Below are 576,716 nucleotides of genomic sequence, written 5' to 3'. Positions count from 1 at the left end.
AGACCTGATGGAACTAAATTGTCAACTTGTATCAAGAATTTAGTGGCTTCTCAGTTATCAATTTCAGGAAGAACCTTTACAACTGAAGCTAATATTTATCATGATGGTCCTTCGACAACTTCAGGACATTATACATGCTACTTAAAATGTGAAAAAGGTTGGAGTTACTGCAATGATTCTCATTTGACTTATAAACAACGTTTGCCTTATGACTCTAAAAATTCTTACCTAGTGTTTTTAAAACCAAAGTATTAGTAAAGGGAATTGGCCTTTGAAGACGGGAATAGATAATAAAAGTTAGTTAGTTAGTTAGTTAATCTAATGTTTTAAATTATTTATCTCATATAGGTACTGTAAGTGGATCTCAAAGTAAAAAATACTCTTATATCAGACACGATTTGGCCGTAAGGAAAGTGTACGGTATGATGTCCTCGAGGCTAACCAGGCCGGCTTCAGGCCCGGCCACTCTACGGCCCGGCCACTCTACGGAGACAGTGATCTTGGCCGTGCTGGATGCCCTGAGAGACGGTGTCGACAAGGGTACCCCCCAGGCCTTGGTACTACTAGATCTGTCAGCCGCCTTCGACACGGTGGATCATAACATCCTTCTCCACCGTGTCGAGCAGGCTGGCATCCAAGGCCTGGCGTTGGCCTGGGTCAAATCCTTTCTGACCGGCAGGTCTCAGACCCTCAGCCTGGGCACCTTTAGGGCGCCTAGGGAGAACGCGCCCTGTGGGGTCCCCCAGGGTTCTTCTTTATCCCCTCTTCTTTTCAATCTCTATCTTCGCCCCCTTCTTTTATCTCTGTGGCAGTGGGACGTCACCATGTTTAATTACGCGGACGACCTGCAACTCATCTTTTCTCTCAACTCCCCCTCCGCTATTTCTAACTTTCTGGCAGTCATGTCCCACATTCTTCAGTGGATGGGCCAGAACCAGCTAAAGCTGAACCCCGGTAAGACGGAGCTTCTCCTGCCTGGTAGGAGCGCCACCTTCTGGGGGCCACAATTCTGGCCGGTGGAACTCGGTCCCTCCACCATCCCTGTAGCCTCGGTGAAGAGCCTGGGGTTCACAATTGATTCCGGCTTGCCCCTCGGCCGCAGGTGGGGACGGTGGTCTCGTCCTGTATCTTCCAGCTGCGCAGGATCAGGAAAGTGGCATACCTTCTTACACCCGATGCCCTCCTGCAGGTCATCATGGCCCTCGTCCTTTCCCGCTTAGATTTCTCTAACACGATCTACCACGGTCTGCCCAAAACATCGGTGGCTAGACTGCAAGCGGTCCAAAATCAAGCGGCGAGACTGGCCCTAGGGATCCCGAAGTGGCAATCCACCAGGCCCCTCCTTGCCAAACTCCACTGGCTTCCTGTCACCTCCAGGGTGGCCTTCAAGATCGGCTGCCTCATCTTCAAGTCATTAGCTGGGCCCTGTCCCGCCTTTGTGAAATCTCTTATTAGACCCTATTGCCCATCCCGGAACCTGAGATCCTCTCACCTTCACCTTTTGGCTGTCCCCTCTTACAAGCTTTGTAGATCTGGAGGCTGGAGATTTGCTTACCTGGCCCCCAAGCTTTGGAATTCTTTCCCCCTTCTTCTTAAAACCTCTAATTCTCTGACTCTCTTTCGTAAATTCTTAAAAACCTGGCTCTTCCCTCACTCTGGTTAGTCCCTCTGTTCCCCTCTCTACATCCAACCAGCGCCAGGAAACCCATGGTGTCAGTGCGCTTTACAAGCACCCCTTACAATACAATACAATACAATACGATGTTCTTAGTGTTTTTTTTTCATAGGAAGTCGATGAAATGGAAGTTATAGAGAACAGCAGACTTTTTTTCCACCAAAAAGACCTTCACTATCTTCTATTTGGCCTCACGGAAAAGTAAGTGAATTAATGATTAGTGTACTTATATGAGTTGTAAGTGTTTATTGTTTTTTTTAAACACAATCTTTTAGATTGTGTTTTTTTCCCCGCTGTTATATGATGAAGAGTTTGAACTCACTAATTTAAGTGAAATTCAATATATTCTGAGAACAGCAAAAAAAACTATGTAACATGTTGTATAAGTTATTCTATAGTTTGCATTGTGTAATTTATATTGTATTCCCATTGTCTCACACTCATTTTCCTTTTTCCACCCTTATTTAGCTCCCTTTACTCACTTACACTGCCTTTCTTTCACTTTGTTTCATCACTGTTCCTTTACTCCTCTTCATTTACAACTCCTCAATCCAATTTCAACTGTCTGCATGTCCTCTCTCCCTTCCACCACTTTTCATCTTTCTCACATTCTCTCAGTACCACTGCTTTAGTTCTCTTCCCCTCTATTTCCTTCTTTTGCTCCTTTACTCTTTTTGCAATCTTCACTCATTGTACTGCAGTTCACTCAGTCCTTCTCTTTGTCTTTCTGTCTACTTACTTCCTCACTCCTTTTTCCTCTATCGTTCTATATTAACCTCATTCCTTTCATCCCTTCACTCTGTGACTCCCCTTCACTCACTCTCAGTCACCTTCCATTCCTGTTTCTTATTAATGGATCATCTTTTAGACTTCTTTCCCTTTCCCTAATTTTCCTTTTACTTACTTCTCTTTCCTGATTTCGTTTTGGTATCTCACATTCTTTTAGTATTTTACTTATCTTCAGTAATTTGTTCTCCTTCTATTTCCTTTTCCCTCTTTTTTGTCTTTCTACATTACTTTATTTCTGTTTGTGTATCCTTCACTCTTGCTTTATTTCTTAGTATACTTTTTTTGTTTTTTTCCTCTTGACCTGTTTCTTCTATTTTAAAATATATAATTTACTTATTAACACTTTTTTTTCTTTGTCTTTCACAGATACAAAGTGTACTTTTAACATGTAGTAAAGTTTTCAATAATTATATGGTAAGTGTGATTAAAAAAAGTAGTTTATCATCACCCTTTGCTTTAACCCCACTACTTTTCTCTCACCCTATCTCACCCCTAATTCTTTAGTGTGCTTCCCTCACTTATTCCTATCCTCCATATTTACTTCTCTTTTCCTTACTTTCCTACCACATTCAACTTCTTTCAGTGCCCCTGCTCACCCACACTCCCTCTTTCCTTTTTTTTCTGCTTCACTTAATCCATTTCTGACACTCCTTTCTTTCCTCTCTCTGTTCTTTCTTTCTGTCACTCCCCATGTCTTACCCTTATTCACTTTTATCCACTGTCTTTCACTCCTCTTTACTTACACTCACTGCTATTTTGTTTCCCTCTGTCACCGCTGTTCCTTTTCTCTGGTTCTGTCACTACCTGTCATTCCCCATCCTTTACTCTCCTTCCTTTTACTTTCATCAACCATTCACATTCTCCCAGAACTTCTACTTTAGTCTTCTTCCTCTTTCTTCTCTTCTTTTGCTCCCTTATTCATTTTCCTTTTCTCAGTTGAAAAAGGTTCTTAATAAAGCGCACTGAAGTTACTTCCTTTTATACCTTTTCTCTGTTTTATTATATATTACAGTCCCTCGGTGTTTCTCCCTCTAGCTCTCTTTCTCTTTACACCACGGTTTCTGACTCCTTTTCTCCTGCTCTCACATTCTTTTTTTTTTTCTTTTTTTTTTTTGGTGCGCTAACGGTACGCGCCCCGTTACGCGCACCGGGAGCGCTCCAGGTTGAAAGATAAGAAAAAGGAATATAATTAAAAATATATATATTATATTAATATACAATATATGATTCATTTTTAGAAAAAAAATACATTTCTTAGATATAGACATTTGGTAATAACCTTAGAAATACAATAAAAAAAACAAAGGTTTCACACCAGTTATAGTTAGGAATTAGCAGTTAAAAAACCTATGAAATTCACTGAAAAAATCAAAGGTTTCATTCCAGTTATAGTGAATGTCTGACATAATATCGACAGACAGAATATCGAAATGCAAAAATATCGGAGCAAAAATATCGACAGCAAAAATATCGGAATCCTATCTTCATTAAGGTAAGTACAAAAATATCGAAAAAATAATATCGTAGTACAAAAATATCGGAATCAAAAATATCGTTTTTTGAAATGTATTAATAATAATGTAAAAATAATTTTAAAATACATATAATTTTACAACTATTAAATAAAAATATTAAAACAAAATTAAAACTAATGCATATACATTTAAAATAAATAAAACACTTAATAATTTAATGTAATTTTAATTTTTTTCATGTAATTTATTTGATTTAATGTAATATTTTTTTGTTTTTACCCTGTACGCCTGTACCCCAAAAACCCAAAACTGACCCTGAACCCTAAAAATATCCCTGTACCCCAAAAACCCAAAACTGACCCTGAAACCTAAAAATACCCCTTTACCCAAAAACTGAAAACTGACCCTTATCCCTAAAAATACCCCTTTACCCAAAAACTGAAAACTGACCCTGAACCCTAAAAATACCCCTTTACCCAAAAACTGAAAACTGACCCTAAACCCTAAAAATACCCCTTTACCCAAAAACTGAAAACTGACCCTGAACCCTAAAAATACCCCTTTACCCATGAACTGAAAACTGACCCAGAACCCTAAAAATACCCCTTTACCCAAAAACTGAAAACTGACCCAGAACCCTAAAAATACCCCTTTACCCAAAAACTGAAAACTGACCCTGAACCCTAAAAATGCCCCTTTACCCAAAAACTGAAAACTGACCCTGAACCCTAAAAATACCCCTTTACCCATGAACTGAAAACTGACCCTGAACCCTAAAAATACCCCTTTACCGAAAAACTGAAAACTGACCCAGAACCCTAAAAATACCCCTTTACCCAAAAACTGAAAACTGACCCTGAACCCTAAAAATACTCCTTTACCCAAAATTAATTAATATTATTTAATTACCAATTAATTATTAATTAACAATAACAATAAAGTAAATATATTAGCACATTTGCTGTAATTAATTTAATTTAATAATTAATATTATTTTTCCCAATTAATTAATTAAGAATAACAATAAATTATATATAAAAAATTACTATAATTAATGTAATTAAATAATTAATATTAATTAATTACCAACTAATTAATAATTATAAATATGTAAAATATTATATTAATTAATTAACGAATTAATAGAAATAATTACCAATTAATTATTAATTAAAATATGTGCAAACATATATCAATTAATTAATTATTATCAAATTACTTCCCACCCTATTCCCCTATAAACCCATAACCAGCTACAGAACATATTTATCAATTAATCAATTAATTAAAAATAATTACAAATTATTTCTCAATTAATTAATTAATAATTCCTACTAATTATTAATTAATTTAACATAATTAAATTACTTCCCACCCTATTCCCCTATAAACCCACAACCCGCTACAGTAGTAAAAGACAATATTTAATTAAATTACATTAAAAATAAATAATAAAACATAATAAATACAATATAATATACACTAAATTTATTTAAAAATTGATATTAGTAACATCGAAGTTATTAATTTCGATATTATTGACATCGATATTTACAACTTCGATATTACTGATATCATACCAATATCGATATTAAGACTGTCGATATTACTTACCTTCGATATTTTGTCCCATCGATATTTAAACTTCGATATTTTTGTATATCGATATTTAAAAATCGATATTTTGTCTGTGTACCAGTTATAGTTAGGAATTAGCATTTAAAAAACCTTTGATATTCACTGAAAAAAACGTAGGTTTCACACCAGTTATAGTTAGGAATTTGCATTTAAAAAACCTATTAAATTCACTGAAAAAACCATAGGTTTCACAGCAGTTATAGTTAGCTGGAAATTTTACTGACATAAAACCATTGAAATTCCAACGTTATAGTTAGTTGGACTCACTATAACTTGCGCGCCTGCAATGCACTGCTGATGACGTCACATATTACATCACTCATGACAAGATTCTTAGTAACTTTATTTTTAAACATACCTGTTCTTAGTGAAGTACGTTTATTGCCGTTGTTTGAGGAGCCTTGGACAAACCTTCACTTCCCTTTTATAAAAGGCTTCCAAACAGTATGCCATTTTTTGTGAGCCTCCCCAAAGTGAAAACGAAATGCCTCGTAGAAACAACGCAGTCATTTTCTCCCTTAATTGCAAGTTCCCCAGTCTAGCACTGTTGTGCAGGGTACGGGCCCTCTATAAATAACTTTAAAATAAGTATGTGGCGTAACGAGAGCTGCCAACTTTGAAACTCGGGAACCGGGTTCAAGTCTCAGCAACGGCTCAACAGCCTTTGGCTCTGTGCAAATTACTAAGTCTCCCGTGCCTACCAAAAATGAATAGGTCCTTATGTATCGTAACTGGTGCTCATGTAAAGGCACTCCCGATGCCTTAGGGTCGAGTTTTCACTATATAGAACTGCAACAAAACACTGCCGGATTTGGGACAGGCTAACCAGGTTAGACCTATTTTCGGTCCCAATCCTATCATTCCCAGTTCGCCCCTCTAAAGGGACTACTCCCCCTTTACCTCCATCTTAAGATACCTGGATATCTTCTGCTTTCACCAGGCTCTGTCAGGGTCGGCTCACAGTGCAAGTGCTGCGCTGTGTAAATGGCTGCAACATGCTCCCTCCCAACCCCCCCCCCCCATGCCCCTCCCAACCCCCCCCCCCCCCCCATGCCCCTCCCAACCCCCCCCCCCCCCCCATGCCCCTCCCATCCCCCCTTGCATCTTCAGATTGCTCAGGTCACTGAAGGAAATGTGGAAAGATCCAAATATGTCCTATAGTAATATCTTATTTTGAGAACATCAACTTACGAATGTAAACACGTACCAGTGAGTTACTGCTATTCTTGCTCTGGGTCACAAGAAGCAGCACAGAAGGCTCAGATGTGCTACTCCCAGAATGCATCAGGACATTTCCAGGATTTCTGTATTACACCATTGCTCAGACGGGTCACCTTCCTTAAGTGGCAAAGCCTTTTTTGTTTTTTAATTTCAGTACTTCTCAGAAGAGTGTCCCAGATCATGGTTGTATCCAACATACATAAACACCGTGCTTGCCGGTAGCTTCTACGGGAAAGAGAAGCTGCCCCCAGAACATAACCATTTTAACGAGGCAGAACTGACGGAACCAGTCCCGTTTTTATTTGTTTAACTTTTATATAGCGCGAACTGTCCCCGAAGGTATTATAGCGCTTTCCATGAGCATCAGTGTGCCCGGAATCAAATGATGTTGAACCGAGACTCGAACCTCGTTCTCTGAAGGAGAGCCTGGCACGTGCACGCGCTGTAGGTAGCTGCTAGAGCACTGTGGCACAGTCCAGCGATGCATGTACACAGTCTGGGAGCAGTGGCCACTGGTGCTCCCTCTGTGGGATCCTGTGCGCCACTCTCCTTCCTATGATACACGTACACAGACTGCCACCATAAACCCATAAAACCCAGGGCTTTAAGTGGGCCTGGTCCGGCATAGAAACAGATCCCAATCGGGCTCGGATTCTATACCCTGGCCTCAAAATAACAAAAAACAGTGGGCGGACCTAGCAAACTGGACTCACGCTACGAGAGTCACACGTAACACCTCCTGCCCTATTCACCTCCCTAACAAAATCAGCAAATAAAATTAAACCCAAAGAGGAGCCCAGGGTGTTATTTTAATAGCATTCATCCCGGCCTTCCTTGCCTCCTTTCTCTGCTCGATAGGAGCAACGTGGCTGGGGTCGCTTAGGAACCATCTGCAGCTCCCCAGCTTTATATCCTATGGAGTGGATCCAGCCTTTCCTCCTGGATGTGGGGTTGTTGGGAAAACGCAATCATCCCTGGACTAACAATACGTGTGAATATGGTGAGTAATAAGTGGCACTATGTCGGACACTGGCCTAGTTTTAAATAATGATTTAAAGACTGTGCCTTTTCTGCCTTTGTCACACCTTTTCCTCCTTCTATCGCTTGATATTGCTTATTCACTTTTTGAGCTGCAGGGGCAGGATTCTTAGATGGATGCATATATCTATGTTGGTGCTGGGGGCAATCACCTCTGGGGTCAAACAAGTAAGTAAGCAAACACGGTAGCTGTTTAGCCTCCATGCTGAAGCGAGAGCCGTGCTAAGGTGAATTTTAAACTACACCAAATTTACATTAAAGAAAACAAGTTATGAAATGCATGAGCCAGGATTCTTTAACTTTCAATTATGTTGTGTATTAATGTATGTGGTATGGTGGAGGACAGACGCATCTCTGGGCATTCATTGTTAACATGTCGTATTCATTGCCACTGCCGTTGCTCAAAGGAGTGCAGTTATTCTTGTAATGTGGCATGCGCCCCAACGCACGCTCAACAATAAAATGTAGGCTTACCTTCAAAACACACAGCACACTAACGCATGCATGCAATTTAAGTACTTGTACAAGATGTTAAAGAAATACCAGGGTTGAAAGTAATACATAGCTTGGCAAGCTTCCCCAGGGACCCCCTTTTGCCATCTGGGTCCTTGCATTTGTGTCCTCCAGGGACGATGTTTACTCAGTGCAGTGTGCCACAAACATCATGTTTGAATTTAGTAAACTCTCTTAGAGACTATTAAAACAAACACAAGAGATATTTATATACACCGCACAGGCTTGTCACACCCTATTTAGAAACCTCCAGTTTTTTCATCCCACTTAAATTCCTGACCCTCACAATTGCATGTACAAGTTTGTGGGGTATAAGTTTGGTACCACTCTCCTTTGGTTTATGTACGCAGACTGGCATCGAAACCATCTGGCACCCTCCCCCTTGCTGCAAAGTCAGGAATTCTTGGCACCTTTGACGTGTACATATACATAGTCTCCCAACACTAGCGTCCCTCTGCGTGCCCACCCCTGTTTGCATGCACACAATATGTGGGGATCTGACACGAGGGTAAATGCACAGAGACAGGCAGCAGAACCCCCCTCCCAACTCTTCCCCATGCTTACACACACACTGTAAAATCGTTTTAGTGGTACATTTTATGTGCAGATATACAGTGGGCCACCCTTCTGGAGTATGTGTACACCGACTTGCAGCAGAGCCCTGAGGCGTTCCTCCTCCCCCACATGCACACAGGGTTGCAAGCATACAGGGTCTGGGCTTAGGGACTGGGGCACCCTACCAGGGCATATGTACACAAACTTGCAGCACAGCCCCATGGCACCCCATTCCCATCTGCATGCACATAGGGTGTGGGATCAGGGGGGGGGGGGGCGTATCACTTGCATATCCGGATAACTAAACCTCATAGTAATAGTTGAAGCATTTTGTACACCCTAGAGAAAAGGCCCTACTCACACGCTGGTACCAACATAGCATATAGCGATGGATGGCCCATGTGGCTAGTAATTTCTTCCTGGTGGCAGATTCTCAAGTGGGGTTTGCAGGTCATGGTCATTACAATCGTGTGGCTTTTTAAAAATGTTTACGTAACCTGGTGGTGATATTTTAAAATCATGAATGTTACTTTATTTTAGTAATCAGCTCTTCGTGCGCATGCTCTGTTTGCTGTTTGTTGCGTCAGTCTATTGTTTAACCTGCATCTCTGGATTATTGTCAGTGGTTATAGTGGAAACCCAGACCTCCTCCACATCTTGTTTAGTTCTGGAATTTCCTGTCTTTTACAAATTAACATCCCCCATCCCTGTAGCTCCCACCGTACGCACACATATGCTGCAAAAAGCACTCACATGTAGTTTTGTGATAACTGTTTATTTCATATAAATGACGTTTATTTAATTACACAGCATTATTAGCAATTGGCGGTGTCAGAGATCTGTCTAGGTTAGGAGAACACAAATAAGAGCAATAGAGCGTAGACACAGTACTCTATGAACGAAAACATTTGCTTCTTTGCGCTTGGGCCCTAGTAGCAACAAAATATGATAGTGTTTGCAGTCCGGAGGCTAAAAGCTGTAATGCCATTGCGAGCTCCTAACACTTTACATCGTCTGTCTGAGTGATCATATCCCCTCTCACATGCACAGCATTTCCATGTGCTCCATTCTCCTCACAGTCTCTCTCCAGGCCTCCTCACACTGCACACACCCCATGCGCTCTTTTGCTCTCTCCACATGCCCCCGCCTTCACCCACTATCTTACTACACGCCCGCTGCACAGTTTTCCAAAGCTCCTCACATGGTCATGGTCTGTACATGAGCTCAAGTAATCTTACATCTTTTGTGCACAAGCCTCAAGTGCATATTTGGAAATTAGTAATATTGTATCAACAGACCATGATAAACACCAAACTTTTTTAATCTCCAGGATCCACCTTTCTCATCCTCAGCATCACCAAAGTAGCACCACTTCAGCATTAGTGCCATACCATCTCAGCACTACCTCACCATCAGTGCATCATTACTGCCTCCGCATCAGCGCAGCACAAGTACAGCATTACTCAGCACCACTGCAGCTTCCCTCAGCACCAGCACAACACCACCTCAGCATCAGTGCACAACCAACAGTGGTTTCCCACCTCAGCAGCAACACCAAGTCAGTACAACCTGAGCAGCAGCGCAGCACACCCCCTCAACATTACTCCGCAACACCACAGCGTCACTTAGCATCACTAAGAACCCCTTCAGTATTACTTAGAATCACCTGAGCATCAGCACAGCACCACCTCAGCATCACTCAGCCCCACCTGAGCATCAGTACAGCACCACCTCCTCATCAGTGCGCCAAAACCAGTGCAGCACCAACTCCGCATCAGCACAGCATAAACTCAACATCACTCACCACCACCTAAGCACTAGCACAGCACCACCTGTGCACCACCAAAGCACCACTCAGCACCACCTCAGTATCACTCATCTCCACCTAAGCACCAGGACAGCACCACCTGAGCACCACCAAAGCATCACTCAGCACCACCTCAGCATCACTCACCACCACATCAGTATCACTCCACACCACCTGAGCACCACCTATATCTAGAGTTCATTCACCACTTCATGTACAAACTACCTATCATTCTCTATCTTCCTTTATATCTATTCTGTGCAGCTCTCACCCTATCTATTCACCTTGCCATATAATTTCACTACACAAACATGCTACACCCAACACAATTCCACAACTTACAATTCCAATTCAACCACTCCACTCCAAACCATATACATTCACTCCACTCCAAACCAAAACACATAGATAAAAAACATTGTCATTTAAAATGCCAATAACTCTAACTCTCACAAATGCGAGACCTATTGCATTGCAAATGCTTGTTACTTTTGTCATTCTGTGACTCGTTTTGGCATCGTGTTGGTAAAACGTTATTGGCATGTAAGCTGCTGTGCCCACCACTTCTCAGGTACGCCAAGAAAGAACTGTTGGAATATACCTTGTGCCCCGGTGCCGGAGGCACTACAAGCTACTTTACAAGCGACCTCCTGTTCTTGTAGTGCAAACTTACTTGTGGATAGGCCGGCTATTGGGGACGATTCCAAATTAATCACTATAGTCCCAAGGAAACTGACAGCTGTCTATTTCAAAGCTAAGTCAATTCCCAGGCATGGACTTGAGATATGGAGTCTCCTTGATGCTGAAACTCCAGACTTATGTTTCATATCAGAGACGTGGCTGCATGAGCATGCCGCACCAGACCTTCATGTAGCCTTCCCTCAACAATATAAAATAGTCAGGTCAGATAGGAAGGGCGCTAAAGCGGGGGATATTGATCGCTGCAAAAGATACTGTGAATATTTGTGTGATAGAAAGCGAAGTCATTGACCAGACAGAAATTATTGTTTTTAAAATGAGTGGGCCCCTCAAGGAAGTCTGGAAAGGGGCTCTGCTCTATCGACCTCCTGGGACTAAAGGAGAGTTTCCGAACACTCTGTTAGAAGCCATTGCCCCCCACGTCCTGACGGTGGATAAGTTTCTGTTATTGGGTGATTTTAATTACCATGCAGATGATCCGTCAGATGCTGAAACAGGAAAGCTAATCTCCACCATGAGCACCCTTTATCTTAGCCAAAGGATCAAGGGTCCAAAACACTGCACCGGACATACATTGGACCTCCTATTCACCAACTCCCCCAATGTATGGGCAGACCCCCCTATTCCACTATTGTGGATGGACCATTACTTAGTGAAATTCACCATAAATGGATGTGTGTTGGGTTCGTCCAGTAATGCCAATCAAAAAATTTGCAGGACCTTGAAAAAGATCACTCTTGCCTCTTTTTCGAAGAAATTTCAGGAAAACCCCATAGACCTGACGGGAAATGTTAATTTAGTGGCAATACATCTTGAGACAGCGATTGGTAGGGCACTGGATGATGTTGCCCCCTTTCGTATGGTCAAGTGTAGGGAGAAGCCATCGCCCTGGTTCACGGAACAGCTAAAAGAAACCAAGGCCATTGTAAGAACCGCTGAAAAAAAATGGCGAAATAGTAAGGATGCCATCGATCGAAGGTCCTATCAAACTTTGCATACTAACTATATGTGGGAAATAAGATCAGCCAAGAGGGTGTACTTAGCAGATCGTATAATCAAAGCTGAAAATTCATCGAAAGAACTTCATCATATTTTAAAGGAATTTACTTCCTTTAAAAACCCATTATCTACTCCTGACACCGTAGAATGGATTGAAGCTCTCTCCAAATCGTTGGAGGATAAAATTACAACTATATGTGAACCCTTCAGCTCAGATTCTCAGATTACACAGAATCATGATCACGACTCTACCACTAATAAGTCTCTCTATAGATGGACAACCTTCAAAATGTTCAATGACCTTTATAGTAGGTCAAAAGATTAAATAAGACTCCCCGAATGACCAACTACCTCCTAAACTATTTACCTTACTCGCTCCAGCGTTGGTGGATCGCCTTACCTGCCTCCTAAATAAATCACTATTGGAGGCAGATGTCCCAGAAATCTGGAAGGCAGCAAGAGTAAGGCCGATATTGAAAAAACTGGAGCGGATGTCAACGTTCATGTAAACTACCGACCTATCTCCCTGCTCCCGTGTTTTGGGAAAATACTGGAAGCATCGGTCAATGGACAGTTGGTGAAATATCTAGAATCTAATGACCTACTTGACATCTCACAGTCGGGTTTCCGTGCTGCCCACAGTACGGAGACAGCACTGGTTGAGGTCACAGACAATATAAGAACTGCTATGGGCAATCGTCAATCTTCCATCTTGGTCCTCTTGGATTTATCTGCAGCCTTTGACACCATCTCCCATCGTATTATGATTCAGAGACTATGGGAGATTGGTGTCAGAGGGCAGGTATTGGAGTGGTTCAATAGCTATTTGACCAACTGAACGACCATGGTACAGATAGGTCAAATCCAGGCTAGTACTCGGCCCGTCAAAAGGGGGGTGCCGCAGGGCTCTAGTTTGAGCCCCACGCTCTTTAATATTTACATGGCACCCCTGGCCAAAGTAATCAGAGCGTTTGGCTTTGATGTTCTATCCTACGCCGACGATACTCAAATTTTGGCCACCCTTAGCCCTGACGTTAACGAGACTAAAGGCCGTTTTAAGAACTGTTTGAGGGAGGTAAAAAACTGGATGGATCAAAATCATTTGCAATTAAACGGCAGCAAGTCAGAGGCCATGTTGTTTGGCAAAGCCAGCGAACTTTGGACTCAGGACTGGTGGCCTACTCAATTGGGTGACTGCCCGTCCCCCAAGGAATCTGTCCGTAATTTAGGCGTACACATGGACAATAAACTTTCCATGAAAGCGCAAGTGGACCATCTTGTTGGTACCTGTTTTGGCATCATGCGCGGTTTGCGCAGGGTTTTTAAATGGATACCGATGGAAGCCCGTAAACCTTTGGTACAGGGCCTCATCATAAACAGGCTTGATTATGGCAATTCGTTATTACTTGCCACAAATGAATGCCATCTCAGGAAGCTGCAGGTCTTGCAAAATACTGCAGCTCGCCTTGTTCTCGACCTACCCCGAAGATCCCCCTCTATGTTAATGTTAATGTTATGGAAATTTATATAGCGCACGGCTGCCCCAGCCAAGGGGCGTCCCGGCGCTGCGAGCAGACAAAATGCAGAGAGAAGGTAGCACAGATAAATGACAGATTATTGAAAAAGATGAGTTTTGACGGCCTTTCTAAAGGCTAAGAGGTCTTGAATCCCCCGTATGGCGTGTTTAAAAACTTTACACTGGCTCCCTGTAAAAAAACGCATTATGTTTAAAACACTATGTATGGTTCATCAACAGATGTATGGAAGGGGCCCAAAATACTGGACCCAGAAACACACATGGTACATGCCAGGGAGACAGCTGAGATCTAGTACTGAGGCACTGCTCACCCAGTAAGAATTCAAACTGCTCGGAATGGAGGTCGTGCTTTCTCTTTTCTGGCACCATCTTTCTGGAATAAAATGCTCCTTAGTCTGCGCACAACCTTTGAACACACCAGTTTCCGAAAGAAGCTTAAGACCTGGCTCTTTTGTTAACTCCAGCTATTTTCCTCCTTGTCAGAACTGTCTGCATGCGCCATGAGACTCTTTGGACGTGATATGTGTGCAATACAAATATCCTGACTTGACTTGACTATTATAACAAACTTTGGCAAAAGCAAAAAATATTTTTGGCTTTAAAAAGCACAAACTTCCACAGTAGTTACTGGTACTAAACAAAACTACTTTGTGTGCTGATATGCTCCTTGTGAAACAGCATAATGCTGTGAATCACAGTGAAGCCATCCGATACAAAGAGAGAGAGAGAGAGAGAGAGAGACAGGAGAGAGAGCAGAGTGGATGAGAGTGGAGGGAACAGATAGAGAGATGTAATAAACGCAAAAGGACACGATTAATGCCAGACCAAATTAGGGCCCAATTATTCAAGAAAGTCTCAAAAGTCCACCCATGGAATATGTCCTAGCATTAAGTGCAGCTATACAGCTTTTGTGAATTCCCAAAAATTTACACAAGTAGGACAAGAAATAGTACTCATAGAAAATATTTGTGAACTACATTTTAACATGAGCAAATTTGCATGAGTAGATTTGCTCATGCGAAAATCTGAATGTTTACAAATTCACTTTTCCTCCAACACCTTTTTTCCCAACTCAGGAAGAAGGTTGATGTCTGCCATTGTCGGGAAGAAATTTCCAGCATTCTTTTCTATGACAAAAGATTAGAGAAGATTTGTTAAAAACGCATAAAACATGGGAGTTAGTGGGTTTGCACAGACTCAAAAGGCCATTCTGACACTGGAACTATGTTTACCATGTAAATGCATATAAAGTTTTTATTTCAAAAAGCTATTCACCTTTAAACAATGCAATATTAATTACAACGTACTTTTCACTTTCTTCTCAACAAGCCCAATGTTTCGAATGCAGCAGATGACTCCACCTTCAATTCATAAAAGCCAATGTAAATCATACTTGCCTTTTACTGCCGGTATATGTGAAAAATGTGATTCTTTTGTTGTCTAAACACACCTTTTGGATTAGGACTATGGAATAGTGGTATAAAAATATAATTCATTCTATTGGTGATAGTGGAATTACGTCCCACAGGTTTACCACAAAATGGGTAGGAAATGGAGTAGTAATCTATAATGCGTTTTTGCAATACTTAGCAATACCAGTCATATACTTCTACTGGTTACCAAGACATAGAATACAAATCATACACACAATGTTATACTCGGAACACCACCAACAACTATAAATGTAATAGCAATAAAGCACACAATGCGTCAAATGTAAAAAACAAATCAAAGAATAATGTTTTAGAAAAATATATATATATTTTTGTCAATTTATTCAAAGAGGCACATTATCAACACAATTATAACAGATCATTAAAAACCATACACGTAACATGTTATAACATTTTCTAAAAAGATTTTTAAAAAAAAACAACACATAAGCATCAGGTTAAAAAGTTCAAAGGAACAGGGGTCGACGCGGCGTTTCGGTTACAGGTAAATAGACAACCTTCTTCAGGACCAAGTTCTAGAAGGAAACATATAATTACTAATCTTTGCAAACCCAATTTTTTATACAGAATCATTTTCTAAAACAACATATTTTCTTAAGCTATAGCATTTGACAAAAGGTGCTGTTATTATACTTAAAAAATGGTGAAAGAGATGGTTGGTACGGTATTGCTAAAGTGCATCGCGCATTTATACTGCTACCATTTCGTGGGTCACTATGTTAATTATCATAGTGATAAAGGAAATCACTTATGTGGGTAGGTGATACTCGTATTCCCCACTATAAGGTTACCTTGCACAAGTAATATTAATGGGAGTGCCTGAATTCTTGTCTAGGTCACTTGCTGGTGGGTCGCGGTTTATATTTTTGCGAAGGGATAGTTTTTATGATTCTTATACCCACTTCTGAAATTACCTTAATAGTTTAAGTAGCCTCCAAATAAATCCAGGAGGGCACTTTGCCGGTTGTATGATTCGGTAGGGAACTGGAAATAGTTCTTACTATGATTCTATAATTCCTCAGGATATCTGTAAATGGCAGTGAGATTATGTTTTAAATTTGTGCTCTATGCATAAAGAACGTAAAGTAGTAAAGGAATAGCATTATAAATTGAAAATAGCTACCTTAAGATTACATGGGGATAAACCTTGTACTGGTAGTAGGAGCCACCGATATATATTTCCTGTGTTGCTGTAAATAAATGCCCCTATTAGTTTATTGCAAATAAGGAGTAATAACCAATAGTCTACTAGTCTTTCTTGATACATAGATTAGGCATTTGTACTTACCCAGTTTTAAATTACTGGCAGTTGTGTATGATACACGTGTTTTTCGCTATGCTGGTATAGCAGTTATTTAGCATTCAATTCGTGGTGGGCATTGTCCTGCCACTGGTTCTTTGGGGATAAAATAAGATAAAGTATCTTTTTAGGGTTCCAGTCTAGATTAATATATGTAAAACAGCCTTGTCCAGTAGAATTCAATAATCAGACTTGGAGTATCTAGTTATATTTATGATGCGTTATTAATAGTCTGGTTTCCCTGTTTATTCATGACTTAGGCTTTTATTACCTATTTTACCCATGAACCATTTATTACAGGCACCTCCCTGGTGAATGTTATCTTGCAATACTTATTAATCTTGACATTATGCGCATAAGGCAAACGAAACAGGCCCCCTACATCGGTAGTTGCCTTACACCATTATCCAATATTTGTTACTAATTATTGGCATATTATCTAATAGGTGAAAAACTCTGCCGAATCCAAAAAATAGAGGAGCGTTGTAATAGGCATGCAATCGACCCATTAGCTTTACTAACAGTTACTCCTTGTTGGCCTATTGCTATTTATATATATATATTACAAAGTTGGGTTAGACTAGGGCAGCGTCATAACTAAGACCTAAGTGTGCCCAGCGTATAGTAAAAAAAGTCTAACAGAGAGGAAACCGGTTCCGGAGGCTCAAGCTTAATCGTCTTACCTTAGGCTTGTAATTCGGCCTCCCTGCTCCCACTACCGTCACCGTTAGTCTTCTGTTTTCCGTATAGGCGAAGGTATCAGTGGAGGCATGGGGAATCTCTATTTATGCTACGTGCAAGCTTATTGGGCGGTAAGAACTACACGTCCCAATTGGTCGACGTGCTGTCACGTGATATAGCGGCGTCATTTGTTTACTTTGAGACGCTGTCGGGAAAGGTGCTTAAATATCGTATTCTGCCTTCGATTTCATTAGAATTGGGCTATTATTTAAGAACGTCCTCAACAGGAAAAAAGGTCTTAATGTCATATGGGCATCGATAAAATCAAGTATTATCGCGCCGTAGTTTAAGTAGAAGGGATTTGACTGAGTCCAAATCACGTCCCCATTGGTTAGCGTAATGTCACATGATGTAACTACGTCATATGTTTACTATTTAGACAATGTCGAGCGAAATGCTCAGATATTGTTACCTCCAGTTAGTATCATAGAAACCGGGTTCCGGATTACGAACGTCCCAGCCCGGGAAAATATAGTATATTATGTTTTTGGGCATTGGTAAATGGCAAATTTAGTCGTTCCGTAAACGTTCTAGAGGGGATTGAACTAAATTAAATTGTAACTGAGACACAGATACGTGTCAAAAAGGTAAACAGATGAAGAGAACAATGAAGATATGACCAATAATAATGTGGTGAAAAAGAAAACAAAAAAAACTGTTATTTACTCAGTAAGTTGTTTACCACGTCCTGAAAGGGCATGTTAAGAATAAGTATGCGAAATTAAGCCTCATTGGGAGAGGAGTGATTGTCTATTAACCGCATACCAATAGGGCGGATCTGAATAGGTACAGCGTTCACTATGTTTCTGAGGTCAATTAACAAATAAGCAGATCTAATGATATTACTGGTTGTTATATTATTATATTATTTTCTCCCAATCTTCTCTGCTATTAAGCCCGGCGCGAACACTGTTGCATCTAGACATAAAGAATTGCTCTCGTCTTTTCCTCTTTTGTGTAAGGTTACCTCCTCTGGTGCCAAGAGTGACATGTTCCAGGCAGCACCAGCGCAGATCTTTTGTATCATGCTTTGCTGATTTCCAGTGCTCTGTTAGGGGGGCACCTATCTTATTCGTTCGCAAGGCGGATCTATGCTCGTTTAGCCTAATTCGAACTTCTCTTGAGGTTTCTCCAATATAGATTAAATTGCAGGGACAACTTATTAGGTAGATAACGCTGGTCGTTCTGCAGTTCATAAAACTCGTTGGTTTAAGTACAGTACCTTTTATTGTGATTGTATTACCACGGATTATGTTTTTACAGTTGGTACAGCCCGAACAGGGGAAAGTGCCCGTCGGCATCGGGGCACTATCAATACATGGTTGCTTGGTTGTGTTAGGTTCCCTATAGGTGTGAACCAAGCTGTTTTTAATGGTTCTGTTCCTTCTATAGGAAAACATAGGTTTGGGTAATTTATTATTTTGTTTATCTGTCACAAGATGCCAATTCCTATTAATTATATTCTTAAGTTTATTGCTAATGGGGTTGTAATTTGTTACAAAGATGATAGGTTGGTTGGTTTGCTCATTCTTTTCTTTTGGTTGGAAAAAATTCTCCCTATTATAATATTTGGCGCGTTTGTATGAGTGTCTGATTAGGCGTTTAGGGTAACCTCGATCTAGAAATTTTGTTTTGAGGATACTAGCATGTTTCTCGAAATCTTGAGGAGTTGTACAGTTTCTCTTGAGTCTCAAGAATTGCCCAAACGGTATGTTGTTAACCTGGCTGGGTGGGTGGTTACTTTTATGGTGGAGCATTGTATTTTTGTCGGTTGGTTTGGTGAATAGTTCTACGCTCAGTAATCCATTGGTGTTCTTAATGATCAGGTCGAGAAATTCGCACCTGTCATTGTCAATATGGGAAGTAAACCTCAAGTTGTTATCTCCTAGGTTGAGCCATGTGATGAATTCTCTAAGTGTCTCAATGGGCCCCGTCCAGATAAAGAAGACATCATCTATATAACGGGACCACATTGAGACATTTTCATAAAATGGTGATACCATATTGAAAATGTGATGATCTTCAAAATTAGAGACATACAGACATGCCAGACTAGGGGCACATGTGGCCCCCATGCTCGTCCCCTTGGTCTGTCTGTATAGTTGTCTATTAAATAAAAAAAGGTTATTCTTTAACACTATGGAGATGCAGTCAATGATGAACTGTTCGTGGGTGTTGAGGTCCCTGTCTTCTTGATTGAGCATAGTGGTAATAACTTCTATTGTGGCGTTTTGAGGAATGTTCGTGTATAACGATTCAATATCTAGTGTGACTAGAAATTGAGAATGGGGGTCAAAGGCAATGCCTTCTATTTTTTGAATAATGTCTGTGGTGTCCTTTGTGTACGCTTTTTGAGATGTGACTAAGGGTTGAAGGAAAACATCTGCGTACTTACTGAGAGGCTCAGTCAAGGACCCAATACTGGAGACGATCGGTCTCATGGGTGGATTCTGGATGTCCTTATGGACTTTCGGGAGTCCATAGAGAGCTGGGATGATAGGATCCTGGTTCAAGAGGAATGAATATTCCTCATCACAGATAACATTGTCATCCCTTGCGTGTTTTAATAAGTCTGAAATAGATAGCTTTAGGGATGTCCATTCATCCATGTGAGCTAATTTATAGTGCTCTCTGTTGGCTAAGAGGGTCAGCATTTTGGTGTTATAATCGGAAGTGTCCATTACAACAATGCCACCCCCTTTGTCTGCCGATTTGATGGTCAGATCAATATTATTCTGTAGTTCATGTAGTGCCAGATTCTCATCCTTGCTGAGGTTGTGACTGATCCAATGTTTCTTTTTGAGTAAGTCATCTACACTCTTGTCTATGCTCCGCTCGAACGCTTCAATGTCTTTTGGAATCATGGTAATGTTAGGGGTCCATACTGATTTGTTTCTAAGACCTGATTTGTTATTGCTGGGATGTTTCTCTTTGTCTTTGAAGTATATTGCTAGCCTAACTTTCCTGAAGAAGCTTTGCAGGTCTCTCTCTAGTGAATACCTATCTATATTTGCAGAGGATGCAAATCCTAATCCCTTTTCTAATAGGGTGATTTGGTGAATGGTTAACGTGTATTTAGAAAGATTTATTATTGGTGCCTTATTGGAGGTTGTTAGTCCCAATGCTTCTGACTCAGCGTATTGGGACGTCGTTGGAACTGGGGTTTCGCACTGTAGTTCCCTCGACCCCGGCCTCTCCCTTTCGGTTGACCGAAGTTCTGTTGGCGCTGATCCAAAAAAGGAAGGCTACTAGAGCTAGCTGTATTAGGCGCTTCCCTATCTTTGGTGTTACTATTGTCGTTTTGTTGTTCGTTTTCAGAGTCCGAGCTTGTATATGAGGTATCGAAAAACCTTACTCTCTTTTGGGAATTGCGCGATTGATTCTGCCACGGTCTCCATTGTGGTTGGTTTTCCCTACTTCTCTCGTAAAAATCTTTCTGTAAATACGGATAGACATGCTCTGGGTTGTAGTTAGAGATGTCTTTCCGGAGTTTATTGCTCTTTTTGTTAGATAGATAGTCATTATAGCTGGACACGTCTTTCTCAATTTCTTCTAGTTTTTGTTTGGCTTCTTGTAGTGCTGTGGTGTTTAGTTTAGTTTCCATTTCTTCTATCTCTTTACGTTCTACTATTAACACTTCCTGGGCTGTCTCTATAATAAGGATGATCCAATCGCGACTACAGCGATTCGCTATCAGTGTCCAGTTCTCTATGAACTTTCTGTTGTTAATAAAAATCCCAGGTTCGTTGACTTCCTGTAGGCCTTTGGGAATCACTCCTTTCTTGCAATACTCAACTAAAAATTCTGCGTGCAATTCGGCCCTAACCACCTTCTTTTTTAAATTCCAAAGAGCACGCCACTGCTCTTCATCTGATTTGTCTAGCCGGACGGTAGAGACATTTTTTATAGAAGGACCATTAAGAATTTTGTTAAAATGATCCTCTGTGTAACTAAGTACTTTGATGCCTTCCATAGGTGTTTGTGTTAAAGGTGCGGGTAATACTAGAATGTATGTGCAGATGTATGTATAGTGAGTAAGTACCTCCTCAGCTGACTAGCTGGGTAGAAATCAATAAAGTTAAAGGAGGCCCCCTTAACTGTCAACTTTGGGACAGGGGAGATAGCGTAGGAAACTGAAGAACGTCCCACAGGTTTACCACAAAATGGGTAGGAAATGGAGTAGTAATCTATAATGCGTTTTTGCAATACTTAGCAATACCAGTCATATACTTCTACTGGTTACCAAGACATAGAATACAAATCATACACACAATGTTATACTCGGAACACCACCAACAACTATAAATGTAATAGCAATAAAGCACACAATGCGTCAAATGTAAAAAACAAATCAAAGAATAATGTTTTAGAAAAATATATATATATTTTTGTCAATTTATTCAAAGAGGCACATTATCAACACAATTATAACAGATCATTAAAAACCATACACGTAACATGTTATAACATTTTCTAAAAAGATTTTTTAAAAAAAAACAACACATAAGCATCAGGTTAAAAAGTTCAAAGGAACAGGGGTCGACGCGGCGTTTCGGTTACAGGTAAATAGACAACCTTCTTCAGGACCAAGTTCTAGAAGGAAACATATAATTACTAATCTTTGCAAACCCAATTTTTTATACAGAATCATTTTCTAAAACAACATATTTTCTTAAGCTATAGCATTTGACAAAAGGTGCTGTTATTATACTTAAAAAATGGTGAAAGAGATGGTTGGTACGGTATTGCTAAAGTGCATCGCGCATTTATACTGCTACCATTTCGTGGGTCACTATGTTAATTATCATAGTGATAAAGGAAATCACTTATGTGGGTAGGTGATACTCGTATTCCCCACTATAAGGTTACCTTGCACAAGTAATATTAATGGGAGTGCCTGAATTCTTGTCTAGGTCACTTGCTGATGGGTCGCGGTTTATATTTTTGCGAAGGGATAGTTTTTATGATTCTTATACCCACTTCTGAAATTACCTTAATAGTTTAAGTAGCCTCCAAATAAATCCAGGAGGGCACTTTGCCGGTTGTATGATTCGGTAGGGAACTGGAAATAGTTCTTACTATGATTCTATAATTCCTCAGGATATCTGTAAATGGCAGTGAGATTATGTTTTAAATTTGTGCTCTATGCATAAAGAACGTAAAGTAGTAAAGGAATAGCATTATAAATTGAAAATAGCTACCTTAAGATTACATGGGGATAAACCTTGTACTGGTAGTAGGAGCCACCGATATATATTTCCTGTGTTGCTGTAAATAAATGCCCCTATTAGTTTATTGCAAATAAGGAGTAATAACCAATAGTCTACTAGTCTTTCTTGATACATAGATTAGGCATTTGTACTTACCCAGTTTTAAATTACTGGCAGTTGTGTATGATACACGTGTTTTTCGCTATGCTGGTATAGCAGTTATTTAGCATTCAATTCGTGGTGGGCATTGTCCTGCCACTGGTTCTTTGGGGATAAAATAAGATAAAGTATCTTTTTAGGGTTCCAGTCTAGATTAATATATGTAAAACAGCCTTGTCCAGTAGAATTCAATAATCAGACTTGGAGTATCTAGTTATATTTATGATGCGTTATTAATAGTCTGGTTTCCCTGTTTATTCATGACTTAGGCTTTTATTACCTATTTTACCCATGAACCATTTATTACAGGCACCTCCCTGGTGAATGTTATCTTGCAATACTTATTAATCTTGACATTATGCGCATAAGGCAAACGAAACAGGCCCCCTACATCGGTAGTTGCCTTACACCATTATCCAATATTTGTTACTAATTATTGGCATATTATCTAATAGGTGAAAAACTCTGCCGAATCCAAAAAATAGAGGAGCGTTGTAATAGGCATGCAATCGACCCATTAGCTTTACTAACAGTTACTCCTTGTTGGCCTATTGCTATTTATATATATATATATATTACAAAGTTGGGTTAGACTAGGGCAGCGTCATAACTAAGACCTAAGTGTGCCCAGCGTATAGTAAAAAAAGTCTAACAGAGAGGAAACCGGTTCCGGAGGCTCAAGCTTAATCGTCTTACCTTAGGCTTGTAATTCGGCCTCCCTGCTCCCACTACCGTCACCGTTAGTCTTCTGTTTTCCGTATAGGCGAAGGTATCAGTGGAGGCATGGGGAATCTCTATTTATGCTACGTGCAAGCTTATTGGGCGGTAAGAACTACACGTCCCAATTGGTCGACGTGCTGTCACGTGATATAGCGGCGTCATTTGTTTACTTTGAGACGCTGTCGGGAAAGGTGCTTAAATATCGTATTCTGCCTTCGATTTCATTAGAATTGGGCTATTATTTAAGAACGTCCTCAACAGGAAAAAAGGTCTTAATGTCATATGGGCATCGATAAAATCAAGTATTATCGCGCCGTAGTTTAAGTAGAAGGGATTTGACTGAGTCCAAATCACGTCCCCATTGGTTAGCGTAATGTCACATGATGTAACTACGTCATATGTTTACTATTTAGACAATGTCGAGCGAAATGCTCAGATATTGTTACCTCCAGTTAGTATCATAGAAACCGGGTTCCGGATTACGAACGTCCCAGCCCGGGAAAATATAGTATATTATGTTTTTGGGCATTGGTAAATGGCAAATTTAGTCGTTCCGTAAACGTTCTAGAGGGGATTGAACTAAATTAAATTGTAACTGAGACACAGATACGTGTCAAAAAGGTAAACAGATGAAGAGAACAATGAAGATATGACCAATAATAATGTGGTGAAAAAGAAAATAAAAAAAAACTGTTATTTACTCAGTAAGTTGTTTACCACGTCCTGAAAGGGCATGTTAAGAATAAGTATGCGAAATTAAGCCTCATTGGGAGAGGAGTGATTGTCTATTAACCGCATACCAATAGGGCGGATCTGAATAGGTACAGCGTTCACTATGTTTCTGAGGTCAATTAACAAATAAGCAGATCTAATGATATTACTGGTTGTTATATTATTATATTATTTTCTCCCAATCTTCTCTGCTATTAAGCCCGGCGCGAACACTGTTGCATCTAGACATAAAGAATTGCTCTCGTCTTTTCCTCTTTTGTGTAAGGTTACCTCCTCTGGTGCCAAGAGTGACATGTTCCAGGCAGCACCAGCGCAGATCTTTTGTATCATGCTTTGCTGATTTCCAGTGCTCTGTTAGGGGGGCACCTATCTTATTCGTTCGCAAGGCGGATCTATGCTCGTTTAGCCTAATTCGAACTTCTCTTGAGGTTTCTCCAATATAGATTAAATTGCAGGGACAACTTATTAGGTAGATAACGCTGGTCGTTCTGCAGTTCATAAAACTCGTTGGTTTAAGTACAGTACCTTTTATTGTGATTGTATTACCACGGATTATGTTTTTACAGTTGGTACAGCCCGAACAGGGGAAAGTGCCCGTCGGCATCGGGGCACTATCAATACATGGTTGCTTGGTTGTGTTAGGTTCCCTATAGGTGTGAACCAAGCTGTTTTTAATGGTTCTGTTCCTTCTATAGGAAAACATAGGTTTGGGTAATTTATTATTTTGTTTATCTGTCACAAGGTGCCAATTCCTATTAATTATATTCTTAAGTTTATTGCTAATGGGGTTGTAATTTGTTACAAAGATGATAGGTTGGTTGGTTTGCTCATTCTTTTCTTTTGGTTGGAAAAAATTCTCCCTATTATAATATTTGGCGCGTTTGTATGAGTGTCTGATTAGGCGTTTAGGGTAACCTCGATCTAGAAATTTTGTTTTGAGGATACTAGCATGTTTCTCGAAATCTTGAGGAGTTGTACAGTTTCTCTTGAGTCTCAAGAATTGCCCAAACGGTATGTTGTTAACCTGGCTGGGTGGGTGGTTACTTTTATGGTGGAGCATTGTATTTTTGTCGGTTGGTTTGGTGAATAGTTCTACGCTCAGTAATCCATTGGTGTTCTTAATGATCAGGTCGAGAAATTCGCACCTGTCATTGTCAATATGGGAAGTAAACCTCAAGTTGTTATCTCCTAGGTTGAGCCATGTGATGAATTCTCTAAGTGTCTCAATGGGCCCCGTCCAGATAAAGAAGACATCATCTATATAACGGGACCACATTGAGACATTTTCATAAAATGGTGATACCATATTGAAAATGTGATGATCTTCAAAATTAGAGACATACAGACATGCCAGACTAGGGGCACATGTGGCCCCCATGCTCGTCCCCTTGGTCTGTCTGTATAGTTGTCTATTAAATAAAAAAAGGTTATTCTTTAACACTATGGAGATGCAGTCAATGATGAACTGTTCGTGGGTGTTGAGGTCCCTGTCTTCTTGATTGAGCATAGTGGTAATAACTTCTATTGTGGCGTTTTGAGGAATGTTCGTGTATAACGATTCAATATCTAGTGTGACTAGAAATTGAGAATGGGGGTCAAAGGCAATGCCTTCTATTTTTTGAATAATGTCTGTGGTGTCCTTTGTGTACGCTTTTTGAGATGTGACTAAGGGTTGAAGGAAAACATCTGCGTACTTACTGAGAGGCTCAGTCAAGGACCCAATACTGGAGACGATCGGTCTCATGGGTGGATTCTGGATGTCCTTATGGACTTTCGGGAGTCCATAGAGAGCTGGGATGATAGGATCCTGGTTCAAGAGGAATGAATATTCCTCATCACAGATAACATTGTCATCCCTTGCGTGTTTTAATAAGTCTGAAATAGATAGCTTTAGGGATGTCCATTCATCCATGTGAGCTAATTTATAGTGCTCTCTGTTGGCTAAGAGGGTCAGCATTTTGGTGTTATAATCGGAAGTGTCCATTACAACAATGCCACCCCCTTTGTCTGCCGATTTGATGGTCAGATCAATATTATTCTGTAGTTCATGTAGTGCCAGATTCTCATCCTTGCTGAGGTTGTGACTGATCCAATGTTTCTTTTTGAGTAAGTCATCTACACTCTTGTCTATGCTCCGCTCGAACGCTTCAATGTCTTTTGGAATCATGGTAATGTTAGGGGTCCATACTGATTTGTTTCTAAGACCTGATTTGTTATTGCTGGGATGTTTCTCTTTGTCTTTGAAGTATATTGCTAGCCTAACTTTCCTGAAGAAGCTTTGCAGGTCTCTCTCTAGTGAATACCTATCTATATTTGCAGAGGATGCAAATCCTAATCCCTTTTCTAATAGGGTGATTTGGTGAATGGTTAACGTGTATTTAGAAAGATTTATTATTGGTGCCTTATTGGAGGTTGTTAGTCCCAATGCTTCTGACTCCGCGTATTGGGACGTCGTTGGAACTGGGGTTTCGCACTGTAGTTCCCTCGACCCCGGCCTCTCCCTTTCGGTTGACCGAAGTTCTGTTGGCGCTGATCCAAAAAAGGAAGGCTACTAGAGCTAGCTGTATTAGGCGCTTCCCTATCTTTGGTGTTACTATTGTCGTTTTGTTGTTCGTTTTCAGAGTCCGAGCTTGTATATGAGGTATCGAAAAACCTTACTCTCTTTTGGGAATTGCGCAACTGATTCTGCCACGGTCTCCATTGTGGTTGGTTTTCCCTACTTCTCTCGTAAAAATCTTTCACATGGCTCAACCTAGGAGATAACAACTTGAGGTTTACTTCCCATATTGACAATGACAGGTGCGAATTTCTCGACCTGATCATTAAGAACACCAATGGATTACTGAGCGTAGAACTATTCACCAAACCAACCGACAAAAATACAATGCTCCACCATAAAAGTAACCACCCACCCAGCCAGGTTAACAACATACTGTTTGGGCAATTCTTGAGACTCAAGAGAAACTGTACAACTCCTCAAGATTTCGAGAAACATGCTAGTATCCTCAAAACAAAATTTCTAGATCGAGGTTACCCTAAACGCCTAATCAGACACTCATACAAACGCGCCAAATATTATAATAGGGAGAATTTTTTCCAACCAAAAGAAAAGAATGAGCAAACCAACCAACCTATCATCTTTGTAACAAATTACAACCCCATTAGCAATAAACTTAAGAATATAATTAATAGGAATTGGCACCTTGTGACAGATAAACAAAATAATAAATTACCCAAACCTATGTTTTCCTATAGAAGGAACAGAACCATTAAAAACAGCTTGGTTCACACCTATAGGGAACCTAACACAACCAAGCAACCATGTATTGATAGTGCCCCGATGCCGACGGGCACTTTCCCCTGTTCGGGCTGTACCAACTGTAAAAACATAATCCGTGGTAATACAATCACAATAAAAGGTACTGTACTTAAACCAACGAGTTTTATGAACTGCAGAACGACCAGCGTTATCTACCTAATAAGTTGTCCCTGCAATTTAATCTATATTGGAGAAACCTCAAGAGAAGTTCGAATTAGGCTAAACGAGCATAGATCCGCCTTGCGAACTAATAAGATAGGTGCCCCCCTAACAGAGCACTGGAAATCAGCAAAGCATGATACAAAAGATCTGCGCTGGTGCTGCCTGGAACATGTCACTCTTGGCACCAGAGGAGGTAACCTTACACAAAAGAGGAAAAGACGAGAGCAATTCTTTATGTCTAGATGCAACAGTGTTCGCGCCGGGCTTAATAGCAGAGAAGATTGGGAGAAAATAATATAATAATATAACAACCAGTAATATCATTAGATCTGCTTATTTGTTAATTGACCTCAGAAACATAGTGAACGCTGTACCTATTCAGATCCGCCCTATTGGTATGCGGTTAATAGACAATCACTCCTCTCCCAATGAGGCTTAATTTCGCATACTTATTCTTAACATGCCCTTTCAGGACGTGGTTAACAACTTACTGAGTAAATAACAGTTTTTTTTTATTTTCTTTTTCACCACATTATTATTGGTCATATCTTCATTGTTCTCTTCATCTGTTTACCTTTTGGACACGTATCTGTGTCTCAGTTACAATTTAATTTAGTTCAATCCCCTCTAGAACGTTTACGGAACGACTAAATTTGCCCTTTACCAATGCCCAAAAACATAATATACTATATTTTCCCGGGCTGGGACGTTCGTAATCCGGAACCCGGTTTCTATGATACTAACTGGAGGTAACAATATCTGAGCATTTCGCTCGACATTGTCTAAATAGTAAACATATGACGTAGTTACATCATGTGACATTACGCTAACCAATGGGGACGTGATTTGGACTCAGTCAAATCCCTTCTACTTAAACTACGGCGCGATAATACTTGATTTTATCGATGCCCATATGACATTAAGACCTTTTTTCCTGTTGAGGACGTTCTTAAATAATAGCCCAATTCTAATGAAATCGAAGGCAGAATACAATATTTAAGCACCTTTCCCGACAGCGTCTCAAAGTAAACAAATGACGCCGCTATATCACGTGACAGCACGTCGACCAATTGGGACGTGTAGCTCTTACCGCCCAATAAGCTTGCACGTAGCATAAATAGAGATTCCCCATGCCTCCACTGATACCTTCGCCTATACGGAAAACAGAAGACTAACGGTGACGGTAGTGGGAGCAGGGAGGCCGAATTACAAGCCTAAGGTAAGACGATTAAGCTTGAGCCTCCGGAACTGGTTTCCTCTCTGTTAGACTTTTTTTACTATACGCTGGGCACACTTAGGTCTTAGTTATGACGCTGCCCGAGTCTAACCCAACTTTGTAATACATATATATAAATAGTAATAGGCCAACAAGGAGTAACTGTTAGTAAAGCTAATGGGTCGATTGCATGCCTATTACAACGCTCCTCTATTTTTTGGATTCGGCAGAGTTTTTCACCTATTAGATAATATGCCAATAATTAGTAACAAATATTGGATAATGGTGTAAGGCAACTACCGATGTAGGGGGCCTGTTTCGTTTGCCTTATGCGCATAATGTCAAGATTAATAAGTATTGCAAGATAACATTCACCAGGGAGGTGCCTGTAATAAATGGTTCATGGGTAAAATAGGTAATAAAAGCCTAAGTCATGAATAAACAGGGAAACCAGACTATTAATAACGCATCATAAATATAACTAGATACTCCAAGTCTGATTATTGAATTCTACTGGACAAGGCTGTTTTACATATATTAATCTAGACTGGAACCCTAAAAAGATACTTTATCTTATTTTATCCCCAAAGAACCAGTGGCAGGACAATGCCCACCACGAATTGAATGCTAAATAACTGCTATACCAGCATAGCGAAAAACACGTGTATCATACACAACTGCCAGTAATTTAAAACTGGGTAAGTACAAATGCCTAATCTATGTATCAAGAAAGACTAGTAGACTATTGGTTATTACTCCTTATTTGCAATAAACTAATAGGGGCATTTATTTACAGCAACACAGGAAATATATATTGGTGGCTCCTACTACCAGTACAAGGTTTATCCCCATGTAATCTTAAGGTAGCTATTTTCAATTTATAATGCTATTCCTTTACTACTTTACGTTCTTTATGCATAGAGCACAAATTTAAAACATAATCTCACTGCCATTTACAGATATCCTGAGGAATTATAGAATCATAGTAAGAACTATTTCCAGTTCCCTACCGAATCATACAACCGGCAAAGTGCCCTCCTGGATTTATTTGGAGGCTACTTAAACTATTAAGGTAATTTCAGAAGTGGGTATAAGAATCATAAAAGCTATCCCTTCGCAAAAATATAAACCGCGACCCACCAGCAAGTGACCTAGACAAGAATTCAGGCACTCCCATTAATATTACTTGTGCAAGGTAACCTTATAGTGGGGAATACGAGTATCACCTACCCACATAAGTGATTTCCTTTATCACTATGATAATTAACATAGTGACCCACGAAATGGTAGCAGTATAAATGCGCGATGCACTTTAGCAATACCGTACCAACCATCTCTTTCACCATTTTTTAAGTATAATAACAGCACCTTTTGTCAAATGCTATAGCTTAAGAAAATATGTTGTTTTAGAAAATGATTCTGTATAAAAAATTGGGTTTGCAAAGATTAGTAATTATATGTTTCCTTCTAGAACTTGGTCCTGAAGAAGGTTGTCTATTTACCTGTAACCGAAACGCCGCGTCGACCCCTGTTCCTTTGAACTTTTTAACCTGATGCTTATGTGTTGTTTTTTTTTTAAAAATCTTTTTAGAAAATGTTATAACATGTTACGTGTATGGTTTTTAATGATCTGTTATAATTGTGTTGATAATGTGCCTCTTTGAATAAATTGACAAAAATATATATATATTTTTCTAAAACATTATTCTTTGATTTGTTTTTTACATTTGACGCATTGTGTGCTTTATTGCTATTACATTTATAGTTGTTGGTGGTGTTCCGAGTATAACATTGTGTGTATGATTTGTATTCTATGTCTTGGTAACCAGTAGAAGTATATGACTGGTATTGCTAAGTATTGCAAAAACGCATTATAGATTACTACTCCATTTCCTACCCATTTTGTGGTAAACCTGTGGGACGTTCTTCAGTTTCCTACGCTATCTCCCCTGTCCCAAAGTTGACAGTTAAGGGGGCCTCCTTTAACTTTATTGATAGTGGAATTACCACTACTTTTTAGACAACCATTCAACAATAATGTGTAGAGGAGCGGTGTTGCTTCTTCACCTTCAAAGAGGAAGAATTACATTTATATTCCAACAGATAAAAGGGGCGTGGCTTGGACGCCGATCGGGATGGCGGCGTGAGCTCGTAGCTCCGCGCGGAATCCCGCTAATTCTCCTGATTCCTGCACCCCGAGCGACCCGTGGTCGACAATTCTGCCCTACGAAGTGTAGGGGGGCCACGGGGCATCGGTGGCTGGCTGCTGGGGGTTCGCTGGCCCCGGGGTAACCTCGATGAACGACAACCGAGGTGTCGCCGAGAGTGTGTGGAAAATGGCGGCGGGGCGGACCGACGGCTCCGGACGACGACATTGAGCAGTCTTGGCACCGACTGGAGGGGGGACCCACTGCTGTGAGATCGGCGCTGTGGGGACTGTGGAGACGGTCCCGAAGATTGGGGGACCGATAACCCGATGCGGCTCGGGCATCGAGGACGATTACTTGCTGCTATCCTTCCTCCTTCCCCTCCTCCCCCCGGATTTGAAGAGTGCAAACCGGATGGTGCCAACCCGTTTGGTCCTTGGAGTGGCGGGCTTCAGAGGGGGCACTTGATCCTGTACATTATTGGGACGCCTGCCCTCCACACGGCAACTGCCGGGACTAGTTGAATCTCTTTGCCTGTGACGCAGTTACCTAAGATGGCGGCTTCGGGAGGAACAGCGGCCTTGGAGCTGGGACAGGAGGACTTGGCTGCACTGGCCCAGATGGGCGAGACCCCCCGCAGACGGACCAGGAGCAGCCGCTGAATCGGCGCCTGGATGCCATATTGGACGCTATCGCCTCGACCAAGGAGGCGTTGCGGCAGGACATTGCACAAGTCTGACTGGGGCTTTTGCGAGCGGACCATGCGAAGTTGGCAGATAAGGTCAAGGACCATGATCAGCTCCTATCGGACCTGAAACCGTCGGTGGTGACCGCGGAACACAAGATCGTGGATATCCTGGCCCGGTTGGATTCGCTGGAGCGAAGAGCGGAGGATGCAGAAGGTCGCAACAGGCGGAACAACGTGCGGGTAGTAGGCCTGCCGGAACGAATTGAGGGGGAGGATGCGGTGGCCTACATGGAGAACTGGTTTCGAACTGTGGTGGCACCGGAGGGGCTTACTCCTTTCTTTACCCTGGAACGAGCCCACAGGGTGCCGGCCCGCTCGCCAACACTGGGCCGCCCTCCCCGACCGATGGTGGTGCGGCTCCTCCATTATAAAGACCGGGACCTCCTCATCCAGAGGGCTAGGGCGTCGGGCCCGTTTGAGGTGGAGAACAGCAGGGTTACGATTTTCCCGGACTACACCCAGGCGGTCCAGAAGACTAGAGCATTGTTTCTGGCGGTGAAGAAGGAACTGCGGGAAGAGGGCATCCAGTACTCCTTGCTCTTCCCGGCCAAGCTGCGGGTCATCCTGGATGAGACCACGCACTTCTTTCAGTCCCCGGACGAGGCTTGGCAGTGGCTGGAATCGTACAGGGCCGGGACGGACGGGTCACACAGGAGTAGACGGGATCGGCCTAAAACACCTCAGGTCAGACAATCTCAACGGATCCGGTCCCGCAACAGGCGCCAGCGGGAGAAACGGGAGGCCCAAATGGCTGCGGACAAGAGAGAGGCTCTGGCGGCGACGGCGGCCATTACGGGGTCCCAGCAGGGTAGTGAACTGGCGGAGACGGACTCTGGCGACGAAGGTGGCAGGACTGGGGAGGACCTTTCGGAAGCGGAGAGTTCGAAGGGGCCGGTGGTCACCCCCCAGACATCTGATGGAATTTTTTGTGGCTGATGTATCATTGGAACTTGGACACGGTTTTGGTAGGGTGGTATCCTGTTGGAGATGGGTGGGTTGCCGGGCAGGGTGCCGCTTGGGCATGACGGGATGGGGGGCGTGGGCTCCGCTTGCTTGGGTCGGCAATAAATCACCCCCCAGGGCCCTTAAGGCCTTCTGTGGTGGAGACCACAGGTTAGACGGATGTGTGTTTGGTTTGAGGTTTGGACCGGGGCTGACGTTGGGTTTGTAGGCTCTGTCCTGGGGAGTGGGGTTCGGGGTGTTTTCTTTTCCAATGTTTGTTTCGGGGGGGGCAACTGCTATGGTGTGTGCACGGACTGGCACTGTTTGACTTGGAATGTTCACTATCAGCATTGGGACGTTACCTAACTTAAAATGCCTGACGTGGAATGTCCCAGGGCTGCGAACTATGGTCAAGCGCCAAAAGGTACATGCGTATTTAGCACGAAGGGGGGTCCAGGTTGCCATGCTGCAGGAGACCCACTTGACGAAGCAGGAATGTGCAGCACTGCAAAAAAGGTGGCGGGGCCAGGTGTTTGGTACCACTTACTCAGCTTATGCCCGGGGGGTACTGATATGGGTGAGAGCGGGGATACCGTTTCAGGTGCTGGACCCTGAGGGCAGGTTTGTGGCGGTGGAGGGGCGGTTGTATGGCCGGGATGTGACTCTCTGTTGTGTGTATGTGCCAAATGTTGATCAGGCCCGATTCTTTGATGGCCTTTCCGGGTCCTTGGCCTCCTTTCTGGCGGTCCCGGTGATATTGGGAGGGGACTTTAATTCAATTACAGATGTGGTCCTGGACAGGTCCCACCCTCCCCTTGTTGACTCCCCGTACGCAAGTTGGCCATGCACAGGAAGGATTGGCAGGATAGATGGGGGTTGCTGGATGTGTGGCGGGAACAACACAGAGATGTCAGGGATTATTCCTTTTTCTCAGCCCTCCATGCCCTACATGTGAGAATTGATTCGGTGCTCTGTAGCGGCCCCCTGGCCCCATTGATCTCTCATACGGAATACCTAGCCAGAACTATATAAGATCATAATCCCCTATTGATACATGTCCAGTGGCAACGGGAGCGCTCGGCGATTCCAACATGGCGGCTCCAGCCAGACACGTTGGAGGACTCAGTGTTTAGTGATGCGGTCCAGCAGGGCATTGACCATTACTTCGATGAGAATGAGGGTTCCGCCACGTGTAGGTCCACTGAATGGGATGCAATGAAAGTGGTGGTGAGAGGGGTGTGCCTGGGCAGGTTTTCGAACGCGCGTACGACTGTGTTGAATGCACTTGCCAAAGCGGAAGTGAAACTGAGAGACCTGGAACGGCGCAGGCCGACCCGCCCGGACTTGTAGGCCCGGTTGCTGGAAGCGAAGGAGGCGGTCGCTACCGAAACAGAAAGGTTGAGGAGCTACGATTATCGGCTATATGCCGTTAAAGCCCACGCTGAATGGGATAAGGTGGGCACGCTCCTGGCCAGACTTGCTAATCCTGATATTAGGGGCTGCCCGGTCCTTAGCGTCGGTAACGCATTGGGGGAAACGGTATATTCTCAAGTAGCGATACTGGAGTGCTTCCGCGTGTATTATGAGGAATTGTATCGGAGTCAGTTGGGGGTAGAGGCCCACGATATTGCAGAGTATCTGGGAGCGAGGCAGCTTCCGGTCCTTGACGAAGAGGACGCGGCGGACCTGGGCGGGCCGATCACACTGGCTGAGATAAGGGCGGCCATCAAGCATATGGCGCGGAATAAAACGCCCGGTGTGGATGGGTTGCCGATAGAGTTCTACCAGAAGTTTGTGGATAGTTTGGCGCCCAGACTGCTGGTGGTGTACACGGAGGCTTTTGAGTCGGGGAGTTTGCCTGGATCCATGAGGGAAGCATTGATAGTGCCTCTGCTTAAGCCCGGCAGGGATGCGACGGATGTCAGGTCCTATCGTCCATTGTCCATGCTGACGGTGGACTACAAAATACTGAGCCGGATCTTGGCCACCAGGCTGGCTCCGCATATGACTGGCCTGGTGCACAGGGATCAGGCAGGCTTTATCCCCACGAGGAATACGGCGTTGAATATCAGTCGCTTGGTGGGGATAATGGACGCTGTGACAGAGGTGAACGGGGCTCCGGTGGTACTGTCGGTGGACATTGAAAAGGCTTTTGACAGCTTGGAGTGGGTTTTTCTAGATGGAGTGTTAGAGAGGTTTGGTGTTGGTGAGGGGTTCCGCAGATGGACGAAGGTGCTGTATTCCTCAGCGACGGCACGAGTGCGCCTGGGTGGATTGGTGCACGCGGCAGGGGTGCTCCCTTTCCCTCCTTCTGTTCGCCCTGGCGATGGAACCCTTGGCGGCCCATGCTAGGTCGGGGGACAGGTACGAGGGGATAGATAGCGGTGGGCAGCAACCCCACATCTCGCTGTATGCGGATGATTTGTTGCTGTATTTGGGCGACACGGAGCGGGCGTTGGAAGGAGCAATGGACCTGTTATCGGAATTTGGCCGGTTGTCGGGCCTCAAGGTCAATTGGGCGAAGACCTGTGTGTTCCCGCTACGAGCGGAGTCGCCCTGCCCTGCACGTGATCTGGGGATGGTTTGGGAGCCATCTTGCTTCACTTATTTGGGAGTCCGTATCTACCACGTGACCGCGGACCTATTAGAGGGCAATATCGGACGGTGTGTACGGGCGCTGAGAGGTAGTATGGCTTTTTGGGCAACCCTTCCACTGACAGTGCTAGGTAGGGTTGCTCTTTTGAAAATGGTGGCGCTCCCCCGGCTTCTGTACTTCTTTCGAACGCTGCCCATTTGGATTCCTCAGAGGATCTTTCGAGACCTGAGGACTATGGTTATTGGTTTCCTGTGGGGACATGGCCGCCGTAGAGTGGCACTGAGCACGTTGCTACGCCCTAAGATTGAGGGGGGTTAGGCCGTCCCTGATTTTAAACTGTATTAATTGGCAGCGCAGCTCCAGGTTCTTACGCAACACGTGGCTCGGGTGTTTCGGGGACCGGAGTGTGATCGTGAGCGGGGGATACAGCGCCATGTACTGGCTTATATCGGTATGCAGCAGAGACTGGAGTTGCGCGGCCTCACTATGGAAGAGCGGACGCTTAGGTTATGCTGGCAGAGGAGTCTCAGGAGGGCGAAGGCGACCCGCCCGTATGCGCCTGAGACACCGATTGGCATGCTGACGGCCCTACCGCATGGGGGCGATTGGTCCCCATTGCTGGAATGGGAGGAGGCGGGACTTCAAGTGGTGGGGGACCTGTATGTTGATGGGGCCTTGGCACCCTTCGGAGTACTACAAGAACAGTTTGGGCTACCTGACGGGGGGTTCCTCTTACATGCGGCGGTGGTGGCGGCTATTCAGAAGAACTGGAAGGGAGGGCTCATCGAGCCGGGCACGACCATGGCGTGCCAGTACGTAGTAATGTCAGCGGGCACCTTTAAGGCGGTGACCTGCCTCCATAATAGGATGTTGCACGAGGGACTGGAACCGCTCCTGGGGCTCAAGGCGAAGTGGGAGGAAAGTGTGGGTAGGCCCATACCGGACGTGACGTGGAGCCATATTCTACGGCGTACGTGGAAGGGCACGAGGAATGCGCGTTTCCAGCAAGTGCACTTCTTTGTGTTACATAGGGCCTATCTGACTCCGGACAAGATAAAACGGTTCTTCCAGGTGCAGGACGCGCGGTGCCCGAGTTGCTTGTCACCGGAGGCGGACATGGATCACCTGTTCTGGAGTTGCCCGAATCTGGAGGCCTACTGGGCTGAGGTGGGGGACCTTCTGAACGAAGTGACTGACAGGGAGGTGGACTTTGATATGGCGGCGTGTCTGCTGCTCTGGTTCCCGCACACTAAACACACTAAGGTGACGAGCAAATTCATTGACCTGGGGTTGATACTAGCACAAAGAGAGATTTCGTGGCATTGGAAGTCTAAGGCAGGGCCGTCAGTGCGGAGGTGGAGGAATGAGTTGCTGCGGTGGTCAGAGTGTGAGAGTGTGCTCCGAATGAAGCAGGCTGTCAAGCTTGAGAATGAGAAAGCCTTGGATACAGCGCATGCGTGGGAATTGGTGGTACAGGCCTTGCGCGACTCGTTGGTGGAGGATGAGGACTGAGTGGATAGGTCCTGAGGACGCTGCGAGGCATACTAGTCCGGGGTTGCAATTGATGCTGTAGTGGGATATATACTACAATCGGGAACAAGACACACACCATTTGCGGTTGCCGGGGAGTGGGCACTAGGGGGTTGTTCGAGGGTGCTCGGGGTGGGTTAGGAGCCAGAAGATAGCTAGCTGCGGTGGTGTTTCTGGGACTAGGAATGGGCCTGTGGGGCATAGGTTGCTATCGGGAGGTGGCAGTGGGGCATGGAGTAGTGAAGGACTGGGTTTTCTTAAGACCCAGCGGTGCCAGGGGACAACACCTGAAACCTTCGTGGGTAACCTGTTCCGGCGTACAAATGACAGAGACACGAGACACTTCCTTCGGCGTCAAAGATTCGAGGTTTATTACTGCAGGGAACACAGAAGTCACAAGAAGTACATAGCATGTAGGTTCGCGGAGCCTGCTTCAAATTGCTACTGTGGGTCACTCCTTTTATACACATTTCTCTCATAGGTTAACATGATACACAAAGGTTTACAACTTGGTTCCCATCATAAACCACAAGGAGGTTGCTTTCATGCATTCAGGGCCCGGAACATAAGTACGGAAACATTTGGCGGTTCCCAACTGTAAAAACCCATCTTCCCACCATTAGTACATTCCAATTGGCAGTAAACAGATCGAAGAAGGAACAGGGACAGTTGCAGAGGAAGGCAGAAACAGTGGGGAGATCGGAAAGGGTGTAAAAGGGGTGGTATCGGGAAACACGAGTTGCAAGCATCAAAGAGACGTGCCTAATGAGATGCACGGCTGAGACAATAGACCGGCACGGCAAGATGAGCCTCGAGCGGGACCATCTGCCTTACAGTATCATCCCCCTCATCATAAAGACACTTTCAAAGGAAACGTGTCTTCCGCAAGAGTCTTGGGAATCCCAGGGTCGCGAAGCGGACAGCGTCCGTTCGCTGGCTACTTGAGGGCAAGAGACAAAATGGATGCCGTATCTAAGATGGAACCCGTGGGTACAGATATAGAAACCCACGAAACAGACGAACGGTTTAGGTTAGCACAGCGAAACTGCGTACACCCACTAAACACGTCATTTGCGGTTCATAGATACCAGACTCGACCATATTCGTGCGAGTCAAAACACCACTTACAATCGTCACGGAACCTCAGACGCTCCTTTTGCCCTCATGTAGGCAAGCACTAGTCAGAATCATATTTGATATTCATCAGACCATCTAGATGTTGCTGTAGCATAATTCTATCCATCCGAGCTCCTTTGGTAACAGGCGGCTGTCTCATACACGTCGTAGCACAGAGGCCACATAAGGCAGGACCACACTGCACGCAAAGGCAACACGTGAACAGAAACGCTACAACAGCCCCAATGATCATCAGAATCTTCCAACCCCAGGTCGACATTAGGCCCCAAAACCACCCAAGTAGCGTCCAATCCCCTACGTCCACGTGTATGGACTCAGAGATTTTATGCAACTTTGAGATGGCTTGATAGACAGTCGGAGCGTTATCTGGAATGAAAATACAGCAGCTCGAATGGATCACCTTACATACTCCACCTCGATCTGCTAAAACAACGTCTAAAACCATACGGTTTTGTAACGTCATAAGCCTATCCGCCTGAAGTTCTGCAGTGATATTACCAAGGGCACTGGCAGTGATATTAGCTGTCGATTCCACTACTCGAGTCAACTGTCTCAGGTTCCTACTATTGACCATAGGCCCCCAAAACGGAAAGAAACCCTTGAAAAAGTCTCCTGCCTCTTGACCGGCAGTGTCCTCTTCGCTAATCACGCCCATCACAATTCTAGTCTTGTGGTAATCTGCATCTACAGTAAACGTCGGAGGCAACAAATTTGCAATATAACATGTGCCCGCAAAGTCGGAGGGCAACCACGTATACGCACGATCATGGCAGACAAAGTACGTACCCTTGGCAGTCAGAAACACAGGGGACGAGAGCATCGGCAAGACATACGTCTCGGAGCAAGCACTCTCTCCAAGATGAGCTCTCGGTTTTCGTCCACGACCTTTCAGACAGAAATTACCAAGGTGGGGTACGATCCATATCGGAGACGAGCTTCTAAGCTGTCTTTCACCCACGAGCGCACTATACTCAGCCTCACTCAGGTCCCTATAGGCTAGCACCTCTTCCTCTGGGATGAGCGACGGCTCATAGATATCCCTATCTAAATCAGCGATCGCTATAGCCAGTGGCTTGTGGTACGGACCAGGACCAAAGTGGGAAGGACGTGGCTCTCGATTGGGGTAGGAATCTAGTGCGCTTCGAAACATTGTTTGGAATGCTCGAGCTGAACCCTGGGAACTATAAGGAAGGACCAGATATGGAATTCCCTTATCCGTGGTATGTGGCATCAACCCACACACCCAACAATTAGTAGTATTAACCACTAACTGATGCTGATGAAGGAGCTGAATGAAGGAATTATTTCTGAATTCTGCACGTCTAGCCTGCTCGTGTTGAGGTAGAATATGGAAGGAATGAGGGGACACAGTGGTGGTAGATTTAGGTTCAGAAGTAGGAGTAGGTATGGCAGAAGGTAGGAAGTACTGTATCATATAATACACCCCTCCCGCCAATAACGAGGAAACAATTAAAAACAGAAGGAACTCCTGAAACATAAAGCATTTTGTACGAGTAATTTGTTGCAGTTTGAATCTTTGCGCCTGAGCTTTTTCCAAGTCCATCAGCTTAGAGAACAGCATCCTCTAAGACCGTCCGCAACGTTTCTTGACGCACTTCGTTCTGTGTAGCAGTAGTCAATCCCTAGGAGTTCCCAGGAACCAACGGCCTTTGACCTAGTGTCAAGACCTACTAACCAGAAGGAAGTACACGCGCGGCCCTACGGTACACTCGGATGCAAGGTATCTTAATTCACAAATATGCACAAAGTCTCTCAGCTGTGGAAGCAAAACAGAGATGTGAAAAAAACTCAATATTTACAAAATCATAGTTATACGAGTGTTTAGACTGATCGTGGCAATGGGGTAACGTAAATGTCGAGGAGCAAAAGCCAATTTTATTTGTCCTTGGTATTAGATCGCAAAAAGTATCGGCTCTTTCCAGGACGTGTCTGTTCGTCAAACAATGGATCCGATGAAGGAACAGAGTTCTGCTGATCAGTCAAGTTTTCAGATCTTGAGCTTTGGGGTGACAAATGTTCGACAATGTCGTTCTGCTGCACTGAGGATTCTCCGACAGGTTCGGCGTCGCTAAAAGGTACGAAGGTCTGCAATCTTTCCGTTTCAGATGAAGCAATGCCTTTCCTCACCCACGAGTCCGCCGGTAAAGGTATAGGTACCTTTTTGGTGTGGGTAGCATGTGCCCAGTTCTTCCGGCCTTCCAAACGGACAGCAGTTCTCGTGGCAAGGAGGACCTGGAAGGGTCCAGTAAAACGAGGCTTGAGGTTTCTTTTTCTTCCGAAATTCCTCGTCACCACCCAGTCTCCGGGCTGGAGCTGGTGGCCTGGACCCTCCGTCTGCGTCGGCAGTGCTTCAAAGACCTGTTGGTGAATTAACCTCAGTTTAGCAGTCAGATCATGAAGATAATCATTCAACATTGGATACTCAAGATCGGAAAACACACTCGGTCTAGGGACCCCCCCAAACATTCGCAGGACGACCAAACACTATTTCATAGGGACTGAGCCCTACTCGGGAGTGTACTGTCGCCCTTGTTGACAACAAAGCTAGAGGCAAAGCGTCAGGCCACGACAGACCAGTCGTAGCCTGAATCTTCGCTAGTTTGAGTTTAAGGGTGCCATTGTACCCTTCAACCAAACCTGCTGACTGGGGATGGTTGGCGCTATGGAATTTTTGAGTAATTCCAAGGCCCTTACACACACTCTTCATCACACTCCCTACAAACTCACTTCCGTTATCAGACCATACAATCCAAGGCATTCCATACCGAGGAAAGTATTCCTTCAGTAGGATTTTCACAGTGAACAGAGCAGTGTTGTCTTTGAGAGGGTAGGCTTCAATCCATCGGGAGAATGCGCAAACCACAACTAAAACGTATTTCAGGTTATTGCATCGCTCCATATGGATGAAGTCTAGCTGAATCACTTCAAAGGGACATGAAGGGGGAGCAAAATGGCCAGGAGGTGTAGGGGTTCCTTTTCCAGGGTTGTACATCATGCATATCATACAATTCTTCACCAATCTCTCAGCACACTTCGTGATACCATCATTCTTCCACACAGGGGACAACAACTTGCAGATACCTTTCGCACTGATATGTGCTAACCCATGTGCCATCGTCACAACAGCTAACACATACGCGTCTGGCAACATCCATCTCTTATGTTCCGACAAATCAATCCAACACCCATTCGCATCCAACTTTCCCGTACTCTCTTTCCACTTTGTCTTTTCAGTCTCGGTGGCCTCATTCTGTATCGTTCTCACACTCTAGATGGTATCCTCGCACATACTAGTCTCCGTAGGCCACCTAACCGAACTCATCACATACATTCTAGTGCTAAGGTTCCGGGCAGTCTCCTTAGCAGTCTCATCCGCAAACGCATTACCACGTCCAACATCATCCGTCACCTTACGATGCGCACTACATTTAACAATCGCCACCTGTTTAGGTAACGCAAGTGCATCCAAAAGATCATTCACAAGTTGTCCATGCTGAATCTTTCTCCACAATCGTCCAAAGCTATGAGCGACGCCAAAAGCATATTGGCTGTCGGTAAATACATTCACCCGTTTCCCTTTCGACAACACACACGCTCTAGTCAAAGCGATCAGCTCTGCAGCTTGGGCAGGGTTCTGATTCAGTCTCGCAGCTTCCACAACAGTGTTCAAAGTTACCACAGCATACGCAGTTGTCACATCACCATTCGGCAATTTAAACCATGAACCATCCACATACAAGGTCCCATCGGGATCTTCCAAAGGAGTGGTTTTAAGGTCCACACGACCTTTTGTTTCCTCCTCAGTCCGCAAGTAGCAGTCATGAGGGGTTACTTCATCTGACTCCATGCTAATGGGCAGCAAAGTCGCCGGGTTCAGGACATTACAACGCTTTATCTGAATATGACTTGCCAAGAGCGTCAACTCGTACCCAGACAACCTTGCGCTCGTCAAGTGCTGAGTTTTCGTACGATTTAAGAGAGTGTCAACTGCATGCGGAACCATCACCGTAAGCATATTATCCATGACCAATCCTGCTGATTGTCGGATGGACACTGCAGCTGCCGCTGTTGCTCTCAAACAACTCGGCAATGCTCTAGCTACCGGGTCCAAGGTCGAGGAAAAACATGCACATGGACGCTGCTTACCACCAAAAGGTTGCGTCAAAACACTCAACGCACAACCTTCTCTCTCGTGATCGTATAGTGTAAACGGCTTACTGTAGTCAGGGGTACCTAACACAGGAGCCGAACACAACGCGTCACGTAGTTCAGAAAAACTTTTCTGACATTCTTCCGTCCATGGTAAAGGAGTTGGAACATCCTTGCACGTAAGGGCTACCAATGGTTTCGCTAACAATGAAAAATTCGGAATCCACTGCCTGCAGTATGACGTGATACCTAAAAAGGCACGCACATCTCTCTGAGTTGTTGGCACAGTCATTCGGGCAATCGCCGCAATTCTCTCTGGGGTCAACCTTCTTCCCTCCTTTGACAATAAGTGACCTAGATAGGTTACTTCTTGACAACAATATTGAAGTTTAGAAGGAGACACCTTGTGATGTAAGTCACAGAGATGTTGCAACAACGATACCGTGGCAATTCTGCAAATGTCCTGAGTATCTGCAGCCACCAATAAGTCGTCAACATATTGGATCAAGGCTGCACCAGCCGGCAACACAAACGCATCCAATTGGCCCTTCAAGGCTTGACTGTATATCGATGGACTCTCACAGTAGCCCTGAGGAGCACGTTTAAACCGGAAGCTGCGACCATCAAGAGAGAAACCGAAAAGGTCTCTGCTTTCCTCAGCAATCGGGATGCTGAAGAACGCATTCTTCAGATCGATCACTTGAAACCAAGATGCCGAGGCTGGAATCAGAGTCAGTAGCGCCGTGATGTCGGGCACAACAGGGAACTGAGGAATCACAATTTTATTTACCTCCCGTAAATCGATAACAAAACGATAAACAGGCGGTTTTGAAGGATCAGTACGTTTTAGAATGGGCAACACAGGACTGTTGCACACGTTTCCCCGAGTCTCCTCGATAACGTCTTTCTCGATCAGGTCATAGATAATAGCTAACAATGCTCGTTCACCATCAAGGGAGATACGATACTGGGGAATACGTGGCAATCGCACATTAGATTTCAAGTGAACAACATAAGGGGAGATGTCAAGCAGGCCCACGTCATTGGGACCTGTTGCCCACAAAGATGCAGGAAGAGAACTCAATTCCGGTGGAAGCTTATCGAGAGACAGGTACATTGGAGAGATAACTCTCTCACCCAAAGTAAGCTTCACTCCCGCAGGAGAGCAATACAAAGTCGCATACAGACGTTTTAGCAAATCCAGGCCCAAGAGATTTTCACCACAACCAGTGGTCAAAATCAGCGGAGCTTTTAGCTCACGAGGCCCAATTGTAAGAGGCAAAGGGCACGAAACCGGATTACTAACAGGGGCGCCAGAGAATCCAACGGAAACATTTGTTAAGCCAGACAAAGGTGCGCCAGGGAGTTTCGAATGCATTATGGAACTTTTTGCTGCACCAGTGTCCAACAGAAAAGGCTCAACGACGCCCGAGGTGGCAACTGCGACGTAAGGCCCTCTCTGATCAACCGGAACTGATACTACTCCCTCTCCTTGTCTATGGCTGTCCTAGTAATTACCGTCGTCAGCATCTTGATGGACGTAATAATCATCCACATTGTACTGAGCAGATCGCCCTTGCGACGATCCACGCTGATCAAAACAATTATTGGAGTCAGAAGTGGTAGTGGAACGATCGTTCTGAGCACCGCGACCTCTACCACGTGATGTCTGTTGAGAACCACCACGACCTCCTCTAGACGAATTACCACTATTACGCTCATTGAGGACCGGACAATCGAATTTCAAATGGCCCTCTTGTCTACAATAGGCACACTGATTGTACCCTAACGATGATCTCTGCGAAAAGGAATCATTTCGTGATTGTGACCTATTTGACTGAGACTGCGATCGATTACGTTGTTGCGAGTCATTCTGATTCGAACGTGGAGGATATGCCTGTTGCAACAACACTTTAGTTTTAAGCTCTTTTGTTTTCTTGTCAGCACGATCGTTCTCCTCTTTCTCCCTATTCTCATAATAATGGGCCGTAGCCAATATTTGAGCAGAAGTAGAAATAGCCCACGCACTTTCAGAATTTCGTAATTTGTTGCTTAAGTCAGGCAGTAAATTCGAAACAAACTTGTCCACAAACAACCTCTGACCACCTTCGGTACCCATGTCTTGACCACTGTGGTCGATGAAAGCCTCCTCAAATCTCGTAAAGAAATCAGAGACGCTTTCATCTTTCTTCTGTTTGCATGCGGACAACTTGTCCCAATTTACCTTCATAGCTGGCATAAGCGTTTTCATCAGGGTAATTATTCTCTGAGGGAGATCAACAATTAACTGTTCAGGTTTAGCCCCACCAACTTGCAAGGCGTCTGCCACTACAAGAGCAGCCCAATCACCACCTAATTCTGCCGCATGGTTTTCTTGACGAATCTTTGCCCATACCGGTTGCGGTACGACATTGCCAAACAGCATATCGATATCGGCAAGACTCATTATCGTAGCGTCGACGAGCTGCGATAATTCTTTATAGTACCCTGCAGGATTTTTACGAGGGTCAGGCAAAGATTGCTTCACCTGCAAAACTTCCGATCGTTTCCATGGAAGATGTATCCACACTCTTTGGAAGTATGGTGGAATAATGGGGTTAGCATTAGGATCGCCAGGCATCCACACTGGTGGAACTTCACGCATAGGATACTGACCAGGCGCTGCTGGCGGTCCTTCGATGTTTTCTACAAACAATGCTCGAGGCATTATAGAAGGACGAAAAGATAACAACTGCTCAACAGCGCGTCGAACATTTGAATCGACTATCATTCAGCTCGAAAATTGGAGCTGCAGATTAGTCAAAGCAGTCAACACATCGTCCGATGCATCTGCCGATATTTGGTCACGTAAAACTTTACACATTTCTTCGAAAACGTATCTTTGTGTCGGTATATTGAATTGACAGAACGTGTCAAGCACCGCACGTGGTGGATTTCTAAGAGGGTATCTCATCCAAGCCATCGCCATATTATATAGTGCAGCACGTTCTCTATTACCGGGAAGCTGACTACGTCTTTGGGGACCGTCCGAACCAGCGGACTCAAGAATAGGTCCACGAGAATTAAAGAAGTTAGCAGCTACAGAGGGGGTACGACGTCGAGTAGATGGAGAAGTATAACATAGAGGATTAACAAGAGAAGAGTTGGAAACAGACGAAACAGCAGGAGTAAGTAGAACAGGAGCAGCAGCGGGAGCAGGAGTATGAGGAAGTACAAGCGGTGGATCAGTAGGAATAGAAGTAGGCAAAGGAGCAGGAACAGTCGGAGGAACGGGTACAGGTTGAGGAACAGGTTGAGGAGCAGGCTGAGGAGCAGGTACAGGGGGAACCACAGGAGCCGCGGTACCCTGTGCGTACGGAGGTGGTGACTTCAAAAGATAGGACAGTAAAGGGTCCTCAACTGATTCCTCTTTCTTATCCGACTCCGTTGGCAAAGCAGGGTAACATTTGTCTATAGACATACGCTGAAGCCTATCGAAAACTTCCTTTTCCTTTTCCTCCTTATCTCGCTGAAACTGTTCTGCTTTCTTCACTATGGCAGCAACTCCATCTCTCTGATTATGTTTTGTTTGTCTGATTTGTTTTTGTTTGGCTTCTTTGCGCCACAACCGAAAGGCATCAAACATGGCCGGCCTTGATTTTTTCTTAAACAATTTAGCCTCGAGGTTATCTAAAATCGGGGTCTCAAAACTACCATGAGGCGGCCAACTAAGGACACCGTCTTTTTTGGTATAACGAATCCAACATTCATTAAAGGTAATCGGACCTAACCCATGCTTGCTATATAATTCATAAGTTGGAGTTCCAACCGGAGGTATCGGACACGAGTCCTCCAGTCAGGAATCCGCACCACAACGACCAAAACAACTGAACAAAGTACTACGGCCAGGCATCTTGCACACTAGCTGAGTTTCACAAACTTCAAGGGTTACAGGATTTACCAAGTCCCAGCAAAGAGCAAAAACCCTCGGTTTTTGGCGACTGCAGACGTCAAATATTACAACAAAGAACCAAGTACTAAGAACCACAAATGCAATGGAACCATGCAACAACTAAGCACCCACAACTAAGGACTCTGGGAGCGACCCACAAATACTTAACTCAAAGATCGATGGCGTCACCAGGAAGGCCCGTCAATCGTCTCGCTGTACCAAGGTCTACGCCAGGCGTCAAAACAGGTCTACAGTCAGGGCAGCAGTCCGTCACAGCCGTCAGGAGGCGGGAATCTTCGCGGGAAAAGTCGTCGGGCCACTTGTTTCGACAACAGGATCGATGAAGCGGGGTGCACCTTCCCTCGGAGATTTCACACGAAGTTCCTCACGATCGTCGGGCTTGGACCGGTACCACTGATGCAGCCCCACGTTGGGCGCCAACTGAAGGACTGGGTTTTCTTAAGACCCAGCGGTGCCAGGGGACAACACCTGAAACCTTCGTGGGTAACCTGTTCCGGCGTACAAATGACAGAGACACGAGACACTTCCTTCGGCGTCAAAGATTCGAGGTTTATTACTGCAGGGAACACAGAAGTCACGAGAAGTACATAGCATGTAGGTTTGCGGAGCCTGCTTCAAATTGCTACTGTGGGTCGCTCCTTTTATACACATTTCTCTCATAGGTTAACATGATACACAAAGGTTTACAACTTGGTTCCCATCATAAACCACAAGGAGGTTGCTTTCATGCATTCAGGGCCCGGAACATAAGTACGGAAACATTTGGCGGTTCCCAACTGTAAAAACCCATCTTCCCACCATTAGTACATTCCAATTGGCAGTAAACAGATCGAAGAAGGAACAGGGACAGGTGCAGAGGAAGGCAGAAACAGTGGGGAGATCGGAAAGGGTGTAAAAGGGGTGGTATCGGGAAACACGAGTTGCAAGCATCAAAGAGACATGCCTAATGAGATGCACGGCTGAGACAATAGACCGGCACGGCAAGATGAGCCTCGAGCGGGACCATCTGCCTTACAGTATCATCCCCCTCATCATAAAGACACTTTCAAAGGAAACGTGTCTTCCGCAAGAGTCTTGGGAATCCTAGGGTCGCGAAGCGGACAGCGTCCGTTCACTGGCTACTTGAGGGCAAGAGACAAAATGGATGCCGTATCTAAGATGGAACCCGTGGGTACAGATATAGAAACCCACGAAACAGACGAACGGTTTAGGTTAGCACAGCGAAACTGCGTACACCCACTAAACACGTCATTTGCGGTTCATAGATACCAGACTCGACCATATTCGTGCGAGTCAAAATACCACTTACGATCGTCACGGAACCTCAGTAGGCGTGGTGGGCCTCATGGAGCACGGGGGTGGAACGATAGCGGCTTGGTAGCATTGACCTGCTCTTGTAGGATGGCTGATGTTGTTGTTGGTTGGGGTTGGGGGGGTAAAAGCAGATACGTAAAACGTTCTTTTCGACCATTGTCCCATAGGGACGCTCACCATGATGTCTTTCTGTTCTTTGGGACACTGCGCCGCCCGGCCTCCGGGATGCGGGCTGAATGGCTGTGTGTGATATACATTCTTACGATTGATGCGGGGGACGCCATGAGTGGACTGGTTGAGCAATTGTAAACTGTGGTTTCTAATTCTGCAATAAAAACATTTAAAAAAAAAGAAAATATTCCAACAGATAAACAAAATAATTACTCAATTTCAAAAAGAAAATTAAGTTGGAATGTTAGACGAAGTCTGCTCCAACTCTAAAAGCATTGTGCAAATCGTAACAGGTGAAAAAAGTGTGTCTCAACATTACTTTTTAACATAATTTGGACACAAGACTAGACTGCAGGAGTTTCCAAATATCTACTTAGATATCTTGCATGTGATCATATGTTACTTAAAAACATAATTATGCACTTTTTATGCTGGACAGTATTGCTTCTAAACACCCTTTCACTGCTTTCTTCCAAACCTTCAAAAAAAGATTTCATGAATTTACATGCATAGTCTTTCAGGTCTGTATATCTCCAATGTAAAACAATCGTACTTGTTTTCTCTTTTGTAAACTATCACCAATGCGCCCTTTCCAATTAAAGGGCGACCCTCTGGGCGCTGCTTTCAATTGAAATCGCTACTGCGATATTAATCAGGTGCTGTACTTTACAATCCAACGTTTGTTTTTCAATAAAGCATCATTATTCAATTTCCATTGAACATGTTTCTTGTATTTATTTCATGGCATTCAATTTCCAATTTAGATGTTGTATATCACATTCAATTCATCAATAATTCATGAATCACAAGGTCCCAATGTAATTGTAAACTGACATATGTAAACTCATCAGTCACTCCTATGGTAAGCCTTTACAATCCTGAATGCTGAGTGCTGAGTTTTGTGTGAGAGGATGCCCATACATAACTAAGCTAAGCTAACTTTTCTTTAGCTACATAGAAACATGTAGTGTAACCTGTCAAACACTTTGAAATACTACCCTCCCACTAGTGCTAGAGGTGGATGTAGAATTCAACCGTTCTTTATAAAATAGAATTGGATATCACTAAGTACAAAGTATTTCTGTATTATGGAATCCCTAATGCGTCCCTTAAAGATTCAAGCGAAGTCCAACCACATACTACCTGAAACACACCAACCATTAGTAACCTGTAAAATTTGTGCCAATCAACTCTTTCAAGTTGTGATCAATCCAAAAAATACTCCTTTGGCACATCAAATATAGTACAAAACACATAAACTACTTGCACCCCAACAGCTTTGCTTGAGCTGCATCACAGAGATTGCAGGACAACCACTTGCTGCTGCACCAAGCACATCAACAGCTGCAACACCATCTTTAGCAAACAGTCCATACTGGCATATTGATCTTGAGTTTCGTAAACTTAAATTTCTATGCATTTATTGTGATGAACTTTTGTGTTATGCAAACACTATATCAACCTCATCAAAAACAAGAAACAGGAGCAGCGCTGTCCTCAACATTAGTTAGCCGTCAGCCGCCTTCCCCGAGAGCTGGAAGCATGCAGAAATAAACGCCCTGCTGAAAAAACCCACAGCGGACCCCAAAGCCCTCAAGAACTTCCGCCCCATCTCTCTTCTTCCCTTCCCTGCCAAAGTCATCGAGAAGACCGTCAATAAACAGCTGACTGCTTTCCTCGAGGCAAACAACTCACTCGACCCATCCCAGTCCGGATTTTGAGCCAACCACAGCACGGAAACTGCCCTCCTAGCAGCCACAATGACATCAGGACCCTGATGGACAACGGAGAAACAACCGCCCTCAACCTCCTGGACCACTCGGCAGCCTTCGATACCGTATGCGATCGCACCCTAATAAGCCGCCTCTACAACACTGGGATCCAAGGAAAGGCCCTGGACTGGATGACCTCGTTCCTCTCCGACAGAACCCAGAGAGTCAGCCTCCCTCCCTTCCGCTCAGAAGCCACCAAGATCATCTGCGGCGTACCCCAAGGCTCCAAGCTCAGCCCAACCCTCTTCAATATCTATATGAGCCCACTCGCCGCCATCGCACGCAAACACATCAACATCATCTCCTACGCCAACGACACCCAGCTGATACTCTCCCTCACCAAAGACCCAGCCACTGCCAAAACCAGCTTACAGGAAGGAATGAAAGACGTCGCAGAATGGATGAAGCTCAAGTGCCTGAAGCTGAACTCAGACAAGACGGAGGTCCTCATTCTCAGACAATCCCCATCCGCCTGGGACGACTCCTGGTGGCCCCCAGCTCTGGGCTCCGCGCCGACACCCTCTGACTGACACCCTCTGACCTGTGTGACATTGTTCTGCATTCTGTCCATCAACTGTGGTTTTTGCATTTGTCACCCCGAGTGGGATGGGTATGCTCAGATGTGAGTCCCATGCTCTCCACACCAGTGGCTTGAAGCGAGTCGGGCTGAAGAAGGCTGGAATGCCAGAAACCGGTCCTCGGAAGCTTGTTTCCGGTCCAGGGAAGGAATGGCTTGGCAGTTCGGGCTGGACTGTTCCCATGAGGCACAGTGTCAGCCTGATTTGCATATGGCCATGTCTGAACTGGGGTGGTGTGGAGTGCAGTGCAAAAAAACAATGGATTTGGGCCCAGATCTCTGTACTGGGATGAATGTATGACATTGTTCTGCATTCTGTCCATCAACTGTGGTGTTTGCATTTGTCACCCCGAGTGGGATGGGTATGCTCAGACGTGAGTCCCATGCTCTCCACACCACTGGATTCAAGCAAGCCGGGCAAAAGACGGCTAGAATGACAGAAACCGATCCTCGGAAGCTTGTTTCCGGTCCAGGGAAGGCATGGCTTGGCAGTTCGGGCTGGACTGTTCCCATGAGGCACAGGGTCAGACTCATTTGCATATGGCAATGTCTGAACTGGGGTGGTTTGGAGTGCAAAAAAACGATGGATTTGGGCCCAGATCTCTGTACTGGGGTGAATGTATGACATTGTTCTGCATTCTGTCCATCAACTGTGGTGAATTTGAATTGAATTGAATTTAAAATATTTTTATAGCGCGACGTTCACCAGACGGTTTCTTGGCGCTTTAGGAACATGGAGTGCAGAGGCAGAGAGATAAACAGAAATAGATTCAAAAGTGAGTTCACAATGGAAAGGCTTGGCTGAACAAAAAAGTCTTCAGGCCCTTACGAAAGAAAGAATAATCTTTGGCCAGTCGTAAATGGGCAGGGAGGGAATTCCAAAAGGTGGGTGCCAGAAATGAAAATTTGGACCCACCCCATTTTTTTCTCTTAAAACGGGGAACCTGTAGGAGAGCTTGGGACGAGGACCGGAGCTCCCTGGAGGGAACATATTCCTTTAACAGGGCGGAGATAAAAGCAGGGGCAGTTCCCTGGCGTGACTGAAAGACCATACAGCCCATCTTAAAAAGAGAGCGTTGCCGGATAGGCAGCCAGTGTAGAGCCTTTAGAAGTGGCGTGGAGTGATGAGAGCGGGAGAGGCCATAGACTAGCCGAGCCGCCTGATTTTGCACTAGCTGGAGTTTCCTTAGACTGTAGGCCGGGATACCGTTATATAGGGCATTGGCATAGTCCAACCGGGAGATCACAAGGGCAGACATGATTAGTTTTAGTGCCAGAGGGGAAAAGAAACGAGAGACGGTGCGGATAGTGCGGAGGGTGAAAAAACAAGAAGAGACGACAGAGCTAACTTGTGAGTGAAGGGTGAGGAGGTTATTCATTCTTATGCCAAGGGTTTTAACTGTAGGGGAGGGAGTGGGAGAGGGACCAAAGGAAGAGGGCCAAAAGGAAGAAGTCCAGGGACTGGAGGAGCCACCCGTGAGAACTAGCTCGGTTTTATCTGGGTTCAACTTCAAATGGTTGTGGCTCATCTAATCCCTGATGAAAATCATAACTGTTTGAAAATTAGAAATAGAGTGAGGAGAGGAAGAAAGATTAAAGACGAGCTGGAGGTCATCTGCATAATTATATACAGTGACCTCCAGCTGCTGGAGTGCAAGAATGAGAGGATAGATATACAGGTTGAACAAAAGAGGGGATAGAGAGGAACCCTGGGGAACACCACAGGTGATCTTAAGGGGAGTTGATGTGAAATCCCCCAGCCGGACTGCCTGGGTGCGGTCCCGCAGGAAGGACGAGAGCCAGACCAGGGCTGAGCCCCCGATTCCCGCCGCTCTGATACGTGAAAGCAAGATGGAATGGTCCACCGTATCAAACGCGGCGGAAAGGTCGAGGAGTACGAGAGCCTGATGTTTGCCCTGGTCCAAGCCCTCCCTGAGTTCGTCCTGGACCGACACCACAACGGCTTCAGTCGAATGCCTGGGCCGAAATCCCGCTTGACAAGATGCCAAGCCGCCAGTTGCTTCCACGTGAGCACTGAGTACCGACGTGATATATCGCTCAAGCACCTTGCCTAAATAGGGTAGCAAGGAGATGGGCCGATAGTTGGTTGGGGAGGATGGGTCAACACCAGGTTTTTTTAAAATAGGTACGATAGAGGCCGATTTTAGGGCAGGAATTACAACCCCTTGTGCAAGAGAGCTGTTGAGGAAGGTGATCGGGGGCTGAGTGCAGACTGAGTAAATCCGTTGAAGGATATGGGCCGGACAAATGTCGGCCGGGGAGCCCGATTTTACTTTGGGGAGTAATCCCAAGAGAACTTCTTCCGTCAGGGGGGGAATCGAAAGTAAGCAGGGTTGAACAGTGGGGGGAAGGGGATCAACATAGCTCGAGGAGGGGGGGGGATGTTAGTCTTAATCTTGGAGATTTTGTCCAAAAAGTAATGATTCAGAGAATCACACAAGGCTTGGGTAGGAGGGAGGTTGGGGCTGGTCCTATCTGAAAAGGCCAACTCATTAACGATGGTGAAAATTTCTTTCGATTTATTCTCTGACGCTAAGATTTTGGAAGAGAAGTGAGCGGATTTGGCTTCTAAGATGGATTTTTTATATTCCTGCAACAGTGCAAGGTAGCGCGTTTTCTGTACTGGACAATACTTCCTTCTCCACAGTCTCTCAGCTCGCCGGAGGGACAACTTTTTTTCCTTTAAAAGTTCATTAAACCACCGGTTTGCCTCCTTAGGTCTTTTGGTCGATATCCGGCGTAAAGGGGCTATTGTATTACATCCTTCCGTGAGCCAGGAGTCAATCACGACAGCTTGTGAAGAGGAGGGTAAGCCAGCCAGATCTGGGGAGGAATTTAACAAGGAGGATGATAGGTCGACAAGGTCGACACGATTCCAACTTCGTGCCCAAATGTTTTTTTGTGGCAGAGTCTTGGTGACAAGATTTATGTGGAGGGAAAAAGAGATGATGGCATGGTCCGACCATGGACATGGGGACACTAATAAAGAAGAGATGGCATGATTGAGGGACCAGACTTGATCAAGCACATGGCCACGTACATGAGTCGGGACGTTGATGTGGGAGGTAAAATTCATTAATTGCAGTAATTCAGTAAACTGCTTGGAAGCTGGACATTCATGTGGGTCATTGGGCCAATAATTAAAGTCCCCTAGTACTAAGACTGAGGCATAGTTGACCGCCAGTGTGGCCAGTAGATCCTGAAAAGCTGGTATAAACAAAGGAGTGGGCTGGGGCGGCCGGTATGTTAGTAAGCATATGAGCGGGGGAGAGAAGGTAGAGGAACAAACCACTAGGTGCTCAGTGGAATCGAAGAGAGTCAAGGGGAGGAGCTGAAAATTATACTCCGACCTGGCGATAAACGCCACGCCACCCCCTTTCTTACCTGCCAAGCGATCGGCACGAAAGGCCGCATACGGTGGAGGAAGGGCAGCTAAGAGGGATGGGAGGGAGGACTCGCAGAACCAGGTCTCGGTTAGACACAGTAAGTCAGGCTTGTGGGAATCAAGAAGGACAAACAGGTCTTGGTGGTGTTTCACCGCCGACCTGGTGTTGAGTAAGATGAATGACAGAGGGGAAGGGGAAGGAGAGGGGGAGAATGGGAGCGGTGCCAATGGGGGAGTGAGGCCAAGGGAGGAGATGGTGCTAATAGTGGAAAACGCTAGTGGCCAGTTTCCTTGTAAGGTTTTAAGGCCCTCGGATGAATAAGAGATGAGAGGGGCAAAAGGCCCGGCCCCTAGCCCCGTCTGGCCGCGGACGGGCGCAGACGGGCTTGACTTAAGCGCGACTTCGGCGCGCATTCGTCGCGCCCGCTGCGCTCGTCCGCTGCGCTCACGAGGACACATCGCGATTTATGCTAATTACCCCCGAGTAGCTGGACCGCTAAGTGCGGTCTGGCAGCCTTCAGGCTACACCCAAGATGGCGCCCGCCCGCCCTCCACACAATCGGCACAAGCAGCCGTGATGGACCGGGGCTGGGGAGGCCAAACAAGAAGGGGTGAGTGCGCAGTGCAATTATAACTTAAAATAAAGTTAAAAGGACAAATAAACAATGCTAAAAGAGTGACACGGCGTCTGCATCCAAATCATGCAGAGACGATGCCAATGTAACGTTAAAAACTACAGTAATAATCACTGCAGCCTCACGCTAATCCAGTGTCCCCAGTGAGGAACAGGAGCTGCCACCACCTGCTCTGTTTGCATTTGTCACTTCGAGTGGGATGGGTATGCTCAGACGTGAGTCCCATGACCTCCACACCACTGGATTCAAGCAATCCGGGCTGAAGACGGCTAGAATGCCAGAAACCGATCCTCGGAAGCTTGTTTCCGGTCCAGGGAAGGCATGGCTTGGCAGTTCGGGCTGGACTGTTCCCATGAGGCACAGGGTCAGACTGATTTGCATATGGCAATGTCTGAACTGGGGTGGTTTTGAGTGCAAAAAAACAATGGATTTGGGCCCAGATCTCTGTACTGGGGTGAATGTATGACATTGTTCTGCATTCTGTCCATAAACTGTGTTTTTTTAAGATTAAAAAAGAGCCAGTATAGTCTTTGGTTATCAAATCTTCTGTTTGTTATTGTAATTCAAAGTACAGGCCCTTTATTAAGCCTTCTTGTTAACTACTACCCGTGAATGGCAGTAGGTAATTTGCACACTTGCCGCCTTTCATATTTTTCACATTATTCATCTAACACTCAATCAACACATCATCTACACGTACACACACCTACTTGCTGCCTTTCTTGGCTTCGGTTATCAATTATCCTTCTTCTAATACAAATTCAAAGTGTAGGCCCTTTATTCAGCCTTCTTGGTAACTTTTACTGGAGAATGGCAGTGGGTAATTTGCACACTTGTGTCCTTTCTTGCATCCTTTCTACCGCACAGTGTGTGTACTTTGTGCACTTGCTTAACTCCTTAGATGAGATACCCGTTTCTCAGGCTCCCACTGCGGAATCCGACTCAGTCTGTAATGGACTGGAAAACCAAACACCCATTTCCTTTACAAGGCAGTGGGTTGTTTCCACATCTGCTACCTTTCTTCCTTTTCACCTTATTCTGCATCCACTACCTAAACCACACCTACCTCCTAACTTTCTTGCAGCCTTTGCCAAGTATTATTCTAATTCAAAGTAAAGTCCCTGAAATGGGCCCGATGTTGTAATTTTTCAGCCCTACCCCCCACAATGGTAACTTAATGCACTTAGATTGCTTCTTTCGATGTCGGAGCCATTTCTTATGCTCCCACTGCAAAATTCGATGCCCTATCCGTATAATGACTTGGAAATCCAAAGATTCACTTCCCTGACAATGCAGTGGATAGTTTGTGCGTCTGCAGCCTTTCTAACTTTTCACTTTTTTTTATCTTCCACTCAATCAACACATTATCTACACATAACACACACGAACTTGCTACCTTTTTTGGTGGCAGTTATCAATTCTTTTTCAATTTCATAATTTGATTCAAACTCGTGGCCCTTTATTGAGCCTTTTTGTTGTAGCTACTACCCCAGTCGATGGCAGTGGCAAATTTGGACACTTACTGCCTTTCTTGACTGGGATTATCAATTATTGTTCAATTTCATATTCTGATTCATAGTCAAGTCCCTTTATCAAGCCTTTTTCATATAGATACTGCACTGGCAAAAGGCAGTGGGAAATTTGTACACTTGCAGCATTTCTTCGCAGTGGTTATGAACTATTGTTCAATTTCATATTCCTATTCAAACTGCAGTCCCTTTATCAAGCCCTTTTTATTCTATCAACTACCCCAGCCGAAGGCAGTAGGGAATTTGAACTCTTGCTGCCTTTCTTGGCTGGGGTATCAATTATCCGACTTGTAATACAAATTCAAAGTGCAGGTCTGTTATTGAGCCTTCTTGGTAACTATTACTCGTGAATAGCAGTGAGTAATTTGCGCACTTCCTGCCGTTCATGTATAAACAAAAGCTTAAAAGTCTAACAATATTAAAAAAGAGCCAGTATAGTCTATGGTTATCAAATCTTCTGTTTGTTATTGTAATTCAAAGTACAGGCCCTTTATTGAGCCTTCTTGCTAACTACTACTCGTGAATGGCAGTGGGTGATTTGGAAACTTTAAGCCTTTCATATCTTTTACATTATTCATCTACCACTCAATGAACACATCATCTACACGTACACACACCTACTGTCTGCCTTTCTTGGCTATGGTTATCAACTATTCTTCTATTTCATATCTATATTCAAAGTGCGGGCCCTTTATCGAGCCTTTTTCATGTAGATACTGCACTGCTAGAAGGAAGTGGGAAATTTGCGCACTTACTGCATTTCTTCACACGGGTTATGGACTATTGTTCAACTTCATATTCCTATTCAAAGTGCAGGCCCCTTATAGAGCCCTTTTTGTTCAATAAACTACCACGGCCGAAGGCAGTGGGAAATTTGAACACTTGCTGCCTTCCTTGGTTGGGGTTATCAATTATCCTTCTTCTACTACAAATTCAAAGTGCAGGCCCTTTATTGAGCCTTCTTGGTAACTATTACTCGTGAATGGCAGTGGGTAATTTGCGCACTTCCTGCCGTTCATGTCTAAAAAAAAGCTTAACAAAAGTCTACCAATATTAAAAAAGAGCCAGTATAGTCTTTGGTTATCAAATCATCTGTTTGTTATTGTAATTCAAATTACAGGCCCTTTATTGAGCCTTCTTGGTAACTACTACACGTGAATGGCAGTAGGTAATTTTCACACTTGCAGCCTTTCTTATTTTTCACATTATTCATCTAACACTCAATCAACACATCATCTACACGTACACACACCTACTTTCTGCCTTTCTTGGCCGCGGTTATCAATTATCCTTCTTCTAATACAATGTCAAAGTGCAGGCCCTTTATTGAGCCTTCTTGGTAACTATTGCTCATGAATGTCAGTGGGTAATTTGAGCACTTCCTGCCGTTCATGTATGAGAAAAAGCTTAACAAAAGTCTACCAATATTAAAAAAAGAGCCAGTATAGTCTATGGTTATCAAATCTTCTCTTTGTTACTCTAGTTCAAAGTGCAGGCCCTTTACTGAGCCTTCTTGCAAACTACTAACCGTGAATAGCAGTGTCTAGTTTGCACACTTACAGCCTTTCTTAGTTTTTACATTATTCATGTTCCACTCAATCAACAAATTATCTACACGTACACACACCTACTTGCTGCCTTTCTTGCCTATGGTTATCAACTATTCTATTTCATATTCATATTCAAACTACAGGCCCTTTATCAAGCCTTTTTGTTGTAACAAGTACCCCAGCCGAAGGCAGTTAAAAAATTGCACACTTGCTGCCTTTCTTGACTGGGGTTATCAATAGTTCGTGAATTTCATATTCTGATACAAACTCATGGCCCTTTATTGAGGCTTTTTGTTGTACCTACGACTCCTGCCGAAGGCAGTGAAAATTTACACACTAATTGCCTTTCTTGGCTAGGGGTTATCAGTTATCATTCAATTTCATTTTCTGATTCAATGTCAAGGACCTTAGTCGAACCTTTTTATTGTAGCTAATACCCCGGCCAAACAAAGTAGGATATTTTCACAGTTGCTGCTTTTCTTCACTGGGGTTGCCAATTATTTTAAAAGTACCTACAAGCTTAGCAACAATATTTTCTTTTGGAAACAAATTTCAAACTAATCGTCTCTGTAAAACTTCTTTGACATGTTCAGTCATTTCTCCAAATCTTATTTCTTGTAGAATAGTTCCATATTCAGCATCATTTCCTTATTGCATATTTGTAATGACTTTCTTATATTAAAAATATAACCAAATGTTAACATTACCAATGCTACATTACATCATTTACTTATACTACCTATGGAGCATAACAACAAATTACAATACCACAATATATCTGGAGAAGCTTGTTGTGAAGACTCTTGAAGAAAATGAAACTTCTCATTATTGAGGACATAAGCATGGTATCAAACGTAATGCTTGCCTTTGTGCATTTAAGAATGCTGCAAACTCTTAAAACAGAGTATGACATATTAGTCTCAATTTATTTAGGGCACAGACAATTGTACTATGTCCTCAGATTCTGTTAACTGTACAAAATAACATTCATCCATGTTTGTGTCGAGTAGCACCTTCAATATACATTGCAGACATCATGGTTCACAACTGCACTTCAGCTTTCCTTCCTTAAGGACAGCATTGCATTTAGCCTTGCTTTCCTTTAGGCACACACAATTATACTGTATTCTATTATCTGTGATTAAATGGCATTCATCGACCTTTGTGTCAACAACTGCCGTCAATCTACACTGTGGACAGAAGGGTTCACAACTTCAACTCCGCTTTAGAACTAAAATTACCTTCAATATCTGTCCTTACAACAACCTTGAATATATTCTGCGGTCAGTAAAAATTAAAACTTCATAGCAAGAGCTCCACTACTACAGAAAACATTGAATTCAGCCTCCCTTTATTTAAGATACAGACTAATGGATTTTATGTGTTCCGATTTTGTAAAAGAATGTCACAAATATTATTCATATAGAACTGCTCACTAGAGCTTTCCATCTACACTCCAGACAGCTCAGTTCACAACTTCAATTCAGCTTTCCTTCTACATTAAGGACACCATTGTTTTGAGCTTTACTTTCCTTAAGACAGACACAATTATACTGCGTCCTCAGATACTGTTAACTTTCACAAAATAGCATTCATCGATCTTTGTGTCAACAACTGCCTTCAATCTACACTGGGGACAGCTGTATTCACAACTTCAATTCAGCTTTCCTTCTACATTTAGGACCGCATTGCATTCAGCCTTTTTTTCCTTAAGGTAGAGACAATTATACTGTGTCCTCAGATTCTGTTATCTGTAACTAAATAGCATTCTTCAATCTTTTTGTGAACAACTGCCTTCAATCTACACTGCGGACAGCTGGGTTCACAACTTGAATTCAGCTTTCCTTCTACATTAAGGACAGTATTGCATTCAGCCTTGCTTTCCTTAAGGCAGAGACAATTATACTGTATCCTCACATTCTGTTAACTGTACAAAATAGCATTCATTGATATTTGTGTCAACTGCCTTTAATCTACACTGTGGACAGCTGTGTTCACACCTTCAATGTAGCTTTCCTTCTACATTAAGGACAGCATTACATTCAACATTGTTTTCCTTAACGCAGAAACAATTCTACTCTGTCCTAAGATTCTGTTAACTGTTCAAAATACCATTTATCAATGTTTCTATTGATTAGTACCTTGGAGCTACATTACAGACAGAAGGGTTCACAACTTCAAATCAGTTTTCCATGTAAATGTCTCTTCACTATGTATGCTGAGAACTGCCTTCAATCAATTCTGCGCTCAGTAGAGTTCACAACTAGATACCAAGAGCGCCAGCACTACAGAAAACATTCAATACAATCTTGATTTACTTAAAACAGTCAATTGCACAATATCCTCGCATTTTCTTAAACTTTGAACACTAGGAAATTCATCCTTTATTGATTTAATGCAGACAAAATTCTACTATATGTGTTTCACACTTTGTTTAAATAAGTGACAAAAAACATTTATCTATGTCTGTTAACAACTGCCTTCAATCCACACTGCACAGGGAACATACAAGATCACCGCCAAAGATACTACTTACTCAGCGCACCATAAATAATCACAAACAAGAGTGAACACTTTTATGTCACAGTGAGACATACTGTCCCTTTTAAATGGAATTGATGCAGAATCCAATTAACAAAAGACATTACTTCAATTACTGCACCTCACCCCGACCACACATCATCACAGGGTACATTCAAGCTCTGCGCCAAAGGTATTACTAAGTGCATCACAATGTCACCGTTTTGAATGCGATGACTTATTTAGAAAAAAATACATCATACTTTTTGAAAATATACTTCAACTTACTTCTGTGAATGGACAACCAATATTTATGAGAAAACTTGATTTTAAAGATTTTGCTACCAATCCGTGCTGCTTGCACCACACATCATCACACACTCCACAGAACGTTGTTGCTTTAGATGCAAACTTGCTTCCTTTCTTGGCTTGTATTATCAATTATTCCTCAATTTCATATTCTGATTTAACGTCAAGGTCCTTTATCGAACCTTTTTCTCATTACTACTACCCCAGAAAAAGGTTAATACTCCAAAACGAATCTGTCAAATTTAGCAAACAACTCTTTCAAGGGATGATACATCCAAAAAATACTCCTTTGGCACACCAACTATGGTGCGACATGTAAAAACTTGCACCCCAGCAACTTCATTTGAGCTGCAACACAGATTGCAGAACAACCCACTCGCTGCTGCACCAACCACATCAACTGCTGCAACAGCATCTTCGGCAAGCAGTCCATCCTCACATATTGATCTTGATTTTGGTAAACTTAAATTTCCATGCATTTATTACGATGAACTTTTCTGTTATGTCAAATAGTCTATCAACCTCATCAAAAATTTAAAAAAAGGAGCATCACTCTCCTCAACATTCTCACTACACATTTATCAAGCTTTTTTGTTGGGAGAACTACCCCATCCAAAGGCAGTAGGAAATGTGCAAACTTGCTGCCTTTCTTGGCTAGGGTTATCAATTATTCTTTAATTTAATATTCTGACTCAAAGTCAAGGCCCTTTATTAAGCCTTTTTGTTGTAGAAGTTTCCACATTTGCAGCCTTTCTTCGCTAGGTTATCAATTATTCTTCTTGAAATTGAAAATCAAACTGCAAGCCCTTCATTGACCCTTCTTGATAACTACTAGCCATGAATAGCAGTGGGTTATTTGCACACTTGCGTCCTTTCTATCCCACCGTGTGTGTACTTTGTGCACTAGCTTGCCTCCTTATATGTGGTACCCATTTCTCAGGCTCTCACTGCAGAATCCGACACTCTGTCGGTGTAATGGACTGGAAAACCAAACACCCACTTCCCTTACAAGCAAATGTGTAGCTTGCACATCTTCAGCATTTATTATTTTTCACCTTATTCATCTTCCACTCAATCAACATATCATCCACACATACACAAACCTACTTGCTGCCTTTCTTCGCTGTGGTTATCAACTATTCTTCAATTTCATATTCTGATTCAAACTCGAGGCCCTTTATCGAGCCTTTTTGATGTAGCTACTACCCCGCCCAAACGCAGTTAAAAATGTGCACACTTGCTATCTTACTAGGCTAGGGTTATCAATTATCCTTGAATTTCATGAACTTGTTTTATATCAGTTATAGGTTTAGTACAATAACAAAATTCGTCTTACAAGTCCAAAAGAACACTGAATGACAGTCTACACTACAGATAACACAGGTCACAATTTGCGCAATTATGTCCCTGAAACATACATATTTTGACAATGCATTCCATACATGTTCTATCTTTCATTTCAATCGTGATTACAGATGATACAGTCCACCATTAAATGTACACTGCGGACAGCCGGATTCACAACTTCAATTCACCTTTCCTTCTACATTAAAGACAACATTGGATCTACCCTTGCTTTCCTTAACGTAGAGACAATTTTACTCTGTCCTCAGATTAGGTTAACTGTACAAAATAGCATTCATCAATATTTGTATCAATTAGTACCTTCAATCTACATTACAGACAGCGGGGTTCACAACTTCAATTCAGCTTTCAATGTCAAATTCTCTTCATATGTGTCCTGAGAAGTGCTTTCAATCAATTCTGCACTCACTCTAGGCCCTTTATAGAGCCTTTTTAATGTAGCTACTACCCCACCCAAATGCAGTTAAAAATGTGCACACTTGCTACCTTAGTTGGCTAGGGTTATCAATTATTCTTGAATTTCATGAACTTCTTTTATATCAGTTATAGGTTTAGTACAATAACAAAATTCATCTTGTAAGTCCAAAAGAACACTGAATGACAGTCTACACTACAGACAACACAGGTCACAATTTGAACTATTATGTCCCTGAAACATATATATTTTGACAATGTATTCCATACATGTTCTATCTTTCATTTCAATTGTGATTACAGATGATACACTCCACCATTAAATGTACACTGCAGACAGCCGGATTCACAACTTCAATTTACCTTTCCTTCTACATTAAAGACACCATTGGATCTACCCTTGCTTTCATTAACGTAGAGACAATTGTACTCTGTCCTCAGATTCTGTTAACTGTACAAAATAGCATTCATCAATATTTGTATCAATTAGTACCTTCGATCTACATTACAGACAGCGGGGTTCACAACTTTAATTCAGCTTTCAATGTAAATTTCTCTTCACTATGGGTCCTGAGACGTGATTTCAATCAATTCTCCACTCAGTGCAGTTCACAACTAGATACCAAGAGCGCTAGCACTACAGAAAACATTCAATACAATCTTGATTTACTTGAAACACAGACAATTGGTGTAGAAAATGTACAAGATGCACATTTAGTTATTCTTGTCAATGGCGTTCCTACTAAGAGTAAGAAAATCTGGCAAGAATTAGTGGATATTAGGAAAGTCAAAAAGGCAACGTTCTATCTAAGCATGGGCGGAAAATCCGTTACGCTCGCGGATTTTGCGGATTTTCAGTAAATTCGCAATCCGCGAACGCTCACGAATTTACCGAAAATCCGCAAATTCGCACGCAGCGGACTTTTTTTTCTTGGTGATACAATTTTGCGGCGTGCGGTGTAAGTTCGCAATTGCGAACATGTAGGTGCGGCGGGCAGCAACAATCTGGTACTCGCAAAATTACAAAAATTGCAATTCTGCACAAGAAATCCACTAGCAAGCAGCATAGACCTTCTGAAAATGATGATTTTTATCAGAATAACTCCTCAGGTTGACATTTGCCTGCACTTTTTTGGATTTGAGGCCTTTTGACTTTCTTTGGATCACTTTTGGATTAGAAATCAACTTTCACAAGTAAGCTTGTTTGGGGCATTACAGTTGCTGTAATGCTGTTCTGCAGAAAAACGAGTTTTGCAAAAGTGAAAGCATTCAGCAGGTGCAAAAGTTCAAACTCATCATTAGTAACCATTCCCTGTAGTGCTTCCTGACTGGGGCCCCTCCAGACTTCAGTTGCTAGTTGCAACAATTGTATGACCCTGCTCTGACCCTCACAGCAGGCTCATAGAATAGCTACAAGTAGGCCACAAAGGTCCTGGAAAAAAAATTGCACTGCAACAGAAAGCAAATTACAGATAAGGAAGCAGGTGCCAGACTGGAATTTTAAAACAGTGACACATTAATAAATCAACCCCAAATTAATTCATGTCAGTTGAAGCAGGGCAGGTGTGCTTGCCTTTTCCCCCCATAATCTACAGTGATGATGAACCAGAGGGTGGCATTGATGTACCAGAGGGTGGCATGGGTGAAACAGAGGGTGGCAGGGGTGAAACAGAGGGTGCTGGGAACCTGTGATGATGAACCAGACGTAGAAACAACATAATCGCGACCGTTGCGAGCCGACATGTAAGTTCGCAATTGCGAACTGGTACAAAACCCTCGCGAACTGGCAGAAATCCTTGCGAACACAAAAAAAAAATCCACAAATTCCCAGTTCAGTTGCTAGTTGCAACAATTGTATGACCCTGCTCTGACCCTCACAGCAGGCTCATAGAATAGCTACAAGTAGGCCACAAAGGTCCTGGAAAAAGAAAATTGCACTGCAAAAGAAAGCAAATTACAGATAAGGAAGCAGGTGCCAGACTGGAATTTTAAAACAGTGACACATTAATAAATCAACCCTAAATTAATTCATGTCAGTTGAAGCAGGGCAGGTGTGCTTGCTTTTTCCCCCCATAATCTACAGTGATGATGAACCAGAGGGTGGCATTGATGTACCAGAGGGTGGCATGGGTGAAACAGAGGGTGGCAGGGGTGAAACAGAGGGTGCTGGGAACCTGTGATGATGAACCAGATGTAGAAACAACATAATTGCAACCGTTGCGAGCCGACATGTAAGTTCGCAATTGCGAACTGGTACAAAACCCTCGCGAACTGGTAAAAATCCTTGCGAACACAAATAAAAAAAAAATCCGCAAATTCGCGAGAATTCGCTGATTTTGCGGATTGCGAGTTCGCAAATTTGCGAACGCCAGATTCGCAAAATTCGCCCATGCTTAGTTCTATCTGCTATAAAAACATTATTATTACAAAAATGTGTATGTGGGAAAAGAATAAATAACTGTAGAAAATACTGACTTCCCATCTGGACAAATTGAAAAACTGGATGTTATCATAACTGAAGAAATCTACGAACATTACAGTATTCATCCACTTCATTCTAAAGAAGTGATGGGGAATACTATAGAGTTATTCCAAATGAAAGAAGCAAAGGGAAGTTCCATTGCTGCATGGGAAAAAAGCTTGGAAGATCGTTGTTTCCTCAGTTCCTTCCCACACGAAAAAGAGGACGATATGATGACTGACCTGTGCAAATTCCTGCATCTGAATACCGGACATCAATATTATATGCAGAAAATCCAAGATTTCAACAATGTATTCCATATCTTTTTTCCATCTTTTGTTTGAAAATTATTTGTCTGGACTTCTTATGCAGAAAACCATATACTGAAAACAGGTGCACATCTGCAAAATGTTTCAGCAAACAAATTTATCCATAAAGTACAGCAGAAAGATAATATTTTGGAATCTCACCTCATTAATATCATGGCATGTCAGCGTTGTAGTAATGAGTAACTAACTAAAATGTATGCTAAGGAACTTATAAACTCCTCCATAGTTCCTTACTCTAAGCTTTGCTGACTATGCTTGGGATGATTTACTCCAATTTCTTGATTACACAAATTCATAGTCACCTGGCTTTTCTTACAATAAACTTCAGGCTTAGGTGAGGGGAGCTTTCATTCCAGCGCCAGGACACCGTTTGGTAACCGTGCGCTCTATAAATTTTATAAATAAATAAATAAATAAATATGATCATACTCAATGTCATATAATGCTTCCACAAAATCAGCATCTAAAGTTTAGCTTAGAAAATCACAGCTGATATCTACAGCATTTATATCTTACTCTTCATTTTCCCTACTTATAAAAAAATTATGTTTAGCTCTTCTATGACACGGTTACTAATGTCGAAACCGTCTTTCAAATTTTGTTGATTTTCCATACTGAATTTCTTACGTTGTAGGTCCTTGTACAAAAACATAAACACTTAATTTTATCTTCACTGTAATATCAGCTTATGTGGTGATTCATATGAAATATCTTACAATTAAAGCAACAATATTTTCTACATGAGTGTATATTATTTTCAAAATATTCTAAAATTAAATACAATAAATACAGTGTCACTCTGCATTGTGTCAAGTGCTTTATTTATTTATTTATACTACCTACTCTTTTGCAAACTTAAAACAATGATGACAGCACTGCCTTAGTTTGACTCACCCCATTACGTTCTCAATTAGGGTTGAGGGAGGCATAGGAAAGGACTAAACTACATGTCTATTGATGTACTCCTATGTTTAGAACACTGGATGACGCACTGAATAAACAAAGTTAGATACAAAAGAACATACACACAAAAAGGCTGCATAAAACATACACAAAGATAAGCAACACAAATAGGTCACCGAATCTTGAACACAAACTGGTAAGTCACCAAAAGAACAAAAAGGCTAAGAACACTGCAACGGACGCTACGCTGTGGAACTCATTGTGAAGAAAGGTAGAAACATACTGTAAATAAAGCGGAATTCAAATAAAGAGTAACACTCTGTTCCCCAACACAAAAAAAGATTTTGCAGAAGTTATATGTACAAATTTTTAAGGAGCTGCAAAGGGACCCCATCCCCCTGGACTCCAAAAATAACATTGGGGACCGTGGAGAGAACGCCAATGCCCCCACCGTCCCAGCCGGCTCCCCGCATCCTTCGAGAGACGGATTTGCTGCTCTCTCTAACGAAAAGCAATCTGCTTTCCTACTTGAAAGAGACAACAGATTAACTTGCTCTCTCTTTCACATGGTAAACCAGTTTGCTCTGCTAAAGTGGGAGCCGCGGCGCTCCCGCCCTACCATAGCAAACAGCAGTGTCCCGGGGATAGGCACCCCGAGACACTGCACGAGCCGGCCCTGGGAAATGATGGTCCCAGTAAGGAGGCTGCGCAACCCCCTCCCAACATTAAAGTCCCGAGAAGTGGAAGTCCCCGGAGATGGGAAATCCGTGCCATCACAGACCCCCTATTTTAAATATTACTGCCTCAGGTAGGTGGCGGTCCCCGAAGAATGTAGGAGAGCTGTGAGCCCCCCGCATAATTCAAAATAAATGATGGCTGCCAACACTTCCTGGTTGGGAGTGCTGACAGACAGTTGACAACCAATCAGCATGCAGCTCGTGCTCGTAATTGTACGGATTTCCGTACGCGTATGCCGCGATTTTTCTTTAAAAAAAATAAAAATGTGTGAGTGTATGTATATATATATATATATTCACAGAAAAAAACCATAGGTTATAGTGGATATATAGTTAGGAATTTGCATTTACAAAACCTTGAAAATTCAATGAAAAAACCATTGGTTTTAGGCCATATATAGTTAGGGATTTGCATTTACAAAACCTTATTTTACTCGCATAAAACCATTGAAATTCCATATATAGTTATAAGCGCTAACTATATATCGTGCACCCGCAATCCACTGCTGATGATGTCACATATTACATCATTCATGACATGGTTAGTGACATCACTGATGACATCACTGATGACATCTCAAATGACATCATCCAGTGACTGTATGTTTCTGTAAAGTTAAAATATCTCTTACATATTGAAGAATGAGTGGATATATAAGTGTCTGGATGAAGGATTTAGTAGGTGCATGACTGACTATATGAGTGAGTGATTAAATGTGTCTCACTGAGTGCATGGGTTAATGACTAAACTGTCTCAATTTGTGCATCATTATGTCTGTTGTTCTGTAAACTGTTCCATGTGTTGATAAGTAGCTATATGAGTAACTATATGGGTTATTGATTGGTTGCCCAAGTATTTGTATGGGATACTGAGTGTGTGTGTGGGTAGCTGGGAGGTGTGTGACTCTGTGCATAGATGTGTGAGCAGTTGATTCACTAGATGTATGGTTTCAAAAGTGCATGTGGAAACAGCTGTATGGGCGGTTGACTGTGTGCATGAGTGTATTGGTGAGTGAATGGATATCTCAGTGCTACATGTCAAAGTAAGTACATATGTAAAACACAGTACATGTGAGAGTTGACATATATAAATAACTGTGCATAAGAGCCAGTGAATGTGTGAGTGGCTGTATGGATCATTGTGAACTTGTATCAGGGATTGTATAAGAGAGTAAATATGTGTTAGTATATGTTTGAATAAGTAAAGTTTGTATAACTGTATATTTGAGGAAATGGAGGTGTGATTGATTCTTTGCATGACTGACTAGGTGTGTGAGTAACTCCATGGATGAGTGACAGTCTGTGAGTGTCTGTTTACACTGATTGTATCTAAGGTTATATTAGAGTCTGAAGAGGTTCATCGTATTATCACATGAATGATATCATCAGTGATGTTATCAGTCATGTCAAATGAGATGTTTTCAGTGATGTCATCAGTGATGTCATTTGAGATGTCATCAGTGATGTCATCAGTGATGTCACTAACCATGTCATGAATGATGTAATATGTGACATCATCAGCAGTGGATTGCGGGTGCGCGATATATAGTTAGCGCTTATAACTATATATGGAATTTCAATGGTTTTATGCGAGTAAAATAAGGTTTTGTAAATGCAAATCCCTAACTATATATGGCCTAAAACCAATGGTTTTTTCATTGAATTTTCAAGGTTTTGTAAATGCAAATTCCTAACTATATATCCACTATAACCTATGGTTTTTTCTGTGAATTTCATTGGTTTTTTAATAGCAAATATGAAAAGCTTTAAAATGTCAAGTACGTGATAAATAAAAACATTTTCGTATTTATGCACGCTGATGTGCTTTGAACGCTGCACCCCCCCCCTCCCCTCTTTTGTCTTAGTAGTACTCTCTCTTTGCAGATACTGAAGGGTAGTTAACGCAGGCCTTTACCCCCGTTGTAATCCGTCGTGGCTGCTTGTCTCTCCATTTGATTGATTGTTGTCCAAGCATTTACTGTTTTAGAATTGGTTCTCTTTGGATCATTCTCTATTTACAAACAAGCACAAAGTCGCAATACTCTGTTTAGTCTTTGCAGATAGTGAAAAATCGTGTAAAAAAAATAAAAGTAATCGAGCAAAATCAGTAGGCCACTAATTGGATCTCTTTTTGACCTCGCTAAAATAGAAATATTAGGAACAACCCTTCATGAGAAATACGAAAATAGTGAGATGAACTGAGCTCCACACCATGAGGACTGCAAGACAGCTCGGCTCCATCACCCATCCCGCACAAAATAACGACAAACCGTATGCAAATATTAAAAATATAGACAACACACCAGCAAAGAAACAGGGTAAAACATTTTATTAAAAAACTATTTACATAACGTTGGTTTATAAGATGATGTCAGTAGTGGACCGATGTGTGAATAGATCGAAAGCAGCACAAGGCTCCAAGATCCGGATGGCAAGCTCCTGGATGTTGGGTGCCATAGTTTAGAGTTCTGAATTTGAGCCTTTTTGAATGTCCGTGCTTTGTTGAATCAAATTTGCGGCTTGACACAAAGCTGACTCAAGCGTTGCTACTGATGCTATGCAGACCAAAACTGGTTTTCAGTTTGTACATTTTTCTAGATTTTTAATCCAAGTTTGGTTGACTTTGTAGAACGATGGCTTCAAATTTTCAACATACGGTGTGGTGGCGCTGACTGGGAGGGGGCGCTTCGCTCCTGCCCCCTCCCCAAGTAAGATTTTCATACGTGAAAGTACGTTAATCGTTTTGGTCCCTGAGATGCTTCGATGTCACTGCCATTCTCAAATAGCATAAGTTCTGGATGTTGGGTGCCATAGTTAAGAGTTCTGAGCAGCGCTTGTAACACTGTCTGAAGCTTATTTCCACCTACTGCAGCTTCACTATTCTCAAAGTAAGTGAGTGTCGTTTGTGGACCTGACTGCATTAGAAAACAATGTAATATGTTACCTTCCTAAACAGCTTGACGGAGGCCCCTGAGGGGCGGTGTGATGGCCATGGACTCGGAGAAGACGCTTGGCTCCGACACCCTCCCCAAGTCTTATAGCACTGGTGTAGCCTGAGATTGCCCCCGACATAGGCCGCCGGCTCCCGGGATCCGGCGGAACTTTTTGCCTTTTGATGACTCTTCAATTCTGAACCTTGTCCCATCCAGCTGAGTTGCGCCCACTCTTGCGGCTACAGCGTCTTGCCCACCATCCAGCTGAATTGCGCCCACTCTTGCGGTGCAGCGATAGGCGGCTGCCACAGGACTCTCAAAATGGCGGCCGGCTCTTCGGTTTTGGGCCTGGTCCACTAAAATGGCCCTGGGACACCTTTGAACTCGGACGCTTCCGTGAAAGGGCTTGGGTCCCATTCTCGAAAAGCGTCCCCTCAGCCGTGAAGATTCTACAAAAGTCTTGGGGGCCTCCGACTCCCGCAGGCTTCTGGTGGGGAGCGGCTGCCATGATTGCTCGTGGAATGGCCACGACGGAGCTACGAGATGGTAGTGGTCTCATGCTGACGCCAGCTTTAGTCTGAAACATCCAGAAACACTGTAGACTACCAATTCGATCAGTTCCGGTAGCGCCCCAACATGACCCGGAAGAGAAGAACTTGCCCTCCCCTCTTTGACTGATGGTTCTTGTTGCCTGTCCCCTCTGTTGTCATTTAACAGAACTTTTTGGACTGCTGAAAGGAGTTGTGTTCCGAACGCTGGTTGGTGGAGACATTTTGACTATATTCTTGACCTACGTTGTCGCGTAATGCGTTATATGACACGCCGCGTTACCGCACCCGGAAGTGATCCGCGGCGCGGCGCACAGCGCGTAACGTAAGCATAACAGGACATGTGACTTGTTAATAAAACTTTTCATTGGTTCATTTTACTTTTGTTAATTTAATGATGAAAAGCTTGGTCATATGACCTAAAAATTACGCTTTTTATTGTTTTCGAACAATATTTTTTTTTCAAACATATGTTATAATATTCCAGGCTAATGTACTTTCCCGGAAAATTTACAACTGTCTTGTAAGTAAAATATATTCCTTTTTCGAGAAAAAGGGCGTTTCTTCCTTCCATAACGGAGCCGTTGAGTAAAAGAGATTCGGCCTGCTATCTTAGTCGCCGATACGCCTGATTATCAGATTCTTATCGATCACTTTATATTGCAGACATGAAAAACACAACTGCCCTTAAGCATTTATCTTTACTGCGTTCCTACATATTATACCTTTTATCCATCATGTAATTGGACTGCTTTATTTCACTTGCCTTTACTGATTCGAAAACAGTGACTAAAAGTAAAAACTTTACCAATGTAAATACTACTACCGTGTTTTGTTTTAAAAACCTTTATTGTGAAAATGTCAGTATACAAATACGGGCCTATAACCACGTGGGCCGGCCACGGAGCAAACTGAAATCGTATATGATGAGGAGACATTTACACTGTAGAAGAACGTAACGAGCGGGCCATTAGGTTGCAAGAACAAAGGTGTCTAACAGTTGCGGAATCGGTGGACGTACATTTTGTAATTAAAATACGATACAGCCACTTACAATAACATTTTCTAGATATACATTTGCGGGCAAGGAGTTACGAGTCCCATTTATACCGGCGCCATTTTGGGCGAGGCCGGGCAGGTCCAAGATATAGTCAAAATGTCTCCACCAACCATCGGCCAGACCAGAACCCCTTTCGGCCCTTTATGCTACAAGATGGTGTCTTCCATTCAGAAAATAGTGTTGGCAGCATTTTGAAAGGAAACAGAAACAGCCATTCTCCTAGTGAGTTTCACATTGTTACATTTAGGAAGAATGTTGAAGAGTAGTATGTGGAAAATCTGAAGCCATTTTTCTACAAACTCTCAATCAGACTTGGATGGAAAAAAAAAACCTGAAGAATGTACAAACTGAAAACCAATTTTTGTCTGTATAGCATCAACAGTAACGCTTGAGTCAGCTTTGTGTCAAGCCGCCATTTTCATTCAATCAATAGCGTCCCGCTGCACACATTCAGGGACCTGGTCGTGTCTTCAGATGAAACGGATTGTAGGAAAAGAAGCAGAAAGGAAAAGGAAAAAAGTTCCGCCGCACCTCGGGAGCCGGCCGCCTATGTCATGTGCCACCTTTGGCCACACCAGGGCAATAGTGAAGCTGCAGCAGGTGCAAATAAGCTTCAGACAGTCTTACAAGCACTGCTCAGAACTCTCAACTGAGGCACTCAACATCCAGGACTTGCCATTCGGATCTTGGCGCCTTGTGCTGGTTCCGACCTATTCACACATCAGTCCAGTACTGACATCACGTCATAAGCCAACGGGGCACCCCACGCCGACTTTCGGCGCAGCATTGTAGGATGGCCACACCAGTGCGGCAACTTGCTGGACACAACATCGGGGCCATCCAGATCTCGGCGCGTTCGACTCACTGTACCGCAAGAGTGACCGCAACTCAGCTGGACACGCCATCTTTCGGCGCAGCATTGTAGGATGGCCACACCAGTGCGGCAATTTGCTGGACACCACCTCGGTGCCATCCGGATCTCGGCGCGTTCGAGTCACTGTACCGCAACAGTGACCGCAACTCAGCTGGACACGCCGTCTTTCGGCGCAGCATTGTAGGATGGCCACACCAGTGCTGCAATTTGCTGGACACCACCTCGGTGCCATCCGGATCTCGGCGCGTTCGAGTCACTGTACCGCAACAGTGACCGCAACTCAGCTGGACACACCGTCTTTCGGCGCAGCATTGTAGGATGGCCACACCAGTGCGGCAATTTGCTGGACACCACCTCGGTGCCATCCGAATCTCGGCGCGTTGTGCTGCCTTCGGCCTATTCGCACATGGGTCCGCTACTGACGCCGCCTCACGTGCCAACGGATTTTCTACGCTTTTTGTAGCCCTATGCCGCATAACAGGTCATGTGACTTGTTTATAAAACTTTTCATTGGTTCATTTTACTTTTGGTTTCCTAAAGATGGAAGGCTTGGTCATATGACCTAAAAATAACACTTTTCATTGGTTTAGAACATTTTTTTTTCCCAAACGATGAAAGCCCCACCTTGTTTCTGAATCATTCAGACTGAAGCTGGCGTCAGCATGAGAGCACCACCATCTCGTGGCTCCGTCGTGGTCATTCCGCGAGCAATCATGGCAGCCGCTCCCCACCGGAAGCCTGCGGGAGTCGGGGGCCCCCAAGACTTTTGTAGAATCTTCACGGCTGAGGGGACACTTTTCGAGAATGGAGCCCAAGCCCTAGCAGGCAAGCGTCCGAGTTCCAAGGTGTCCCAGGGCCATTTCAGTGGACCAGGCCCAAAACCGAGGAGCCGTCCGCCATTTTAAGAGCCATGTGGCAGCCGCCTATCGCTGCACTGCAAGAGTGGGAGCAACTCAACAACATGGTGAGCGAGACGCTGTAGCCGCAAGAGCGGGCGCAACTCAGCTAGATGGCCGCCACCTGGGGAGGCCCGTTCACGCCGCCTCCCCCACCCCTGGGCCGCCGCACGCCAATTTTCGGAGCAGCATTGTAGGATACCAAAACCAGTGCGGCAGTTTACTGGACATCACCTGGGTGCCTGTCGTACATGTTGTGTCAGCCATGTGACACTGGACACAGTCCCATCAACATCTCAACGCGTTCTGCTGCCTTGGGACTATTCGCACAACAGACCGCTACTGACGAGGCCTCCCCCCGCACCACCCGGGACGCCCCACGCTGTTTTTCTGTGCTGCATTGTAGGATCCCAAAACCAGTGCGGCACCCAGGCGACATCACCTGGGTGCCGTCCAGAACTCTGCACGTTGTGCTGCCTTGGGACTATTCGCACAAAAGACAGCTTCTAACCATTGTTGCTTTTTGTGTTGAAAAATGTTTAAATGTTTTTAGTTTTTGTTCCGTTCGTTATAGTTAATAGTTAATAAAGTTTTATAATCTTACTTTGTTGGAGTGTTATCTATTTTTTTAAAAACGGGTGAATGGGGCCTTGAATCGGGTTATTGTCATGTGTGGGCTTTGGAAGTGTGCTGCTGCAGGATCGGACATTTCAAACTCAAATGCACGTTCTTTTTCTTACCTTTCCGAAGCATGGAGCGCAATAGCAGGCAGAGAAAGGGTGATGCACGTGTTGAACACTACCTGACCTGGCAAGTTGCTGGCAGTGCCCCCCCGCCCGCTCCTAAAAGAGGGCACACACACACCGCCGCCCCGAGTACTTCACAAATCTTTAAAAGACCATGCGCTTGTTCATGAGGCTTAAATGGTTTATCACCTCTTCTAGAACCCCTGCATCGACCCTCTGACGTTTCCTGGAAAAATTACCATGTAACACAATACCAAGCCCTGTCAGCTGAAACCCCCAAGGAATCGTGGGGCATATTATCAAGGGGGTTTATCTCCGCTTTTTTGGCTTTAAAAGCCATGAAAGCGGAGATAAAATTATCTCCCTATTACCAAGCTGTCGCTAACATCAGTTAGTGACAGCTAAAAGGAGATAGCGACCATCTTGGGCCCCGCTTTGCATGTCAGTGATACTTATCACTAATGACATGCAAAGTGGCGTACCAAGATGTTAGCGACTGGAAACAGTCCCTAACATCGCTATCTTCTATTACCAACTTTTGGAGATATTCGCGCTAAGCGCGAATATCTCCAAAATCTAACACCTGCCCTGAGCAGTTCTTAGCCATGTTATCCAATGGGAGGTGGATAACATGGCTAAGAGCATTTGCTCGATAATACATGAATATCGCTGACTTTTCTGCGATAATAGCAAGGTTTATCTGCGATAAAAATCACCGATGTGCGGCGATAATTTTTGTCTCTAAACAAGTTAGAGACAAAAATTATCGCTAGTTGTTCGTAATATGCCCCCGGGTTTTTGCTTGCAGAAATCGGGAGGCGGGAGACTAGCACTGAAATCAGTAGTCACACGCCTGAATCAGGAGGGTTGGCATGTCTGAATTCTCTACAGCTGGGGCCATAAACTACATCCGCAGGGGTAGGTGATAGCCTGGGACCAGCCTGGCATCTAAAATGGCTGCCATGCACGACAAAATTGTGGCATTGGAAAAAAGGCAAGATGGCGCAGCCGCTGGAAGAGATGTATCACCTCTTCTTCTCTCTCGATCCTACCGAGAAACAAGATGGCGGCCGCTCCGGACTGTCACGCAGCAAAATAAAAAAAAGCTCACGCACAGCCGCTGGAAGAGATGTATCAACATATATCAGCCTCCTCAGCCACCCTCAGGAAACATAGGGGATTAGGATACGTCTCCCGCACCCCCTTATACCTAGTAATTTAATTAACGAAGCACAAAATGGCGAATTCCCGTTTCGCTACCAGTTTGCGGCCCAGTTCGCGGCCCGTGAAGCGCTTCTACCGTGAAAAATCATTTTTTTTTCTTTTTCCCACGGGACCCTTTAATAACCCCAACAACATTCCTAGGGGGTCAAGAGGGGGATACCTTGCCCCCTTTCATTAAATTCCCCCTTAGTTTTTCACCTCTTCTTCTCTCTCGATCCTACCGAGAGACAAGATGGCGGCCGCTCCGGACTGTTTAGAATGTTGACAGACACCGGAGAGCCAATCAGCTTTCTGCGCGCAAAGTTCCGAAACGCGAAAAGTAAGCGGACCGGATCGCTGCCCGGAGCGCTGTTACAGATATATATCTTGATTTAAACGTTAATTTCTCAAAATCCACTGAAGCACATATATTGAGACCTAGCAAAGGCACATCGGGCTACCAGTCCCTACAATTTTGCCAAGTTTCGTGCAAATCCATTCAGCCGTTCGAGCTAAAAGTGAGGCCAACCGCCCTATGGAAAACTCAATGTAAAAAACGCGTTTTGGGACCCCCCTTTTTTCTCAGCCCCCCCTTGACGAAACCCCACCAAATTTCCAGGGGCTGCTCAGAAACAAAATGTGCCATTTTCCTGAAAATTTCAGCCGATTCCGTCCACAAACGCCAAAGTTATTAGACATAGAATTTTCAGAAATCCCATAGGGAATTAATCCTAACTATATATACCTACTGGCGATAGCCAGTAGGTAATATATATATATATATATATATATATATATATATATATATATATATATATATATATATATATATATATATATATATATATTACGCTCGACTTTCAAAAAATCCAACAGAAAGATATATATATATATAGTCTAAACATCCATGTACGACCCCCTGAGCAAGCCTATAGGGTCAGAATGTTTCCACCCTGCCCCCTTTCTTTATTTCTCAACTTTGTTTTACTGTGTTCTTGTGACTCGGTTCTAGCGACGAACAAGATGGCTGCCAACACTTCCTGGTTTGGAGTGCTGACAGACAGTTGACAGCCAATCTGCATGCAGCTCGTGCTCGTCGTAATTGTACAGATTTCCCTACGCCGCAATTTTTCTTTAAAAAAATAAAATAAAAAAATAGAGCCTAAACATCCATGTACGACCCCCTGAGCAAGCCTAGAGAGTCAGAATGTTTCTAGCCTGCCCCCTTCCCTTACTTCTCAACTTTGTTTTACTGTTTTCTTGTGATTCGGTTCTACCGAGGCACAAGATGGCCGCCAAAACTTCTTGGTTTTGAGTGTTGACAGACAGTTGACAGCCAATCATCATGCAGCTCATGCTCGTAATTGAACGGATTTCTGTACGCGTGCTGAACTCCGTCTCTAGATATCACTATGATTTTACTTGCAATTTTCTCAGAAACTACTGAACGGATTTACACCATTTAACAAAAAGCACAACCTGCGAACCGAACTCTACCTCTCTGCCAAATTTCGTGTAATTCCGTTCAGCCGTTCGGGCTGTAGCCCTGGCTAAAGGTCCCTATGGAAAATTGCATGGGGAAAACATGTTTTGGGACCCCCTTTTTTCTTGGCCCCCACTTAATGAATCACCGCCAAACTTTCAGGGAAGGAGTGGACCCAAGCAGGCCATTTTCTTGGAGAAATTCACGAACATTTGTCCACCTGCGCCAACGTTATTCCAAATAGAATGTTGTGGGTTTCCTATGGAAACTAGGTCCTAACTATAACTACCTACCGGCGACCACCAGTAGGTAATGTTTTCATATAGAATTTTTTTTTAATCGTTTTTCTGGGGTTCCCACCAATGAGTTGAGTGTGTGTGTGTGTGTATATATATATATAGATAGATAGATAGATAGATAGATAGATAGATAGATAGATAGATAGATATGTGTATGGATGGATGGATGGTAGGGAGAAAGGTGGATGGATAGATCACATAATGGGACATTGTCAATTCAAATGCGCCGCTACAATGAAAGCCTCTTGGGATCTGCGGTGGATGATTCATTACAAAGCAAGAAGAAAGGCCACAACATGTTAAAAGGGTACAGTGCAATGTACCAGACGATTCCAAGGAAGGATTTGAATACCTTTTCCACTGATAACCCTAGCACTGGACTGATGCAAACCAGCTCGGTTGACACCAATTCTGATCCTCCCCCCACACTCCCCTTCAACTGGATCAGCCAGGCGTTGTTGATTGCTATTTTGTGCATCCCTTGTGTGACATCAGACTTTGCACTGGAAGTTCCTGTGCATCGCCTTGATCTTTAAATTCTTTTTTCTGATTCTGGAAGCACACTGGAGAAGCTCTGAAGAATTTTCAAGGATCTGCAGAGAAGAGAAGGAAAAAGATCACCTAAAAACAGAAAATCACTGGAGGCCACAAGGAACATCAAAGCACAGGAGGAGAACTTCCCTCTTGAGAAATGTTCAGAGAAGTCATATGGAGAAGAACCCCTTTAAATGCTGTCCAAACTGCCGCCACAGGTTCAAGCAGAGGTCTACATGAAATCTGTAACCTGGGTCTTCCAACGTATCACAGCGCTGAAGATTGCAAGGCCAGTGCCAAATTCCTACCGAAGACTCAAGAACAAACTGAATTAACAACTTGCAGATCACACCATGGCCGGCACCCAGAAACAACAAGAATCCCTGAAAGACCTGGGCCTCTCAAGCAACAATGAAGAATGCAAAGCCGGCCCAGTGAGGTGAGTCGGACACAGAAATGAGTGTTGTCTGCGCCGAAAGAGTAGAAGCGGCGAGGGACGCAGAAAAGAGGAAGCTTACAAAACCCCAAAAAATCCTGAAGGCCAACTGTATGCCTGCTTCAAAACACTTGACAACTGGCGCTCAGCACAGTCCCAATTACCTGCTCATGTCCTGTCCAAAGGACACCGATGGGGCAAACCAGCAGGCGCAAAGAAGGTGTCAAAGGGAAGTGTCAGGGCGGCTGAGGACATGGAGCAGATTGCCACGAAGAAGAAGCCCTCATGGACACTGAATACTCACTTGAGGTTGAAAGGAAAAGACGGTGAAGGGCAACACTGTTGCAGCAGAAGAAGGCGTTCAACAACTCCCTCAAGACCTTTTGAAACTCTGAGCTGAGGGACTTTGGAGAAGACTTGCCCAACATTGAGGTGCAATTGACATCTGAACTGCATGAGGAAAAGCAGGAGAACCTTTTCAATTGTGAGGAGGAAGACTCCAGCGTGTTAGAGAAGCATTGGAAGAGTGTCAAAATCCCAATGCTGAATCCCCAGAAGAAGGAGTCTACAGCTATCCCTCAGGGCCATCATCCTGTGGCGACCTGTCCATGTACAGTGGACTAATCAAGAGGCCAACCGACACATGGGGTTTAGCTAAAGGAAAAGAGAGAGAAATCATTCTTCCACCTCAACCCTAATGCTATTGAGGAGGGCAAAGGTATACTTGCCCACGCTCTCCAGCTTTCTAGATCAGGGCAAGGAGGCCTTCAAGGAATCTGTTCTCTCTAGGGAGATTACTCCTCAAGAGGAGAAAGAATATAAGCATTCCATGCAAAACCCCAGTACATAAAGGGTAATGCTCAGGCAGACTCTTTCAAAGTGGCTAAAGCCCTAAAAAGGAACAACACTCCCATACCAACCGCACCACCTCCAGATAAGGAAAGCGATAGGATGGACTTGGTGGATAAGAGAATAGAAAGTGAGACTGCGACACAGTGGAGAAATGCAATTTCCAACGCTCTCCTCAACGGAATGCAACCACCAGCAATGGGGGGAAAAATGGATGGACTGATGCAGCTCCTCCCTGAGGAGTTTCATAAAGAGCAAAAACTGTTATCCAGGAGGGCAAGAGCATAGCCAGTTCCTGTCTCAAATCTGCGCTGGATACAGCAGACAGATGTGTATTGGCACTGCACCGAAGAGGCACACATGTGTCAAGATTTCCAGCTTCAAGGCAGAGATAGCCTTCCATCATAAACTTGCCATTTACAGGCGAGGCTCTCTTCAGGACTGCCATGAACAAAGCACTCTAACAAATCATGGACAACAAAATAGCTAAGGCCATGGGCGGGGCGCACAGTTCAGAGGGTCCTTCAGGATGGGAGATACATCCCACAAAAGACCAGCCGGCAGAGCAGGTTTCTCACCATCCCAGCATCACCACCAGCAGAAGGGTTTCATCCAACAGGACGCACCAACTTTCTCAGCAGCAGAGGCAACACCCTACAGGCAGGGCGCAATCCGCAAGGGGGGGAATTAGCCAACTGACTCTTAGGACCAACAGCCCTGCTACATAACATCAGTCGGGGAGTTAAGAAATAGGATTCCTCCAGGAATGTGGGCAGTCACCTCAGACAATCTGATCTTAAACAGCATTGGGCAAGGCTACTCTAGAGCACTCACCAAATCACTAGCTCGTGTGCACCCCCGCTACCAAGACCAGAACATTAAGGAAACAGGAACTCCCACAGTTGCGAGAAGAGGACGCGGAACTCATCAAAAAATGATCCATTGAGAAAGTCCCTCAGTGGGAAACAGGCAGTGCCATTTATTCACCATGCATCCTAGTACCAAAACCACACTTTACTCTGATTACAATCTTCAACCTGAGATACCTAAATAAGTTCATGCAAACACATTTCAAACTGACCTCTAGAAATGATGCTGTTCCTAAGAAGGGTGGATTATATGGCCAAATTAGATTGAAAAGATGCCTAATTTCACATACCAATGAACCCAAGGCAAAAGAAATACCTCTGATTACTTGTGGACTGAGTACACTACCAATTTAGAGTGCTACCTTTCAGGATAAAATCCACACGAAGGGTGTTCACAAAATGCCTGTAAGTGATGGCAGCATACCCGGGAAGTCAGGGTTTCACATCTATCCATAACTGGATGACCAGTTGGTAAAGGCAAACTCAAAGCAAAAATACCACAGGAACATGTTAACAGTCATCAGTATGCTTCAAAATCAGTTTTATTTTTATTTTACAGTTTTATATAGCGTGAACTTGACATGAATCGGGTATCAGAGCGCTTTACATAGCACTGGTTGCATTACATGAGGACACATTAATTTTTGTTAGGGATGGGGAGATTAAGTGATTTGCCCAGAATCACTGGATGTTCAGCATCATTGCCGAGACTCGAACCCAGTTCCCCAGATTCGTGTTGGACAGCCCTAGCCGTTAGGCCAACTCCTCTCCCATAAACCACGAAAAATCGTCATTTTTGAAGAGGGTGAATGTGTTCATGGGGGCAATATTAGACTGAAGGGCAATACGAGCATATTCAGGCCCCAAGAGTGTCTGCAGTAGCCAAGCAAAATCTCCTCTACCAGGAGGGACAGTCTCTGACAGTGAGGACTGTCATGCAGCTGATGGGCATATATGCTTCAATCTTACTCCATGTAAGACTGCATATGCGGAGCCATACAGTAATGGACCTGCAACGGATGGTCACAGGGATCTGGGAGAATTTAGTGGTTGTCACCTAAAAGAATCAGAAGGAGATAGAATGGTGGCTTGTGGAACATGAGTGTAGGGAGCCCTTTCTGGCTCCATGACCATGACCATAACAGAAGTGTCCCACAAGTACAGTGAAGCATATGGAAACTTGAAGTTCAGAGTCCTCTGGAATACTATGGAAGTTGTGAACCACCTACAGTATCTGAAACTAAAGAAGGATCTTCCTAGCGCTGAAAGCTTTTCAAGTGCATGTGAAGGGGTGGATAATGCTTATTCAGACAGACACTACTACTACTACTACTACTACTATGTTGTACCTAAACAAGCAGGGGAGCAGTTTCATTCCTACAGTCAAAACTAGCACAACAGATATGGAGGTGGGTGATCCAACGGAACATGACCTTGGTAACCATACCCCCTTCTGGATAGCAGAACACAGAAGCAGACAGCCCGAGGAGGCAAGAAAAACACCTCCCACAAATGGGAGATAAAACTGGAAGCACTGGACAGTGTGTTCAAACAGTGGGGCATGCCAAGCATAGACCTGTTTGCAACCCCAGACAGTGCCAAATGCTGACATTTTGCATCTAGGTTTTCACACCACCAGTCTGAAGAGAATGCCCGGTTGATAGACTGTTTAAGGAAATTCGCCCATGCCTTACCTTTCATTCCCCTGGTCCCAAGAGCACAGGACAAAGCATGGCCACCAGGAACGTCACTCATACTAATGCCCCACAATGGACCAAGCAGACATGGTATTCGGATCTACTAAGGATGTCCAAAGAACACATCCTACTCACAAAGACAACTCCGTTCCTGTTTACCATATAGAACAGGGCATTGTGTCCCCCATAGCCAGCGACGCTTAACCTAGTGGCGTGACTCCTGATAGAGTTTGTGCACTTTCAAATATCAAACAGGGCAATTGAAATTGTGAAGGGGAAAGGAAAGAGCACCAGTAAGTTACATGGCCAGATGGACCAGATATATCGACTGGTGCAGAGAACAAGAAAGACTAGAGACCAGGGCCAAACATGGGGCGGTGGTATCATACCTTACCACCTACTAGACAGCGGCCTGACCTACAAATCACTGAAGGACCACCTGTTGATCATAGTCATTTACACCAGAGGAACAATCTGGAACAGCCTCTTCACACTATGGGTAATTAAAAGATTTGTTGAAGGATTAAAGAAAGTGGAGCCACAAAGAGCAGCAACAGCGACCATGTGGAACCTGAATTCAGTACTCTCACAACTCACTAATGCCCAAGATGGAATTAAAGTTCCTGACTCTAAAGACAGACAGTGTTGCTTATAGTCATGACGTTACTCCACAGTGAGGGAGCGACAAGCACTATCAATCCTAGAACCATACCTTCAAATCTAGAAGGGCAAGGTTGTCCTGAGAAGTAACACGCAGTTCTTCCCAAAGTTGATATTGCCTTTCCAGGTCAACCAGAGCATCTAACTGCCAGCCTTCATTCAGGATGACCCAAAGATTCTAGCAGAGAGGGCACTTCATGCGTTGGACATGTGAAGAGCACTCGTCTACTACCGACGGGAGGCCAAAGCAATCCAGAAAGAGAACCAGCTCTTCATTCCACATGCTCCACGGTGCACTCGACCATGAAGAAGGGCGCAACCTTAGTGTTCCTGGCAAACATTCCACTTGCCGACATCAACATGACTGCAACCTTGGTATTGCCACAAAAACATTACTGTCTAGGCAGAGAATTGAACAAAGAAGCACAGGTGGGACAAAGTACTACTCAAAGCAAAAATAGGGGGAGGAGGTGATAGGAGCCAATAAACGTCTAGTACCTCGGCTCCAAAAGCAGTAATCAGACCAACTGGGTAGGTAACATTTCTATAAAAATAAATAGAGGGAGGAGACAAAACGGTGGACAAACCTTCGACAAAGAATCCTGCAGATCGTTATTTCAGTATGCAATACTAGAATTTCTCCAACGGGTGACACACATGAAGTGGTTATTAGTAATAATAGGGTGTCTCTGTAATATGTAATACAGTGTTTCATCGGATGGCTCAGACTGGAGTACTGAAGACCCCTACACACCAAGAAGAAACAGGGGGTTCAACAGACATCCAAATCATCGGAGACCAAATATGTGGAATAAACCATATTATGGAAACCAACAACAAGGACCACCCTTTCAACCATTCAACCCGAGTATGCATGGGTGGATGAACCCATACTTCCAGGGCCCACACCCCATGGGACCACAAATGAGCCAGAATTATACACAAAGGATGCCTTTTTTAGGGAGAGGCCAGATGAGCCAGAGAACCAGAAGAAAAGAGTGACCTGGTCAGACCAGGAATGACAAGTACGCACCCGGAGCATGACAGGGACGAAACCAGGAACAAGCGCGACACACTCATCCTCAACCTAACAGACAAAATACTAACCAAAGAACAAGAAAAAATTCTCAACAAAGGACTAGGCTATGTCCCAACTCCAACACTAGACACCTTTAAGCTACAATGCGAATTGACAGAATTCTGCCGCAAGTTGAAATTAAAGGCCTTTTTCAACAATCAAGAAGATCACACAAAAGACGGAGACACGACATTACGCCGTAAATCCAAATTCTGCCCCCTGAACCATCAAACACCAATAGAAATACAAGCCTTCGGACAGGCGGTAATGAAAGAGTTAGATGACCTATAAAAAAACACCAAGAAGCCTTTCATGAACATATCTAAGAAGGAACAACGAGCACTGAATGAATTACGCCAGGATGGAGAAATAGTGGTTAAGCCTGCAGACAAAGGCGGAGGAATAGTTTTGATAAGCAGAGAAGGATATGACCAACAATGCTCAGAATTGCTCACTGATGAAAAATTCTACAAAAGGATCATTACTGACCCCATGAAAAGACGACAAAGGACGATCTAACTAATGGTCGATGAGGCTGTTCTGAATGACTGGATCTCCAGCAACGAGGCAGATTTCCTCTAGACCCAGAAACCCAGAGTACCATATTTGTATTCACTCCCTAAGATTCACAAAGAGCGGAGGCCATCCTCTGGATGACCAATTGTCTCAGGAACAGGTTCAGTGCTTGAGCCCCTCTCACAGTTCGCAGATCAGTACGTAAGACCAATGGTCCAGTCGACACCAACATACCTCAAGGACACAAGAGACCTGTTAAACCTCCTAAGAGACCAGAGATATTCGGAAGAAAATATGGTACTGGTGGGGCTAGATGTAGAAAGCCTGTACACTAGCCTCCCCCAACAAAAAAAACTGAATACTCTTGAGGATCTCCTCTTCAATAGAGAATGGAGCTTCAAAACTCCTAGACACTTTGGGGCATATTACCAACAAGTAGCGATATTTATCGATAAATAGGCTTAGCGGCGATTTTTTTTATTGCTGAGCATCGCCGGAATTTATCGCTGAGATAACGTGCTATTAGCAACGTTTATCTCCAAAGCGATACATTTTCCGGCGATAGCGGCAAAATGCGTGAATATCGCTGAGAATACAGCGATATTTACGCATTAGCGACGAAATGCTTTTAGCCAAGTTATCCACCTCCCATTGGATAACATGGTCTGGGCAGGTGTTAGTATTTGGAGATATCCGTGCTTAGCGCGAATATTTATATTGCTACGCCGGCCTTGCTAATAGGCGATAGCGATGTTAGCAACTGTTTTCAGTCGCTAACAGTTTGGGTACGCCCACTTTGCATGTCATTAGCGATAAATATTGCTAACATGTAAAGCGGGCCCCAAACCGCTTGCTATCACTTAAAAGCTGTCACTAACTGCTGTTAGCGACAGCTTGCTAATAGCGCGATAGAATTATCACCCCTTAGCAGCCGAAAAAACGGCCGCTAAATTCCCTATCGCCACCTTTGATAATATGCACCTTTATTTTGGAATGCTGCTGACTAGCTCTCACTGAAAATTACTTTGAGTATAATAACGCCCTATACCAACAGTGCCACAGAACTTCCATGGGCAGCAAATTTGCCCCCAGTGTGGCCATACTTTATGTGAGGGAATTTGAAAAGACCCATATGCAGACCAACTCAAATCCCTACCACCAGAAGATCCTATTTTGGAAATGATACATCAACGACACCATCCTGATAGGGTAAGGGGACATTGAAACCCTCAGAGAATTCCACCCACAGATGTATAAATACCAGGGCTGAATGGCTCAAATTCATATACATAGCAGATAAGAAAACACTTGTCTTCTTGGACATCACCATCTACGTGGAAAATGACACCTTACAAATGAAAACCTTTTTCAAAGCACCTGCTAAGAACAGTCTCCTCTCTTATAAGAGCCTCCACCCTTGACCACTAAGGGAAAACCTTCCCTACAGTAAATTTTTATGCCTGCGACGCAATAGCAGCAAAACCCAAGATTACAAAAAACAAGCAGAAGAGCTATGCGACAAGTTGAGGAAAAGGAACTATCCTGAAAAAAACAAAAACAAATGCCAGAAGCGAGCGAGAAATCAGCCACAGGACAGTCTTTTAGAAACCCCTCTGAAATCACTGGAAAGTGACTTGTGACCTGCGTAACAACATTCAACACAGCCTCTAACAGCGTGAAAAAGATCATCAATAAAAACAGGAGAATCCTAACCTCAGGTTCACTCTCATGGCCGAAACCCAGATTCGCAAACAAACAAACAAAAAATCTCAAGGACATCTTAGTCCATACGAGACCGGCACCTAGAACAAGGGAAGGAACAACCCCAAGACTTTGGAACAACCTCCCAGTACAGGGACACTATCCATGTGGTTCATGCTCTGTTTGCAATCTGACAACAGCGACAACAAGTATACAATTACAACCTGACTTCCAGTTGACAATAAGAAACCACACTAATTCCAACACGACACATGTGATTTACATGATCACCTGTCCCTGCAGTCTCCTCTACATAGGGATAACATGCCGTAAAGTCAAACAAAGGATTGGCGAACACAAAAGCAACATTAAAGTGTAAAAAAAACACTACAAAGATGAGCAATCACTACATCAAGGCCAAACACACAGTCGACGACCTACAATGGGTCATCCTGGAAACTTTGACGAACAAAAATCACAATGCAGAAAGAGTACTAATCGAAAAGGAACAGAGGTGGGTCCATCGCCTCAAAACTCATGAAAAAGAAATCAACGATAACATACCCTGGCTCAGCCTAAATAGATAACAGTCCGAAAAAAATGATCCAAAAGACATATCCTCCACATGACAACGAGCTTGTAACTTTATGTCCAAGAACTGTCACTGGCTATCTGTCCACAAACTTTAGGAATCCAAAAGAGAGGCAATCACTCTGCACCGGAGATTTACCCTTCTAAACATCACTCTTAATTTGACAGGCAGAAAACAAGACCTTCTTTAATTAAGTATCCTTTTTTCCAAAAAAGCATATATATTTTTATAAATTTAAGAAAGCAGGGCAGAATTCATAATGCCGATTAGCCCTGCATAGTGTTCTGAATACCCTCCTTGTATAAATAAAGCTATGAACTCTACTTGTGAAAAAAAGGAAAACATGAAAGAAAATTAGTCCCTTTTTCTATCTTCACCACCCGACTTCCATATAACACACTACCAGGAAGAGGAAGGGTAATCCGGGACGCCAGTGGCAGAGTCAGCACAAGTTGTGCTAGATCATCTATCAGGTAGCAAGGAGCTTCGACGAGACGAGACGAGACGAGACCCCCATCAAAACCGTAAAATATTATACAAATGAATGTATACTTATATTGTTCTGTACACCCCACCCCCAGTGTATTGAAGAGTCCCAGGCTGCCCAGATGAAGTCTGGAATAAAGTACACGAGGTACGCGAGAGAGTAAGCCTATGAGTGAATGGGTGTGGTGACGTTCTAGCTTTTCCCGAGCGAGGGCCGGAACCGGAAGGGGTGGACCGGAACCGGAAGGCGGCCATTTTGTGTGGCGCCGAGCCGGCAGAGAGGGAAAGCGCGCTGCCCCGGCACTCCGAGTAATAAACCTGTTAAACCACAGTTACAGGCTCCGTGCATATTTTGTGTGGCAAATGGCATTCCTACAATGGCGACGAGGGTGGGATACGGCGAGGAAGTAAAAGAAGCACATAAAGGAAAAAATAGAGGTGAAAATGCCGAAGAGAGCCCACATAGAAGGAAAAAAGAGGAAAAAGGAAGCGAGCCACCACAAAGACACTTGGGGCACCCTCGAAGCGCGGCAGAGGACAGGAGAGGCGCATTAGGCCAGCGCGAAGCAGAGCCCACGAAGCGTCCCACCAGCCGGGTAGGCACTACACAGACCCTCCAGAAGACAGAAGGGTGGCCAACACCGCAGTAAGGGCAGACTTGAGGAAAAGAGCACACGACGTGCGCAAAGCAACCCGTAGGGCCAGAGACGAGGCCCAACCCAGAACACAAGGCGGGAAAAAGGTGCAGGCTCACTGAACACCTGCCACCGACCCACTGCCGCAAAAAGCTGGCGGATCGGCTGGGGCAGGGTGAGGAGCCTAGCAGAAGGTACGGGGCTGGCGGGTAGGAAATCCTGGAGTCCGGAGGTGCAGCGGGAGGCGTAAATAGCGGACAAGACCAAGGAGAAGACACGGACGCCAGGCAAGCACTTGGCAGCCCGCCCAGCCGCAATGTTCCCGCCCAGGTGGCGCCAAGGGGAAATGAGAAAATGGCGACACCGTCCACTTCCCTCGCAAACATGATGCCCTTCCTCCCAAAGAGAGGAGAACCCACAATGCCGTGGGAGGACTAGAAGAGATACTTCCTGAATTACTTGGAGGCTCTGGAGGAAGAGAGCGAAGCAGAATATTCCAGCCCGAAGAGGAAGAAAATTCTCCTACACAATCTAGGACCGGAGGGCTTAAGGGTATTTGACAACCTGGTGAAAATCAAGAGAGATGCGACAGACACGGATGTGTTCTGACACGCAATGGAGGACTTGGACATGCACTACAGGCCTGTGGTATGTGTGGCCATAGATCGGTGCAATTTTTTCCAAAGGAAGCAGGAGAGTGGAGAAACCATAGACGAATACGTCGCCGCATTAAAAAAACTGGCACTAACGTGTAAATTTGGCGACCTGCACGACGAACTGGTAAGGGATCAAATTATCATGCATACGTCGAACACGACGATACAAGAGAAGCTATGGGTGAATGGAGATGCCCCCCTCAAGGAAGTTTGGGCCTTAGTCAAGAAAGCTGAGTTATCAAAAAGATGTGCGCAAGCAGCCAGAAAAGACACAGGGAGCACTCAAGCGGTGTGCAGAGTGATGGTACACAACAAAGGAGACAAAGCCAAACAACAGGGAACACCTAAATACCAGCACAACCGGAGAGGCCAACAGAATACAGGTGCGTCGCCCAAGACTAGTGGAGAGAGAAGGACAAGTTGCTACAGGTGCGGGAGCACTTCACACTTAGGAAATGACAAAGTGTGTCCAGCGTTTAGAGCGAAGTGTGCATTCTGCAGCGTATTTGGACACTATGAGAAAGTGTGCAGGTGGAAGCCCAAAGGAGCGGCTGTCAAATATATCGGAAAGTATCTAGGAGTCAAAAGTAAACTCTAATCACAAACGACCATTGACATGACAAGAAAAGAATTGTGAACTAAATTATTTGGTGACAACACGTGATATTATATAACAAAATTCACGTGATTACTGTACTGGGAGACACATACCCAAGGTGAGAATATTCCCATCAGTTGTCGATCTGTTCCACCACTTTTACATCATGTGGGTTCTCCTTACCCAGGAGTTAGTGCAAACACAGTCACTGGAGTTTGAAAGAACTATGAGAGTAAGAAGACCCTGCGTTTTTGTCTAGTGGGTGGTGTCAGTGAAGTGTGACAACTGAAAAAAAGCAGTGCAAATAAGTGATTAGTGATAGGATAAAATTAGGTAAGACTGAGTAGAAGTGGAAGTTTTAATGTTTTCTCTCAGCTCCCCAAGCCTAAAAACAATAGTGAAATAACAGATTTAACAGAATATCTGTTCAGTGAGTGGTCAACATGTTTCTGCATAAAAGGTGAAGTGCCTATGCATTCGTCAGGACCTAGATGTTGCTACTGCTGTCGAATTTAGTGAGAAGAATAAAAAAGAATCATATCACCTGTTTGTCAGGTTCAGATGCTCCGCCACAATCCAATTCGTGTGGGGATCGCGCCTCACCTCACCTGGCTACAGCTCAGGTAATTGAGGAGCATCGCTCTATCCGTCGGTGTCTCCAGGCGTTCCTCTGCGCTTGACTTGGCCTCCCCAGTCAAGCGCAGAGGATTGGATTGTGGCGGAGCATCTGAACCTGACAAACAGGTGATATGATTCTTTTTTATTCTTCTCACTAAATTCGACAGCAGTAGCAACATCTAGGTCCTGACGAATGCATAGGCACTTCACCTTTTATGCAGAAACATGTTGACCACTCGCTGAACAGATATTCTGTTAAATCTGTTATTTCACTATTGTTTCTAGGCTTGGGGAGCTGGGAGAAAACATTAAAACTTCCACTTCTACTCAGTCTTACCTAATTTTATCCTATCACTAATCACTTATTTGCACTGCTTTTTTTCAGTTGTCACACTACACTGACACCACCCACTAGACAAAAACGCAGGGTCTTCTTACTCTCATAGTTCTTTCAAACTCTAGTGACTGTTTACACTAACTCCTGGGTAAGGAGAACCCACATGATGTAAAAGTGGTGGAACAGATCGACAACTGATGGGAAAATTCTCACCTTGGGTATGTGTCTCCCAGTACAGTAATCACGTGAATTTTGTTATATAATATCACGTGGTGTCACCAAATAATTTAGTTCACAATTCTTTTCTTGTCATGTCAATGGTCGTTTGTGATTAGAGTTTACTTTTGACTCCTAGATACTTTCTGTGTAAATTAGGTTATTGTTAGGGGCGGGTATTTAGTACTGAGTCGTTAAACTAGCCCTTGGACCCTCTTCTATGTAGTGTGTTTTATAGTGTCAAATATATCGACCAGGGCAGTCCAGAAGAGCACGAGGCACAAGCTGAGGAGGAGTACCTTGAAGAGGTCCTATATATAGACAACCAAGTCCTGGATGTGGATTGCAAGGGGTCCAACAAACCAGTACTCAACATGAGCAATAGAGGTGTGAAGATCGATATTGTAGCCGACTCAGGAGCTCCAATTACGATTGTCCAGAGAAAAGTGTGGGAAGAGAAGTTCTTGAAAGAAATAAAGGAAGAACTATGCCCAATGGATTTGAGACCAGTCACCTACACAGGACAAAGAATACCCATGTTGAGGTATTGCCCGTTGCTATTCGAATTTAGAGGGTGCTACGCAAACTGTAAGTTGTATGTGGCCGAAAGGGGCCCTCAGTCCTGGGATGGAAAGACCAGGGCGCGCTAGGGATTCAACTGAATCCCGGAGGTATAGAGAAGGAACTACTGATGGACACGGAAAGAGGACAAGAGGGAGAAGCATGGAAGAGAGAATACCCACAGGTGTTCAGCGGGAAAATTGGAGAACTGGCTAAATTCAAGCACATGATACGCCTGAAGGAAGGAGCCACACCGGTGAGCCACAAGGTCGGGACATTCCGTTCCGCTGCAGGGAAGCTGTGCAAGAAGAGTTGGAGAGATTCGAGAAAGGAGGCGTGATTGAAGCAATCGAAAGTGCAGAGTGGTTGTCTCCCTTAGTGGTGGCACAAAAACCCAATGGGAAGGTGAGGCTATGCGTGGACCTCAGGGAACTCAATAAGAACATCCTCGTAGACAAATTCCCACTTCCACGAATAAAAGAGATGCTTGCAATGACTAAAGGTATAAAGTGGTTCTCAACGGTGGACCTGTCATCGGCATACCATCAAGTAGCACCCCATCCAACATGCAATAACCTCACATCCTTTATAACACCTTTTGGGTGTTATAAATTCGTGAGAATGCCGTTCGGATTGGCGTCAGCGGCAGCTGTGTTTCAAAAACTAATGCACAAACTATTCAAAAATGTGGAAGGAGTACAATACTTCCAAGATGACATTCTCATAATGGGGAAATCGAACCCAGAGCACAACGAGAAATTGAACACCGTGCAAAGGGTGTTACAAAACAATGGTCTCACCGCAGAGTGGGCTTAATGCAAATTTGGGGTATCATCAGTGACGTTCCTGGGGCATGAGATAAGCGACAAAGGAATTGAACCCAAGAGAGAAAACATGGAGGCGATAAGGAAGGCGCCAGCCCCCGGGAAGAAAGAAGATGTCAGGTCGTTCCTCGGCATTGCGGAATTCTATAGTAAGTTCATCCCAAATTTCGCCACCAAGACACACCACATGCGTCAGCTGTTGAAAGAGAGAAACGGATTCAAATGGGGTAGAGAGGAACAAGAAGAATTTGAGGCCTTGAAGAAAGAAATGAGCGAAGCTATACCACTCACCGGCTTGTACAAGAAGCGAAATCCATACTCACCACGGATGCCAGCGACCGAGGCCTAGGAGCTGTGTTGATGCAAAGATCAAGCAGAGGGGAAGTATCCACAATCTGTTTTGCATCCAGAACCTTGGCACCGAATGAAGAAAAATTCAGTGTTATCGAGAAAGAAATGCTTACGGTGGTATGGGCGATGGAACGCTTCCGACAATTCCTGTGGGGAGCCAAATTCTTGGTTCGCACAGACCACAAGCCGTTGATAAAAGTACTGACATCAAGTGGTCATGCGCATGCCACCCCGAGGATAGCAAAGATGACCTTGAGATTCCTGGATTATGTGTATGAGGTGGAGTACCTACCAGGACCCAGGAACAAAGTCGCGGATTTCTTGAGCAGAGCGGCTGCCAAGGAGAAAGCAGAGGACCAAGAAACCCCGGGATGGGAGGGGTACATGGTAGAGACTATGCAAGACATGGAGCAGGTCATCAGCGAGCAGGAGTGGGCTGAAGCGTACAGAAATGATGAAGATATAGAAGCTATAAAGGGGTACGTAACACATGGGTGGCCGGAGAAAAGGCTCCTGGAAGAGAAAATGAAGAAATACTGGGAGGTGAGAGACGAATTGTCCCTAGGAGAGAACCCCATGTTTCTAATGAGAGGAGACAAGGTCATTCCTCCCCAAGGACTGGTAGAACACCTGTTGGCTATTTTGCATGAGGGACACCAAGGGATCACTAAAACAAAGGCCTTGGCGAGACAAGCATACTGGTGGCCGGCTATTGATGCCCAGGTGGAGAGGTATTTGAGGAATTGTGACTCGTGCTCCAAAGCGGACAAAACACAAACCATGATGAGGCCACAATTGGGAACATTTCTTGTACCCAGCAACCCATGGGAAATGGTACTATAGACATTATAGGACCCATCTTGAACATTGAAGGGGTATAGAAATATGCCATAGTGTTAGTGGACAGGTACTCCAAATGGCCCGAAGTGGAGGTGAGAAAAACAGTGGACACTGAAGCGGTGCTGGCGTTCCTAAATGCGATCTTTGTGAAGGAAGGAATCCCCAAGATAATTACATGTCACAACGGGCCACAGTTTATCTCAGCCAAGTGGGAAGCGTTCATGTCTAGGAACGGAATAAAAGTCAAGCACACTCCCATATACCATCCAGCAAGGAATGGACTGGCTGAACGCTTCAACAGAGTCATAATGGGAACTGTCCAAGCGGCCATAAGCGATGGACAGGATTGGGAAAAAGAGCTACCCAAGATGCTGTAGGTATACCCCATTACGCCTGGGAGTACAGGTTACAGTCCCTTCAAAATACTAAGGGGAAGAGAGCCGTTCACAAAGGACAACATCGCATGGAGACAGGTGGTAGTACAAAGCAAGTGGTCACCTGCGATAGTGAAGAGGAATTTGGAGAGAGCACAAGAGACATATACCGAGCACTACAACAAGCGACGGAATGTGCATGAGGTGAGCCTCGAAAAAGGAGACTGGGTGAGAGTTAAAGTAGCCACATTGAAAAGGAAGGGAGAAAGCAAGTTCACGCCACCACTTCAAGTCCTGGAACCATATGCCAGATCAGCGTTGTTGAGTGATGGCAAGGTGTGGTCGCAAGACAAGATGGCGAAGTGCAACAAAATACTGAGATGGGAAACAGAAGGCGAGACAGGAGCAGATGTGGAAGAGGCGAGACGTGAAGTCGGAGGAAGTATGCAAGAGCATGTTGGGAGAAGGGAAGAGCAAGTAGAAGGAACGGAGAATGAGGATTGTGGAGTGAGAGAGGAGAGTGCAATGGGAAGTGACACAACAATGAAAAGAAATGAGGAAGAAAAGAACAAAGAGAGACAGGTGGCAACAGGAAGTGACAAGAGCGAGGGACAAGAGCAACATACATCCCCGAGGACCCCGGGTGGTAGAAAGGAAGCAGAGGGGGTGAGAACGAGAGCAGGACGTATTGTGAGAGTACCTAAGACGTTAGAGAACTTTACCATGAGCATCCAGTAAGACTATTTTGTGCGAGTAATTGTGAATTGTTTAATGTTTAAAGGGGGGAGATATGTGGTGACGATCTAGCTTTTCCCGAGCGAGGGCCGGAACCGGAAGGGGTGGACCGGAACCGGAAGGCGGCCCTTTTGTGTTGCGCGCGAGCCGGCAGAGAGGGAAAGCGCGCTGCCCCGGCGCTCCGAGTAATAAACCTGTTAAACCACAGTTACAGGCTCCGTGCATATTTTGTGTGGCAAAGGGCATTCCTACAATGGGATCGAGACAGAACGCCAGCGATTCCTTCAAGCCCACATTTTTGACAGAGTACAATGAGGTGCACGAGTAAGCATGCGGTCACCTCACTGTTTAAGAATGAATGAAATCTCAGATAAGAGAGTATGGACACGATACCCAAAAGACGATCAAGAACCGTAAATAACGGAGCCTTAAAGTGCAGTCTCCGGATACTTGGAGTTTACGAGTGAAAGTGAAATTGTAAGCATACTAGAAAACGATAAGCCCCGGAAGATGCCACACTCTGTAACTACGAATATTGTTAAGTAAATGTGATTGCATTGAAAAACGTATGCGCAAGAAACAGTTAGCCCAGGAATGCCCCGCACTGTGTGTTTACTGTGATTACAATTCAGACAGACACATAAGAGTTAACAATACCAACAACGGATAACGCACACTGAATGAGCCCTGGAATGCATCGCATTGTGTGTTTACTGTTATTATATTCACTTATGCACATACGAGTTAGCAGTACTGACAACGGACAAGGCACACTGAATTAGCTCAACAATGGGCTGTCACTCCTGCAGACAAATAAATATAAAGTTCATAATCCTATCAGTCACAAACAATAGAGGCTGTTTACATTGACAGAAGCGATAAAGAGGCGGCAAATCTAGCCATCATTTTGCACCATTTCCGTAAAAACATCCGCCAATTATAATCTACAACTGATAGATTAAAAAGCATAGGGGGAATATTAATAACATTGGCAAAACCTGTGGCTTGACTAGCTCTTCGATCCCCCAGAGACAAACATGGAGAGCACATAACAGCACACCACCCCAAGAAAGAACAAAGGGAGAAATTTGCCAGTAACTGTGTAGAAGGACATTGTCTTGAACTAAAAGAATTGCCATTTTCTAGTGTCTTATATGTCGATTATGTTGGATCTAAATGAGCTCATACAATTGTGTTTCCCCCACCCAACCTCCCTTCCCCTTTTTCTTTTTTTCTTTCATCTTACAGGTACAACTAAGGAATCAGGTTAGAATACCATGATCCTAGTAAGATCCTAGTAAGATCCTAAGACCCTACTGGTCTTGAACCACAGAGACATACCGATATCTAGCACATTCCCCTTTATTCCTTTGCACATTAGGTCCTGAAGAAAGCCCACCTGACCCATATGGGCAACCATTGGGGCTGAAATATTTCGACCTTTTTACGGACATTTACAAGTGCGGTGATTCCTAACTTATCTCCCTATGCAGGGAACAGATTTTAATACTAACTGTGAGGCCAGATGTATTCAAGTAATTTGTGAATCTGGATATATGAGTTTTTTTTTACAAAAATCCCTCTCTGTGAGATCTACCAGAAAACCCCCCTGAAATCACTGATCACTACTGCTTTAACCAGGGGTTACCTCCGGGTGGAGGAAGCATGACCACTAACCCGATGATGATGCTGTCACGTCCCTAAGGGGTAAGGTGGGGAACCAAAATATACCACCACCACCGACCTCAGTATGCGAATGAGGGTTTTTTATTGACACAGAGCACGAAAATTAAACACTAGGGACGCAGTACAAGTGATCCACCCTCCAACTGATTTTTGGGTCTTTCAATCGAGCCACATCCTCCACCACTCCAACTCTAGGAAAGCTTGCATGTTCCACTTAAACAAGACTGCTTATCACAGACTCCTGAAACTGGACAAAGGTAATCTTTTACGCAGGAGAAAACTCCATGAACACAATAAAAGCATTAAAAGTTATTAAATTGAAGAGATGGATGGCCAACTTCTTATACCAAATGTAAGCCTTACGAACAGCAGTGTAAAGTTCCAACCTCTGATCTACTCTAGCGACACCACCCATGTGCTTATTGTAGTCTACAATGCACACAGGTTTGCACACTTCAGCAACCTGACCCCAAACAGTCACAGGCGAAATACTGTCATGGATGGTAGTCAGCATGTACACAACCCTCCTGTCCACAAATTTCATAGCTCGCAGTTCCTAAGCGAGGCACTGCACTGCTCCCTCTGAAGCTTTTCCCAAACAAGCTCTTTTGGGTAACCTTTACAGTTGGAGCGGATTGTGCCACAAGCAAGATTGTCCACTTTGAACAATTCTTTAAACAATTGCACAGCAGTGTAGAAGTGATCAAGTTACAAATGGTGACCTTTGTTAAAGAGTCCTCTAGCAAGTTCCCACACATTTTGTTTCTGAAACTCCTAAAGTGGACAGACAACCAGGGGGGTCAATAGTGGAATCCCTACCAGTGTAGATCCCGAAAATGTTGACCTATCACTGTGAGAAAGTGTCCTCTTTCTGCATGATTGCCCCCACTTTTTGCTGAATTGCTGATGTATTTTGACTGAGTTTGCCCTGGGCTCCTGCTAATCAGGTACCCATGGCCTATGTTTTTCCCTAAAACTGGATAAATGGGAGCCTAAACCCAATTGGTATCTTTTGGCCTCAGGTCAGGCCCTGGTAAATGGTACCACAGGTACCCAGGGCGTTGTGACCAGAGAAGGTCTCTAAGGGCTGCAGCACTTATTGTGAAACCCTTGGAGGTCCTGTACCCTGACACTCACACCTGTACCCTGATACTCACACACTGCCTTTGCATGCTGCTTGTCATCGTGCAGAACAAAATGAAGAAAGGAGATGTGTGGTCTCTGTAAAATGTTATTTCAGTTATTATTATTAGTTTTTATGCCCCACAAAATGTACCCTCTAAATATTGTTTATTTTCTTTCCAGCTTTGTTATATTGGACTCTCCCTTGTTCCCCACCCGATTTAGAATGTTCTGTTTTGACAGTTATGCTTGGAGGTTTCAGGCAGGTGTTAACTGACTAGAGGTTGTGTCAGGAATAAAATATTCTCTATTCCTCATCATCTGTGTGCAATGCGTAATTCGCAAGTACAGATCTTAACAATTTAGTTGTACTGGCAGCATGTTTCAAAGCAGAGCATTGTGCACCAAACTTTAATTTACACATATTCAGCACTGTAACATGTCATAAATGACACCTGGATGCATGTGAGAAGCCAGACCCCAGCTCTGCCACAGTTGGCATCTCTGCCACAGGTAGTACCTGTAGGAAGGTGGAATCTGACTGAATGGTTGCCCCCACTTTTTTCCTGGTGTTTTGCTGGCTTTCAACTTAGTTTGTCTGGGATCCTGCTATTTAGGGACCCAGCCTACCTGCTTTCCCCTTTAAATTGATTACATGTACTTTAGGTACACTCCAGATTGGATTCTGGGGAACCCTTATGAGTCCCTACTATATGGTATACTATGTACCCAGGGCATAGGTACCCCAGAGGCCTACCAGGGGCTGCAGCATGTATTATGCCACCACTGGGAAGCTTTCCAAAATGACAGCACAGGCCTGCTACTTTAGCCTTTGTAAGGTGGTGCATGCACCCCTTACTGAGATATAGGTTCACTATATCTCTCAATATCAGTGCACATGTAAACCTATCAGTCACCCCTATGGCAGGCCATAACAATCCTGAAGGCAGGGTGCTGGGTTTCATGTGAGAGGGTGCCCATGCATGATCAGAGCCCCTCTGCAGCTTTCGGACCCTTTATTCCGGGGTGGTTTGTGATGCAGCCAGACCATATACTCTTAAGTGCCTTACAACCTCATGGTAAATGCTAACTTTGGAATGGCTGCATGGAAACATGTTGTGTTTGGTGTCAAACACTTCTGAATCATACCTCCACACCAGTAACTGGTGTGGGAGTATAATCCCACTCTTCTAGAGGGAAAGACATGACATTACCAGTATACCCAGTACCAGCTAACAGAGCCCTGGCATCACAAAATGGATGCTGCTAGCCACAGACACAAGTCTGGCCTCCTGCTGCTGGATGAACCTCCGGCATGGGAGGCCTGCACAATAGGTTTCCTGTCATAGGGAGGGGTAACCACCTCCCAGAAAGGCTTTAGTGTATTGAGGCTGTGTGGGTGCACTCCAAGAGTGCTTTGAAGTCTGCACAGGGGGCCCATTTGGTATCCCTGTGCATAGCCTAGTTCAAACCGGTTGCAGGGGCTACCAGCCCCTGCTCTGGCATGAAACTGGACAAAGGAAATGGGTTTAGCCACCCCTCTTACCTGTCCCTCCCATAGGTGGGTCCCTAGAGTTTGTCCCACCCCTTCCTTGGGTATAAGATAGGAACCCCTAGCTACAGAACTTTAGATTTACCTGGATGAAACTCTGATACTGAATCCTGGAACTTCGATGATCTACAAGGCACTAGATAACTGAAGAATCGCCCTTGGAGTAAAGGAGTTACTCCCCTGCTTGGCAGGCACCAAAGACGCATCTGACCGGTCTGCATCTCCGAAGCTCCTGCCAGACTCCGAAGAATTTTGCAACACAGGAGGTGGGTTCCCGTGGTCTCTGTGCTCAGCAAGTCTGATGCCTGTATCCCTCGTGGAGACCGTGCAACCCGAACCACTGGACACCGCAGCCATTTGCAGAAGCATCAGCTTTGAGGTGACCCCTGAGGCTGAGCTTTGGGTTACTTGTAGCCCTGACCAAGCAACATTTCCACCAAAGATTGCCAGCCTACACTCAACGAGTGTTGCGTGAGCTTGCCCTTTGTGTTTTCTCTCGTGGTCCCTTTGCGATCCTTGATCCGTTGACTGGTGGCAAGGCAACTTGAACACTGATTGGGCTTCCCTGGTTGCTCCAGACATGCCCTGACTCTCCATTGCTTGGGGAATCCCACAGACCTTGCTGGTCCGCACCCAAAGCATCTTTTCCCTTCCTGCGTGGGTTGCTGTTGACAAGGTTTGTTGTGTTCAATCAAAGCACCAACGCCGCAGCACTCGACATCCTTCGTGGGACAGCTCGAATCAAGCTCCTGGTCATCATTCGATGCCTCCTGGTTCACGTGGCTGTAGAATCAAGCTTCACCTCTTCACCCCTGAAGCACCGACATTGGTGGGCATTCTTCTATTGTGCCCCTGGTCCCTTGGAAGATGACTCAGACTCTGTCCCCTTTGCTTTCAGATTCTTCACATCTTTGATCCAGGCTTGGATCCTCCTGGAAACTTCTCTTCATGGCTGTAGCACTTTGCAGCAGATCGCCATTGAAATCATCAACGATTCCCAACTCCATTTGACACCTATGCACCCGGTTTCCTTGGGTGAGGTAATTCGAGTATTCCGGTACTCCTGTGGGTGTTGGCCCTAGAGCCCCTTAAGTCTAAAGGGGTTTGCTCAAAGTCCTTTCCTATGTGTCCTTTATCTTTAAAATTCCAACCGTGACTTTCCTCATAGAATCATACGGAGCTCGCTCTGTGTTCTCACACTGCACACGTCCCCCGTGGGTCTCCTGTGTCACTACCTTGGGTGGTTCCTTGGGGTACCAGTAATTCTACGTGCTCAAGGCACTGTGTCTAGTCAAGTTGTGGTTCTTATACCACTTTCTTAAAATATGGTGTGACCCACCCCTGGGGCCCATTGTATATTGAGCTATTTACTGTCATGTTTGAACGGTATTATGGTGTTTTTTGGACTCTAATCTCATAAAGAGTTTAGTAGTGAGTGTTTAGACATAAATGCATATATTTTATATATCTCCTTTCATATAGTGATTCAAGAGGTTATTATCTGGTAAACCAAGCTGCTTTACACTCCTTTAAGACAGCCTAAAGGCTGCTCTCCATAGCTACCACTAGGATAGCTTTCAATGAAGTTCTGAAACATATCATCAATAAGGGTGTTTGGACTGGTGCAAGGTGCCCACTAGAACTAATGGACAACATATGCCAGGCCAACTTCTCACATTACCCGCATCCCCTCCCAGCCACCCACTGGGTGTACACAATGCATCCTGTAGAAGCTAAAATTCAGCAAACAACCTGATGTGGGGCTGTGGAGCCACGGAAGGGACTTGCATCAGGGGTGGATATTATGGAGTCTGGAGATTACTGCAGAGGTTAGAGCGAGGCCATGGTGGGACCTGGGGCAGAGTTTCTAGGACCTTTTGTGCTAGGAGCCCCGCCACCCTCTCCCCGACCAAGCTCAGCTCACCACTCACAAACCTTACCAGCTGCCACTGCATGTCATGGGGATTGCAGTGAGTGTTCCCATGCAACATCCATGGATTTCACACATTCCCAGATTTACAACATAGCATGAACTGGGAATGTGTCAAAACCGTGCACCTTCCCAGGGGTGGTGAGGTTCCGTGACGATTTGAACCCGTGTTTTCAATATTGTCGGAAATGCATAATGTTGGTATCAGCGAACCGCAAATGATCCATTTAGCATATCCTGGTGTTTTCGCTATGCTACGAGCAAGAGTACTCCTGTTACAAACACATTTCTGATCTACCCATGGCATCCATCTTAGATCATGGCAGCCATTTTGTGTTTCTTGCCCTCACATAAGCAATAACCTCTGATCACTTCATTTCAATTAAGGACACGTAGCCTTAGCCGGAGATTCACCTCTTCAAGTGACACGTGCACCTTGGAACAGAACACGCTGTAGCTGTATGACTCGACAAAGGCTGCCTCCTCTGCCCGAGGCCAGCCCTACCGAACTGGTTCTCGTGACCATTGTCCCGATCATGATTAGGCGGCCGAAGCCGGTAGCCTTGCCCATTTACAACCCACAAGCATCCCTTATCCCACTTTTCTATCTTCCACACCTGGCTCCGTTCCTTTCTTTCTGAATCTTTATTAGGGGGAGGTAACGAAATTTACGATGAGGCGGTCCAGCTCTTGAATGCAATATTGACAAGGGATTGTGATGAACTAGTGGGAACCCCTCTTCGTAATGTTTGGCATCAGATATTATCGACGGTTCCTGTGTAACGCCAAATATTTACTGTTTCATACACAAAGGTTTTTGGGAATGTATTACATGTAAAGAATTTGCCCCCAGCTTAAAATTCAGTATATAAGAAGCAACCCTCTTTTTACAAATCGAACAGGCTCCTAGATTCTGCCCGTGTGTAGTTTCTGTGACTTCTGTGTCCCTGCAGTAATAAACCTTTGGTCTTTGACGCCACCATCGAGAAGCCCGTGTTTCTGTTTATTTGTGCACCAAGGCAGGTGGAACTCCGGGGTCTTTGGGTGTTGTTCCCTGACACCGCTGGACGGAACCAAAAAGTCCAGAACTCCAATTGGCGCCCAATGTGGGGCGACGTCATTCGGTACCGGTCCAAAAGCCTGAAGAGTTCGAGAAGCTTCGTGTGAAGATTCCTGAGGGAGGCGCCCCACTTCATCGATCCCGGCATATCGCAAAAGTGGCCCGAAGTTCTCTTCCACGAGGGTTCCCGTTCAGGACGGCTGCAGTTGGCCGTTGCCTTGACCGTCGCCCTGTCTTGGACCCGAGGTGCAGTCCTTAGTACGGCGAAACGTGACAGGTTTCTCCTTGGTGACGTCTTCAGTGCCTCAGTTAAGTATTTAGTGGTTGCTAGTTGGTTACTTCGTAAGGGTTGTTAAAAATCCTTTTTGGTTCTTGGTTTGGTTTGGTTTCGTAAGATTATCACTGGTTGTTCTGGTTACGATAATCTATTTGGTTTAGTTTGGGTATCGATACATCAGTTCGTTTTTGGTAGGCCTAAATTCTTGGTTCAGGTGCACATATCTGTTTCGTGTTTTGTTTGTTTTGTGTTCCGGATTGCAAAATGGTAAGTCAGAGAAATTGTATGTTGTCTTGTTTTGGTTGCAACAGTGATTCACGATTGGAGGACTCATGTCTGGTTCCTCCGATTGGGACTCCCCTATATGACTTGTACTGTAAACATGGTGTGGGTCCTATATCTTATAATGAGGTGTGGGTCCGCTATACGAAGAAAGATGGTGTCCTTAGTTGGCCACTGCATGGTAGTTTTGAACCCAAAATTCTTGACAATTTAGAAGCGAAATTGTTTAGGAAGAAAGCCCGGCCGGCAATGTTTGATTCTTTCCGTTACTGGCGAAAAGAATCTAAACAAAGAGAAATGAAAAGATTAAAGAAGGAACAGAAAGAGCAAGAAGAGTTGACTCTAGAGCAAGCAGCTAAGCAGCTGCAAGTTAACGAGTCTGAGAAGGCCATAGAGGTGGCCATTAGAGAGCATAATTTAGCGATCGACAAGTGCTATCCTGCCTTGCCATCGAAAACAGCTAAGATACTGGAGGACCCCGAAAATGATCCTCTGTTGTCTTATTTGTTAAGGTCACCTCCACCGTATGCACAAGGTGCTACGGCTCCACCTGTACCGAATGTTCAATTGCCGGTTGCTGGACAACTTGGTATTCCTGCTCCTGCCCCTCAGAATCAAGCTCCTGTACCTCCTGTGGTCAATGTGAATGTTCCTACGGCTCCTCCTCCTCCTGGGTTGCCGACTTCTATACCTGTATCTGTCTCGCTTACACCTACTGTTCCACAAACTGTTTTCCTCGATACTCCTACTGTCCCGCTATCTGTTCCTACCTCTACTGTGTTCTCTGCGTCTGCGAGTATGTTGACTCCACTTTCTGTTCGTCGAAGAATCACTGATTCTGTTTCGAGCATTCTAACCCCTTTCTATAAAACTTTAATCAAGACTCCTACTTCTGACTCTGTTCAAAGACGTAGTCAGCTTCCGAGTACTGAGGAACGGGGAATTTTAGATTCCACGGCTCTCAGATGGATTTCGAAGAGTAGGAGATATAGTACGAGAGACGTGCTAGATACATTTATGCAATGGAAGAAACCAACGCAACGGTATGTCTTTGATGAGATGTGCTCGCTGTTACGTGAGGAAATAGAAGAAGATGATGTTGATTCGAATCTAGAAGACTTAATTAAGGTTCAGAAAGAGTTTGCTGCAGGAATGATAGTAGGTGAAAATATAGAAGAAGCGATGGAACTGATATTAAGTTATAGAAATGACCCATCACTTCGTTCACCAAGAGATTTAGAGAAAAGTAAGACGAAGCTAAGTCGCCAATATCCAATGAGGGAGGTTCCTCCAATTTGGCGCGATGCTGTACAAGCTGATAATGCCAATGGTATTGTAGCCGCCCCGGCGCAATTCCAAAGAGTGTGGATACACATTCCATGGAAACGAGCTGAAGTGCTAGCAGTGAAACAGGCCTTGCCAGACCCGCGTAAGAATCCTGCCGGATACTATAAGGAATTAACACAGACAGTTGAAGCTTGTATAATGAACTTAGCGGACATTGATATGTTATTTGGTAATGTAGTTCCGCAACCAATTTGGGCTAAAATTCGTAAAGAGAATCATCCAGTTGCCCTCGGTGGTGATTGGGCAGCTATCATTGTAGCGGATGGTCAGCAAGTAGGTGGTGCAAAACCCGAACCTCTAATTGCTAATCTTCCAGGTAGGATAATTGACTTAATGAAGACTCTGATGCCCGCATTGCGTGTTAATTGGGACAAGTTGTCCGCATGCAGGCAAAAGAAAGACGAAAGTGTCTCCGACTTTTTCACGAGGTTCGAAGAGACTTTTGTAGATCATAGTGGTCAGGATATGAGCACAGAAGGAGGACAGAGACTGTGGATAAGTTCGTGCATAATTTGTTACCTGAGCTATGCAACAAATTAAAAGATTCCGAGAGTGCGTGGGCTGTCTCTACAACTGCGCAAATACTTGCAACTGCACAGTATTATGAAAATAGGGATAAAGAGGAGAAAGAAAAATCAGATAAGAAAACGAAAGACTTAAAAACTAAAGTTCTCTTGCAACAGGCGTATCCGCCTCGCACGAATCAGACTAATACGCAACAGGGTTCGTATCAAAGAACAGACTATAGTTCACCTAGGCCTCAATATCAGTGGAATCAGTGTGCGTACTGTAAGAAAGAGGGTCACTACAAGAATGAGTGTCCGATCTTAGCGCAAAATAATGCAGCAGCAGCTCAGAGAGGTCGTGGTGGTTTTGTGCAAAATTCTAGAGGTCGGGGCGAGGTGCTATGCCTCCACAGACGAATGATCGTCCTTCCAATCACTTTGATCAACGAAATGGACAGTCTGCTCAGCAAAATAGATCTCAACAGTATCTTGTTGAAGACTATTGTGAAGTGGATGAGGGATTTCAGCAAAATGGGTACTAGGACAGCCATGGACAGAGAGAGGGAGTAGTATCAGTTCCAGTGGATCAGAGTGGGCCTTATGTCGCAGTAGCAACATCAGGTGTAGTCGAACCGTTTCTGTTGGATACTGGTGCAGCAAAAAGTTCTATCATTCATGCGAAACTCCCTGGCGCACCTTTGTCCGGCTCAACTAATGTTTCTGTAGGTTTTTCAGGCGCCCCTGTTTACAACCCCATATCTGGTCCTTTGTCTATTTCTGTTGGACCGTGTCAATTGAAAGCACCCCTGATTTTGACGACGGGTTGTAATGAAAATCTGCTTGGTTTAGACTTGTTAAAACGACTATATGCGACATTGTACTGTTCTCCGGAAGGAGTACAGCTTACATTGGGTAAAAGAATCACCTCTCCGATGTACTTGTCAATGGATGCACTCCCGCCAGAGCTGCGTTCACTCCCTGATACTCTTTGGGCGACTGGTCCTAATGATGTAGGCCTTTTGGAAATACCACCATATGTAGTCACTTTGAAAGCAAATGTAAAGTTTCCACGAATTCCTCAATATAAAATATCTAGTGAAGGTGAACGAGCACTTTTACTGATTGTACAAGATTTGATTAAAAAGGGTGTGGTTGAAGAAACTAGAGGAAATGTCTGTAACAGTCCTGTATTACCGATTTTGAAACGAACTGATCCTACAAAGCCTCCAGTGTATAGGTTTGTCATCGACCTCAGAGAAGTTAATAAGATTGTAGTTCCGCAGTTTCCTGTAGTTCCAGACATTACTGCCTTGTTAACATTGATTCCTGCTACAGCTACTTGGTTTTCAGTCATCGACTTGAAGAATGCCTTTTTCAGCATTCCGATAGCCGAAGAAAGCAGGGATATTTTCGGCTTCTGTCTAGGAGGTCGAAGTTTCAGATTTAAACGCGCTCCACAAGGCTATTGTGAGAGTCCATCTATTTACAGTCAGGCATTAAAAAGTCAGTTAGATTCCTTTGTCCTTCCTCTGGGCTCTGCTCTAGTACAGTATGTAGACGATCTTCTAGTGGCTGCTGATGATAAGGAAACTTGCAAAGCAGCTACGATTTCGTTATTGCATCATTTGTCTAATTTGAATCATAAGGTGTCACCTTCGAAAATGCAATACTGTTGCCAAGAAGTGACCTACCTAGGTCATCTCTTGTCAAAGGAGGGAAGGAAGTTGACCCCAGAGAGAATAAAAGCAATTATGCAGATGAGTGTTCCTCGCACGTAGAGAGAAGTGCGTGCCTTTTTAGGTATTACCTCTTACTGTAGGCAGTGGATCCCAAATTTTTCTCTTTTAGCAAAACCATTGGTAGCTTTGACTGGGAAAAATGTTCCGAGTCCGGTGCCATGGTCTGATGAATGTCAGGAGAGCTTTTCTGAGTTACGAAATGCACTGTGTTCAGCTCCTGTATTAGGTACACCTGATTACAGCAAGCCATTCACGCTCTACGTTCACGAGAGAGAAGGTTGCGCGTTGAGTGTTCTGACACAGACATTTGGTGATAAACAACGCCCTTGTGCGTATTTTTCATCAACATTAGATCCGGTAGCTAGAGCGTTACCTAGTTGTTTGAGAGCTACAGCGGCAGCTGCGGCTTCCATTCGACAATCTGCTGGTTTGGTGATGAATAACATGCTAGTGGTCATGGTTCCTCATGCTGTGGATACACTCATGAATCGAACTAAGACGCAACACCTTACCAGTGCGAGATTATCTGGTTACGAGCTGACATTACTAGCGAGTCATATTCAGATCAAAAGATGCAATGTATTGAATCCAGCAACGCTGTTGCCGGCTAATCAAGAGTCGAGTGATTCCGAGCCCCATGATTGTTGTTTTAGAACGGAGGAAGAGACAAAAGGACGTATTGATTTAAAGGACACTCCATTGTTAGATCCAGATGGCACGCTGTATGTGGATGGATCATGTTTTAAATTGGAGAATGGTGATGTGACTGCTGCCTACGCAGTGACAACTTTGAAGACGATTGTGGAGACTGCGAGAGTGAGTCAGAATTCTGCCCAAGCTGCAGAATTAATAGCTCTAACAAGAGCGTGTGTTTTAGGTAAGGGAAAGAGAGTGAATGTGTTTACAGATAGTCAGTACGCATTTGGCGTGGCCCATAGTTTTGGCCGTTTGTGGAAAGAAAGAGGTTTCATTACGTCCCATGGGACTAAGATTCAACATGGTCAGCTAGTTAACGATCTGTTGGAATCTCTAACCTTGCCGACTGAAGTTGCGATTGTAAAGTGCAGTGCTCATAAAGCAATCACGGATGATGTTGGTCGTGGGAATGCTTTTGCTGATGAAACTGCTAAACAGACAGCTAAAGATATGATGAGTAGAATGTATGTTGCTACGTCTGCAAGGTGGATTGCTGAGTCTGGAATGTGTGAGGATACAATGGAAAGTGTGAAAGAGATTCAGAAAGAGGCAACTGAGGAGGAAAAACGTGCATGGAGAGAAAGTACGGGCAAGTTGGATTCGAGTGGGTGTTGGATTGATTTGTCAGAACAACAGCGTTGGATGTTGCCTGATGCGTATGTGCTTGCAGTGGTAACGATGGCGCATGGAGTAGCGCATATAAGTTCTAAAGGAATCTGTAAGATGTTGGCTCCAGTTTGGAAGAATGATGGGATCAGTAAATGTGCAGAGAGAGTGGTGAAAAATTGTATGGTATGCCTGATGCATAATCCTGGCAAGGGAACTCCAACTCCTGCTGGTCACTTCGCTCCTCCTTCCTGCCCCTTTGAAGTGATTCAGTTAGACTTCATTCACATGGATCGGTGTAATAATTTGAAATACGTCCTGGTGGTAGTCTGTGCTTTTTCCAGATGGATCGAAGCATATCCACTAAAGGACAATACTGCCCTATCAACTGCCAAAATTCTTCTCAAAGAATATTTCCCTAGGTTCGGAATGCCACGGATTGTATGGTCAGATAACGGAAGTGAGTTCATAGGGAAAGTTATGCAGAGTGTGTGTGTCGGTCTGGGCATAAAACAGAAATTTCATAGTGCGAACCATCCCCAGTCTGCTGGTTTAGTTGAGGGTTACAATGGCACCCTCAAACTAAAACTAGCCAAAATTCAAGCATCCACAGGTTTGTCCTGGCCAGATGCACTTCCCTTGGCTTTGTTATCAACGAGAGCAACTGTACATTCTAGAGTAGGGCTTAGCCCCTATGAGATAGTCTTTGGCCGCCCGGCAAATGTGTGGGGTGTGCCTAGGCCAAAAGAGTTTTGTTCTCTAGAATATCCTATGTTGATCGACTACCTTTACGACTTGACTGCTAAATTGAGTCTTATTCACCAACAGGTTTTCGATGCATTGCCAAAGCCTCCGGAGAGTCCAGGGCATCAGCTGAAACCCGGCGATCACGTCGTGATCAGAAACTTCGCGAGGACGAAGAACCTTCAGCCCAGATACGTCGGCCCCTTCCAGGTCCTGCTTGCAACGAGAACAGCAGTTCGTGTAGCTGGTCGCAAGCATTGGGTGCATGCGTCTCATGTCAAACGTGTGCCTTTGCCACTTCCTTACGACGACTGGGTGAAGAAGGGAATTGGTGCCTCCGAATTTGAAAAAACGCCAAAGTTCATCCCTTTCAGCGATGCCGAATTGATTACCGACACTCCGAAATCTGACTCTCCGCCTGAAAAGACTCCTTTGAACTCTGAACATTTGTCCTCTGCATCAGAAAAAACTCTGTCATCTGCGAACTTGAACACTGCAACAACTACTAGTGATATGCTATTTGCCGATCAAACAGTACCTGCAAAGCAAAGATACAATTTACGACCTCGTAATATGGACAAATAAAGCAGGCAACTGCCCATTGTGATATTTTGAAATTTTGAACTTTTGCCTCCAGCCAGGAAGTTTGCTATTGTTTTATTGTTTTTAAAATTGCCTTGCCGTCTGGGTAGCCGTAGGGTCGTGGCTGTGTGCCTAGTTGAATCTGCGGGGGTCTGACACAAGGTCGATCTTTCTGTTGGTTCTGGGAACTCCCAGGGCTGATAGAGGCATTTTCATCTACGTACACATCATCAGTGGTCGCGAGCGGATTGTAGAAGATGGAGCTTCCTGCGCTGCAACGAGAAAATTTGATTTATGTTCGCAGAAACAGACTTTACAGAATTCTTCACAGCAAATGCTTTTTGATACAATGTGCCATTACATTTTTGATTGTTTTGATAACGTTGGTGGGTGGAATCGTCTTTGGTATGGGTTTGATTTTTATCGAAGTAACCACAGTACCTCCCCTTGATCCTGCTACTTCTACTGTTTCTTCTATACACTCTTTTCACTCGTTTCCTGAGCACGAGCAAGCTCGACGCTCAGAATTCATTAATAACACTTTTGTACAACTCTTGCACCAATACCAACTGGTAGTTAACACTACAGACTGCTGGGTGTGTGGCTTGATACCCCACACTATGGATAAAGGTATTCCCTATCTGGTTTTGCCTTTTAGCTATAATGGATCATTCCAGGCCCTTCAAACCATTTTTGCTTATGCCCTTGAAACCTATCCTCCACGTCCACCACGTTCCACTAAATATAACTCGGCCAACAAAGCTTTAGTCCAGGGAATTATTGACATGATCAGGGACGTCAATAATACTCCATCTTACCCTAGAGACGAATTGAGAGTATATTTAAGTTGGAATTCTTCAGAGTATCGCCTTAGTTTGGGAGAAAGCAAGCGTAAAAGCTCAACTCCAATCTGGGTCGTACCTCACCGAGGTCAGGTCTGTTTGCAAGGTAATGGGAGAAATCCGAGAGCTCAGCTAGGGAGGAGTGAGTGCGTAGAGACTTACGTGTTTCCGGCTAACTCTTCCCCTGCTTTTCTTACTGCTAGGGGTACCTACTTCATCTGTCGAGACAGAGCTTATACATGGTTGCCTGCCGACTTTTCAGGGTCATGTTATATTGCTCGATTGTTGCCTCCAACATACACTGCTTCATCTGACTACCACAGGACCAGAGTAGCGAGAGGTGTCTTCAGCAAGGAAGATACTGCTGGTCAGGAAGCTGGAGACTTCTTCAAAGGCTTCCTTCCGTTCTGGGGGCCTATGGCCAATAGTAGAAACATACGTCAGCTAACACGGGTAGTTGAATCTACTATTACCGAAACTGCTGGTGCCCTTAGCAATTTGACAGCTGAGCTTCAGGCGGATAGACTCATGACGTTGCAGAACCGTATGGTTCTAGACGTTATACTTGCAGATCGAGGTGGGGTATGCAGAATGATCCAATCGAGCTGCTGTGTCTTTATTCCTAATAATGCTCCAACAGTCTATGAGGCGATCTCGAAGCTACACAAGATTTCCGACTCTATTCATGTAGACAAGGGAAACTGGTCCTTCATGGAGTGGCTTTGGACTCTGATATCAGCGTGGGGATGGAAGGTTCTGATGGTCATTGGTGTCATCTTAGTATTCCTCTTCTCATGCTGCCTGATTATCCAGTGTGGTCCAGCTCTGTGTAGTCTTTGTGCTGCAATCTGTTTCAGGAAACCACCTGCGTTTGGAGAAAAGGCGCGAGAAAGGATGATGATACAACAGCATGTCACTGACCTGATGAGCATAGAATTAGACTCTGACATAGACTGAGTAATTGCCTATGTAAGGGCAAAAGGAGGGTCTGAGGTTCCGTGACGATTTGAACCCGTGTTTTCAATATTGTCGGAAATGCATAATGTTGGTATCAGCGAACCGCAAATGATCCATTTAGCATATCCTGGTGTTTTCGCTATGCTACGAGCAAGAGTACTCCTGTTACAAACACATTTCTGATCTACCCATGGCATCCATCTTAGATCATGGCAGCCATTTTGTGTTTCTTGCCCTCACATAAGCAATAACCTCTGATCACTTCATTTCAATTAAGGACACGTAGCCTTAGCCGGAGATTCACCTCTTCAAGTGACACGTGCACCTTGGAACAGAACACGCTGTAGCTGCATGACTCGACAAAGGCTGCCTCCTCTGCCCGAGGCCAGCCCTACCGAACTGGTTCTCGTGACCATTGTCCCGATCATGATTAGGCGGCCGAAGCCGGTAGCCTTGCCCATTTACAACCCACAAGCATCCCTTATCCCACTTTTCTATCTTCCACACCTGGCTCCGTTCCTTTCTTTCTGAATCTTTATTAGGGGGAGGTAACGAAATTTACGATGAGGCGGTCCGGCTCTTGAATGCAATATTGACAAGGGATTGTGATGAACTAGTGGGAACCCCTCTTCGTAATGTTTGGCATCAGATATTATCGACGGTTCCTGTGTAACGCCAAATATTTATTGTTTCATACACAAAGGTTTTTGGGAATGTATTACATGTAAAGAATTTGCCCCCAGCTTAAAATTCAGTATATAAGGAGCAACCCTCTTTGTACAAATCGAACAGGCTCCTAGATTCTGCCCGTGTTTAGTTTCTGTGACTTCTGTGTCCCTGCAGTAATAAACCTTTGGTCTTTGACGCCACCATCGAGAAGCCCGTGTTTCTGTTTATTTGTGCACCAAGGCAGGTGGAACTCCGGGGTCTTTGGGTGTTGTTCCCTGACACCTCTGGACGGAACCAAAAAGTCCAGAACTCCAGTGGCATAATGAGGAGAAATAACTTTATTTCTGTAGTAGGGGATCTCTGTATAGTCATAATCTAGTGAATAGTCCCGCCCATGTGCGGGGACCCATGAGCAATCAAACATAATCTCTTAAGCTGTCTTCTTTGTAGTCCTGCATAGACACTTAAGAAAAAATCAAAGACAAATAATGCAGCCTATAACCACAAGGCTACACTGGCCAGCACTTCAACTTAAAGTGAAAAGGATAGCCAAATAAAATCAAATTTTACACATATCGCCAAGTTTCACTAATAGAGAAACTTCCCTTCACCAAAATCCTTGAAATGATAGAGCGGAATGGTTGGACAGACAAGCCCTCATAGGCTGTCATTATGTGTCGGGAAAAGGTATACCGTGCCTTTAAATAACTCTCCAGAGACCCTCGGTATCTCAGGATGCACAGCCAAAGTCCATTTACTTTCAGTTCTTTTTTCCAGCTCCTGCTAGCAGGACCCTGGAGCATAGAGGTCTCCCTTTTTGGGCATTTCTTCAATTGTTGGCACTTTTCCAGTGTTTTGAGTGTTTCACTCGACGTCTAGCATCTTCCTTTTCCATTTGCTGTGTTTTTTATCCAGTTTTTCCATCTCTTTCTGTCAAAAATTCCAGCTTTATTCGACAAGTGCCCTGAGTGTGGTAGGAAGAAGGCTAAATCTGACCCCCACATAGTATGCAATACTCTGTCTCCCTTCCACCCAAGTCCCTGACTCCTGTGATATCTGTCACTCTTTCTCCAGTAGGATCCTGCGTGACAGGGAGAAGATTAGTCTCCAAGGCCTGAACCAAAGGGGACATGAAGAACCAGGTGGGACTTCTGGGCATGGAGGGACTCTATCATCATCCTCTGCCCGTGCTTCGGCCTCTGGGGGCCTCCCCAGTCAAGAAAAGGCCCGGAAAAGGCACAGATCCCGGTCGACGTCAATAGCTTTGACGTCGGCGTCGAGTGGTATGACCACCATCTGCTCTCCGTCGAACCATGGCTCTCGCCGCTCGACGTCGAGAGGCAGGGCGTCGAGACCTCGGACAAGGTCGACGTCGAGGACTTCACCGGCGTCGACACACGTCGTGAAGAGTCAAGGAGGCGACAACGTTCGCCGTCGAGGCTGTACCACCGTTCGCCGTCAACGTCGACACGACGGTCGAAGTCGACTTGCCTCTTCTTGATGTCGAACGTCGTGTCGACGTTGATGGCGTTCAATGTCGATATGTGCAGCGATGTCTAGAAGATTGACGTCGAGGGGTAGAAAGTCAAGGAGGTCGACGTTGAGGAAGGAAAAATCGACGTTGAGGAGACGTTCAAGGACCAGGACAGTGTCCCAGGCCTCAGTGGTCAGTCTATCATCTTCATCGGCGAGCTCCCGGTCGCGGCGGCACCGGCGCTCGTCCAAAAAGAGGTCTGCCTCCAGGACATCTTCTTTGAGACCTTCTCAGAAGAAGAGGAGAGTGGTGAGGTCACCGGATTTGGAGTATTCTCAAACCTACTCACCTTCTAAGCTCAGGACGCCTACACCTCCACCGCTGCCTCCGAGGATGCCTCCTCCACAGCTTCCTCTTCCTCCAGCGATGATTCCTCCTCCTCCTCCTCCACTACTGCCCATGCCTCCTCTTCCACCGCCTCCTCGATCTCTGAGGATCCTGAGGTTCCGGCTTCTACGCTTCCGCCGCCTCCTCTGAGACCGGCGGCTCCGGCGAAGCCCAGGAGATCTAGATCAAGCTGTAGAAGAAGGGATCGCACTCGCAGTAGACACCGCTCCTCCAAAAGGCACGACACCACCATCGGAGAGACAGGTCGCGGTCCCGGTAAACAGGCTCCTCGAATGACCGAGGCATTCTCTGATGTTATCGGATTCCCCTCCTACGAGGGTGTCGCCTGTGGACGAAATCGTGACGTTTCAGGACATGCTGCTGAGGGGGGCAGCGAAGTTAGGGATCACATTGACGGTACCCACACCATCTACCTCTGTGATCTTTGAGACTTTTTTCGTCAAGCGGCATCTGTCTCGCCCGTTGTTGCCCTTGGCGCCAGGACTGGAGGAGCCGGCCATGGAGCTGTTTCTGACCCGGCTTCGGTGAAGTCGGCTCCATCTAGGCTGCAAAAGAAGTACAGGCTCCCGGATTCTGATCTGGCATTCTTGAGGTCAGATCCTATACCGGATTCTGTTATCGTGACAGCAGCCAAGAAACAGCATGCTACTGCTCCGTCTTCTAGGGTGCCTCCGGACAAGAAGAGCCGTCAGATGCTTTCAGCCGGACGGAAGGTTTGCGGTATAGCTGCCACATCAATGAAAGCAGTGAGTGCCTCGGCGCTCTTGGGTCGCTATGACCGTGCTTTGTGGGAATCTCTGCAACAATTTCTCAAGCTCCTCCTGAGGGAGAGGAGGGAAGACTTCCAGGAGATATTGAACGAGGGCATGATGGTCTCCAATCAAGTCATCAGCTCTGCGGCGGACGCCTCACTCCTGGCGGCTCATGGCTATTGCCATGGCATTAATTTAAGACACCATTCCTGGTTGTGCCTTACCTTTCTCAAACCGGAGTCGCAGCAGAGAGTCGCAAATTTGCCGTTCTCTGGGTCGATGCTCTTCGGGAAGCATGCGGATGAGGAAATGGCCCGCATGAAGACAGAAGCGGAGACATTGAAGGCCATTGGTTTGGAGAAACCAAAGGAACAACAAAAGTCCTTCCGTCCGTTCCAGAGGAGACATGGTTCCCAGAAGCGAGGACAAGGTCGTCAAGCTGGCCAGCAGCAACAACAGCAGCAGAATTCCCAAAAGCGTCAGAGGGGCAGAGGAGGCCTGCAGTCCTCCTCGGGGAACAAGGGCCCGGCTGGGTCTAAGCCCTGAAGTGCTACTTCCCCCTAGTCCATTACCCGCTCCGGTGGGGGGAAGCATACAAAATTACCTGGCAGAGTGGAGAAAAATTACTCAGGACAAGTGGGTGCTGAATATTGTTTGCAATGGATACAGTCTTTGTTTTGTCAGCCCTCCTCCAGAAATCCCACCGGTTCGCTGCAGGACGGGCAGTCCGGTCTTTCTTGCTCTCCTACCCCACAGGAGTCAGGTATACTTACCACCTTGCTTTCACTAAGACCCCTCCCTTTGCCGTGTCACCATACCATACCACCAGAGGGTATATCCCTCAAAAACTGTGGCTGCAATCCCTCCCCATCTGTCCGCCCCAGACCACCTAGAAAACGCCAGACCAAGGCTAAGTCCTCTGAACCTCCGGATAATATAGCTGGCTTTCTTATCAACGCCAGATCTCTGATTAAAAACAAGACAGCATTTAATGAATTTGTAGCACAGAGGAAGCCTTCCTGGGTCTTCATAACAAAGACCTGGGGCTCTGTTTCATCGGGCCCTGATCTAGTCGAGGCTATTCCTGATAGCTATGCCCTGACTAGAATGGACCGCACTAGGTGCAGGGGCGGAGGACTGGGTATTATGTGTAGAGAGTGTTTTACCTGTCGTATTAACCCCCTCTTATCCTCCACAGAGAATTATGAGGCACTGCATTTTACTATACAGGTAAATCCCTCTGTTTCCTTTGTTGGTATTCTTTTCTATAGGCCCCCCCGGCCCAAGGACTAATTTCTGTCATAATTTACTCACATTATTAGAACCTTTTATCAGTAGGTCCAATTTCACTCTCCTTGGTGACTTCAATTTTCATTTGGAACTACTTGAAGACAATAACACCAAAGCTCTAATTGAGGGCTTAACTTCCTGTGGGCTTAACCAACTTGTCGACGGCCCTACTGACATTGCCGGACATACCTTAGATGGCATCTTTTCAAATGATTCCGGACTGACAATCGGAACTCCGATCCCTTTGTCATGGTCCGATCATAGGGCAATTCCTTTTTATTTCAATAAGACTTCCTCTGGTTCTGATCAAACTAACAGGAAAGGATGGGAGAACAGGAGAAACTACAATAACATTTCTAACACTACACTCACCCCCTTTCTGTCTGACTTCCACCCCCTTTCTCTGCCTGATGTAAATGAAGCTGCTCTAGGCCTGTCAGCTGCTCTCTCTAATGCTGTGGACACGCTAGCACCCCCTAAAAAACATTATTCAGCCCGGAAAAGTCCCTCTGCACCCTGGTTTTCGGAACATCTTAGATCACTACGGCAGAAATGTAGACAGAAGGAGAGAGCTTGGCATGTCTGTCCTGACCCCCAGGGGAAAAACTACATAAGTCAGCCCTGAGAGAATACAAAAAGGCCATAGATGAAGAAAAAAAGAACTACTTCAGCAAGATCACCACCTCACTGAAATCATCCAGAAACCTTTTTAAAATCATCGACACTCTGTCAACACCCAAAGTTATCGAATCAGTGAATAAGTCGCAGGAGCTCTGCAATGATATCGCAGGCTTCTTCCTATCCAAAATTTCTGATATTTATGTTTCTCTCAAATCCCGCAATACTGAACTGGATGCCAATAGGGCACTCTTGCCCCCTCTCCTCCCTTGTACACACTGTGACCCCCGAATTGGGCCCCTCGTCTAATTTTTCCAACTTTCCACATCTGACGCAGGACGAGTTAAATTGCCTCCTTGATGCCACAAAATCATGTTCGCCTCTCGATCCTTGTCCTCTAAAAATCTTGAAGTCCTGCAAAGAGACTGTCCTTCCTCCTCTTTTGGAGGTCATGAACATGGCCATCGATGAGGGGTCTTTTCCAACTCCTTGGAAATCGGCAGTTGTTAAGCCCCTCCTAAAGAAACCTTCCCTAAATCCTGAAGTTTTAAAAAACTTCCGGCCAATATCTCTGCTTTCAGCCCCGGCAAAAACTCGAAGCCCATCTTAATTCTCATCTGACTACATACTTAGAGAAGATGGGTCTTCTTGACATCTCCCAGCATGGGTTTCGTCCTGCCCACAGTACCGCGTCTGCCCTCACTGTCGTAGTTAACAACATCCGCTCCGAGGTGGACAGAGGACAGTCCGCATTATTGGTGCTACTTGATCTTACGGCAGAATTCGATACCATGTCCCCTTCAATCCTGGTAGACCGGCGGAAGGGGATAGGGGCGGGGGGAAGTGCCTTGAGTCTTCTATCCTCCTTCCTCTCTCAGAGACAACAAAGGGTCCAGCTTGGTAGTTTCCTGTCCCCCTCCCAGGCCGTGCAATGTGGGGTTCCTCAGGGCTCCTCCCTGAGCCCATTGCTATTTAACATCTATGTAACCCCACTTGCCGAGGTAATAAGGTCTTTTGGGTACCAAATACTGTCCCATGCAGACGATACCCAAATTATTATTTCCACCACCTCACCGACCAAAGATGCTGCCTCCAAATTTCGAACTTGTATGGAAGCAGTCTCGCAATGGATGGTGCGCAACTACTTAAAGCTCAACGGGGAGAAGACGGAGGTCCTAGATTTTGGAGGAAACTAGGACATCTGGTCCAAAGACTGGTGGCCCCCTTCTTTGGGAGATTGCCCCCAACCTACCAACTCGGCCAGGAGCCTTGGTGTTCTTATAGATTCGGCCCTCTCCTTTGGCCTTTAGGTTAACAGAACAGTATCCACCTGCTGTAATACCATCCGCATGTTGAAAAAGATTGCCCCCTATCTGTCTCCGACGCCCGCAAGCAGTCAACAGTCGCCCTGGTATCTTCCAGGCTCGACTATTGTAATGTGCTGTATGGGGGCATAAACAAGAAATCTCTCCATCGCCTTCAGATGGTTCAAAATTCTGCTGCTAGGATGGTCCTAAATCTACCTAGGTTATCATCCGCAACTCAGGCCAGGAAGGATCTCCATTGGCTACCTATACATGCCAGGATTTCCTTCAAGCTCATCTGTTTGGCCCACAGGGCTGTATTCGGCTCTGGCCCTGAAGGTATAAAGACTCTTGTCAGTCCCTACTCTCCCAAAACACCCCTCCGTTCATCCTCAAGAAATCTGCTTGTTGTCCCCAGATCTAAAAAGGCGAAATGGGAGGAAGAGCTTTCTCTACTCTGGCCCCTAAACTGTGGAACAACCTCCCCCCTGAACTTTCCAACCGTCCCTCTTTGTTGACTTTCCTGAAGCTCCTGAAGACTTGGCTCTTCTCTCAGGCTTATTAAATCTTCTTTTTTGTATCAGTAAATATGTTTCTGTGTGGACTGCGCCTAGATGCCCATTGGGCTAAGTTTGCGCAATACAAATATCCTTTCATTCATTCATTCATTCATTCATTCATTCATTCATTCATTCAGCTGCACGAGCTTCAAGTGGAGGCCCATACCCTGTTAAGAAAAAGGGCGATAGAAGACGTCCCTTTGTCTCAAAGGGGAAAGGGCCTTTACTCACGGTTCTTCTTGGTGCGCAAGAAGGACAAGAACGAGTTCAGGCCCATTCTGGATTTGTTTGTTAGAAACAAGGGGACCCCATACAGTAGAACCTGGGGTAACAAGATGCTTTGGAAGAACAATGGTTCAGGGTAGGCCTCAAGGGGTCCTTGGTAGAAAAAAGAACAGGGAGCGAATACTTAATAAATCGCTAGGGAGCAGAGGTAGTAGGTACAAGTAGGAGTATTTTATTTTACTCTTTTCTCAAGGATATACATAAATAGTCATACTCTTTTTCAGGTGCTCAAGTGAATAGTGTGGTGCAGGAAGTGACATAAGTGATCAAAGTGAACGGACTGTCACACAACAACAACAAGGATAAAAACACAACAATTATATACAAATAGAACTAGTGAAATTCCTTGGGTAGGTCGACGGCGTTTCGATCTATATAGTTTTTAGATCTTCATCAGGACAGATGAGCCTCCTGAAACTATAAGAATTTCAATTATAATCTGTTTCTGACATGTATGTTTGCATACCTACATATGTGCCTTGTTTTTAGTTAAAAAAGATTTTTTGTGCTCCCTTCCTTAATAAAAGTATATATACACACACATGCACGTGTTCAATTATCACATGTGCATTTCAGTGTAAAGGTCTGATTCAAGATGCCAGGAGGCAGTATACAGTTGACCTCACCCTGGTGTGTAGCGCTTATTGTCAAGGATCATTGTTTAAGCGCATGCATTATTTTGCCCAGTTAATTTAAACAAAAATTAATTAAAATGGTCTTTACCTTGCCTTTGCTTGTGTAGGCAAGGAAGATTGTTTGGTGGTGCAGCTGATTAACTGCTGTGGTTCCCAATGGGAGCTGCAAATAATGAAATCATAGAGAATGGGATAATCTAGTTAGCATTCTTTACATGCTTGAGGAATCCCTGTTTTAGGTTGATCGGGTAAGTAAAGATAGGGCCAGTAAGTGAAGTAAGGGGCCAGAGAGACTTGGACTTACATTATGTTGTATTAGAAGGTCTTCTAATAGTAGAAAAACATGTAGCGCTCAGTCACTGCTACTGGGACGAGGGTCCTACATGAGCTTGTACAGTGAATAAAAGACACTTAGTTAGGATCTATAGATTGTTAATGCTAGGGCTCTATGGGGCTAAGTTTAATGAAGGTACTTACTTAAGGAATTTTTCAAAAGGAATCCGTTTTAATTAGAAAGGGTCCTTTTAGCGCGTTCCTTGCTATTGATTTCAAAACATCGAGATGCCTGAAACTATAAAAAACCATCTGGTAAAGTACGTGGCTCGAGGTAATTGGTTTAGACCGCCAACGTTATACCCGTGTTTGGAGGTCGCTTACCTAATTCAAGCAGGATTTCAGCAGGAGAAGGGGGGTCCGAGTGCCGCTTCCGAGGTTGCTCACAGCTTTGTGAGAGCCCGGCCGCCATTAATAGCGTGCAGGGATTAGTGCGTGCGCAGCCGCGGTAGTGTTCCAAGCGGAGCGTGCGCATTAGAGATTAAACGCGAGCATGCGCCGGGAATTAGTGTGAGTCATCTGTGAATAGCCTGCGCACTGGGAAGGGTATTGGTTACCAGGGAGCATGCGTGAATTGAATACTGAGACCAATGTAACGGGATACTGAATTAAGTATAAGTTGCCCTAATTACTTATTCCATTGGAATACGAAGGGGATTTTAATTAAAGGATGCTGGATTAAATATGAGGGGATGTTTAATTAATTATGAAGCGTCCAATAACAATAATCTAGAAAAGGAGTTTGAGGAGGTACTCTCTAATGTGATACACTTTCCACAGTATTAATTAGATAATACTCAGTACATGATTAGGAACAAACATTTCACTCATCATATGCACGAAGGTGCCAACACAATTAGGTCAATTGATAAATATAATACATCTCTTAAAGGTTTTCAGAAAAAAATTTCACTAAGTGTGTTTTCATGTGCACATGTTCCATTCCTCAAGCGAATTGAGTCCTCTCTCAATTGTTTTGCATTGGAACATCCATTTGCATTCCAGGCGATTTAGTATTGTTTGTTGGTTGCCTCCTCTGGCATTGGGCCTCAGTTTGTCAATGACTTGCCATTTCATGTCGTTTTCATTATGACCCGCCTCGAGGTAGTGTTCCACCAGAGGGGCCGTTGTCACCTTGCATCGGATCCGACTTCTGTGTTGGGATATTCTGGACTTTACTTGTTGCGTCGTCTGTCCGATGTATAGTAGCTTGCATGGGCATTCAATACTGTAAATTACGTTTTTAGAATTGCAGTTGGTGAAAAAATTAAGGGTGTGCTTAACACTTCCATACTCGAATACTTTCGTGTTGGTGGTGAAATCGCATGCCATGCACCTATTACATTTGTAGTGTCCTAACACTGGTGGTAAATTCAGGCGGACTTCAATTGTATTATCAATGGTTGGGTTGTTAGCTGCTCTCACTAAATGGTCTTTCAAATTGCGACCCCTTTTAAATGAGAATAGTGGGAGCCCAGTGTTTAGTTCTAAGGGGTCTAGTACATTCCAATGTTTTTTTATCATTTTTGTGAGTTTGTTGCTAGCTGTATTAAAGGCAGTGACACAGGTAATTTTGGGAGTACTTTCCTTAGGGTGAGGTTCAAGTAGATGCTCTCTGTGTGTGTACCAGGCCCTTTTCATGGCCCTTCTCACCAATTTTCTAGGATAACCTCTAGCCATTAATTTTTTGCAGAGGACTTCGGCTTCGGTGAAAAAATCTGTCTTATGTTTACAATTTCTCCTGATTCTCAGGAATTGGCCATAGGGTAAACCATCCCTCAGAGCCCTGGGGTGTGCACTATGGTATTGAAGGAGGGTATTTCGTTCCGTGGGTTTACGAAATAGGGTGGTGTATAGTTGTTCTTCCTCGCATTTGATGGTCACATCTAGGTAGTCGATTTGGTGTTTGTCATATGAATGGGTGAATTTCAGGTCTGTTTGGTAGGTGTTTAGCCATCTGCAGAAATTTTCTAATGATTCTTCATCACCCCTCCAAATCATGAGGACATCATCGATGTAACGATGCCATGACTTTATTTGATTGCGAAATGGATTTTTATCACTTAGGATGGTATTAGTTTCTATGTCATCCACGAAGAGAATCGCAAAGTTGGGGGCAAAAACAGCCCCCATGGAGGTCCCCTTGCATTGCCTATAGAAGGTGTCTTTGAACAAGAAATAGTTTTTGGTTAAGGCTATTTCTAAAAGTTTTACTATAAATTCTGTAGGAACTTGGTGGGGTGCTGGGCGGTTGTTAAGATGTTTTTGGATTACATTGATTCCTTTCTCTTGGGGGATGTTGGTGTACAGTGACTCTATGTCTAGAGTCACTAGGATTTCATTATCCGGGTGGAATGGTTGTGATTCAATTAGATTGATCAGGTGTGTAGTGTCTTTAACGTATGTGGCAGTATTCTGGACCATGTCTCGGATGAAGAAATCAATATATTTACCCAAGGGTTCTACAACTGACCCGCATCCTGACAGTATGGGTCTACCAGGGGGTCGTTCAGTGTCCTTGTGGACTTTTGGCAATGTGTAAAGCACAGGGGTGCGTGGGTTTTTATTGTTTAGAAATAGAAATTCATTTTTACTTAGAAAGCCTGATTCAAGCGCTTCTTGGGTGATACTAAGTATGGATTCACTTATACTCTTAATGGGGTTGCCTCTTAGTTGTTCATAGTGGTCTTTATTGTTAATCTGGCGCAGGATTTCATTTTCGTATACGGTGCGGTCTTGGATAGCTATACCGCCGCCCTTGTCACATGGTTTTATGACAATGTTGTTGTTCTGTTTGAGTCTAATCAGGCTCAATGCCAGAGGAGGCAACCAACAAACAATACTAAATCGCCTGGAATGCAAATGGATGTTCCAATGCAAAACAATTGAGAGAGGACTCAATTCGCTTGAGGAATGGAACATGTGCACATGAAAACACACTTAGTGAAATTTTTTTCTGAAAACCTTTAAGAGATGTATTATATTTATCAATTGACCTAATTGTGTTGGCACCTTCGTGCATATGATGAGTGAAATGTTTGTTCCTAATCATGTACTGAGTATTATCTAATTAATACTGTGGAAAGTGTATCACATTAGAGAGTACCTCCTCAAACTCCTTTTCTAGATTATTGTTATTGGACGCTTCATAATTAATTAAACATCCCCTCATATTTAATCCAGCATCCTTTAATTAAAATCCCCTTCGTATTCTAATGGAATAAGTAATTAGGGCAACTTATACTTAATTCAGTATCCCGTTACATTGGTCTCAGTATTCAATTCACGCATGCTCCCTGGTAACCAATACCCTTCCCAGTGCGCAGGCTATTCACAGATGACTCACACTAATTCCCGGCGCATGCTCGCGTTTAATCTCTAATGCGCACGCTCCGCTTGGAACACTACCGCGGCTGCGCACGCACTAATCCCTGCACGCTATTAATGGCGGCCGGGCTCTCACAAAGCTGTGAGCAACCTCGGAAGCGGCACTCGGACCCCCCTTCTCCTGCTGAAATCCTGCTTGAATTAGGTAAGCGACCTCCAAACACGGGTATAACGTTGGCGGTCTAAACCAATTACCTCGAGCCACGTACTTTACCAGATGGTTTTTTATAGTTTCAGGCATCTCGATGTTTTGAAATCAATAGCAAGGAACGCGCTAAAAGGACCCTTTCTAATTAAAACGGATTCCTTTTGAAAAATTCCTTAAGTAAGTACCTTCATTAAACTTAGCCCCATAGAGCCCTAGCATTAACAATCTATAGATCCTAACTAAGTGTCTTTTATTCACTGTACAAGCTCATGTAGGACCCTCGTCCCAGTAGCAGTGACTGAGCGCTACATGTTTTTCTACTATTAGAAGACCTTCTAATACAACATAATGTAAGTCCAAGTCTCTCTGGCCCCTTACTTCACTTACTGGCCCTATCTTTACTTACCCGATCAACCTAAAACAGGGATTCCTCAAACATGTAAAGAATGCTAACTAGATTATCCCATTCTCTATGAAGTCATTATTTGCAGCTCCCATTGGGAACCACAGCAGTTAATCAGCTGCACCACCAAACAATCTTCCTTGCCTACACAAGCAAAGGCAAGGTAAAGACCATTTTAATTAATTTTTGTTTAAATTAACTGGGCAAAATAATGCATGCGCTTAAACAATGATCCTTGACAATAAGCGCTACACACCAGGGTGAGGTCAACTGTATACTTCCTCCTGGCATCTTGAATCAGACCTTTACACTGAAATGCACATGTGATAATTGAACACGTGCATGTGTGTGTATATATACTTTTATTAAGGAAGGGAGCACAAAAAATCTTTTTTAACTAAAAACAAGGCACACATGTAGGTATGCAAACATACATGTCAGAAACAGATTATAATTGAAATTCTTATAGTTTCAGGAGGCTCATCTGTCCTGATGAAGATCTAAAAACTATATAGATCGAAACGCCGTCGACCTACCCAAGGAATTTCACTAGTTCTATTTGTATATAATTGTTGTGTTTTTATCCTTGTTGTTGTTGTGTGACAGTCCGTTCACTTTGATCACTTATGTCACTTCCTGCACCACACTATTCACTTGAGCACCTGAAAAAGAGTATGACTATTTATGTATATCCTTGAGAAAAGAGTAAAATAAAATACTCCTACTTGTACCTACTACCTCTGCTCCCTAGCGATTTATTAAGTATTCGCTCCCTGTTCTTTTTTCTACCAAGGACCCCTTGAGGCCTACCCTGAACCATTGTTCTTCCAAAGCATTCTGGATTTGTGACAAGCAAACAAATGGATTCGCAGGGAGAAATTTTGCATGCTGTCTTTGCACTAGATTTATCCTCAGCTTCAAATGGGAGACTGGCTGTGCACAATAGATCTACAGGATGCGTACTTCCATGTGCCCATTGCACGGAAACACTGGAAGTTCCTGCGCTTTCTAGTCGGCACCAATCACTATCAGTACACCGTACTACAGTTTGGACTGAAGTCTGCACCCAGGACTTTTTCAAAGTGCATGGCTGTGGTGGCAGCGCACCTGAGAAAGAACAAGGTGTTTGTCTACCCGTACCTGGACGACTGGCTGATCAAAGCCTCCACCTTCCAGGAAGCGCAATTGTACTTCAACAGGACGGCCGTTCTGTTGAACCAACTGGGGTTGCACATAAACATATCCAAGTCTGTTCCAACTCCTGTCCTGTGCCTACAGTACTTGGGAGCCTCCATCGATACTCTTTCAGCAAGCGTGTCTCCTTCGGAGGAGAGACGCGTATCGATCCTTCGGAAGGCTCAGGCTCTCATAGCTGTACCATCTACGACAGTGAGGACGTTGTCTTCTCTATTGGGGTCCATGGCCTCTTGCATCTTCCTCACGCCACACGCACGCCTCCACATGAGGCCGCTGCAGGAATGTCTGGAGGATCAGTGGGACCAGAGATGGGGAGCTGGGACGACAGGATCCAGCTGTCCCTTCACGCTCAACAGTCCCTGAGATGGTGGTGCTCAGCGGAGAATCTCCTCACAGGGGTTCCATTCCACAAGTACATTCCCATTTGGACTATCCTCACGGATGCTTCTCTCCAAGGCTGGGGAGTGCATTGAGACCATCTACAGATCCAGGGAACGTGGTCCCCGGCGGAATCCACGTATCACATCAATTTCCTGGAACTCAGAGCTGTTCACTTGGCGCTGAAGACCTTTCATCCAACTTTCCAGGCCAGCTCCTTGCTTGTACAGACGGACAATACGACCACAATGTATTACCTCAACAAGCAGGGGTGCTTAAGATTGCGCACACTGTCACAGGAAGCGCAGGCGATCTGGCACTGGCTGCTAGCCAGAGGACTGATGATAACGGCTACTCATCTGCCAGGTGTGCAGAATGCTCAGGCGGACGCACTCAGCAGGCTGGTGCAAGAAAACCACGAGTGGGTTCTAAATGACGAAGTGCTAAGAAACATCTTCGACATGTGGGGCACTCCAGACGTAGATCTGTTCGCCGCCGCAGAAAAAAGAAGATGCTGAGAATTCGCCTCCAGGTATTACCAACCGGGGACCCTGGATCAGCTGGTCGAACAGCTTTCTGTAAGCTTTTCCACCCATTCCCCTGATTCCAGTGGTGCTCATCAAACTGTCTCAGTCCAGAGCACGGGTGATCCTCATTGCTCCGGAGTGGCCCCAACAGTGATGGTTCACGGACCTGCTTCACAGGTCTCTCCTACCCTACCTGCTGCTACCGTGTCGGCTGGACCTCCTCGCGAAGTTCAGTGGGCAGATGGTGCACCCCAACCTCTCATCGTTGAGTTTGACGGCATGGCTTCTGAGATATGGACACCTGAATCTGCCTGATGATTGCATGATTATACTCAAGGAGGCTAAGGGACCTTCCACTAGGACTTCCTATGCCTACAAGTGGAAGAGGTTCTGCATCTGGTGCACTTCCAAGAACTATGATCCGACGACCTGCAAGGAAGATGTCATTCTTCCATACCTTTTGCATTTGGCTTAGTCTGGCCTTAATTTTCATTCTATTAAGGTTCACCTCACAGCATTAACTGCATACAGGAAATGCCCTTCACAGAATCCTTCTTCCAGATTCCTGTGATTAAAGATTTTTGGGAAGGATTGAAGAAAGTGTTTCCTCCTGTTCGAAGTCCTTCGCCTTCATGGGAGCTGAATGTGGTGCTGTCCAGGTTGATGAAGGAACCTTTTGAACCTATTCGTAAGGCTTCACTACAGTGCTTGTCATGGAAGGCGGCTTTCCTCGTGGCCATTACATCGGCTTGCAGGGTGAGTGAAATTCAGGCATTGTGTTGCCAAGAACCTTATACTGTATTTCATGCTGCTAAGGTTGTGATGCGTACTCACCCTAAGTTCCTTTCTAAAGTGATTTCTGATTTCCATGTCAATCAGACTATAACTTTACCTACGTTTTTCCAGAATCCTTCCACTCCAGCGGAAAGATCTCTTCATTTGCTGGATGTCAGAAGGGTGTTGAAATTCTACTTGGAGAAGCCCAAGGACATTCGTAGGTCAGACCAATTGCTTGCCAATTATGGGTCGGTCAGGACTGGTCTTGCCACCTCTAAACAGTCTATCTCGAGGTGGATTGTGTCCTGTATTCAGTTATGTTATCAGAAAGCTAACAAGCCTAAGGCTCATTCTACCAGGGGCAAAGCATCTACAACAGCTTCCTGCAGGGCTGCCACTTGGAAGTCGGTCCATACCTTTGCTAAACACTACTGTCTGGACTCGGATGCCAGAGCAGATGCTCAGGTTGGGCAGGCATCGTTAAGAAATCTGTTTGCACAGTAGTGGTGTTGTCTTTTTCCTCTACCGCCGGATTGGTTGCTGGGATGGGCTTGCCATTCTATTCACTAGATTATGACTATACACAGAGATCCCTTCCTACAGAAGGAGTAGTTTCTTACCTGTAACTCCAGTTCTGTAGTAGGGGTATCTCTGTTATAGTCATAAGCGCCCACCCTCCTCCCCGGTGGAGAAAATGATAATGTACTGTATGCTACAGGCCTTGCTTTATACACCGTCAAAAAGAACTGAAAGTAAAAGGACTTTGGCTGTGCATCCTGGGATACCGAGGGTCTCTGGAGAGTTCCTTAAAGGCACGGTATCCCTTTTCCAGACACATCATTGCAGCCTATGGGGGCTTGTCTGTCCAACCCTTCCTCTCTATCATTTCAAGGATTTTGGTGAAGGGAAGTTTCTCTATTAGTGAAACTTGGTGATATGTGTAAAATTTGATTTTATTTGGCTATCCTTTTCACTTTAAGTTGAAGTGCTGGCCAGTGTAGCCTTGTGGTTATAGGCTGCATTATTTGTCTTTGATTTTCTCTTAAGTGTCTATGCAGGACTGCAAAGAAGACACCTTAAGAGATTATTTTTGATTGGTCCAGGGTCCCCGCACATGAGCGGGACTATTCACTAGATTATGACTATAACAGAGATACCCCTACTACAGAACTGGAGTTACAGGTAAGAAACTACTCCTTATCCTCGTTGTTTCCTCTTCCTCTTTCTATGTATGATGCATTCTGCAGCAGCAGCAGCACACATAGACAGAGTGTTGGACTTGGCCCTTTTTGCAGGGTCATCCCTGAACTTTTTGCCTTCCTCCTGTATTTTGTCTGACCTGTTTTTGTTCGTTTCTATGACACTGGGCACTTTGCCACTGCTGATCAGTGCTAAAAAAGCATATCCTCTCCCTATTTTAAATTGATGTATGAATTAGTGACTCCATGATTGGCTGATTTGGTTTACTTGTCAGACCCTATTACAGTGCACTGAGTGTGCCGAGGGCTTGTAAACCAAATGCTGCTGGTGGGCTTGCAGCACTGGTTGTGCCACCCACAGAAGCAGCCTATAAAAGTGAATCTCAGGTCTGCCATTGCAAAGCCTGTGTGCAGCCTGGTACTGCCATGTTGACTAGGCAAGTGCACCCACTTGCCCGTCCCTAAACCTTCCCTTTTCTGCATATTAGTCACCCCGATGATAGGCCCAAGGGCAGAGTGCATTGTAGGTAAAAGGTAGGACATGCCCTGGTGTGTATGGCATGTCCTAATAGTGAATTACAGCCTTTTGTGATGTTCACTTTTGCAAGGCTACCTATCCCCATATGCCAGAATGGGCAGTTTGATTATTACATGTTATGATCCTAACTGACTCAGGGAACAAGGTAGAAATTAGAGTTTAGTATGCCTGAACTCAGAATGATAAAATACATATTTTAGTGAAGTTGGTTTTAACATTCGGAAGAAAGTAGGTATTTTCTTGTCTAACTATCCAAGCCTGCCTCTGCTAGGTTGTGTATTCCTTGTCTGGAGTTTGAGTGACAGGGGCTGGGGAATTCCAGGAGACAGGGCTGAATAGAGATATCTGCATACAGATGGGAGAGAGGAGTTGCACCTGGGACCTGAATAGGGCTGTGCCTTCCCTCCACAATGCTGGGTCGACCTCCTGTGGCACGTCTGATGTCCCTGGCCTACACTGTGAAAGGAAGGAAGGAAGGAGCCTTTGTCAACAAAGTGCTCCAGGACTGACCAGAACTGGTTTGGACTAGGCAAAGGCCTCTCTGCCTTCAGAGAACAAAGAGAAAATGTGTATAAACCAGGGGACCCGGACCCCAGAATTGTGGATCACTTTTGAACAACAAGAAGAAACCTTTGCAGGGAGAGCAACCAGACAGACTGCGGAGACACTATCCCTAAGCTGAAGTGCTGCTTGGGGGATTGACCTGAAGTGGTTGCCTGACTGCCAAAGAAAGGAAAGGAGAAAGGAACTTTGTGTGGACTTTCATCAACTTGTAAGGATCTCCAAGGGCTTGAGAAGGCACAACAGACTTCACCCACCAGCTCCCCAAGAGTTCTTTGGAAGTGCCTGCAGTTGTGCTGGACTTTTTTAGGAACTGCGCATCGCAATGAGCCAGAAGCGCACTCACGAGCAAGAAGCGTGACGCCGAACTGCCGCTTCACAACATGAAAGCGCCTCGCATCGCCGGAAAAGAGGATCACCATCGCAGCAGGTGCCACAGCATCACCGGGAAGTGTGTTGCGGCCCCCAAGAATCGCTGAGTCCTGCCAGGGCCCCCGAAGTGCCTCGCATTGCTGGAGAAGAGGATCGACGTTGCAGCAGATGCTGCTGCATCACCGGGAAGCGTGTTGCAGGGCCTGTCGCGGCCCGCATTGTTGTCAAAGTGCAGTGCCCGAGAAGAGGATCGACGTCGCAGCAGACACCGCCGCAACACCGGGAAGCGTTTAGCAGGGCCTGTCGCGGTCCGCATCGAATTGCACCATGAAGAAGACAACATCTTTATTTCTTTGCACCAAATCTTCATCGCATCACGGCGTTGCTTGCCGCATCACCCCAGAAGTGCAGTAAAAAAACAACGCATCACCTCCCCTCGCAGAGAAGAACCGACGCATCACCGTCCCCTATGCAGCAGTTGAGAACCGACGCATCACCGTCCCCTATGCAGCAGTAGGGAACAGACACATCACCGTTCTTGCGTGTAAGGAACCGACGCATCGCCTTTCCTGCAACCCTTCTGCTGTATTGCGTTACGCATTTTAAGGTACATTGACTCAAAGTCTCGCATTTTACATCCAAGAGGGAATTAAGCTAATTCTACCATTTTAAGTACAGTATTGTGGATTTTTGTCGTTTGTGGTCTTGTGTTAAATGTATGTAAAAGATACTTATTTTTAATATACAACTTGTGTGGTGTCCATCTGTAGTGTTGTCACTTGATTACTGTATGTGTTCACAAATGCTTTACACACTGCCTCTGAGATAAGCCTCTCTGCTCATGCCAAGCTACCAATGGGGTGAGCAGGGATTATTTTAAGAGTGTACCCCCTTAACCTGATTAGATGTAAGAGTCCCTATTTGTCACAAGTACATACCTGTGCCAACTAGAGACCCCCAAATCTAACATTGGTGGTCAGCAGTGAAGATTTGGACTTGCATTTGTGACTCATAGACAGTTATTGGTGAACACTACTAGTGAGTGCAGACCAAATACAACCACATACATTTAGTAGATTGTTTTTTGCTGGGGTTTTCTATTTTTGCAAAGAACTGCCAAGTTTAACCACCATGGAGAAAGCACCATCTGTTGATTTTGAGTGGGAAGAGGAGAAACTGGAATGCTACAATGTAAAACAGCTAAAACACTTCTGCAGAAGTTGCAATGACCGGGCTCTTTAAAAAGGATAAGTTCCAAAAGGCCCTGAGGGCCTGGATCGAAGTAAGGAATACCCCTGAGAATGAGGACGGGGCTGAGAATGCAGATGAGCAGCTTGATAGGTCATTGGGTCCAGGGGAAAGGAGAGCAACCTCCCCAATAGGTAGCAGTGTTACTGCCAAAGGCCTGTTCTCAGAAGAGTTAGAGGATAGGAAGATGTGTTGGATGCATGAAAGGGAGCTGACGAAGCTCAAGTTGGGTGAGCAACTGGAGTTAGAGAATATGAAATTGGCCAAAGAGAAAAGGAGGATGCTGTTTGAGCATGAGTTTAGAATGAGGGAGCTTGATTCAGAGTTGAAAGGCTAGAGGCCATGAGTGCCTCAGCCCAGAAAAAATAAATATTTTTAGCTCAGGAAGTGAGCTTTTCTGAGTGGGAGGTGGAATCCAGCTCAGGTGGTGGCAGCAGAATTGGGTTATCTAGTGCTGAGGGAGCAGTACTTGCACCCAGAGATGTGGCGCCTGACTTGAAGTAGGGGGTTAACATACACCAGGAGGTTCAAGGACATGAGGTAGCTCCAGTAGTGTGCAGTGTCCCTTAGGAGAATGGGGAAACTGATACAAGGGTTCATGCTCCTAGTGGTGGGAGGGACACTCTACTGACTCTAGATGAGACGTGCAGGGAGAGGGGTTTCCCCAAGGTTGAAGTCCTGGTATGTGAGTGTGAAGACCGCCCAGAAGAGTGTGGGTTGAGTGATAGAGACAGTCAGATACTGTCTTGACAATCTCAAGGGAGTGGTGTGGAGTACGCATGCGAGGCACTGGATGGAGAGATGAAGGATAGTTTGGTTAACCCTTGTAGGGGGCTGTGTGATCCAATTGTGGGAGAGCATATTGTACGTCCCTGTTTTCCAGAGCTATGCCAACACCTGTTGGAAAGTGAGTGCTCAAACCCCAGGGAGCTCACATTGGAGGCAGCCCTTTTGGTGGAGTGGTATCTTCTAACCCAGAGTAGTGGAAGTGGTTCAGAGTAGCCCAGCTAGCTCCCGGTCTAGTGGGAGGGGTGCAGGGGCTCACATCCTGTCTTAGTGGAGACAGCGTGAGTGTGGGGCTGTGCGTCCCAAGGTGCCCCAAACCCAGTCTCGGGGCTTAAATGGTTCTTTAAGGGAACACCAGGTGGGGAGCCTAGGCTGTCCTGATGGGCCACCTGTTGAGGGGGATTCCCTAGTTTCTGGTGAATGGGGAGTGTCTGTAAGCAGGCCTCCATCAGTTCTGGTGTCTGGCAGTGCCACTCCTAAATGAAGGGCACAGAAGTCCAGATTGAGGGTTGAGGGGGGAAAGAGTCCCCAGTGGAAGAACCAGTGGGTCAGGGGCAAGCCAGAAGGGCTGAGTCACCGGTGAGTGACCATGGTGACACCAATTCCTGGGGATCCTGGGGGATCTTCACGTGCTGTCAAATGGACAGGGGTCAAGAGATATGCGCCAGGCAGACTGTCACACGACACATGAGTGGTGTCTCTCCCTCGGGGGCAGATGTGCTCCCAAGTAAGTCCTGGTGCACCGGGCACGTGTTCAACCGCAGGGTTTGGTCCCTGGGTTGGGAAGCCAGATTCAGGAGTTGTCTGACCTGGAGGAAGGGGCAACTGTAATCAGTGTCCTGACCGATGTAGCTTCTAGGGGTACAACTCCAGTTGGGAGGGTGCAGTGCTTTGGAAGGGGGTGCACAGGGAGGGAGTCCTCGCCTCAGACCCCGGTGCAGCCTGAGGGTTTAGACCCTAGGTTGGAGGGCCAGGTTCAGGGTGTCTCCCCTGACCTGGAAGCCCAGTTGCAGGATAGAACCCCTGAACTGGTGGGAAAATTGTGCAGGTCACCTGCTAGAGGCACCCTGACAATTCTGGAAGGTGGTACCGCTCCAGGTGGGAGGGTACAGAGCCAAAAGGAGGAGGACTGGGTATGTAGGAGTGCTCACCCCACTTTCTTGTTTAGCTGCCGGGTACAGGCCTGGGGCTGGTGGGTCAGTGTCAGGATGTCATATCTGACCTGACAGGACAGAGAGTGGACAAAGGGTGCCAAGCACCTGGGGCTACTGCCCCCGCTCTCTGATGCCACAGAGGTTTGAGAACCCTGAGATGCATAAGGCCTGGCTTTCGTCCCTGACTACTGTCAGTGGCCACTGTGGCTTGCTGTCTGTCTATTGGGTCACACCTGTGAGCAAGCTAAGGTTAGATACTGCACAGGTGGTGTCCACGGGTGAAGATAAGGGTTCCACATGTATTAGCTAGGTGGGCCCTGAGAGTATGGACAGAGGGATTTGAATAGGTTCAGATTGGCGTAGAAATGGAGTATGCCCCTGCAGTTGTGGGCCAGGTCCAGGTTCTATTGCCCAAAGCAGGAAAACCCATCAAGGTAGTGATTGGGCTACCCTGCGTTTTGGCTGAAAGGGGGTTGTGTTGGACTTGGCCCTGTTTGCAGGGTCATCCCTGAACTTTTTGTCTTCCTCCTGTATTTTGTCTGACCTGTTTTTGTTGGTTTTATGACCCTGGGCACTTTACCACTGCTGATCATATGCTGTCCCTCTTGTAAATTGGTGTGTGGATTAGTAACTCAATGATTGTCTGATTTGGTTTACTTGTCAGACCCTAGTACAGTACACTGAGTGTGCATAGGGCTTGTAAACCAAATGCTGCTGGTGGGCTTGCAGCACTGGTTGTGCCACCCACAGATGCACCCTGTAAAGTCTGGTACTGCCATGTAGACTGGGCAAGTGCTCCCACTTGCCAGTCCCTAAACCTTCCCTTTTCTGCATATTAGTCACCCCAATGGTAGTCCAAGGGCAGAGTGCATTGTAGGTAAAATGTAGGACATGCCCTGGTATGTGTGGCATGTCCTAATAGTGAATTACAGCCATTTTCGTTTTTCACTATTGCCAGGCTACCTATTCCCAATAGGCCAGAATGGGCAGTTTGTTTATTGCATCTGATAATCCTAGCTGACTCAGGAAACTAGGTAGTAATTTGAGTTTAGTATGCCTGAACTCAGAATGATAAAATACATCTTTTAGTGAAGTTGGTAACATACTGTTTTTGAAAATACCTCTTTTAGAAAGTAGGTATTTTCTTGTCTAACTATCCAAGCCTGCTTCTGCTAGGTTGTGTATTCCTTGTCTGGAGTTTGAGTGACAGGGGCTGGGGGATTCCAGGAGACAGGTCTGAATAGAGAGATCTGCATGCAGATGGGAGGGAGGAGATGCACATGGGACCTGAATAGGGCTGTGCCTTCCCTCCACAATGCTGGGTCCACCTCCTGTGGTGGTTCTGATGTCCCTGGCCTACACTGTGAAAGGAAGGAAGGAAGGAGCCTTGTCAACAAAGTGCTCCGGGACTGACCAGCACTGGTTTGGACTAGGCAAAGGCCTCTCTGCCTTCAGAGAACAAAGAGAAAATGAATATAAAAGAGGGGACCTAGATCACAGAATTTTAGATCACTTTTGGACAAGAACAAGAAACCTTTGCTGAGGAGAGGAACCAGAGAGACTATCCCTAAGCTGAAGTGTTGCTTGGGGGATTGGCCAGCAGTGGTTGCCTGACTGCCAAAGAAAGGAGAAAGGAACTTTGTGTGGACTTTCATCAACTTGTAAGGATCTCTAAGGGCTTGAGAAACGAGCTTCCTCCTGCTGAAGTCTCAGGGACAACAGACTTCACCCACCAGCTCCCCAGGAGTTCTTTGGAAGTGCCTGCAGTTGTGCTGGACTTTTTGAGGAACTGCGCATCGCAAGGAGCTGGAAGCATGACTCACGAGCAAGAAGTGTGACGCCGAACTGATGTTGCCGCTTCACAACACAAGAGCGCCTCGCCGGAGAAGAGGATCGAGGTCGGAACAGATGCCGCCACATCACCTGGAAGCGTGTTGCAGGGCCTGTCACGGGCCCCAAGATCCGCTGAGTCCTCGCAGGGCTCCTGAAGCGCCTCGCATCGCCGGAGAAGAGGATCGATGTCGCAGCAGACGCCGCCACATCACCGGGAAGCGTGTCGCAGGGCCTGTCGCGGCTCGCATCATTGTTAAAGCACCGCACATCCCCGGAGAAGAGGATCTACATCACAGCATATGCCGCCGCATCACCTGGAAGCATATCACAGGGCCTGTCGCGGCTTGCATCATTGTCAAAGCACTGGCATTGCCGGAGAAGAGGATCGATGACGGAGCAGATGCTGCCGCATCACCAGAAAGCGTGTCGCAGGACCTGTCACGGTCTGCACCTTATCTCTTCAAGAAGAAGACAACATCTTTATTTCTCTGCACCAAATCTTCATCACATCACGGCGTTGCTTGCCACATCGCCCTAGAAATGCAGTAATAAACCGACGCATCACCTCCCCTCGCATAGAAGAACGGACGCATCACCGTCCCCTAGGCAGCAGTAGGGAACCAACGCATCACTGTTATTGCTTGTAAGGAACCAAAGCATCACCTTCCCTGCAACACTTTCGCTGTATGGCGTTACGCATTTTAAGGTACATTGACTCAAAGTGCCGCATTTTACATCCAAGAGAGAACTAAGCTAATTCTACCATTTTAAGTACAGTATTGTGGATTTTTGTCATTTGTGGTCTGTTAAATCTATATAAAAGATACTTATTTTTAATATACAACTTTTGTGGTGTCCATCTGTAGTGTTGTCACTTGATTACTGTATGTGTTCACAAACGCTTTACACACTGCCTCTGAGATAAGCCTGTCTGCTCGTGCCAAGCTACCAAGGGGGTGAGCAGGGGTTATTTTAGGAGTGTACCCCCTTAACCTGACTAGACGCAAGGGTCCCTATTTGTCACAAGTACCTACCTGTGCCAACTAGAAACCCCAAATCTAACACAGAGGAAAATGCCTTGGTTGATTGTTTTTGTTAAGCAAGTTGTCCCTCATTGAACAAAAACAATAATTTCTACAACAAAACAGACAACCTTGCACCATGGTGCATTGGCACACGGCAGCCAATTGTGCACCAGCACCAGCACAGTGAAAGAGGACAGGAATGTATGTATCTCATGGGTACTGTGCATTCCTGCCTTTTCTTTTGAAAAACTCTGCTTTCTCTAAACCACTCAAGATAAGCAAAGTCGGTACCAATGTGGTTACATTGGAGGATGGACGGGTGTGGAGTACTGACAGATTTGCAAAGTGTAAGGAAGTTACGTGTGAATGAAACGTTTCCAGGATGGGAAACTTGTTTACTGATCTAGAGCCTGTTGCAGAGTCCCGTGGTTCCCACCATCGTTACTCTCTGGGTTGGCACAGGGATTTTGTTCCTCATTAATTTTTTCATGAAAAGGTGATGTGTTGTATCTGTATAACTTTATTTCTGTTATTATTAGGTTTTATTCCTCATGAAATGTACCCTCTATGTATTGTTTATTTTTTTTCCAGCTTCGATATATTGGACTCTCCCTTGTTCCCCACCCTCGGTGTTATGGTATGTGCCAATTTAGAATGTTCTGTTTTGACAGTTATGCGGATCTGAAAGATTCCTTACCTTAGAATAACCCCAGGCATCAGACTGGATCTGGAAACTTTGCGTAGCAGTACCCCTGCGCGGCGTCGTTGGTGCCGGGATGACGTCGCCAGAGTACTTAGACGCCGCCTTCGCGCGCTGAAGTCAGTTCTTCTTTTTTCCGCACCAGCAAGCACAGTTCCGGAGAAAGTGGTACCCTTTAGTCACTATTTGACTAAGCTTTTTCGATCCTTTTTGGATCCGTTTCGATTCTTTAACTACATCGGTGCCGGTAGGGATGCCCGGGTTCAAGCCCTGTGCCGACTGCAACCGACTGATGTCGGTTATCGACCCCCATCGCCGTTACCTACATTGGCTGGGCCCCGACCACGATGACAAGTCGTGCCCTGACTGCCGGGCCTCGACGTGGAAGGCTAGGCGGGAGCGGTCCCGTAAGCACCTCGAGCTCCGGCAGTCGGCCCGCGCAGTTCGAGGTCCCGGTCCAGAAGGAGGTCGAGGGACCGGTCGCAGGGCTGGAGTCATCACAGCTCGGCGAGTCGACACCACTCGTCGGGCTCCAAGTCCTCAGGTAAGAGGCACAAGTAGTCGAAGAGGCGACATCGCTCTTCTCACTCCCCCTGAGGCTCGCGTAATGCGGCCGTGGGTTCGGGTGACACCGCCCACGCGGCTCAGACGGAGCCGCAGGCATTGCAGCCTGCTTCATACCCGACGGTCCCTTGGCAGAATGCGACGCCGGAGGAGATCAAGGCCTTTCAAATGGTCATGAGGTCGCTCACTTCTCTGTTGGGTTCCGCGGCGCCTTCGGGCCACGCAGCCCCGACTGGGAGCCCTAGCGGGCTGGGTGCTTCGGCCCCGTCGGGCTGTTCGGCCCCGGAGCCGGCGGTGACTTCTGTCTCGACGCCGCAAGGCCCCACTGGATCCGGTTCCGGGTCGCCGCTGGTCGACCATACGACCACTAGGGTGTCACCCCCAGCACCGTCCTCGTAAGATGCCGTCCCTGGTCCAACCCTCGGCCCGGATCCGATGCCGGAGCGGCGTCGTTCGACGCTGCATTCAGCGCCGGCCGAAGAGGAGTTCTTCGTAGATCTGGGTCCATCCTTTACCCCTGAATATCAGGAGATGGATGACGGGAGAGGCTGGGAGGGGTCTGAGGACCCTCTGGCACGTGAGTGCCAGTCATTTCAGGACTGGACACAGAAACTAGGGGAGGCCAGTGGCCTGGATACCTCCCCAGACATTGGTGTTGTCTCCCCTCCTACCGTGGCTACGGAGGAGGGGGCTACTTATGCTGTGGTGCTGATGAGGGCAGCCAAGTCCTTGGCTACTGAGCTCCCTGTTGCAGCAGTGAGGTCTAACATCCTAACAGAGGTCCTTAAACTACAGGTAGGCTCCCCAGAGCCTTTACTGCCGTTTAATAAGGCTCTCACAGACGTCCTGTTGAGCACTTGGTCCAGGCCCACTACAGGTCCGCCTGTAGATAGGAACGTCGCAAGGCGCCACCGCCCTGCTCCGGGCGACTCTAGTTTCTTGTCCACCCACCCCACACACGAGAGCCTGGTTATCCAGGCCTCTACTTCCCAATCCGCATTCCCGACCGCGCCTCTGGATCGGGAATCCAAGAGGTATGAGCAATTCGGCAAGAAGATGTTCTCCTCGCTTCATGTTCAGCCTCCTTAGTTTGGGATTGCGGTTGGTCAACACTGCGTGCCTCTTGGGCTGTTACACCCCCTATCTGTGGGATACGGTTGCAGCAGTGCTGCCTGAGTGCCCGGAGGGAGCCTGGGTGAAACTCGCTCAAGCCCTTGTGGAGGGACGAGACACTGCGCGGTACTCCATGCAATGTGGACTGGATACCATACCGTAACTTGTAGTGTCCATTGACTTTGTCCCGCATCTCACGTGTGAGTTCACACTCTGCACACGCGTCCCGTGGGCCTCCTGCTCCTTACCTAAGGTTAGAGTAGTGTAGTCCCAGCGATCCTACAGCCTCTGGACATCTTCATTTCCTCTATCGATTTCCTTATACCATTTACTTAGTATATGGTTTGTCGTGCCCTAGGGCACCATTGTAATTTGTGCAACTTAACATATTTTTCTTGTCATGTGCTTAGCCCTCTGATCTCATAAAGAGTTCAGAGGTGTTTTGTTAGTAATAAATATCTTGTTTATTTTCATAACAACCTGTGTGGTGTCCTTTCATTTGGTATTCAAGGGGTTATATATGCTAAAACAGCTGGCTTCACATGCCAAAAGAGTTTAGCCTAAGACTGCTTTGTCCATGCTACCATTAGGATAGCTGGTCTATAAGGTTGACTTACAACCAATCACCATAAGGGTTGTTTGGACTGATACAAGGTGATCACTAAAACTAGTGAGCTTCATATATCAGACCAACTTCTCACATTGGTGTGCAGCGGTTGGGATTTGAGCTTGCTGTTGTTTTTACCAAATATAATCTTGAGATATCATTTGAAAGATCACATAAGGTACCATAGGTACATATAACAAAGCTTAGAAATACTCTGAGTTCTACTGAACCAGCTGTTGTAGTAGAAAGGGAGTAGCACACCATGACTACAACTCTTAGCAATGGATCAGTAGGAAAACTCATAGTGTAGGTAAGTGCACCACTTACACCTCACTAGAAAGCATGTCTATCACAGGAGAGAACGCAGTGGCTCCCCTTGTGATTAGTGACCCTCCACAGGTCCTTTCCAGATATGCCTCACTCGGCTTCCAGGAGACGAGACAATTGTGTACCTCCAGAAAACTGAAACAGGGTTCTAACCCTACCCTTCCTTTTTCAGTTAGGTCTCTTAGAGACATATGATGCTAGAAGGGCTTCTAATCCAGGGCCCTCTGATCCAGCAGATGGAAGCATGTCCCCCTTAGAAGATGACTCTAACCTCCCTGAAACAGAAGATGTAGATGGTAGAGAAGATGGGAACTCCTCTGATGGAGAGGCAGACAATGGCCAAATTTTAGTCAGCACACTTACAAGGGCCAACTTAAGCCTACATGGGGATGGAACTGGGTGAGCTCCAGACCTATCCACAAGCAGGCCTAACCTTGGGAATAGAAGAGGTAGATCTCATTCCAGAGACTCTAACAAATCTATTCACTCCCATGTCTCTCAGGCAACTTCTCAGAGGGGGATTACTTCCCCTCAGAGAAGAGAACATGAAGCAAAGATGAAGGAAGTTAATCTGAGGATCCAGAGGGAAGAACTTGCCCTTGCCAAGGAGAAACTTGCCTTTGCCAGAGAGCAGAAATTGAGTGGGTTAGAACCCACTGGTGGCAGCATTATCCCTAGAGATAAAGACAGGAGTTTTGATAATAGACACCTGAGTAAAATAGTGCCCCCCTTTAAGATAGGGGATGACATCCACAAACGGATGACTGCTCTGGAGAGGGCCTGCAAAGTACAGCAGGTACCCTAGAGTCAGTGGGCAGCTATCTTGTGGTTCTCCCTTGAAGGTAAAGGTAGAGATACGCTCCTCACTGTTCTGTTAGAGATGAGGATGCTAATGATTACCAAGTCCTGAAAACTGCACTGATTGATGGGTTTGGTTTAACAACTGAACAGTACAGGTTGATGTTCAGAGACACCCAGAAAACTCAGTCTCAGGATTGGACTGACTTTGTTGATTGTGCCACTAAGGCTGTGGAAGGCTGGTTACTGGGAAGTAAAGTTACTGATTACACAGGATTGTATAATCTTATTATGAGAGAGCAAATCTTAAATAATTGTCAGAACCAATTGTTGCATCAGCACCTGATTGACTCAGATCTGACATCTGCCCAAGAATTGGGAAAGAAGGTAGACAGATGGGTAAGGACAAGGGTCAAGCAGCAGAACCAGAACCAGGGTGGTGACCAGAAGAAAGCAGACCAAAAAGGTAGTAATCAGAATTAGCAAAATGACCAGAAGTCTTCAACAGGGCCCCAACAATCTAAGGAGGGTGGGTCCCAGAATTCCCAAAAAGAAGAAGACTGATGTTCCAAGAAAACCATGGTGCCAATACTGTAAAAGTAAGACTCACTGGTTTAGTGAGTGCACCAAGAAAGGCTCAGCTCCTACCACTACTGCCCCTAAGGCACCTGCACCCCCTAGTACAGTTAGTAGTGGTAGTGCACCCCCCAAGGCTATAGTTGGGTTAACCCTGGGAACTGAATTGGGTTCTGACTTAGTCCGAATACCTACTCAGGCTGTTCTTGTTTGTAGTGGGGACATGGATATGACCCCTACTGTAAGTCCCAGTACTCTGGGAAAATACAGGCAAACGCCTTTAATCAATGGAAAAATGGCTCAGGCCTACAGGGACACATGTGCCAGTGTCACTATGGTAACACCAGCCTTTGTGGACCCTGATCAGATAATACTAGGTTCAGACAACCTAGTGACCAATGCTAGCAACGTCACTACCAATCACAGTATGGCAGTTGTTAACTTCTCCTGGGGAGGGGTAACTGGTCTCAAAAGGGTTGTAGTTAGTTCAGACCTCCCAGTAGAATGTCTTTTGGGCAATGATTTGGAATCCTCCTTATGGTCAGAAGTGGAGTATAGGACTCATGTGGAAATGTTAGGTTTGTCAGCACATGTCCTTGCTGTGACCAGGTCACAGGCCAAGAAATGCCCAGCTGAACAAGTGCTGGATCCTGGAACAATGGACCAGACACTACCCAAGAGGAAGAGCAGTAGGGTTAAGGCAGTGCCTTCCCCCCTACCTCAAGGTGAGGATCAGCCCTTTCAGGAGACTGACCCAAAGACCCCAGAAGGAACTGTCCTAGAAGAGCTTGAACCTGAACAGGTTGAGTTTCTTGGGACAGGGGGACCTTCCAGGGCAGACTTGAGGCAGGCACAGTTAGACTGTTCCTCCCTTGAACCCCTCAGATAGCAGGCTGCTGCTGAGGCTGCAGGGAATGCTACAGGTACCCACAAGGTCTACTCAGATGATGGACTCCTATACTCTGAGGCAATAGACCCCAAGCCTGGTGCTACCAGGAGGCTGGTCATCCCCTTGTCTCTTAGAGGTTTCCTTCTTACCTTAGCCCATGAAATTCCCCTTGCAGGTCACTTAGGCCAGAACAAGACTTGGGAAAGGCTTGTCCCTCACTTTCACTGGCCTCATATGTCTGAAGACACCAAAGAGTTTTGTCGCTCATGTGTCACCTGTCAAGCCAGTGGCAAATCAGGTGGCACAACAAAGGCCCCCCTTAAATCACTACCTGTGGTGGGGGTACCCTTTGAAAGAGTGGGGATTGACATTGTTGGACCAATGGACCCCCCCAACAGCATCTGGGCACAGATTTATACTGGTGGTAGTGGATCATGCCACCAGGTATCCAGAAGCTATTCCCCTTGGGACCACTACAGCTCCTGTTGTGGCCAGGGCCCTACTTGCAGTTTTCTCCAGAGTGGGGTTTCCTAAGGAGGTTGTCTCTGACAGAGGTGCAAACTTCATGTCAGGATACTTGACTGCAATGTGGAAGGAGTGTGGTGTAAATTACAAATTCACCACCCCCTATCACCCACAGTGCAATGGGCTTGTGGAGAGATTCAACAAGAACCTAAAACGGATGATAACAGGGTTACCTGAAAAGCTTAGGCGAAGATGGGACGTCCTTTTACCCTGCCTTCTGTTTGCTTACAGAGAGGTCCCACAGAAGGGGGTTGGCTACAGCCCTTTTGAGCTTCTATTTGGGCATCCTGTAAGAGGACCCCTATGTCTTGTGAGGGAAGGATGGAAGTTACCTCTCAAAAAGCCTAAACTTGACATAGTGGACTGTGTACTTTATCTCCGCTCCAGGATGGCAGAGTACATGGAGAAGGCATCCAAAACCTTGAGGCCAGCCAAGAACTTCAAAAAGCTTGGCATGACCAAAAGACTGTCCTAACTGTTTACCAGCCAGGACAGAAGGTGTGGGTGTTGGAGCCAGTGGCCCCAGCAGCTCTCCAAGACAAATGGTCTGGACCCTACACCATCATTGAGCAGAAGGGAGAGGTCACCTACCTGGTGGACCTTGGAACTCCCAGGAGCCCCCACAGGGTGCTTCATGTGAACAGGCTCAAGGCATTTGTTGACAGGGCGGACATGGGCTTGCTCATGGCCACAGATGAGGGACAGGAGGAAGAGAGTGACCCTCTCCCAGACCTGCTCACTCAGAACCCTGATGATGGGTCAGTAGATGGCGTGGTCTTTTCTGACAGCCTCTCTGAGCATCAGCAAAAGGATTGCAAACAGGTTCTTCAATCCTTTAGACAAATGTTCTCTCTGACCCCCAGTCAGACAAACTGGTGCACCCATGAGGTGGACACTGGTGACAGTCTGCCTATAAAGAGTAAAATCTACAGGCAACCTGACCACGTCAGGGACTGCATAAAGAAAGAAGTACAAAAGATGTTGGAATTGGGAGTCATTGAACCCTCAGAGAGCCCTTGGGCTAGTCCTGTAGTTCCAGTGCCAAAACCTCACACCCAGGATGGTAAGAGAGAGATGAGGTTTTTTGTAGACTACAGGGGTCTCAATGCTGTCCCAAAGACAGATGCCCATCCAATACCTAGGGCAGATGAACTCATAGATAAATTGGCTTCTGCCAAATTCTTGAGTACATTTGACAGCTGGTTATTGGCAAATCAGGTTAGCTGAGGATGCCAAAGCCAAAACAGCATTTTCTACCCCAGGAGTTCATTACCAATTTGTGGTGATGCCCTTTGGTTTGAAAAATGCACCTGCCACTTTTCAAAGATTGGTGAACCAAGTTCTCACTGGGTTGGATGACTTTTGTGCAGCATATCTAGATGATATTGCTGTCTTCAGCTCCACCTGGGAGGATCACCTGATCCACCTGAGGAAAGTTTTGGAGGCCCTGCAAAAGGCAGGCCTCACTATCAAGGCCACCAAGTGCCAGATAGGGCACAGTCAGGTTGTGTACCTGGGCCACCTTGTAGGTGGAGGGCAGGTTCAACCATTGGAGAGCAAGATACAGGCCATAAAGGACTGGGCTCCTCCAACCACCCAGACACAGGTCGGAGCTTTCTTGGGCCTGTCTGGTTACTATGAGAAATTTGTCATTAATTATGGGACCATTGTGACCCCACTTAATGACCTGACAAGTAAGAAAATGCCAAAGAAAGTTCAGTGGACAGTTAGCTGTCAAAAGGCATTCGATGACCTGAAGCAGGCCATGTGTACTGCACCTATTCCAGACTACTCCAAAACTTTCATTGTCCAAACAGATGCTTCTGAGTTGGGTGTGGGAGCTGTTCTATCTCAACTGAATAATGAAGGTCATGACCAGCCCATTGCTTTTATAAGTAGAAGGCTGACCCCTAGAGAGAAAAGTTGGTCAGCTATTGAGAGGGAGGCCTTTGCTGTGGTTTGGGCCCTGAAGAAGTTGAGGCCATACTTATTTGGAACTCACTTCAAGATTCAGAAAGACCATAAGCCCCTCTTGTGGCTAAATCAAATGAAGGGTGAAAACCCCAAACTTCTTAGGTGGTCCATTTCCCTACAGGGGATGGACTTTACAGTGGTGCACAGACCAGGGACTGACCATGGCAATGCAGATGTTCTCTCCAGGTATCTCCACTTAGAACAAGAAGACTCACCTGGTCAAGGTTAGCCGCTATGACTTCTTCCCTGTGTCCCTGTCTGGATGGGCCGCCTGGCCCAGAGTCAGTGTAGGAAGACGCTCCTGTGTCAGATAAGCGTCTATGTCCTCTTCTGCCAACTGCTGCCCAGTATAAAGATGGGTGTAAAAATTGCAAAATGTCTCAGCAATGTCTGTGTCTTCCGTAACCACCCTCCCAGTTCGATCATGGATGTTTTGGAGTCCCTGTAGCGTTCTAGCCTCTAGTAGTTTATGTGCTAGTAGGCGCCCGCATTTGTCCCCTCCAACGTAAAACGAGTGGCGCAGACGCAGCCTGACATATTCCGCCCTGTCGGTGTTGATGACCGCTAACCGTGCCTGGGTTGCCGTTAGTTGGCGCCAGATACGGGGTGCCCCTGTACGTTGGTATATTTGTTCTAGTTCCCGCACCTCCTGAGTAAGGTCATCTCAATTTCGCCTGCGTTCAGCGTTGTCCACTGATGAGATGCTGATTCATTCACCAATAATCATGGCTTGAAGTGCTTCCCATCTAGTAGAGAGGAGAGTATCAGGGTTGTCGCTGTGTGATAAATAATCGCCCATCACACGTTGCATCTGGTCAACTACGTCCGCGAGCTGCAAAAGGGTGTCCCGGAGGCGCCACATTCGTGTTGGCTGTTGGATAGGTGGTAGGGTTAGAGTGGCCACCACTGACGCCTGGTCAGCCAACGATGCCACTAGGATTTCTACAGCCGATCAGATGTCGCGGAGCACCACAGAGCCTATCAGCCAGTCAAGCCTCTCATAGGTTTTTGGGCACTAGAGTAGTATGAGTATTCTCCGAGATGCGGGTGGTAACATCTCTAGAGGTCCACCAGCCCCAGGTCATCCAATCAGGTCAACCCTGCAGGGGAGGGTGCTCCAACCTGGCCTGTGCGTTGGGACGATCTCTCTAGTGTGCTATCAAATACCAAGTTAAGGTCGTCTCCAAGAGGATCTTTCACTCTGGTGTAGCGGTAGCCTCAGTCATAGCCTTGTGTAAAAACCTTTTTTTCCCCTCGTTGGGTGCGTATAAGGACCCGATGACTAGTGTGTGTCCCTGCCAGGTTCGCACCCATGACCCCGCCCACCCCCCTACCTGGTTCTAGGGCTGGACGCACGGCGCTTGCCACAGCCACCTTCCTGAACCTGCGTCTTCTGACTGGAGGTGCGTGGAACAGGCAGCGTCACCGCCGCCAGGAACTACACTAACCAGAAGGCCGTGCGCGGCACATGCGCGACTCATGCGCAGGCCTGTCACAGCATAAGTGGCGGTCGCCAGTAAGAAACGGCATCGGATATTGCAGGACGCTAGCGGAGCCTAGCATACCTCGGGAGAAGCGCGAGGCCAGCGCTTGTCTGCCTTTCTTGTCATTTGGACCCTTGAGAGCTTCCAGGACCATTTTTGCCCACAAAGCTCGCGGAGCCATCCGCCCTGCATTGTTTTACCCCAGTGCCTGCCTGCCTGCTACCAAGGGGGTAGGAAGAGCGGCGCTGACTGTGAGCAACCCTCCCGAGCAGACAAACCCTCATTGAACACTAAGGGGGTTCCAAGCGGTGACGATAACCGCGGGTTCCCCAACCCCGCAGCCTGACTATAACTCTACCGCAGCAAGCAGGACTCGAGCTGCATTTTCGGCCGCTACTTCGCACAGTGCCCTCCGTTGGTGAGCTACCTGGACGGGTGCTCTTGCGGAGGACGGTTGGTCCCTACGGTTCGCTCGGCATTGTCGGCCGAGGAGGGGTTCCGCAAGGAGTTGCTGAACGGGGAAGGGTATCGTTGACTTTACTTCCGTTATGTTTCAGTATCTGATGTGTGCTCTTTCTCGGATGTGACATTAAACATCCAAACAGTTCTTTACCTCATTATTGTCTGTGTGTTTGTACTTGTTGACCGCATTGCTTAGGAAGCTGGCGAACTACTCCTGTGCTTCTCTCGCACGCTCACGGGGAACCCAGTAGGCAGCCTGTGCGCTTGGTGCGCTGGTGGGTTCTCTCTGTGGCGGTCCTCACCAGCATCAGGTCGACCCTGAAGACCCAGAGGATCACAGTCCCCAACTGTAAACTGGTAGGAGAGCAGCCTGCCCCTAATTTCTGCCACTTTTAGTACCACCTTCCCATTAAATGTCTGAGAAACTAAGTTTGCCACCCCTGCTGTCTTCGAGGACCTAGACGAGAAAAATTGTGTGGGGAAAATGCGGGACCTACGTCGGTGACAATCTTTTGAGAGCAGGTGCATCTCTTTAGGAGGCACAGATCTGCTTCAGTGCTCTTTAAATACGAGAGGATCGCCCTATGTTTGACAGGGTTACTAAGCCCTCTCACGGTAAGCTTGAGCATTTTGAGATTAGAGGCATCTAGAGGTCTAGGCGTGATGTTCGCTGGTGTGTCCGAGATGGAATCCGGGTGTGCCGGCCATTGTGTGCATGTAGAGTGCGCAGCTAGGCTGTGGGGTGCAAAAACCAGTGGATGGGGGACCCAACAAACAAGGAGAGAAAAAAACAAGAAAAAGCCCCATGAAAACCAGGTGTAACAGGCACCCAAAAAGGGATGAAGCTCAGTCCGTCATCCAGAGACGATCAGCAGAGGATCGTCGTGGGGATCATAGTGTGGTCAAAGTCATCTCCCTACACTTCCGCCGACCGCCCCCCTTTAGAAGGAAGGAAGGACGCACAACCCATGCTGTGCTCACAAGGTCTGTGTTTTTGCCAGTGCCTCTAGTAAGACGTCCAGCACTGCCTGCTGCTCCTTCGTGATCTCCGCTGGATCAGGTCATTTGGTGCAGCGTCAGCGGCCCTGCTGTCGCCAACGTGGTCATGTATCTCCAGCCCCTGAGGCGGGGTCACAGTCTCCATCATCTTCCTCCGGGATGTCCACTCCCAGCAGCTAACTTGCTTCAGAGAGAGAGTGCGGAGCTGGTAGAGTTTGTTGTCTAATCGGAAGATAAGTCGGAACGGGTGTTCCCAGGAATAAGAAAAGTGGTGCTGGCGCAAATGTGCAGTAATAGGTTGAAATGTCCTGCGCTTCTGCATGGTGGGTGCGGCAAGGTCCTGATACAGAGCTGGGGTCTGATCTCAGAAGGTGATCGGGTGTATAGATCTGTCTTTGCAAAGGATTTCCTCCTCTGTACGGAAGTCTTGGATACAAGCCAATATGTCCGATGGTGGGGCTTTATCTGGGTGTGGGGACCCACTCTGTGTGTTCTATCTATATTAAGGTTCGTATCGAGTAGATTACCCAAGATGTGGTTAAAAAGTTCTCTCACATATGTGAAGATGTCGCCAGCCTCCTCCTTTGATCGCACCCCTCTGATTCTGATGTTGTATCGACAGGAGTGGTTCTCCAAGTCTTCGAGGTGTGTTTGCAGATCTACCTTGTGATCATGGATGTGAATGATCTCCTGTTGTAGGACAGCCAGTTCGTTATCCTTGTTTTCATCCTTGTCCTCCAGAGCAGCAACCCACTCACCAATGTCGTCCATTTCTCTACAAATGTCCTTGATTTCAGATTTGAGGTCTCGTTTGACAGTTTGCAGGTCCTCCGGCAGCGGCGTGAATAAGGAGTCAAGGAAGGCCGCATCAACGGTTCCTCTGTGGGGCCGTCCATCTGCACTGTGGTAGGCTCACCCGGTGGTGGGGGCCCGTCAGAACTCCACCCTGAGGGTGTGCAAACAGTTCCTTGAGTGTTGGAGTGATGTGGCTCACTGGTTAGAGGCGGCAGACCCGGAAGCAGAGAACGGCCCGGGACCAGGGTTCAATTCCCGACGCGGCAGGGTCGTGGACCAGGGTCAGCGGACTCGATAATTCTCGCCTCCGTGCCTACTCTAACCAGGGTTCACACTCGGCAACTCTGGGCATTAGCTTGCCTCATCTCTACAACGGCCCCCAACATTCGCCGGGGATGCCTGCTTTCACCTTGGAGATACCCAGTAGGGACCATCTCACAGGGATAGCCAGGACGGGTTCCCCAGCAGTCTACAGCGCCACGACGCCTCAGGGCAGCAGTGCGCTTTACAAGACACATACATTACATTATCCTTCTTCCCTAGGGTAGAGGACATGGTCCGTTCCAGTAAAGCGGGACATACATGAACCTGTCAGGGTCAAGCGAGACCCATAAGCTGGACCGCCAGGGCAGGCTGCTGGAGTGGGGAAACTCCATGTGCAGCTTTTGAAGAGTTTGACCTGCCGCAACCAGTGCACGTCCGCCTCATGGTTGGCTACCGCCTTAGGAAGCCCGAAGTCCCGGCCGGAGTCGTGGTGGTCTCTTTGCACTCCAGAACGGGTATGCGGGGTGCCTCCCTTGACTGGCCAGAGTGACCACCAGTATTCCCTTCCTTGTGCTGGCGGGCACCTGATATTGCCGGCGTTCCACACCCAGGGGACATCGATTAGAGCCTCTGCTCGGGTCCTCCTTATCAAAGCCCCCGGTGTTGCAGCTACTCCCCCAGTCCGGAAGCTATGGAACCTCTCTCTGGGTGTGGCACAGGAGGTGGACTGCGATGTGGCAATCTAGGTTGCCGCTGCTCAATTCCCGTCAAGTCGGTGTATCCAGGCCTGCAGGCCAAACGCTCAATGGCTGGGCCCTGGAAAGAGGCTGCCAGCAAGCATCTGTAGGAGAATCAGGTTGGGACCAGAGTCGAGCTGGGGACCGTTCAGCGCACCCACAAGCTGCGCCCGGGCCTAGCCGGGCAGCTTCCATAGGGCGCCGGACCCCACCCTCGGTGACCACCTCTAATGGCAGCCACGCTCGTGCTCAGCCGGTTGCAGTTGCTATCCCCTTTGAGGCCAGGCCGCTTCACCAGTGGCGCCAGTGCCAGGGGTGCTCTCCAGGGGATCCTGCCCGGGTGATGCAGCACCGACTGTGTGCTGGTTCTTTGCGATGTGGGCCCATATATTAAAGAGCACCCAGGCCCTCTTTCAGGCTCTATGCCAGTGCGTGCTGGTCTGTGACCCTCTTCCTCCCAAGCGCAGGCTTCTCCTCGCTCGACACTCCAGGGCCGCTGGACCAGGAGACACTCTAGCTGCAAGGAACTCAGTCTTCGGGCCTAACGGGGGGGGGGGGCGCAGCTAGGCTGTGACCGGCCACCCGCCCTCCCTCCTTGCTGTTTCCAACAGGCCCTGGATGTTGCCCCCTCACCTGCTGATGGTGTCACTGAGCGGGAGGCTCCGTGGTCATCAGGACCACATCACTTATTGTTCCTAACAGCGCCAAGCTCATCTCCGTGCTGCTAGTCAAGATAGTGGATGGGCCTCCTGGCCCGCCATCCGCAGTCGGGCCCGCTGCTACGGGACCATGTCTCCAAGCCTGGGTCCTCACCTCCCAGAGTAGCCTTCACTGGTAGATTGCCGAAGTGGCAGTTTGACTTGCTATGTCCTGTTCCTCATCCATGCGGGTGCTCCGGACTCACTCTGCGAGCCGCTCAGGAAGCCTCCACCGTATGCCGCGTGGGGCCATTGCCTAGAGATCAGCGGCACAGCCTAACGACCCAAGGTTCTGCTCCAAAATCTCGGCACCGGCATGTGCCAGCTCCACACCTCCCAGTCTTGGAGATTGCGCTGCCACGGGGCACCTCCTCCTGATGGTCCTACGGCTGATGTCGGCTGTGGGCCAGTTGTTTGCTTAGCGGTCGGCAATGGAGGCAGCGAGACACGTCTTATCTCGCTGCCATCTTGGCCACGCCCCTCATAAGATTATTTTAAAAGAAAATGCTCTACCAGTGGTTTATAAGGTTTGTTCCATACCCAATCCTTTGTATGAGCCATTGGAATAAGAATTAAGTAGATTAATTGACAAAGGCATTATAGAAGTTATTGAGAGTTCGCCATGGTTGGTCCCTATTGTGGTTGCCCAGAAGTCTGGAGGTAGAGGGATAAGGTTGTATGTGGATTTAAGGGATCTTAACTGCAATATTTGGATTGATTGGTTCCCTATGCCTAAGATAAATCATATGATTAGTATTATTGGAGATGCATGTTTTTTTAGCGTAATTGATTTATCTTCGGCGTATCATCAAATTGATCTTCATCCAGACTCGAAATCTCTTACTTCTTTTATTACGCCATTTGGTGCTTTTCAGATTTCGTAGAATGCCTTTTGGATTGGCATCTGCGGCTGCCGTATTTCAAAGGATGATACATAATTTGCTCAAAAACACAAAAAATATTATGTGCTTCTAAGATGATTTGTTAATTTGTGGTGATTCTGTGCAGGATCATAATTCCACACTCAAGATGATGCTTACCATACTCGGGGATGCTGGTCTTACTGTCAAATTAGACAAAGTAAATTTGATGTTGATTCTGTGGATTATTTGGGTCTTCATGTCTAAGGATGAAATAACTCCCAAATTGGACCTGATTGTTGCTGTTAAAGATGCTCCTTCTCCAATTTTCAGAGCTTAACTAAATTCCATTGTGGGTCTAGTGGAGCATATGGCCAAATCTGTTAGGAATATTTTGGAATATACAACTCCATTAAGACATTTTATTGAGGAAAGGGACCCGTTTTGTATGGGAGGATGTGTGTGAGAATGTGTTTTAGGAAATTAAGCAAGCTATTGTCAGAGCACCATCTTTGGGAAATTCTGACAACACACAAGACAATTCTATATTAAGCATGGGCGGATTTCTCAGCGAAACCGGAAAAAAAATCTGCGAATTCGCGAATTTTCCCGCTAAATCGCAGATTTTTTTGCGATTTGCCTTGGAGTACTTTCTACTGGCTAATCTAAAAAGTGCTCCCTCATTGGGTAAATGTATAGTGCTTTTACTACACTGCAGCTGCGTAAAGGGCCCGAAGATGTGTCTCCAGTGACCATGTGTGCCTGTAACACAGGCACAGGCACACATGGTCACTGGAGACACATCTTCTGGCCCTTTACGCAGCTACAGTGTAGTAAAAGCACTATGGGGCAGATTTACAAGCCGCTTGCGCCTCTTTTGCTCCACAGTTGCGTCACTTTTGTGACTCAGCGGCAGCACAAAAGATGCACCATGGTGCTGGGTATTAACAACGTGACGCATCTGAGAGATGCGTCACGTTGTAAAGCCCTGCGCCATCAGGAGGCGTTCCGGCGCAGGGGAGGGCGTTCCTGCACAGGAATGCCTCCTAAAAGTGGCTGAGTCTCTTTTAGGTCAATGCTGCGTCAAAACCCTGCGCCTGCTTGAAGCAGCTGCAAGGCTTGACGCAGCATTGGGGAGATAGGGCCCCCCAGAGCATTGCTGGAGCTGCGTCGCGCTTGCGACACAGCTCCAGCAATGCGCTGCTTTTACGGCACAGATGCGTGACGCATCTGTGCCGTTTTTGCCACATGGTGCGCGGCATTGTAAATGCGGTGGACCATGGACCATGGGTGGCGGAGCTGCGGCGCACAATAACTGGCGCATCCCTGGGGATGTGCCAGTTATTGTAAATCTGCCCCTATACATTTAGCCAACGAGGGAGCACTTACTGATTAGACAGTACTCTAGTTGAGTAGATGTATTGCACAAAACGGTGGCATCTTCGTGGACAAACACGCAGGGCGGGATTCATTCTGCCCCCTGTTAGACTTGTTTTTTGTGCCCTTCTGCCCTCTGTTAAACTCATTTTCCCTTGTTTTTCTGCCCTTCTGCCCTCTGTTAGACTCGTTTTTTGTGCCCTTCTGCCCTCTGTTATGCCCTTGTTTTTCTGCCCTTCTGCCCTGTTAGACTCGTTTTTTGTGCCCTTCTGCCCTCTGTTAGACTGGTTTTTGTGCCTTTCTGCCCCCTGTTAGACTCGTTTTTTGTGCCCTTCTGCACTCTGATAGACTCGTTTTTCCCTTGTTTTTCTGCCCTTCTGTCCTCTGTTAGATTGGTTTTTTGTGCCCTTCTGCCCTCTGATAGACTCGTTTTTCCCTTGTTTTTCTGCCCTTCTGCCCTTTGTTAGACTGCTTTTTGTGCCTTTCTGCCCTCTGCATCACCACATCATCACTCAGCGCTACCCCAGCATCACTCAGCACCACCACATTATCCCTCAGCACCACCACAGCACCACTCAGCACCACCACAGCATCACTCAGCACCACCACAGCATCACTCAGCACCACTCAGCACCACAACAGCACCACTCAGCGCCACAACAGCACCACTCAGCGCCACCACAGCATCACTCAGCGCCACCACATTATCACTCAGCACCACCACAGCACCACTCAGCACCACCACAGCACCACTCAGCACCACCACAGCATCACTCATCACCACTCAGCAGCACCACAGCATCACTCAGCACCACCACAGCACCACTCAGCACCACCCCAGCACCACTCAGCGCAACCACAGCATCACTCAGCGCCACCACAGCATCATTCAACACCACCACAGCACCACTCAGCACCACCACAGCACCACCACAGCACCACTCAGCACCACCACAGCATCACTCAGCACCACCACAGCATCACTCAGCACCACCACATTATCACTCAACACCACCACAGCACCACTCAGCACCACCACAGCATCACTCAGCACCACCACAGCATCACTCAGCACCACCAGAGCATCACTCATCACCACTCAGCACCACCACAGCATCAATCAGCACCACCACAGCACCACTCAGCACCACCCCAGCATCCCTCACCACCATCCCAGTATCACTCAGCACCACCCCAGCATCACTTAGCACCACCCCAGTATCACTCAGCATCACCACAGAACCACTCAGCATCACCACAGCACCACTCAGCACCACCACAGCACCACTCAGCGCCACCCCAGCATCAATCTGCGCAACCATTCAACAACAACTGGTTCAAATATGTTCTCTCAATGTTTCAAGCTTTATTACGAATGTCACAAAAAGATGTTAATATTTCACTTCTGTTCCTGGATTTTCGTCACAATAAAATACACTGAACATAATCTTCACAAAAGTTATTTAAAAAAGTTTAAGCTATTGCCATTATAAATTAAAATCACTTTTATTTAAGTATTAATTATTTAAAAAAATTAAAAGCCATTGTAATTTGTAATATCAATACATCTAAGTCACGTAAATACAAAACATGTTGCATTACAAATGCTATAGGTGTCACATTTGCGAAAGTTATAACTATTGGCATTGTAAATGACAAAGCTATTAATTTACCTATTTTCAAAACCAACACATAAATAAAAAAAAATTCAATTACATGACCAATAGCTCAAACGAGACCTTTTGCATTGCAAATGGTTGTTTTTATATCTGTCAGTGCTTCCTGTTGAGGTTTAATTTTCGTGACAGGCGCCTCATTGCCTACTTGTAACTATTCTCTGACCCTGCTTCAAGGGTCAGAGCAGGGTCAGAGAATAGTTGCAAGTAGGCAACGAGGTGCCAGGAAGCACTTACAGGCTTACAGCAGTAGGTGCCCAAGTTGAAGTTAATTTCTTTGTAACCCTTTTGTAAAAGGTTACAAAAAATTAGCTTCAACTTTTGCACCTGCTGCTGTAACCCTGCAAGTGCTTGGCTGAAAATTTGTCCCGCTGATTTTACCGCGATTTCGCGAGATTCGCGGATCGCGAAATTGCTGAAAATCCGCAAATTCCGCAAGCGGAACGAATTTTCAGCCCATGCTTATTCTATATACTGATGCTAGCCGTAAAGGGCTAGGTGAATCCTTGGTACAAATTGTGGAGGGGAGTGAATGAGTAGTAGCTTTTGCTTCTAGGGTATTGAATGACACTGAGGTTAATTACTCGGTGGTCGAAAGGTAAGCTCTTGGATGTTTTTGGACCATCACACATTTAAAACATTTCTTATGGGGGTTATCATTCCCGGTAAAAACTGACCATAAACGATTAACATACATTTTTTCTACTAAAGGAAGAGAACACGCCACTCCTTATACTGCTAAGTGGATTTTAGGTCTAGAAGGATATACCTTTAAGGTTTCCAAGAAAATAAAAATTGGGTAGCAGCTAGCCTTTCTCGCTTGCCGTGTACAGGTTCTGTGGGAAAAAATGAGGTGGCTGAAGGGGATCCTGTGTTGCTGTGTCACAGCCAGGAATAATAAAGAAATAATGTGTGGAGTGTTCCAGTAAGGTTCATGTGATCATTGCATTGAATGAAAAGATTGTTCAGGGCTGGCTTCCCAAATCTAGTGGTCTTTCTCAGGATTTACAAGGATACTGGGAAGTAAGACATGAATTGTATCTGCAAGATGACAGGGTTATGAGAGGAGAAAAAGATGTTCCTCTTAGTAAACTGTGGGAAAGTATTGTTGATTTAGCACATGAAGGCCACCTAGGACGCAGCATTACTAAGTCCAAAGTTCGTGCAATGCATTGGTTTCCTGGTATGGATAGTCTGGCTGAGAGTAAAGTGAAGGAGTGTATCACTTGTTCTTTGAGTGATAAAGGCAAGAGTGTAAGGAATGCGCCACTGTCTCCAGTAAGTGTGCCAACGACACCTTGGGAAAAACTTGGTTTGGACATAATAGGTCATTTCAAATGTTCCTAATTGTACGGAAAATTCATGATTGTACTTGTGGGTTACTGTTCTCGTTTGATTGTGGTGAAAGTGGTCAACCATATCAGGATATGATAAATTTTCTGTCTGACACTTTTTTTATTGAGGGTATTACTAGCAGGTTGCTTTTGAGAAAATGAATACATTTTTGGAAAGGTTGTCTATCGTTCATCTTAAGACAGCTTTGTATTGCCCGAAGGCCAACAGCTTATTAGAGAGAGTGAATAGGATGCATTCAAGCTGCACAGATATCTGGTATGCCTGTTGACATTGCTGTCAAAACCTCATGTGGTCGTATCATAGGGCACAAACCTCGGTCACAGGTATTGCTCCGTCGTTTACTATGCTCAAAGGTAGTGTGCCTGGTACTAAATTATTCCCCAATTGGATGGGTGGTGGTGAACCAATTTGGGTTCATCAGAATGCAGTAACCAATCATATCAGAATTCATCAGTTGGCCAATAAAAGAAGATATGATAGGAAGCATGCAGTGCATTCAGGAAGAAGGAAACTGGGGGACTGGTAGTGGTTAAACTACTTGTTGGTTCAGAAAATAAAAAAAGCACAGGTTTTTCTAAACCACTCAAGATAAGCAAAGTCAGTACCAATGTTGTTACTTAGGAGGCTGGAAAGGTGTGGAGTATGGACAGAATTGCAAAGTGTAAGGAAGTTACGTGTGAAGAAAACTGTTCCAAGATGGGAAACTTGTGTACATGTTGCAGAGTCCCGTGGTGTCTGCCATCGTTACTCTCTGGGTTGGTACAAGGATTTTGTTCCTCATTAAATTTTCCACCGAAATGAGATGTGTTGTATCTGTATAATGTTATTTCTGTTTTTATTCCCGACGAAATGTACCCTCTATATATTTATTTTCTGTCTAGCTTTGTCTTATTGGACTCTTCCTTGTTCCCACCCTGTATGTTATGGAATATGTCGATTGAGAATGTTCTGTTTTGACAGTTATGCCCGGTGGTTTAAGGCAGGTGTCGAGTGACTTGAGATGGTGTCAGGAGCACGTCATAAAAGACACCCGGATGCATGTGAGAAGCCAGACCCCAGCTCTGCCACAGAGGTGGCACCCCTGCCACAGGCAGCGCCCCCCCCCGGTATACAATGGATCCTGGAAAAGTTAAAATTTCAGCAAACAACCTGATGTGGGGTTGTGGAGCCACGGAAGAGACTCGCATCATGGTTGTCTATGAAGGAGTCTGGAGATTACTGCAGAGATGAGTGCAGGGCCGTGGTGGACACAGGGGCAGAGTTTCTCGGACCTTTTGTGACAGGAGCCCGCCACCCTCTCCCCGACCAAGCCCAGTCCCACCACTCACAAATCTTACCAGCTGCCACTGCATGCCATGGCCATTGCAGTGAGTGTTCCCATGTAACGCCCATGGATTTCACACATTCCCAGATTTACAACATAGCATGAACTGGGAATGTGTCAAAACCGTGCGCCTCCCCAGGGCTGGCATAATGAGGTGAAATAACTTTATGTATCTTCTCTTGTTCCTCTGCAGCACACATAGACAGAGGAAATCACCTCGAGTGATTGTTTTTGTGTAACAAGGTGTCCCTTCCTGCACAAAAACAATCATTCCTACAACACGAACACCCTTGCACCATGGTGCAAGGGTGCCTGCATTGGCACATAGCAGCCATTTGTGCACTAGCAAAGTACAAGAGCACAGGAATGTGCTGTATCTCATGGTTACTGTACATTCTTGCCCTTTTCTTTTAATGCAGGGCAGCACATGTGGTAAATACACATAAGACTATACTCTCTTCCCAATGTGCCCAAAAATGACAAATGAACATGCTGTGTATATACTGTCTGCGTGGAAAGTAGAAATAGCTGTGCCGAGAGCTGATAGTTCAGAAACAGGCTATGCCTGGGAAGACTATAATGCTTGGTCTTAAATAGCACATAGCAGGGTACAGACAAAGGGCATGCCCAGTGGGATTTGGGATCGGTTGGAGAAGGTAAATGTGACCAAACGTCATATGCTGTACCTACAACCCCATGCACGGTATAATGCTCTATGGGTATTAAGCATAATCATTCTAGACAAAGGGTGTGGCTATGAACTAAAACCAGTGTTCTCTAAACAAATAGACAAAGCAGACATGCCCTACAGGGATGGGGACAAATGAACCATGCACTGGGTACGGCCTAATCTTGTGCCCAGTGCCCTGTTTGATGGTTGATTGCTGTTCCTGGTGTGTGCAGGGCCTTGGGTACTGGAAACAAGACGTGGCAAAGAGCACACACTGTGTCCTGTGACTGCTTGACAAAGCAACACACTATGTCCAAAGAGTGCATGCATATTGTGAACCGATGTTCAAGAAGTTTACTGTATAATCCAGAAAAATCCCTGAAATAACTTTTTTAGGGGTTTGCATAATTTGCATTTTTTCCCCCCATGAATTACTTAAAATACCATTCAAAATGACACCACAATTTGGGTAATGTTTCTCACGCTCGATCATTGACAAAAATGTTCCAAACCTTCCCTTATTTAACCACTCGTGTGCGTCAGACAGCTGGGAGCCGTCCAAAGCTGCAGTGATTGTGTGCGTCGAACAGCTCCTGGCCATCTGCACACATGGGACTGGAAATCCCTATGTGTGGGCACCAGAGGGATTTCCTTTCACCCCAAACAACCTCAGGAACTGGGGAAGAGCTTCCCCAGCTTCTGAGGCTGTTCAGTTTTTTCACTGAAATGATGATCAGCACGCTCGTCACGCTGACTTAATTTCAGTGAAACCGAAACTGAAATGAGCTGATCGGCTCATTTCAGTTTCACTGCCTCTGTGCTCGGGGGGCTATCTATACCCCCTGAGCACCGAGTCAGACAGGCTGTAGAGGTATCATTAGAAAGGGGAGAATTACCCCTTCCAATTGGTACCCCTCACTAGTGGATCCCTGCTTGTGGATCACCACAGGAGGGCTATCCCCTAGCATTGATCCACCCATTAGGCACCAGGGAGAGGGGAGCGTCCCGTTGTGCAAGGGCTTTAGCTCCCCCAAATATTTTGGCCATATTCATTCTTTCTGCCACCTAGACACCAGGGATTTTTTTTAAATATGTAAATGTAGGGGTGGGGCTGCCGGATGGCAGATCTGGGTTATTACCCCTGATCTGCCTCCCATGGGGAGGGGGGGGGGGGGGGTGGAGAAAGCCCATTAGACACCAGAGATTTGATTTTATATAAAGGTTGGATGGGGGCTGCCCGAGAAGCCAACTGAGCACGGTACCTAAAAAGCAGTTGACTCCCTTTAAACTAGGTATTTTTGTGATTGTTCATTTTTATGTCTCCCCAATGTTTTGGGCCCTCCCCTGTTGCAGGCACTTGACCCACCCAGACAAGTGAGGTACCCTTTTTATCGGGAGACCTAGGGGAATGTTGGGTGGAGGGAAATTTGTGTCAGTCTTGTTATCCCACAAATTTCCCACACAGATATGTGAGGAAAATGTGATTTTAATTGCTAAATTTGAGGTTTGCAGGGGATTCCGAGTAGTAAAACTTTGGGTAGATTGATGTAAGATACACCTCCCTGAACTCTCCCAGGTGTCTAGTTTTCAGAAATGCCTGGGTTAGATGGGTTTCCCTAGATGGCCACCAAGTACGAGACCAAAAAAGCATGTAACTCCTTTGCAAAAGAATTCAGCTTTGCGATCAATAAGTTTGAAGTCTCCACAGTAGATTTTGGGCCATTTCCTGTTTCGGGCACTAGGTCTACCCACACAAGTGAGGTACTATTTCTATCAAGGGAGTTGAGGGAATGCTAGGTGGTAGCAAATTTGTGGCGACCCGGTGATCCCACAACTTTCCCACATAGAAAAGTGATGAAAATGTGATTGCTTTTAGCCACTCACAGAATCCGTGCTACTGCTGGTTGAAGGACGCCTGGAAGCGGACCTGCGCCAAATTGCTCGACAAAATCCCTTGAGGTCGCGCTGCTGGTGGGAGCTCCTCCTTGATCGACGGAGTGTCCAACAGCTCCCAGCGTGCGCTTGACCCCACTCTCATTGGCTGCCTGCACCGGGGGACTGCGAGGACCAGAAGCCTTTGCTTCTACCACCTGGTGCCTCTTCCCCCGGCGGTAACGCCCATCACCTGCTGCTGCCTATTTACCTTTCGTGACACCCGCTTCGCGGGTGCCACTCACAGAATCCGTGCTACTGCTGGTTGAAGGACGCCTGGAAGCGGACCTGCGCCAAATTGCTCGACAAAATCCCTTGAGGTCGCGCTGCTGGTGGGAGCTCCTCCTTGATCGACGGAGTGTCCAACAGCTCCCAGCGTGCGCTTGACCCCACTCTCATTGGCTGCCTGCACCGGGGGACTGCGAGGACCAGAAGCCTTTGCTTCTACCACCTGGTGCCTCTTCCCCCGGCGGTAACGCCCCTTTAAACCTTCCTTTAAATTAAACTATACTTCACGCAACGCGGGACGCGCGCGAGGAGAAGCGCGAGCTGAAGCCCGGGCCAAGGGCGGGCCCGTTCCAGCCCGTTACAGACTGTGCAGGACTGGACTGGGCCACGGTATTTGTGTTTTATATTTTCCTCCTCCCACTTGTTGATCTGTGTGGTCAAAATTTAGTGGGATTTTATATTCCAGTCAAAAAAAAAATTTAATACCGACATCAGTTGCTCGTGACCTACAAGTTACTGCGTCTGACACGCATAGCGCCCGATCATGTCCAGAGTTACTAGAAGCAAAAAGACAGATAAAACCACTGACATAACGGGTCCACTTGACCTATTCCTACACAAGGCCAATGCAACCATTGATAACACTATTCAACTGATAGATCGACGGGTGTCTCACGAACTGGAGATGGCCAGAAAAAGATCGTCAATGGGCCCGCTGGCCTCAGCACAAACCCCAATACAGAAGGGGCCGATCATACCCCTGTTGAATCCAACAAGTGCATTAGTTCACACAGTTCCAAACACTGTGGATTTGTCAGCAACACAGTTGTCACTAGGTCCCGATTCTGATTCTGGGGAGGATCTGGAAAAAACACCAGATTTACAACTCCTACATAATCATGAAATGTCCTTAGAACCCAACACCACGGGGGTCAGGGAGGGTGCCATACCTAAGAGGTTAAATAAGGGGTCGAACCCACATGAGCTTATATCAGCTCCACCAAATGATGTGAATTTTTGCAACCCAAACATAAATAGTAACAACATCGTAGTGTTGCAAACACCATCACCAACCAATAGTGTGATCCCAAACGCCTCCCCACGGAACATCACGCCACTGGGGAACCTAGATACACTAGGCGCAGTAGGGGGCATACAAAAACCTTGTACCTCATGTGTGACACTACATGACTTCCTCACAAACAGCATGGGGGAACTGTTAAAATACCATCTGAAACCCCTGGAGAAAAGTATAAGGGTAATCGAAAAACAACTCGCCAAACTAAATACTCCTGTATTTACGCAGAAGTCACTGAGTACCCTAGACATGGGGGAGGGGAAGACCAAACAGCCAAGTAAACCGGCCAAATCGGCTAAACCAACTCAACCATCTACAACACCAGCTGTTTGCTCAAAGCCCCGGGGACCAGATAAAGAAGGGAACATCCAGACTATTAAAAACGTCAAACACAACCCACAAAATACTCCTAAACCCCAAATTGTAGAGGGAAAGGGCCAACTCGTTACCACTAGTGATAACGCACAACCCACCCCACCCACCCCCACCCCAGCCCTAGTGGCTCTAAATACTCAGCTAGCCAACCTAAAGGAGAACTCACAAAAACCCCAAAAAACTCAGCCCTCTCAAGCTCAGGGGAAACAGAGGACGGGATCTAGATTTAGACGGCCGTTCCATCTCCCACCTGAGGCCACCCCGTTCACTGTTGTTCTAACAGGGGTCTCAGAATTACCAGAGGGCTCGGACGAGCCCCCGTGGTCACTGAGAAACAAAGTTCTGCAATGGCTTAGCCAAAATAGACCTATACAGCCATCGCATCTTAGCAGAATTAACTCAGTTAGAAGAGTGTTTTGGATTGGGGATACAAAAAAAAGCCTACAGGGTGACTGCGTTATAGTCAACTGTGACGATCCTGCCATGGCTGACTATATCTCTTCCTGGCCAGCACTTAAAAAAAGGGGGGGGGGTGGACGTACAGCGCCTTTCCTTTTTTTATCCTCCGTTAAATACTCCGAATTACGAAAATAGAACTGGTTGGGATGATGTCCAGGATTGGCCCTGGACACAGGTGGGGTACACTAATAGAAGCAGAAATAGGATTAATAACAATAATGGTTGGAACAGAGGCTGGAATTCCCGCCCCTGGTACCACAGCAGAGGCAACCCAAATTTTGATTACTGGGAGGGGGTTCCCATGAGGAACAGATTCGACTGCTTAGACATGGTCGATTGACCAATAAAGGTTACCACAGGGGTCTTAGAAGTCACTGCCCCCCAACAAAAAATCCATGATGTCCCTCCCCTAGTAGAAAATACTAACCCAGTGATGTCAGAGAGTACACTAGTGCAAGACATGGGTGGTGGAAACTGGTCAACCCATCAGTTAATAGAAAAATCCAGTATGTCATGGACCGAGAATGGAACCAGGCCCATAACTGAAATTACCAGCATAAATCCACATCTGAGTACAGTAGATAGGACTAAGACCCAACTCGATAACGAGACTGAAGCCTTGCAGGTGGGCATGGTCTCACAAATTAGGCAGGAAAAACCCTGCCCAACCACTGAGGGGAATTGTTTCCTAAAGATATCTTCCTGGAATATTGCTGGGCTTGCAAAAAAAGCGCGTGACCAGCTATTCCTAAGTTTTATGGAAAAGCAGGACATAGTCTGCCTACAGGAGTGCTGGGACCCATATGAGACTCCTATAGAGGGTTTTAGCACTTTCTACGTTCCCTCGATCCAGGGTAACCGAGGCAGGGGCTCGGGGGGACTTTGTATTTTTACTTCTAATCTCTGTAACATAGAACAGAACATGTATGAGGCAAGTGGGCCAAAAGCAGGTGTAGGGAGTTCACTACAAGGCTTGTTTATTAAATTAAACGGGCGTTCCTTTTTTCTGATAAACCTTTATAATAATATGCCAAAAGTAGAGGTAAAAATTTTAATAGCGGAATTGGATTCACTGCTAAAGAGAGGCGGCCAGGCGGCAGACTGCTTACTCATAGCAGGGGATTTTAATTGTCACATATGTCCCTATAGTCAAACAAAAAACTGTGGCATTTTTGACTTACAAGGGGATCCCACTACGCACTTTGAACATTCTGTAGGGGGAAATTTGTTAAATCAATTTATGCATGAATGGGATCTGGCCTTTGCAAATGAACTCTGCCAGCCACCCGTAGCGTTTCAAACAACCTTTTTTGGTCATGGGGCAGGCACTGTAATAGACTTTATCTTGGTTTCTAATAGGAACTAAGGCTGGGTGGGGGGGTTTGATACGGAGGGCCTAGCAATAAGTGACCATTTCCCTATTAGTACCTCCCTTAAACTAGGGAAATCTGGTACCCAAAAAATAAGCACCACGGATATATTGCATGGTCGTTCAGTGGCGCTGGCCAGGAAAAATGGCTACGCCATTAAATGGGCAAAAATTGAACCCACGAATTTTCTGAAAGATCTATTACAGATAGAAACTAGACAATTTACCACCTGTCTGGAACTAAGTACCAACCCAGAGCAAATAATACAGGCATATGAAGAGATTAAAGCCGCAATAAACGCTAAGCTAACTAAAAAATTAAAGGCAGGGGAGGAAACGAGAACATATGGCTGGTTTAATCGAGCCTGCACAAATGCTCATAAAGCACTGTTACAGGCTTTAAAGACCATACCTAGGGATAGTAGCCAAGTTAAGGAGGCTAGACAAGCCTACAAGCTGACTCTCCTAACCAGGAAGAAAGAACTTAAAAATGCAGCTTGGGAAGCCTTGATAAAGGCAAGCGCCCTAAGGGATAACACGTCCTTCTGGAAAGAAGTTAATGCCCCCTTCTTTATGGACAGGAAGGTAGACTCCATGGAAATAGGCATAGCTGAAGATGTCTGGGTCAATCATTTTACCGCCCTCTACAAGAAAGACTCACTTGTGCTGATCTCACAAGAGGAGTTGGTTGAGGGGAGAGAGATTCCTTTACAGCCACAGGGAAATTTTCCACTAAAAGTAATGTTTACCCCTGCAGACCTGGAACAAGCGATTTCCCAGAGTGCAAGCCTAAAGGCTCCAGGGCCTGACGGTGTCCCCATTGATCTATTTAAAGGGAACGTAGATCTTTGGGCACCCTTACTGGCAAATGTCCTCAATGCCTACACCAAACTAGGTTTCCCCAACACATGGAAGGAAGCGATAGTCATCCCAATATTTAAAAAAGGGGACAGACAAGACCCAAAATGTTATCGCCCCATTTCTCTGTTAGATAATTTAATGAAGGTAGCAGGCAGGGTGTTACTAACCAAATTACAAACCTGGTCCAAGAGTAACGGGATACTTTCAAAATTCCAATATGGTTTTAAGTCGGGTGTGGGAACTATAGAGCAGGGTTTAAACCTGTCCCTTATAATAAATAAATATATTGGATCAAAAAAAGGGAACTTGTTCCTAACATTCGTCGATTTAACCTCGGCATTCGATTGTCTGGATCACGGAATCCTGTGGAAAACCCTGACCAAAATGGGGATAGATAAAAACATTTTAACTTTTATTCAGGAACTGTACAGAGATGCAGGAGCCACGGTGAGATATGGCAAAAATGGCGAGCAAACCAGAAAATTTCCAATTGCAAAGGGCGTTCGCCAGGGTTGCATTCTTGCACCGTTTTTATTTAATTTGTATATAAACGAGGTAGCAGTCTCAATGAATGACCTGGAGGTGGATTACCCCAAGATAAATGGACTCGCAGTCCCATTATTGTTATATGCTGATGATGCGGTGATTATGGCCCGCACTCAGCGGGGACTCCAAAAGGCATTAACGGGCTTTGCAACCTTTATGAGCTATAGAGGCCTTATAATAAATGTGGGGAAAACTTTCACGATGTCATGCACAACGAGAAAAAAAGTACCAGACTGCAAAACCTTTGTTAACGACTCAAAGATAGCAATGACGAAAGCCTTTTCTTACCTGGGTATCATTTTTAATAATAGGGGGACATGGTCTGCAGCGATTACCTCCCGGAATCTGGCCTTTGCCCGTACAATAGGGGCGGTTAAGCAATTTGCCAAAAAACTTGGCGGGAAACCGGTAGACACACTACTTAAGATCTACGTAGCAAAATGTGTGTCCACAGCTGTCTATGGGGCGGGGATCTGGGGACTTGCAGATAGCTCTGAAATCCAAAGGGTGGAAAATGCATTCCTGAGGTACCTCCTAGGAGTCCCGCGTTCCACATCCACTACTATTTGCCACAACGAACTGGATAGATCCCATATTAGTGATATGATAAAGATAGCGCCAGTTATGTTGTGGCATAAGATCTGGACATGCGAGGACACGACCTTCAATAGGGAAGTAATTCAGGATTGCCTGCAGCAAGGGAATGGCGCTAAACAGCCATGGCTAGCCTATGTTAAAAAATTTCTGAACTCCATCGGCCAGCCAGAATTCTTTTTGGACCCAATCTCATGCGCCCAAATCTCCAAAAAAGTACTAAAAGAGACATGTCTTGGTCTATTGGAGGAGAGGAGATATTATCTAGATGGGAATAAGTCCACCATTATAGCCCACCGCCAGATTTTGCATGAACATGGCCTACATCCTTATTTGGCGCCAAATATCTCTTGTTACCATAGAATGCTGTTAGCTCGTCTGAGGACAGATTCTTTTTTCAGGCTAATAACGTTCCCTGCCCCAAATGATTGGTCAGTGAAACTGATAAATTGCCCGTGTGACGGAGTAGCCACTCAGACTAATATACATTGTATTCTTTTCTGTAAGTATTATCAATGGGGTAGGAAAAAACATCTATTGCCACTACTAAAGCTGTGGGGCTTGAGAAGTTGTAAAGCAGCCCTCCAAAGATTGTATTTGCTTCAAGATGAGTGTACTATTGGAGTGGTGATAAAATTCCTGTCGTTCATTATAAAATGTAGAGGGTCTATGAGTAGCGATTAGAAGGCTGAGGGTTTGTAGGAGTATTATTTTGTGCCTAATAACACCATATAATACATAAATATGTCATATTTACCTCAACCTTTCTATTAAGCAATTGAAATGACTAATATATAAAACGCTTTCTAGGAAAAATTTTGTATGGTTTTTAATACTAGACTAATTGAATGACTAGTGTAATGAATATGAATTCTTTGTAACAATCTCCTTTTTAGTATTTAAATGCTTAAAAAATGTTGTTTTAATTGTATTTTGTAATGTTTGCTTATATGGTGTTGTCAAATACCGAATAAAGCTATCTTTGACTTGACTTGACTTTGATTGCTTTTAGCTGTATTTGAGGTTTGTAGGGGATTCTGGGTAGAAAAATGTTGGGAGATCCACGCAAGCCACACCTCCCTGGATTACCATGGGTCTCCAGTTTTCAGAAATATCTGGGTTTGATGCACTTCCCAAGATGCCCCCCAAGTCCGGGACCAAAAACCCAGGTGTCTCCCTCGCAAAACCAAGTATTTTTGTGATCGATAATTTTGTCCACAGTATGTTTTGGGATTTTTCTTGTCACTATGCCTACCCACACAAGTGAGGTACCATTTTTATCAGGAGACTTGGGAGAATGCTGGGTATGTGGAAGTTTGTGGTTCCCCACATATTTCAAAACTTTCAATCACAAAAATCTGAGAAATTCTTTTTTTTGCCAATGTTTGAAGTTTGCAAGGGATTCTGGGTAACAGAACCTGGCAAGAGCCACACAAGTCACCACATCATGGATTTCCCTGTGTGTTTAGTTTTAGAAAATGTACAGCTTTGTTAGGTTTCCCTAGAAGCCAGCTGAGGTGGAATCCGAAATCCACAGCTAGTCACACTGTAAAACAAAGGTCAGTTTTCAGTAGAAAAATGTGGAATCCACATTGCGTTTTGCCTCGTTTCCTGTTGCGGGCACTAGCATAACCACAACAAGTGAGGTACCGTTTTTATCTGGAGACTTAGGGGAACACAGAATAATGTTATTACCAATTGCCTTTCCCTGCATTAGTGCCTTCCAAATGTAAGACAGTGTATAAGAAAGAAGTCATTTTGAGAAATCCAATTTAATTCACAAGCCAGTATGGGTATCCACCAATTCAGTGATGTGAAAATAAACACTGCTTCTTAATTCTATAGCTTGTTCCCATTTCAGTAACAGATAGTGTACCTAGATACCTATTTTTCATTCTTTATATTTTACCAAATTAATTGCTGTATACCTGGTGCACAATGAAGAACCATTGGATTGTGCAGCTAAGGTATTAGCTCTGTGTACCTCTGGTTCTTGGAGAACCTGCCAGCCCAATATTTCCCCGTATCCAGAAAGGTCCAGCAGAGGTAACAGTATATTGCTCTTGAAAATCTGCCCTACTTAGAAGAAGTTACAGATAAAAACATAAACACAAATGGCTGGTTTTTTCAACTCAATTTCAGTATATTTTTTATTTCAACTGTTACTTTCTGTGGGCAAAAAGTTATGGTGGCTTAAGTGCAAACAACTTAAAATAGTCCAAGAAAAGTCTTAGCACAGGGGTGAAAAGGCCTAGCTAAGAAGGGGTTAAAAGTGCTTTCTATTAATATTTGCTATTTGAAATATGTACAGATAGGAGTTAAAAACACTAGGTTTAGGTCATTTTGCTTATTTTTGTACTGGCTGGGACATTAACCCCTGGGGCGCAGCCGCGATTCTGCACCTGTGCGGCCGTTTTAAAGAGTGGGTGGGTTCATGACGGCTCCCAGCCGTCATCAGCACACGAGCACCGTGATGCATGACGGCTGGGGGCCGTCATCAGCATGGAAGGGGTTAAAATACGAGTGGGGCTGGTAGAAAACCAGCCATGTGGCAACAGTTCATATGGTGCTAAGGTCAGTCCTGGGTTGCTGGAGAAACAATTCCCTGTAGTCATGAACTTTGCCCCTTCCTTTATGAAAGGCTATGTTTCAGCACTTAACACCCTTCCAAGCTTGAGAAACATAAAAGTCCAGATGTATGACCCTCAGTGTTTGCGACTCCTAAATGGGCCGCAAAGGACCTGCCTCATTAGCAGGCCATATTTTGCAGCCCATTGGGAATGACCGTCACTCACAGGGATAGTAGCCTCCTGGGGTCAGCAAACCACCATGTATGCGACTGCTTCTTCAATAAAGTAGTTTTTTTTAAAATACAGCTCGTTTTCCTCAAAGGAAAATGGGATGCATTAAAAAAACGAAAAATCAACGTTTCAGTTTCATTTTCTAAGAGCAGGTAGTGATCTGTGGTACCAGTGCCTTTTTTTTCAATACATTTTTGCTGCCAATCACAAAGAGGAAGGGCACCCAGGGTATTCCTTCCCAATGACGACTGGTTTACCACCAATTTGAAATTGGTGGTAAATGTAAATTACATTTGCAAAACGATATTACAACACGCCGCGACTCGCCATTAGGAAGGGATGCTCTTGGCACGCCCCTTACTAATAGCGACTAGCAAAACCTACTTTGCGAGTCTGTAATAGGTAACAGACCTGCAAAACAGGTTTTGTTTATGCTACAACCCTTTTTAGCATTTGGAAACAGATCAATTTTCCATTTGCAACTGCTTAAAATGGTCGTACATATGGCCCAAATATACTAAAGCCATCAGATCTGTGTCCAGTGCACTCAAGCTTGTTTTCTCAAAGGAGTTAGTATATACTTAAGAATGGGTTTACTGTATTTTGCTTGGTGTAGCAGCTTAGTTCAGTGAAAAATTACCTAGGTATTTGACCTGTGGTCACTGGGTGTTATCCCTGCTGGTCCTCTCTGCCTTAAATCCTTACATTTTGTGTAACCAGAGTGCCCCAAGGTGATCTTACAATGACCGTTGGGTAAAAGGAGGGAGGGGTGAATGCTGCTCAGCTCCTGGATCTCCCTGGTTTAGCTGAACTACAAAAAGCAGTTCAACCAAGCCAGGGAGGGAGGGCGTGGCTTGCCGAGTTGCGGAATGGCTGCTTGCTAAGCGAGCTCCGCTGGCGGGGATTAATCCTGCAGATATCCGTGCAAGAGGAGAGCATCTACGGGGCAGTTCTTTGACCAAAGCATTGCCGGGTGCCCGTGGCTCCGACTGATCAACTCGAGGCTCATGTTGCCAATCCAGCAGCGAAGGGAGAGGCTGATCTGTGTAGAGCGGACCAGGGGTCTCCTGTCCCCTGGAGGGTAGTGCGGCGGAGAGCGGAAATTGAGGCCGAGGCCCCCCTCGTGCAACAGGCCGCGATACTTGCCTATAGAGAAGGAGCAGGAATTTGCGATACATGCGCTGCAGTGCAAGTCGAGCAGCGCGGGTTGCTGAGGCCAATAACCAGCCCTGGAACTGGGAACAAGGCTTTGAATTTGCAGTTTTCCCTGGGGTAAGAACAGGCGTACTGAACAGGGATACTTACCAGGCGTAGAGGCCGCAGGAAGACAGCGACCACTACAGTGCTTCATCTTCATTCAGCTCCAATGACATGGCCGCCCCTTCTGATCCATCTGCCGGCACAGGGCTGCTGAGGCTTCGGCCTAATGACAGTAGCAGCAGTGAGGGAAGACAGCACCGGAGACCCCGTTGATGCCGTTGACGACTAGACAGTCGGCGCGAGACTCATCCTTGGACCAGGGTGCCATTTGGTCATGAACAAGTGGGCCCAAGCCAACGGAGTGAGGAGAGGAGCCGTGACTGGTGATCTAAAGGCCTGGCATCCACCATGACACCATGAAATTGACCATCAGCGTGGTGCACAACTGCGGAGTTACACCTTGGCGCTTTGGAGTGGGGACAGTGAAACTCTTCATCTGGTCGTGTCTGGCAACAGCTCTTGGGTATGTGGCGGCACTACCATCATACACACCGCCCCTCCAGAGCTCAGGATCACCAGAGGCACTGCCACACCAGTGACACATCTGGAAACTCCTGATATCCTCCCGGCTTGCCCGACTGTTACCTGGAGGCAGTGCCTGCTTAGACAGAATGCCAGGCTTATTGCTCTAACCGAATAGCTGCAGTTGGCGTGGGGGGCGCAGAGTGGTTGGCAAACCAGGACAGGCGGTGTACAGTTGTGGTGCGGGTGGAACGTAGGCCTCTGCACTGGGTTGCTGCCACTGTTGAGCCTGCATATGGCAGGAGACCATCATTGCTTCCAGGAAGCTGTTAGTAGTGAATCGTCGGCATGCCTGAATGTGTGGACCCGTTGGTGGAAAAGACGCCTGAGAAGTGCGAATAAAGCCTAGAGTTCAGTCATATCTTCACACCTGAGCAGATTTTGTGACTGGAGGTCTGTCTACAGAGGGGACCTCTCTTGGAGTGTGCACGACAACTGTCCACAAGGCGCAGTGCCTCCTGAGAAAGACAGTTGAGGACCATCTCTACACCTGGTACACTAGGGCCTATAAGCCTCGCAATGGGCAAACAAGATGCCAAGCAGCCCAAGCTGACATTCGAGAACAAGAGATCTACAAGAATCACAGAATCAGACCCTGAGACCAGCATGGGGAGATCACCTGATGCCCAGACTGAGGACCAGGGGGAGAATCTACGTACCTTCATGTTGGTAATGAGGTCCACTCTGCAAAATAATGATACCAAATTGGACACACTCACCTCTCAACTAGATGCGGTCAAGCAGCAGGTGGGAACGCATGAGACCCGCCTGAACGTGTTGGAGAATCGCAATTCGGATTTCCATGAGTTTCAGGTGGAAAGAAAAGAACAATTGCTGCATGTGGACAAAGTCCTGGGTTTCATCCGTGCCAAAAACGAGGACGTGGAAGCGAGGTCCTACATAAACAACCTACGCATCACCGAGATTCCGGAAACAATGCCCATCTCCAAGATGGAGACCTATGTCGCAGACCTGCTCCATGAACTCTTTGATTCCCACCTATCGGCTGTCTTCACAGTGGGAAGAGCTCACTGCTCCTTGGGTTTAAAACTACTGGTTGGGGCTACACCCCAGCCAATTCTTGCCAAAATCCTGAATTATCAGGACCGTGATCTTATCCTTCATCTAGCCAATGAGAAAGGGTCAATTGCACACAAAGGAAACAACATCTCCTTTTATCCCGACTTTACGCCGGCTATGCAGGTGGCAAGGCGCCAGTTTCTGCCAGCTAAATGCTTCCTTCTCCAAGCACAGATTCCTTACTGCTCTACTCCGCCAAGCTAAAAGTGACCCATGACGGTACAGCTCACTTCTTCACAGATGCGAAGTCGGCCTTGAAGTTTGCCAAACACGTTGGGAGAAAGAGGAATAAGCAGACCCATGGCCCTACAGACCCACAGACTGATTGTCTCAGCGATAACGACTAACATGGGTATTGTACCGTCATCGGGACTATAACCTTAGCTACTAAACGTGAGGGCTCTGGGCACTATGGGTAAATGCCTTTTTGCATATTGTTACTGCCGCGGGGTGGTTGTGGACTGGGTAACGTGATGCCTTGATATGTTGGGTCTGGTAATAGTTATAATTGTGGTGCTCTCCGAAGTACTCTTGTCCACCTTGTTCATTACAGGGTAGTTCACCTGCAGTACCACACCCTTATGGGAGAGCTCCCTACAGAGACACTGACTGTTGTTGATTGGTTTATTTTCGTGGTGGGTTTTCTACAACCTAATTGGGGGGTTAGAGAGGGTGGTGGGCTGTGGGTGGGGAATGTTGTTCTGTGTTTCGCTAGTAAGTCCCTAAGTTGTAAGATTGTCTGCATTCAGCTATTCGAAGTTGTCATGTATTGCACTCACACCTCTGCCCTGATAACATGTACTCAATCAGCCATCACGCAGCCAGTCTACGTTTTCTAACATGGAACATTCGGGGATTAAATGATGACAGAAAGTCCAGGCTGCTCCACGCATACTTGCTGAGGCATAATATCAATATCTGTATGTTGCAGGAGACACATCTTAATGTCACACCCTACCCCAGACCCAGGCATAACCGTTGGGGTCATATGTACTACTCCATATACTCCAATTATTCTTGTGGGTTCCTGTACTGATTAGATGGGACTTGGACTGGAAAGAGGTGGACCAACATACTGATCCAGAGGGACGAATCATTATTCTACTGGGCACACTGAGGGGCACACCGGTCGCCATTGTTGCATTATATGGACTCAATGTGGATTCTCCAAGTTTTTTTCAGGACGTCTGGGCTAGGGTTAAAGTGACCGGCTGTGAAACTATCATATGGGGGCGATTTTAACTCAATATTAGATGATGAACTAGACAGAAAAGGAGCATCCTGAACCTTACACCCGGCTGCCAGTGCAGCTTTGAACGTCATAATCTCAGAAGGTAACCTGGTTGATATTTGGAGATGCAGACACCCAAAGATCCGTGAGGGCACTTGTACATCCGAGTATCTTGGAGCCTGGTCACGATTGGATTTCTGGCTAGTGTCGCCCGATGTTGCCACTTGGGCCAAGGAAGTATCGCAGCTACCCAGTTCCATGTCTGATCATGCCCCATGTCTTCTGCAACTGGCTTTTTCTGATGCTCCTCCCCGTTTGGTCACATGGCGGTTACCACTGCATGCGCTTTTAGATGACGCATTTAAAGAAGAGATCAGAACCGATATCACTGAATACTTCACCCTCAACACAGGCTCGGTGGACACTGAAACGTCCCTTTGGAAGGTCTTCAAGGTGTACATTAGGGGTCAATGCATAGCTCGTCAGGTGGGGGTGTTGAAATCTTTTTGGGGTAAACTTGCTTCCCTAGAAACACAGATCAGGGGTCTAGAAAGACAATATTATGCTTCTGACCCCTCTGATGTTTTGGCCCTTCTAAAAACCAAGCTTTTGGACTTTGAGGTGGAGGCACAACGTGAGGTCAAGTAAATACGCTGAGGCCAGATGATACGGGGAGGAATGTAGGCCAGAGAGGATGCTCGCGGCGATGGTTTGTGCCTCTCGTTCCACTGCCTAAATCCCTGACTTGACTAGTGGACACAACGCAATCACTAGGGGTGAGACAGCTATTCTCGATGAATTCTCCTCATTTTACTCCAATTTTCATACAGCCACCCAAACATTCTGCCCTGAAGGTATGCAATCCTTTCTTGACTCCCTTGAGCTTATATGGTTTAGTCAGAGACTATTTAGATTTTCCATTCACAATGAAGGATGTTGCTCAGGTGATTAGTAGCCTGCCATTGATTAGGCTCATGGGCCGGATGGTCTGACCACTGCCTTCTATAAAACCTTCTCGGAGGAGCTGGCTCGGGCCTGTTGGCAGTGTATGGGGAGGCCCAGACTGAGTGCATTTTACCGCCCTCCATGCGGGAAGCAATAATTATCACTTTACTGAAACCAGGGAAGCCTGAAATCGATATAGACTCATATAGGCCGCTTTCCTTAATAAACGTGGACATCAAGTTCCTTGCTTAGTTGATTACAAACAGGTTGCAACCCCTACTTCCATTAATCGCTCGGCCCGATCAATCAGGATTTATTCCTGGGCGGGCCACCTCCCAAAACGTTCTGACAGTTTTTTCAGTATTGCACTACTTACACCCGGATGTGCAGGCGGCAGCGGTTTTTCTTGACGTTACTAAAGCGTTCCACATGCTTGAATGGCCATACCTATTTGCTATCTATGGCCGCATGGGCTTAAGTCCGCTATTTATCAATCTAATCTTCCTACTCTACACCCAACCGACAGCGCGGATCCGTGTAAATGGCCTTATATCTGCGCTTTTCCCTATATCGCGTGGCACTCTGCAGGGTGGCCCTCTGTCCCCCCTGCTTTTTGCAATTGTGATGGAGCTGCTGGCGGCGAGCATAAGACAACACCATACAGTCAGGGGGATTAGGTTCAGCACTTTAAGTCTCCTGATATCTCTATTTGCAGATGAGGTCACATTTTACGTGATTGACCCTGCGATCAATCACAACGCCCTCCTTTGGGAATTCATCAGGTTTGGTGGTCTTTCTGGTATCTCTATCAATTGACCTAAATCAGTTATTTTCCCCTTGAGGATTAACACCGTCCCTGTCATTTCCAAATTCCCTCTTAAATGGGCAGACGACACAGTCAAATACCTAGGCATCTGGCTTAGTAGAAATCTACAGGAGGTGTGGAATATAAACTATGGGCGTGCCATCACTTCAGAAGGTCGCATTGTGGGCCAGACTCCCTCTCTCACTGGTGGGAAGAATAGCCCTCGCTAAAATGATAGTCTTGCCTACATTTCTTTATTTATTTGCTAATATCCTGATTCCCCTTACGGAAACTTTCTTCTATACGCTCAAGACACTACTGATCTTGCTGGTATGAGCAGGCGGGCAGGCTCGAGTGTCCTGGAACCTTCTGATGCTCCTGCTGTGGCCCAGATATTCAACTATATGCCTGGTGTGCACAGGCCCAATTCCTTCACTATTATTCACTATTGGGTACATCCGACCCCCTTTCAGCCCCATATGGCCGTTGAGACGGACGTCGCTGAGCCTGTCCCATTGCGGGTAGCCCTTTATCAACCCTACCACCGCTCTAGAGATGGCATAGACACTGTGGAGGCTCTACGTTGGGCGTTGAATGAATTGCGGAAGATAGCGGGTAATCTCGTATTATATGCCCCATCTATACCACTAGCACACAACCCTTTATTGCCCCATATCGGGGATAGCATCGGTGGGTCTGTGGCACAAAAATTTAATATCTTTACCTTTGCTGATCTCTACCCCAATGGCTCTTTCGGCCCTCCACCAGCTGCAGATGAGAGACAATCAGTGCCCTTTGCTGAACTATTTTTATATTATAAGCTACCGGCTGCCTGCCGTTCTCTACATGAAAGCTTCCCGGGCTCCCCACGCCCATGGCAGCTTTGGAAATCTTGTTGAAGTTGCCCTCCACCCGTAAACTTGTCACACGCTTATATACACATATGCAAAACACAGCTCTCCTAACACAGCCAAGGGTGCTTCAGGCGTTGAATAACGAACTCCAGGATCCGCTCAACGAAGACCAGTGGTCGTACTGCTGCCACTAGCTCACAGAGTTGTCCCCAAACTACAAACTACGCCTCATACACTTTAAGTTCCTCCATCGATATTACAGAACCCCCATAGGTCTACACTGCATGGGACTACGGTATGATGAAGGCTGCTGGCGTTGAGATTTTAGTCCGGCTGACTTTCTCCATATAGCATGGGACTTTCCGAATCTGTCGGCATTCTGGTCCACCAGATAACTGATGCACCTGCGACTTCTACTCCCCTACTAGGCCCGTTGAGCTATGTAAAGGATACCCCTGTTAAAGTTCCTAAACTTCATCCTTTACTCCTCCTTTTGCTAAACGTCTAGTTGCTGTACATTGGGGACGAAAGAGGGTACCTTCCATTAAGGAATGGATCAGGGACATTACATATGGACACTCCCGGTTAACCTCATTTTGGGAACTAATGCCTCCCACATCAAGGTCACAAGACATATGGGAACCATTTCATACCTGTGCCCGGGAGAGACAGGCAACTGAAGAGAACACACAGGGTGCTTAGGGGGTGGCAAATGGATTGAGGGACGGGATGGGGTTCACCTTTCTCTAAAAATGTGCTTGTTGGGCCTACTGCATTCTTATTGTCCTGGACTTCATAAGTTGGACGTCATATGTCCCACTCCAGGTTGGATTCGTCAATGTAAGCTCAAACATTTAACTACGATTACATGAGAGAGCTGCATACAAACTTTGTGATTCCTTTAACATGTTGGGTGGCAGGATGGGGCAGAATGTAATCTGTACGGTATTGGTGATGCAGACTTAGTTTTGATTTTATAATGCATAAATACTGGCTGTTTGTTACTGATGTTGTTTTCTTTTGAAAATGCAAATAAAAAGAAATAGGATTAAAAAAAACAAGCCGGGAGGACCAGGGGCTTGCTTTACCCCCTTTCACAGCTCTTATTGTGAATGTTCAAAAGTTAACAGTCGTGGCCCTGGGAGTGTAATTAGCTGTATAACATTCACAGTCAGAAGTGTGAAACAAAGACTTCGGAGTCTGAGGGGGATTTTGCTCTGAATAGGCTTGGTGTTTTTTTTAAATAGAACATTCTGCCCTCATGGGGCGGAATGTTCTAATAGCTTTAGAGCCCACTGTAGCTGGGTTATAACGAACATTAAAGGTCTGCTCCCTTGTTAAAGGACCTCTCCTTTGACTAGGGCCTTTAACGCTGAAGCAGGCCTTTAGCGGTCTGTGTAGCCCACTTGGGCAGGCTATAAAGATATATTGTACTCACACTTGGGTTCATTATAGAAGAAACAATAGGTCAAAGAAAGTAAAACTCGATCTCAATAGATCGTTGGCTAATACATTTTTGTCAGTTGTTGTGAGTCCAGTCGGGCATTTCTGAATTGTTCATCGATATGTCACTCATTACCTAACTGCTGTCTTTCTCTCTATGACCCAAAGTCCTGAACCTTATTTTGTTGTATTAAGCTGTGTGCTGGGATTATCTTCCTGTTATTTTAAGTTGTCCGGATGATTAGAAAAATGCATGTACTATCGCCAGACTGACTAGTCCTGTGCTAACCTTCTTGCACACCATCATCCCTTACACCATGTGAATAAAAATTCTTCTACTACTCTAACTGTAACCCAACAGTGAAGTAGTGTGGCTCCCCGGTTAGAGGCGGCAGACCCGAGAGCAGAGGACGGCCCGGGACCAGGGTTCGATTCCCGGTGCGGCAGGTTTCTGGACCAGGGACAGCGGACTCAATAATTCTCTCACCTCGGTGCCCACTCTGATCAGCGATCACACTCGGCAACTCTGGGCATTAGCTTGCCTCATCTTCACTAACGGCCCCACCAGACCGCCGGGGATGCCTGGTCTCACCCTGGAGATACCCATTAAGGGACCATCTCTCAGGGAAGCCAGGAAGGGTTTCGCAGCGGTCGAAGCGCCTTGGGACCCTCCGGGTAAGTAGTGCGCTATATAAATGCCTATACATACATACATACATACCTGTGCTACAGCTAATCCTAATCTAATCTTCATTATCATCATTTTTGATTTAGGTCTGCTCTTAACCCTTACTCCCCACCTACCCATGACTTATAACAACTTATATTCCAACATCTTATACTCTGAATGTAACCCACCATATAAAACAAATTAAAATGTACTCACCCTAACCCAGAAATAATATGAAATTACACACAATGTGTTTGCATAATTCAGGATATATGGATAGGACAATAAATAGGTGGAATGACATAGGACAGGTACTACCTAATTACACATAGTTTATTATTTAATTTCGTGGTAAGTGTATTAGATTTAAAGTATAAGATGATGAAATGTAAGTTGTTATGTACCCAGCCATTCCATATCGTCCATGCAGCCTATGGAGCACCATCTGTAATCACTTTAAGAAACGCTATAAAAGATTCGCCTTCCCCATATACCAAGGGAGGACATTGCATTCTCTAACCTCATTCAAGTGAATACACTGAGTACATAGTTGCCAGGGGAAGAGTCCCTACTGGTTAACACCAAGGATCCGATACATCTTGGTCCCAACGAAAGACATCGACCTCTATTGGTGCAAGTAGGCTGAAACATGTTGACATACGATCATTTAGATGTGAGAAATATTTAACTCTCACTCCTTTTTAGGGCTCGCCTGCTGTGCACATGCGCATAGCTGGCGAAGCTCTATAGGGGCTTAAACAGACTTTACCCAACTTGGCGATTTGGTGCTGTGCCCGTGGCTTTTAGGTCAATGCGCTTGCGCATTGACCTAAAATGCGCGTGCACATCACCAAATCGCCATCTGTTCCCTCAGCCGCACTCCTCCCACACCTTTGAAATGAAGCTTAGCTTCACTTCAAAGGCCCCTGCTGCTTAACACCCTCTCCCCGCTCCGCCCCCTCCCCTGCCCGCCATGTCGCATTTCTCCTCCCCCTCCCCACAGCAATGCCCTCCTAAGTATACTCAAGACTGTGTGAATGTGCATCACACAAAGAGTCTTTGTAGTAGTGACTTATAATGAACTATCCCTGGCTGAAAAGTAATTTTGGAAACGGATAGCACACTTTGTGCCTGATTATTTGATACAACCTCACTGCCTGCTTGAAGCAGAAGGTACACCTAGTTCTTTGCCAGTAGGATGCCTTTGACATCAACATCTGTTTGAGCTCCTTTGCGTCAACACGCCCATACATGTACTTGACCCGATTCACTAACAAGATATTTGCGGTGGAGCCGCACACGAAGTTCATGAGCCAAGCACACGTGGCTTCCGGATATTCGCTGAGGTTGGGGATGGCGTCACCTACGACTCCACCCGTGATCTACGCAGCAGTGTGAAATTAGGCCATCTTCATAATATTATCTGTTTCACGACAAAGCACACAATTGTCACCATCAAATATTTTTGTTAAATTTGGTCGTACACATGTGACCACTTCAGCCATCTGTTGCCCAGCTTGGTGCCGCTCCACCCCCTGCGTCATCAAAGGCTTTCACGGCCGGCCGGCCGTGCTTTCAGTTTCACGGCCGGCCGGCCTTGTAAAGTGCACTTTTTATTTACGATGCCCACCATACAGCCTTCTTGAGCTGTTCTTTTGATGGATGAATGTGGTTGCTTTGATTTCAATTTTTAGTCACTGAACGTGCGCTGCAATGGATTTATTTAGCTTAAAAGAATTGTTAAGTAAGTTATTGGTCTTTGTCAGTAATGCTCCGTTTCTTTTTGCACAATATATGCAGTTTGCAGAAGCACTATTTTTTGGGCAATGTGTTTTCTTTTTCACCAGCTTTCTTATTTGTCTTTTCATGCTCTTTATTTAGTTGTGTTGGTGACTTTTTATTAATCGGCTGTAGAATGTGCTGTATTCACACAGCTACGTAGATAGTCTTATTTATTTCTAAATGATCATGGCTGGTTAAGGTTGCGAGTCAGCGCAAAATAAATCATTATTTTATATTGTATAATCCGCACTTGATGCATGCGGGTTCAATGTAATCCAACACCACATCCAACACCACATCCACCACCACATCCACCACCACATCCACCACCACATCCACCATCACATCCACCATCACATCCACCACCACATCCACCACCACATCCACATCCACATCCACCACCACATCCACATCCACCACCACATCCACCAACACACCCACCACCACCACATCCACCACCCCATCCACCACCACCCCATCCACCACCACCACAGCATCCACCATCACCACATCCACCATCAACTCCAAATCCACCTCCACATCCACCACCACATCCACCATCACATCCACCATCACATCCACCATCACATCCACCGCCACATCCACCGGTACATCCACCGCCACAGCCACAGCCCCATCCACCACCACACCACCACCACCACATCCACCACACCCACCACCACCACATCCACCACTTCCACCACCACTACATCCACCACCCCATCCACCACCACCACCCCATCCACCACCACCACTGCATCCACCACCACCACCGCATCCACCACCACATCCACCGCATCCATCACCACATCCTCCATCACCACCACATCCACCACCACATCCACTATCACCTCCACATCCACCATGACATCCACCGCCACATCCACCACCACATTCACCACATCCACATCCACCGCATCCACCACATCCACAGCATCCACCACATCCACATCCACCGCATCCACCACCACCACATCCACCACATCCACATCCACCACATCCACCACCACATCTACCACCACATCCACCACCACACCCACCACCACCACATCCACCACCACATCCAACACATCCACCACCACCACCGCATCCACCACCTCATCCACCACCACCACATCCACCACCACCACCGCATCCACCAACACCACATCCACCACCACATCCACCCCCGCATCCACCACCACCACATACACCACCACTTCCACCACCACATCCACCACCACTTCCACCACCACATCCACCACCACTTTCACCACACCCACCACCACCACATCCACTACACCCACCACCACTACATCCACCACCCCATCCACCACCACCACCCCATCCACCACCACCACCAACACCCCATCCACCACCACCACTGCATCCACCACCACCACCGCATCCACCACCACCGCATCCACCACCACCGCATCCACCACCACCACATCCACTGCATCCACCACCACTACCACATCCACCACCACATCCACCATCACCTCCACATCCACCATGACATCCACTGCCACATCCACCACCACATCCACATCCACCGCATCCACCACCACCACATCCACCACCACCACATCCACCACCACTTTCACCACATCCACCACCACATCTAACACGTCCACCACCACTTCCACCACCACATCCACCGCATCCACCAACACCACATCCACCACCACCACCGCATCCACCACCACCACAAACACCACCACATCTACCACCACATCCATCAACACTTTAACCACACCCACCACCACCACATCCACCACACCCACCACCACTACATCCACCACCCCATCCACCACCAACACCACCCCATACACCACCACTGCATCCACCACCACATCCACCGCATCCACCACCAGCACATCCACCGCACCCACCACCACATCCACCATCACCACCACATTTACCACCACATCCACCACCACATCCACCACCACATCCACATCCACCATCACCTCCACATCCTCCATGACATCCACCGCCAAATCCACTGCATCCACCACCACCACATCCACCACTGCATCCACCAACACCACATCCACCACCACCACATCCACCACCGCATCCACCACCACCACATCCACCACCACATCCACCAACACTTTAACCACACCCACCACCACCACATCCACCACACCCACCACCACTACATCCTCCATCCCATCCACCACCACCACCCCATCCACCACCACCACTGCATCCACCACCACCACCGCATCCACCACATCCACATCCACCGCATCCACCACCACCACATCCACCACATCCACCACATCCACATCCACCACATCCACCACCACCACCACATCCACCACCACATCCACCACCACCACATCCACCACTACATCCACCACCACATCCAACACATCCACCACCACCGCATCCACCACCGCATCCACCACCACCACATCCACCACCACCACCGCATCCACCAACACCACATCCACCACCACCACCACATCCACCACCGCATCCACCACCACCACATACACCACCACTTCCACCACCACATCCACCACCACTTCCACCACCACATCCACCACCACTTTCACCAGACCCACCACCACCACATCCACCACACCTACCACCACTACATCCACCACCCCATCTACCACCACCACACCATCCACCACCACCACTGCATCCACCACCACCAACACCCCATCCACCACCACCACTGCATCCACCACCACCACTGCATCCACCACCACCACCACATCCACTGCATCCACCACCACTACCACATCCACCACCACATCCACCTTCACCTCCACATCCACCATGACATCCACCGCCACATCCACCACCGCATCCACCACATCCACATCCACCGCATCCACCACCTCCACATCCACCACAACTTTCACCACATCCACCACCACATCTAACACGTCCACCACAACTTCCACCACCACATCCACCGCATCCACCAACACCACATCCACCACCACCACCGCATCCTCCACCACCACCACAAACACCACCACATCCACCACCACATTCACCAACACTTTAACCACACCCACCACCACCATCACATCCACCACACCCACCACCACTACATCCACCACCCCATCCACCACCAACACCACCCCATCCACCACCACTGCATCCACCACCACATCCACCGCATCCACCACCACCAAATCCACCGCATCCACCACCACATCCACCATCACCACCACATTCACCACCACATCCACCACCACATCCACCACCACATCCACCATCATCTCCACATCCACCATGACACCCACCGCCAAATCCACTGCATCCACCACCACCACATCCACCACTGCATCCACCAACACCACATCCACCACCACCACATCCACCACCACATCCACCACCACCACATCCACCAACACTTTAACCACACCCACCAACACCACATCCACCACACCCACCACCACTACATCCACCACCCCATCCACCACCACCACCACCCCATCCACCACCACTGCATCCACCATCACCACCGCATCCACCACCACCACATCCACCGCATCCAGCACCACATCTACCATCACCACCACATCCACCACCACATCCACCATCACATCCACTATCACCTCCACATCCACCATGACATCCACCGCCACATCCACCACCACATCCACCACATCCACCGCATCCACCACCACCACATCCACCACATCCACATCCACCACCACCACATCCACCACCACATCCACCACCACATCCAATACATCCACCACCAATACCACCACAACCACCACCACATCCACCATCACCTCCACATCCACCGCCACTGCATCCACCGCCATGGCATCCACCACCACCGCATCCACCACCACCGCATCCACCACCACCGCATCCACCACCACACCCACTACAACCACCACCCCATCCACCACTACCACCACCACCACATCCACCACCACCACCACCACCACCACGGCATCCACCATCACCACATCCACAGCATCCACCATATCCACCGCATCTACCACCACATCCACCATCACCACCACATCCACCATCACCACCACATCCACCACCACATCCACCATGACCTCCACATCCACCACCACATCCACCACCACCCCATCCACCACCGCCACATCCACCACCACATCCACCACTTCCACCACTTCCACCACCACCGCACCCACCACCACATCCACCACCACATCCACCGCATCCACCACTTCCACCACCACCTCCACCACCTCATCCACCACCACCACATCCACCACCACCACCACATCCACCACCGCATCCACCACCACCACATCCACCACCTCATCCACCACCGCATCCACCACCACCACATCCACCACACCCACCACCATCACTTTCACCACCACATCCACCACCACTTTCACCACATCCACAACCACCACATCCACAACCACCATATCCACCACATCACCACCACATCCACCACCTCCACCACCACCACCACATCCACCACCACATCCACCCCCTCATCCACCACCATCACCACCACATCCACCATCTCCACCACCACCACATCCACTACCACCATATCCCCCAGATCCACCACTACCACATCTATATGTATGTGTGTGTGGCTCTGTGTGTGTGTAGGTGCAAATGCAATGTTCTCGGATTTTCGTCACAATAAAATACACTGAACATAATCTTCACAAGTTATTTACAAACGTTTAAGCTATTGCCATTATAAATTACAATATCTTGTATTTAAGTATTAATTATTTACAAAATTAAAAGCCATTGTTATTTGTAATATCAAGACATCTAAGTTACGTAAATACAACAAGCATTGCATGACAAATGCTATAGGTGTAACATTTGCAAAAGTTAACACTATTGACATTGTAACTGACAAAGCTATTCATTTTGCTACTTTCAAAACCAACACATAAATAAAAAAAGTGTCATTTACAATACCAGTAGCTCAAACTTTCCTAATGCGAGACCTATTGCATTTCCAATGCTTGTTAACCTTACCTCCGCTCCATTTTTATTAAGATCATCTACCTCTGGGGTAGAAGGTAATTTTACACCACTGCACTTTCTTTGACGAATCCCACACTGGCTCTGCACTCTGAGAATCATATTAGCCAAAGCTTCCCCATGATCTCTATATTTGTGGAAATGCCTGAGATTGGTTTTACTGGCTGTCAGTTAACCCTGGAGCCAAATACTGTAGACCATTCCTATGGAAGCACCCGATAAAGAATTTCCCTGGTATCCAGTATGTGGATCCCTGCTGAAAACCTTTGAAAACATATGCATATCTAGTACACCCATAATCAGAAAACGATAGGAAACACAAGACTTGGCAAACGAATCTTCCTTTGTGAAGAAGACAGAAGGGAATTACCATGTGTTTGGGAAAAATGCAGAGGATGTGTTGAACGTTTCGGACATACATGCCCTGGCAAGCCAATCGAGGAAATGAGAGGGAAGACACCCAACATTATGTAGCTTAGGATGTGTAACTGTTAAAAATATATGGCTGTTGTATGTTTCCATGCAGCATAGGGGTCATGCCTGCGACCAGAAGACAGATACCCTAAACTGTTTTCAGTCACATTCCAAATTTCTTTAATTCGGTTTATCACTTGTGGGCACCCCAGGCCCTCGGTAAACACAGATATATCTGGTACCCACACACTTAGAAAATCCAGAACACATATGGGTCAACCATTGGCAACAAATGTTGTTGCGTCAGGTGGACGGAAGGGAATTACCATGTTTGAAATTAAAAAAATAATAATCTTGCAATTATTATGTTCAGTGTGTTGTACTGCTCAGCCAGTCAGGGCAAGGGAAATATGGCTTGCACCAGATTCCTTTTGTTGTACAGAATTAGACAATATATGTATATATATATATATACGCTTTCTATTCCTGAGTTTTATATCAATCATCAAATGAACAGTGCCCATAGTGAATTTGCTATAATGTAGTGTTCTGAATACATTATTGCGTGACCAGACTACGTTCCATAGGAAAACACACAAATATCTAGAGTTGCCAGATTCCAGCTTTAGGGCAACATTTCCTTGGTTAGTGTTTCAGATTTAGTTTTGTCCATTTTAAATATGCAGCAAAATATTGTGCAAAATGAAAATATCTCCACACTTTTTATTATGATATTTAAACTAAATATTGGGTTCAAAGTGTTGAGAGAATTGCGGACACAGTAAGAGTACGAGTGCTTGTAGAGATGAAATACGGATACAGGTTGATATCATGGGCGTCCCCAGGGGGGGGGGGCAAGGAGGGGTGCTTGCCCCCCCCTGGAGTGCCCTCCTTGCCCCCCCCAGCGGACGCCCATAAAAACGGTGACTTCAAGACGGGGTTCTCACTCTCTTTCCTCTCCTTTCTTTTATTTGCTTCCCTGTGAAATAGATCCAAAAAAGAAAGACGCTTTTGCTGAAAATTTCGTATTTTTCTGACATTTTAATTCCAAAGTGCAGCATTGGGAATAAAACGCTAAAAACATGAAAAATAGATAAATAACTAAATAAAGTAAGACAGAGTGGTAGCAAACTGGCCAAACTGATTTTATTCACACTGAAACACATTTGCGCCACTTTTACAGAGTTTGCCAGTGAAGCACTATTTTTGTTTTATTGTCTTTGTTTTCCCTGGACTTGGAACTAGTGCACAAATCCTGGAGGTACTGCAATGTGTGGATTGGAAAACAAAATGTTTACTGCAGCTCTGCGTCCAGGGATTTGGTCTTTTTACCCTACTGCTTATGTTTTTTTAAGGATATAATCAATGGCCATTGAAATGGGTCCATTCAGGGCCCTGTAGTCGTGTCCTTAACTTTTCAGGCAAAAGCACTAACTGATTTCTGAATAGTGAGTGCAAAAGCATTAAGGTAACCATGTTGTTCCTGCTTACATTTCCCATGGTTTGCTAAATTTTGCATTCCGTATAAGTGTTTGCTTTTTCCAGGATGTTGTTTATTTTTTTTTTGTAGGCCGCATATTGCTCTTGTCTAGTGCGTAATTTAAATTGAGCCACATCCAGGTGTTTATAGCGGGCAACAATTGGGTTGTAGTTGAAGACAGTGGGAGTTTTTCTCAGTGGGGCAGTACGGTGTTCAGTGGGGGAGAGGATGTGGTAATATGGTCAGAGCTGCTGAATTTGGAACTGGGAACCAGGTTCAGCCTTAATAACCAGTCCACCATTCCACTCTCCAGGGGGAGCACAATCACATGCTAGACCTTAGAAGGCTTCACAACACCTTAGAAGTCCTGGTGTCTTCGCACCAGCAGGTGGACCCTAGCATGACAAGTGTAGGTTAACCTTCAAGGTTGTCCACTATCCATACTGAAGTTGACCTCCAGTCTTGTGGGCAGGCCTATGAAACAGCACACCCTAGAACAACAGTCACTGATGTCACAGGACCCTTGAGAAGGGTCAGCTCTAGGGCAGTGCAACCAATGTAACCACATCGGGTGCTGACTTTATGTGGAGGCATCATGTTTGCAAGTATATTATGGTTTTAAAAACGCTTGCTGCCTCCTTCCTGGCCTCCAGCAATTTTCGGCAACAATACGCATGTCATGATGTCTCTGGTGATTAATGTTCTTCGTAGAGAGAGATCAGAATTTTGTCTAGTGGAAGTTTTGACTCATGGAAAGGTAGCTCAGAGGGTTAATGTACCAGCTGTAAAGAACATGCGCCATGCAGATCACAAAGTGCACATAATGTAAATAGGTCAGTGGGCTACTGCTTTTGTCGGAGAGATCCTTTTGTTACTTGCAGTTTATAAGTTAAAATCCTAACTTAGAACAGTGAGCTATTAACTGTCATCTAAGAGCTGCATACAAACTGCAAGGTATAAATTAGAGGGTTATGTCCCCCCAGTCTTTGATTATCCTAATGTCCCAAAAAGTGTTCTTTTGGACAGAAATCAATTATGATTATTAAGGAGAACCCCCCAACCATGGTATTACGTTTTAAGTTCCGGGTATTGTGTTTCTCCAGACCAATCACTATAAAACTATATGGGCTACTAGTATGGTTTTCATGTGACTCCTACACCTTGTGGTCCTTAGTCTTATGTAACATTTTCTATACAGTGATTTACACACATATTGATTGTCTTTGTGTAATGTAAACTCTGACACCCTACAATGGTATGAATAATAAATTCCTTTATTCGGTTTTTAACAATGCAAAACCATAAAAGTAATCACAAAATACATACATAATCATATGTGGAATAAAAACAAATTATCAATTTTAGGGCATAAATATATCCAAAGTCCTGTATTTTCTTAAAAAAAGGAATAAATCGATACATTTCAATCAGGTTTTTAAAGATTATTCCTATGCCTCATAATACACTTTAAAAAATTAAGTACGTGATAGCAAGTGCGTTCAGAATCTAACATCTGCAAGGCTAACATGGCGGGCCGACACTGTCTAAAACCCCAGCGTTTTAGTAGCGGAAATAGCCAGATCTTTCTTTGAGTGTGAAAATATTTACAAAACAGTATTGTGTGAATACATGACTTAGGGGACATATCGTCACATGGGCAGAGGGCCAAATTTGCGTCCCAAGTGTTCTTTTCTGGAAAAGCCACAAGTCTGTGAAAAAGATTCAGTCTAAACCTTGTCAGGAGCATCTTGTCGTATGTGGTGAATTCTAATGTGAGGTAGAGCTGGATTTGCGAGGTACGCTGTATCATGTTTGCATGAAGCACGGATTGTTTGGTCGATAGCAGGGTCAGCCTAAGAGACTCTAGATGGGTCAGCGCTATTTGTTTTAGGTCTTTCTTTGTTATTTCAGTTAGTTTTTCCGGAGAGGTATAGTACTTTTCTAGACCCAAGTCGGAAAAAAAGTGTCTGACATAGGTGAGCCATGCTATTTTGTGTGCACGATCCAGTGCCATGGTATCCTGTAAAATGTCTTTGGCCAGTGAATTTTTGTCCGACAGCCAGATACATCTCCAGAGTAGCAGTGGCTGAACCTTTATCAAGTCTTCTATGTATGGGATTCCCAGTTCCATATGACAAGCGTAGATAGAGGAGCATTTTGGGGTGGATAGAAGGAATCTCATGAATGAGTTCTCTGCTATTTGGAGTGAGCCAGTGTCTGTATGTCCCCATACCCCAGCCCCATAAAGAGCGATAGCTTGGCATTTTGCTGTATAGATTTTTAGAAGTTCAGCCGGTGGTCTCTTTCCGAGTCGCTGTGAAAAGTTCATCAACGCTACAATTGCTCTTTTGAACAGATGTCTCCTGGCCTCGACGGCGGCCCTCCAGTTTAATCTTTCATCGAACATAATGCCCAGATAGGGGTACTAGGGGGTCCTCTCAAGTTTTTGGTCATTTAGATAAATATTCTTTGTGGCTTTTCGGCCTCCGCCCGCTACCATGACGAATGTTTTTTTTACATTTATGTGTAGATCTAAGGCACTCATGAAGTCAGCATACTTGGATAGGGATTTCTGGAGCTCAATTGGGGTGTGTGCTAAAATAACTGCGTCATCCGCATAGAGCAGTGCAGGGATCAGGTGATGTTTCAGTCTGGGGAGGTCCTGCCCCCCCCTCAGCATCCTCTCCTCCAATCGGTTGGTATACAGGGAGAAGAGGAAGGGGGCTAGGACACATCCCTGCCTTACTCCTCGTTCTACTCTGAATGGCGCGGTGAGCTCTCCTTTTGTTCCATAACGCACTCTTGCAGAGGCTTCAGTGTATAGCTCTCTCAGGAAATCCAAAAGGGGGGATCCACCCCTATGGTTCCTAAAAGGGTCCTAAGCTTCGCGTGAGAAACGCAGTCAAACGCGGAGGATAAATCCACGTATACCATATACATTGTCCCTGGCTTTGCGTGGATATATTTGGACACAATCATGCTTAGGTTGAGGGCCTGTTCAACAGTTCCAAAGCCTTCCCTGAATCCAAATTGCAGGTCCGATAGAATGTTTTTATCGTCTGCCCATTGCTGAAGTTGTTCTAAGACTACTCTGCCGACTACTTTGCCCAGAGAGTCTAAAAGTGAAATGGGACGGTAACATTTTACATCCTGGCGATCCCCTTTTTTGAAGGTTGGTACCATGATGGAATTTGACCATGACTCCATCAGTCCCAGTTTTGCAGCTGCAGTACATACTCGTGTGAGTATGGGGGCCCAAAGATCCGGGAGGTGTTTAAACAGATCTACTGGGACCCCATTGGGTCCGGGTGCTTTACCGCCCTTACTCCTTTGCAGTGCCTGTTCGATGTCTTGTAGATCGAATTCTATTGATATTGGAAACACTACAGGGGGAAGAAGATGATGGAATTCTTCTATTGAAGATGTTAGTTTGAAGATTTTGGAGAAATGATTTACCCAGATTTCCTCATCAATAGCGACATCGATCTGGGGTGTGTTGGAATCAGATAGCAGGGGGGACTTCACTATTCGCCAAAAAGACTGACTATTTTTCATGAGTGCGCTTTTATGAAGATCGTTCCATAAAGCTGACTTCAACTCTTTTTTCCTCATCTTTCTGGCCTTGTTGTACTCTAGCCTAAGGTGTTGTATCTGTTGCTGATCTCTAGTTGGTTGCCCAAGCGCCTTTCTTAGGTTGGTTTGCGCCTTGGTACAATCGTGGTTGAACCACCCTGTTGAACTTAAATTATTTTGTTTAGGGGTTCTGGTCAGCAATACTTTTACTTGGTCTAGTATTATCTTGAAATTTTCCAGGACTGTCCCATCGTCTATCGATGGATCTAGATATTTTATTATGTTAATATATACAGTCTTTACTAGTGTGCTAGTCAATTTGTTGGGATCCACTTTTTCCCATTTTATAGTGTATCCATTTCTTTTGCCCAATTCAAGCCTATTTTGAGATAAAGTATTTGCTATTGTTGTTATATGGGAAACTGAGTGATTCAGCTGAAAATCCAGCCTGAGAGCGGAATGATCGCTTAAGGTGTTTTCCATGAGTTTGAAATCCCTACTTAAGTGTCTCAGTCCGTCTGTTAGGAAGATATAATCAACAGTGGTCTCATGCCCCCTCCCTCGGTATGTGGGTTCTAGTGAATTCTTAGTTGGATCTATTGGATTTACTATTGTTAGTTCCAAGTCTGAAAGGAGGTTATTCATGGCTAACCCCGTTCGTAAATGGGGGAAATGTATGAGAGGATTCTCATCTTCATCCACTATTCCACAGCTCTGATAGCCCGATGACGGGCAGGGGTGTAAGTTAAAATCCCCTCCCCATAATATGTGGACATTACCCTTTTTTTCATGTAGTTGTCTAAAATGAACTGTTTTTTCTTGAATTGTTAGAAGAGTATTGAGAAAATGATCATCCTCTAAATTATTATAAAAATTTATTAAGATGATGGTATCTTTTTTCCCTACCGTAAGACAAAGCAGTTGAAAGTTTGTGAGAGATTCTGCATCTAGTACTTTTAGATCTGTTATTGTATTAGCTATGTAAGTTACCAGGCCCCCTCTGGGTCTACCTGCGTTGCTTGGGAGGGCTGGGGAAAAGTATGTTTTATAGCCGACAAGATGTAGGGCCTTCGTGGGCCATGTCTCTTGTAGACATATTATCTTACCTTCCTCAAGAAAGTGGGCGGCAGAGCCGTCCTCTATTTTCAGTCGGAAGCCTGCAATGTTCCAGAAGAAGACAGAGAGCCATAGTGTATTCTTTTGTGGGCCTTCCGTCTTATTCTCTGGAGGATCTGGGACTGAGGCTGGCACAGTCTGTACGGGGGTTGGGATTTCGACTAATGGTCAGTCGACCATTTCTAGGCTGCTGAACCGATTCATGGTCGGTATACCCGGACAGTTTTCCCAGTGTGGAGTATCCCTGTAGGTAGATCTGTATGGTCGATATCGAGACCCGCCCCAGTGTTCCCATTCTCTGCCTCTATTCCGTGGTCCCACGGTCTGCCACGGGCCCCCATAGTACTGGTGATTTGGGTCTGCTGACCCCCAAGAATTGTCGTAATCACTATATCGTTGGGGCATTTTAGGCCCAGCGAAGTCTAATTCCAAAGGTTGTGGGACCGCTTTACGCCAGGTGTTGTCAAATTCTTGGAAATAGTTATTTTGGTGTCTTTTTGGGTAGAAAAAGGAAAGAGACTTTGTGTCAATCCCACCACTTATATTATGGTGTTCCCAAGAACAAATATGCTCGACTACACTTGGGTCCTCGAAGGTGATCACAATACAATCTCCCTGTATAGTTTTTTTCCTATGTCCCACCCAAGGGGTCCTGCATACTGATGTTATCCTACTTGTCCAGTTTGGGGGAATGGGTCGGTTTGTGTTCAACCAATGTTGAACCTTATTTTTTAAAGACCAATTCGGTTCTGCCCCCTCCCCTGTTAGTTCTGGTACCCCAGTCATCACTACCACGTATGGGCATGCCTCAGGTGGCATGTTTAGAGGGAACCTGCTATCGATAGTCCCTCTCATGCCTCCTTTATTTGCTGGAGGGTTTGTTTTTTGGGGGCAGGAGTTTTTGGGGCTGGTGTTTTTACAACTGGCGTGTTTAATGTAGGTGTTTTTTGGGCCATGTTAATCTGAGGTGTGGCAGTTGGAACTTTAGGGGGGGTTTCGGTACTGTGGGAGCCTTTACTGCTGTGGGGGCCTTTGCTGCGATTTGTTGTTTGGGGGACGGGCAGACTAAAGTTGTACCTTTCTTTTGTGTAAGTGATGCGCCTGGGTTGTTTATCCCCGTTTTATGCGGACCCTGGATAGTTTTTGACTTTGGGTAAACAGCAAGTTTAGTCAGTTGTGTCTCGATGTTAAGCAATCTGGTTTCTATCGGACGGAAGAAGGAATTTAGTAGGGAAGCTATTTTGTTTACCAACCCCGATGTGTCCTGTTCTTTGTCGGCTATCAAAATGACAGGAGATTCTGGGGTGATGGTGTCTGGGATATTCTGCGGTGGATGATGTATCGTCACAAGGTGGTTACCGGCATCAACTATTTGGTGGGGTGAACCTGCCGGATTTGAAGTTATGATTAAATCTGTTTGTTCAACCACCTCCTTGGTTACATTTTTGTCTACCTTTTCCTTCTCTTTCCTTTTCTTGATGGCTCCCTCCCTCCTCCCTCTTGCTTGCCTTACTTCCTCAGGGGTGTGGTCAGGGAAGATTTCGGGCGTTTTTTCTAGCTCAGAGTCTGATATTGTTAAGGAGAGTTGGGAGGCTGAAAGGTCTACAACATTTGGAAGACTGAGCCTATTGTTGCCTAGTGAAGATTGAGGTTGAGTACTCTGTGTTTCTGGGGTTCTTGCTACCGCTAGTAGACCCATTGATGATCGCCTAGCAATAGCAAGATCGGTAGAGACTCTACCCTCAATCAGGCTAATGCTTTGATCGATGAAAGTATTTGCTTTAGTAATAAAGTCATCCATTGGTCCTAAAAGCTGTTCTCCAACCCCAGCTTTTTTTTAGCTTTTTTAGTTTGCTACCCCTCTTGTTCATTTTCAGAGAGTAAGATATACTAAATGTTAGTGGATGGCAGAAAGAGTAATCTGTTTCGTGGCGGTGATTTTGATAAGTACCTGCGGTAATGGTCCGTTAGTGCAGAGCTTAGAGCAAGGGCCCGGTCCGGTCTCTCACGCTCTCGAACGGCCTCCAACGGCCCGCCCTTTGCCCGGGCTTCGCTCCGCTCTTAGTACCGCGCGTGTCCCGCGAGCGCGGGCCTGTGTCAGTTTAAGAGCGTGTACGTTGGGGGTGTGGCTACCGAGGAGAGCGGGCTAGGTGTGTCCTATTGGCCTTGCAGGGACTCCTGGTCAATGGAGTCCCTGCCCTTCTTGCTCGCAGCCCCGTTGAGCCAACAGCCCACATTCGATTCCTCCCTGAAGCGGGACCCGCGGAGCGGGTCCGGCAAACTGTAGCAGGTGCTGGAAAGATGCAGGAAACAGAAATGCCGGGTAGATGTAGGTCCAAAGTGCCTCTAAATTGCCTTTGAAGCAACACGCAGTGCACAGAGCAAGCAGGTCCCACCAGTTTCACTCAGGAACACTGCTGAAATCAGGTCCGGTTCGTTGGGGGCGTGGCTACCGGGGAGAGCGGGCCAGGTGTGTCCTATTGGCCTTGCAGGGACTCCTGGTCAATGGAGTCCCTGCCCTTCTTGCTCGCAGCCCCGTTGAGCCAACAGCCCACGTTCGATTCCTCCCTGAATCGGGACCCGCGGAGCGGGTCCGGCAAACAGTAGCAGGTGCTGGAAAGATGCAGGAAAGAGAAATGCCGGGTAGATGTAGGTCCAAAGTGCCTCTAGATTGCCTTTGAAGCAACACGCAGTGCACAGAGCAAGCAGGTCGCAGGTCCTCATACAATGGTATGAGTGGTGCTGTAAATTAAATTAGATGCATCTGTGAGAGAGTGGTTATGGAAAATTGGGGGCACAGTTAAAGGGTGGTAGTGAGGGAATCCATGGCATAGGTGGCCATTGAAGGGCACTAACAAACATTAATGCACAGGACACCACCAGTGCTATGGCTGGCCCTGCCCTTGAGGCCAGTCTGCCTCACCCATAGGTACCTCCATTGGCCTTGTTTCATCAGTAGTAGCTGCAACTCACCAGGGATTGGCAATGCAGGATTTGCACGCACACCAAACTAAGTTTGCAAACTTAGAGTCACCCGGCTTCATTCACAAGCACTTTTAACATGGCTGCCTGCTGTGGGGCCACTGAAATTAATTATGCAGCAAAGGATGACAACATTATGCTGTAGTGTTGACTAAATTATGCATTAAAAAAAGGCTGCAGCGTAATGCATTATATTTTCAGATACTTTATTATTTTGACGTGTGTACACATGACCACAGTCTCTGGGAAGATTTTGCCTTATTAGTACCAGTGTAACATACAAACACAGCAGTGAGAAAGGTGACCAGTCAACCTTTACAATAGGCCATCCACTCGGCAGCAACACAAGTCACATTTTATATTAACTTTTGATATGTTTGAGCTACAAACAATTTATTAGTTTAAATTGTCAGATCATGCAGCAGATCTTGCATTATGAGGCAAATATTGCAGAGCCATAATTTTAGAGAAAACATTTGTAAACTAGGATATTTTGCCATTCATGTTTGAACTGCTGTTGTGGAAAAAGGGAGTAGTGTTGATGACAGAAACTCCATGGCTTGGAGACAAATGGCCTGTGTTTCCACATTTTATCGTATTTGGTACATTCTGTGATTAGAAGCATATCCCAATTTGTGAATATATTTTAATGTCAATAACTCATTATAACCTTAAATAATCATGTGTATCCATTGGTTGATTAAACTGGGCAGTGAAATGCCAAACAAATACTAAAAATTGGAATGTCTGCGCATTCTGGCCACACCTCTGGCTCCACCAAACAGATCCAATCCTTGGGTTATTCCCGCCCTCTGATTCTCCGCCCACTGATCCCCTACTTTTTCCCCCCCACTTCGACCATTGTGTAAGACTCTGCATCCCTGGACCTGTGATGTGGCTAAGCTGCGGGCGCCGCATGTGCCACACATTTATGGTGCCGGGCTTCCGCATAAGGGAGCTGGCCATTATTGTATCCCTAAACATTGGCACGTTGTTAGTTTGACATTGACTACACGTAGAGGGACTCTAAGTTTCTTTAAAAAAATATAGCTAACATTTGGACCTATACATTTTATTTTGTATAAATTAATTGAATGTGTGTAAAATTTAGCAATGTCCGGGGAATTCTAGTAAAGGGAGCACCCATTGGCGAATCACTAGCGTGTGTGATTGCTGCATTATTTATTACTAAATTTGACGTTGTGCTTTAACTTTGGATAAAAGGTATCATGAATTCTAGCACCAAGAAGCCAATATTGGTAAATATGTGTGCTACAAATAATCCCTAACATACACTATGCATACAGTATATTTAATCAGGGGCTTTAATCATAGGCTGTTTTAAAGTATTCTGATGAAAATCGAATCGTGCTGAAGACAGCCTTGATTGGTGTTGGATCGAGGACCCGGAAGTCTGCAAACCTAGCAGACAGAGATAAAGCACCTTGTCAGAAAGTTTAGCCTTTTCCCTACAGGTGATGTTTGTTGGCCTGTGGCAGGGTCAGTCACATGTCCTGGATTCCTGGCATTTAATTGAGTCTATCATTAACATTTAGCCCCCCCATGGGAAAATGTCTGCGGATGCCCATGGTTGATATGGCACATCACATACTGTGAGGTATGTCTTAATGGAATTTGATATCTTTAAAAAGAGCTAAAAGTGGCAGAGGAGAGACATGTTTGATAATCTGCAATTTTAAGACTGAGAAATAAGTTGTGCTAAAACGAAGGAATTTGCACGCAAGCAGAGGGGTTGAGTAGAGAGACGAATGGTGTCCGGATTCTGAGATTACATAACGAATAGCTTTGTAAGTGTGGGGAGCATGTTACACAGACTTATGAACAATGGCGGAACGATTATGTTTTCCCCTTCCTTTTTTCAAATAAAAAAGTGGCACATATATCTTCACAGGTACATTCAAAGCAACTGAGGTGCTGTAAAAGGAAGGTTTGTTTGTATAAAGTACTCACTCTTTGCCATGGTGGGAGCTCGTACGTGGGCCCATGGCTGCCACCTGGTAAATATACTTGTTTTATATTAACAGTATCTGTGTTATTGACTCAGTCTGTGATTTGGTATAGCAGCAACTGCATTGAAGGATTTCGCAACTGGTTGGTGGTTTTAAATTAAAACAAATTTGATTTGTTTGTTTATCAGTCACTCCATGAATAAAGTCAGATGTCTAGTGAGGTGATTGCCTACCTCGAGCCTTGATGAAATTGCCGCAATGCATGCTGTGTTTTTACTATTGAGTAAGCTGAATTTTCTGATTAAAGAGGGACAAGCCATATATGTGAATCTTAACTCAATTTTAACTTTGAGGCACTGTTTGTTATATATCACGGGGTCTTCTCCCAGATACGTTTACCAATGCTTTCACCTCTTTATTTCTATTTTCTATTTTTTACTGGTCGCAATTTCTTTTCTATAGGTGAGAAATCTACCAATAATGAAAAACTTGGGCAAGCAGGTGTGAACCTGCCAGTAGCTCCTCTGGCGTAGTGCACGTGAGATACTTTCTCACCTTCACATACATTTTTTGTGAGCTACTTATACTGTCTTTGTTTAGGATATGTATGTGTTGAGTGATCTGACTTACATTTTTTAAGCAAAATTGAGACATTGGGTAATTTGGACTGGATTAGACTGTGAAAGTGTCGAGACCAGCTGCTGGGTTGAGGTGGATACCCCCCAACACCAGTCCTATGTGAAAAAATTGATGTTGCCCAAAAAAGCCAGATTGTTGTTGTATAGTTCAAAGTGGTAGGAGACAGAAATATCAGAAAAAATTATATTGTAATACAAAATTATCATGATACAAAAGTATTGTCAAGAATATCGTTTTACAGTCCAGGCTAGACTATTTGTTAGTGTTACGTGACCAGCTGGGTAAATTTTGGGACACTGCTCTTTTGCCACGCTATTACTGACCACTCACTAGTAGTAACAAACATGCTAACAACGGTACTTGGGACAAGAGGTTATTGGAACCTGGACCCTGGGAGATGACTGACTGGAACTTCAGGAAATTGGTAACAGTGGCCACAAAGCTTTATTTAAAGGAAAATGGAGGCACAGTGGACTAAGTGACAGATCTCTGGGAGGCCATAAATGGTCATATGAAGCCAACTGATTGCGCATGTGATTGGGAAGAGGTGGGGGGGTCAGTGCAGGGATTTGGAAGCAAAACCAGCCCACCTAGAGGAAGGATACGTGGCTTCCCCATCACTGGGCCTGGCCCAGAAATTTGAGGGGACCAAGGAGGAGTTGAGGACCATTCTCTACTTAGAGGCAAGGGCACATTTTCAGAGTCAAACAGAGACTCCGCTTGGCATTGCGACTGTGTTTGCTAAGCACTTGCAGAAGCTTTATAGGTGTCAGTTGGTGTTAGGGAGATGGAGCTGGAGCGATTTTCCACCGATGTTCCCATCCCTCAACTTGGTGAGTCGGAGTCTGGAGGTGGAGATTACAGAGATGAAAATAACAGGCCCAAGCGGCCTGTCTCACAAATATTTTACATGCATTAAATCACAGGTGGTGGGCCCATTCCATGAACTCTCCCACAGGGCAAGAAGGGACGGTGACTCCCTTGGGATCTATGGTGGGCAACTATAATGAAGAGCCACAAGCATGGTAAGCCGGCAGAGGCCTGTGCCTTGTACTCAACAATCTGATTGCTCAACATAGAGATGAAGTTCTTAGCAAAAACGCTTGCCAACTGTGCACTGCAAATTGTGGACTCTCTTGTAGCACCCGATTAATCGGGCTTTATGCCAAATTTGGCAAAGAGGCGCAACATACAGAGGCTGGCTGGATGCCTAGCATGGAGCAAACGGATAAGGAAATCAGCAATCCGGTTGTCACCAGGTGCCGTAAAGGCATTTAGTTCCTTAGAATAGCTTAACCTGTTTTCCATACTGCTGGGGTTTGGCCTGACTTTATCATGGGTGAGATTGCTTTACACCAACGCTGTAGCAAGAGTCAAGGTGAACAGGGTGTTCTTGGTTGAGTTCAGGTGGGCTAGATGCAGCAACAAGTATGCCCATTATCCCCTTTACTTTTTGCACTGCCAATTGACCCCATTGCAGCATAGGTGTAAAGATCCATTGTTGGGTACTTAACGAGAGGACTTAACATGGGGTTCAGGGTGGGAAGATGTTGTGTCACTTTATACGGTTGACATCCTGCCTTATTTGGTGGACCCAGGCAGTTCTATCTCCAGAGCATTGGAGATCTTTGATATATGTGGGTCCTATTCAGGACTGCAAATCAATTGCCACAAATTGGTGGTGTTCATGCTGCCCATTCAGGCTCACAGGAGACCACAATAATAGCCATTCAGATGGGAGCCAAGGTATGTCAAGTTTTTGGGAATATTTGTAACAAAAGACCCTGTTGTTTTCTTGAGGGACAACTTAACTAGATTCATTGAGGCATACTGATGGACACAGTGCATTGGAGAAGATTTCAGCTCTCCCGGATGGATAGAGCAGTCCTCTACAAAATGATAGACCTTACGAAATTTCTACACGTGGAGCAAAACACTCCCTTCCAGATTACAGAGAGTTTATTTCGCTCTGGAGATGAGGTGATGAGCGAGCTGCTGTGGGAGGGAGGAGTGCCAAGGATAGCTATGACCATTCTGAAATGGAAACCTTTAGGAGATGTAGTCGCCCCCGGACCAGATGCTCAACTATTGAGCAGCACAACTACAAGTGCTAAATGAGTGGTCCATGTCACTACAGCAGGAGCCCTTCCTGCTGGTGGGCAGGCGAGCGATGGACCCAGAGTGCTGTATCAGACGTCTGTATGGGCAACGGGGGATAAAGCCACTGCCCACACTGACAGCAATAGTGATTGCTGCATTGCACTGGATGAACTTCAGTATGGGCTGGACAAGGAACTTGACTTTGGAACCCTCTTATGGGAGTTGGACATCCTGTAAGGGCTGCGCCATATAGAGGGCCACAAAAAATGGGACATACTCGGCATCTCCGGGGTGGGGAATGACGGGATGATACGGATCACAGAGATGCAAGACCAGTACAGGAAGCCAGTATCTCAGTCACCAAAGGAATACAGGTTACTGGAATCCCCAGTGACTCAACATGCTGTGTCCCAGATTTATTCTACAATAGTCTACCCCACTGGATAGCTTTAGAGACAAATGGGAATGAGATATAGGCAGTCTAGAGGATGATGACTGTAGTGTGGCATGCCGTTACCCAAGGGAGGTGGCCTTGCGGGCCAGGCTCCAGCTAATCCAGCTGAAGCTGCTCCATAGGGCAAACATTATGATGACCCAGTTCTACTATATGCAAAGATCAGACAATGATCTGTCAGCAACAGGGTACCCTGATCCATACGCAATGGGGATGCCTCAAAACCCAGAGATTTTGGGAGAAGTGGGCCACTGGATATCAGAGGCCTTGGACTTTACCATAGAATGTATGCCACAGCTAGTGGCTCTGGGCATTTGGGGGGAACAAATACTGGATCGTAACGTCGCTTTAATGGTTTCCTGGAGCAGTGTGATTAGATTCTGGGAGGGGGATAGGATCCTATCCCTGAGGACCTAGGAAGCAAATTTGGACTGGTGTATGAGGGCTGACAAATAAGTATACCGGGCGCGGGGTTGCCCATGGATGTTTGAAAAGATATGGGGCCCCACAAGGACCACAGAGGGCATTAATACCTGAGCCTGGAAGCGAGGCCTGGGGAGCGCCTGGCCAGAGGTGAGAAAGGTTACCCCGGGGGAGGCAGGAAGTTGCTGAATGTCCAACAAGGGGTGGAAAACCAGTGCGAGCCAATGTGTGAAAAACAAATGTGGGCACTGTGATAATACTGTATTTGACCCAGAATGCCTCGGTCATCTGCTAATAGGTGTTAGTTGTTAAAGTGGCGCTATGTTTTATACCGAAAATTCCCTAAATAAAGTTTCTAGAAAATAAATTTTAAAAAAAATCATAATTTTGTATAAGCAATACCATTTTTAGGAATATTGTTTTTAGTATCATTTTCAGTAATACAGTTGTAAAAATATTGTTTTTTAATTTTTAAAGGTAATACATTTATTTTATGTGATACTATTGTTTAAATAGATGTTATTAATGTTTAAAATATAGTTAGGAATTTTATTTCATTTAGAGTTTTTTATTAAATTAATAATATTAGTTTATTGTGTTGTAGCAGGTAATTAGGTCTGTAGGGAGTAGGATGTGAAGTTCTTATCTTAATAATGACTTGAGCGCTCTTACACCGGTTGGTTTCATGGCGGTTAGAAACTAAGGGGGTGCCAGTCTGGAACAGATTATTCATAAGCCTGTGTGAATAACCAGGTTTTGAGAGCTTTTCAGAAGTTGAGCAGGTTGGTGCAGAGTCTGATTTCCAGGGGGATAGAATTCCACAAGCGTGGGGCTAGAGTATTGAACCTGCAACCCCCTTGTTGTTTCAGTTTGAAGGTGGGTACCGCCAGAAGGTTGGATTGAATGGAGGTTCTGCGTGGGGGTATAGCGAGAGTTGAGATTGTCAATGAATTTAGGGCTGTGACCGTTTAGGGATTTAAACACCAGGCAGCCGACTTTGAAGGTGCAATGCTGGGGGATAGGAAGCCAGTTCAGCTTTCTGAGGAGGGGGGCAGCGTGTTGCCATCTAGTCTGCTTGTGTATTAATCAGGCCACTTGGTTTTATACCAGCTGAAGACGCTTGGTGAGGCCGAGTGAAAGTCCCAAGTAGGTGGCATTTGCATAGTCTAGACGAGACAGAACCAAGGCTATCACCACCTGGACCAGTGCAGTGTGGGACAGTAGCCTGCTTATTTTCCTGATTTAGTGTAACTGGAGAAAGCATGAGGAGACCACTGAGCCCACATGTGTTTTTAGGGACAGGTCGTTATCTATGGTGACCCCTAGGCTTTTTACTGAGGTGGAGGGGGTGGGGGCGGGGGGGGCGTCCCAAGTTACTAGTCCAATATTGTGGCCCCACTGATTGTGACCTCCACCTGTTAAGATTAGTTCTGTTTTGCTGGGGATGAAATTTAAATGGTTGTGGTTCATCCAATGTTGGATAAATGTCATGGTAGATTGAAAGTCAATTATGGATTTGGGGGAGTTGTCGATTAAAAATATGATTTGGAGGTCATATGCATAATTGAAGGTGGTCACTTTACTGTCTTTTAAAGATCTTATCAATGGACGTAAATAGAGGTTGAAGAGATGTGGCAAGAGCGAGGAGCCCTGTGGGACCTCACAGGTTGTTTTTAGTTTGGGGGCAGTGAATTGGCCAATGCGGATGTACTGACTGATGTTTCGTAAAAAGGAATTAATCCAGCTAAGAGCTGGACCTTGGAGACCTGCCTCGCTGACACGGTCCACTAGTATATTGTGGTCGACCGTGTCAATGGCAGTCGAAAGGTCAAGCAGTACCACGGCCTGGTGGATGCCTCTGTCTGCGTTTTCTCGTAGGGAGTCCAGTATTGCTAAGGTCAATGTTTCAGTGGAACCATGTTCCAAGAACCATGTTCCAAGAACCATGTAGGGGAGCACAGAGATGGGGCGGTAATTTGCCAACGTCTGGGGATCAGCGCTGGGTTTCTTTAGGAGGGGAACTACTGTAGCCTCTGAAAGCATTGGGGACACAGCCCTGGGTCAGGGAGTGGTTTAAAAGGGCAAGGGCTGGGTCTGGGAAGTCCATAAAGAATGGTTTCAGGACGTGAGGGGGCAGTGGTCCAAGGGAGAGCCGATTTTACTTTAGCTAGCAGTTTATTCAAGGTCTCTGTTTCAATTGGGGGAAAGAGTTCAGAGAGTGAGGGTTCCTGGGTGTGAGCTTGGTGATATCTTGCGAGGGCCTTCGGGGAATACAGGCTTTGATGGCAGTGATTTTATCAATTAAAAAATTATTCAAAGAGTCACATAGGGCCTATGATGGCTTGGGTTCACTTAGGACTCTCTCAGGGTTTGACAGTTCATCAACTGTTGTGAATAATTATTTGGCTTGGTTGTTGGAGTCGAAGATTGGTGCTGAAAACAAAGCTGCCTTGGCTGCGGAGATGGCCTTTTTATAATCATTCAAGGCTCGGGCATAGGTCGTTTTTTCTTCTTGAGAGTAGTTGTGCCTCCACTTCCTTTCTATTTGACGGAGGGAGCGTTTTTGGGAGTTTAATTCAGGTGAGAACCATCTCTGAGCCTGATGCCGGCGGGTGAGACTTATTCGTTTAAGTGGGGTGTGTAACTTACTGGCCACTAATAGCCAGGACGAGACAGATTTTTTGTGTAGGTTGACATCGGGTGTAGGATGGGGAGCTGTGTTGATTAGAGTGGTGGTGAAATAGCTGTTGTCAATTGTGACCCATTTTCTCACCATCTTTCCCGCTGAGGTGGGCAGTTTCCCCGTGAGCGTGTGCTTTAATGAGATTTTTACCAGGTGGTGATCAGACCATACACAGGGCATGATCGATGGAGCTGATGTCACTAAGTTGGTGGTCCAAAGTTGATCTAGAGTATGGCCTTTTAAATGGGCGGCTGAAGAAATCTGTTGGGTAAAATTAATTTTTTAAGTATTTCAGTCAGCTCGGTAGAGTGTGGGCCTCCTTGAGGGTCGATTGCCCAATATTTGAAATCCCCTATTAGGAGTATTCTAGTATGGTTAGTGACAAGGGGTGCGATTTCTACGGCCAACAGGTGGGGGAACAGGGGCATGTACTGAGGTGACCTGTACAGTAGTATGCATATGAGCGGGCCAATTTGGATTAAAGTTTTATCACTGCGTTGTCCGTGGCAGAGAGGTTGAGTGAGGTGAGGGTGGAGAAACTCAGATTTTTGTGGATAATGGCCACTACTCTGCCACCTGTCTTGCCTGGTGGATGGTTAGTTTGTATAATATAGTATTCACAAGGTAAGGCGGCTAGAATGTCGGGAGGAGATTCGGAGGTGAGCCATGTTTCTGTGATTAATAGAATGTCTGGTTGTTCAGAGTCAAGGAGGCTGAACATGTCCAGCTGATGTTTACCTAGTGACTGGGTGGTGAGATAAAGGACAGATATGTCTTTTTGACCCAGGTTGGCCAGGGTGCGATTCTGTGGCGTGGGTGATAGGAGACCTGACCTCGGGGAGCGAGTCTTGTGCCTGGACGATGCTGAGGTGATGCAGGCGTGCCAAGGTTTTCATTCCTGGCTTCAGTGATGCATAGTGAAGCATTCTGAGCTCCAAGGAGCAGTATTTAAGTATTTGGGCATAGTAACTGGGCCCTGGGCCCAGTCGTGCATGGAAGGGTGCAGACGGGCTTGCCTTTGGCGCGGCTCCCGCGCTGCAGCCGGCATTTATGCCAGTTGTGTGGCTAAGCCCCTCCAGGAGGTCACGTGATCGGGACCCAGGAGAGAGGCCAGAGGTTGCTGGGACGCTCTAGAAGTCATAGAGCTCTACCGGTAAATGATCGTTCTACCAATATTTTAAAAAAAGGCATTCAGAATCAGTTCCGCATTAACATGCAACACATAGCAGGTAAAATAACTGATATTTTTAAAATGTAGTACTTAAAACACAGGTTAAAAATCGCAATTAAGCAAGAGTGCGCTGTGTCCGGGTGGCGACCTCTCACCTGTTAAGTAATAATTAACAATCAATTATTAACTAATTATGTAACTGATTATTAATAATGTAAATTGTTTAATATTGCTTTCATTTTTGTTAAACTTAAGGTGCAGGCTGCAGAGCTAGTAGAGTCATAGGGTGGAAAGTTAATTAAAAAATGATTAATTACACTTAGTTATTAATTTTTAATTAATTATCTAATTAATTAATAATTAGAGTACTACTAGAATACCTGCTTTTAGAAAGTAGGTATTTGCTTACCTAACCTTTCAAGCCTGCCTCTGCAAGGTTGTGTATTCCTTGGTCTGGTTTTGTGAGTGACAGGGCCAGGGGATTTTAAGGGGCAGCCCGGTGGTGAATAGAGATATCCGAATCTAGATGGGAGGGAGGAGTTTCACCTGGGACCTGAATAGGGCTCGGCCTTCCCTCTACAATGCCGGCTCCACCCCCTGTGGTGCGTCTGATGTCTCTGCCTTGCACACTGAAAGAAGCGAAGGAAGACTGTAAACAAAGTGCTCAAGGACTTGCTTTCCACAATGCTGGCTCCACCCCCTGTGGGGCGTCTGATGTGTCTGCCTTGCGCAGTAAACGGAACAGAGAAGTCTGGTAAACAGAGTGCTTCAGAACTGGTTTTGACTGGGCACAGGCCCCTCTCCCCTCAGAGAACAAATGATTTTGGGGTATAAGTATTGGGAACTTGATCCCAAGAAATTAGATCACTTCTGGACTTACAAGACAAAACCTCTGCTGCGGAGAGGAACCTGAAGAAACTGAGGAGAAACTATTCACAAGCTGAAGTGCTTCTTGGGGGATTGGCCTGCAGTGGTTGCCTGACTGCCAAAGAGACGATAAAGGACTTTGTGTACTTTACTTTCAACTTGTGCAAAGATCTCCAAGGGCTTGGAAGAGAGTTTGCCCCCTTACTGAAGTCTCAGGACCAGTGGACGTCACCAGCCTTTGTGGATTGCTGCTGGGAATGCTATTTCAGTGTCTACAGAGGCAGGGAGCTGTGACAGACTCTCATGACCTGTTGTGTTTTATCTAGGACCCCGATCAATATTGTGACCTCATGCCCCTATACGGCTATAATCAATACATATCCCTATAATGGCATAACGATCAGAACCATATTTCAGTAACTCGTCTCTGCAGCTCATGACGGTCCATGACACAGCAGAAGCCACTTCCTTAGATTCCTAGATAGCACACCGAGTTCTTTCAACATCTCAAACCCCCCAGCAACCTGGGAAAGCCCCGCTTGCTTTGTTTTGATTAGTAATAGAACTCCTGCGAGCACTGTAAGAACGACCAGTTCTTAGTGACATCTTTATTGACGTCATATGTCCAAAAACTTACGTCAAACTCGCCACCTTTTAGGTATAAATATACCAACGTTGCCTTAAGCAAACGCGGTGGTGGTGAATACTGGAGCAGAAAAGCTGTCCCTTGCAGAGCCCAGCAGATGCGAGAAGCCCACGGACGCTGCCCCTCCTCCTTGACGCGCTGAGAAAGACGCTGTCTTTCCTCCTGCTGAGAAAATCCAGCTCCGGCGTTTCCAGCCTACCCTTGCGGGTAACTGGGATATCGGGTCCTGAGAGGAGATACCAGACCTCCTGCATTCTATTCCAGAGGTACGGTGCTGACTAAACCCTTAGAGAGAATTTTTGAAACAAAGTCTTGGCAAAACCAACTTAATTTAAAACTATTACTTACTCCCACCCTTGTATTAGGCCTAGGTCGGGTACACTGAGGTAGGCAGAGTTAGAAACACCAGTTGAGGTCGTTAGCCAATGTATATATGAATGTATATATTTTATTCATTTTAACCATCTTATGGCTAAGAAACCATATCAATGCTTTTACAGTATTATTTCATAATACTCCTTTTATTGTACGCACTTTTTATAATAACAAGTCTTGCAATTGTGGCAATTCATTTCTCTTGCATGAGAAGGAAGACTGCTCAATAAATAATATCTTTTATTGAAAACACCCGTCTCTCTATTCTCTGCATCCTGGTGAAAGTAAAATCTGCACAACTGACTGAGTGAAATAGCTGTCTATTGTTTCATACGACTCTAGAGATTGACTCTTATTCTGAGGAGCAAAGTTGTCATGTTAATGCGGTTTTCGGAAGCTGAATCCCTTCTTGTCTGAAGCCTGGGAAGCTGATCACTTCCTATTCAGTCAATAAAGTTTCCAGTGACCTGTGAGCTTGCTGGCGCGAACCTAAATTAAGTCTAGCATAGTCAGTAGAGACCTAGACCAGTCCTACGTCTACACTGCTGTTTATGTTATTCCAATGCGCAGGGCCTATAGGGAAAATAGGAACTACACTACAGACCCTCCTGGTCTCCTGTAACAACCACATCAAGCAACGTCCGCCTCAAACAGCGCAAGCTCTGAGCTCACCGACAACATCCTGACGCCATCACCGAGCCGTTGCCTGCACCTCAACTGGTGGACACCGCGACGTGCAACGCCTCACTACACCGACTCGTACTGGTCTGACCGATGCGGTCACTGTTGCTGATTTTGAGTCCAGTGAATGCACCGGAGCAGGGCACCGCTTCACACGCTTTGAGACGCACTGCCCGACTCGCACTGCTGTCCGGACTGATCGACGCCAGCTCCCGAACTCTGTTGCCGCACCACAAGCTGCAAGCACCACATCGAAGCACTGTCTCACCCTGTAACGCATGCTATGGATCCACAGTCTCTGTCAACAAGCCGCTGCCTGCACCGCATGGAGGGACAACGCTTTCTGTAACGCTTCCTTTCTGCACCGCGACGAACACCGGAACCGGCTCACACATCTGTGCCGGCCGCATCAAGTAAAAGGTACTGTGACTGAGTCTGTCGACATTTGAGTTGTCCTGTACCAACGCGGTCCGCTGGATTTGCTGGACTTTGTGTTATTTCAACAACGCTGTAGCCAGACCGGGCTACCGACTCGCACAGAACCTTGAGCTAAGCCTTTTAACCCGAACCCTTGAAATCTAATAGTACTGTGGATTCTTTTTGTTGTTTATTAGTCTTGTGGTAACTCTATATAAAATATACTTATTTTTTATATAAAACCTTGTGATGTGTTCATTTGTAGTGTTGTCACTGGATTACTATATGTGGTCACAAATTTATTTATTTTATTTTTGAAGCTTATAAAGCGCACGGCTACCTCCGGCGGAAGTGTCCCGGCGCTAAATGCTTAACTTACAACGCCTCTGAGATAAAGCCTTGCTGCTCGTGTCAAGCTATGAAAGGGGTGAGCAGGGGTTATTTTAGGAGTGTAATCCCCTTATCCTGACTACAGGAGAGGGTCCCTATTTGTCACAAGTACCTACCTGTGCCAACTAGAGACCCCCAGTTCTAACACCCCGTTATAGTTAGTTCAGCTAACTATAACTTGCGCGCCCGCAATGCACTTCTGATAACGTCACATATTACATCACTCATGACATGGTGAGTGACATCACTCATGACATAACTGATGACATCTTAAATGACATCACTGATGACATCATCCTTGTGATAGAGTGGCAGACCTCCTCTCACCCTAATATAACCTTTGAAACACAGACTAAAAAATAGAAACTAACTTTTTCAAAACAATGGACATACAAATACCAGTTACAACACACCTATTCAGTAATTCCAAGATCTACACACACATCCACTCATTCAGCAACGGTCCAATACAGTCACTCATACATGTACTTACTCATCATATGTACTCATACACCAATACATCCTGTTACACACCACCACTCATCCATAGAGTTACTCACACACAAAATCACACATGCAAATAAAGTATCAAACATCCATCTACTTGCATATACAGTTATACACACACCACCACACTTACTTCCACAGAAACTTCCACATTCTTACTCTCTTAAACAATCACTTATAGAAACACATACTTATTTATACAGAAACTCTTCCAATCTCTCACTCTCACATATACTCTCACATATACTCACTTATATACACCAATACTCTCATATACTAGTTTAAAACATATGCAGTTACTCATAAAGACACTATTGAGACAGTCATTCACTCACTAACACCCAAACACACCCTCATCCACCCATACAGTCCTGCACACATGCTGTCTTCAACACATACAAACAGTGAGGCACTCATTCATGCATCTATGCGCTAAGTAATACCCCCACCGAACCATACAGACACTCAGACACTCATACTGATACTCAAAAAAACAACTAATAACCCATATAAACACTCATGTAGCTACTCACCAATCCATGCAGCCACTTATACACAAAGTGAGAGACTGATACAGATATGTACATATTTAAACATTACTCACTAACCCATGTATTCACTAAGATACACTAAATCAGTCAGTTATACAATCAATTTTACAAAAAAAATATCCATTTAGACACTTATATAGCCATTTATTTTTCCATCGACCTTGAGATATACATATATAAAACATTTAATTTTCAAAAAAAACACACACTCACTGGATGATGTTATCAGTGATGTCATATGAGATGTCATCAGTGATGTCATGAGTGATGTCACTGACCATGTCATGAGTGATGTAATATGTGAAGTTATCAGCAGTGCATTGCGGGCACGCAAGTTATAGTTAGCTGAACTAACTATAATGGGTAAATGTCTATGGTTTTGTATGAGTGAAATGTCCAACTAACTATAACGCCCCTGAAACCTATGTTTTTTTCAGTGAATTTCTAAGGTTTTTAAATGCTAATTTCTAACTATAACATGCCTGAAACCTATGTTTTTTTCAGTGAATATATATATATATATATGAGGTACGTGGCGCTCCTTAGGCAACACACAGCAAATCAGCCGATTAGTAGACACAGGAACCAGCAAGACCCGTAGTTTGGTGCAAATGTTTTTATTTTAGTTTGTAGCCCAGCACCAGTCCGCCATGACGCGTTTCGGCTAGAGATAGCCTTGATCACATGACAACGTCACGAGGGCTGATCACCCATTTAAAGTGCAGTGTGCCATCACATGGTATTAGAAACAGAAAAAATACTGTCAGTGTTTCTAATCCTCGAAACAAATAATTACGGCATGAATGCCCGTATACTATTCAAGAAGTCACACATTAAGCATCATGAATACATGTTACAATAATAAACATTATGAAATTATGCACAATATAAAACTGTTTTTTTCTTTTGCAATACATGTTAATACATGCATATTTACAAGGCATTGGCAATAATAAACTTTTAAAATTCATATAAAAGTTAAAAGGCCTATAAATAGTTATATAAATATTAAAATATAACTAAAATTGTAATTGATTTATAAACACATTTGATCAAGGTATAATATATTAAAGCCCATAGATCAATAAAGTGCAATGATGCCCCAGTGGGCAAATACCAAAGCCAGAGATGTAAACATTATAATTGTGCAAAATATGCTAGTTGTGCAACATGAGCTGATGGCAAAAAAAGTGCTACCAAGTGCGTGATAAAATTAAAATCTAAATAAAGAAATATCTGTTAGTCATGGAGGGAAAAAGGGATATGGTGTGTACAAACAGAATGTATGATCCACAGTTCATAATCAATCAATACTGTTTTAGGTACAACAACTCAAAATTTCTAATGTTACATGGATGACTGGCTCAACAAATCTTACTTAGATATATTCAGAAATAAGTGTGGCAGTCCTCCCCTATGTTGAGGCCAAGCGGTGCCTTGGTATCTAAAAGGATTATATAGCGAGTCTCAAGTTTTCTTAAAAGGGACTCCCTATCACCGCCTCTCCTTTGGGGAGGAACACAGTCTATTGCGAAATATCTAAGTAAGGACGCATCCTTTCCATGTTTGCTCTCGAAGTGCCTAGCCACTGGATAAGCTGCATCTGCATGGATGATCGCTCGCAGATGTTGCAGTATGTGCTTATGCACCTGTGGCCTGGTGCTGCCAACATATCTTAGGCCGCACGGGCACTCCAAGACGTACACAACAAATTCTGATTTACAGTTTAATTTTTGTTGGATTTTAATTGGAAAGGGTGAGAGAGGGGTAAAGACCTCAGTCTTACTGATGCCGTGTTCACACGCTTTACAGCTTGAGCATCTTAGAAAGCCTTTGCTGTCATTTAACCATGTTCCTGAAACCACTTCAGGGCTGCTAGATACTAGACTACCCTTCATTGAGTGTGCTTTACGATAGGTGATGCTGGGATTTTTGCTGATGGCTGATCCAATCACCGGATCACAGGAGACTAAAAACCAGTTGTCTTTGATTATTTTATGGATACTTTTGTGTTGTTTATTGTATGCCATAATTAGTCTTGCCTCATCATCAGTGCCAACAGTGACAGGGCTAGTTAGTACACTACCTGAGCCCAGGAGTGCAGTTCTATCAATTCTATTAGCCCTGTTAGTAGCATTATCTATCGTATCTGTTTTGTAGCCTCGCTCAACAAATCGGGCCCTACATGCTGATTGTGCCAGCCGGCATTCTTCCTCACTGCTGCAAATCCTTCTGATACGCAGCATCTCCCCGTAAGGGATGCTACGTATCAGGTGTGCTGGGTGATGGCTTCCAGCATGCAGCAGTGTATTCCCAGCTGTGGGTTTACGGTATAGTCTAGTATGCAAGCTGTCTATCTCTCTCTCTATTGGGGTCTAGGGGATACATGTCAGAAAACTCGTTCAACCGATTCACCTAGGGGAGGACTTAAACTATAACGCCCCTGAAACCTATGTTTTTTTCAGTGAATTTCTAAGGTTTTTAAATGCTAATTTCTAACTTTTTTTCAGTGAATATATATATATATATATATATTCACTGAAAAAACCATAGGTTATAGACCATATATAGTTAGGGATTAGCATTTAAAAAACCTTATTTTATTTGCACAAAACCATTGAAATTCCATATATAGTTAGTTGCACTAACTATATATCGCGGACCCGCAATCCACTGCTAATGATGTCACATATTACATCATTCATGACATGGTCAGTGACATCACTGATGACATCACTGATGACATCTCAAATGACATCACTGATGACAACACCCAGTGACTGTATGTTTCTGTAAAGTTAAAATATGTCTTACATATTGAAGAATGAGTGGATGTATAAGTGTCTGGATGAAGGATTTAGTAGGCGCATGACTGACTGTATGAGAGAATGATTAAATGTGTCTCACTGAGTGTATGGGTTAGTGATTAAAGTGTCTTAATTTGGCAATCATTATTTATGTTGTTCTGTAAACTGCTGCATGTTTAAATCAGTAGCTATATCAGTAACTATATGGGTTATTGAATGGTTGCCCAAGTATTTGTATGGGAGACTGAGTATGTGTGTGGGTGGCTGGGAGGTGTATAACTCTGTGCATAGATGTGTGAGCAGTTGATTCCCTAGGTGTATGGGTTCAAAAGTGCATGTAGAAACAGCTGTATGGACAGTTGACTGTGTGCATGAGTATATTGGTGAGTGAATGGATATCTCAGTGCTACATGTCAAAGTAAGTACATATGTAAAACACACTCCATGTGAGAGTTGACATATATAAATAACTGAACATAAGAGCCAGTGAATGTGTGAGTGGCTGTATGAATCATTGTGAACTTGTATCAGGGATTGTATAAGAGAGTAAATATGTGTTACTATATGTTTGAATAAGTAAGGTGTTTATAACTGTATAGTTGAGGAAATGGAGATGTGATTGATTCTTTGCATGACTGACTAGGTGTGTGAGTAACTCCATGGATGTGTGACAGTCTGTGAGTGCCTGTTTACACTGAGTGTATCTAAGGTTATATTTGAGCCTGAAGATGTATTATCACATAAATGATATCATCAGTGATGTAATCAGTAATGTCAAATGAGATGTCAGTGATGTCATCAGTGATGTCATTTGAGATGTCATCAGTGATGTCATCAGTGATGTCATTTGAGATGTCATCAGTGATGTCATCAGTGATGTCACTGACCATGTCATGAATGATGTAATATGTGACATCATTAGCAGTGGATTGCGGGTCCGCGATATATAGTTAGTGCAACTAACTATATATGGAATTTCAATGGTTTTGTGCAAATAAAATAAGGTTTTTTAAATGCTAATTCCTAACTATATATGGTCTATAACCTATGGTTTTTTCAGTGAATTTTCAAGGTTTTGTAAATGCAAATTCCTAACTATATATGGTCTATAACCTATGGTTTTTTCTGTGAATTTCATTGGTTTTTTAAAAGCTAATATCTATAGCTGTAAAATATATTCTTTATTAAATGACGTATCACGTAGCCCGTGAGACGCCTCATGATGCATCGCATAACCGTGACGTATCGTCTCTGCAGCGCAAACCAAACCCAAAACGTAAGCGCGCCAGAGCACGCTTAAAGATATATATATATTTTTTTAACCTTAATTAGACAAAATCCACACGTGCACATATCACAAACGTTCAAAAAACACAATATGTCGGACTCCCGTTACGCTGCCGGTTAGCTGCCCGGTTAACGTACCAGGAAGCACCTTTACCGCGAAAAATCGCAATATTTTTTTCTTATGCCCCGCAGGGAACTTTAATAGCCCCCTCATCAATCCTAGGGGTTCAGGAGGGGTCTGCCTTACCCCTTTCATTCATTTACACCTTTTTTTTTCCACCTCTTGTCTCTCGATCCTACCGAGAGACAAGATGGCGGCCGCTCCGGACTGTTTACAATGTTGACAGCCTATCAGCTACCCCCCCGCGTGGCTTTATAATATCCCCCTCATCAATCCTATGGGGTCAGAAGGGGTCCACCTTGCCCTCTTTCCTTCATTTCCCCCTTTGTATGGTCTCCTCTTGTCTCTCGATCCTACCGAGAGACAAGATGGCGGCCGCTCCGGACTGTTTACAATGTTTACAGCCTATCAGTTACTCCTCAGACTCCCGTTACACTGCCGGTTAGCTTCCCGGTAAGCTGCCCGGTTCGCGTACCAAGACGCGTCTCTACGGCGAAAAAATTGGATTTTTTTTTTTTGGGGGCCCGCGTGGCTCTATAATATCCCCCTCATCAATCCTAGGGGGTCAGAAGGGGTCTACCTTGCCCCCTTTCCTTCATTTCCCCCTTTGTTTTGGCCTCCTCTTGTCTCTCGATCCTACCAAGAGACAAGATGGCGGCCGCTCCGGACTGTTTAGAATGTTGACAGACACCGGAGAGCCAATCAGCTTCGCTTCGCAAAGTTCCGATAAGCGAAAAGTACGCGAACCGGAGCGCAGCCCGGAGCGCTGTTACAGATATATATCTTGTTTTAAACGGTAATTTCTCAAAATCCACTGAAGCACATATATTGAGACCTAGCAAAGGCACATCGGGCTAACAGTCCCTACAATTTTGCCAAGTTTCGTGGAAATCCATTCAGCCGTTCGGGCTAAAAGTGAGGCCAACCGCCCTATGGAAATTAACATGGGAAAAACGCGTTTTGGGACCCCCCTTTTTTCTCGGCCCCCCCTTGACAAACCCCCCCCCAAATTTCCAGGAGCTGCTCAGAAACAAAATGTGCCATTTTCCTGAAAATTTCAGCCAATTCCGTCCACAAACGCCAAAGTTATTAGGCATAGAATTTTCAAAAGTTCCATAGAGAAAAAATCCTAACTATATATACCTACTGGCTATCGCCAGTAGGTAATATATATATATATATATATATATATATATATATATGTATATATATATATGTATATATATATATATATATATATATATATATATATATATATATATATATATATATATATATATATATATATACATATATATATATATATATATATATATGCACGAAAACTCCTCCACGCCACTTCCAATCCCACACGGACCAGCGAGGCGATCACTCAGGAGACGGACCACAGGATCAATTACAGGTTTCTTTATTCGACAGGTACAGCTGGAAAAAGTGCATTACGCGTTTCGGCATAAGCAAGCCCTTGCTCACATGCAATGATTGTTTGTAACTCATTTGATTTTATAATGCTCGGTGGCTTACCAATCCCAGCCCTCTGATCCGGTCATGTGACCATAGACATAGACAACATCTTCAATGTTGTAGTTCTTACTGTGCAAATACGCAAACAGATATAAATATCAATTTCTAAACAGGATAAAACTTTGTCATCTTCACTTATTACTGGATAAATCCAAGAAGATAAAATAGAAAACTATTTACAAAGAATTCCTATTTGTTATAACTTGTGGGCACCACATATTAATAAAGAGGACTAGCATGGGAAGGTGCATTCCAAAGTGATCTTTACAGTGCAAAACAATCCATGTCTAAAGTGCAGAAAATATATATATATATATATATATTCCGCTCCTCACTCCAGGAATTATATATATATGAGATCAATTCAATACAGCGATCATTCTAAGTTTGTATTCTTATCAGATGATGCATGGAAGAATAGAGAAGCACTACTACACTACTACAAGAACTCAAATCATTGGAAGACAAATTAAAAAACCACAAAGAGCAGGAAATCATTGAAAAATATGTAGATGAATTAAAAACAAGACTTAAGACCTATGAAGAAGACCTTAAGTCTCGCAAACAAAAGCTACATCGAGATTGCTTAGACTATGAGAGGCCGAATACTCACATATAGCCACAAATATGACCACCTATACGAGTAAAATGTTGCTAGGAGAACCTATCGAAAGCCCTACTGAGAATGCTAGTGGCACGGACTCAATAGCCAGCAGTGACACAGAGGGAGACCTGTCTCTTGTGGAGAACTGAATTTCTGAAAAAGCATTGGGTGCTAGACTACAGCCCACTATTTTAGCCGAATATCGCCTCCTACAGACAGGGAGGCAAACTCCACGAACCACATAACCACAAAAGACTTGAGGAAGGGCCGGGGAAGAGGAAGAAGCCAGGTAGGAACTGGAGGAGAAGAAAGCGACTGTGACAGTGTAAGCAAAAGAGGAAGAGGACACAGAAAGAGGCTCATGGGAACTAGACAATCAAGCCTGAATACACAGAATTAATGGATGATAACATGGAAAACAAAACAATCATCACACAGAAAATTATCCATGACTGAAAAATGCACCATCTCCTTAAGTCTCTCTTTTTGCCCCACTAACACCTTTACCTACCCCAAGACTAGAATTGATATTTTTAAATTGTGAGTAAATTCAAATTAAACAAATGGCATACCATCAAAGGGGGACTCGATCGAGATAAAGGGATTTTAAGCTCTTACATCGGAAGAAACAGACAAGGATGAACACAACACATATCTGAGCATAGAAGACAGAGAGGGTCTAGTAGCCATGCAGGACTTATACCTGGAAACTGGCTTAGATCACACAGAAGATAATATTATGCTCAGGACCGACCAACCAGCTAACACAAATTTTAAACCCAAATCTGTCTTTCTTCCTCAAATGCCACATGATAACATCGACGCATTTCACGAGACAGTTACTAAAGATTTGTTGAGGTTTTGCAAACAGAAACAAATAAAGAATACTTCCATCAACTTCATCAAAGAATAATGGAGAATAATCAAATCCCTGTCTGACGACAAAAACATTATCATTCGCCCTGCTGACAAAGGGGGTAACATTGTGCTCTGGGATAGAACTGCATACATTGCAGAAGCATAAAGACAACTGGAAGACACCATGTTTTACGTCAAAAACCAACAGACATGAGTACAATGCCAGTATTGTTGAACTATGGAGCATGCTAACTGAATGGAGAGACAGTGGCATCCTCCAATGGGAGGAATACTGTTACCAGAAATGCAACTACCCTAAAACACACATCTTCTACTTTTTACCCGAGGTCCACAAGAACCCCAGTATACCACCTCCGAGATTTATCGTCTCCTCAATAGGCTGTGTCTCCGAACATATCTCCAAATATGTAGACAATTTCCTCCGTGAGTATGTGATGAGGTTACCCTCCTACATAAGAGACATTAAATGCTTCCTAGGGAAAATCAGTAACATTATTTGGGAGGAAGACTACCTTATGATAGCAATGAACATAAACTCACTTTAATTCATCATTGATCACTCTCTTGGCATACAATGCTGCCTGCACTTCCTGAACAATTGAAAAGTCTGCTACCTTGAACATACTGAAATGTTGTTAAAATTGATGAAATGTTTTCTCCTTAATAATATTTTTCTGTTCAACTGTATCATGTACAAGCAAGTCCTTGGCACGGCTATGGGCACTTGCTTTGCCCCTAGCTTTGCCAACCTGTTCTTGGGTGTGTGGGAAGAAGAGGTCCAAAGAAACGTTATCTCCAAAGAAAATGAGAATAGGTTGATCAGATGTTATAGATACATTGATGACCTATTTGTAGTTAGAAAGGGAGTAAAGTAAGTGCAAAATATGTCATCACTAAACTGAATGACAATACTTTCAATCTCAACCTCACATACTACATGAGCAGAAAGCATATTGAATTTCTTGATGTAATGGTTGAAATTAACAATAACCAACTGAGTATCAAACTTCATAGAAAAACAACAACAGGCAACAGTCTTCTTCATGCTTTCAGCAGCCACCCAGAAACATTGAAATGGAGCATTCCATTTGGTGAGCTGTTGAGAGCAAGGAGAAACTGTAGCACGCAAGAGGATTTCCTTGCGGAACAAGAGAATAGGATGACTAGGTTCAGGGAAAGAGGATACCCTAGATGGGTACTAGAAAGGTAAAAGGAAAAGGTTAGTAAAATGAAGAAAAACCTGTCCCTGAAGAAGATACCACCACCAGGGCGATTCTTACTTATAACCAAGAATCTAAACAAATCTCAAAAATCCTCAATCAGAACTGGAATATTCTTCCCAGTCATGAATCTAAACAAATCTCGAAAATCTCGAATCAGAACTGGAATATTCTTCCCAGTGATTCTATCATTGGTCACAGATTACCAGACAACCGCAAATCACATACAGGAAAGGAAAACATCTTAGGGATCTATTAGTTAAAGGAGATATCACCAATATACAACCAAATACAATTCTTAGTCTCCAGGGATTTTATCCCTGCGGCCACTGCAAAGCCTGCCATATTAGCACCATGAGAAAATCATACCACACCCTGACAGGGGAGAGAAACATCAACCAATGTCTTCCATGTGGTACCATATTCACTGTCTACATCCTTGAATGTCCATGTAAAAAGAGATACATAGGTAGCACTATACTCGCCACCAAGAAGAGGGTCCTGGAACATATGAGAGCCATCAGTAACAAAGACCCTCACTATCCAGTAGCAAGGCATTTTGCAGATTACCACCTCTCGAACAACTCCCTTCTGACCTATTTTGCAATAGACCAATCCAACAGCACCACAGAGGAGGTAATAGAGTACTACATTTACGCAAGAGGGAGTCTTGGCACATCATTAACCTACAAACAAAAAGCCAGGATGGGATTAACCAGGACGAAGAAATGAGTATCCCCCTACATGACTAGGATATGGGGTACAGTTGCATCCTGACTTGTCCCCAAAACCTCTTATCTGTCTTTCCATTTTATTTCTGCTTTATTTTTCTGGTTTTGAGACTGCTTTCAGACCTGTATGTATGCAATTGGTGTAATTTTAAGGATATCAACCCTCACTGTGAGAGTAACTCATGGCTTTATTTCTTTTTATCACAGGGCAATTTGTGACTATATATTTTGTGTGCTCTTTCGACGTTTACTTTGATCTGAGGGATTCACAATGTATGATGAATGTATGATGAAATAATACTTATTTACACCGAGTTTGACATTACAAAATGGATGCCATTTCAGTGAGAGTGGTTTAAAATTCATATTGTCCTTCTTTACTTTCTATACTGTGTATTTATTGAAGTCATTACCCACAATGCAGTGGGTGAACAAGCTTGCTGTGCAAGTGAAACACGTTACTGAATTAAACTATCAACTGATGAGAATACAAACTTTGAGTTATCGCTTTATTGAACTGATCTTATACGGCTGTAGCGATCCCATGCTAATGGCGATGGGGGTCCGAAGGTGCAAAGCTGTCTAAACATATATATATATATGTATATATATTACTTTGAATCTTCTGGTTCCCACCTTTCTTCACAGATGTCATGGCACCACAGCAGCAGTAAGTTTAAATTATTTATTCTTTACAACACCATGTGCATTAGCCTACGCGTTTCGACTATACTTAATCTTCAACTGGACCATAGAGTCCTATGTGTCTAGACAATTTATACTGTGCTCTGTGTGAGTACCCTCGTCAGTTTCCATACATTTAAAAATACAACTAGACTACCAGTCCTGAGCATATGTACAAGGCACATTGTCAACGCCATTTTGCATTTGATTTTCAATTCCAACATCCTTGTTATTTAGTAAAGTACTTTTATATGATGTGTACGGAAGAGAAAAGAAGTGCAAAGTGAAAAAATGTGAAAAGATGTGAAAAAGTGTGAAAAAAGTCATCCCTTGATTTTCCATTGCTCATATTTAAGTACTCAGTGTTCATTTTCAGAGTTCATGCATATATTTCAACCATCTATACATTTATACATTTCAAATTCATGTGAAGTACATGATTTTCATATCTGTATGTATTACAAGTAAACAATAAAATTGTGATTAAATCATCTAATCATCTGGTCTACGGCAACTAAAATCTATTTCCTCGTTGTTTATGCAATTCCACTACTCCCTAATTATTTATCAAGATAGACATTATTATTGTTTCTCTTTTTAGTATAGTACGGCTTTAGGACATACTAGGAAGGTGTAAAATTCCTTAAAACAAAGTGTGTGTTCAGAGATATATATATGTCATATGTCACATTTGTAGTGCAATCAATGCCAAGACCAAGAAAAAAGTTCATTCAATTGTTTGTGAACTTGTAACTACTAAAATTCCTATAGGATGCAAGTTATTCAATGAGACGGAAAATCATAATCGCAAAGAATGACAAAAAGTGATGAAAACAAAAAAAAAACAAGAAGAGAATGGTAAGAGTTGAGAATAACTAGTTCAATCAAACTCTGATCAAAGTCAGCCGGAATCCATTTAACTAAGCAAATTCAATAGTTCCTGGATCTTATCTCAAGTAGGAATTATTGTTCTTTTCTAGAGGTCAAGATATTATGTCATTTCATTGTAGTTCATTTAATAGTGTGGAAAGATAATCATTCTGCTCTTTCCCACTTTTGCAAAGTTTACACTCAAGATCACTTCCTTCTTGTTTCTTTTCAAGAACGTTTCCAGCCATTTGTTCAGTTATAATGGAAGCTCTTCACTCATGTCAATCCCACTTATCATTTCTTATAATCCCGTTTTTTGGTCCTTTTCTGTTTGTTATATATTCACATTATTTATGCACTTCTCAAGGGCTTTGTTGTTGTTGAGATTCTTTCTGTTTCGCTTCCATTTCAAGGACAGGGGAGAAAGAGGTGAATCCATTAATTGTACACTGTTTTCGATGGAATTGGTTTGCCAGTGTTATTGAATGAGCTATGCGAGTTATTTGTTCTTTTATTTCTCCAAATGTACATATAACTCTGCATCCAAGTTGTGACCCTGTGGGTATTCAGTTCACATCCCAAGAATCATCCTGCTTTCCATCTTTCTTAATTTCAAAGTGCGGTCCCCTCCTCTTTCAGATATCTTGGCAAGTTTCAACCCGGAATATGTTATTTGGTGCAATCCCCTTTGTGTTGTTCATTAAAATGTTTTGCCATGGGGTAATTCGAATCGTTGTTCTTTATCGCACGCAGGTGTTGGAGGATCCTCAATTTTAGTTTGTTGATGGTGCTCCCAATATACTCTTTTCCACATGGGCATCCAAGTCTGTAAATTACAAACTTTGATTCGTAGGTGATGTGGTTTGAGATCTTTTCAATTTTCCCATTTTGCAAAGTATATTCTTTGATGTTTTTGCTGTGCTCGCAAGCTTTACACTTGGTACATCTCCAAAAACCTGGTGTACTCAACCACAAAATTTTTTCTTTTTCTGGTTGCTTATTCTCCAAGTGGCTTTGTGTCAGAATGTCTCTAAGGGACGATGTCTTCCTATAGGTGATACTTGGGTAGGGTGTTAGGTGTTCCTTAAGAGTTTCATCTAATAGAAGAATATCCCAATTATTTTTTATAATCTTCTTCAGATTTTGGCTCTGATTGTCAAAGTCCATAATGAGACGTGTTATATTTTCTGAGTTTTCCATCTGTGGATCTTTCACAATCTCTTGAGCTTCCATGGTTCGTTTTTGTTCTTTGTTTGAGATCAAGAGATCTGATCTGTTCTTCAGATGCATCCAGGATTTCGCTGTTATCAGGACTTCTAACGGATATCCTCTGGATAGGAATCGGCTAAACATTCTCTCTATTTCTGCATCCAAATCTTCTTTTTCCAAGCAGTTTCTTTTCGCTCTTAACATCTCTCCGTACGGTATGCTCCATTTTAAATTTGAGGGATGACCGCTGTTGGCATGGAGGATGCTATTACAGGATGTCGGTTTACGGTACATCTCAGTGCATAGTTTTGTTTTTCCGGTGTATATATATATATATATATGTATATATGTGTATATATATATATATATATATATATATAAAATCCAAAGAACACCTCTGTGGGGTATCCCTCGTCTCGTGGGGGTGGCGCGCTGCCGGTGAGGTAACCGGAAACCATATAACTCCAAAACGGCGTGCCAGGCGCGCACTCAGGTACTAAGAATCCACACCAGTCAGCAGGTCTGTCAAATAAGTAGGGTTTATTCACGCCATAAGCCCTACGTGACGCGTTTCGCACTCCATGAGTGCTTGTTCACACAAAATGCTCAAAAAGTTTGTCGTATTTACCGTGTGCATTCAATAAACATAAACATAGGACTCGCATATCATAGTAATATTGTGCGGGCGCGATCTTGTAGTGGGTATAAAACGTAACCATACCAAGTTTGGTGCTATATTAAACAATGAACATACTGACACAAAACAGTCCCTGATAGCGAGGCAGCCCAAAAGACAATCCTGGACATTTACAACAAATTATGTTGAAAATTTAAAAGGAATCGTATTGATGTCACAACTGAAAATCGAACGTTAGACATTTTAAACTCATAATTATTGAGTGTTATAACTCAAGTAAACGTTTGCAACGACGTGCTACAGTTCTATAATACATTGGTGCCGTCTACCAATCAGGATCGGGACACACAGCACGTGATCGACATCGCGTCCCCAAAGGTTACTATGGAGACGTTGTAAGCCTTGCCGTACCTACATAATTACAGGTAACGGTACATGTAGAATCAATCCCCCCTGATTAGTGGTGAGTGCGTGGCCTACGAACATAATTACATATCCCCTGGTTAGTGGAGGAGTTCTAAGTGACATAAAGAAAGTCCAGCAAATATAATCTGTCGATGTTCACACGGTCTAAGAGTGAGCAATATCACCTCGGATCCCTTGGGCTCACGTTGTCACCACAGAAGTCACCACAGACGTCACGGCACCACAGCAGCTAAGTTCAAGTTTCTTTATTAATACACAAACACCATGTGCATTATATAGTATGCTCACGCTTGTACCAATGGTGAAAGCTTGCTTTATAATTGCGTGCCGTAAATCAGCTGCTCCTTATGAGACTGCGCAAAGCCCTATGGTCCATGTAGTCCAGAGGGATTGTATATCCCCTTCTTTTATTTATTCAGCGTGTCAAATCTTCTGCTGACGTTCAAGGCCCCCCATTGTCCCCATCTCACAGGTAAGTTTCCGTATTCAGTGTCCATGATCCACATCAGGAGGGGCGCTGGATGCACACCCCAGTGGCCCCCAGGTTCTCGGGGTGGTTCCTTCCCAGCGGCATGGCGGCCGCTCTTAAATAGCATGCTTACTCTTGTACCAACAATCGGGCGGAACTCAACCAGGGAAACGGGCCTCAAGCAGCAGCCCAATCTTCGATCTGGAAACTACGGGTTTGCTGAGTCAAATGAGCAGTCCCCTGTCCCACTGCCTGACGCGTTTTGAATCATCTTCATCAGAGGCTGTTTAGGCAAGGAAAGATCACGCTTGTGCCGGACCAATGGTGAAAGCTTGCTTTATAATTGCGTGCCATAAATCAGCTGCTCCTTTTGAGACTGCGCATAGCCTTATGGTCCAAGTAGCTCGGAGGGATTGTATATCCCCTTCCCTTATTTATTCAGCGTGTCAAATCTTCTGCTGATGTTAAAGGCCCCCCATGGGCCCCAGCTCACAGGTAAGTTACCGTATTCAGTGTCCATGATCCACATCAGGAGGCGCGCTGGATACACACCCCGTGGCCCCCAGGTTCTTGGGGTGGTTCCTTCCCAGCGGCATGGCGCCCGCTCTTAAATAGTATGTTCACTCTTGTACCAACAATCGGGCGGAACTCAACCAGGGACACGGGCCTCAAGCAGGAGCCCAATCTTCGATCTGGAAACTACGGGTTTGCTGAGTTAAATGAGAAGTCCCCTGTCCCACTGCCTGACGCGTTTCGAATCATCTTCATCAGAGGCTGTTTAGGCGAGGAAAGATCACGCTTGTGCCAGACCAATGGTGAAAGCTTGCTTTATAATTGCGCACAGTAAATCAGCTGCTCCTTATGAGACTGCGCATAGCCTTATGGTCCATGTAGTCCAGAGGGATTGTATATCCCCTTCCCTGATTTATTCAGTGTGTCAAATCTTCTCCCCCATGGGCCCCAGCTCACAGGTAAGTTTCCGTATTCAGTGTCCATGATCCACATCAGGAGGCGTGCTGGATGCACACCCCGTGGCCCCCAGGTTCTTGGGGTGGTTCCTTCCCAGCAGCATGGCGGCCGCTCTTAAATAGTATGCTCACGCTTGTACCAACAATCGGGCGGAACTCAACCAGGGACACGGGCCTCAAGCAGCAGCCCAATCTTCGATCTGGAAACTATGGGTTTGTTGAGTCAAATGAGCAGTCCCTGTCCCACTGCCTGACGCGTTTCGAATCATCTTCATCAGAGGCTGTTTAGGCGAGGAAAGATCACGCTTGTGCCGGACCAATGGTGAAAGCTTGCTTTATAATTGTGCGCCGTAAATCAGCTGCTCCTTATGAGACAGCGCATAGCCTTATGGTCCATGTAGTCCGGAGGGATTGTATATCCCCTTCCCTTATTTATTCAGCGTGTCAAATCTTCGGCTGACGTTCAAGGCCCCCCATGGGCCCCAGCTCACAGGTAAGTTTCTGTATTCAGTGTCCATGATCCACATCAGGAGGCGCGCTGGAAGCACACCCCGTGGCCCCAAATTCTCGGGGTGGTTCCTTCCCAGCGGCATGGCGGCCGCTCTTAAATAGTATGCTCACGCTTGTACCACACATCAGGAGGCTGTTTTCATACAGGGAGACGGTAGATGTGTGCACTTTACTGCTGGTCCCTGATGAGGAAAATAGATTTCTGAAACGCGTCAGGCCTATTTCAAACACGCAACTGCCCATACCAACAAACGCTTTGGGGAAGGCGCATGCAGGCTCGAGTGCAACCCGTTACTTGGACAACCCCACGGATCTGTAATATATATATATATATATATATATATATATATATATATATATATATATATATATATATATATATATATATATATATATATATATATATATATATATATATATAGCCTACTGGCGGTCGCCAGTAGGTAGTTATAGTTAGGACCTACTTTCCATAGGAAATCTGCATCATTCTATTTGGAATAACTTTGGCGCTGGTCGAAGAATGTTTGCGAAATTCTCAAGGAAGATGACCTGCTCCGCTCATTCCCTGAAAGTTTCGGGTTGATTTGTCAAGTGGGGGGGCAAATTTGGCAAAAAGGTAGAGTTTGGTTTGTAGATTACGCATTTTGTTAATTGGGAAAATCCATTCAGTAGTTCCTTAGAAAATCAAAAGTAAAATCATAGATATATTTGTGAAGTTGTACCGTACGCGTACCATCCGAGGATTATACGCGTACTCTCCCGAGCACGAGATGCATGCTAATTGGTTGTCAACACTCTGAACCAGTAAGTATTGGTAGCCATCTTGTGCCTCTGTAGAACCAAGGCACTAGAAAGCAGCAAAAGAAATGCAAAAAACATGTAAAGGGGGCAGGGTAGAAACACCCTTACCCCCTAGGCCTGCTCAGGGGGTCCCATGAGGACCACCAAGGCCCCCCCCAACGCGTAACCCGTGAAAGAAAAAAAAGGCAGTTTTTGGTAATTAGCCCGGGGGGGGGGGGGGGGAATCTCTGGGGCATTTTTGTTTATTTTAATGGGGGCCCGGAGGTGCCCTCTAGCCCTGGGGACCGCCACCCCCCGGGGCTTCTTTTTTTATGTTAATGGGGGGACCAGAGGGGCCCCCAGCCCCGTGGACCACCACCCCCGGGGCTTTAATATTATGTATGCGTGGGGCTCAAGGCCCCCACGCAGGCCTGGGGACTGCCACCCCCTCGGCTCCTGCAGTGTCCCGGGGTGCTGTGTTGCAGAGAGGTGTAAAAAGGGGCGTGGCCTCATTACACCTCACTGCAACGCAGGCCCCTAGTGCATACTGGAGATTCCTGGTGGGCTAGTTGGCCCCCAGGGACCCCCAGTATGCAAGGGGAATTAGTTCCTCCTCTGCAAATGCACCAGGGGGCTGCGTTGCAGATAGGAGTAAAAAGGGGCATGGCCTCATTACACCTCTCTGCAACGAATGTTTGCGAAATTCTCAAGGAAGATGACCTGCTCCGCTCATTCCCTGAACGCGTAACCCGTGAAAGAAAAAAAGGCAATTTTTTGTTAATTAGCCTGGGGGGGGAAATCTCTGGGGCATTTTTGTTTATTTTAATGGGGGCCCAGAGGTGCCCCCCAGCCCTGGGGACCGCCACCCCCGGGGCTTCTTTTTTTTATATTAATGGGGGGCCCAGAGGGGCCCCCAGCCCTGTGGACCACCACCCCCGGGGCTTTAAAAATATGTATGCGGGGGCTCAAGGCCCCCACGCAGGCCTGGGAACCGCCACCCCCTCGGCTCCTGCAGTGTCCCGGGGTGCCTACCCTGGGACACTGCTGTTTGCTATGGTAGGGCGGCAGGAAACCCGCTCTCTTTCAAAAACCAAAGCTGATTGCTTGTCTGCATGGAGAGCAGCATGTTAATGCAATGCCGGCTCCCGCAGGATGCGGTGAGCCGTTAGGGACCGTGGGGGGCTTGGAGACCCCCCATGGTCCCCAACGGAGAGGTTAGGCCCCGGGGGATGGGGTCCCCGGGGTCATAAGTTGCCCCAGAGGGGGGCCATGCGGCCTCCCTCCACCAGTAAAGATTTAAAAAAATAAAGGTTGGCAGGCCCACGGGGATGGGGTCCCCGGGCCTTAAGTGGGCATAGAAGGGGGGCTATGCAGCCCCCCTCCACAAAAAGAATATAAAAGTTGGCCATGCCTCGGGCGATGTGGTCCTCGGGCCGGAATTGGCCACGGGAGGGATGCCACGCAGCCCGTTCCCGTAAAAAATAAAAATAAATAAGGATTGGGGTAAGGCCCTGGGGGATGGGGTACCCAAGGACACAAAAGAAAGAAAAAGATGAGGGGCTACACAGCCCCCCTTCTTAAAAGTAATTGTTTTTAAAAAAAGGATCAGGAGGAGGCCACGCCCCTTCCCTGCACCTCTCTGCAAGCGTGCCAGGGCTCTGCAAACGCACCCCTGGCGCGTTTGCAGAGGGGGAACTAATTCCCCTTGCATAATGGGGGTCCCTGGGGGGCAACTAGTCCACCAGGAGACTCCAGTATGGGCCAGGGGGCAGCGTTGCAGAGAGGTGTAAAAAGGGGTGTGGCCTCAGAACACCTCCCTGTAATGCAGCCCCCTGGCGCATACTGGAGGTTCCTGGTGGGCTAGTTGGCCCCCAGGGACCCCCAGTATGCAAGGGGAATTAGTTCCCCCTCTGTAAACGTGCCAGGGGGCTGTGTTGCAGAGAGGTGTAAAAAGGGGCATGGCCTCATTACACCTCACTGCAACGCAGCCCCCTAGTGCATACTGGAGGTTCCTGGTGGGCTAGTTGGCCCCCAGGGACCCCCAGTATGCAAGGGGAATTAGTTCCCCCTCTGCAAATGCGCCAAGGGACTGCATTGCAGAGAGGTGTAAAAAGTCGCTTGGCCTCATTACACCTCTCTGCAACGCAGCCCCTTGGCGCATACGGGAGGTTCCTGGTGGCCTAGGTGGCCCCCAGGCACCCCCAGTATGTAATGGGAATTAGTTCCCCCTCTGCAAACGCGTCCAGGGGCTGCGTTGCGGAGAGGTGTAATGAGGCCATGTCCCTTTTTACACCTCTCTGCAACGCAGCCCCCTGCCGCATCCTGGAGGTTCCTGGTGGGCTAGTTGGCCCCCAGGGACCTGCAGTATGCAAGGGGACTTAATCCCCTAACTTAGAACATGCTATGGGGTGTGTTTGCACAGTGGTGAAGGTAGGGGGCAGGGCTTGAGGTGATCTAAGTGCAAACATGCCCTGTGGTACCTTCTAAGTTGGGGAATTAATTCCTCTTCAATCCAGAGGTCCCCTAGGGGCCAACTAGTCCAACAGGTACCTCCAGTAAGCGCCACTGAGCAGCGTTGTAGAGTGTTGCAAAAAGGGGGCGTGCCCTCTGAACACCTCTCTGCAACACAGCTCCCTGGCACATACTGGTGGTACCTGGTGGGCTAGTTGCAGAGAGGATCACAGGGGACCTCAGGATTGAAGAGGAATTAATTCCCCAACCTAAAACGTGCCACAAGGCCTGTTTGCACACATGTCACCTCAGGCCCCGCCCCCTTCCTTCACTATTGAACAAATATTCCTCTAAAATCAGCCGAACTACGAATTCCGATTTACTGACCTGTTATCACGAGAGACGTTAGTGCTGCATCTTTGAGCTCAGTACGGACCCTGAAAAGTAAATCTAAGCGTACTTACCAGTAACATGTATTTCCTTCCAAGGGAAGCTATTGTGTGGTTTTCACCAGAAAAGTTTCTAAGTGCCTATTTTTGAAAAGTACAAATATTCCTCTAAAATCAGCCGAACTAGAAATTCCGATTTACTCACCAGTTATCAGGAGAGACCTCAGTGCTGCATCTTTCAGCCCACTACTGATCCTGAAAAGTTATTCTAATCGTAGTTACAGTAACTTGAATTTCCTTCTATAGGCTAACATTGACCTGTTTTACTTGGAAATTCTTCTAAGTGCAGAGTTTTGGAACTTTAAAAAATTCCTCTAAAATCAGATGAACTACGGATTCTGATTTACTCACCTGTTATCAGGAGAGACATCAGTGCTGCTTCTTTCAGCCCATTACTGATCCTGAAAAGTAATTCTAACCATACTTACAGTAACTTGAGTTACCTTCCATAGGCTAACATTGACTGGTATCACTTGGAAATTTTCTAAGTGTGGAGTTTTGGAACTTTAAAAAATTCCTCTAAAATCAGCCGAACTACGAATTCCGATTACTCACTGGTTATCAGGAGAGACCTCAGTGCTGCATCTTTCAGCCCACTACTGATCCTGAAAAGTAATTCTAATCGTAGTTACAGTAACTTGAACTTCCTTCCATAGACTAACATTGACGGGTTTCACTTGGAAATTCTTCTAAGTGTGGATTTTTGGAACTTAAAAAAATTCCTCTAAAATCAGTCATACTACGAATTCCGATTTACTCACCTGTTATCAGGAGAGACCTCAGTGCTGCATCTTTCAGCTCACTACTGTTCCTGTAAAGTAATTTTAACCATACTTACCAGTAACTTGAATTTCCTTCCATAGGATATCATTGCCTGCTATATAAAATATAAATAAATTAAAAAAATTACAATTTCAATATTTTAAAAAACATTTATTTTCAATTTATATTAAAAATATGTAATGTAATTTAAAATATAAAATATCTAAAAATAAATACTTTAAAACAATGTAGTAAATCAGTATAAAAAAATATAACAATACATTTGAAAATGATCATTTACAAAACCTTTGAAACTCACAGAAAAAAACATAGGTTTCACACATGTTGTAGTTAGCTGGACATTTCACTCAAACAAAACCATTGAAATTCCCCCGTTATAGTTAGTTCAGCTAACTATAACTCGAGCGACCTCAATGCACTGCTGATGATGTCACATATTACATCACTCATGACATGGTCAGTGACATCACTCATGACATCTCAAATTACATCACTGATGACATCATCCTTGTGAAAGAGTGGCAGACCTCCTCTCACTATAACCTTTGATACACACATTCAAAAATAGAAACTACAATTTTCAAAGAAAAGGAGATACCAATACCAGTTACAACAACCTATTCAATAATTCCAGCATCTACATATAAATCCACTCATTCACCAACAGTTCTATGTAGTCACTCATACATGTACTCACTCATCATATGTACCCATACAGCTATACATCCTGTTACACACCGACACTCATTATTTGAGTTACTCACACACATACTCACACATGCAAATAAACTATCAAACATCCATTTACTTGCATATACAGCTATACACACACCACTACACTTACTTCTACAGAAACGTACACATACTTACTCTCTTAAACAATCAGTTATAGAAACACATACTTATTTATACAGGAATTCTTCCAAACTCTCACTCTCACATATACTCACTTATATACATCAATACTCACATATACTAGTTTAAAACATATGTAGTTACTTATAAAAACACTATTGAGACAGGCATTCACTCAAAAACACACCCATACACACACTCATCCACCCATACAGTTTTGCACACATGCTGTCTTCAAAACACGTACAAACAGTGAGTCACTCATTCATGCATCTATGCGCTAGGTAATATACCCCACCACACTATACAGACACTCATACTGATACTCAAAAAACAAACTAATAACCCATATACACACTCATGTAGCTACTCAGCAACCCATGCAGCCACTTATTCACAAAGTGGGACACTGATCCAGATACCTAAATATTTAAACATTACTCGTTAATACATGTATTCATTAAGATACACTTAATAAGTCAGTTATACAATCAATTTTTTTTTAAAACATCCATTTAGACACTTATTTACCCATTTATTCTTCCATCGACCTTTAGATATACATATATAAAAAATATTTATTTTTCAGAAAGACACACATTCACTGGATGATGTCATCAGTGATGCCATTTGAGATGTCATCAGTGATGTCGTGAGTGATGTCTCTGACCATGTCATGAGTGATGTAATATGTGACGTCATCAGCAGTGCATTGCGGGCGCACGAGTTATAGTTAGCTGAACTAACTATAACGGGGGAATTTCAATGGTTTTGTTTGAGTGAAATGTCCAGCTAACTATAACATGTGTGAAACCTATGGTTTTTACAGTGAATATATATATATATCATGTGATCAAGGCTCGAATGAGCAGAAACATTATCGCGACAGCACCTGAATAAATCAGCATCCGATAATTTGGTGGTCCGTGTCTGTTCTCGGCCCGGGTCTGGGGGAAGTGTCAGCGTGTGGGGAACGGAGTTCTTCATATATATATATATATATATATATATATATATATATATATATATATATATATATGTCAGCTCCGACAATCCCTCCCCACAATCCTTGGGAATCAGGAGGCAGCACTCCAAAGATAGATGCATCAAAATTTAATCACACAAGCGCTTTCGGCACTCGGCCTTCGTCAGGTATGAGACGCTGAAAATCAACATTGCATTGTATTTAAGCTCCCGCGTTGCATAAAGATAAGAGAGAGACCTCTTACTTGGTGTATGCCCATACAGGGCATTATGATTTAGTCAATTGGTTGCATTTTTGTGTAAATACACTGCGAATTTGCTCACTGAATATATATGTGGAGTACACATTGTAACCATTACCATTATAAGATGGCGACCGCCGTTCTATGTTTGAATTATCTTTTAAGGTTAGTCCTACCTTTATGTTAATTACCCGTGCAACGCGGGAGCTTAAATACAATGCAATGTTGATTTACAGCGTCTCATACCTGACGAAGGCCGAGTGCCGAAAGCGCTTGTGTGATTAAATTTTGATGCATCTATCTTTGGAGTGCTGCCTCCTGATTCCCAAGGATTGTGGGGAGGGATTGTCGGAGCTGACATTGTTGTCGGGTGCACCCCCGACTGGCAGGCACCCGCCTCGGAGTGCGGCAGGCTGGTGCAAGTGAAGCCGTTATTTGAATTCCTGCTGCACCGTGGACCCAACGCAGAATATACGAGCGGTTTTTTTCATCTACAAAGGACGCAGGTTCCCGAAGGCAACAATTGTAGCGCGTCCCCGGATGCTACCGGGTAAGAGATGAGCCGCCTGTAATTCTTGGATACATTGTTGGGATACCGCTGGCGAGATAGATACATTTTACGTGGTCACGGCTGTAACCACGTGGGGCGAAAATGTTTGATGAAAGCGAGAGACGCAAAGCTGAAGAGGGCATGTTCAAAAATAAGAAGAAGGCCACGGGGGCGCAGGGGGAAGCGTCTGAAACCACAGACAAAAACGCAAGTGATTTAAACACAAAATTAATCGCGCTAGAGCGTCTTTATGAAAGGGAATGCAGAAAATGGTGGGAAGCCACGTCATTGCAGAACTACATAGACGTCAATCGTGTGCCTAGAGGATTAAGGATCTACACTATCCCTGCATACGAGAACCCTGACCCTGAACTATTGGACGCATGGGCGGAGCACACTGCCCAATCTTGTAAGGGAAGTCTTATGATATTGGTACGCTTTGCCTGGTCTGATAGGGAGAAAGCGTTGGCCGAAATTAAAGATATAGAACATGACCTGTCGAAAGAGCAAGATCAACCCAAACTGGAAGAAAAACGGGAAGCAATGAAAAAAAGATTAAAAAAATATGAGGAGAAAATCAAACTGAGAAAGGAGGAGAAATTCGAGAGGGATGAAAAGGACTATCGGATGGGAAGGGTACTTACCTTCTCAAAGAAGTATGACCAACCACGCAAAGAACTCAGAATGAAAAAGAAAAAGCAATCTGGGGCTAGTATTCCTGTGCCCGAAACCTCTGAATCGTCCCTAACTGGAGAGGAGGTGTCCAGCGAGGATGGTCAGGATGATGTAACCGAGCCCTCGGGTTTTCAGGAGGAGTATCAAGTCATGCGCACGAAGCAGTATCCTGGAGGAAGGGGCAAACCCCCAGAAAGAAGAACACAAAGAGGAAGACGAGGAGGGGGGGCTGGAGCCACAAAAACTGCAGGCTCGCCACCAGTAACCAGGAGTATGAGGAGTGCTTCCAAGAAGAAAACATAGGTACCGAAGATCACCTTACGATTGTGAACTTGACTCCTAAAATCCTGACCACCGAGGAGAAAAATATCCTGAAATTGGGATTGACCTTTTGCCCTGAAAAGAATTTCGAGTTCACACAGACACGAATAGATCTGTTCAAATACACCCGCAAACTCAAGCTGTTTAAATACTTCAAATTGAAACCCCCCTTACCCAAACCAGCGGCTGCTGGAGAGATAGAAGAGAGCACGATGCTATGCAAAGATCTGGAGGGTATCCGATCCCTGGAAGAATTAAGAAGGGAGATTGATGAAGATGATTCTGTCAACTTAAGAGACACACAAATGTTGACACATATGGAGGTACAGCAAAGAGGGGGTGCAACGAACTTCAAACCGAGTTCCACCTTTATGCCCATTATGGGAGCAGATGCGATTGATACCTTTTCAGAAGCTGTAATTCAGGATTTGAAGAATCTCAGAAGTAGACATAAAACCGATTATGGCAATTCTAATTTCACCTATAAGCAAAGGATGGCTTTGAAAAAATTGTGTGAGGATTCTTCATTGGTGTGCAAGCCCTCGGACAAGGGGGGCAACATTGTACTGCTTACTAAATCGCAATATGAACAAGAAGCATTGCGGCAATTGAATGATCCCAATACATACATTAAGGTGAATGAATCTACATACAATAAGAGCATCCAGGATTACCACGACATGATATTTAAGTGGTACAACAACAACATGCTTAGCGGTGATGAACACTTATTTTTGAGATGTTTAAATCCTGTAACCCCGACCTTTTACTATCTACCCAAGATACACAAGGATCCGGTAAATCCACCTGGGAGGCCCATTGTTGCCTCTCAAGGCAGCCTAACTGAAAACCTATCCATCTATGTGGACTCCTTTCTCTCACCTCATGTGGTCAATTTGAAATCCTACCTCAAGGATACTAAACATTTTCTTAACTGTATTGAGAACATAGTTTGGTCAGAAGGGTATACTATGATGGTCATTGACATTGCTAGCCTGTACACGTGCATTGAGCATGAAGAAGGATTACAGGCTATTTCCTGGTTCCTTGGGAGTCGACCAGTGAAATACTACGAGCATAATAAAATGTTAATGGAATTCCTAAGATTTAGCCTCATGAACAACATCTTCCTGTTTGGAACCAACCTCTACAGACAGCTTACAGGCGTGGCAATGGGCACTTGCTCTGCCCCAAGCTTTGCGAATTTATTCGTGGGGCACTGGGAAGAGCAGGTAGCTTGGTCCAATACCAACAAAAAATGGAACGAACTGGTGAGATGTTGGTATCGTTATATCGACGACCTGTTCATTATCATTGAAGGATCAGTGGAGCTAGCTGAAGAATATCTGGAGGTACTCAATGACAATGAGAATAATTTGAAATTTACAGGAGAAATCAGCCAAAAGGAAGTGAACTATCTAGATTTGACTGTTTTCATCGAAGGAGGCAATCTGCACACCAAGCTCTATCGTAAAGCCACCGCTGGCAATTCAACGCTATATGCCACCAGCGGGCATCCCAAGAGCTTGATACATAGCATACCTTATGGTGAGCTTTTAAGGATAAGGAGGAACAATACCAAGGACAATGAGTTCAATAAGGCCGCTAGCGATTGTATAAAAAGATTTCAAGCAAGGGGTTATAATGCTAGAACTTTGCAGCAAGCACTGAATAAAGTTGAAACCCTTGAAAGAAGTACATTGTTGAAAGACAAAGATAAGAACAAACAATCGCAGACTGGGCAATTCAGATTGATAACCACATACTCGAGGAACTCTTGTGACATCAAACGCATCTTGAGGAAGCATTGGAATATTTTGATGACGGACAATGTCATAAAAAATGATTTGCCCTCCTATCCTATGATAACATTCAGAAAAGCAAGAGCATTGAGGGACTATTTGGTTCATAGTCACCATGATGAATTAAGACCAAAACCGAAAATTGAACCTATGAAGGGTTTCTTCCCCTGCGGACGATGCAAGGCATGCAAGGGAAGTAAAAGAGTAACTCAATACAGCATCCCAGGTGTCAAAGAGCCTAAAAGAATTTTGAAATTCCTCACATGTTCCACGCCTTACGTGGTGTACTGCCTAACATGTCCTTGTGGCAGAAGGTATGTGGGCAGTACTACCAATCCAGTAAAACTGAGGATACTGGAGCACCAAAGAGCGATACAGAATGCAGACGCAACTTATCCGGTTGCGAGACATTTTGATAAGGAGCACGCTCGCAACAGAGAATTGCTGACATTTTTCTGCCTAGACTCTGTTCCGGTGAATGGAAGGGGTGGCGACAGACTCTTGAAATTAAGGCGTCTGGAATCCCGATATATCATTGATTTGCTAAGTAAAACGCCGGCCGGATTAAACATGCATGAGGACTTAGCCGTGCACCTGGGATGATTTGATTTCTAATTGACTGTACTTTGCTTCATGTTGATTCACTGTGTATTTAAGAAGGGATATATGAACAACTCTATTCCATTTGGGTTATGTACGTTGTAGATACTGGAATGGATTTAAGCCCATCCAGGGCAAAATAGCATAAAGATAAGAGAGAGACCTCTTACTTGGTGTATGCCCATACAGGGCATTATGATTTAGTCAATTGGTTGCATTTTTGTGTAAATACACTGCGAATTTGCTCACTGAATATATATGTGGAGTACACATTGTAACCATTACCATTATAAGATGGCGACCGCCGTTCTATGTTTGAATTATCTTTTAAGGTTAGTCCTACCTTTATGTTAATTACCCGTGCAACGCGGGAGCTTAAATACAATGCAATGTTGATTTTCAGCGTCTCATACCTGACGAAGGCCGAGTGCCGAAAGCGCTTGTGTGATTAAATTTTGATGCATCTATCTTTGGAGTGCTGCCTCCTGATTCCCAAGGATTGTGGGGAGGGATTGTCGGAGCTGACATTGTTGTCGGGTGCACCCCCGACTGGCAGGCACCCGCCTCGGAGTGCGGCAGGCTGGTGCAAGTGAAGCCGTTATATATATATATATATATATATATATATATATATATATATATATATATATATATATATGAGCAGAACTCCTCCAAACAAATGAAGAATAGAGGCCACAGCAGGGGAGAACAGTGGAGGCACCTTTATTCAACAGCAATACACCCACTGCAAATGCATTTCGGCGTCTGTGTCGCCTTCCTCAGCGCCGGGGGTAAGTAACAGGATGTCCATCTGGGGATAAATGCCCTGCCCCATCCTGTTAAATAGTGCACAGGTCTGCCCCCAAGGTAGGTAGTTCAGGCATGCACTTCCTGTTAGTAACCTGTTGTCTGGTTACTACAAGTCCCAGAATGCTGTTGGATGTGGGCCAGTGCTGCGGGGGGTAGGACGTTGTGCTAGATGACTTTAGCCCCCAAGTCGAGTGTACTCTGGAACATCACCGCCTCCTCAGCTCCCCTTCCGCAGCCACCCCCCTGCCACGGGTCGAATTGTGGTGGGGGCAGGGCCAGAAGTCCGACTAGCCCAGCGTGTCCTCACTGAGAACAGCAGTGCCTCTTCTCTTCCCAGGCACGGAGGCGGGCTTCAGACATTCCGTTACCACGGATTTAACCAAAGTTCCACCGAGGCAGAGACCAGTAGTTTGCTGAAGCCGACTTTGAGCTGCAGGGGCCTCCAAAGCGCGACTCTGGAACTCGCGCTGGAAAATGAGCAGAACTCCTCCAAACAAATGAAGAATAGAGGCCACAGCAGGGGAGAACAGTGGAGGCACCTTTATTCAACAGCAATACACCCACTGCGAATGCATTTCGGCGTCTGTTTTGCCTTCCTCAGCGCCGGGGGTAAGTAACAGGATGTCCATCTGGGGATAAATGCCCTGCCCCATCCTGTTAAATAGTGCACAGGTCCGCCCCCAAGGTAGGTAGTTCAGGCATGCACTTCCTGTTAGTAACCTGTTGTCTGGTTACTACAAGTCCCAGAATGCTGTTGGATGTGGGCCAGTGCTGCGGGGGGTAGGACGTTGTGCTAGATGACTTTAGCCCCCAAGTCGAGTGTACTCTGGAACATCGCCGCCTCCTCAGCTCCCCTTCCGCAGCCACCCCCCTGCCACGGGTCAAATTGCGGTGGGGGCAGGGTCAGAAGTCCGACTAGCCCAGCGTGTCCTGACTGAGAACAACAGCGCCTCTTCTCTTCCCAGGCACGGAGGCGGGCTTCAGACATTCCGTTACCACGGATTTAACCAAAGTTCCACTGAGGCAGAGACCAGTAGTTTGCTGAAGCCGACTTTGAGCTGCGGGGGCCTCCAAAGCGCGACTCTGGAACTCGCGCTGGAAAATGAGCAGAACTCCTCCAAACAAATGAAGAATAGAGGCCACAGCAGGGGAGAACAGTGGAGGCACCTTTATTCAACAGCAATACACCCACTGTGAATGCATTTCGGCGTCTGTGTCGCCTTCCTCAGCGCCGGGGGTAAGTAACAGGATGTCCATCTGGGGATAAATGCCCTTCCTGTTAGTAACCTGTTGTCTGGTTACTACAAGTCCCAGAATGCTGTTGGATGTGGGCTAACTATAACATGTGTGAAACCTATGGTTTTTACAGTGAATATATATATATATCATGTGATCAAGGCTCGAATGAGCAGAAACATTATCGCGACAGCACCTGAATAAATCAGCATCCGATAATTTGGTGGTCCGTGTCTGTTCTCGCCCCGGGTCTTGGGGAAGTGTCAGCGTGTGGGGAACGGAGTTCTTCATATATATATATATATATATATATATATATATATATATATATATATATATATATATATATACGTCATATATACTGCGCCTGCCTACGACGCAGAACAGATGGCCCCGCTATGTCCAAGTGTCCCAGAACTAAGTTGGGCATCACGCTGCTTGCAGCACTACGTTCTTGGAGGAATCGAACCACCCAATGGTGCTGTGTGTGCCTGAGCACACACAGCACCATTGGGGAGTTGAAGGTATTTCACCTGATTGGGAGCCCAGTCCGTATTGACTGCCCCTGCCCAGTGGATCGCTTGTGTGTTGTATCAGGCTGTAGCGGTACGAGGGACCAAGGAAAACGGCAGTGGACTTTCTCTGGTGCCATGACTGCGTGCTTGCCTCCACCTACCTGCTCGGCTTCACAAATCCATTGTTCACCCACTCCTCCACGCCACCCGCCTGGATTGACCGTGATTGTGCATTCTGGGATTTGCGGTCCCTTAATTAACTCGGACTGCATGGTGTAACGACTTCATAAGGGGGAGGAGATCCAGGTGTTGCCAAGCATTTCAGCAGGGAGGAGTTACCTGGGGGAGCCCATGTCACAGTGATTAGGCGCTGAGTAAGGCTAACTGAGCGAAATGCATTCGCCGCCACTGGGATCCTGAGATTTAAACAAGCTGTTTTTCCCGAACTCCCTCTGGCCTCTGAGTTCTTCTTTCATGAGGCAACTTGTACGCCATATATACTGCGCCTGCCTACGACGCAGAACAGATGGCCCCGCTACGTCCAAGTGTCCCGGAACTAAATTGAACATCACGCTGCTTGCAGCACTACGTTCTTTGAGGAACCGAAAAGCTCCGGTGACTGCCTGAGCACACACAGCACCATTGGGGAGTTCAAGGTATTTCACCTGATTGGCAGCCCAGTCCGTATTGACTGCCCCTGCCCAGTGGAACGCTTGTGTGTTGTATCAGGCTGTAGCGGTACGAGGGACCAAGGAAAACGGCAGTGGACTTTCACTGGTGCCATGACTGCGTGCTTGCATGGGTGTGACGACGATCCTGAGAATTAAACAAACTGTTTTTCCCGAACTCCCTCTGGCCTCTGAGTTCTTCTTTCATGATGCAACTTGTACGTCATATATATATATATACTTGGGTTAGGACTACCTATTGTGCCACTGCAGCAAAAAAAGAACTCGAGCCAATGACTTTGTAATTCGTCCCTTGATAAGTGGGAGGAGTGTCTCCAGACTCAAATGAGACGCGATGTGACTTGAGGTGAACAGTGATTTTGAAACGAGGGAAGGCATCTGACGAAATGCATTATGCTGCTTTGTTTTTTTCGGGAAATAAAGGAGGCTCTGTCTACTCACCTGTGTGGGCTCTCGTCTTCCCTGTTGGAGGAGGTCGTTGGTTTGATATATATATATATATATATATATATATATATATATGTCTGAAAATCTTCCGAGAACAGAAGGTGAGTCGCACACTGAGGGTGAAGCGGAAATCTTTTGTTCCGGTTTGCAGTATTCAGCCAAACGTTACCCAATGCATTTCGGTCTGTTCACAGACCTTTCTCAAGGGGGGCTGTTCGCATCTGACGAGTGAGGAGGTCTCAGCATGCCGGCTCATTGATATTCAGTTTGTTCCCATAATGTTCATCAGGTGGTGACTGGTGGGAAGCTTGCCCCCTGGTGGGCTCCGCAGTCGGCAGGGACAATGAGGCATGCTGGTTGGTGTAGTCCGCCTTCAATCTTGTGCGTACTCCATGAGGGAGCGATGCTTAGAAACTTCAGTTCCGTTTCTTGCAAAGGACAATCTCACCTCCTTTTACCTATTTTTGAGGAAAAGAGGGCCAGTTCCAGGGTCCGGTCCCTGGCGGCTTTCCCTGCCCATCATTTGCTCCACGCAGCGAAAAGTTTTGGTCCAAGGTGTGGGCAGGAACGGAAAGCTTCTTTGGTGGCGGTGCGTTCTCTACGGCAGGACCAGCCGTTCAATATGTCTGAAAATCTTCCGAGAACAGAAGGTGAGTCGCACACTGAGGGTGAAGCGGAAATCTTTTATTCCTGTTTGCAGTATTCAGCCAAACGTTACCCAATGCATTTCGGTCTGTTCACAGACCTTTCTCAAGGGGGGCTGTTCGCATCTGACGAGTGAGGAGGTCTCAGCATGCCGGCTCATTGATATTCAGTTTGTTCCCATAATGTTCATCAGGTGGTGACTGGTGGGAAGCTTGCCCCCTGGTGGGCTCCGCAGTCGGCAGGGACAATGAGGCATGCTGGTTGGTGTAGTCCGCCTTCAATCTTGTGCGTACTCCATGAGGGAGCGATGCTTAGAAACTTCAGTTCCGTTTCTTGCAAAGGACACTCTCACCTGCTTTTACCTATTTTTGAGGAAAAGAGGGCCAGTTCCAGGGTCCGGTCCCTGGCGGCTTTCCCTGCCCATCATTTGCTCCACGCAGCGAAAAGTTTTGGTCCAAGGTGTGGGCAGGAACGGAAAGCTTCTTTGGTGGCGGTGAGTTCTCTACGGCAGGACCAGCCGTTCAATATGTCTGAAAATCTTCCGAGAACAGAAGGTGAGTCGCACACTGAGGGTGAAGCGGAAATCTTTTATTCCGGTTTGCAGTATTCAGCCAAACGTTACCCAATGCATTTCGGTCTGTTCACAGACCTTTCTCAAGGGGGGCTGTTTGCATCTGACGAGTGAGGAGGTCTCAGCATGCCGGCTCATTGATATTCAGTTTGTTCCCATAATGTTCATCAGGTGGTGACTGGTGGGAAGCTTGCCCCCTGGTGGGCTCCGCAGTCGGCAGGGACAATGAGGCATGCTGGTTGGTGTAGTCCGCCTTCAATCTTGTGCGTACTCCATGAGGGAGCGATATATATATATATTCAATGAAAAAACCATAGGTTATAGGCCATATATAGTTAGGAATTAGCATTTACAAAACCTTATTTTACTCGCATAAAACCATTGAAATTCCATATATAGTTAGCTAACTATAAGCGCTAACTATATATCGCGCACCCGCAATCCACTGCTGATGATGTCACATATTACATCATTCATGACATGGTCAGTGACATCACTGATCACAACATCCAGTGATTGTATGTGTCTGTAAAGTTTAAATATGTTTCACATATTGAAGAATGAGTGGATGTATAAGTGTCTGGATGAAGAATTTAGTAGGTGCATGACTGACTGTATGAGTGAGTGATTAAATGTGTCTCACTGAGTACATGGGTTAGTGACTAAACTGTCTTAATTCGTGCATCAGTATGTTTGTTGTTGTGTAAGCTGCTGCATGTGTTGATCAGTAGCTATAAGAGTGGCCATATGGGTTATTGATTGGTTGCCCAAGTATTTGAATGGGAGGCTGAGTGTGTGTGTGGGTGGCTGGGAGGTGCGTGACTCTGTGCATAGATGTGTAAGCAGTTGATTCACTAGGAGTATGAGTTCAAGAGTGCATGTGGAAACAGCTATATGGGCGGTTGACTGTGCATGGGTGTGTTGGTGAGTGAATGGATTTCTCATTGCTACATGTGCAAGTAAGTACGTATGTAAAACACAATACATGTGAGAGTTGAGATATATAAATAACTGAACATAAGAGCCAGTGAATGTGTGAGTGGCTGTATCGATCACTGTGAGCTTGTATCAGGGATTATATAAGAGAGTAAATATGTGTTATTATATGTTTGAATAAGTAAGATGTGTATAACTGTATAGTTGAGGAAATGGAGGTGTGATTGATTCTTTGCATGACTGACTAGGTGTGTGAGTAACTCCATGGATGAGTGACAGTCTGTGAGTGTCTGTTTATACTGAGTGTATGTAAGGTTATATTAGAGTCTGAAGAGGTTCATTGTATTATCACATGAGTGATGTGATCAGTGATGACAAATGAGATGTCATCAGTGATGTCATTTGAGTTGTCATCAGTGATGTCAATTGTGATGTCATTTGAGATGTCATCATTGATATCATTTGAGTTGTCATCAGTGATGTCATTTGAGATGTCATCAGTGGTGTCATCAGTGATGTCACTGACCATGATATCAAAAGAAGGGGAAAGGAGGTAGGACAATTTTTAAGGGGGTCCAATGCACTCGTCCTAGCAACAATGAACAACAAAATGGTGTACAGAGTTCCCCCGGGAGAGCTTAAGAAATCTGGCTCAACCTGTAATTCTCTCTCATGATATCTAGACAAGGGGTGAAGAAAGGGTCTCAAGTGTGCAGTGTAGACCCATATTCCAGAATGAAAAGGTACCTCACACAGGCTATCAACAGGACCACAACTGTAGCCCCAGTCGATAGTTGTCCAGCATCATCATCGGTGCCTTGCTCCTTCGGCGGGCTGGCGGTGCAATGCCCGTCGGGCAGCGATGAAAGCTGCACTTTTAGTGGAGATCTTTAATTCTGGGCCAGCGGGTGTGTGCGTGTGAGGGGCCAAAGGGAGTGTAATAGTGAGCGTGGTGGTGAAGTTAAAAGAAGTCAGGGAAGTCCTGTTGGTGAACAATTTATTGGTCAGGCTTCCTGCTTCAGTAAAAAGGAAAGGGGTACTAAGGGGTGGCAAGTAATGGAACCAACCCGTGTTCAACCCTTTGTGTGCAAGAAGTGGTCAACATGTTTCACGCCCTAAGGGCGATTCATCAGGACCTGGGTGCTCATAAATTACTCGGTTCCTTAAAAATTTATCAGGACACCAGTATACGACCTGAATTAGTGTCGTATCGTAATGGTTCCACAGAGGGGACCTTCTGGAACTGAAAAAGAAAAGAGAAACAACAGTATAAACACAGGTAATGGCTCCTTGGCAGTCAATTGCTAGTGACTTATTTTCTGTGTTTATTTGTGTGCATGCTATCCAAAGCATGCGTGCCCAGTGAATGGCTTTGTCTAGATAATGGAAGCAGCAGGTTTTTTCGTGCGATGGAGAGAGAGAAGATCAGAATTCACTTAATTCTGATCAGTGCGTGGAAGGTGCTCGCACTCAATAGTGGTTGCGTGCTACTTTTGCAGTGAACCATGTCATAAAATGAATGCTAACGCCTGCATCAGTTGACCAAGCGCATGTACAATCAAACCCCCCGAGGAGATGCGGTGGTGAGTAACAATGGTCAGCCACCCGTAGGAGGTTCGAATCTTTATGCTCTAAATGAGCGAGCCACACAGTGAAGACCGAGGAAGAACGTGGTTTGACACTCTGTAAAGAAAAGTTGATTTGTACGCCAATCAGCGCACTCACCCCTAATGTTTCCTCCTAGAAACCTCACGGGCCATCCAAGTGGGGCCAGCAGCGAGATGAGGGAGCCCTATAGGGGAAGAAGACAACAAGGCAAGTGCCCAGCGGGGAAGGATATGAAAGCCGATCGAGGTTATTGCGGAAATGCTAAGCGGTCGGCAAACCGTCAAGGAAACCAGCCGATAACCAGCCCGCCCAGCTCCTTACCTCTAGCGTCGCTGCAGGCAAGCTGCTCTGCACCTACCCCTCCCACAGGAAACCAAGGTCTGGACAGCCGGCGTGGTTGAACAGACCGCTTCCGGGTTTAAGAGAGGGAGGTAGCGCGCGCACATTAAGGGTGTGTCCGTCACGTTGCTAGGCAACGGAAAGCCTAGTTGACAAGGCAGACGGTAAAGAAGAAGGACTACACAGCTCGGGCGCGTTAGTATGAGCGCCATCTTGGACTGGAGTTACGTGTGTAACAGTCAAGGGTGCACAGCTATGGAAATAACAGTGGACAATGTGTCCAGAATCATGACTATCTGGCGAGAGTCGTCCAGGGCACCCCGTCATTTAAACCCAGCGTGTCACACTGCAAGCGATGTATCCATCTTTGTTCATGCATGAAGAGTGCTTGTTGATTAAGGTGTGGTAGGGATTCAATCACAGCCCATCGAATGTTCTCAGGGAGGTGTTCCTTCTCCTTACAGTGGTCATACAGTTTGGTGTGAGATTTATGACAACGAATGTTACTGTTATGTTCCATTATCCTTTGCTTGACAGGGCGCATGGTCATCCCTATATAGAGGCAGTTACAAGGGCAAATCAGGACATATATGCACTTGGAGCTGTTGCAGTTCGTATGCTTGCTGTAAGTCCATGTAAAAGTGTGATTCAGGGTAATGGATTTGCCCTGGATGGTCTGTGGACATACAACGCATGTGCCACACCGATAGTGTCCAGTCACAGGCGGGAGATCCCACAAAGTCTTGGTAGTGTGAGCAGTGGTCTTCTTGGGGCGAGTGTGTACAAGAGTATCCTTGAGGTTTGCCGTCCTCTTGAAGGCGAAACGTGGACGTGGTATCTCCAGTCCTGCAGAGTTCAGGATACCCCAGTGGGCATTGACAGTTTTCTTGATGAATACTGAGTTCCTGGTGAATGAGGTCACACAAGTGATCTTATCGTCTGGTATCTTTGGGTGCACCTCGAGAAGGGCCTCTCTATTGTTATTAAGAGCTCTTTTTGTGGAATCTTTCAGGAGGCGGGTGGGGTAACCCCGGTCCAAGAGTTTAGTTTGGAGGGAGCGAGCCTGTCGTTTGTAGTCATCAGTTGAACTACAGTTTCTCCGAAGGCGGAGAAACTGCCCAAATGGTAAGTTGTCCCTAAGGGACTTAGTATGGTGGCTGTTGTATGGTAGTAGGCTGTTCCTGTCCGTCTCTTTCTTGTAGAGGGTGGTGCTTATTGTCGTGGGCTCCAGCACAATGGTGAGGTCGAGATAAGGGATATTTTCACTTGACATGGTGCCAGTAAATTTGAGGAACGGGTCCTGTTGGTTAATCCACAGACAAAACTTCTCACAGGTAATCTGGTCCCCCTTCCAGAATACCAGGATGTCGTCGATGTAGCGACGCCAGCAGGTGATGTTTTCACGGAAAGGATTGCAATCAGGGGGGTAGATGCACCTTTCCTCGAACGATGCCATGTAGATGCAGGCTAGGCTCGGCGCAAAGGTCGAGCCCATAGATGTACCGCGTATCTGATGGTATAGGGACGATTCATATTTGAAAAAGTTTTCAGTTAGTGCCAAATGGGCCAACTCCATGATGAGGGAGATGGGTGTAGGTGACATCCACTCCTCTTGTCGGAGGACTGCTTCAACGGACTCCAGTGTCGCTTGTTGGGGGATGTTCGTGTAAAGTGCTTCCACGTCAAGTGTCAAGAGAAGATCGATGTCTTCTCTCGCATCCATGTCGTTAATGAGGCGAAGCACATCTCTCGTGTCCTGAAGGTAGGATGGAATGCGTTTGACCAGGGGTTGCAGGAAAGCATCGCAGAACTGGGAGAGGGGTTCTAAGATAGAACCGATACCCGACACAATAGGTCGTCCTGGAACAGGGGTGATGCCCTTATGTATCTTTGGTAAGATGTAAAAGTACGGTGTTACAGGGTCTGTGGTCACCAGGAATTCTGCCTCTTTTTTGCTAACCCATCCATTGGTCTCTGCTTCAATGACCAGGGACATCACGGTGGTCATGAGACGGTTAGTGGGATCTTCAGTCAATGGTCTATAATGATTGGTATTAGACAATTGACGTCTGCACTCTTGGTCGTAGTCGTCATAATCAAGAATGACAGTGGCTCCCCCTTTGTCGGCCTGCTTTATCACAATGGAGGTGTCATTGCCAAGTGAGGAAGCTGCCCACATTGTCCACTGTTATTTCCATAGCTGTGCACCCTTGACTGTTACACACGTAACTCCAGTCCAAGATGGCGCTCATACTAACGCGCCCGAGCTGTGTAGTCCTTCTTCTTTACCGTCTGCCTTGTCAACTAGGCTTTCCGTTGCCTAGCAACGTGACGGACACACCCTTAATGTGCGCGCGCTACCTCCCTCTCTTAAACCCGGAAGCGGTCTGTTCAACCACGCCGGCTGTCCAGACCTTGGTTTCCTGTGGGAGGGGTAGGTGCAGAGCAGCTTGCCTGCAGCGACGCTAGAGGTAAGGAGCTGGGCGGGCTGGTTATCGGCTGGTTTCCTTGACGGTTTGCCGACCGCTTAGCATTTCCGCAATAACCTCGATCGGCTTTCATATCCTTCCCCGCTGGGCACTTGCCTTGTTGTCTTCTTCCCCTATAGGGCTCCCTCATCTCGCTGCTGGCCCCACTTGGATGGCCCGTGAGGTTTCTAGGAGGAAACATTAGGGGTGAGTGCGCTGATTGGCGTACAAATCAACTTTTCTTTACAGAGTGTCAAACCACGTTCTTCCTCGGTCTTCACTGTGTGGCTCGCTCATTTAGAGCATAAAGATTCGAACCTCCTACGGGTGGCTGACCATTGTTACTCACCACCGCATCTCCTCGGGGGGTTTGATTGTACATGCGCTTGGTCAACTGATGCAGGCGTTAGCATTCATTTTATGACATGGTTCACTGCAAAAGTAGCACGCAACCACTATTGAGTGCGAGCACCTTCCACGCACTGATCAGAATTAAGTGAATTCTGATCTTCTCTCTCTCCATCGCACGAAAAAACCTGCTGCTTCCATTATCTAGACAAAGCCATTCACTGGGCACGCATGCTTTGGATAGCATGCACACAAATAAACACAGAAAATAAGTCACTAGCAATTGACTGCCAAGGAGCCATTACCTGTTGGAGTTCTGGACTTTTTGGTTCCGTCCAGAGGTGTCAGGGTACAACACCCAAAGACCCCGGAGTCCCACCTGCCTTGGTGCACAAATGAACAGAAACACGGGCTTCTCGATGGTGGCGTCAAAGACCAAAGGTTTATTACTGCAGGGACACAGAAGTCACAGAATCTACACACGGGCAGAATCTAGGAGACTGTTCGATTTGTACAAAGTGGGTTGCTCCTTATATACTAAAAATTGTGCTCTAGGCAAATAATTCACATGTCGGTACATTCCCAAACCTTTGTGTCTCTAAACAATAAATATTTGGCGTTACACAGGAACTGTCGATAATATCTGATACCAAACATCACGAAGAGGGGTTCCCACCAGTCCATCACAATCCCTTGTCAATATTGCATTCAAGACCCGGACCGCCTCATCGTAAAGTTCGTTACCTCCCCCTAATAAAGGCCCAGAAGGAAAGGAGCAGAGCCAGGTGCAGAAGATAGAAAAGCGGGATAAGAGATGTTTGTGGGTTGTAAATGGGCAAGGCTACCGGCTTCGGCCGCCTAATCATGATCAGGTACAATGGACAGGAAAACCAGTTCAGGTGGGCTGGCCTCGGGCAGAGGAGGCAGCCTTTGTCGAGTCATGCAGCTTCAGCGTGATCTGGTTTAAGGTGCACGTGTCATGTAAGAGGTGAATCTCCGGCTAAGGCTACGTGTCCTTAATCAAAGTGAAGTGAATGAAATGATCAGAGGCTATTGCATATGTGAGGGCAAGGAACCACAAAATGGCGGCCACGATCTAAGATGGATGCCGTGGGTATATCAGAAATATGTCAATGGAAGGAGTGCTCTTGCTCGTAGCGTAGCGAAAACACTAGGATATACTAAATGGATCATTTGCGGTTCGCTGATACTAATTTTATGTATTTCCGACAAACTTGAAAACACGGGTTCAAGTCGTCACGGAACCGTCACGGAACCTCAGACCCTCCTTTTGCCCTTACATAGGCAATTACTCAATCTATGTCTGAATCTAGTTCTATGCTCATCAGGTCAGTGACATGCTGTTGTATCATCATCCTTTCTCGTGTCTTTTCTCCAAATGCAGGTGGTTTTCTGAGACAAGTCGCAGCACAAAGACTACACAGAGCAGGACCACACTGGATAATCAGACAACATGAGAATAGGAATACTAAGATGACACCAATGACCATTAGAACTTTCCATCCCCACGCTGAGATCAGAGTCCAAAACCACTCCATGAAGGACCAGTTTCCCTTGTCTACATGTATGGAGTCCGAAATCTTGTGCAACTTAGAGATCGCCTCGTAAACTGTTGGAGCATTATTAGGAATAAAGACACAGCAGCTCGATTGGATCATTCTGCATACCCCACCTCGATCTGCAAGTATAACATCTAGAACCATACGGTTCTGCAATGTCATGAGCCTATCCGCCTGAAGCTCAGCTGTCAGATTGCTAAGGGCACCAGCAGTTTCGGTAATAGTAGATTCAACTACCCGTGTTAACTGACGTATGTTTCTACTATTGGCCATAGGCCCCCAGAACGGAAGGAAGCCTTTGAAGAAGTCTCCAGCTTCCTGACCAGCTGTATCTTCCTTGCTGAAGACACCTCTCGCTACTCTTGTTCTGTGGTAATCAGGTGAAGCAGTGTATGTCGGAGGCAATAATCGAGCAATATAACATGAACCTGAGAAGTCGGCAGGCAACCATGTATAAGCTCTGTCTCGACAAATGAAATAGGTACCCCTAGCAGTAAGAAAGGCAGGGGAAGAGTTAGCCGGAAACACATAAGTCTCTACGCACTCACTCCTCCCTAGCTGAGCTCTCGGATTTCTCCCATTACCTTGCAAACAGACCTGACCTCGGTGAGGTACGACCCAGATTGGAGTTGAGCTTTTACGCTTGCTTTCTCCTAAACTAAGGCGATACTCTGAAGTATTCCAACTTAAATATACTCGCAATTCGTCTCTAGGGTATGATGGAGTATTATTGACGTCTTTGACCATGTCAATAATTCCCTGGACTAAAGCTTTGTTGGCAGAGTTATATTTAGTGGAACGTGGTGGACGTGGAGGATAGGTCTCAAGAGCATAAGCAAAGATAGTTTGAAGGGCCTGAAATGATCCATTGTAGCTGAAAGGCAAAACCAGATAGGGAATACCTTTATCCATAGTGTGAGGTATCAAGCCACACACCCAACAGTCTGTCGTGTTAACTACCAGTTGGTGTTGGTGCAAGAGCTGTACAAAGGTGTTGTTGGTGAATTCTGAGCGTCGAGCTTGCTCATGTTCTGGAAATGAGTGAAAAGAGTGTATAGAGGAAACAGTAGAAATAGCAGGATCAAGGGGAGGTACTGTAGATACTGGCACAAAAATCAAATTTATGCTAAAGACAATTCCACCCACCAATGTTGCTAAAACAATCAAAAATGTAACGGCACATTGCATCAAGAAACATTTGCTGTGAAGAATTCTATTTAGTCTGTTTCTGCGAACGTAAATCACATTTTCTTGTTGCAGCGCAGGAAGTTCCATCTTCTACAATCCGCTCGCGACCACTGATGATGTGTACGTAGATGAAAATGCCTCTGTCAGCCCTGGGAGTTCCCAGTACTAACAGAAAGATCGACCTTGTGTCAGACCCCTGCAAATTCAAACTAGGCACACAGCCACGACCCTACGGCTACCCAGACGGCAAGGCAATTTTAAAAACAATAAACAATAACAAACTTCCTGGCTGAAGGCAAAAGTTCAAAATATATATATATATATCAAAATCACAGTATGCAGTTGCCTGCTTTATTAGTCCTTTTTATGGCTTCTAAGGTGGTATCTTTTCTTCGCTGGTACTGTCTGATCGGAAAATAGTGTATCACTAGCAGCTGTTGCAGAGTTTACGTTCGCAGATGGCAAAGTTTCTTCTGATGCTGGAGACAAATTTTCAATGTTCAAAGTAGTCTTTTCAAGAGGAGAGTCACGTTTCAAAGTGTCAGAAATCAAATCGGCATCGCTGAAAGGGACAAATTTTGGAGTTATTTCAGATTCGGAGGCACCAATTCCCTTCTTCACCCAGTCGTCGTAGGGCAGCGGCAGTGGAACACGCTTTACGTGAGAAGCGTGGATCCAGTGCTTGCGACCAGCAACACGTACAGCTGTCCTCGTCGCCAGCAGGATTTGGAAGGGGCCGATGTAGCGAGGCTGAAGATTCTTTGTCCTCGCAAAATTTCTGACCACCACGTGGTCGCCGGGTTTCAGCTGATGCCCTGGACTCTCCGGAGGTTTTGGCAAAGCATCAAAGACCTGTTGATGAATAAGACTTAATTTAGCAGTCAAGTCGTAAAGGTAGTCTATCAACATAGGATATTCAATGGAGCAAAAGTGTTTAGGCCTCGGCACACCCCAGATATTTGCCGGGCGGCCAAATACAATCTCATATGGAGAAAGCCCTATTCTAGAATGCACTGTTGCTCTTGTTGATAACAAGGCCAAAGGAAGTGCGTCTGGCCAAGCCAAACCTGTGGATGCTTGAATTTTGGCTATTTTAAGCTTGAGGGTGCCATTGTAACCCTCGACTAAACCAGCAGACTGGGGATGGTTCGCACTATGAAATTTTTGTTTCAATCCTAGACCAGCACACACACTCTGCATAACTTTCCCTATAAACTCACTTCCGTTATCTGACCATACAATCCGTGGCATTCCAAACCTAGGAAAAAATTTTTTGAGAAGAATTTTGGCAGTTGATAAAGCAGTGTTGTCCTTTAGTGGGTATGCTTCTATCCACCTGGAAAAAGCACAAACCACCACCAGGACGTATTTTAAATTGTTGCAGCGTTCCATGTGAATGAAGTCTAACTGTATTACTTCAAAGGGACAGGAAGGAGGAGCAAAATGACCAGCTGGAGTTGGAGTTCCCTTGCCAGGATTATGCATCAAGCACACCATACAATTTTTCACCACTCTCTCTGCACACTTACTGATTCCCTCATTCTTCCAAACCGGAGCTAACATCTTACATATCCCTTTAGAACTTATGTGCGCCACTCCATGCGCCATCGTCACTACTGCAAGCACATACGCATCAGGCAACATCCAACGCTGCTGTTCTGTCAAATCGATCCAACATCCATTCGAGTCCAATTTGCCCGTACTTTCTCTCCATACGCGTTTCTCTTCCTCAGTCGCTTCTTTCTGAATCTCTTTCACACTTTCCATTGTGTCCTCACACATTCCAGACTCAGCAATCCATCTTGCAGACGTAGCAACATACATTCTACTCATCATGTCTCTAGCTGTCTGTTTAGCGGTTTCATCAGCAAAGGCATTTCCCCGACCAACATCATCCGTGATTGCTTTATGAGCACTGCACTTCACAATCGCAACTTCAGTCGGTAAGGTTAGAGATTCTAACAAGTCATTAACTAGCTGACCATGTTGAATCTTAGTCCCATGGGACGTAATGAAACCCCTTTCTCTCCACAACCGGCCAAAACTATGGGCCACGCCAAATGCGTACTGACTATCTGTAAACACATTCACTCTCTTTCCCTCAGCTAAAACACACGCTCTCGTAAGAGCTATTAACTCTGCAGCTTGGGCAGAATTCTGACTCACTCTTGCAGTCTCCACAATCGTCTTCAAAGTCGTTACCGCGTAGGCAGCAGTCACATCACCATTCTCCAATTTAAAACATGACCCGTCCACATACAGCGTACCATCTGGGTCGGATAGAGGAGTATCTCTCAAGTCGATACGACCTTTTGTCTCTTCCTCCGTTTTGAAATAACAGTCATGTGGCTCAGAATCACTCGACTCTTGATCAGTCGGCAACAATGTTGCTGGGTTCAATACATTGCATCTTTTGATCTGAATATGACTCGCTAATAACGTCAGCTCGTAACCAGATAATCTCGCACTAGTAAGGTGTTGAGTCTTCGTTCGGTTCATGAGTGTGTCCACTGCATGAGGAACCATGACCACTAGCATATTGTTCATCACCAAACCAGCAGATTGTCGAATGGAAGCTGCAGCTGCCGCTGTAGCCCTCAAACAACTAGGCAATGCTCTAGCTACCGGATCTAATGTTGATGAGAAATACGCACAAGGGCGTTGTTTATCACCAAACTTCTGTGTCAAGACACTCAACGCGCAACCTTCTCTTTCGTGAACGTAGAGCGTGAATGGCTTACTGTAATCAGGTGTGCCCAATACAGGAGCTGAACACAAAGCTTTTCGTAATTCAGCAAAACTCTCTTGACATTCATCAGACCATGGCACCGGACTCGGAACATTTTTCCCAGTCAAAGCTACCAACGGCTTTGCTAAAAGTGAAAAATTTGGGATCCATTGCCTACAGTAAGAGGTAATACCTAGAAAGGCACGTACTTCCCTCTGTGTGCGTGGAACACTCATTTGCATAATTGCTTTTATTCTTTCTGGGGTCAACTTCCTTCCCTCCTTTGACAAGAGATGACCTAAGTAGGTTACTTCTTGGCAGCAATATTGCATTTTGGAAGGTGACACCTTATGATTCAAATTAGACAAATGATGCAATAGTGAAATTGTAGCTGCTTTGCAAGTTTCCTTGTCATCGGCAGCCACCAAAAGATCATCTACGTATTGTACTAGGGCAGAACCTGGAGGAAGGACAAAAGAATCTAACTGGCTTTTTAAAGCTTGACTGTAAATAGATGGACTTTCACAGTAGCCTTGTGGAGCGCGTTTAAATCTGAAACTGCGACCTCCTAAACAGAAGCCAAAAATATCTCTGCTTTCCTCGGCTATCGGAATGCTGAAAAAGGCATTCTTCAAGTCGATGACTGAGAACCATGTAGCTGTAGCAGGAATCAATGTTAACAAAGCAGTAATGTCTGGCACTACAGGAAACTGCGGAATTACAATCTTATTAACTTCTCTAAGGTCTATGACAAACCTATAGACTGGAGGCTTTGTAGGATCTGTTCGTTTCAAAATCGGCAATACAGGACTGTTACAGACATTTCCTCGCGTTTCTTCAACCACACCTTTTTTAATCAAATCTTGCACAATCAATAAGAGTGCACGCTCACCTTCATTCGATATTTTATATTGAGGAATTCTTGGAAATTTCACATTCGCTTTCAAAGTTACTACATACGGTGGAATCTCTAGTAGACCTACATCATTGGGACCAGTCGCCCAAAGAGAATCAGGGAGTGAACGTAGCTCCGGCGGGAGTGCGTCCATTGACAAGTACATCGGAGAGGTGAGTCTTTTACCCAAAGTAAGCTGTACTCCTTCCGGAGAACAGTACAATGTCGCATATAGTCGTTTTAACAAATCTAAACCAAGCAGATTTTCATTACAACCTGTCGTCAAAATTAAGGGTGCTTTCAATTGACACGGTCCAACAGAAATAGACAAAGGACCAGATATCGGGTTGTACACAGGGGCGCCTGAAAAACCTACGGAAACATTTGTTGAGCCAGACAAAGGTGCGCCAGGGAGTTTCGCATGCATGATAGAACTTTTTGCGGCACCAGTATCCAACAGAAACGGTTCGACTACACCTGATGTTGCTACTGCGACATAAGGCCCACTCTGATCCACTGGAACTGATACTACTCCCTCTCTCTGTCTATGGCTGTCCTAGTACCCATTTTGTTGAAATCCCTCTTCAACTTCACAATAATCCTCAACAAGATATTGCTGAGATCTATTCTGTTGAACTGACTGTACATTTCGTTGATCAAAGTGATTAGAAGGACGATCATTAGTTTGTGGAGGCATAGCACCTCGTCCCCGACCTCTAGAATTCTGTGCAAAACCACCACGACCTCTCTGAGCTGCTGCCGCATTATTTTGCGCTAAAATCTGACAATCATTTTTATAGTGACCCTCTTTCTTACAGTACGCACACTGATTCCACTGGTATTGAGGCCTGGTCGAATTATAATCTGTCTTTTGATACGAATTCTGTTGCATATTAGTCTGATTCGTGCGAGGCGGATACGCCTGCTGTAAAAGAACTTTAGTCTTTAAATCTTTCGTTTTCTTCTCTGATTTCTCCTTTTCCTCTTTATCCCTATTTTCATAGTACTGTGCAGTCGCAAGTATTTGCGCTGTCGTAGATACAGCCCACGCACTTTCTGAGTCTTTCAATTTATTGCATAGTTCGGGTAACAAATTATGCACAAATTTATCGACAAACAATCTCTGTCCTCCTTCAGTGCTCATATCCTGACCACTATGGTCTACAAAAGTCTCTTCGAACCTCGTGAAGAAGTCGGAGACACTTTCGTCTTTCTTCTGCTTGCATGCGGATAATTTATCCCAATTAACACGCAATGCTGGCATCAGAGTCTTCATTAAATCTATTATTCTGCCAGGAAGATTAGCAATTAGGGGTTCGGGTTTCGCACCACCTATTTGTTGAGCATCTGCTGCAGTGATAGCTGCCCAATCACCACCTAAAGCAGCCTGATGATCCTCTCTACGAATTTTAGCCCACACTGGTTGTGGAACTACATTACCAAACAACATATCAATGTCGGCTAAGTTCATTATACAAGCCTCAACTGTCTGTGTCAATTCCTTGTAATATCCGGCTGGATTCTTACGTGGATCTGGCAAGGCCTGTTTCACTGCTAACACTTCTGCTCGCTTCCACGGAATATGTATCCATACTCTTTGGAACTGTGCTGGAGCAGCTGCAATACCCGCATTATCATCACGTTGTACTGCTTCGCGCCAAATTGGAGGAACTTCCCTCATAGGATATTGGCGACTTAGCTTCATTCTACCTTTCTCTAAATCTCTCGGCGAACGAAGAGATGGATCATTCCTAAAACTCAAAATGAGTTCCATCGCTTCCTTTATATTATCGCCCACTATCATTCCAGCAGCAAACTCTTTTTGAATCTTAATTAAATCTTCCAAATCTGATTCGACATCGTCTTCTTCTATTTCCTCACGCAACAACGAGCACATCTCGTCGAAGACGTATCGCTGTGTTGGCTCTCCCCATTGCATAAATGTCTCTAACACATCTTTCGTACTATATCTTCTAACTTTTGTAATCCATCTGAGAGCCGTGGAGTCTAAAACTCCCCGTTCCTCAGTACTTGGAAGCTGACTCCGTCTCTGAACAGAGTCAGGAGTAGGAGTCTTAATCAAGGTTTTATATATAGGAGACAGCATATTAGTAACAGAATCAGTAATTCTTCGACGAACAGAAAGTGGAGTTAGTACACTCGCAGACATAGAGAACGCAGTAGAGGTAGGAATAGATGACGAAACAGTAGGAGTATCGAGGAAAATAGTTTCTGGACCAATAGGTACAGTAGTAGGTATAGGAGCGGGCAGTGCAGGAAGAGGAGGAGCTGTAGGAACATTTACATTCACCACAGGAAGTATAGGAACTTGATTCTGAGGAACAAGAACACCAGGTTGTCCAGCAACCGGCAATTGAACATTCGGTATAAGTGGAGCCGCAGCACCTTGTGCATACGGTGGAGGCGACCGTAACAGATAAGATAGCAGAGGATCGTTTTCGGAATCCTCCAGTATCTTAGCCATTTTCGATGGCAAGGCAGGATAGCACTTGTCAATCGCTAAGTTACGCTCTCTAATGGCTACATCTATGGCTTTCTCACACTCGTTAGCCTGCAACTGCTTAGTCGCTTGCTCTAGAGTTAACTCTTCTAGTTCTTTCTGCTCTTTTTTCAACCTTTTCATTTCTCTCTGTTTGGATTCTTTCCGCCAATAACGAAAAGAGTCAAACATTGCCGGCCGGGCTTTCTTCCTAAACAATTTCGCTTCTAAATTGTCGAGAATCTCTTGTTCAAAACTACCATGCAGTGGCCAACTAAGGACACCATCCTTCTTACAATAACGGACCCATATCTCATTATAAGTTATAGGACCCACACCATACTTACAATATAGGTCATATAGGGGAGTCCCAATCGGAGGAACCAGACAGGAATCCTCTAATTGTGAGTCACTGTTGCAACTAAAACAAGACAACATTTTCCGACTTACCATTCTCAGTCCGGAACACAAAACAAACAAACACGGAACAAATTGTGCACTTGAACCAAGAACTTAGGCCTACCAAAACGAACTGATGTATCGATACCCAAAACTGAACCAAATAGATTATCGTAACCAGAACAACTAGTGATAATCTTACAAAACCAAACCAAACCAAGAACCGATCAAGGATTTTTAACAATCCTCACAAAAGTAACCAGCTAGCTATCACTAAATACTTAACTGAGGCACTGAAGACGTCACCAAGGAGAAACCCGTCACGTTTCGCCGTACTAAGGACTGCACCACTTCGGGTCCAAGACAGGGCGACGGTCAAGGCAACGGCCCACTGCAGCCGTCCTGAACGGGAACCCTCGTGGAAGAGAACTTCAGGGCCACTTTTGCGATATGCCGGGATCGATGAAGTGGGGCGCCTCCCTCAGGAATCTTCACACGAAGCTTCTCGAACTCTTCAGGCTTTTGGACCGGTACCGAATGACGTCGCCCCACGTTGGGCGCCAATTGGAGTTCTGGACTTTTTGGTTCCGTCCAGAGGTGTCAGGGTACAACACCCAAAGACCCCGGAGTCCCACCTGCCTTGGTGCACAAATGAACAGAAACACGGGCTTCTCGATGGTGGCGTCAAAGACCAAAGGTTTATTACTGCAGGGACACAGAAGTCACAGAATCTACACACGGGCAGAATCTAGGAGACTGTTCGATTTGTACAAAGTGGGTTGCTCCTTATATACTAAAAATTGTGCTCTAGGCAAATAATTCACATGTCGGTACATTCCCAAACCTTTGTGTCTCTAAACAATAAATATTTGGCGTTACACAGGAACTGTCGATAATATCTGATACCAAACATCACGAAGAGGGGTTCCCACCAGTCCATCACAATCCCTTGTCAATATTGCATTCAAGACCCGGACCGCCTCATCGTAAAGTTCGTTACCTCCCCCTAATAAAGGCCCAGAAGGAAAGGAGCAGAGCCAGGTGCAGAAGATAGAAAAGCGGGATAAGAGATGTTTGTGGGTTGTAAATGGGCAAGGCTACCGGCTTCGGCCGCCTAATCATGATCAGGTACAATGGACAGGAAAACCAGTTCAGGTGGGCTGGCCTCGGGCAGAGGAGGCAGCCTTTGTCGAGTCATGCAGCTTCAGCGTGATCTGGTTTAAGGTGCACGTGTCATGTAAGAGGTGAATCTCCGGCTAAGGCTACGTGTCCTTAATCAAAGTGAAGTGAATGAAATGATCAGAGGCTATTGCATATGTGAGGGCAAGGAACCACAAAATGGCGGCCACGATCTAAGATGGATGCCGTGGGTATATCAGAAATATGTCAATGGAAGGAGTGCTCTTGCTCGTAGCGTAGCGAAAACACTAGGATATACTAAATGGATCATTTGCGGTTCGCTGATACTAATTTTATGTATTTCCGACAAACTTGAAAACACGGGTTCAAGTCGTCACGGAACCGTCACGGAACCTCACTGTGTTTATACTGTTGTTTCTCTTTTCTTTTTCAGTTCCAGAAGGTCCCCTCTGTGGAACCATTACGATACGACACTAATTCAGGTCGTATACTGGTGTCCTGATAAATTTTTAAGGAACCGAGTAATTTATGAGCACCCAGGTCCTGATGAATCGCCCTTAGGGCGTGAAACATGTTGACCACTTCTTGCACACAAAGGGTTGAACACGGGTTGGTTCCATTACTTGCCACCCCTTAGTACCCCTTTCCTTTTTACTGAAGCAGGAAGCCTGACCAATAAATTGTTCACCAACAGGACTTCCCTGACTTCTTTTAACTTCACCACCACGCTCACTATTACACTCCCTTTGGCCCCTCACACGCACACACCCGCTGGCCCAGAATTAAAGATCTCCACTAAAAGTGCAGCTTTCATCGCTGCCCGACGGGCATTGCACCGCCAGCCCGCCGAAGGAGCAAGGCACCGATGATGATGCTGGACAACTATCGACTGGGGCTACAGTTGTGGTCCTGTTGATAGCCTGTGTGAGGTACCTTTTCATTCTGGAATATGGGTCTACACTGCACACTTGAGACCCTTTCTTCACCCCTTGTCTAGATATCATGAGAGAGAATTACAGGTTGAGCCAGATTTCTTAAGCTCTCCCGGGGGAACTCTGTACACCATTTTGTTGTTCAATGTCACTGACCATGTCATGAATGATGTAATATGTGACATCATCAGCAGTGGATTGCGGGTGCGCGATATATAGTTAGCGCTTATAGTTAGCTAACTATATATGGAATTTCAATTGTTTTATGCGAGTAAAATAAGGTTTTGTAAATGCTAATTCCTAACTATATATGGCCTATAACCTATGGTTTTTTCATTGAATTTTCAAGGTTTTGTAAATGCAAATTCCTAACTATATATCCACTATAACCTATGGTTTTTTCTGTGAATTTCATTGGTTTTTTAATAGCAAATATGAAAAGCTTTAAAATGTCAAGTACGTGATAGATAAAAACATTTTCGTATTTATGCACGCTGATGTGCTTTGAACGCTGCCCCCCCCCTCCCCTCTTTTGCCTTAGTAGTACTCTCTCTTTGCAGATACTGAAGGGTAGTTAACGCAGGCCTTTACCCCCGTTGTAATCCGTCGTGCCTCCTTGTCTCTCCATTTGATTGATTGTTGTCCAAGCATTTACTGTTTTAGAATTGGTTCTCTTTGGATCATTCTCTATTTACAAACAAGCACAAAGTCGCAATACTCTGTTTAGTCTTTGCAGATAGTGAAAAATCGTGTAAAAAAATAAAAGTAATCGAACAAAATCAGTAGGCCACTAATTGGATCTCTTTTTGACCTCGCTAAAATAGAAATATTAGGAACAACCCTTCTTGAGAAATACGAAAATAGTGAGATGAACTGAGCTCCACACCATGAGGGCTGCAAGACAGCTCGGCTCCATCACCCATCCCGCACAAAATAACGACAAACCCTATGCAAATATTAAAAATATAGACAACACACCAGCAAAGAAACAGGGTAAAACATTTTATTAAAAAACTATTTACATAACGTTGGTCTATAAGATGATGTCATAGTGGACCGATGTGTGAATAGATCGAAAACAGCACAAGGCTCCAAGATCCGGATAGCAAGCTCCTGGATGTTGGGTGCCATAGTTTAGAGTTCTGAATTTCAGCCTTTTTCAATGCCTGTGCTTTGTTGAATCAAAATGGCGGCTTGACACAAAGCTAACTCAAACGTTGTTACTGATGCTATGCAGACCAAAACTGGTTTTCAGTTTGTACATTTTTCTAGATTTTTCAATCCAAGTTTGGTTGACTTTGTAGAACGATGGCTTCAGATTTTCAACATACGGTGTGGTGGCGCTGACTGGGAGGGGGCGCTTCGCTCCTGCCCCCTCCCCAAGTAAGATTTTCATACGTGAAAGTACGTTAATGGTTTTGGTCCCTGAGATGCTTCGATGTCACTACCATTCTCAAATAGCATAAGTTCTGGATGTTGGGTGCCATAGTTAAGAGTTCTGAGCAGTGCTTGTAACACTGTCTGAAGCTTATTTCCACCTACTGCAGCTTCACTATTCTCAAAGTAAGTGAGTGTCGTTTGTGGACCTGACTGCATTAGAAAACAATGTGATATGTTACCTTCCTAAACAGCTTGACGGAGGCCCCTGAGGGGCGGTGTGATGGCCATGAACTCGGAGAAGACGCTTGGCTCCGACACCCTCCCCAAGTCTTATAGCACTGGTGTAGCCTGAGATCGCCCCCGACATAGGCGGCCGGCTCCCGGGGTCCGGCGGAACTTTTTGCCTTTTGATGACTCTTCAATTCTGGACCTTGTCCCACAATCCGTTTGACCTGAAGACAAGCTGTAGTGGTGCGCCCCTTTATCGTTTTAGTTGCTATTCCGCCCGCTTTTGCTACACTGTGCCTCTTCCGCCATTCAGCTGTTTTCCGCCCGCTCTTGCGACTACAGCGTCTCGCTCACCATGTAGTTGAGATGCGCCCGCTCTTGCGGTGCAGCGATAGGCGGCTGCCACAGGACTCTCAAAATGGCGGCCGGCTCTTCGGTTTTGGGCCTGGTCCACTAAAATGGCCCTGGGACACCTTGGAACTCGGACGCTTGTCTGCTAGGGCTTGGGTCCCATTCTCGAAAAGCGTCCCCTCAGCCGTGAAGATTCTACAAAAGTCTTGGGGGCCTCCGACTCCCGCAGGCTTCTGGTGGGGAGCGGCTGCCATGATTGCTCGTGGAATGGCCACGACGGAGCTACGAGATGGTAGTGGTCTCATGCTGACGCCAGCTTTAGTCTGAAACATCCAGAAACACTGTAGACTACCAATTCGATCAGTTCCGGTAGCGCCCCAACATGACCCGGAAGAGAAGAACTTGCCCTCCCCTCTTTGACTGATGGTTCTTGTTGCCTGTCCCCTCTGTTGTCATTTAACAGAACTTTTTGGACTGCTGAAAGGGGTTGTGTTCTGAACGCTGGTTGGTGGAGACATTTAGACTATATTCTTGACCTACGTTGTCGCGTAATGCGTTTTATGACACGCCGCGTTAGCGCACCCGGAAGTGATCCGAGGCGCGGCGCGCAGCGCGTAACGTAAGCATAACAGGTCATGTGACTTGTTAATAAAACTTTTCATTGGTTCATTTTACTTTTGTTAATTTAATGATGAAAAGCTTGGTCATATGACCTAAAAATTACGCTTTTTATTATTTTCGAACAATATTTTTTTTTCAAACATATGTTATAATATTCCAGGCTAATGTACTTTCCCGGAAAATTTACAACTGTCTTGCAAGTAAAATATATTCCTTTTTCGAGAAAGAGGGCGTTTCTTCCTTCCATGACGGAGCCGTTGAGTAAAAGAGATTCGGCCTGCTGTCTTAGTCGCCGATACGCCTGATTATCAGATTCTTATCGATCACTTTATGTTGCAGACATGAAAAACACAACTGCCCTTCACCATTTATCTTTACTGCGTTCCTACATATTATACCTTTTATCCGTCATGTAATTGGACTGCTTTATTTCACTTGCCTTTTACTGATTCGAAAACAGTCACTAAAAGTAAAAACTTTACAAATGAAAATACTACTACCGTGTTTTGTTTTAAAAACCTTTATTGTGAAAATGTCAGTATACAAATACGGGCCTATAACCACGTGGGCCGGCCACGGAGCAAACTGAAATCGTATATGATGAGGAGACATTTACACTGTAGAAGAACGTAACGAGCGGGCCATTAGGTGACAAGAACAAAGGTGTCTAACAGTTGCGGAATCGGTGGACGTACATTTTGTAATTAAAATACGACAGGGCCACTTACAATAACATTTTCTAGATATACATTTGCGGGCAAAGAGTTACGAGTCCCATTTATACCGGCGCCATTTTGGGCGAGGCCGGGCAGGTCCAAGATATAGTCAAAATGTCTCCACCAACCATCGGCCAGACCAGAACCCCTTTCGGCCCTTTATGCTACAAGATGGTGTCTTCCATTCAGAAAATATTAGTGGCAGCATTTTGAAAGGAAACAGAAACAGCCGTTCTCCTAGTGAGTTTCACATTATTACATTTAGGAAGAATGTTGAAGAGTAGTATGTGGAAAATCTGAAGCCATTTTTCTACAAACTCTCAATCAGACTTGGATGGAGAAAAAAAAACCTGAAGAATGTACAAACTGAAAACCAATTTTTGTCTGTATAGCACCAACAGTAACGCTTGAGTCAGCTTTGTGTCAAGCCGCCATTTTCATTCAATCAATAGCGTCCCCCTGCACACATTCAGGGACCTGGTCGTGTCTTCAGATGAAACGCATTGTAGGAAAAGAAGCAGAAAGGAAAAGGAAAAAAGTTCCGCCGGACCTAGTGAAGCTGCAGCAGGTGCAAATAAGCTTCAGACAGTCTTACAAGCACTGCTCAGAACTCTCAACTGAGGCACTCAACATCCAGGACTTGCCATTCGGATCTTGGCGCCTTGTATTTTTGTTTTGTTTTTGATGGAGGGGAAACAACAAAAAAGAGACATTGAAAAAGGCTCAACAGTGCAGGGCGCCTTGTGCTGGTTCCGACCTATTCACACATCGGTCCACTACTGACATCACCTCATAAACCAACGGGTCACCCCACGCCGACTTTCGGCGCAGCATTGTAGGATGGCCACACCAGTGCGGCAATTTTCTGGACACCACCTCGGTGCCATCCAGATCTCGGCGTGTTCATTCAATCAATAGCGTCCCCCTGCACACATTCAGGGACCTGGTCGTGTCTTCAGATGAAACGCATTGTAGGAAAAGAAGCAGAAAGGAAAAGGCAAAAAGTTCCGCCGGACCTAGTGAAGCTGCAACAGGTGCAAATAAGCTTCAGACAGTCCTACAAGCACTGCTCAGAAATCTCAACTGAGGCACTCAACATCCAGGACTTGCCATTCGGATCTTGGCGCCTTGTGCTGGTTCCGACCTATTCACACATCAGTCCACTACTGACATCACCTCATAAGCCAACGGGGCACCCCACGCCGACTTTCGGCGCAGCATTGTAGGATGGCCACACCAGTGCAGCCACTTGCTGGACACCACCTCGGTGCCATCCGGATCTCAGCGCGTTCGAGTCACTGTGCCGGAAGAGTGACCGGAACTCAGCTGAACACGCCGTCTTTCGGCGCAGCATTGTAGGATGGCCACACCAGTACGGCAATTTGCTGGACACCACCTCGGCGCCATCCGGATCTCGGCGCGTTCGAGTCACTGTACCGCAAGAGTGACCGCAACTCAGCTGGACACGCCGTCTTTCGGCGCAGCATTGTAGGATGGCCACACCAGTGCGGCAATTTGCTGGACACCACCTCGGTGCCATCCGGATCTCGGCGCGTTCGAGTCACTGTACCGCAACAGTGACCGCAACTCAGCTGGACACGCCGTCTTTCGGCGCAGCATTGTAGGATGGCCACACCAGTGCGGCAATTTGCTGGACACCACCTCGGTGCCATCCAGATCTCGGCGCGTTGTGCTGCCTTCGGCCTATTCGCACATCGGTCCGCTACTGACGCCGCCTCACGTGCCAACGGATTTTCTACGCTTTTTGTAGCCCTATGTCGCATAACAGGTCATGTGACTTGTTTATAAAACTTTTCATTGGTTCATTTTACTTTTGGTTTCCTAAAGATGGAAGGCTTGGTCATATGACCTAAAAATAACACTTTTCATTGGTTTAGAACATTTTTTTTTCCCAAACGATGAAAGCCCCACCTTGTTTCTGGATCATTCAGACTGAAGCTGGCGTCAGCATGAGAGCACCACCATCTCGTGGCTCCGTCGTGGTCATTCCGCGAGCAATCATGGCAGCCGCTCCCCACCAGAAGCCTGCGGGAGTCGGGGGCCCCCAAGACTTTTATACAATCTTCACGGCTGAGGGGACGCTTTTCGAGAATGGAACCCAAGCCCTAGCAGGCAAGCGTCCGAGTTCCAAAGTGTCCCAGGACCATTTCAGTGGACCAGGCCTAAAACCGAGGAGCTGTCCGCCATTTTAAGAGCCATGTGGCAGCCGCCTATCGCTGCACTGCAAGAGTGGGAGCAACTCAACAACATGGTGAGCGAGACGCTGTGGCCGCAAGAGCGAGCGCAACTCAGCTAGATGGCCGCCACCTGGGGAGGCCCGTTCACGCCGGCTCCCCCACACCCCCCCCCCGGGCCGCCGCACGCCAATTTTCGGAGCAGCATTGTAGGATACCAAAACCAGTGCGGCAGTTTACTGGACATCACCTGGGTGCCTGTCGTACATGTTGTGTCAGCCATGTGACACTGGACACAGACCGCTACTGACGAGGCCTCCCCCCGCACCACCCGGGACGCCCCACGCTGTTTTTCTGTGCTGCATTGTAGGATCCCTAAACCAGTGCGGCACCCAGGCGACATCACCTGGGTGCCGTCCAGAACTCTGCACGTTGTGCTGCCTTGGGACTATTCGCACAACAGACCGCTACTGACGAGGCCTCCCCCCGCCCCACCCGGGACGCCCCACGCCAATTTTCGGAGCAGCATTGTAGGATCCCTAAACCAGTGCGGCACCCAGGCAACATCACCTGGGTGCCGTCCAGAACTCTGCACGTTGTGCTGCCTTGGGACTATTCGCACAAAAGACAGCTTCTAACTATTGTTGCTTTTTGTGTTGAGAAATGTTTAAATGTTTTTAGTTTTTGTTCCGTTTGTTAAAGTTAGTAGTTAATAAAGTTTTATAACCTTACTTTGTTGGAGTGTTATCTATTTTTTTAAAAACGGGTGAATGGGGCCTTGAATCGGGTTATTGTCATGTGTGGGCTTTGGAAATGTGCTGCTGCAGGATCGGACATTTCAAACTCAAATGCACGTTCTTTTTCTTACCTTTCCGAAGCATGGAGCGCAATAGCAGGCAGAGAAAGGGTGATGCACGTGTTGAACACTACCTGACCTGGCAAGTTGCTGGCAGTGCCCCCCCGCCCGCTCCTGAAAGAGGGCACACACACACCGCCGCCCCGAGTACTTCACAAATCTTTAAAAGACCATGCGCTTGTTCATGAGGCTTAAATGGTTTATCACCTCTTCTAGAACCCCTGCATCGGCCCTCTGACGTTTCCTGGAAAAATTACCATGTAACACAATACCAAGCCCTGTCAGCTGAAACCCCCAAGGAATCGTGGGGCATATTATCAAGGGGGTTTATCTCCGCTTTTTTGGCTTTAAAAACCATGAAAGCGGAGATAAAATTATTTCCCTATTATCAAGCTGTCGCTAACACCAGTTAGTGACAGCTAAAAGGAGATAGCGACCATCTTGGGCCCCGCTTTGCATGTCAGTGATACTTATCACTAATGACATGCAAAGTGGCGTGCCAAGATGTTAGCGACTGGAAACAGTCCCTAACATCGCTACCTTCTATTACCAACTTTTGGAGATATTCGCGCTAAGCGCGAATATCTCCAAAATCTAACACCTGCCCTGAGCAGTTCTTAGCCATGTTATCCAATGGGAGGTGGATAACATGGCTAAGAGCATTAGGTCGATAATACATGAATATCGCGGACTTTTCTGCGATAATAGCAAGGTTTATCTGCGATAAAAATCGCCGATGTGCGGCGATAATTTTTGTCTCTAAACAAGTTAGAGACAAAAATTATCGCTAGTTGTTCGTAATATGCCCCCGGGTTTTTGCTTGCAGAAATCGGGAGGCGGGAGACTAGCACTGAAATCAGTACTCACACGCCTGAATCAGGAGGATTGGCATGTCTGAATTCTCTACAGCTGGGGCCATAAACTACATCCGCAGGGTTAGGTGATAGCCTGGAACCAGCCTGGCATCTAAAATGGCTGCCGTGCACGACAAAATTGTGGCATTCGAAAAAAGGCAAGATGGCGCAGCCGCTGGAAGAGATGTATCAACATATATCAGCCTCCTCAGCCACCCTCAGGAAACATAGGGGATTAGGATATGTCTCCCGCACCCCCTTATACCTAGTACTTTAATTAACGAAGCACAAAATGGCGAATTCCCGTTTCGCTACCAGTTTGCGGCCCAGTTCGCGGCCCGTGAAGCGCTTCTACCGTGAAAAATTATTTTTTTTTTTTTCCCCACGGGACCCTTTAATAACCCCAACAACATTCCTAGGGGGTCAAGAGGGGGATACCTTGCCCCCTTTCATTAAATTCCCCCTTAGTTTTTCACCTTTTCTTCTCTCTCGATCCTACCGAGAGACAAGATGGCGGCCGCTCCGGACTGTCACGCAGCAAAAAAAAAAAAAAAGCTCATGCACAGCCGCTGGAAGAGATGTATCAACATATATCAGCCTCCTCAGCCACCCTCAGGAAACATAGGGGATTAGGATACGTCTCCCGCACCCACTTATAACTAGTAATTTAATTTACGAAGCACAAAATGGCGAATTCCCGTTTCGCTACCAGTTCGCGGCCGCGCTTCTACCGTGAAAAATCATTTTTTTTTTTTTCCCCACGGGACCCTTTAATAACCCCAACAACATTCCTAGGGGGTCAAGAGGGGGATACCTTGCCCCCTTTCATTAAATTCCCCCTTCGTTTTCCACCTCTTCTTCTCTCTCGATCCTACCGAGAGACAAGATGGCGGCCGCTCCGGACTGTTTAGAATGTTGACAGACACCGGAGAGCCAATCAGCTTTCTGCGCGCAAAGTTCCGATAAGCGAAAAGTAAGCGGACCGGATCGCTGCCCAGAGCGCTGTTACAGATATATATCTTGGTTTGAACGTTAATTTCTCAAAAACTACTGGAGCACATATATTGAGACCTAGCAAAGGCACATCGGGCTAACAGTCCCTACAATTTTGCCAAGTTTCGTGCAAATCCATTCAGCCGTTCGAGCTAAAAGTGAGTCCAACCGCCCTATGGAAAACTCAATGCAAAAAACGAGTTTTGGGACCCCCCTTTTTTCTCAGCCCCCCCTTGACGAAACCCCACCAAATTTTCAGGGGCTGCTCAGAAACAAAATGTGCCATTTTCCTGAAAATTTCAGCCGATTCCGTCCACAAACGCCAAAGTTATTAGACATAGAATTTTCAAAAGTCCCATAGGGAAAAAATTCTAACTATATATACCTACTGGCGATAGCCAGTAGGTAATATATATATATATATATATATATAGTTTTAGTATATAGAATTAAATATTAGTGGAATTACTTGAATTTACATTATATTAATGTTCCATAATATAATATTTACTACTTTAGACTGTAAATATATTTGAAAATCCATATTTTGTATGTTTTTGCATACTATAAGTGTCAACTATATATTTTTTCCGATATGTGTGTGCTTATGTGTGCTTACCATTATAAGCATAAATGACATTGTGGTAAACAACATTTTTGACACAATATTGTGTCAATGATCCTTTATTATAGAACAAGACTCCAATTAGAGATTGATTTGTGGTCTGCGTCAATTCATAGCCCTCACTCTTCCACAGAGGTGCATAAAGAGGCCAAAGAGGCAGATGTGTTTCAGCAAAGAATGCTGATTATTATTTTTTTTAAAGCTCGGGCACAAAGCTGAATGGGTTAACACAGTCAAATGTTTCTACCACCTAATGTGAATGGGCCTGCAGAAAGTATTAGAGTCGGGTGGTTAGACTCATGGTGCAATATTATTTGCAGATTTTCCACATCTCTTTTGTACCACATACTCATTTCCAGACATAAGCTGCTCAAGTAGATTCTGCAGCAAGTTTAAGATAGAGTTCCAGTGGGTCAAGATCTCCTGGATGGGGGGTTTTACTGAAAGTTTATTAGTTCATAGAATAACATTCAGGGTCTTTTCGGTTTAAGATGAATGGATTAAAAGTGATGCATACCTTCCTGCAAGTGACCTCTGTGTTCTGAATGTCTTCTTTTCCGAGAAAATCTTTCAAAATATGGTTGATGTAATAGACTAAACAGCTCAACAAAACACCCGAAACTATACACCATGTACCGTAGCTTTGTTAATGTTACTGTCATTGTGGATACAAGTCAATTACTTAGATTCCTGGGTTCAAGCCATTTGTAGACTTTGGCATTGAATGCTTCTAAGACGTTGGCAGCTGTGAGCACTTTCCCCAATGAGAACATTAAAACCATTACTTGCTAAGGAACTCCCTCAAAAGCAGATGTATTGGTGGCCGTGAAGGATAGAATTTTCTTAACGCTCACAAAGGTAACACAGTCTGCAGTGATGCACACATTGTCCATAGCTTGTCTACTAGTTACTTGTCTGTAATGAGTTGGATGGGCATTCGTTGTTCTCCTTCAAAGCCTCAGCAACCAAACCTAGCACCTGGCTGTGGAGCTGCGCCACAGTGAGTTAAGAAAAAGATCCCTGTTGGAACCTTCCATTTTGGATAAAGGGCCTCCAAACATTCCTGAACACCCTTCGCCTTTCAGCAAAGACATCAGGAAGAGGTCTAGCACCGATATTTTGGCAAGGTTCCCATTGTACAAACGTACCATTGCTTTGGTGTTTCCTTGCTGAACATATTCATGATAATGTTATGTTTTGAATTGAACGGTCATGCCTGAAATGGCGTCTGTGGGGATAGTCTGCCTGAATGCTTTTGGTTGACTAGGATATATGACTGTCCCTTGTGCGAGGTTGCAGCTGGTGCTCAATGTACACTAGGAGCAACAGAGTTAATTGTCTCGATGGCAATATGTTTTTATCATCCCCTTCAACTCCTTCTATCAGCTTGAGTTCTTCTGTATCAGCAACACCCGTCTTTCTTAGGTGATGTTCTCATTTGACTACATGTCTGTTTCTCATATGGACCAATAGATCCCAAGTTCCATGCTGTCCACCTGTCTCTGCATGTTGCACTTCATTGTGGAAAACTGTTCACTCTGCAGAGCGTTTCTCATTTGTCCTGTTAGGAAGTTTGAGACTGGAAGGGGAGCTTCTTTATTGACCTAAACACAGAACTGGTACTGGAACTAAACTGATTTTATTTTTATCTCAGGGTAGGCTGCAACCATGGTGGCGATTGTTGCTCCTTTTATCTTGTGTTTTTATAAGATGAAGGGATTTGATAGTGGCACAGGAAGCTTGTTCAGTAGTAGTGATCTGCTCGTCTCAGTCCCACGACCAACGTGAACAACAGCAGTCTGCATTTCCCACTGTGAACTGGGCTTTTTGGAACCATTACTTTACCTTTTCTCCCATGGTGAACCTCATCTGAAAGAGGAAGGTTTGCAATATTTTTTTTGGAGGAGTAGAGAGTGTAAATGATGCATATTATAAAAGAGAAATCATAACATCTGGCTGTGCCGCAAGCTCAACATCCTGCATCAGAAGACCAGGTGTAGCTGACACCTATTCCTGTTCTCTTTACTTGACACATTATACTTGCTTAGGCAAGTATAAATCTGACTCACTAGTCTCAACCTTGGCTGCAGCACATACGGAACTCAGAGAAATGGTCTTATATTTTGCAGCACCGAAGTGGGTACAACAGGTACACCTCATTGCGCACCTTGAAGAAAAAAAGGAATAGGGCTTTATGCTATTGCCTTTTCTGGTGAAGACATATTCTTCTTTGCTGACTGCTTTATTGGAAGTCACTTCTTTCCTGTGAACTTTATTTTTGACTTCTCATTGACTGGCAGAGGTGTCCAGTCTCCAGTGCCAGCCAATTAAGACTTGTCTTAGTCTTATTTACGTTCAGGCAATAAAAAATAGGCAGGAAGAGGGTCAGGCCTGGCCATTCTAGTGAATGCATTACACTTCATTGTACGACAACATCAATATCTTTTGTAAACTAGTTGTAGGATATGATACTAAGTTAGATTAAAAAAAAATCCTTCAAGATAGTACATAAATAGAAACAATTGTTTTCCAATACTAAAATAACCTTTATTCAATGATTCTGACAACACACCCTGCCACATCAGAGGCCCATGTTAAAGAGAAAGAGATGATATACTCTGTGAGTACTTACAATATGAAAAACAATGCTGCAGACAAACAGCAGCAGCGCACTTCTTCCTCACAACATTTTAATTGTCCCACATTTTAGGAAGAAATACCAATACTGATTGATGTCTTACCAAGGCCAATCAAACTCATATAAGAACAGCTGGGATGTTTGCAAAATATATTGCCTTCATTTACAAAAATAACCAGCTAATTGATGAAAGTGGAATAGCGGTATAACAACTTTTATTAATCTAAGTGTACCTGCAACATGCTTTCTCTCTACTCATTAACTCTGTCACCAAATCTAGTAGTAACTGGTTTTGTCACAAATTATGCCATTTGGGATATAACTGATGAATTATATGTATAAAATCATGAGTAGTGAATTTGGGATGATAATTGTTGCGTAACTAATTATAACCGGGAAAAGAATATATATTAGATTGTATGCATAACTTTTTAATATTTTAATACATTAGTAGAATGCTCTTAGCTAACAGGAATTTAAACATGACATACCTTGGTAAATACTTTGGGTGGTTAATTATTTTAAAACGTCATTTAAAGGACTGTTATGGATTGGATGTGAAGTTAAGACGTTTGGAGCCATAACTCCCCCAATGCTCACAAGGTGTCTCAGGTTGTAGCGAAATAGGATTATCAATGACATCCCTGGTAATATCGCATATCGTATCATCAATGACATCACTGATCCAAGCAATACCGTTTTTAGTAGCATGTGTGTGTGTTTTAGAATACACTTTATTTTTATTTCTGAACAAATATTGATAACGTCACTGTAACCTTTTAGTAAGCCTCAGTAATTTACTGTGATTTTGTTATAATTTATTTTATTCCCCGACAAAGGACCAAACTCATATCTTGCCTGATGCCTCTGAACTGTTGAAAATGTGCTTTCCTTCCAGCCATCCTTGGAACTGTCCTGCCTCTGATTTATATGTTGGTGGTCCATTAGCCTCCGCAATCACCTTTGCGTGCAGACTCCTCGTTTGACGGAGTAAGAGCAGAAAAGTGACTGGTGGCGGTATTAGAGCCACAGCTCTATCCTCCTGATCACAATGTTGGTTTCCATCAGCATTTGCATGGCTGCTAAACCTCCACCACTAAGCTTGAGGTTTAAAACCAATAAATGGGGGTAAGGTCACAATGAACCTGATGTTGTAATGTAATGCATACCTGCACTTGGATGTGGAGGACAACCCACCACGTCATCACCATAAAGGAGGGATGTGCACTTGAATGTATGTCATATTATTAAAATCTCTTTTATTGTGGCTGCACACATTAGTAACATACTGTTGAATGTATGACAAATCTTAATCTTTACATTTTAAAATGACAGTTTCTTTGCCGTGTCTGCAAAAGTAGTTAACATATTATGTTGAACTCTAACATAAAGTAAATAAAGTGTACAAATGTTTATATACATTTGAACATATCACGGTTTAGTCCAGTTGTGTAAATGGTGTCATTGTCCATCTTCATGAAGTAAGCGAATACAAAATAACAAATATACATGGCAATGTTTAATTAATAGTAAATATATTTTTTGAAACAAATTTGCTCCAACATCTTTGAGACACTTACACTTTTAAGTGTGTGCCACGAGACCTAACCTTATATTTTAATAATCAACTATCTTATCAGAAAATATTTTTTAAATATGTACACAAATATTTAATGGTTTACCAGAGTACCATTTATAGTGCTATATTTCATTAGTTGTACTTTGCTCTCTCTGAAGGGAGAGCACATAACATTTTGGACTTCTCCTTTCCTGTGATGTTGAAATGCTGTCAGATTTTAGTCATATGGTTCCTTTACCTCTGCAATCCAATTATAAAATAATTTGCAACACTCATTTGCCTTTCACCTATTTGCAAGATCACATTGACACTTGCAAGTACATAATACTGTACATTATTGTAGGAAGGGCATGTGCATCTCTTAGCACGTGTGAGAACTACAGATATAGTGGTAATCAAAAAGTCTTTTGCATCCAATTACAGGCTACGTGCTGTAAAATTTCGAAATATGCAATGTACATATTTCCTATTGTTTTAAGAATAAAGTAGCTATATAGTAATATATATTTTTAACCTGACAGCCAACCATATTACTTGTTGTTACAGTAGTTTAAAAATGGCCTCATCTACTAAACAAGTTCTACATGAACAAAAAGGGAAGGAAGATTAGAGGTTTCATGAAATAATGTAGTGTAAACAACATAGCAATCTAGTAGTAAAAGCAGAAGACCAAAGGTCAACATATACTTTCAAATATATGAAGTGTGTAGTAAAAATGTAAATGGTTAAAAAAACAAATACATCCTGAGCAATGTGTCTCTGTACACCTGAAAAATAAACATGTTTGTAAGGAAGAAAAAAATTAATTCATTTTGAGATACAGCTCCTAAAAGAATACTCATAAATCATAAAAACTATAGATCAAAAATAATGAAAAAACAATAGGACAGAAATGTGCTCTGCTGTCCAATACGACATATAATCATCTTGCCTCCAAAGTCAATGTTATGACCTCTTAGCAAAGGGGCAAATGCTACCCCAGGAGTCTTTTGTTTGAGGAGTGCAAACTGTTGAATGCTGTCAGGATAGCGGGGCAGCGAGAAAGAGACGAACCAGGCCGAAATCACATCCCTGCCTGCAACTTGCTTAGTTGCTTGCTGCTAAGCCACCGCTCGCGTTTCCGGCTCCACAGGAAACGCTCGCAGCAGAGAGCCAGTGGCCGAGAGGGGTGCTAACTACAATGCCCAGGAACCAACGGGGCCAGGAGGCACCTCCCCGACATGCCCTCTACAGGTGGGGTAAATTGGGCAACAGCACCGCGCATTGCGGGACACGCGCAGGTGGTCGCCGGGCAAAGCCCGGGCCAAGGGCTGGCCCGTTTAAGCCTGTTCAAGACCGGATAAGGACGAGGCGGGCCACCCCCCTTTCAGCTCATATATGGCCTTGACTTTTGAGTACATTGTATCTTATTACTGTCACAGACTTGCCAGGTTTATATTCATGCCCCCTAAGGAGGCCAAGGGGAGAGCGGACACTCCTAACCTTACGGGAACCATGGACCAGTTTATAACGAGGATGAACTCTGTTATCGATGAGGGGATAACGATAATGGAGCGACGAGTTTCCCAGGACCTCGCCAATGCATGAAGGTCTTCAATGGGACATATTACCAATGCGCGTACTCCTGTCCATCAAGGTCTTAATAGTGGTATTGGTGCATCACCAATTATAGAACTCCCAATTTCACAGTTACCACCTTGTGATACATTCCATGTTTCCTCTGGGGAACAGTCCATGGTTTCTGAATTGTTATTGCTATCTCCCAGCAAGTTGCCCACTGTGCCCAATGTAGTTAAGGTACACAATACTAGACAACTGCATGAGAGAGACCCAGGGGCAATTCCCAAGTATAAGCAAGGACTGTCAATTAACAATGGTGGAAAGAAAAAGAAAGCCCCAAAAAATATTAGAGTAACTCCAGCTACACTGGAGCAGCCCGATGTGGGTGACTCAGCAAGCCTAGTTCCATCTGTAGTTGATCCAACACTCACTAGAATGGTGCATCAGGCAGCAAGTGGGAGGTTAAGCCAAGGCGACAGGGTAGGGGCGACAGACCCCGAGCCAACTGTTATATATGATACACTTAGACTTCTCCTCCGTCCACTGGAGGATAGAATGAGCAAGATTGAACAGCACCTAAAAAGGATCGAGCGTGACTTTAAGGGAATCACTGATTCCTTATTAAAGGATGCTACTCCTATGGCTACCCAATCACTAGTTAAAGCCAGTGGAACAAATGCTCCGGTTGTCCTGAAAGATGTGGTAGCATTGAACGCTGTCCATAAGGCTCCAGTTGCACCCCTTAACAAGGATTTAGCAGCTGCCAAAGTAAGTAAACCTTGCCAGCATAATGTACCTCAGGACAGCGAGGGTGGAGGGGTTCCCATAGCCCAGATTCCCAAGGGGAAAAATATTATTAATCTACCCCTGGAAGTATGTCCATTTGTGGTAATTCTAGCAGGAGTTCCAGAATTGGGTAAGCATGAGGTGGAGTCCCCTACAACACTGAGGAACAGGGTTGTCCATTGGTTAAACATAAACAGACCACTGCCTTTACACATTGTGTGTAAAATACTTATGGTTCGGAGGGTGCCATGGGTTGGCCATCTGGCCAAAAATATAAGGGGGGATTGCATTCTGATCAATTTTAACGACCCTAGATCTGTCGAGTATATTTGTAACTGGATATACCCAAGCCCAGGAGCAACTATCCGCTCTCTTCCACTGACTTACTTCTATCCCTCAGGTCATTTCACTTCATTAGCAGATGGCTGGACAGTGTGCAGCGGAATGGAAGGGGGTACACCCCAGGGGGGTTGGCCAAGGCCTTTTTTATCCTTGGACCCTATCCCCACCCAAAATCGTTTCAACTGTTTGGAGGCTGTTGACTGACTCCAGGATAGAGTAGGAGTATCGACTAGTTCCTCTTCCCCCCAGGGTAGTTGCTCCCCCTTTCCTTCTGTACCACCACAGTCTCTGGGCCCAGAGTTACCAATTCCTGTTACAGCACCTCTGAGGGCTATTAACATCATTAGTCAGGATTTATATCAACCTCCACATGCTCTAATTTCCTGTAATGATCCCATCAATAATTTTAAACTTGTTTCGTGGAATGTGGCGGGTCTGCGAAATAAGCTCTTATTACCGGATTGGAATGATTTTATTGAAGGGTATGATATGTGTTTATTTAAGGAAACTTGGTGCTTCGAACCCCTATATAAGCCAGGTTTTTCTTGCTTTCATTTACCTGCTATCTCGGTTGGTCGAGGTCGTCCTTCTGGAGGGCTTATGGCATGGGTAAGAGTAGACCTCAACCTTAAGATTACTCACCATACTTGTTCAACACTAGATGTTATGAGACTTTCCGTCAAGGGTATGAATGGCATTACCACCTCCGAATTTTTTAATGTATACGCTAGAGGCACCCAAGGGCAGCGAAATCCTCCACCATTTCAGTTCTCTCTGATTTGCTCCAGTTGTGTCCTTCTGATTCCTTAGTTCTGGTTGCTAATGACCTAAATTGTTCGTTCGAGCCTCTGGCAGCAGATGACATTCTTAGAGTTTATGAGGAAGATGCCAGATGGGTCATTCCATCTCTGTCCCTTATGCATGTGAAGAGATGGTCACCGGTTGTCATTCAACTGAATGCCTTAATGATAGAATCAGGACTAAGAGCTGTAAATGGGCGCACTATCTCTGATGCTCGGGGGGCAAATACATATAACAGGGTTTCCTGTGAAAGTAGAATTGATTATATAATGGTGGATAGGAGGGCAATGAAGTTAGTGGAGGATATGGTCATTATACCATAAGTAGACAGTGACCATAACCCCTTGCCCCTCACAATGGTGGATCTGTGGCAGAGGAAGGAGTACACCCCCTCCATTAGCTCGAGATTATTAACTAAGACAGTTGTACCATCCAATTGAAATAGGTTTCTCAAGTGGCCAAAGTTTATTATGGACGAGCAAAGATTAAGGGCATTGGAAGAAATCCTTAGTGAGCAGACTTTAAGGCTTTCTGCAGCATGTAAGGACGTGGCTTGGTGTGTGGCGGCAGAAACTATCTATGTTGATAATATAGATCAGATTGGAACTCTGTTTGTAGTTCCCAGTAAAAAGTGCCCAACGAATGCCAAGCCAGTGCAGAAGTGGTTTGATAGAAATTGCAGAATGAAAAAAAAATAGTCTGATTCTTGCTATCAAATCTAGTAATCCAGTTGTTGTTCGGCAGGCCAGATTACATTATAGGCAAGCCATCACAATAGCTAAGAGGGAGTGGGAAGAATCACATTGGGATAGCCTTAGAGCAGCGAGCAAATCTAAAAATGGTGAGCTATTTTGGGCGGTACACAGCCAAAATATTGAGTTTTAAATTTCGATATACAATTATATCGAAGTTTAAATATCGATGAGACATAATATAGAAGGTAAATAATATCGACAGTCTTAATATCGATATTAGTATGATATTAGTAATATCAAAGTTTTAAATATCGATGTCAATAATATCGAAATAAATAATTTCGATGTTGCTAATATCAATTTTTAAATAAATTTTGTGTTTATTATATTGGATTTATTATGTTTTATTATTTATTTTTAATGTAATTTAATTAAATATTGTCTTTTAGTACTGTAGCGGGTTGTGGGTTTATAGGGGAATAGGGTGGGAAGTAATTTAATTATGTTACATTAATTATTAATTAGTATGAATTATTAATTAATTAATTGAGAATTAATTTTTAATTAATTTTAATTAATTGATTAATTGATAAATATGTTCTGTAGCGGGTTATGGGTTTATAGGGGAATAGGGTGGGAAGTAATTTAATAATAATTAATTAATTAATATATGTTTGTAAATGTTTTTAATTAATAATTAATTGGTAATTAATTAATATTAATTAGTTAATTAATTAATATAATTTTGTACATATATTTAATTATTAATTAGTTGGTAATTAATTAATATTAATTAGTTAATTACATTATTTAGAGTAATTTTTTATATATATAATTTTTTGGTACTCTTAATTATTTAATTGGGAAAAAATAATATTAATTATTAAATTAAATTAATTACAGCTAATGTGCTAATATATTTACTTTATTGTTATTGTCAATTAATAATTAATTGGTAATCAAATAATATTAATTAATTTTGGGTAAAGGAGTATTTTTAGGGTTCAGGGTCAGTTTTGGGTTTTTGGGTAAAGGGGTATTTTTAGGGTTCAGGGTCAGTTTTGGGTTTTTGGGTAAAGGGGTATTTTTAGGGTTCAGGGTCAGTTTTGGGTTTTTGGGTAAAGGGGTATTTTTAGCGTTCAGGGTCAGTTTTCAGTTCTTGGGTAAAGGGGTATTTTTAGGGTTCAGGGTCAGTTTTCAGTTTTTGGGTAAATGAGTATTTTTAGGGTTCAGGGTCAGTTTTCAGTTTTTGGGTAAAGGGGTATTTTTAGGGTTCAGGGTCAGTTTTCAGTTCTTGGGTAAAGGGGTATTTTTTGGGTTGAGCGTCAGTTTTCAGTTCTTGGGTAAAGGGGTACTTTTTGGGTTCAGGGTCAGTTTTCAGTTTTTGGGTAAAGGGGTATTTTTAGGGTTCAGGGTCAGTTTTGGGTTTTTGGGTAAAGGGGTATTTTTAGGGTTCAGGGTCAGTTTTGGGTTTTTGGGGTACAGGGATATTTTTAGGATTCAGGGTCAGTTTTGGGTTTTTGGGGTACAGGCGTACAGGGTAAAAATAAAATAAATTTAAATTAAATCAATTAAATGAAATTAAAAAAAATAAAATTACATTAAATTATTAGGTGTTTAATTTATTTAAAATGTATATGTATTAGTTTTAATTTTTTTATTATGTTTTAATATTTTTATTTAATATTTGTAAAAGTATATGTATTTTAAAATTGTTTTTACATTATTATTAATACATTTAAAAAAAAAATATTTTTAATTTCGATATTTTTGTACTACGATATTAATTTTTCGATATTTTTGTACTTACCTTTATGAAGATATGATTCCGATATTTTTGATTTCGATATTTTTGTGTCGATATTTTTGTATGTAGATATTCTGTCTGTCGATATTATGCCAGACATTCATTTAGTTAGAAGATCCAATGGCTGCGACCTGGATCAAATCCCCAATCATATAACGGATAGGGAGTGGTTTGAGCATTTTAGGAAACTGTACGGGGGTGATGAGCAGTCGGGTATTCCTGGGCCCTTTCATGGTGCCATGGCTACTGATTCTGCTCAGGCTCCATTTACTAGAGTAGACAAAAAAGAGGTGCTGGCTGCATTACCCAAGATTGTACCCGCTAAGGCCCCGGAACAGGATGGTGTACAGGGTGACCTCTTTAAAGCTAACACCGAAGGTTGGGCCTCCTACTTTGTAATTCTTACGAATGCCTTGCTAGAAGGCTCACTGGTCCCAAACTCTTGGAAGGGGGCCGACGTGATCCCTATATACAAGAAGGGCCCCAAGGGGGACCCTGCTAACTACTGCCCAATAAGTCTTATAGATGCTGGGCAGAAACTGGTTGGCAGGGTACTTTGGAGAGGATTCTCTTGTGGGCGGATGAAAATAGCATTATATCACCCTTTCAGGCGGGCTTTAGGGCTTGCACAAGTACGATAGACCAGGCATTTAGGTTGGTACTCCTACACTGGAAGGTGGTTACCATTGGCAAAGGCGCTCTTTATTTGGCATTTATTGACCTGAAGACCGCCTTTGACTTGGTCCCCCGAGACCGCCTATGGCTGGTCCTGGAGGAGATGGGGATTCCTTTGCCCATCCTGAATCTCTTGGCTCGTATGCATTACGGAAATTATGCCCTTATTAGATGGGGATCACAGGAGCAAAAAACTGATAAAATCCATGTGAACAGAGGGGTACGCCAGGGTTGCGTACTGGCCCCTACACTCTTCATGCTATTTGTGAATGGTGTAGTCTCCTTTCTGCTCGAAATCAATGCTGACGCCCCGGTCCTGGCGGGTGATAAAGTCCCCGCATTACTCTTTGCGGACGATACGCTGCTAGTATCAAAAACTCCAGCAGGATTGCAGAAGCTGTTGGACCGCTTCTGTTTGTTTTGTAAGCTGAGGGGCCTTGCCATAAATACTTCTAAAACCAAGCTTCTTTACTTTAACCCGAGTAGATCGTCTAGATCTACCTTGTCTCTTGACGGGGTGTCTCTGGAACGTGTAAAAGAGTTTGACTACTTGGGGATTAGAATTTCCGATAAATTTGAATGGCAGCCACAAATTGATTAGATGGCGCTAAACCATAAGAGGGTAGTTGGAGTACTGGGGAGGGAACACTGTGCCTCCACTTCCAAGCCCATTGCTCCTGCCGTGGATATTTATGCTGCAAAAGCTGTAGGCTGTGCCCTCTATGGTGCAGAGCTTTGGGGCTTCGATTGTGTTGATGCCCTAGTTATCGCAGAGAACAAGTTCTTTCGGGAGCTTGTATCGATCCCGAGGGGTACCCCAACTAAGCCACTCTTGAGTGATCTGGGTCGCCGTTCCATCAAGGACCTAGCCACTCTGCGCCCTCTTCTATACTGGGCCCGGCTATGGCGTGCCCCGGAGCTCTCAAGGTATACCGATGGCCTAAGAGAGGTCATGAACCTACAAGGAGCCCACAAAATTAGTTGGTTAGCTAATAGTAAGAAGCTTTTACTGGCAACGGACCTTATAACTGCTTGGGAGTCCGGGGCATTGCTATCTAAGGCAGAAACTAAGCGAGCCTATTGGGCATGGGTCGATGATCAAGAGCAGAGGGACCCAAATCAAGGTAGGTTGACTGAGGTATTCCGTCAGCACAAGCCTAAGCCTCGCCTGGAGCCCTATATAGATTTTATTAGGAAGCCTAGAGACAGATCCCTTTTTATCCAGTTCAGGATGGGCACTCTTCCTCTTCGCGACCGTACTAGCAAGTGGAAGCCACCGCATCAAACTCCCGCTGATTGTCCAACCTGTGAAGGTGTCATTGAAAACATTGCTCATGTGTTTTTTGTATGCCCAGCCTACACAAAACCTAGACAGAAATTGCTCAAACCTTTGTGCCTGTTGCTTGGAACCAGGGACCACTCTGTTTCACTTAGAATACTTAAGGCTGATGCTAGCACAACCTTAGTGTGTGGGGTGGCCAAATATCTAAGTTGGGCTTGGCTGATTAGGCTGAAGGCTATTTGATGAATTAAGTATAAGCAAAATATCTTTTTATATATCTATATATCCACAAAGCTGTCAAAGATTAATACATTTTTTACTATTTATTATAACATAAAAGGCTTTTATATGTAATTTTTTTTAAATGTATTGTTAATGAACTGTGTTTTCAATTGTAAATGTGCTTTTATGATATTTCACATATCGAAATAAAGCTTTGAATTTGAATTTTAAATTATTTATTTAGCGCACGTTCACCAGCGGTTTCATGGCGCTGCAACTTGCAGATGGCAGGGCAGGAAAGGCAAAACTAAGCTAAGGGAATTCGAAGTGTAGGAGGACTAATTGAAAGCTTTGGTGAACAAATGGGCTTTAAGGTGCTTCCTGAATTGTGGATAGAGAGCCGAGGCTCTGAGCTCTGGAGGCAGGGAGTTCCAAAAAAGTGGAGCAAGGGTCGCAAATTTCGATCCTCCCCATTTCTTCCTCCGGAACCGCGGGACTGTGAGAAGGGATTTGGTGGATGAACGTAGTTCCCTGGTAGGAACATAGGGGATGATCTCAGATGAGATGAAAGCCGGAGCCGTGCCCAGTCGAGCTTGGAAGGTGATGGAAGCAAGCTTGAACTAGACACGCTCACGGACTGGGAGCCAATGCAGAGATTTGAGGAGGGGGGTGACATGGTGGAATTTTGGCAATTTAAACACCAAGCGTGCCGCCTGGTTCTGAATCTGCTGCAACCGCCTTAGACTATATGCAGGTATACTGGCATATAGGGCGTTGCCGTAATCCAGGCAGGAGATGACCATTGCCAGGGTAATCAATTTCAGAGCGTCAAAAGAAAAGAAACGGGACACCTTGCGTATAGTGCGCAGTGAAAGAAAGGAAGAGGACACCACAGAACTAACCTGGGAGTGAAGGGTGAGCTGGGAATTGAGTTTAATGCTTAATGTTTTTACTGAGGTGGAGGGGACAGGTGGAGAGCCTAGGGAACAGGGCCAAAACAGAGAAGACCAGGGACTGGATGAACCACCCGTCAACACCAGCTCAGTCTTGTCTGGGTTGAGTTTCAGATGGTTGTGGTTCATCCAGTCTCGGATGTGGATCATAGTGGATTGAAAATTAGAGACAGAAGAAGGGGAAGAAGATAGATTGAAACAAGTTGGAGGTCATCCGCATAATTATATACGGAGACCTCCATCTGTTGCAGTGAGAAAATAAGAGGGGCGATGTAAAGGTTGAACAGAACTTGACTGACTTGATATACCCCATGAACAGATGCAAGCCAGGCATATCAATTCACCATTCAGGAGAGTGGTGGGCCTTTTCTTTTCAGGGGTTTGGGAGGGAGGAGGAAGGGTGCATGTGGTAGGTGGGGGAGATTGCAGTGGTGGTGAGTGTGTGCGTGTGTTGAGCGTCTGAGTTTGTGTCTGAAGTTTCAGGATGATGTATTGTACATTTGGGTGTATGTCTGGGTGTGTGATGTGATGTGGGTGAGCTTTTTGATTTGGATTAATGTTCGTTTTGTGGATGTATTGGCTTTGTGTGTGTGTGTATGTGTGTGTTTTTTGGTTTATGGGTGTGTGTTTAATTTATGTGGGTTGATTGTGTGTGTTTGTCTTAGGGTATGTGTTTCTGTGGTTTCGTTTTGTTGGCTGATGTGTGTTTGTCTGAGGGTGTGTGTTTATGTGGTGTTGTTTGTTTAGGTATTGATGTGTGCTTCTCTGAGGGTATTTATTTCTATTATGTGGATTGTTTTTCTGTGTTTGTATGAGTTTGTAGTGGTGGTAGAGGTTGGTGTGGTGGTTGTGAGTAGTTATGGATGTGCTGGTGGTGATGGTAGAGAGTGTACTGGTGGTTGAGGGTGTGGAGTTGATTTGGTGGCTGGGTTGCTGTATCAGAGTCTTTGTGTGTTGTGGATGCGGCTGAATTTTGGAGGGCATGGGTCTATGTTATGTGTCTGCATGTGTATGCTTATGTGTATATATTTCCTTTTCACTAGGAGTGTCTATTTGTTGGCCTGTGTGTATGTGCTTGCCTGAGTGCATAGGTATGAGTGTGTGATAGTGTCTGAGTTTGGGACAGAGGAAACTGATGGGGTTACGGTGGTAGGAGGAGATATTTGGAACAGGACATTTCTTGAATGTAACAGCCATGTGTTGGTTGGTGGGAGCCAGTAATGTTTGAGGGGGGTCTTAGTAGCAGCATAACTCTTTATAGAGCACCCACTGTACTGTATATGCCATCCTGGAAGGAGGGTAACTGAGTTATTTGTTGACTGACCCCCCCCCGATGGCACACAACAGTGCAGTCTGGTCAACAGATACCTGTGCAGCACATCCAGAGCCTCCTCAGATATGACTGCTTTATGGACAGGGGAAGGAGAAGGTATGCCTGGGGTAAAGGAGACACCACCCCATTTAGAGGCTGGTTCTTGATCCTAGATTGAGGAGAATAGGAGGGAGGGTGCTGCTCTTGTTGGTGATGGTGGGCGATGATGTAAGTCCATTAGATGGTGTTGGGTGCACCACCACTTGGGGCTGGTTTGCTGTGAAGGCATCTGAATCAGTAAAACTTGAATCCTCCTCTCCATCCCCATCACCCTCCATGCCACTGGGTCCTTCGCTTTCATGGGTACCACCATCCGACTCCCAGTTGACATCAGCTTCCCCATCTTCATTGCCAACATCTCCATCACTTGTTCTGGAGGACACTAATAAAGGAAAACACAACTTATGAGCCTGCATGCAAAAACTATGCTGATGTCCATACCAAAAAGTGTCCTCACTGCTGTGATGTCATAACAAGAAAAGGCAAATTATATGGTTGCTACTCAAATTGAAAAGGTACTTTCATGCATCAAGCCACACATTGAACATCAAACTAACCCAATTTTCTTGCACTCTGGCCTTCCACTCCCCATCAATAATGGGTAGGCCACCAGGCATAATCGGACCATTAGGGGGGCTCGTTATACCTCACACCCATTTCCACTGCCCGGTATGACTTCCCTATATGGACCTCTGCTACTATCTTGGTCCTGCGATGCAGGTCCTCCCACCACTTGTAGCATGCAGGGTACCCTACCTACGGACCCGCAAGGACTGAACTTGTGCGCTATGTCTATCCAGATTACTTTTTCGTAGTGGGGACTGACATACAATATGAGAAAATATAAAAATTGTAGAACAAGTGTTAGAGGTCTCACCAGAATTATATTATACTTCTAAAGAACAAATTTTGTTCATGAAGATTGTTACATTACCACTTTTAAGTGTGTTGACAACATATAAATAGTGTGTACTCGGTAGGCCTGGGCAGAACTCATTAAAATGTTCGGCCTGCTGCTTTTGTTTCCCAACTCTATTCCAACCCAATCCACCCCATCTCATCATCCACTTCTCAATCCCACCTTTTCTGTAGTTCTTTTTTATTACTGTCTGACTTTCCCGATGTGTATTTACATTTCTGTGTGCGTTTTCTCTGACCTTTTGAACTTTGTGTTTTGTTTTTCTTTCCTGACCTGTCCTCTCTGTTCTTCTGTTTATTTTTCATCCCCGTCTGACTCCTTCCCATCCTGAATCAATTATCATCATGGCAGAAGCCGTTAGGAACATGGATAACGTTGCTACTGTTGCATGCCACTGAGCGCTCTTAAAACAGTTTTTAGCGCTAAGACCTGCAGATAGCTGTTGCATTACCCTCACAAAAGAGATCCCACGTGCAGTGATACACATGGAATCATTTGCTTGACAATAGGTCAACATATCTATCGTCAACAAAAGGTTACAGGGACATTATAGTTGGGAAATAGAATTTTAAAAAACCTTAGAAATTCACTGAAAAAAACAAAGGTTATACAGACGTTATAGATAGGGTCACATTTAAGTTGTAGAAAACCAGAGAAATTCAGCAGTTATAGCTATCTGAGCTAACCATAACTTATGCCCCCGCAATGCTCTGCTTATGACCTCACATATTACATCACTCATGATATAGTAAGTGACATCACTGATGACATCCCTGATGAACTCTCAAATGACAACATTGATGACATCATCCACAGAACCACTCACACACCCACTCTCATCCCATGGAACCTCTCAGACTTCTACTCCTACTCTTCACTCACACACAGCCCATCACAGACCCATTCACAGACCTATACCAGTACTCACACAATCAATCACTCATCCGTAGAGCCACTCATATATCCATTCACTCATACTGTCACTCACACACCCACTAACTCACCAATACAACCACTCATGTGCCCGCAAACTCACCAATGTAGCCACTCACACATCTAGTCATACAGACATACCGAAGCTCATACAGCCACTCGCTCACCCATACAGGTACTCACACAACCACTCACCTATATAGCCACTGGCAGAATCACTCCCTCCCCCATCATCGACTCACACACCCACATAATTACTTACATACCTATTCATACATCCATTTGACCCCTCACACACAAACTCACTCACCCTTACAGCTACTCATACCCACTCACTTACCTAAACACATACTCAAGCTACTCACTCATCTATATAGCCACCCACACACCCACTTCCTCACCCATACAGCCACCTTCACAGCCACTCAGTCACCTATACAGGCACTTACTCGCCCATTCACACACCTATGCAACCACTCACACAGCCACTAACTGACCCATACCAACACTCACACACCCACTCTCTCTCCAATCCAGCCACTCAGTCACCCATACAGCTTCTCACAAACCCACAAACACATCCATACAGGTGCTCCCAGAATCACTCCCACACCCATACAGCCACTCTATCTGGATCAGTGCGTGAGTGGATGTCTCATAGCCACTCGGTTGAGATATGTTGGGAATAGTATACCTAATTACTACTTTTTTTTTTGCGTAAGACCTTTATTATCACAATGCAAGGTACACAGCATGAGCCTACAACCCTGGGGCCGGCTCGCCACGTTGTAATGGTCATCCAAGGAAGTAACAAATTAGCCATGAAGAATAGCGTATAAACTTTGGGTAGAACCGCCCTTCACACCCTCTGTAGGACTCTTAGCTGGCAGTTGATATGAGTTTTACATTTTATCATTTTATAGAGAAAAAAAAGAAAAATGTAACATATCCCAACTTAAGACCTCACATTGACATTACACACAACCTAGACAGTAAGTGCAACAGTGGTTCCGGTTCCCCCCAAGGGTCAGCCGCCATCAGATATGAAATCGTGCACCAAACATTACTCCTGTCAGAATGAAACAGAAGACGAGCTAGACCTCCTCACTGTCCTGCAGTGAGCTAAGGTAGTCTGTTAAAAAACACCATATGTCCTTCGGTCTGGATTTCGCTGGTAGTTGCTCCTCATATGTTTGCAGTTTGTCCCTGCAGGTGGACATGTCATGAAGCCACGCTTTCTTCGTCGGTACCTTACGGCTGTGCCAACATTGCGCCACCTGCCTTTTCGCTAACAATAAAGCAATTGCCCAGAACTTGCGTTTTAGCGCTCTGAATTGGGGCACTATACCCAGCAAACAGATCTTAGGCGTGCACTGTACCTCTTCCTCCAACATGTCAGCTAGTGTGGTAGTAATTTCCGCCACCTTCGCGCAAGCCCAGGCCAGATGTACAAAGTCTGCACCCTCCCTGCTACACCTCTTGCACCTGTCTTCCTCCTGTAAGCCAAATTTAAGCAGTTTTGCTGGCGTGTAGTAGGCCTGGTGAATAAATTTAAAATGTATAATTCTCAAATTGCCGTTTGGCGTCAGTATCTGCGTCAATGCGCAGGTGCTATGCCACTCCTCGTCCGTTAATAGGGTGTCGAATAGTGCATCCCATTGCCCCTTATCCTTAAGTGCGTGTCCCGCTATTTCTGATTGTGCAGCAGCAAATAGTCTGGACACCAGATGTGATAGGTCCCGTGTAGTGATCAGTAGTTGCAGAGGTGCGAGGCATTCTGGTTCAGTAGTGAATGTTGGGTAATGTTCCCTTAACGCTCTGGTTAATCTATAGTACGTGAAGCGAAACATGGGAGTCTGGTTTTGGATATAGGTCAATTGGTCGAGGCTTAAGAATGTGCCCTCTTTAAACACATCACCCAGTTTGTCAATTCCAGCTCTACTCGGCAAAGACATCCCTACTTTCTCACTAGTGACGGACAGCGCCTGATGATGCTGTAATGGCATATCTGGCGCATACAACGGGGTTTTGTGAGCTAACTGTCCAAGTTTGTGCCATGCTTTGACCGTGGTGTCTACAGTGTTTATGTCCTTTGCATGTAGTGGTGGTCTGGAGTGCGATATGATCGCAGATAGGGGGACAGGATGGGCATCACCCTCTTCTATGGCCGCGTGGGTGAGATAGGGGACCTCATGGTACCAATATGCCGCATATTGTGCCTGGGCACAAAGGTAGTAGAGGAGAAAATCAGGTACACCGAAGCCGCCCTGCGCAAACGGGAGTGTCAGTGTCTGCAAATCAATACAAGCTTGTTTACCGGCCCATATCAGGGTCAGCACTAGGGATTTAATGCGGCGGAAGACTTCCCGTGTTGGTGTGATGGGTATGTTATTAAAAAGGTATAGCAATTTGGGCAACACGTTCATTTTGACTATTGCGATTCTATCAGCTAGTGATGGAGGCAAATGGATCCAGCGGTGGACCTTATCTTCAAGCTTAGAAAGTGCCACCCCATAGTTTGCACGCATGACTTCCTCTGGATCCCTGTGGAACATGACCCCTAGGTAGCGAATCGGATCCTGTTGCCACTTCAGCGGGTAATCGACTTCAAAGGGAGTGGTAGTATCTGTTAGAGGTATTATGGAGGATTTGGACCAATTAATCTCTAACCCTGAGTGTCCTCCAAAAGAATGGTAATTTAACTTATTCTGTAGCTTAGTATATATCTTTAAGTCTCAAAAATGTTTATGAAACACATTCTTGGGATGATGTCATCAGTAATGTGATTTGAGACATTATCAGTAATGTCATTAGTGATGTCACTGACCATGTTAAGAGTGATATAATATGTGAGGTCAGAAACAGTGCATTGCAGGGGTGTAAGTTATTGTTAGCTCAGGTACTATAAGTGCTGAATTTCTCTAGTTTTGTATGAGTGAAATGTGAGCCTTACTATAAAGTCTCTGTAACCTTTGTTTTTATTCAGTGAATATATATGTACACATATATATATAAATATATAAAAAGGGAGGTTCTAAAATGCATTTTTTCCATGTTAATTCCCATAGGAACTTTAGACACACCTTTAGCCGAACAGCTGAATGGAATTAAACCAAATTTGGCAATAGATAGATGTTGATCCAGGGAGGTGCCTGTTTGTGATTTGGTGTAAATCCATTCAGTTGTTGCGGAGTTAAAATCCAAATTTGTATAAATAGGGAAGCGGATCCTCCAAGGATCCGACAATCCCAGTTCTCTAAACCAATTGGCTGCCAACACTTCAAACCTGGAAGTGTTTGCAGCCAGTTGAGTCCCTGAAAAAACATAAATAAATAAGGAAAGGGAGAATGGTATGAATACTCTGACCCCCTAGGCTTCTCGGTCAGAGAGACCCTGCCAGGGCAGAACACATTACTTAAAAAAAAAAATATTTCACTGGTACTCGAGCTGGAGCCAAGGATCCCACCAAAAAAAGGAGAATTGCAGTCTCCAGCACTTCTCTATTGTTTAGCCCCCTCCAGGTCCCAGGGACATGTACCATTGACATATAAAAGAAATGGGGATCTGTAGTGCTATTAACCCCTTCCATGCTGATGACGAACCCCAGCCATCATGCACTACGGTGCTCGTGTGCTGATGACGGCTGGGGTTCGTCACGGCCCGCCCCTGTTCATGTTGTTTACAGCACACCAGGGGAATCGCGGCCGCATGGAAGGGGTTAAGAATGGTATATTGACCATTGACTCCATTTTGCATAACTGACTCCATTTTCTGTGCTGACTCCATCTTGTGTAACTGACTCCATTTTCTGTGCTGACTCCATCCTGTGTAACTAGGATTTACAGATTCATTATTGATTTGCAACAAGTCAACAAGATTGTAGTACCGCAGTACCCTGTGGTTTCAGATATAACGACATTGCTTACCCTAGTTCCTCCAACAGCATCTACATTTTCTGTGATTGACTTGAAGAATGCTTTCTTCTCGATTCCTATTCATCCTGATAGCCGATTTTTGTTCGGTTTCATTTTGAATATTAAATTGTACAGATTTTGTAGAATTCCTCAAGGGTACACAGAGAGTCCGAGCATTTATAGTCAAGCGTAGAAATGACAACTTGATTCCTTCACTTTGTCTGAAGGAGTGGCTCTCATAAAATATGTCAATGACATCTTGTTGGCAGCAGATACACCTGAGCATTGTGAAAAATTTACTTTGTCTATACTTTCTTTTCTTGCTACACACAACCATAAAGTGTCATGGAAGAAATTGCAATATTGTAGACCGAAGGTAATCTATTTAGGTCACCTTCTGTCTAAGGAGGGCCGTGCACTTACACCAGATCGCATTCAAGCAATTTTAGATACACCAGTACCTTCTACTCAGAAAGATGTCTGTGCATTCATTGGTTTGACTTCGTTCTGCAGGCAATGGATATTAGGATTTTCACACATTGTTAAACCCCTGCTAGTGCTTTTGACTAAAGACACTCCAATGCCCCTTCCATGGACAGATGAATGCAGGGATGCTTTTCGTCAGTTACAACAAGCTCTTTGTTCGGCACCAGTGTTAGGCACTCCAGATTATACAAAGGCTTTTACACTCTATGTACATGAGAAAGATGGGTGTGCATAGTCAGTTTTAGTACAGGCACACGGTAACAAGCAACGTCCCTGTACATATTTTTCAGCAGTTCTTGATCCTGTTGCTCGAGTATTGCCTGGGTGCTTCCATTCAGTTGCAGCAACAGCTGTGTCAATATGTCAGAGTGAAGGGATAGTTTTGTCATATAAACTGTTGGTGCAAGTACCCCATGAAATAAATGCACTTTTGAATCACTTGACTAGTGCTCGTTTAACAGGATACGAGTTGACACTGTTGGCCCTTCACATTACTTTAAAGAGATGTGCAACACTGAACCCAGCTACTTTGTTGCCATATCCAGCGACTCAGGCTCAGTCACAAGAATCTCATGATTGTATCTTCCTTACTGAGGAACAGACAAAGGGTTGCGTCGACTTGCAAGATACGCCCCTTTCAGATGTAGATGGGAAACTGTGGGTTGATGGGTCCTGTTTGAAGTTACCAGATGGTACGATCTCACGAGCGTGTGAACTTAGCACTGACTTGCGTGTGAACATCTACACAGACAGCCGCTATGCTTTTGGAGTGGCCCATGATTTTGGCCTACTCTGGACGGAAAGAGGCTTTCTAACATCCCATGGGATGCAGATAATGTACGGAGAACTAGTAATCTTTTGACTGCACTTATATATCCAAAGAAAATTGCTATTATTAAGTGTAGCGCGCACAAGAAAGTCATTGATAGGATAGGACAAGGCAACGCGTCGCTCGTGAGACTGCGATGCAACAAAGCACTACATCCATGTACGTAGTGAAATCACAAGCTGAACGTTGGCATGATGCTAGAGAAGAAGTATTAGATATACAGAGATCTGCCTCTGTGAAAGAGCTGGAGCAATGGTCTAAAGAAGGAATGTTAGACGATGAGGGCTGTTGGCGTAACAAAGAAATGGATAAGTGGAAATTGCCTGCTGCTTATTTACAGCCTATGGTTCAAATGGCACATGGGCCGGCACATGTTGGAGTTCTATGAATAACAAAATTGCTCACACAAGTCTGGGCATTAAAGTAATGGGGTAATACCCAGAAACAATCCAAGGACCTGGGTGTCAATGCGGTAAAGAAAACAATAGTGGGCCTAGACATAATTTAAACATAGCATTGAATGTAAATAATTAAAAATTCTTATGCGGTTCAATCCTGCATGAAAAAAAGCAGAAGAAACAAGCCAAATGCATGTGTAATTCCACAGTACCCAAAAATGACTTTGTACACAATTTGGTAGGGCAATATAAATTGCAGTTTTATTTACATTAACAGTTAAATGAGAACTCCGATAAGTACAGAAAAAGATGGGGGTTACCGCCAGGTGCAGTGAAGAATGGTGCAAAGATAAGTGCTCATGTGAGAGGGGGTGACACTTATTGCTTGAACAACACATCTCCTGTTGAACTTTTTTGCTGCCCAGGCTGCCTCCCTAATCACGCCTCAGCGCACAGACATCCTGGTTTGCTGGTCCCTCCTGCCGCCGCCTTCCACATCTTTATGCGGCGGCTGAGCGGGGGGGCCCCGCCCACCCACGCACATTCACGCGCCCAGAGGCGCACAAAACCACGGCGTGCCCTCCGCGTCGCGGGACGCGCGCGGGTGGCGCCGGGCTAAGCCCGGGCAAAGGGCGGGCCGTCTGTGGCCGTCCGTGGCTGGCCAAGGCTGGACTGGGCCATCACCCTTGGTCATTATCATCTGGGACATTGAAGTAAGACTCTACCTTTTACTGTCAACACACGTTATATTCAGTAAGGTTTACATGTCTGTTATGCTCACGGTTCTGAAATTCCTGTACAGAAAATGACTAGCACCCCTAGCCTAGGATGGAAATCACTGGTGGGAGGCTCTGTTAGAGGGACCTTAGATGCTTTCATTAACAGGGCCACCTCTGTCTTAGAAGAGGAAATTTTATTAACTGAGCGGCGTATATCCTCTGAATGGCAGAATAAACGTTCATCCTTGGGGGCCATTCAGTCAGTTAAGACCCCCACACAGGATAGTTTCAGAACAGGACAATCAAATGATATAGGCATTCCCCCCAGCTACAAGATCTACCCGATTGCCCAAGGAGACCCGGGGATTCCAATTTCATTGACATCAGTACTGATTCGGAAATTGAACAAACCCGGGAAGATTCTTCATCGGAAACAGCCAGTAATCGTATCAATGAGAGGGATGTTAACACTAAAATAATAGGTCGAAGCACTTCTACAAAAACAAAAAGGGGGGTTAACAAGCAAAAGGGGAATCAAGCAAAAATTCATAAGATCACCATGAGCCCTAAGAAATCTAAAGGCCCAGTTACAAGCAAAGCTGATCAGGGCCATTCGACTATAGATTCCCAGCAAGCTTTAATGAATAACATTAAGCAATTGACTAGTGCTCGTTTGATTAAATTTCTGATACTACCTTAAGTTGAGAGGGTAAAGCGAATGGCTGAACAACTTGGCTCCATCACAGCTATTGGAAGTGTTAATACCCACTTACTTAAAGAACTGTCGACAAAGATCGAGCCCCCGATCGCCCAAGGCAAAAGATAGTTTTAAAAATAACTAACCATGTAATCAGTGGTAATCGGCAACCTATAGATCACAATGACATCACGGACATACAGCCAACAAACATTCAGGTACATGCATCAAACTCGGCATTTGCGATTCCTTAATTGCGATTTTTAAGGAATCGCAATTAAGGAATCGCAAATGCCTATGCATTAAGAAATCGCTAAATAAATTGCAATTTCTTAGGATTCCTTAATTGCGATTAGCATTTTACGAATCGCAATTAAGGAATCCCTTCCCATTCATTCCTATGGGCCTAGAGGCCCATAGGAATGAATGGGAAGACAATCTCAATTTGCGATTCGCAATTAGCTAATCGCAAATTGAGATTGCGATTTCAAGGGTGCAGGGGTGTCCAAAGGACACCCTCTTGCACCCCTGAAATCAAACAATGCACATATGTTGTGTACACACATGCCCTAAGGGCATGTGTGTGCACAACATGAAAGTTAAAAAAATGCAAAAAATTGCATTTTTCTTACATTTCGCAAAATTACCATGAGGTCCAACATCATGGTAATTTTTTCTCTCTAATTGCGAAATCGCAATTTTTTTCAGTTTCATGCATTGCTTTTAAGGAATCACAAATTTGCGATTCCTTAAACTTCACTTGTTGGTTCATGCATCCCAAATAGTGATTTGGGAATCGCAAACGGCCGAATTTTGTGATTCGCACCGTTTGCGATTCCTAAATCGCTTGATGCATGTGCCTGATAGTCCCTGAAATATCTAAGTCTAGGGAAGTACTAGATAAAAGCAGGGTTGGACAACCAACTAAGAAAGGCCAACAGGAACATGGCAATAAGCAGAGAACTCCCAATTTGGGAAAAGAGACCATAGGCCCTGTTCATCATATAGATCTCCCGCCGGAGAGCGAACCCTATGTCATTGTATTAACAGGGGTGCCAGAACTGTCAGGGGGGAAGTTTGAAAGCCATCAGACTCTCAAGAACAAGGTTATGCACTGGCTAAGAGTGAACAGGCCATTATCCCCAAACTTAGACGGCGAAATTTTACACGTCAGAAGGCTAGGTTGGATGGGAAGAAGACCTAAAGAGGTACCCGGGGATGCCATTATTATACATTTCAGGGATCACAGGGCAGTAACTTACATCAGAGACTGGTAAACAGAAGGCTACAAAGGAGGCATATCCACTAGAGACTTAAGCTACTTCTATCCAAAAGCCTTAGTAGGCAACCCCCTAAGAAGAGGAAATTTAAATAGTAGGTCTGCGGTGCCTTCTATGTTTAACATCCCCACCTCAAATCTTTTCTCTTCACTCATGTGAATGGAGGGGGTTGATTGACTCTCACACGGGCAATTGCTAACTGGGCACCCCCTCAGGTTGTTCTACCGTGAGGTACTCTCACTATCTTTCCACCTTTTCTAGGGTGAATTGTATGTGGTCCTGTGTGGTCTGATATTTTTTATTGAAGAAGCACGCACCTTGACCTATGGACTTATGTTATTGGACATATTCCAGGGAAAATTAATGATAAGTAATACCTAGTTTGTTGGTCTTTTATATAGATGCAGTTGCATGTAGGTAAGGCTCCAATTGGTTGAATATAGGAATGATCCTGCCTGCTATCGCCCAATATCTCTTTTAGATGCCCTAATGAAGGTAGCAGGCAGAATCATTCTCAACAGGCTGCAGGATTGGGCAGAGGAAAACCAGGTTATATCCACCCTACAATATGGTTTTCGCACAGGCAAGGGCACGATAGAACAGGGCCTCAATTTAGCACTGCTGACTGCAAAATACACTCAAGCAAAGAACGAAAGTCTTTTTATAATGTTTGTGGACTTAAGTTCCGTGTTTGACTGTGTAGACCATTCTATGCTATGGGAGACATTAGAAGGCATGGGCATAGATCAGCAGATTATACTAATCATCAAAGAACTGTATAGGGATGCAGGGGCGAGGGTAAGGTATGAGCGGGACAGGTCATGCTCTGATAAATTTAGCATTAAAAGAGGAGTGAGACAAGGGTGCATTCTGGCGCCTTTCCTCTTTATCCTAAATGTAAACAGTGTGGCAGAGCACCTTAAGGACTTTCAGTTTGTATGATTATCCAGCTGTGGGTGGAAATTCCATTCCCATCCTTTTGTATGCGGATGACGCTGCAATGATATCCCGCACCGTTATCGGCCTTCAAAGGGCGGTCGCTGAATTCTCAGATCACATGAACGCACGCGGTTTATTAATTAATGTTTCCAAGACATACTCTATGAGATGTAGTGCCTCTCCAAAAGCTAATAACGCAATCTTTTTGAATAAGAAAAAAGTAGAAAACGCCACCAGTATTTCCTATTTAGGAGTACATTTTGACAGTAGTGGAAGTTGGACCAAGGCAGTGTATGCCAGAAATCTGGCTTGTAGTAGAGCTAACGGTGACTTGAAAAACTTCGCGAAGAAATTAGGTGGTCGTCCAGGTAAAGAGCTTATACAAATATATAAAACCAAATGCATCTCCACCGGCATTTATGGCGCTGGTATTTGAGGTTTTACCAGAACTGACCGGATACAACTTACTGAAAACGATTTCATCCATTACTTACTGGCAACACGTAAATCAATGTCTATTTACTTCAGCCATAGCGAACTGGGAATTCCGTACATCGAGGATATTATTAAATCCTACCCCCTTCTTTTTTGGCACAAAATCTGCATTACTCCAGAGACATCCCTAAATAGGGAGGGTATTTTGGATTGCCTACAGCTGGATGGAGCTCAAAACATTAAATAGTTGCATTATATTAAAAACATGGTAATAGACATTGGCCATAAAGAATATTTTGAAAACCCAGCGTGCTTAGAATCTGTCTCTTGGCATACGCTTAAAATACTGATTTTGGAAGTTTTAGACAACGAAAGATGGCTTGTCGAAAAAGATAAATACACGGTTAAGGCAAGCCAGGCCTTTGTTCTTTATAAAGGTATAAAACCTTATCTAATGATAGATTCTAGTCCTTTTTCGAGAATGCTACTGACTAGATTTTGGGCAGACATCTAGTATCGCCTGGCAACGTTCCCAAACTGCAATGATTGGTACAAAAATTTGGTGAAGTGCCCATGTGATGGGTCATCGGACCAATCAAATATTCATTCCATTTTTTTCTGTAAATGTTATGTGGCACCAAGGAAACTGTTTTTAAAGCCTATTTTAATAAATGGGGCATCAGGGGATGCAGAGCTGCTTATTGTAAGTTGAAGATGCTGGAAACAGCTTTTGTGGTAAAAGCAGTGGCATCATATTTGAGAATAGTAATTGCCTTGAGGAAGACCATGTGAGTTGTGGGGTTTATCCCGCACTGATTGCAAGCTGTCTTAACTTTTTTATCCTCAAAATTTGCTGTTTACAAGTGCACCTTCGATTTGTCGTTCCCTAAATCTGGATTGATTTTATTTAATATGATGGATTGTTTATTGTGATTGTTTTTAGCTTGTGATGTGTTTTATGATCGTTTTTGCTATTAATGTCGTATTAAATGTATTGTATCTGTGCTTTTATGATTTTGCTAAAAATCGAATAGAGCAATTTTAATGTAAAAGTAAAGAGAAGGGAAAATTATTTAAGAACATTTTTAAAAATAGTCCGCTAAGTTATATTGTGCTAAGGTCCAGAACTTCTTAGCAAAATTGGAGGCCTGCCCCAAACAACATTTTCAAAATCTATTACTGCTGTTTTTTGTCACAGTGACACAGCATCTGTGCAAACTGTCAAAGGGTGCCGGGTCAGCAGTAGGGGTGCAGGCCCCCGTTGGATGGGGGATCATCGATGTTTCGACCCTGGCGCGGTAGGGGTGAGTCAACACCTCAGCAATGGGTCTTCCACAGGACAGAGTGGTGGGGACCTAGGTCGAAGCAACACGCGTCCCCAGCAATAAGGTGGGCAACCCGTGAATGGTGTGCCTTAGTGCTCCAATTAGCCGACTCCTAATGGAACTTAATGAAGAAGCTCCGGATTGGAATAAAATTCCAAATATTTTCCGATCAAATTTACGGGATGAGAGAACCAACAGGCGGGATAACTCAATTCACCACCATCCAACCAAAGCAATTACTGTTTCTGTTCAGTCGTGATTGGCTGGTCTCAGTGGGTTCCGTCTTACTGACAAGTTATAATTTTTAAATATTTACATTCAATGCTATGTGTAAATTATGTCTAGGACCACTATTGTTTTCTTTATCATACAAGTCTGGGAGCATCCAGAGATTGCCCGTACAGCTAAAAGAATAGTACAGTCCGGTTTTATCTGTTGGCAGTATAATCTTGGTAAAGGGACACGAACTCCTACAGGGGGATTTGCTACACCAACTGCACCTTTTGAAGTTTTGCAGATGGATTACATCCAACTTGAACGCTGCAATAACTTAAAGTATGTCCTAATGGTCCTATGTGCATTCATTAAATGAATAGAGGCGTATCCCACAAAGGATAATACAGCTCTCACTAGAGCGCAGGTGCTTCTAAGGGAGTTTCTCCCTAGATATGGGGTTTGCAAACTTTTGTGGAGTGACAACGGACCTCATTTTATTCGGCAAGATGTTGATCATGTCCTGAAAGGATTAGGGATCAAACAGAAATTCAATGCAGTCTTCCACCTACAATCAGCATCATTAGTCGAGAGGTACAACGCTACACTAACGCTGAAATTAGCGAAAATACTTGCTTCCACGTCTTTGAAATGGCCAGATGCACTACCCTTGGCATTGTTGTCCATAAGATCGGTGCCGCATTCACGATCTGGATTTACATCATTTGAAGTAGTACTTGGGAGACCGATGAACATTTGGGGAGTTCCTATGCCACGCCCTGTACATGATGTACCATGTGTTCTGATGAAGGATTATTTGGCACAGTTAACCGACAGCTTGATCTCTATTCATCAACACGTTCAAGAAGCTCTTCCAGACAGATCTACAGGTGAGGTCCACGAACTCCGTCCTGGATACCATGTGATGGTCAAAGTCTTCAAGCGGTCGAACAGTTTGGAGCCGAGGTGGTGAGGACCAGAGCAAGTGCTCCTTGCGATGAGGACAGCAGTTCAAGTGACGGAAGAACTGGGTCCATAGCACTCACTGTAAGCAAGTGTCGCCTGCCTTGGTGGAACCTGCTGCACTGACTGATCATCGAGAGATCTTGGAAATGGAGAAGGGCCACGCTATCTCACCTGATACCTGATGAATCTGAGGGAGTCTTCCTGGACCACACGATTTCTGGAGCATTGCAATCCCAACTGAGACCAAGGAAAGAGCCTGTCGAAAAGGACTGGTTGAGCTACCGCCCTGGGTTGGTGAAGCGGAGTGCCGATGTGGCAAGGGGGGATCAGTCTTGCAAAGTGACACCTGTCTTGACCCTCTGTGAAGAAATCAATGGCTGCCCAGGGATAAGAGCTCCAACTAATGTTTTTTTTACGACAAAATAACCATGTCTGCAGAAAGATTAAAAGTTGCTAAGATTTGCAATAAGAAAATCATTGTGCTATAGGGTTTGTTGTTGCTATGGTGGCTTTGGCAGCAATAACTTGGTTTGTTGAGAAAGTGGCTCCTGCTTATTTATTACCACTACTTCAGCACCAGTTGAGCATCACTATTTCGCTCTTCCCTATCATGAGCAGAAGCATCGACAATTCTATTCTATTCGATTCTATTCTATTCTATTCTATTCTATTCTATTCTATTCTATTCTATTGTTTTGGTAGAGCGCAAACAGCTGCCCCAGCAATGAGGCGTCCCGGCGCTAGGAACCACAGAAACCTGGCCTGAGCGGGAAAGGTGGGAGGGAATTAGGGGAGAGGGAATAGGTACGTTTTAATTGCTTTCCGGAACGCCGGTAGGCTTTCTATGGAGCGGATGTATTGTGGCAGACTGTTCCAAAGTTTAGCTCCAAGGAACCTAAAGGAGCGGCCGCCCATGCTGCAGAGTTTTATGCATGGAACGCATAGGAGGTTTTGGTTTGAGGATCGCAGGTTACGTGGCGGCGCTGAGGGGGTGAGGAGTGGTCAAAGCAGTGGGGGGGGTATCCAGTTTGATGATTTTGAAGGTCATGATGAGGGCCTTGAACTTAATTCTGGAGTCGACGGGTAGCCAGTGTAGTTTTTGTATGGTCGCTCTGGCTGAACATCTGCGGGGGAGGCCGACTAGAGTTCTAGCCGCAGAGTTTTGCACGCGTTGGAATCGTGCTACCTCACTTTTGTTGGCGCCAAGAAGGAGAACATTGGCGTAGTCAAGACGCGAAAGGATGGTAGCTTGAATGATAAGTTGGCGAGTCTTGGCGTCGAAGAAGCCTAGTATGTGGCTAAGACTCCTCAGCAGGCCGATACAGGTGCCAGCAACTTTTTTGGTGTGGGCCTGAAAATTGAGTGAGGCATCCATCCAGACTCCTAGGTTTTTCACTAGGGATTTGGGAGATGGGATGGTGCCTAGGGAGGACGGCCACCAGTGCTCATTCCAGAGGCTGGTGTTTTTGCCAAGGAGTAACACCTCTGTTTTGCCAGCATTAAGCTGTAGACAGTTATTTGTCATTCATTGAGCAACCGCGGAAAGGCCGTTTTTGAAACTGGAGGATGAAATGGAAGGGGCTTCTGTAAGTGCGATGGCCAGTTGAGTGTCGTCGGCGTACGACACTAATGTCAGGCCCCACTCTTTGGCCACTGCCGCCAAAAGCTTGACGTAAAGATTAAAGAGAGATGGGCTCAGCGCAGAGCCCTGCGGAACTCCCTGTGCAATAGGGTGGGGTTTGGATAGAAAGGGGGGAGCAGAGACCCGAAAGGATCTGTCTTTGAGAAAAGATCGGAACCACTCCAAAGCATGGCCAGACACACCAAATGTTTCCAAACGATTGAGGAGGATGTCATGAGATACCGTATCAAAGGCCGCGCTGAGGTCGAGAAGAATCAGCGCAGCACTTTGACCGGCATCTAAAATCGTTCGAAGGTGCTCTGTGGTGGCCAGGAGAGCAGACTCAGTACTATGGCCTGGTCTGAACCCATTTTGGGATGGGTCCAGGATGTTATTGTTGACCATGTGCTGAGATAGAGTGCTGTTCACATGTGCCTCAGCGAGCTTAGACAGCCATGGAAGCAGGGAGATTGGTCGAAAATTCTCCGGTTTCGATGGGTCGAGGGTGGGTTTTTTGATGATGGGTGAAACCCACGCTTGTTTCCAGGCAGATGTTACGCTCGCTGAGGTAAAGGAGAGGTTCAGCATAGAGGTGAGTGGGGGTAGAAAGAAGTTGAGAGATTCTACGAATTGAGCCGGGCGCATGGGGTCAGCCGGTGAACCAGATTTAACTTTTTGGCAAAGTTTAATGAGGTTATCACCGGAAATTTCTGGGATGTGAGTCAAGGTAGAATAGTTAGAAGGAGGAGAAAGGCTATTGGTAGGGCTAGGGGAATGCTGAGGAAAAGAAGTATATATTTTCTGTACCTTGTCGACAAAAAACCTAGCAAGATCTTAGCATTGTTGTGCGGAGGAGATATTAGGGAGGGGGGATTTGCCGCTCTGAATTTCTTGAACAAGTTTAAAAACTTCCTTGGCAGGGGTGGGACTAGATTCAATTTTGTCAGCATAGAAGGCAGTTCGCGCAGCACGGATGGCTTTGTGGTACGTTTTTTTTTTAGTAGATAGTTGGATTTATCTTTGTTGTTATAGCCCCTTCTCCAAAGGCGCTCCGCTCTTTTGCAGTCTTTGCGCATGCTTTTGAGGGTGTCATTATACCAAGGGTTGGATGGGGAGTTGCGTCCTATCGACCATTTTGCTGGAATGAGGGCATCTAGCCCTCCCGTGATCCAATCATGAAACACGCTATAGTTAGCGTTGATGTCAGAATTGGTGTCATGGTGGAATTCTCCAAGGGTGGTATGGAGGTCACTGTGGGACAGTTTGTGCCATGGTCTTTTTAGACGACGGGTCGATGCTGTTTTGTGCCTGCTTTTATTGACTAGTATGGACAATTTTATGAGGTAGTGATCTGTCCATCCCATTGGAACGGGTATATCTGATATAAGTTTCTCCATGTTTGTGAATACTGGGTCTAAAATGTGACCAGCTAGGTGCGTTGGAGTAAGAATAAGAGAGTTGTGTTGCAGTGCGGAAAGATCAGCAAGAAGATTTTTGATCGTAGCGTCGTTAAGCAGATCAAAGTGCAGGTTGAGATCGCCTAGAATGGTAAAGTTTGAGTTTTTTGTTATGAGAGAGGTTGCTGTCTCAAGGAGAGCCTCAATAAATTTTGAAGCGGGGCCAGGTGGGCGATAGATGTAAAGGCCCGACACAGTGAAGTTCGGATTTATAGTGATTTTAAAGTGGGCACTTTCACAGTCGGGCAGTTCTTCCTTGATGAAAGAACAAGAAAACAACTTCTTATAGATTATGGCGATGCCACCTCCTCTTCCATCCCTATTGATGGTTGACATAAGTAGTCGTCTGGTAGTGTAAGGTTGGGTATGGCAGAGGTGCCATCCCGTAACCAGGTTTCACAGAGGAAGTGGATGTCAGGATTTTTGTCCAGAATGAGGGTATTGACCTCAAGGTGCTGTTTAGGTAGTGATCTGACGTTGAGATGGAGAAACGTAATGGGGGTGGTATTGACAGATTCTAGTAGCTGTCGAATGGTGTAGGGGTTAGCGGTGGTAAAATCACAATTTTGACATTGGAGGCAAGTGAGACCAGGCGTACCTGTAATGTTTGCGCAGGACCGTCCGGGGTTCCAGGCAAGTAGTTCCTCCCTGTTGTAATGAAGGGGTGTTGATGGAATAAGGCCAGGGGGACTGGCGAGAGGCGATGACTTGGCGATGACGGGCGCAGACGGGCTTGCCTACCTGAATAACACATTTATTCAAATGTTGCATCATACACATAATGCCACGAATACTACCGACTGATGGGTGTGTGGGATGATAACTTCGCACCAAAGGAAAGGAGGAACACCTTTTATTCCTCTTCTGTTCTCTCATAACGGTTCTTGTCAATCCTGGTTTGCGCTTTTGTTTCCCTCTGAAAGGACCAACATTACAGAGATGACAGTAGGACAGATCAATTATCACCTTAATAAAGAATGTTATCCTGATGAGAATGGTTACCCTTAAGCTAGAGGAACAAAATGGGAACGGTATTTAACATCTATATGGAACCCCTGGCAGACATTGTAGAAGATTTTGGGATGGGCATTGTCAGCTACGCTGACGACACCCAGTTGGTGTTCAAGCTAACCCCTGACCGAAGAGAATATGCCACCAATTTCTCGGACTGTATGTCGGCAGTAGCGGCCTGGATGAACAACAACTGTCTCCGTCTGAATGGCGATAAGACCGAAGTACTGATGTTCGGGAGAGATGCTTCTGCGTGGTCTCATGCATGATGGCCTAGCGAACTGGGTAATCTGCCTACTCCCGCAGAGACGGTTAGAAACCTAGGCATTATGCTGGACTCCGACCTCTCCGGTAAGACCCAAGTCAACAAGATAACGGGAAAGTGCTTTGGCATATTAAAAGTTCTTCGAAAGGTGCTGGATCTTCTTCCCACCGAAGCCAGGAAAACCATAGTCCATGCTCTGATAACATCCCATTTGGACTATGGGAATGCCCTCCTGATTGGACTCAGCCAGATGGGCCTTCATCAATTAAAATGCGTGCAGAACACAGCCGCACGACTGGTGCTCGGACTCCCAAGAAGAACATCTGCTAAAGCTGCCTTATCCAAACTCCATTGGCTCCCTGTCAAGAAGAGGATTAAGTTTAAGACCCTTTGCTATGCCCACCGCATCGCTCAGGACAAAGGCCCTGAATACTTAAAAAATCTCCTTACTATACATCGCCCGACTCGGAATCTAAGATCATTGGGCATGATGCTATTTAAACTTCCCCGAATCACAAGAGCTAAAATGGGAGGAAAATCCTTTCAATACCTAGCCTCCAAACATTTGAATGCACTCCCGCTCCACCTGCAGATGGAGCCATCCGAACTGAGATTTAGGACAAAATTAAAAACATATTTGTTCCCTAACATGTAATCCCTCTCTGAGCTCCATTGCAACTGGATTTCTGTACTGTATTGTATTGTATTAGCAGTCAGCGCGGGGACACACAGTTTTGTCCAGCCATGCGCTTTATAAATGTTTTATTATTCTTATTCTTATTACCAACCTGACAATATTTCTATGCAACATGTCTTCACAAATACAAGGACAATGAAGAACAATGGATCTTTTGTGATTTCTGTGACAAGAGCTAAAGCAGACAGTATTAGTAGTGTTGGGAGAATTCCAGTGGGGAGAAGTGAATGTACTGTAATTCTGACAATTGAAGGTACCAATAACAACAGTTTTACGTCTTTGCATAATACATACTTCGTTTGTGGTAATAACTAATAAGGGATACTACCAACTACCTGTGGGTATGTCTGGGGTCTGCTATGTGTTCTTTCTGTTGCCCCCTGTGTTTCTGGCACCTGCATCGTATCTTCTCAACTTCAAGTTATACAATGACATTTCCAAAAACAGAAATAAGAGGACAATAAGTATGGATGAAGTTGGCCAAACTGACACTGCTTTGCATTAATATGTCGACTTTAACTTAGGTTTATTCTTTTTTGTGGGTGCTGCATTGAGCAGCAGAAAGATAAGGCGATTAACTTATGTTACCAATCAGACAGCAATGGCACTTGGGAACATTACAGAAGAGCTACAAGTTGCGATGATTGTAGTACTCCAGAATTGTATGGTACTTGATGTGATTTTGCCTGATCGAGGTGGTGCATGTCGTATCATCGGCAGCAGCTGCTGTGTTTTCATTCCGGATCACTCGGCTTCAGTATATGATGCAATCTCTAAACTACATAAGATTGCTGTGGAGATTCACCCAGAAACTGGTACATGGACTTTTTTGAACTGGTTGTGGATACTCTTTATTACTTGGGGCTGGAAGCTACTGACTATGCTATGTATACTATTGGTAATACTATTTACATGCTGTATATGTATACAACGTGGTCCCATGCTTTGCTCTATTTGCACCACAGCTTGTACACCTGCTAAAAGAAATGTTGCAGAAATGAAAGCACAACAAATGCTAAATAAAGAGGTCACTGAACTGATGAGCATCGATGTACAGGATGCATATCTAGATTACCGCAGTTGAACGAATGTCTTTAGCTAATGCTAAAAGGGTCGTCTGTTGTAATTTGGCAGCGATTGGGTTAGCATTTGCAGAAGCCATTTTGAATTTAGAGGCTATCTTGTCCGTTTTGTGGAATCAATTTTGTATTTCTGGCATCCATTTTGTTTGCCATGTGCTACCACGTGTATGCCATGTGCTCTGTCCTACCTTGCTGTTGTCTGCTCTTGAAATCGGCCTAGAGACAGGTTATATTTAGCTTCTTCCACTTTGCACATGCTCAGTTGAGCTTGCAGCTGTCCATGAAGCTGTTGTTAGTCTGTAAATGTCAGGATGTGTTCAACAGAATTAGCAACTGTTAGCTCCTCCTGCTTGTTGACTGTGCATTTTCTGTATGACCTTATATGTGCCTAAAACCTACTTCTTGTACTTGTACCACCTTCTTTTGAGACAGTGTGTGGGTATAAAAGGACCAAGCTCCTTCCATTCAGTGTGCTACTTCATACATTGCCGAAGGGTGTTGTGTGAATGTAGTTCCACCTCATGAGGTTAATAAACTTTGTATTTTCTATTCCAGTTTCTGTGCCAACTTCTATCCTATTGGTCCGAGGACTTGTGCAGAGAAGGGCAAACCCCTTACACTTGTAGGCCTTGCTGAGGCTCACCACCGTACCCTACACTACCCTTTTACCACTGCACTACCCTAAACCCTAAAATATTATACCAGCACGACCTACTACACTACCCTAAACCTTTAATATACCCCAGCATGACCTCCTACACTACATAAACACTACTGCACTACCCTAAAACGCTACCACAGCACAACCTCCTACACTATCTATTCACCACTGCACTACCCTAAACTCTAAAACACTATACCAGCAAGAGCCACTACAGTACCCAAACACCATTACAATACCCTAAACCTTAAATATACACTAGAATGACCCCTACGCTATCCAAACACTACTGCACTATCCTAAAACACTACCACAGCATGACCCTCAACACCACACAAAGACCAGTGCACTACTCTAAACCCTAAATGTACCCCTAGAACGACCCACTTCACTACATAAACACCTCTATACTACCCTAAACACTAAAACACTACCCAGCATGACCCTGTACACCTCTCAAACACCATTGTACTACCATACACTTTAAATCTGCCTCAACATGACCTCCTACACTACCCAAATATGACTGTAGTATCCTAGAACACTACCCAGCATGACTCCCTACACTACCCAAACACTACTGAACTACCCTAAAACAATAACCAAGCACAACCCCATACACTACACAAACACCACTGCAGTACCTGAAACCCTAAAACACTATCCCTATTATGTCCCTATACACTGCATAAATACCACTGCACTACCCTAGAATACTACCCCAGCACAACCTACTACCCTACTCAAACATCATTGCACTACCCCAGCATGACCCTCTACACTAGACAAACACCACTGCACTACCTTAAATCCTAAAACACTATCCGTAGCATGACCCCATACACTACATAAATACCACTGCACTATCCTAGAAGAGTATCACAGCATGACCCCCTATACTATCAAAACACCATTGCAGGACCCTAAACTTTAAATCTATACCAGCACGTCCTGTTACACTACCCAAATACTAGTGTAGTATCCTAAATTCTAAAACAATACCTTAGCATGATCCCCAACACTATTGAAACACTATTACACTACCCTAAACCTTAAATCTACGCCAGCACGACCTCCTACACTACTGAAATACCACTGCACTACCCTAGAACAGTACCTCAGCTTGACTCCCTACACTAGACAAACAACACTGCACTACTCTAAATTCTAAATCTGTACTGTTGCAAAACTATAGAGACTGTTGCTGTACAATGTAGTAATGTATTTACTAAAGTAAAAGTGAACCAAATATGAATCCACTCAGTGTCTTTCCTTTTAGTAGTGTGATCATTTAGTAAATATGCATGTACTCATACAATGCTTCAGGTTTTAGTGTTATGGAGTGCTTCAAACTGCTATGCACTATGTATGTAGTGCTTGTACAACCTTCACAGTTGTGCTTCAGGGCTACAATTTTTTATTCAGAATTTATATGAAAAGTGTATGTATAGTAATAAAAATGTATAATTTTTTTAAGTTGTTAATGAAAACTTATTTATGTTTACTTTTTACAGATACTGTTTATCATCCTTAAAAAAAAGTTATCGTGCCAGAGAAACAAAGAAGAAGAAAAGGTCAGAAAAAGGATACTTACTTGAGAAAAACTCAACCACAAGTATAGGAAGACCAACATAATGTGGCTAAAAAAGAAACATTTCTGGTAAGACCACAAAAGACTTTATAAAAAATATGACTAGATTTAGAAAAAAAATGCAAATGTTGAAAGCAGTGAAAATATTCCAAGCATAAAAAGTGCCAACTATAGGAAAGGAAAAAAAAGGAAATGAAAAAACAAAGGATACAGCTTATAGTAAAAGAAGTTTTAAATCAATATAAAGAATTGCTCAAAAAATATTTTACATCAGAGTAGTCCATAATTTACTAAAACATACAAAAAAATATAGAAAGACAACACAATTTTATAAAAAGAAGAAGCATATAGAATCCATTGTTGAAAAGTCTTTTGAAGTAAAGAGGAAACTCTTTATTTTAGTAATAAACAGAATTTGATCACTAGATAAACCAATCCACTTAATGAAGGCCAAAAGTAAGAGGAAAAGAGTAATTAACGGAAGCAATTTTTATTACATTTATTTAGGGGAATGGAAACACTCTTCAATTTCTGAGCCTTTTTTTTATGAAGAGAGTGAAGAGAGTTTTTTTATGAAGAGTAATGAAGAGAGTTATTTACAGAGCACTCATTTGATGCATGCAGTTGACACCAGTGGTCGAGCTTATGAGGTTAAAAATGGTTGTCCTCATGAGAAAGAGCAAATGGTTCAGAGAAATGCAGAAGAAGTGATAGCTGATGAAGTTCTAGGCAGACGTCCTAATGCCCAGTGTACACTTGGGGTTGTAGTAGTATTTGTAGTGTACAACAAGAATCTATTGATAAATTACACAATTTCTTACATGCATATTGTAAAAAAAAGTGTTACACAAAAGATGAAGCTGTTGAAAGGACTAGACTCTTGCAGAGTGAGAAAATATACTGGTTTGCCTGGTCATTCTTTGGCTTGTATTTCTAGTAAAGTATGTCAACGTGTTTTTCACCATTTCAGGATGTTGGCAGTACAGCATACCTAAGTGCGGAAGTTAGTGAGAAGATTGTATTATGCAAAAAGTCCAACACTAAAGTTAAATGAGTTGAACAGTGCTCTTTTGCATGGGTCAGTATCAGATGTGAAGAAGGTTTGTGATGATATTGAGATTTGTTACTTTGGTCCTGAACAAGAGAGTCCAGTAACTGAGACATTAATAGAAGAAAATGTTGTAGTGAATGTTGAACATATATGTAAAAAAAAGAAAAATGAAATTACAAAGTTTAAGGTGATTTCAGATGAAAGGCCAAATTACTTGTATTTGTTGTCGCCAGACTCACTACAGAAATCAGACTAGGAGGGTTGATCTGTATTGAAAAAGTGAAAAAGAAAATAATGATACGTGGAAAGAATTTGCAACTTATTTGTTGGTATAGAATTGATTTGATTTGGGTTCTGATCAGCGTATTTGTAAATATTGCTATAACAAATTAGATGAGAATAAAATGCCCGCTAGAGCTGTTCATAATGATCTAGAGTTGGTTTCTATTCCTCTAGAAATGATAGATTTAAACACCTATGAGTCTATTCTAATTCAATGTGTGCACCCATTTCAGGCTATTGTTCGTATGGAGCCTAAAACAGGTAAATTGCCTCCTTCAGATTTACAAAGATGATGAAAAGGAAGAGTTGTGTATTTACCGGTAGATTTAAAGAACAATATTGAAACGATTGGAGTAGAGAGTGTAGAAAGTGAACCACTAGTTATTTTTGTTAATGGCGTGCATAAGAAAATCTGGCAGGAGTTAGTGGATGTTAGGAAAGTGCAAAAGGCAACATTGTATTTGATAAAAAACAATACAGAAGGAAGTGTGGCTTACTGGTTAGAGGAGGCAGACCTGGAAGCAGAGGTCAGCCCGGGACCAGGGTTCAATTCCCGGCTCGGCGGGGTCTTGAGTCCTAAAATGTCCATGGACTCGACAATTCTCGCTCCGGTACCTACTCGATTCATGGGTTCACACTCTACGACTCTGGGCAATAGCTTGCTTAATCTCCACAATGGCCCCTCGCGGCGGGATGCCTGGCTTTCACCTTGTGGATACCCTGCCAGAGTTATCTCACAGGGGAATACCAGGACGGGTTCCCTAAGCAAGCGCTTAGAAACCGCTCGGTGATTTGCGCTATATAAATTCTTGTACATTTACATTTACATACTATAGGGATGTTTATATGGGAGATGAACAAAGAGTTTTAGCAGAAGATACTGAAACGTCAAGAGGACAAATTGAAAAAGTGGCTATGTTAAGATGTGAAGAAATCTATGAACAACACAGGGTGCATCCACTACATTCAAAAGAAGTGATGGGGAACACTATTGATTTGTTCCAAATAAAAAAAGCAAAAGGAACTCCCATGAGTGTATAGGAAGAGAGCTTGGAAGCTCATTGTTTTCCACAGTTGTTCCCAACTGGAAAAGGAGGACGAGATGATGAACTTCCTGTGCAGATTACTGCATCTGAATATTGGACAACAAGATTATATGCAGAAGATCCAAGATTTCAACAATGTATCCCTTATATATTTCATCTTTTGTTTGAAAATGACTTGTCTGGACTTTCATATGCAGTCAACCACATTCTAAAATCTGGAATACATCTGCAAAATGTATCTGCAAAAGATTTTATGGATAAAGTGCACCAGAGAGATGATAGAATTTCAGCTCATTAATTTGATGTCAGCATGGCACTAATGAATATTGGTACCGCCGTCATGGAGAAATTAAATGTATGCTATGGAACTTAAGAACTCCAACATGGTTCTTTACCCTAAGCTGTGCTGAATAGGCTTGGGATGATTTACTAGAATTTCTTCGAGAGGTAAATTCTAATATAAAAAATATTGAATACAAGACACCTGGAGAATTGTGCTCTTTGGATCGTGTTAATGTATGCAGGTATTTCAATCATAGATTTGAGGCTATGATGTCTTTTATCTGCAATAAAAAAAATTCTCCTCTTGGAGAAGTTGTGGATTTCGTTTGGAGAAAGGAGTATCAAGCAAGAGGTGCTCCTCATATACATATGCTGTTATGGATTAAGGGCGCTCCCAAATTTGTAACAGATGCGGATGATACTGTATTGAGTTTTATTGAACAATATGCAACATGTGCAGTACCAAAAAGCACAGAAGAAAACAACTTAAGAGCACAAGTGTTACGATTCCAAAGCCACTGATGTGGAAAATACTGTCGACGAAAGTACAAATGTAAGGACAAGTTCTACAGCAAATGTCGTTTTTGATTTCCACATCCTGTAATATCGAAAGGAAGAGTGAACAGATTTATGTCATCTTTGCGTCATACTATCACAAGAAAGTCTCCAAAAAATACCTACAACTTAAGAAGAAATAAGAGTCAAAATACATAAACCCAGTTATTTTGTCCATGTGGAATGCTAACATGGATATTCAATATGTTGCGGACAATTCCAGTGCTGTTGCTCGATATGTAACATCTTATATTACAAAATCAGAAAGTGAGGAATTGAAAGAAATGTGGGAAGAGATTTCTCAAGAGGAGACTCTAAGTAATAAATTATACAGTTTCAGTTTGAAGATGTTATCGCATCGAGAAATCGGAGCATATGAATGCTCAGTTTGGTTATCATCTGCAAGTCTATACTCCAAATCAAGAAGAATCCTTTATGTGAGTCTAGGTCTTGCAGCAATACTAAAACGAGTACTGAAATCTGAACAAGAATTTGAATATTTAGCAGAAAAAGATCCAGAAAGTACAGATATTTTGAAAAGAAATATGTTGGACACATATTACCCAAACAGAAGTCATCATCTTGAGGACATTACACTATTAAACTGAATACTACAGAGAACATCAATGATGGAAAATATGGAGTCATTGGTTCCGAAGGATGTCTGGTGAAACAAACGAAAGGAAATTTGATTAATCACAGAAAGCTGAGTTGCGACACTACTGATAAAAGGGAACTTTACTATTTAGCTCCTTCACAACTATTCCAACCATGGCGTTGAGAACTGGAATCACTTGGAGATTTCGAGTGCTATGAAGATTCCTTTAATGATTGTAAAGACAGCATACAATGCAGTGCTTTTGCAAATTATGTAAAAATGTAGAACAATGAAATTGATCAAGAAGCAAACAATTCCAGCTGAGATTGCTAGAGACAGTTCTCAAGATAGTCAAAGTTCTCCTGCGCTGAGTCAAGATCCACTAGGACAACCAATTGTTGAAAATGAAGCAGCAATCGCCATGAATGAGGGGAAAACAGCAATACATCAAGCTCAAGAAGATGTAACAAATGTATTAAAGTTGGAAGAACAAATATATGAGCAAGTGAGACAACAGATTGACCATGGATTACTTCATGAAAAGAAAGAGTGCTCATGCACGTCATTTCAACCTATCCAAATGTACGTACGTGGACAAGCTGGAACAGGAAAACGTTTTTTAATTAAAGTAATTACAAGTTATCTACAGAAAACAACTGAGTCGCATTTGTTGTGTGGTCACTGCTCCAACTGGTTTGGCAGCACACAACATTAAAGGAATTACATTACATCGTTTACTAATGCTACCAGTAGAGCATGAAAACAAAAATTGAAATACTACAAGCTATCTGGAGAAGCTTGTTGTGAAGTTTCAAGAGTCTTGAAGAAAATTAAACTTTTCATTATTGATGAGGTAAGCATGGTATCAAACTTAATGCTTGCCTTTGTGCATTTAAGAATGCAGCAAATTCTTAAAACAGAGTATGACGTGTTATTTGGAGGAAAACACATCATAGTTTTTGGAGATCTACTGCAACCTACTCCTGTAAAAGGACAACCAATATTTAAAACATTTGCGCGTGAAGATACCAGAAAGTCTCTGGTTAGTGTTGGAAACGTGAACATTTGGTCATATTTTGAATACAAAGAACTTATTACAAATATGCAACAGGCAAATGATGTTGTTTATGGAACTATTCTCCAAGATATAAGAATAGGACTTCTGACTGATCATGGCAAACAAGCTTTGCAGAGTCGATTACTTTCAAATTTGTTTCCAAATAAAGATATAGTTCCTGAGAAAATATACATGGAAATTGCAGAAAAGAAATCTGTAATCTGCTTAATGCCAACACTGCGTGAGTGTTCTATATATTTAATGAACAACTTTTGAAACTGGAAATTAAGAAATAATAAAAATGGAAGCCATTGATAAAATAGAGCATGAAGGAATCACTATTATTTTGACCGAAAAATTAAAGACAAAATTGGATTCTTTAGAAAAATCAATATCTAAAACTGCTGGTTTAGAAAATAATCTATATGCATGTAGAGACTGTCGAGTCATTTTAAGGCGTAATTTGTACCGAGAAAAGGTTTAGTTAATGGAGCAATGGGCAAAGTTGTGGATTTTGTTAATGATCAAAATAAAGATGGTATTGAATTCTTAAAAATACCATTTGATCAGATTGAAGAAGTTTAACAAATTGGTCATTGTTAAGTTCGTTTTTTGCTTGTTAAAAATATATATGTCCATTGAAAACAGTTTCCAGTTTCTCTGGCATATGCTGTGACTATTCATAAATCTCAAGGTTTCAGTGTTGACGGTGCTTTGGTGAACATTGGAAATACTGTGTTTAAAGAGGGTATGGCATATGTTGAGTTGTCGCAAGTCAGAACATTATCTGGTATGTTTTGGATTAATTTTGATGATACAAAGGTTACTGCAGATGCCAACTGTGTCAAAGAGTATAATAAGTTAAGAAGAATATATGCTCCTAATTTAGGTCAATATCCTGTATTTGAAAAGCGTGTGGTTGGTTGAAAAAGAAGGTATGAGAATATCTGTACTGAAGGTGTAGAGAAGGGAAAAAAACAAGATATTGTTGTGATTCCAAGCAAAGAGAAAGAGATTATTGGTTATCAGTTTGAAAATAGTTCTGGTGTCAACTGCTATGCTAATGTAGTGGTCAATGTTGGTTTTTTTCTTGATGGTTTGCAACAGCAAAATATGGAGAATCGGGAAAAAAGATTTTGCTCCTTGTTGCATTCTGTTTATGGAAAATTGAGAACTGATAAAAGTAAAATACAAAGCATTTCTGATGTTAGTAATCTTTTGGATGTATGTTCTGGTTCTACACAATCTACACAGAATCATCCAACAAGATGCTCAGGAATTTCTAATGTATGTGCTTACTGTATTGGACAATGAAGGTGTAGACATAGAGAATATCTTTGGCCTTTGTCATAAATGGGATCATTTTTGTGTATGTATACATGTAGCACTAATGTAGACACTGAAATATTTCTATATTTGACATTACCAGACTGTAAATCTGTGTCTTTCAATCAATCAGTTAAAGGTGCAAATCAAAACATTGAGTGTAGCTAATGCAAATCAGAAATGTTATCAACATTATTTATACAAAGATATGGACAATATATAACTTTAATGATGCAACCTTGTACAGCTGATGGAAGAAAATTAGACACTTTAATAAAACATTTTGTAGCTACACAACTATCAATATCAGGAAGGACTTTTATAACAGTAGCTATAATTTTCCATGATGGTCCTTCAACAACATCTGGACATTACACTGCCTATTTAAAAAGTGAGAAAGGCTGGAGCCTTTGTAATGATGCTGAGTTTGTTTTCAAGCAACGTTTGCCTTCTGAATTACCAAATTCCTACCTAATATTTTAAAGCCAAAGTTTTAGGAAGATAATTCGGTCTCTGAGGAATTTATTATTATGGTTTTACCCCTTGCATGCTCATGACGAGCTCAGCTCGTCATGAGCTACAGTGCTCTGGTGCTCATGATGAGCTGAGCTTGTCATGACCTTTAGAACGCTCGCATGCTGGGCTAATTCCCCTGCTGTGCTGGGCATTCTAAAGAAACAGGTGTGGCCTTGACGAGCTCAGCTCATCATGAGCACAGGAGCACTGTAGCTCATGACGAGCTGAGCTTGTCATGAGCACCGGAGCGCTGTACGCGCCCTCTCTCCCCCCAGCACAGCAGGGGAATGTGCCCAGCAGGGAAGGGGTTAATAGGAGTACCATTGGTCAATTTACATAAAAATGACTGCAAAAATACAATTTGGCATTACGGAAAGGAATTTCTTTGATTTATGGACTTTTTGTTGCACATTGTCTCAGTGTATAATTTTAACTGACATCATTTATAGTGTTTATAAATTTAAGTTATAACATTTTCTTAGCAGTAATCACTTTATATATGTTTGATTTGTATTATCTAGTGTTTTACTATAGATGGATTATTTGTTTTTTTTAAACAATCTAATTCATTGTTTTTTTTTGCCCGCTGTTATGTGATGAGTACAATTAAAATCACTATTTCTAGTGAAATTCAATGTATTCTGAGAACAGCAAAAAAGGCAAAGAAAGTACTTTGTAAAATGTTAAAATTATGCTGTACTGTTAAAAATGTATTATTATATGTTATAACTATTTTTTTTATTTTTTATTTACAGATCTTAATTTTAAGATATCAAATTTACCACCATTTAGATTATAAGAAACAAGTGAATAAAATGTGTACCGTTTTTAACGTGTATTACTGTTGAGGGAAGTTATAGTAAATCTTAAAATGCACAATGGACTGTGTTTCCACACAGTTGAAGAAAAGGAACATGGATAGACTAGATTTCTGTCAGAAAATTGCAATGCAAAAAGCTATAAAATAGGAGACAGCTTCAGAACACCTGTCTGCAAGATATATGGTATAGTACATAATAGACTAATATGGTTGTTTTGCAGGTCTTGATAATTTCAGAATTAAAAGAAATAAAACTCTTTAACTTAAACCACATCAGTTAGTGTTTTTGCACATGTCATATTAGATCCTTCCCTTCAGTAATATATAATAATGTCCTATCAGTTTCCTAAAACGTAAGTAGTTGTGAATGTATCTTGTTCTATGTTATCAGTGCACAAATTTACTCCTATAATAACAATTAGCCTAGCCATTAACTCTCTTTCTTATTTATAAGGTGAGGAAAAGGCATTCTTTATACATTTTCTTTTCCATGAAAATATAATCTTATCACACACAGTACTTTGTGTTGAAATGGTGTTCTATAGGTTTTGCTGTGCGTGTTTGCACAGAACACTCATAGAACAAGGCACATCTCCAGATTTATCAGAAATCATAAATGTTTGTGAATGCTACACCATCCTCCTATTGGTGTAGCAAAGGAAAACGAGAATTTTTTTTTCATTTCTAATTTTTTTCACTTTCAATATATGCTGCAATGCACAGCATATATTAAAGGAGAAAAATGCCTTTACTGATTTTTGTGCAGGAAGGTGTCCCTTCCTGCACAAAATAAAGTGTGCACAACACAGACATCCTTGCACCATGGTGCAAGGGTGCCCGTGTCACCACATGGCTGCAGTGTGTGCAGCAATGCAGAGGGAAGCATGGAGTTGCAACATATTTATGTACATATGTTACATCCCTGTACTTTGGTAGTACCACAGCATGCTGCAGTTAAACAGTTTACAGTGTCATGCTGCAGCACTTCCTAATAATTCTGCACTTAAGCATTCACCACACATCAGAAATGTATTTTTACTGGCAATTATGTACTATACATACACATACATTCATCTCAACTTTCACACATATAGCATACTAGTTTAGATCTTTCTTAAACCAGAGTAGTTAGTTTTTTTTGTTTTTTTTTGGGGGGGGGGGGATTTTTGGAACGATTTTGTATATTTTTTTTAACAGGGGAAAAAATTTGAACTGGGAAAAGAGAACTAAAAACTGGGAGGAGAGGAGAAAATGAATCTAACAATGGCGGTGGTTAACAGCTCGTCACACCAGATCCACTGACTGCTCTCCATATGCTATCAGCCGTCCACATTTTTTACAGGTCATTCTAAATTTCCCAAATTGGGGACGAATATCAGGCTGTGTGGTAGAGGTTGATGGTGTTGCTCAAATGTTACTCAGGCCTTCTGAGCATCTCTCTATCTTCTTAACTCCTCCCTTGCAAAGTTGACCGGATGCTTGGATTACAAGTGCTTCCGCATGCTTGCAGTTCCGCAGGAGTACTTTTAGTTGGGGTCTCCTCTCGAAAGCACTTCCTTGCATATGCGGCAAGGTACTTTTGTTGCATTCACCTTTCTAAAGCCTGGTGGAAAGGTGAAACATTTCCAGACAATGCTTGTATATTTTTCGTTTGATGGAGGTTCAGGAACAAATTCTTGCTCTGATGAGTTCTCTTAATCAGAGGATGATGGTGCATTAGTAGCCATGGTATCTTTAAGTGAATCTCTTCTCGAAAAAAGAAAGAGCAGCAGATCTTCTCAGGAGGTCTTTGCCTAAGAAAAGTTCTAAGAAGAGTGATTGAAATGGGTGGGGTCCTTCAATAGTTTCAATAGGAAGTGTAATGAACCAATCAAATCTCTTTTTTTGAGGTCACATGGGGTGCACGTAGGGTGCGCGTAGGATGTGCGCACTCATCACGCATCCTGCTCCCACCGTGCTCGCACTCTGCGTGACTTCGCGCACTAAAAAGTGATGTACTTCTCTAGAAAGTTAAAGAATATTATTTTTATAATAACCTCAGATAAGCTCTAGTCTTAATATTTATATTAAATATATATAAATAAGTTTTTCAACATTAAAACAAAAACGAGGGAGTCGGGCCTCCACCGGGACCGATAAGCATATGACATCACGCGCGACACGCACGTCCGCCACGTCGCGTAGTACGTACATCTCGCCTATGCACCAGAAGTCACGCACAAGTTGCGCAGCATACAAATATACATATATATATTCACTGAATAAACCATAGGTTTTAGGGGTGTTACAGTTAGCTGGACATTTCATTTACACCATTTTTGGTTTCCTCCATTATAGATTGTTGTACTAACTTTAACTTGCGTGCCCGGAATCCACTGATGATGATGTCACATATTACATCATTCTGACATGGTCAGAAACATCACTGATGACATCTCAAATGACATCACTGATGGCATCACTGATGACATCATCCAGTGAATGTGGTTTGGTTCGTTATTAAAATATGTATTATATATATAGCAAACTGCATTGAAGAATGAGTGGATATATAAATATCTGGATGGAGGATTTAGTAGCAGTGTGATTGACTGTTTACTTGGCTAATTCATGGTGTCTCACTAAATATATTGTATTGGATAGTGACAAAACTGTGTGAATATCTGTATCACTTTGTCAGTTGTAGTGTAAACTGCTGCATCAGTTGGTTACTAGCTATGTGAACTTCTATATTAGTTTTTGATTAGTTAACTGAGTATTTGTATGGTAGAGTGAATGTGTGTGGTTCAGTGGGGGGGCATGTGACTGCCCACAGGTGTGTGAATAGTTGATTTAGTAAGTATATGACGTGAAGACTACATGTTATAACAGTTGTTTGGGTGAGTGAATATCTTTATGGGTGTGGTGATGAGCAAATATATTTCTCAATGGTACATTTCCAACAAACTAGAAAAATAAAAGGCAGTGTATGTGACAGTTGTATATAAATAGGTATACATAAGAGTCAGTGATAGTATGAGTGACTGTATGGATAACTGTATACTTGTAATAGTGATTTTATAACACACTAAGTATGAGTTACTAACTATATGAAGAAATTGAAGTGCTGTTTGTATAAGTGTGTAGCTGAGTAAATATAAGTATGATACATTGTTTGCCTAAGTGAGTAGGGTAACTGCATAAGTGAATAGGATTTGTACTGGTGTGTAATGTCGATAAAGGTGTATAAGTTTATTTGATAGTGTTCTATTGATCATTGACAGCATGTATGAGTTAATCTTTAGGTAAGTGATTAGATGTGTGTATATCTAGGAATCACTGAGTGGGTTTTTAGAAATTTGTATTGGTGTGTCAATGGATTCAAATATGGTACTCTGTATGTTACAGTGAGTGATGAAAGGTTATACTAGTGTGTGATGAGGTGTATCTGATTGTCACATGGATGATGTCATCAGTGATGTCATTTGAGATGTCATCAGTTATGTCATCAGTGATGTCACTGACCATATCATGAATGATGTAATATGTGACATCATCAGCAGTGGATTGCGGGCGCGAGAGTTATAGTTAGTACGGAGTAATTTCAATGGTTTTGTACAAGTGAAATGTCCAGCTAACTATAACACCCCTAAAACCTATGGTTTGTTCAGAGAATTTCTTAGGTTTTTTAAATGCTAATCCATAACTATCACATGTGTGAGACCTATGTTTTTTTCAGTGAATATATATATAAACCAGGAGGGGCGGCAGGAGGAGTAAAAGGAAAAAACAATCCCACCAGCAGAGTCACTCGGAGCAAAAGGGGAGGACGATGGTAACCACTGAAGATCATTTGACCATCATTAACCTCTCACCTAAAATATTAAGCAGCACAGAAGAATCGGTATTGACTCTGGGACTCACTTTCTGCCCTTTAAACAAGATGGAATACATACAGACGAGAATAGACTTATTTAAATTTGTCCGTAAACTTAAACTTCACAAGTTTTTTAAGTTGAGACCCACTATAAAAGAAGCGAGACTCATGCAAACCCAAAACAGTGACACTGATCTATTACTTGTAAATGATCTAACAACTCTAGACGCCTTGGAGGACTTTCGCCAGGAAGAGAACCCACAGTCAATCTTAACACTGAGCCAACGTGTAAGGCGAGTTGATGCAGAACAAGAGGTACCTAGTAGTGGTTTTAAACCACCATCACACTTTCTTTCACAAATGCCCTATGATGCCATAGACACGTTTAGCGAAGCGGTGTCTAAGGAATTGCTCAAATTCAGAGAGAAGCAATGATCCCCTAATATTCAAAGCAACCTTACACTCGCTCAAAAGTCGGCTATTAAAAACTTGGAAAGTGACAAATCGGTCATTTATAAACCATCAGACAAAGGGGGAAACATAGTCATTATACACGGGAACAATATGTAAAAGAGGCTTATCGACAACTGAGGAATCCAGATTGTTATGAATTAACTACCATGACCTCATACCAGGAAAGCATTCGGGAATTTCACAGTTTAATTAGCAAATGGTATGGAAAAGGAATGATAGACAGTGAACAACATTTGTTTTTGAGAACTACTGCACCAATCCTACCCACCTTTTATCACCTACCAAAGGCGCACAAGGATAGAACCCTACCACCAGGAAGACCCATTTTCTCCTCCATGGGGAGTTTAATGGAGAATCTCTCAAAATGTTTAGATCACTTCCTGTTTGATGCCTTACTTGGATTGAAATCTTAGATCAAGGACACCACAGACTTCATGGCACACATAGAATCTTTGGAATGGCAACCATCTTATTGCTTAATGGTCTTAGACATCACAATTCTTTATACCTGTATCAATCACAGAAAAGGTTTGAATGCTGTGAAGTACTTCTTAAATAAGAGACCTTTGAAGTTTGCAACACAAAACATCATGTTATTAGAACTTATCGAATTCTGCTTGTTCAAAAATATTTTTGTTTTTCAGGGAGAGACAAACAGGTCTCGGAACCGCGATGGGCACCTGCTCTGCCCTCAGCTACGCAAACTTGTTCGTAGGCTGGTGGGAGGAGCAGGTGGCCTTGTCCCCTAAAACTGAGCAATGGACCACGGAAGTAGTGTCATGGTACAAGTACATAGACGACTTGTTCTTGGTGTGGGAAGGTACTGTAAATGAGGCAGAGGAGTATATATCACTCCTGGATCAGAATGTAGTCAATCTTCGTTTCTTGGGCGAAATTAGTTTGGTGGCAGCTAACTATTTGGACCTGAGGTTTAAGGTTAATGACCAGAAACTCACAACTGCCCTGTTCAGAAAACCGACCGCACGCTTCATGCGTCTAGTGGTAATCCCAGAAAACTAGTCAAGAGCATCCCTTACGGAGAGTTCCTCAGACTCAAACGGAACTGCTCACGGGAATGTGATTTTGATTTAGCAGTGGAAGGCAGCATCAGTCGATTCCTGGCTAGGGGTTATGATGCTGATGTTCTGAAGAGTGCTCTGTCTAGGGCTAAAACTAATCCAGAAAAGAGTTATCGAAACCTAAGAAATCCGGTAAAAAGAATAGCCAATTTAGAATGTTCACTACATATTCTGCAGACACTGGAATACTTAGAAACATCATGGACAGAAACTGGCACATTCTAAAAACTGATAACATCATTGGAACCGATATTCCAACAGTCCCATTAATAACATATAGAAAGGCATGCTCCTTAAGGGACAACCTTGTGAGTAGCCATCTAGAGAAACTGTTACCTAGACAGGGAACCCTGAATGATATGAAGGGATTCTGTCCCTATGGTAAATGTAAAGCGTGCGTTTAGCAAGAGGGACTTCTCTTACCACATCAGGGGATTGAAAGAGAAAAAGAGAATTAACAAGTTTATGACATGCCTAACAACACATACAGTCTACCGTTTGATCTGTCCCTGTGGTCTTAGATACATAGGGAGTACCATACATAGTGTAAAATTAAAAATCCTAGAACATATGCGCGCCATCTCAAAGAAAGATTTTAGATATCCAGTAGTGCGACACTTTGCGATCAAACACAGTAGTAACAGGGATCTGTCACACTACTTCAGTCTAGACTGCATACCATGAAATATCAGAGGAGGAGACAGAGTTATCAAATTAAGGAGACTGGAGTCTCGGTATATCATAGATTTGCACACTAAATTCCCCAATGGATTGAATAGTGGGGAGGAACTGACTGTTCATTTGGGTAACTGATTTGCTGTATTACATTAGACTGATTTAAAATAGGATACACAGGATGTGTTTCTCCTTTTCTATGAAATGAATTCACTTGAAATGAACTTGCGTATTATGTGGGATGTTTATATATGTTTTTTTGTTATACACTGACTCACCAGCCGAAACACTGCATTAATTGTGGAGGTATATATAGTTTGTTTTTGGCAGTCCATGATATAGGCTGCCACCCCCAATCCACGGCTTGATTGTAATGAGTATCCTCTCAAAACACACCATTTTAAATCATGCATATGTTTAAATGCTTATGATTCAAATGTAGATCACAAAGTGTGTATTATGATAATTAAGATCAACTTAATATGGCGCTTACTATTCAGTGATTGCGTACCAGTCCCCTTTTTACCTCTATGTATTCACATTATGCATTTTAAAAATGGTGGCCGTCAGTACGTTCATAGTAACTGACACTGAAGAAGGAGACTACTCCGAAACGTGTCTGTAAATAAACACTGCTACTGCGACACAAACCCAGAGAGTGCCGTCTTTTCCTTTACAGGACTGAAAAGGGAAACAGAAGTGAGGATATATATATATATATATATATATATATATATATATATATATATATATATATATATATATATATATATATATATATATATATGAGTTCACAAAAAAGGTTGCCCTTGAGGAATCAGCCACGAGGTGAGTTGTTGAGTATTCCAATTTTATTCATAAAGCTGCTGCATTCAAAGGAGCGCAGGACCGCAAACATCAATTGAAATTCTTGCCCGACCGGTTTCGGGAGTCTTTCCCTTCATCAAGTGGCTTCAGCTTGCAAATGCCGGTTTTTTAAATGCTAATCCATAACTATCACATGTGTGAGACCTATGTTTTTTCAGTGAATATATATATAAACCAGGAGGGGCGGCAGGAGGAGTAAAAGGAAAAAACAATCCCACCAGCAGAGTCACTCGGAGCAAAAGGGGAGGACGATGGTAACCACTGAAGATCATTTGACCATCATTAACCTCTCACCTAAAATATTAAGCAGCACAGAAGAATCGGTATTGACTCTGGGACTCACTTTCTGCCCTTTAAACAAGATGGAATACATACAGACGAGAATAGACTTTTTTAAATTTGTCCGTAAACTTAAACTTCACAAGTTTTTTAAGTTGAGACCCACTATAAAAGAAGCGAGACTCATGCAAACTCAAAACAGTGACACTGATCTATTACTTGTAAATGATCTAACAACTCTAGACGCCTTGGAGGACTTTCGCCAGGAAGAGAACCCACAGTCAATCTTAACACTGAGCCAACGTGTAAGGCGAGTTGATGCAGAACAAGAGGTACCTAGTAGTGGTTTTAAACCACCATCACACTTTCTTTCACAAATGCCCTATGATGCCATAGACACGTTTAGCGAAGCGGTGTCTAAGGAATTGCTCAAATTCAGAGAGAAGCAATGATCCCCTAATATTCAAAGCAACCTTACACTCGCTCAAAAGTCGGCTATTAAAAACTTGGAAAGTGACAAATCGGTCATTTATAAACCATCAGACAAAGGGGGAAACATAGTCATCATACACGGGAACAATATGTAAAAGAGGCTTATCGACAACTGAGGAATCCAGATTGTTATGAATTAACTACCATGACCTCATACCAGGAAAGCATTCGGGAATTTCACAGTTTAATTAGCAAATGGTATGGAAAAGGAATGATAGACAGTGAACAACATTTGTTTTTGAGAACTACTGCACCAATCCTGCCCACCTTTTATCACCTACCAAAGGCGCACAAGGATAGAACCCTACCACCAGGAAGACCCATTTTCTCCTCCATGGGGAGTTTAATGGAGAATCTCTCAAAATGTTTAGATCACTTCCTGTTTGATGCCTTACTTGGATTGAAATCTTAGATCAAGGACACCACAGACTTCATGGCACACATAGAATCTTTGGAATGGCAACCATCTTATTGCTTAATGGTCTTAGACATCACAATTCTTTATACCTGTATCAATCACAGAAAAGGTTTGAATGCTGTGAAGTACTTCTTAAATAAGAGACCTTTGAAGTTTGCAACACAAAACATCATGTTATTAGAACTTATCGAATTCTGCTTGTTCAAAAATATTTTTGTTTTTCAGGGAGAGACAAACAGGTCTCGGAACCGCGATGGGCACCTGCTCTGCCCTCAGCTACGCAAACTTGTTCGTAGGCTGGTGGGAGGAGCAGGTGGCCTTGTCCCCTAAAACTGAGCAATGGACCACGGAAGTAGTGTCATGGTACAAGTACATAGACGACTTGTTCTTGGTGTGGGAAGGTACTGTAAATGAGGCAGAGGAGTATATATCACTCCTGGATCAGAATGTAGTCAATCTTCGTTTCTTGGGCGAAATTAGTTTGGTGGCAGCTAACTATTTGGACCTGAGGTTTGAGGTTAATGACCAGAAACTCACAACTGCCCTGTTCAGAAAACCGACCGCACGCTTCATGCGTCTAGTGGTAATCCCAGAAAACTAGTCAAGAGCATCCCTTACGGAGAGTTCCTCAGACTCAAACGGAACTGCTCACAGGAATGTGATTTTGATTTAGCAGTGGAAGGCAGCATCAGTCGATTCCTGGCTAGGGGTTATGATGCTGATGTTCTGAAGAGTGCTCTGTCTAGGGCTAAAACTAATCCAGAAAAGAGTTATCGAAACCTAAGAAATCCGGTAAAAAGAATAGCCAATTTAGAATGTTCACTACATATTCTGCAGACACTGGAATACTTAGAAACATCATGGACAGAAACTGGCACATTCTAAAAACTGATAACATCATTGGAACCGATATTCCAACAGTCCCATTAATAACATATAGAAAGGCATGCTCCTTAAGGGACAACCTTGTGAGTAGCCATCTAGAGAAACTGTTACCTAGACAGGGAACCCTGAATGATATGAAGGGATTCTGTCCCTATGGTAAATGTAAAGCGTGCGTTTAGCAAGAGGGACTTCTCTTACCACATCAGGGGATTGAAAGAGAAAAAGAGAATTAACAAGTTTATGACATGCCTAACAACACATACAGTCTACCGTTTGATCTGTCCCTGTGGTCTTAGATACATAGGGAGTACCATACATAGTGTAAAATTAAAAATCCTAGAACATATGCGCGCCATCTCAAAGAAAGATTTTAGATATCCAGTAGTGCGACACTTTGCGATCAAACACAGTAGTAACAGGGATCTGTCACACTACTTCAGTCTAGACTGCATACCATGAAATATCAGAGGAGGAGACAGAGTTATCAAATTAAGGAGACTGGAGTCTCGGTATATCATAGATTTGCACACCAAATTCCCCAATGGATTGAATAGTGGGGAGGAACTGACTGTTCATTTGGGTAACTGATTTGCTGTATTACATTAGACTGATTTAAAATAGGATACACAGGATGTGTTTCTCCTTTTCTATGAAATGAATTCACTTGAAATGAACTTGCGTATTATGTGGGATGTTTATATATGTTTTTTTGTTATACACTGACTCACCAGCCGAAACACTGCATTAATTGTGGAGGTATATATAGTTTGTTTTTGGCAGTCCATGATATAGGCTGCCACCCCCAATCCACGGCTTGATTGTAATGAGTATCCTCTCAAAACACACCATTTTAAATCATGCATATGTTTAAATGCTTATGATTCAAATGTAGATCACAAAGTGTGTATTATGATAATTAAGATCAACTTAATATGGCGCTTACTATTCAGTGATTGCGTACCAGTCCCCTTTTTACCTCTATGTATTCACATTATGCATTTTAAAAATGGTGGCCGTCAGTACGTTCATAGTAACTGACACTGAAGAAGGAGACTACTCCGAAACGTGTCTGTAAATAAACACTGCTACTGCGACACAAACCCAGAGAGTGCCGTCTTTTCCTTTACAGGACTGAAAAGGGAAACAGAAGTGAGGATATATATATATATATATATATATATATATATATATATATATATATATATATATATATATATATATATATATATATATATATATATATATATATATATATATATATATATATATATATATATATATATATATATATATATATATATATATATATATATATATATATATATGAGTTCACAAAAAAGGTTGCCCTTGAGGAATCAGCCACGAGGTGAGTTGTTGAGTATTCCAATTTTATTCATAAAGTGCTGCATTCAAAGGAGCGCAGGACCGCAAACATCAATTGAAATTCTTGCCCGACCGGTTTCGGGAGTCTTTCCCTTCATCAAGTGGCTTCAGCTTGCAAATGCCGGTTTCTTGTCATGCACTGGTATTTCATTTTCAAGGGGTGCCCCAGTGGGCGTGGCCGTATGCACAGCCTCCTGGACCTTGAAGTGCAGAAAGTTTTTACTTCAGTGAGTTCGTCACATTGTGCAAGAAATAAAAGTTGATTGAAATACCCCAGTGGGTTAGGCGCTGCACCCTGCTGCTTGCCGTTGATGTCTCTTTCAGCAGCTTTCATGGAAACGCACCTCCCAAAGCGTAACGGCACCGGAGTGGTGTCATTACAGGTCCGCAGCGCGGCAGGCTGTTTCCGCAACCGAGCAAGGCCGCTTAAACTTGAGTTCACAAAAAAGGTTGCCCTTGAAGAATCAGCCACGAGGTGAGTTGTTGAGTATTCCAATTTTATTCCTAAAGCTGCTGCATTCAAAGGAGCGCAGGACCGCAAACATCAATTGAAATTCTTGCCAGACCGGTTTCGGGAGTCTTTCCCTTCATCAAGTGGCTTCAGCTTGCAAATGCCGGTTTCTTGCCATGCACTGGTATTTCATTTTCAAGGTGTGCCCCAGTGGGCGTGGCCGTATGCACAGCCTCCTGGACCTTGAAGTGCAGAAAGTTTTTACTTCAGTGAGTTCGTCACATTGTGCAAGAAATAAAAGTTGATTGAAATACCCCAGTGGGTTAGGCGCTGCACCCTGCTGCTTGCCGTTGATGTCTCTTTCAGCAGCTTTCATGGAAACGCACCTCCCAAAGCGTAACGGCACCGGAGTGGTGTCATTACAGGTCCGCAGCGCGGCAGGCTGTTTCCGCGACCGAGCAAGGCCGCTTAAACTTGAGTTCATAAAAAAGGTTGCCCTTGAGGAATCAGCCACGAGGTGAGTTGTTGAGTATTCCAATTTTATTCATAAAGCTGCTGCATTCAAAGGAGCGCAGGACCGCAAACATCAATTGAAATTCTTGCCAGACCGGTTTCGGGAGTCTTTCCCTTCATCAAGTGGCTTCAGCTTGCAAATGCCGGTTTCTTGTCATGCACTGGTATTTCATTTTCAAGGTGTGCCCCAGTGGGCGTGGCCGTATGCACAGCCTCCTGGACCTTGAAGTGCAGAAAGTTTTTACTTCAGTGAGTTCGTCACATTGTGCAAGAAATAAAAGTTGATTGAAATACCCCAGTGGGTTAGGCGCTGCACCCTGCTGCTTGCCGTTGATGTCTCTTTCAGCAGCTTTCATGGAAACGCACCTCCCAAAGCGTAACGGCACCGGAGTGGTGTTATTACAGGTCCGCAGCGCGGCAGGCTGTTTCCGCGACCGAGCAAGGCCGCTTAAACTTGAGTTCACAAAAAAGGTTGCCCTTGAGGAATCAGCCATGAGGTGAGTTGTTGAGTATTCCAATTTTATTCATAAAGCTGCTGCATTCAAAGGAGCGCAGGACCGCAAACATCAATTGAAATTCTTGCCAGACCAGTTTTGGGAGTCTTTCCCTTCATCAAGTGGCTTCAGCTTGCAAATGCCGGTTTCTTGTCATGCACTGGTATTTCATTTTCAAGGTGTGCCCCAGTGGGCGTGGCCGTTTGCACAGCCTCCAGGACCTTGAAGTGCAGAAAGTTTTTACTTCAGTGAGTTCGTCACATTGTGCAAGAAATAAAAGTTGATTGAAATACCCCAGTGGGTTAGGCGCTGCACCCTGCTGCTTGCCGTTGATGTCTCTTTCAGCAGCTGTCATGGAAACGCACCTCCCAAAGCGTAACGGCACCGGAGTGGTGTCATTACAGGTCCGCAGCGCGGCAGGCTGTTTCCGCGACCGAGCAAGGCCGCTTAAACTTGAGTTCACAAAAAAGGTTGCCCTTGAGGAATCAGCCACGAGGTGAGTTGTTGAGTATTCCAATTTTATTCATAAAGCTGCTGCATTCAAAGGAGCGCAGGACCGCAAACATCAATTGAAATTCTTGCCAGACCGGTTTCGGGAGTCTTTCCCTTCATCAAGTGGCTTCAGCTTGCAAATGCCGGTTTCTTGTCATGCACTGGTATTTCATTTTCAAGGTGTGCCCCAGTGGGCGTGGCCGTTTGCACAGCCTCCAGGACCTTGAAGTGCAGAAAGTTTTTACTTCAGTGAGTTCGTCACATTGTGCAAGAAATAAAAGTTGATTGAAATACCCCAGTGGGTTAGGCGCTGCACCCTGCTGCTTGCCGTTGATGTCTCTTTCAGCAGCTTTCATGGAAACGCACCTCCCAAAGCGTAACGGCACCGGAGTGGTGTCATTACAGGTCCGCAGCGCGGCAGGCTGTTTCCGCGACCGAGCAAGGCCGCTTAAACTTGAGTTCACAAAAAAGGTTGCCCTTGAGGAATCAGCCACGAGGTGAGTTGTTGAGTATTCCAATGTTATTCATAAAGCTGCTGCATTCAAAGGAGCGCAGGACCGCAAACATCAATTGAAATTCTTGCCAGACCGGTTCCGGGAGTCTTTCCCTTCATCAAGTGGCTTCAGCTTGCAAATGCCGGTTTCTTGTCATGCACTGGTATTTCATTTTCAAGGTGTGCCCCAGTGGGCGTGGCCGTATGCACAGCCTCCTTGACCTTGAAGTGCAGAAAGTTTTTACTTCAGTGAGTTCGTCACATTGTGCAAGAAATAAAAGTTGATTGAAATACCCCAGTGGGTTAGGCGCTGCACCCTGCTGCTTGCCGTTGATGTCTCTTTCAGCAGCTTTCATGGAAACGCACCTCCCAAAGCGTAACGGCACCGGAGTGGTGTCATTACAGGTCCGCAGCGTGGCAGGCTGTTTCCGCGACCGAGCAAGGCCGCTTAAACTTGAGTTCATAAAAAAGGTTGCCCTTGAGGAATCAGCCACGAGGTGAGTTGTTGAGTATTCCAATTTTATTCATAAAGCTGCTGCATTCAAAGGAGCGCAGGACCGCAAACATCAATTGAAATTCTTGCCAGACCGGTTTCGGGAGTCTTTCCCTTCATCAAGTGGCTTCAGCTTGCAAATGCCGGTTTCTTGTCATGCACTGGTATTTCATTTTCAAGGTGTGCCCCAGTGGGCGTGGCCGTATGCACAGCCTCCTGGACCTTGAAGTGCAGAAAGTTTTTACTTCAGTGAGTTCGTCACATTGTGCAAGAAATAAAAGTTGATTGAAATACCCCAGTGGGTTAGGCGCTGCACCCTGCTGCTTGCCGTTGATGTCTCTTTCAGCAGCTTTCATGGAAACGCACCTCCCAAAGCGTAACGGCACCGGAGTGGTGTCATTACAGGTCCGCAGCGCGGCAGGCTGTTTCCGCGACCGAGCAAGGCCGCTTAAACTTGAGTTCACAAAAAAGGTTGCCCTTGAGGAATCAGCCACGAGGTGAGTTGTTGAGTATTCCAATTTTATTCATAAAGCTGCTGCATTCAAAGGAGCGCAGGACCGCAAACATCAATTGAAATTCTTGCCAGACCGGTTTCGGGAGTCTTTCCCTTCATCAAGTGGCTTCAGCTTGCAAATGCCGGTTTCTTGTCATGCACTGGTATTTCATTTTCAAGGTGTGCCCCAGTGGGCGTGGCCGTATGCACAGCCTCCTTGACCTTGAAGTGCAGAAAGTTTTTACTTCAGTGAGTTCGTCACATTGTGCAAGAAATAAAAGTTGATTGAAATACCCCAGTGGGTTAGGCGCTGCACCCTGCTGCTTGCCGTTGATGTCTCTTTCAGCAGCTTTCATGGAAATGCACCTCCCAAAGCGTAACAGCACCGGAGTGGTGTCATTACAGGTCCGCAGCGCGGCAGGCTGTTTCCGCGACCGAGCAAGGCCGCTTAAACTTGAGTTCACAAAAAAGGTTGCCCTGTAATGACACCACTCCGGTGCCGTTACGCTTTGGGAGGTGCGTTTCCATGAAAGCTGCTGAAAGAGACATCAACGGCAAGCAGCAGGGTGCAGCGCCTAACCCACTGGGGTATTTCAATCAACTTTTATTTCTTGCACAATGTGACGAACTCACTGAAGTAAAAACTTTCTGCACTTCAAGGTCCAGGAGGCTGTGCATAAGGCCACGTCCACTGGGGCACACCTTGAAAATGAAATACCAGTGCATGACAAGAAACCGGCATTTGCAAGCTGAAGCCACTTGATGAAGGGAAAGACTCCCGAAACCGGTCTGGCAAGAATTTCAATTGATGTTTGCGGTCCTGCGCTCCTTTGAATACAGCAGCTTTATGAATAAAATTGGAATACTCAACAACTCACCTCGTGGCTGATTCCTCAAGGGCAACCTTTTTTGTGAACTCAAGTTTAAGCGGCCTTGCTCGGTCGCGGAAACAGCCTGCCGCGCTGCGGACCTGTAATGACACCACTCCGGTGCCGTTACGCTTTGGGAGGTGCATTTCCATGAAAGCTGCTGAAAGAGACATCAACGGCAAGCAGCAGGGTGCAGCGCCTAACCCACTGGGGTATTTCAATCAACTTTTATTTCTTGCACAATGTGACGAACTCACTGAAGTAAAAACTTTCTGCACTTCAAGGTCCAGGAGGCTGTGCATACGGCCACGCCCACTGGGGCACACCTTGAAAATGAAATACCAGTGCATGGCAAGAAACCGGCATTTGCAAGCTGAAGCCACTTGATGAAGGGAAAGACTCCCGAAACCGGTCTGGCAAGAATTTCAATTGATGTTTGCGGTCCTGCGCTCCTTTGAATGCAGCAGCTTTATGAATAAAATTGGAATACTGAACAACTCACCTCGTGGCTGATTCCTCAAGGGCAACCTTTTTTGTGAAATTATATATATATATATATATATATATATATATATACTTGAGAACTACCCAGAGTTCTCTCCTTCTTTTTTGCATAATTTATGCTTCACTCTATGGCTGAAAGGGTTTTGTTTTGACTTATACTGGGTGCTCCCTTGTGTCTGGACTTGCCTGCTAATAATGATCTCCAGGTCATCCAAGAGGTCTCTCTAATGTTCAACACAATCCTGCTATCTGTGTTTCCACTGGTGGACAGTCCTGTCCACCCCAAAGATTCACGTCATGTGGTTGCGGATGTGCTCCTACCTCACCTTCCTGATCCGGACATCATAGTCATGCAGGACCGGTCCCCCACTCTCCACCATCTATGTTAAAAAAGCTTCACCAGCCAGAGGATGCCCCCCCATGCCCCCTCTGACATCCTGCCCTCCCTACCCTCACCCATGATCTCCAAAAACACAACTAAACCCACTATTCAAAAGTAAAACCCAAGTAAATCCTCCCAAAATATTAACACTCATAAATATAGCCCTTGGACAGACACCTGACAAGATAATTACAAAGACGTAAAAAACACGTAAAGACAAAGACACAGGACTTACCTTACATTAGGTATAGTAAACTAGACACAAACCCACTCTTTTAAACAACAACTCCAGCACACAACTCCAAACACCTCCACAACGCTACACAGACACTAAAAGCATGGTTAAAAGAAAAAGGGAAAGTGTACAATAGTCCTCCATGAAACAGGATGCAGACTAACATCACTTCTTGGGTATTTGTGGCACATTTTTGGACTCAGAGAGACAAATTTACCAGCTAAGGGGTAAGCAGGAATTTTTCATTGTTGTAACATGTATTTCGCAAGTGATTTTCATGTCTGTTATGAGAAAAATTATCACTTACATGAAAATGCCTCAATATTTTTACTGCTAAGTGCTAGTTGATAAGCAAATGAACAATAGGACATGATATTGCATGCCTAACAACACCATATGGCTATGACATGTGATCTGTGTTGTGTAGGTGACTTCAGTCATTCTTTACATCATGATATCAGTAATTCTGAGCTGTCAACATGCACCCGTTCCTCCACATTGATGCATATCCATATTGTGTCATGTGTGATAGAAAATGCATGCATCAGTAGTAGTCTTAATGGTTATGAATGGTTGTATGTGTGACCACATAAGAAACTTTTACATTACACAATGCTGTGATGTCTGTACCACTTTTATGGGCTCGAAAAACAAATGAACTTGAACAAGAGGCATTCACTATTTGTATTGAAGATTTATGATGCAGCATACAATGTGAAGGCTTGAGTGCAGAATCACATTTGAGTATTTGCTTAGCTAGAGGAAAAGATTTGCACATTAACGAGGGACTGCAAAGGCACTAATGGGCATGATACTCAAGATGTTTTGCTACGCATTTTAGAGGTTGCTAAGTGGCAAATATTTTGGGATGGTGTCATGTTAGCGACGTATGTACAATACATTGATACATGGCGTATGGATTGGCTTGCGTCAGACACAATTGCCCATCAGTCTAGCATGACAGCAATACACATCTTGAAGCTAAAAGAAAAAAAGAAATGATGGCTGTACAGTTAGCTGTCAAAATATGTCAGCCATCCATAACTTTTCTGCCTCAAACGGCTACAAGAGCTTACAAAGTCACCTCTGGTGAGGTATTAAGAAATGTATGCACCAGAATGCAGAACGGAGCAGCCAAATTATGCAGAGGTCAACGAGCCCCACAAAGCCATGAACAGACATGATGTAGACCAGGAGAAGAGGAAATGAGGAATTTATACCTCATGTCTGGAATCTGGCACATTATTGGCGTAAAGCAGCAACCAGAACTTTACATTGCACACTCCATGCAACAGCATGGCATCCAATGCTTGGAAGTGCAGACAGTCCCCATGGACTTGAGACCACACTGTGCCTTTGTATGAGATCTGGAGTGGTAGAAACAGGTGCTGGAGAGTTACTGCAGACTGACGTTGGAGGCACTGCGTGCTTCATGCACAAGCCTGTGGTCCCTGACTGTAGACATTGATGCGTTGGCAATCACCCTTACCTGGGGGTAAAGTTTGGCATGTCAGATGTAGACATATTACTGACAGGAGAAGCCTGCATGGTGCACCTTGAAGCAGGGATCAGTCGAGGTGCTCCTGCTCAAGAACAAAGGGTAGTCTACATTGCATGACATGCACTAACACTACACTGGGGTGACAGGATAGACAGCCAATGTTGTGCTGCACCTCTTAACATCATCATTCTGCAAGAGGTTGTGTTGGCCGTACATTGTGGAGGGCGAGGACCCTGACCTGCACAAATCTTGTTTTGCAGTGGACCTGTGACTAGGCAACTAAGAGAGGCTAGTTGCATCTCCTGCATCTGGAGGTTCCCCTGCATACTCGGAGTAAACTGTTGTACCAAGACTTGTGAGATCTGGACTGACAGAGGAATTAGCAAGCTGAGTCACTGATTAGAAGAGGTAATGGTGGTTTGATGTCCAAGTAAGGAGAAGATTGGGCATGCAGAGGAAAAGGCCCAGAGGTGGTATCTGGACAATATCCGTGAGCACATTGCTTGTACCAGCAAGATTTCCGTGGGCACTGTGGAATATGTAATCTGCTTGCTAAAGTTGGCATTCAGGAAGCAACCGGCCGGTGAAGCCTTTCCTCACCCAATGTTATTGAGCTATTGGGAGTATGCAGGAATTCCATTGGTGCTATCTGGACAGAGATGTCTGTCTAGCATACACCTGACTGCAGGAGAGGGGCTGGTTGGCCACATTGGACTGCAACACATGTCATACATGGTGCTTGGCCATCTAGCAAAACAATGTGTGTTCAAGATTATTTGGTACATTCCTTGGGAAATACAACCATATATCACATGGCCATTTCATTTTAAATGTATGTTTGTATTTGTGTTCAACTGTGCCTGCAGATGTAGTGATATTTTGCATATTGGAGTTGTGGTTAATCCCTAGATTACACACTTCATGCATTTGGCATTTGTGAATTTGTAGTGGTAATCCACAGAGAGGTCATGCAACTTCACAGTGCTACCATGTTTTTTGTGGTGCATCTTATGAAAGACATTGACCATTCCTAATGTAATTGTATGTTACATGCATGTTTTGGCATGTTTCCCTGTTGCACTTCACTCATGTGTATGTCTTTTCTCTGTCTTGGGGGTGTCAACAGAGAGTACGTTTGATGGAATGAGGATATAGCCAGTTCTCCACATTCATTGCCATGCCACACTCATGTTCTTGTGCATGTGAGATCAACACTTTCTTGCCATTGCATTGTCATGTCAATAGTCGTTGATTGCTCATGCCTTGCCAGTTCTTGCATCGCTGACCTATGTGTCATAGTTTATGCGTATAAAAATATAGCATTGTTAGATCAGTGCAGTGTTTAATGATGAATCATGCAAAGTGTTAGTGATGCAAGACATGTGCTTACTTGTCATTACAGTGACACGTCTCAGCTAGGGAGATAGTGTTACTTGCTTGAGTTGAAAAAGTGGGTAGGCTTAATGTTAAAGGCCTTCCTTGCACTGTATTGATAAATCAGTTAGTCTGGCTCTACTATCCTTGGATTCTTCATCCTTCACACCTGAAAGTTGATACAGTCCACCATTGTCATAGAACTTGGTGACTTTTGTCAGTTACATTTTTCCTGTAGCACAGATTACACAGAGATGCTGTGCTTCAAATATTTAGAATGGATTAGAGCTGTGTGACCCTAACTACAATGATAGCATCAGACGCACATTGTATGTTGTACTACGCCTTGTGTGAAAACAGACCTGATTAGGAGAACACACAACAAGCGCTTTTTATTTCTCAATGAGAAACCATATGCAAGCAGAAGTTCAGATGCCCAAACCATTGGTCCATCCCCAGTTTACTTTAGTTGGTGTCATATCCCCTGCTAGGTGAGTGATCTCTGTGACACAGTTGTTTTGATAACATAACTTTACATGATTGCTCTCCTTCTTAAGTCACAAACAAAGCATACAAGATATTGGTGTAGTAATATTTTATTGTGCTAAATCACAAAGTGGAATGTTTGGTTCAAAGCAATGGGTAAAACGAGACATTTAAGAGGTGTCATTAGGAAAAGAAGTTCCGGATGAAGGCATCCATCCTTGATGTTGCAGCTGCTGAAGGTGTGGTGTGGCTTTCATCAACTTCTTCATCCTGCCCATCCTCCGGATTTTCCAGCTTTTCATTGTCTTCTGGCAGAGGTGTATTACAGAGATATTTTGCAAAATACAGCTGACCAGAATTACTTTGCAGACCAATTTTGGCCTGTACAGGAGACTTCTCCCAGAAATGTCCAGTCAACGCAACCTGGATTTGAGGACTCCAAAGGTCCACTCTTCAATGGCCCTTGTGTGTCCCAGTGATACATTATAGTCTCTCTGGGCCTGGGTGTGGGGCACTTTGATGGCGGTCATCACCCATGGTGCCAGTGCATATCTTTGAGCAGCTGAAATAGGAAAAGGAGAAAAGTGTCCTTTAGCATTTTAGCCTGATGTGTTTGCAGAGTGGACTTTTTCATTTTGTGTCCATTGAGTGGCTTTCTACTTTCTCCTTCCATATGTTGTGGTACATACCATCGACCTGCATCACTGACATTGAATTGCCTATACTTTACAACCTACATATCACTATGATGCCATTGGCCATGCCCTGTGTAATACCTCCATGTTGTACCTGTCACACCTTGACTTTACACATTACTATGTATGTACATCTGCAATATCCATCATTGTGAGGTATTGTACTGAGGGTAGCTAGCACCGGAATCACTGAATGCTAAATGTTGTACTCAGTTTGGCTTAGTTACATTCCCCTTGCACCCCAGGTGACTCACTGTTTGAGATGCAGCAGCAGTCCTTCCTGGTGCACTCTACTTACTGGGAGATGTCAAGCCAAAGCACATGTCTATTCAAGTCCTTGGGCATATGGTAACTTTTAAGCCAATTGATTGCGTGTTGGGAGTGGACCATTGATGTTGACATGAGTGATCCCACACAACAAATGTATTTGGGTACATTTCCATCTTTGGAATTAATTGTACACCTGGAAATGCATCATATTGATACATCTCACCAGGGGAGGCGTAGGGATGCACAACATGGAGTAAGATTTACATTTCTATTATTGTTATGTTCTTTCTATGCATACTGCATTCTAACCCAACACATAGGAAGGGGAAATCTACTTTTGTGATTATTCTGTGCAATTAGGTGTCCCTTCATGCAGAAATACTTTCCTCCCCATGGTGCATGTAAGCTAATTGTGTACCAGCGCAGGGAATAGCAGATTGATCTGTCATCTTGTTGTACATAGGATGCATGGCTTTGTTTCAGAATTGATGCAGGACAGTGCAAGCATATGTCTTGTGGCACCTGCTGCATTCATTTCTTGCAATTTGCATCTGATAAGTTCCACAAGATCTCTATTCCTTGAGTGACTTATTGGTTTGTGAGAGCATTTCTAGCCTACTCCCTGGTTGGGACTAATTACATATATGTTGTCCTTTGCCATTAGGTGTTTGTTTATAGTAGTTGGTCCAGTAACAATGTATGCACAATTCAATTTTCTATATGTGCATGCTCACATAGTTGAGTTACATGATTAGGTGACTAGAGGTTTGTGGTGTGATCAGTTTGCATTTACTAACAAACAGTCCATTTCCATAGATGTCATTCTGGAACTGCTGGTTGATGACGGATTGGCGGAAGTTATAGGAATCACAAATATTGCCTGGATACTTGGCGATGACATTAATGAACACTCCAAGATGATCAACAATTGCCTGCTCATTCAGCAAGTATGTGTGAGTCCTATTCCTGTAGATGTGTGCGGTGTCCGCAGGAGGCACAAGTTGCACATGAGTGCAGTCCATGGCCCACCACATGTGGAAAACCAGCAATGGCATAGAAGCCTTGCTTGTTAGTGAGTTGTTATTGTGCAGTGTTTGGAAAGCGTAGATGCTGCGGTGTCAGGCTGATGAGGCCATCCAAGACAGTGAAGAGAAACCTGGAAAAGGATGCCTGGGAGATTATGGCCACTCTGCAAGTGGTGCTCTGGAAGGTGCCTGAGGCCAACATGTGCAGCCCAGCACATAGCTTGCTCTGCAGAGGGATGTTGGTGCTGCGCTGAGATGTGGCCTGCAGCCTTGCCGCTATCTGATTGAGTAGGTGTAGGATGGAGGACCTTTTTAGCCTATAATTGGCTCTCACCTCATCCGGATGGAGGTAGATGAGGGTGATCCTTTGAATGTAGACCCGCACTCTTCTGCAGCGCTGCCTCCGTGATGATGGTCTTCTTGGGGCTCCAAATTGCAAAAGTATTAGCTCCATGGCTTCGCTGAGATTGCCATTGAGGGTCTGTGATTGTCTTCCTTATAACTGGTGTGTTTGCACCATTTTTAACACCAGGTAGGTATTGACGTAAGAAAACTGCCAGTAATTTGAGTTAGTGGCAGTTTTGGGGAGGGTATTGACATGCTGGGATTTCCTTTTAAATGTTGCGTTTGTTTTTAGCAGCAGTTTTTTTCATGGGAACGCCTACCTTGCATCTTATTTTTGATATGTTCTGCTAAAAGAAGTGTCGATTTTGAGAATTCATGTTTATGCCAGAAAATTGCAGCTGACTGGAGTTAGCTGCAATTTGTAAATACGGCGATAAAAAAATAGCCACCGTAACCCCAAAAAATTGACGCTACTGTGGCGTTAAGTTCTTGTTAATATGCCCCTACTACTGTTACTACCACCAGCATCAAGCTATCCTTTTTCCTGCAAGATGCCCAATGCAATGTACCTGCTCTCCACAGTGACTGTGGCCATGAATGGCAGCAGTGAGTCTGAAAGTGAATTGTCCCAGCAGACGGAATGTGATACACCTAATCTTCGGGTGGTGATAGCAGAGCCAAAAGTTGAGCTTGTTTCCCAGTGGGACATTGTGACGGCTTTTCCATTGCACACATCAGCTATGCACTCTCCTGAAATGATGATGAAAGAGCACTCAGCTACCTTCTCCAATCCCTCTTTAGAGGATGGTGACATGGTTTAGACCCCCCACGCACTGTCATGGTAAACAAGGGAAAATAAAGGTTCTAGCAAGCTTACTTGGAAGTGAGTAAGATGAACCATCACCATTCCCACAAACCACTTAAAACCTTGGTGTGTAGCTCTTTCATATGATAGATAGAACAAGCATGTTTGCAAATATGAGAAATAAAGATAAAATCTCGAGTGCTACAAAATTATACGAATTGAAAATCTGCTGGATATGTGTTGAAAACATATATTAGAAACATTACACTACAAGTCAATAACAAAAAAAGCTGCAGTAGCTTGGAATGTGAAAAAAAGTGGAATCATGCAGAAAAAGACTCTAGCATTTCTGTATCTATTGAGTGCAAAAAGTAAACATAGCCGCTCTGCTTGTTTTTGTAAACTATTAAAATAGAGCAGAAGAAAAGAAAGCAAAAGCTGTAATCTGCTGCTCTGGATGGAGTCGTTGCAGCTAAGCAACAATAAGTTCATGCCGCACCTTCATCTTTGCCTGGGAGAGGTGTGAAGAGGTATGAATGGGACACACATCGGAGACTATCTCAGGAAAATAGGCATGCCCAGCTTTACCCCTCTCCTTATATTCACCATTGAATAAAAGGAAGACTCAATGAAAGAACATATCAGCCTAGGATCACACAAATTGGCTAAGCAGGGAAGCTGACAGTTATCCCAGGTTTTCGATTTTACTGCAATTCAGCCACCAACTGGGCATGTTCTTCTGACATCAAAGGGTAATGTTTTGTCTTGGAAGACGAGATTATAGCGAAGGTGACAGGCAGAATTCATTTTCTTTTTGACGGGCATACAAGCTCTTCATGAAAGAGAGAGACTGAACATTCGGTTACCATCTTGCAGCAAAATGCTTCACCCGTGAAGAAGACAGCTTGGCTCACTTTCTTTATGGCTGGCCGGACAGAAATTAAAATTAATAGAGGCAATTCATAATAAAGTGCATATTTATGCATGCTCACTATTGGAATATTAAATGCGCACCTTTTATTCAACTTGATCTTTGACCTATGAGCATGCAATCACTGGCAGCACTTTGCAGGTGGTCACAGCAAGTCAAATATTATTTGGGCTTCCTACTTGATTCTACTATGAAAATTAGAATTCTTCTGCTGTACCCAAATCCCATGTACAAACATTAATGTGAGATGTTTTTGTGACAACATTTTCTTTTTTATTTAGTAAATGTACCAAAAACTGACATGTGGCAATTTCATTGTGGAAAATGCTTTATTTCGTGAACGTGGGGGATGGCTCCCTGCTGCCATCACTGGGCTTGCAATGAAACAACTACATCTAAGCTGGTGCCAAAGACTGATAGGGCCTTTAATCAACAACCCACTGAATGTCATCTCACAAGAAGGCCCACGTCCTGAAAATAAAATGCTGCCCTAGTTAGCAGGTGGCACCCTTCAAGCCAAGCTGCAGTCACTGCAAGAGTACCTGCTCCAAAGTAAGGTGGGTGCCAGTGCAGGAACTCGTACATGAGGTCTCAACTCCACAGTGCAGTTGTCCCATTGTGTGACCTTTGGCCTAACGTCCTGTACCCTCCCAGCAGCTTTGGGACAAATTGCTGCTTTGACTGTATTTCCTCGTGTACACAGGTCAAGTTTTGTGTAAGACGTTTAGGTCTGCCGGGAGATATTTACAATCCTGCCGATAGCAACCCTCATTAGCTGCAGATACACACACTTCATAACTTTTTCACAGGCCCTTGGCTGAGCGCGGCCTGGTGACAATAACAACACAACGTCTTCATATAAAGCATCAGGCCCCAAGCCCCTGGTACCAAATCCATGCCTCTGAAGAGGATCATAGGGTGTTTGTGCGCAGGATATAAATGGCAGTATTAGCGATTTCAAGCTCCCTGTCTGCCTCTAATTTTATGAAACAGAGGTCGGCGATTCAACAAAAAAAATGCTTCTAGTCTTTACTAGATAGCAATGTTATGTCATGGCCTTGGTACTTAAGCCTTTTATTGTGTGTTTTAAATCACTTTCATAATCACCACACGCTAGCAATAATGGGTGGAGATAATCAGGCCCGTCTGTGTGTGCTGGAGATGCATAGCTATTAATAAGCTTATTCACCGACCATCTTTTCAAGCATAGCAACGTAAGCCTAAGTGATGGTTATTTATCTGGCTGTCTTCCACCTTGTGCAGCATTCGCTCAAAAAATACAAAATGCTGACCCAGAAGGGTCCTCATTCATTGTATTACCCTCTGGCCAGGCATGGCCTGAGGATATAAATAAAGGAGCCAAGACCGCTTAGGGTCTTCCGCCCGTACTACAATTGCAGAGTGCCTGTGTCCAATTCTTTAGCGCTGCTAGGTCACGCTACCACCTCAGGGCACAAGCCCTCTATACTGATGAGGGTGTTATCCACCCCACGGCACCTCTCCCATGACTGTGAGCACTGACCTACCTTTGGTGCAGAATTGGCTGTGCGGTATGCAGGGCCCCAGGGGAAGTGAAGACGCAGTCCAGTCTTCCCCTGGGGTCGTTCGTGGGAGGAGGGCCAGGCTGGGGGTAGGGGTGTGGTTTGGGGGGTAGGTATAAGAATGCAGGAGAGGAAGGCAACATCCTCTTCCTGCATTCTGGCATTGTCGGCGGGGAAGTTTATTAAGGAGTGAGGGAGTTTGTAAAGGCTTTAGGGAAGGAGCTTTGTGGGTGGTCGCGTCGGGAGCCACTGGTCGGTGGTGTGGTGCTGGCAGCGTCCGTGATCGGAGGCTTTTGGCATTATGTCTGACATGACGGCGGACCAGGTGAGGGAGGCCTTGAGGGTGCTGGGGTGGGCCGGGTGGGAGGATCTCCTCCGGCCAGGTGTATTAGGTGAAGCATGGGTGGGGCTCACCCGCACTCTGCTGGCGGCCTCTGTGGCGGTGGTGGCGTGTCTAGAGGAGCCAGCACCGCCAGATAGAAGTGCGGCGGTCAGGGGGAGGGGCGCGAGGCAGCGTGGAGCGGTGCACAGAGGCCTGTGCAAGAGCCTGCCTCCGCGTCTAGTGAAGACCGAGGGAGTGCTGTGAGGGCCACAATGGCGAGAGCGGGGCCTAGTGCACCCGCGCTGACAGTGAGGATTTGATACTTTGCTGGGGGAGAGGCGGGGGTCCATGTGGGGAGCCTGGTGCCTGTGGGTCCAGCGCGGTAGCTGGGTGGGAGCACAAGCGAGGTGCTGCAGGACCGGTTGCTGCCTGGGGATGTGGAGCGAGGCGAAGACAGTGATGGGGGAGGCAGTCTGCGAGGAGTCCACAGGGCAGTGGGAGGATGCTCCAATAGATCTTTCTAGGGGGTCTCGCCCCAGTACCCTGCTCCGGTGGGGAGTGTGGGGAGGTGTAGCGTGGCTGTTTCGGAGGCAGGGGATCTAGGGGGCACCCCTCAGGTCAGAGTGGGGGCGCCATGGAAGCATATGCAGGTTGTGTGGCTCCGGGGTCATTGCCCCCCCATTGCTCCCCAGATTAGATTCCATGCAGCTGGAAGATAGGATCAGGGAGCAGCGCCTACTGGTGCAAGAGTCAGAGGAGCGTTGGGCAGAATTGGAGCTGCCAGGTCAGGGGCGGTCTGGGATGAGGTGGCGGAGGGGCCCCCCATGCCTACCTTGGAGGAGGAATGGTTTGCTGAGTAGGAGGACAGGGACAGGGCGGCCATGGCTAGTTATGAGAGGGCAGGTGGCAGTGGGCAGCAACAGGGGCAGTCAGGGACGGCCAGAACGGTGACGAGGCCTGACGATGCCAGAGCCCGCCCAGGTTGGAGTGACCTGGGGGGTAGGGGGATCTCAGCTGGCTGAGGTCACCAAAGGGGTGGTAGGTTTGCCGGGTGCAAGACAGCCTCTGGACCGCCTTGAAGCAGCAAGGTGGTCTGCGGCGACATTCTCTCCAGCGCGGGAGCGGGTAATGGCATTGTGTATGGAGCGCGAGAGTGGTAATGGTGTGAAAGTGCAGAAAGGATTGAAGAGCGCAGTACGTGAATGTGGAAGCCTGTGGAGGATGATCCTGTTTTGGAGTTGTCCTATGGTTCTGAGAGGGATGAGCTGGAAGATGGGGAGGTGAGGGGTGACATTGACAGGACGGGGGGTGCAGAGCAACAGTGGACTTGGTGTTTTGCAGGCCTCACAGAAGAAGAAGGGCAAGGCGAAAGCGGACACTACCAAAGCCAGCAGCTCGAAAGGACGGTCGGAAGTGACGCAAACACCTTTGTCAGGTGAAGGGTCGTGGTGGTCGGCTTGGGACGAGCAGTTGCAATTCGGGGGGTTTGCCTGGTTGAGTTATGATGAGGAGTTCCGGGCCCGGTTAGCGTGAACCCCGACAAGCCTTGGGGAGAAATTGATCAGGAGCTGTGGATGCAGTGGATGGCGTCAATGCACTCGTCGGCGTCCACGCACAGAGCCAGTAGTTTACCGGTCCCTTACCAGTCCTTTCCGCCGCGGCCCGCCCAGTCTGTGGCAGGAGGGGCTGCTGCACCCGCGGGAAACACCAGTTTCACCAGAACTGGCAAAGTGTGATATAAAATCTGCTTTCTGCCTTTTGTGAATACACCCTGCGGATTTCTCTCTGCTGGTGATGCAGTTTGCAGGGGCCATCTACGTGGACAAGGTTTTGCTCATGGGGTGTGCCATTTCCTGTGTGCTTTTCGAGATGTTTAGCACATTTTTGCAATAGGCTTTTACACAGATTAGCGGGCATCATGACTTGACTTACTATCTGGATGACTTTCTCTTTCTTGGGAAGGATCAATCAGGGGACTGTGGCAGGGCCCTGTCACAGTAACAGGAGATGGCACAGCGGTTTGGAGTCCCTTTGGCACCGGAAAAAGAGGCTGGGCCCAGCTGCTGTTCGATTTTCTTGGGAATTGAGATGGATGCCATTCACTGGATGTCTCGCCTCCCGCAGACAAAGGTGGAGGAGATACAGGCATGTCTGTTGTGGGCGATTGGAGAAAAGAGGATTGCGTTGAGGGCAGTGCAGCAACTGTTGGGCTTCCTGAACTTTGCATTTCGGGTAGTGACGGCTGGACGGACGTTCTGCAGGCGGCTCGTCATGGTCATGTCGGGGGCAGTCTTACCTCATCACAGGGTCCGGATTTCCATGGGGGTGCGGGCTGACTTAAGGACATGGCTGACGTTCCTCACTGATTTTAGCGGGGTGTCACTCGACTTTGTGGAGGACGGGATGGTCTGGCAAATCCAAATTTACTCTGACGCAGCAGATGGTGTGCTGAGGATTGGCCGGCCCATTGGGTGAAGCAAGGGAGGAGCATTGCGTTTGTGCAGTTTTGTCCCTTGTTGGTGGCATTGGAGGTGTGGGGGGTCGGAGTTTCAGAACAGATCAGTGTTGTTCCATGTGGACAATATGACTGTGGTCGAGTTGGTCAAGCGACAGAGGGCAAGAGATCTGAGATTGCCGTGCTTGTTGAGGAGTTTCATGCTGAAATGTTTGAGGTTGAATGTGGTTTTTCAAGCCAATCATGTGCATGGGGCGAATAATGACATTACGGATGCTCTGTCTCGTTCGCAGTGGCAGCGGTTCCGGAGACTCGCACCTGGAGCAGATCAGTGCAAGACCAGACTGCCGGCCGGCGTCTGGGTCTTGGTGGAGTGAGGGTGTTAGGCCTGGTGGAGAAATCTGTGGCAGACTCAACGAAGCGGACCTACAGGCTGGCGTGGGCGGATTTCGACTCCTTTATGGGATGGCGGCAAAATGCTGCATGTGGAGATCGTTCAGTGTTGGAGCAAGGGGTGTTGCAGTTTGTGTTACATTGCATTGACAGGGGGTTGTCGTCCGCAACCACTGCTGGGAAATTGGTGAGGCTGTCCTTTTATGGTAGCTTGTTTTTCGGTTTTGACCCTACGAAAGATATGGTCATAGGTAGGATGATCAGGGGTTGGGGTAGGGAGCAGAGGGGGGAGAGGCGTTGAGGGAAGCAGTTACATTTGAATTGTTGGTCAAGTTGGTTGAGGTTTTACCGTCGTGTTGTTATGACAGTTGAGGTTCGTATTTTCCGTTTGTGCATGGTATTGATGTTTTTTGGAACTGTTGTCGGATGGATGCACAGCTGTGTTTTGTTGAGGGTTGGACGTTCTTGTGATGAGTAATGTTTGTGGATATTTTGTGGTGCTCTGCAAGGTGGCGTCGAGGGCCCAACGACGTCAATCAAAATGCTTTAGTACGTGAGGCTAGAGGGTCTCTAGTCTCATCCCTTCGCTGGCACACACGTGGTTGTCTTTCCTTGGATCAAAAAAAGACTTTCATTCAATGTTCATTGATTTGTATCTTTTATTTCATGTTTGAATTCCTGTTTTACGGAATAAGTTCTTATTTCTTCGAAATCATAATCAACAATATATAATTCAGGCACTGTCTTTCAAACGTGTCCAATGCATTTCGGGCATTTTTAACATGCCCTTCATCAGGGAATTGACACTGAAAACAATAATATAAACAGACATTAATATGGCTACTAGATATATATGCAAAGAAACAGTACATATGGATGTTGTATTTCATATTAAATCATTTTCCAAAGCATTGAAATTGCAAATCAAACGGAGGTGAAAATGCAAGGTTATAACCATTTACCCAACGTGTGAGAAGATACCACAGCGTGTTTGTGTGCAAAGGTAAGGGTAAGAAGGGTCGGCGTATCACTTACATGCCTGTCAGGGAAAGCTGATGTTAATCTAAAGAAAGGGAAATAGGGAGAAATGCGGTTAGCGCATGTTGACCGAGTGCTTCGTGGTGCACTCGGGGCTTGGGTCTGACGGGTGGTGAGAACTAACCTGAAGGTTGTCAATAAGGTATTCCGGTCCGATGCTCGTCTCCGAAAAACGCCGGCATAGACGATGGCTTGCCGTGTTTATTTATTTCAAAATCAAGTATCACGTGGTGGGTCACGTGTTCAAAGACATAGTAAAAAGACTATGGGTGTCATAAGCTTTATCGGGGGAAATGACAACTGGATTTCGAAATGGTTATGATATGCGTTACAATGAGAATGAGGTTTGGTGGCGGGCTAACGGTGGTTGGGAGTGCAAAATTGTTGGATAAACAAAATTGGAAGAAGAAGAAAAAAGTGGGTTCTGGGATCGAACTCAGGTGGTGGAGGTAGGGGTGAAAAGAACTCTGTTTTAACCATGAGGCTAATGTAGAAAGTGACAGGAATAAATTGGGAAGATAGGGGTATGTGTTGTCAATGTCAATGTTGGTGGTGAACATACACAATGACGACAAGATCGGTCTACAGAGCAATTATTTCAAAGGTAACAAGACAATTCAATTCTTTCATTTAAACCCATCGGTTTTTGAGTCGATAATCTGTGAATCCAGTAGTTCTCTCTTCTTAAGAGATATTTGTTGTTGTCTATCCCTTCCTTTTTCGATACAGTCTCAAGAATGATGAATTTGATTTGGGAGACATTGTGTTGTGCTTCAACAAAATGTGCCGATAGTGCTGACTTCAGGTTTTTAAGTCGGATGTTAGATTTGTGTTCCGTAAGGCGCACCTTGATTCGTCTTTCGGTCTTGCCGACGTACATCTTCCCACAGGGACATTTTATTCCATATATCAGGTTGCTGGTGTCACAGGTTGCGTTCACCTTGAGTTTGATGGGATTACCTTGTCTCGGATGGTGGATAATGTTTCCCCTGATAATGTTATTGCAGTTACCGCAATTTAGACAAGGTTTAGTTCCATTGTATACTGTAGTCTCAATGGGCTTGTGTTGTAAGATTTCTCCCAGGTTCTTTGCTCTAGTGAAGGCAAATAATGGTGGTTGACTAAATGAATTTTTTTAATCCGGTTCGATATTGAGGATTGTCCAATGTTTCATAATGATCTGTTTGAATTTTTTACTGGCTGTGGAATATTTGGAAACCACCACTGTCCGTGATTGCTCTGTTTTTATTGTAGGAGTTAAAAGTTTGGTTCTGTCCATATTGTCTATCCTTGTTTTAGTTTCTTCTACTAGGGATTTTGGGTAGCCTCTGTTGATACATTTGTTGGTCATCTCCGTGAGTCTTTGCTTGAGAATAGTTGTGTTTGAGGTAATCCTTTTAACTCTTGCCATCTGAGAGTATGGTAAATTTCGTATCAGATTGGGTTCGTGAAAACTCGAGTGCAATAACATGTTGTTCCTGTCTGTGGGTTTGACATAGAGGTCAGTGATGAATCCATGTGGGGTTACTGATATTTTGACATCTAGGAAGTTGACAGAAATGCCTGAAATATCCCAGGTTAATTGGATACGTTGGTCAATTGTGTTGAACTTGGTAAGTTCCATTCTCAATGTCTCCTCGGTGTCAGTCCAAATGATGAAAAAATCATCGATGTATCGAATTATCATTTTCAAGTGGTTGGTCCATGTTGGCTTCTTGAGGATGTGTTGTGTTTCATACCATTGCGTGACGATGTTGGCATACACGGGTGCGGCCGAATTGCCCATAGCCATCCCGGTGAGTTGTTGGTACCATTCCTCTTTGACTCTGAAATAACTGTGGTACAACGTAAAGTGCATTAGTTCCATTAGGAACAACTGTAGACCTTGGTCCAGGTCCGTATTCAAGAGTGCTGATTCCATGGCTTCAATCCCCATATCGTGGGGTATGCTCGTGTATAGACTGCATACATCAGCAGTGCATAAAATCACCTTTTCTGTTGGGTTCAATGGTATTTGCTGTAGTTTGAGTAAAAATTGTGACGTGTCTTTGATGTACGTTTGCATGGATTGTACTGACGGTTGTAGGTATTTATCGATCAGCTGTCCGATCGGTTGATGTATGCTTCCTCGGGTTAAAACAATTGGCCTCATGGGCGGGTCCATAATGCTCTTATGGATTTTCGGCACCATTCTCAATGCTGGGCTTCTAGGATTGGTGGTTATGAGGAAGTTTTTCGTCCTCTCCGTGATGGTATCCTGGTTGTATGCTCGGTCGATGATGGTCCGTAGAGTTTTGGAATACTCCATGGTGGGGTTAGAGTCTAGTTTGCTATAAGTTGCTGTGTCCATGATGTGTTCCATCACTTTGTTATCGTACATGGTGGTGTTCATGATGACGATCGCTCCTCCCTTATCTGCTTTAGTGAATACTGTTAGATCGTTGGCTGCCATTTTGTGCAATGTGTCGAGATCTTTTTGTGTCATATTTCTTGATTTGTGTCTGGTATGTTTGATTTTACTGAGATCCTGTTTGACTATGTTTTCAAATAAGTCCAATGTCTTGTGACTTGTAGGTGCTTGGAATGAACTCTGTGGACGTAGTCCCAGCAATTGGTCTTTCTCTTGATGTGGACGCTCGGGTATAACGTTGTCGAAAAAGTATCTGAGTCTGAGTTTTCGCATCAGCTTAAAAAAGCTCACTTCAAGTTCTAGATGATCGGTAGAAGTGGTGGGTACGAACGAGGTTCCTTTCTCTAGTAATCCCAGTTCATAGGTACTAAAGTTTTGTACACTGATGTTAATGACTAAGTGTTCTGAGGTTGGTTTTTTTTGGAGTTTTTCTCCTTCTCCTTGGTTGTTGCAGTCGTGCTCCGGGTGTTCGGAGGGTCTCTTTCTTTCTCCTTTTCTTTTCCCTCTTCTGGGTCTCCTTTTTGGGCTTGGCCCTGTTCTAAAAAAGGGCTGATATCAGGTGTTTTGCTGGTCGTGGGTTCTTCAGTTGGTACTTGGTCTTGTGGTGTTCGTGTAGGTTGTGACTTGCGGGGTTTTTGGCTGGTTCGCTATCCGTAGATGAGGTGTCTGTGTTTGAATTGTAGGGGCGGTTTCTTCGCTTTTGGGCGTAGATGTCAGCCCATGTATAGACTTCCCCCAGTCTATAGTCCAAGGTGTCCCGCTTGAACTTGCGGATCTTGCGTTCATTGATCTCCCTAGAGTGACGTTCAATTTGGTTTTTGATATCGTCCAAAGTTGCACTGAGTTCGTCTTCCGACATCATTTTAGAGAGTTCTGTCGATGTTTCCTGAATTTCAGCAGTAAGTTCCTCCAAGATAGTAGATAATTCTTGAATAATCAAAAGAATTAAGTCCAGTAAACATTTATTAAGAATCTCATACCAACGTTCCTGAAACTTTTTCGAATGCTTACAGAGGGATGGTTTAAGTGGAATTCTTAGCCCACGTGGTATGCGTTGGTTCCGCCGGTACTTAATGAGAGTACTGGCGTGCAGTTGTTGATTTGTTTTCCTCTTTGATAGGTAAAGTAACTGTCTTATATTCTGCTCTTTCGACCGGCTCGAGGTTTCTTGTGTTAGTTCCTCCCTGATCGAGGTTTCTTGTGTTAGTTCCTCCCTGATCAGGGAGGAACTAACACAAGAAACCTCGAGCCGGTCGAAAGAGCAGAATATAAGACAGTTACTTTACCTATCAAAGAGGAAAACAAATCAACAACTGCACGCCAGTACTCTCATTAAGTACCACTGGAACCAACGCATACCACGTGGGCTAAGATTCGATTGCACTTAAACCATCCCTCTGTAAGCATTCGAAAAAGTTTCAGGAACGTTGGTATGAGATTCTTAATAAATGTTCACTGGACTTAATTCTTTAGATTATTAAAGAATTATCTACTATCTTGGAGGAACTTACTGCTGAAATTCAGGAAACATCGACAGAACTCTCTAAAATGATGTCGGAAGACGAACTTAGTGCAACTTTGGACGATATCAAAAACCAAATTGAACGTCACTCTAGGGAGATCAATGAACGCAAGATCCGCAAGTTCAAGCGGGACACCTTGGACTATAGACTGGGGGAAGTCTATACATGGGCTGACATCTACGCCCAAAAGCGAAGAAACCGCCCCTACAATTCAAACACAGACACCTCATCTACGGATAGCGAACCCAGCCAGAAAAACCCCGCAAGTCACAACCTACACGAACACCACAAGACCAAGTACCAACTGAAGAACCTACGACCAGCAAAACACCTGATATCAGCCCTTTTTTAGAACAGGGCCAAGCCCAAAAAGGAGACCCAGGAGAGGGAAAAGAAAAGGAGAAAGAAAGAGACCCTCCGAACACCCGGAGCACGACTGCAACAACCAAGGAGAAGGAGAAAAAACCCCCAAAAAACCAACCTCAGAACACTTAGTCATTAACATCAGTGACCAAAACTTTAGTACCTATGAACTGGGATTACTAGAGAAAGGAACCTCGTTCGTACCCACCACTTCTACCGATCATCTAGAACTTGAAGTGAGCTTTTTTAAGCTGATGCGAAAACTCAGACTCAGACACTTTTTCGACAACGTTATACCCGAGCGTCCACATCAAGAGAAAGACCAATTGCTGGGACTACGTCCACAGAGTTCATTCCAAGCACCTACAAGTCACAAGACATTGGACTTATTTGAAAACATAGTCAAACAGGATCTCAGTAAAATCAAACATACCAGACCCAAATAAAGAAATATGACACAAAAAGATCTCGACACATTGCACAAAATGGCAGCCAACGATCTAACAGTATTCACTAAAGCAGATAAGGGAGGAGCGATCGTCATCATGAACACCACCATGTACGATAACAAAGTGATGGAACACATCACGGACACAGCAACTTATAGCAAACTAGACTCTAACCCTACCATGGAGTATTCCAAAACTCTACGGACCATCATCGACCGAGCATACAACCAGGGTACCATCACGGAGAGGACGAAAAGCTTCCTCATAACCACCAATCCTAGAAGCCCAACACTGAGAATGGTGCCGAAAATCCATAAGAGCATTATGGACCCGCCCATGAGGCCAATTGTTTCAACCCGACGAAGCATACATCAACCGATCGGACAGCTGATCGATAAATACCTACAACCGTCAGTACAATCCATGCAAACGTACATCAAAGACACATCACAATTTTTACTCAAACTACAGCAAATACCATTGAACCCAACAGAAAAGGTGATTTTATGCACTGCTGATGTATGCAGTCTATACACGAGCATACCCCACGATATGGGGATTGAAGCCATGGAATCAGCACTCTTGAATACGGACCTGGACCAAGATCTACAGTTGTTCCTAATGGAACTAATGCACTTTACGTTGTACCACAGTTATTTCAGAGTCAAAGAGGAATGGTACCAACAACTCATCCGGATGGCTATGGGCAATTCGGCCGCACCCGTGTATGCCAACATCTTCATGCAATGGTATGAAACACAACACATCCTCAAGAAGCCAACATGGACCAACCACTTGAAAATGATAATTCGATACATCAATGATTTTTTCATCATTTGGACTGACACCGAGAAGACATTGAGAATGGAACTTACCGAGTTCAACACAATTGACCAACATATCCAATTAACCTGGGATATTTCAGACATTTCTGTCAACTTCCTAGATGTCAAAATATCAGTAACCCCACATGGATTTATCACTGACCTCTATGTCAAACCCACAGACAGGAACAACATGTTATTGCACTCGAGTTTTCACGAACCCAATCTGATACCTAACTTACCATACTCTCAGATGGCAAGAGTTAAAAGGATTACCTCAAACACAACTACTCTCAAGCAAAGACTCACGGAGATGACCAACAAATTTATCAACAGAGGCTACCCAAAATCCCTAGTAGAAGAAACTAAAACAAGGATAGACAATATGGACAGAACCAAACTTTTAACTCCTACAATAAAAACAGAGCAATCACGGACAGTGGTGGTTTCCAAATATTCCACAGCCAGTAAAAAATTCAAACAGATCATTATGAAACATTGGACAATCCTCAATATCGAACCGGATTTTAAAAATTCATTTAGTCAACCACCATTATTTGCCTTCACTAGAGCAAAGAACCTGGGAGAAATCTTACAACACAAGCCCATTGAGACTACAGTATACAATGGAACTAAACCTTGTCTAAATTGCGGTAACTGCAATAACATTATCAGGGGAAACATTATCCACCATCCGAGACAAGGTAATCCCATCAAACTCAAGGTGAACGCAACCTGTGACACCAGCAACCTGATATATGGAATAAAATGTCCCTGTGGGAAGATGTATGTCGGCAAGACCGAAAGACGAATCAAGGTGCGCCTTACGGAACACAAATCTAACATCCGACTTAAAAACCTGAAGTCAGCACTATCGGCACATTTTGTTGAAGCACAACACAATGTCTCCCAAATCAAATTCATCATTCTTGAGACTGTATCGAAAAAGGAAGGGATAGACAACAACAAATATCTCTTAAGAAGAGAGAACTACTGGATTCACAGATTATCGACTCAAAAACCGATGGGTTTAAATGAAAGAATTGAATTGTCTTGTTACCTTTGAAATAATTGCTCTGTAGACCGATCTTGTCGTCATTGTGTATGTTCACCACCAACATTGACATTGATAACACATACCCCTATCTTCCCAATTTATTCCCGTCACTTTCTACATTAGCCTCATGGTTAAAACAGAGTTCTTTTCACCCCCACCTCCACCACCTGAGTTCGATCCCAGAACCCACTTTTTTCTTCTTCTTCCAATTTTGCACTCCCAACCACCGTTAGCCCGCCACCAAACCTCATTCTCCTTGTAACGCATATAGTAACCATTTCGAGATCCAGTTGTCATTTCCCCCGATAAAGCTTAAGACACCCATAGTCTTTTTACTATGTCTTTAAACACGTGACCCACCACGTGATACTTGATTTTGAAATAAATGAACGCGGCAAGCCATCGTCTATGCCGGCGTTTTTCGGAGACGAGCATCGGACCGGAATACCTTATTGACAACCTTCAGGTTAGTTCTCACCACCCGTCAGACCCAAGCCCCGAGTGTACCACGAAGCACTCGGTCAACATGCGCTAACCGCATTTCTCCCTATTTCCCTTTCTTTAGATTGACATCAGCTTTCCCTGACAGGCATGTAAGTGATACGCCGACCCTTCTTACCCTTACCTTTGCACACAAACACGCTGTGGTATCTTCTCACACGTTGGGTAAATGGTTATAACCTTGCATTTTCACCTCCGTTTGATTTGCAATTTCAATGCTTTGGAAAATGATTTAATATGAAATACAACATCCATATGTACTGTTTTTTTGCATATATATCTAGTAGCCATATTAATGTCTGTTTATATTATTGTTTTCAGTGTCAATTCCCTGATGAAGGGCATGTTAAAAATGCCCGAAATGCATTGGACACGTTTGAAAGACAGTGCCTGAATTATATATTGTTGATTATGATTTCGAAGAAATAAGAACTTATTCCGTAAAACAGGAATTCAAACATGAAATAAAAGATACAAATCAATGAACATTGAATGAAAGTCTTTTTTTCATCCAAGGAAAGACAACCACGTGTGTGCCAGCGAAGGGATGAGACTAGAAACCCTCTAGCCTCACGTATTGATGTTTTTTTGAGCATTCAGGGTCTTTGAGTTGCTGGGGACATGGGCCAGAAGCGGCAGGAGGTATAAGGAAATCAGTTTGATGCTGATTGTCTGGGGATTTGGTTGGGACAGTCTAAAACGGGTCAGTTGGAGAGGGGGAAGTGGGTTTATTTGTGTGAGGCTGGTTGGGAGGGAGTGTGCCCGGTGGCTGAATGGAGGGCATTTCTGGGTTCCATGGCGGCTACAGTTGGTTAGATTTTTTGTTATGCGTCTGGGGCTAGAGTCATGGCTGCAAAGTTGTTGGCGGTCTTGCACATGGTGTTGAACAGGTTGGGGCTGAACTAGGCGGGATTTGGGAAGCATTGTTTCCACATTGGAGCGGCGACTGCAGCGGCACGGTTGGGTTGATCATGGGACAGGAGCCGGCGGATTGGTAGGTGGAATTCTCAGTGTTGTGTGCGTTATGTCTGGAAGTAGGGACCTGGGCTGGGCTTTGGGTTTCATGGGGGTTGGGGGAGCTGTGTTTCAGGATGTATACGAATTCCTTTTTCTTTTCATAGGTTGCGTGGGTGGCCCGGGGGCCAAGACAGTCACATGGATTGTGGGGGATTCGTTTGTGCACTGGGCCTCCAAGTATGCAGAGCAACAGGTGTACGGCCGAACCTGGGACTCAGAGGACAACAACATGATGTGCATTGGTGGGGGAGGAGGGGGGGCAATGGGGGGCGCTATTGCCCAGGCTCGCGAAGATGGTCCCTCAGAAGGGATGCCCGGATCTGTTGATTATCCATTTGGGGGAGAACGACTTGATTCAGCTGTCGGGTTTGGCGCTCTTACAGTTGATGCAAAGGGACTTGGAAGTGATGAAACAAAAATCGTCTAGGACTTGTATTGCATGGTCTGAATTTGTCCCAGAACGGATTTGGAATGGGGCGTTCAAACATCGGGCAGTTGAGAACGCTTGAAGGAAATTGAACAGAGCTATGAGGGTTTTTTGCGAAGACAGTGACATTAAGGTGATAGCGCACCCTGGACTACGACTGGAGGAACGACTGCTCTTTAGGGATGACCGTGTGCATTTTTCGACAATAGGGGACGTCTATTATATGATGAGATGAGAGATGTGATCAGCAATTTGTGGAACAAGGCAATATGGTGTCACATGAATGCTTGAAGGAATGGGGGCGAAAGATCCACAGAAGGTCCCGGGGGCAGGTAACTGCCCTAAAGGGGGTTCCCTGGTTGACGGTACTAGGGAGGGGTGGGGGTGTCATTAGGAGTGCACCCACTTCTCGTGGTGGGGAAGAGTGAATGATGGGGGACTGGAGTCATGAGGGTAATGCCAGGATGCTAAGAGAGATCGGAAGAAAGGGATGAAGAACGAATGGGTCATGGAGTGGAATGGAAGGTGAGTCTGGAGTGTATGAAGGTTGAGTTAATGTGGGGGGGAGTTGTTGTTGGTTATTGTGTATTTGGTTGTTGTTTATGTTTGTGCAGCCTGGTCCTAATAAATGGCCTTTTATGCTTTAAACATCAGTGTGGCCTGATTATTGTGCGATGCAGGGCCCCAGGGGAAGTGAAGACGCAGTCTAGTCTTCCCCTGGGGTCGTACATGTGGGGAGGGCCAGGCTGGGGGTCGGGGTGTGGGTTGGGGGTGGGTATAAGAATGCAGGAGAGGAAGGCGACTTCCTCTTCCTGCATTCTGGCATTGTTGGGTGGGGAAGTTTATTAAGGCCTCCCACCCACCCTACAGTTATTAGGGTTCAGGGGTAGGGTTGGCATAGCGTGCCAGTTTACGGCTGGGCTGCATGGTTGGCAGTACTTCAGAGGGGTGGGGAGTCACTAGTGGGCGCACCTACCTCTCGTGGGGAGGAAGAGTGAATGATGGAGGGACTGGAGGCATGAGGGTAATGCCAGGATGATAAGAGAGATCGGAAGAAAGGGATGAAGAACGGAATGTGTCATGGAGTGGAATGGAAGGTGAGTCTGGAGTGTATGAAGGTTGAGTGGATGTTGGGGGGGAGTTGTTGTTGATTATTGTGTATTTGGTTGTTGTTTATTTTTGTGCAGCCTCGTCCTAATAAATGGCCTTTTACTGCTTAAACATCAGTGTGTCCTGATTATTGCGCGAGGCCCGCTAAGACTTGCTGGTGACCACCGCTGTCGGCCACAGTGCCTGCCCCTAGCGCCAGGACATCTACGATACCTCTCTGCATGCTGCCACGTGGCGGCAGCAGAGCACAGATGTGTCACCGATTGAGAGCCTGCCGAGCACTACGGCTCACTCCCCCGCTGTCACATGGTTGTGGGTGTAGGAACACGCTCATTCCCTGCACCAGGCCTAGAGCGTCCCTGCCGGCCACCAGCAAGACTCTACTCCAGCAGCTCAGGTACCACGAGGGAAGCCCGGGAGGAGGGGCCTACACCAAAGCCACATGGGAGGGGGAGCCTGAAAGAAATAACACCAGCAGCAAGGTTCTGCCAAGGGCAATACCCTAAATCAGATCCCAGTCCCCCAAAACAAAAAAAAAACAATAAAATAAAAGAGAAGTGGCATCTCTGACAGGACAAGATGCAGTGCACCACCATGCGACAACACTAGACATGGCCCAGTGTCGTCAAGAACCAAAGAGCTTACACTGCCCAGCGGGCATGAAGACAATGCAAAGCATGCAGGCCCACAACAGGCGCAGTCAATGGGGCACCCCCCACCATACCAGCCATACAACACTTGCAATTCAGCGTGCTGCCTCCATTTAGTGAGCTCACCGACAATGCCGCTGCTTCCCCCCAGTGGAAGATATGGATTAGCTGCCTAAAGAACTATTTCATTATGACAAGATAAACTAACAACACCATCAAGAGGTCTTTGCTACTTCATCTCACAGGGGAAGAAATATACATCTCTTTGCACACCTGCCAAACACAGGAGCTGCCAACAACAACGATGCATCAGTCAGAGGCCTGGACGCACACTTTGACCCCCAATATAACCCGGACTATGAACGGTTTAAGCTCCCCCAAGCCCACCAAAGAGAAGGGGAGTCTATGAACGCCTTCCACGCATGCTTGAGAGAATTGGCCAGCACGTGCATGGCAGATGACCAAGCCAAAGAGGTGAGAGCACAAGTAATACAAGGGTGCCAGAACAAAACCCTTCAAGTCTCATCCTCTGCCAGCCGGAAATCCCACTAGAAGACACCTTGGTCCTGGGGCGGTACCATGACCTGTCAGATGCCAGGGCAACAGAGATGGGCATAGCCATCACTCAGCAATCGGAGAGGGCCACAACAGTGAAAGTAGGGAAAGCAGATGCAATTCTAATGCAGGCCAGAGGAGGAAGAGGGAAACAACCAGTGAAAGCCACACCCAGTTTTTGGTGTGGATACTGTGGGCATTAAGAACGCCCCATGGAAGAATGCCCCGCACAAGGGTGAACCTGCTCAAAATGGGCCACACTCAATCATTTTGCCACCATGTGCGGAGGAGGGCCCAGGGACTGCGGCACTCGAGGAAGAAGGCTGCCATCCAAAGCTGTGAGGCAACTCTTCCTCGAGGACCCAGAGAATCCAAAAACAACCAAAGGGACACAGCCACAGCAGAACCACTTCGAAGACTCATCCACTGAAGATGAGGACGAATGCTTCCTCATATCATTTGCCAGTGACTTGAAGTGTAGGAGGCCCCCGCAGCCCACATGCATATTAGAAATAGCAGGATCTAGAGTCACACAGGGTACCATCAGCTAAGGCTAGCAGAGGAGAGCCGGTACATAACAACTTTCTGGACACACATAGGGCTGATCCGTTACCAATGGCTGAACTTTGGCATCTCATCTGCCGTTGAAATCTTTCAAGACGCAGTCCGAGAGACTCTCTCCGGCCAACACAGAGTGCTGAACATCAGTGATGACATCTTGATTCACTCTTCATCCATTGAAGAGCAGCACAAGCATATGAGAGCAGCCCTGCAATGACTATCAGACCATGGCAAAACACATCACAAGGACAAATGTTCATTTTTCCAACACTCCATTGAGTTCTGTGGCTATATTTTAAACCAGGAAGGGGTGCAAGTGGAGCCACGGAAGTCCCACTCCATACAACAGGCACAAGCACAAACCACAGTATCAGAAGTGCGAAGTTTCCTGGGGATGGCAACGTATATTGGGCGCTTCATCCCCAACCTCGCCATGATAGCTGAAGCCCTCCGGGCTTTGACCAAGAAGGACACCGCTTGGAAGTGGTGGCGCGAAGAAGAAGATGCATTCCGGAGCATCAAGGAACCGTTGTTCAGCAAACCACCATGGCATACTTGGACACAACATGAAACAGAGAGTGGCTAGTGGGCGCAAAGCCATTTGGCCTAGGAGCTGTGATCATGCAAGAGGTCAAGCCCAGCAAATTGGTGCCTCTCACCTTTGAAAGCAAGGCCCTAACATCCACGGAAGCACAGTACTCCCAACTTGAAAGGGAGTCGCTAGCAATTAAGTGGGCTTGCAGCCATTTCCATCTGTATAACAGTGGACACCCATTTCGAGTGGTACCCGACCACCAGCCACTTGCCCCACTTTTCCAAAGTATGGCCCCACACCCTCGGCCACGAATTGAACGATGAGCGATTCAACTGCAGCACTACCCGACGCACCTGGTGTACCGTCTGGGATGAAAGAATCCCACCAACTTCCTCTCCCGGCACCCACCAGATCAAAGAGTAGGAGATACAATAATGATGCAAAAATGGAAGTGTATGTATACATGGTGTCACAAGGATCATGTCTCCGTGCCCTCACCATTGAGGAGATCAGATCAGCAACCAAAAACAACCTGTTCCTAGCAGAGATCAGAGACTCCCTACTTCGAGAGTCGTGGGAGAACTTTCTAAGCAACACCAACAACTGGTGCGACCCAGACAAAAAGAGCACCTCAGGAAACTATGGAGAGTGCTGGACAACATGAGCACGACAGCTGAGGGTCTGATGTTTAGAGGATCTCGAATTGTGATCCCTGAGAGCCTCCAAAAGAGAGTGACACCCTTTTACCCGGGAGCCACCAAGGAACCATCCCAATTAAGTTGCGGAGGAGGGAGAAGATCTGCTTCCCAAGGCTAGATGCCGCCGTTGATGACCTGGTACAAAACTGCCAATCCTGCCAGATCACCAGTAGCCAGGAACGCCCGGCACCAATAATCAGAGGGGAACCTGCCTCGGCTCCCTGGTCCCAAATCAGCCTTGTCTTTGGGAGCTTCCCCGATGGAAGAGTAATAGCAGTACTGGTCAACAACTTCTCCAAATATCCAATAGCTGAAGTAGTGGATTCCACATCATATGCCTACATTGTGACAGTCCTAGAAAAACATGTGCTGTGTTCGGGTTGCCCCAAGAACTGAAAACGGACAATGGTCCACCCTTCCAAAGAGGATATTTCAAAGACCTGCCTGCATCACTTGGCTTACGACACCGCTGCATCACCCCTCAATGGCGGCAAGCCAATGGCGAAGCAGAACGATTTATGTGCACACTAAATAAGACCCTTCGCAGCGTAGTGGCAGTAGAGGCTTCCCCAGAACGGCATGGACTCTTACGAGAATACCGCATCACCCCACATTGCATGACACAAAGGTCCCCCTATTGTTTGATGCTCGCTGGGCACAAATGGGACATCATTCCCGTATCTGACCACTGGGCTCCAACACCCAATAAGCCAACCAACACTCAAGCCCAAGGACCCCAAACCAATGAGTGGGCTAGCAAGAGGCGAAGAGCCAAGTATCGGCTCCTCGTGCCAGAGAGCTTGGTGCTGATTCAAAACCGCTAAGCAGGATTGGAAGTTCAGGACACCCTACGAACCAGGGACCTGGACAATACTGCCAAGAGCAGGGCCGAAATAGTCACCAGGAATGTGTTATGGTTCCGAAAAGTAGAACCCCCGACTCAAGGAAGCGTAGAACCAGAAAAGATCAAAGCAGAAACCCACTGGGTGGCAGGGAACTCACAGCCCAGCCCTGGAGGGTCATATTTGGCCTGTCCTTCTAGCTCCCAGACAGCTCTACTAGCATGGAGCGAAGAGTCGAATGTCAGCTCTGGGGCATACCCAAACACCCAGAGTAAAGTCCAACTCCCAACGCTACAACCTAAGGCCAAATCCACCGCTCAGTCAGAGACTAAAAGTCTTTGTTTGTTGATTTTCGTTGAGACAGTTTAATATCGGGTTGGGAAGGGATGTAATGACCCTAGTACCCTGAGTGTGGGGCTGTGGCCCTAACCCGGAACGGTCCGCATACATTGTATCACCCTCTTGCCCGGGGTGGCCAGAGGACATAAATAAAGGGGAGAAGAGAGCTCAGGGTCTTCTGCCCGTACTACAATTGCGGAGTGCATGTATGTCATTCTTTAGCGCTGCTAGGTAGGCTGCCACCCCAGGGCATGAGCCTTCTACACTGACTATCCATATTTACGTCTGCAAAGTAAAGTGTGAGACATCCTGCTAGCTGTACGGGAATACATCCTCCAGCAATACAAATATACACTGCTCATTTTACTGTGTGAATGTGACCCGCTGAGTCACCTCACACATGACCTTGTGCAGAAATGAAATGATGAAAATTGAGTGATGTGTAAAGAAAGCAGCTCAGCTTACACATGTCCTCATCTCTCATGATCAACAATACCAGGCTCATGGAAAAGCAGGCAGTGTTACTTACTGCCTTTTAATTAATTTGATTCCAAGACCTGCAGCTGCATGACGCTGCTTGCTTTTTTAACTGACAGACTAGTGGGGCATTGGGGCTGCGCCGTACCATGGGGCAGACACTCATCTACATTGGTCATTTGGTCCGAATCAATCAATCAATCATCATATTTATATAGCGCACTACTTACCCAGAGGGTCTCAAGGCGCTGGGGGGGGGGGGGGACACGATTCAATGTCAAGGAGGGACGGGGCGGGCTAATAATCTATGTTGACAGGTTATTGGTAGCACTACTCTCGTTAATGTTCCTTTTACACTGAGGAAGGGACCCAGGCAGTTTCTGGGGGTGATTGTGCACCACATGCAAAGGCAGGCAGTGTCAAATTTTGAGAAGGTTACACTGCAGCATGGAGAACCAAATCCAGCCCAATCACTGACCCACCGCAACACTGAGTGAACCCAGGATTGGATTTACCATGAGATATTGGGTGTTCACCGGGAGACAATGTGAAGTAAAAAATTTGACACATGTGGGCACCATGTAAGCTGGTACTCAGGTATATCAATAGACCCATCACTTAGCAATAAGTGCCAGCTCTGAGCATCGGAATCCACTGGCCCAAATTAAGCACTGTTGCCACACCTTTATTGGCTTCCTTTTGATTCTTTGGGCATTCTCATTCCTTGGAAAAAGTGATGGTTCAATGTTATGTCTATCTGTTTGCAACATTCAGAATTTTCAATTGCATTCTCTTCTTTTAAGATACAAAGGGGTTTATTAGGATGGCGGGCCGAGGCCTCACCACGGTGCTGGTGGTGGCGGAATTCTTTTTTTCCGCTCGCTAGTAGCAGTCTTCACTCCTGCCACATTGGTATTGCCAAACATAGCCCACTGCCCATCTGCTGCAGTGCAACGTGAACCGCCATAAAGTGTGCCCGCCACCGCGGCGGTGGGAGCCAATGGAGACTCACCGCCGTGCGGAATGACGTCCCGTCCGCTGTACAAATCTGGATGCCCCAAACAGCCATTCGCACCGCAGCAGAGAAACCGCCCAACCAGAGACGGCAGAAGCACGACTGTGGAGAACAAAACCAGACTCCCGGTCCCCTCCACCTGGTCTCGCCCGCAATAGATTGATCTCTATATGTCTTCCCGGTGCTGTACCTGATACATTACCAGCAACTCATGGACCGTTGGTGATGACGAAGCAGGTATACAAACACACAATCCCGCATACAACCACAACACACAACTCATGGGCTGATATAGGGTTCCTGTCCATGTCAGACACCCTGGTGGGGACAGGAACACATCCACAAGTGCACCCACACATATCCTACCTTTCACCAAGTCACCCCTCCACATCCAGGTTACCCATCTACCGCGATCATGAAGTAATGTCCCTTTCACGGCAGGGCCAGCACCAGGCATGGGCAGTGCACAAAGACCACAGGGCCACACTTCCACCCTCCACACACTAGGCCCCCCCAACATGGGGGGACATGCCATGTGCCCCAACTGTGCTCCCCCATGCACAATTACCAGCCAGGTGAACCCACACCCTGCACCACACACCAAACAACTAGGGAGACAGCCACTTCAGGTGTGGCTGCAGAGGAACACACAGCACAGAAGCACAGGGCCAGGGCAACCCCCACTCCACAACAACACCACACTCATGGCAAGAAAACTGATTCCAAGCACAAAATGAACACACACACATATAACGAACATTCACCCTACTGGACACAAGTCACACAGACATACCCCACACTGACACACAGCCACATACACAGACCACATGATAACAGCAATGGAGTACAACATATAGGAAAGCCAAAGTGAGGTGCACACAAATGGAAGGCTAAGGAGCCAACTACCAACTACCAAGCATGTATACATCACATGTAGGAGAAGGAACATATAACCACACCCTCAGCCCATGAACTCACACATGGCTGTCACAGTGAGTGAAGTCAAACCCCAGTCACCTCAGTGCAACAACTCAGGGAGTCAGCAATTCAACCCATGTGTAGTCACAGGGATGAAAGGAAGGGTATGAAGTCAAACAGTGAACAGCCACACATCTATATCCAACTCCCTGACAGGAGTATGTCAGCAGCACAACACACAGGGCCCATTACAACACTCCATGACAGTCAAACACAAATATGAACCTTCACACATACCCCCCTCACACCTGCAGCACACAACACCAGTGTCAAACACCCAGAAGGGTGCCAATAATGTCCAGTCAATACACTGACAATCACACTCCCTGGGGGATCCACAAACATCACACACACACAGTGAAGCCTGAACCAATGCGTGCACAAAAACAACAGCCAAACACATTGCGCAATAACAACACACACAGAACCACAACAAGACCAGACATGACCTGTGCAGCAAAACCACGGGGAAAGGCAATGGGAGCACAGACACAACAGGAGTACATAACCTCATCAGTCAGGAATAATGCACAGACAACATACCACAACACAGACAAGAAGTGCATCAACACAAACCAGTCATGGACACAAACTGGGAGAAATGGGCCTAAAATGACACACAGACAGACATACCAAATAACCCATCAAGTCAACATGGTGTCATACTGTACCACTTGCATGCGCTTGCACAAGAGACAGCTCAAATATAAGAGGATAAAACAGCAAGGATGCACAAAACACAACCACAAGCACTAGACTAGACCTACGTTCATGTGACAGACACACAAGTAAGGCACAACACACTGCAAAAACACATCTGAATGAAACACACCAACACAACACACACACTGGCATGCAAATACAACAGCACACACAGAGCACCTGTCAACTGAAAGAGGCAACACAGCCCACACATTGCACACAACCACAACAGATGCACGTGCCAAGAAATCACATAGCAAAAACAGCAGCACATCAAGGGATGCACACCAGGCAAGAACAAGGCAACATACACTCACAGCACTGCATGCACACCAAGCAGTGTGTGCACAACAAACATACCTGTTTCACACAGATGTGAGTGACACACAATGAACACGGACAACAACAATCAAAACAGCACACAGACAAAACATGCAGCTAACCCAACACCCACAAGATGCACAAGTCTGGGACCCCAAAGTGGATAAAACATGATCGGAGGAAACAAGGAATAGGCAATGTTGAAGTGGCATACAGTGTATGTGTCACAGTAAACCATACCCACACAGATAACATTTTATTTAGCAAGGACACTGACAAGGCAGACAACTGGAGTAACTTCTTTCTATTCACATATGACACAGATAGGCATCAAAATTAGACAAGAGCAAGGTCAGTGGCCAGGGCAAAGTGCAGTTGAGGTACATGAGATACTGCTCAGGCAAGTGGCGAACATCAGTGAACAACAAGGCCAGTGACCACGTCAAAGTGCAGTTGAGGTACATGAGATCCTGCACAGGCAAGTGGCAAACAGCATTGAACAACAAGGCCAGTGGCCTAGGCAAAGTGCAGTTGAGGTGCATGTGATCCTGCACAGGCAAGGGACAAACAGCAGGTAACAACAAGGCCAGTGGCCAGTTCAAGGTACAGAGTATGTCCATGAGAAGCTGCACAGGTAAGGGGCACACATCAAGGCCCGTGGCCAGTCCAATGCTCAGAGTAGTTGCATGAGATCCTGCTCAGACAAGGGGCAAACAGCAGGGAACGACAAGGCTAGTGGCCAGGGCAAAGTGCAGTTGAGGTACATGAGTTCCTGCACAGACAAGAGACACACAGCAGGGAACAACAAGGCCAGTGCCCAGGGCAAAGTGCAGTTGAGGTACATAAGATCCTGCACAGGCAAGGGGCAAAAATCAGGGAACAACAAGGCCAGTGGCAAGTTCAAGGTGCAGAGTATGTCCATGAGAAACTCCACAAGTAAGGGGCACACATCAAGGCCAGTGGGCAGTTCAATGCTCAGAGTAGTTGCATGAGATCCTGCAGAGGCAAGGGGCAAACAGCAGGGAACAACAAGGCCAGTGGCCAGGGCAAAGTGCAGTTGAGGTACATGAGATCCTGCACAGGGAATGTGTGTGACTGTACCCTGCCATGGCCAGCAACACAGGCAGGGTGGTAACAATGGGCAGTACAGGCACCGCTGTGGGAAAGACAGGTGTGTGAGGGTGACTTGCATTCAGACTTGGCTGTCAATCTGACTGTGAGCTGACTGCGTGTCAGAGACAGTTGGAGGACTGAGACATCAGTGGCCTAGGAAGCTGGAGGGCTGCTTGGACCAGGTGGTGTAGTGGCACATGGAGGTGGAGCCATGCTGCCGTGAGACACAGTATGGGTGGGAGATTGTTGAAGGGTGCCTTTTCACTTCTTTGGGATTCAAAATGGCTTTCCTGTCTGGGGATTAATGGAAAGTGGTGTGGACACAACAGGCACACTCACAACCAAAGCTGCATCAGGTGCAGATGGTGGTCCTCCCTCTGATTACATGCTGGATCCAGCAGGACGCCTGGCCTGGCCTTTCCTATGCCCCTCCAGCCCCTGTTTACCAGGTGTACCCCCTACAGTGCCCTTCTTTACCTGATTCACAGGGCTTTGGATGGGAGTAGAAGTTGTGGGTGAATCTTCCTTGGAGCTCTTCTATTGTGTACTCTTAGCAGGCACCACCTTCTCAGCGGGCACGGAAATGTTCTGCTTGTCTCGGCGAGAGGCTTTTGGGACAGGAGAGTCCTGGGCTGGGGATGCCTCTGAGGCATGTGACCCCAAGGCCTGCTTCTTGCCTTTGTGGCCCTTTGTGTCGCCTGACGGGCTTTTGTCTTTGCGCTCGGGGTGGCTTTTGTTTTCTGTTGGGGATGGTGTCTTTGCCCTGGACTTCTTGGGATGCTGCTGCTGTGTGCTGCGTATTCTGTATCTTGCCCTTGAGGTCTGTGGTGTGAGTTCACTCTCGTCAGATGTGGCCACCGGCAGGGGAGTGGACAAAGGGACTGGAGCTGTACTCTGAGATTGTGCTAATCGAATGGCTGCCGTCACAGTGGAGGACAAAGACTGGACAGTCCGGTGTAGCCCACTCACGTTTGAATGAATGCCCTCTATGAAAGCAACCCTTGTGGCAACATTTTGTCGTAGTCTGCAAAGGCATTGAGGGGAGCTGTCTGGCCCACACACAGCTTGCACAAAAGGTACACAAACTCAGTACTGATGGCAGCAGGGGGGACAGGGGCAGCAGTACCAGGGGTGAAGGACACTGTTCCCTTCTTACTGGAGCAAACACGGGCAGCAGTAGTGGATGTAGATGGGAGGGTGGGCACTGTACGCTGCGTGGTGGAAGAGGAGGCAGAGTCCCCGTTACCTGTACCCACCAATATAGATGCTTCACCGTTGGCGTCCTATGACGTTGAGGACTGCATCTCTGGCTGTGATTCCACAAGCAGACTCCGGTCCCCCATCTGTGTCACTGTGCTTGTGTGCAGCAGTTGTGATTGATGCCTCACCACTGGTGTCTCCTGTCCTTCCGAGCCCACGGGAGATGCTGCATAAGAGAGAGAGACGTAGGGTCAGTCATTGGCATCATCAGGACATTCATATGCAAGCAAAGCTTCACTAAAGGTGATAAAATCTCTCTGTTGTACACCACCCTGTGCAAAAACATTATGCAACCTCAATTTTTGTCTAGATCTTTTGCCTGTCAACAAGCTAACGGGGCACAAGTCAGACATCTGATGACTACACAGCACAATATCCTTCCTGTGGCTGTGTTCAACCAGACACACAGATAGCTATGAGCACACCCAGGGCTCTGAAGGGGTCAAAGATGCACCCCACCGCATACTTCCACTGCCATATCTGGGAGGAGCAGAAGGGTACAACACAGATACAGACTACAACATAACAGTCCACACTGCCCATGAGCTTATGCCATACACCATGTTGTACTGTGTGGCACAACTACTGTTGCACATTGGTGTCAGATGTCTAAGCCTCACCATTCTGAGGTCAGGCAATGCACGTTTTGATCAAAGCACACTCAGATTTTGCACACTGCTGTGCCCTTACATAGGCTTTCCCACACTGACCAATGCAGACGAGACCTGAAGTCCACGACTCTCAATGAAATGTGAATGCCCATTACTCAAAGAACATTAGGAAGTACAGGTAGTGCAAATGCATGACAGCTGCACCCAACACAGAGGCTACTTACAAGACCCTGCATCACATCACCAATATCACATAGCCCAGCACTGGCACAGGTTGTGAACACATGCAGACTCACACATCCAAAGTCACCCTTCCAAGAATACTCACACCTAGTTTGCTGCTGATGCACCTTCAAACGTGCATCCCGCTCATGCTGTGTCATGGCCAAGATGCGGGCCATTGGTGGTGGCATGCTCCGCTGCACCAACCTGCCAATCCAAGGGAGCAGCCACAGCATCATCTTTCCCATGTTCTTGCTCAGCCGGCAGATGTCATCCAACCTCTTGTGACAGTGAGCGCGACGTCGGTTAGAAACACCCAGAGCTGGCACCTTGCATGCAATGGCCCTCCACACGGCCTTACGCTTGTGGACTTTGAGCTGCAGGCATGGGAGACAAGAGTGGGAAAAATCAGTGACACAGTAATATGTACCAACATCTCTCAGTACAGGAGCATGATACTAACATCACAAATTCACAGAAATGTCAAACAGATAAAATACAACATCTCACATAGTACATGAGCATGGGAGAATCACACATAAATGCATGCAGGTATGAGGGTGGACACAGTACCTGCCCATGTCATACACATGTAGGATGCCAGCACAGATAGATATGTGTAGGCTGCCCACATCTACTGTCCATTCATAAGTTGAGCAAGACATACAGTACATGTCAATATTTGTTTGTGGATTGACTCACTGTGTCCAAAACTACGCAGCCAACAATGTCCTATCCCTGTGAATGGCTCACTGTGTCATTGATGTCACATTGAGGGGCATTATCTTACAAAGCCACACCCTCCCCACAAGGGTTGTTGTGTGCAATCCACAGAGCTGAGATGGCTCATTGATGGAGAGTCCCGATAAATACCCAAATGTAACACTCAGTTTATTTAGTGATGTGTCCTTGCCAGATTGGGCGGGGACTGTGCAGGCCAGGTGGGCTCACACCGAGGTCCAATGTGGAGCATTAGAAATGACACATGAAGGGACAAATTGAGAGTGGAAACAATGCTTACACATGCCAGTCAGTACACTTGCTGGTGGGAATGGAGGGTGCTGCGCAGAATAGTATGGCACTCTGCTGTGTCATAGGTGAATGCCCACCAATAGTGTCACCCTTGGGTAATGAAGTCCTGAGCATAGTGCTGAACTGGAGATGATGTACAATTAGGAGTCAGACACAATTCCATCACTACCCTCTGTACGAAAACCCCAGCTAAGGCCACTGATGGGCCTGTGAAGGACATCGGAGACCCACATAACCATTCACACAAGCAGTCACTTCCCTGACTCCTGCATTACCAAATTGCTGAGTCAATGTATCACTGACAAGGCAACACATGTCCCTCCAATCTTGATGCGCAGGCAGGGGGACTTGTGAAATTGGCTACACATCCCTTTCCCCAGGACACAGCATGCTAGGCACTGAATGACACAACCCCACACTCTCCTGCACATACTGCAGGAGTTCAACTTCATATGTGCCCCCACTGCAATCTCACTCCCACTCTGGAAGATTTACCACAACATTTGGAGCAATATATGGCCTTGGATACTGTGTGAACAGCTCCTCGCTGGTGAAGGGACTGGCACAGATCTTCTCAGTCCTCGACCTCACTGTGGCCAGGAGACAGCAGCAGCGACAGTTGGTGGTGACGGGTGGCAGGCAGCAGGCCCTGGAGACAGCAGCAGCAGCAGCAGCAGCAGCTGGTGGTGAGGGGCCTCAGGCAGCAGGCTCTGGAGACAGAAGCAGCAGCAGGTGGTGGTGAGGGGTCTCAGGCAGCAGGCTCTGGAGACAGGAGCAGTAGCAGCAGGTGGGGGTGAGGGGTCTCAGGCAGCAGGCTCTAAAGACATATTTTGTAGCACTACAGTTGTACTACAAAATACTATTCACAAACTTGTGTGCTGAGTTTCTAACTCAATCTCTCTTATATTTTTCTGTACGGAGATCTCCATTTCTAGTAAAGAGGGCTTTAGGGGGGTCAGAGAGGGTTATTTGGAAGGGATGTGTATCTGTCCCTAAAAGAGTAAGCCTATTGCTATTGCAATTCCAAAGTTAACATTGGCACAAAGGGACCCAAAACAGTAGCGGATGTGATTCCACCACCGCACTTGGCCACCCAATGTACAGCAAAATCCTCCCATAGACAAATAATGGAGATAGGGACGTAAAATAAAAGCCCATAGGAAATAATTTTAAACTATTTAGGATAATTAAATATAGAATTTAATGTTAAGATAAAGATACAAATAACACATCTATTATTGTATTTTAAAATATTTCACAACCTTTTCATCTTGAAAATTAATGTTATATCATATTTTACATTACATCTATACATTACATTTAATATTGAAATGTATAATCATTCTTTTTGCGATTTTACTTTTGGTGGTATTTTTGTTTTAATTTAATCTCCTAAGGTATACAAAAACTGATGGATGGAAAGTTTGAATTAATCTCAGCCAATAGTAATTCATTGGAACTGCATTCCAGCCCACTGTTATTTTGCACAAAATGCCACCTCAGTTTAGACCCAGCTATATGCAAATTAGTCTTGACCCTGCTCCCATGCGAACAGTCCAGCCAGAACTGTCAAGCTAGTTTCCTTCTGAACTAGAACACAAAGAACCAAGGTTCGGTTTCGCCCTTGTTATATGCCCATTAACCGGGCATAGCTTGGTTCCAGTGACGCAGTGTGCACAGGGCCCACTTCTAAGCATAACCATTGCACTTAGAGCGACATACTAAAGTTTTCAAAAAGTGATGGATAGAATGCTTTAAGTAATCTCAGCCATTGGTAAATACTCGGTCTTCATCCCAGTGCATTGTTATATTGCACACCATGTCACCTCAGGTCCTCCCTGGATTCGAACATAAGCAACCCAGGACTCGATTTGCACTTGTTATGGGCTCATCAGTCGGGTATAGCTTGGCTCCAGTGACACAGTGTGCACGGGATCTACGTCTGGGCATACCTGTCCCACCTAGGGCAACATACTAAAGTATACAAAAAGTGATGGATGGTATGCTTGATTCAATCTCAACTATTGGCAATTACTTGGGCCGCATCCCAGTCCATTATCATTTTGTATCACATGTATATATACTGGGTCTAAACTGAGATGAAAGTAAGTTGAGGTCCTTAACGGGTAAGAAGATCATTACTGGAGCACTGGTCCTGCAGCAGGCAACAGCAACGCATTGTGGAGCATCAGAGCCATGGCTTGTGCCATCAACCCACAGCTGAAGCTGAGTCAGGAGGGTTGGAACACCAACCCCACCAAGTAATTGAGGCTTCTGGAGTTGCAGGAGGGAAGGCCCACTCTAACCTCGGCTGAGGCCCATTGCCTTTAGAGCCCCTGGCTTCTCCATTGGTGAGAGGGCTAACTCACTTGACTATATATAGCTGCCATATGGCCTTCAAGAGAACTGTTTGCCAAGATCAGCAGGATGGAATGCTGCCTCCCTCATCGGGGTTTACCTACACTGACTGGGTAGGAGACTCATATGAGGTTTTATCTATGAGTGTAAAGAGACTGAAACCATAGTTGCCATGCACTGCAGGCCCAAAATTGCTCTATCAACAACATAAAGGAAGAAATTTGGATAACAACACCACTCCAAGATGGCGAGGAAAGCCACACAGTGGTAGCATAAAGCCGATGAGCAGTCCGTCGTCAGCCATTACACAGGAAGCCGCGGTTTGCATACGATAAAACAAAGGCATACATCATACTCGAACGAACGAGCAAGAAACCATAGTACAACGTGAGACGGTCGAACTTGTAGGTAAGCGAGGACTACCCCATTATGTCTTGAGGCAGCACCGGTCCGTTTCACCACGGACTCCAGGACCCTTTACAATCTCGCAAATACATTGTGTAAACCGCGCATTAACGGTAAACACATATAGGAAGGTTACCATGTTTCCAACGCGTATTTTTTGTATCTCTTTCCAGATATATGGAACCAATTTTGATCACAGGTATGTGAATCACGCGACAAACCTGTTAAAGCAAACATTGAGTTATATATGAACCCGTGAGTGATCACGCATGTTCTTTCAAATTTAGGTTCAAAGTAAAGATTCACCACCACAGGTACGCTAATTATTCTCGCTGGAGAACTTCTATCAGTATGTTATTGTTGTCGTATTATAAGGTACCATGAGATAATATCGCCCACATATTCTTTGTATTACAGCACACACGCCGATCAACTATAGAAAAGTAGCGGTAAGATCAGAAGTTAATGGTTATCAATATCCCCCCAGCACAGTAGTAGGAACATATATATTAATTTTTACATATATCTATTACAGATCTCAGACGCTGACCCAGTAAACTTATGAGGTATGAGTCAACATGAGCACATTCCAACAATAAGAGCACCCATGTGCGTTCACAATTAAAATTTTGTTTTTTCATTTTTCTTTTTTAGTGATAGCCCCTGAGGAAGGCACTCATGTGCCGAAATGCATTGGGCATGCGATCAAGATGTGTTTTGGATTAGAAATGTGGTTGTGATTTATCCGCAGTAAATGTGATCATCATAGAAAATATGTAAAATGATTATGATGGAAAATGTTTGTTGAATAACATGTGACATATAATATGAATTACATTGAACAACAGAAAAAAATAAACCAATGAAAAGGATCTGATTAATTTTTTGTTTACGTTGATAATAACATTAGGTGTGGTATATCACCAAAAGAACAGTGCGAGACTGGACTGACACCACTGTCGGTCTAAACTTTCATGATTCAAAGGAGCGACGCCCCTTATCAGTCTCAGCACCAATAGAATAGGAGGATTAACACAAGGCCAATAGGAGTGCTCCCGACGAACCCCTCATTCTTCTGGCCCCCACAGATGGCCACTTTTACATTAAAGTTTGTTTACGAAAATTGGAGAGAGGGAGGTTTTTGTCTCTGGCATGCTGGAACAGACAAAGTGGGATAGTAAAACCCATACATAAGCAGCTCCCAAAAAGCAGATGTTAGCTATGAAAGCACACTGTGGAACATCGACTCAAAATAGTGTTATTGCTACTTACAGACCTCTGCTACAATCATTAACCCTGTGCTCTCTAAATGCTATCTCTTAAACTTATGTCACAAAATGTATGCAGTTCAAACAACCCACACAAAGTGAGGGAAGTGCTGGCCTATATGAATCGATCTGGTGTTGACATAGGCCTTTTCCGAGAAATACTCCTCTCAAAACTTGGAGACTAGGTTACGGGCATACTTGGTGGGCTCTAAACATATGGATTCATGCTTTTCTTATGCCCACAGAGTGGCTATCATTGTAAAAAAGGAGTACCTATGAGGCCTTCTCAAATCCTTACATGCCCAGATGGGCGATACATAAAATTCCATGTGCAATTCCATATGCCCGCGCTCACTCTTGTCAATGTCTCCTTTCCCAATAATGAAATCCGTGCATTATATGCACAAATATACTGTAAGATAGTAGAAGCTATGAGAGAAGAAATCCTCTGGGGTGGCAACTAAAATTGTCATACTCAAAAAGAACCAATCAGGCACCTTCCAGCAACCACATTTCCAATCTGCCCAACAATCATATATACTATGGCTGAAAGGGTGCTGTTGGACATCTGGTGTATTATGCACTGCACTCTTAAAGAGGGTACCTGCTACTCCACAATCCACAGTACTTGGTCACTATTAGATTATTGGTTGGGTCTTAGGATCCCATGTCAGTGGACCCCTAAGATTTCACAACTACCAAGAATGTTATCTGGGCATACTGTTGGAACTGTGGATACCTGATCTCTGTACTGTGGTGTCCACTTGGAGGCTACCGATGGATACCCTCCAGGATCCTGTCTTCAGAGAGAATCATAAGACCGACACCATAGAATGTTTCACATATAACAGTTCAGAAAGCATGTACACCGTGGGAGACTTTCAAGATGGTTGCCAGACAAGCTTAAATTGCTAAACTGGTTGATATTTTACGAGACATACAATGGCGACTAGACTGCCTAGAAAGGGACATCAAGACAGTGGAGGCAGAACTGTGCGAGGGACAGGATACAACAATTCTTGCATGAATACTCTCCAAAACCACTGAATTTGTGGAAGCGGGGGACTGAACTTAGACTCCTTGGGAGATAGGCTAGAGTGAGGATCTATGCTGAGGGAGAGAAGTGAAGTCACACCTTTGTTAACTTAGTAAGATGACCATGGGTGAGCATGGCAATCCTGACTCGCAGTACTGAAACTGGTAACCCCCTGAATGATCCCAGAGTTATACTTGGGGAATTTTACAAATTCTCCTTCAAACTGTACAGCTTCCAGTCGAGTCCCACAATAGGCAGAAAAATTCAACATTACTCTGGTTTGGCACAAAGGAGTTCACAGAGAGTATCCAAGAAGCCAAATAGTGGCAGAAGAGGTGCTCTAAGTAATTAAGGGCCTGTTGAGCAGCAAAGCACCTGGGAATCTCTGACCAACAGTTCAGTTTCATATAGAATAAGCTTCCTTATTTATACCCCACCTACTAGTCATGTATGAGCAATCATATGAAAAAGGCAACCTCCCCATCCCTAAGAGAGGCATTTATGGTCACCAGGCCCATTAACGCTAAAAACAAAATCCTTGCGATCATTTAAGCCATCAAGCTATCACCCTTGCTTCCTCTCATTGTGAGACTGGACCAATCAGGGTTCATTGCTCTGACGGTCCACATCCCACAACCAGTGCACACTCTTCAGCCTTTTTCACTAGCTGGATCCCCAACTCAAGGCTGGTGATGTTTTTTTGGATGCTACTAAAGCTTTTGATACATTGGAAAGGGCTTTCTTTTTTTATATGTTAGAGCACCCGAGGTAAAGCATTTACTAAATGGTTTAGATTGCTATACCCCCACACCACTTTCATCATGCAAAATGAACATGTTTCAAGACCACTGCCAATGATACGGGTCATGCAACATTGGTGTCTCCTACTAGCTATCCTGTTTTCTAAGGCCCCTGGATCTCCTGGCCATGTGACTCAGGCACAGAAAGATACACAGGAATAGTCCATTTTGTGCCCCAACTTGGAACCTGGGTGTACTGTTGACCGAATAATTGGTTCTGTAGATGTCATTCAGAAAGTCCTACGGGGAACATGGCAGCGGCAAGGTAAACGGTCGCGGACTGCCGGGAAGGAGATGCGGGCTTAGGTTCATTTGTGACCCCGCACCCTGTTCTTTATTTTTAAATCTTTATTTTATTTTTGTTAAAGGAGACAGAAAGCATGCGACAATTACGCACAACTTCCCACGCAGGGGGCAATCATAGAGGCAAAAAGCAGGGAGGCATGTAGCCTAGAGAGCCACCGTGATCTAGCCCGGAAGCTCAGTCCAAAGAAGCAATAAGACACCCCCAAGCTATGGTTGTAGAGGGACCACAGGGTCAGGAGCCGAATTGGGGTGGGTAGCCCTGTGAGGCCAGAAATAGCGAAACAAATATGCAGAGTTGCGGTGGGCCTCTTTGCACCTCAGCTATTGTTTAGGATGTCACAATAACACGAACCAAGAAACACCCCCCCCTCCCACTCCACCCCTCCCCAGTGGTGGTGACAACATCCTCTAATTCACTCATCCAGATCTCAGCACTCAAACCTGAAACAGATGGAGAGCCCGCACCGTGGGCGGACAAATTGCGGACGGCACACCCTTGGAAAGGAAGCGGACCAAAGGACCCCAGCGGAACATAACGTTTTTGAAATTGCCCAGGAAGATATCCACCCTGCGTTCCATTCTCAACAGTTTCCATAATCTCGCATACCACAGGGAAATCGCTGGGGCTTCCGGCTTCTTCCAAGCTGCGGCTAGGGTGAGTTTGGCAGCTCCGATACACAGCCACAATATCTTTTTGACAGCCCTAGTCTGATGTTCGAGCTCCAGGTCCCAAAGACCCAGCAGTACATGGGCCATCGAGTCCACGATCAGGTACCCCAGAATCTCTTTGATATGGGACAGGATCTCCTCCCAGTAAGGGCAGATGATCGGGCAGTCCCACCAGATGTGGCGGAAGTCTCCCAGCAGGCCACAGCCCCACCAGCATCTGTCAGAGGAAGTCGGGAAGATCCGATGCAACTTGGCTGGGTACAAGTACCAATCCATGAGGGTCTTAAAATGGGCCTCCCGGAGTTCCACCGAGTGATTGTGCGCAGCGATGTCATGCCACAGGTGCGACCACTCCCCATCTGAAATATCGCGCCCAAGGTGCTCCTCCCAGAGACCCAAATAACATGGGCGCGGTGACACGGCGGAAGAAAAAAGGAGGTTATAAATGAATGAAATGGCGCCCCTCATGGTGGAGGTTCGGGAGAGGAAGGCTTCGAAAGGGGCGGGAGGCCTCGTGGCCGCGTCTCCGACCGTTGGTGACAAAGCCCAATGGAGCAGCTGGATTTGGTGGAATCGCTCGGACAGTGGGACTCCGTAGTCCCGCATGCAGTTTTCAAAAGTGAGCGGGGTATGGCCATGAAACAAGTGCGTGAGGGCATGACAACCCCCTCCCTCCAGACATCAAAGGGACCCTCCCGTAATGCCGGTGGAAAGGCTGGGTTGAAGTGTATTGGCGTAAAAGGAGACAGGAACGACGTCCATCGTTCATCACCAAACACGGAGTCCCAGACTTTCAGGGTAGTGCTGGTGGGAGTACTGATGTACGCGTTCTTGGGCCTATCTCCCTTGGGTTTCCACACCAAATCCCATATTGTTCTCCCTGCTACACTTCTGTCCATATGCAGCCAGTGTTTCTCTGAGGTCTGTTGAGACCACTCCACCAAGACCCGCAATTGCGCTGCTTTGTAGTATAGGTGCATGTCAGGGAGGCCCACTCCACCCTCCTTCCACGGCCGACTGAGAGTAGTTAAAGGAAAACCGCGCCGTCCCCCCTGCCAGACAAAACGAAGCATCCGCACCCTGTTCTATTAATCGGGAAACAGGTTTTTTGCATATGGTGAACATCTCTTACCCCCTGAAACTCATGGCCTCGTTTAAAACTTACTTTGTGGGGTGATAGTCAGATCGGCGAGAACCGCATGGTAGTGTCTCTGAGATTAGGCGGATCTGACGCGGCGACAACTATGTGGCTGGAGCTGCGGCAGCAGTGCAGCGGCTCAGAGCAGCGCGAGTACAGAGTGGAAGAGGCAGTACAGCGTTTGTTCCATAACTGAGCTACCAGAGGACAGCTTCCTGGCAGACCCAAAGAAGTCAGGTCCCCAGCTGGATGAGAACAACAGGTGGGTAAGACGTGTTTCACCTTCCATGGAGAAGGAGAGATCGACAACGTCAGAAGGTGAGAGGCTGGGAGAGTCATTAGGCTCTCGCTTGGACCAGGTTTCAAGGTATACGCTCCGTACCCGCGCCCCAGGTGCCATGGATAGCCTAAAATGGGTAGGTCAATGCTCCAGTTTTTCATCTGGTAAGGGGTCACACAGCTGTAGGCAAAGCCCTAATGACAAAAGCAGGGAAAGCAAAGAAGAATCAGGGGAAGAGCCCATGGGGAAGAGGTAAGAAGATCTTACCCCTCATAACAGAAATCACCCCCTCCTTAAAGGCATATTATAAAGTGCTGTCGCAAGAGATGGCGACAGGAGATAATGACCACAGTGGGGAGGACCTGGGTAACCCTGGTAAATGTTTTAATCGCCCTGGGGGAGAGAAGCAAGGAAACAAAGTAGCACAAGATGGGGCTGCCACGCAGAGGTTCCATGTGAAAACACAGAACAGGTTCAGTGCCTTACAAGGGAAGGAGGTCTGGGAGGAGGAGAAGGCAAGCAGGTATAGAGATGCTGAGACACAAGCTGAAGAGTTGGCAGCATCCCCTAATATACCAACATTAGTGGAACCTGGGGAATCGCAGCAGTTGCTGTAAGAAAATCCAGGGGCTGCACTAGCTTCTCGTCTTATGGAACTAAAGAAAGAGCTGAGAGGCAGATTCGAGGCCTCAGAGGCCAATCAAGCTGACATACAGACATCATGCTCAGTTCTGTCACAAAAACTAGATGATATGGCCATTTGAACAGGAAAGCTTGAATAGGAAGTAAGTTCTCTAAGGAATGACATTTCAAATAACACAAAGAGAATGCAAATCTTAGAGACGACCTAGAAAGATTGGAAAATCATTCCTGGAGGAATACTTTGAGGATTTTGAATATCCTAGAGGCAGAAGAGGGTTTGAATCTTAAGGCATTTGTGGCGAAATTACTATTGGAGACAGTCCTGAAGGATAGACTGGACATTAACCTGGACCGGGAAATACAGAGGGTACACAGAGACCCTTTTAAGAGAAATCCTCAACATCTCAAACCAAGGAAAATACTTATCAATTTTCTTTCTTACTCCGTAAAGGAAGCCATTCTGTCAGTTGCATTGAGAAATGGCCCATATGTAATCCGAGAAACCCAGTTCAACATTCGCTCAGACGTATGCCATGCAACTGACCAGAAACAGTGAGAGCTGGGCAAAATAATGGGAGAACTCAATAAACTAGGGGCCAAGGATCAATTAAAATTCCCTGCTATGTTAAGAGTTATGTGGAATAATCAAATGAGCAACATACAGACAGTAGAGGAGGTGGATAGATTAATAGACTCCATAAAGGGAGAGGGGACCTTGAGATGATAAGCCTGTTATCCTGAAGAGTTCTGAAAATCTGGTAATCTAGATATACATGAATTTGTTACAGAGAAATAATAAACAAATAAATATATAGATCATAAAGAAGTGGAAAATAAGTTCACACTATTCTTGCACATAAGTACACTTAATATTTATAGCAATATAATCATTATAATAATTATTTTGGGGAAATAAGGGGATGGGGTTCACGGGGAGGCTCAAAGTTAAGTATATTTCTTTTAGATTGAGCTCCTCCTACCAGCGGTCTCAATGGGCTTCATGCCTGAGAGTTTCAAGAGGGTTCCCATGGGGGGGCAGAGGGTGCACTGGGTGCGGTGCAGTGGGAGAAAATAAAAAATAAGTCCTCATTAGACAGTTTGGATACACCATATAGTTCCTTTGGGCCTGACTTGATATTTAAAATTCTAGGCATCCTCTGGCACAAGGGGTGTTTATACAAGGAATAAATGGCAGGTGGAGGCAATGAAGTTAAAATCGTAACAAGGAATGTGAATGGATTAAGATCCAAAAGTAGACAAAGGATGGTAATGGGATACCTAGAAGCTTCAAAAGCCCAAGTTTGTATTATACAGGAAACCCACATAACAGCAGACGAGAGTAGAGGGGTGTTCTATAAATATAACTGGATAGAAAGCTATGTAGCATCAAATCAAGCAAAATATACAAAAGGTGTTGCATTAATTGTCAGGAAAGGATCAGGAGTGGCTTTGATAGCCTCTAGTACGGACGAATCAGTAAGGTGGGTAATGGCCATGCTTACATTTTTCAGGCTCTGAATTTGTATGCGTCGGTTTTAATTATCTAAACACGGATGATCCACAATATTTAGTAGATCTGCAATTGAGATTGGCAGAGAAATCATCACCTATAGTTATAGGAGGGTATTTTAATACGTTGTTAGACACAATAATGGATAGATCCACGAGCAGGAGGAGGGTCCTGGCCCAAGCACCGAAAACAAGGCAGGCTCTTAAACATATGCTTATAACGCTGGGAATGGGGGATGGCTGGAGACACCTAATGAAGGGTAAGAGAGCTTATACCTTTCATAGGAAAAAGATACCACTCCTTTTCCCGGTTAGATTATATACTGGTTGATAGAGAATGGGCAAGGAAAATAAAGGATGTGCATATATCCCCATGGCACATATCGGATCATAATATGGTTAGCATTACACCGGGGGAGATCAACGTAAGGAAATGCAGTTGATGGACATTGAAGAGAGCTACTTTATTAGATCCAAGAGTTGCTGCCACACTGAATGAAAAAACTGGGGAATTCTTTTTGACAAATGCTAACTCTGCACCAATTGGTGTCATTTGGGACACCTTTAAGGCCTATACTAGAGGGGTATAGCAAAATCTGGCATCCTATAAGAATAATGAGGAACGAGCCAAACTACAAAAATTGGAGGAAGAAATTGGGGTTTTGGAAGGGAGAGTGCAGCAAGAGGCATACTGCGAAGAGAAGGCAGTTAAAAAGCTGGATAAAGCTAGATTGAGCTATAGGCTGAAACTGGAGACGAGCAGAGAAAGGTGGGAGGCAAGCTGCAAGCAGCACTTTGAGTATGGAGAAAAAGCTGGAGCCCTGCTTGCCTGGAAGGCGAGGGCAGATAGGGAAAGGAATCATATTTGAGAATTGGTCATAAACCTGAGGGGAATGTCTCTAACAATGAGGAGGCAATGCAGGAAAGAATTGTAACACTCTTTTCAGAACTCTACTCAGAGTCAGACAGACCAGACACAGAGCCCATAAAGAGCTGGCTGAGTAATATCGGTCTCCCAGTCTTAAGGGCAGAAGTGAGGGATATGATTAATTTCCCGATAACTGAGGCAGAAATAAAAGAACTAAAGCATATGAAGAATAGCTAGGCGGCAGGTTCCGACTCAGTTCCAGTTGAGGTATCTAAATTGATATCAGAGGAGATAGCTCCAGAATTGATGTCACTCTTTAATGCTAAATATAAGGAGGGGGGGGGAAATCCCAAACTCGTGGAATGAGGCTATAATCATGTTTATTTTTAAAACCAGCTAAGGATCAGAGAAATCCTGATTCGTATTGTCCTATCTCCTTATTAAATACTGATCTAAAAACATATACTGGTATACTGGCGGGGTGATTGGCTAAGGTGGTACCACAATTGATACAATCTGACCAGAAAGGGTTTGTCCCAAAGAGACAGATTCAAGAAATAACACTCTCACTGATTGGGACAATTGATTTAGTGGCTGCAAGGTCAATTCTGTTGGCGGTGATCACAATAGACGCCGGCAAGGCTTTTGATTGGGTCTGTTGGCCATTCCTGTGGGCCATCCTAGATGTAATGGGGTTTTGTCCTAACTTTATCCAGGCAGTGCAAAAGCTATATGAGCAGCCCACGGCTAAAATTCTGCTGAATGAGGTTTTAACTAGAGGTTTTAGAATCAGGAGGGGGACAAGACAGGGCTGTCCCCTGTCCCCCTTCTGCTTGACATATGTATGGAACCACTGGCACACAAACTAAGGATAGATGACAAGCTCATTCCCATTCACCAACTCCCGACCCATAGCAAAATTTCATTATATGCTGACAACCTTGTAGTCTATACCTCTGATCCAACACAAACATTGGCAAGAATAGAAGATCTGACTGCTGAGTTTGGTGTATTTTCAGGATATCTTGTTAATTTAGCGAAAACTGAAGTAATGTGCAGGAACATGGCCGGATGGGGAGGTAGAGTCTGTTCTGAGATGAAATACCTGGGGATAACAATTGTAGAGAAGATAGATGAGAACCCCCTACGAAATTTGAAGCATTTTATGAAGGAAGGAGACAGGAATCTAGCTAGATGGAACAACTTACCACTGTCTATATATGGGAGGGTCAATTTAATAAAAATGTCTATCTTACCAAAATTAACCTACCTTTTTAACTGTATACCACTCAGCTTTCCCAAAGAGGAAATTGCGTAAAATTCAAGGGAAGATTTCCAGATTCATTTGGGAATTCCGAGGGATACGGATGTCCTGGAAAAAACTTAGAAGATGCCTTAAAAAAGGAGGGCTGACATTACCAGATATCAGACTCTACTCCATGACTTTTCAATGGAAGAACCTCCGTATGCCAGTGGGAGAACCTGATAATACTACATGGGGCCTAATTTTGGGTGAAATTACTAAAGAAGTGGGAGCAGCCTTTCATTATAAATTCGTAGCCCAACATTTTTAAAAAAAGTAAGTCTAAAAGTGTTGAAAGCAGAACTAAGTCTTTGGCTGATAGTGAGACAAACTTTAAAGGTCGGTTACTTTTCTGAGTTTGCCCCAATATGGAATTCCTCGGGGACACCGGAGTGTCTGAAGGATATCCTGAGTCTACTGTTAAAGCAGGCAGGAGATAAAAAATGGGGGGACTTAATAACATGAGGTGCTTTGGCCCCATGGGAAGTTTTGAACATCAAGACAGGTAGCAGGATTTCAAGGTTTAAATACCTGCTGCTTATCTCATGGGTTGCGACTGTAGGAGACGAAATCGGTGGTAATTGGGATTTTGAAAATGTGATTCAGGACCCTGCCCAGAAAGTTAAAGAAGTCACATTATGGTACAGACATCTCTTGGAGGCAGAGGAAGATAAAATGCAAGATTTATCTGAGGTCTGGACAGGGGTGCTGCAGGAGGGTAGTGTGAACTCTTTGTGGATTGACTCAGTTAAACTTCTCTATGCCATTGTAACTCTAGCCAATTATAACCAACATCATTTTTTCGTTATCCATGGGCTATATTGGACACCACAACAATTATCGAAACTTGTGTAACAGCCGGTGCCAAGATGTAAAAATGGCAACCACATCAAGGCAAATGATCTGCATGTCTACTTTACATGTGAGTGATAAAGGATTTCTGGAGGTCTGTGGAAAATAGCATAAGGGCCGTCCTAGGAGAAAATATAATCTTAACTGAAACTTTGGTACTCCTAGGAGTGGACTATGTAGCTAAACAGGCCCTAAGTTTTAAGCAGCGGGGGTTACTGTTCTATCTCATTCTCCTGGCTAGGAGGGAGACCTGCAAACATTGGTTAGACCCTCAACCGCCCAATGTTATTACCTGATTTAATGTGGCTAAATTGGCATGTAAACTAGACACTAAAGGGGCTACAAGTAACTCTGCAGAGGTGTGGGAGCCCTTTTTGAACTGAGTAGACTGAAAGGCAATGATTGGCTACAAATTCGGAAACCAGTCCATTGATTACATCAAGCCATGGATTGGGGTGGTATAGAGGCTCAGCCACTTCCCCCTTTCTTTTTTCTTCCTTCAATGAAGGACAGTTTGTGTGCCGTGGAAGGTGCTGTAAGAAACTGCTTGGACCATAGAAGGATCACCACTAACCATGGTGTAAAGAGGACAAAAAAAAATTCCTATGAAAGTAAACTACACTCAAACAGAGACATGCACAGTGTTTTCAACAATAATGTTATTTCAGATGTTGCCATGATGTTATCAGTGATGCCGACCATGTCAAGAGTAATGTAATACGTGAGGGTGCGAATTATAGTCAGGGGTGGGCGGAGCTCGCAGAGTTGCACTATGCAGAATTCTGCGTAGTTGAAGAAAAGCTCTGTGGAATTCCATGAAGTTCTGTGATCGGGCGTAGTTGCTCCACTCGCCCACCCCTATTAAGCAGTGCGATGTGTATGCTTGCAAAAAGGTGTGGATGCTCGAGAGCAAGCCTGAACATGCAATACTCAAAAGAAAAAAGTAGCCTGAGCAACACAACGTGTCAAGAAAGGGGATTAACAGTTATACAAAGGGGCACAGGAAAGTGGTGTTCAGAATGACAAAGAATCAAAGCTCACTCCGGCCAGCAGAAACCTGTTGCTGAGATAGCAGCAGTGAGTGATTTCCACCCAGCAACACACATTTGCTTCATGCCAGTAGAATCAAGCAACTTCAGAAACACGATACTGCACACAAGGCCCCTCCTCGGGTAATTCTCTCATAGCCATGCACCATTGGCTCATTTGACTCGTTCTGTCACAATCCATTGGATAGTTTAGGAAGAAAAAAAACCTCTGTGCTCAGTTTCTGGGGCTTGATGTGCTGTGGCACTTTAAAAAAAACCTAATTCTGATCTTTTTAAATACATGCATTGCGCGCTGACTGCTAACGCGCTGTGTTAATTTTAATTATTTGCTTGCGCTGAGTGCTAGCGCGTGTCACCGCTTCTCTAGTACTGCCCCCTGAATAATCGCGCTGATTGTAAGCGCCAGCACTGCTGATTGCTGAGTGCCTTTTACATTTTGGACAGGCTGTGTCTTCCGCCTCTTTTACCCTTTATTCCCACTAGTACCTTTTCTGTTTCGGCACCTGAGGCGGAAAGCCGGGTGCTTCCTTCACGCTCTCCCTGTGCACTTTGTTTCTGGTCTTCCCCGGCCTGTGTTGGGTGGCAACAGCACCGTTGGGGGGAGGCCTGTCTTTTTCTTTCATCCCCACTCCAATCCGGCATACGAGGTGCCGCTGGGTACTGTGGGATAGGAGCAGCGGCCATTTTGGGAAGAGATTTTACACGCCGGTCGGCGGACCAGCGGTGCGGCTCTCTTTCCACTCCCCCTGCGTAACTATAAGTTTAGGGGCTCTTTTCTCCGTGCAGAGGACGCGCTTTCGAACGCGCCCATCCCGCGCCAAAGGAGCGCCTAAGGTAAGCCCGTCTGCGCCCGTCAGCGTCCCGGATGCGGACTGGGGCGGACGTGGGCTTTCTTTCTTTGGCGGTCTTTCATCTTTTTCTGCTACCATGCGCTCATACACTTCTGCTGAGCTCCTTGCTTTTTGGGATGAGGTGGCTACTTGCCGTAGCATTTTTCCAGGCAGGCAGGCTTTGAAAAAGGGCTGCACTGGTTGCGGATGGCGTTTGGCCGGCCCTCATGCCGCATCTCCCACAGCTCAGCTGACTTACAATCCCTGCTCTTTTCTTAATACCAGATCTCTCAGCAGGCATTCGTTGGATATCTATAATCTGCTGACGGAGTCCAAGCCGCCATGTCTTTTTTTAACTGAGACCTGGCTGGGAGAAAGCTCTGGCTCTGACCTAGCGCCTGCCATTCCCACGGACTATGTCATCATCAGAAAGGATAGGGCCATAGGCAGAGGCGGCGGGATCGCTCTGGTAGTCGACAAGCGCTTTTCTTGCGCTACACTCTCCACTGATAACATCTCGGGTTGCGAGTCTCTAGGTTTCACCCTCTCTTTGTCCCCACACCAAGCTTGCGTTGGGCTTCTAATTTATAGGCCACTGGGTCCTATAGGCCTCTTTTTTGAGGAGCTGCAGGCTGTTCTTTCAGTACTCTGCTTAAAATCAGAACACTGCATATTGTTGGGTGATTTTAATCTCCATATGGATGTAGGCAGTGATTGTTGTGGGACATTACAGCTCCTTTAGGGCTGTTACTGTATGTTTCTGTTCCCACGCACAACAAAGGCCACACTCTTGATCAAGTTTTTCCACGGTTGCGATCTGCACCCCCATATCCCTGTCCTCTGGTCTGGTCTGGTCTGGTCCCCCTCCCCCCTATCCCTGTCCTCTGGTCTGACCACTATTTAATAAACTTTTCTATCTTCCCAGTCATCACTACCTCTTCTAGACCATTGGAAGGCTCTAGAGGGACTGCAAGGGCTTTTCACCGGGTGTCCTCTGAAATGCTGGTATCTGCACTCTCCTCATACCCTTGTCAACTGTCTGGTAGTCTAGAGGAGGATCTGGATCTGCTACATAGGTGGCTAGTTGAGATTTGAGGAGCTAGCTCCCTTGGTAATTTCTAGTAAATCCTGTAGCCGCGCCTCTGCCCCGTGGTTCACTCCTTTTCTCGGTGAGTTGCGCCAAGAGTGTAAAAAAGCCGAAAGGGCCTGGTGTCGCATGTACGATCCCAGTGATAAAAATAAATATAGGGAATTAACTAAGCACTATCACCGCCATATTATGCTGGGAAAAAAAGCCTACTTTGATAAAAGAATAGAGGATGCGGTGAATACGAGCAAAGAAATATTCCGCATCGTAAAAGATTTCATTTCTCCCACCTCGATTTTGCCATCCTACTCCCATACTGAAGCATGGGTGCGTCAACTTGCAATCTTTTTTGCCTCAAAAGTTAAAGCTATTCAAGATACTTTTTCCCCTTCGAGCTTAGTACCTGTACCTGAAATCAGGCTTTCTCTATCCCCATCCCTGGTAGTGGACGGCCCCTCTCTCTCTGAGTTTCCATCTTTGTCCCTCTCTGCCTCTCTTGACCTTCTTACCCAGCTCAAGTCGGGCTCTCCGCAGGATCCCTGTCCTGCAAAATGCCTTGGAAGAGTAGCACCTACCTTAAATTCCCTGCTTAACCCAGTGCTCAATTTTTCCTTAAGCATGGGAGTGATTCCGCAGGCCTGGAAGCATGCCTTGATCCTGCAGCTTGTCAAGAAGCCCAATTTGGACCATCTGGTCCATGCTAACTATAGGCCGATCTCCCTTCTCCCGGCCTTGGCAAAGATGGTGGAGAAGCATGTACAAATCTCCCTCTCTACCATCATCGAGAGTAATGATATTCTTCACGACACTGTCGGGTTTTTGTACCAACATGAGTACGGAGACCGCTCTTCTTGAAGTTACTGATGCCATCAGGGAAGTACTAGATACCGGAGGAAAGGCCATATTAATTATGCTGGATTTGTCTACGGCCTTCGACACCGTTCCCCACGACGGTCTCCTTTTAAGACTCTGGGAGATCGGATTGCGTGGAGCGGTGTTGAAGTGGTTTGAGTTTTCTTGACCGGCCGCCGGCAAACAGTCTGGGCGCCACCTTTCTCTGCCGACATGCCGCCATTGGAGGTGGGGGTTCCTCAGGGTTCCATCCTGAGCCCCACCCTTTTTAATATCTATATGGCCCCTCTGGCGGCAGTGGCGGAGTCGTTTGGTGCCCAGATCGTATCCTACGCTGATGACACCCAGCTCATTTTTACCTGCACTAAGGGCTCTGACTTTGACGGTATGCGGATCAGAGACTGTCTGGGGGCGGTCTTTGACTGGTTTAATCAGCACAGTCTGAAATGTAATTCCGATAAATCGGAATTGCTTTTCTTTGGATGCTCTCCTGATCCGAGATGGAAGGCCTGGTGGCCTCCTGAAATGTACCCTCCGGCAGATGTCTCTTCCAAGGCGAAGAACCTTGGTTTCCAGATTGATGACGGCCTTTCCTTTGGGCCTCAGATTCGCGAGCTCACGGGAAAATGCTTCGGCATTCTGAAAATGCTAAGAAAATTCCTTCCGATCTTGTCCCTGGAGCATAGAAAGACTACTGTACAGGCTTTGATAGGCTCACGCCTACATTATGCGAATGTGCTCTATCTGGGATTGCCGACATCTCTTCTTGCGCGCCTTCAGCTGGTGCAGAACTCCACCGCAAGGGCCATTTATGGCCTTCAGCGAAGAGTGAGTGCATCAAAGTTGCTTAAAATGCTTCACTGGCTTCCTGTTTCAAGACGGATTACTTTTAAGGCATTGACTCTTGCCTTTAAGGCGCTCAACCTTGTAGGGGCCAGATACATCAGGAGGCGCCTAGCTTTCAATCTGACTTCTAGAACGCTGAGATCGGCGTCTTTGGCTATGGCTTTGGTTCCTTCCATCAGGCGGGCTAGAATTGGAGGCCGCTCTTTTCGATACTTGGCACCTCGATGCTGGAATTCTCTGCCCGTCTCCCTTAGGAAAATCAGCAATCTACTGGTTTTCAGGAAGGAGGTGAAGACATGGCTTTTCACTCAGTAATTTTCTTTTGCCCTACACCTGCCCTGGATTTTTTTTCTTTCTTGGGTCTTTGTCAAAGCGCAGGGACACTCCTAGGAGTAGCCGTGTGCTGTGAAAGAGCTGTATTAACATAACATTACGGCAGCCTGGATGGGTCCGGTTGCACTTGTCCTCCTGTCATAGTGTAGTGGTGTAACCTGAGCTCAAGATGGTCGTCCTACGGGTTTGCCCCTCTTCAATAATACCTCTTGGTTGTTACATTACTATTCTCGCACTAGAAGATTTGTAATTGGAGGAAAGCGGTCAGATTTGCATCGTGAGTTGTAGGTGTTTGCTGAAATGCATCTCATTACTGGATTGGCTCTGTGGGTCTGTAAATCGTGGAATGAGGTTCAATTATTAATTATTTGACTCGGGCCTGAGTCACAGGGTGACAATGCTAGAGGCACCCACTGTTCCTCAATTGAGCAGCCACACAGCTGTACTAGAATTGCCATGAGTCAGTATGCCCACTGACGCTTAGCAGCATTGAGACTGTGCTTAAAATACATTCAGAGCTTTGAGTAAAAATCGGGTTTCTCATTGGCTGCATGTCTGTGGGGGTGAGCCTTTTCAGGGGCCCACCTGGTGCAGGAGTTCACCCTTTTGCACACTGGTCCTTTAGACTGACAAAGTAGCGATTGGCACTGAAGCTGTAATATCAAGAAAATGCTTAGTAGGACTCATGAGTGGAACTACATCGATACAACACTCTCAGGCAATGTATGAGGCAGCACGTGGAGTACAGAAACCAAGGGCCTTAAATAAACCTTTTACTGCAGAGTAAGCATGGAAGCTCAAAAAGAGGCGGTACAAGTGTACACACAAAGAACTAGTGACATACAAGGATACATCAGAATTGCTTAGTCAACAGAGTGGGAGGAGTTACAATATTGCTGACATGAATTAAAATAGCCTGACAGTAAAGTGTGTAGCAGGTGCATGCCAGCCACTAAGACCTCTCTGAGCATGCGCAGTGCTCAGTGCTGACGGAGTAACTATAGATGATGACTCAGACGTAATAAAGAAGCAGGCAACAACGAAGACGGGGAAGCACATGGCAAACATGTGGCTTAACTAAAATGGATGCTACAAACAAATTGGCTTCAGCTCATGCTAACAGTGATCTCTGCAAAGTTTCCACATGTCCACGTGCCCAAAAAGTGGATGAGTTCCTGTTCTTGGAATTGTGGAAGCAGTATCTTGTACGGCATCAAGAGAGCACTAGTGACAAGTCTCTAATGGTAGGGGTAAACTTCGCTACATGGCGTAATCTGAGTTCTTTTACTGAACCTCGCACTCCAAGCGGTGAGCGGAGCCACAAAATTACGCAAACTGTATCTGCAGAGCAGAGTTAACCGCCCGAACCTTAGGGCCTTTGGGCACAAGTTATAGTTCTCTGAGAGAGCTATAACTGGTGAATTTCACGGGTTTTTAATTTAAAACAGCATGTTTTAGCTGACAGTTTCGCCTAACTACAACATCACTTTAACATTCCTTTGTTTTTGGCAGAGAATTTCATTTTTTTAAAAGAATGTAAAGTTTTATAATTGCAATTATAACTGTAAAGTCACTTTAACCATAGGCTTTTTGTTTTTTGTTTTTCTAGGTTTGTTTTAACGTAAAGTAATACTTCAATAAAAGATGACATAAAGCCAACCTCAATACAGACATGCTCTTTCTCACTGAGACCTGGCTCAACCCAGCTCACCACACTGCTACGGCAGCCTCAGTGGGATACAATATCGCTCGACAGGACTGAATTCACATACCAGAAGGAGTGCTTGCTTTCTTCTACAATGAATCTATCAAATACACAACATCCACATAAAACACAATCCCATTCTTGGTACAACAGCAATTAAAGCTGCAAATATCCAAAAACTTCACCCTGAAGGAACCCTCACGTCCCGACCAAGAACTGCGCAGACTCCTTCACACCCATCAAACCCAACAAGCATAGTAGATCAAATAAGCAGGCTAGCTGGTTCACCAAAGACCTTAGAGAAACCAAAGAGCATTGTAAACAGATAGAAAGGAAATGGAGAGACAGTCATGACACCACAGACAGAACTGCCTACAAGACTGCACTCAGACGATATCACCTGCAAATATGATAGACCACATAAAAAAGCATTAATGGATTGCATAGAGGGAAGTTCTAACAGCAGCAAGGAGATATGTTTGATTGTCAAGGATTTCACCTCGCCCTCAGCCACTGTCAAAAACATTGCTGCCTCCAACAACACTGCAACAATCTACCCACAGCAAAATCAAAATCATCTACAGCAACTTTGCATACGAACCAAACCCCAAATAACTCATTGCTAACCTACTTACCACCAACTAAGATGCCCACCTGACCAAATTGATAATCCTGACCAGAAACAACACAGTGGAATTCATTTGGACATCCACTCAGGGGCCCCAAAAGGTCCATAACACCCCACATTTGTAACCAGTGAACATCAGCAACACGCACCACCCTGACCAACATCACCAACAACTCCATCATGTCTGCCAATTTCACAGATAAATGAAAACTTGCAGCAAAAATCTTCAAGGAGCCCCAAATCAATTGATAAGCCTTTGGCCCATCTCCCTGCTCACCTGCCAGCCAAAGTGATTGCGAAGAGCATCAACAAGCAACGCACTACTCACCTCAAACTTCACCATCATCTAGAGAGCACTCAATCAGAAAGAACTTCAGCACCAAAACTGCCTTCATTGTGGCCACCAATTAAATGTGAATCATCCTGGACTGAGGAAAAACACCTGCCATCATCCGGCTTGACCTATCCTTAGCCTTCAACATTGTCTGAAACAAAACCCCCATCAGAATCTGCTCCTAAATGGATCTGTTCCTTCCTCACTGGAAGGCCTCTATGGGTCTGGCTGCCACACTTCACATCAGAGACCAAGAAACTGATGTGTGGCCGCCCACAGGGATCCTCCTTCAGCTCCACCCTTTTCAATCTTATACATGATTCAGCTTGCCAACATCACCTGATCACAAGACATCACATTATCTCATATGATGATGAAATTCATCCTCTCCCTGTCGCACAAGACAACCAGAACCAACTTCACCAAATGCATGAACATGGCAGCAGACTGGATGTGAACCAACTGCCTGAAGCTCAACTCGAACAAAATGGAAGTACTGACCTTCAGCAACACGATCTCCCAAAGGGACTCATCCTGGTTGCCGTCGGAGCTAGGACAAACAGCCACACCCACATACTACAAAAGAAATCTAGAGATCACCCTAGACGATAAGTTCAATATGACAGCTCAAGTCAATGCAATCTGCACCGCCTGCTTCAACATCCCACACATGCTGCGAAAGGTCTTCAAATGTTTGTGTCAGAACACCAGATGTACCGTCACACAATCACCAGCAGGCTGGACTATGCCAACAGTCTATGCTGGAATCTCCAAACAACTCCTACACGGACTCAAAACCACCCATAACTCCTTTGCAAGACTCATAGTCGTCCTTCCACACCGCATCCACATCACATCAGGGAGCTTCACTGGCTCTACATTCATAAGTGTAGCCATTTCAAACCTCTCATGCAGAAATACAAAGCCCTACACAGCACAGGACAAGAATACTTGAACAGCTGCATACTTTTTTATCAACCCACCAAACATCTACACTCTGCCTCTCTCTCACTCACAAACACTCCCCTCATCTGTAAAACTGGAGGTCTCTCATTCTCCTACATCACACCCAAGACATAAAACGACCGCCCTCAACACATCAGAGCCTCCTCCTCACTTCTTGAGTTCCCCAAGAACCTAAAGACCTGGTCCTTTGTATAAGCACTTTGAGAACCACACACCTGAACAAGTCCCTGGATACCCTCTCGGGTGATTAGTGGGCTATACAAATCAACATAACACAACTTTTGGCTTTATGAGCAGCCCAAATTGTCTGTAAATCCTTAGAGAGAAGCTGTGGTGAAACTAAAATATGTAACTTGAAAAGTACGTTTTTATAGGCGTAGCATACATGAGGACTAGGGCCCTCATTACAAGTTGCATGGTGCTGGTGATTTGCAGACTCTGTGAGCATAAGTGCTTCGTAACCACCCAGCTGTACCATGCAGTGATGGGTTAAATCCCAATGAGATGGACAACAACTGTGAGGACCCAGTTTTACTGGGTGTGACACAGCATGGAATTCACAATTTCAAGAGGCTTAAAACTCTTATGTTTTAACTGCTATGGCAGGTGTTAAATAGGAGCAAGGGCTTCTGTGTTATGTGAGGGAGGAATGTGGTGGATGGGTAGGACAGGGGAGGGAAAAAGTGGAAGTGCCTGGCAGGTGTATCATTTCATGCTCTCTGCTTGCGAGACAAGGTGCTCAGTGGAACACGGATGTGCCCTGGCTGCTCTTGCAGCCCAAACCTAAATTGATTTTACCAGGTGGTTTTTCTAACCAGTCAAATCAGGTCAGGAAAACCAAGAATAAAAACACCAGGGTATTCATCATCATATGGAGTGGAGTCTATACAGACTTCATAATGAGGGCCCTAAATAGACATTTATTAAAGGAAGACAACAACGAACTAGGACACCACATCTCATCTCCTGGTGAGAGCAGAGACTTGTGCCATAGAACAACATAGATAACAAATCACTGTTTCAAAGTTCAAAGAATTGGACAAACATCTTACAGATCATACATCAAGGCATTGAATAAAACCGAATTTCAGTGTAATATACATACTCTATTTCCTCAAGTGTCTTTGTCTACATAAGGATCTATAAATGTACGAAACTTGTGTCTATGAATGATCGTCTGTCGCAAGCACGGTGTGCTCAGTGCCATCCAGCAGGGCTAGCACCATGGTTAACATCTTGCTGTAGTTATAGTAACAATCTAAACTCTTAAACCGGATGACTTAACTGGGATACACTTCACCTATGGCTATATCATTCAACAGAGAACGGTGGGCTGATACGCAATTTCTTCTCATTGGATGGCACTTTTTACCAACAAATCAAAGGGACTTCCATGAACGCAGTTTTTGCGCCCAACCTTGCCATCCTATACATGGATTAGCTTGAAACCAACAAGATTCTGTACATGTTCAGTCCTTTTGCCCCAAGCATTCTTGAATGGGAGAGATATATAGACAATATTTTCCTGATTTGGAAGGGACCGGAGACTACCCTGTTACTATTCCTCAAATGGCTTAATGCCCACTGTTATGGTCTCAAATTTACGTTGATACACAGTAAAAAAAAATAGGTAGCCTTCCTTGACCTTCTAAATATATCCCAGGAGGATAGGCTATACACTACCCTCTTCCCTAAGCCTACTAAGAAAAATACCCTACTTGCTTACAACAACCATCACCTGTAGCAGGGATTTACGCTCATACACAGATCTGTGCATAAAGATTTCGAACCTTAGTGAATTAGGGTGTGCAAAAACTCACCTCAGCATCCAAAATTCCCTACCAGACTAGCTATCAGTGTCTCATTGGTACTTACAAAACCCCAATGATTTAGACAACCCAGAACATGGACTTAGAACACCTCAGGTAACGTGGAACACATGAACACTCTTTCGTTATTCTAACATATCAATCCAGAACAAGGAGTCAATGAGGACATGTGCGAGTTTGAAATGTTTATTTCTAATGCAGTGTTCTCAAACGCAGTATCTTAGCTAGTACAAGCAAACATATTAAAAGGAACAAGGTTAACAGCATGGTACTATTCCATAAAATACAAAGGGTGAAAGCATGTTAAAATGCTAAAGGGAAAAGGTCTAAATAGAACCTCAGTTTACCCTCCCTAGCTAGTATATTATATTATTTCTACAGAAGGTCTATTTGGGTTTAGAAGGGCGGGCCCACCACCTTTGGGTTCAGCAGAAATGGATCACATAATCTCCTGCACCAACTCTCTGCATACGGATATTCATCAAGTGTGTGTCACCTGCTTTACGCAGTGCATTATCAATCGCGCCTAAACCCAAAGTTGGCCACAGCTGCATCCATATTATGTCTACTCTGAGCGCTGATCAATCCAAACAATAAGCGCTGTGTTGAAACAACCTTGAAGGCCTTGGCACTCACTGTACAGACATAGCTTACCAAGCAATGCTGATATTATAAGCAAACATATTATTCTCGTGTAAAGCAAAATACCTAACTAGGCGAAAAGCTGTAATAACAAAATCTGTTGTGTGCATAGGCAGCAGAAAAGGAAAAATGGCATTTACATTTCTAACCAGCCCATGATAACTTAACACAGTGCAAAGGTGAAACCAATACACAAGACACACCCTTGTGCACTGCGAGACTCCCTACCCTTCTCTCAGTTCCACCGTATTAGACAGAACTGTTTTTTCAAAAAGGATTATTTTCAGCAAGCTCAAACTCTCCCTAGGAAACTGATCAATACTCAAAAACTCAGTCAAACGAGCTTGGTCCTGTCCCCGCAAGGCACTCCTGACTCCCAAATCTAAGAACAATGATGATCGGATGGTATGTGTCGAATTTGATTAAAAAATGTATCTTAAAACATTGGCCAATACTTAATGCCGGAAAAATGTCACTAGAACGTCCTCTATCCGCTTTCCGGAAAACAAGAATATAAAGGACCACCTAGTTAGAGCAGCGTTACCTCCCAAAAAAAACTCACAAACACTTACTGAGACAAAGGGCCTACCACCTACACTGGGCCATTATCGTTGTGGGGGTTGTAGTGTTTGCCACTTGACGATCGAAAGCAAGACATTTGTTTATGGAAGTACTGATGTAACCTTAAATCATTTTTCTAACTGTAACACCAGTAATATTGTATATGCCATTACATGCCCATGTAATCAAATCTATATCGGGCACACCACGCAGAAAGTCAGGATTAGAATATGTTGGCACCGAAGCAGGCTGAGATACCAAACAACGAATGCACCACTGGAGGAACACTTCGAAAATCAAGGGCATACCGAGGATGATTTAAAATGGCAAGTAATCAGCGTGATCCAACCACCGCGGAGCAAGGACATCAATGGAATCCTCAATAAGGAGGAGCTCAAATGGATTTCACGTACCAACGGTCTCCATGCTGGACTGAATCTTGTGGAGGACTGGACTGGCCTAGTTTGGACAGCAACTGTGTCTCCTTCTTCCTCGTGGATTGTGTTTGGTTTGGGTTGTGTTTCCCTGGGCTGACTGCTTGGCCAGTCACCTCTTTGCCTACCTACTTGTCGAGTGCCCTTGGCTTCGGGGTAGAGGCACCTACAGTGTGGCAACAACGACTGTAAATGCGTCACTAGACGCATCTACAGGGCGCCTAGGGACACCGGGAGTGATTGACTTTGTGGCCTGTTTAAACAACTAATGGGCGTTTGACTCTTCCATCCCTGCAAAGCTCCGCCGCACTCGACACTCTCTCGATATGGTACAGGGTCCAAGGATGCCGACCCCATCATGGCTGACAACCCCCCTTGCTGAACTTTGACTTACACTACCCATCCAGGACTGCGCCTGCTCTCATGAGGATGTCTGCAATTCTTTACGACCATGGCTCCCGCCCTCCCCCCCACGTTTCAGACTGTCCCTGAGCTCACATGACCTCTATCCTGACAGCGGAGTCTGAGCATTATGTCCGACGCCCAGTGGAGCTGCTCTGTTCAGCTAAGGAGGAGATCTGCCTTAGCTCATCCCCTGACAGTCACCTGCCCAGCCGGACCTTGGGCACAGTTTCTCACCTTCTCCCTGTCTCGCCCACCCCCCCCCCCCCTCTTCGTATTTCCTACGCTCTGCCTTTGCCCTGTCTCCTTTCTATCCACCTTTCTGACCTATGCCCATTGGAGATTCCTGTGAGAGCTATAGGGGAGACTGGCTCTGGACTACCTTTCGGACTGATGACCGTTGGAGCTTCCTTGAGAGCTATAGAGGAGACTGGCGCTGGATAATCTCCCTGGCCGTCACCTACTTTGAGCTGACTTTCCCTTTATTCCTTTTTCATTTTCCCCCTCATCCTCTCCCTTCTCACTCTACCTCTCCCCTTTCTCTCTCTATTTGTCTCTCCGGACATTGGACACAGTTCTTCTTCGTCTTTTTGCTATGGCTCCTTCCTCCCCTCCTTTCCTATAAATTCCCTCAACCTAGCTGTTTGTTTACTGTACCTTACTACACTATTGTAACTGATGTAAATTGTAACGCAATGTTCCTCTTTTATAGCGCTCTGATACCTATGGGTCTAGCCAGCGCTTTATAATCCTTTTGATGTACAACGTTCCCCTGGTTATGCGCTCTGATACCTCCGGGTCTAGATAGCGCTATTTAACCTTAGCAATTCAAATAAACTGAAAACAGTTTTTTCCTGAGACCTGAGCAACAAGGCTGATGACCGGTGGAGTTGCTTGATAGCTAATGAGGAGATTGGCCCTGGATTTCCCCCTTGACCGTCACCTACCCAGCCGGACATTGGGCATTGTTCATCCTCGTCTCCCCGCTATTACTCCTTCCTCCTCTCCCTCCTACGAATTATTGAAACATTGTTTATGTGTACTGTACCTTACTATGCTCTTGTATCTGATGTAACTTGTAACGCTACTATTCTAAATGTAAAGCGCTCTGATACCCTCTTGGGTCAAGTTTGCGTTATATAAAACTTTATAAATAAAATAAATAAAAATAGGCATATGAAAGTGCAATCGGGTTTCCCTTGATGACTGACGATTTTTTCACTTGCATTTCACTCCAGCAAAAGCGCCCCCAGAATTTAGGCCTTATTACAAGTTTGGCGGTCCTCCTACAGCACCACCACTGTTGCGCTGGCAGGAGGACCTCCAAGCCTGTAGTGTGCTTGCCCGCCAGATTATGAGTATAATACTGGGTGGGCAGGCAATGCTGCGGCACTTTCACAGCTCCTGCAGCACGTTCCTGCATGGTGTGGCATAATGCAATTCCAGGGGGGGCAACATGTGCTTCCCCACAAGCACACCCAGGCCCAGAAGCAGTTGCATCTCTGCTGCCCCTTTCATGGCAGGCTCACCGCCATGAAATGGGCGGTGAAAAGCCAACTCGGAATATACTCTGCTGTGTCAAAGTGGCACCGCCAGCATGTTCCTGCTCCTTTGCGTTGCACGACTGCTGTGGGATTTGTAATCCTGCAGGATGCGGCGGTCCTGTGGTGGTCCGACTCTCAAACTCAGAATACTACTTTTGGGCCCGCAGTGGTGATGGTGGTTGGCCCCCCACTGCGAGTACGGCGGGTATTCAGAATTAGGCCCTTCGTCTTTCTTGCATAAAGTACTTGTCTCCATGAACCTCCCGAGCACCTATAGTTGTGTTGTAGCTGAGGTTGGGAATTTCTTTTTTCATCTTACTAGTTTCTCTGTTATGAAATATTTTCATTTATTTGTGGTCGTATTGTAATGCTAAAAATTATAGAAAGCATGTGTTTGAGCATAAGCAGTTTATGCACCAGCAGACACTGCAATAGCACATTTATTTAACAACTCGGTGACTAGAAGGTTAAAACTCACGAGATCACTATGCTGTTTATCTGGTGCGTTTATTGTTTTGCTATTGTAAAAAGGATTTTTTTTGTCCGATTTAGAGCAACGCTTTCTCTAGGTGAAACTATTTATTTTTTAGGTACAGGAATGACTCAATTGTAGTGAGTCATTTCAGTATTATTTAATGTCTCCCTCTTTCCCTGCTTCACTGCATACGCTCTTAGTTATCCTCGTGCTTTTTATAGTATGATCAGCTATTTTATTGATTCGCCTCTATATAAGTAGTGGCTTCTCCTGTCGGCTTGGCATCCGTTTCAAAGCAGTCCTTTCTGTTACCAGCTTTTTACCTTCCGAATTGTCGCTTGCTACCCCCATAAGTTTTTATTGATCGCTCTTGTCAACACGAATTCATTAATTCTGCCAACATCCCCAGACACCGCACTGAGCTGCAAAAAAAGTCTTGTTCATGTTCTGGAATTCTCTTGTCTCAATTACTGTAGCAACCTCTTGACTTGACCTGCCGCGCGCGCAGCCTTGACTCTATCACATTGTTGCAGCTCGAGCGCTTTTTACTTGCTCTTCAAAGACTCTCCTTCCCCATGCTTCTCTGTCGCCTTTCTCTCTATTAATTCCATCACATTGTCGGCTTTATAACTGCTCCCCATCCCATCTCCCAAACTGATTCGATTTCTACACCCGCCGACCCACTTTTAGTACCCTCTATATTATCCTAGTTTTTGGGGTTAAATGAATGCACCATTGGCACACACTTGCAGGACGCACAATGTCAGGTTTTCCCAGTAAATATTCAAATATTATTAAAATAATCCGATTGTGTGTAATTTTATCTTGAAAATAATGAATCTCAACTTAATTCATCTTATCCTGACAAGTTAACTGTTTATTCATGTGCAGTTAAATAATTATTGCAAACTATTTAATAATGTAGTCAAGAACACAGGGGCATATTGGCAAGAAGAACCTCGTTAAAATTATCGCCGTTTTAGCGGCAGGAAACTGCCACTAAAACGGCGATAATGGGCTTGGTAATATGCGTTATAGAATTCCAATAGAAGCCCAGGTTAGATGTGCAGGACATCTAACCTGGGCTTCTATCGGCATTCTATGATGCATATTAGCAAGGCCATTATCGCCGTTTTAGCAGCAGTTTCCTGCCGCTAAAACAGTGATAATTTTAACGAGGTTCTTGCCAACATGCCCCTATATGTTCTGGCTATTGAAATCAGAGGGGCATATTATCAAGGGGGTTTATCTCCGCTTTTTTGGCTTTAAAAGCCAAGAAAGCGGAGATAAAATTATCTCCCTATTACCAAGCTGTCGCTAACACCAGTTAGCGACAGCTAGTAGGAGATAGCGACCATCTTGGGCCCCACTTTGCATGTCAGTGATATTTATCACTAATGAGATGCAAAGTGGGCGTGCCAAGATGTTAGAGACTGAAAACAGTCGCTAACATCGCTATCTCCTATTACCAACTTTTGGAGATATTCGCGCTAAGCGGGAATATCTCCAAAAGCTAACACCTGCCCTGAGCAGTTCTTAGCCATGTTATCCAATGGGAGGTGGATAACATGGCTAAGAGCATTTGCTCGATAATGCATGAATATCGCTGACTTTTCAGCGATATTCATGCATTTCGGCCGTTTTTGATCGCATTTGCGATAAACCTTGTTAATAGCAAGGTTTATCTGCGATAAAAATCGCCGATGTGCGGCGATAATTTTTGTCTCTAAACAAGTTAGAGACAAAAATTATCGCTAGTTGTTGGTAATATGCCCCAGAGTTTTCCAAATAAAGCAGAGATGAAAATCGGCACTGATTGTATTTATAATGTTCAGCTTTCATGACTAGAATGTTGATGAAATAAGAGAAAGTGATTTTATTTAATTGACTACACGATTACAAAATAAGGCAATAAAACCTTAATGAAACAGTAGACAGGCGTTATGCTCATAGGCTAAGTACATATGTTATTCGGAATACACATTTATTACCAGAGGACAGTGTAGCTGCCTTGAGAACTTGACAAAGCAATGCTTCATGCCTGCCAGGTTATATGCTAGAATCACATTGCTGGACAAATCAAATGGGGATATACTTTCAAGCACTGCTGTTGTCACAGCTCGATTTAAAATCCTTATTATCCGGCTAAGGTTAAATACCTTTCTTCATAATCACTGCACATGAAAAACCAGCATGGCATAAACCATATGATTAGATTCGTTGACTATACTTTTTTAATTACCATTGTTGAGGGAGAGGAGGGGACTCCATCCCTGACACGAAGTTTCACAGTTAAAAGACAGTTAGGAATTCTCAGCCAGATTCATCAATGTAAAATTCTGCGATTTCTAAATTGCGAGAAAATGCGAATCGCAATTTAGAAATCGCAGAACGGCATTCATGAACATTTGCGATTTAAAAATGCGATTCGTAAGCGGCCGCAATCGCCGATTTCGAGACCCCAGAATTCGGTAAAAAATCGCAGAATCCGCCGATACCCCTGTTGAAATTGCGATTTCGAAATTACCGATATAGCAAATAGCGATCTCGCTAACTACAAGATCGCAAAAACGGGAAGTCGCATCCTGAGCACAGTGATGACATCACAACCAGGAAGTAGGCAGGTCCCACCCTCATTCAGCAGTGAGAGGCTGAAGTACAGGCATCAGTTGAAGAGCTCCCCTCCATTCCCACAGGACTACAGCAGGAGACACCACAGTGGCAAGCATGTCACAGGATGCAGCAGGAGCTTCCATCAGTGGGAGAAAGCGCAAAATAAAGTTTTCAGAGCAGGAGCTCGAACACCTAATTGAAGGAGTTTCCAAGGATCAAATCCGCCTATCTGGCAAAGACTCCCGAAGGGTACCAGAGGCGGACAAAAGGCGCATATGGCTGCGCATCTGCGCCAAAGTGAACGCCGTGGGGGTGACCCTGCGCTCGGTGGACGAGCTGAAAAAGCGCTGGTATGCCTTAAGAGGACGGGCAAAAGAAAAGATTGCTGAGAGGCTGGGGGAGCAATTGGAGACAGGTGGAGGGGAGCCCACTGTCCCACCGAACACCCCACTGGAGGACCAAGTGGAGGAGACCATCAACCCACAGGCCTGAGTGGGTGTGACCCAGCTTGACTCCTCCCGACCCACCCAAGACACACAAGGTAAGTGCCATGCGACTGCAACCCCCTGTCTCCTAACATTGTCCATGACTCCAGTGCATCCCATAACAAACCCCAATCATGCAGCCAAAGTAGAGCTCCATAGCGCAATTGCATTGTGGGACATGTAGTCTCCCCACAATTACCATCCTGTACCATAGAGCCTGACATGTCCAGTGAGAGTTAGTCCTGCAACGAGACAGGGAATGGTAGACTGCATGCATGTAGCAAGCCTAACTGTGTACGGATCATGTCACTAATCAAAGTCCACTTTACATCACAGGTGGCGCTGATGTCCCCAGCACAGATAGCGAGGCCCCGGTGATTGAGTAGAACACGGAGGACACGGAGGGGGATACACATCATACCCCACAGCCCGGACAATCAGGGCAAGCTGCCACAAAACCGGTCATCCCACCACCCGCCCCTGTGGCCCGTGCCACCCGCATGACAACAGGCGCTGCTGTAGCACCACGCAGCACACAGCCACCAGTGGGGCCTGCAACATCAGCAGCAGGTCGCCAACCAACCCGCCGCCCTGCGGCTGTGAGGAGCCAGACAAGCGGTCTGGTCAGGGAGCACCAACACATCCCGCGCTGGCAGGGGCAGAATTGTGCGGGCAGGTGGGCTCTCCATTGAGCGCAGGATGCTGAGTGTGCACCAGACCCAGGCCCGACATCTAGCCGCCATCCACCTCCAACTGGACAAGACGGTACGTAATGTGGCACATATGTCAGCAGCTGTGGAGGCCAACACTCAGGCAATGTCCAGGCAGCGGGATGACAATCGCCGGAGACACCGCCAACTGTTGACCCGCCTGTCGGCGTACAGACGGTCCAATCACATTATTGGGAACGCCACCTCCCAGCTCTCGCGACGCTCCCTGGCCATGCAGGTCCAAATGGTGCAGTGCTGCCAGTACGTCGCGACAGCCCTGGAGAACATAGCAACAGCCATGCAGGGCATGCAGGCTACTGGCCATGGCCAGGCGGGGGGCAGACGACAACAGTGAGGCAACATCAAGCCACAGCAGCCAGTCCCTACCACCGGTCGTAGCATCCCGCCACAGCAGCAGGCCCTCTGCTGCCACACGGCAGAATCAGGAACAGTACGTTGAGAGGAGGTCAGGGGCAACTACCTGGAGACGCCACTGAACTGTTGTGCATTACAATGAGGCCACATGCTGACACAACAAGCATGCCATACAGACTAATCTGGACATATAACGCAATATGTCAATCTTTTCACACTTTTCAGAATGCCATGTTTATTGTGCAGTAACAGTAACTAAAATTCTGAATAACGTAAAGTGCCTCATGTCATTATTAATGTTGTCATGCATGAGTTGAGTAATGGGTGTGGGGAGTGGGTGCCCTAGAAATAGTTCATGCAGATTTGGTTGCGGCGCCTGTGTCCTTCTGCTGGATTCTCCCTGCATGCGTGACGCACATGTGCAGGTGGCCGATTGTCCCCTTCTGACTCACTGCCAGAGATGTCTACAGGTATCCTGCGCTTGGTAGCAATGTTGTGTAGGATAGCACACACGGCCATGATGCAGCAGCAGACCTCAGGATCGTATTTGATGGCCCCACCAGTTTTATGCAGTATGCAGAATCTGCTCTTCAAAAGGCCAAATGTCCTCTCAATGCATTTTCTTGTGCGTATGTGTGCTGCATTGTAACGCCGTTGCTGTGGTGTTGCAGGGTTGAGGTATGGGGTGAGTAGGTACTCATGGAGAGCGTAGCCGCTGTCACCTGCATGATAGGAGCAGAGGGTGAGTGCCTGTGCAGCCCAGCATCATTATCACATTGTACTGTTGTGTGGCATGTGTACTTACCCAGTAGGTGTCCTTCACCAAAGTCTCCCCTGGCCAGTCGTGTGTGGATGCCACTGTGCCGGAATATGAAGGAGTCATGTGTGCTCCCCGGGTACTGTGCCACTATGTCCGTGATGATTGTCTTCGCATTGTATACCATCTGTATATTGAGGGAGTGGTAGGACTTGCGGTTACGATACATGTATTCCGTTTCTGCTGGTGGGCAGATGTGGATGTGGGTACAGTCAATGCATCCTATGATGTGTGGAAATTGTGCTACATTGTGCTACATTGTAAAATTGCAGCTTGGTTTCGTTCAAGTCCTGTTGGCTGGTGGGGAATGATATGTAGTGGTGTAGGCGGGTCAGCATGGTCTCCAGGAAACTCCTTCGGCAGCGGGACATGGTGGCCTGGGATATTCCCCCTGCAACAGCAACTATACCCTGGAAGCGTCCGGAGGCCAGTAGGGGCTGCACAATACCTGCACATGTGTGGGAACGGCATTGGTCCTCCTTGTTGGGTGCTGCAGGAGGGGGTCTAGGTCCCGGATCAGCTTGATTATCATTGCGTAGATTTGCTCCCTGATTTGGCCCAGTAGGGTGACCCGCTGACGGAATATCCGCTCCTGGATACGTCGTCTGTTCCGTGCTGCTCGCTGTAGCCTTCGCCCCCTGACCAGCATGTAGAGTCCTGGCATTGTGTGAGTCCTCAGGCTCCAGCTGCATGTCCTTAAGTGTGTTTGGTCAAGCCAGCACCTGTTGGTAGTTTGCAAGACTTTTTTTCTGAAGTGATTTTTTTCTTTTTACTGGTTACCACCTGGTTTGGGTTCTCCTTAATTTGCGCGTCGCTAAATGCGATTTTGGGGTTTTTCCGCAATTTGTGACTTTTCATGAATTGCGATAGCGATTTCTTTGCGATATCACACTTTTATTTGCAGAATCCATGGTTTCTTGCTATTACCGATTCGCTGATTGACTTCTTCCTGGATTCTGCGAATTTAATTGCGAATTCGCAGAAAAAGTGTGCGATTTCGCTATTTTCATTGTTGAATCCCTTTTCATCAAATTGCAATCGCAATTGCTTTTTCGCAGCTATTGCGATCACAATTTGGCTTCATGAATCTAGCTGTATAAGAGGAACACCATCAAATGCAGTGCTCATGCCCTTACCCTTGATTTGACAGATGCAATTACAAATGACCCATATGATGTTACTGCTGCAATTACATATCAAAGTAGCATTAAGACTATCAACAAGAGGGCTATCTATAAAGTGTTACGTATTGGTTTGTATATGTATTGTAAATAAAGGTTCATGGAGAAAATATCAAAACCACAAGTATTGTGGTATTTAAATATTGTGTCAAAAATATTGAGGACAAAAACATTGTTTTCTTATACTTATAATGTAAATGACAAATAAAATGTTAATATTCCCTAAATATCGTTTTTTAATATATATATATATATATATATATATGTAATAAAAATAGTAATATCATGTAAATAAAACATTTTTAAAAAATATAAAAATGTTAAACACATTTAAAAAAATGTTTAAATAAATATGTATGTGTATTTGTTTATTTAAACATAAATAATTCAAAAATATTATTAAATATTTCTAGATTATGTTATAATGTACTAATATTTGGTAAAGTTTAATAATATAAGGCATACACACACACACACACATATATATAAATACATATATATATATAGAGGTTTGGGCTTTCTCTTTATTATATTAGTATAGATATATATATATATATATATATATATATATATATATATATATATATATATAGTATATATATATATAGTATATATATATATATATATATATATATATATATATATATATATATATATATATATATATATATATATATATATATATATATATATATATATATATATATACTAATATAATAAAGAGAAAGCACAAACCTCTGAGGCGGGTGATCTCAGGAACCACAGCACCAATCACAACACCCAATACAGCGTTGGAAAGGGGAGTTGCAGCAGAAGGACATAGGCTATGCAGACGCCCACCATATACATTTAAAATGTAAAAGAACCGTGCCAGCAAAGTAGTCCCTTGTGGCCGTGTCTGCGTTGTGCTGTGGGCGGGTGCTGGGGGTGTGACAAACGCTGGGGGCGTGTGGTACGTTCCGCCCTTCATGCCATGTCTCATATCGTGTGCTGTGGGCGTATGCTGGGGGCGTGTGCTGGGGGCGTGTGCGGGGCGTGGGATTACAGAAAAAAACGAGCTTTGTGCCCAATATTACATTGTTTTTTCTTCCCAGGCTCTGTACATTCCAGCTCCGGGTGTCCACCCTGCTCCCTTTAAATACCCCTGCATCCCATAATCATAACCCACCCTTACTCCTTAAAATATCCCAACACCCTTAAACACTAACCCATCTTAACCCTATAAATATACCCTGTACCCCAAAACCCAAACCTATCCCTAAACCCTAAAAATACCCCTGTACCCCAAAACCCAAACCAAGCCCTGAACCCTATAATACCCCTGTACCTCAATACCCAAACCTACCACCGAACCCTAAAAATACCCCTGTACCCCAAAACCCAAACCTACCCCTGAACCCTAAAACACCCCTGTACTCCAAAACCCAAACCTAGCCCTGAACCCTAAAAATACCCCTGTACCCCAAAACCCAAACCTAGCCCTGAACCATAAAAATAACCCTGTACCCCAAAACCCAAACCTACCCCTGAACCCTAAAATACCCCTGTACCCCAAAACCCAAACCTACCCCTGAACCCTAAAATACCCCAGTACCCCAAAACCCAAACCTAGCCCTGAACCCAAAAATACCCCTGTACCCCAAAACCCAAACCGAGCCCTGAACCCTTAAAATACCCATGTACCCAAAAACCCAAACCTACCCCTGAACCCTAAAACACCCCTGTACCCCAAAACCCAAACCTAGCCCTGAACCCTAAAAATACCCCTGTACCCCAAAACCCAAACCTAGCCCTGAACCATAAAAATAACCCTGTACCCCAAAACCCAAACCTACCCCTGAACCCTAAAATACCCCTGTACCCCAAAACCCAAACCTACCCCTGACCCTAAAATACCCCTGTACCCCAAAACCCAAACCTAGCCCTGAACACTAAAAATACCCCTGTACCCCAAAACCCAAACCTAGCCCTGAACCCTTAAAATACCCATGTACCCAAAAACCCAAACCTACCCATGAACCCTAAAAATACCCCTATACCCCAAAACCAAAACCTAGCCCTGAACCCTAAAAATACCCCTGTACCCCAAAACCCATACCTATCCCTAAACCCTTAAACTACCTCTGTACCCCATAACCCAAAACTATATCTGAACCCTTAAAATACCCGAACACCCCAAAACATGTTTCTCAGTACCCCAAAACATATACCCCTATACCTATACTTACCTCATCCAAACATAAAAAAAACATGCTTTTACCATTCATGCATTTACAACGATTTTCGTTGTAAATGTATGCGGGGTAAAAGCATATAAAATGTAATGCCATGGTTTATAATGAAAATTGCGGAGTCATGGTACTTTCGTAATGAAAGTATGCGGATTGATGGTATGCGGAAAGAAAGTTGCGGAATATTGGGTGTTTACCCTCTCCCAGTAAGTACATTGGTGGCACGGCGGCCCACATCTCCAGCAAGATACTCATATTTTTTCACCACCCATTTGAAAAATGCACAGGTCTCTTTCATTGATGGCCAGCACCGACATACACTTTTAGACACACATCCCACCAGAAGTTCTAGAATTGCGAACATTAGAGCTGGGGAGCTACGTTCGAATCTCGGCATCAGCTCAACATCCTGTGATTCCAGGGAAATCGCTTTGTCTCCCTGTGCCTACCACAAAAGAAGGTGTTCTTCTGTAATGTAAATTGTGCTCATGCCATGTTGTCGAGTTCGCGCTATATAATATTGCAAGGTAAAAAAAAGTAGGGAAACTCAAGTTCACACACTACTGAACGTGCACTCTTAAGTGCATCAGCAGTCCACTGTGAATTGGAGAGTTTCACAGGCCTGTCACAGATAAGAAATGCTATCAAAACAAAATCCTACAAAACAATATACTACTGGCCGGCAGCAATTCATACCCGGACAACGTCGGGACAGGCATATATATATATATATATTTTTTTTTTGAACAACAAAGGAGGTGGCACAACTGGATACTTTGTTAAAGCCTTTTTAATTAGTGCTTCACCCCACTGACGCGTTCCAGCCACACAAGGCTTTGGTCATGGTCAGTAAGTCCTTCTACAATTTCCAATTAAATACTGGCCCATGTTAGCCCTAGGTTGCATTATGGGATACGTAGTTTGGAACAAAATGTTTAAAACTTGTGAAAAAGAAAAGAAAGACTGGTGTGATTTTAACAATTACATTGTGTAGTACATTGCATCGCATGTTAATTCACATGGGCAGAGTTTTTGTTCATTATTTAGTGCGGGGTTAGTGCCATATTTCCTGTAGTTTTTGTATCGGGTATAGTACCCTTTTAATTATGCGTATGACTGGGGGGTGATCTGAAATGCCCCTCGCCAGGTGTGTGGCCTCTCGTACGGTAGTTCCCTGCTGTATGTGTGCTAAGATGTGGTCAATGCGGGAGAAGGAGCGGTGTGGGCCCGAGAAAAAGGTGTATTGGGTGTCATGTGGGTGTTTAAGTCGCCATAGGTCAGTGAGGCCGAATATGTCAGTGAAGGCCGCCAGCCATGTGTGTCCCAATGGCAGAACCCTAGGGGGGTGCTTATCCAGAGTGCCAAAGACCACCGTGTTGAAGTCACCCCCCACCACCAGTTGCCCGTCCGGGAGGGACAGAAGCAACTGTCCTAAGTCTTGATATGTTTGTGTTTGCAGCCCGGGTGGGACATAGGTGGAAACCAGGCTCACCCCGCGGCCCTCCCATTTGCCTGAAATAGCAGGATAGCGGCCTAAAGGGTCTAAGTCTGTGCGATCCACTACCAACGGCAAGTTACGACGTACCATTAGGCCTACCCCGTGGGACCCCAAGGTGAAACCAGCATGCGCCAAGAGCGAGTACCCACACCTGTTAAGAGCGTGGCAGGAGTTGCTCAGTAAGTGGGTCTCCTGAAGGAGCACAACATCAGGCCCGTGTCGTTTAATAAATTGCATCACAAAAGTTCTCTTAAGCTTATCCCCAAGCCCGTTGACGTTCCAACTCATGACCTTGAGGCTCCTATCCCACCTCATACTGGCAAGTATTCCTTCCCGCTACTGATTTCACAGGGTTCCAGGGAAAGTGTATTTCTAGCAATACAAGAATCAGTCGTGACCTCACCAAACACACCCCAACGTCCCACCCTCCCTTCCTTACCCAGCTTCCCGCCCTCCCAACAGTCCAACTCCCCAGCTCGTCCCTTCCCACCCCCCTCCCTGCTGCCCTGCTCCGTAGGTTCAAAACTACCCACATCCCCAATTAGCAGTGTGCCTATCGACCTACCCCAAGGAAAGAAAAACTAGCAGAGAACTCCTCCTGCCGTCCCTCCTATCGGTACCTTCACTGTTCGGTGCGTGGATCAGCTCCAACTCAAGCCGCCCCCCCCCTTCCCATCCCAAGAAATAGTGAACACCGAGTGAATCCTCATCACCTGACCCCCTTACCCCACACCCCACCGGAGTCCAATCATCTCCTAGCATTGGTCCGAGGTTGGAACGGGCCGTATTACCACCCTTGAAAGTTCCATAGGTCTCAAGCACAGTGTGGCCCGGAAGGGGACAACTAAAACTGAAGAGGTACGTGTCTAGCCCCCCTCTGGGTGTGAAGGAGAAGTGATTGAGTCCTGCCCTAACAGTAGGTCATTGGAGGCCATCAGGCCCTCTCCCCAATGTTCAACATATAGTACTTTACTGTGTCAGTGTGAAGCAGCAACGGTCTCGTCGCCGTCAGTTCTCCGTCACCTCTCCAGAGGACCCTTGGCCAGGGCTCGCCGATCTCGATCTCCACGAGCGTTGGCTCTGCGCATCTACCTCCAACCTTCCGATCGGCGATGCAGGCGAAGCCGCTTGAGTGTCTCTCCAGTTCTCGCCCTCCGATCGGTCCCGGGCACGCGGCACTGCCTATCAATCCAGTCCTGCATGTCTGTCAGCGATGTGAAAAACAAGGACTTGCCACCAGAAAGTACCTTCAACTTGGCCGGGAAGAACATCATGTACTTGATCCCTCTTTCACGCAGCGCCGCTTTCACACCCAGAAAGGACCGCCTGTCCTTTTGTACCTGAATGGTCCGGGAAGAAACTTATTGTCTCATTTTCGTATTTTAAGTCCCCGGCCTGCCTCGCCGTCTGGCGTCCCCGTCCCTGTAATTCAAGATTTTTGCTATAATTGTCCTGGGCGGAGCACCCGGCTTGGGTTTAGGGACAGGAGCTCGATGAGCACGCTCCATGGGGGAGAATTTCGACAAACGTTTAGGTTTAAGTTGGGTTAGGATTAGGTCTTCAAGAAAGAGTTCAACACTGGGCCCCTCAAGTTCCTCCGGAACCCATACCACGCGAATGTTGCTCCTGCAGGCCCTCCCTTCTTGATCCTCCAGTTGCACGGACACACTGTTCCAGTGCCGAAGACGCCGTCCGGAGCTCGCGGATGTCAGCCTCATTGGTCTTGGCTTTCTCGGAGGTCTTTTGGAGGTCCGCCCGTAGTAGATTCACCTCTATGGAGACCTTGTCAATCTTGGTTTCCAACGTGGCGCCAAGCAACTGGATGGCGGACAAAATGGAGGTCAAGGAAGGTTCTTTTGTCCCAGGTTGCTCGCCTGTGGCGGCGTCCGCCTGCGGTGCTCCCCTCTGCACCGTGTATTTGTCCAGCTTGTTGGACTGCAAGGTCGTCGTCTCCTCCACCTTATGGTTGCAGAGTGGGTCTCCTCCCAGCTGGCCCTCCCCTCGCCGGCCCTGCATGGAGTTAGGCCTGTGTAGAGGTCCCTGGGTCCTTCCGTCGTTGTTCCACCACCAATGTCACGGCAGCCAGGGTGCTGTGCTCCAATATGAAGAGGCCCCAGGAAAAGCACACTATAAAAAACGCCTCTGATATGACCGCACCCCCACTGCCGCGGTGAAAGGCCGTTCCTCAGTTGTCCCCCAGGGGCACAGCCAATGATGAGTCACTCTTAGACCTCAAGAGTGACCATCTGGTTCCTCCACCAGGTCGCTGTTTTCTGTCCCAGATGCTCAGGTGGCCGCCCGGGAAGCTGCGTGGTCCCCTTTTGTGGGCAAGATACCCCCAAGGCTGACCACTGCCCCAAGGCTGAGACATGGCCGCGGATTGAGGGCGGGCAAGGGGCATGTCCCCCCCGGCTACTGCTGTTAAGCAGCCATCACAGCAGTGATGCAAGATGGCGCCCGGGGCTGCTTCACTCACTGGGCCCCGGGCGAGCACAGACGGCACGTCTCCCTACCGGCACGTAGGAGGCCAACAGGAGTCCACGCAGGGTTCACGGAGGTCACAGAGTCCCCTCCGGTGGGTCCGCGGCCCTCGGTGCAGGGCCGCATCAGCAGATCAGTCACCAGGTCCCGGCCCGACCAGGTCCGGAAGCCGGGGCCTCGATTTGTGGCAGAGCTGATCGGAGAGCACCAGCAGCGTCAGCCGGCAGCCGGCGCTCGGCCGGAGGCCCGCAACTCCACTTCTGCCGGTCCGATGGACCCCGGAGCAAGGCTGCTGCCCTCCGGGCAGGTGTTGAGCGGATGTTTAATGGGATGGAAGGCTGCGGCTCCGGGGAGTTCTGGGTTAAGCAGCCATCTTCGTTGGCACTTGACCACGTCCCCCACTGCATTATTACTTACAGTCAAACGTTAGTTCAAAAATCAGTGTTCATTATACTCACAACAAGTTGTAAATTTTACTCAGGAGTAGATGATGCACTCGTTATTCAATAAATCCAAATAAAAAGCCGTCAGACCCTTATAAACAATGTAGTGCTCAGTGCTGCAGAACCATGAATTATCGTGTCCTTCTTCTTTTTTTTAATTTTTTTTTTTATTGAAAGTTCATGACAATATAGTGTACTCTATACAAACATTAGATATTAATACAGGAATATAAATATACATACATGAATGAAGATAAATACGCATTCTTAAGAGTTAAAAAAGCTCAGCTGATTAAAAGGGGGTAATAAATACAATAAATACTAAAGTAGTGGCTACATTAGATTTTTGAGGAGCTATGGACCACCGCTTTTTAGCTGCCTCCATGATGCCACGGGCGCCCAAATCCTTAATCCCATTTCCCTAGATTTCACTCCCTTTAGGGCGTACAGCTCTGACTCGATGTTATGGATCCCGAGCATCCTGCACATCCACATTTGAAAGGTTGGGGCCTCAATATCCTTCCATACAGCAGCAATTAATATTCTGAGAACAGCTGTCGCTATAAAAACAAGTGCCTCAGATTCTGTACTTAAGCCCAATTTAGTGTCACACCCAATTATTAAGAGTGTAGGGGATAGGTCTATTTTGACAGCTAGCAGCCCCTCTAGAAACTTTTCGATTTCGTTTTTAATAGTTCCTAGTTTACAACAACTACAAAACATGTGAAGAGCATCGGCAGGCCCCTCTCCACATCTAGGGCAGTTGCTATCCTCCCTTTTTCCCCATTCATACAATTTAGCCGGAGTGTAATATAAGTTAAATAGAGTCTTAAAGTGCTGTGCTCTTAAATTTGAGGAGCGTAAAAACCTTTTGTCCATTAGGATAGCTCTATCCAAGTCAATATCTGGATCTCTCAGTTTAATAACCCAAGCGGCCTCTGTTTTGGGGATGTCATCGGTAAGTGTTTCCAAGAACAGCCCATAGAATGATCTGATTCTGCGGCCACCTCCCTTCATATAGTCCAGTATTGTACAATCTTTAGATACGTCTATTCTCGGTCTTTTAGATTTTATGGTGTTAGCCAACTGCATATATTTAAACTCTTGGCATTCTTGAAGTGAGAATCGTGACTTCAGAAGTTCAAGGGGCTTCAAAGCATCCTTTGTCATCACTTGACCTAATGTAGTGATTCCCTGTCTTTCCCAGTGTCTCCATGGGCCATCTCTACTTAGGTGTGGAAATAGTCCTGATTCCCAGAGTATAGTATGTTTGTTAAACTTTGGGATGCTCTGATTCTTCCGTACCGAGGACCATAGCCTCCAGATATCTTCCAGTATTTTATAACCTGTAGCCTTATAAAAGCGTTTATCGTAATTCCTTAGCAATACCCCATGTGCTTCGCTTCCTAGAGCCAGTTGATAGATGGATGGAATATCTCCCTGACTGTGTGGCCTATTGTTTGGAAGGAAGAGTACAGTCATTTCTGTAAGTAGGCAAGACCAGTTATAAAACATGAGATTAGGAATTCCTAACCCACCCTTTTCTTGGGGGAGAGACAAGAATTTGATTGATCTCCTCACCTTGCCATATTGCCAGACAAAATTCATGAAGATTGCCTCCATTTCTTTAATCAATATGTCATCTACTTTAAAGGGGATAGACCTAAATTTATACAGGATCTTCGGGAACATTGTCATTTTAATGACATTAACCCTACCTATTATTGATAAATGGAGGGTATCAATTCTTTTAAGATCTTGTTTCATTTTTTCAAGTAATGGCGAAAAATTATCTTTGATGATTTCCCTTGGCTGTACGTTGATTGTTATTCCTAGATAAACTACTGAATCTAGATATCTATCATCAAGTTTGACCATGTTTCTTGAACAAAGTACCTGTGTTTTTGCCACGTTGAGTCGGTATCCGGATAACTTCCCAAAGTCAGATGTAATACCGATTATTCCCTTCATTGCACTGTCTGGATCAGTGGTAGTTATGGCTAAATCATCTGCATATGCAAGGATTTTGGTGTGAAATCCATTAGTAACAACCGGCTTTATATTAATGTTATTCTTTATGAGTGTGATTAGGGGGTCTATGTATAATGCAAAAAGGATGGGTGAACACGGACACCCTTGTCTCGTGCCTCTCGTAATATGAATCTGCCTCAAACTTTCACCCATAAGCTGGATACTAGCTATTGGATTAAAATACATAGCCTTGATTGCCTGCAAGAATCTGGGACCAAAACCTCTATCTGCCATCACTTTCCACAGAAAGCTCCACCTAACACAGTCGAATGCTTTTTCTGCGTCGAGGAGGATCATCGCGACCCCCCCCCCCACCAGCAGCATGGATATCGAACAGGGTTATTGCCCTTCAGACAGATATGGTCGGTAGTATCTCTACCGGGGACAAATCCATGCTGCCAAGGCGAGACGAGGGTCGCGATCATCCCCCCCAACCGTGTAGCCATTATCTTTGCGTAGAGTTTGTTATCGCTATTTATTAACGATATGGGTCTGTAAGAGCCAGGATTTTTCTTGGGCTTCCCTTTCTTGTGGAATACCACTATATTGGTTTTGGTCCAAGACTCTGGTATAACCCCAGTATTTATAACTCCATTAAATAAATCTAACAGAAGAGGTGCCGTTTCTTCCTTTAGGTGTTTATAGACCTCCAGTGGTATAGCATCAGGCCCTGCTGCCTTGCCTGCTGATAGATCTTTTAGTGCCTGAGAGAGCTCATCCGCGGTAATATTTTGCTCCAGGAATTCTATCTCGCTAGGTTTGAGTTTAGTACCTGTATCCGGCCAGTTTATACCCGGATCATCTATATCCGTTTCTTCCTTATAAAGATCCTGATAAAACCTCCTAAATACTTCGAGGATTTCAGTTGGTTTATTGTAGATCTGATCGCCTCCTTTAATTTCGGTGATAGTATTTTTTGATGTAGCCTGTCTTATCCTTAATGCTAGAGCCCTACCTGCGCTCTCCCCTGTTTCATACATACTGGCTCTGCGGGTCTGATAGTCTGCTGCGGCTTTTTTAGCCAATTGCGTTGTATGTCTGCCTTCAAACTGTTCAACCTTTCTAAACTCTGATTACCCTGTATCCCCTGGCAAACGTCTTTCCTGTGTTGCTCCCCTGCCTCTGCCAATCTAACCAAAAGGCGTTCTCTGTATTCATTAGCTTTTTTCCACAACCTACCCGAAAAGCTGATAGTCTCTCCCCTCAAGCCAGCTTTGAAGCTATCCCAGACCATGACATGGGATGCACTATATCTGTTTGCATCAAAGAAGGATTGGGACCAGTTCTTGATATGTGCTAGATAATTGCTATCCGCTAAAAGCTTCCTATCAAAAGTCCAGGGTCTGCTCTTCTCCCTTTGTATATTCATGGTCATGGTAAGAATAAGGGGGTTGTGATCCGATATAAGCCTAGGAAGTAATTCAATTTCTACATTAGGGAGGCTGGTTGCTGATATTAAAAAATAATCCAGTTTTATGTGTTTATTAAATGGATGTGAGAAGTATGTGAACCCGGGTTCATCTTTCTTTAGGCTGCCCCACACATCCCTCAGCCCATGAGATTTAATTATGGAAGATACCGCCCTGAATACCCGGGGCTTACGACCAATATATGGGGTTTCACCTATAAAATCCGCTGAAATGTTGAAATCGCCGCACATTACTATAGGTGAAGACCAGTTGGTAAGTTCTCTTTCTATATGATCCATCACCCCTGGGTCATCCAGGTTGGAGCCGTAAACTGAACATAGAGTTATGCCTATTTTCAATTTGCATATTGCCCATCTTCCCAGCGCGTCAGCCTTTGCTTTTTTTGCTCCTCCCAGGCCTACCCGGGCCATGATAGCTACCCCCTTTACCGTTGATGTCTGTGAGGAACAGGACAGGATTTCATACCCCCTGAGATTTAGCCAGTGTTTCTTTTTCCATGGTAGATGGGTCTCTTGTAAACAAATGATATCAGCCCTTAATAATTTTATATACTCCTCAAACCTACCCCTCTTTTTCCAGTTATTCAGTCCACCTATATTAAGGCTAACTACCCTAATCGTTGACATATCCCTGTAGGGAGCAAAGCCAGCATTCTAGCCAGTTACGTTTCCTCCTGAGCTTTCCATAACTGTGCGTATCCACTCTAGACATCCCCTTTATATTAATAAACACATTTATTGCATGAACTTTCTTTTCCCTTTTTGTTTTTTGCTTCCCCCAACCCCCCACCCCACTACAAACCTTGTCCCCCCCTAACCCCCCTGACCCCAACCCACTCCCCAGTGAAGCGCACAGACTGAGCCTGTGCATGTGATGGGTGCAACCTAGCAGTGGACACTTATGAACTACTTATTCAAACACGTCCTCAACCTAATAAATGATCCATGAACCACCTTATCGTGACACCTTTAGCTCTATAAATCTTAAACTTAACCTTAAACTATAGCTTGGACTTAAACTCAAACATCATATCCTGCCCGCCATAGACTATGCATCTAAATACAACATTATACTCGTCCCTCTGGCTGCATCCTTCTTTTATATAAATCATTTAAAGACTAGAGGTAAGACACACTCAACTAATAGCTATACTCTAGCTATACCTATCGTGTCCTTCTTCTTGCATGATTGGAAAGGGAAGTCTTCCCCTCCCAAAACCCTTCCAGCGCTGCCGTTCTTTTCGCTGGTTGGCTTCTCCCTAATGGGTTTTGCGGCTGTGTGTGGGTCATGCTCCCATTATTAGATCCAAACAAGAGTCTCCGGAAAGGGAGCCACCAACCCTGCAGGGTGGCCTCTTACACACGGGCACGGAGACACCCGTTATTTCACTCTCCATGAACACAAAACGAGAGGCCCATTGCGAGATGCATGAGACTTCATATTCAAGAAAGAGCACAGTGCTTCCTTTAATGTCCCAACTAGTTTCGGCAAAGCCTTGATCAGGGGCAGGAAGTGTCACAAAAGTGCCTCTGTGCTTCCGTTTTTAAAATTGCAAATGCGGGTCACATGACTGCTGAAAACTCCATCACCCAGAATGCATCATTACTTAGAGTTAAATGTTAGTCCGAAAATCAGTGTTCTTTATACTCACAACAAGTTGTAAATTTTACTCAGGAGTAGATGATGCACTTGTTATTCAATAAATCTAAATGGAAAGCCTTTAGACCCTTATAAACAGCGTAGTGCACAGTGCTGCAGAACCATGAATTATTGTGTGCTTCTTCTTGCACAATTGGAAAGGGAAGTCTTCCCCTGCCAAAACCCTTCCAGTGCTGCCGTTCTTTTCGCCGGTTGGCTTATCCCCAATGGGTTTTGCGGCAGCGTGTGGGTCGTGTTCCCATTATTAGATCGAAACAAGCGTCTCCGAAAAGGGAGCCAACAACCCTGCAGGGGAGACATCACCTTTTGTGGTATTTCTTTCCACTTGGAATTTTAATACAGTTTTAATTTGGAAGATTTGGGAAGCTACCCCACTTGGGGAGGAGTGTTCAGCGCACTGCATTGTCCGAAAGGCTTTGCAAAACGCCACGCCCACTGTGGCAGGTGTTGGGAATATCTATTTAGGTGCGGCGAAGAAAAGCTGCTTCTTACTCTACTTAACTTTGCCTCTGAAGAAAGGATGAGACAATCAAGAAACACGCCAGGCAATCACGGAATGAAGACAAACAGCACCAAGCAGGATGGTGCTGGTTTGTGGCACGATTTGCACTGCTGGAAAGCTGGGCAGGCATCATCTTTTGGGGTATTTCTTTACACTTGGAATTTGAATAAAGTTTTAATTTGGAAGATTTGGGAAGCTACCGCACTTGGGGAGGAGAGTTCAGCGCACTGCATTGTCCAGAAGGCCTTGCGAAACACCACGCCCACTGTGGCAGGTGATGGGAATATCTATTTAGGTGCGCAAAGAAAAGCTGCTTCTTACTCTTCTTAACTGCCTCTGAAGAAAGGATGAGACAATCCTGAAACGCGTCAAGCAGACGATAATTTTGAAAGACGGCAATTGAGTGATGTATCTGCTGGCAAGCTGTGAAATGGATGCACATTTCGAATGTGACTATTAAAACTTCGTGTGGCTTTACTTTGACCTTGTGGGCTAACCTGCTTCGTTGAATGTATTGACGGCTGTTGCCCAGCCATGAAGTATTGCTCATCGCTTGGATGCAGGTCCGTGCAGGCTGACAGAATGTGCCTGCAATCACGGAATGAAGACAAACAGCACCAAGCAGGATGGTGCTGGTTTGTGGCACGATTTTCACTGCTGTGGCTTTACTTTGACCTTGTGGGCTGACCTGCTGTGTTGGATATATACGCGCTTCGAACAAAAGTTCCTTCTCACGTAGCGTCATGTATGACGCTGCCGTGAGAAGGAACTTTTGTTCGAAACGCGTGGGCGATCACAGTGTGCTAAATAAATCAACTTAATCTACCAAGCGGAGTGCCGGATCATTATTTTTCTTGTGAGTGGATTAATTACGAGACCCTGTCCTGGTCTCGATTCCGGCACCAACTCGCAAGCGCTCCCTCTGCGACAGGACAGTTCATGTTGAATATATATATATATATATATATATATATATATATATATATATATATATATATATATATATATATATATATATATATATATATATATATATTCAACATGAACATATATATATATATATATATATATATATAACCTACTGATGGTCGCCAGTAGACAGTTATAGTTAGGACTTTTTTCCCCAATAACTTTGCCACAGTTTTGACGAATCTTCGCGAAATTTTCTAAACTTATGTCCCATTCCGGTCAGCTCCTATCCTGAAAGTTTCGGGGTGATTTGCCAAGCAGGGGTCGAGAAAAAAGGGGGGTCCCAAAACGTGTTTTCTCCATGTTATTTCCCATAGGAAACTTTAGGCATGACTACAGCCCGAACTGCTGAACGGAATCACACCAAATTTGGCAAACAGGTGGCACTTGGTTCAGAAAGAGACCTTTTTGTTAAATGGTGTAAATCACTGCAGTAGTTCCTGAGAAAATAAATAAATAGTAATCTAAAAATCAATTTCCCATAGGTAACTTTAGGCACGGTTATAGCCAAAACTACTGAACGGAATTACACCAAATTTGGCAAAAAGTTAGCCATTGGTTCAGAAAGAGACATTTTTTTAAATGGTGCAAATCTGTTCAATAGTTGCTGAGAAAATAAAAAAATAAAAGTTTTGATATCTATGGCTGCGGTGGATCTGCGGACCCTCGCGACCACAAGCTATATTATAACTGGCTGTCAACACTCCAAACCAGGAAGTGTTGGCAGCCATCTTCTGCCTTGGTAACCAAGGCACAGGAAAACAGGGAAACAAAGGCGTAAAACAACAAACGTGGGAAGGATAGAAACACCTTGACTGACCCCTAGGCCTGTTCAGGGAGTCCCACAGGGACCCCCAGGCCCAAAAAAGCATTTTTTGGTGAAAAATCAGCAAAAGACACAGCGAATCACCGATCTGGCCATGAAAATAAGAAAACGAAGCGCAGCTCCTGTGCTTTATTAGTTTTTTAGCCCCCAGGTGAGCCAAATCCTGGGGGCATACTATATTTATTATTGTTGCGGGGCCCCAGGGAGGCCCTCACAGCCCCGGGGACTGCCACCCAAGGGGTCTTGGCATTAAAATGGGTGGGGGCCTCCAAGGCCCCTCAAGTCCCGGGGAATGACACCTCCAGGGCTTTTGTTAAATAAAATAACCCGGGGCTGGACAAAATAACCTGTGTAGGGGGGGCTCTAGCCTCCCCACATGCTCAGGAGACTGCCACCTCCCCGGGGCAGAAAGTTTGTTAATTTGGGGGCCCTGGGGACCATCACTTCCCCAGGGCTGTGAACAAGTTGGGAGGAGGGCCACGCGGCTCCCTCCTGGTTCCCTCGATGGCCCTGGGGACCGCCACCCCCCAGGGCCGGCTCCTGCATTGTCCCGATATGCCCATTTGGGGCACTGCTGTTTGCAATGATAGGGCGGGAGCCTCATGGCTCTTGCCCTGTCATTGCAAACTGCTTTACTTCATTGAAGCGAGAGCAGGGAAACCTGCTCTCACTTTAATGAAGCAAAGCAAATTGCTTTTCCACACAGGGAGCTGCATGTCATCAGCTCCCCATGTAGCAAAGCAATGCCGTCTCCCGCAGGACGCGGGGAGCGGCAGGACCCCGGGGCCCCACCACGGTCCCCAACGGATAGGGCCTGTGGCTTCCCTGTGGAGCTTTTTAAGTTGGGGAATCAATTCCTCTTCAATCCTGAGGGTCCCTGGGGGCCAACTAGCCCACCAGGTTCCTCCAGTAAGTGCCACTGCGCTACGTTGCAGAGAGGAGGGCCAGGCCACGCCCCTTTTTATAACTCTCTGCAACGCAGCTCTGTGGGGCTTACTGGAGGTACCTGGTGGGCTAGTTGGACCCTAGGGACCCTCAGTATTCAAGGGGACTTAATCCCCCAACTTACAATGCTCCAGGGGGTACGTTTGCAGAGTGGTGGAGAAAGTGGGCATGGCCTTTGTCTACCTCTTAGGAATCCCACTGCGTGGGGCTCACTGAAGGTTAAATGTAGGCTAGTTGGCCCTTAAAGGACCCCAGCAGTGAATGGGTCTTCAATCCCCAACCAAGAGTGTGCCAGTGAGCGCATTTGTGTGTGGGCAAAGTGGGCGTGGCCTGGTACGAGTACTTACCAGTGCTGCTGTGTGGGACTGACTGGAGGTAGTAGTTTGGGAAGTTGGCCCCCAAGGATGTCCTTGGGGGCCAACCACCACTGTTGTGTCCTCCAGTAAGTTCCACACAGTGGGATTGCTAAGACGTCTTCGGAGGCCATGGCCCCCTTTCTCTCCCTCTCTGCAAACGTGCCTCTTGGCAGATTACGGGATGGAGGATGAAGTCCAATTTAGTCCTGAGGGAGTTTGGGGGCCAGGAATCCCTCCTAGTACCTCCTGTAAGTCCTACGCAGCGAAATTTCTGAGCGTTGTTTGGACCCCAAGCACTCTTTCTCCACCACTCTGCAAACACGACTACTAGTTAAAGTAGCATGTTTCTGCACCTCTGACTTAGAGGTAGTTTTAATCCCCCTACCCTATTATGTACTAGGGCCTTACAGAGGAGGTCATGCTAATCACAGTGGTACCCCAATACATAGTGTTCCCTAGTGTATGTAGGTGTTTTCAATGTATTGTAAGTGTCTTTTAGCATAGCACTGTCTTTAGGCCTGGTTAGTTGTAGTTGGTTACCTCCAGTACCCGTCTGAAAAAAATGTAGGCACAGGATGATTTTGCAACAAGGACTCTTTCTGCTCCTCTGTTGGTTCTCTCTAAACATCTTGATTCTTCCTGCAATTTTCTTCATCTTTGTGGACTTCTGTTGCCTCTTTTTGCATTTCTTTTCCTTCATTCTGTGCATTTTTTCTTATTTCTTCACATGTCCTACCTCAGTAGGCATAGTTAGAAACTAGCATTTAAAAAACCTTTGACATTCACTTAAAAACAATAGGTTTCAGGCACGTTATAGTTAGAAATTAGCATTTAAAAAACCTTTGAAATTCACTGAAAAAACCATAGGCTTCAGGCAATTTAAAGTTAGAAATTAACATTTAAAAAAATAGGTTTTAGGGAAAGTTAAAGTCAGTTGGACATTTCACTCGTATAAAACCAGTGAAATTCCCTCGTTATAGTTAGTTCAGTAACTATAACTCGCGCCCCCACAATGCACTGCTGACATCACATATTACATCACTCATGACAAGGTCCGTGTCATGATTGATGGGAAGGTTTTAAAAGCATGCTGAGTGACGCTTGTAAGTCGCGGAACTCCAGGAAACGCCTGTGAAGAAGGATCGCGAGGCTCCAAAACTGGTCGGCGTGAAAGGACTGTGCCTGCATGTTTAAGCTGCCTCTAAATAAAGGTTCCTTCAAACAAGCTGTTGCGGTGTGCGTTCCACTAGCCTTTCGGAACTCTTGTTCATAATTATCGTGGCCCCAAAGCCGCGAGGAATTGCACCGCCATTTAAAAAAGTGATGAGACTGCCTGGGCATGGATCACCGGCCCGCAGGCAGCGCAACAGCTCTGAAAATAATTTCAACACTGCGGGCACGGAGCCCACCAGAGGGTTTTAATTGACGTTAATCACTGGAACAAAGCAGCACCCACCTGAAGGAACAACGTCAAGCACACTACAAAACCCAGCATGCAACCCACCAGAGGGAGTAAAATAGTACCTATTAGAATGCCTAAATAGGCGGATGGTTTTAAAAGCATGCTGAGTGACGCTTGTAAGCCGCTGAACTCCAGGAAATGCCTGTGAAGAAGGAGCAGGAGGCTCCGAAACCGGTCGGCAGTGAAAGGACTGTGCCCGCATGTTGAAGTTTCCTCCAAATAAAGGTTCCTTCGAACAAGCTGTTGCGGTATGTGTTCCACTAGCCTTTGGGAACTCTTGTTCATATATATATATATATATATATATATATATATATATATGAGAAGGGAAATTTCTTTCGCCAAAATCGGGCTGCCCAGACAATCGCAGCGGTACACAGTCAAAATATCGAGTTGTTAATATCGAAGTACCATATTATCGAGTCCTAAAAGTCGATGGTAAGAAATATCGACAACCAAAATATCGTTGTAGAAAATATCGATTTACGTGTGTGTTGATTTTATCGAAGACATGAATTTCGAAATCTGTTATATCGATGCTTAAAATATCGATAGGCAAAAATATCGATATTTAAAAGTGATGTTTTAAAGTATGTTAAGTAATGATATAGTAAAATGTTGTCTATATATAAGAGAATTTATACATATAATTTCAATTATTTTAGTTATAAGTGTAGGAGCGGGATGTAGAGTTTATAGGGGATAAGGGTGGGTAGTGTTTTAAAAAAGTATAGTGTAATTATAGAAATAATAAATTTCGAATTTTAAGTAAAATTTCAAAATTTCGAAAATAGAAATAAATATTTTTAAAAGGCGAAATTTTATATTAATTTATGGAGTATTGTTAAATTTATTGTAGTTTGATTTAGTGTATGTAGTAAAAAATGTTGTAAATATATTTTTATTATTAAATATTTACGAAATAATTGTATAATAATTTTAGGAGCGGATGTAGAGTTTATAGGGGATAAGGGTGGGTAGTGTTTTAAAAAGTATAGTGTAATTATAGAATAATAAATTTCGAATTTTAAGTAAAATTTCAAAATTCGAAAATTGATATAAATATTTGTAAAAGGCAAAATTTTATATTAATTTATGGAGTATTGTTAAATTTATTGTACTTTGATGTAGTGTATGTAGTAAACATTTTTGTAAAAATATTTTTATTATTAAATATTTACGAAATAATAGTATAATAATTTTAGGAGCGGGATGTAGAGTTTATAGGAGTTAAGGGTGGGTAGTGTTTTAAAAAAAGTATAGTGTAATTATAGAATAAAAATTTTCGAAATTTCTTTTAATTTTCGAAATTTCGAAAATTGAAATAAATATTTGAAAATGTCGAAATTTTATCGGAATTTATGGAGTATAGTAAAAAAAATTTTGTTGGCTTTTGTGTATTTACTAAAAAGTATTGTAAATATAACATTATTATTAAATATTTAAGAAATATTTGTATAATAATTTTAGGAGCGGGATGTAGAGTTTATAGGGGATAAGAGTGGGTAGTGTATTAAAAAAGTATACTGTAATTATAGAATATTAAATTTCGCATTTTATTACATAATTTCTACATTTCGAAATTTGTAATACATATTTGTCAAATCCGAAATTTTATACACAATTATGTTATATTTTTTTTTACTTTTTGGGCTTTTGTGTATGTAGTAAAAAGTATTATAAATATATATTTCTTAGATATTTAATAAAGAAATTTATCATAATTTTAGGAGCGGGATGTCGAGTTTATAGTGGATAAGGGTGGGTAGTGTTTTAAAAGGGGTAATTTGTAGGGTTCAGGGTCAGTTTTTAGTTTGTGGGTAAAGGGGTATTTTTAGGTTTCAGGGTCAGTTTTTAGTTTTTGGGTAAAGGGTTTTTTTTGGGTTCAGGGTCAGTTTTTAGTTTTTGGGTAAAGGGGTATTTTTAGAGTTCAGGGTCAGTTTTTAGTTTGTGGGTAAAGGGGTATTTTTAGGGTTCAGGGTCAGTTTTTAGTTTTTGGGTAAAGGGGTATTTTAGGGTTCCGGGTCAGTTTTTAGTTTGTGGGTAAAGGGGTATTTTTAGAGTTCAGGGTCAGTTTTTAGTTTGTGGGTAAAGGGGTATTTTTAGGGTTCAGGGTCAGTTTTTAGTTTGTGGGTAAAGGGGTATTTTTAGGTTTCAGGGTCAGTTTTTAGTTTGTGGGTAAAGGGGTATTTTTAGGTTTCAGGGTCAGTTTTTAGTTTTTGGGTAAAGGTTTTTTTTTAGGGTTCAGGGTCAGTTTTTAGTTTGTGGGTAAAGGGGTATTTTTAGGGTTCAGGGTCAGTTTTTAGTTTGTGGGTAAAGGGGTATTTTTAGGTTTCAAGGTCAGTTTTTAGTTTGTGGGTAAAGGGGTATTTTTAGGTTTCAGGGTCAGTTTTTAGTTTTTGGGTAAAGGGGTATTTTTAGGGTTCAGGGTCAGTTTTTAGTTTGTGGGTAAAGGGGTATTTTTAGGTTTCAGGGTCAGTTTTTAGTTTTTGGGTAAAGGGTTTTTTTTTAGGGTTCAGGGTCAGTTTTTAGTTTGTGGGTAAAGGGGTATTTTTAGGGTTCAGGGTCAGTTTTTAGTTTGTGGGTAAAGGGGTATTTTTAGGTTTCAGGGTCAGTTTTTAGTTTGTGGGTAAAGGGGTATTTTTAGGTTTCAGGGTCAATTTTTAGTTTTTGGGTAAAGGGGTATTTTTAGGGTTCAGAGTCAGTTTTTTGTTTGTGGGTAAAGGGGTATTTTTAGGTTTCAGGGTCAGTTTTTAGTTTGTGGGTAAAGGGGTATTTTTAGGTTTCAGGGTCAGTTTTTAGTTTGTGGGTAAAGGGGTATTTTTAGGTTTCAGGGTCAGTTTTTAGTTTTTGGGTAAAGGGGTATTTTTAGGGTTCAGGGTCAGTTTTTAGTTTGTGGGTAAAGGGGTATTTTTAGGTTTCAGGGTCAGTTTTTAGTTTGTGGGTAAAGGGGTATATTTAGGTTTCAGGGTCAGTTTTTAGTTTTTGGGTAAAGGGGTATTTTTAGGGTTCAGGGTCAGTTTTTAGTTTGTGGGTAAAGGGGTATTTTTGGGGTTCTGGGTCAGTTTTAAGTTTTTGGGGTACAGGGGTACAGGGAAAAATAAATTAAAATTAAATTTAAATTAAATTAATTAAATGAAATTAAATTAAATTATATTACATTACATTTTATTTTTTTATATTTAATTTACGATAGTAATTTATTATGAATTAATGTCCTGCACTCACTCTAATTAATTGGTGATTGGAGTTGGAATAGTAAATTAAATAGGTTCTGTGTCCAGCACTTACCCTAATTAAATGGTGATTGGAGTTGTAATAGTAAATTATTAAAGTTTTTTGAGAAGCAATTACCTAAAGTAAATGGTGATTGGAGTAGGAATATTCAAATTATTAATTCTGTGTACTTCAAATATTGATATTATATGTATATGGCTGTAGGAATAATAACTTTTATAGGTTCAGCGTATAGTATGTACTCTAATTACATGTGGTAAATAGAAATAGATAGAACATTACAGTTATATATATATATAAATGATTTTGTAATAGGTGATAGAAAATAATTATACCATTTTTGTTGACAATATTTTTCTTTATTCAACAATTGAAAAATACGATCAGATATACATTTGATCAAGCTATGTTTGGTATAAATATTAAAAAATAGAAGGACAATGTTCTTTTAATAATCACCTTTTTGAGTAGTTTTCTTGAAAAGTAGTTTTAATTTGTAGAGAATAAATGGTTAGTTCACATAATGCAATGTATGATATTATACATACATAATAAAAATATTGTTTCTTAATACAACATTAAACATGTGTAATGAAAAACATAAATCACAAAATTTAATAAAATATAGTGTTATACAGATGATGATATTAACATATGAACAGTTTTAAATGTATAATATAATATAAAGATCTTGGTTAGAACATTTACATCAGCATCAATGATTGTTTTAACAATACAATATTGTTATGTATAATTATTATTATTAATAAATACGTTTTAATAATAATAATTTTCACATATTAGTCATATTGTAAAAAAGTTAATCAGAAAAAGAAATACAATATTACAAATTTAGTTATATAATAATTTTTATATATATTACATTAAATATTTCAACATTTTCATACTTAATGTAATAAATATTAAAAGTATGTAAAATATTATTAATATATAGCAAAAAAAGATTTTCATTTCACAATGTACTATACAATTTTTTGTACATTACACATAAGTTCTAACCATATATATAACAATAATGGACATTTATAGTACTACTTTTCACAGTTACATATAATTCGGTTCTTTTATTTTGTAACCACTCTTTGTCTTTTTGCGTAATTTTGGGAAAGGGAAAGTCGCGGTTGGAAGCAGGTTCACGTTTGAGTAGGTACGATTCTAGTTTTATCTTTTTAAAGTATTGTAACTAAAAATTAAAGGTAGTCATTTGTTATTTAGGGGCTGGTAATTAAAGTATGACTATTTACATATAATGGAGTGGACTCAATACGTATTTCCGTTATCGAGTTTTTGGGGCATTTGAAGTAGTTGGAGATAATGAGTATGTTGTATGATTTAATTAAAAATTAAAAAAATAGCAATGTTATGTTTATATATTATGGTATACTCGTTAGTGTTATGTCGGTGGGATTGTTTTGATTTTTTTTGTCTCGTATTTTGAAACAGCTATTTCCGTTTCCGATTACTCTTTTTTTTTGGGAAAGGAAGTGTGTTTCAGTTGTTAGAACGGAGATGTATAACATTCTTCCTTTATTTTTTGAGTTCTCTGAAATATTTATCACAGTTTAAGATAACAGTCGTCATTTGCAATGGCATTTAAAGAGTCGTTTTATTTGGATGATGGATAGTTTTAGCACAGTTAATAGAAAAATATTTAATGATTTGTTGTATTAAGTCTTTGAGATTTACACACTATATTGTTGGTAAAGGATTAATCTTTATGATGTTGTATTTAAAGGTAAGTTATTCATTTTTATTATTTTTTTGGATGGAAACAGTATTTAAAAACAAATATTTTGATATAATGACATATTTATTTAGTCTTTTTATAATAGTGTTAAAAAATCATTTAGACTAAATAAATATAGATGTATTATATTAGAATATGTGTGTTATCATATTAAGGATATTGTTTGATGTTTATCCATTGATTTACTTATTGCAATCAGTTTAAAGTTTTGGCTATCATTTTTAGATATTCTAGTCCTCTTGTTGTAGGATATAGTTGGACTTGCTGTTGAAGATATAGATACATTTGAGCAGTTTGTCTAGAGATTTTTGGTTTTAGTTGTATGACAGATTGCTCCATACGTAGTTCCTGAAAGCTTTGCTCTTTTTGTATAGCTGTGAGTAGCTTGTGTAATGTGGGTGTTGTACGTCCAGTAGAAGAGAGGAAGGCATTGTGCCAACCTTCAACAGCATTGTTCGTTTTAGCCTCTTGGTTCAGCATTGGTAGATATACATTCCACCAGGGAATTAAAAATTTAGGCTGGCGTCTGTGGCCTGACCTATGTAGTCTTCCTACCCAGTTGTCCTCAAAGTAATCTAAAAGTGGGGCAAGTCTTTGCTCATTTTGGGTGTAGAAAGGACTTTCAATTAATAGATTGTAATGTTCTGCCACATCAGTTACTGGTACATATGCCAGAGCAATGAGATGTTTGATTTGGTATGCAAAAGTTATATTTGTTGCATACTCAACACTAAGGGCAGATTTTTGTAAATGTCTCCAGAGACATTGATTGAAATGAAAATAACATCCTTGAATGGATGTGTGTGGGTAACTTTTCAAAATAGAATTAATCATAGCTTGTTCGAAGTCTATGATTATTTTCATTGGGAAGTAGTCAGAAGTTTGTTCTTTTATTTTTTGCAAAATTTCTGAGTAAGTTGTGGCTTGTTTGTTCGGTAATAAACAGTATATGAAGGGGATACAGGTATTATGATATTGCCCATGAATTGTGTATAATTGGTAGAAAGGTTTTGGGTATATAGAAAAAGTACCATCCATCATCCAAGTAGCACTTTCGGTCAATTTCTTCATATTGTTATTAGTTGCAAACATGATTATTCTTTTGTCCTTGCTATGATTATCATAAAAAATAAATGGCTCGTCATTATGAGTGATTACAAGCTCAGGCGGAATTATGACTTCCTCAAAAGTTCTAGGAGTTGGTATATTGGGTCTACTTGCTTTCTTTGTCCTTGCTATTGTTCTTTTAATGGAAGCAATAGATGGTAGCTGACCTCTTGCTTCTCTGGGAACTTTAGGTAGTAATTCTTTCAGAATTACGTTGGTAGGTAGTTCTGATCTGCTACTTAATTCTTTGATATTCTCGAGAGTGGATATCACTTCGATTTCCGAGATGTTTGGTGGGTGATTATGTTCAGTGGTATTAATAACACTTGTTTCCCTTGTTGTAGCACGGCCATAGCATTTATTGGAGTAATATTTCGTACATTTCCAATTCACTTTAAGGTCTTTTTGTTTCTCCTGAGTATAAATGTAGCCCATATAGCATAACAAAAATTTGCCTTTCTGAGATGTAATAAATCTTGCATCATCAGTCATTCTTGAGTTCTGGTATCTAGAAAAGTTAATATACAAATATTAACAAAATGTGAAATGTATAAAACTTTTTAAATAAAGCAAGTACTATTTCTAGTAATTTACTTACCAGTAGTAATGTTCTATGTATCGAAAGTAGGTGCTGGTTCAGTCCGATGTTGTGGTCCTATTGCCACGGTCTGTTGGAAAAAAATTAAGTATGTTATAGGATAAGTTACAATTTTTATTTTGGTTACATTTTTGGTAGTTTATAACGTCTCTAAAAATACTTTAGTTTATTTGGATTTTAAAAGAGACATTTGCAAGATAATACTAACAGAAGCATAAAAAGAGTCATTTTTTGTTCGAGTATATTCTATAGAGTTTATAAAGACTTGTTATGTTTTATTTCTGAACTTACCAAGAGAAGTAGAGTCGTAGCAGAATGTTTGTTCTTTGATGTGAATTATCTGTTTTCTGTAGCTTTGAGGTCTGTTTAGAGAGAAAGTTTATGAAAATTACCAATGCGTTTATATGTTCCATAAACAATACACACTTGTTATAAAGCATTGTTACTTATTTGGTGAAAAGAACCTGGGATGACACATGTATTATGACTTAAAGCAAAAGAAACATATTTAAGAACAAGAATAAATAATTATTTAGACATCATTGTAACGTTTTTTGCCCTAAACATTCTGGCTTCACAATATGTATTAAGAGTTACAGCCGAAGAAACAAATTAGAGAGTTTGAAATTAGGAGACTACTTGTCTAATAACGTTAAGTAAATAAGAAAAATATGTAGATACATTTTTTAATTTTAAAGTGTCCAGTATCTTGAAGTTGAAGTATAACTTGATTTGTTTGTAGAGTCTGTTTAAAGGCAAAGTACTTAAAGAAACAACCATTTAGGTTACAAATCTTGGTCTATAAGTAATAGTAAAAAAACATTAGAATTTATTAACAGAGCTATATGATTACTTACTTGTAGTTTCAGTACGAATTTTCTTGCACAGAAGAATACAGATGTTGCTCCCAAAATTGGCAGTATGTGGTCACGAAGAATATTCCCTGCAAGTTGTATGGCTGTTTGTGACTGGTTTATATAGTCTATGTGTAATTAAGTTTGCTATCTGATTGGTCAGATATGTAAAGATGAGTTACTATTGGTTAGTTTGAATTTTTTTTAGTGTAAAAATTTAAGATATATCTTATTATATTGTTTATCTAGAGAAACTGAAATGATATATTTATGTAATAAATAACTCTTGTAATAAATATAGAATATGTACAATGAGTACTAAGTATAAAAAAACGATGTTTACAATGAGTGTATATCCAAATATCGTTAGTGCGCAAAACACAATTTTTTAAAGTAAATGTTACTTAATTATTTGAAAATAAATTAGTGAAGTCTTTTAAAATGTGTGTATTACTAAGAGAATAGATTTATAGGTGTTTTATATTAAAAATTGAGTATTATTTAGCAATCGATATTTTTATATAGACGAAAATAGTGTTATCAAAATGTTATTATTCGATATTATTGTAGTGTGCTATATGTAGTATTGAGTGTCGATATTATGGTAGTCGAAAATAATGTTAACGATATTTGTGTAGACGATATTTTTGTGCATCGATATAGTTTGATCGATATTTTTGTCGTTTTCATGTTAAGTATAGGGTGTCGATATTAGTGATATCGATGTTTGAGACTCGATGTTATAGTAGGTCGATTTTTGTGAAATCGAAATTCTGTCAGTGATTCGCCTGTGACATCGGTACATTGTTTTTGTGCAGGAAGGGGCAAAAAAAAAGAATCACTAAAAGCTTTTTCCTCTTTCAATGCGTGCTATAGAATACAGCATGCATTGAAAGAGGAAAAAACGAGGAGAAATGAAAACATTTCTCCTTCTTGCGCCTCCCTACACCACATATAAACTCCACATGACACAGATATTCTTACATCATTGTGCTAGGGTGCCTATGCCATCGCATGGATGTAGTTTAAGCACCAGTGCAGAGAAGCACAGAGCTGCAATATATTTATGTATATATGTTGCATCCCTGTGGTTTGGAAGTAACTTAGCATGCTGTAGGTAAAGAGTTTACAGTATCATGCTACAGCACTTCCTTATAGTTCTGCAGTTATACATTTACCATACACCACAAATGCATTATTTCACTCAAGCATGCAGTACGTATACATTCATATAAACTTTCATACACTAGCATACAAATTTAGCTCTTTCTTTAACCAGAGTAGTTAGTTCTGAAAATAACTTTTTTTTGCTTTTAGTACTTTTATATAGTTGTTTTGATTTTTTCTTCTTTTTTTGTTTTTTAAAAAAATGAAAAAAAGTCAACAGGACTAAAAAAGCATGAACTTTGAAGGAATTAAAAAAAACTAGCATTGATGGTTATCAATTGCTCTGCAAACTAGGTCTACAGACTGCTCACCATAACAAATTAAACAATTCCACTTCAGGCAGTACATGCTAACTTTCACAAATTGGGGTCGTATGTCTGGTGGTGATGTTGAAGGTGATGCCTCAGAGGTTCTTGGTATTGCCGGTGGTGGAGGTGTATTTTGGAGCAGTCTTCTACATTTTTCGTTAGCATTGTTCACAGGATGCAGGGATTGGAGGTGCTTGTGCATACTAGCAGTGCCACAGGAGTATTTCTTATTGGACAGCACTGAAAATCTTGCATGTCACCTTCGTAGCATTGCATTTCTTTTGGCCCTCCGGAAAAGAAAAACGTTTCCATACGATGGATGAGTACCTTTTGGGAGGGGGAGGTTCTGGTAGAAATTGTTAAGCAACAATATCATCAGAATCAGATGATTTTTCTAGCGGTGTACCCATTATTTTCTCCAAAAAAGAAATTCAGATTTCCAACGGAGAAAAAGTGAGGTTCTTCTCAGAACAGGTCTTCTCCTAAAGAAGGTCTAAGAAGAGTAATTAAAATGGGTGGGGTTCTTCAATAGTTAGAACAGTAAGTGTTATAAACCAATCAAATCTCTTCTTTTTCGTCACATGGGATCCATGTTGGGTGCGTACAAGCAACTCGTAACTGGCGCGACTCTGCGTAATTGCATTTAAAAGTAATATACGTTTATTAAAACTAAAAGAAAATAATTTTTTTGCCTTAATATTTATATTAAATACATATATATATCTGTGTATCGAAAACATTTGTGGAAGTTGCGCGACCACCGCATTGAAGGCATAGATGACGTCATGCAGAAATGTGCGAGCGTTGCGTGATACGTATATGTCGCATATGCATACGGGTCGCATAGCGGACACGCATGGAAATACGCACCCATCGCACACCCTACGCGGAACCTACGGAACAATTGTAAAATGGCGTCTACGTTCCGCGCAGTAATTGAGAGAGGTGTGGTTTGGGTGCGGGACTGCTCAATTTTAGAATAAAGAAAAAAGAAAATATTATAAAAATATCAAAAAAAAAATGTATTAAAAATGTTTTGTAATGTAAAAAATAAGATATCTAAAATTAAATAGATTAATAAATGTAGTAAATCGGTACCAAAGAAATAAATATATTAATTAAAACATTTAAAATTTTTCATTGAAAAAACCTTTGAAATTCACTAAAAGAACCATAGTTTTCACATATGTTATAGTTAGGAATTATTATTTAAAAAACCTTTGAAAGTCACTAAAAAAACCTTAGGTTTCACATATGTTATAGTTAGGATTTATCATTTAAAAAACCTTTGAAAATCACTGAAAAAACCATAGGTGTCAGGCAGGTTACAGTTCAGAATGCGTGTAACAAGAGGGAGAGAGAGGACTAGGTAACTAGTCCGAGGCCCCAAGGGTTTATATGTGATTAAACAAAGAGGACTAGCTTAAGTTGACCAAAGTGTTGCAGTACTCAAATTAGTTCTGTCACGGGCACCTTGTTGGTGTATTCATGAAGCCCTCACCCACCAACCTAGTTGGTGGCATGCTTCATCATCGGGCCCACCCAGTGACACCTAGTATGTCAGTGGTGTGCTACGACGCCTGAATACAGCGGAGCTGGTATATTGCTGAGAGTGCAGTGAGGTTGGGTGAGTTGTGATTTAAAACGGCTTGGTGGTGGTCCCAGTACCAGAGGGTAAATTACATTTTAATAACTGGGCCGTCACCAGCGGTTAAAAGTAAGGCTACAGGACGCGTGAGGGTGGCGAGTTATTGCCCCCTGCGTCCTTCAGATGGTCAACATGTTTCAGCCAGTGCCTTAGAGTATTCTGGATTTCCTCAGGACCGTTTTTTAAAAAGGTGTGGTGAAATAAAACAGACTTAGTGTTGTGGTACAGAATGATCATTTAAAAACCTTAAAAATTCACTGAAAAAAACCATAGGTTTTAGCGGTGTTATAGTTAGCTGGACATTTCACTTGTACAAAACCATTGAAATTCCTCCGTTAAAGTTAGTTGTACTAATTGTAACTCGCGTGCCCGCAATCCACTGCTGATGATGTCACATATTACATCATTAATGACATGGTCAGTGACATAACTGATGACATCACTGATGACATCTCAAATTACATCACTGATGACATCATCCACGTGACAATCAGAAACACTTCATCATAAACTAGTGTAACCTTACATCACTCACTGTAAAATACAGAGTACTGATGGAGCAAGGATTCGCACGTTATGCGACTTGCTTGGATTCAAACCCCTCCCCTAACCTTTAAAATAGTAACAAACTCGTTTTGTGCATTAATATCGCACTTTCACACTACACGCGGGTGTCCCCGAGACGCTTGCTTATGTGTTTTCTAATCCTAACAAAGCTTGCGGGATTTCAGTCTGCGCATGCGTCGGTCATACCCATGTGATGTGACGCACTCGTAGATCTGGAGGGATTTTTTCGCACATGTGCATTATTCCAAATATGGCCGCTTTGTTTTTAACATGCATCTTGCTTGTTGCCGCCGCTTTTGCTCAGCTGTCTATTTCTGCTTAACCTCTAACGCTATCTATACTACTATAATAAAGCAGAAACTTTCAGGCTTTGAGGCGGGTAAACTCGGGAACCACTGCGCCAATCTACACACGCGATACACCGTTGAAATCGGCAGGGTGTGTAGATGGTTATAGGCTACATAAACTAAAAAAATAAATGTTATTTCAAATTTTAGATTAAAAAAAAAGTAGTCCCTCAAAAGTAGCGCTGAACGCGACATGCGTGGTCACGTTAGGAGCACGGGGAGTAGTGGCGTCCGAGGAGCGGTGGACATGGCGCGGGGGAGGAGCGGTGACGTCAGGAGCAGAGGACCGGTGGCGGAGGAGGAGCGGCGGACATGGCGCAGGGGAGGAGCGGTGGTGCGAGTGGACAGGCGGGAGCAGAGCCGTCGGAGGTAAGGGCACTCATGTAGGGGTAGGTGGGGTTCAGGGCAGGTGGGGGTCGGGACGGGACGGGCGGGGCGGGGGACGGGACGGGTGGGCAGCGGTCAGGGAAGCCTGGGGACAAGAAAGAGGAGGCAAACGGTGCACCACAAATGTCAGACAAACGGTGCATTACAGGAGGAAAAGGAGGAAAAAGTTACGTGTAGCCAGAGGGGTTTTATATGCTGTAAACGTTTGAGCCACCTCGGCTTCCGTAGGATGATCCCATGCTCTTCTCAATGGGACTCTGTGCTCCGCCATTAACAAAGTGCGCAACGAAGGCCTACACACGGTCAGGAGAAAACCGGTACCCCCTCGAACGAGGCCACCTTCTGTCAAAAAGGGGAGTGTTTGCTCACATAACTGTCAGCGGTGAATATGTTAGATGCGTTTGCTTCACTATAGGAGATTATATTTATATAGGAATATTTCCTTCACGAATACCTGCGTCCCTTGGGTGGAGTGGAGGGAAGGGGGTGGATGACGTGTGCACGAGGAAAAAGTGACATGTGCAGGTTACAAAAGTGGGGCGGGCGGGGGCCCTGAAGCAAAGTAATTTACAGGAGGATAAAGTAACGTCTGCAGGTTACAAAAGCGGGGCGGGAGGGGGCCCTGAAGCCTAATTGCTCCCGGGCAACGTCGGGACGGGCTGCTAGTAATTATATAAAGAGTGGCTTTGGACAACATATTCCGCATTTAGTATAAGAAAGTAGAAGCATGCAATATAATGATGAATGACTAATACAAATCCAGAAATGGGATTCAATATCTGAATGCGATCTTATTTTTAGATTCCTGTTCAGGAGCCAGAGAATAGGTTTTTAAATAGGTTATAAGCTATCCATCATTCTGTGAAAGGTGCAAGAAGACGTTACACACTGCTAAAGTATATGGGGAAGGGACCAAATAGGCGGTCTTCTTGGCAAGTTTACACATACTTCTAGTGTTTAAAAATGTTGAAAAGTTCTAGGAGTTGGTATATTGGGTCTACTTGCTTTCTTTGTCCTTGCTATTGTTCTTTTAATGGAAGCAATAGATGGTAGCTGACCTCTTGCTTCTCTGGGAACTTTAGGTAGTAATTCTTTCAGAATTACGTTGGTAGGTAGTTCTGATCTGCTACTTAATTCTTTGATATTCTCGAGAGTGGATATCACTTCGATTTCCGAGATGTTTGGTGGGTGATTATGTTCAGTGGTATTAATAACACTTGTTTCCCTTGTTGTAGCACGGCCATAGCATTTATTGGAGTAATATTTCGTACATTTCCAATTCACTTTAAGGTCTTTTTGTTTCTCCTGAGTATAAATGTAGCCCATATAGCATAACAAAAATTTGCCTTTCTGAGATGTAATAAATCTTGCATCATCAGTCATTCTTGAGTTCTGGTATCTAGAAAAGTTAATATACAAATATTAACAAAATGTGAAATGTATAAAACTTTTTAAATAAAGCAAGTACTATTTCTAGTAATTTACTTACCAGTAGTAATGTTCTATGTATCGAAAGTAGGTGCTGGTTCAGTCCGATGTTGTGGTCCTATTGCCACGGTCTGTTGGAAAAAAATTAAGTATGTTATAGGATAAGTTACAATTTTTATTTTGGTTACATTTTTGGTAGTTTATAACGTCTCTAAAAATACTTTAGTTTATTTGGATTTTAAAAGAGACATTTGCAAGATAATACTAACAGAAGCATAAAAAGAGTCATTTTTTGTTCGAGTATATTCTATAGAGTTTATAAAGACTTGTTATGTTTTATTTCTGAACTTACCAAGAGAATTAGAGTAGTAGCAGAATGTTTGTTCTTTGATGTGAATTATCTGTTTTCTGTAGCTTTGAGGTCTGTTTAGAGAGAAAGTTTATGAAAATTACCAATGCGTTTATATGTTCCATAAACAATACACACTTGTTATAAAGCATTGTTACTTATTTGGTGAAAAGAACCTGGGATGACACATGTTTTATGACTTAAAGCAAAAGAAACATATTTAAGAACAAGAATAAATAATTATTTAGACATCATTGTAACGTTTTTTGCCCTAAACATTCTGGCTTCACAATATGTATTAAGAGTTACAGCCGAAGAAACAAATTAGAGAGTTTGAAATTAGGAGACTACTTGTCTAATAACGTTAAGTAAATAAGAAAAATATGTAGATACATTTTTTAATTTTAAAGTGTCCAGTATCTTGAAGTTGAAGTATAACTTGATTTGTTTGTAGAGTCTGTTTAAAGGCAAAGTACTTAAAGAAACAACCATTTAGGTTACAAATCTTGGTCTATAAGTAATAGTAAAAAACATTAGAATTTATTAACAGAGCTATATGATTACTTACTTGTAGTTTCAGTACAAATTTTCTTGCACAGAAGAATACAGATGTTGCTCCCAAAATTGGCAGTATGTGGTCACGAAGAATATTCCCTGCAAGTTGTATGGCTGTTTGTGACTGGTTTATATAGTCTATGTGTAATTAAGTTTGCTATCTGATTGGTCAGATATGTAAAGATGAGTTACTATTGGTTAGTTTGAATTTTTTTTAGTGTAAAAATTTAAGATATATCTTATTATATTGTTTATCTAGAGAAACTGAAATGATATATTTATGTAATAAATAACTCTTGTAATAAATATAGAATATGTACAATGAGTACTAAGTATAAAAAAACGATGTTTACAATGAGTGTATATCCAAATATCGTTAGTGCGCAAAACACAATTTTTTAAAGTAAATGTTACTTAATTATTTGAAAATAAATTAGTGAAGTCTTTTAAAATGTGTGTATTACTAAGAGAATAGATTTATAGGTGTTTTATATTAAAAATTGAGTATTATTTAACAATCGATATTTTTATATAGACGAAAATAGTGTTATCAAAATGTTATTATTCGATATTATTGTAGTGTGCTATATGTAGTATTGAGTGTCGATATTATGGTAGTCGAAAATAATGTTAACGATATTTGTGTAGACGATATTTTTGTGCATCGATATAGTTTGATCGATATTTTTGTCGTTTTCATGTTAAGTATAGGGTGTCGATATTAGTGATATCGATGTTTGAGACTCGATGTTATAGTAGGTCGATTTTTGTGAAATCTAAATTCTGTCAGTGATTCGCCTGTGACATCGGTACATTGTTTTTGTGCAGGAAGGGGCAAAAAAAAAGAATCACTAAAAGCTTTTTCCTCTTTCAATGCGTGCTATAGAATACAGCATGCATTGAAAGAGGAAAAAACGAGGAGAAATGAAAACATTTCTCCTTCTTGCGCCTCCCTACACCACATATAAACTCCACATGACACAGATATTCTTACATCATTGTGCTAGGGTGCCTATGCCATCGCATGGATGTAGTTTAAGCACCAGTGCAGAGAAGCACAGAGCTGCAATATATTTATGTATATATGTTGCATCCCTGTGGTTTGGAAGTACCTTAGCATGCTGTAGGTAAAGAGTTTACAGTATCATGCTACAGCACTTCCTTATAGTTCTGCAGTTATACATTTACCATACACCACAAATGCATTATTTCACTCAAGCATGCAGTACGTATACATTCATATAAACTTTCATACACTAGCATACAAATTTAGCTCTTTCTTTAACCAGAGTAGTTAGTTCTGAAAATAACTTTTTTTTGCTTTTAGTACTTTTATATAGTTGTTTTGATTTTTTCTTCTTTTTTTGTTTTTTAAAAAAATGAAAAAAAGTCAACAGGACTAAAAAAGCATGAACTTTGAAGGAATTTAAAAAAACTAGCATTGATGGTTATCAATTGCTCTGCAAACTAGGTCTACAGACTGCTCACCATAACAAATTAAACAATTCCACTTCAGGCAGTACATGCTAACTTTCACAAATTGGGGTTGTATGTCTGGTGGTGATGTTGAAGGTGATGCCTCAGAGGTTCTTGGTATTGCCGGTGGTGGAGGTGTATTTTGGAGCAGTCTTCTACATTTTTCGTTAGCATTGTTCACAGGATGCAGGGATTGGAGGTGCTTGTGCATACTAGCAGTGCCACAGGAGTATTTCTTATTGGACAGCACTGAAAATCTTGCATGTCACCTTCGTAGCATTGCATTTCTTTTGGCCCTCCGGAAAAGAAAAACGTTTCCATACGATGGATGAGTACCTTTTGGGAGGGGGAGGTTCTGGTAGAAATTGTTAAGCAACAATATCATCAGAATCAGATGATTTTTCCAGCGGTGTACCCATTATTTTCTCCAAAAAAGAAATTCAGATTTCCAACGGAGAAAAAGTGAGGTTCTTCTCAGAACAGGTCTTCTCCTAAAGAAGGTCTAAGAAGAGTAATTAAAATGGGTGGGGTTCTTCAATAGTTAGAACAGTAAGTGTTATAAACCAATCAAATCTCTTCTTTTTCGTCACATGGGATCCATGTTGGGTGCGTACAAGCAACTCGTAACTGGCGCGACTCTGCGTAATTGCATTTAAAAGTAATATACGTTTATTAAAACTAAAAGAAAATAATTTTTTTGCCTTAATATTTATATTAAATACATATATATATCTGTGTATCGAAAACATTTGTGGAAGTTGCGCGACCACCGCATTGAAGGCATAGATGACGTCATGCAGAAATGTGCGAGCGTTGCGTGATACGTATATGTCGCATATGCATACGGGTCGCATAGCGGACACGCATGGAAATACGCACCCATCGCACACCCTACGCGGAACCTACGGAACAATTGTAAAATGGCGTCTACGTTCCGCGCAGTAATTGAGAGAGGTGTGGTTTGGGTGCGGGACTGCTCAATTTTAGAATAAAGAAAAAAGAAAATATTATAAAAATATCAAAAAAAAAATGTATTAAAAATGTTTTGTAATGTAAAAAAAAAGATATCTAAAATTAAATAGATTAATAAATGTAGTAAATCGGTACCAAAGAAATAAATATATTAATTAAAACATTTAAAATTTTTCATTGAAAAAACCTTTGAAATTCACTAAAAGAACCATAGTTTTCACATATGTTATAGTTAGGAATTATTATTTAAAAAACCTTTGAAAGTCACTAAAAAAACCTTAGGTTTCACATATGTTATAGTTAGGATTTATCATTTAAAAAACCTTTGAAAATCACTGAAAAAACCATAGGTGTCAGGCAGGTTACAGTTCAGAATGCGTGTAACAAGAGGGAGAGAGAGGACTAGGTAACTAGTCCGAGGCCCCAAGGGTTTATATGTGATTAAACAAAGAGGACTAGCTTAAGTTGACCAAAGTGTTGCAGTACTCAAATTAGTTCTGTCACGGGCACCTTGTTGGTGTATTCATGAAGCCCTCACCCACCAACCTAGTTGGTGGCATGCATCATCATCGGGCCCACCCAGTGACACCTAGTATGTCAGTGGTGTGCTACGACGCCTGAATACAGCGGAGCTGGTATATTGCTGAGAGTGCAGTGAGGTTGGGTGAGTTGTGATTTAAAACGGCTTGGTGGTGGTCCCAGTACCAGAGGGTAAATTACATTTTAATAACTGGGCCGTCACCAGCGGTTAAAAGTAAGGCTACAGGACGCGTGAGGGTGGCGAGTTATTGCCCCCTGCGTCCTTCAGATGGTCAACATGTTTCAGCCAGTGCCTTAGAGTATTCTGGATTTCCTCAGGACCGTTTTTTAAAAAGGTGTGGTGAAATAAAACAGACTTAGTGTTGTGGTACAGAATGATCATTTAAAAACCTTAAAAATTCACTGAAAAAAACCATAGGTTTTAGCGGTGTTATAGTTAGCTGGACATTTCACTTGTACAAAACCATTGAAATTCCTCCGTTAAAGTTAGTTGTACTAATTGTAACTCGCGTGCCCGCAATCCACTGCTGATGATGTCACATATTACATCATTAATGACATGGTCAGTGACATAACTGATGACATCACTGATGACATCTCAAATTACATCACTGATGACATCATCCACGTGACAATCAGAAACACTTCATCATACACTAGTGTAACCTTACATCACTCACTGTAAAATACAGAGTACTGATGGAGCAAGGATTCGCACGTTATGCGACTTGCTTGGATTCAAACCCCTCCCCTAACCTTTAAAATAGTAACAAACTCGTTTTGTGCATTAATATCGCACTTTCACACTACACGCGGGTGTCCCCGAGACGCTTGCTTATGTGTTTTCTAATCCTAACAAAGCTTGCGGGATTTCAGTCTGCGCATGCGTCGGTCATACCCATGTGATGTGACGCACTCGTAGATCTGGAGGGATTTTTTCGCACATGTGCATTATTCCAAATATGGCCGCTTTGTTTTTAACATGCATCTTGCTTGTTGCCGCCGCTTTTGCTCAGCTGTCTATTTCTGCTTAACCTCTAACGCTATCTATACTACTATAATAAAGCAGAAACTTTCAGGCTTTGAGGCGGGTAAACTCGGGAACCACTGCGCCAATCTACACACGCGATACACCGTTGAAATCGGCAGGGTGTGTAGATGGTTATAGGCTACATAAATTAAAAAAATAAATGTTATTTCAAATTTTAGATTAAAAAAAAAGTAGTCCCTCAAAAGTAGCGCTGAACGCGACATGCGTGGTCACGTTAGGAGCACGGGGAGTAGTGGCGTCCGAGGAGCGGTGGACATGGCGCGGGGGAGGAGCGGTGACGTCAGGAGCAGAGGACCGGTGGCGGAGGAGGAGCGGCGGACATGGCGCAGGGGAGGAGCGGTGGTGCGAGTGGACAGGCGGGAGCAGAGCCGTCGGAGGTAAGGGCACTCATGTAGGGGTAGGTGGGGTTCAGGGCAGGTGGGGGTCGGGACGGGACGGGCGGGGCGGGGGACGGGACGGGTGGGCAGCGGTCAGGGAAGCCTGGGGACAAGAAAGAGGAGGCAAACGGTGCACCACAAATGTCAGACAAACGGTGCATTACAGGAGGAAAAGGAGGAAAAAGTTACGTGTAGCCAGAGGGGTTTTATATGCTGTAAATGTTTGAGCCACCTCGGCTTCCGTAGGATGATCCCATGCTCTTCTCAATGGGACTCTGTGCTCCGCCATTAACAAAGTGCGCAACGAAGGCCTACACACGGTCAGGAGAAAACCGGTACCCCCTCGAACGAGGCCACCTTCTGTCAAAAAGGGGAGTGTTTGCTCACATAACTGTCAGCGGTGAATATGTTAGATGCGTTTGCTTCACTATAGGAGATTATATTTATATAGGAATATTTCCTTCACGAATACCTGCGTCCCTTGGGTGGAGTGGAGGGAAGGGGGTGGATGACGTGTGCACGAGGAAAAAGTGACATGTGCAGGTTACAAAAGTGGGGCGGGCGGGGGCCCTGAAGCAAAGTAATTTACAGGAGGATAAAGTAACGTCTGCAGGTTACAAAAGCGGGGCGGGAGGGGGCCCTGAAGCCTAATTGCTCCCGGGCAACGTCGGGACGGGCTGCTAGTAATTATATAAAGAGTGGCTTTGGACAACATATTCCGCATTTAGTATAAGAAAGTAGAAGCATGCAATATAATGATGAATGACTAATACAAATCCAGAAATGGGATTCAATATCTGAATGCGATCTTATTTTTAGATTCCTGTTCAGGAGCCAGAGAATAGGTTTTTAAATAGGTTATAAGCTATCCATCATTCTGTGAAAGGTGCAAGAAGACGTTACACACTGCTAAAGTATATGGGGAAGGGACCAAATAGGCGGTCTTCTTGGCAAGTTTACACATACTTCTAGTGTTTAAAAATGTTGAAACATGATCTCCGGTCTCAGCAGTATATGACAAGAACCTGCTCATCACAGAGACTGAGTGAGAAATTGCGCTTGAGAAAAGCAAGGTAGCCTACACCTCCATCACGGATTACAGATAACTTTTATGTGAAAATGGAGAGAAAACAGACTTCCTTTTCCTTGGCCAAGTAATCAAATTTAGAATGATTAGTACTTTACAGACGTGGAGCTTCAACGTGGGCACCTGCTTTGTTTATATCTGTAAGTACTTCCTATTGAGGTTTCATTTCTGTTAAATGAGCATTTTGCCAGAATGAATCCTGCCTTGCCTATTTATCCTAGAAGACGTCAATGTTTTGTGTAACACCTCTACCCAACTGGAGTACATTCTATTGGCTAATTAGTAAGTGCTATCTCATTGGGTCAATGTATAGTGTATCTGCTACACTGCAGCTGCATAAAGGATGCTGAGAAAATGTCTCCTGTGACCTTGTGTGTCTATAACTTTGAATGTGATTGTTGCTCGAGCATCTTCAATAGAAAACTTTACAAGGTGGAACTGCAGTGAAAACACTCTTTGATGATTTGTACTTTATAGAAGTATGTTTTCTTTTTTACTATGGATAGGGGAGCCCCACGGCCTCCGTCCTTAGGCTGATTTCAGCACAGGGGACTCAATCTCCTGAGGCCCAGCCATGTCACCTGGGTCCCCCTAGGACAGAGGTCTTCAAACTTTTTGCTGCCGAGACCCCCTTGTAAAACCTTTTTAGGCGTAAGGACCCCCTTCCGACAAAAGTTTCTAGAAACTGGTACTCGTCATCATCAACTTTTGACAACCATAAATGCGCCTGTTAGACCTCATCACATCCCTCCATCATTCATCCACCCACACTTTCACACATCCATCCATCCACCCTTTCATCCTTCCATTCATCCATCCATCCTTCATCCATCCACCCTTTCATCCTTCCATCCATACATCCATCCTTTACCCATCCACCCTTCCTTCCATCCACCCACCTTTTCACACATCCATCCATCATTCATCCATGCAAACTTTTATCCGTTCATACATCCATCCACCCTTTCATCTTCCCATCCTTCATCCACCCACCCTTTCATCCTCCCATCCATCCTTCACCTATCCACCCTTTCATCCATCCATCCACCCACCCTTTCATCCATCCATCTACCCATCATTCATCCCCCACCTTTTCACACATCCATCCATCCATCATTCATCCATCCACCCTTTCATCCATCCATCCTTCATCTGTCCACCCTTTCATTCTTCCATACATCTATATTTCACCAATCTATCCTTCATCCATCCACCCTTTCATCCTTCCATCCATACATCCATCATTCATCCATCCACCCTTTCATTCATCCATCCACTCATCATTCATCCACCCACCTTTTCACACATCCATCCATCATCCATCCATTCACCCAGCCACCCTTCCTTCCATCCACCCATCATTCATCCACCCACCTTTTCACACATCCATCCATCATTCATCCATGCAACCTTTTATCCATTCATACATCCATCCACCCTTTCATCCTCCCATCCATACATCCATCCACCCTTTCATCCTCCCATCCATAAATCCATCCTTCATCCATCCATCCTTTCATCCTCCCATCCATACATCCATCCACCCTTTCATCCATCCACCCACCCTTGCATCCATCCACCCATCATTCATCCCCCCACCTTTTTCACACATCCATCCATGCATCATTCATCCATGCAGCCTTTTATCCATCCATACATCCATCCTTCATCCATCTACCCTTTCATCCTTCCATCCATACATACATCCATCCTTCATCCATCCACCCTTTCATCCTCCCATCCATACATACATCCATCCTTCATCCACCCTTTCTTCCTCCCATCCATACATCCATCCTTCATCCATCCACCCTTTCATCCTCCCATCCATACATCCATCCTTCATCCATCCACTCTTTCATCCTTCCATCCATACATCCATCATTCATCCGTCCACCCTTTCATGACAACGGACTCCTGAGGCGAAAAGCCGGGAGCTACATTCTGCTATTATTTTAATTATTTGAATGCCTTACTGTGTTTTTATTACTTTGCTCTCTACTTACCTGTGCTGACATCCTGTAAACAGCGCTCGGCGCTGCAACGACCCCTCCTTCTTGCCGCCATTCACGAGGGTGAGGCGCGCCTCCAGACACGCCCCCTCGCTCGGCCACGCCCCCCGCCACGCTATAAACAGTGCGCGCCAAACGCTGGGCGCTGCACTGACACGCCCCCTCGCTCGGCCACGCCCCCTCCGATTCCCTGAATCTTCTCCATAAATCATGTGTCTTGGCAGGAAGCGCAGCGGACGAGCGCAGCGGGCGCGACGATTGCGCGCCGAAGGCGCGCTTAAGGCAAGCTCGTCTGCGCTCGTCCACGACCGGCCGGGGCTAGGGGCTCGTCACTCTGCCCCGCGTATCATCTATTCCCCCGACCAGCTTCGCTGCTGCCAGGGCCCCTGGTCCATCTCGGACCCTATCTGCTCCCGCATCTCATCTCTCGGTCTTTCCTCTGCTTCTCCCATTCTCTGTCCTTCCCCTACAGTGGACACCCCTTCCGGGTCTTGTAGCACCGCTCCCCCATCATCCCTCAAAGCCCTCACAGCCTTTTATCTCAACACCCGGTCTGCCGTTGCCCACGCACATGAACTCTCAGTTTTATTGGATCTTCATGCTCCCGACCTTCTCTTTTTGACTGAGACATGGTTCTGCGATGACTCCCTCCCTGCCCTACTATCCACCCTACCGGCCACCTACTATGCCCTCAGGGCGGACCGCCCTTCTGGCAGGGCCGGGGGTGGCGTGGCGGTCATCGCACGCACCAATCTCCCCTTTCAAATGTTATCTTTACCCAACATCGCGACAACTGAATTCCTGGTGATCCGCACAGCTTCTACCTCTCCCCCCCTGACCTGCTTCCTCACCTACCGTCCCCCTCAGTCCCCCTCACAGTTTCTTCCTGACTTTTTGGAGGTCTTGGCCACCATCACAATTAACAACTCTTCCATTCTGCTCCTTGGCGATTTTAATTTCTGGCCCTCCGATTTCGCGGAGTGCCCATCCTCCAAGGAATTCTCCGAAACCCTTCACTCCCTCAACTTCACTCCCCACGTTTCCTCCCCCACCCACATCAAAGGTCATATACTCGATCAGATCTGGTCCCTGAACTGCCCCGTGGATTCACTCTCTATTACCCCTTGCTCCTGGTCGGACCACCACCTAATCTCATTCCTTCTTCCCATCCACCCTCCAGCTAAGCCCCCCCGACCAAAAAATACCTGGGTCCGATCATGGGGTCGTGTTAACCTGGAGAATCTCTCCTCCCTCCTTACCTCGTCCCTCCCCCCCTTACAGGGTCTTCCCACTCTTTCCCAGGTCGACGCCATAGATCAGTGGCTCTCCAATGGACGCGACGCTTTTGCCCCGCTCAAGCGCATTACCTCCAAACGCGACAAGGACGCCAATCGTTGGTTCACGGAAGAGCTTAAGACCACCAAATTAACAGTTCGCCGCGCGGAGCGAGCATGGAGAAGGAATTACTGCCCCACCCTGAAACTGGTCTACACTAACATCCTGGGCCAGTATAAAAAAGACATCTTGGAGGCAAAAACATCTTACTTCTCCTCCAAAATCTTAGCCGCGGAAAACCAGTCCAAGGAGATATTCACCATCATCCACAACTTAGCGTTCTCGGACAGAACTACTCTTAAGCCGGCCCCTTCCGAAGCACTCTGTTCTTCCCTCAATAACTATTTCATTGACAAAATCATCACCATCAAGGCTAACATCCCGCCACCCTCCTCCTCTTTTGTCGACCCCCAATGCCCCCCCCCTAAGGGCGAGCTTTCCTCACTTCCCCCTATCACTCGGGAGAGCCTGATCACCTTGGTTCCCCTGGTCAAATCCGGCTCTCCTCTTGACCCTTGTCCCGCTCACATTCTCCGCCATATTTTTGTTTCCTGTCCTGACCCTCCCCTTCATCTTCTTAACAGCTCTCTCGCCCAAGGCATCGTCCCTAAACCCTTGAAATCCGCGGTAATTGTGCCCATTTTAAAAAAACCCGGGGCAGATCCTTCTGTCCCCGCCAATTTCCGTCCTATCTCCCTCCTACCATTCTTGGCCAAGGTGCTCGAGCGCCATGTCACCTGCGCTCTGAGCTCCTTTGTGGAGAATCATGGTGCTCTTGCCCCCCGTCAAGCCGGTTTCCGCCCCGCACACTCTACGGAGTCCGTTGTCCTGTCGGTCCTGGACACCCTCAGGGAGGGCATGGACACCAATCAGCACCAGGCCCTTGTGCTCCTCGATCTCTCAGCCGCCTTCGATACGGTGGATCATACCATCCTTCTCTCCCGTATCGGAGCGGCGGGGATCGGGGGGACCGCCCTGGTCTGGTTGTCCTCCTTCCTGAGCGACCGCACCCAGGCTGTTCGACTGGGTGACTTCACGGCGGACGTCCGGAAAGTTCAGTGCGGGGTTCCCCAAGGTTCCTCCCTTTCTCCTCTCCTGTTTAACCTGTACATTGCTCCCCTAATCTTCTCTCTTCAACAGATGGAGGTCGGCGTATTTAACTATGCGGACGACCTCCAGCTTGTCTTCAATCTGTCCTCTCCTTCCTCTATTCTAAACTTTCAATCTGTTATGCTTCACATCAGGGACTGGATGAACCACAACCACCTTAAACTCAACCCTGACAAAACCGAGTTGGTGTTGACAGGTGGTACATCCAGCCCCTGGTCCCCTCTTTTCTGGCCCCCCTCTCTTGGCCCTCCTCCTACTCCCGCTTCCTCAGTTAAAACACTTGGCATAAAACTTAATTCTAAACTCACCCTTCACTCCCAGGTTAGCTCTGTGGTATCTTCTTCCTTTCTTTCACTGCGCACTATTCGTAGGGTGTCCCGTTTCTTCACTTTCTCTGCTCTAAAGCTCATCATCCTGGCCATGGTGGTATCCCGCCTGGACTACGGCAACGCCCTGTATGCCGGCATCCCCGCCTACAGTCTGCGTCGCCTGCAACAGATCCAAAACCAGGCGGCCCGCCTGGTCTTTAAACTCCCCAAATTTCACCACTCTACCCCGCTCCTGAAATCACTTCACTGGCTCCCTGTGCGAGCCAGAATTGAATTCAAGCTTGCTTCCATCACCTTCCGGGCCCGACACGGACTCGCACCTGAATTCATCTCCTCCGAGATTGTTTCCTATGTCCCCACTAGGGAACTTCGTTCGTCCTCCCAGTCCCTCCTCACCATCCCACGCTATCGGAGAAAGAAGTGGGGAGGCTCGAAATTTGCCACCCTCGCCCCTACCCTCTGGAACTCTCTTCCCCTTGAACTCCGCACCATCACTCTTTACCCACAATTCCGTAAACAACTTAAGACCTATCTATTCACGAAATCTTTCGAATAACTACTCTCCTGTTCCCCCAGCTTTTTAACTAGGATCCGGTCAGTAATAGCGCCAAGAAACCGCAGGTATATGAGCGCTCTATAAGAAATTTTAAATTCAAATTCAAATTTCATTCTTCCATCCATACATCTATCCTTCACCAATCTATCCTTCATCCATCCACCCTTTCATCCTTCCATCCATACATCCATCGTTCATCCATCCACCCTTTCATCCATCCATTCAACCTTCATTCATCCACCCATCTTTTTACACATCCATCCATCATTCATCCATCCACCCTTTCATCCATCCATCCTTCCGTCCACCCTTTCATTCTTCCATCCATACATCTATCCTTCACCAATCTATCCTTCATCCATCCACCCTTTCATCCTTCCATCCATACATCCATCATTCATCCATCCACCCTTTCCTTCATCCATCCACTCATCATTCATCCACCCACCTTTTCACACAGCCATCCATCCTTCAGCCTTTCATCCATCCATCCACCCATCATTCATCCACCCACCTTTTACTGTGCCTCTCTCATGGGGGGGAGGGGGAGGGAGGGTCAGTATCTCTCTGCGTCGTCTTCCTTCTTCTTTCCCACTCATGGGAGGGCATCCCTGTGCCTCCCTGCTGGGGGCGGGGGACGTGTCACGGGACCGACAGCTCCAGGTGCACAACATCCATTGAACTCAAAGGGCTACACTACAGCCACTCCCCCATCCCCCCATCTCCCCCCAGCTCGTGTATGTGAGCCCAGCTGTAACAGCTTCAGGGACACACACACAGTCACACCCAAGTACTTGACAGGTCTTTAAAAGACCTTTTACTTGTTAATGAGGCGTTGATGTTTTTCACACCTCGTGTTAATTAGGCCTCCGCTGTGAGCAGGCGCGCAACACCCATTGAACTCACCGGGCTTCAGCCCCCCCCCCGTTGTGTGTGGCAGCCCGGGATGAGACAGATCCCGGGCACACACACAGCCGCACCCGAACGTTTTACAGGTCGTTTAAAGACCATTTGAATGTTAATTAGGCATGGTTATTGTTTCAGCCCTTGTAAGAGCCCCTGCAGCTCGACTCTGCGCTGCACTCTGCCTACTGATTAAAGTTCAGCCCCCCCGAAATTTTTTCTTAGCCCCCCCGAAATGTGGCTTTAGTTGCGCATCTGGCTGTGAGCACCCTCGATCAACCCAATGCCAGGAACTGCACACTGGGACCCCCTTCCCAGGACTCCACGACCCCCCTGGGGGTCGCGCCCCATAGATTGAAGACCGCTGCCCTAGGAAACCAGGTGGGCAATGGGACTGCAGAGGCAGCTTTGAGGCCCCTGTGGTCCCAGCCGGCTCCCCACCTTCTGCGGGAGCTGGCATTGCTCTGACAGACAAGGGGCCGCTGTAAGACAGCTCCCTGCTTGCCAGAGCAATTTTTGATCTGTTTCTCTGCACTCATATTTGGAGATTAAAACTCTGCTTTCTGCAAGCATGAGCTGTATGACAGCTCTAGCTTACAGAAAGCGGAGTTATGTTTTCTTTTGCTTCGTGGGCGCTGTCAGCTCCCACCAAGCAAAAGCAAACATCTACCTACCTACCAAGGGTGGGCACCTCTGGAGGTAGCAGGAGCAGGCCCTGGGAGTGGTGGTGCTCAGGGCAATAAATGGCTCTATGAGGTGGCCATGCAGCAAGATCCTTTGTAGAGTTTATCCCTGCGGAGGTCATAGTCCCTGGGCTGGGGGTCCATGATGGTCCCCCTACATTATTTTATTTCAGCCCCGTGGAAGTGGCAGACCCCTTTAAATTCAATTGATTTCCCAGGAGAGGTGGTGGTCCCCGGGGCTGCAGGGGTCCATGCAGGCAAGCATTACTTTTTATATGTTTTTCCCCGGGGAGGCAGCAATCCATATATATCTTTATAGTGCCTCAGGAGGTGTCAGCCCATGGAAGTGCAAGGGGGGGCTTGGTCCTCCCTTACATCAATTTAAATTAATATGCCCCGGGGAGGGGGTGGTCCCCAGTGTGCAGGCCGGCCCAGTGGGCCTTATACAAAAACAATGGTTCTGTTTGGAAGTATACCAATTTCTTTGTCAGATTCAATTATTTTCAACACTTTTTTTCACAATATTATTCTTGGAAATACTTTTTGAAGCTTTTTACAAAAGGAAAGAGAACACGATCTTTTAAAAAGGAAAAACACACACAAAAGTTTTGACTTGCGCAAGAATTTTCTAATTTTGAAAATCAGGCATGAGTTAATCAGAGGGTAAATTACATTTTAATAACTGGGCCGTCACCAGCGGTTAAAAGTAAGGCTACAGGACGCGTGAGGGTGGCGAGTTATTGCCCCCTGCGTCCTTCAGATGGTCAACATGTTTCAGCCAGTGCCTTAGAGTATTCTGGATTTCCTCAGGACCGTTTTTTAAAAAGGTGTGGTGAAATAAAACAGACTTAGTGTTGTGGTACAGAATGATCATTTAAAAACCTTAGAAATTCACTGAAAAAAACCATAGGTTTTAGCGGTGTTATAGTTAGCTGGACATTTCACTTGTACAAAACCATTGAAATTCCTCCGTTAAAGTTAGTTGTACTAATTGTAACTCGCGTGCCCGCAATCCACTGCTGATGATGTCACATATTACATCATTAATGACATGGTCAGTGACATAACTGATGACATCACTGATGACATCTCAAATTACATCACTGATGACATCATCCACGTGACAATCAGAAACACTTCATCATATACTAGTGTAACCTTACATCACTCACTGTAAAATACAGAGTACTGATGGAGCAAGGATTCGCACGTTATGCGACTTGCTTGGATTCAAACCCCTCCCCTAACCTTTAAAATAGTAACAAACTCGTTTCGTGCATTAATATCGCACTTTCACACTACACGCGGGTGTCCCCGAGACGCTTGCTTATGTGTTTTCTAATCCTAACAAAGCTTGCGGGATTTCAGTCTGCGCATGCGTCGGTCATACCCATGTGATGTGACGCACTCGTAGATCTGGAGGGATTTTTTCGCACATGTGCATTATTCCAAATATGGCCGCTTTGTTTTTAACATGCATCTTGCTTGTTGCCGCCGCTTTTGCTCAGCTGTCTATTTCTGCTTAACATCTAACGCTATCTATACTACTATAATAAAGCAGAAACTTTCAGGCTTTGAGGCGGGTAAACTCGGGAACCACTGCGCCAATCTACACACGCGATACACCGTTGAAATCGGCAGGGTGTGTAGATGGTTATAGGCTGCATAAATTAAAAAAATAAATGTTATTTCGAATTTTAGATTAAAAAAAAAGTAGTCCCTCAAAAGTAGCACTGAACGCGACATGCGTGGTCGCGTTAGGAGCACGGGGAGTAGTGGCGTCCGAGGAGCGGTGGACATGGCGCGGGGGAGGAGCGGTGACGTCAGGAGCAGAGGACCGGTGGCGGAGGAGGAGCGGCGGACATGGCGCAGGGGAGGAGCGGTGGTGCGAGTGGACAGGCGGGAGCAGAGCCGTCGGAGGTAAGGGCACTCATGTAGGGGTAGGTGGGGTTCAGGGCAGGTGGGGGTCGGGACGGGACGGGACGGGCGGGGCGGGGGACGGGACGGGTGGGCAGCGGTCAGGGAAGCCTGGGGACAAGAAAGAGGAGGCAAACGGTGCACCACAAATGTCAGACAAACGGTGCATTACAGGAGGAAAAGGAGGAAAAAGTTACGTGTAGCCAGAGGGGTTTTATATGCAGTAAACGTTTGAGCCACCTCGGCTTCCGTAGGATGATCCCATGCTCTTCTCAATGGGACTCTGTGCTCCGCCATTAACAAAGTGCGCAACGAAGGCCTACACACGGTCAGGAGAAAACCGGTACCCCCTCGAACGAGGCCACCTTCTGTCAAAAAGGGGAGTGTTTGCTCACATAACTGTCAGCGGTGAATATGTTAGATGCGTTTGCTTCACTATAGGAGATTATATTTATATAGGAATATTTCCTTCACGAATACCTGCGTCCCTTGGGTGGAGTGGAGGGAAGGGGGTGGATGACGTGTGCACGAGGAAAAAGTGACATGTGCAGGTTACAAAAGTGGGGCGGGCGGGGGCCCTGAAGCAAAGTAATTTACAGGAGGATAAAGTAACGTCTGCAGGTTACAAAAGCGGGGCGGGAGGGGGCCCTGAAGCCTAATTGCTCCCGGGCAACGTCGGGACGGGCTGCTAGTAATTATATAAAGAGTGGCTTTGGACAACATATTCCGCATTTAGTATAAGAAAGTAGAAGCATGCAATATAATGATGAATGACTAATACAAATCCAGAAATGGGATTCAATATCTGAATGCGATCTTATTTTTAGATTCCTGTTCAGGAGCCAGAGAATAGGTTTTTAAATAGGTTATAAGCTATCCATCATTCTGTGAAAGGTGCAAGAAGACGTTACACACTGCTAAAGTATATGGGGAAGGGACCAAATAGGCGGTCTTCTTGGCAAGTTTACACATACTTCTAGTGTTTAAAAATGTTGAAACATGATCTCCGGTCTCAGCAGTATATGACAAGAACCTGCTCATCACAGAGACTGAGTGAGAAATTGCGCTTGAGAAAAGCAAGGTAGCCTACACCTCCATCACGGATTACAGATAACTTTTATGTGAAAATGGAGAGAAAACAGACTTCCTTTTCCTTGGCCAAGCAATCAAATTTAGAATGATTAGTACTTTACAGACGTGGAGCTTCAACGTGGGCACCTGCTTTGTTTATATCTGTAAGTACTTCCTATTGAGGTTTCATTTCTGTTAAATGAGCATTTTGCCAGAATGAATCCTGCCTTGCCTATTTATCCTAGAAGACGTCAATGTTTTGTGTAACACCTCTACCCAACTGGAGTACATTCTATTGGCTAATTAGTAAGTGCTATCTCATTGGGTCAATGTATAGTGTATCTGCTACACTGCAGCTGCATAAAGGATGCTGAGAAAATGTCTCCTGTGACCTTGTGTGTCTATAACTTTGAATGTGATTGTTGCTCGAGCATCTTCAATAGAAAACTTTACAAGGTGGAACTGCAGTGAAAACACTCTTTGATGATTTGTACTTTATAGAAGTATGTTTTCTTTTTTACTATGGATAGGGGAGCCCCACGGCCTCCGTCCTTAGGCTGATTTCAGCACAGGGGACTCAATCTCCTGAGGCCCAGCCATGTCACCTGGGTCCCCCTAGGACAGAGGTCTTCAAACTTTTTGCTGCCGAGACCCCCTTGTAAAACCTTTTTAGGCGTAAGGACCCCCTTCCGACAAAAGTTTCTAGAAACTGGTACTCGTCATCATCAACTTTTGACAACCATAAATGCGCCTGTTAGACCTCATCACATCCCTCCATCATTCATCCACCCACACTTTCACACATCCATCCATCCACCCTTTCATCCTTCCATTCATCCATCCATCCTTCATCCATCCACCCTTTCATCCTTCCATCCATACATCCATCCTTTACCCATCCACCCTTCCTTCCATCCACCCACCTTTTCACACATCCATCCATCATTCATCCATGCAAACTTTTATCCGTTCATACATCCATCCACCCTTTCATCTTCCCATCCTTCATCCACCCACCCTTTCATCCTCCCATCCATCCTTCACCTATCCACCCTTTCATCCATCCATCCACCCACCCTTTCATCCATCCATCTACCCATCATTCATCCCCCACCTTTTCACACATCCATCCATCCATCATTCATCCATCCACCCTTTCATCCATCCATCCTTCATCTGTCCACCCTTTCATTCTTCCATACATCTATCCTTCAACAATCAGTCATCCATCCACCCTTTCATCCTTCCATCCATACATCCATCATTCATCCATCCACCCTTTCATTCATCCATCCACTCATCATTCATCCACCCACCTTTTCACACATCCATCCATCATCCATCCATTCACCCAGCCACCCTTCCTTCCATCCACCCATCATTCATCCACCCACCTTTTCACACATCCATCCATCATTCATCCATGCAACCTTTTATCCATTCATACATCCATCCACCCTTTCATCCTCCCATCCATACATCCATCTTTCATCCATCCACCCTTTCATCCTCCCATCCATAAATCCATCCTTCATCCATCCGTCCTTTCATCCTCCCATCCATACATCCATCCACCCTTTCATCCATCCACCCACCCTTTCACCCATCCACCCATCATTCATCCCCCCACCTTTTTCACACATCCATCCATGCATCATTCATCCATGCAGCCTTTTATCCATCCATACATCCATCCTTCATCCATCTACCCTTTCATCCTTCCATCCATACATACATCCATCCTTCATCCATCCACCCTTTCATCCTCCCATCCATACATACATCCATCCTTCATCCACCCTTTCTTCCTCCCATCCATACATCCATCCTTCATCCATCCACCCTTTCATCCTCCCATCCATACATCCATCCTTCATCCATCCACTCTTTCATCCTTCCATCCATACATCCATCATTCATCCGTCCACCCTTTCATTCTTCCATCCATACATCTATCCTTCACCAATCTATCCTTCATCCATCCACCCTTTCATCCTTCCATCCATACATCCATCGTTCATCCATCCACCCTTTCATCCATCCATTCAACCTTCATTCATCCACCCATCTTTTTACACATCCATCCATCATTCATCCATCCACCCTTTCATCCATCCATCCTTCCGTCCACCCTTTCATTCTTCCATCCATACATCTATCCTTCACCAATCTATCCTTCATCCATCCACCCTTTCATCCTTCCATCCATACATCCATCATTCATCCATCCACCCTTTCCTTCATCCATCCACTCATCATTCATCCACCCACCTTTTCACACAGCCATCCATCCTTCAGCCTTTCATCCATCCATCCACCCATCATTCATCCACCCACCTTTTACTGTGCCTCTCTCATGGGGGGGAGGGGGAGGGAGGGTCAGTATCTCTCTGCGTCGTCTTCCTTCTTCTTTCCCACTCATGGGAGGGCATCCCTGTGCCTCCCTGCTGGGGGCGGGGGACGTGTCACGGGACCGACAGCTCCAGGTGCACAACATCCATTGAACTCAAAGGGCTACACTACAGCCACTCCCCCATCCCCCCATCTCCCCCCAGCTCGTGTATGTGAGCCCAGCTGTAACAGCTTCAGGGACACACACACAGTCACACCCAAGTACTTGACAGGTCTTTAAAAGACCTTTTACTTGTTAATGAGGCGTTGATGTTTTTCACACCTCGTGTTAATTAGGCCTCCGCTGTGAGCAGGCGCGCAACACCCATTGAACTCACCGAGCTTCAGCCCCCCCACCAACGTTGTGTGTGGCAGCCCGGGATGAGACAGATCCCGGGCACACACACAGCCGCACCCGAACGTTTTACAGGTCGTTTAAAGACCATTTGAATGTTAATTAGGCATGGTTATTGTTTCAACCCTTGTAAGAGCCCCTGCAGCTTGACTCTGCGCTGCACTCTGCCTACTGATTAAAGTTCAGCCCCCCCGAAATTTTTTCTTAGCCCCCCCCGAAATGTGGCTTTAGTTGCGCATCTGGCTGTGAGCACCCTCGATCAACCCAATGCCAGGAACTGCACACTGGGACCCCCTTCCCAGGACTCCACGACCCCCCTGGGGGTCGCGCCCCATAGATTGAAGACCGCTGCCCTAGGAAACCAGGTGGGCAATGGGACTGCAGAGGCAGCTTTGAGGCCCCTGTGGTCCCAGCCGGCTCCCCACCTTCTGCGGGAGCTGGCATTGCTCTGACAGACAAGGGGCTGCTGTAAGACAGCTCCCTGCTTGCCAGAGCAATTTTTGATCTGTTTCTCTGCACTCATATTTGGAGATTAAAACTCTGCTTTCTGCAAGCATGAGCTGTATGACAGCTCTAGCTTACAGAAAGCGGAGTTATGTTTTCTTTTGCTTCGTGGGCGCTGTCAGCTCCCACCAAGCAAAAGCAAACATCTACCTACCTACCAAGGGTGGGCACCTCTGGAGGTAGCAGGAGCAGGCCCTGGGAGTGGTGGTGCTCAGGGCAATAAATGGCTCTATGAGGTGGCCATGCAGCAAGATCCTTTGTAGAGTTTATCCCTGCGGAGGTCATAGTCCCTGGGCTGGGGGTCCATGATGGTCCCCCTACATTATTTTATTTCAGCCCCGTGGAAGTGGCAGACCCCTTTAAATTCAATTGATTTCCCAGGAGAGGTGGTGGTCCCCGGGGCTGCAGGGGTCCATGCAGGCAAGCATTACTTTTTATATGTTTTTCCCCGGGGAGGCAGCAATCCATATATATCTTTATAGTGCCTCAGGAGGTGTCAGCCCATGGAAGTGCAAGGGGGGCTTGGGCCTCCCTTACATCAATTTAAATTAATATGCCCCGGGGAGGGGGTGGTCCCCAGTGTGCAGGCCGGCCCAGTGGGCCTTATACAAAAACAATGGTTCTGTTTGGAAGTATACCAATTTCTTTGTCAGATTCAATTATTTTCAACACTTTTTTTCGAAAATATTATTCTTGGAAATACTTTTTGAAGCTTTTTACAAAAGGAAAGAGAACACGATCTTTTAAAAAGGAAAAACACACACAAAAGTTTTGACTTGCGCAAGAATTTTCTAATTTTGAAAATCAGGCATGAGTTAATCATAGAAAAAACTGGAAAAGGGTTGTCCAAAACATTAGTGACATAGGTATCACAATTACAATAATTTGCTCAAGTTCTCTTTCCTTTTGTAAAAAGCTTTAAAAAGTATTTCCAAGAATAATATTGTGAAATATACAAAAAAGTGTTGAAAATATTTGAATCTGACAAAGAAATTTGTATACTTCCCAACAGAACCATTGTTTTTGTATAAAACTTAGAACCCAGGTTCCGAGGGTCACTGGGCCACCCCATTAGATTTAGTGGCCCAGTGGGCTTGGCTGCATATATATTTTTATAGTGGCCCGGGGAGGTGGCAATCCCCAGGGCTTGGGTGGGGCTAACTTGATTTGCTCCAACTTTATTTATTCTTGCTATACCTGTAATTAATAATTTACGCACCACCTTTAAATTAATATAACTTTATTTATTCTTTAGCTAGTAGAAAAAGTTAAAGTACACCAACATTTTTATTTCTAAACTCATACCTTTATTTATAATTTAGGCAACCCTTGATATGACTCACGCACCTTCATACACAGCGCATTCAACTCAGTAGCCACACTATATTGGTAGCTCTATACCTCGTGCCTCCTCCATGCACTGCTGATACTGTTTTATATTATCTCACTCATACTATGCAAAATAATAGTATTTATAACAACCGTGAAGACATCGCAAATCATAGCTTCAGTGAGAATACTGTGCATGATAGAGTGGTGAATTATAGTTAATGTCGTTTTTTAAAGCAAATTTAAGGTATAACTATGACTGAAGACTATCTTATGTTTGCATATTTTAGGTTTGGCTTGTATAGAAAGAAATAATACGGTTTACTTAATTATAACAAAGGTTTAACCTTTGTTTTTACATTGAATGTCAATGTGTTTTTATTTGTAATACATAGAATTAAAATCATAGAGTTTACTGACATTGAGTGGAGTGTCATTAAGTGGGGTGTGGTATAGTAAAGTGGAGAAGTAGAGGGGAGTGTCGCAAAGTATACTCATGTAAAGTATGGTTTGGTGGAGTAGAGTGGAATGTGGTACAGTGGAGTGGTGTAGAGTGGAGTGGTGTAGAGTGGAGATTTGTGCAGTGGAGTGTGGTACTGTGAAGTGGCATATAGTGGAGTGATGTAGAGTGCAATGGCATCGAGTGGAGTGGCATGCAGTGGAGTGGTGAAGAGTGGAGTGGCATAGAGTGGAGTGTGGTAAAGTGTAATAGTGAACAGTGGAGTAGAGTAGAGTGGAGCAGCATCTAATGGAGTGAGGTACATTATAGTGGCATATAATATTATACCATAGCATGGAGTGTCATAGAGTGGATTGACATAAAGTGGAATAGCGTACAGTGGAGTGTCATGGAACATAGTGGTGTAGAGGGATATAGCATGCGGCAGAGTGGGTTAGAGCCACGGCCTTAACCTTTTGACTTCAATGGTCGACACTGAATTATTACTGATATCTAGGGACCCCCACAGAGCCAGCATTGAAAGCCAGGAACCCCTGGCCTCACCAATGTCTATGATTTGAAACAAAAACAATACACAAAAATATAGAAAAATGTATACACCAAACAAATCCTCAAATATTTCAAGATTTTGTTTAATTAACAATAAAATATGGAAAAAGTTTTACAAATCTTAATTTTGCTTTTGCATTTGTATATATTGTATTCATTTTTTTGCATTAATGTAAAAATATTGAATTTTACATAACATTTGAGGACCCCCTGAGTAGGCCCTGTAAACATCCAGGGTTCCTCGGACCACAAGTTAAGGACCACTGGCATAGAGTTGAGTGGTGTAAAGTTGAATAGCATAGAGGGAAGTGGATAGAGTGGAGCAGAGTTGCTTACAGTGGAATAGTGTAGGGTAGAGTAGCGTACAGTGGAGGGATCACTGACATAATATCGAGGGACATAATATCGACTACCAAAAATATCGGCGCAAAAATATCGACAGACAGAATATCGACTTTGTATCTACCAACAGGTAAGTACAAAAATATTGAGTAAAAAATATCGTTTACAAAAATATAGTTTGTAAAAATATTGACTTTATTAAAAACAATGTTAAATTAAATTAATATTAAAAATTATTTACTAAAATATACTATAAAATACTTAAATTACCGTATAATAATTAAATAATTAATTAAAGGTAGAAGTTTTTTTTTTACAATCATATTTGTTAAAACATATATACATATAGTAACATATTATAATTAAAAAATATCCAATATTATTACCATAAGATAGCAGAAGTGTAAAATTACTGTTCCCACTCCAGAGAGTGCAACATTAGATAAGGCGTTGGATAGCGTAGAGGTAAAAATTACTATTCCCACTCCAGAGAGTGCAAAAGTAGGGAAAGCGTTGGATAGCGTAGGGGTATAAATTACTATTCCCACTCCAGAGAGTGCAACAGTAGGGAAAGCGTTGGATAGCGTAGGGGTAAAAATTACTATTCCCACTCCAGAGAGTGCAACAGTAGGGAAAGGGTTGGATAGCGTAGGGGTAAAGCTTACTATTCCCACTCCAGAGAGTGCAACAGTAGGTAAAGCATTGGATAGCGTAGGGGTAAAACTTACTATTCCCACTCCAGATAGTGCAACAGTAAGGAAAGCGTTGGATAGCGTAGGGGTAAAACTTACTATTCCCACTCCAGATAGTGCAACAGTAAGGAAAGTATTGGATAGTGTAGGGGTTAAAATTACTATTCCCACTCCAGAGAGTGCAACAGTAGGGAAAGCGTTGGATAGCGTAGGGGTAAAAATTACTATTCCCACTACAGAGAGTGCAAAAGTAGGGAAAGGGTTGGATAGCGTAGGTATAAAAATTACTATTCCCACTCCAAAGAGTGCAACAGTAGGGAAAGCGTTGGATAGCGTAGGGGTTAAAATTACTATTTCCACTCCAGAAAGTGCAACAGTAGGTAAGGCGTTGGATAGCGTAGAGGTAAAAAATACTATTCCCACTCCAGAGAGTGCAACAGTAGGAAAAGGGTTGGATAGCGTAGGAGTGAAAATTACTATTCCCACTCCAGAGAGTGCAACAGTAGGGAAAGTTTTGGATAGCGTAGGGGTAAAAATTACTATTCCCACTCCAAAGAGTGCAACAGTAGGGAAAGCGTTGGATAGCGTAGGGGTAAAAATTACTATTCCCACTCCAGTGAGTGCAACAGTAGGGAAAGTAGATACTTCATATATTATAACAAAAAATATCTATATATATTAATATCTATTAAAAAATTAATTAAAAGTAATTACCAATTTAATATAATATAATAATTAATTAATTACAAATACTAATTTAATTTAATCATTACAATTAGTTATCTATCAATACTAATTATTACAAATTAACAATTAATAATTACTAATTAAAAAATTGCTTAACAATTAAAATCCAATAAATACCCCCCAAAAATTAACATATGTAATCAGTTATAATTAAATTACTTCCCACCCTATTCCCCTATAAACCCACAACCCACTACAGAAAATAAATTAGTAAAATTAACATAATTATCAATTAACCAATTTAATAAAATTAATTCTCAATTAAAATGTAATTAATTACCAAATAACAATTATTTAACAATTAATTATAAATAAATTATACTACATAAATTAACATATTTAATTACTTATGAATAAATTACTTCCCACCCTATTACCCTATAAACCCACAACCCGCTACAGAAATTAAATTAGTTAAATTAACATAATTATCAATTAATCAATTAAATAAAATTAATTGGCAATTAAAATGTAATTAATTACAAAATATTAATTAATTAACAATTAATTATAAACAAATACCAATAAATAAATTTACATATTTAATTAATTATAATTAAATTACTTCCCACCCTATTGCCCTATAAACCCACAACCCGCTACAGAATTAAATTACGCAATATTTAAATAACATTAAATTCATTAACTAAATGACATTATAACATAAATAAACACTTTTAACACATAAAATACACTATAAAAAATTCCATATTATTAAATGTTCGATATTTTTATTAACCTTTATTATGTACTTTGATATTTTGACTATCTATATTTTGAAATTCGATTCTATATTACATTACTTACTTTCAAAACGATATTTTTGATGTCTATATTCTGTCCATTCGATATTCTGTCCAGCCTATATTTTGTACTCGATATTATGTCCATTCGATATTTTGTAGTCGATATTTTGTCTGTTTACCGAGTGGAGTGGGGTAGATTGGCATAGAGTGCAGTGGCATACACTGAAGTGGCATACAGTGGAATACTGGATATTAGGGTGGAGTATAGTGGAGTGGCCTAAAGTGGAGTAGCATAGAGTGGGATAGCATAGATTTGAGTGCCGTACAGTGAAATAGTGGAGAGTGAATTGGTGTATAGTATTCTGGTATACAGTGCAATGGCGTACAGTGGAGCTGCACTGAGTGGTATGGTGTACAGTTGTACAGTGGAGTGGTCTTGTGCTGACTGCTATAGAGCGGAGTGAGGTACAATGTAGTGGCACACACTTGAGTGACATTCAGTGGAATAGTGCACGCTGGAATGGGGTAAAGTGGAGTGGAATAACATAAAGGGGAGTGTCATGCAGTTGAGAAGTGTACAGTGGAGTGGCATAGAGTGGCATAGAAGACAGAGGCGTACAGTGTAGTGGCATGGAGTGGAGTGTTGTAGAGTGAAATACCGTAGAATAGAGTGTTGTAGAGTGGAGTGTAGTAAAGTGTAGTGGGTTAGACTACAGTAGTGTACAGTGTAATTGCATACTGTGGAGTAGCATGGAGGGCTGCACAGGGGAATAGCACAGAGTGTAGTGGTGTAGAGTGGAGGGGCATAAAGTGGAGTTATCATGTGGTCACATTTAGGCCCGGACAGGAACACCATCATTTTACATGCTTACGTTTAAACTTCTTGAACGTTGACACTTGACAAACCCTTTGCTTGTGTGCTTGTGCGGATACTATAAAATAACTGTTCTTACATTTACACGTCTTCATAGGCACATTATCCGAGTATTAAACATTCTGAAAAAAGCTAAAGTTCACTTCTCAAAATTATATTGTTTATTATTGTTCACTCAGAGACAGTTTTGCCACAGTAGAATAAATAATGCCAGCCTGACTGGGACTTCTGCATAGCAAAATGGGTACTGTCTATTATATAAACAACATCACTCCTTTGTTTAGTCAGAGGAACATTTTGCTGGCACTTTGAGGTTGTCCCATGACAGAATTACAGTCGGACTGATTCCTGTTCACCTCCTGCAGGAGATGAAGTCCAGCTCTCCACCAAAACGGGCTCCCTGATGACTTTTTCCACATGTATACGGGGAGTTAGATCACCCTACAGGGATTTAAGCAGATTCACAGATCCTATTTACACTAGGATAGGCAGAGTCAGGTAGGAGTACAAAAAGTACCAGTACTTATATTCAAGCATATTTTAACTGTAACAACACAAGGGTTGATTATTCATCTTCTTCACCATTCTTGTAATATTGCGTCAATAAATATTGAAATGCCATGTTGTGTCTTTCCTGTATATCTCTTTGGGTATGCTTGAGTTACAAAACAAAAGGGTTCCAGATCTGTTACCATGATTTCCTTGGGAAGTCAGAGTTGTTCTGAGGTAGCATATTCCACCTGTCACCTTGCAAGGTAAGGGGTATAGATAATGCACTGTAAGCTAGCAGGACTAAAGCCAACATATCCTGTTGGTGTGCATAGAATCCGTCTTGCACAGTCTTAAAGTGTATGTTGTCCAACAAACCCACAGTTTTACTTAGAAAGTATAAGCTGTATGACAGAGCAGCAGGCAGTTAAGTGGGGTAGAGTGAAATAACGTTTAGTGTTACTGGCATACAGTGTAGTGACGCAGAGTAGAGTGGCATATAGGGGATAATCATAGACTAAAGTGGCAAAGATTGGGGTGTCATAAAGTGAAACAACATACAGTGTAGGACAGTAGGATGGATTTACAGAGTAGAGCGGTGTAGAGTGTACAGCAGTAGAATGGAATGAAGTATAGTGTAATAGCTTACAGTGGATTTTCCAAGAGTGGAATGGCATATAGTGGAGATACATACAGTGGAGTGGCGTAAAGTGCAATGGCATACAAAGGAATAGAGTACAGTGCAATGGTGCACACTGAAGTGGTGTATAGTGAAGTAGCATAGAATGGAGAAACAGAATGTGTAGTGTTGTAGAGAGGAGTTGTGTACAGTGGAATAGCGTACTGGGGAGTAACAAAGAGTTGAAGATGTACAGCATATTGGTATACGCTAGAGTGTTATAAAATGGAGTGGCGCAGAATGTAATAGCGTACACTCTAGTGGTGCAGAGTGGAGTGATGTAGAGTGGAGAGGTGTAGAGTGTAATATGCATGGAGTGGAGTGGCATAAAGTGAAGTAGAGTACAGTGGAGTGTGGTAATTGAAACAGACGTAGCGTGAAAGTGTGTTGACGAATGTAGGTTTAATGTGGCGAGAAAATAGATTATTTTGTGTAAACGGTTATTTTTTGGTAGTATATATGAATAGTGTACATATTGTTAGGTTGAATTTTTTAAATAATTAGTTATATATTGTGCCACAGTATAGCACGGTAAGTTCGCTGTATATTGTGTTAGTAGTGCATGATAAGACAGTATGTGATTGACTTATGGCTGTGTTTACGAGAGGTAAAGGCCAACCATGTTGTTTTCATCACATTTTGTCTGCATTCTGCATTTTTATGCGTTCTGGATTAGGGTCTTAGAACTAGGCAAGTAATTCAAATTCAAATTCAAATTCAAATTCAAAAAGCTTTATTTTGATATACACAGTAATATCATAAAAGCATACATTGTTAAAAAGCATACATTGTTAAAAACAGATATAAGTCACAAAATGCCAGTGTGATTCCATTTTAGAAGGATCAAACATTTAAAGAAGAACAGGGGTATTATCAAAAAGTGACAAGTGCATTTTATAAAATCAAGAGTTAAGAATAAAACGGTCTTTAAAATATTATGCATTTAAAGTTTCTAAAATAAGTAAATACATTTGATATATTACATCAAGTTCCTAAACTTTACCAAAAGTTTCAAAAATTTAGCTAGGGAGTGTACCACTTCCATATTTTCCAGGCGTTGTAGTCTAAGGAAAGCATTTCTACAAGACCGGAGGCCCCACTCCTTGAGAATTGGTTTAAGTAGGATCTTTCTTGGAACCTGATAAAATGTACAGAATAAAATACAATGCAAATTAGTTTGGGGGGCAAGATCATCAGGGGGGCAGGGCGGCATTTCTCTCGACCAGTCCTTACAGGCTGGGACAGTAATTAAACGATAAAAAGATCCCAATCTAAATCTTGCAAGAAGCATTCTAGGGAAGTATTAGGTGTTATTGTTCTTACCTACCTATTACTACTTTATTAAAGTGTTGAAAGGTAGAGAAATATATTTATAATTTTCAAAATATTTTTTACTGCAGTTTAGGAAGAACAACACATCTTAAAAAAAATGTTTATACAGCATGGTACTTTGTAGCTATTACCCCGGTACTCCATAGCCTTTTTATTTATTTTTTATACCACAGTACTTTAGAGGCAGTACTGCGGTACTCCATGCAATTTTTATAAAATATACAGAAACATATTTTCTTTACCTAGTTCCACTTTACTAAAGAGTTAAAAAGGTGAGAGAAAAATATCAAGCCTAATGCTTACTTACATCTAAGTGCAAAACACAAGCAAAGTGTACCTAAAAATAACATGGCTGCCTTTGATGTTTATAAATGCAAAAATAAGTATTTATGGACAGAATGTAGGTCCTAGGATGCTTGTTTCCAGTCCAGGGAGGACCTGGCCTGGCAGTTCTGGCTGGACTGCTCCCATTGGGTGCAGGGTCAAAACTGATGTGCATACGGCTAGGTCCAAACTGAAATGGCATGGTGAGTAAAAAACGATTGTTTTAGGCCTAGATCTCTGTACTGGGGTGAATGTATGACATTGTTCTGCATTCTGTCCATTAATAGTTCTTTTTTAATGTTTGTAAAGGCAGTCGTTAGCCAATCACATAAGGACTTGTCATTGCTATACACCAAGGTACTTCACAAAATAGAGAGACATTTTGTGAAAATACTGCAACAACAAATATCACTGAGTTAAAATCAGGTGGGCCGGTACAGGTAAGAGTGGTGGTGCGGGCAGGGTGGAGTGAGGGGGAAATCATCAGATGATACGATAAGGAAAATAAATAACTAAAACAACTTATTTTGCCCTCACCGCCGACTTGAGGTGATGCGGAAAGCGCTAGGTAAGTGGTTTATTTATTTTATTTTACCTATCCCATCATTTGTCGACTTAACCCCCCACTCCACCACTCTTACATGTACCAGCTGCGCCTGGTTAAAATTCGTTATAAATTCAAAAATACTTGCCCTACTTACCTGTAGGTCAAAAGGATCATCTGTGCATCATAATGTCTAATCCTGCCAAATTTCATGACATTTTCGTGCTAAAACGATCACAAAAGTTTATGGAAAAGGCATTAGTGGAAAATCCCCCTTTTATCTTTTCAACCCTTTGACCAATCCCTGCAAAACCTTGCATCATCTGCCAATGTAGCAGGAAGAATAGGTCTGCAAAACTTTGTGGAGATTTATAAAATGGGGACAAGGTGATAAATTGTGAAAATATGAGGAATTCCTATCTCAAGTAACCCTAACTATAACTACAGAATACCACTGTGTAATATATCAATATAGAGAGAGAGAGACACACACACACACACACACCCACACGCACGCACACACACACACATACATAGGTAGATGCGATCTCAGTCAAAATAAATGTGCCCAATAACATGTTATTTAGAGCAACTGTAGTAAGAAATGCACATTCACAAAAGTCAGATTCTAGTATATTACCACAGAATGTTAAAACTGATGTGAGAAATTTACTTTTTACTTCCAAACAGACTACATGTAACAACTGCTTTTCATAGGGAAACTGCTTTCCTAATAGCCGCAATGTCTCTTCAATTTGATATTACTATACTGCACACATTTAACCCCTTTACATCCATTTTTGGTTAAAAAAAACTGTTCTTGAAATAAACACACAAGAAAAAGTAGCATGGGATAAATCATGTGTGCAGATGCGCAGAGTATAGTAGCCATTGTTTAGGAATGGGATTACACTCTGTCTGTATAGGAATACTAATGAATAACGAATTACACTCTGTCTAGCTATCTGTAAATATATCTGTGCACACTAAGCATGAGATTGAAGGCAGATGGGGTTGTAAATATCCACTTAAATCCGAAAGCACTTGGCAGTGCCATAATCCGTGCTGTCCGTTTTTTATATGTTTATTTTCCTTAGTGTTCATGAAAATTTACGTTTTCTCGATCAGATATTATATTTATCGAAAACTATAAATGAAATATTGAAGTATACTATTGTGTATAATTCTTCTGTGAGACACTTATTTTATATTTTTTCAATACCTTTGTGTGACTAAAATTCCCATTTCTGTCTTGCTTCTGTAATTATAAAAAAAACTGCATGTTGGAAAATGTCGTTTATGAGAAAATAAGTCTAGAAAGGAACATGATGTTATGTGACATAGAATGTCATTAGGTCACCTAATTTAAATGGCCCATAAGTTCGATTTCTGTAGGGACGTCATTATTTACGAGTTACTGAAAGAAATACTCCACAAGGAAACCCTTTGTCACTTCTCTGGTCATTACCTCATGTCTGGTTCCTAATTTAAAATATGAAGGTTAAAAAAAATAACCCGTTTAATGCGTTTCATATTTTTCAAAGCTACTGTAGCCATGCCATAATGATTTATGAAAATGATGTACATTTTTGAGCAGCTTGTAATCATTACCCGAACTCTTGCTTGAGTGGTCTCAGCGTTCTTGCAGCTTTTTCCCTTATAATATTATCCAGAATGTCATTTTGTCTTGAAAACCAGCGAGTCTGTTAAAATTCACTTGCTTAGGGTTCGGAGAATTTGATAGATGGCGGTGCCGCTGCTGTACTCCTAGCTAAAAGATATAAATGAACAGCCCTTCTTCTTTTCACACTTTGGCACATTTAACATATCACCTTCGAAAGGTGTTGTGGCAGTTAGTAGTGCAGGCAACCTGTTACTGGGAAGAACTTTGACGCCATGATTTCCCTCCACTAATGCCTGTCATGTCACGCTCTTTTTGAGGGCGCTCTGCAAATCTTAACTCTTATTTCGTGAGGTCATAAGTTCTCCACAAAAGTGGGGTCAGCTACAATTAAAGACTGATTCATATTGAGGCAATTTAAAAAAAATTAAATAGATCCATACGCTCACTCCCTTTTCCAAATATAGATCTCTGTACATCTGTGCTTGAACAACGCAATAAAGGGCTCAGCCACTTAAATCTTTTTGACAAGTCTATCAACTGCACCACATGTGCTCATTGACTGTATTCGAGGGCATTAAGAATTAAATAAATTAGACCTTAATTAAGAGTGATCCTGCAAAGAGGCTGGTATTTACTGTGCATTACAAGTTGGACCCTAAGGGGCTTATTTATGAGGCCGTGCGTCACTTTTGCACCACCAGTGCATCGCTTTTTGTGATGCAGCAGCAGTGTAAAAAATGCGCCTTGTTGTGCCATATTTACAAAGGGACGCATCTAGGTAGATGTGCCAGGTATAATGTATGCAGGGGGGCGTTCCGACGGCAGGAAGGGTCGTAGAAGTGACGCCGTGAAATCTATAAGATTCACTGTGCCACTTCTAGGACGCAAATGCGTCAATATCTTACGCCTTCCTAATGACTGAGGCAGGAATATTTAACATGGGACTTGCCCATGTTGAATGACCCTTTGCTGGAGTTGCGTCACTTTTGTGACACAATCCAGCAATGCGTCATTTTTGCGCCTACAGATGCATCAGAAAGACTGACATATCTGTAAGTCATACTGTAAATATAACACATCATTGGTGTCGCAAGGAGGGTGACATGAAAAGTGACGCATCACTGTTTTCTCGCAGCAATGCATCACTTTTCATAAATGAGGACCTAGGGGGTTTTTAACAAATGAGGGGTCAAAAATTTCAGATAAGTCCCTGCCCCCCCCCCCCCCCCCCCCCCCCCCCCCACTTCTAGGTAATTCCTCATTGTGGCCCAGACTCTCATAAGGTAACACCTGAACTGTTGTGATGAAAGTAAACAGATCCATGGTGTGGCACGACATTAGAGACTTAATATTCAAGTGTTGCATTTACATACAAAGGTATTGGGCGGGGAGTCATTGATTATATTGTAAACCCAATGTGGTGTAGGCCACAGTATCTGTCAACGAGCGATATCATCATACTTTCATCACAAATATAAACTTCATCTGACTGTAGAGAACTCATTCCTACATTTCTACAGTCTGAGGAAGAGATGTAAGGGGGGAGAAGCATTCAGCTTTTATCTTCCATCTGTATTATTTTTAGCTGTGATAGGGTAGGATTCTTTAAAGATATATTAAGTTCCTGGGCAATGCCCAAATGGTCAACTTGTCAGGTAACTGAACATCTTCCCATCCCCAAGGACTTTTCTCCAACTTTTGGAGCAAGTTCACACCTCAACAATAAGCTGTTCAGTTTCTGGTTGACAGCTGGAAGCTTCTGCAAATGATTTCTAGAGGTTTTAGGAAGGCAACAGGTGGTGTTTTAGAAGTACATTTTGTACAAAATCTAGTACATCTCCAACTTTAGCAATAAAATGGATTTTTTTGTAAATAGTCCTAGAATTAACTGTTTAAAAACTTTATAGCTGGTTCCTCTGCTGAGATAACTTTATTTAATGTTAACATTAACTATCAACACTTTCCTATGAAACAACTAACCCCACTACAATGGAAATAGCTTTTCAGGCCTTTTCACTACATTGACATGATTAACTTTCACTTTTACATTTCCACACTTTTAAATATCATGCACCCTACCCAACTAGGCATTAAGGCTTATGTAGGGGTGACTTATTAATATTCAGATGGAGTGTTAAACACTTGCAGAAGGTGTTATTTTGCGAGGCCCAATTTGCAATTGGGACATGCACAGTCAGGTTACTGGCCACAGGCCTGCAGTCATGTTTTGCATTGTCACTTTAGAGGTGGCAAAATGTGTGCTGCAGTCCACTAGAAACATTTAATGTACATGCCCAAGTCCCCTTCATGTCATATAAGAGGGAATTTTAGGTAAATTAAATATGTCAATTAGGAGTATAACTGTTAGAACTGGCTATTTCTGGTTGGCTAAGTCTGACGCCAAAGCTAGGCAGAAACCACCATTCTAGTCAGGGCAAGGGAGTCACACGCCAAGATAACCCCTGCTCACCCCGTTGGTAGCTTGGCACGAGCAGACAGGCTTATCCCGGAGGCAATGTGTAAAGCATTTGCGCATGCACACAACAGCAACAACATCCTAGGCACCCCATAAAAGGAACTCCACACAAGGTTATATAAAAATAACTTTTGTATTGTCAAAAACACATCAGATAATAATCATACAATATACATTGTGCCAACTGGCACGGGCAATATTCACAAGGGATTATTTACAGGACAGGGCCACATGGGCCACTGTCAGAATCAACACTTTTAGAACTAGAAATACTGTTAGAAATAGCACTTTGAACATTTAACAATCAGAAGCTTCACACATGATGCCTAGAACATTCAGAGGTGTAGGAAAGACACATGATGTATAAACATACATTCAGGGGTGTAAGGAAAAAGGCACATGACGCATCAAAACACATTCAGAGGTGCAGGAGAAACACATGATGCATAAACAACACATTCAGAGGTGTAAGGAACAAGGCACATGATGCATCTACAATACATTCAGAGGTGCAGCACAGGAGAACACATGATGCATAAACAACACATTCAGAGGTGTAAGGAACAAGGCACATGATGCATCTACAACACATTCAGAGGTGCAGCACATGAGAACACATGATGCATAAACAACCCATTCAGAGGTGTAAGGAACAAGGCACATGATGCATCTACAGCACATTCAGAGGTGCAGCAAAGAACACTTCGCAAAAATCACATTAGCACAGAACTTACATCAAGAACAGGGTCCAGGTTGCGCCACTGCACCAAAACCTAAACGTAGCAGCTGCCCACTACCTGCTGGGCAGCTGTAGATCAGTAGATCTGCACCAGGGCTCTCATCAGCCCTCTGGGACAACCACGGTGCCAAACTGAGCTATCTGGCCCTGGGGACGCGGAGCCTCGGGGGAGCCTTGCAGGCTCTAAACACAACCTGCCCCCTTGGAGCCTCTTGTGGGCTCTGCAATAAATATGCCAACAATGGGGGGAGCGGCCCGCTGCCAGCTGGGGCCGCTCTACCACCCTCAATGCCCCGGGGTTGTCTGAGCCTCACAGGCTCGAAATAGGAATGCCGCTACGAGCCTCTCTGGCTCCAATTAAGAATATGCCCCACGTTGGAGTCCCCCTCTCTGGGGACTCGAAGTGAGGAAACTGCCCCCTGGGTCGTTGGAGTCATGCTCGGGGACTCAAGAACAACTGGGGCACTGAGGAGCCTCTCAGGGCTAATTAAACAATGAGGGGGTAGGCGGAGTCCCTCTCGGGGGACTCGGCATCACTTGAGGCCTCATGGGCCTCTCTGCACATGGATACTCGCTCTGGAGGGGAGGGGCAGGCACCGGCAATGTGCCCCGATGCCCCTCCTCTTCTGCAACGCACTCACTGGGTCTGGCGGCGCTCGGCGGCGTCCCTCTCTCCCGGGCGTCGGGGCTCTCCTTCGGACATGGAGCCCCGCCTGCACCTTCCGCCACTTTTCTTCTCGCTCTCCGGGGCTCTCCCTCGCTCTAGGGAACCCGGAGGAACGGCGGATTTACTTTGGGCCATGCAGGAGCGCCGAGTAGGCTCCCGCCGCTACCTGCTTCTTCTTTGCTCTGTGGGCAGGACCTAGGAATCTCCTCGGGCCGGCAGCCAATCACGGCGCGGCCCGGGGAATGACGTCACAAGGGAATCTCGGGCCGGCAGCCAATCCCATGCGGCCCGGGGAGGACGTCACGAGGGGTCCAGGGCCAGCAGCGGTGAACTCGGGGAGATGACGAGGGGTCGGCTCCCTCGAAAATAAGACAATAAGAAATAAAGTGAGGTAGGCACTCGCTGGGGGCCCAGAAACCTTCACAGGAATGGGGCAATTACCGGCTGGGCACCGGCTGAGATAAACAGCGCTCCCAAGCGCTAGGTGCACAAGAAGCGCTCTCAAGCGCTAGGAGGGCACAAGGTAAAGCGCTCAGCGCTAGTGGCAAGATAAAGCGCTCCCAAGCGCTAGGGCAAAGAACAAGCGCTCCCAGGCGCTTAGAGAAGCTAACAGTCCAGCAAAGTCCTTCAGGGGGTCCAGGGGCTTCAGTAGTCCAGGGGCTGGGCAGGGCCCAGGGAGGCAAGCCTTCCCCCGGGCCCCAGCAGCAGCATGCCCCTGGTAGGATTCAAGTTGGGAACAAGAACATTTTGTTAAGGGACACAGCCCCTTTTTATACAGAGAAATCCTTTGTCTAGCAAGGTGCAGGCAGTGTGAGAACCAGCTACAACTGGTTATAGGGAACTCCTTTCACAGGCCAGGCTAGGGACATCAGACGCACCACAGGGGGTGGAGCCAGCATTGTGTAGGGAAAACCCAGCCCTATTCAGGCCCAGGTGCACCCCTCCCCTCACATCAGCATGCTAAACACTCCATTCACCACTGGGGTAGACCATCCCTGACTCTTGGAGCCAGGCTCACCAGCCAATCACACACCAGACACAAATTACACAAATATGCCAACTTCTAAAAGTGGCACTTCTACACTAGACACAATCATGCCGCATATATCATTGCGCAGCATTCAATCTCATGAGTTTGCACATACCAAACTCGACCCTGCACTCCCCACACCTCAGGAACTACCATGGTCATACGTATTCGCCATGCATTCCTATGGGAGGGCAGGTCACTCACCACACATACACAGAGATCTCAGGCACTTTACACTGTACCACAGTGAAAAAGTGCGTAGAGGCCTAAAATCACCAACACCTCTCGGGGTGAACCTGCCAAAAGGGCCGGTCCAACACAACCATTTACATAAGGGAATATGGAGACTCAGCATTAGCCACGGGTAGATGTGGAGCCTGAGCTGTACCTAAGGTTTTTCCTACTACCAAGGCTTGGCTTTCTGCTTCCGACTCTGCCTGCCTTGGTTCTGTTGCTGGGGGCATTGCAGCTCTGGTGGTTCTGGCGAGGTCCTAGGCTGGCAAAGTGAGGCTAGGCCATATTGTTTGGTGGACAAGCAAGGATCAGGCAACGGCTTGCTGCTCTGATGGTTCTCTTTCCGACGGTGCAGTGGATGTTTTGTGAGGAAGAATTTGCCTGCTGCTAAAGTGGCTATCAGCAAAGTGGAGATGTCGGAGGAACAGGAAACTTCCGGAAGGTCATCAAAATCAAATGTCCTGAATTCTTTGCTCGTGAGTAGCAAGTTGAAGCCAGTTGGTAGGACTCAGGGAGCAAAGGTTAACCCACTTAATGATTTAGCCTCCTTAGTACCTTCCCAGTGTGTAACAGCTGGTCCTATATCAACTGTTTCTCAAAGATCTATAGATCAATACATGTCTCCTATTAATACTTTCTCAGCGGCTGATGTGGAAAAGGTAGAGCACTCCTGGAATCTATCTAGTAATACTGGCTCTAAGGACCAGATGATTTGTTGGAGGCCACAGGTGTCATCCTCCAGGCTTACTCTAAATGAGCCTCCTATGGGGGAAGTAATCATGCTCCATCAGTTGAGTGCTGGGGTGTCTGGAGGCATAGTGACCTTGATAATCAAAGAAGTTGCTTTTGGAGTCGTTGATGGACATGCTGTCAGGGCGGGCCTCCAAGGTCCTTAAGGCCAGACGTTGCAGTAAGAGAAGTTTACTTTACTATAACCTGAAAGTTTGTTAGGCCGTCTACTCACTGTCAGATTCCAGTCCGATGCTGAGGATCAAGTGCTATGCCCAGATGGTACATGCAATGTGGTTGACCTTAAGGCCCAGTTGCTTTACAGGTGTGGGGGGAATTTTGTAAGCAAATCAGTTAGCAAGCAGTATAACGGAGGCTGAGATTATACCGCTAACAGCAGTCCAGCTGAAAGATCTGGTTACTATGGGTTTTGGTCAGGGGGATCTCAACTCTCTTAATTCCAGGGCTGAGGAAGAGCTGCTCAGAGATACAGTGGGTCTTGAACTTACACCTACAAACCCTCTTCTTCCTGGGCAAGAAACATCCTTTTCTCCTGTAATCGCTATTTTGATTAAGTCAGCCAAAGTCAGCCAACATTGCTTCAGCCTATGCCCCCACATTATCTGCTATCGATGATCTCCTCCGGCATCTAGGGAGGAGTACAGGATGGACTCTCACACTGAAAACAGCCCATCCAAAGATCAAAAGCCCATTTCTTTTGAAAATTGTCAAGAAACATGGACATTCTTCATACCCAGCATGGAACGTTAGAGACGAGTCAGGCCACTCTTCAAGTCGGTTGTTAAAAACAAGTAAGCTATTCAGCAGCAGGAATCTCAGTTGGAAGGTCTTTCATCCAAGGTCGTAGACCTTGAGAATAGATCTCAAAGGAACAATCTCTGTGTTCTAGGTATTCCTGTAGGTGTTAAAGCTGAAATGAAAAAGGATAATAAAGAGACACAAACAATTCTCTCTCAGCACACAAGTTTGCAAGATTTATTGGGAACCCAATCAGAATGCAAATAAACGTGTAACACGGAGACCTCAGCAAAGCTTACTGAGTGCCCAATTGGTATGACAGTGCAGAGACATTTTATAGATACAAGCCCAAGAGGATGGGCATCACAAATACGTAACACAGATCAGACTATGCTCTGTTGGACCAATCAGTGAAGGCTAGGCCTGGTCTGATACCTTCTAAGGCCCGAAATACGCCTATGATCTGGTATTGCTGCCCACGTGTCATCGGCAAAAGCAGATTTGGGGTATTTCCATAGAGGTGAAACATGTGTTTCTGGTGTACGTAGGCATGGCACGGACGTGACCGGCCAGGTCACGCTGACACTGATAGGAAATGTAAGATTTTGCAATAGCTAGCTGGAAGCTGGCACGCGTATTTCTAGTAAAGCCTTGCGTTGCTTTGCACGTTTGCAGCTGGCTGACACAAAATGGAACGTGTGACCATTTTGGGCATTCTCGCGGGTGTCCATTTTAAGTAGGTTAAAGAAAACTACAGGCCTTAAAGCAAAGGCATTTGGTATTATAAAAATCTGCGTCATCATAGGTTCGGAAGGTGATGATCTTAGAGGGTGTGTCATTCATCTCTTCAGAGAAGCCTTTCCTTCTCTATGTGACTGGGCAATGGACTGTATGTTCCCAAGATGCTGGAACCATGGACAAAAAAGACAGGTAACTGACCAGCTCTTCAAACTTAGGAACAATAACATCCGAAAAAGCTTTATAAAACTCAATTGGAATTAAAACCAGACCTGATACTTATCCCAAGCCAGCTGAAATAATGCTTCTCTATTCACCCTCAAGATAATTGGTGCATCCACTATCGCCCACTGAGTAATGGATCAGCAGGATAGGCTTGAAGCCTGTAAGTAGTCATTAACGGCCTCTAGTGAAGAGGGGGTTGCCTTCAAATAGAGAGCTACGTAGAATTTATGAAATTCAGGTAAATTTCCTGTAGGATACAGCATTATCTCACTATCTGAGTTTAGATGCTGGTAGAAAGTCTATCTCTACTCTGTAATGATAACTGTTGCCCCATCTCTTTGCCGTTTTTGAAGCAAAGAGACTGTTTAGTCCACCAGCGTTGAAAAGCTCTATCCCATATTCTGTTCCGTAGAACCATACGGACAGCAGTTAATTGCTCAAATACAACCTCTGTTCTATCCAGATTTCCATTGCCAACACATTTACAGCATTCAATCTCCAATCAGAGAAGGCCAGCCTGAGATTGGCCCTCTGTGTTTTTTTCCCTTTTGTCGAGCTGTTAAGTTAGCTAATGGTCAGACCATGAACCATAGCTTTCAGAGCATCCCATTCTACTATTAAAGAAGCTGTGCCTCAATAATATAAAAGTAAGTTTCATGTAATCAAACATAGGATTTATATACAGCTTACCCGGCAATAATTTTTGATCAAATGACCAGCTTAAAGGCGAAACCAGAGCTCAGCAATAGCTCCAGTCAATAATACCTGTAAGCGAATTCGGACCAGTAGTTATCTATGGATTCAATTTAATTGAAAGAGTTGAAGCAACAAAACTACTTGCTAGAACCAAATCTATTTAAAAAAGCATATTACGGAACAACACCTAGCACTCTAAAAATTCTTTAGGGCATTCAAATAAAAAACCTGTGTTAATGCTGAGTGGGACATTTTCATATCCTTTTCCACTAGCATTGAACCTGAGGTACAATCTGATCCCAGTACAAGAGGCAGATAGAAATTTCCAGAGATAAAATTATCCTTCCCTTAGAGGTAAAACCCACCTACTAAATTGATCTCTGCGGCCCTCAGATACAATTCACGCCCAATTTCTCACCCGCAAGTCCACACCTGTGTAAGAGCTCTCCCCACCTGATGCAGCAAGAATATTATAGCAAAGCTGTTCAATTTGTTAGTCAAAGTTAAATGGGTTTCTTGTAGGCAAAGAAGCTGAGATTCATGTGTCATAAGTTCTTCCCCAACATATCGTAATTTGGCCACTGTGTTTAAACCATTTACATTCCAGATTAGTAATTGCATGACCAGACCACCATCCCGAACCTTATCCACCATTGGTAGACATCACAGTGGCTGCCTTCTGTATGTCAATAACTTTGAACAAACCCATTAATACTTTTCATTTTCTTCCTCAGCAACACCCTCTCAAAAGAATCCTTGTGAAACCCTACAAAAATACCACTTACCCTGTACTGCAACCCACACCCACCATCCAACCACTCACCACAGCACATACTTATCCTGGTTTCCCAAGGGAGACAAGGATATTCTACACCTATCACCCTACCACCCCAAAAGAACATTTTCAGATTTTGGGCAAATAATGATCAAGGCCAGCTTCAAACCCACAAGTAAACCCCAGCAGTCTAGCCTAAAACTTACAAACACAAATAAGAAGGAAAACGGAAAAAGATTACACAGCAGAAAGATGAGAAAAAGATGAAAAGAAGAAAGTTTTCCCCTCTCCTTTTTTGAACCTCCTACAATCTTACAGATATAAACTGCAACCCCCTGAAAGAAACCATATATCTACAGCCGAAGGGGAAAAGCACTGAAGAGAGGCTAAAAGGCAATATCAGGCAATGTCTGTCCATGTATCTGATTGTTCATCCTGTCCCCAGGCTTCCAAAAGTTCTTAAGCTCCAGCCAGATCTTGACAAAAAAAGTATGTCCCTGATGGAACATTCTCAAGTTTGCGGGCTCAAGAAGAGAAGAAGGGGCACCAAGTTTGTAAAAAGCTACAATCACTTCTCTTAGCTGTCATCTCTGTACCACCGCATCATAGCAAAAATCTGATTTGACGAAGAACACTACCCCACAAGATTGGGCAGGGTTTCGCGGGTGTGCTAACTGACACACTAATTGGCAAAAAATATAATTACCATCATATTCTATAATTGCCCATGGATACTTTAAAGTTCGGCCCTTGAATGGCCTTTGAAAGGAAAATCGGTTGGCGTGCTGCACCTGGCAATCAATATCCTAATCCCCAAGTGGAAGGAATGCTTACCTAAACAGATGCACAATTTATCCTCTGGCATCATTTTCCTCCTGTCTCTATAGTATATGCAGCACCCTCAAGCTATTGCATCACATTCAATTTTCTGTGTCCTCCATCTTATTGGATATATTCTTGAAACTTATTTCATGATCCTCACCTGAATTTGAGTTTGCAGCACTGATGGCTGCACCAGTGTGGATACATTCTCAATGCCATTCAATCTACCATAATGTTTAAACGAATCATGCAGCACCACCTGCATTTTAAGGTGTGCCATCTTCAAGGATAGTGAATCCTTCCAAAACTCTACTCTATGTGCTTGTGGCAAATCATGTATTGATGAGAAGGGTGTTAAAGTGTGAGCAAAGGCCTGTTCAGAGGAGCCCCTACGTCCTTCCTGACCCACCGTGAGAAGAAGCGGAAGCAGAGGGCCCAACGGCAACCAGAACTTCCATTAGCCCCATGCAACCAGTCATGCCACGGTGTGCATCCCCCATCTTATGTGCCTTAATCAAAGTGTTTATAGGCATTATATGTGTACTCCCGGAGTCTCAAACAAGATCCTCATCATCATCTGAGCTATCTCCGAGTTAAGAAATCAAAGCACTTGCTGATAAAGAAGTTTCTGATGTGCAAAGGGGCTGCTCTTTATGCTTCTTCTTCTTTTTTTGCCCTTTCCACAAACACCCTCTATACCAGATATTCCTTTAGTGACCGCTTACCGTAATGCCATGTCACCTAGGCATATTTTATTAGATGACCCTGATTCTAGTTCTGAATCAGTGCCCAGAGTGGACATAGGTCTTCCCCTTCCAACAGATCTAAAAGTGAAAAAAAGCTTCAAGTATTTCTTGGGAATTAAGGGCCTGATGTAGGTAAAATAGAAATACCGAATTCTTAATACCGAATTTTACCGAATCGGTATAAGAAATTGGTATTTCTGATGTAGATAAAAAATTGGATAAAAAAATACTGAATCGGCAATAATCGGTAAAATTTACTGATTCCTTAATACCGGTCAGTATTACCGATACCTAAATACCAATTTGGGAAATACCAAATCGGTAATAAAAAAAAACGCAATTGAAGAATCAGTCAATCCTGTACATCCACATCACCTCCCAACCAGGAAGTGGCCACACCCATGCAGCTGCACTGAATCAGAATCTGCAGGAGAGGCAGGGAGTGCAGAGGAGAACACACGAGCAACTGAAAGAACTTTTCCAGATACAAACTGCAGAATGGCCAACAAGGAGAGTGAAAATGAAGGCGCAGAAGGGAAAAGAAAAATCTAATTCAGTGAAAGGGAGCTGGAGGTCCTGATTGAGGAGGTGGCAAGAGAACACACAAAGCTGTTTGGGAAACAGTCACTGCAAGCGCCAGAATCCTAGAAGAGAAAAATATGGCTTGGAATACAGGAAAATGTAAATGCCATTGGAGTGACCCACTGTGAAATAGACGTACTCAAGAAAAGGTGGTACGACGTCAGGAGCCTGGCAAAGAAGAAGAAGATGGCCGAAAGGAAAAAACAAGCCAGCCTGACAGGTGGAGAAAGAAATAGAGCACCTGCACTGACTGCTTTGGAACTGCTGGTGGAGTCCACCACTGAGCCGAGAGTGTCAGCGGGATCGGGGATGCAAACAGCTCAGCCAGGGCTGGCTACAAACAAGGAAAGATGCATGCACACCAAGCTGCAACCCACACTCCCTGACCCTATTCCCCAATGAGTCAGTGTGAATCCCACTCCAGGACATGTTTTAGTAAACTCCAACAATGCATTATGGGAGATGTAGTCAGTGTAACACCTATCATAACAGTTATCCCACTGAACACAAAGGCATGTGCCACACATCATTGATAAGCAAGCAGAGGACAGTCAGATAGATTGGCAGACATGAGAAATTATTCTTTTCGAAATGCTGCCAGATAAGTGAGCTAATGTACAATTTGTCTCCACAGGAGAGACATCGAGCAGGTCTGCACATGTCAAGGCAGGAAAGGCACCAAGGAGGAAGAGAACGGAGGAGGCACCCCCGGCATCAATACCACCACCTGCAACAACAATACCACCACCTGCATCACCAGCAGCATCACCACTGGCATTACCGAGACCCAGGAGGCATGCAGTTGCCAGACTCCAAGAGATGGAGTTGTCCGTGGAAGACTGCAGGGGTGGAGAATAGTCAACCGTGCCAGTGTATGGCAAAAATGCAGGATCACAGTCCCCCACAGAGCGATCACATACAGGTGCCAGAAGCCGCAGGGCTAGGGAACCCAGTCCACCTTTGCAGGGCGAGGAGCATGGTGTGTTTGCAGGTCTGGAGGTGAACATGTTAAAGATCCAGCGCCTGCAAGGGAAAGCAATACAATCAGTACAGCGGAAGATGAGATACGTGACAGCAAACATGCAGAATATAGAGAAGGGCATCTGCTCTATGAACACAACACTGGCTGAGGGCATGAGGGACATGGCTGATGGCATTAGGGACATTTCCCAGTCAGTGAGGCTGCTGTGCAGCAAGCTTGATGAGGACAGGATTGCACGGCACAGGGAGAGGCAGAAAATGCAGAAGTACACCAAGGTGGTGGACCGCCTCTCCACTGCCACTTCTGTGCTCTGCAGGCGCTCCATGGCCATGCAGGGAGGGATGGCACACTGATGTGTCAAGGGGGCTTGTGACAGTGACCACTGCACTTGAAGTGCTCCTAAATAATCAGGCTGCCAATACTGGTGCAGGTGATGTGGGGGTCAGTGAGGAGACAACAAGTCGCAGCAATGTAACGCCCCCTGAAACTGAGTCCAGGAGGAGCAGCAGACGTCAATGTGCTGGCACTGGATTGATGCCAGTGACAACAGTCAGCAAAGGGAATGCAGCAGTGTTGTGCGTGGCCGCAGGAGGTAATGCAAGCCACACTTAGTTTAGCTAACTGGGTGACTTAACCCATGGCATCTTTGTAGGGTGTTTACAAATATGACTGCCATGTTGAGCCCTTCATGTGGTGGCGTAGTGGCAAGATTTTAAACTACGTCAATCAAATACAACAACTGGCTGTGTCTCCTTACTTACTCAAAAATAGTTGCATGTGATCTCAGCCGGTCTTTGTCTCCCATCTGGTGCTGACGCCACTCCTGCTGCATTGGGCTCTGGCTGTGCAAATTCATTAATAACAAAAAAACCTAGGGGTCTTAAATAGAGGAATATAGTGAAACCTCAATAGATTCTAGATCAAATCTAAACGGATACAGCGATTATTGAAGTGGGATAAACAATATTTAAACAGCAGGTGTGTCAGTGATTGTGGGTAGAACCCGCTCAGTTCATAGGATACCCATCAAAGTGTTGTATGATCAATTTTATCATCTGGTCAACCCTCAGAGGTAATGAGTCTCTAGATCACTGAGACCAAATATTACCCTGTAGGAGAGCGGGGTCACTGCCCACAAGCACATGATGACCAAATAGATATAGACCAATGGGTAGAAGTGCAGTGCAAAACAGGAGTGTGGTGAGTTAAAATAGGATAGAGAACAAACAATAAACAATTTTATTAGGAATATGGCCTCTTCCTGATTAAAAGAACAGTGCAAGGGTACAGTGTGGAACAAATCTACTGCATAATGGCCAACATGTTTCAGCCTCAATAGGGAAGACCGAAGGCTTTCTTCAGGGCCTCTGTTCGTAACGTTGCTACTGCGAAGTGTGAGGGCAAAATTTGCTAATAAATGTAACGTATACAATAATGAGTGAAAGGATACAATAAGTTGATTCTTGCTCCTCCGTGTAAGTGGATCCTAATCGTGATCTAAAAACAACACAAACACAAACAACAACCTCTGCTCAAAAGTTTAGGGAAAACATTATGCCACATCATCGTTTGAAAAATTAGTAGAAAACTCACTCACCCAACAATACCGGGGAAAGGACCTCACCTCTCCTGGACTCAAACTCAGGGTTAAATGAGGCCACGCTCTAGGAACAATAAGGAAACAGAAAACTTGAATAAAAGCGGGCGAACAAGTCTATTCCGCTCCAACTCGTATCCTATCTGCTAGCATGCCTGTATTCCTTGCTCCTTACATCTTTACCAACTGTGCACTCTTAACTCACAGAGGGCTCTACTTTCAAAATTAATCTCGACTCACATTATTGTCTGATAATGTTAAAAACTACAGGTAGCCTATTATATCAGCAAAGTCTCCTGAGTCGGCTTCCTTTTTAGCCAACCTACAAGCGTTAACTCCTTAGCATTAACCAGGTCGTAACAAAAGCGGGTATGTCGTAGCTGGACCTCACCTCTCCATCGTTACCTCATGCAGGTCCCGAGTTAGGGGGAGGCACCGATCAGGAGGGGCGAGGTGTTTTTATTTTCAACAAACGTGACCACGCCTCTCTGCAAAAACACCGACTATCAAGAGTCGGGCGTATCTCCTGAGTTATGTAATTAGAAATGCAATGATGATGTTTGTATAGCTCATTGAGAACATAATGTTTTAAGAGGGCTGTGCATCTTACCTTCCAGTTGGCTCTGTTCGTAAACAGGGAGAACTATAGCTCGCAAGAGAGGCTCACGCGTAGTCTCGCGATACCTCAAAAACTACAAAATGACATCACACTTAAGTGGACAGTAGTTTTGTGAAACTACAAGAAGGCATCACACTTACGCGGACAGTAGTTTTGTGAAGATATAGAACTGCGAAGTGACAGACTCAGTCGAAACAAAAGCAAAACAAAAGCATCACTCTAGCATACGATGCTTTATGTGGTGTCTCCATGCCATTATATAAACAATGAGAGTTTTTTAACAAGAGCGCCTCTAATATAAATGACACGGCAGTTGTAAACAGCTGCATAGTTCATTTGAAATATATAGAAATATATAAAGAACTATATATAGAACAAAGCCCCTTCTTAAAGGATGGATAATATCTTTAAAGTGTAGATATATTCAGCAACAAGATACTGCTGATACGAGAAAAGCCATACTAGAGCACATAATAAAGCAGGTGTTCAAGTGGGCTTAAATGGTAGTCCAAGGTATTTCATCGTTAAGCCCATGGCTATCCAAGCACAATCGGTAAATCCATTTTTGTTCTTTTAAAAAGAGGAACCTGGTCACATCCCCAATGTGAGCTGGAATGTGTGGTTTCTCCAAAACTGACCAGTTAAACTCTGTTTCTTTATGATTTTGTTCTAGAAAATGTTTAGTCAGTTTGGACACACTTTCTTTGCACTTGAAAGAGCTCTTGTGTTCTAACATGCGTGTCCAAACCTTCCGGGTCGTCATCCCGATATACCTCTCATTGTACGGGCATGTCAATAGATAGATGACGTTCGAACTGTTACAGTTCGAAAAGTGTTTAAGCAACCATGGACGACCTGCTCCTATGTCAATCTGAGTAGTTCTGCATGTTTGTGCACACATAGAGCAGCCACCACAAGGATGGTGTCCTTGTACTGGTGGGAGGTCCCACAGGGTTCCATTGGAATCTTGTGACTTCTCGTGTGGGTGGGTGTGTACTAAGCAGTCACGTAAACTCCTAGAGCGTTTAAACGCAAACAATGGTTGCTCTATTTTCTCATTTGTACAATTATGAATGCGCCAATGACGTCTTACGATCTTTTGAATTAGATTTGATTTAGTACTAAAAGTACTTACAAAAGTAAGCCTAGTGAGGGGCGGCTTCTCAATTGAAGGCTCTAAAAGGGCCTTGCGGTTATTAATGCTTGCTCGTTTCAGGGAGCGTTTGATCAGAGTTTTGGAGTAGTTTCTGGCTTGCAGTTGGCCGGTGAGATTGGCCGCGTGCCTAATGTATGTCTCATTAGTTGAGCAGTTCCTTCGAACCCGAAGGAACTGACCATAGAGAAGGTTGTTGGGGAGCGACTTAGGATGATGACTATCGTACAACAGGAGTGAATTCCTGGCCATAGGCTTGTGGAATAAATCACTTTGTAGTCCACCAGGAGTGACAAATATAGAGAGATCCAAAAAGGTTATTCTCTCCTTGTTCATTTCGATAGTAAATCGTAAAAAACTGTTACGGGTGTTGAGCCATTCATGAAATAGTGTTAATGAATTCTCCTCACCGCGCCATACCATTAAAATGTTGTCAATGTAACGTTCATAACAGATAATTGAAGACAAAAACGGATTACTGGCTGCTAGTATTTGTTCCTGTTCGAATGAATGAACAAACAGATTCACCAGGCTTGGCGCAAAAATGCTGCCCATGCTCGTGCCCGAGATCTGTAAATACAACTTGTCCTCATGCTTAAAGAAGTTCTCCTTCATGGCCATTCTGGCTAACGCCATTATGAAGGGAACAGGAGTAATGGTATCCAACTCTGTGTTCCCCAGGATGGAACAAATGGTGTCTAAAGTCTCACCCTGGGGAATAGAGGTATATAGAGATTTGACATCCAGAGAGACAAGTAAATCTGAAATCTGTCTCCTGGTTGTATTCGATCTCTGGAAGGAGTCGTAAGACATCTTTCGTGTCTTTAAGATAAGAAGGCATAGTGTGTACTATCGGTCTCCAAAAATAATAAAAAAACAGACAGTGGCTCTAGGACAGATCATCGTCCCCAGAGTCAGTTAATTCAACTGCTGTACCTTTCTTAATGGCAAGGTTTTGCAGCATAGCACAAGTTGCGATGATCTTGCAGCAGATGATGGGTAGGTACTGACGTGCGCCTCCGCTTTTGTGGAGGTGGTGGAACCTGCTTTTCAATAGTCCAAACGTGCGCTCCACAGCGTTGCGTGTTGATTTGTGCGCCACATTGTATCGTCTCTCACTTGGGGTTGATGGGTTTAGGCGAGGAGTGAAGATGAAGGACCGCACAGCATATGCGCTATCACCTAGGTGGGGAAGACAGTGCCATTAATAACAGTCACCAACACATTCATCTGCAGTATACATCAGAATGTGTCACAGTGATTCACTAGCAGGTATCCTTCTCCAAATTCTCCTGAAGTATTTCGGGGTTCCCAAGGCCTACACGCTCCAGAGATTACCCACTTACACACAAGAACTGTTGGCACGGAAACTGTAAAAGGCAAAGAACAAGTTTATTAAGACCCCATGGGGTGGTGGTACACTCAAACAGCACCCTTCGGTAATGCAAGAGGTATCACACCGAACACCGGTGTGACCCCGGTTATATACAATTTTGGGGCAATAAAAGATAGGCGGCACAAGTAAAGACACAGTTTTAGAGACATATATGGTCATCTTTTGGAATACTGCCAGCTCATTGGAGGGTTTCAAACCCACTGGTCAGTTAGCGGCACATTCCTGAAGGTTTACGGGTCAGTGGGAACTGCGCATGTGTGGCTTGACCAGGGCTAAAAATAGCCTGTTGCTGGGCAGACAAGAGTGGTCAGTGGAACGGACAAAGGACTAAAGGGCACGTCGGCCACGAGGCCGCTCATGGTCTAAGATGGCCGCTGCAACATTCAAAATGGCGTTATCGTATATAGCCAGGTTAAGGAGGACAACGTGTAGGTTCAGCTAATCGCTAATCCGAACGGGCCAATTACGACAGACGACCCTTTTAGCGTTTAGCTGAATCTACCTCATAATGAACATAGTCTGGATGTTCGTCCTCGATGTCTATTAACATAATTTGTGTCACCTCTTTGTGTAGCATTATTTGGTCATGGGCAAGAGCCCGCCTCGATGGCAAGCAAGCTGATAGACACATTGAACATAAGGCAGGGCCACATTGAATACACAAGCATATAAAGAACATTGCTCCCACAAGTATACAGAGAATTGTCAACAGTTTCCAGCCCCAAGTTGCAATCATGGACCAGAACCATCCAGAAAGTGTCCAAGTTCCATTGTCCGGGTGTATTTCGGCAGCTATTTTATGCAGCTTGGAAATAGCATCATACACAGAGGGAGAATTGTCCGGGACATAAACACAACAGCTGCTTCCGATAATTCTACATGCTCCCCCACGATCTGCCAAAACCACGTCCAAAACCATCTGATTTTGGAGGGTAACAATTCTAGAAATCTGTAGTTCCTCAGTAATATTCCCCAGGGCAACGGCGGTGTCATTCGCAACAGCCTCAACAACGCGTGTCAGCCGTCTTATTTTCCGGCTGTTCAATGCAGCCCCCACAAAGGAAAATAGTCCCAGATTAAAATCCACATACTGTTGTAACGTAGTGTCCGTTTGATCAATGTCCTCTAGGGCAACAGTTCGTTTAACCCTGTTCAAAACGAAATCGTGGTACAAAGTGTAATCGTTGTGGTACATTGGAGGGGCAATGAATACAGGAGGTAGCACAAACGATACGTAGCACGTGCCCAACCACCCCACTGGAAGCTGATGGTACCCCTTCGTTCCACAGATAAAGTAGGTGTTTCGAGATGCAACAAATGAAATGCCATTCGGGCTATCAAACGTGAGAGTAATATTACATTCGCTTTTCCCCACCGCAATCGTGCCCTTGTTTCTAATGCATAAATCGGCTTTTGTGGCAATGACATTTATGACATGAGCACTGGATACATTCACATTTCGCTGATTGCTATATACACGTGGAGCAGATACATTGTCAGGCCTGTATTCTTCCCATTCGAAACGTGTGCCCTCAGCCCGGGGAAACCCATCCTTGTCATGAGAACATACTTTATTCAAACGGAAAAGCACCCCCCCTTTAGTTGGCCATCTCAGAGTAAAGAGGAGGGTGTACCAGGCATTGCATGACCCATTGTGTGAAAACGGGAGTGGAATAAGTGGGGTGCCCCCTCTCTTCTGGTGCCCAGGCAACATTCCACACACCCAGCAATTAGAGGTATTGGTCATATTATGCGTGTGGTGAAGAATCTGAATGAAGCTGTTATTTAAGTACGTTTGGCGATGGCGCTCTTCATGGAAAGGCAATGTAAAATGAAAGTGTTCAGACGGTGCCGGGGTAGTCGGCAGCAAATGTTCACGTACAGGCACCACAAGTTCGACTACCCAGGCCATAACAGCTATCACCACAATAGTTAGAACAAAGAGAAAGGCACCCAATATTTTCTTATCACGGGATGCCGTTGATGCCATAGTTCAAGAAAGTTTGTGCAAAGTCTCAAGTGGCACAAATTGTTCACAAATTGTTCACAGATTGTCTCAGATACACGTGCGTGTATACCTAAAAAAAGGAAAAATGCGGTGCTGAACTCCGAGGTAGCCGTTGTTTTCTTCTCCGGGCCAAGACGGGTGTCGCTACTCTGGCAGAACTGATCCCCCCCCCTTGGAATTCCCGGTTTCCGTTTCACAAACCTGGAGCGGTAACCAACCAGTCATTAACAAAAAGAACAAAAATCTTCCTATCGTGGACGCAGATCGTAGCGCTCTCTTCCGGTAGCAGATTGGTCCGGGAAGGCTCCCTCCACTTCGGCCGACGTCACAGCTGGCCTCTTTTCTTTCTCCAAGATCTCCTTATAGTCAGTCAACACAGCAGGAGTCACCAGATCCGGAGAGACACGGCGACAATGTGTCGAATGCACCCACCGCTTCCTGTTCGTCACTCGTACTGCGGTGCGGGTTGCCAGGAGGACCTGCTCAGGGCCCTTCCACCTGGGCTCCAAACTGCTTGCTCTTTCAAACGAACGGACCATTACATGGTCCCCAGGACGAAGATCGTGGCCCTCTCCAGCGGAGTTATCAGGGAGCGCTTCTCGAACCTGTTGATGAATAGAGAGCAAATCATTTGTTAATCGTGCCAAATAATCATTCATCATAACACAAGGCACATCATGTATTAATCGCGGCTTGGGCACCCCCAGATATTCATAGGGCGGCCAAACACCACCTCATAGGGCGTAAGGCCGGTTCGTGAGTGGGGTACTGATCTGAGAGATAGTAGTGCTAGCGGCAACGCATCTGGCCACTTCAACGATGTAGACGCCACAATTTTGGCCAGCTTAAGCTTCAACGTGGCATTGTACCGCTCGACCAAACCTGCTGACTGAGGGTGGAATACAGCGTGGAACTTTTGCTGAATCCCTAACCCCTTCAGTACATATTCCACAATCTTTCCAACAAAATGGGGCCCATTATCGCTCCACAAAAACTTGCAAACTCCAAAGCGAGGAAAGAATTCCTTAAGCAACACCTTAGCTGTTGTCAAAGCCGTATTGTCTTTCGTGGGGTAGGCCTCAACCCATTTGCTAAAAGCACACACCACCACTAGGACGTACTTCAGGTTATTGCAGCGCTCGAGTTGGATGTAATCCATTTGAAGCACTTCAAACGGTGCAGAAGGTGGAACGAACCCTCCTTTCGGAGTATGGGTCCCCTTCCCAGGATTGTGTTGCAAACACACCAGGCAGGTCTGCACTACTCTCTTTGCAGTATTTGCAATCTCCGGATGTTCCCAAACTCGTGTTAAAAGACGAGTGATTGCAAGGGCTCCGACATGGGCCAGTCCATGAGTCATCTGGACCATCGCCTGTAAGTAAGCCGCAGGCAATTTCCACTTCTCCATGTCTTTGCTTCTCCAACAACCTTCGTCATCTAGTACCCCATCTGCTGCCCAAGCCGCAAGTTCAGATTCTGTAGCTGATTTTTGAATATCCCGTATCTCTGCTCTAGCGTCACTCCATCTCTCAGCCTGTGATTGTACCACGTACATAGGGGAGCTAGTTCGGGACATAGCCGTCTGCCTTGCTATGCTGTCTGCAAAGGCATTTCCTTGACCCACTTTATCCGTAATCTTCTTATGGGCACTGCACTTCACTATCGCTACTTTTTTAGGGCTGAGCAACGCATTCAGGAGATCACGCACTAGCTCTCCGTGCATAATGTGCTCCCCGTGTGACGTCAAGAACCCGCGTTCCCTCCAGAGAAGCCCGAAGTCATGGGCCACTCCAAAGGCATACCGGCTGTCCGTGTATATGTTCACACATAGGCCAGCACTCAATTCGCAGGCTCTTGTTAAAGCTATCAGCTCTGCTGCCTGAGCCGATTTTTGTGGTATTCTAGCTGTTTCAACCACCGTCTTAAGAGTCGTGATCGCATATGCTGCGGAAGTCGTACCATCTGGCAGCCTCAAACACGATCCATCAACCCACAGTTCCCCATCCACATCAGGAAGTGGCACATCCTGTAAGTCAACACGACCCTTTGTCTGTTCCTCAGTCAGGAAAACACAGACGTGATGTTTTTCTTCCTGACCCTCCTCGGCCGGATAGGGCAATAAAGTCGCGGGGTTCAAAGTAGCGCATCTTTTCAATGTTATGTGTGGCGCTAAGAGTGTCAGCTCGTATCCTGTAAGTCGTGCACTCGTGAGGTATTGGGTCTTTGTTTGGTTTAACAGGGCATCTACTGCATGAGGAACTAACACCAACAATTTGTGTGATAACACTATGCCCTCACTCTGTCGTATGGCTACTGCTGTTGCCGCTACTGCTCGAAAACACCCAGGCAGCCCTCGTGCTACAGGATCCAAAATGGCAGAGAAGTATGCACATGGTCTCTGCTTATCCCCGTGTAACTGCACTAGCACTGACAACGCACACCCATCATTCTCGTGCACGTATAATGTGAAAAGTTTCGTGTAGTCTGGTGTTCCTAACACGGGTGCGGAACAAAGGGCCTGTCTCAACTGTTCAAAAGCTTTCTGACATTCATCTGTCCACTCAAGCGGCATCGGTGTAGCTTTGGACAGTAATGCTAGCAAAGGTTTTATGATATGTGAAAAACCCATGATCCATTGTCTACAAAAGGATGTCAACCCTATAAAGGCACGCACATCTCTCTGCGTGCGGGGGACTGGTGTATCTAAAATTGCTTGAATTCGATCAGATGTTAATGCCCGCCCCTCCTTAGACAACAGATGACCGAGGTAGGTCACCTGGGGTCTACAGTATTGAAGCTTTTTCTTGGAAACCTTGTGATTATGTTGTGCCAAAAAGGAAAGTAATGCAAGTGTACTCTGTTCACATTGTGCATAGGAGTCGGCGGCAAGCAAAAGGTCATCCACGTACTGGATGAGAGCAACGCCAGACTGTAATTTAAACGAATCTAGCTGCCTTTTCAAAGCCTGGCTGTAGATGCTAGGGCTTTCAGTATATCCTTGGGGAACACGACAAAATCTATACGATTTATTATTGAGCGTAAAACCAAACAGATATCTACTATCTGGGTGAACAGGGATCGAAAAGAACGCATTCTTTAAGTCAATAACGCTAAAAGTGGTGGCCGTCGGTGGAACCAAAGTAAGTAAAGTCGTAATATCGGACACCACTGGATATTGGGGAATGACAATTTTGTTTATTTCACGCAAATCAATAATAAATCGGTAGATCTTGCCATCTGAGTCTCTTTTAAGAATTGGTAGAATAGGGCTGTTACAAACATTATAAGGGACCTCCTCCACTACCCCTGCAGAAATCAAATCCTGAACAATATGTGTCAGTGCAATTTCACCTTCCTTCGAGATCTTATACTGTGGCACTCGTGGTAGAGGGGCCCCCTCCTTAACAGTAATGTGTATTGGTGGAATGCGCATCTCTCCCACATCCGTGTCTGATGTCGCCCACAACGTGTGCGGCAGAGAGGCCAAAGCAGGAATATCGAAAATGGCATAAAATCTGTCAGGGTCAGGGCAATCATCAGGGTCAGGGTAGTTGTCGTTCAGGATAACCCGCACTCCCTCTGGAGCGCAGCGTATCGTCGCTCGGAAATATTTAAGCAAATCAATGCCCAGGATATTGTCTGGGGTATGAGGTGATAACAAAAATTGCCCAAAACTAAAGTATTTGTCAATGCATAGTGCAAGGGGCTTGGACAATGGGCTGGGGGAGGGTGTGCCATCAAACCCTACACACGTAATCATTTCGCCAGACAGGGGAGCCCTCGGAACCAAGTTTTTCGACAGCGCGCTACGAGTAGCTCCGGTGTCGACTAGAAATTGATCAGTAGAACCCAAAATACCCGCTGTTACATATGGACCTTGCTGATCTACTGGCACTTCAACTGATTCCTTACCCCATCCTACGCAATCCTATGCATGCACATAATCCTGATGTTCCACATTCTCTCCTTCCGAAATCTGATATTGATTCCGTCTATCAAACATATTTCGTTCGTCCTGGCCACGGCCCCTCTCCTCAACCTGTCTACGATCACCTCCGCCACCTCTCATTCCAGTATAACCTCCTCTTGACCTTCCACTGCCTCGACCACGCTGACTACGCTGTTCACGAAGTACCGGACAATCTTCAGCCCAATGCCCAAACTCCTTACAATAGGCACACTGATCCTCCGCAATATCCGTACGACCATACGATGCGTTTCCTCCACCTCGTCTACCTCTATCATTCCCTCTACCCTGTGTTCCCCGAACCTGTGCCAACATCACCTTCGTTTTCAACTCCTTCGTCTTTTTCTCTACACTTTCTTTAGCCTCCACTTCCTGCCGCTCATAATACTGAGCCATAGTTAACAAGGACGCAGGGGTCGCCGTGGCCCAGGAACTTTCACTCGACTTCAATCGCTTTGCAATCTCTGGTAGGAGATTAGCCACATACTTATCTACAAACAAATGCCGACCCGTATCGTCTGTCAAAGATTGACCACTGTAATCATGAAAGGCCTCCTCGAAGCGCGTAAAGAAATCTGAAACCGTTTCATCGGGTTTCTGTTTGCACGACGTTAACATGGTCCAATCAATCTTTTTGGAGGGAACAAGCGTTTTTAATTTATGCAAGATAGCTGCTGGGAGATCTAGTATTAGCTGACAAGGCTTACATGCTGGTTCCCTATCTAAGTCTGCAGCATTTATTTCTTTCCATGTCCCCCCCAAAATCGTTTCATCATTAGTTTTACGAATTTGCCTCCACATATCGGGTGGTACAATTAGCCCAAAAAACAAATCTATGTCTACAAGAGTCATCACACAAGACGATATAGCCCCCTCCACCCCTTCATAAAATGCCGCTGGATTCTTCCGAAGATCAGGTAAAGAATTTTTCAATGCCATGACATCTGCTCTATTCCATGGCGTATATACCCAATTATACACAAAATACCCTTTCGCATCCTTCGACAACTTATCATCATCCGTACCTTCCCCTTTTGGTGGAACATACAAAGGCGCAGCTTCACGCATAGGCATAACATGCAACGCAGAACTCTTATCTGAACCCCGGAGAGAACACTCTTTAGCCTGCCCATTATTCTCCAATTCGGACTCCTTTTGCCTCCTTTTCCGTTCCTGTCGCAAATGGGTTGTCTCATCCCGCAGCTTGATCAATTGCTTGAACAGGTCATCAACATCTGAAAGATCAAAATCACCTTTAGCTAAATTCTCACGATACACCGACAACACTTTAGGCTCAAGCGTATCAGAAAGTTCACGATATGCGTTTACAACTTCATCCGCCAGACTGGACAGAAAATACATTAATTCAAGATCCGACCACCCTTTCTTTTCCGTTAACAACTGCTCCTGAGTAACACAATGCTTATTCACTTTACGAGCCCAACTGCGTAAACCTGAGAGCCGATACCCCCTTCTGGCTCGACTGATCCTGTCCATCATCCTCAAGGTCCGCAGCCGGAGCCGTCGGCGAAACGTACGGGGGCGGTGACCGATCTAACAGAGAAAAATCATCGATTTCATTATTAAGGACAGGATAAAGTGGTCGGCGAATAGGAAACTGACCAGTCGTTTGCAAATTATGTTCCCTTTCCTCCCTTTCTTTCTTCTCCTGAGCCTCCTTTTCCTCAAGCTGTAAAGCCTTATCCCGAGCAGCCTTGCGCTGCTCTTTGTCCGCCAAGGCAACCTCACGCTTCATTCGCTCACGCGCCGCTTTCTCCCACATTCGCACGCAATCAAACATGTTTTGTCTAGACCTGCGTTGAAACATACATTGCTCTACAAATTGGATTTTACTCAAATCGTACGACCCGTGTAGGGGCCATTGCAATTCAGGATCGGCCTTGGTGTACTTATGCCATATTTTACTGTACATAATAGGTGGAAGGCCGAATTTGATATACATGTCCCTATTTGGTGTTCCCTCTGGGGGAGCCGGCTGTGATTCCGCTAACCTAATTGAGGTACCTTCTCCAAAACAACACATTCCTCGGAGTGTGCTGAAAACAGGCATGTTCAAAAAGTATCACGAAAGCGTGACACCAGACAAAAATGGCACTTACAGTTCTCCACACGATTGTGCCGCTCAAAGGAAAAAAAACAAAGTTAGAGAAACATCTCTACATGCCTGCCTATGTGAAGTGCACTACACATATAAGTTCAAAGATCACAAATTCACAATGTTAGCTAACTCAAATCAAAGTTCCTAGAACTCGGCAAGCGTCCAAAGACTACCTCACCGATCACAAATCACAAAATTTCAGTAAGCGTCCGAAGACTACCTTACCGAACACAAATCGCAGAACTTCAGTAAGCGTCCGAAGACTACCTTACCGAACACAAAGCTTACCAAATTCTCAAATGTCCAGGTTCCAACTGCCAAGGTCTTATAAGCCAAATCAGCCAAACGGCACTTTCGCAGCGATGCAGACACTTCAAAGCATCAGTCGGAGGCCGGCGCCACCTGGAAGGTCAGATCGGAAGGAAAGGAAAAAACACCGTGGCAGCCAAGACTCGGGTCACTCGTGGCAGCGCGCGCCCATTGCGGGTTTCCAAGCCTTCGTCACGACCTCTCCTTCGGGCATCCGAGTCGCCGATGAGTCCCTTCGTGGTCGCCAATTGAAGTATTTCGGGGTTCCCAAGGCCTACACGCTCCAGAGATTACCCACTTACACACAAGAACTGTTGGCACGGAAACTGTAAAAGGCAAAGAACAAGTTTATTAAGACCCCATGGGGTGGTGGTACACTCAAACAGCACCCTTCGGTAATGCAAGAGGTATCACACCGAACACCGGTGTGACCCCGGTTATATACAATTTTGGGGCAATAAAAGATAGGCGGCACAAGTAAAGACACAGTTTTAGAGACATATATGGTCATCTTTTGGAATACTGCCAGCTCATTGGAGGGTTTCAAACCCACTGGTCAGTTAGCGGCACATTCCTGAAGGTTTACGGGTCAGTGGGAACTGCGCATGTGTGGCTTGACCAGGGCTAAAAATAGCCTGTTGCTGGGCAGACAAGAGTGGTCAGTGGAACGGACAAAGGACTAAAGGGCACGTCGGCCACGAGGCCGCTCATGGTCTAAGATGGCCGCTGCAACATTCAAAATGGCGTTATCGTATATAGCCAGGTTAAGGAGGACAACGTGTAGGTTCAGCTAATCGCTAATCCGAACGGGCCAATTACGACACTCCCGCAGCCAGGCGTGTGTAGATTCCACTGTTCTGGAGAATGTATGAGTCGTGGGTGCTCACTGGATATTTGGCTACAATGTCGATGATTAAGTTTGCTGCATCGCAGACTACCTGCACATTAATGGAGTGGGTGGATTTTCTGTTTCGGTAGATATACTTAGTGGCTGCAGGTGGGCAGATTGGAATGAGTGTCCCATCAATGCACCCTATGACATGCTGGAACTGTGCCTTTTGATAAAAGTCTGTCTTGGCTTTCTGCATTTCCACCTGTGTGGTTGGGAAGCGTATGTAGTGATGCATTCTCTGCATCATGGCATCCAGGAACTTTTTAAAGAAATGGGACAGGCAACTCTGTGACACACCACCTACCGCAGCTATCACCCCCTGGTAATTGCCAGATGCAAGAAGGTGTAGGCTACAGAGCACCTGCACATGTGGTGGTATAGCATGTGCCCTTGGTGTTGGATGCTCCAGGAGTGGGTGCAGGTCCCTTATCAGGTCCAGGATGGTTTGGGGGTGTAGCCTGTACCTTTCATGCTTCTCTGCCACAGTCAGTTGGAAGAGTGTGATGCGCTGTCTGTAAACGCGCTCCCCCGTCTCCAGATCCTCACTCCTGCTGCCGTCATAGTGATCACACTGTTGCATTTTGGGGCTGTTTAAATACAGTGCACCTGATTACCACCTGCTTTGAGTCAGTGGTAATTACCGACATCTCTTTTCTCATTTTTACCATTTCTTATTTACTGATTCGGTATTTGGGGGTTCAGTAACTCCGAATCGGTAAGTTAGGAATCGGTAATAAGGAATCGGTAAATACCGATTCCTTATTACTGATTCCTTTCCTACATTGGGGAGTGCTAAATACCGGTCGGTAACGCTGAAATCTACAGATTTTGGGTATTACCAACCGGTATTTAGCTACCTATATCTGGCCCTAAAAGACAAGTCATCAGTGGGAGGCATATAACTGTCCTTCTCTGGTAGTGACTGACAACCAACATGAGTGGATGACTTGCCCTGTGTCCCAGACCATACCACCGCAGTCCCCAATTTTGAAGATTCAGATCTCTCAAAGTTCTCTGAGCTAACAGTTTGATAATCTAGTGCCACTGTTGCAGGGATTCTGTGGAGGCTCAGAACTATGCTGGGATCATAGAACCTCTGTGGGCAGGGACTGAGTCATCTCACCACCTGAGTACCTATGAGCCTGGGACCGACTAGCTATAGTGTCTCACTTGCCCTCCTACTTACTCACAGAGGCACAAGAAAATAGACACCCCAGAACATAACACTCCAGACCCTCTCAGGAATCACAGTTGCAGGACACACCCTTTCACTTGCACACTCGTACTAGTCCACAATAAGTTCTGACAGAGACACGAGAAAAGTTTACAATGTTTATTTTAACTATCATGTTCTAGTATGCACTATACGTGGCATAATACGTTGGAACATGCCTAACACAAATACGGTCAGCAAAGTAAACAATCCATAAATAATGAAAAGAGCTGTCATTGTATAAAACAGAATAACCTAACTTTCCTCCCCTTCTACATAGGAAAAAATTATTATATATCAGAAGATCTCTGGGTTTTGGCAGCAGACCCCATACCTTATCATGCACAGCTGAAAGTTCTACATCTCAGGTGCTGTCATGATCTCTTTCCTGAAAAGATCTCTTTCCAAGTGAATTGCTACCTTTTCATGCATAACTACATGACAGAAGTATGTGCTCACAAACAACAGCTGCATTTGTGTTTTTTTCTAGGTGCTAGGGTCTGACCAGAACAAAATAACAAGTGGCATTGTTGTTTGACCTTAGATACAGTGTTCAGACTAAATCCCAGGAAAGAACAGACTGTGAAAACAACAGCAGTACTGTGTGAAAGTACAGTGAGGCACAAAGCAAAACAAGTTTGTATAGTAACATGCGCAGAGGACATTCTGCAACGTATGCATGCTAACATAGGGAAAACGACAGTGGCCCTGCATGGGACATATGACACCACCTGTATGCGCTGATCTGTCACCCATCCTTCCAATTGTATGGTGGGGATACTGATTCAGATGCAGACCCGCAGAAGGAGCACTCCTGCTACTTGCCCAGGCCTGCTTCTGCTTCTCAGCTAGCACAGACGTTTCCACCATAGTAGAGCCTTTACCTGGCAACTGAGTACACAATGATTGACAAATGTCCTGTGGGCCTAATAACACACTGGTAGATTTCAATACCTTTGAATCCTTACATAACCCCTTATATAATCTGCCAAAAATGCCATTTAAAGTCTGTTAAGTAAAAGTCCACCACACAGGAGATGAGTCCAAGTCAGGTCTTTATTCAGCTTGAAGGTAAAGGACCACCAGTCCACACACAGCTCAATCTCCAACTGGCTCTAAACACCCCACATTCCAAACAGAATGCCAGGGTTTCCTAGCAACACAGTCATCCCCAGAATGAGAGAAGAGTGTAACCACAACACATCGTCCCCCCATGAAATGAAAGAACAATATGAAAAGATGAAATAAAAAATGCAAAATAAGAAAATATCAACAAAATGGAAAAAATGAATATTGTATGTATAAACATAACACATTTCTAACTTTGACATTGCAATACACAAATCCAAAATATGTTATTCTACAAGGTGTGATAATTATGCCATGGAATAATCACCATGCCAGACAGTAGGAAATCTCAATCTTTTAGTGGACTGTCCCCCAACAGAGTTCCAGTCATTCGTACCACCTGGTTGAACCGGAGTACATCTCCTAGTGAATTGCCCACCATCAAAGTTTGGAACCTGGTCACTAGATAGAGCAGGATGACTCAAACTATAAGGAGTTTTGTTAGCTCTTGGACCGCAACCCTTCCACTTGACCAACCTGGACATGCTCCACACACCTCCCGAATCCAAACGCACCGCATTTTTTCCTACTTCAACAATCACAAATGGGCCCATAAAACTAGAACGTCCTTTCCTTAGGAATCCCGGTCTCCGGACCAGCACTTTTTCTCCCACACACCAACCCTTGTCAGAAACCTTATTTTTAAAATCAAATTTAGCTTTGTAATTTTCTTGGTGAGTCAATCTCTTGTCCTGGAGATTTTCCCTAGAAACAGATTGACTCACAGGACGTCACTCTCCAAACACACCTCAGCTCATCCTCAACCATGCAGGATTTAGCTTATCATGAGGCTTTCTGTCCTTTAGGACAGCAAAAGGTGATACTAAAGTCACACAATTTGGAGTATTGCGATGAGCCCACCAAGTCTCCTTAAGCATGGATCTGAGGAATGATCTAGTTTGCAAAGCTCTCTGGGTACAGCTCTTCCCAATTTTATTCATACTTTCTACTAAACCATTTGCTTATGGTGAATACAACACAGTTTTATAGTGCTTGACCGATAACTCCTTAAGAAAGGAACACATTTCATGAGATAAAAATTGCACCCTATTATCAGTACTGAGACATTTTTGGACCCCTTCTCTGGAGAATTCCTCAGAAAGAGACTCCAACGCTGTCTGAGTGTGAACAATAGGTACACAGTTACAACCCATTGCGAAGTATAGTCAACAAGTAGCAACACAAAACGTTCATCAGTTCGCAAAAGCTCAAAAGGTCCAAACCCAATTTGGACCATGGTTCATCAGGAATTTCAACTGGTGACAAAGAAACAATAATAGTTTTCTTACTTTTGGCACTGTTAGCACATTCCCAACAATCTTTCACAATTTCCTTAAACCTGCTGGTCCATACCTGGCCACTAATACCATTCACAGACCCTAGCCTCGGTCAAATTTCTGCCTAGATGTCCTTCATGTGCTAAATTGATCAATTTACACAAACCACAGGGAGGTATAACTCCCTGACCCCTCAGCAGTTTCTCATCAATTATGCACAACTCATCTCTCACATGCATGAAAGATTTAAAAGAGTGCAGCACATCCTGATCAGCTGGCCAACCCTTGACAACCCAATTCTTCAGTTCCTCCTAATCCTTGTCTTCTTGACATGCCTGAGACCATTCATCAGCATCAACAGCAGATTCATACACCCATGCCTCCAAGGAATCTTCAACTCCACTTACTTGCCGATCTAAGGGCATCCCAGACAAGCAATCTGCTGGTAAGTTTTTTGAGCCAGGGACATATTCTACCCTGAAATTAAATTCAGACAGTCCCTCCATCCATCTCTTGATACGTGGAGGCAAATTTTCAGCACCCCTACACGAAAAGATCTGGCACAATGGTCAATGATCTGTTTTAACAAGTATGGGTTTACCCCACAGGAAGAACTTACAGTGGTGAATAGCCCAAAATGCATCCAGCGCTTCACGTTCTACAACAGAATACCTTTCCTCAGCACCACGGAGTGAACGTGAAGCAAACACCAAAATTGTGGTTTCCCCATCAACAACTTGAGATAAGACTGCTCTCAATCCACTCATACTAGCATCAGTCGTCAATACTGTATTTTAGCAAGCATCAAAATACCCAAGGGTAGGCATCTTGCCTCTGATTTTCTTGATGCTATCAAAAGAAAAAGAACATTCTTGTGACCACACAAACTTTGCAGTTTTCTTCAATAATGATCTCAATGTTAAGGACAAACTAGCAAAATTTGGAACACATTTAGAGCAAAATTCTGCTAGGCAAAGGAAAGACCGTACTTGGTACTTATCCAAAGGCACAGGTGCTTTTACAACAATCTCTGCCAGATCCAATTGGGGACTGATCCCTTTTCCCGAGATCGTATGTCCGAGATAACTCACAGAGGTCACACAAAACTTGCATTGATAACAAGTCCAGAACTTTGTAAACGAGAAAGGACCTCCCACAACTGCTTGTTATGCTCATGTTCATCTTGACCATACACCAAGTGTAGGCTTGCAGGTAGCCTACACTTTGATTCAAACTTGGCGCTCTGTTTAAATTTGACATATGTAAAACCACGAATCGAGGCATTATTTTTAGATAAAAAGCATGCCTCCATTTGCTAGTGGTAAACTAGAGTCTCGATTTTGCAGCTCACAGATTGGTTGTTACAGATAGGACACAACCAGTGAAATTGCAGCTCTTACAAGAGCCCAGTGCCTCCCCCTGACTCAGTAACAGACCGAGACAACGACGGACAGGTAGGCACACAGCCAAATGGGCTACTTCTTACTTCTATTCTCTGCTTTATTCATTCCCCCTTTGTTCATAACAAGCAAGGAAAGGAAGACAAGTCATTTACTGTAAACTGGGGGAACCCCCTTTTTTCATTCAAACTTTTTATTCAGATATGAATGTGGAACAAGTTAAGCTGCACCACACAAGACTTAAAAATATGATAGAACCATAATGTTGCAGGCAGTAGCAGTGTGGTTGTGGGGTAAAGTCCTTAGGTTGGGATTGGTTGATGCAAGCTAGATTTCTCTGCGTGCAGATTACTATGTAACCCCGGGCATAACTAATGGACAGAGCAGATCAGAGTAAGCTCTCTCTGCCCATGCTAAGTGCGGGTTGTTTTTGTTCTTGCAGAGCTGGTTCTCACATATCCTGAGCCAGGTCCAGGAAGAGGTGAGGTCCTTTCCCCGCACATACTAGGTGAGTAATTAACATTTAAAAAGACTGTAACGAAGTGAGTATCTAACAGACCTTGTTAGCTGATTGGGGTTCACCTGTCTGTTTGTCTTTAACAGATGTTACCAAGACACCAGGTGCCGAAGAGGAATTCAGACAGTTGAAGGAACACTATATCCTTTACTGTTGATGATTCACTTGTGTGTTTTTGTGTTATATTTTTTCACACATTTAGTCACAATTAGGCAGTAGCATTAACGTAGAACAGAGGCCCTGAAGAAAGCCTATGGTCCTTTTCCATGACAGGCTGAAACATGTTGGCCCTCTCGCAGCTATTGGTTTGAACTGCGATTATTGTTTTGCACTGTTCTTGTTTTTAAATTGGAAGGGGCTTACGCCCAATAAATAACCTTTCGTTAAGCTCCCTATCCTTTTTTAATCACCACTTTTATAATTTCTTGCACTGCACCTTCCCATCATATCAACATCATATGGTATAACAAAGTGATTGTGGGTCGTTACCCCAAGCCGACCATGGGGGTATGCTGCCTGTCTCAATGATCAAGAGACACAATACCCTGGTAGGATTACCAGATGAGAATATTGATCTATACAAGACATTGATGGGAATCCTTAATGAGGTGGATTGACAATCACAGGTGTCCCATATTTTGGTGATTTGGTCTGTTAGTTTAATTTGATTTTTACTTCCTTTTGTACTTAATGAGGCATTAGGATAGCTTGTAAGAAATCACTAAAGGATTTCTAGTTTAGACCCCTATGTTTGTTTGTTGTATAAGGAGATCCAGAGTCAGCCAAAACTGGTGACTGTTTACCACCAACCAAGATGTCACAAACAGGCATCTCTAGAGTGTCGTCATCAATTACTCCACATTCTCTTACACTCAACATAAATTTCCCTTCCTCTTCCACACAATGTACCACTTGGCTCTTAACACAGTGACACAAATGGGCATAGTGTCCTTTTTTACCACAATTCTTACACACCTCAAACCTTGCAAAACAACTCTGACTAATGGAAAAATGTCCCTCACTGTCGTACCCGAAACACTTGAAACAACTAAGGAAACGCCCAACACTTTGGTGTTCACCTCCACTGGTTTTCTTGTGTGCATCAGAATTGCTTTGACTTTTAACATCACCTCCCTTGTCACAGGTACTATTGTCACCATCCTTCTTTACCTCATTACCAACAACTTCCTCACTAGAGACAACATCTTTCCTATCGTCTCTCATCTCATGCACCCACATATTGGTAATTTCCAGACCTTTAACAATAGCTATTGCTTCTTTGCGGTCAGGTTTTTTTGCCAAGAGTTTTTGTTGAACCCTCTCATCATTGGTGCATCTTACAATTTGATCTCTTACCAAAGAATCAGTGAGTTGTTCGAAGTCACAAGTGCGAGCTAAAGTTTTCAAAGTCGCTACATAGCTCCCAATTTTTCTTGCTTACCATGAACCCTTGTGAAAAACTTATGTCATTCTAATACAACATTTATTCTAGCTCCAAAATTCCTCTCTAACATCATAACAGACATATCATATACATTGTCTGGTTCACCTTCACCATGTCCCAAGATAATCTCATCCAGGCTCTCATACATGTCTGACTTCAATTGCTAAGTTATGTAGCAGAACTGCTTGCTTTCCGAGAGCAGAGAACTTTTCGCCACCAATAGCTACTAGGTATGATTCAAATAATAGTTTACACCTGTTCCAGGGCAAGACAGGTTCACCTTTATCAGAAAGAAACTGTGGTCGCTGGGAAAAGCTAGATGATGCCATGGTGAGTTTGTTAGGCAGCAAGGATTATTTCTGAATTTTACAAAATCTAGAATAGAAAGATTTTAGTAATTCTCTAAGGAAATAGAAAATAAACAGTCCATACTCAAGTTTAAATTTAGCATAACAGCATCAATAGGAAAAAATAATCAAATAGATAAATAATGCGTATATTGTATAGATTCCCAGAAGTCCATAAGATGTGTACATCACAGTACCACTCACGCTGTATGTGGTACTGTGATGTACACATTGTCCACCGCTTTATTTGAGTCGGCACCCCTCCAGTGCCTCCTGCTGATCATTTCCGACCACACCACTGTCGTGGTCCCCAGCCACGCCGCCGCTTTGGCGATATCCCTCTGGATGGCTTGGCCCACCGCTTTGCGGCCCAACTGCGTTAGGTCGTTCCCTCCTAGATGTATGATCAGCACATCTGGCAGCCAGGCTGAATCTGCCATGAGGCCGTCCAGGGTCGGTAGTAACTGCTCCCACTTCATGCCGGGCCGTCCGATCCAGCGGATGTACGTCGCCTTGGGTCTGCTTTGGTTGTGCCCCACTCGCCTCCACCAGGACTCCATCCTGGACACGAATGAGTGTCCCACGACCCATACCAGTTGTGGGCGTCCTCCTGTCGAGAGAAAATGTTCCATTAAGGTGGCTTTCTGCGCACCGGGTGTGGGCGAGGAAAAGGGGGGGCAATAAAACCCTGCCGTGCGGCATCCCAAGGCGGCTGCTCCCCCTCCCCCGTCCTACCCCATTTTTTTTTTTTTTTTTTTATATGAGATGCGGCCGTATGTAAGACTTGTATGCCCTGGACCGCCATCTGCCCACGGCCTGGATCCTGTCCTCTGGCATGCCATACTGCGATGCCGAGGTGGCCGCCCCGATCCTGAAGGAGTGCGGGGCAAATGATGTTGCCTGGAGCCCCACCTTGCTGAGGCCTTGGCGCATTATGGCCGTGAACTGGAACCTGCTCAAGTTCCTTCCATCTCGGTGCACAAAGAGGGGGCCATCCCCCGCCGGCCGAACCGCCATGTATCGCAGCAGCCAGCACACTGCGCAGCGCCCCACCTCCGGGATACAATGTAGCCGAATCGTCGCCCCTTTTCGAGCCCTATCCGTTTTGGATTGTCTAAGCGTGAGCTCCACCGTTTTTACCATCGGCTTGACGTCCCTTGCCTGCAAGCAGCGCTGCGCCGGGCCTGACCTGTTGGGGGCTACTATTTCGCTTACCCGAAAAGCCCCAAAGAAGGCCGTGGTGAACGCGGCCCCGAAGAGTAGCCGTTCATACCTGTCTGCAATGATGCTGGTTAGGGCGCTAAGTAACTGACCCAGCTTGTCGTAATCAATGGGGCGTCTGGTGTCCTTTTTGGTCCCCTCAAACCTTCGCCAGCCTTTCAGGGCTGCCTTCAGGTAAACCGTTGCCGTGGGGTCCTCGCCTGTGTGGAGCCTGGCAAAGTATGCAATGGCGGCCAGGTGCGCCTGTGCCCAAGACCTTGTTTTCTTGGCGTCGAATGCCCATTGCACAAATTTCTCAGCCGCTGTGCGGACCGTTGAATTGTCTACCAGCGACACTATGCCCCCGATTCTCATTACTGTGGCCGCGTATTTCTTGTATCTCTTGTGCGCCTCAGAGGTGAGCGAGTGCCCTATTAGTCTGGACAAGTCAACCCCCCCAGGTCCCACAGGTATGTTGGAAAGGGGGTCATCACCTCGTCCGCACCGGGTAGAAGTTGTTTGAACCGTGTCATCTGGGACCGGGATAGCGCATCGGCGACCGTGTTCTCCGTCCCCGGCACGTGCCGAGCCTTCAGCTCCAGGTTCCCCTCGAGCTGCAATTTAACCAACTCTCGCATTAGCCTCAACATGCCCGGGCATTTTGCTGCGCCTCTGTTAATGGCCTGCACTACCCCCAAATTATCCGACCACAAAGTGAGCTTTAGATTCCTTATCTCTTTTTTCCATACCGTCAGAGCCACTACTATCGGGAATAGTTCGAGGAACGTGATGTTTTTTGTGAGCCCCTGCGCATGCCACCTGTCTGGCCACTGGCTGGCACACCATTTGTTCCCCAGGACCGCCCCAAATCCCAGGCTCCCGGCTGAGTCTGTGTATAGTGCTAGCTGATCGGCTGATACCCACCCCTTTTTCCAAATCAGCACACCATTGAAATCCTGCAGGAATTCGTCCCATACTTGTAGGTCCTGCCTTACACCCGTGCTCAGTCGGATGTGGTGGTGCTTGTGGGTAACACCAGCCGTAAGCGCGGTGAGGCGCCTGGAAAAGACCCTGGCGGGCGGGATGACCCTCGCCGCAAAGTTCAGCCTGCCTATCACCCCTTGTATGTCCCTGAGGGTGGCTTTGTGCCGGCCTCTTAGTTTGGCTATTTCTTCCCTGAACTCTTGTACCTTCTCCGGGGGGAGCCTGGCGGTCCCCGTCGTGGAGTCGAGCTCAATGCCCAAGAACGTCAGTCTAGTCGTTGGGCCTGTCGTCTTCTCTTTTGCTAAGGGGACTCCGAGTGTTTCGGTCAGGTCCTCGAACGCCGCCAATGTACTGGCGCACGTCGGCGATCCCGCCGGCCCTGTGAACAGGAAGTCGTCCAGGTAGTGCAGTTTCCCGCCCCCTTGATGTCTGTCGTGGAGGGCCCATTCCAGGAAAGTGGCGAATTGTTCAAAATAGGCACAAGATATGGCACACCCCATGGGCATGGCTTTGTCGACGTACGTGTCCCCTTCCCATTGGAAGCCCAGCAGGTGAAAGCTGGTCGGGTGTACCGGTAATAAACGGAAGGCAGATTCGATGTCCGCCTTGGCCATGAGAGCCCCTTTCCCTGACGCTTTGACTAGCGCGATAGCGTCATCCACTGACGCATAACCCACCGAGCATGCTTCCTGGTCGATGCCATCGTTTACGGACCCCCCCTCGGGATATGACAAGTGGTGTATCAGCCTGAATTGGCCCTTTTCTTTCTTCGGAACCACCCCCAGTGGGGAGATGACTATACCTTCGCACACTTCTTGGGGGAGGGGGCCCTCGATTCTGCCCAAGTTCCTCTCTTTTTCTATCTTCGTGCCCACCACCCGGGGATGCTGCCTGGCTGACTGTAAGTTTTTCGCTCCTGTTAATGGCAGTGAGCCTTGAAAGGGGATAATGAAGCCTTCTTCAAAACCCTCCACTAGCGTCTTTGCGTCTGTTTTGTTTGGATACCTGTTTGCTAAACTGCGCAGCTGTTGTGTATTAATGGGGGACCTAGCCAGCTGGCACTGCTTAATGTCTACTAGTGTCATGCCCCCACCGGCCTTCGGGCTAGTGCTTCTTGTGTTTCTCCTTCTTTTCGCTCTTTGCTTCCCGCTTGGAGCCTTTGCATGCAGCTGCCGCGTGCTTCCCTCCGCAGCTTGAGCACGCATGTTGGAATTTGCACGAGGAGCCCCATGAACAGTCCCCCGCATCATACCGCCAGCATATGGCCCTGGTCGCGGGGGGGGAGTTGGACCGCCTAGGGAAATGTTTCTGGTGACTTTTGTTCTTCCCCTTGTGGGACGAGCTCCGAAAGGACTGGTCGTATTTCCCCGGCCAGGCTCTAACTTCTTTGGCCGCGAGCATTTTATGAATAAAACCTGAAACGTCCTCCTCGTTCCACTCCATCTCTGGGTGCCTCTGCATTTTTAACCTAAAACCCTTATCGTATTCCAACCATGCATCCCCGGGGAATTGCCTCTGCGCAGAATGTATGTTAGCCTCATACAGCCATAGGTCAGCCGCGCAATGCGGGAACCTCTCTACTATGATACACGCCATGATCCTAAAAGCGTCTAGCCAATTCTCAAAGTTCCGCTCCTTTCTAGCCCCTCGCCTCTCCCTTTTCTCGTCCTCTCTCCTGTCACATGTGGTCAGATCGAGGCCCTCTAGCTGTATTTCTAGGAGCGAGAATATATCGATAAACTCCTTGCGCCATATCCTCTCTTTCACTGCGAGAGGAATAAGGCACGCGAGCCCCGTGGCTTTCGTCGTCAAGGAGGCAGGACCGGGGGATGGTCTGGCGTACAGGTCACTGCCTAGCCCCCCCGACCCCGGGCTCCCGGACCCAGTATTATACCCCCAACCGGGTAATGGGGAAACCTGATCCCCCTGTGGGGACAGGCCCACCTGATCCTGTACCCTTGACTGTCGGGCCCACCCTGGATCCAGCATATGCCAAGTTAAGCCCCCTGACTCGTCGGTGCGTTGTTCCCTGGGCCCCGCCGCCCCCTGCCCTGAGCTGTTTAGTAGCGACGGAGCGAGCGATTTCAAGCATTCTTTCACAATGGTACTAATATGCTCACCATTAACCGCTCTGTCGTTCGTATCCTTTTTCTTGCTGTCGACTGCCTTCAGCGGCGGGAGCTTCTGGCGCACTTTCTTTGGGGGATTCCTCTTGGCCGTCCTCTTCCTCGGCGAGGTCTTAGGCTTCTTGGGTGCTGACGGGCCTGCTTCCTCCTCCGGCTGGCCGTCTGGCCTATTCTCCTTCCCTTTGGCCAAATGGGGCTGGAGCCATTCGTCGCCGTGTATCGCCGATATCTCGCGGATCTTCTTCAACACTTCCGCCATGTCTCCTGGCTGATCTTCCGCCATGTTGTCCCCAAGGCCTAGATCTGGTTTCAGCGGGCTAGCCTGCGCCGCTGGGTCGGAAGGAATTCCGGACCCGCTTTTGAACTTCTTTGCACGTGCGTGCTGTGTGTCCGAAGAAGCGGCTCGATGCGCGCTTCAAGCCAGACAATGCTTACCGTGCTGGAGCTTGGAAAAGGTCGCCGAGCTCGTCTTCTCTCTCCGACGCTTCAGATCCCGGGGAGCTGGGTGGAGAACTTGACCGGCGCGCTGCTCCGTGCTGTCGTCCTTCTGTTTCGTCCGTCCTTCGCCGCCTCCTGTCGTAGTCGGTCTTCTTCAAACGATGTCGTTGTCGCGCCGCTCTCCCAGCTCCCTCGAAGACGTTGTGATTCTGGCTGGGGAGCGGCGGTGCTTAAATCCCCTTGAGCCCCCTATGGGCTCCAGGTGAGACCCCCATTGATTGGGGGGTTCAAAGGTAGCAAGTTTAGCCATTGGTCGCCCCCCATGGGCGCCGAGGTCACAAGGTCACTTCCTGTCGGGGTGGCTGGTGCGCACCCCGTTTCCGCCACCCCTGAGCCCCCTATGGGCTTCAGGTGAAACCCCTTTGATTGGGGGGTTCGAAGGTAGCAAGGTTGGCCATTGGTCGCCCCCCGTGGGCGCCAAGGTCACAAGGTCACTTCCTGTCGGGGTGGCTGGTGCGCACCCCGCTTCCGCTGGTCCAGGCCGCTTCGGGGCGCCCAGGACCAGTTCCATCCCCCTGTTGGCACAGCGTGGGTTATGGCGCCGGCCTTTGAGCCTCCCCCACCCTGCGGGTGGGTGCGGCGGCCTCTGCGAAATTCAACAATGCATATATGCAAATGGTGTGCGCATCACTGCGCATGTTCAAGAGAGAGAGTGCAGTATATGAAATTGTAAAAAGTGTTGTGCTCATCACCGGGCATGCCTAGTGGATATGTGAACTCATAGAAAGGGTGTGCGCATCACCCCGCATGTCCAATCACAACCAGAAGGCTTCTCAACTTCCCCGTAAGTGTTACGGCTGTAGGGCGTTGAATGCAAGTGAGCACGGCGGGTAAGAAAATGCTGCCAATGCCAGAACAATACAGCAGAGAAGTGAGCAGCGCACGCGTGGAGAAATGAAGACATGAAGAAGACGGTTGCGTCTGAATACAGCGAAGAAGGCGTTCCACACGCTCCGCACTGATAAAGTCCACCACGTCACAGGAGGCTGAGACATCAGCAGAACAGCCGCGAGGTACCGCAGTCGCATGCCTCCATCATTTAAACTCTTGCAGGTAATGGTCAACAGCAGATTCACTGTACTTATCCTCTAAATTTAAATAGATTTGTAGCATTCAAAAATGAGGAAATCAGTACATTGTAGCCCTGAAAAGGGGTAACTCACTATTCTCATAAATCAATAGTTCCACTTGAAAAACGATCCTCATTGGTCCATGTAAATGAAAATCCGGGGGTTCTAGGGGAAACCGGTGGTCCATCAATACCTGTCCCCAGCAGGTAGTCACCAATCGACGCCAATGTTAAGTAAAAGGTGATGGGTCCACGTCAGGTCTTTATTCAGCATGAATGTAAAGGACGACCAGTCCACAATCAGCTCAATCTCCAACTTGCTCCAAACACTCCACATTCCAAACAGAATGCTAGGGTTGCCCAGCAGCATAGTCAGACCCAGAATGAAAGAGGAGAGTGTAACCACAACAAAGTCATTTTCAGAGGACTAGAGCAGAGGGCCAAATCAGGTCCCAAACCCTAGTCCACATGTGCTCTCTCCAGAGAACCCTTTTTTGAAACACTTTGCAGCAACTGCTGTGACAGTGCAATAGATGGGGATGAAAACATAGGGGTCTGTACCTGAACTGGCCGAGAAAGGTCTTCTGCTGGTAGATTAATGTCCACACCATTCAACTCCTTAATTGCTTCTAGCTGCATTACCCTGTCCATAGAAGCATGTACAGTAACTCTTGCCTGAGAGCTTACATCCAATGGTCTGAGATCCTTGAGCCGTTTGGGCTGTTTAGACTTGATCTTGGGCAGTCAGGGCTCCTTGAGCTCCCCAGGCATTAGTTATTCTGCGGTCTTTTTCTCCCTTACCAATCCGCTTACTGCCCGGTGATCTTACTCCCCTCAGCCTGCCCCAATGGCTTCCCAACTTGCAGGCAGACAGTCCCAGTCTGTTGGGAAGACTGGGACTCTTGCTGGCCACTGCCGGCATGTTGCTCCCCCACCCACCCAGCCAGAGCCCAGCATGCTCGTCGGCTACCTACCTGCAGTGCGGCAATCCATCACATCAGTCCTACACCACTGCATGCTTATGTCAGTGAGCACAGCCCACAAGATCTCCAGCGTCTCCACACCATGAGTAAGCAAATTAAGTAGAAACACCACCATCCACAGGCAGTGGTCGATGTGGGGAAAAAATAGGGGGAACTGTGGGTGGAGAATCAGTGGGCGGGAATAACCGAGGATTGAATCAGTGGGCGGAGTCAGGGGTGTGGCTAGAAATATCAAAACATACCAATTTTTAGCATATTTGTCATTTCACTGACCAGTTACAGCTTATAACGTTATTTAGTTCAAACAATGGACAAACATGTTTATTTGAGGTTTAATTCAGGATAAAGCAAAATCTGATAGGGAATTCAGGTTTATGTAAAGCGTGCAAAATGAAAGCAGGAACAACATGAGTATGTTTTGTCTCAAACATTGAGGACATGAATACAGGGCTCCTCCTGGACACATGTGTTCAGAAAGGCTCAGAAGACAAAGGGGTTCTTCAGCAGTAGCAGCCCGTGGAGGGAGTTCCGTGGGGCGGAAAGGCGGGGCGTGGGAGGAGCAGGGTGTGGGGTGGTAAATATGGACGATCGGAGGTAAGTAAACAATGAAACAAATAAAACTAATTCTGTAGCGATCGCTGCATCGCATTTTGGATCTCAATGGCCCCCCTCAGAGTTCTCAGCCACGAGTAGCTCTTAAAATGAAGTTAACATTAGGCAGGTGGCTTCAGCTCTCTTCTGCCTTCATCACATCCCGTCCTATAATTGCCCATATTTTAAGGGTAATAACCTGTTTCATGCCAAGTTTCACTCACGCTTCCAAGCATTGTAAACAATATATGTTACTTGTGTGCCTCTCTACCTGAGTAAATGCCCTCTTCTTTATCTGTGCAACCAGTGTGGTAGGGTGTGCCACTCATGGCTTCCACCTTGTAACCAACACAAAGCGCACTGAAACAGCTAGCAGGCACTATGGACATTGTTTCTAAGGTGCCAACATACCTCATTGAATTAATACTAGTCATTGATGTCTCATCATGTGTATGGATCACGCTGGCAAAACCAATGAATCCTTCCCAGGTCGGTTAATTTGAGTATCACTAGATTGGATACAAAATGCGTAGAAATGGCGGTAGTGGTATAAAGCGCTTTGCAACTAATATTGACTTGTATACGAGTCAAGTTGAACTGATGCAATTTACTAACGAGGCACTGGCTGGTGCTGCAATGCTGGCTTCCACCACTTTACCCTTGCCCCCTTCCCCTCTACACTTCACTTATCTCGTTTTCTATGCTCTTGTAATTGTTTGTCTAGCAACTGATGTAAATTGGAACTGATGTAATGTTGTAATTTTGTGGAACCTCATGTAAAGCGCTTTGATACCTCCGGGTCTAGCCAGCGATATATAAAACTTTTAAAATAAAATAAAAATAAACAAATATTTTTCTGTCTGACCTCTACCCTGCTTCAGAGTGAATGAGGCTGCTACTGAGGAGCAACTCCAGAAGTAGCCATTTTGGTGCCCTACAAGGCGAAAGCTGGTGAACCAGGTTTCGGTCTGACATGAGGCTCATGTATCCTATGATTCTGGGCAAACCACTTAGGGCTAGATGTAGGTTATCTCATTTTACCGATTCCTAAATATCGAATTTTACCAATTTGGTATTTAGGAATCGGTAAATATGATGTAGGTAATGAATCAGTAAAATTTAACGATTCTGTAATATTTCTTTTTACCGATTCGGGAATAAGAAATACCTTCCCATTCATTCCTATGGGCCTGGAGGCTCATATTCGGTATTTACTGGATCGGTAATAGCGGGAGCATATTTAAGGTTGACAGGGTGTCATATTGACACCCTGTTGCACCCCTGAATCATGCATGTGTGCACATGTGCGCACATACATGCCCTAAGGGCATGTATGTCTGCCACATGGCACCTTGAAAAAAGCAAATTATTGCTTTTTAAAGGTATTCGGTATTTACCACCAACTTGTAGTTGGTGGTAAATAACAAATCCTTAAAGCAAAAATGCACTCACTTGAGTGCTACCTACATAGGCTTTAAGGATTCAGTAATTTACAGATTCCTCAAAATAAGGAATCAGTATTTTACCGAATCCTTAAAATAAGAAATCGGTAAATTACCGAATCCTTAAAACCAGCCTCCTACGTTAGAAAGGGCTAAATACTGGTCGGTAGCGGGAAAATCACCGATTTTCGGCCGTTACCGACCAGTATTTAGCTTCCTACATCTGGCCCCAAGTCTCCTCAGGTGCCTAAATAAAGCAAGTATTTGCAATGCAATAGGCCTCCCATTATTGAAAGTTTGAGCTTTTGGCGGGCATTATTATTTGCAACACCAATAGGTCACACTTTCAGTAATGCAGGGCCTATTGCATTGTAAATGCTTGTTTTAAAAGACCAAATCCCTGAACACAGAAAAAGCAGTGGCCCACATTAAAAAAATAACATAAGAAAAACAGCTGATGAGACATTTGACATTTTCCAGTGCTTTAAAAAATTGCACTGTGTATTCTTTCTTTTTATCAACTTACTTGATATTTATTTAAGAGCATGTGGGTCAGAGGTAGGCCAGGCTCCTCTTGCAGGCCCCAGTCCAGGGAAAAGAGCAGAGCTGCAAAGAAGGGGCTGGGAACCTCTGGGCAGGCACGCAGATACATTTCCAGGAGAGGCTGGTGTGGCTGGGCCAGCTGTGGGTACCTTGGTCAGCGGAGGGCCTCAGCTACAGCAGCCACCGTCCTCCTATTTTCCAGTTCTGGCTGGGTGGATAGAAGATATACTGCAAGCCATGAATCCCTTTTCTTCTTTTCGAAGTGGCGTCACCAGTCTGCCTGAGCCCGAAAATGAAGGGTAGAGGAGGTCAAGGTCGGGGCCACCAAAGCATCCTGATGTGACCATTGAAATGGTCACAGTGGGGGCAGTCAGCGTCCTCACTAAATGAAGTGTGAATCACGGTGGCAGCAGGGCCATCAGCGGTAGCATTTTTCGTGCTAACCTAAGGCTGATGGCCCTTTCAGTGTTGATTTGCAGGCCCCTAGATAAAAAGAGGAAGGGCGGTAGTTTGTCGGCACTGCAGAGGCGTTCCTCGATGTGCATTGTGCACTACACAAGCTGAATGAAAAAGTTATGGTTTTAAGTAGGACTATTCTTGCTGTCGCGGGACGCTTTTAAAAAAAAAAGAAGTAGGGGAACGGACTGAAATAATTGTTTCAAGTAGGGGCACCCCGTGCCCTTCCGATCCCGCCCACTTCTACCGCTGTCCACAGGTAGCCTTTTGAAAACGGTCTCCTTCAGCCTGGTTCCTCATCTTTCCTCACCCTCATGATGTGGATCAGCAACTTTCCGCCATCTTGAGAGTGAGTCTGTTAATACGTTTATAGATACATTTCATCTCCTCAAACTGAGTCAGTCTCAGCATTTAAAACTGGAGGAGCTCATAACATGCTAGCAAAGGGTAAAGCCTCTGATCCGGACCAAATTCCTTTGGAATTCAATGAGGTTTACAAACATGTTCTAACACCTGTCCTTGAAGTTCTTTTTTATTCTTTGACTCTCTGGGCAAGGCGCAATGCTCCCCAAAGAAGGGAAGCTTCCCACGCACTGTGGTTTCTATCGGCCAATATATCTGATTAATGCAGATTCAAAAGATTTATACTCGGATAGTGGATAGAAGTGACCAATTTGTAAGCCGCAGTGATCTTTGACTTGGTTGATCGTAATCAGTAAGGGTTTATATCTGGATGTGATACAACCTTAACATGTTAACACAGAAATAACAACCCTAGAGGTAGCCTTGCTTGCAGGGACTCCCATGGGAATGTTTATGATAGATACTGAAAAGGCATTTGACTAGGTTCTTTGGCAATTTCTGTAGGCAGTTATGGGAACCTCTGTGTTTGGTCCAGTGTTTATATTTCAAGTGCAGCAATTGTAAATGGGACTGAAGCTGAGCGTTATTTGTGCTTGTACCCTTTCGGACTCTCTTAAAATTACCAGAGGCACCCAGCAGGGGTGTTCTCTTTCACACCAGGTTTTTAAATTACATATTGAGCTTTACAACTTGCTGACTTTATTAGCACATTGCACCTACACATCTGGATGTCAAAGTTCTTGCATATGTGACTGACATGACAAATCTAACTTCCACTACATTAACAGTGGTTGAATCATTGGCAATGGAAGTCAGTTATGTGTAAGGGTATAAGCTCAATTCTGATAAAGCACAGGTTTTAACGAATGTCACTACTCTAGAACATGACAGAAGGTGGATACAGCCTGTTACATACCCTGGAGTAGAACTGAATCTGCAGATGGAGAACGTTTTCAAGCTAAATTTTGGTAAAATAAACTAACAGTGGTACTAGGTGGCCAACTATTAAGGACCTCCCGCCAGGAGCTCCCTAGGCTAGGGATTGCCATATGGCATAAATCCCCAAAAACAGTACCCCCATCAAGCCACCACACTTTGGCCAATGCAACACAATGCAGCTCGTTGATTGCTAACTGCTGCAAAACCCTGCAGTGGAGAGAAGCGTGCAATGACAAAGGAACGTGGGAAGATCCCGTGGACTAGGGCTCACCGTCTGCGCAAATCCCGCTGGGTGTCTCGAGACGTGCCATCAGACAGCCACCAGGCATGCCGTCCCGGTACACTCCGTTCCAATACACCACTTCCCCATCGCAGAAGAACAGGAAGTAGAGCTGAGTCTAACTCCGGGGCCTTGCTGCCTTTTCCGATCTCCTGTGCCCCGGAGAACTGCTGGAGAAGGTGATAGAGAGAGTAGGGTGATCATGTTGATGCAGGGTGAGGCCGCCACTGTCCTCCTTTACTGACCACTGGGTGCCTGCAGATGACCACCAGCCACACTGCCCCGTACACCTCGTTGTCCACCAGAGTAATTGGAATTTGAGCCAGGGCCAATCTATGGTGCCTGATGCACACCACCTCTCCTCTCTCCTACACACCTGTGACTTGTCCGAGCTGAGGATGATGAGAGTGGGGCAGTCATGATGTTGGGCAGAGAGCCCACCACTGCACACCTCTGCTGTCAGCTCCCCCTGGCTAAAGGTGCTTGATCGGCCCTCTGGGATGAGAAGCGTTCGATATGAAGTGGAAAAAGAAGAGAACGGGGTGTGCTACAAGGTTGCGTAATGACACCTACTTTATTTTCCCTGTTTCTTAACGGGATTGCAAAATTTCTGGAAGCTACCCCCACTGATGCCCCTGCCCTAGATGGTGTTAGAATTCCCATTTTAATGTTCGCAGATGACATGTTGATAATGCTAAAATGCATAGCGGGTTGCAGCGAGCCCTGCTGCTCTTTGAGAGTTTTGCCATCTGTGGGGCTTAGAAATCAACGTGTCAAAAACAAAATTCATGACTTTAAACCCTTATAGATCATTCAGAGGGGACATGACTTTGAATAACCGAGCCTTAGTATAGGTAAAAGATTTCATATATCTAGGGGTCATAATGCAAGTGGAATGAGCGACTGGAAATGGCCACACTGAAGCATCGCTAATTGGCTGGAACTGAATTTAATGTATCTTTAATTAAACCAGTTAATCCAGTTTTGCAAATATATAATATGAAAGTTGTTAGTTCCGTGTTTTATGGGACAGAGCTCTGGGGATTCAAGAACCTTTCTAAATTAACTACAGCGGAAACAGGTTCTTACGGAATATAACTAACTTTCAACAAAGTACCCCAGTGCGTCCACTGCTACATAATCTAGGCAGGAAGTCACTGGCTCACATAGCCAGATTGCAACCCCTGCTATATTGGCAGAGACTCTGGTCCACACCGGAATTGAGAGCCTATGCTGTGGGGATTAAGGATTTAATCAGAGAAGATCGCCACAAAATAATCGCATGGTTGCAGGAAATTAAACTTATCTTAAGAAGTATTGGTATGGCTACACTATGGGAGAACCCAGAAAGTGCCCCGTTTCCACCCAAAGAACTGTTGAAGCAAAGATACTGGAGCTGTGTGACTGATAACATTGTCAGAAATAGTGATTCTTCAAACACTAACGGGGCACTTTCTAAACGGAAGTCATTACAAAAGCTAGAATCATACTGGGATACTATAACCAAGCCACATGAAAGGAAGTCAGTTATGTGTAAGGGTATAATCTCAATTCTGATAAAGCACAGGTTTTAACGAATGTCACTACACTAGAACATGACAGAAGGTGGATACAGCCTGTTACATACCCTGGAGTAGAACTGAATCTGCAGATGGAGAACATTTTCAAGCTAAATTTTGGTAAAATAAACTAACAGTGGTACTAGGTGGGCAACTATTAAGGACCTCCCGCCAGGAGCTTCCTAGGCTAGGGATTGCCATATGGCATAAATCCCCAAAAACAGTACCCCCATCAAGCCACCACACTTTGGCCAATGCAACACAATGCAGCTCGTTGATTGCTAACTGCTGCAAAACCCTGCAGTGGAGAGAAGGGTGCAATGAGAAAGGAACGTCGTAAGATCCCGTGGACTAGGGCTCACCGTCTGCGCAAATCCCGCTGGGTGTCTCGAGACGTGCCATCAGACAGCCACCAGGCATGCCGTCCCGGTACACTCCGTTCCAATACACCACTTCCCCATCGCAGAAGAACAGGAAGTAGAGCTGAGTCTAACTCCGGGGCCTTGCTGCCTTTTCCGATCTCCTGTGCCCCGGAGAACTGCTGGAGAAGGTGATAGAGAGAGTAGGGTGATCATGTTGATGCAGGGTGAGGCCGCCACTGTCCTCCTTTACTGACCACTGGGTGCCTGCAGATGACCACCAGCCACACTGCCCCGTACACCTCGTTGTCCACCAGAGTAATTGGAATTTGAGCCAGGGCCAATCTATGGTGCCTGATGCACACCACCTCTCCTCTCTCCTACACACCTGTGACTTGTCGGAGCTGAGGATGATGAGAGTGGGGCAGTCATGATGTTGGGCAGAGAGCCCACCACTGCACACCTCTGCTGTCAGCTCCCCCTGGCTAAAGGTGCTTGATCGGCCCTCTGGGATGAGAAGCGTTCGATATGAAGTGGAAAAAGAAGAGAACGGGGTGTGCTACAAGGTTGCGTAATGACACCTACTTTATTTTCCCTGTTTCTTAACGGGATTGCAACATTTCTGGAAGCTACCCCCACTGATGCCCCTGCCCTAGATGGTGTTAGAATTCCCATTTTAATGTTCGCAGATGACATGTTGATAATGCTAAAATGCATAGCGGGTTGCAGCGAGCCCTGCTGTTCTTTGAGAGTTTTGCCATCTGTGGGGCTTAGAAATCAACGTGTCAAAAACAAAATTCATGACTTTAAACCCTTATAGATCATTCAGAGGGGACATGACTTTGAATAACCGAGCCTTAGTATAGGTAAAATATTTCATATATCTAGGGGTCATAATGCAAGTGGAATGAGCAACTGGAAATGGCCACACTGAAGCATCGCTAATTGGCTGGAACTGAATTTAATGTATCTTTAATTAAACCAGTTAATCCAGTTTTGCAAATATATAATATGAAAGTTGTTAGTTCCGTGTTTTATGGGACAGAGCTCTGGGGATTCAAGAACCTTTCTAAATTAACTACAGCGGAAACAGGTTCTTACGGAATATAACTAACTTTCAACAAAGTACCCCAGTGCGTCCACTGCTACATAATCTAGGCAGGAAACACTGGCTCACATAGCCAGATTGCAACCCCTGCTATATTGGCAGAGACTCTGGTCCACACCGGAATTGAGAGCCTATGCTGTGGGGATTAAGGATTTAATCAGAGAAGATCGCCACAAAATAATCGCATGGTTGCAGGAAATTAAACTTATCTTCAGAAGTATTGGTAAGGCTACACTATGGGAGAACCCAGAAAGTGCTCCGTTTCCACCCAAAGAACTGTTGAAGCAAAGATACTGGAGCTGTGTGACTGATAACATTGTCAGAAATAGTGATTCTTCAAACACTAACGGGGCACTTTCTAAACGTGAAGTCATTACAAAAGCTAGAATCATACTGGGATACTATAACCAAGCCACATGAAAGGAAGTCAGTTATGTGTAAGGGTATAAGCTCAATTCTGATAAAGCACAGGTTTTAACGAATGTCACTACTCTAGAACATGACAGAAGGTGGATACAGCCTGTTACATACCCTGGAGTAGAACTGAATCTGCAGGTGGAGAACATTTTCAAGCTAAATTTTGGTAAAATAAACTAACAGTGGTACTAGGTGGGCAACTATTAAGGACCTCCCGCCAGGAGCTCCCTAGGCTAGGGATTGCCATATGGCATGAATCCCCAAAAACAGTACCCCCATCAAGCCACCACACTTTGGCCAATGCAACACAATGCAGCTCGTTGATTGCTAACTGCTGCAAAACCCTGCAGTGGAGAGAAGCGCGCAATGAGAAAGGAACGTGGGAAGATCCCATGGACTAGGGCTCACCGTCTGCGCAAATCCCGCTGGGTGTCTCGAGACGTGCCATCAGACAGCCACCAGGCATGCCGTCCCGGTACACTCCGTTCCAATACACCACTTCCCCATCGCAGAAGAACAGGAAGTAGAGCTGAGTCTAACTCTGGGGCCTTGCTGCCTTTTCCGATCTCCTGTGCCCCTGAGAACTGCTGGAGAAGGTGATAGAGAGAGTAGGGTGATCATGTTGATGCAGGGTGAGGCCGCCACTGTCCTCCTTTACTGACCACTGGGTGCCTGCAGATGACCACCAGCCACACTGCCCCGTGCACCTCGTTGTCCACCAGAGTAATTGGAATTTGAGCCAGGGCCAATCTATGGTGCCTGATGCACACCACCTCTCCTCTCTCCAACACACCTGTGACTTGTCGGAGCTGAGGATGATGAGAGTGGGGCAGTCATGATGTTGGGCAGAGAGCCCACCACTGCACACCTCTGCTGTCAGCTCCCCCTGGCTAAAGGTGCTTGATCGGCCCTCTGGGATGAGAAGCGTTCGATATGAAGTGGAAAAAGAAGAGAACGGGGTGTGCTACAAGGTTGCGTAATGGCACCTACTTTATTTTCCAGTTTCTTAACGGGATTGCAAAATTTCTGGAAGCTACCCCCACTGATGCCCCTGCCCTAGATGGTGTTAGAATTCCCATTTTAATGTTCGCAGATGACATGTTGATAATGCTAAAATGCATAGCGGGTTGCAGCGAGCCCTGCTGCTCTTTGAGAGGTTTTGCCATCTGTGGGGCTTAGAAATCAACGTGTCAAAAACAAAATTCATGACTTTAAACCCTTATAGATCATTCAGAGGGGACATGACTTTGAATAACCGAGCCTTAGTATAGGTAAAAGATTTCATATATCTAGGGGTCATAATGCAAGCGGAATGAGCAACTGGAAATGGCCACACTGAAGCATCGCTAATTGGCTGGAACTGAGTTGAATGTATCTTTAATTAAACCAGTTAATCCAGTTTTGCAAATATATAATATGAAAGTTGTTAGTTCCGTGTTTTATGGGACAGAGCTCTGGGGATTCAAGAACCTTTCTAAATTAACTACAGCGGAAACAGGTTCTTACGGAATATAACTAACTTTCAACAAAGTACCCCAGTGCGTCCACTGCTACATAATCTAGGCAGGAAGTCACTGGCTCACATAGCCAGATTGCAACCCCTGCTATATTGGCAGAGACTCTGGTCCACACCGGAATTGAGAGCCTATGCTGTGGGGATTAAGGATTTAATCAGAGAAGATCGCCACAAAATAATCGCATGGTTGCAGGAAATTAAACTTATCTTCAGAAGTATTGGTAAGGCTACACTATGGGAGAACCCAGAAAGTGCTCCGTTTCCACCCAAAGAACTGTTGAAGCAAAGATACTGGAGCTGTGTGACTGATAACATTGTCAGAAATAGTGATTCTTCAAACACTAACGGGGCACTTTCTAAACGTGAAGTCATTACAAAAGCTAGAATCATACTGGGATACTATAACCAAGCCACATGAAAGGAAGTCAGTTATGTGTAAGGGTATAAGCTCAATTCTGATAAAGCACAGGTTTTAACGAATGTCACTACTCTAGAACATGACAGAAGGTGGATACAGCCTGTTACATACCCTGGAGTAGAACTGAATCTGCAGATGGAGAACATTTTCAAGCTAAATTTTGGTAAAATAAACTAACAGTGGTACTAGGTGGGCAACTATTAAGGACCTCCCGCCAGGAGCTCCCTAGGCTAGGGATTGCCATATGGCATAAATCCCCAAAAACAGTACCCCCATCAAGCCACCACACTTTGGCCAATGCAACACAATGCAGCTCGTTGATTGCTAACTGCTGCAAAACCCTGCAGTGGAGAGAAGCATGCAATGAGAAAGGAACGTGGGAAGATCCCATGGATTAGGGCTCACCGTCTGCGCAAATCCCGCTGGGTGTCTCGAGACGTGCCATCAGACAGCCACCAGGCATGCCGTCCCGGTACACTCCGTTCCAATACACCACTTCCCCATCGCAGAAGAACAGGAAGTAGAGCTGAGTCTAACTCTGGGGCCTTGCTGCCTTTTCCGATCTCCTGTGCCCCTGAGAACTGCTGGAGAAGGTGATAGAGAGAGTAGGGCGATCATGTTGATGCAGGGTGAGGCCGCCACTGTCCTCATTTACTGACCACTGGGTGCCTGCAGATGACCACCAGCCACACTGCCCCGTACACCTCGTTGTCCACCAGAGTAATTGGAATTTGAGCCAGGGCCAATCTATGGTGCCTGATGCACACCACCTCTCCTCTCTCCTACACACCTGTGACTTGTCGGAGCTGAGGATGATGAGAGTGGGGCAGTCATGATGTTGGGCATTCACGTTGTCACTTAATGCTAGTGGGAGTAGACCATCCAATTAGTTGGCCCTACTCACCATCACATTTTTTAACCTTGCCCTTGATGATCTCTGATTAAATGAATTTTTTGATACATACAAGGCAATTTTAACTCACCACTTCACACTATTCACATAAATTTTCACATAGCCCTCCCACCCTCACAAGACCAGCTCCGCAGTAATTCTGGCGTCGCAGCACACCGGGGTGGCATTCGGTCACACCCGGTGGGGCCCGATGATGAAGCAGGTCACCGACCAGGTCGGTGTGTGAGGGCTTTCTTAACAAACCGAATGGGCTTTGTTGGTTCCTTGTGCTCTGTGCTTCTTTCCACCTTAATCAGAACAGGAACACTCTTTTGTTGTTGATGTCTCTGACTGATAACATTGTCAGAAATAGTGATTCTTCAAACACTAACGGGGCACTTTCTAAACGTGAAGTCATTACAAAAGCTAGAATCATACTGGGATACTATAACCAAGCCACATGAAAGGAAGTTATACTTCCTGTTTCGAGTTGGATCATTGACAGTAAGGTCTTTTTCGGGTAAATGGGAAATGCAAGCTACTGTTTCTTGTACCGTTTGCAATGCACATTCTGAGTCTTTGGCCACTTATTATTTGCTTGCCCAGCTTATGTGGTTAGCTCCAATCTGTAGAATCCTGGGAAACAGAAGTAATGACATGGCGCTCAGACTACTGCGCTTGCCCTGGCAAAGTTTCTAAGCTGGACATGGTCTATTAGATCTCAAGCAATCTCTATTGGGTAATGGTCTGATCATTTGATTATGTGATTACCTGTTTATTACATATTTTTATGCTCCTTAGTTAAATTTTTCTAGATTAATGTTTTCATACTGTTGTTAAGAAGCAATATAGCCTTGTGAAGGCTGACATTAATAAATATCTCTGTATATGGTATTAAGTGATATAGGCTATCTTATATTTATATCTAACTAACACCCATAAGTGCTTAATTGTCTAATGTTTTTAACTGCTTTGTAAAAGATTTAATAATTTTTCTTAGTAGGAAATGCTTTTTAAGCTTTTGTACACCTGCTTTGATGACAAATTGTCGAAAAAAAGTTAATATGACTGACTGACAAGAGATGTGGCTGTAAAGCGCAGAAGGTGGGAGACTGAAAGGTGAGCCCCACACAGCCCCCTTGCTTACTCGACAGGCTTCGATCTACTCAAGGGATCTGCTCAAGGGACTGCTGTGTATTTGGGACTCCCATGTGTTCTGGGAGCGACTCGCCTGACTGACCCCCAACGCCGCCTGAGTGTTGTGTGTCTACCCCTGATGTCAGACGAGCAAGGGACTACCACCCCCTCATCTCCCTCAGGTGCATGACTTGTCTGAAGATGGGACAGTGAAGAGGAGGCCCCTGCCACCCTCACACAGCCCACCCCACTGACTGGACTCCGCTGCTGTGCTGGTTGTGAGCGAGTGGGCCTTCATCTTTTGTGATAGGTTTCGGGGGACCACCGCCCCTCACACCATGCCTGGAGATGCGTCTCTCGTACTCTCTGCCCCTCAAGCTGATGCTCACACAGCGGCTGAACACCCTGACAACCTGTCCCTCATGGACACTCCCGCAACACCATTTCCACTGCCTGTATCAGATTAACTGCAGTTGAAGCCCATTGTTTGCTGCCTCAAGCTGCTCCTCACCAACTACAGAGCCCCTGATGCTGAACTTACTACTGTATGTCCATAATATCATCCTGCGAGCAACTTGTGTTGTCATGTCTTCATTGATGGGCTACACTATTATACTAAGCCTATATGTTATTTTACTAATTCACTGATTTGAATTATTATTATATGCCTGTATGATATTCGATGCCTGTATGCTTTCTTTTTCATTGTACAGCAACACTGCTGGCTTATCACCCATATATCCTGATGTCCATAGTATACACTGTTGCCACATGTCTGTAATTCCTCCATGGGGTTGTATCTACTCCATATGTAACTGGTACAACTATGACTGTTATAGTATACTACTGCATGTGCAGTCACTCTGTATTGTTTCCTATTTTCACATATTGATATTTTACCCATATGTACCTCGGGTAAGTGTTTCTTTACAAATTATGTAAAGCGTTCTGATACCTTCTGTAATGTAGTTACTATATTCCCAATAGGCTCTGCGCATTGGAATAATATATCCTATAGATTAGACGTAGGACTGAGGTCTACTAGGTCTCTATTGAATATACTAGACTTAATTGTGAGTGCCAGCTAGCTCAGAGGTCACCAGAAACATTCTCGAATAAACAAGAAGGGATTAGTTTCTGACAACCGCATAAACATCACAACTTTGTTTCCCCAAGAATAAACTGCTCTTCAGAGTCGTGGGAACAATAGATAGATATTTCACTCAGTCAATCGTGCATGCTTCGTTTCACCAGAGGTGCCGAGAAAATAGATAGACGGGTGTTTTCAATAAAAGGATTTATTGAACAGTCTTCTTTCTCAAGCATAAGAAATGAACTGCTACATTCGTAAAACTGGTTTCAAAATACAATGCATACAGTAGAAAGAGTAGAATAAAATAATACTGTAAGAGCATTCTATGGTTCCTAAACCATAAATAAATACATACATAAATAACAGAGGCTAAAAGTACTCAACTGGTGCTTCTAAGATACGCCTACCCCGATGTACCTAACCTAAGCTTAGTAAGAGGGAAGAAGTAAGTGAGGTGTAGAATAAATATAGTATTCTTTTGCCAAGAATCTGTCCAAGATTTCTCTTAGGGTCTAATCAGCTCCGTACCTTGGTTAGAATGAAGAAGGTCAGGCTCAGGACTCAATTAACCAACACCCCGCAAGGGGAGCTTAGAAACACAGAAGCTGGATTTCTCGGCAGGAAAGAGCGTCTGCTGGAGGGTCGTCTTCCTTCGGCACTTGCTGTAGCAGGATGCTCCAAACCACTGTGTGTTTGCTAAGGCAAGTGTAGGCATATTTATACCTTGAAGTTGCAGAGTTTGACGTAAAGGTGGACATATCGTCATAAAATAGTCTCAGTTCTTTGAAAACTCCATGTGTTCTTGGACAAGTCAGTTCTCGAGCAAGGGGAAGTCCCGGCGGCTGAAGCCGAGTTTTCCAAGAAATCGTTGTAGATTTTCGGAGCTAGTGGAAGTATCCCTGCCGTATTTAGATTGCATGAGCTAAGGCCAAATATGGTTATGATTTCTATGCCTATATAAGGATATGGTGCTTTATACCTCAATAAGGGCATAAATCGGGAAAATTACAATAGGGTCCTAAAATGGTACACAACACTTCAAGGTCTAGTTCTCACTATACAGAAGTCCATTAAAATATAAATTAGTCCATAGAGGTTTTTAACAAATGGAACAGTTGCATTTGGACCTGATTGAGAGATGCAAAATCACAAAAATGGTTATGCTATCATCTCTGCCTTTTTAGGTGTATTCCTTTCTATTTACCAAGGTCGTCTTTAATAAAATTGAAGCTAGTTGGTAGGAATGTATATGGAGCTGAAAGAAATCCCGCTGTACCATACAACATCGCCAACTTGCTTGGAATAGAGGTGGCATAGCTTCACTCGCTTTACAGGTGTATTATTTTGCCCCCTCCATGTTACGACTCACTATGGTCCTGGGTAGGGAGCCTTGGTTTTTGGGTCCAATATTCCCGGAGTATTTTCCCTGGGGCAATACTAATGTGCCACGTACAGGTATCCTCAACACTGTCTATTTTAAGAGGACAAGATTCAAGACCATACGGATCTACCATGTAGTCTGGACTTATCTTGAAAAAATGTTTTCTGGCACCGCACATTTTAATCAATATACCTATTTGAGCTATAATCTAAATATGCCTCAGCTGGTTCATCATAGTTTTCTTCAGGGTTGAGCAGACTATAAACTTTTTACCCTAGGACAATTGTATGAGGGTGTTATACTTTTATCTTATGATACCCTTCAACAACGTTATTTACAACTCCAGCATTTTTTACTGAGTTTGAAAATCAATGAGGTATGCTGCTGTTGGAATCATCTTCTCGCATGAGAAGTCCCCATCAGTGTAATATTAACCTGACCTGTATTATTATTGTCTCACTGAGATTGAAGGAAGGGTTGAATTTGTTCCAACTCAGGGCGGACAAAGTGGAGTAGATATCTAGAGGCCGAACTGACTCATGATGATGGCAAGAGCAGTAACACCTTTGCACAGAGTGTGATGGCTTGTTATTTATTTTGCACTTTGCACATTATGACCCCCCCCCCTTTATAACTGCTCCCCTCATGAGTTTTTATATGCCTCTGGCTTTGTTTGGTATTTTTCCTTGTTATGAATTTCTAAATGATGATGTTTTTCCAATTTAAGAGAAGGAGTATAACCAATTTCAACATGCAGTGGTGCCTGGTTAGTAGAGTACCAGTGCACAACATCAAAAGACTAGCAGGATCAGTCTAAAAATGAAGGGTAGATTACCAAATTCTGTATAAATCACATTTTACTCTGCAGTGGAAGAGTGTTTTGCTTTTGTTCTAACAGCAGTTCAAACAGCAATCAGTACGGGACAACCCACTGCACATTGGATAAGAAAATATTAGCAGCATTCTTAAACCTCTGAGGCTGTAGTAGGCACTAAACAGTTTTACTCTGCAGCTTGCATGAATGTGCAAGAGGATCACAAGTATTGAGTGCCGCTCGCCGAGGAGACTTGGACGCTGTGCTGCTGTTTGCCCGCCGGGAACCTGCTCTGGGAGAGAGTGTTGCTGCCGCAGGAGGACGGGACTGCGAGGCCCACCAGGCTGTGCGTGCAACAACGAGCACATCTGCCGCCTCTTCCCGTGTCTCCGCCCCCTGCTTTGTGCCTTTCTTAACTCCTTGCGGCCCCCGCTTCGCGGGAGCCGCTCGCCGAGGAGACTTGGACGCTGTGCTGCTGTTTGCCCATTGTAGCCCCGCCGGGAACCTGCTCTGGGAGAGAGTGTTGCTGCCGCAGGAGGACGGGACTGCGAGGCCCACCAGGCTGTGCGTGCAACAACGAGCACACCTGCCGCCTCTTCCCGTGTCTCCGCCCCCTGCTTTGTGCCTTTCTTAACTCCTCGCGGCCCCCGCTTCGCGGGAGCCGCTCGCCGAGGAGACTTGGACGCTGTGCTGCTGTTTGCCCATTGGAGCCCCGCCGGGAACCTGCTCTGGGAGAAAGTGTTTCTGCCGCAGGAGGACGGGACTGCGAGGCCCACCAGGCTGTGCGTGCAACAACGAGCACACCTGCCGCCTCTTGCCGTGTCTCCGCCCCCTGCTTTGTGCCTTTCTTAACTCCTCGCGGCCCCCGCTTCGCGGGAGCCGCTCGCCGAGGAGACTTGGACGTTGTGCTGCTGTTTGCCCATTGGAGCCCCGCCGGGAACCTGCTCTGGGAGAGAATGTTGCTGCCGCAGGAGGACGGGACTGCGAGGCCCACCAGGCTGTGCGTGCAACAACGAGCACACCTGCCGCCTCTTGCCGTGTCTCCGCCCCCTGCTTTGTGTATTTATCATTGTGAGCCATTGGTAATATATTGCTGTGCTTTCGTGCCTCTGCAAACCCTCGCCTGTGGTTTTTTTTTTTTTTTATATATCCATCATGTCCGAGAAGCAGGGAGGGTTGCTAAACAAAACTCTTGATAACTACTTCACCAAGGCTTCTCCAGACATTCCATTGGAAATTGCTTTGGCAGTGCGCCGTGCCGATCGCCGCCGCTCTGTGGAAAGCCTAAAAAATCGGCCCTTGTCGCCATTATCCTTACCTCCCCGGAATACCAGTGTAAATTCCCAGCTAGCCGACGTTATTGTTCACATAACTGACAGCCAACCTGTGGAATCAGCCGTTACCACTCCTCTTACAACTAACTCCCCTCAATTGGACACGATTGGTCCTGATGTAATTACACACACGAGTACCCCTAATGTTTTAAAACCCTCTGTCCTTATACCATCAAAAATAGCGCGCAGTAGAGCAAAGAAAACTATGTCAGCCCCAAGGGTACATGGGCCACCTCCATGCAAGAAAAGGCGAAAAGGGGGGATTCCATTACAATCAAAATTAAGTCATTCAGACTTTGGGAAAAAGGCGAAGACTCCTGTAGTTAGCACTGATACTATTTCAGTGGCTACCGCAGGGCCCATCATTATTGCATCCCCGCCACCCCCAATTATGCCCATAGACATGGAGGATATTATGGAAGCCTCTACGATGTCTAAAGCGCCCCTCACAAATTGTGATTCTGCCACCTTAGATTCCATAGAAAGCTTAATTAACACCTATTCTGCATCGATCTTGGAGAGGCTGATCGAAGTGGAATTAAGACTAAGCTCACTTGAGCGTGCACTGGGAAACAAGGGCAAAGAGAATTCAAAAATATTGAACCCAGTAACTCACAAAACAGCTAGCGAGACTAAGCTTATCCCAGCCGCTCCAGCTCCACCAGCTAAATCTACCCTGTTGGCGAATCCCTCTACTTCAGCGCCTAAGGGGAACACAACAACAATTGCCCAACCAATCCCACCCCCTAAAAATCTACAAAATCAAACAGATTCTACGCCAGCTACTGTTACAACTAAATCATCTAATGGTACAGCCAAGACTCCACATGAAAGCCACCCGACCGAGGTGAGGGGACAAAAGCCTAGCTGGGGAAGACCCAAACTGGTCCCAAACCCAGAATTACCACAAGAGGCAGTGCCCTTTGTGGTAGTCCTAACAGGGGTCCCCGTGTTACAAACTAGCAAGCGGGAGGGTTTTGCACAACTAAAAAATAAAATCATGCATTGGCTAAGTCTATACAGGCCAATAGCAAACCACATAAATGGTGAAATTGTGCATGTCCGACGCCTCCAATGGCTGGGAAGCAGACCAAAAAACATTGAGGGTGACGTGGTGGTTGTAAACTTTAGGGACCCTAATGCAGTCCAATTTGTACTAAATTGGCCTCCGGGTACTACAAGTAACTGCATAATACCCAGACCGTTGACATATTTCTACCCCAGGTCTGTGGTATTTCCCTCTCAGCAACAACCAGCCTTGCATATAACATCTCAAACTCTACCCTGTTCTTACCCATCATTTATGCAGAGGGCTGGTAATACACATCAAATGCTGCAACCACTTATTAGACACAATCCTATGGAGCCCTATTACCCACCAAACCCCGTACCTGTACCTGATGCATTTGGTTGGAACTGTGTTCCATATAGGCAATTCAAACCCAACAATAGAAGAATGGACCATCTAAAGCCCTTCACCCCTTTGGAAACCACCAATAGATTCGACATATTCAGTGGTTTAGACGATTGTGATTGATGCCAAATGTCTAAGGGGTTTGAGTAAAATGAGTTAGAAAATGGCAACTTGTTGGGGGGGGGGGGGGGAAGTAGGAAGTGAACTATGTTTATCGAGAGCTGGTGGTACAATTAATTAAATTAAATCTTTGGGGAATGTAAGCCTTTTTTCTGTGGTGGCACCAATAACTGGGGATAGCTCAATACCAAAGGAAAGCGTTATAATCTATAATGATTTGATGCCTCTAGAATCTGATGCAATTAGACCAGAATGCCATATGATAGAGTCTGGGGAGGTGGGAAATGTACTGATGCAAAAAACTCCGGAAACAAGTCAATCCATAAAATTGGTTTCCTGGAATATAGCAGGGGTATCAAAAAATTTAAGGGATCCGGAATGGGCAAGTTTCATTGACACCTTTGACTTCTGCATGTTGCAAGAGACCTGGTCAGTTGAAAATATACATAGACTAGGGTACAAATCCTATGGCATTAGTGCGATTCCCTCTAGAATTGGAAGACACTCGGGAGGGTTGTTAATCTGGGTAAAAGTCAACTCAAGAGTGAATATCGAAGTGGTGGACACCAATTCCCCTGATATACTGATTTTGAAAATCACTGTTTGTGAAGGGAAAAAACTTTATTTAGTGAATGTTTACAGCAGACCAACACCCATCACAAGAGAATCTTCTTTACTAACCCATTTAGATCTCCTATTGGGTAACCTGGACACTAGGGAGAACTTTGTTATCATGGCAGGTGATTTTAACTGCAACTTTGAGCCTATTGTGGGACTCAGTGACATCTTCTTAGAAGAAGATGAGGCAAATAGGATCCCTGCTTTAGATAATATTAAACCAGTTAAATGTTCGCCTTTGGCTCTCCAAATGACGAAACTATGTGCAGAATACTGCACTAGGGCGTGCAATGGACGGCTACCATCAGATAGCTTGAAGAAGCCCACTTTCTATAGGGGGAATTATAAAAGTAATATAGATTTTATTATTGCCTCAGTGTCATCATGGGAATATCTCCTTGACATGGAGGTAATAGAAAGATTAGAAAGTGATCATTTCCCTCTAGCCCTTCAGATTGAGGCTTCCCTATTTGGAGACACAGTCTCCCTTCTGACTGGAGAAGTAACCAATGTTGACCAAAACGAGATCCATATTAGTAACAATAGACGTTCTCTTAAATGGCCACTAATACTGGGCAACGGTGAAATTGTAGCAGAAATTTATAAGCTCTTCGCAAGTACCTTTGGCCCATATTTAAATGATACTTCAAAGGAGGGAAATAATAGCCATTTTAAGATGTTACACCAAATTTTTTTTGATGCTTTAAAGCTGTTAGTCACCAAGAGGCCTAGGAAAGGGCAACAGAAGACACATAATTTGCCCCACAGCAAACCCTGGTATAATAAGGACTGCAGGGAGTCCAAGAGAGCACTTTTAACTGCGATTAAATCGAAGGCACATTCGGATATCAAGTCAGCCAGGAATAATTATAAATTGGTCCAAAAGGCATCCAAAATAGCATGGGAGGAAGCAAAATGGGCAGAACTGCTGCATGCAGCAAAAATACGAGACAACATAGCCTTTTGGAGGTTAATAGCGAATGGGAACCATCAAGGTAGAGTGGTCAAGGACGTCTATTTAGACGAACAGACCTGAGTAAACCATTTCACTAACCTCTATAAGGAATATGAGGAACCCCTCATAGACAGGATTCCAAGTTATGCCACTCCAACGGATACCTTGGACTTTACTTTAGGAGAGACAGAGTTGGCAATAACCCAGATTAAGTCTGGTAAAGCCCCTGGGTTAGACAAGATTCCAGGTGACTTGTATAAACACGAGCTAAAAATATGGGCTCCCTACATCAACCATCTGTGTAATGAGCTATCCCGAAATCTAGACTTCCCAGAGAGTTGGAAGGGGGCTGAAATTGTCTTAATTTACAAGAAAGGTGACAGGATGGACCCCTCAAATTACCGTCCAATAAGCCTAATGGACATACTACAAAAAATGTATACGCGACATATCCTATTCCGCGTTAACGATTGGCTGGACGAAAAGGCAATTTTGTCTAGGTACCAAGCGGGATTTAGACCCAAAGTTAGTACAATTGACCAAATCTTCTGTTTTTGCTGCCTCTATTGGAAATACATTAAGATTAAGAAGGGCCAACTATATGTTGCGTTCGTTGATTTAAGGGCGGCGTTCGATCTAGTCCCACGCAACTTATTGTGGGAAGCTTTGAGTTTAGCAGGGATGCCACCCACCTTGATAGTGCAAATAAAAGAGCTCCACGGAGGCAACTTTGCGAGAGTTTGATGGGGCCCAAAAGGCGAACTAACCCCCAAAATCCCTATCGAACGTGGTGTGCACCAAGGGTGTGTACTGGCCCCCACACTTTTTTCACTATTTGTGAATGACATTCCTTTACATCTAGAGGGATGCAAAAATGATTCTCCCAAGCTGAACGGTGAAAAAGTTACTTCCCTATTATTCGCGGACGACACCATTCTGATTTCCCAGACAAAAAAAGGTCTCCAAGCTCTCTTAAATTCTTTCAATGATTACTGCAATAAGAAAGGATTGGAGATAAATGGGAAAAAGACAAAGTGTATGGCCCTAAACCCAACCAAATCTGATAAAGGCTGCTTAACTTTAAACGGATGAAAATTGGAATCGGTTCCGTATTTTGCATATCTTGGGGTGACACTGGATTCCAATTTCACATGGAAAGCCCAAGTGGAAAAAAGTACGATGACGTTTAGTCAGAATACAAAACCCATTCTCAGGGAGCAAGGTCAGAGCACCAGTAAGGCCGTGTCTCCTGCAGTTGAACTTTTCAAATTTAAGGTTCAACCTGCAGTGCTATATGGCTCAGAAATCTGGGGCCCAGGGTCTAAAGACACTTTTAGTGTCTTGGACAATAACTTCTTGAGAAGCTTGGTCAGAGTCCCCAGAAGTACTCCTCTGGTCCCACTACAGCTTGATTTAAATTTTCGTAGAACGGACCATCATATTGTTCTACGTCCTTTACTGTTATGGATCAGGCTGTGGCGGGTACCCGAGTTGCAAGTATATAGAGATGGGCTTATAGAAATTATGGAGCTTGATACCTTCAAGGTAATATCCTGGTTTAAACACGTTAAATTCTGCCTTACAATACTAGGTCTGACACACTATTGGGAACATCCAGATCTACTTCCACCTAATTAAAAAACCATGGTAAAAAAGTCCTTTTGGCCGTACATCACGGACATGACTAAAAGCGCTTCATCCAGTGGGACACTTGTAACAAGGTTCCTTACCTTCAAAGACGATCCATTCTTTGAGACCTTTCTGGACGAAATAGAACCACCTCTAGCAAAGACCCTATTTCTGAAATTAGGATATGGTAATCTCCAAATTGGCTCAACATTGGCACGTTGGTCTGGCGGTGCAAACACGCCAAACCATGTGGAAGATGAACCTTGTCCCATGTGTGGACGTAACCAAAAGGAAAACGAGTTACATATCCTCTTTTTCTGCCCAGCATATGCTCAGGCCAGAAAAAGATGGATCAAACCAATATGCCTAACATTAGGTGTAAGATCTTGTTCCCAGGCTTTAAGGATCCTCTCGACCAATACAAGCCAACCTATTGTATTTAGTGTTAGCAGATTCTTGTATAGTATCTTTTTCCAAAGAAGAAAACTGGGTTATAGATTGTAAGAAAGTTGATATGTCAAATTGCTGCTTAACCCATAACAGGGGGATAATTGATGAAATTTCATTTCCTATTGTCCATATCTGTCTCAATTAAGGAAGAATAGTTTATTATGAATGTTTTTATATTCCTTGCTTTTTATCTCATATGATTGACTTGAAAATTGAATGAACTTATGTAGCAAGTTGTTTTTTTTTTAAAGAAATGTTTTATTGTATCTATGTAATTGTTCTTTTATGGTATTCATGCCGAAATAAAGATTGAAATGAATGAGTGCTTAAAATAAAGCATATGTATGCGAAGCCAATAGGTGACTCAAGTACACAAATACCAAAATTAAATGCCTTCCTCTTTGCTGTACAAAAAGTTAACAACTCCGTACATCAATAGTATCTGACTCCTCATTTTGTGCATGATTCACAAAGGTAACTTTCAATTTTGAGTAATTTACAAATTGGAGCAAGTTTACTACTTTACAGTATTGACAAACAGAGTATACATTTACTACAAAAGAGTAAGTTGCATGTCTCCAGCCACTGTGTAAAACTTACTCTTTTGACGGTGGGTGAGGTTCCTCCCTAACCCCTCGCTGACCTCTCCACAAACCATCTTACTCCTTCATAATTCCATCTCCTTTGCAGTGAGTCTGTCTCTTTTTCCAGGCCCTCCCACACTTACTACTAGTGCATATACTTACAAGAACTGAGACTCTGCAGTTGCGAGGTATGTATAGGTAATGCAGAGGCATAAACTCCACACTTAGGGGCCTAATACGATGGCTGGCGGACTTTGTCCGCCTGCCACCATAACGGAACACAGGACTGACCTCTAGAGGTGCGGCGGTTCCACCATGTGCATTAGGATGGCGTGTGCATTCCTGCCTTCAACATTGCGGTGGGCAGTGCTGTAAACAGCCCCCACCGCAATGCTGAAAGCCCATGTTGTACATTGCCATTCAAGACATGACAGGCACAGTGCGGTGCCTGCCACCTTGTGCATAGCAATGATGAGGGGTACAATAGGTACCCCCAGTGCAGCCACCCACCCACCATCCCCCGGGGGCCCACAAAGGTCCCCCACAGGGATTTCCCTCATGCCTTTCCATGGCGGAGTGCCCGCCATAGAAAGGCATTCCACCGCAGGCATCGTAATATGGATGGCGGTGCCACCATATTGCGTGACTTTTCTGCACTTCAAAACATTCACCCCCAGTCACGGATCTGGGTTTAATCCGTCGTTATTTTGCTCACCAAGCCACACCAGTTCAGACATAAACATATGCAAATCAGCCTTGGCCCTTTGCCTCATGGGAACAGTCCAGACCGATCTGCCAAGCCATGTCTTCCCTGGACCGGAATCAAGCATCCTAAGACCGGTTTCTGGCTATCAGCCCTCTTCAACCAGGATAGCTTGACTCCATTGGCTTAGTGAGCATGGGACCCACATCTGGTTATATCCTTCCCACATAGGGTGAACAGCAAAACACACAAGATGATGGTGTTGTGAATGTATCTAGGACCCTAATTAAATATTCCTGATTCATGCCCTTATGTGGTTATAACGTTATAACAAATCATATCCTTATAATGGCATAAAAATCATGTGCATATTTAGTCATAGCCAATGCAGTCCAAATACGGCAAGGCTACTTCCCTCGACTCCTAGAAAGTACAACGCGTTCTTTAAACATACCAAGCCTCCAGCAGCCCGGGAATTCCCCTTGCTTCTGTTTTGATTTGTCCTAGAACTCCTGAGAGTCCTGAAAGAACTGCCAGTTCTTAGTGACAGTTCTTAGTGATGTCTTATGTCCAACCTTACGTCAAACTCGGCACCTCCCAGGTATAAACATACCAGCATTTGCCTTAAGCAAAGACACAGTGGTTTGGAGCAGAGCAGCTATCTACTTACCCAAAGCCCAGCTGATGCGAGTGTCGAAGGAAGCCGACCCTCCCATTTGATGCACTGAGAGAGACGCTGTCTTTTCTCCTGCCGAGAAATCCAGCTCCAGTGTTTCCAGTCACCCTTGCGGATTCCTGGGAGATCGAGTCCTGAGAAAGAGATACAAGACCTCCTTCATTCTAAAGCCAAGGTACGGAGCTGATTAGATCCTTAGAGAATTCTTGATTCAGATTCTTGGCAAAGATAACTTAACTTAAACTGCAGCTCACTTACTCCTTCCCACGTACTAGGCTTAGGTTAGGTACACTGGGATAGGCGTATTTTAGAAGCACCAGTTGAGTACGTTTAGTCAACTTTTATCATTATATGTATTGTATATATTTTATACGTTTTAAGTATCATATGGCTCAGAAACCATATAAATGCTTTTACAGTATTATTTCATAATACTACTTTTACTGTACGCACTTTACTTTATAACAAGTATTGCAATTGTGGCAATTCACTTCTCTTGCATGAGAAAGAAGACTGCTTAAAAAATAACAACTTTTATTGAAAACGCCTGTCTCTCTATTTCTCTGCACTCTGGTGAAACTAAGCATGCACGATTGACTGAGTGAAATAGCTGTCTATTGTTTTCACACGACTCTGGAGATACACTCCTTATTCTGGAGGGAGCAAAGTTGTCATATTTATGCGTTTTTCAGAAGCTAATCCCTTCTTGTCTATTCAGGAATTTAACTCATTCCTGTTCACTCGAGAAAGTTTCTAGTGACCTCTGAGCTAGCTTGCATTCATAACTAAGTCTAGCATATTCAATAGAGACCTAGTTGACCTCAGTCCTACGTCTAAACTATTGTTTATGTTATTCCAATGCGCAGAGCCTATTGGGAATATAGGAACTACACTACGGAATGTTGCACAATGGCAAAACATTCACCCCCAGTCACAGATCTGGGTTTAATCCATTGTTACATTCAGGGCTGGACTGGCTACCGGGCGTTTTGGAATGCTGCTGAGCTGGGGGCTGATTTCGTTGATTGGGGACCTGCGTGTGCTGAACGAAATTAGTTTTGATTTGTTTATTTCGAAGCACCTGCAGATCTCCATAAACAAAATCAGCCCCCACCGCAGTGAAATCAGCCCCTAGCTCGGAAGCAATCAAAAACGCCCAGTAGTCAGTCCGGCACTGGTTACATTGAGGTAAAGCTTTGAGATCCACATTAACACATTCACCTGTGTTTCCCAAACTGTTGGTTGTGACCCCCTGGAGTGTCGTGAAATTGTTTTTGTTGGGTTGTGAAAGTCTAAGCAATAAATAAAGTTACCTTTGAATTCTGGCACCTATTTATCAAGGTTTTGTCTTATTTGTGTCACGCAAGGGGGTGCAAGGGCGATGCAAAACCCAAATTAGATTTATCAAGGTACTTGTGTGTCTTGATAAATCTAGAGTAATGTAACATAGCTCAAATCACTGCCTTGTGTTTCTCTGTGGCAGGGAGACATCACATGGGAGGAGTATGGTTGTTCCCTTGCACTCATGGATACTGACACATTCCCAGATTTACCAACACTGGTAGACCTGGGAATGCATCATAATTGTACACCTTCCCACCAGAGGTGCAACCAGGCGAAATATCTTTATGTCTCAAGCTTTATGCGGCACCACTTCCTGGTTGCTCCATCGGAGGCGGCCATCTTCGGTGGGTTGACGCGCTAGTCTCCCACCCCGCCTAACCTATTTAGCCCCACACTTAGTCGCGCAGCGGTGACGCGCAGCGGTAGCGCCGTAGACGCGCCGAAGAGGCGCCAAAGAGAAGCCAGTCTGCGCCAGTCCGCGTCCAGACGCTTCCTGCTGACTGGTGGCTAGGCTCTGTTGCATTTCACTATGGTAGGCCCTCCGCTGTACTATGATTCTTCGTCGCTTCGTGATCTTCTCCCCTCTACTACTCAGACATGTGATCACACGTTCTTACCACTCAACACTGACTTTGTTTGTAAAACCTGCAACTGGAGCCCATCCCCCCTTCTGTCCCATCCTTCATCTCCTATCCACGAGTGGAAAATGTTTCTATTAAATTGTAGATCTGTCTGTAAACACTACACCGAATTACGCGCACTGATTGAAGAGCATAAACCACACGCTCTCTTTTTAACGGAAACCTGGCTTCATATAGACAATGACCCAGCCATTGTCTGGGCGGTCCCACAGGGATATACGTTAAAAAGATTGGATCGCCAGATTGGGAGAGGGGGGGGTGTGGCTATTGTTTATCGTGACACCTATAAATGTCGAACCACCCCTACCACTTCAGCAACCTGTGAAAGTTTACACTTTTCGCTAGAACTCTCCCCTACTACCACCTTCTCGGGCATTCTGGCTTACCGCCCTCCGGGCGCTCTTAATGATTTTATCACGAAAATCACAGAGCTTACGGCAAGTATCGTGTTATCCTCATCCAATTTCACCCTGCTGGGGAATCTTAACTTGCATCTGGATGATCCCCACGATACTGCAGCTAACACCCTCTGTACTAACCTTCAAGCGCTGGATTTACATCAAAAGGGGTTTCACGTAACCCATAATAGAGGCCACCTGCTCGACCACATTTATAGCAATATTGATGTCCTCATAGTTGAGCCCCCTATCCCATTACCTTGGACGGATCATTTCTTAATTCCTTTTACCTGGCGCTTAAATCCACCTCCCCTCACCCACGGCCTTGTTAAACATCACGGTAGGAAATGGCCCTCTCTTCCCCTTTTGGATTGGGAAGATGCCTTGGTTAGAGATAAACCTAAGAAGACACTGAACGCCTACACTGCAGCTAACAACTTTGACGATTGGATCACCTCCACACTTGATAGGGTACTCCCTGTACAGGCTTGCAACCCCACGAAAAGACCTAAAGCTTCCCCATGGTTTACGTCCACTCTCAAGACATTGAAATTAGCCTGTCGCAAACTCGAAAGAGCCTGGAGACAGGACTATTCCAAACTTAGGAAGGATAAATACAGAGTGGCAATTAGGCTCTATAAACAGGAATTAAAGGTGGCACAAGCTTCCTTCTACGGTAGCAAAATTAACACAGCCGCCAATGCCCCTAGGGAAATTTTTAAAATTGTTAAGTCAATCATTTCCCCCCCTGCAGAATGCCCCTCTGCGGACGATGCCCAAAACCGTTGCAATGATTTAGCTGCGTTCTTTTCTGATAAAATCCAGACTATATACTCTTCCTTTGGGATTGTCAATAACGATTTGGCACCCCCTATTCCCATAGTCCCTGAGGCTTCTGCTCCCTGTAGGCTGGACACAATCCCACTCTTGGATATTCCAGTCCTAGACAAACTTATTTCTAAAACTACCTCTGGCTCCCCTAATGACCCTGCACCCCCTCAGACCCTCAGCAAAGCTATGGACGTGATTCGCCCGGTCATATTGGACGTGCTCAACACCTCCATCTCCTCTAAAGTCGTACCTCCATCATGGAAATGTGCGATGGTGAGGGCTTTGTTGAAGAAGCCCAATCTTGACCAGTCCAATTTGGCGAACTACCGTCCTGTCTCCTTGGTTCCCTGGCTAAGCAAACTGCTGGAGAGGCACGTAAATAACACCTTGATGAGCTATTTGGAATCAAATAGCCTTCTACGTGCCTCCCAAACAGGGTTTCGCCCTTTACATGGGACTGAAACCGCCCTTCTGGCAGTAACAGAGGGGGCAAGAGCAGTGTTAGACCAGGGAGGAAAAGTCGCCATTATCTTATTAGACCTCAGCGCCGCGTTCGACACGGTAAACCATGTCACGCTATTACAACGTCTGGCGGACATGGGCGTGTCGGGCGCGGCCCTGGAATGGCTGACTTCCTTCCTGGCTGACCGCTTTTTCCAGGTTTTCGAGGGCGAGGTGGTGTCACCTAAACACCCACTCAGGTGTGGGGTTCCTCAGGGCTCATCCCTGAGCCTCACCCTGTTTAACACCTACATGGAACCCCTAGACAGGATAGTCCAACCCTTCGGTGTGCGTATTGTCACCTACGCAGACGATACCCAACTGGTGGTCTCGTTAGACCACTCGGAGGGATCGTCCAACACCTTAGGCCCCTGTCTAGAGGCTGTTGCCAGATGGATGCAATCTTCCTGTTTAAAACTAAATGGGGAGAAGACAGATGTCATGCTATTGGGTAATCCTTCGCCCTCTGTCTTTGCATCCATCTGGCCACCATGTTTGGGTCCACCTCCTGCCCCCAAGCCCCAAATAAAAAGCCTGGGGATCTGGCTTGACATCGCCTTGAACTTCTCAGCCCAAGCCATAAAAACATCCGCTACATGTTTTGGATTGATGAGGATGCTGCGGAAAGTGCTCCCTCTGCTTCCATTTCAAGCAAGGAGGATCCTGGTCCAGGCCCTCGTACTATCTCGCCTGGACTATGGGAACGCCCTCTATATGGGAGCCCCATCCTTTGTCACCCAGAAGCTCCAAGTCGCCCAAAACAGTGCGGCCCGGCTGCTCTACAATCTCCCTCGCTGGCAGTCAGCAAGAAATGCCCTAAGGGAACTTCACTGGCTCCCCATAGCGGCCAGAGTTCAATTCAAGGCCATGTGTATTCTACACAAAGCCTTTTTTCGCTTAGGCCCTGCAATCTTACAGCCCATGGTCACTCCCTATGTTCCACCCCGCGCCCTACGATCCGGGACCCTCCAATTGGCTACCTTGACTAGAATCAAGAAAGCCCGCTGGGGAGGCCGCTCTTTTTCACACACTGCGGCTAAGCTTTGGAACACTCTTCCTTTACCCCTGCGAGAAACCACTAATCATCTCGCCTTCAGGAAAGCTCTGAAAACCCACTTGTATGCTAAACTCTGCTGATCTGCCCGAGCCTGCGTTAAGTAAGCTTTCAGTCATAAGCGCTACGAGGCCTCCGGGTAGATAGCGCTATATAAGTGCAAGTTTCATTCATTCATTGTTTCTTCTTTCAAATTATTCTGCAGCACCCATAAAAGAGGAAAATGCTTCGAAGGATTTCTTTTGTGAATGAAGGTGCCCCTTACTGCTCAAAAACAATCCTGACTGCAATGCTGCCATGCTTACAAAATGACGCAAGGGTCTCTGCTTTGGTGCTAGGCAGCAAGAAAGTGCCCCACTGCTAGAAAAGGACAGGAATGCACCGTATAATAGTAAATAAGGTGCTTTCATGCCCTTTCCATTTCAAGTAGGGCAGCAAGTTGGCTTGCTGCACTGTGTGATTTTTTTATTCTTATTTAACTTATCACTTTTACAAAGACAGAGGTCACATGTCAGGCTATGTAATCTGACAAATTGCTGCTTAATTATTTGTCTAACTTAGGGATTGGTGTCACCTTGTGGTGAGCGAAAGAAAGATAAGTGAATCATGGGACAATCTCGCTGGGGCTCACAACTAAATTTAAATGCCTATAAATTAAATGTTCACATTCAGCAGTTAGGAAAGCAAAAAATAAGCGCCATTGTTTGTAATCCTGAAGTGTGTAATGGAAGCAAAGATTTTAATAGAATCCAAACACATCAAGAGACTTTGGGGCATATTCACCATAAAATGTCGGAGCGCGGTGTTACCACAAAATTGGCAATGGCGTGCTCCAACATTATCAAAACGCAGGGATTACAAAAATACAGTGGACCCCTGTGTTTCCCTTAGCATAAAAAAGCTGCCTAGCGCCCTGCCGCTATGTTGCAAGGGGTGATTATTTACGGGCTGGAAGGGACACCTTCCTGCACATAAACAATTAATAATGGAGAATAATGCCCATTGCAACACCCATTGCATGCTCATTTTCTGCAGAGGATTGTGGCGTAAGGCCATATTTACAAGGTGGATTTAAGCCACTTTAAGTGGCTTTGTGCCACCTTGTAAATATGAGGAATGCTGCTATGCCACCGGAATGTCAGAAAAAGTGACGCTCTGATGGCGATAAGGGCTTGTAAATATGCCCCATTTACTTTGTGTTGCACAAATAATAAATGTCAGATCTTTCAGTCTTGGGAAGTGTACACCCAAACCTTTTGCCTTCATACTCCTATTTTTCTGAATTTAGGACTTTGTGCACTTTATCACTGCTAAAGTGCTTCTGCACACTCCCTAAAACATGATAACATTGGCTTACACCTGATTGGCATATTTAATTTACTTATAAGTCCCTAGTAAGTGATACACAATACACCAAGAGCCTGTAAATTATATGCTACCCCTGACAAGGCATCAAAGAACTTTTTTGGTGAGTAGCACGCTTCTCCAGAACCCATAAAGTATTAGTAGTGAATTAGTTTAGTGAAACATGAAAGTAATTTAAATGGTGAATATGTTAGTCAGGTACTTGTATTTAGAGGGATAGTGGAGGGATAGAAGAGGGAAAGAGTTTGCATTTATATAATGCTTGCTACCCTTAATGAGGAGTTGAAGCGCTTTTTCAGCAAGTAGCACGCTTACCCCGAACCCATAAAGGTCTAGCGGTGAATTAGTTTAGTTAAACATGAAAGTAATTTGAGTGATGGACGTGTTAGTCAGTTATTCGGATTGAGAGGGATAGTGGAGGGGTAGAAGAGGAAAAAAGGTTTGCATTTATATAGCACTTGCTACCCTTGATGAGTCAAAGCGCTTTTTTGGTGAGTAGCACGCTACTCTGGAACCCATTAATGATTAGTGGTGAGTTGGTATAATGAAATATGAAAGTAATTAGAGTGGTGTATATGTTGTCAGTTATTTGGGTTGAGAAGGATTGTATAGCGATAGAAGAGGGAAAAGGTTTGCATTTTTATAACGCTTGCTATTCCTGATGAGGTGTTAAAGCGCATTTTGGGCGAATAGCACGCTACTCCGGAACCCATAACCCATATAAAAAAACCTGTATCAAAAACTGAAAGGATGGATGAAGAATATGTGAATAAAGAACAAAGACGAACAAAAATATAATATTGGCCTGTTTGTTGAATAATCATCAATGTAATCAGGCAGCGAAAGCCTATACTTGGTTTATATATTCCAGAGGCCCACTCTAGTTGACCAAAAGTGCCCAACCCCTTTAAATACGTAAAACTTTTAGAAAGTAGACATTTTCCTGCTCTAGCTATTATGTAACTGCAGCCTGTTCTTGGGTCGATTGACTGGTGTAGTTGTCAGATAAACTTTGTTTATTTCAGCAAGACTAGCAAACAATAGAGGTATTAAGTGTTCCTTGATGGGCCATCCCTGGCAGGATTGGGGTGGGACTGGGCAGAGCCTCACTTTCAGGTCAATAGACTGTGCCCTGCATTCACACAAACAACCTGACACCACCTCATTGTTCATGCAGACAGACTAGTGCAAGGGCAGGGAAGGCAGGAAACTCCTGCCACATGACTTGACTAGAAACAATGCCATCTTTATGCTCATGTTTCTTAAGTTGTCTTGTTTCTGCAACACAGTGACTTTTGAAAAACATTTGTGTATGTGTACATGTCAGTGCAAGATAGGATGCCCCAGAACTGAATTTGCTTACATTTCAACTTTATAGGCACAAGTTCATGGCACTTTGAACTTTCAGAATGATGTATAGAGTTAACTGCACAAATGTCTCAACTTATCATTGCCCAGCAGGCGACAATGCTATCTAGCTAACATAAACAATTGCGGCCTCACAAAGATCTTGTCTTGCCAACATGGGCACTGTTTATTTCATATGCAAATTCACTTCCTCGTTTAAATCAGAGGATCACTGCTGAAACTTCGAGGTTGTAGTACATCATGATTCCCGTTCTACCAAGACGGACAGTAATGGGGAGTTAGATTATCTGGCAGGGATTTTTGACACATCACCCACCCTAGGCCTAACTAGGTTAGAGAGCGTTAGGTAGGAGCACACTACATTACACTATCTTACACTACAAATATGCCAGCATATATTTATTGTTTTAGCACAATGGTCAGATTATTCATTCTTTCCAAAGTTCTTGTATTGCTAATTATAATAATATTTTGCATTCTATTAGTAATTTCAGCACATATATTGTACTCAACAATCTCACTGCTTCAATAAATATTGAAACTGCAGGTTTTGTAATTTGTGTTTATTTCCTTTGGGTATGCATGAGGTTCTGAAAAAAAAGGTTCTAGATCTGATACCATGATTCGTTGGGGAGTCTAGCATGACTATGGGCCAACACCTTCTGAGGGGGTATAGTCTTGCACCAGCCCAACGTTTATGTTGCCTAACAAACACACAGATTTTACTGAGAAAGTATTAAGCTGTACAATACTCCAAGCACTTCATAGATAATTATCTACAAATGCCACCTACTTTAAAGAAGGCACAAAGTGTAAAAATAGGACCCTCTGACCCAAACTTCAGTTTACTTTTTGTACCTGTGGACTGATTGTCAGACTGCGTGCTTGTGTGGCCTGCTGTGCACATTAAAGCCTGCTTTGCTGCACCTGGTACAAGGACTTCTATGCAGCCTGAAGCCTTCCTTTACCTGCCAGAGGCCAATTCTGCTCTTTGAGACCTGTTCCACTAGTTGAACCCAGGACTGCCAGAGTGACTCTAAGGGCTAGTTGGCTGGTCTCTTAATCAGAGCTTGAGGGACCGAAAAGGCTCCAACCATTTTGAGGCTGTACTTGGACCCAGCTAAGTGAGACATGATCTTCCAAGTGTTGCCGCTCTAGTCCTGGCCTCTTTGAAATGGTAGCAATAGTGCTCCGACAGCTAAAATCTAAAACATGGGACTTTGAACATTTTTCAACCACCCAAATTTTCACAATAAATACTCACTGAAAACAAATTTCCACACATTACGATTTTGGGGCCGATTCCAAACTCGTTGGGAAATCCCTCCGTCCTGGTCGAATCTGGAGTGCTTCCTGACCGACTCGCAATCTGGAGTTATGAATGCCTGAGTACGATGCGAACATGGGCTTACTGACACGGGTTGCTCAGAGCCCCATTGAAGTCAATGGGTGCCTGTTGTACGACGCGTACATAGGCTCCCATTGACAAAATAGGTACATTGTGCAAAAGGGCGCCCCCTGTAGTGTGGACGCATCTGTGCCACCCACACCCTACATGCACGTGTTGGGGGGACCCCTGTGACCAACTCATATGTCTACGGGTGGATGGGGTCCAGTGCGGACCTCCGAAGTCCGCTTTCTGGTGCTTTTACGAGTCAGAAACTCCATCTCGATCCGGCTGTCCGAATCCTGCATTGTACTGGCGGATGGTGGTGGATTCACTGCAATCGTATTGACCTCCTTATTTTGGTTAATTTTCCAGCACATTCCCTGAGTTTAGTTGGTTTTGGAGTTGGAATAGTAATTTATTATGGTTTATAATCCAGCACTTTCCCTGAGTTTAGTTGGTTTTGGAGTTGGAATAGTCATTTTCTGGGGTTTATTTTCCAGCAATTTCCCTGAGTTTAGTTGGTTTTGGAATTGTGATTGTAATTTATTAAGGCTTATTATGTAGCATTTTCCCTGAGTTTAGTTGCTTTTGGAGTTAGGAATAGTACTTTTTTACTGTTTATTTTGATGTTTTTTTAAAGAGTTTATATGTACATTCAAATAATAAATGAGATGTATTTTAGTTTTTATTGTTAACGTTTTTATTTGCAAACACATGTATTTTTTTGTTCACAATTACATAAATTTTTGTTTTGTTATACAATTTGATTCAGAAATGTTGATATTATTCAGAATGTATTATAAAGTATATGTTTTAGCATATATTTTTCATGTACATTTGCAAAATTAAAAATATATTTTTACATACATATTTATTTTAACAGTTTTCAAAAAGGGTACATTTTTTAAGTATTGTCATGTATTAGTAAAGTAAATATATACTTAGTTCTTTAATTATAGAGAAAAAGTAAGCATTTTAGTACATTTCTATTTATATTTTGTTAATACATTTTATATAATTTTATATTTGTTTTGTAATTATTTAATATGTATTTTCCAAATGCATATTGTGTACATTGTATTATTATTTAGTCTATTAAATAATATTGATAAGAAAATAATATTTAATATATTACATATTTTACATTTATTTTTTTACAACTATATTTGTGTATCATATATTTGTTTATAATACATTGTTACATTAGTTGCACATTTACAATAGTCTTATTGTAATTTTATATTTTGAAGGTGAGTGCATGAAACAAACATACATTTTGATATATATTAAATATTACATTTTTTGTTTTTTGATAATATAATATTTAGTGCTGTACACTTTTTTGTAAATGTTCTTAACATTTGTAAAACATTTTTACAATAGATACAAATATACATTCAACTCTTTTATTTTTTATTATTTCTCCATTCTTGTCTATGTGGAGTCAGTCTTTTTTTCATTTTAATTACGCAGCCATTTTTTCCATTATCTCACTTTTCTGTCTATCTGTTTAATTTTTAGGTTATTTTGCAAGACAGTACCTGGTGGTTGGGAGCTGTGTTTGTTCTGTTAAGGTAAGTTTGATTTATTTACTTTAAAGATAGTTTTAGGGCAAGTGTGAGGTAGTAGTAGTGTAGTTTGATTTGTTAGGACGTCAATTGTATGTTTTTGGTTTAGGTAGGTGTTGTTTTGGTAGTTTGGTGTTTTATGTGTTTGAGGCAGTGTTGGAAAGAAGTGTTATGTAGTGTTAGTTATGTGTTGTTTAATTTTGTTATATTGTATTTAATGTTGATATTAATGCTTGTGGGTCTGTACATGTTATGTTTGTGGGAGGGTGTTGTTTTTTTCCCTTTACAGTTTTCCGTTTTGTGAATGAAAGGTGCTGATGACGTGTTTATTTAAAAAAAAAAAGTAAAATGTATTTTGTTACTTTGAAACAAGTTAATTTTTAACATTTTCTTCTATTTTTCAGGTTTGTTGGAGTGCTTTTTTTAGCAAATTTCTAGGTTTTTGAGGGTTTTGTTATTGAGAGGATTGTGTTGCCTTTTTTGTACTGTTCTATTTTTGCGGAATTGTATTTTTGCATTTTTGTTTGGGCTTTCTTTTTGAATGGATTCGTCCTTCGATTTATCTACTATGGATTTGTTTGTTTTTGAGGACCGTCTACTGCAACATAACTGTAAGTAATTTTTTATTATTATGGGTGGGAAATGTTTTTGGTTACCTTTGGTTTGTTTGTTAATTTTTTATTTAAAATGTATATTATGTCATATATTTATACGTCAGTTTTTAATTTTTAAATGACAGTTATAATTAATAATAAAAAAATAGAATTGTGCCTTTTAAATGTTTTGTTATTTTACAGTGCTTATGATGTTTAGAATTGTTATTTGCCTATAGTATCGAATTAGCAATAATGTCTATGTATTCTAGCGCCTTGGTGTTTGGAAATAGTCGAGTTTTCTGTTGTACGTATTCATACATTGTTTTTGTTCATTTACTGAGTTTAGGGCCGATTTTAGTTAGGGATTTCTCTAGCCTTAGCTCTTGATAGCTCTGTTCTTTTTTATAGCTCCTATTAGTTTGTGTAAGGTTGGTTGTCCTCTTCCTATTGTGGCTTGGAAGGCCTTGTGATTCCACTCAGTGCAGGGAATTGTAGGGGGTACCCCCAGCGCAGCAACACTCCCCCAAACAGGGTAAGAGCCTTTTTCTAACCACGTCCTAATATGGTGTATGGTACCTGCTAGGCATCGCCACCATTTTAGGAGCACTGCATTGTCCGCCAGGTAATCGGCATGATTGGCGGTGAAGCGGCGGACGGACTTCACGTCCGCCGTTGTACCCACCGCCATCCTAATCGTGTGGTGGGTAATGGGCTTAGTGATGGCAGAAGGACCGCCACTGCCGGACCTGCGGTGGTGGTCCTTCCGCCATCCTAATCACCCCCTTAGTTTTTATATTTTTGTTTAATGTTGATTTTGTCCTTGTTGCTGAAGTTAATCCTTGTTTTGAGTTTTATAGGTGGAGTTTTAGTGAAGCGCTATCTGTGAAACATAAAAGAAAACGTTATAGTTTTTGTTAATTTGATTATTTTGATTATTTAGACTCTATTTTTATTTTGTTATGAAAAAACATATTTACTATTTTTATTTTGGAGTTTCTTTCATTGATGTTGTGGTTTTGTTGACTTCTGTAGAAGCTGTTAACCCCTTCCTTGCAAGCACTACCTGGCTAGTGCTGCGAACGCCCGTTGGCCAATGCAGCCCCGCCCACTCTTCAGAACTTTCACACCGCGGCGGAATTTGTGCCGCAGTTAAAGAATTTAAAGAAAAGTATTTGCTTGCTATGTTTTACTTTTTTATTAAATGTATCAGCTTTCGATTCTTTACTTTTTTGTGGCGGTTAAGTGATATATTAACTTTGTTATATATATTTTGAAATGTTGATATATTATTGTTGCAGACATAAATCTTTGTATTGAATTTCTAGGTGGATTTTTAGTCACTTTTAATCTTTGACATATCAAAGAAAACATGTTATAGTTTTAGTTAATTTTGTTTTTAAGCTGATTTTATTTATTTAGATACAAAGTTTTGTTTCTTACCTTCAGTGAGAGATTTTCAGAACAGTTGTTTGTTTAGATATTTTTCTTCTGTTTTCTGTCTCGTAAAGGTCCGTTCTTCTTCTACGTTTGTCCGTTATATGGTAAAGTTTGTGTGAATTAATTGGTTGTTTTTATAGTGTTTATTTATTAGTTAGAGATTTCTATTGGTTTGTGCTGGTGTAGTTTAAATGTATTGGTTGAGATAGATTTTTTGAATATTTTTGCATTTACCTTTTAATTTGTTTAATATTTATCATGTTTAATAATGTTTGTTTTTATTTAGTTTAATATTGTTATTTAAATGTATATGTAGATTAATTTGATATATATTTGTAAGTATCATATATATTTATGTTTGTTTATTTTTGGTTATTGTGATATTTTTATGTTGTATTGTTGGTTTATTTATTTATTTTTAGGATTTATTAATTTTGTAATTGTTTTTGTGTACGTTTAAGATGTTTAGATTATGTTATTTTATTATATTATTTTAAAAATATGTTTTTGTTTAACTGTTTATTTTTGGTATAGTTCATACGTAATTTATTGATGTTTATGTTGCCGATATTTGTATTGATGTTTTTCATTTTATTTTAATGTTATCGATAGTTCTTTATTTTTGTTGTTAATATTTTTCTCATTAGGATTTTCTTGAACTATATTTTTGTATCGATGTTTGTATTATTTCTGTTTTGTGTATTGTGTGTCGATATTTTTGTACACGATATTGTTGATTCAATATTTTTGTAGTTTGATGTGGTATCAGTGATCTGTGAAAAAGTAGAGGCCATGTCAATGAAAAATGCACTATCTGTAGATGACAGTGACAGTGTACTGCCATATTATCTTTTAGTTACACTAAATAAATCTCCCCCTTCATGTCTATTAAACATAGGTGGGTTGCAAACATTTGTCATTCTTAAAAGTGTCATGGTTCTAAAAAGTCTGAGAAGCACTGCATTAGACACTATTACTCAACACATAGAAATGCTTAATGAGGAAATGAGTGTGAATGGTTTTCAAAATCAAAAGCAAGAATGTAGTTCTAAAAGAGAAGGTTTAGAGAAATGGACACTGAGGATGTGTGAGCAACAGTCAGAGTGATAGATGGTGATCTTTTAAAACTGTAAGAAAAATATGTTCAGTTACAAAACTAAAATCATTTTCTTTTGCCATTGTAAAATATATTCAAAATATATAAGCATGAATAAGAAGAAAGTAAAGCACTATTTGCATTATGGTTAGCATTTCAGGTATTGAACCATATAACAACTTCCCATTTTTTAAACATATAAATTGAAGCATCAAATATATTAAGTAAACATGGCTTAATCTCTGTATTGAAATTTGAAATGTTACAACCTTTGTCCTGTATATTTTAAACAAAATGTTATTGATTTTAATTAAAAGCATAAAGCAATAGCTGCATGTATATGTTACAAATAATGAATAATGCACTATGACAGTACATATAATAAATAGGTTAAAATGACATTTAAACAAGTACACATAATCAATAGGTTAAAAATTTCAAGCAAGCAAGCAAGTACAGTCTGAGTGTAAAACATATTCAACCATATTATTAGTCCACTACAACTTCTAACTAGCAAACAACAACTAACTCCCCCACCTACTACCCCTTGCCAAGCTGTCATATGTATTGTCCACAATGCCCAACATATTCAAAGTTCACCACAGCAGTTCCAAGTCCAAGATGATCCATGCAAGGACAGCTATTATCTCCCTCCAGATCCTTCTGAGAAATCCTTGGAGCTATTGGACGTACCTGTGTCATCGTTTGGGCCAACGCCAACAAGCAATCCACACGGTGTTCTCATGCTCTAACCCTTTCAATTGTTCCCTGCTCTCTTTTCAGCTTTCAGAATAAGACATGCCCATTTAATCAGTTCTTCTTGCCATTTAATCATTTGAGGACCTCGCGTAGACTTTCAATCCATTATCAATTCTCGCTTTGCCAGAATCAATTCCAAATTAATCAATCTAGCCGTGCTTTCCTCTTTTTGGGGCGAGGGTATCTCCAAGTATATAGGCCATGGATGGGCAAGGGATCGCTCATAAATTTATTACATTAACACAGGTCATTACCGCTTCCCAGAACTCCACTAAGGAAGGGCAGGACCAAACCATGTGGAACATTTCAGCCTTAGACACCCCACATCTTGGACATTTCGCAGCAGCAGTCACCTAAAGCCTATTGTTCTTGCCAGGTGTAAGTTGAACTCTATGCCGAATATAAAAATTAATCAATTTGAACCTAGCATTACGCGAGACAGCATGTATATGTGCTAATGTAAACATGTGTCCGGTTTCACACGACCCATCATTGTGCAGAGGAACTGACACATTTGGTGTGCCACAGACGCAACACCTCAATTCCCCGTGATTCCTTAGCATGGCAATCACTGCCCTGTGCAACAGGAATTGGCCTCCTGGTATACCAAATTCTTCAGCAAAGTCTTCAAACCTGAGCAATGCTCATCCCAGTGTAAATCCCCTACATTATAAACCTCATAGCCAGCCCACCCTATTATCTCCTTAAATGCTCCTATGCAAGCCACTATTTTCAGCCATTTTAGTGGCAGATCAGGTGACCAGGGCAATTGAACACAAGTCTGCTGTAGACAATGTTGCTAGCACTGGTGTATTACAAGGAGCTCCCGAGAGGCCGCAGGTAAATGATGTTGGGGAACTAAGAGGACCTACAATAGGTCCTGCAAGTCAGATGGAGAGGAGAAGATACGCTCTTTTTCTGAATGCATTCTGCAGTAAACCCTCAAGTTTAACCATTGCAGTTGGGCCCCAAGTAATATGACTCTAGGCCAGGTGTAGCTAGCCCTCTCTCTGCCACAGGGCACTGCAATTATGTTAGTGCCACCCTACGCCTACATGTCCCCAGGTCAGTTCCAAAAGTAGGGATTCCAGGTCCCAGAACAGATGACAAAGCACCAGTAACGGCAGTATGGTGCAAGAATTTAAGCAATCTCAGGAGCACAACCATCTTAGCCATTGCCATTCAGCCAGCCATGGAAAATGGCAATGCCATCCAAAAGTTTATACTATTTACAATAGCTCCTAAGGCTGCCCTAACATTAGCATCTAGTAGATCCTGCTGGTTATAGTATATTTTCTCACCTAAATATTTGAGTGGCGACCTCTCCACAGAGTAGGAAAAAATTGGATTTCTGCCAATTATTATGCAGGCCCGAGACTGTACCAAGGCGCTCCAATATGTCTACTTCTCCCTGTAAATTCACTTAGACATCCAGGAGAAAGAGTATCATATCATCAGCATATAATGCTGCATAATAAATTTGCCTTTGGATCTTGAATGCCTTTTGAACCGCTCCCCCTTCATTACGATGGTGAATAATAAGAGGGAGATTAGACACTCTTGCCTAGTGCAGTGCCCCACATCACAATGTTAAACAGCCAGTCAAGTGCACACAACAGTTGTAAGGGTATAAGTAATCAAGGTAAAGTGTTCAAGGATAAGGTCACACACGATGTTCTTTCTATCTTAGTTTTAATTGGTACGTGAATGGTCCTCCTGTCCCGGAGACACCACCGAGAAAGAAAACCAGCCGACACGTGTTTCGTCAGTAAGGGTGTTAACCCAATGACTCTTCAGGGCTGTAAGGGTGTGAAATATCATCATATCGGGGGACCAGTGATAATTCCAACCCGGCCCTGATTGGGTGTTTCAAGCAGAAATAGTGCGGGTCCGCACCAAGTGCAGTCAACCGAGGTGTACAAAGCTCGTATTAATAAAAAGGCGGGTAATGCCTATTGTTGGGATCACGAGCGGCAGTACGCCGAGTAGTCGTAGTAGAGGGTAATACCGGATACAGGAAACACTGTACTGCCGCTCGTGATCCGAACAATAGGCATTACCCGCCTTTTTATTAATACAAGCTTTGTACACCTCGGTTAACTGCACTTGGTGCGGACCCGCACTATTTCTGCTCAGAAGGAGGACTTGCCATCTCTCACAAGATTCCCCTTCGACTCTCCACCTCCAACACAAGCGACCTCCACTCCAACACAGAACACCTCCACTTCCAGATCCAGACCAACCCCATGACCACACTACGGGACACCCTTGCCTACAGATCCCCCTGAACCGTGCACCCAGTCCGCAACCACCCTTGCTGACCTTGTCGCATTCCACGCCATCACTTTCATGGACTGCATCCTACTCGGAGACCTCAACTTGACAACAGCACCGACCCCAACTCCATCACCCTCCTCGACAACCTCTCCAAACTCGGACTGAAGCAGCTTGTCACCGCCTCCACGCACAGAGCAGGACACACCCTTGACCCCATCTTCGCAGGAGGGATGAATATCCATTCCAGTCAGACCTTGCAGCCCCCCTGGACAGACCACCACTATGTACATTTCACCTTCAACACTTCCACCAGACCCAAACACTCCCCTTGCCCACCTCGAAGGAACTGGAGCAGGTTCACAGAAGCACCCTCCTCCTAGACCCACCCTGCGCCACGATTGACACCAACTCTGCATCCCAGGAACTTTGCTGGATCTCCAGCTGCGCTGACAATCTCGCAACCCTCCGCCACCCTGGTAAACAACGACCCCTAAAGCAACCTTGTTCACCACCGATCTCCAAGCAGCCAGGCGTTCCTGCAGATGCCTCGAGAAAACCTGGCGAAACGGGAAAACCATGGAAGACCTGAACAGCTACCAGAACGCACTGAAGGAGTACCACCAGAGCTTAAGAGATAATAAGCAGACTTTCATCAGGAACAAAATCCACACCAACGCAACCAACACTAAAGAACTCTTCAAATTCATAAAGCAATTCAACAAACCCCGCAGCGAAGCCACGGACATCATACCATCTCAGGAACTCTGCAACAAGCTCAGTTCTTACTTCCATCTGAAAATCAAGGCCCTCTATGACAACTTCAGTGAACAGATGCTAGACACTACCCCACGCGCCACCACCACCGACAAAGAGCCGATCATCACAACCTGAAATCCTATCACAGTCGAACACACCACTGTGACCATGAAAAACACCCACTCAGGAACCCCTACGGACCCCTGCCCACCGCTCATCTACCACAGGGCCACCACCGCCTTCGCACCCAAACTAGGATGTACCATCAACGCCTCTTTTGAATCCGGCATCTTCCTTGATGACTGGAAGCAGGAGGTCAAACCCCTCCTCAAGAAGCCCACGGCTGACCCGACAGACCTGAAAAACTACCAGCCCATCTCTCTCCTCCCCTTCGCTGCCAAAGTCACAGAGAGACTCGTAAACACCCAGCTGACCACCTTCATCGAAGATAACTCCATCCTAGATGCCTCCCAGTCCGGATTCCGCAGCAACCGGTATGCAACTGTTACCACAGATTTTTTACAACGCATACCATTACAACGGATACTATTACAACGCAGGTCATTTTACAACGGATACCTTTACATCGCATTACACTACAACGCACATACTATTACAACGCATACCATTACATCGTAAGTATAATTATAGGTAAGTTTATCTTTTTTTATAAACATTGGGTTTTGGGGTACAGGGGTATTTTTAGGTTTTAGGGTTGGGTTTGGGTTTTGGGGTACAGGGGTATTTTTAGGTTTTAGGGTTGGGTTTGGGTTTTGGGGTACAGGGGTATTTTTAGGTTTTAGGGCTGGGTTTGGGTTTTGGGGTACAGGGGTATTTTTAGGTTTTAGGGCTTGGTTTGGGTTTTGGGGTACAGGGGTATTTTTAGGTTTTAGGGCTGGGTTTGGGTTTTGGGGTACAGGGGTATTTTTAGGTTTTAGGGCTGGGTTTGGGTTTTGGGGTACAGGGGTATTTTTAGGTTTTAGGGTTGGGTTTGGGTTTTGGGGCACAGGGGTATTTTTAGGTTTTAGGGTTGGGTTTGGGTTTTGGGGTACAGGGGTATTTTTAGGTTTTAGGGTTGGGTTTGGGTTTTGGGGTACAGGGGTATTTTTAGGTTTTAGGGTTGGGTATGGGTTTTGGGGTACAGGGGTATTTTTAGGTTTTAGGGTTGGGTTTGGGTTTTGGGGTACAGGGGTATTTTTAGGTTTTAGGGCTTGGTTTGGGTTTTGGGGTACAGGGGTATTTTTAGGTTTTAGGGCTGGGTTTGGGTTTTGGGGTACAGGGGTATTTTTAGGTTTTAGGGTTGGGTTTGGGTGTTGGGGTACAGGGGTATTTTTAGGTTTTAGGGCTGGGTTTGGGTTTTGGGGTACAGGGGTATTTTTAGGTTTTAGGGTTGGGTTTGGGTTTTGGGGTACAGGGGTATTTTTAGGTTTTAGGGCTGGGTTTGGGTTTTGGGGTACAGGGGTATTTTTAGGTTTTAGGGTTGGGTTTGGGTTTTGGGGTACAGGGGTATTTTTAGGTTTTAGGGCTGGGTTTGGGTTTTGGGGTACAGGGGTATTTTTAGGTTTTAGGGCTGGGTTTGGGTTTGGGGGTACAGGGGTATTTTTAACCTATTTTTACAAATTAAAAAATTAATATTAATTTAATTAATAATTTTATTTAAATAATATATAACAAATAATTAATTTAAATAATACATTAATAAATATTTACAACATATTTTAAAATTATATATTATTATCATATACTTACCTATATTTACGTTGTAATGGTATGCGTTGTAATAGTATGTGCGTTGTAGTGTTTTGCGTTGTAATGGTATCCGTTGTAAAATGACCTGCGTTGTAAAAAATCCGTTGTAATGGTATGCGCTTTATAAATCCCTGATTGATTGATTGATTGATTGATTGATTGATAGCTCACCCTTTGGTCTACCGTGGTTTATAGGAAAAGCCCGACCATGATGCATTCTATACCTATTTATATGTAGGGGCTCCATATGCCAGGTCTCTTCTAAATAGATCAAATGGAAACCCTCTACAAACTCTAACCATTCAGGGTTATTGCTTTCATTCCAGAGGCCTGTCACATTCCAAAAAATAAATCCAGTATGTTTGGGGGTGGGGGCTTCATAAACACTATCTGTTTGATAATTGATCGGAGTAACCCAACTGATGCTGTTAGTTAACTACGAGGTAGTTTCATGTAGCAGGTTACTTGGATCACTCAGTTGCCGAGTGGGTTTCCTGTCTTCAAGGCTGTCAGAAAAGTTACAGTCTTTAGCTCTCCCTCAGAGTCCACGCAAGTTTTATAGATTATGAAAACAGTTATAAGTTGGTATATTATAGTTTAAATTAGTCAGCAGTCTCAAATGAAATGTTCTCTGAGGTCTAATAATATCAGATACAATGGTAGGTTGATAGAAATAACCTAATGGAAGGGAGGAAACAGTGCTAATAGACACATGTGAGGCCCTAGTCCTACTCAAGACAGTCTCCACCAACAATGGAGTTGTAAACGATAAAACAACACAAACACCTGGCAGAGTTTTCTGAGCCCTACCCATCCATTTAACTCTCCTTACTATCTTTAGATCTTCAAAGAGCTGATCAGTTAGGCCCGATATACTTCCTGACCAATTTAAGGACTTATTTTTTAGCGAGATCCAAGTTTCTTTACTATGTAAAGGTAAGGTAGGAATATTTGCCAGAACAATTACGGACGGAGTGGCGGCCGGTGGGACGTCCAAGAAGTCAGTTATCTAGGCCAAGGACTCTCCTATATGATTGTCAAAGACTGGAGTACCTACAGCTTGGCAAGGGTTTTTACCTCCATTTGTTTCTCTATTGGGTATATCATGAAACGTGGTTGCTCTTAGCTTTCGGATATGCATGTAGTCAATTGGGCCCTGTGTACTTCCTGTATGTGTGTTATTGCTAAGTGCAACCATGGTCGAAGACTCATCTGGGAGTGGGTAGGTCAATATATCTGGAGTGGTTAGAATGCACATTGCTGGTAAAGTATTCAGCAGATCCAAGCAGGTAGTGCATTCAGTTTCTACTTGCTTTAAGCAAGTATTTATAGACACCAGTGTATTTTTTACAAATTGTACTAAAGATTTAACTACCTCACATACAGCCTGATTCATCAAGCTGAATTGCGCTCGCAAAGGGCCAGAATCTGAGAATCCGGCCCTTTGCGAGTGCGATTTTTGCATTTGGGATTCATCATCCCAAATGCAAAAATCGGTAATAGCGATTTTGCTATTTTGCGAGGAATTACATTTAAGGAATCTCTATTTGAGATTCCTTAAATGCAATTCATCATCCATTTTTAAATAGCGAAATCGCAATTTCGGCCCGCTATTTACCGCGAGGTCAAACCTCGTGGTAAATAGCGAAAACTTAGAAAAATGCTTTTGAAAGCATTCTTCTAAGTTGCATGTTGCACACACACATGTCCTTTGGACATGTGTGTGCGCAACACCTGTTTAAATTTGCATTTAAGGGGTGCTACAGGGTGTCCTTTGGACACCCCTGGCACCCTTTAAATCGGTATCTTATTTGCGATTAGCAAATTGCTAATCGCAAATAAGGAATAACTCCCCATTCATTCCTATGGGCCTTTTGGCCCATAGGAATGAATGGGGAGTTATTCCTTATTTGCGATTAGCAATTTGCTAATCGCAAATAAGGAATATGTAGGAATCGCATTTTTTTTTGCGATTCCTACATGAATCCTGTTTTGCGAGCCTGTAATAGCGATTCCTTATGAATTGCTATTATTGACTCGCAAAACAGGTCGTTGATGAATCAGGCTGATAGTGAGTCACGTTTTTGGTTGTTTGTATCGCAAGGATCGTGAATGTTTTAGTATTTAATAGTGTTGACTGATTAGGAGAATTATTTTGAGAATTTAGCTGCTTATTGTGAGTTACCTCCTTATTTGGATCAGTATTTATAGTGCGTTGTTGGGGCTTTATAATACGTTTGGCTGGTGGTGGGGAGTCCGTTTTGGATGAAGAGATAGCTACATATATATGCTGAATACACCCATTTCCCCCCTTATCACTCATTGGGCTTATAGCGTCAGTGCTGGTTATAAGGTTTTCTACGCCGTTAGAAGAAAGATGAATTGGTCGCATTGGAGCCGCAATATGGTCCCTGCAAATTAGAAATGTTTCTTTAACAGAGGAGATTTGCTTATCAATAGCCCCCATAGTTCCTGAAATATATTTTAATAAGGATGACTGAGTTTTATCTGGTACTGTGGCTTACCAGCAGTGGCAAGGTATTTGCTCTTGCCCATACTCAGAGATGTGGAAGTGAAATCCAATATGAAACAAAAAAATAGAGTGATTGCTCTTCCCTCCTTTAAAGCCACATCTTTAAAGTCTCAACCCGCCGATAAAGCAGTATCAGCAGATCTTTTATCCTCTAAATCTTCAATGAATTTCTCCACCCCCTTCTTATGTCTTATTGTAATATTACTAGGTGAATTGTTAAGGTTCTTGCTGTTACACTTCTGCCCAGCCCAGCCTCGAATGTCCGCGGAAGGGCACAGGCAGTCTTGGCCAGAGAATGTACCCCTCACATCCTGTGCAGCAGCACCCCCAGCAGCAATTTCAAGTGCGCCTCCGGGATGGATGAGGTGTCATCGCTGGCTTCCCTGCCGCAAGGTATCTTGGGCCATGGGGTCTGCCCCCACTGCGGGACCCACAGCACCAATTTCAAGAGTGCCTCCGGGAACGAACAGGTGTTGTTGGCAGCTTCCTTGCCGCAAGGTATCCTGGGGGTTGTGGTCTGCCCACACTTCTGTGTGCTTGCTGTCTTCCCTTCTCTAAGTCCGGCACAAAGAGTTCCATCTGCAGTGGCGGAGGCTGCGAGGATCAGGGAGAGCATCGCGGAAGGTCATTGCTATAGCATGAAAATCCGGTTGGGTGTCGCAGACAGTCGCTGCCGGAGCTTCTCATTGTTGGTTACTGTGTACTGTTGCTGCTGTAGCCTGTAGTGCAGATCTCAGTGTACTTCCAGAGCCCCCTGACAAATGGACCCTGCTACCTTTAGTTTTTGGTTTTCCTTGAGCGTTTTGATCGCACTTTTATATGTTTCCAGGATTTGGAGGGATTGGGACTTGAATCAAGGAGCTGGATTCTTTCGAGGCACTAGGGGCCTCATTTATGAGGATGTGCATCACTTTCACGCCGCCAGGGCGTCACTTTTTGTGACGCACCAGTGGCATAAATAATGCGCCTTGTTGCGCCATATTTACAAAGTGACGCATCTATGTAGATGCGTCACTTTAAAAACCCCTGCGCCAAATTATACCTGCGCCAGGTATAAAGTATGCAAGTGGAGAACCGCAGCCTTAAGGCCCGGTGGTGCAGGGTAAGCCTAAATCCCCGGGATTCACCTGCCTTGTCAAAACAGAGACACAGACTCTTCGTCTGGCATAGAAGATGGTATTTATTAGCTACAGCTAGTACAGTGGTCTTAGAAGTGTCAGTCCAACGAGGTTCAAAAGAGACTGCCACTTAATTCCGTGGTGCACAGGTTTATATATCATACAACACAATGCAAAAATGCAATCACACACAAGCATCAATCAATCATAACACTTGTATAGCGCACTACTCACCCGGAAGGGTCTCAAGGCGCTAGGGGGAATTGGTCCGCTACTGCTCGAACAGCCAGGTCTTGAGTTGTCTCCTGAAGGCGAGGTGGTCCTAGGTCAGCCGTAGGTGGATGGGGAGGGAGTTCCATGTCTTGGCCACCAGGTATGAGAAGGATCTGCCTCCGGCGGTGGCTCTTCGGATGCGTGGTACGGCGGCGAGGGCGAGGCCAGTAGACCGTAGCTGGCGGGTGGGCGTGTAGAAGGTCAGGCGGTCGTTGAGGTACTTGGGACCCAGGTCGTGGAGAGACTTGTGTGCGTGGGTGAGGAGCCTGAACGTGATCCTCTTGTTGACGGGGAGCCAGTGCAGGTCCCTCAGGTGGCCGGAGATGTGGCTGCATCGGGGGTTGTCCAGGGTGAGTCAGGCGGAGGTGTTCGGGATGCGTTGGAGTCTTTTCTGTAGCTTGGCTGTGGTTCCGGCGTAGAGGGTGTTTCCGTAGTCCAGTCGGCTGGTGACGAGGGCCTGGGTGACCGTCTTCCTGGTTTTGGTCGGGATCCATCAGAGATCTTGTGAAGCATGCGAAGGGTGTGAAAGCATGATGAGGAGACGGCGTTGACTTGTCTGGTCGTCGAGAGGGAGGAGTCCAGGATGAAGCCCAGGTTGCGTGTGTGGTCTGTTGGCTTGGGAGCGGTGCCCAGGGCTGGGGGCCACCAGGAGTCGTCCCAGGCGGAGGGTGTTGGTCCCAGGATGAGGACTTAAATTAAATTGATACTTGTATAGCGCACTACTCACCCGCAAGGGTCTCAAGGCGCTTGTACGAATACCGCTGTGGAACCCATCCTGGCTTTCCCTGTGAGGCGTCCACCCCTGGGCACCCCCAAGGTGGATGCCAGGCATCCTTAGCATTGTGGGGGCCGTTGTGGAGATTAAGAAAGCTGCAAGTGGGACTCCATGATTGGAATAGTCACCGAGGCGAGAATTATCAGGTCCGTGGAATTATTTAGCCCAAGACCCGCCGAGGCGGGGAATTTAACCCTGGTCCCGGGCTAGATCACTGCATCAGGGTCTGCCGCTCTAACCATTGAGCCACACTTCTCCACCCCTCAGACAAGACTTCCGTCTTGTTTGAGTTCAGTTTCAGGCGGCTGTTCTTCATCCACACAGCGACGTCTTTCATCCCTTCGTGTAGGCTGGTTCTGGCGGTGTCGGGGTCTCTGGTGAGGGAGAGGATCAGCTGGGTGTCGTCGGCGTAGGAGATGATGTTGAGGTTGTGTTGGCGTGGGATGGCAGCAAGAGGTCTCATGTAGATGTTGAAGAGGCTGGGGCTGAGTGATGATCCTTGTGGGACGCCGCAGATGACTTCGGTGGCCTCGGATCGAAACGGGGGGAGGCGGACTCTCTGTGTTCTTCCGGCGAGGAACAAGATGATCCAATCCAGTGCCTTCTCTTGGATGCCGGTGTTGCTGAGGCGTTGGACTAGGGTGCGGTGGCAGACAGTGTTGAACGCTGCAGAGAGGTCCAGGAGGATGAGTGCCGCTGTTTCCCCGTTGTCGAGCAGGGCTCGGATGCCGTCGGTGGCTGCGATGAGGGCGGTCTCGGTGCTTTGGTTGGCTCTGAAACCGGACTGCGAGGGGTCAAGGGATCCGTTCCTCTCAAGGAAGGCGGCAAGCTGTCTGTTGACGATCTTCTCGATGATCCGTTCCTCTCAAGGAAGGCGGCAAGCTGTCTGTTGACGATCTTCTCGATGACTTTGGCAGGAAAAGGGAGGAGCGAGATGGGGCAGACGTTTTTGAGGTCGGTGGGGTCCGCTGTTGGTTTCTTCAGTAGGGCGCTGAGCTCGGCATGCTTCCAGCTCTCCGGGAAGGTGGCGGTGTTGAAGGAGGTGTTGATGACGTCCCGGAGTTGGGGTGCGATGGTGGAGTCGGCCTTGTTGAAGATGTGGTGGTTGGAGATACGGAGTGGATGGTGTTCATTGTGCGGGCTGTGTCTTCGGTGGTCACCGTGGTCCAGGTGCAGAGGGTGGCGATGTGGTGCGTTGGTTCGATGGTTGGGTGCGTGGATGGTGCACCAAAACTGTTGTGGATGTCTGCAATCTTGCGGTGGAAGAACGAGGCGAGGGAGTCGCAGAGATTTTGTGAAGGAGTGATGCCGTTGTTGCCGGTGCTGGGGTTGGAGAACTCCTTAACGATGCTGAAGAGTTCCTTGCTGTCGTGGGCGTTGTTGTTCAGTCGCTCCTTCCGTGATTTCTTCTTGGTGGTGCGGATGAGCTGGTGGTGCTTGCGGGTGGCGTGTTTGAGGGCGGTCATGTTGTCAGTGGTCTGGTCTAGGAGCCAGGCTTTCTTGAGGGTGCGGCAGGTCTTCTTGGAGTCCTTGAGTTCGTCGGTGAACCTGGGGGCCTTCTTGCTTCTGGGTCTGCTGGGAGGGTTCTTTAGTGGTGCGAGGTCATCGGCGCAGGCGGTCAGCCACTGCGTGAAGTTGCGGGCTGCTTCGTTGGGGTCCGTTGTGCTGGCAGGTTGGTTCTGGCTGAGGGAGGTGGTGAGCTGGTCGGCGGTGATCTTGCTCCAGCTCCTGTGAGGAACCTGTTGCGGGTGGTGGTGAATTGTGGTTTTTCTGAAGCTAAAGTGTACTCAGCTGTGGTCGGTCCAGTGGAGTCTGGTGGAGTGGCTGAAGGTGATGTGCTTTCTGGATTAGAAGACGGGATCAAACGTGTGGCCGGCGTAGTGGGTGGGGGTGTTGACCAGTTGCTTGAGTCTGAGGATGGCGGGGTTGTCCAGCAGGGCGACGGTGTTGCGGTCCTTGTTGTTCTCCAGGTGGAAGTTGAGGTCCCCTAGGAGGATGTAGTTGGCCGAGGGGAGGGCGTGTGGGCTGATGAAGTCCGTGATGTCTTCGCTGAATTGTGTGCGTGAAACCGGGGGTCTGTAGATGAGGGTGCCTCTGAGGGTCGTCTTTGGGTCGGTGTGAATCTGGAAGTGGAGGTGCTCGGCGGTGGCGAAGGTGTCGTTGGAGTCGGTCGTGATGCGGATGGTGTTCTTGTGGACGATGGCGATGCCTCCTCCGGTCTGGTTGACGTGGTCCCTCCTGATGATCTTGTACCCGTCCGGGATGGCAATGGCGATGTCGGGGGCTGAGGAGGCGTTCATCCAGGTTTCCGTGAGGAAGGCGATGTCTGGTGATGTTGTGTCGAGGAGGTTCCAGAGTTCCACGGCGTGTCTGTGGACGGAGCGGATGTTGAGCAGGATGCACTTGAGGTTGCTGCTGGAGCTTGGGTTGGTGGGCGCGGTGCAGGTTCGGAGGCAGGTGAACTTGCAGGTTCTGCAGGTGAAGGGTCCGTGAATGCGTTTCGGGGTGGCCTGGCAGCAGGTGGGGTTCCGGCTGGCATTGAGTGCGTTGAGGGCAGCGGCGTCGTAGGTCTGTCGGGTTGTCTTGCATCGGTGGGGGCCAGGGATCCTGGCACTGGGCGTGGTCCAGGCGCGGACAGGCGCAGACGGGCTTACCTTTGGCGCACCTTCGGCGTGCAATCGGCACGCTCGCTGCGCGTGAACGCTGCTCGTACGCGTGCACTCTGCCATAAATGGAGAGTGGGAGGGAGGGGCGAGGGAGGAGCAGGTGGGAGGCGGGAGCGGGGTGGTGAGTGGGGGGGAGCATGTGGTGATGCTGGAGGGAGCGGGGGTGGGGCCGGGAACAACAAAGGGCAAGGGACAAACTTAAGGGCAACATGAGAAAACGAGAACGGCAGCAAAAAAGTACAATTTGCAAAAACAAAAAAACAGCAGCAACGTAAAACAACTTACAACAGGCAGGCACAGGGACAGTCAGGGACAAGAGACAAACCAAGACAGGGGCAATCTTGACCCAGCAGCAGCAGCGGCAGCAGGAGGAGAACGGGCACACTCGGGGTGGCCACGGGGGAGGAGGAGCAACCGGACCGACCAGGTCAGGTCAGGTCACAGCTCCTAGCCCCGTGAGCCTCTCCTAATGTACTGTAGTGGGAGGGAGGAGCAGCTGGGAGGCGGGAGCGGGGTGGCGAGTGGGGGGGAGCGTGCGGGGATGCTGGAGGGAGCGGAGGTGGGGCCGGAGACAACGAAGGACAAGGGACAAACTTAAGGGCAACACGAGAAAACGAGAACGGCAGCAAAAAAGTACAATTTGCAAAAACGAAAAAACTGCAGCAACGTAAAACAACTTACAACAGGCAGGCACAGGGACAGTCAGGGACAGGGGCCAAACCAAGACAGGAGCAGTCTTGACCCAGCAGTGGCGGCGGCAGCGGGAGGAGAACGGGCACACTCGGGGTGGCCACGCGGCAGGAGGAGCGACCGGACCGACCAGGTCAGGTCAGGTCAGGTCAGGTCAGCATGAGCTATAAGCAAATGTTACAGACAATTTTTTAAAGCCAAAGCAACTCAAGTTCCTGGTTCTGTTTGTCATTTGACCCTTTAAGTAAATCACAAGTGAATCCACACAATTCGGTTTACTAGCAGAGAAAACACAGCTGTGTGTTGCAGAAGGACAGTCGAGAAACAGGAGAATGCATGAGATGTATAGCGAAGGACAGCAGATAAGATAACTTAAGGGAAACAATGGTGTGAAATGACATGTAGTCCGGACGGGGATTAATCAGCTCAGACAGGAATTAGTGTACTCGGCCAGACCCTGACACTCATTAGTAAACATAGGCGAGGAAGCCACCTGACACGTAAAGCAGAAATGACAAAATAAAATCGCGTTTGCCGAACTGCCTGAGTGAGGGCAACACAAAATGGCGGCGATCTCAAAATGGAGGCTGAGCACGAACAAATTCATAATTTACAGAACCTCACAAGGGGGGTGTTTTGACGCAAGAAAGGGTCATGGAAGTGACACAGTGAAATCTATAAGCTTTCACTGCGCCACTTCTAGGACACAAATGCGTCAATTTCTTACGCCTGCCTCACAGCAGGCGTAAAACTGACGCAAGGCCCTTTCACATGGGGCTTGCACCATGTGAAAGGACACATTGCTGGAGTTGCGTCACTTTTGTGACACACTCTAGCAATGCGTCACTTTTGCGCCATATAGATACGTCAGAAATACTGACGTATCTGTAACTCCTTGCGCCATGATGTGTCATACTGTAAATATGACGCATCATTGGTGTTGCAAGGAGGGCGCAGTGAAAAGTGACGCATCGCTGTTTTCACGCAGCGATGGGTCACTTTTCATAGATGAGGCCCTAGGATTTTACAGTAAGTTTAAATGTCATGGGTCTCCCCCAAAAAACACTACCCGACATTCATTTTTTTCAGTTTTCTCTGTAATTTTTTTAATATGTGGTGTATTTTCACGTTTTGATTGGTTTTGAATCTAAATTGAGGATCTCAAAGGATTTGAGGTGCTTTTCGAAAGATAAAACAGGGTGTTAAGGTTGTCAATGAACAAATAAAGTTTAATACCTGCATTATGATTTTCTTGGAGCCTTAGTTTCTTTCTTATATAATTTCTTTTGGGATGGTTTGAGCTAAAGCGTTGAAGTGCCTTTTTTTAAAGATGGGGGAATTGGAGTTTTCCCCGATAAAAACACTTTTGTGTCTTTTTTTTAAAGTTTTCCTGGAGCAGTTTGGTATGATGGTTTTAGCTTTTGAATGGCTTGGCCCCTTGATTGTGGAATTGGATGGATTCAATGTGCTTGGATTTTAAAGGAGGGTACAGCATGTTTGGTGTCTCCTGCAACAAACACTGCCTATCTTTAGTGAATATTTCTAAATGTCTTTTGGTAGTTCCATTCTATTTGATGGCAAAAGTACTCTCAATAACACCACAATTGGTGCCTAATTGCTAATGAAAAAGATTGGTAAAGGGATTGTGGTTCAGCCCAGTCACATGTTTTATGTTCAGATTTAAAAAATCATCAGTGGATCAAGGCTGGAATCTCTAGCTGGGGATAATCTACAATGTTATGTACACGTTTTGTGCAGTCACACAGTAACTGTGACCTGTGCTGCCAAATTTTCTGAGGAGGGCTAACCTGGAAAATGGTGGGTCTACCCAAAAAGATGATCATTGTATTTGAGGCTATTACAGAATATGAAAAATAAGTATACAGCCCTAATAAGCCCTGCTTTAGCACTGGTTTCAGCATTGGCCCACGGAAGTTTCAAAATTCGAAGGTAAAACTTTTAACTGGGATGATCTGCAACCCTTGCTCAACCTTGCATCGTTCACGATTGACAGTCAATGGTGCCTATGTTACACTCATCCATGACTCTTGACCAAGGTCAACCCATAGCATCTATCCAACTGTGTATGATTGGTGAATGGTTATGGAGGATGCCTATGTCCCAGCCAATCTTACTCTGTTGAACATATTGTATTTTGAGTTTATACTTTATTACTATAGAATTATTTTGAGTTTTCTTTATTAACTCCAGATTCCTGCATCTGACTTCCTACATTTTTGCATCGATTTCATCTTTTCGATTTGTTCTTTTTACCTATTCTGTTTGGGAAATGTAACATATTTATTAAATGCAATGTTATATAGGTGCCATTACATATGTACTGCATGAAATATTTATTTATTTATTTATTTATACAACTGATATAGCGTGCAAATACCCTGAGGTGTCTCGGCGCTGCTCAATCTGATGCTCAGGAGGGGTTCTGAATTATTATTGATTAAAAAGCCATGTTTTTAACTGTTTCCGGAAAGTCATTAAGGATGGACTGATTTTTATATATTGAGGGAGAGAGTTCCAGAGTCTAGATACGGATACTATAAATCGTCTATCTCCCCAGTTCACTTTTTTTGTTCGCGGATTTGGAAGCAAGAGGGCTGCGGATGAACGTAAAGTTCTTTTGGGGATGTAGGTACATAAAGCTTTTTTTTTAAATTCTGGGCCTGTGTTATTCATAGCTTTATACGTAATACAGAGCGCCTTAAACTTGGTACGACTCCTGACCGGGAGCCAGTGAAGTTGGCGAACAATGGGGGTGATGGAAGAAAATTTTGATGTGCCGGTCAAAATTCTAGCAGCCGCATTTTGAATTAATTGCATTTTGTTAAGAACTTGTTCTTGGATGTTTAGTAACAGACCGTTGCAATAATCAATTTTAGAGAGTACTAACTTAAACATAAGGGTTTTGCCTGCACTAGAAGTAAGAAAAGGTAGTAGTTTCTTAACCATCCTCAGAGTGTAAAAGGATGAGGAAACTACTGCATTAGCATGGCTCAAAAAAGATAACTTATAACTTATTACCCTTTCTGAAAGCCTTCGTGCTTGTTCTAAGCTGCCTAGGATAAATTTAGAATTAATCACCAAACCTGTTGACGTAGTAGTTATTAGGTTGCCATGACTTTGTGGCTCATATCACAGCTGCAGTCTCTCATCATAGTTTAATAATCTGGTTTCCTACAAATTTGTTTCATAACTATGTCCCTGAGACGAACATGTTATTGGCAGACCTGAGTCTGTAAAGTCAGGGACGGGTTAAGGGCAGTGGGAATGGTGTGGTCACACTGGGCACTGGCATGAAGGGGGGCACTAACGGGGGGGGGAGGGGAGGGCGCTGAATTGAGTAATAACTTACAATTTAAAGGCACCTGCTGCAGAGTTCCATGTGTGTCCAGCTTTCAGGCAGTGATAAAAATGTCAATATAATTCCTGTGATTAATTATTCCTGCTAGAGAAAAATTGAGTTTTGTCTAGTGGCAGTTTTTACTAGCAATAAAGTAGCACAGAAGGTTAATATGCCTGCTGCAAAGAACAGATTAGCATTTTATGTGGATAGCTGCGTGGATTAGTTTCGTTTCATTTCATAAACTTTTATTCGATTGCCAATAGTTTTTACAACCATAAAAAGTACAAGAACGGTTAAAAATGTATACATTGATAAAAAAAACGTTTTCAGAGTAAATCAATCATAATATATACAAGGTATAAAAAACCAAAAAGAAAAAGAAAACATTAACATTTGCTAAAAACATGTCGATTAACTTGTTAATTACTCCTGGTTACGTCAATATTTAATGCAAGTTTTTAAAAAGTTAGCTATAAGCTTTGCAATGAAACTTGACTCCAGGGATTGCAGGGACAAATATGCAGGGTGACATGATCTGATGCCTATTAGTCTCAGAAGAGGCAAAATCCAAACCTTTCTAGGAAAAGAATAACATTTGCAGAAGAATAAAATATGCATTGTTGATTGGGCTGAGGAATCATCACAGGGACAGGGAATAAGTGTGGGGGACCAATCTTGAATGTTTGGAAAAGTAACCAGCCTGAAAAAGAAATTAAAACGAAACCTCGTGAGGAGGTACTTTTCATAATTGTTTAAATAAAAAGTCAGATATGGTTGTATGCCCAGATGAGTCTGGACAGCAGTAATTTGAGAGTTTGTAGGTTTTGCCAGTTCTGTTGAGCATCGAAGAGCTCTGAGATGGCTCAGACACAGCTTTTTGAGTTCTTTCCTTGAGATGTCACCCATGCTAGGAGGGTCCAGAAAAAAATTGCTGCGGTCCAAATCCCGGCTAAAGTTTCTTATGTATACTAGCCAGGGGATTTTTTCCCAGTTGTCAAGGGCAGTGCAATCCAAAATCAAAGAGCGTGTTAGGTGGCATTCCTCCTTGGACCATATACGATGCCAGAGAAGCATAGGTTGGTATCGAATGGTTTCCGTAATAAAATCCATACCTAGTTCTGCTAATGAGGCATAGGTTGGGGCACTAGTTGGTAAAGCCAGCAAATATTTAACAAACCCATTTTCAACTATTTGTAGTGGGTTAATTGGACCGTAGCTCCAAACACCTGCACCATACGTTTCCACACTGTGGCACTTAGCGTAGTATATTTTAAGTAGTTCCGGAGGAGCTGGTTTTCCCAGTTTCCTTGAAAAGGAAACTAGGGCTGATGTGGTTCTCTGGAAAAGCAGTTGTTTGCTTGCCACGGACTGCCGCCAGCACAAGGAATCGTCCGCCAGGATACCGAGGTAGGGATAAACACCAGTTCGTTCCAACTTAGTTTTGTTAACAAATATGGGTTTGGGGTTCTTTAATTTTCGGCCTAAATGTCTTTTTGATGTTGTCTTTAAGGCCCAAAGAGCCCATGTAGGAACAGTACTTATTAAGTTGTACTTGGAGTTGGGTCAGTGTCCTGGCGAAAATGACAGAATCGTCCGAATATAAAAGTGTTGGTATGGGACGATGATTGATTTGTGGAAGGTCCTGGCTCCCTTCTAACAGTGCTGCCTCCAAACCGTTGGTATACAAGTTAAACAGGAACGGAGCCAGTACACAGCCCTGCCTGACCCCCTGTCTAATTTGAAAGTGGGAGGTGAGTTCTCCGTTGGTCCCAAACCTTACTCGAGCCGTTGCGTTCGAATATAGTTCCCGCAGGAATGCAATAAGAGCTGGATCAACTCCCATTTCCTCAAGCACAGCCCAGAGATTTGAGTGTTGTACACAGTCAAACGCTGCACTAAGGTCAACGTAGCCAACGAATAGAAGGCCCTTTTTGGCGCTCACATACTTTCCGGTCAAGAGAACAAGGTTCAGGGTCTGCTTCACAGTCCCAAGACCCACCTGGAACCCAAATTGGAGGTCAGTCATGATTTTCTTAGATGATGCCCACTCTTGAAGACGAACCAATAGTATTCGGCCTGCTACCTTTCCAATGGAGTCCAGGAGGAAGATGGGTCTGTAACAGACCGGGTCATTCCGGTCGCCCTTTTTGAAAATGGGGAGAAGAATGGATGAAGACTATGATTCAATGAGGCCTGATGATGTTATTGCGGCCAAGACCTGAGTAAGAAGTGGAGACCAGAGCTCGATATTGTGAGTAAAAATGTCCACCAGCACCCCGTCCGGACCAGGGGCCTTACCTGATTTGGACGCCTTTAGGGCTCTGACCACTTCACCGTGATTGAAACGAATGTTTAATGGAAAGGTCTTTGAATCTTGTGAGGGTGCTGGAATGGAGTCCCCCTCTTTTGGATTTATTTGAGAACCAGCAAAGATTCTCGAAAAATGAGCGACCCATTCTTCTGCTGTTACTACTACGTCAAGATGTTGAACAGATGATGAGTCTGATAAAAAAGGGGGATTTTACGACTTGCCAGAAGTGGCCACTATCCCTTGATCGGCAGCTAACATGTAGTTGTGGCCACAGACTTGTCTTAATTTCTTTGGTGCATTTTGACCTTTCGTCCTTGTAGTGTTTTCTTAACTTGGCTATCTCGGAAAGGTTTCTCGGGGTTGTCCGGAGAGCTGCCTTAAGGTTTGAAAGTGCTTTACGGCACCCAGGGTTAAACCAGCCCTCGGCCGATGGTTTACGTTGGTTGGTGCGAGTTAATTCCTCTTTTATTGTTCTTAGGATCCTGTCAAAGCTATTCAACACTATTTGGGGCGAAGAGTTTGGATTTAGACAATCAATTACAGAAACGTAGGCTTTTTTGAGAACTTGTTCTGTCACTGCATCGGGGTCTATTTTGGCCCACTTTACTGAGAATCCGTTCACTTTGTCCATTTTAAGGGATTCTTGTGTTAAAAGGCTTTTGGCGTTTGTATGTAATGAAGCGACCTTTGGCTGTATTAGAATTCTATTCGAAAAATGGTCGCTACTGATGTCTGTGCCCGTGGAAAATGTTTGCAGTTGGCCCCTCAGACTCTGTGAGCAGAGAATGAAATCAATTGTGCTTGATAGACCCCTACCGTGGAATGTTGGGGAAAAGTCAAGTTGTGGATAGACTAGCTGGTTTGCATACTCTAGCTCTAGGGAAAAAAGGCTCTCATTAAGAAGTTTCCCGTTTATAGAGTGAACAAAATGGGCCAGAGGGCTATCAGTCTCATCAAGCAATCCACAGTTTCCACTTCTAAAATTAGGGCATATTGGAATATTGAAGTCACCTCCCCAGATGATGTAGACAGTGTGAGAGGTTGATTTGTGAGAGGTTGATTTGTTCAACTGTAGCTTTAGGAAGGTGGTGATTTCTTGTACCATCCACAGACAATCTGATGGTAGAAGATTATTATATAAATTGACCAGAAGGTAGACAAAACTGTTTTTGAGATGGATTCTTAGGATTTGGTAACAAGATTCATCCTTTAAGCTTGTGGTTGTTGTGGAAAGAAGAGTGTTTTTTACATAGACCGCTAGCCCTCCCTTAGGTCTTCCGAACATGCCCTGCGTGGCTAAGATGGTAAAGGTTTTATAGCCCACCAGGTGGACAGGAACGGTTGACCAGGTCTCCTGAAAACATACTATGTGGTTCTCGGTTATTGTATCCACCCATGTTTGCGAGTTGGTTTAGGAACGAAGACCTGCAATGTTCCAAAATAGGACAGATAGTGTCTTCTCCTTTAATGTGGTGGAGTTACAAATTTGATCATGCGGTATTGTTTTGATAGCATTATCTATATCTATTGTTTGGAAAGTGCTAGTCTGTACTAAAATTTGAATGGAAGAATTTAGACCTGCTGTCGGGGAGGCTGGCAGGTCGGAGGGAATTATAAGTTCCTCTGCTACAGTTCCTGTAAGGACATGAGAGGAAGGTAAAAATGAAGGGGTTTGAACACAGGTGGCTAGAGTGAGTATGGGGTTAACATTTACAGGAGAAGTCTCAAGAGTTCTCTTTAATATCTCAGTTGGTCTGGGGGTCCTCTGGGCCTGTTTATTACTATGTGGACTGGCTAACGGTCAGTCTACCATTTCCAGGCAGTCGTACCTGTTTCTGGTTGGTATTCCATGCCATCCCGCCATAGGGGCCTGTTCTCTAATTGGGAGCCAGGACCGAGGTTCCCACTCCCTGCTAATGTTTCTATGAGTAAACCAAGGTTCCTCGTAGTTCCTGGTCCTCGCTAGGGGTTGTTCCCAAGTCCTCTCTAGAGGTTGTTCCCAGTTTTGGGCCATCAAATATTGATTATTGTATGTCGGGGGGTAAAAAAAGGAAAGACGGTAGGCGTCTATCCCTCCGCTCTTAGCCAGTTCTGGCCATGAACAGATAAAGTCCACTGTGGCTGGATCTTCGCAGTTGACTATAATACAGTCACCCTGGATGGTTTTAAGTTGTGACCCTACCCACGGGACTCTGCGAACAGTGGAAATTCTGCTGGTGTATGCAGATTGGGTTGGTCTGTTGATATTTAGCCACTGTAGAACCTTGTTTTGGAGGGACCAAGATGGTTCCTTTGCAAATTCCGGTAACTCAGGGACTCCCGTAAGGATTACGGTGTAAGGGGATGCTTCTCGTGGAAGATGGATCGGACGTCTTGGCCTAAGCCCCTTTCTCCCATCGCCTGGTGCATTTAACAAGGGGTGCCGAGGTACTAAGGGTGGAATTGGTGTCTGTATTGGCAAGTGGATAGGACCCTTTTCGGGGGAAGGCTGGGTTGGACAGAGTTGAGGGGGTGCAGGCTGAGTAAAAGTAGTGGTCTTATCCTCCGTCCCACTTCTAGAAATTGGAGGAGCGGGGGTTTGTGGTTTCTTGGGGATGGGTTGTGTTGTTTGGGGTTTTATTGCTTTTAAGGAATTGGTTTCACAAGGTTTATGAATCCCTTGAGTACCTACAGATGAAGAGGTATCCTTGGTACTCCCTATGGTTGGTTGGCTCACACTGGTGAGAGTAGGTGGTTTTTGAGTCAATTTTGCTAGCTGTTTTTCAATAGTCATTATGCTGCGTTCAAGGGGTTGAAGGTGATGCTTAAGGATTTCCCTAAAACTTGCCAAGAGTTGGGTATTTTCACTACATAGGATACAAGTCTTCCCGACAGTGGACGGGATAAGTAAATTGGCTGATGAATCTATTAAAAAGATAAGTTGAATGTTTGGATCATTTAAAAGTTCACATGATTTTCGGTGATTTGGTCTGTCTTTATGGGTTGTAACCAGCGACGGCTGGTGGAGGGAGTTACGGTGGGGCAGGAGGGTGGGGAGGGGGAGGGGCAGGGCGGAGGTTGCTAAAAACCGGCATATGGATAATTGCAGGTAAGTAAACAATTTAATTAATAAAACGAATTTCGTAGTGCGCCTTGCATCGCAAAATGCAATGCAGTGCGAGCTACGAAATTCGTTTTATTAATTAAATTGTTTACTTACCTGCAATTATCCATATGCCGGTTTTTAGCAACCTCCGCCCTGTCCCTCCCCCTCCCCACCCTCCTGCCCCACCGTAACTCCCTCCACGAGCCGTCGCTGGTTGTAACAGCCTTGGGCATTTTTGGGTTTATTGAGTTCTTGTTTTTTCCTTGCCTAGGAACTGCACCCTCTTTTACCCCTATATGCTGTATTTGGGTGCCCGGATCCTGAGATTGCAGTAGCTGAAGGTCTGGAGTGTTTTCCAGATCGCCTGTGGTTTCAGCATCAGAAGTAAGATTCGAAACAGAAAGATCAATTGATTTAGGTATTGAGTGGACATCTGCCAAAACATTTGAATGAGGTTGTAATGGTGGTATTGGCATTAAGGTATCTGAGGATGGTTTTGACGGAGTCTGGGCTAGAGCTAGAGGGCCCAGAGATGACCTTCTAGCTATTGCGAGGTCTTGTGATACCCTTCGCTCAAGCAAGGATATACTTAAATTAATTGTTTCGTTAGTTCTTGAAATGAATTGGTCGATTGGGCCAGTAACCAAAGCATTAGCCATGGCCGTCTTGCTTCTGCTCCCCCGGGTCATGATACGTTGACCTGACGATCTACTATGTAGAATAGTAAGTCTTCTTGCTGAGGCAACAAAAAGTGGAGCAAGTGATATTGCCTGTTAAACAAGAAGAACCTTACCGGATGCAGAAGCCAAGAGGAGTGGCCCAGCCCAGCCTGGAACAGTCTAGAACGCGGTAAAAACGGGCCCGCCCTTGGCCCGGGCTTCGCCCGGCTTCCCGCGAGGCGGGGCTGTTGCTGGTTTTCAGCGCCTCCTGGCACTCCCCGGTGACGCAGGACACCGCAAGGGCTTATGGATGTTGTGGTTTGCCCCTCACCTGTCTCCGCTCGGCGGCCCCCGCTCTTGATGAAATAACGAGCGGCCGGGCGGCGGGAGACTGGCGGGCGGGTCCTGGCAGAAACACGGGGTCTGGTAGAGAATAGGCACAGTTTTTCAGGCAGCAGGTACGGCAAAGTGATTCAAATGAAGGAGCTCCCCCGCTCAGTGGCGCTGATGCTGGTTTTCAGTGCCTCCTGGCGCTCCCCGGTGACGCAGGACACCGCAAGGGCTTATGGATGTTGTGGTTTGCCCCTCGCCTGTCTCCGCTCGGCGGCCCCCACTCTTGATAAAATAACGAGCGGCCGGGCGGCGGGAGACTGGCGGGCGGGTCCTGGCAGAAACACGGGGTCTGGCAGAGAATAGGCACAGTTTTTCAGGCAGCAGGTACGGCAGGTACGGCAAAGTGATTCAAATGAAGGAGTTCCCCCGCTCAGTGGCGCTGATGCTGGTTTTCAGCGCCTCCTGGCGCTCCCCTGTGACGCAGGACACTGCAAGGGCTTATGGATGTTGTGGTTTGCCCCTCGCCTGTCTCCGCTGGGCGGCCCCCGCTCTTGATGAAATAACGAGCGGCCGGGCGGCGGGAGACTGGCGGGCAGGTCCTGGCAGAAACATGGGGTCTGGCAGAGAATAGGCACAGTTTTTCAGGCAGCAGGTACGGCAGGTACGGCAAAGTGATTCAAATGAAGGAGTTCCCCCGCTCAGTGGCGCTGATGCTGGTTTTCAGCACCTCCTGGCGCTCCCCGGTGACGCAGGACACCGCAAGGGCTTATGGATGTTGTGGTTTGCCCCTCGCCTGTCTCCGCTCGGCGGCCCCCGCTCTTGATGAAATAATGAGCGGCTGGGCGGCGGGAGACTGGCGGGCGGGTCCTGGCAGAAACACGGGGTCTGGCAGAGAATAGGCACAGTTTTTCAGGCAGCAGGTACGGCAGGTATGGCAAAGTGATTCAAATGAAGGAGTTCCCCTGCTCAGTGGCGCTGATGCTGGTTTTCAGTGCCTCCTGGCACTCCCCGGTGACGCAGGACACCGCAAGGGCTTATGGATGTTGTGGTTTGCCCCTCGCCTGTCTCCGCTCGGCGGCCCCCGCTCTTGATGAAATAATGAGCGGCCGGGCGGCGGGAGACTGGCGGGCGGGTCCTGGCAGAAACACGGGGTCTGGCAGAGAATAGGCACAGTTTTTCAGGCAGCAGGTATGGCAGGTACGGCAAAGTGATTTAAATGAAGGAGTTCCCCCGCTCAGTGGCGGTGATGCTGGTTTTCAGCGCCTCCTGGCGCTCCCCGGTGACGCAGGACACCGCAAGGGCTTATGGATGTTGCGGTTTGCCCCTCGCCTGTCTCCGCTCGGCGGCCCCCGCTCTTGATGAAATAACGAGGGGCCGGGCGGCGGGAGACTGGCGGGCGGTTCCTGGCAGAAACACGGGGTCTGGCACAGTTTTTCAGGCAGCAGGTACGGCAGGTACGGCAAAGTGATTCAAATGATTAGTAAAACCAGCCTTTACTAGCACTTTAAGACAAATGAAATGAATGTGAGAGATGGCTTTTGAGAGATGAGGTGGACGTTTGCTGGGTGGTAGTGAAGAAATCCGAGGTGGAGGTCATGGGGAGGGGGTGCCAAAAAACCTTGTTGAACCAGGCGCCACCAACGCTAAAACTGCCCTGGCCATGACCTTCAGCTTAATCAAATCAAGTAGTCAGGACTTTGAAGTCCAAGTCCCAGTTTTAATATGCTTGCATAAGTACAAATTTACACAAGGTGGTGCATCGTATTTGCTATCCAATGCAAAGGTGTTTTTCTCTGTACAGTTACCCTTTTTTTCAATGAAAGACCAGCCTTATGCTGCTTTGCGTTGCTTTGCATCACTTTGCATTAAGGTGGCAGAACTGGGGTAGTACTAAGGTGGATCAGCTCAAACAACGCTATGTTTTGATGCAAACTCCTATTTACTAAGGACAATTGTGCTTTTCATGGACAACTAATACCGAGTGGAAGCAGGCATAAGGAGGAGAAAATGTGCTTATTTCTAAAAGAAACACAGATGCATTAGGTGGGTGCAGCAGTATTCAGCATACTTCCAACACATAAGATCCTTCAGAGGTTGTCTTGGCATAGGAATTTGTTCTGAAAGTGCATAGTTCCAGTACGAACCCTAGATCATACAGTTCACACTCACATCTGCACCATGGTGCTAGGCTCTACATCATGCAAAACAGCCTTGGCAGAGTGCCATAGCATGAGATGAGAGCGGCAGTCGGACAATCTTAGTAGATATGGGGCTGCTCTGTGGTTTCCCCATGCACTCTACAGCATAGCACTTTTGGTTGCTGTGCAGCATGAATTCGAATTGGAATAAGACCATGATGTAGTTTTGTTAATAAATACCGCAAAGTAGTGATCTCGGATTGATGGCGGACCGGTACCAATTTGTCCTTATTTTTCACATCACTCTGTAAGAAGTAATGCATATTTCTTGCTTGCCATGCCTGCTAGGAGCAGGCACAGTTTGCATGTCTGATGAATGGTGCTAAACATGTTCTACTGTTGTTATGTGGGCTGGCAAGATATTAATGGTGAGAGTAGCAGAGGGGCATATAGACCTTGATTGTGCAATAATACTGCCGTGTTTACCATTCCCTCTACCATGTGCCATTTGGCTTAGGAAAGAGCTGCACTAGGATGTCCTTTGTGTTGTATGTGCACATATGTACACATATGAAAAATGTCCTGTTCTTTCAACTGGATCCTGTTCCAGATTCATGCACTACCGACGTGTTCTGTTCAAATGTTGTGGATCATATTTTTGGGGTTTTGGAGCTTTTCTGGGTGATGTAAGGGGACTAGGCCGATACAAACCTTTAATCTCTCTCCTACAAACTGGAACATAAAATCAACTCCCTCACTGACATCCAGCACTGGATGAGATTACGGTCACTCATGCTGAACTCATCAAAAACTGAGGCCCTTTACTCCCAGTCCTCATCACCCGTTTTCCCTGACCGACTATATGCATGTTCCCGCTGATGTATTGATGCTCATCCCCTTGGCTGAATACTGTATCTTTCATAACCAGCATATCGACCAAAGAACGTTCTCAACTTGTGAATATAATCACAATACACTGACTAATTCTATACCATACACTCTCCTCGTCTCATTAACACTCAGAAAAAAGGGCTACGCAATAGTATACAATAGGCTACTTTGCACTGCAAATTCGTAAACTTTCATACAAGAACTCAGTAAAATGTACTTAGGCATACTCCCATCTCAACAGGTCGTCATTTAATTGGTTATTTCACCGTTCCAAACCAGGACATATGTAAATTACTGACACTGTTTTCAAAACAGTAAATGACTGACTGGCCCCTAATGACCTATCTGACATCCAATATTGATATACTCCTCCTAATTCACAACCTAAACTACGCAAACCATAACCATCTGGTGTCACCAGTCTCTAAATTCCAGTCCTTTCACATTCTAGGCCCCCTCCATTGGTACTTTGACCCAAGAATCCCATCTACAAAAAGTTTACAACACTACTAAAATGACATCTACCGGAGCTCGAAAGATGACAGGCGACTGCTGCCCCTGTCTCTGTGAAAACGTGATTTTCATGCCTGAAGCTTCCTTCAGCAAGAGAACTAAAATTACCAGTTATGTGTCTGATTTCACCATTAACATGACTTCAACTGGCATAAATATTCCATACATCAACTGCTATTTCTGCAACACTTATTGTGAAAGATTCGACTCTCAGATAATCTAGGTGCCATCATTCTTGCTCTATAAATGTTTGTTATCGAACTGTTACTGTTCCTAAATACACGATAAATGAATAAATAAACTGAGTAGTAAATAAAACAAAAATCACGTATTGCTTCTTCCGTCAGCATCTCAATGTTTCCATTCATAATCATATTAACCTAAACAAAATATATCTCAACATTACAATCTTATTCCACAAAAATAATCCAGTAGCAATTACAAAACGTGACTTTGTTACAGAAAAAATTGATTGCCCCTTGTCTGTGTAAGGATAATTAGCAAACGCAATAGACGCTTAGTTTAGCCCTTAGTATCAGTAGATTACGTTTATTTTTTAATAGAAGCTGAGTAAAATAACGATTTTAATATAGACTCAAATACTTTGAACTCCTGATGCCAAAAAGTCGGTTACTGTCTGCTCAGAAACAAAATAAAATGTTAAATAGACAGGGGGGTTGATGAATAACCTACATTTATACTCATTAAATTACGTCCCTGCCAAGTTCTATGTATGTTTTTGTTATCTGCATTAATGTGTTGTGTAGAGCTGTGTGAACTAATGTGCAGTGAGGCCCCCGACTTGCCTTTTGCCTCGAAGGGGAAGATTTTCCCCCAGGGAGATGACAATCAGACTTGGAGCACAGTATCTGCGGATTCAATTTGTTCTCACAGAAATTCTTAAAATAGCCTTTTCGAATTGAAGTTTGAGCTATTCCCTTTGGAATTTTCAGTTCTGTACAGAAGTGTGACTTAGCAGATGGTTTTTATTCTCAGTCTTTTGACCCAATGGTTGAAAAATACTTTTTACAAAGCTCGAAAAAATGTCATAACAAAGGGCTCAGCACACAAAGCTATTTGCCCACTGCGTGCACAAAATGCTTTGTTTCGAAGTGTAAATTTAAATGTGTGATTCATTCATCAAACGTGAATTTTCACTCACTAACAGATTTCCTCACACATAGGGTGTAATTTTAGGTGTCAGTAATTCTCACGCATGTGTGAGTTTCAGAGCATGGGCTCATGCAAAAGGAGGAGAACTTTTATGGACGTTGATTCGCCAAAAGGCTGTGGTTAGAAGAAGTGACATCACACGCCATTTCACGGTCATGATGGCACCCAAAGTGACCTTTGACCCTGCTTCTTCCAAGGAAGTGATGAATTCTGATGACATTACAAATAAATACATCAGTAAAGTTCCATGAATGATTAATAAAATTTCATAACACAAATTGTTTTTAGATAGTACATATATTAGGGTGCTGACAAGATATGCCAATGAAACATTACTCGTTTCTCTTTGTATCACACGAAAAGCTGTGTGTTCACCTGAAGAGGATATAGTGTAAAAGAACAGCACAGGGAACCTACATTATTTCTACCGCAAACTATCAAAATTCAGTTGCTCTCCGAAAACTATTCCACAACAAGAAATTAACTGGTGAATTTTAGGGAGTGAAAAAAATTACCAGTTGTTGTGTCCAAAAGTATTAATTGATACACACGATCTATTAAATGTTAACTATGTACTGGCTTAAATACTCGTTCATTTGACCTCACTCCCACTCACTCTGAATCCTAATTTTGCTCACCCATACTCACATTCACTTGCATTCACTTTTACTCTCACTCATTCTCATTTATCCTCAATCACTCTGTCTCACTAGTTCTCACTTATTCTCACTCACAGTTACAATCTCTCACTCTCACTGACTCCCCCTCCACGCACAATTATTCTCACTCCTATTCCCTCACAGTCCATAACATTCTCTCACACTCATTGTTACTCATTAACTCCCACTCCTCCAATGCCACTCACTGTCAGTTGGTCTTTCTCTTACTCACTCCCACACTGACAATCAGCTTCACTTATTACCTGTCTCTCGCTCTCTCTCGCTTTCTCTTTCACACACACAAGTGCAAGGACATTTACCTGGACACTGATTGGACACAGAAATATTACAGCAGAGCCACTAGATATGCCGGAGAGCACTCCAGCATTTGTTGATATGTCACAGGGAAGACTTCCTTGTGTAAGCAATTGATGCTCAAGAATACAGTACCTCAGTTGGTCCACTCCAGAATGCAGCTGCACCATCTACTAGCCCTGGCTATATTCACTATGAACATGCCACATTTGCCACTTTAAACCAGTGCCTGGTAAGCTCAGGAAATCTTCTTTAAATGTTTCTGCAAGTTCTTATTTGCACCACAGATAGGATGATCTGACTTTATCATTGTAGCAAAATCAAGGCACTACACAATTCAGGCCTCACCTGCCTGAATAGTCATTTCCTTCCTTCCACCAACCACCCACACACCTCTGCTCCACAGGACTCCTATTCGCACACATACCACGCATACACAGAACCATATGAGGAGGACGAGAATTCTCTTACATCGCTCCTAAAGTGTGGAATGACCTCCCACTCCACAGCAAAGCCTCCTCCTCTCTTCTTGGCTTTCAATTAGCTAACTTACCATAGGCAGGGCTGGGCACACACACCTGTCCAACACCAGGATACGCTTGAAGGTAATGCACTTTACAAATACACATAACCTAGCATAACAAATAGATGACAATACAAACAAAGTATTATTTCGAGTACTCATGCAAACTTTATATATAACATTCATTCCTTAACCCCAAAAAATCAGAATGGTGCCAATGTAACATATTCACTAACATACTGTAATGTAATCTTCCAAGAAACATCTGGACTTAAAAACAAAACAAAGTAATAACAAACATTACTTGGCCGATATAAGGCTAAGCTACTGTTCCAAATGTCATTCTGGCTGTAGTAATAGAAGAAAGGTTCAAGACCTGGTTCCCTTTACTAAAATACTATTTGTCAATAACATTCTATTGTTTGGCACACTATAAATAATAAGTGTGATAAAAGTAACCATTTAGTGTGATTACATGTATTTGTGATGCTAAATGAAATGAGATTTGGAATAAATATGTTTAATTAAGTGAAAGCAAAGTATATTGGTAGTAAAGCATAGTGTGCCTTGAACAGTTTGTTATAATAAGTGGCTCCCCTACATAATGAATTTAATAGGGATGTCTTGTATTGACTCTTCTTGTTAACATGTCTTTAAAAAAGTTCGAAAATGCCAGCAGGGTAAGGAACATTAACTCATGTTCAAGTGTTGGTTATAGGAAATGTAATTGCATACTTTTTACAGATATCTTACTTATATACTGTTCTAAAAACTTAATCTATTCCTGAATCACTCAAATTTGTTAAGATATTTTGTTCATTTTCTGACTACATAAAAAATTGGCACAGATTTATAAGGCACCATGGGCCAGATGTACAAGGAAGTGCCTCAGCGCGTCAACGCAAGCCCTCTGGCTGCACCACGCTGCAGCACTTCCGAAGCACAGGAATGCAACGTATTTCAATAATATGTTGGTTGCATTCCTGTGCTCTCCCATGCCCTGGTGCACAAACTGTAGCCATGCACAGGCACCCTTGCACCATGGTGCAATGATGCCTGCGTCATGGGGAGATTGTTTTTGTGCAGGAAGGGGCACCTTCCTGCACAAAAACAATGACTACCTGCATTTTCCTCTTTCAATGCGTGCTGTAGAATGCAGCATGCTTTGAAAGAGGAAAAAACAAGGAGAAATGGAAACATTTCTCCTTGTTGCGCCTCGCTATGCCTCCCCTGGGGAGGCGTAACATTGACACGCATTTCCAGATTTACGATTGCTCGTAAATCCGGAAATGTGTCTCGTTCCATGGTGTTGCATGGGAACATCCAAAGAAACACCCATGGAACGCCCCTTCCACGCAAAGTGCTGCGTGTGAAGGAGCCATATTTACAAGGAGATGAAAAGTCAAGCAGGGTGGCTTTTCCTCTCCTTGTAAATATGGAGAAGTGAAATGCGCCACCAGTACGTCACAAAAATTGATGTACTGATGGCGCAGGGGCCTTGTAAATCTACCCCTATTTATCCAAAACGCTGAACAGATAATGATGGTCAAAATGGTCAATACACTAAAAGTCAAAACAGCTTACCAATCTTGCATTGCGTATCTGTTTAGCAGTTACATCTATTCAACATTGGAACATGGAAACATTGGTAGCATCCACTAAATCGAATATTGAGTATTGGCAAACACTTAATACAGGTCTATGGGTCAACACTAAGGGTGGGCGTAGTAGGCGTAGTGGGGCTACACGAAGCTACGTGAAGTGGGCGAGAAACTACGCCCACCTACTCACTTCGCGTAGCCCCACTACGCGCCACCCGCCTTGCTCCCGCCCTCCCTAAATACTTAATTACCTTTTAAAAATGAATAAAAACCACTTACCTTGTACACTGCGTCCCCCGGGGCTCCCTCTCGTAATCGCGCTACCGTCTTGGATACTAATGCGCATGGGCGGCCACCCGCGCATGCGCATTTCTCGTGAGAAATGCGCATGGGCGGGCGGCTGCGCATGCGCATTAGTATCCGAGACGGCGGCGCGATTACAAGAGGGAGCCCCGGGGACGCAGCAGACAAGGTAAGTGGTTTTTATTCATTTTTAAAAGGTAATTTAAGTATTTAGGGAGGGCGGGAGGGAGGCGGGTGGCGGGCAACTTCGCTACGCCCACGGAGTGGGCGTATTGTTGCCTGCTACGCCTACTTCGCAAAGGGCGAAGTAGGCAACACTACGCCCACTCTGTGGGCATAGCGAAGTACCCAGCCCAGGGTTAGTCAACACAATAAATACGAATGTTTTTTCTAGAGATAATAACATATAACACATTGTTGTGCTGCAAGTAAGCCTACACCATATTTCAGACTTGACAATGTACTGACTCAGGGCTTGATTTACATCTTGGCGGATGGGGTACTTCATCACAAACATGACAGATATCCCGTCCACTGTACTACAAATGTCATAGGATATAATGCACTTGTAATACGGCGGACAGGATATCCGTCACATTTGTGAGGGAGTATCCAATCCACCAAGATCAAAATTAGGCCCTCAATTTCTTTGGGACCGGTAGACAATTTGTTCCAATTTCTTTGGAGAAACTAAACACTTTCTATATGAATGCATGGTTCAGTTTCTCTAAATTAATGAATCGTCTTGCCTCCTCATTTAAAAAAAAATATTTTTCCATGATCCTTTATTAATAGAATGTAATTTGTACTGAATTAGGTCTATCATATAGATTCCAAACGGATCCAGATATGATCATAATATACAAAAGCATAATGAACAGGTGCACAGAGCATAAAAATCAAAACAACATGTCTTGAAAAGCTACCTTGTGTGGGAAGCGCATGCAATACCAGATTGTGAAGTGCCTCTACTTCTTTAAATGAGAAATGGGTTTATGGATAACATAGAAAAAACCTATATGTTTTTTAGAATGAAAAACAAGCCATTAACAACCAACTATTTGACATTTTTCATTCACAAACAGATATTGAGAGCAATATTACAGTTAGGGAGTTATTTAGGGTTTGGCAGACATGGGAAGTCTGCCAAAACTGGTGGATGTCTCATCTGTTCTATTTGGAGTGTAGAAACACACAAACGCACTCACACTTATACACACACACACTCAAAATACATAATCAATTTAACACACACGTAATTTACATTATACAATAAATGAACAGATTTATATTATTTATATAAATATATTAATTATTGTTATATATACCTACATTGGGCCCGATTCACAAAGATCAATTAGATGCTTGGTCAAAACTTAGACCAAACTTCGAAGTTTATGACTTTTGGAAATCACAAAGGGCATTTATGAGTACTATCTTTATTTCCCCACTCGGGTGGACATAAAGATATAACTCGCGAATGCCCTTTGTGAATTTCCAAAGTTGTAAACATAGATGTTTGGTCTAAGTTGAAACCAAACATCTAAGTTTACCTTCGTGAATCTGGCACATAATTTTTGAATAATGAATATGCACACTATTATTAACCGGCATAAAATATATACTTTAATAAAAAATAAAAAAGACTATACATAAGTGGGCTTTGGGCACAGGTAAAGACTGGACCTCGCCCGATCCCTTCCTTCTTCATGGGAGAGCATGGAGCGCTCCCCCAAGCCACATGATAGACTTCCCTAATCCTTAGCCACTATTGCACGAACTACTTTGACACCCTAGCACCTATGTATTACCACTGCTGAGAACCGTTAATACAATTAAGCTGAAAAGTACCTGAAACAGGGATAAAGATAATGAAAAGGACCCAGTATCCCAAGTCTTTCGCGGTTACTCCCCATTCTAGAGACTTGAACTCGTTATTGCACAGTGCCGAGTGAAAAGTCCTGGCTGGGATAGGTAATGGTGGTACAGTGAATCTGGCCCTCTGTGCCATGCAATTCATGTGTAGTTACAAAGTGTGAAATGTTTACGTATGTTACCTTAAGAGAGAATTTATCACCGGCTGTCATCAGGAATATAAATACATATAGATTAAAAGAACTGAGGTTGACAGTTTTGATGCATTTTGTGCCACGAGTCATTTATTCAATCTTAAGAGATTTTATCTGTGGAAATAGCAAACACTTTCAGACCTGAAGCAGAATCTCTTCTTTCGCTTCTTAGCACATGTCTACTTGTCTGGATGAAAATATTACAACCTTTTTCAAACAACAGTGTCTAACTTTTAGTGTTGAGGAATGAAAAAACTAAAATCACTTCTGTTTCACTTTCTGTAAAACAACACCCAGATTCACAAGGAATTTGCTCTCCCTCTAAAGTCTTGTGACACTGATGCAGTGAAAAGGTTGTGAACTGGCCTTGTGCACGTCAATCATGTGACACCATAATCTGACAACCATCTGGGCTGTGAATAGAACTGCATGATAGCTGTGAAATTATTCAACTACCTAAGTATGCATTGCTTCCTAAACCTTTTACTGTCAAAGTTATTGCAGTATCATTATTCATTTATATGCCTCCTCACTGCCTGGTTCCTATGTATGTGCCCTTTTATCTACATTCTTTTCTGCTCTTGTCTGAACATTGGTTTTTGAAAGCATGTTCCTGTTTCACGCTGTGTGACATATCTTAATATTCTCAAAGGTCGATCCAATACCTATATGGCCTGAAGTACAATATACAAAAAAGGCTAAATCACCAGTTTCGTTTAGTTTCAGTTTAGTTCAGTTAAATAGTCTTTATTTGGTCATAACAATGTCCATAAAAACGCAGAATTAAAATACATTAAACATCATTTAGTATAGTTTATATTTATTTATTGTGTTTGATAAAGTCAAAACATGACCATCATAGTATCAAAGCGCTGTACAATGGGAGAGCTGTAAAGGGTTGCAGTACATTAAAACACCTGTCACATAAGATACTCTGTACAACGAATTCTCGAAACAAGATACAAAACAATACGATACAATATAAATAAGGAAGTTCAGAGACAAAGGTATAGAACAATAGGATACAGCATAAAATGGGTGAAGGACAGTTTAAAAATAATTCTCATAAGACAGGTAATTGCTCTCGTTGAGGGTGGTATGGAGTTCCATATCTTTGGAGCAGATCCAGCAAAAGCATGTCCGTGTGTTTTCCTTTTTTTTTTTTTAAATCTGCCTTGGTCTAGTATTAGGGATTTAACACTTCTTGAATACTTTCCACCTCCTGACAGCTTGATGCTTTTTGCCATCTTTCGAGAACAAAAGTTGTGAAGAACTTTGTTTGTTATGCAAGCCACCTTCAGTTGGACCCTAACTTCAATTGGGAGTAAGTTGAGGGTTCTTAGTGATGGGATAATGTTGTCTTAGTGACGTGTGTCTGTGAACAGTCTTGCTGCTTGTTAGACCTGCATCTTTGGTGTGGTTTCGTAAGCCTTTTTGCCTCTACCTCCTGTATTTTTGATTCTGTGCGGGATTTCGTTTTTGCTGGTATAGATGCTTTGGGCACTTTGCCACTGCTGATCAGTGTCGAAGGTGCAAGTGCTCCCTGTGTAAATTGTTCTTGTGATTGGTTATCCACGATTGGCAAATTTGTGTCACCAAGAAGTCTGTAGTTAAGTGCACTCAGTGTGCCAGGGCTGGTGATAACAAATGCTACTAGTGGGCCTGCAGCACTGATTGTGCCACCCACATGAGTAGCCCTAAAATGGTGTCTCAGGCCTGCCACCGCAGTGCCTGTGTACAGTCTGTGAACTGCCATGTCCTCCTGGTCAGTGTCCCCACTGACCAGGCCTAGCCCTTCTCTTTCTGTACACATTGGTCACCCCTATGGAAGGCCCAAGGTACCCCCTTGGGCAGGGTGCAGTGTATGTGAAAGGTAGAGCATATTCTTGTGCAGGTGACATGCTCTGGTAGTGAATTACAGCCATTTTCGTTTTTCACCATTGTAAGGCTATCTTGCCCCATAGGCTATCATGGGGAATGTTGGCTACAGTGGCTACCAGCATATCTTCCCATAGGAGAAAGATAGGACATACAAGTCTGGTATCCCTGAACTCAGAATTTTATAACACATTTTTTAGGAAAGGTTGTTTTTAAATCCTGTATTTGAACACAGCACTCTTAGAAAGTTGCTGTTCTCTTATCTGACCTTTCTGTATGCCTTGGCCTGTTTGAGAATTGACTGTCTGGTTTGTGAGTAAGAGGGGCTGGGTGGCTCCCAGAGGCTGAGTGGGCCATCCCTGGGCTGAATAGCTCCATCTGCATCTAGAGTGGTGGGAGGGGGTAGCACCTGGGCCTGAATAGGGCTGTGCCTACCTTCCACAATGCTGGCTCCACCTCCTGCTGGGCGACGGATGACCCTGCCTCTCTCTACGAAAGGAAAGGAGAGGATAGGAAAACAAAGTGCTCAAGCAATACCCAGAACTGGTTCAGACCGGGCTCAGAGCCCTCCTGCACAAAGGGAACAAAGACTTTTAAGGGTATAAGTACAGGACCCCCGACTACAGAAAATTAGATCATCCTGGAATCAAGAAGGAACCTCTGTCAAGGAGAAAGCTGAAACTGAAGAAGGAATACTGTCCTGCTGTGGCTCTGCTGGACTGACCTAGTGTGTCTTTGCTGCCAAGGAGAGGGGAAGGACTTTGCTTTGTGCTGTGTCACCTTGCTGGAAAGAATCTCCAAGGGCCTGAAAAGAGCTGGCTCCCTGTTAAGAAGTCCCAGGAACAAAAGGACTTCACCCCCAGTTGCCCAGAACTCTGCGAAGAGAGTTCTGTCCTTCCTGGAGTGCTTGGCCCATGTGTGTAGCCTCTGGAAGTTGTACCTGTGTTGGGAAGCTGGAAACCAAGCTTTAAAAAAACTTTCTGCAAAGTTATCGCATCGCTCACTTGCGGAGCGCATCACCGTCAGTGCGAGGAAATTCTCACCACTACAATGGCTGAGATCGTCGCAGCACCTGTTGCCGCTGCTAGAGCCGTCGCATCCTTTGTTTGTGGGACGCACCAGACCGGTGCAGGAAGAGTATCATCGCTGCGAGTATCGTCGCAGAGCCTGCCGTCACTGGGTTAGATCGTCGCACCGCTTGCTTGCGGACTGTATCACGTCGCTGCGAGAGTCGTCACAGAGCCATGGCATCAAGGGGCTGCGAGAGTAGTAGATCGCCGCTGAGCCGTGCATCGTCGCCGCACCGGAGATTGTCGCCGCCCCAAAGATCGTCGCATCGTCCCTTTTGCGAGCCGCTTCCACGAAAACCTGTGACCCGGAATCCACGCAAGGTATCGCATCCCTCCCCGTACAGACCGGAGTCACCGCAACACGCCCGCTACATCGAGCGGGGTTGTCGCATCGCCTCCCCAGGGTATCAGGAGTGACGCATATTTGCTTTTCATCGCTACAGCTTTTCACTTCGAACTTTGTTGCATTTTAAGGTACTGTTGGATGAAACGTGACGCAACTGTGAACAACTTTAATGCAACCTTAAGAACTCTTTTGAAACCATATTCTTGAACTGTGTATGTTGGATTTTTGTCGTTTTGGTCTTGTGCAGTTTAGATCAAAATACCTTTATTTTTCTAAATTGTTGTGGAGTCAGTGTGTGGTGTTTTCACTGTGTTACTGTGAGTGCTGGTACAAAAACTTTACACCTTGCCTTCAATAAGCCTTGCCTGCTCGTGCCAAGCTACCCAGGGGGTGAGCAGAGGTTATCTTAAGAGTGTTTCCTCCTTACCCTGACTAGAAGCAAGGGTCCCTATTTGGACAGTGGTACCAACCTCTGCCAACTAGAGACCCCCAGTTCTAACAATGCTGAATTGATTGTTGCTTTGATTGGGGATAGACTGGCTTTCGGTACACTTATGAGTGTGGCATTCCCATAGTCCAGTAGAAAAAAGAAGGGAGGTCCCCTTATGTTCCAATCAGGGACAAGGGGAGCATACAAGAAATAAAAAAGTCCTTAATAACAGTGAAATAGATCACGAGCTAAAACAATCTATTAGACAATGCGGGTGGTTAGGAGGTTATCAATATCAGAGGACGTTAACGATCTACAATATCATAAATTCAACATCTCATTAATAAAAATAGAAACAATAATAAAAATCATACGTTTGCATTAAATATTTATTAAATACAATTTTATACAAATATCATAAAAATATTTCATTAAAAGTACATCGTTATGGGAAAACAGTTGTTGACGCAGCGTTTCAGTATGACAGGAGCACCTTCTTCAGGACAGTTTTCTAGTTATATTAGGTATTTGTGATGTTGATATGTACACCGCTGCCACTTTTGATCTATGTAGTCAGGATACGAATGAAATAGAAGTAAATGCCAACCACTGAATGGTGATTGGATTATTGCATTAGGCTGATGTGCCTTATATTTTTAATCCCTCGTTTGGGTAATATTCGTCTGCTTTGGCTGGCCTCTGGATAACTACCTGATAAATATGTCACAGCCTCCCTGCCTACAGTATACAGCTTCCGAGTCAGGAAATGTTTTCATGATATTTGTATACAATTGTATTTAATAAATATTTAATGCAAACATATGATTTTTATTATTGTTTCTATTTTTTATTTTATTTTTTGAGATGTTGACTTTATGATATTGTAGATCGGTTGCGTCCTCTGATATTGATAACTTCCTGACCACCAGCATTGTCTAATAGATTGTTTTAGCTCGTGATTCTATTTCACTGTTATTAGGGACATTTTTATTCCCATAGTACATTCTTGACAGCACTAGTGATTGAACCGCTGTTTTGAGGTCACCTAGCAGTATGAAGTATTTCGTTTTCTTAGCAGGTGCAGATGTAGGTTAGCACTTTTTGTTGCAGCTTGTATTTGAGCTTGCATGTTTCAATTCTAATCTAGTGTGATGCCTAGTGATTTTAGAGAGTCGCATATGGTTGGGTTGTTTAGCGATTTGAGGTTTAAGAGACCAGAGTTGCGGTTGAGGGGATCAAAGGGGTAGGGAGAAGAGAATGAATTCAGTTGTTGTCAGGTTGAGTTTTAGAGGGTTGTGTGCCATCCATTCCTGTATTTCTTTCAGTGTGTCATCCAGTCTCCTGATATCATCATGAAAGGAGAGTTTGATGTATAGCTGAGAATTAGCAGCATACATGTGGTGTGAGAATTCTGAATAGTTGACAGTTTCAGAAGTAGTTTCCCCTGTCATTGTCAATCAATCCATCAGGGGTTTTTAGAGTGCAAGTTACTCACCTAGAATGGGTCTCAAGGTGCTGAGGGCAAGGGGGGGGGGGGTGTTCCACAGATCCTGGAGGTTCATTGAGTTCCATCGAAGAGCCAGGTCTTGGGGTCCTTTAGGAAATTAGGGAGCAATGCGGTCAGTTGAAGGTGGAGAGGTAGGGAGTCCATGCCTTGGCTACAAGGAGGGAGAAGGAGCAACCTCCTGTTCTGCTTTTCTTGATCCAAGGTACCTTTGCAAGGGATAGCTGGGCAGAGCGGGAAGAACACTGTGGAGAGTGGAACACGAGGCGGTGGTTCACTTTTGGTAGGGCCAGTGTTGTGGAGGACCTTGTGTGTATGGGTGAGAAGCTTGAATATGATTCTCTTCTCGATGGGGATCCAGTGTAGGGTCCGTAGGTGTTGGCTGATGTGGCTGTGGCGTGGGTAGGTTAAGGACTAGTCTGGCAGAGGCATTCTGGATGTTCTGGATTTTGCGGGTGATTTTCTTGTTGATCCTGGCGTAGAGTGCATTTCTGTAGTCCAGTCAGTTACTGATGAGGGCGATTGGGACAGTTTTCCTGTGTTCTGGCGGATCCACTTGAAGGTCTTACGGAGAAGCCGGAGGGTTTGGTAGCAGGAGGAGGTGATTGCATTGATCAGGTTGTCTATTTTGAGTTCTGAGACCAGGATGATTCCGAGGTTGCGTGCGGGGTCTGTGGAGGAGGGACTATTTCTGCTGGTGGGGTGCTACCAGCTGTCGTTTCAGGCATTGAGGAGTGGGCCCATGATGAGTACCTCAGTTTAGTCTGTGTTGATTTGAAGGAAGCTGTTCTTCATCAATCTGGCGACAGCTTCCATTCGTCCCAAAAGTTGCGTTTGGTGATGTTGGGTTCATTCGATAGTGAGATGATGAGTTGGGTGTTGTCTGCATATGATGTGATGTTGAGTCTGTGTGCTCTGACAATGGATGCAAGCATAGCCATGTAGATGTTGAACAGGGATGGGCTGATGGAGGATCCTTGTGGAACTCCGCAGGTGGTTGGAGTCGGTTCCGAGAGAAATGGAGGGAGTCTGACTCATTGCGTTCTGCCGGAGAGGAAAGAGATGGATCCAGTCGAGGGCCTTGTTCCCGATTCCCACATCGTGGAGTCTGCGAGCTAGGGTGCGGTGAGAGGCAGTGTTGAAGGCCGCGGAGAGGTCTAGGAGAATGAGGGCCGCAGTCTCTCCTCTGTCAAGGCGGGAACGGATGTCGTCTGTTGCTGAGAGGGGTGTGGTTTTGGTTCTGTGGTTCTTCCTGAAGCCTGATTGGGAGGAGTCGAGGATGTTGTCTGCTCCATCAGATATGGTTGGCGTGATTTTGACACTGTGTTGTTGGTTCCGTAAGAAGGAGGTGAACCAGTTAAAGACGTTTCCTGAATGGTTTATTTTGCATTCAATATTTTCCCTGCGCCATCTGAGGCTTACCATGTCGAATGCAGCTGATAAATCTAGAAGTATTAGGAGACAGGATTTGTTTTGGTCTAGTGATGTTTGCATACCTTCCAGGACATTGATTCTCAAAGTACGGCCCGGGGGCCTCTTGCATCCCTCTTGACCTTTAAATGTGGCCCCCTTGGTGAAGAGCAGCACCAGCTGCTGTTTATTTGCTAGCATTAAAATTTAGAAAAAGATGTTAAATAAATGGGCAAGCATTTATTAACCTGCTAATAAATGCTTGCCTGTTTATTTAACATTTTTAAAAAACTCATTACACTATCCATGACCTACCCAGACCCCCTCGCGCCACCCTGCTGGAATCAGTGCGGCCCTTGGTACAACAAAAACCATACTTGGTGCCCCTGGTCAAATGTTTGTGAGTACCCATGTTCTAGGATGTTAAGAATTGTGACCTTGGAATTGTGTCCAGGCCTGAAACCTGATTGGTGTTTGTCCAATACCTCAATATTCTTGATGTGTTCGCACAGCTGATGGGGGTGAATTTTCCTACCAATTAAGCTAGGAAAGGAAGATTGGATACTAGTCGGAAGTTGTTTAAGTCATTCTGGTCAGTGCCTGTTTTCGTTTAGTAGGGGAATACCGGACCCATCTTCAGGCATTCTGGGAAGGATCCTTGTTGTAGAGATGCTTTAACGAATTTTATCCATAATAGAGTAACAGTTTGGTGTATCTCTTTCAGTAGGAGGATCGTCAAAATGTGTGGTAGGTTTCATTAACAGAATTGTTCTCTGGATTTCCTCTTCAGGTAAAGATCTAAAGCTGCTCCAGAAGGCTCCGGTTTTACCTGGGATAGTTGGAGACTGTTGGTCAAAGTTCTTGCTGTGTGCTGTGAGAGTGGGATTCATGGATTATCTAGGTTGGGTACTAGCTTGGTTGTGAAAAAGTTCCTTATGGTTGGGATTTTATTTTTAAAGTGGAGAAGATGATGCAGATGTCTGTTGAGTTCTTTGCAGTTGTGGGTTCTTCAAGTTTTCTTTGTCAAAAAGTTTTTGGGGCCTGTTCTTTATTTTGTCTAGCTGAGATTTGATCTCTGATGTTTTGGCATTCAGGGTCAACTTTTTGTATGCAATTCTGGGCCTTCTCAACTGTTTGAGATGGGTGATGTTTGGGTCCGTCCTCCAAAGTCATTCTAGAGGTCTCAATTTCTTTTATCCTTTGTTCATGTTTTGGTTGAACAACTGTACTGAGGGTTTTTTCTTTTGACTTTCTAAACATAATGGAGCAGCCTTCTAAACTATGTTGGTCACACTGCTGCTGTAGAGGTGCGTCAGTTCATGAACGAATGTTTGGTCCTAGGTTCCAAAGAGGTTAGATATAATCCCACCATTTCTGTTCTTATTATGCTGCTGTAGTCCCTCATCCACGTTTTCTACCTTCTCGTTTGATCCTTGACTTTAGTTTCTTGTATGCATATTGAAAAATAATTTGATGGTGGTCAGACCAGCCTGTTGGGGGTGATGTCTACCAAGTTTACTGACTCGTTTTGGCAATGATGAAGTCAAATGTGACACCTTTGTTATGGGTTGGTCCATTTTCATGTTGAGGACCTGGAGCAGGTTACTCAGTGCAGCCACTGTATGGTCTTTGTCGTTGTTCTAATGCAGGTTGAAATCTCTAAATAGTATTGTATTAGAGAGTGAGGTAACATTGTTTGAGATCATTTCTATGAGTTGCTACAGGAAGAGTGTGTTATTACCTGGTGGATGGTATAATAGGAATGTTTTTGCCAGCAGCTTCTGTTACAGCTTGATTTCAGCTCCCAAGAGATCAAACAATTATGTATTTCCTAGGGTGAGTGAATTTAGGGTTAGCGAGTTTCTGTAGACTATAGCGATACCTCCCTCCTGCTTGACTGTGTGGTCTAGACGTACAATGTCAACATCTGGAGGAACGAGATGGTATAGAATTGGGGCTGCTATTGGGTTGAGTCAGGTTTTTCGTTAGGAATAGAATGTCTAGATCATGTGTTAAGATCACATCTACTATATCAGTTGCATGTTTTGCAGCTTATCTGCAGTTATGCAGCATGCATTTCTGGTTTGTGATTGTTTTGTGAGTTACAGTAGAGGACATTGTGTTATTCATGATCAGGGTGTTGTGATTGACTTGTAGAAGGTTGTATCACCAGTTTATGTAGTTGGATGTCTTGATGATTGGGATATTTGATGTTGTGTCCAGTGGGGTTTGGTGCCTTAATATTTTGTTAGCAAAGTGTTTATCTCTGATTGTTTGTTCTTTTTGACCTGTGAAGTTTGTTGTCTTGGGGAGTTGTGAGTCAGTTGTTGCAGATACCTTTTCTGCTGACAGCGTAATCTGTGCTGTTAGTAAATGATTTGTTTGTCTTCTCTAGGTTGAGTAGGAGTGTGGGGACCTTTTTCCTTACCCAATCTCATCTTCCCTCAGAAAATGCAAGTTGTCATTAATTTAATTAGCAGGGAGTTTTTATATTGTACCCTGACAAATTACATTACTGTTGTGTGTGAATGTTTGAAAATGTTCAGAACCTATCTGAGATTTTGCTTCTATCCCCTGCTCTTTGCCTGTGGGGTGGGTTTTGGTCTCTGACCCACTTCCTGCTGTTGAGTATTTGTTTCTTGGGTTGGGAGTGCTGATTGTTGAGAGGTGTAGCTGGGGACTCTGTGAGTATGTGTAGCCTGCAGTGCTATGACTGTCCTTTGGTGTGATTCTTAGGATGGAGTTAGTCGGTTTAAGGTAAGGGTTAGGAGACGGAGTATGCGGCGGGTAAGCAGTAGGATTTGCTGGGACTGCAACTTGCATTTTTAGTTCACTAAAAGTGAGTTAAATGTTTGCAGAACATCATCCACCACTTGAGCAAGGATGTTGCCATTTTTGTGAATTGAGGTGGTAGCTCTCACTTTGTGTGTGGGGGATGATGATATTATGATTTTTTGTGCCCATAGGGGATGCTCTGTGTGATGACAGCCTTGAAGGAGGAAAGCGTATTTCACCATTTTTCTGTGCGTCTCCTGTGGAAGATAAGATTGCTCTTAATGGTTCCTTTTGAGGAATAGAAATAGGATTCAGATATGAGCATTTCAGGGTTGCCATTTACAATATTGTGTTTTAATTTTGTTGCTCCATTTTGGGATAAGTTTGGTGGGTATTTGATTCAAGTGAGTTAATTCTGGGTGGGGACAGAGTGGGATCATTAGCATTGTTGTGGCCCACATCTTTCTTTATTAGTGGCAGACAATGTTGTTTCCCTCTATTAGGATAAAGGACCAGACCTTTGCCGTTACTAAGCAGCAAAAACAGCAGCGAGGCCGGTAGTACCACTGTCCTTTTCACTTCTCTAATTACCTTCTGTTAGGTCCCCTTCTACCTAAGGGTTTTGTGTCTTTTCCAACAGATGCCTTGGATATATACTTCCAGGTAACAGATCCGCCTATCAATAGGAGGGCAAAGACATTAGCCTCCCTAGGCAGGGCAGAACTCACAAAGAGAAAGGTAGGCCGTTCAATAGGAATAAAGCATATGGGTGACAATGAATCCAACCAATTGATAAGCCAATCTCTGGAGTTGGCTGTAAGGACCCGGTCTGTTCTCAGTTTATGTTGTGGGAGCAGACTCAGAGTCAACCTTCAAAGAACTGCTACGCAAACAAATGATGGACAGAATGCTGAATAAATCATACACAAAAACAACATTGACAAGTCCTTAACAGGTTAAGGTCATGGTTATCGACCTGCACCTTCGTAGAGGAACGCAGAAAACAAATGGTTGTCTTAGGAAACCCCTCACCCACCGACCTAGTAGGTGGCATGCTTCATCATCCGGGTCCAGCTGGATTGACGAGTGCAATCCAGTCGTGCTTCAACGCCAGATTTACAGCAGAGCAGATTATTTTGTGGAAAGGGAAGTGCTAAGTGAAGTAAAAGTAAATGCTAAAAATGCCTCTATGAAATGCTGTTATAAACATTTTTAATAAAAGGGTTCTAGGACAAGAGTAAAAAAGTAGTCGGGATATGCACGAGGTAGCAGTATGCCTCAATATCCCTTAACCCGTTCCATGCTCATGACGAGCTGAGCTCATCATGAGGCACGGTCGCGCTGTGATCATGACGAGCTGAGCTCGTCATGACTGTTGCACCGCATCCACGCGGGCATAATTCCCCTGCTGTGCTAGGCATTCCATTGGAACGGCGTGGTCATGACGAGCTCAGCTCGTCATGAACACAGCGCCACCATGCTGCATGACAAGCTGAGCTTGTCATGAGCACCGCGGTGCTGCGCGCTCCCCACTGCCCCAGCACAGCAGCGGTATTAGCCCCGCAGGGTAGGGGTTAAAAAGTGTAGGTCTACTAGTTTCAGCCTTCTGCGATATTCATAAGGCTTTCTTCAGGACCAATAAAGTGAGTGTGGCCAAAAAGGTTTTGGGGCCACTATGGTGTAAGTATCAGCACACACTCTAAAGTGTGCTGTGAATGTGGTGGGATCTTGTTACTTACAGATCCTGCGCGATGTGTATCTGAAAAGGAAATTTACCCCGCGGCAACTACAAGCATATATGATTTGTGCGCAGGCGCATTACCACACGGTCCCTTCAAGAACAAGATGCTCTGAATTCAGCACTCTAGTCTTTCACAAATATATAAGGCGCCACGTGACCTACCATGCTAGGACGTGACCACACCCCCCACTGCAACTACAAGCATGGCGATCTGCAACACACGCCACATCGGTGGGATCCGGTCTACACTGTAGGTTGCAGTGGTTGCTATCCTAAGACAAAAGTGAGTACATGCGCCCATTGCCACAGCGCCCGCGTCCCGGTGCGGGTAATATTATTTACTGCACCCCTCTTTTTCACTGCTATTCTTCATCTCCGCAGGGTCCCCATAACAGGAAGTTCCAGTGTGTGACTAGATCCATGAATCCGTACACACTCAGAGTTAATGTAAGCCCCCATTTTTTCATTTTTGGTGTTTGTCAGTTTGACCCGTCTGTGCACTGATCCATGTTCAATGTGCTCTGTCTTTTTAACAACACGCAACCAAAGTCACTGGATACAAAGTTTGAAAGATCACCTAATGTGCCATAATGCGATAATTTGATAGCAAGTAGTTGACATATATTGATAAACACGCATAAATATACAAATAGTAGCATGAGCAAAACTACAACACGCATATAAATATGTGCTACCACGGCACATTGTAGCCACGCATGGTTATTTTCTGATAGCCATCATGCATGTAATCACGATGCCACATGCATGATGCCTTCATTTCATGTTTATAGCCAGGACCCCACCATGGAGGAGCGCAACTACTTAAGACATGCAACTACTTAAGACATGCATGAAACCGAATGGCTGTTTATTTATATATATGCCGTAGGGTGTGCGCTGATAATTACACTATAGTGGCCCCAAAACCTTTTTGGCCACACTAATTTTATTGGTCCTGGAGAAAGCCTCATAAATATCGTAGAAGGCTGAAACTAGTAGACCTACACTTTTTAAGGGATATTGAGGCATACTCCTACCTCGTGCATATCCTGACAACGTTTTTACTCTTGTCCTAGGACCCTTCTGTTAAAAATGTTTATAAGGGCATTTCATAGAGACATTTCTAGCATTTACTTTCACTTCACATAGCACTTCCCTTTTCACAAAATAACCTGCTCCTCTGTAAATCAGGCAATGAAGCACAGCTGGATTGCACTTGGCAATCCAGCTGGACCCCGATGATGAAGCATGCTACCTACTAGGTAGGTGGGCGAGGGGTTTCCCAAGACAACCATTTGTTGTCTGCGTTCCTCTACCAAGGTGCAGGTCAAGAACCATGACCTTAACCGGCTAAGGAATTGTCCATATTGTTTTTACATATTATTCAGGGAAAAGGACAAATACCAGTTTAATTTCCGTACTCTATAGTTGTTCTTTTGAATAAATCATACATTCACCCCCAGTCAAGAGATATGGGTTAACTTCATTGTTATTTTGCTTACCATGCCACCCCAGTTTGGACCCAGCCATATGCAAATCAGTCTTGACCCTGTACCTCATGGGAACAGTCCAGACCAAACTGCCAAGCCAGGTCCTCCCTGAACCAGAAACAAGCATCCTCAGACTGGTTTCTGGGTATTACGCTTCATCAGCCAGGCTAGCTTGAATCCAGTGGCACAGTGAGCAAAGGACCCACGTCTGGGCATACCTATCCCATTTAGGGTGAAAAGTGCTACGGAAACAAATTATGTACAGAATGCTGAATAAATGATACATTCACCCACAGTCAAGAGAGCTGGGTTAAAACCATTGTTCTTCTGCTCACCATGCCACCCCAGTTTAGACCCAGCCATATGCAAATCAGTCTTGACCCTGTGCCTCATGGGAAGAGTCCAGACAGAACTGCCAAATTTTCTGGGGCGGGTATGCCCATATGTGGGTCCCGTGCCCTCCATACCACTGGAGTCAAGCTATCCTGGCTGATGAGGGCTGGAAGCCCGAAACGGGTCCTAGGATGCTTGTTTCCAGTCCAGGGAGGACCTGGCCTGGCAGTTCTGGCTGGAATGTTCCCATTGGGTGCAGATAAAGACTGATTTGCATATGGCTGGGTCCAAACTGGAATGGCATGGTGAGCAAAAAAACGATGGCCTTAGGCCCAGGTCTCTGAACTGTGTTGAATGTATACCAATGTTCTGCATTCTGTCCATTAATTGCTCTTTTTGCATTTGTCACCGTGAGTGGGTATGCCCAGACGTGGGTCCCGTGCTCTCCATGACACTGGAGCCAAGCTATCCTGGCTGAAAGCCCAATACCTGTCCTAGGATGCTCGTGTCTAGTCCAGGGAGGACCTGGCCTGTCAGTTCGGGCTGGACTGCTCCCATTGGGAGCAGGGTCAAGACTCATTTGCATATGGCTGGGTCCAAACTGGAATGGCATGGTGAGCAAATAACAATGGATTTAGGCCCAGATCTCTGTACTGGGGTGAATGTAGGACATTATTCTGCATTCTGTCCATCAATTGTTCTTTTTGCATTAATCTTCAAAGAAGGCCACTCACTTTCGTGTTATCAGTCCTCTTTCTGTTAACATTGTTCTCACTTTTTTTGATGCAAGGGCAAACTAAATGATACTATTCCAAGATGGCTGTTGCACTTTGGTGCAAAAAGTCATCTTTCTGTTACCATTTGTTTAGGTGTCTGCCGTTTTGGAAGATAGTAGTGAAATGGTGTTGTGCTGGCCATAAGAAAGCAAGGAAAAGTACATACTTTGGGATAACCACTTTGCACACATCATCTTGTGTGCAGAGAGTTCCCACCGCATCCACTCCTGATGACTGCAGGGGCAGCTACAGAACAATTTGGGGTAGAGGGGAGGAGGGAGAAATGCCCCATGCAAGCTTTGTTACTGCAGCCTCTCTGTGTTAGTACTTTATAAAAAATGCATTATCAAATCCAATAAGTTAAGTAGTGCATTATTCAGAAGAATCCTGAAATTGCAAAAAAATACTCTATCCCTTTTCAGTGCATCAGATTTAGTGCTTTACTTTGCATGATCTTTAGTTTACTAGTACTTTATTAACTGTATAAATAATTAAAATCATTACAGTAAAAACAATCAGTATATGAAAGCTAAAGAAAGTGATTTCAAACTATGCTAGATAAAATTTGACACCCCTCTCCGAGTCCCACGTAGTCGGCCTTTCACCAGCATTTGTGGACATGTTCTTGAAGCACCCATTTGTGCCCTGAAGATGATCTACATTACGGAGCTCTTGAACTGCCCTCTGTGGCGCACTAAGTGTCTCTCAGGGGGAAATGCTCTCTTGGGAGGTATGCGAGAGGGGCACTGCCATTGGTGCATCATTGGGAGATCCCATCAGCTTTCATCCGTGGAGTTTACTATGCTCTTCTCCAGGGTTTTGCTACTGTCGTTGGCGACTTTTAAGGCTATCCTGATTTGCTGGATACATTTTGTCAGTCTCACTAGATCCATTATGTTAGTAGTTGACAAACACAAGGCTAATGCTTCGCTGCATGACTTTATACAGTTATTGATACAGATCGGGCACAGAAGTCGGCGGCGTTCGTTGTTGAGGATGGGACAGCAGCATAAAAGATGCAACCAGGATTCCCTCTTGTGGGTGAACAGTCTACAGATTATGGACTCCCCTCTTTGGGCCCATGCAGGATTGAAATCCACAATCCCAAGCGTGGTCAGCCTCATGAATAAGATTTTACTTCGGGCCTGTATAGTAAGGGCCTCACTTAGGTAGGGTTGTGCTTTTCCTGCGGTATAAGAATTGTTCAACGGATCTAGATCAGAGCTTCGGCGGAGAGATTTAAAGTCTAGATCAAAGGAGATTTTGCGCACTTGTTTCTTAACAGCTCTCTTCCAGGCATTCAAGGGGATATCCAGCCGCAGAATGCTTTCTTCCTCGATCTTCATGCTTTGATTGCGTTTCCTATCCTAGTGTGCCAGGCCGAGCCTGGCCCCTCAAAGATGGATCTCAAATGATTTTTTATGGTGTTAGCCGGTGCCCTTAATATCCTTAAATATAGCTTTATGATCTCCCCCTGGCAGTTCAGGTCTGGCCTAGCCAGGCCTAACTCCAGTCCTAGCCTTGTTTTTCTTGCTGTCCTCAGTATATATATCACTGACTTGTATGCCTTAACTTGGGCTGAGTTGATCCCGGGGAAGGCAAGGTGTCCATAGCTAATTGATGGAAGGAGCATCGCTCTTAAAACTGTCTTAGTTGTTTTAATAGATGTGTAACCTTGCTGGCCTTGGAGCTCTGCTGTTTGGCTTGACCCGTTCCGTCAACCAGACACCCAGGTAGTTGTATGAAGTTACCAAATTGATTTGCACATTACCCAATTACCACAGTGCTTTCTTTTTCAGACGGTAGGACCCAAAAATACTGACCTTGGTTTTTCCTTGGTTAACTATAAGGTTATTAATGATTTTAAAACTGTTTTATGCGTTTAGGGCTCTTTGTAGGCCCACCTTTGTGTGGTCTATTATGACTGTGTTGTCTGCATACTGCAACACTGGCAGCCTCACACTTTCTATTCTTGGGGCTACTACACTGGCTCCTTTTAGGGCCTCCCTCAAATCCGCTGTGCATAAGTTGAAGAGGATGGGGGCCAGCATGCATCCTTGCTTCAACTCATTCTCCATGATTATTTTGGGGGAAACTGTGCGGGCACTTGGCTTGACCCACACCCAGGTGTCCTTATATAATGATGTTATTGCCTTCAGGAGATTTGATAGATGCCCCAGTTTTCTAACTTCCACCATAATCTTTTTCTGACTACTTTGACAAAGGCTGTACTATAATCCACGAAACAGCAGAAAAGCGGGGGATGGTTCTTCAGGGTTGCCTGGGCTGAAAGGTGCCTAGCACCAGAACATTGTCCATGGTTGATGCCTGTAACCTAAAGCCAGTCTGGTGCAATAGTATTATGTTTCTCTATTGAACCCACTTCTCCAGATCTTTCAATAGTGGGCAGGCGTATGCCTTGGCTTCCAGATCAGCAGTGCAATGAGCCTATAGTTTGACGGCTTTAGGCGGTCTCCTTTTTTAAAAATGGGGAGCAATATGGAACCCCTTCAGGACTCAGGGGTTATGGCAGTCGAGAAGGTGTAATTGAAGAGTGAGGTTAAGAGTGATGCCCAGAATTCTGGTGGCAGTTTAAAGACCGGTGCTGGAATCCCGCTAGGCAGGCTCTTGATAGTTTTGATGACCTGTTGGGTGTTTATCCGAGCTGGTGGAGTGCCATGAGCATCGGCTTGAGATCTGTTACCCATGGAGACTTTGCCTGGGCTTGGGATCATGACTCCTGGCTTTGTGCTAGCTAGCTCAAATTGCTCGGCTGGCTACACCCTATCACTTGTAAGTTCTCTGTTGGTAGGTGCTGTTACATATAGCTGTTTCACATATAGCATCCAATCTTTTTCTGCAACTCCATTTTCTCTTGAGGGTCCTTGATTCCTCAGCTGGTTTATGCGTCTCCAGTGTTATGCTGGATTCTTTTATTTGAGGAAAAGACTTTGAGCCAGTCGCTTTCCATATTGGCTTTTTTGTATTTCCATTGTTTATTCCTTAAAGCTGCCCTCAACGATGCAATTGATGGTCCCTCTATTTGGCTACCCCTCTTTTCTTTTCTGCGAGGGCCTTACGCAGAAGCCTGTTGCGTTCTCTTATATCGTTGTTTGGACAGGTGCTTCCTGGTCTCAGTTGCCCTTTCAGTCTCGGGTTTTGGGACTTGGAGTTCCAGAGCTTGGTTTGTAGGTCCTTAATAATGTTCTCCCTTCCTTTTATGGGTGAGA

This window comes from Lissotriton vulgaris, chromosome 1_1 (assembly GCF_964263255.1).
Source record: "Lissotriton vulgaris chromosome 1_1, aLisVul1.2, whole genome shotgun sequence".
NCBI lineage: Eukaryota > Metazoa > Chordata > Amphibia > Caudata > Salamandridae > Lissotriton > Lissotriton vulgaris.
The sequence above is the reverse complement of the archived record's forward strand: the minus strand, read 5'-3'. Positions refer to the sequence as shown.